This window comes from Gobius niger (assembly GCF_951799975.1).
Source record: "Gobius niger genome assembly, chromosome: 3".
NCBI classification, from domain to species: domain Eukaryota; kingdom Metazoa; phylum Chordata; class Actinopteri; order Gobiiformes; family Gobiidae; genus Gobius; species Gobius niger.
The window spans coordinates 20,593,818-21,170,533 of NC_136854.1; the positions used below are offsets into that span (position 1 = coordinate 20,593,818).

At 41.2% G+C, this 576,716-nt stretch overlaps 7 protein-coding genes across 8 annotated transcripts; 4 read left to right on the plus strand and 3 right to left on the minus strand.

Annotated features, from left to right (window-relative positions):
• The first annotated feature begins 16,918 nt into the window (after positions 1–16,918).
• On the plus strand, positions 16,919–70,417 carry ndst3 (N-deacetylase/N-sulfotransferase (heparan glucosaminyl) 3). Of its 2 annotated transcripts, none has more exons than XM_079553920.1 (15): positions 16,919–17,316; positions 18,764–19,989; positions 31,524–31,611; positions 32,399–32,553; positions 35,146–35,331; positions 41,840–41,968; positions 61,162–61,344; positions 61,464–61,560; positions 62,251–62,374; positions 62,858–63,032; positions 63,409–63,579; positions 64,026–64,135; positions 66,285–66,387; positions 68,938–69,048; positions 69,443–70,417. In XM_079553920.1, the coding sequence occupies exons 2-15, from the start codon at positions 18,985–18,987 to the stop codon at positions 69,449–69,451; spliced, it is 2,646 nt and encodes an 881-aa protein (XP_079410046.1). In that variant the 5' UTR covers positions 16,919–17,316; positions 18,764–18,984; the 3' UTR covers positions 69,452–70,417. The 2 variants fall into 2 exon arrangements, with proteins under 2 accessions (XP_079410046.1, XP_079410045.1); XM_079553919.1 differs by having other exon boundaries at positions 69,448–70,417.
• A 1,274-nt stretch (positions 70,418–71,691) lies between these two features.
• On the minus strand, positions 71,692–85,280 carry prss12 (serine protease 12). Its single transcript, XM_079553963.1, has 13 exons — positions 84,726–85,280; positions 84,357–84,492; positions 83,590–83,762; positions 83,332–83,482; positions 82,774–82,952; positions 82,490–82,631; positions 82,177–82,388; positions 81,145–81,286; positions 78,618–78,823; positions 77,610–77,688; positions 77,192–77,314; positions 74,269–74,564; positions 71,692–72,896 (listed from the first exon to the last, which is right to left on the minus strand). Exons 1-13 carry the CDS (start codon positions 85,060–85,062, stop codon positions 72,574–72,576), a joined length of 2,499 nt encoding a protein of 832 aa, XP_079410089.1. The 5' UTR covers positions 85,063–85,280; the 3' UTR covers positions 71,692–72,573.
• Positions 85,281–86,483: 1,203 nt separating this feature from the next.
• mettl14 (methyltransferase 14, N6-adenosine-methyltransferase non-catalytic subunit) lies at positions 86,484–91,046 on the plus strand. Its single transcript, XM_079553987.1, has 11 exons — positions 86,484–86,673; positions 86,770–86,858; positions 87,146–87,233; positions 88,012–88,089; positions 88,310–88,397; positions 88,472–88,562; positions 88,635–88,776; positions 88,877–88,969; positions 89,956–90,072; positions 90,190–90,400; positions 90,520–91,046. The coding sequence occupies exons 1-11, from the start codon at positions 86,608–86,610 to the stop codon at positions 90,825–90,827; spliced, it is 1,371 nt and encodes a 456-aa protein (XP_079410113.1). The 5' UTR covers positions 86,484–86,607; the 3' UTR covers positions 90,828–91,046.
• A 23,144-nt stretch (positions 91,047–114,190) lies between these two features.
• On the plus strand, positions 114,191–115,245 carry LOC306961041 (5-hydroxytryptamine receptor 4; the record flags this gene model as incomplete). The annotated part of the gene is made up of 1 exon (XM_079553649.1): positions 114,191–115,245. One exon carries the CDS (start codon positions 114,191–114,193, stop codon positions 115,241–115,243), a length of 1,053 nt encoding a protein of 350 aa, XP_079409775.1. The 3' UTR covers positions 115,244–115,245.
• Positions 115,246–119,092: 3,847 nt separating this feature from the next.
• Positions 119,093–125,367, minus strand: adra1d (adrenoceptor alpha 1D). The gene is made up of 2 exons (XM_079553084.1): positions 124,005–125,367; positions 119,093–119,864 (listed from the first exon to the last, which is right to left on the minus strand). Exons 1-2 carry the CDS (start codon positions 124,951–124,953, stop codon positions 119,317–119,319), a joined length of 1,497 nt encoding a protein of 498 aa, XP_079409210.1. The 5' UTR covers positions 124,954–125,367; the 3' UTR covers positions 119,093–119,316.
• A 46,511-nt stretch (positions 125,368–171,878) lies between these two features.
• Positions 171,879–409,698, plus strand: ctnna2 (catenin (cadherin-associated protein), alpha 2). The gene is made up of 18 exons (XM_079553918.1): positions 171,879–172,190; positions 179,986–180,092; positions 190,979–191,174; positions 194,248–194,414; positions 195,342–195,461; positions 196,602–196,868; positions 214,888–215,091; positions 303,264–303,344; positions 317,638–317,790; positions 357,551–357,643; positions 359,483–359,639; positions 360,143–360,343; positions 373,326–373,477; positions 376,446–376,559; positions 387,310–387,491; positions 388,859–388,964; positions 404,258–404,392; positions 408,742–409,698. The coding sequence occupies exons 2-18, from the start codon at positions 179,991–179,993 to the stop codon at positions 409,027–409,029; spliced, it is 2,718 nt and encodes a 905-aa protein (XP_079410044.1). The 5' UTR covers positions 171,879–172,190; positions 179,986–179,990; the 3' UTR covers positions 409,030–409,698.
• Positions 275,115–279,619, minus strand: lrrtm1 (leucine rich repeat transmembrane neuronal 1). The gene has a single exon (XM_079554205.1). It carries the CDS (start codon positions 278,493–278,495, stop codon positions 276,918–276,920), a length of 1,578 nt encoding a protein of 525 aa, XP_079410331.1. The 5' UTR covers positions 278,496–279,619; the 3' UTR covers positions 275,115–276,917.
• Positions 409,699–576,716: the final 167,018 nt, after the last annotated feature.

Genomic DNA, 576,716 nt, shown 5'->3' on the forward strand with positions numbered 1-576,716 from the left:
TGTTGATCTTGCAACTAGCTTTGAGAGATTAACTTCCTGCCTTTGCACCTCATAGTTTACACCCTCGGTTCAAACCTTCTTGGCCTCAAATTAAAAAAAAATAAATATACATATCTGATCAAATTACCAGATAGCTCTGTAATTGTCAAATATGACCCCAAACACAGAACCTTTTCCCTGCATTGCCAATCAGCCGGTGAGAAATGTGCCCAGACCCCAGATGCGATGAGCTGCGTCTCTCAGCATGGGGACCTTGAGGAGACCTATCCGTGGCATTAGAACAACAAGCCCTGTGACGAATGGGAGAAAATAGAGGCTTCTACGCTCCCGATTTGTGCGAGAGCGTGTGTGTGTGTGTGTGTGTGTGTGTGTGTGTGTGTGTGTGTGAGCAACTACATGTTTGCCATTTTGATTTGTTGAGGGTAAGAGACAGAGAGAGAGATTCACTCGACCGTTCACACTTTATTGCATTGCGGGCTTCGGATAAGGGACCTACACAGGCAAAAACCCTCCAAAATCATCCACCTAATCAACTGCATTCCACAGTATACTGCCCACTCTACTTTGCATAGAGATACATGCGGTGAGATAGCAATTTCTCTGTGACAGATTCGGAAATGGAGCCACGGAGACAGTGGGAATCGTGTGCCATGAGATAATACGAGCTGAGGACCTGCTGCACTTTATATGCTTCACACTGTCATACGCCGCTTCATGTGTCAGTATGGGTTTGTCACATGACTTCTTCCTGTTGTCAATACCTTTTGGCATTCAAATTAAATTTTGCTCTAAGTTATTAACTAGTATGTCATCACTGAGATGGCTCGATCATCATGTTTTAAATAAAAACCTGGTAACTTGACACCTTCTTCTCAAAATTCAAACACAGCAGACCCACGAGTGTAGTATTCACAACAGTCGCCCCCTTGAGAACCCCGCGCTGTGAGGTGTGTTATCCCGAGAGACCCGAAAGCTCCTTCAAACGCTCCTTCCTCCATGCTTTTCCAGTTCAGCCTGCATGTGCCCCTTCTGCCCTGCTGCCCCACCCGAAGGTTTCTCACTCCTGACACATTAGTTAATCACACAATCGCCACAGGTTTCCTCAGTGCGGGTGTCCTTTGATTTTCACCTCATCACAGGATCCATCTTATACTGCCTTTTGTGACATCCTACTTGCTCGCTCATTCTTCATGACCTAAAATTATTATAATATTAAAGCAGAACCCAGTAAATGTTCAGTTCTTTGTTTTCCCTTTGTTTATGTCCATCCACGTTTCCTTAACATCTTTTCTGTACAAGTGGACACATCATGTAAAAGAAGTGTCTTATTTGTTTTTCTACATAGCCCCACCTCTATGAGCGGCTCGTAGTTTCTGTCATAATAAAAATCTAATATTTCCTAGTTTGGTGCTTTCCCACCAGATGCAAAGGCACTGGCATTGGACTTTCTTGTCAGGTGTGTTGCCCAAAAATAGAAATGGAGGTGTGGGACACTTCAGTCACCCTAGTCATCACGCGGTTATCAAAAACTATTATTACTGCAGGAAATTGACAGTGTTGCACTTTCCATCATCAGCTGGCACATGGGTTTATACTCTGTGTTCAAATGGGGCTCTCAAAGGAAGTCATATGTTAGTCTTCCTGTTCTTCTGCCCTTAGATGGACTGGTCCTGGCAGTGGATGTTGATTCTTTCACACACATCTACACTATTGTTGCTAATGGACCAGTGTTTTATCTGATTGGCCTAATTATATTGAGTGGGTGGCTACTGGGAAGGGCACTCCACATTGGAAAGGCAAATAGAAGAGTAGAAGTACAGAAGCAAAGTAGAAATGGCAAAACAAATGAAAAAAAGCTTCATCTGGCAACACATAAACAAGTTTATTTCTGAACTTCTTTCAAACAAGTACTGCCAATAAGTACATGGAATGCACTTATGTAGAAGCCACATGATATTTGAATTTGACTATTACAAGAGGTCAACCAATATAATTTTGAAGCACAGAACCAGGAGAATTCAACCACTAAGTTCGTCTATATCTCCGCAACTTTATCTTTGATCGCCACGCAAAATGCAGCGGCTAGCAACAGTATGCTAAAGCTAACAGCAGTGTTAATTTTGACAACATATTTTATTTTAGTTTTAGTCTTAGTCTTTTGACTAAAATGTAATTTAATTCAAGATTTAGTCAAAAAGAACTTTTCAATTTTAGTCTAGTTTTAATCGACTAAAATTGCATGTCAATTTAGTCGACTAGAATTAACACTAATTTAGTCGACTTATATTTATAATATTCATTATAATCATATTTAATCGTGGTCCTCGACATCATGGAGCTGCTTCCACATGAATAAAGCACAGACCTGTTCATTTGGCAGTGAATTTAAATAATATGAGGCTTTTTCAGACTGTTAATAGAAGTTTGGATGATTTTAGTCTCTCCTTTTCATTTTTATTTAGTCTTATTTTAGTCGACTTAAATATCTGGACATTTTAGTCATAGTTTTAGTCTCATGAGAAAGTTTTAATTTAGTTTTAGTCCTATTTTAGTCGGCAAAAATATCACTTTGACTAAAATTAAGACAAAATATTTTAGTCGACGAAATTAACACTGGCTAACAGCAGCATGCTAACGCTAGTGGCAACTTATCAAGGCTGGGACAGAAACTATGGCTGGATCACTTAAAGAAATGAAATAAATTTGGCCACTGCTGGAGCCAAGTATTTGTATTTTAGTTTATGAAATAACTGATATACTGAACATAATTATAATGATCACATCACTTTATGTGAGATGTTTATATTAATGCAGCCAAAGCCTGTCATGTAGCCAAGGATATTTAGTGTAGAAAAGTCTAGTGATCCTTGTTTAATGTTTTTACATTAGTTTATAAATAAGTATAATTGTTAAATGATCTGTAACATCTCATTTGCAAGAAAAAATTATGTATTATATTGTAACGTTGGCTGCACTGGTGCATGCCGGGAAGTGGTATGTTGTTCAGGTGGTACCATGAGGGAGGTACGTGTTCCGAAAAACAAGCCTGTTCTGTGCACTTGACTGGTTGTTAAAATAAAAGCAGTCGAAACTACGCTTGCCTCCTTGACATTCGTCACACTGGTGTCAGAAGTGGGATTGACGAAATGTCAAGTGAAAACTTTAAAACCATGATTTCTCAGTTGGAAGCGCTGATGAAAGAAGAACCCGAAGAATATTTCAAGAGCGAAGGAGAAAGTGTACCCCTCTACGCCTTACAACAGCGGGAAGACAGGCAGCTGTTTGCTAACCAAGACCGAGGAGAGAGACGTGGCGCCTTCGCGGAGAATGCTGCGCTGAGGCGGGAGCAGTTCACGGAGGAAGCCGCCGGAGCCAGGGCCCGACCTTCACAGCGAGAAATGCAACAAGCTAACCCGTCAAAACCGCCCCAAATGGACCGGACAGAGAGAACCCGACTCCACGTAGAAGACACTCTAGAGCGTCACGCGCAGCGAATGCTACCTGCTAGAGGAGTGGCGGACAACTTACCAGCAGAGCGGCCTCAGCAGCAGCGGCAGTCCATGATTAAACTCCACCGCTACAACGGGGAGGAACCGGCCGACACCTACTTACTGCAGGTCCAACTAGCGGCGCAAATTAATGGGTGGTCCGCTATAGAAACAGCGGGACATGTTGCGCTTTCGTTGGAGGGCCGAGCTTTACAGATCCTGACTGATCTACGGCCTGCGGAGCTCCGTGATTGGCCGAAGCTGAAGGGTGCTATCCAGCGCCGATTTGACCGTCACCTCTTCGTGGATGATGCCAGAGATCGGCTTGCAAAGCGCCGTAGAGAGCTGGGAGAAAGCCTGGGGACCTACGCCGCCGACCTCCGCAGTTATACACGTCGCGGTCATCCCGATTTCAACGAGAGTGTCCAGGAAGAGCTTACGGTCCAGGCATTTCTCCGCGGGCTACAACTAGGACGCCTGCGGGAGCACATGCGTTTGTTCTCTCCCGCCACACTTGAGGCAGCACTGATCGAGGCGGAGCGGGTGGAGCATGTCCTTTGTCCGGAGGTCTATCGTCGCAGTGACCACATTCGTGTTAATCAGGCGAAAGATGAGGATAGCGATGATGCTGATAAGGAGACAAGGCGCACGACAACCACCCCACAACGACGCCGATCAAGGAGAGGTGACGGTGAGTGTTACAGATGCGGAGCTCCTGGCCATATTGCTCGCTATTGTCCGGCACCAACGCCTCGAAGTGAGCAGCCAGATTTAAACTAACACGGGATGGCAACGAGGGGGAGCTACCATCCAATGAAGTCACTATTGCCCCCAGCACATCAATGATGCGTCTCGGTCGCTTGGGGCGCGCGCACGGACTTTATTTGGACTGCGTCATGGAAGGAACCGCATGTCGTGCTCTGGTGGACACTGGTTCTACCATCTCCCTAATCAAACCAGGAACCCTACCAAGCTCCAGTGGTGGCAGGAGTCCCAAAGAGTGGACCCCCACCAAGCAGAACATTACAACTGTCACAGGGGAGCGGGCCAAGATGTTGGGAACTAGAACTCTGCAGGTTTCCGTGGGCCGCCGGCAGGTACAGCACCAGTTTTGGCTAGCTAACATCCAAGATCCCTGTATTGTTGGACTTGACCTGTTGTCCAACTGGGGCGCTGTGGTGGATGTGTCCAAAGCAAGGCTACACCTGGGTACAGAAAGTATAATTCTCCATCAGTCTTGTGATGCCGGGGCATGCAGAGTTTTGAAGCCCAGGAGAGCGCTTCCGTCGGGGGTGCAGCCGCTGCCAGCGCCGCAGAGAGAGCCGCCGTCGGGGGTTCAGCCGCTGCCAGCGCCGCAGAGAGAGCCGCCGTCGGGGGTGCAGCCGTCGCCAGCGCCGCAGAGAGAACCGCCGTCGGGGGTGCAGCCGTCGCCAGCGCCGCAGAGAGAGCCGCCGTCGGGGGTGCAGCCGTCGCCAGCGCCGCAGAGAGAGCCGCCGTCGGGGGTGCAGCCGTCGCCAGCGCCGCAGAGAGAACCGCCGTCGGGGGTGCAGCCGTCGCCAGCGCCGCAGAGAGAGCCGCCGTCGGGGGTGCAGCCGTCGCCAGCGCCGCAGAGAGAGCCGCCGTTGGGGGTGCAGCCGTCGCCAGCGCCGCAGAGAGAACCGCCGTCGGGGGTGCAGCCGTCGCCAGCGCCGCAGAGAGAACCGCCGTCGGGGGTGCAGCCGTCGCCAGCGCCGCAGAGAGAACCGCCGTCGGGGGTGCAGCCGTCGCCAGCGCCGCAGAGAGAACCGCCGTCGGGGGTGCAGCCGTCGCCAGCGCCGCAGAGAGAACCGCCGTCGGGGGTGCAGCCGTCGCCAGCGCCGCATAGAGAACCGCCGTCGGGGGTGCAGCCGTCGCCAGCGCCGCAGAGAGAGCCGGCGTCGGGGGTGCAACCAGCGCCACAGAGGAAGCCACCGTCGCCAGAGACCAGCGAAGCCATTGCTGACCTCTTTACACGGAGCTGCCAAGGCCTGGATTCTGAACAGCAGCATCAACTAAAATCGCTGTTAGACTTGTTTGCTGATGTTTTTGCTGCCAAAGATGAGGACTGCACCCACACCAACCTTGTCCTTCATGACATAGACACCGGCGAGGCCCGTCCCATACGCCTTCGCCCACGCCGCCTACCCCTCGCCAAACGGTTGGAAGCACAGGAAAAGATCGAAGAGATGGTGCGGGCGGGCATCATTGAGCCCTCCAACAGCCCTTGGGCAGCTCCTGTGGTGCTCGTTCGGAAGAAAGATGGCACATGGCGTTTCTGTGTGGACTTCCGCCGACTTAATGACATTACCCGCAAAGATTCGTACCCCCTGCCCCGCATCGATGATGCCCTGGACTACATCTCAGGCTCATCTTGGTTCAGCTCCCTGGACCTTCGCAGCGGCTATTGGCAGGTTGAGCTGACCCCAGAGGCCCGTCCTAAAACTGCGTTCTCCATCGGCCAAGGGTTGTGGCAGTTCAAGGTCATGCCCTTTGGCCTCTGCAATGCTCCGGCAACCTTTGAGCGCTTAATGGAGAGAGTCCTTGCTGACATCCCCCGAAACCGGTGTGTGGTCTATCTTGACGACCTACTTGCCCATGCTGCAGACTTTGAGAGCGCCCTAAAGAACTTGCAGGATGTTCTCCTAGCTATACGCCAAGCTGGGCTCCGCCTCAACCCCAAGAAGTGCCATCTGTTAAAGAAACAGACGTCCTTCCTTGGCCACGTTGTCAGCGGGGAAGGAGTGTCAACCGATCCGGCTAAGGTGACAGCTGTTCGGGAGTGGCCGACCCCCAAGGACATTGCAGAGCTGCGCAGTTTCCTTGGCTTGGCCTCTTACTACCGAAGGTTCATCAAGGGCTTTGCCACCATTGCAAGCCCGCTCCACAAATTGACCCAGAAAGGCCATGTTTTCCAGTGGACGGATGCCTGTAATACAGCCTTCAACCATCTGCGCGGTGCCCTGGTGGAAGCCCCAGTTCTGGCCTACCCAGACCCAAAGAAGACCTTTATTGTGGACACTGATGCCAGCAATGTGGGCCTGGGTGCGGTGCTTTGCCAGGAAGGGGAGCATGGAGAACAGGTCATCTCCTACTACAGTCGCTCCCTCAGCAAACCGGAGAGGAATTATTGTGTTACCCGCCGTGAGCTGCTAGCAGTTGTCCTGGGCCTCCGTCACTTCCGCCCTTACCTGTATGGCCAGCGGTTTGTTCTGCGGACTGACCATGCCTCTCTCACCTGGCTGCTGAACTTCAAGGAACCTGAAGGGCAGTTAGCCAGGTGGATTGAGATTCTTCAGGACTATGACTTTGACATCCAACATCGAGCTGGTCGTCTACATGGGAATGCTGATGCGTTGTCTCGGAGGCCATGTGAAAGCAGATGCCGTTTTTGCCGACAAGTGGATGACAGCCATCTTGGTGCTAAGGTGGCGGCGCTGCAGTGTGCGGTAGTGCCTGACAGCCAAGAGATCATCGACCCTCAGCAGCTCCAACAGGACCAGCGACAGGACCCTGTTCTCTCCCTAGTCCACTCCTGGATGGAGGCAGGCCAACGCCCAGAGTGGTCAACCGTGTCAGCGCTGGCCCCTGAGACCAAGGCTCTACATTCTCAGTGGATCAACATCCGTCTCCAGAATGGGCTACTCTACCGCCGGTGGAGTTTCCCTGACGGACAGCGAGAAATCTTACTGCTTCTCGTTCCACACTCCCTGCGACCCACAGTCCTATATTGGGTCCATGGTTCGGTGGGAGCGGGGCACTTCGGTGTCACCAAGACTCTGTCACGGCTGCGGCAAAGATTCTACTGGCCGGGATGCAGACGTGATGTGGAGATGTTTGTACACCGGTGCGATGCCTGCACTGCTCGGAAAGGCCCCAATCGTCGCTCCCACGCCCCGCTACAACAATACCAGGTAGGAGCACCCATGGAGAGAGTGGGTGTTGACATCCTCGGCCCATTCCCCACCTCCGACCAGGGGAACCGATACGTACTCGTGGCAATGGATTACTTCACTAAGTGGCCTGAGGCGTATGCAGTTCCGGACCAAAGCGCTGCCACAACTGCCCAGAAGCTGGTGGATGAGTTTTTCTGCCGCTTTGGAGTTCCAGAGGAACTCCATAGTGATCAGGGGCGGAACTTTGAAGCCAGAGTGTTCCAGGAGGTGTGCCAGCGGATGGGGGTGAAGAAGACGAGAACCACCCCATTGCATCCCCAAAGTGACGGGTTAGTGGAACGCTTCAACCGTACCCTGGCCATACAGCTCGCCATTCTCACCAGCCACCGGCAGCGGGACTGGGACAGTCACCTCCCCCTGGTCCTGTGGGCTTACAGGACCGCTGTGCAGGAGTCTACACGGTGTACGCCTGCTGCTCTGATGTTCGGCCATGAACTGCGCACCCCAGTTGACTTAGTCTTTGGGTCCCCCCCGGAGCCGGAAGTACGAGGGGAACCGGGCCTGGACTATTTCTTCAACCTGGTAGAGCGCCTGCAGGCAGTACACGAGCTATGTCGGGAACACCTCAGCAAGGCGGGCGCTGTACAGAAAAGGGCGTACGACCTCCGAAGTAAGGGGCAGGATTTTGAACCTGGCTCCAAAGTATGGGTCTATAGCCCCATCAGGAAGAAGGGACAGTCTCCCAAACTCTCCAGTCACTGGATGGGACCTTGTACTGTACTGGAAAGATTGTCAGATGTGGTGTACCGTGTACAGCTGCTCCGGAGGGTGGTAGTTCTCCACAGAGATCGATTGGCCCCTTACCAACCCATGGCTCCTTCTGGAGAGCCTTCAGGGGATGTGAGTCAGCCCTCAACAAGTTCCCCAACTGGGACCACCTGTGGTGGCCCGCAGCGTGGGTCTCAAAGACAGCGGAGACTCCCTCAGCACTTGAGAGACTTTGTGGTGGACAATTGGATTGCTGGGGACAGCTAATCATGCTAGGTGGGGGCAGTGTAACGTTGGCTGCACTGGTGACTGCCGGGAAGTGGTATGTTGTTCAGGTGGTACCATGAGGGAGGTACGTGTTCCGAAAAACAAGCCTGTTCTGTGCACTTGACTGGTTGTTAAAATAAAAGCAGTCGAAACTACGCTTGCCTCCTTGACATTCGTCACAATATATTGGTGTCACACGAGGACCATTCACTTTTTCACTCAAAAGCCAGGGTAGGAATGTTCTTAATAAATCATCCTGCCTTTAATAAAACGGCCCCTGCTGTCACAGTTCAACACATTTTACAGTTTAGAAGCTTCATATACAGGATTATAGACAAGAAATTGGAATAATCGGCCAAAAATATCGGCCGTGCATATCGGCCTTAGAGAAACCCATATCGGTCAACCTCTAATTGCTACATTTAGAATATATCAGAAAAAACATCAGCTAGAGCTGTCACTGCTTGATTTAGAAATGTAAAGTACAAATATGGTGTGAAATCTGCATTTTCTGCTCGACTGGCTAAGATTTAAGCTCATTTTATTAGCACAGTCAGCTGAGATAGGTTAGTCAGATTGAGGAACAATCTGACTAACCATGAGCAACTAATCAGCTCACCAATACTGGACCTGTAGTCTTAAACCACCACCAACAGCAGTAGTTTTTTGGAGTGGCACAGTGGTTAGCACTCAGGCCTCACAGCTGGTTTGATATCAAGACATTGTATCTTTTCTTTAAGAGGTAAAAGAGCAAATAATGACTGTATTCTGCCAGAAGTACATAATGACCTGGTCATCCTCCTCTATGCAGGGTTGAGGGCCTGCACTGCCCCTCACAGTTTGCCCCGCTGTTACCAATCAGCAGCTTTTGAGGTGTGGAAAAAAATGCTCTGACCCCCCAGGATTCTTAATTTCCTATTATAGTTCATTACGCTTGCACAATCACTGTGAACTACACGCATACCTGGAGTAGCCTCTTCAATCAGTCTTTAGCTCTCTGCCAAATACGTCTCTCAGACTCCCATTTCATTAGCCAGGGTGCGCTCGCCAGTCAGCGTGCTATTCTGGGCTAAAATGCTAACTCTTTGTTGTGTCTCCAATGGCATCGGGGACCTATGGCCTCCCCCTGAGTGCAGGGTCCATTTCGCTTCTCTAATTGTGTTTTGCATGTGTGTCCGTTGTACGCCAAGATCCTGGTTCGATCCATCACTTGGCCGGATCTATAACTGGAACGCTGGATGGACACGTTAGGTTAGACGGGGACTGATGCGACGGGTATTGATCCCCTTGCCTGGTAATTACAGCTCCATTTATTACCATAGCGAGGAGGGATCGTATTTAGTTTGGGCTTGTAAGTCAGGTTTGGGGCGCGAAGGAACAAGGTCACAGCGAGACAGGGATAGATCATCTTACACTGTGGGGAGATCTGATCATTGCTGCTGCTTCTCTGACATCCTCCCCCATCCTCTCTCTCTTTCTCTCCTCTTTACTCATTCCAAATTTCTATTTTTTATTCCCTCATAAGACAATGCCGAAGATAGAACTGCACAGCTATGAAGGTGCGTGTTCTTCTTAGCAGAGGAGGAGAGAGTTGCCTTCCAAAAATTCTAATCCATATCCAAAAAGTAAAATAAAGAATACTTCGCAAAAGGTTTCTGTATAAAGGAAGCAATATAAACCAACTGACCTAAATTGATCCTACATGTATTATATAATGTTTATTCATTGTAAGCAAAAATGTGAAAACATGTACTTACTCTTTTAACAATAAGTCAAAATTGTATTTATGACGGGCTTAACTCTGCCAAAGTCATTCACATAACATCCGCCGTGCCCGTGTACTGTGGCTTGTTTCTAAGTAGGAGTATGGGCTGTTTACGGGTGTGTGGGTGTCTGCACGATCTGGTGGGAGCACGCTTCTCTACTGTATACTGTTTTAGCGCAGCCAATATTGTGTCTGAATATGTCAGGAGAATAAAAACAACTCTGTTCTTATTGGTGTACCACATCCTGTCGTTCAATGAGTCACAATCAAAACACACACCCACAAAGAGAGAAATACAACCGTGCTAACCATCTAAAATGTTTGAGAGGAAAACATTTTCTCACGAGCCGTAGAATTTTTCAACAGGAAACCTCTAATTACAGAATACACCAGAAATGGGCCACTTATTGTTTACCTCAGTTCTGTACCAGAGCAATAGTGTTGTTAATGCGATTCAACATAATTGGTGACTTCTATATGTGCAAACATCAGCCCCTTCAAATATTGGGCAATGTGACGTGTCTTGCCCAAGGATACAACAACAAAAACAACAACAACAACACTATGAACTGGTCAGAGCTGGAATAACCACCACCTTGGCAAGTTTCTCAAAGCGCTATACTGGAAAGAGCCGGGATTAGAACCGCCAACTTCTCAGTTATAGGATGACCTGCTGAGCCAATAGATAAGAACTATTGACAGCATCACTGCGGCATAGATTACATTAAAATAACAACTGGAGCTCTTGGTGACTGTCGTAAAACAATTTTATTGCATTCAAATTGCAGATTGAAGTTTACTCGTGCATGTTGCTATGGTAATCCACTGGCAGCCTTCCAATAATAGATTGATTTTGGTCGAGTTATTCTATACAGCCAAAGAATGGAAAAAATCTTTCACTACCCCTTTGTGTACATGTGTGTTGATCTTCCGCGTGCATGGCCATCTCTGTCTTATCAATCTGTATTGATTGGACAGAAGATATTTCCTCTAATGTGCTTGGTGGATAAGGGAGTAGGAGGGTAGCTTTCACTTATAGCCTGCAAGCTCTTAAGCTTATCTATCAACATTTCCAGGCATGGGAAGGAGAAGGAGCACGCTGGATTGGGTGTAGGAGCTTCGATCATGCAGGAAGAAAATAGCATCACACAGCCAACATTCCCCAAGAGAGAGGCTCCAGCGTGTGGATGTTTACTCTGTAGGAGGCACATAGATCCTGAGAGGTGTACAGAGGAGCGTGAGCTGCGTGTCAGGGCTCACAACATGTTTGCTAGTAATCAACTGCAACTGCCACAATCTGAATAGCGGATTTACAATTTGAATAAAATCAGTAAAAGTGCTCAGAAAATGCATGTTTTAAGGGGAGATTAAAAAGAAACTAATGCATTTTCAGCACTTTTTTTCTGGAAGAGGGTCATTCCATAGCTTTTGAGCCTGGACTGAAATAGCTCTGTCTCCTTTTGTTTTAAGTCAAACCACTTAGATTCATGTACTGGAAAGTGCACTCTGGGATGTATGGACTCAGGAATTCTAAAACTAGTAGTAAGTTACCCCACCTTCTCTTGGTGCACTATAGAAATCATTCCTTCGAACCTTGCATGAGTTTGTGGTTTGGTGACACACTGTCCTGGGGTGGTGACTTGTGCAGAACACAGGCATGAAAGTATCGACCTCATACTTGCCTTAGAGCAAATCGCGCCTTGGTAAGAGAAGCTTCACGTTCTCTCTCGTTAAACTTTTTCCATAATATGACAAAGGATGGGGTCACATTTCTTGAACCATTGTAGGCGTAGCCCTTGGCTCATTCCATAGAGCCGCAGTATTTCTTTTTTTTTTTTTTTTGCAGGTGCTGCTGCTATGAGATCTCCAGTAAATGCTCAATTGGATTACCCCCCTTGTTCTGGTCCTGCCCACAAACTTAAACATCTGCGTGCTGCATCACCAAAGCAGCCCCAGGTAAATTCAGATTTCTAGTTCAAAACAAACAGCAGATTAATCGTGCCGTCCCATATTGGATTATTATGAACTACTATTTAATACAAGGTGTGTTTGATAGAGCGGAATGGCTTGCACTTCTCACAGCAAGAAAATCCCCCTTTGGATTCCATGACCGCGTGGGGCCGACATGTGTGGAGTTTTCATTTCATTCTTTTCTTTTGCATCTTGGTGGGATTCCGTTCAGAATAATCTGACCAAACTAGCTCCTGGACACAGCACTGTGCTGCAAGACGCACAGTAACTGCATCAGTCCCAATCAGTGAAAGGCAAAAGTTTCTACTGGAAGGACATCCATTGTAAAACATATGAACCAACCGATGTCAGTCCCAATAAAGTTCTCAGCCAAAAGTAGTAGCAGTTTTACGTGAGTACAAACTAAGGCATTCCTCCATGTACGCCTATGCCCCAGAATGATGTGATACTTTGTGATGATAATGTCCCTTTTGCTTTTTTACACTCCAGCTCCATTCGCGTGTCTCTCCGGGCCCAGTGCAGAACTTGGCGAGTCACAGCGGGCCCAGCCTTTAGCTCTCAGCGGGGACGGAGAAAGAGCGAGAGATGGGGAGAGAGAGAGCGCGAGGGGGAGTGACTTCTCCTCTGCTAACTCACGTAACAAAAGCCTCTGATGAAGACAACACGATTTTTGCTTCTCTAACCCCTTGCATTTTGTGGCTCATTTGCCTGCTGGCCTGCTCCTGTTAGCGCTTCTAAGTGTGCGAGCGTGAGTAACATGGCAGCTCTAACACAAACACGCGGATTTCTGGGCCCTGTTGCTGTGTGTGCCGTCAACATGCCTTATGCTGCGAGACTGCTGGCCTTATTGTGCACTTAGCCATGTTTCTTTGCGCTCTGTCCTGGTGTCATGCATATGCTTACACGTGTCCTTCCTATGTATGTATTGTCTCATTGTCTCCCAATCTAGCTTTATTTCTGATGCGCTAAGGGGCGCTCCACAATTTGGGACCAGCGACAGCAAAAGAGCAGGTGAGTCAGACACTGTGGAGCGAGGTCATGAAGGCATTTAAATAGTAATAATAAAACTAGAAATGCAATGGCTGCGCCATTGCGATTGACTGCGGAATTGCGGGAAGCGAATGCAGAAATTGCATAAATTCTTCAAATTGCTTAATTTGCATAAACTAATTTGCATAAACTGGTAAAATGCATAAAATGTCATGTTGCATAAACTGTATAAACTGCATAAAGTGGTAAAATGCATGAATGGGTTAATTTGCATAAATTATGTAAATTGCATAAACTCTTTAAAATTCATAAATCCTAAATGGCATAAACTCTTAAGTTGCATAAACGCTTTAAAATGCATTAACTGGTTAAATCCCATAAAGTGGTTACTTTGCATAAATTATTAATATTGCATAAACTTTTATATTCCATAAACTGGTCAAACTGTTGAAATGGCCTCAGTGCTTGATTGGCAGAAGCTGCACAAATGGCTGAAAGGCCTGGAGTCTCCCGATTGGCTGGATTCCCCCATACACACCAATGCAAAAATTTCAAACTCTCGTATAAAAAAACTGGAAATCTGCAGGCCAATTTTTTCTCAAAACCCACAAGTTGCAGAAGCTGAACATGCACAAAGTGCAGAAATTGCAGAAAATGCAGAAAAAAGGGCAGAAAAGCATGGATTTGCGGCAGCCCCATTATAAGTCAATGGGAAAAATCTCCGACATTTTGGCCGATTGCGGAAAAACCGTAAATTGCAGAAGTCCCAAAAGTAATAGCACCCTTCTCCTCAACATGCGGAACGTTTTGATGCATAACTTGCATAAATTGCACAAAGCATGAAGGTGCTGAAAGCTCTAGAAAATCGGGAAAAAGATGGAAGAGGAATAATAATAAAGAACATGAAAACCAATAATTGACTGCGGAAGAATTCCGCAGTCAATCAATAATCTTGAATTTGACATGAAGACGAACAGGGAGCCAGTGCAAGGACGCCAGCTGAAAGTCGAGTGGCCCCATTTTGAACAAGCTGAAGCTGAGTAATTAATGTGTGGCTGATCCTGAAACAAGGTGCACTACAATAGTAAAGATGATTTGTTGTAAAAGCGTGGGTTAAGATCTCAAAATTATGTTGGAAAAGAAGAGGTTTGGCTTTGGCTAGTCCCTGTCCAACCTCACACTCAAAGTTGAAACTTGACTTTTAAGAGCAGTGTGTCATAACACCGAGGTCACTCACTGGGTTCAATTACTTTTTTTTATTTTTTATCATTGATGTTTTTGTCATTTATACGTGAGAGATTTTTAGCCATCGATGCCATATTTATGTGTTATCAACGCACTCAAGAAGGTGCTTTGCACAATAGTAATTTTCTCGTTTTATTGTCATTTGGATTTGAATGTTGGCCGCATAAAAATGAAACAACATTCCATGTTTGCGTATTATCTCTCCAAGCGGAAGGAGGTATGAGAATGGATCCCTAGGGCACACCACATGTGAAGGAGACAACAGACGATTCAGTTGACCCAACATGAACACAGAATTGTCTGCCTGCAAGGTGTGATTTAAACCACTCCAAAGCACAGCCCTTAATGCCAACACCGTACTCCTTTTCCAACTCATGTCTGTGTAATTACTTTAGTGATCGCTCAACAGCAACCTATACTCTTCTGAATGTGTGATGTGCTTTGAGGTGGTGATATATGGATAGTGCATACACAAGGATCGGAAACTGTAGTGCAATAGAAAAAGGGTGAACAGCAAATCTAATTAGTCTTCACCCACTGACACTAATTTACATACAAACACAATCACACACTAATATGTCCCACCATTATCTCTGGTTTCATTCTGTAGGGCATGGTTCTTTGGCTGTTACATTTCATTCAAGCCCACAGTGCAGTCATTACATTAAGAGGCACAAATAGGATGCTTTGTTGGAGAATGCATAAGGTTGGAAAACTAACTAAACTACAAACTAAAGACGGGGTGACATCATAATGTTGCATAAGGCACTGAGCAAAGCAAAGACAGCTGGAGGTTGCAGAGCTGAACATTATTCGATGATTAGAGTGGAACAATTTTTGAAATATACTTTATATCTTATTGCAATTTTTATGACTGTGGGCAATTATATTTTTGTGCTGAAAAATCAAGATTCTGTTCTCAGCGTACATTTTAAACATGTCTAGTTTTTTAAGACTAATGACAATGTGAAATAATAGATGACAACTACAGAGTAGGTCCTAAACAGGACTGGTCTCACCACTCTTGGTTAACACTCAAATTACATACGTTTCCTGACCCTGCATTTGCATGTTCCCGCTTATCTGGGTGTCCTTAGGTGCGCTGGTTTGAACCCAAAACATGTACAATAGGCAATATCACCCAATCATAGTTTTGAACAAGCCTATTATGTAAATCAAGATCAGGTTCTCTTTTTTATTTGACCTTTATTTAACAAGGAAAGTCCCACTGAGATTAAGAATATCTTTAACAGGGGACTCCTGGACCCGGAGGGGAAGCTATTGTACATGTTTTTAGTGGAAGGGGAAACTGGAGTACCCAGAGGAAACCTGCGCAGACACAGAGAGAACATACAAACTACACACAGAAAGGTCCTGTCCAGGTGGGAATCGAACTCGGGACCTTCTAGCTGACCATCACGGCATGAGAGATGGGTTCTTTTGGACAGTAAAGAAACTTTTTTCGTTTATGCAGAGTACATTACAATATACGTTATTTGTAATTTAATAATTGCAATAATTCAAACTGTAATCTCCATTTTACAATGACCTTTTCAGGAAAAGAATAAACAAGATTTGGAATAAATAGGCCTTTGTGAGAGAGACATTTAATTTTGCATATGGTAAGATCAGATTGAGATGGTTTGATGAATTATATTTTGCGGTTTGTGACTGTGCTTAACCATGAAAATAAAATAGCAAATGAATGACTGGTTATGAATCATCTTCATTAGATTGGCAGCAGATATAGTGGTTCTGTTTTGACCTATACTCCGAAAGAGCAGATAGCCTATAGAATCAAAGACATGTAATAAGCCCTATAGTAAGGCCCACTTTGTTTTAATGTGACCAAGGGGCTCAGCACCACTGAGACCGACTGAGTGTATGTCAGTGCAAATAGGTTAGAGGAGATTGATGAACTAGTGAGAAGAGGAAGAGGGGGCACTAATGGAGTTAAAAACAGCTATGATTGACATGCTGTATCTGGTGATTGACAGAAGACACAAGTGGGACTAATGGGTGCATGTGTGAGCTGAATTCTCAAGCCTTTAAGCCAGGAAATGTTTGATCATAGTGTTGTTTGCATCAGTTTTAGACATAATCTCTGGAAAATGGGAATTGTTATTCATATGCGATATTGTGATATGGTAACTGGTGAAAACGATAGGCTACCGATCTTTTAAAAAAAATGAGTCCTTACTGGTGTTGTTTTCATCCTCTATTTTGCGTAACCTACTTGTTTTATTTAGGCCCACAGACCTATAATGGGATGTTCCTCAGACCTGCAGCCAGGTGTAATGTTTATTACACCTGGCTGCAGGACAGGTCTGAGGAACATCATCAGTGTATATGACTTATGAACATATTATTTCCCCACGCTGAATGTACAGAGTGTGGTCGTAGAATCCCTAAAATGACGGTACCGGGACCATGTGCCCGAGCGCGGTGTCAATCAGCCTCGGCCCCCTCCCCTTCCCACGCGCCTATCTCTCTCCTCTTAAAGCCGTGCGTTTCCACGCGGCAGGCAGTCGTTAACAGGCGGCCAGATATCTCTCCAGTCGTGTCCTAATCTCCACCTTAAAGAGTCCAGATAAAGCACAAGTGTCCGTGGCAGCAGAGAGGAGAAGACAGCGGGAGAGACGAGAGTGAGTGAAGGAGAAGAATGATGAAAAGGGGGAGGAGAGCGGCTCATTCCGGCTGGCCGCCCCTGCTGCTCTAAATCCAAGAGAGAGAGAGAGAGAGTGAGTGAGCGGAGAGATGGCAGAAAGCTGTAGCATCCAAAACACACGGGAGCGGTGCGCCACCGAGAGCGGAGCCCCAGACCCACCCGAAGCAGCGGCGGCAGCATCACAAGCGGCGGTCCTCTGTCACATCTTCTTACCGCACGGCAGCGCCTTCACAGCGGATAGAGGTAAGCGCTCTGTCCCTTGTTCCGTGTTTTACTTTATCCCACTTTAACACAATGCACGGGGAACTCCTACATATGAATCGATCCTTTGGGCACTTCGCGGTGGTTAATCAAGACGTCTTCAGCGTAAAGGCTGTTCATCTGACGTAAACTCGGCAGTCCGGGTAGCTGTGGATACGGACAGTTTATTCATTCGTCTGCTTTTAATTTGTGAAGTGTTTTAAGGCTTTTTGTGGTATAGGTCCATGCAACAATGAGCTATTCACAATTACAATTCTCTTTTAAAATGAACGTTTTTTTTTTTTTTTTATCACACTCCATAACCCATATGTTGCCATGTCTTTCGCAAATAAAAAAAATAATTAGCGAAGTAAAAATAGAAATCAATAAGTCTAACCCACAAAGTTAACTTTCATGAGCTGTTAGTTGCAGCGCCCCATTGTGGTGCATAAATACCGCGATATTAGAGCACATTTACGCTTCATACCTAATATAATATGAACTGCCCATAATTGAGAAAAGTGTGTGTAAAGTCTCTTATCACAGGCATAGAGTGAACAGACAGTGAGAGCTATTTTTAGACAGATTCGCTAAATGTCAACTTTTTAAAACTTTTCCCTTTAGGCATATCTGTGATCTCATTTTGAGAATGATTGAATGAAAAGTAAAAGGACCGTAGACTCACCTCCTCGACCTTTCCTTTGCCTGTGCATGCTAAAGACGCGAGAGAAGAAGAATATAAGGGAGGACTATTGATATTCAAACAGACAGTTCAGAGGGAGAAGAGCTACGCAGAGAGACAGAGAGGACACTGGGAGAAAAGGATGCAGTGGGATCTCTCGGCTCGGCTCTGGCTCCGGGCACATACATTAACATGCTAATCCTGTCTTTTTTGTCTCTCTCTATAATTCATTGCATTTTGTACTTCTCTCCATTCTGGCTTTTTGGTGCACTTTGTCTTCCTCTCAGCTGGATCAGGATTGTCATGAGCTCCCTCCAGATTAGTCTTCTTGGCTAAGGGATTCCAGCTCTAATTTTGAGGTACTTCAAATGATTAGGTTCCGGAATGGGACAGACGTGCACAGAGTTTGGCGCAATTAGATAAATTCTCAGTAGAGCTTTCCGGACTGATTAGATGACCACCTTCACCACACTGCCACACAAACAGCCAGCTGTGGTTTATTTGAAAGGATGTACTAATGTTATTTTTGTTCTTTTAACACTGTGTAAATGTATGTGTAAGCGTGCGTACGTGGGTGTGTGTTTGCCAGAGGTTGGATAAGCCCTAAGGAAGTGAGTTGTTTTCAATCAGCTCTGTAGTTACCAGCTGTGCCCTCACATTCCCCCGGGTGGCACAGCCTAGGTGCGCACAGAGCTAATGCATACTATTCAACCTTGGCCAACAAAATCACTCTTTCTTCTTTTCTCCTTGTCCCCCTTTTCTCTGCAGACATTAATCATCACCTGCTCCATCTCTGCATGTGATTCCTCAGTGTGGACTGGAAGCAGAAGTGCTCCGTTTCTCTCCATGTTTGTCCCCAAATACCCTGTACCACTCCCCTTCGTACCTGCCATGGTGACATGAGACACTCCTGAGCTGCTTTAAACAGTCTCCTGAGGGTAAACCTAACAGCCCACTGTAGAGACCTCTGCAGTGCCGTTGGTGCGACCATGACAGTGGCTGTTCGATTCCGCCGACACCTGCGCAGGCTGCTTCTCCTGCTGGCGTCCTGCTGTCTGCTCTCTCTGCTCCTCTCTGCATACTTCCTGTTTACTAACTCCACCCCCTCCATGCAGCTGGGACAGTCTGCAGAGCCTGCCTGCTCCCAGCCACTGTCCATGTCCTCCCCGTACCGCCAGCTGCCCTACCCCTATCCCCCTAACCCTCCACAAACCCACGTGCATACAGAACCAGTGGTACTGGTCCTGGTGGAGTCGCAATACTCTCAGCTGGGGCAGGACATTGTTGCCATACTGGAGTCAGCACATTTCCAGTTCCGCATGGAGATTGCTTCAGGAAAAGGTGACCTTCCACCACTGACGGAGAAAGGCCGTGGACGATATTCACTCATTATTTATGAGAATCTCCTGAAGTACGCTCACGCAGACACGTGGAACAGACAGTTGTTGCACCAGTACTGCACAGAGTACAGAGTGGGCATTATAGGTTTTTACCGCTCCACGGAAAACTCGCCTCCTTTACTCAAACTGCGAGGCCTCCCACTGGTGCTAAAGACCAACCAGGCTCTAATGGACTGCTGTGTTGTGTCTAGTTCCCCTCTGCTTCACCTCACCAAGCCTGGCTCAGACAGAGGGCCCTTACCCGGGGAGGACTGGACCTCCTTCTACTCCAATCACTCCACTTACCAGGCTGTGCTGCATGCGCGGGCCAGAGAAGGGGCTCCTGGGGCAGGCAGTGGAGACAATCCAGGACCTGGCTTCAGCGCTGGACTGCAGGCTACAGTTGTGCAGGACATGGGCCTTTATGATGGGGTCAGGAGGGTGTTATTTGGCCAGGGGCTTGGATACTGGCTGCACAAACTCATCCTGGTGGATGCCATCTCCTACCTCACGGACAGGAAGCTGTCTCTCGGCCTGGACAGACACATACTGGTGGATATAGATGACATTTTTGTGGGGAAAGAAGGAACGCGCATGAATGCCAAGGATGTCAAGGTAACGTGCAGTAATATTATGACACACAGTATTTTTACATTATATAGTATATTATTTGTTTTTGTGATTACGCAACAGGGAAAACCCAAAACTTTTTTCTAAAGCTTCTCGAGCCCTAACAACATTGATATATTTGATTTTTCTGTGTCTGACTGAGTAGGAGCATGAGTGAAAATCTATGCAAAGTTTAATGTGCCAGCAATTCCACTTTAACCCTGCCTGCAATCTGAATTCTCACAGTATCTGTGTGAGTTCACGAACACACACAAGAATCTATCCTTTGCAGTTTGCGCTGATTTGTTTGTACACTCCCGGTGTTTCAAGTGGCAGTAGTTGAGTAGTGAGAAGGCATCTTCTGCAGGGCTACTGTTATTTGCACTGTACTATTAATCTGGCTCTTGCCAGGTTTATGAGACTTAGCTTTAAAGATCTCTTCGTAGTTTCAAAGTGATTTCATCCCTCCATTGTGAAAATGTCCGAAGAAAACTTTTCAGCAGAAAGTGTTTAAGTGGATTTGATCCTGAGCACGAGTGTGAGTGTTCAGCTTGTGTTGAATTGTGTGTTGTGCTCCAAGTTAATATAGGTTGGACTACAGCATGAGGGTATTTATCTCAACTGGAGGATTTAAGCAGAAGTAAAGAGGCCATTTATGGGAACAAAGAGGTGGAGTGAAAGAGACAAAGCGGAGGTCTGAGGCAGTGAGAGACGGAGTGAATGAAGCAGTGAAAAGATGAATGGCACTTACTCCTCTTTTCCCACGTTCCTCCTCTTAAAGGAACTAAAGGAGAGTCAGCCATGCAGGCTGCCTCTCAACATGGCTATTGTCTCAACAACACACACACTTGCCTGAGTGTGCCCACACCTCCTTCCCTGCGTGTTTGCAGACTCCATACTCACACTACATTGTGAGTATGGAGAGTATGTGGGCCACATGGCAGGAACAGTCCTCTAAAGAGTGGTCACGCTTGATTGGGGTTCTGTAATTTGACATTTTTGTGGTCTGATGAGTAGTTTTAGGTGTAATGCACACAATAATTAGAAGGCCTGCCTTTTTTCTCGGTAGGATATTGTTTTGTCATCAATCCTATCTGTCTCCTGCCTCATGTCTTTGCATACACACGTACATTATTAGATACAGAGAAACTGAAAAGTTGAAGCTGAAGCGTATGTTTATTGGCCTCTTATCCTTGGAGCTACCATGTAGGTCCCTCCATCCTCCTAGCTGTCCTTCAAAAGGCCACTATAAATAGACAAACTGAGCTTATAGTGGACAAATGCTGCATGTTTTACCATTGTGCAACTCAGTCCTAAGGCCCATAGTTCATAATGTGCATATTTTTCCATTCCCATTAAGAGTGAATGTTTGTCCCCACCGTCTGTGTATATCAACACATGACAACATTGAGTTTGTGTCATTGCAAGTAGCCATGGAAGACAAGTGCTCAGGGATTAAAACTGTAACATGTAACACACCAATCACTTCAAATAAACGCGATAAAATGTGAAGAAATAATTGACGGTCTGTCACTGGCCCGTCATCTGTGTGGACAGGAATAGCACTCGCCTGTATATGTGTGAGATGAGTGCAGCAATACTGTGACGTGGATGTCAGGAGTGCCGACTAAAGATATCTGCCTGTTTCATCCCGGGGTAGGCCTACTGTATCTGTGCGTAGGTGTTTTCTCAATCACTCCTTTAAATTAGAATGTCACTTTTCCGTCTGTGCTGACAGCTCTGCTATCATGGGTTGAAGAAAAAGCCAGTCACCTGTCTGCGCCTCAAACCCTCTGCAGAGATGAGAGAGACTGGAAAAAGGGTCTGAGAAACAGGAATCCAGCGGGTGGCTGAGTGAAGAGGAATCCCACCATCCTAGAATATAAAAAGGATGCTTGTATCCAAAAAGGATAAAAGAGTGCAGATTCACGCGCTGTCACACACCGTGGAGGGACACACATTGACGTTCACGCACACACACACGCACGACAAACCAGCTTTCTCTATTTGGACTTTTCATTTTTAAGTCCGCCTGAGTCTCAGCTTTGTCGCATAAATATACATGAGGATGAAGCGGTGCCATAACAGAGGGACAGCAGAGATGGAGAAAGGGATAAGAGAAAGGCCAGAGAGAAAGAGACAGGCTAATGCCATTTGTAACACTCCCTTTGCATGTTCATCTCCGCTTCGGGACGCTTGGCAGTCATGGAAAGGAGTTGCAGGAGAGGGGGACGCCCAGGGAACAGCCAGTAGCAAAAGTTTATGATTTTGAAGAGCAACAAAACGCTGGAGGGAGACGAGGGGGCGCCATGCACAGGAGTAAATGTTGTGACTAGTTGCCATGTTTGTCGCCTTCCCGAGACGGAGCTCCGGGTGTCGTTGTCAGATTAGAACTTGATAGAACGTGAGCACGGCCTGTATGCAAATATGTACGCAAATAGTCACCATAACCCCCCTGCTTCAAATGTTTCGCACTTTCATCTCAGTTGCCCCCTGACTGTGCAGCTGCAGTTTGTGTAGGTTCCATGCTTTTTTCTTTATCCGACACATCCAAAAAGACTGAAATTATGTTGCAAAAGTTCAGATACTTAAGTGGCCGATCTATGTTGTTCATGCTGTCATAAACATTTTAATCGTAACTATGGTGCTAATGGAGAAATGATTGATCTGCTCCGATTTAGGTTGTATGTACCGTCGTAGTGGCATAGTAGCAGACTGTTGGTATGTGTTGGAGTGGAAATGCTAGTTACTGTGTTCATTATATTTGCCAAACTAGTAAAACTCTGTAGTGCTGTGTTTTTTTTTACCTGTTATGTTCCTGACCTGCTTTAGTGCTTGCGTATGCCCTTGCCACGTCCTTGGTTGCTTTTCCTTACAGCAGTATTAGTTATAATGTCTTAGAATGATAATAATGTTTCTTGCCACGAACATGCGACTGTATCTGTAAAACACCAAATCCTTCTGCACATTTTTACTTATAAAGATAAGTAGAGACAATTCATATTTCCGGTACAGACATTCATTTCAACACATAACAATACAATCTTTCCTGGTGGCAGCACTTTGCAGCTCTCATCTTTCCCCTCTCGGCGCCTTGATTGTATGCGCTGCCTCTTTGATTGGTATAAATTGTTATGCTCAATAGGCCTGACCATGGTGAGTCATAATGGAGGACAGCAGGTCAAGTCTGGCATCAGTAAAGAGGGCAGCTTCTTGAATCTGCAGTTAAAAATTCCATTTGCACTCTTAAAACCGACTTACGGTGTTCCCCAATGAAGGCCAGGGGAGCAAAAATGTAATGCTACTCTTTGCCACGTCTGGGCGTTGCTTGGCAGGATATATTGTTTGACAAGTCATTTGAGGTGAAACATTTACCTCTCGTGTAGCCAGTGTTCAATCTTGGCGTTTTGCTGGAGACAAGAGCGAGACGGGAAGAAAGAGAGGGCCCAATTAAAATGCCACCCTCCCTCTCTCTGCACTCTTCATTAGTCTCACCCCACGAGTTCATCTGGTGACAAACAATACCTACACCCCCCTCCACTGCTGTATCTGCTCTATTAAAATGACTCACAGGGAGACACCCCACCGATGACATTTCTCAAAATGAGGGATGATGCCAGTCAAAAACGTCTCATCAATGAGCAGCGCGTGGCGAGAGCTCTGCTTTTTAATTTGTGCATGCAGGTTTTTCTGTCCTCTGATCCGAAGTGGTCATTAGGGAGGTGTCCAGATATCATCAGCACATCCTTCTCCTGCCTCTTTTTCTCTCCGCCCAGTCATTCTATATCTGCTGCTGCATATTTGTATTTCTTTGGCTGCTTCTATTTACCCTTCAACGCCTTGATGTAGTATCCAATTGCTTTTAATCTGGACAAACAGCATTTCATATACAATTGTGAAGGTCTATTGTACATATATTTAGTATGAATGAATATAGAAGCATTGAAATGAGCTCAGCCCATATGTTTGATTGACTCTTTACATTATCCATACAGATATGTGGATATTCATTCAAGCTATGGCATTATCATCAAAACACTTGCATTAGAACTAACTCATTAGCAATAGTCCGCTTCATGCCCCAAAACTCATTTGTACAATTGTGAAAAGCCATAAAACACTCTTGTTCTTATGATTCATTTTCATGTAATTTCAAGGCAGCACAAGGTGCAGACTTGACTAAACCTACCAAGGAAACAACAAACCTGTTCATTTTCTTCCCTGCAAGCAAAGATTGAACTTTTTCCAAATCCAGTAATTGCAAAAACATCTAATAGAGCTGCCAATTGCTGTGGTTTTAAAGACATTTCCAGGTCATTCTACTGAAAGGCATGAGCTGTTGCAAAAGACTGATCAGATGCAGCAGCATCTTTAGTGTTTTTGTTAAAGAAATGGCGAAAGCACTACAACTGTAGGACAAATGTTGTGCGTACAGCGTTTATTCTTGTACCGTGTCCTGCTTTACTTTTTTACTGTTCCAATTTTCAGTACCTTCTCCTTTGTTTTGGTACTCTGACAAAAAGTCTCTCCATAACACTGTGTATAAGTAGTCCTTTACGTAGTGCCTCCATTTTGCCCTCATCAACTAATTTCATTAATGATTCAATATTTGCTTAAGTAAAATGAAAACCTGAACAAAGGGATTCTCTTAGTTATTTCCCCCTCTTTCATTTGCCAAGTCAAATAATTGCTGCTTTGATGTAGTCTAATGAGACGTAATGTGCCGTTTTTAGCCTGTAGGACCGAACAAAAACGTTATCATTAAGAAGTTACCGTATAAATCTCTCCAGAGAACCAGTAGAAAAGAAATGAACGGATAAAAGTACAGTTGAAGGACCAGCACAAGAGAATGCGCAATTCACTCTAGTCTTACTCATTCTTTGATCTCTTTGTTATTTCTGTATCTTGCATTGACTCAACACGGGTTAGATCAGTGGTTCTCAAACTTTTCACAAACATAAACTGGGTCAAAAAAGGCTGTTAAAATACACCTAAGTGGTACTCAATTTAATCTAAACTGGGTGTAAACCATGTCTAAATCAGAAGAAACACCCAATTTAATAACACAACAGAAGTGATGTAATGTGATTAAAAGGCAGCAAAGGGGGCAGAAATTACAATATTTAATCTGGCGGTTTTGTTGTGATTGTTTTGGATGTCACTTTTAAATGAAAATAATAAATAAAAAGTCTGAAATTGTAGATGACCCTGAGTAACACCTGAAGAAGCCCAGTGTACCACCAGTGCTACACGTACAGTTAGAGAATAACTCATTTAGTGGATAGTAAGAAATTAACAAACAAGACACACACATACTTACATACTATTTCAATGGGTGGTATAATGCTTTTACTGATGCCTTTCCTGCACCTCCATTCATGCACACTGACTGTTTTCAGAGTTGCCATTGTAAGTGAAATACTGTATGTTGCCGATGGACAAGACAGTATTTGCCTGTGACCTGTTGGCGCACGTTGATGGACAAACACGGCCCCTTGTTCATCTATGTTTGCACCACAAACACTGTGATAAAGTGAGGCCAAAAATAGCTTTCTCCAAATGTTTTAGGACTCTTTTTTTTAAATTAGCTTGTTTGTAGAAATATTGACGCTTGCATCTTGTATTCCGTCTGTGCATCGGGCTATTTATTTGCAAAAGATCCTTTCTCCTCTTTGCGTTTTGTATTAATAATAACTCTGAAGTGTTTCCTGGATATAATTAATCCCCTTCCCTTGTATCATCACTGAACTGTTAAAAATAATCCTGAATTAATCTTTTGTAATCAGGGATCCCCATAATTCCACCCAACTCCTCATTTGGTTCTATATTAGCAGATTGAAGTTACATTGTGTATTATAAACGTACTAAAAGAGAAGCTTCCCTGCGATCACTGAACGCTTGAAGGAATGGCAAGAAGTTTTCTTTTTTTTTGTGTGTGTGAACAGACTTAGCACCAGGGCCATCACAACCTGTGCAGATCCGTAAACGAATAGCCAGACATTCTTTGGAGTTAAACGCTACACCAGCTCAGATCTGACAGGCAAGGCGGCTGCGGAAGTGAGACAGAAGCTGGGAGTAAGCAAAACGCAGACTGGCATTAACTGGTGAAGTGCTTTCCCGCTCATCAAATAGAGATGTGTGACCCAGTTAAATGTGCTGGTCTAGTATACACGTTACATGCATAGATACACACACACAAGCATAAGTCAAGGAGATGAATCAAAATCTTTGACCTGGTTTTACACAAAATTTAACCGCATTTAGTGTGACTAATTTCCCACTTGAAATGGAAAACAGAATTTGAGAAAATGACTCATTATTATGATAAAAAGAAAAAAAAAAATGCACCATGAAGTTTGAACCAGGACCAAACCATGTCAGATTTGAAGATGAATAAGAAACTATTTACTGAATCTAAATCTGGCTGTAGCTGTTTCATTGACCAAATGAAACAGCTACACTTTTGAATTGTGTCCGTCTGCTATCGATATATTGTTTAATACAATTACTGCACCTGGTTTGACAAAATAAAAAGTCTTATGTATTGTTGGAGGTGACTCACCTGTTAACTTAAATCAGCTAACTTCACATGCTTTGATGCTAATCTTGGAGGGTTTGTGTTCGTGAGAGATGTCTGAATGCAACAATATACATACTATATATGCACATATCCGTATTTTCCGGACTATAAGTTGCACTTTGTAGTTTGGCTGGGGGTGCGACTTATATATCAAATATATAATTTCACGTTTGTTATTTTCACAGCCGCTAGAGTTCGTTCAAGGCTTGTGCAGTATCTGTTACTCCTACAATAACAAATAAAGCACTTTCTTACTGTAAATTTTAAAAGCGGTAAAATTTGGAGTGAGAAAGTTAAAGTGCTTTGAGTGCCTAATGTAGATGGAAAGCGCTATATAAGTTGAAACCATTACCAGTACCATTACTTGTGAGGGACTGGCGAAAAGTGGAGGTTACTCTTACTGCGGTGAAGAAAACAAAAAAAGCTAATCGCGAGCTAGAAGCAAGATGGCCACAGCTAGAGGAACGAGTTCACAAAGGGGTGCTTGAATAACGTGATGCCGGGAGAGGCTTGTCATGCCTCAGTAGTTGCCAAGGCTGGTGCAACTTATACTCCGGAGCAACTTAGATATCTTTTTTTCTTCTTCATTACGCATTAGTTGGCTGGTGCGACTTATACTCTGGAGCGACTTATAGTCCGGAAAATACGGTATATATTTTTTACTAACCAATTATTGACCAAAATTAAGTCACTTACAAAAAGTTTCCATGGCTACAAGGCAAAAGTGACTTCATTTTGTTCTGCAGCTCAGGGCGCAAGAACAAGAGGTTCTTGCGTCTTGTGAAGTATGAATGAGCCTTTAGTCTATGCAGGTTGGAGTGAACAAAATGGGAACCTTGCACTGGGCATTATGACAGGATGGGGATATAGTTGAGCTTAAAGGATTGTGAATGCTAGCTGTCCAGATGTCTCCCATCTGCTTGAACCCTAACATGTGACTGGCACCTTAAATACTACTTACCCAGCACATGCTCCCCCTCAACCTGGGCCCCCACACACATGTGTTCACCTATTGGCACTGCTTCTGACACCCACAGCATTAAGCAGCTGTAGGACTGAGCATAAGAACCAGGCCTACTGTTTATCCCCCCCTCAGCCCAACACTCATACATTAAAACATAGAAATAATTGCCAAATAGCATTTGTTTTGAACAAATACTATATTTTTTATAGCCAGCAAGGAATGGATTGCATTACCATGGCTATAATTTTAAAAATGTATTATGCAACTTTTTATGTGAAAGAAAAAGTTGATATTAGTGTGTATTTGACCTTGTAGTGACCCAGCAGCCGTATGAGTGGTCAGCATGAGGCCTTTACTTTCTGTCACAGTGGCATATGTACATGGTTACATTATTTGGGAAATTCTGATGAGCGACAGGAGCTTTACGGTAATTCTCAGGGACGGGGCTTCAGACATTGACAAGTACTTTTGGCTCACATCTGACATACTGTTTGAAGAACTGTCTGAGAAAAAAGGTAGGAGGAATACATACAGTCGCCTAATGGCTCCACCTGTCTCCTCCTCTTCATGTGCTCCCCCTTATGTATGTGTGCGGGTGGTAGCAATGTCGTCGGCTTGCGTTAAACCACGGCAGTGTGAGCTCTGACGCGGCATTGTGCGGCACAGCTCCATGTGACTGAAGCTGAAGGTAAACAGCTGAAATCATCTGCATGTAGCTCGCGGTTCCATAGCTTGTGCGTATTCCCATGTCAAACCTGAATCTATTTGACTTGTCGTTCCGTACATGAAATGTGGGAAAGACGATAAACTTTATTTAGAGAGATAGGACTTACATGGACGATAAACGGATAGCTTGCAGGTTAGAAAACACTGGCTAGTCCAAAGCATTCTATGTACATAAACATGTTTGTTATAGCCCATTTGAAAACCATCTTTGGCTCTGGTGTGGTGTTATTGGCTTCATTTTGCTTCAAGCTTCCTATTCCCCAATCTGGCGCCATTACCCTTGGAAAAACAGTAGCAGCAGCGGGAGGGGGCTTGACTGTCTCTTAGAGTAAGTGCTAAGCTTTTGTCACTGGAGCCGTGTGTTTCTGCCCAAGAATGTTACTGTTGGTTGTAGTTTGTATCACAGTTAGGCGCCCGTTTGATATTCCACTGCCTCTCCCCAAGGTGCAGCTCTGAAATGAAAGAGCAAAAACATTTACAACTACACTCTGGCCACAGCAAAAAACCTGTTATTTCCCCAAGCGACTGTAACGATGGATAAAATATTGTATCCTCTTAAACTGACCTGCCTTTTAATAATGTATGATTGAAGTAATTGATTATTGAGATCGCGACCCGGCCCCGGATAAAGCGGAAGAAAATGGATGGATGGATGGATGGATGGATGGATGGATGGATTATTGAGATCAGAGGCAACCAGATGAGAATACACTCGTTTCTAGTCGCCTATGGTGAAGAGTAGCCCCTGACCCCTTTTTTAAATTCAAAATTCTCATACATTTTTAGCTCTGTCACATTTCCAGTTGATCATTTAATTATGTAAAAGTCACATTTGAACTTACGGTTAATACTAAAAAGCACATAGCCCACAAATGTTGCATCAAAGTGTTCAGCTGTTCCACTTGATTTATATTGTTATAACACACCTTTGTGCAATTCACTGCATTTGTCGACTTGTTTTTGTTTTGTTTGTTTGTTATTTTACATTTTGAAAGCCCCTAATTCTTCCTTTCTTGACTTACCTGTATCATACATCCTGAAAGTTATTATATAAGCAGTGGATCCTAACCTTTTTTATCCTACAACCACCGGTCTTAAGTGTACCACACATAATCAAAACCAAAATGAGCATTGTCCGTGTTTGTATGATACCTTTCTTGTCTTGCTTGTTAATTTCATGTCCATTTTTTGTTTTGTTTCCAAGCCATTGCTTTTAAATGCATTAAAACCTGCCACTTCTTTCACGACCCTCTCTGCGACATCTTGCTAATGCTTGTGTAAACTACTTGAAGCGAGACCTCTGTGCGAGTGAAATAAAGGTGCACGATGTCAGAGCGACAGCTGGAGGTCTAAGGCAAGACCGCATAGCACGACAAACACCGGCACTGACATCCCATTCTCAGACCCCTGCATGGCTGCCCACTTTTCTACTATGCACACCAGGCCGCGGAATACAAATGAGCTGTTTAAACCAATCCGGCACCCACTTGGACACAAACCTGCAGCGGCTCTCGCAGATAGCGCATGCACGTTAATAATGCATTTCGACCAAGTGCATCGGGGAACGTATATTGAGTTACCATGCAAACCACTCAGCTACAAACTTAATTTTATCCTTAAGTCTTTTGAATCCTCACATTCGTGCCCTGCGTGTGTGCGTGAGTGCGCGCGTGAAGATGTAGAGGAAGTCGTAAGAGGGGAGACAGGGGATCAGATTAGGGAGCTGTGCACATCTGTCAGTATGCAGCCGTCTTCCGCGTCATTAGATTAGGCCTAATAAAGACAATGCAGCGTGTTTGTGTGCTCTTTTTGTGTGGCTGGAGTGCGCACAGAAGGTGAGAGGGTTAGCGCAGGGAGACCGCTGGAACCACAAGAGTCCGCTCTCCGCGATCTGCTAAATGCGGCGTGCCTGAAGTGGCCCACTCAAAAAACGCACGCATTCACTTAATATTCCCAAGTTTTCAAAATAAACAAATGTGGGCGCCGCAAACAGTGCAAAGTGCAGCGACGGCAAGAAGATGGTTTGTGTGAGAGAAAGATGCAAGAGTTAGAGACGGGTGAGGGAGAGAGAGAGGGGGAGAGAGAGAGATCTTTCCACTGTGCTGCTTCAGCCTTCCTTTCAAATTAGAACAGAGCCGTCTCCAGAGAATGTGACATTTTCACGGAACGAGCCAGCCAGAGATGGAGGTGGAGAGGGGGGGGGGGGGGGGGGCAGGGTGGGCAGGGGGGAAAAAGGGACGAGGGGCTTCGGTTAGTGTTAAGGCCGGATGGAGAGAGTGATGAGGGGAGGAAGTGTGCGTGTATGGGGAGGGTGGGGTTATTAGTCCACCCTCCAGAGGCTACTAATGCACTGACCTTCATTAACTTGCATTACTGTTGGCGTGTGCGTGTGTGTGTGAGAGTGTGTGTGCGTGCGGCCCCTCTTAGTTAACACTCATTACAGAGTCTTTGTTTAAAGGCCAGTAAACTAATGAAGTCATTAAATAAAGTGAAGAAATCCAGATTTGACTATGGGAGCCACAGACTTAAGTGTCATCAACAGTCAATGGGATACGGCGCTTGGACACAAGTCAAAATGGACTCTTTTATAGCCACTTCAAAGCTGCCTGCAATTAAAAGTATGGCGTGCCCAAGAAGCTGTCGAGAGAATAAAGAAGTACAAGTAAGGCTGAACGCTATGCAAAAAAAACCTCAATCATTTGATGTGTGTGTATCGCAACAACAAAATCACTGACATATTATTAACTGTATGCGTCATTTAAATTACACATTTACAACAAAATATTATTATTTTTGTATCAAACTGTGCCAAAACAGGCATGCAGACTAAAAAAAGACATTCTCCAAAATACTGTCATCGCATGCATCACAGGTAGTGGTGGTGTCCTCAGAGCTGATCTCGGCTGATGTGTTTTTGCGGGTGGATTGACGGGCTAAAAGTGGGCTGCTTGTGCTCACCTCTGCTCTAAACTGCCCTCAGTCTGTCTGTGTGAGGCGGTGGTGTTTTTCTGACATTATTTCCTCTCGCCATTACTAGTTATACTAAAGCAGCCCATACAGTGTTCCCTGGGTACAAAAACTGTCATTAGTCAAGGATATAACATCATGTAGACTAAAAGAAATGGTTAGTGTAAAAGTGTATTTTGCCACTGATTTGAAATGGTCCGCGACACTCCCACACATCTGACATATGGGTTTATTTATACAGAAATAGTGTTTACTGTAAATAGCGGATATTCCGAGCACTGATATTTGTTTATCTGTCCGCAGGCTCTCCTTGAAACTCAGAAACAGCTGCGCTCTCAGATCTCCAACTTTACCTTCAACTTGGGCTTCTCGGGGAAATTTTACCACACAGGTGCGGAATAATCATCTTATCTACCTACTTTCCCATTCCGAAGATAGCGTTTTCTCAATCTGATGGTCCTTAAAAGGTCTTATTTCAGACTTTTTTTGCCCCCCTTACCTGTACAAATTTGCAATACAACAGCATTAAAACTTAGAACTACTGTGTTATAGTTTATCCTAGCAGTACTGTTAAACATTTATAGTGTCACTGTATAAATATAGTTTTCATTTTACTTCAAGTTCCCTGTACTTAAAAAACGCTTGTGACCTCTCTTTTTAGTAACATGTACTTTTAGATTATTAATTAGTGGGGCATGGCTTTATGAAAATAAAATGGATGGAATATTATGAGGCCAAGATGAGAAAAAGGTTACTCATGGCATAGTTCATTGTACTAAATAGATTTTTACACTGTTTTTGCAAGCAAATTTATGTCTCCTGACGTGTTATTCAGATTTTTTACGCTTTGTGGTTAGCGAGGGCAGACATCGATTTTCTTCCTAACAAAGATGAATTGGAAATCATAACAAAGGCGTAATCTCTTTGGAAACCATATTGTAAGTGAGATGAAAGGTGATACGGCGCGAAATGTATTACCTTGGTAACACTCCGCAGTCCTATTTAGCAACATGACCTTAACAGAAACTCAGCACTGATGAAGTTTCGTGACATTATGTACACCTGGCTGTTTGTCTTTTTCGGGTACGACACATCATGCTGATTGTGCACCTTGGTTTTTATATTTGATTCAACCCTTTTTTTGTCCTTGATTTTTTTTTTTTTGGCCGCGTGAACAGGCACAGCGCAGGAGGATGATGGCGACGATTTGCTGCTGCGGTACGTGGATGAGTTCTGGTGGTTCCCCCACATGTGGAGCCACATGCAGCCGCACCTTTTCCACAACGAGTCCTCGCTGCTCGACCAGATGGTTCTCAACAAGCAGTTTGCTCTGGTGAGACATTTCCACTGCACACATGTCTCCAACACAGCTGTCTGCTCCATGTCCTTTTTTTTCTTGATTGTGATTGGTTTTACTTCAAGGGCATCCGTGGCTCATGGCAATTGTCGTTTCTTTTCATTCTTTTTCGCATTTATATTAAATTATAAAAAATGCTACATTTATTTCTACAGCAAAGTACACATAGGTAAATTGTTGACAAAACAATAGTTGATACTCTATAGAGGGCAATATCTGATTGTACCTTATTATGAATGCAAATCAAACCACATATAAGAGTTAAAAGTTAAGAGATCTTTATTGTCTGTCACAATAGAGGCAGAAATTCATCTTTGACACAGTTTTAAAGGCATTCAATCATTTAAAAATTAACAAACAGAGCAATTTACACACAATGAAAACACATACAAATATAGGCTGCTGTACTAATGCTGATGCTGCTTGTTCATGATCAATATAGCAGATGCATCTAAAACTGCCCTGACTGTTTGATTATTTTAATATATATGTCTTTAAACCAAATGTTAAGCCTGCACAATTTGGTGATCCTGTAATATCATTTTTTTTTTTTTTTTTTACATATTAATGTCACTTTGCTCTTCAATCAGTAACTTGTATTTGTTGTCCATTGAAAAAATAATCTCTTAAATCCCATCAATCTTTACATCCACCTTTGCCATAAACATTGCATGAGACTGTTTTCACATTGCTATCGAGTGGAGCTTGAAATTAAGTTTTTTTGTCTGTTAACGACCATCAGAATGACTTACACTAAACTTTGTCACCACTCAGCAAATTAGCTTTACAGTCAAATCGTCCCTCTAAAAGGAAATACATTTCTTTTTCTCAAACATGCCAGAACACTATGTCTCATGTGTTAACAACAGCCCCCGCACCTGAGCCCTGTTTATTTGCTGATTAATCCACAGTGCACAATGTCAAGTGCTATTGTTGAACCCATGTGCCTTTGTTAGTGCTTCATATGACTGTAATAGATTGTCACGTCACACTTATAATAAAACGTGACGGGCCCGGTGCACATTTGCCGAAGGTGAGTGTGGTCGTAAACAGTGATCCCTAACCTCTACCACACATCTGCTATCCCATCATGCCCGGCTGCCGCGGCTGTTGTTGTGGATGGTGTGTAGGAGTGTGTCAGCACCAAGGACAGCGCCATCCGTCTGGAAGAAGCAGCCAGGGTCCATCCACCGGCTCAAATGACATATTCACACCAACATACAGTATATATATATTTTAATTCCTGCCTGAAGGTCAGTTAGCGAACCACTTTTTCTCTATACAGTACACAAGGTTAGCTTAGTGTGAAGAGAGTACTTTACAGTCATTTCAAAGTGCAACATTCAGCTCATTGGTGAGATTTGGTACATATTCATGAGGAGCCGATGACGGAATGACAGAGCATTCTATGTCACTCCTTCTTTGAGTCCAGGAGCATCTAGATCTCTGCTCATATCAAATCATTTGGATTCTGCACATTAACATATGCAGAAGACATTTTCTCTTATATACCCGATATCGCTGTAGAATTGGTGTTTAACCCTCACCTGAACCGAGCACATTTTGTCCAGTTTGGCTTTACCCAAATCTAAAAGCCTCTTGAAAAAAACGTCAAAATAGCAACAATAAACGGACAAAAATGTGATGAAAACCCAACAAAAAGTGATGGAGAAAAAATTTCAAAAAAGTGACAACAATGCAAGGAAAAAGATCCATTTAGATGACCTTTGTATGGCTTTCAAATGAGGCTTTACACTGGCCTGTAGACTGTAAGCTCCAGTCAACAAGCCTTTAGATTTGGGTAACGCTGAGTAAATGCACTCGGTTAAGTCAGGTGTTAGGAGGTTAACCTGGTCGAAGATGTCGCTGTTTTTCCGTTTTCGGGGTTTATTTTATTTGTTCCTTCTTTGTTTTGTTTAAGTCGCCATGCTAGTTTTGACATGTATGAACCAGGCATTTCTTTCTGGTTAATCTAGCCACGAGTCAACACGCTTCTGAATTTGTGAAGATAAGACACAATGACTATGTTTTGGATTGAATGCTTAAAGATTGTAGTCTGGCTGGTTCGTCAACATAAACATGGCAACTTCAGAAAACCTTTCACATCTACAGAATCTAGCCTATCTGAAAATGATAAGCTCCTCATTCAGAGGGACATGTGTCGGCCAGACACTATCAATTGCCTCTCTCATCACCGTTACGCTAAGTTGCCACACACAGTGGGAATAATGTGCAGCTGTGTCTTGCCCAAGGACACAATCGAAGTACACTGTGGAAGAACGGGAATCAAATTGCGCACACTCCATCTCCTTAGCTATTGCAGAAAAAAAGCTTAAGCTTTTAATCTTTTGTTTTTCAGATTGCCTTGAGTAAAACCCACATTCATAATTACTGTTGAATTAAGGAAAACATATGGAAGCATCCACACTCGCACTCAAATGTGTTCACATCAAATTCTTTTAATCACTGCCGAAGGCGACGAGCTACATGCTCTACAAGGTCATATGTGTGGCAGAGTGTATTGCATGTTTACAAATGCAGCCCTCATGTGGCGTTCCCTCTGTCCAGGAGCACAACATCCCGGTGGACATGGGCTATGCCGTGGCCCCCCATCACTCTGGTGTCTACCCAGTGCACATGCAGCTGTACGAGGCCTGGAGGAGGGTCTGGAACATCCGGGTCACCAGCACTGAGGAGTACCCCCATCTCAAGCCTGCACGCTATCGCAAGGGCTTCATCCACAACAACATCATGGTGAGCAGAACAGCACACACCGAACTAACGGCGTACAGCAGTAACTGCGTACGGCTTATCTGTTCACTCCGTGGCTATAATGATGCAGACACAGGACTTTTACTTGAGTTGTAGTGTTGTGTAATGGCAGTAGAATAACGTATTGCCCTCATCAGGAAGTTGATTTGCAGTGAGTGAACGAATGACCTACAAACAACGGTCTCAGAATGTTGTTTGTTTAAAACGTACAAGTTTATATTAAGTTGTCTAATGATGCAATGACATCAGGTCTTATCAAGGATTAATTAATAAAAAATATAAAATACATTATCATACAATGTACCTAGCAGGACTTTATAATTTACTGGTAAGACATTTCACTGATCAGTTAAAATGTGCATTATGCAACTTTATATGAAAAAAAAAAAAGGTTAATACAAGATTGTATTTGACCTTGTAGTGGCCCAGCAGCTTTCCATCCTGATTTTATTTATCTTTATTTATATTTCTGGTAGGTTTTCACTGCTGATGGCTCTGTGTCCATGGTTGCGCATACATTCTATCCAGAAAACCTTTGGTATTTATTATAATATAATGTAACCATATAATGTACAATGTATAATGTAACGTCAGTGTCCATTTCCCAACGGACTATATCAATTATAGAAAGACATTGGATATTAGTTTGTGTTAGTGTTACAGATATCCATGAGCAGAAAGTGCGGTGTGTCTACTCTACTATTTAATAAGTTGGTCATTTAAATGGCTAACTGCTGCATGCTCCAAATTTGGACAGGATCTATATATAGTTCAAATTATGCCACCAAACATTTGAATTTTTATTTCAAACTGTAATTTTATGTTTTCTATTACCATGGTTTTACTTGCCTTGTTAGTTTGTTCGCCGTTGGCTATGTACACAGTTGGAACATGTGTGGGAGGACATCCTTGACCTTGTCTGGTCCAGAACTCTCCATTCTTGCACTGATTCAATATTTAATCACCCCCTAATGCTGTTCACTGTGCATGTGCATGTTTGTGCCCTGGCTCCCATATGTGTCATACCTAAAGCGCTTGCAACCAGAGCAAGCTTCAAATTGGATTAATAATTCATCAGTAATTGTTTGCAACAATAAAACCCATTGTCGGCCATTTTGAAGTCTGGCTCCCTCCCTCTCCCCTTACTTTGTCATTCCCCTTCATCGCTTGTCATTCAGTGGCTTTTGTCACTTTTACAATGGTGCCTCTATTGACAAAAAGACCAATCAACGGCTGACACTAAAATTACCAGTGAGTGCTGTTCGCCTGTATTCGTCACATTTCTTATTGGTTCAAAAATGTGCTTTTGTTTCTGCCAACATCTTGTTGAGGAGTTTTTGATAGACATGGACATTCTTTCACCCTAATTGCAATCTGACAGTTTGACAAGCCTTAATGTGTTATTATAGATTATCAATAATAATAAGAGACATTATCCAACACATTGTTCAATGTATTAAGCAGCAGGGCACACAATAAAAAAAAGCATGTTTCATTATTGGGACTGAAATGGAAGGCAACAAAGGGGGCGAAGAACAAAGCATGCAACATGAATCATTTGACAATAAGGTTTTGTGAGGTTGGAGACAAGAAAATATTACACTCAAAATTCCAAACAAAAAAGCTAAGAGCTGAAAACTTGATGAACTTTAATGTATGGTACGGTTAAGCTTTGTCTTGTAAAGACAGTAAAGTATAGACAAATAACTAGAAAATATTAAGACAAATAAATATTACATAATATATACCATATCTAACCATAGGTTAGCTTTATCTTGCTAATGATAATACAGAATTCAGAATGTAAATTCATTGTGATAGCAAACAAAAAACAACAAAATCAGGATTCCTTCATTCATTTTAGCCTGTAACTGCAAAATAGAACAATCATTTGAGATGTAAATAATTATTAGCCACAGCAATTTGATTTGCCTTGACAGACATTGACTCAGATTCTATAGTTATTAATTCTCAAATAAAACTAAGAATAACACACCTTAAATCAAATAAAAATAAAAATATTTAAAAGAAGAAAATAGGACAAAAGATAATTTAAAGAGAATTATTAACATTTGCTTCTCAGAACCATGTGATAGATGCAGATACTTGTTTTTCTGTTACCTTTTTCACTTTAACAAATGTTGTCCATGCAGCGAATTCCCAGTGGAAACAGAACAAGGACATATGCAAATCAGACTGGATCCCACGTCTAAAGTAAAGCCCTTTGTTGATAGTGTTGTACGGTCCTCAGTGCCGGAGTGAAGACAGACCTAACACTGGATGTTTCCTACATATGTGCGCTGTGTGTCTCTGGAGGCTTACTTACCAAATCCCATTTGTTAATCAGTGTGTACTCTGTAGCGCACTTGTGTTTGTCCCTGTGGAGAGGTTATGATTGCAAACCCCCTGGGAACCAGCTATGTAAATCTTAATTATCTATCGTCTTTCTGTCATTGTCCATCAGTAAGAACTGTATATTCGAGGTTTGGTCATGTTAGTCATAATAATATCAGGATTATTCAGTGTTGAGTTAACTTTATGGACCGACGACAGTGGCAACGTGGTGATCTGTTCAGCCTTCCTACAAGAAGGACAAAAGATTGATTCTTGTAACTGCAATGACCTACGTGGTCTCCTTGTGTACTATTGGTTAATTCCAAGTTCGGCATTTATACTGAAGTCTTTGGTGACACATGTTAAAATACATACCTAATATATATATTTTTCATCTTGGTGCTATAATTATTTCAATACTACAACCATCCTTCAGTGCTGCTTGTTTATTTATTTGGTTGGCACAGTGCATGTTGATGAACAAACATGGGACTCATGCATGTAAACACACCGGATTGTAGACATTTCCATCCGTCCATCCATTTCCATCCGTTGTCCACAGTCTCAAACACACTCTCACTCAACATGGCCTATTGTTCAGGTTTTCAATGGGACCTTCTAGCTGCGAAGCTCGAGCTCTCACCACTGTGCTGCCCAGCATGTCATGTAGTAGTGGCCGACTGTAGGGAAGTGCTGAATGTCCTCTAGATTTTAACTCCTGATCTTGGTCAAGTGCTCCCAGAGTTTCCCACAGATTTCTGCTGAGACTATGGTGGCACAGGCTCTCCTTACTTGACAAATTCCATTCATACCATTTTTTGAGGTGTGAGCGCACCTTTTTTCTTTGTTTAACCTTAAGGGCCAGATCTTGTGGCGGCGCACGGGGCGGCGCAGGCTCTTGGCGAATTATTTTCGAGTGACGGTGCTATATGTGCCATTCGCCTCCGCCACCTGTGAGGGGGCGTCACAAGAGGAGGTGACTGCACTGATGGAAACACGGCTGACATTCACTTCCTCGTTTACATTGCGCTGTCTTGCGTTCTTTCTTAAGCCTTAGGCTCTCACAGGTCAAGCTAAAAACTTTATTTACCCCATCGTGAGCAAAACGATGTTCACGTCTCGAGAGAAAAAGAGCTACAGCGTCTGCTGTGGCGCGGATCGGCCCCCGCTTGGCGTGAACACGAAGCAAAACAAAAGCACATGTTCACCCCACACAACCACTCTCCTGGACGCGGAGTTGATCTGGTTGGAGGAAAATGTGTGTGTCTCCACCCACTTAAATGCGCTAAGTCTGGAGTGGCAAGATCACAAAGTGCGCTCCTACTGAGCGCAAAATGTCACGCTATCGTCTCTGTTTTGATGCACAAGATCGGGCCCTAAAAGTTTAACCTTTGATTCATATACCTAAGGTATATGAATCAAAGGTTAAACATATACCTAAGGTATATGAATCAGTTAAGTTAAGTTAAGTTAAGTTAGATGAAGGATATAGGGGTGTAACTTTGCACAGCGCCACAATGCACCGTGGTGCTAAAATCTGATAATATGCATCGCACTAAAGTGACGGTGTAAGTTGAAGCCTACATTTTTTATTTAACATGTGAATCAAACCGAACTGTGAGATAGCTGAACTGTTACACCCTTATGACGGCTGGAGGCCCGCCATGGTCTGGAGTTGAAGGATTTGTGCACTGTTCTACATGTCCTCAACCTGATCAAGGCAAAATGAATTAAGAATTAAAATTCCCTTAGTTAAAACTGGTTCTATGCTTTTAGTTTCTTGACCATCCACGTGGCCTTTTGAAAGCTACATGGACAACTCACACTCTATTTTTTAAAACTCTTCTTCACCTCTTTCCTTTCTCTGTTCAATCCATTAATGTCCTTCCTCTCCCCTTGTGTGTCCGCGGTGGGCCTCTGTCCATCTCAGTTTGCTCGGAGGTGGACAGGAGATTGTCTTAAGGCTGTAAAATTGGTGTTGTGCGTCTTCGTCAGGCGATTGAGAGCCACCCACCGGACCCTGGCACTATCAGAACAAATCAGAGTGAGCTATAGCCCGCGCATATGTGTGTGTATGTGTGTGTTTCCTTTAAAAACGTGCTATATCACTTTGAGCTATGGCCGTGTGGATAATTGGTTTGGTGAAATAGTGCTGAGTGTCTGTGGCTGTGCTTGGTGGCCTTCTCCCTCTCTCTCAGCTGTATGTGCGTATTTTATGGATAAACCAATATTGCAGCCAACTCTGTATTTCACGCCGACAGTGCTCCACCAGGAGGTATCAAAGGAAGCCTCTCTCGCTTGGCGTCTTTAATTAAGTTAATGAAGAGTAAAGCCGTATTTCAGTTGTATTAGTGTTTTCGTCTGTTAAGTTGTTTTAAATGACATCCCGCCACAAGGGAGAGCATAGTGCACTCTGACAGGAGAGCTGTGCATCAGGCTCACTATGTGAGGCCAATGATGCACTGGAAGCAGATTGCGGCGCCCTTAGAATGAACCAAAAAAAGTTTCAGTAATTTACACAAGGGTCCATTGCAGAACATCTAAGCATACAACCTCTTGCCATAAATCAACCAGCAATTCAATATGATGAATGTCTATTATGAGATACAAAAAAAAATATGAGATATGAGGTGGGAAAAGCCCAAAACATTTCCCCCCAAACTTGAGGATTGCAAGTTTGGGTCTTTCTTTGTGCTAGACAAATTTTTTATGGGTGACTGCCTTCAAATCCTTGCTATATTTTGCAGGATAAGGCCAATGTTAAGGGCCTGTGTTCACCCAAATTCAATGTTAAAATAGAATAGATAATGCCGTCTGGTTGTCTATGCATCCCCGTTCATCCTGGCAGATACATCCAACATATTTTATTTAAAAGCCCATTTTATTTTTCACTGTGTAAGCTACGATTGTATTCCCAGTTACACAAAAACAAAGAAACGGTGCAGGTCAACCAAAATTCACACTGCCTTTATATAAAGAAATAGGGCAAAAACAAGAGCAAAAGCTCTCCAGAGAGAAAAAAAAATACACAGTAAATGATTGGCATCGAAGTGCTCAAGTATTTATGCTGTATGGAAATATGCCTGTGTCCCTGCTCACATCCCGCCAAATGGCATTCTTTCATATGCAGCGACTTTGCTCAAATTTGTCACCCGCTACTTAAAAGGAGCCTCTTTGGGAAAATGCTAATTCCTGAGAATAATTTTCCGTCCAGTAATAATTTTAGCCCTTTTCCTTCCAAGCCCTTTGTGTTTGCATGGATGCAGAAAAGTTTTTTATTGAGGGGCAAATCGAGGTGAAATAAGTTCTCAAAGTATTGGCCCAAGTAAAAGTGTTTCTTCTTCTACTAATACCACTACATTGACTATACTGTTACTTATATGCAAATATCACTGGTAAGAGCTCTCGTAACATGGCCCCACCCATGGGAAACATTTCTGAGCTGAGTTTGCATGTGCTCCCTGTGTCTGGATGGGTTTGATACAGCCTCTCGCATTAACCTAAAACATGCAATAGGTTTGGTATGGGTCAAATGCAGAAGAGAAAATTCTCTGTAGGGTGCCTTCATCTTAACCTGAATTTCTCCCTGAAATTCATCTACTTAGCATCGATCTTATGACTCAAATTGAATTCCATGCAAACCCACAGTGTTGAAGTATTGACTGTCAGTATTGGCTGTGCTGGAATTTGAACTGTCAATAAAATGCCTTGAGCTTCAGTTTCAGTCTGAGTAAAAGTTAAACATTATTGGTTTCTGACAGATTGGGTGCTCATATTCCTTAATCAATACCACCTTACAAGAAAATGCAACTCCCACAGTATAAGTCATATAACATTTTATAGCATTCTGATGACAATGAGCATCTGTTTGTGTCAGATGAAAATCAATTTCAAGGTGGCCAATAACCGCTTAAAGCTTTAGGTTTATATTTACTCTTGCAATGCTGCCAACACAGGGCAGGCTTGGGCAGGATTCCTGAATGCATACGTACGTGGTCCATGGTATGACTCGAACATAACTGTGCTCTTTTTCAGCCGACTCCTATATTGCTTTAAAAAGCTCAGATGAAGCGCTAACCTCTCTGCTACCTCTGTACTGAATGACTGCATACTGTACGCTCCAGCAGTGCACCTTAACCCTCGTCTGTTTGTATAGGTGCTGCCTCGTCAGACGTGCGGCTTGTTTACTCACACCATCTACTACAAGGAGTATCCCGGAGGACCTAAGGAACTGGACAAGAGCATCCGAGGAGGAGAGCTCTTTCTTACTCTGCTGCTCAATCCGGTAAGTTCAAAAAGGCAACAACAACAACAACACTACAAACAGAACAATATGTATTAAGTGCATGTGAGCCTGACTGATGACTATTTGAAAGAGAGCAAAATGTCAAATTAACATGAGGTTTGTTGTTGTAGGAAGTGGCTTTTTTCTTTTTGCACAGTTGTTGTGCCTGGTTGTAGAGTTGACTTTTTGAATAACAGTATTATGCTGCAAAGGGTTTGAACAGAAGTGCTGATGGTAGTATTTGATTTTTGCACATTGCTCTGTATTGAATTCAAATATTTACTTACATGTTTACTAACAGTCCTGCTAGATTCAATTCACAATTTTGATATTATCTTATGAGCCCATTTCAGTGGCCTTATAATTAAAATCTAGGCCTCCAAAAAGTCTTTAAGTTTACTCCATTAACATGCCCTCATGCGGCGGCACTTTTGATTTGTGTGATATTAAAAAGAAATTTAAAAATACAATAAATGTATACACCATTTACAGCCAACCGATTAATCGATTAAACGTAAAAATAATCGGTAGATTAATCGAATACCAAAATAATCGTTAGTTGCAGCCCTAATTTCCACTGTTGTGGAAAAACTATATATTTTTGGAAACCTTGTGATATAAGCAATGAGAAAAACAATAAAGAAGAATAATTTTCTGCCAAATTTCATAAATTTCCTCCACACTACATTTTTTACTCCCCATATAAATGTTTTTTACATATCGGAGCAAATGGAAACATTGTTTTTCTGATTGCTTATTTAAGTTTTCCAAAAGTTTTCCACAAAAATCCGTCAAAATTACATCATGAACCGGATTATAGGATATGAAATCCCATTGAAACCCCCTATCACCATCCCAGTTAGCCGTTGTGTTGCAATTATTACTACGATGATTAAATTAAAAAGACAGGTTTAATCCGAGCGCTTGCGTGGGGCACTGAGGATGCTGACATTTGTTTCCGCCTTGTACATATAGCTCAAAGTGAGAATTCCCGCTGTGATGTCTAAACCGAGCTATGAGCGTAGTCCGAGCTCTCGCTACATGTTCTCCTACTTCCTGTGCAAGCTACACACGGAGGTCTGTGCCTTTTTGTTGTTGTGATTTTTGCACCTCAAAGACTCTTGAGTTCACACGCTTGTTGCGGCGGTAACTCGTCTCCGTCTGCTTCGTTCTGTTTTTGCCTCCCCCCCCGTCAGCGGCTGCAGCTAGTCAGTGCCGTGCGTTCATCTCTCCCCACTTTAAATTAGGTCTCACCACAGGGGGGCCGCTGTCACATACACCGACAAACACCCCCTTTCTCACACCCCCGCTGCGTCGATGTCAGCGCGCCTCCCGTACGCCTTTGAATTAAAGAACAGAATTAGGTTTTGGTGGCAGTTAGGATGCGCATGAGTGTGCGCAGTTAAGCATGGAAACACATACGCGGCTCTTTGTCTCTCTAACTAGAAAACCACACGGAGAAGAGAGTTGAGAAAGTACAGACCTTAAGTGTCAGGTGAGGCAGTGCGGGCTAGGGGAGCTGTCAGACGTCAGCTAACATCACAGAGTCAAGTGCGGGCTCTCCCAAAAAAGATTTAAAAAAAGCAGTTTCACACAATTCATCTTTGTCTCCATCTGTCTGATTGTTGTTTAAGTTGGAGAGTTCAGTTTGTTTCTGTGGCTTTTCCTGAGCATTTTGTTTGCTTGTGTTTAATATCGGAGTAAGCTCAATTAAAATACAAAATGTGTTTAAGGAGTAGGCCACCGTTTTTGAATACCGAGATTTGTTCATACCTGAGCTTAGACGAGTTGATGTGTACCTGTCTGGTCTTTACACGTGCGCTCAGTCACGAAAAAAGACTGAAGATGTTGTTAGCATTTGACCTCTCCTCCTGTCCTCTATGGACCTAAACGGGGAGGAGAAGAAGAAGAAGAAGAAGAAGAAGAAGAAGAAGAAGAAGAAGAAGAAGAAGAAGAAGAAGAAGAAGAAGAAGAAGAAGAAGAAGAAGAAGAAGAAGAAGAAGAAGAAGAAGAAGAAGAAGAAGAAGAAGAAGAAGAACTTTTTTTTTAATATAGCACCTTTCACAGACATAGTCACAACGCGCTTTATACATGAGACAATTGTACATTTGTTGAGCTGGACCATAACTTTGAAAACTGGACCACTAAAGTAGGGCGTGAAGTCAAGATACTCCCATGTACTTTTCTTTCAACTTTGTTTGTCATAAGAGACCAAAAACATCCCACAAACAAGTTAACACTTCAGCCAGAGGCATAGTAGCATCCACTGTGTCTGCACCGGTCCAACAGTGTGTGGGTATAGCTCCAAGCTCTGTCCGCCTTCATTCTTCTCACATTTCTTTACTTTTCACTTGCACTTTGCCAGTTGTTATAGTGCAACTAACACGCCGTATCCACAAAGAGTAATCTACACTGTACAGACATTCAGCCTATGATGTTTTTTGACTTTTCAAATTGGTATTTCCGGTACATTTACAGCAACATGTTTTACCATTTCCCGTAGCATAGTCATTGGTCTTCCAAAAAATATAGAAAAAGAGCAGGAGTTTAATTTACTTCTTCCTGTCTAAGGGATTGCTGAATTGGTTGTAACTGTGTGTATTGCTAAGTGAGACAAATTGCATGAACAGCAGGAGCCGCTGGGAAAGTACAGCACACACACACAAAAAAAAAACTCCATTCCTCTTAGGCATTCTGCGCTTGCACCCAGGGACTGTACTATAAAACTGTAAATGAAAAGTGGCGGCGACTGAGGTTTTTGAAGAAGATTAGCTGTAATTATAATTTGGTTTTGAAGATAAGAGCAGTGGACTTTTCCAGGGGACCTTGACATTGATTATTGAAAATGAAATGCCAAGGTTTTTGGACTTGTGATAAGGCACTCTAATGGCAGATTTGGCACATTCAAGAGATTACCGGAATGGACGCTTCGAAACAAAATTATACACCCTTAAAATTTTAAATCACACAAGCCCCAATTTAATTTGACATTTTTTGTAAGTCCTCCACCCAATCATTTTCACTTGCCTCTATTCTATTGTGAGGAGACCTCTCCGGGCTTTGAGTTGCCTGGCCTGCCAGACACTCCTCCTTTCAAAAGAAGAACTGTCTGGACCAGTGTTAATTTTGACAACATATTTTGATTTAGTTTTAGTCTTAGTCTTTTGACAATCGAGATTTAGTCAAAAAAATCTTTTCAATTTTAGTCTAGTTTTAAACTAAAATTGCATGTCAATTTAGTCGACTAAATTTAAGACTAATTTAGTCGGCTTTGCCTTTATAATCATATTTAATAAAGCTCTTCTGCTTTATGGAGCTGCTCCCACATGAACAAAGCACAGAGCTGCTCCTTTGGCAGAGAATTTACATGATATGAGGCTCTTTCAGACTATGAATAGAAGTTTGGATGATTTTAGTCTCTCCTTTTCATTTTTATTTAGCCTTATTTTAGTCGACTAAAATATCTGGACATTTTAGTCATAGTTTTAGTCTCATGAAAAACATTTAATTTAGTTTTAGTCCAATTTTAGTCATCAAAAATATAACTTTGACTAAAATTAAGACGACGAAATTAGCACTGGTCTGGACAGCTCCTCGCAGCCTATCATTTCACGATTTTACCCACATCGGTCCAATCACGCACCGAGAGGCGGGACTTCATTTCCCCAAGAGGCAGAAGCCGTCGCCACACTCTACCAAAACAATAGAGATGGCGTGTGCGCCGAGTGATACGATGTTTTCTTCTGCTCTTTTGTCTGTTTTAAATCATGTCAAAAAAAATGTAATCCCTAAAACCGGAGCAAGAAACAGCATTCCTCGTAAATAAGGAAGTTTTTGGAAAGGCTTCCTGCCACTTGTTGCTGCGACGTATCTAGCGTTGCTCTGATTGGTTGATGCCGTCTGTCACCCACCGGGAAATTGTTGAGATCATGCTTGCTCCCAGACTATATGTCTTTGAAAGATCTATGAAAAAGCATGAAGTTTGGCAGGCCAGGCAAGGCTTTGAGCGAGGATCTTGGTCTGGAGTACAGCATAACCCAAGTCATATAGAGTACATGCTACAAAGGGTGAACGTATGCGTTTGTATAATAATTGTATAATTTTCTTTCTCTCTGGACACGGACAGTGTCTAACTTGCTGTGGGATAAATTAAGTTTGTAGTTTGCTTGTTCGATATAACCAAATAAATGCAGAACGAAGTACATGAGGCAAAAGATGATGCGGCTGCAAAGGGAAAGCAGCAACACCTCAGCCTCAGTCGACCTCTTTTTTGTAAACTACGCCCCTTAGCCACTGGTGCAGTTTTGTGGCGCAACTGTTTGGCACATGCAAGATGACAGTTTCGTTTGGAACAGCGCTGTTCTTGCGCCAGGCGTAATTTTGGGCCCAAAATGTCATTCCACATCAGAAATAATCCATGACCTGGATTGCCACCTCATGATTTTTTTGTTCCTATTTCTGCAGACTTCCATCATGCTCCATGTGTCAAGACAACAGTTCGAGTGTGTATTATTTAGAAGTCTTATCAATTTTGCACATCTTTTTACAGCGGGAACATGATTGTGTGTCTGATGGTGAACAGTGGGGGTAAAGCCCTAGTAATGACAAAACCAGAATGTGGAGTTGCTTTATTGCAGGTGATCATTATAATGGTTTATGTTTTATTAATTATGCTCATTATAATAATGAGGCAATGTTAACGATGTCTTGCCAGGTAACACAGTACGAGTTATGCCTGCAGCACTTTTACTGAACGAATTTGATTCAACAAAAAAGTGTATAATGTAAACTAGATAGTAATTAAATGTTAGGTTTGTGCATTTTTTTTTTTTGTCATTTATGTTGAATTTGTTGAGTTAAACTTCCCAAATGAACTGGTGGTTGACGCGGCTGTTGATGCAGATTTGTGCTTTGTTTCTTTTAGACAGTCGTAGGACAATGAATGAAAAACACAAGAAACTATTCGTACACATCCAGGTATTCACCCACATTTGAGCCATGTGTCATGATGCTTGAGTCAGATCGAGTACGCTATGCCTCGTACAGTCTAAAGCATTTGCGCAAGGCCAGCTCTTTATAGCTCTTTAAATGGCTTGTGTCTTTATTCAGTCGAGCACTGGCGTCATCTCATCGTGAGCGAACAAACCATGAGGGAGCCCTCCCTGTGCACTCTCATATATATATTACAGAAAAAATGTTCTTAAAGCTCGGGACAGGCTGTGGCTAATTACATTTTTATTCGCTATTTCCACTATCTTTTGTCCTTCTTTTTCAGCCGCCCGCTTTCTTAATCTGTGTAATGAGAGCTGAAACTCGTCCTGTTGTATCTTCTAATGAAGAGGCCTTTTAAACATAAAAGCAATTTAAACACTAAATGGGGAGCTATCTTGCGCTATACTTAAGCACACACATACATGCACTGAAAACGCAGTTCAATGATTCATTTCACTTCTTTTTTACATGTTTCCATGTGTACAAGCTTACATTAGCGCGTGCACTCTAAGACGCTAATCAATAGTGCTTTGCCCTGGGGTACTGCTATTGTTTGATGATCGGTGTGTTCGTAATATTGCCGCTTTCCATTCTACGACTTTTACGGCCACAATAGCCATTATAGCATCGCCGCCTCTGAAATATTGAGCTCGTTGACGTGCTTGCGTTGTTTGGCCCTTCTGTTCTTTAGCTTTTGAGATATAGACCAAATGAATTACAAAAATAACAAATAGTTTATATTATGTGTATTCTGTAGGGACGGGCACAGATTTAAAACAATTCTGATACCGGTACTAGAGCGATACTTGGTTTGCGATATCGATACCTAAACGATACTTTTTCAATACCAATACTATTTTTCAAACCATAATACAGAACAATGATGTTCTTCCTTAAGAGACTATTTCTTTTAAATATGTATAATTTAATTTGAAACAACCAAGTAACTTTCTTTCATGCTGTCTGGACCAAACAGGCATCAAAACTTGGTTTCTAAAGATGTTTTTTTGGTAGAGTCAGTAAGTGTTTAAGAGTTGGCTGTAGTCAGAGTTTGTTTGTGCAAATGGGAGAAGTTATTAGAGTCTGAGAAATCAGTAAACTCTTGATTAGCTTTGGGTATCAAAAATATTTGGATATACTTTTTTGGATATACTTTGAAGCCACAACATCTCTGCACATGATGTGCACCAAAGCAGAACTCATTCAGTGAAACGCTCTAGGATGAGTTCGTTAAAATACGTCTGAGAAAATGCAGAACAAGCATATTTTATCCAGGATAGTGGACTTCCTGTTCCTGACTACAGATTTTCAAAGGTCGACTCGTTGTGTGATGACGTCATCATATTAACAGCAGAGGAATAACGTCTCATTTACATCAAGTCAAGTCTGCGTCCAATTTCGTCATTTAATACTATAGACTCTCATGTAAGCCAGCTTATTTTCTGAGTTAAAATACAATATAGAGGCTTATTTCCATTTCCTAAATTTTAACTTAATTTTAGGCAATGCTCAGTGTTTATGCATTTACCTGCACCTTCAGAAACATCGCATAGAGTCACGCGACTCTCCCGTCTCTCCTCCTCCATTTGTCTCGTAACTCCTCTCCTCCTGCTCTCATCTGTACTCCTCTTCATCATAGGATCATCCTCCTTGTACATCCCTGGTCTGAAGCAAACAAGCTTTCAGTCCTGGAGTGTTAGATCATAGTTGATTTCATGTGAATGGGCCCCTGTGAGTAAAAAATGCATTATATTGGGTGAAGATGTCCGGAAGAGATAGGGCAAAACTATATGTGGAGCACTAAAAGTTAACACGAGTTGTTTTGCCGGTTTAACACTGTTTATTGTCCCATCGAAACACGGGAAAGGGGTTCTGCCTTGACTTTAATGTTCAAATTTGGCAGAGAGAGAGGGAGGGAGGGAGAGATTAATACCAACTAGTCGACTCGTCTAAAATGATGTCGACGAGTGCCACAGCAGTCGACTAGTCTGTTAAATGTTTAAGGTGGAGGAAAGATGGACATAAAAAAATGAAAGATTTTTTTTTTTTTGCAAAAACAATGTAGTCCACCACATATACATTTTTGGAGAGTTTTGACCAAGGTCCATGTGATCGTCGGGGCCATTGTTGGATGTCGAATGCGTGTGATTCTCCGCCATGGCACTTGTGCCTAAGTATCCATGCTTCTGTGCACTTTGTTATGTGTGACCCTGGGAGGATAAGAGGCACTTTGATCAAGTAACTAAGCAAAAATAGCTGCCATTATGTTCATATCAGTAATAGTTTCACTTCCAATGCCTCAGTATTGCATCTCTAACTGACACATTGCCCCACTGTTTATTTGTGTTGTATCTTTTTAGTCACATGTGGATACTTCCCCATGTTTCTGCATCAGACAACACTAAGCTCCCCCATCTCGCCTAAGCCTGACAATCGATTGGATGACCTCGACTCTGCAAACAGCCAATAGGCCACCAGTCATTCCCCAATAAATGTCCACATAGGGACGCGGTCCGGGGGAGACGTAGATAGAGAGATGAGGAGGCGGGAGGAAGCAGCGATGGGGCAAGGGCAGGGTGAGAAGGTGGCAGACAGATTGAGATTTAATTTTCAGGTCACGGCATCCTGTGTCGCTTGAGAATCCCGACACATACAGGTGGGGGGAGGCGTTGTGGCGGTGCACATAGGGACCTGCAGATGTGTGTGCGCGTGTGTGGAGAGCTGACATAAGCAGAGCTGGAGACATATATCACGCCTGACATTTAGCGCTTAGCTCTGCCACTAAGCTTATTAGCCAAACACCAAATATCAGCCCGATCTCCCTGTCTCCAGAGGAGGAAAGAGCACTGTGTAAACTACCATTTTACTTGCAAAAGTACCTTAAGTGAAAATCTTAACAAAAAAGAGTTGATAAATTTCCTCTCGTTTTTGTATTTATTGGCTTATTCATAATGACATAAAATAATCACATCTTCAACAACCAATTAAATGCTCAGTGACATCAGCTTTAATACTAAGATTTTTACAATCTTGTACAATTATGTTTTATTCTCTATTTCATACTGGTTTAACCAACAGTTTTAAGGTTTTATGAGGGGTTACAGCAAAGACCTAATCGGAAATGAGTTGTGGATTCACAAAGCTACAGTGGTAGGATTTTCTTTTTCCAAGACAGATAGAAGGTAACGGATGCAAATTATTAGTGTGTACGGTAATGTATTAAAGGCAAATGCAAACAAAAGGCTGCTTATATATTTATTTTAGGATTTGGGGGGATTTTTGACAGCTCGTATTGCGCAAGACAGCACAGCGTGAAAGGGAATGAAGGGTGGGGAGAAACATTTAGCAAGTTATTGGAGCTGGTACTTGAATCCATGACACGGGGCTGGAGTAGCGTTTCACTTTCAAGAGCAGCAGCCTTACCCACGAGGCTATTGGGGCTCAAGCTGCTTCTTTATATTTGGCTCCAGAATCTAGTAATTAGTTGCTTCCACCTCTACAGATCTGACCCTGACACCAATATATGTGTCTGTTTCTGTACTGCCATTGTTGCCAGTGTTGACATTACCCCACATGTGATTGTAACACACCTTGTTCTATCTCATTAGACCTTGGCAGATTATCCACACGTTCTTCCTTTGCCGCAGTCGGTCTTGCATAGTGAGACTAAAAGGGTGAAAACAGTCAGAATGTGAAAGCCCAATAAGTGTTGATCGGACCGGGCCAAATAAATTGAATTGAAATCATTCTCTGTATTGACATTCAGCTTTCAATTATGTGGTGATGAGACGGAGGCAACGAGATGGACTGGAAAGAAAATATAATGGGGAGAGAGGAGGGGAGGGCTTTGTAGTTCCTTTTAGGAGCAATAACAATTCAATCATGGAGAATTGTATGTGGAACTAAGTGGACTGTAATGAGTAGCAGGCGTACAATCTTATTTCAAAGATAGCCTGCACTTTGAAGAGAGAAATGATCTTGTTAGCGAGTTACAATGTTGCGGAGTTAACCTACATCAATAGTATGCTGGGTGGAGGGCTACACAGTGAGCATAGTAATTATCGTGGAACGACAGACCAGGGATTTAGAAGTTGCAAAGGATAAAAGTTGATGGAGCCAGAAGTGATCTTCACATTTATTCTGGAACCAGAAAAAGAAGACATGAAACTCTTTCAATTCAAATCATAGTTTTTACCTGTTTGCTGTTTTGGATTGTTCACTAATGTAAATCAAAGGCCCATGATGTGAACACAATTGTTGCCATTAAAAATGTTTGGTTTGGATTTTTCACAATCTAGCCACAAGGTGTCACCAGTTCCCCCTGACATATTGCAAAAAAAACAGGATTGTATTGTGAGACTCTTGACCTGGCCAAACAATGTTTAACCCTATTTTTAAAGTACAGCGTTATGGAATGTTTCTGTGTGATACAGAATCTCTTCAGGGGAGTTTGGGCCCCCACAGTGACCTTATGATGTGGGTAAAATGTTGAATGCAATCTCCATACACAGAGAAAACCTAATTTCTTATGAGTCAAAAGCATTAACTCCTAATCCTCGTCATCCAACTTTCAATCGTTGACTGAAACAAGTACTTTCTCCAAAGACGCAGTGATGTTCAGAGGGATTGGAACATGTCGCAAACTCAAATACATGTCCGATGTTGACTTAATCTTGGACAACATTGATTTTGTGTATGGTGTGGTGAGAGTGTGCTTTTGGACAACATGCCGGACTGACATGCTTCATTAGAGCATCTAGGTCAGCGTGAGATTGAAAAGGACAGAGGGGGTGGGGGGAAAAAATAGAAATCACATGAAGTGACTTTTGAAGCACATGACAAAAGTAAAAGAGAGACCAGAAGAGAAACAAGAGTCAAAGTGATTAAAAGCAATTTAATTAGTAGTTATTTTCTGGCGGTAGTAATAATTGTGAAACCAACATTCATAAGCGTAAGTCGCTTTGTGTTTGATTGGTTTTCTCTCGTTCAAACTGCGATCGTTAGCCCCACCTCGAGTCTCGATTTGGAAATTGTGTCCTATTACCACAATCCCTGACTGTATTTTATATGTATTTATATATACATAAATGAAGTCAGTCTGGCTTTATGCCAGGCTAGGACATGGCCATTCTGCAGGGAGTATGCATGTTCTCCCTGTGTCTGCAAAGGTTTCCGCCAGGTACTCCGGTTTCCCCTACCACTAAAAACTTGCCCAGTAGGTTAATCCTCCAGCCAGGTGATTCTGACCATTTTCATTATTTCACATTTCAGGTGTTAATCCATCAAAATAAAATCTGACCCATGGTAAATGGTCTCAACTTATATAGAGCTTTTCTACTTTCATAAGGCCCAAGCGCTTTTTCACCAAGGAAACAGTCACCCATTCACACTCTCATTCATACATTAATGTACGCAGACACTGGAGGCAAGGTGGGTGAAGCCCAAGGACACAACGACAGTGGGCACCTGCAGGAGCCGGGGTTCAGACTCCCGACTTCCAATCATGAGAATACCTGCTCTACCACCGGCTCAGTGAGACTACCCGAGCCCTGCAGCAGCAATGCAGACAGGCTTCAGGTATCTCTGCAGAGTCTTAGAGAGAGCCTCACCAACTATGAAAAGCAGTTCGAGAAGCCAAAAGTCAATATTTATCAAATATTATCTCAGCCAGCTCTAACAACCTCAGCGAGTTATTCAATATTAGATCTGTCTGAGTTCTGAACATTGTGACAAGTTGTACATGTGACTGTTCACATGTTTCATCATTTTATGGACAGTGGCTTCAATCAGATTGGTAATAGTGCCAACAGCGCCATGGTGTGCTCTCCTCCAGTGCCCCTCGCTGTTCTGAACCTATTTGAACCTGCTGTGCCACTGGCGCTCTTCACTGAGGTGGTTCAGGGGATGCGTCCCACATTGTTCCACTGGGTCCCGTTTACTCTCGCTGTTCAACTGCTGCTTCAGGGCTGGAACTGTGTTCCAAAAAAAAAAGAAGTCTAACCTGTTTTATCCAATGTCAGGCTGGTCTCCCATGTACCCTATCTGTGAAGGTTTTCTATTTTTTCTATTTTATTCAACTGCAATTATACAACAAAAAAACCCACAACATTTTCAAAAAGTTTCAGTGATGATTTAAATTATGGCACAACACAGAATCAGCTTTGCTCAAAGTTAATTATGACATTTTAATATACATGGACAATAAAAAAAAACAGTCCTGAAGCTGATATTGGACCTTATTGAAGCTTTTGATACTGGACCTTTCCATCATGGTCTCTTGGCACAGTCTTACCAAAGCGCCGTCCTACAGTGGTCCCCGTCTCCTGACGGGCAGGACCTCGTGGTCATGATAGACACCCACTCCCCCTCTGTAACTCCGTTTTCCTCTGGGGTGCCACAAGGCTCCATCCTTGGCCCAGTCCTATTCAGTCTGTACATGCTGCTGCTTGGGTCCATTCTTGCGAAGCACAACTTATCCTTCCACCTGTATGCAGACGATCTACAGCTCTACCTCCCCGTGCTCCCTAACACAGACTCTGCCTCTAATTCTCTCCACAACTGCCTGTCAGACTTATAACAATGGTTGTCCCTCAACTTCCTACATTTAAATGAAAGTAAAAGTGAGTGCATTATTTGGCTATTTATTTGCACAATGTCCTGCCCACTAATACTTTAAGCTGCAGCTGATCAGTCAGTCTGTCAAAAATCTAGATGCCATGTTTGACATTGAGCTGAAATTTGACAAATAAGTCAATGCTGTGGTCAAATCTACCTTCTTTCAGCTACGTCTTTTAGCTAAGGTCAAATCCTTTTAATCTCGCAGTGACCCCGAAAAGGCCAAAGGCTTTTATCAGTTCATGCACCGACTCCCGTAACACACTCTATTTTGGTGTCAAGCAGTCACTACATCACCTTCAGTTGGTGCAGACGCTCCCACATCAACCCGGTCCTCTCCTCCCATTGGCCCCCGGTCCGTTTTCGAGTTGAATTTAAAATGTTGTCATTTGTTTTCAAAGCTGTTCATGGACATGCTCCCCCATACAGCATCTGTCTGAGCTTTTGTCCATCTACCGCCCCTGCAAAGCCTTGCGCTCCTCTTCTCAGATGGTTTCGAAATTGCCCAGACAGTGAGGCGATCGTTCTTTTGCTGTGGCAGAGCCTAAACTGTGGACCTGTGAGTCATTACTGAACTGCCACGGTTCAAGATCAGACACCCTTGTTTAGACAGGCCTTTCATACACATACAGTGCCTCTCGAAAGTATTCATACACCTTGAACTTTTGCAAATTTTGTCATGTTTACAACCCTAAACATAAAGATTTTATTTTGATTTTTTTATTGAACATTCACACACAAGTAACAGACAACTGTGAAGTGAAAGCGAAATGATAAATGATTCTGTTATTTTTCAAAAAATAGAAAACCGAAAAGTGGGGCGTGCATAATTATTCATACAGCATGAATGAATACTTTGTGGAACCCCCTTTTGCTTCAATAACAGCAGCAAGTCTTTTGGGGTTTGACTCTACAAGATTTGCACATGTAGAGACTGACATTTTAACCCATTCCTCTTTACAAAACAACCCAAGCTCTGTCAAATAAGAAGGAGAATGTTTGTGAACAGCAGTTTTCAGATTATTCCACAGATTTTCAATAGGATTTAGGTCAGGACTTTGACTGGGCCATTCTAACACATTAATATGTTTTTATTGAACCATTCCATTGTAGATTTATCTTTCTGTTTAGGGTCATTGTCCTGCTGGAAGGTGAATCTCCGCCCCAGCCTCAGTTCTCTTGCTGACTCCAGCAGGTTTTCCTCCAAAATGTCCCTGTATTTGGCTCCATCCATCTTCCCAACTATTCTTACAATCTCCCCTGTCCCCGCTGAGGAAAAGCAGCCCCACAGCATGATGCTCCCCCCTGTATATCTGACACTGGGGATGGTGCACTCAGGACGATGAGCAGTGTTAGGTTTGCTCCATACAAAACGTTTTGCATTTGGGCCAAAAAGTTACATTTTTGTCTCATCTGACCAATGGCTTTCTTCTTCCACTCGTTCATGAAGGCCAGATTTGTGTAGAGTACGACTTATAGTTGTCCCATGTACAGATTCCCCCAGTTCAGCCGCAGGACTTCAGCTCCTCCAGAGTTATCTTGATCTAATATTCTAGATGGGCGACCGTGTCTTGGTAAGTTGGCAGTGGTGCTACACTCTTTCCATTTCTGAATGATGGATTGAACAGTGCCGGGGGATGTTTAAATCTTGGGAAATCTTTGTATAACTTAATGCTCCTTTAAACTTCTCCACAGCTTTATCCCTGACCTCTCTGGTGAGCTCCTTGACCTTCATGATGTTGTTCAGTGACCAATACACTCCGACCACAGCTCTGAGGGCCTAAAAGAACAGCTGAAATTATACTGAGAGTAGATTACACACATGTGGCCTCTATTTAACCGTTAGGCCAAGGTGTGAACATTCTGGAGTCATTATGAATGTTATAAAGGCAATTTAATACACTTAGAAAATACTGTATGAATACTTATGCACGCCCCACTTTTCACTTTTCTATTTTTTGAAAAATAACGGAATCATGTATCATTTTGCTTTCACTTCACAGTTGTCTGTTGCTTGTGTGTGAACGTTCAGTTAAAAAATCTAAATAAAATCTTTATGTTTAGGCTTGTAAACATGACAAAATGTGCAAAAGTTCAAGGTGTATGAATACTTTCGAGAGGCACTGTATTGCTGTCTATTTAATTTTGCCTGTGTTTTTATATTTTATATCATTTAATTTTGATGTTTTTCTGTTATATTTTAATGGAAAGCACTTTGATCGAGTGTTGTTATAAAGTGCTCTAGAAAGTAAATTTTATTGATCGATAGCCTGGATCCACATCTGGAGATGGTTCTCCGTCTACTGCGGCTGAACCCTGCTCCTACAGGTTACCACAGTGGCATAGGATGGGTCAAATGCAGAGGACAAATTACCCTACGGAGACAATAGAGTACACCTTCACCATCCAATTTTAGAATGGTTATATTTTGGACATGAATTATGTGGATTGTTAAACATTAATAATAATAGTAATAATAATAATAATAGTAATAATAATAATACATCAAACTTGTATAGCTATACATTTGTTAGACACTCAAAGAAAAAAATACAGAAGTTCAATATGTACCATGTTTCTCTGATTATTCACTGAACCTGGGCAGATAAGACCAGTCTTTGTATGGACTACTGGCTTGAGTGCCTGAATATTTTAAAAGTGAGTTACAGTACTAGATTTCAGAGCATGATAAAGATGCCAATTCTGTTCCTAAATTATATGAACAATCTTCTTTCTTATAACCACACAAGGGAGTTAAAGCAATCCGATATTCAACCAACAAGACGTAGTCAGGCATGCCTAAAAACGGTGCCCCACTTAATTGAATTTTACACAGTGAGTCCTTCTACCAAAAAGGTTTGAGGCTAGCTCTATGTCACAGGATTAACATCACCTCAAGTGTTTTCTCTGTTTTTGTTCTCTAATTCCCATTAACCTGCCAAGGTTACTCTCCTGCTCATTGCCATTGTTACTTTCCCTCTCTCCACTTTTCCTCACAGTGCTTTAATTACGAGCACAAATCATCATCCCTCTGCTGCTTTGTTGTGTTTGGCAGTCAGTCTGTGAGGCCGGGCCACATAATGAATGTTTCCATGTTTAATAGCAATCTTGCCCTTGCACATAACATAAGAGGTGGAAAGTCACTTACTGAAGTTTTTTTATTTATCAAAATGTGTTAAACAGTTCAGTTAAAAGTGGCTTGTGTACTTTTCAAAACTTTAAACAACACTGCTACTGGTAGTTGTAAAAGTTGCATTCAGAAGGAGATATAGCCTACTTTGGAGTACTAGTTGAAATAGAAACAGTTCATTAAACTGTTGTGGATTGTGGTAATAGTACTGTAGAGAAGGATGTTGCATTGTGGTAGTTATCATGGTATTTATGAATGTAAAAGTAAAAAGGTCAGTATTAAGTCATCAACAAGCATTAATATCAGGGTGAAAGCCGCTGCGCTGTAGTGTCATTGCTGGGGCAAAAGAAAAAAATAATAGTACTTTTAAGTGAGTACATATATGAAGCACTTCACCACCTCCGCACACACATTGTTCACGGTGTCCCCACTGGCTCTGTCAGTGCTCCAGAATCAGGCATCAGTAGAAATTAAGACCTTTGAAGGGAACATAAATCATGTTTTGATCATCTTTCCTCCTCACAGATTTGGGACATTTCTCATTGGCTTATACTACACACTATTTACTCTTTTTCCCAATCAGTTCAGTTCACTTTTGTTTTTAAATGTGACCTTATATTGTGTATTCACCATGTACACAGTTTTCTTCTTTCTGGTAATTGCGTTGCGAGGTTTTGACTGACGCCTGATTCCCTCAACGAGAAGCAGCAAAGCCTTTTCTTTTCCTGCCGCTTTTGCTGTTGCGATGTTGTGTTTCTGCTTGAGTGCGCTGCGATGCCTTAACAGTATTTCCACACAGTTGCTCAGACATCAACCCGATTGATATGAAGTAGACAAGGCTTGGTGGAGCGGCGCTAGTTTGCCTAAAGAGAGCGTGGAAATAAGACAGCTGTAAACGCGCACAATTGCTCACACAAACACGTAAGCGTGAAGGATGACGGTGGCATGCTCACGGATACATGAAGACCCACTCTGACATGTCCACATGTGCAGCCGTGTGTGAGCATGATTACCAAGAATCAGAAGAGAGCCCCGTTTTGGCATTTCAGCGGGAGTAATACTGGGGGTACACCTAAAGGGGTGGGTGATAAATTGATATGAAATCAAAGCGTTTAATTAATAGATATAGTGATTCACATTGATTCTCCTCTGTTCATTTGCATATTACATTTTAGTCTTATTTCTTCTGTTGTATATACTGTACATTTTTATTTTATATTTAAATGTGTACACATTGGCAGATTTTCACAAGTACCTATTATACTAATAATTTTATGTCATCATTTTTATGTGGCTTCGCTTTTAAATATTTTTATGATTACTATTATTGAACTACTGCGACGCAATTTCCATTGTGGATAAATAAAATCTGTCTAAGTCTGAAGCTATACTCAAATCTCTGTTGTTGATTTGTTTTTGTTATCATTATTTTTTATATGTGGTGGCCTACTAGTAGAAGTACAATATGATAATAATATACATTTTTAAGGCTTTTTTCTGTATCATTATATCATTTGAATTGATCCAGGTTCAGAGCAGTTTTAGTTAATTTAAGAAGAGACATGTTCACCAGTTAATACTTTATGTTTGATTGTGGATTACTAACACCGGAAAAAATATATATGTATAATAATCATTTGTTAATGATGGAACACACAACTGTCTCTGAGAAAGTACTACATCTGAAGACAATGAACTTTTCAAGTATATCAATTGAAGAGACTTGTGCAGAGACTTGTGCAGTTTGCTGTGTTATGTTTGTGTGTCTTTCGGCTGCCTTGCCCCTGCTGCTTCCAGGTGATTCCCAGCCAAGAGCTAAACACGTGTCACAGGTCTCCTCTTTTTCTTCATCTTTGTTGAGCATATTATAGACATTTGGTGCATAAGAAGCAGAAGCACATATATATAGCATATATAGAGAAGCACAAATACAGCAATAATTAATAACAATATAGTTTTTGTTGATTCTGTAACATGCAGGATCTTTGTTATATTAGAGCCGGGTGAAAAATGGTCCATGTTTGATATGAAGTAAACAGAACTTTGTACATTCAAACTAGTTTTCCCTAAGAGAGGCTTGAAACAAGACATCTTTGCACACTTAAAGCTACCCACAAACTCACCGACGTGAAGGATGGCGCTGCCATGCCTCCGAATACATAAATAAAGTGGCTTTGTGACATGTATATACTTGTTCCATCTCCCTGTCACTCCCTGCCTTTCACTCACTCATGCTCTGCACATCTCTCCCTCACACATGTCACTTTTTCGGGAAGCCATCAGTATTCCCAACAGCGTTCCAGGTCGGCCGGACGCTGATCCATCAAACTCACCCACACTGTGTCTCTTTGTATCTACACCAACCTTCGGCGGTCTCCCTGTCACCAGCTAATTCACAGTGCATGCGTGTGTGCGTGGGGGCTTTGTATGCAAGCGTTGTTACTCACACCGGGAGGCCTGTTCCACAAATACACAATTCACACATGCTCAGTGCTGCCGAATAATTCATATCTTAATGGCTGGTGATGTCTTATCCCAACACTTCCCCGTTCCTCGATCACAAAAGAAGGGTGTGTGCTCCGGCCTGTATAGCTGCTATCTTAGCTTGTCTCTTTGATCAGCCTATAAAAGCACTGAGGCGTGTGGACAGATAGCCCGGACCAACACATTATCGCTGGTGTGCTTCTCCGTCCCCGCACACATTAACGGTCATGAACGCTCTGTGGTGTCTAACCGGTGTCTCTGCCTTCACCCTGTGACTCTGCCGAGCATTGTGCAGCCACTCTCAACTTCTCTTGGCAGGTGTCATTTTTGGGGGGCTTTTAACATTGTGAAACATTGTGATCACAAAAGAATTGACACATTTTATTCTGTCAGAAGTCACCAGCACAATTATTTCTGATGTTATAATAGTTGTTCCTTTGTACAGCTTGTTTGTGTAAGCTGTCAGTCGTACAGGGGCTTTCCATTATAAACAAAGAACCCGCCATCAACTGTACTGAAACTTTGTCTATTTATTTTTATTGTTATTATTTATTTACCAAACTATTTTACAACAGGGGGTTGTGGTATAAGATTTAATAGTGTATTTGCTATTAGTGCTGTGTGTAGTTATTGTTTTCGAAGTCTCTCTAATGACCTTAAAAAAGCTCTCTGTCAAATTGGGTTTTTGTTCTCAACCCTATGAGTGTTGCGGCACTTTCCTCAACTTCACTGGCACGTATCAAATTTTATTCCTCCTCTGTCTAATACTCCAGACTGAATTGCATTAAAAAGTTGTGTAATCTTTCTTAACATAAAGTTTTCTCTGCCATTTTGATGCCACAGACTGGACACATTCTCCGTTTGGGTTCTTTATAAACCATCACAGAGAAATAATCTGTGTTTTCTTTGCTGCAGTCACAACAAAGTAAATTAGATTTGCTCAGTCCTTCAGTAACACAGGGTCTAGGGAAATGAGATTCTGTCTTCAACAATATAAGAGAGATGTTTTTATACATCTTGGTGCGTGAGTATGTTTTATTTAATGACTTTGCTCGTGGATTGACGGATGTAAATGAAGTCAGAATGAAGATGTTGTGTAATTTTCATCTTTAGTTCTATGACGTTTAGTAATAACACAAACTCCAAAAATGAAAAGCAACACACAATATTAGCTTAAACAGGGTGTATTTTTCCACAATTGGATACAGTATCACACTTAATCAATGTTTTATTTTAATTTCAAAGAATTTATTCATTGATTTGAATGCACACAGCAAATGGTGCTAAAAATGCCAGATTTAGCTCTAAGCCAATCTGAAAATGACTTTAGTTTACTGCTTCTGTTGTAAAATATATCTAAAATCTTGAGATGGGTATAGTATTAAATTTTCCTCTTTTGCACAATATTTAAATACCCATACCTTAAGAGGTAGCTAGATACCTTAAAAATAGTGCTGCAGTAAATGATGGCCTTTGTAATTAATTTAATCACACTTTTATCAAGTAGTTATATTTATTTATTTGAGGTGTATTTTAGCTTATCAGTATTACATAGTAGTATTATACATTTTAAACTTCAACATTGGAGAGCACTCTTTTAAGATAATCCTTGTACAAAAATAAATAACATAGACCTAACTGTGTTGAAGAGGTTTGACTGTAGAAATAGCTGGACTTTTCATTAATTTGTCTTAAATTTACTAGGAGACTGTATACTCTTAAGTCCCTATTTATGCTGCCTTTGACGATGAAGCTTGGAATAGTTTGGACCAAGGCAGCTGTGATCTCACTTTAGACTTAACTTTACTGAAAAACCAAGGTCAAAAGTGGTGATATTTCGAGGTTGTGCATCTACCTGCACCGCTGCATGACCACTTGGTCCTCTTTCCACTCTCTCTTCCTTCGTTTGTCCGTCTGAAGTCGCCATTGAACATCCTTAAATAATCAAATCCATTATCTGCTTATTTTATAGATCAGTATATTCATGACACACTTGTCGAACTATGGCAACGACCGCCTGGGCCTCTACACCTTCGTCCACCTGGCCTCCTTCCTGCGCTCATGGACCAACCTCCAACTGCACACCCTGCCCCCCTTACAGCTCTCACACAAGTACTTCCAGCTCTTCCCCGAACAAAGAAACCCGCTATGGCAGGTGTGTTTGCCTGTATTGTACTCTCACTATAGGCTGTGACTTTGTAATGGTATACCCTCATTATATCGTTGGTTTTGCTGTTGGAGCGAGTTTAAACGTCTTCGTCTGTGCTCCGGCAGAACCCATGTGATGACAAACGGCATAAAGACATCTGGTCCAAAGAGAAAACCTGTGACAGATTGCCCAAATTCATGGTGGTGGGACCGCAGAAAACAGGTATAACCAAACACGCACGCACACACGCACGCACGCACGCACGCACGCACGCACGCACGCACACACACACACAGTGCATGGACGGGACATTTGTGTGTGCAGGTGGGGATAAGCAGCATAAGAGCCCATTCATTTAATAGCCTATGTTCTTTGGTCCTGTCAGACAGAGACAAAGGAGTGGGGCTGCTCCACCCCCCCCCTCCACCCCCTCCACCCACATGTTTTCTGCTTTAGAAGACTAGAAATACTCCTCTTCTAAAAATCACGTACAAATAACCGTTTTTTTTTTTAATCACGAGTGCAACCATCTTGTGTTTCGAGAATCGTACCTGCTATAGTGACATCTAAATGTATTGATTATGTTGCTTAGTGCAATAGATTCGTTTGGAAATTGGATAGTGGGCAAGGGCTGGATGTGTGAATCAGTGTAAGGGGAAGTGAGCTGCTGAGGGTGAGACAGAGGGCATGACCAGAACCCCAGTGCGGATTGGTGTCAAATAGTTTTGAATCATTTTATGGCACACACACAGTGTATTCTCAGCAAGATATAAATCTTGTGCAGAGGGGAAAAAAAAGCGGTGTGGTATGGATCAGTGGCTGACAGCTCTCACACACAGACACACACACGCCGCCCTGCTCTCTGCTGAGCTGTATTAACGAGCCACTTATGAATTATGCCCTTTCTTCCAGGAACGACAGCACTTTATCTCTTCCTCCTCATGCATCCCTCCATCTCCAGTAACTTCCCCAGTCCAAAGACATACGAGGAGGTCCAGTTCTTCAACACCAACAGCTACCACAAGGGGATTGACTGGTGAGACCTCTGGCTCTGTTTACCTGCTGTAGTGAGAAGATGACAGGGCCACTGTGAGGACACTCCACACTTTTAAATGGATCTCGCAGACTTAATGACACATTAAGCAGTTTTGAATTGTCTCCCATCTTCTTGAAAATGATCCTTTGCTTTCTGCATCCTGAAGCCAACAGACATATGGCTGCTTAAATTGACCCATAAAAGGGTTACTTACAGACTGAGACAGCTGTTGCTTCTCAAAGTCATCCAGAAAGGAGGATTCTTTATTAACCACTGCGTAAATGACATTGAATCGTGGAGATGGCAGTACGAAACCAGAATGCTGCTCTAATAGGCACTTGAAGTGTTTGACTTTTGAAATTGTACCTGACTTTGAGAGTGTGTAATTGCAGCATGTGTGCTGAGCCGATAATATGTTTATCATTGATGTGTGTCAGTGCTGCTGGCTTATATTTTCTCCTTTACTTCTTTTTTGTGCTTCAGGTACATGGAGTTTTTCCCTGTGCCCTCTAATGTTAGCACAGACTTTCTCTTTGAGAAGAGCGCTAACTACTTCCCTTCGGAGGACACCCCACGGCGAGCCGCTGCACTGCTGCCCAAGGCCAAGATCATTACTCTACTCATCAACCCGTCTGACAGGGCCTACAGCTGGTACCAGGTACAGTCTCTGCATCAGACACTGCTACCTAGATTGAACACACACCTCTATTATGCATCACTGCTCCAGTTCTGTATTGATTAAAATTGAGTGTGATTTCATGCTATGATGTGTATTTAATGAGGCAGATTTATCATTTCAGTAAATGTGGAAAAAATAATCTATAAAGTTTATAAACCTTCATAAAATGACTGTAATTATTCTCAGTAATTTTAGCACACAAACATCAAAACTACAATGTAATTCTTTTTTAACATCCTGATATTATTTGTGAAGTACTTTGTGTAATGTTATGCATGAACTGTGCCCTACAATTAAATGTGCCTTGCCTTCAAAACCCAGTATAGTGATTATATTTTGTTGTATGTGTGTGAAGCATCAGAGAGCCCATGAGGACCATGCCGCCCTAAAGTTCACCTTCTATGATGTCATCAGTGCTAAAGCTGGAGCTCCATCTGAGCTGCGGTCTCTACAGAACCGCTGTCTGCTCCCTGGTCTGTACTCCACTCACCTCGAGAGGTGGCTCACTAACTACCCCCCCAACCAGGTGAGCTCTGAGTGCACAGGCTCAGATGTAGTACTCCTGTTGTTTTGCATTGTCAGTGCCGTTTGATTGACTAAAAGTGGGGAGCAACATCCAGCAAACTATCGGATTCAGGACAGGAGACGATGCTGGGATCAGAGCAGCGTTCTGTGTACTGCAGCCTTATCTGCTCAACCTGGGGTCTTGATAATGATGATAATATTGAGGGGTCACATATGGGAGGCACTTTTTCTAAAATATGTGTATAATGCAGATATTAAAGAACATGCTTAGCACAAACAGATGTCCCTACACAGATGTGCATTCAGATCAGAAATCTTGGCTGTATATTTGTATATATTATACAAATCACTTGGTTGTAAAACTATGCGTCTAAATATGTGTCTAAATATGGATTGTAGTAATGGGTATAGTGTAACCTTCTGCACTCACTACTGCTGTGTGTCCAGGTGATGATCATTGACGGTCACCAGCTCAGATCGGACCCTGCCTCTGTCATGGATGAGGTGCAGAAGTTTCTGGGAGTGACTCCTCACTATAACTACTCCCAGGCCCTCACGTGAGTTTACTTATCATGCTTTTGTTTAATCACCCTCCTCCACATTGGGCTGCTTTCTGAGATACACTTATGCTAACACTGACATCTAGTGGCGGGATGCTGACTCAAGTGGTTACTGACTTCAACTTCTGGAGGAACAAAATACTTGAACTAACTACTTTATTTTAAGTAAACAATAAGTATATGTTTTAGAAATAAATATATTAGTTTCATGAATTATGGGACAGATTTTGAATATTTTTTAATGGATTTATTGTGGGTTCTTGTTAAGATGGTCCTGTGTTCAATGTAGTTTGTTGGAGAATGGAGTATGTTGCGCATGCTGTGTGTTTCAGTCAGTTGCTTTACTTTTTGTGTTGAGCACCTCAGGTAAAAAGCCTTGCACCTAATATTTCCTATTTGCCAACAAAAATGTTAGTGGTGGACCAACACATTATAGTCCCTTTCATGCAAGACATGCTTTATTTTGAGAGTTATATAGATTAATTCATGCTTTGCAGTTTTCCCTTTGTGACAACGATGACCAATTCAAGATCAAATTTTTTAAGAGGTCACAACTTAACCCAGCATAACGTTAACGGGAATGGTGTTTGAAATAAGAGCCACGTGTCTTATCTTGAAGCCGTTTGTGCATCTTTACATAGAATAGGTTCTCTCCCCAGTTGCTCTGTGTGTCTGCTGCGTGTGACCTTTCAGTTGAGTTGAGACGAATGGTAAACTGTTTACTTCTCGAGCCCCTCTCATCACACTGCAATCTGCCCCTGAGCCTTCACAACCTCCAGACAGGGACATCCAGACTTGCTGCGCACACACACACACACACACACACGCACACACACACACACACACACACACACACACACACACACACACACACACACACACAGGCACACGCATACCAATACGTTTAGCAAACAGATTCATTTTGACACGATAATGAGTGTGTGTTTTGGCCGAGCTTCTCAAAGGCCTAATCTTTTCTTTCTCTCCTAATTCTGGCGACATGACAGCGGGCTGACAGTTTCTCAAAATCCCAGCCCATTTATTTAATCTGCTTTTCCTTTTCTCTTCTCCGTCCTGATGGAGATCCACTTATCATCTCATTATTAAAGCGCTCATGCATACAAATAAAGAACAATATTTGCACCTCCTTTCTTTTATACTCGAATGAGTGGCAATTAGCGGCAGTAATAGCCAAAAGCAAAAAAAAAAAGAAAAAGATAACAGAACGTCTTCAGCACATTTTCTTGATATGGAAATGTAAAATACACGCAATTTGAAACTTTGAAACTGTCAAACCACTTAACCTTCCACCATGCTTAGGACGTTTTTACTCTATCAGTGTGACTCAGAACGTTTCTACACTTAAGAGCAATTTGATTTACAAGCATGAAAAAGGACTTTAGAAAAACTGTGTACGGCTATCGCAGTGAATGAATAAACCACCCACCAGCAATCACAACTTAAAACTTAGAAAGAGATTCATCTGGGTCATGGTCCTGTTTTGTTGTTCCTTGTTTAGTTTTCTAGTTCTGGTCTTGTGTCCCTCCATGCTCTTTGTGTTTTATTCCGACATGCCTGTTCAGTCCTTGTGGTTTTGGTTTACTTCCCCTGTGTTGATTGCCTGCCCCGCCCTAATGTGTTTCACTTGTTCCCTAATGTATTTAGAAGACCCATGTGTTTCCCCCTCCTCTTTGTTGGTTCGTTGTCTTCCCTGTCCTCAGTCTGTGCCCTTTCTGCATGTTGATTTTGTTATGTTAACTGCCCATTTTTGGCCAGTCTGGTTCCCTTGTAATCCTGTTCTTGTAATCCTGCATCTGGGTCATCTTTTTTTTCTTTGCAAAATCGTGACAATTAGTATTTTTTGGCTTATTCCTATTCACAATCTGTCACTAGAAAATGAAAGAAATTAATTCATTTCACTTCAATGTAAGATTGATTTTTCTGGAAAATTAATATGCCTAATAGCATGGAGAAGGAACTTTACGTATCTGTTTCTTTTGCAACAACTTTACAGTACAAATAGATAATAATAAATGCATGAAAATGATCAAAATAATAAAATCATCTCAGTGTGCTGTTACTGACTTTATAGCTGTAATAGTATGTGCTCTATGGGTTTTACTGATATAATCTATTGTGCTTTTAGGTTTGACCCTCAGAAAGGATTCTGGTGCCAGCTCCTTGAAGGCGGAAAGACCAAATGTCTGGGGAAGAGTAAAGGCCGGAAGTATCCTCCAATGGAACCAGAGGTACAGTACTGGACCCATCTAACCGTCGTCTTTTTTAACAGGCCACCTACTGGGAAATGTAAACCTGCACTGCTAATACTGACTTTAACACTTTTTGTTACACTCTGTTTACTTTATTATTTACTGTTTATACTTTTGTAGCCCTAAGTCCCTTGGTAGTCATTGTACATAAAATACCACTATTTTACGACATAATTGTTTATTTTTCTCACATTTTCTGCCTATTTGCACACCCTGAGTGTTTCTAAGAGCTGAATATAAATTTCTCCATTGTGAGATCAATAAAGGCTATCTTATCTTATCTTATCTTAAATGGTCACAATAAAATCCCCCTTAGTCAGTACCTTATGTCGCCTTCTTTAGCCAATACAACAACTTTGAGTCTACTTCTGTGATTGCCGATGAGGCTGAAGAAAACATGACCATGAATTTCGGACCATTTTTCCGCACAGACTGTTGAGTCCATTTAGATGAATTGGTAACCCCGTATATTCAATAGGATTCAGATCAGACAGGCGACAGTGACCAAGACCATGATTGTGAGATTCCGAGTCCTCATTAAAGACAAAAAAAAAAAAAAAAACACCTCAAACCATTTCAATCCCACAACCATTGTTGACTCTGGGTATGGAGTAGGGTGTGACCATCTCTGTGTTTCTGGCAAACTCACTTCAGGTGTTTGTTTCCAGGAAGTTCTATGTTTTCTCATCGAACAATTGTTGGGCAAACCCTTAACACTTCAGTGTTTGTTTGAGAGCAGGGGCTTTGTTGCCGACTCTTTCAAATGAATGTAGGTGATGACGTTTGTGGGGGAAGTATATATATACTCACTCACCTACATTAGTGAATATATATATTTAAATATACTCATTAACGTAGGTGATGACGTTTGTGAGTATGATAAATATATACTCACAATATTTCAATCAATCAATCAAACTTTATTTATAAAGCACTTTTCATACCGAAAGGTATCACAAAGTGCTTTACAGATTACAACATTTAAAACAATACGCCTGGCACAACCTCCCATATATATATTTTATATATTAGGATTAAATAAATAGATTAGTCAGTTAAAAGCTAAGCTAAAAAAGTGGGTCTTGAGCCTGCTCTTAAAAACATGAACGTTCTCTGCAGCCCTGAGCTCCTCCTCAGGTCGTTCCAGAGGCGAGGGCCGTAATATTGGAAAGACGCCTCACCATGAGTCTTTTTGTGGACTTTAGGAATAACTAGGAGACCCCTGCCGGAGGAGCGAAGGGGCCGTGAAGGTTCATAAGGTAAAAGCATTTCTGAAAGATAAGAAAGACCAAGACCATTAAGACATTTAAAAAACATTAAAAGAACTTTAAAATTGATCCTGAAACACACGGGGAGTCAATGCAGCGATTTTAAATCCGGTGTAATGTGGTCCCGCCTAAATATTAATTAATTAAATATTAAATATTAAATATTGTGAGTTTAAGATTAAAGGTGTAAAGAATAAAGACTTTTTTCCAACCACACTTTTCTTTTATCTACCAGGAGCTGTGTGCGCATGTTTAAGAGTAATAAAGGACAATGATGAAAGAGACAGCCCACAGTGACCCTATTTCTTTTTTATATTTCCCATAAGACAAAGGCACTTGTCAGCCAATCAAAAAGTTCATAACAAGAACTCAATAGTGATATCAAGCGGCCGGCCACAAGAGGGAGATGTGAGATCAGAGCAAATGCAGACCATAAATCTCTGTCCTTGGTAGAGATAGCTGCAGCCGGAATCACAGATTGAATCAAAGTACTATGGTATATGCAAGGACCGTTCATCTTCCCCTTCTGACAGCACATTTAATTGTTTTCTTTGAAGGTCTATATAACAATGCAAATATGTTTATAATCCTATTTTTTTATGTCGCAGTTCAAATTTGAATCCATATTACACACTTTATTTCCTGTTTTTATTATTATTATTATTATTATTATTATTATTATTATTATTATTATTATTATTATTATTATTATTATTATTATTATTATTATTATTATTCAGATGATAACAAGTTAACAAACACCCAACTTTATTAGTTCATGCAATAGTATAAATGTATTATTTTTAATTTTCACACATGCCACACAATATACTTCCATCCATACATCCATACATCTTCTTCCACTTGTCCGTAGCCGGGCCACGGGGGCAGCCGCCCAGCGCACAAATCACATTGCACCAATCCCTTATGGATCCTCCTGCAGGTGGTGTGTCAACAGAAGGACGGCCTCACGCTTCTGACCGGGCCTGGTCTTTCATAAGGGTCTTCTGAACCACTCCCTGTTTGACCCGGTGGCGACATAACATACTTCTTAATTAAAACTATCACTTGAACAAAATGACTATTTGGTTTTGCCTTTCAAAAGCAGTTGCAGTAGATAAATTGAGCTCCCTGCCCTCCATCTGAAATTAGAACTTAACTTATTCATCTCCTTTCATCTTGGCGTTGTCCTGTGCGCCGGTCCTTTGGTCCTGCTGCACTGTTTTCACTCCGCCCCCCTTTGTCGTTTGTGTTTGGTCAGGCTCGGGTGTATCTGTCTCGGTACTACAGGGAGCACAATGTGGAACTGTCCAAGCTGCTGCACCGCCTCGGACAGCCGCTCCCCTCCTGGCTCAGGGAGGAACTGCAGAAGGTCAGCACTCCTTCACAAATACACACTCATTTGAATATTGACCCGAACCTTTATGAACCAAAAAATGTTATAAAAGAATCTTGACATATTTTTAAGTAAAGACTGGAGGCTAATAGAAGCAGTTAAATAAAATAATGAGAAGTATTTTGTTGACTCCTGATCTTCTCGTCTAACCTGAAACAGTCGGGAATTTCTGAAGTATGTGTCCTCATAACAAGCCACATGCAACTCCTCATTCACGTGCATATCACAAATATCAAACACACACAGTTTTTCTAAGGCCGGTATTGATTCAAGTGAACAGAAAGGTATTTAATTACTTTCCCCCCCTTGTATTTTCTCTCTCCTCTTCTCCCTCATTCCGATCTGTCTTGCTTTACCTCTTTTCTTCAAGGTTAGATAACATTTGCGTCCATGAGGCAGGGTTAAAAGATCGAATCCAGGACGCTATACCTTCAGATGCGTTGCCTCCAGCCCATAGAGTGAAGTGGACACCGAGGTGGAGACAGGGGCGTATTGTGTGCCTTGGGCCCGTGGAAGCTGAGCCACTGCTGCGTAGACGTCCCGATCGCATGAGAGGCACTGAACTCCCAAACATGTCGGGAAGATGGCAGCCTGCGGTGCTTACAGCGTGTGGCTCTTAAGATGGACTCTAAAACGAAGAGAAATATAAGGAGGTGCTCGGAGCATGGTTCAAAAGCTCCAAAATCTGCAGCAATGTTTTTTGTTTTGTTTTTTCCTTTTTTTCCCATCTTTAAGTTATGAAGCCAGGACAGCGCTGGTCTGCTGTGCGTGGTTCCCCTTACTAGAGATGACTTTGCACTTGCACAAGTTCTGTTGGACGTACGAAACAACACACCTGTCTGTTCTCCTTTTTATGTTTCCTCCACATAGGGACTAAAGGGTACAAGTGCACAGGCTCAGGGCGAGTTCATGTTGTTATTTTGTGATACTCCTCTTTTCTAAGATCCACTTCTGTAGTTTGCTAGTTGTGTTTATCCGCACAGGTGTCGCCTGGGGCTATTCCTGATGAAGAGATAAGTCACTGCACCACGATTGGTGAACGGCGAAGTATATTCGTATGACAAAAGGCGTGCTAAGACCATGCGGCTGGGCATGAGTGCTTTTAAGCGCTTGGTAATGACTGAAAGTGTGTTGGCAGTGAAATAACCAAAACCAAACCCATGCAAAATACCCACAATTCCAGGACTCAAAAGTAGCTTATTAAGTTCTTTGTTTTAATTTTAGTCCATTTTCTGTTCAAAATCTTTCTCTTTTTCAACTAGTGGCCTACATTGTTTTGCATCACTTTGAATGCAAACGCCTAAGTGTGAAACACGGAAACCAAAATGAAATAAAGACTATATCTGACAGCATCTCTGTGTTCTTTATCTATGATTATTGTTGCAGTTCACTCTTTTAATACAACAGTGTTCCCCAACCTTTTCACTTTGAACTTGGAATGAAAGTGCCCTTTTCTTTTGGATTTGGTTTATGTACATTTCATGCTTGAAGAGACTAGACGCAAGTAAGTCATTTTATGCTCACTACTGACACCTCAGGTCTTATGTGTAACTGCAGGTTCTATATTAAGCTCGTGCATGACCGAAGTAACAACTTAAATAATAAAAACAACTTTTTGAGTGACAGTGCAGGATTTTAGAGGCAGTTGTGGCTCATTCTACACATTAGGACATGGCTGGAACATGTAGGGGGATGAAAATACTTAGTTTTAACATTTTTAAACTCTGTATAGTCCCTTTAACTTGATGCCTCAATTTGATAAGGAAATTAAAACCCTTTAAGTAAATAAGTCTGACCCCATGAACATTTAAAGATAAAACTATAACAACAATAATACTTACATTAACAGAAGTATTTGGCAAGTGTTCCGGTAAGAAGAGGCAGCTCTTTGTCACTTCTGTTTATTGAATCATTTACATTTTTTACAAAACTAAAAGCAAACGACACAGCTTTAAAAACAGGTGCAAGTGTTAAAGCTGGTCCTGTGGAACATATAGCAAATCATAACAGAAAATGAGCCTTGTAAATGTACAAATCAATCCCAGCAACAACTGGTTCACAGCCCTGACCTTTTCAATTCAAAACAGACTCATGCTTGAAGCCGTTTAAATAAATGCAATGAAGAGATATTCTATTTGATTCATGCAGAATACACTGACAATTTTACACTCCCATAAAATCTATTCCCTCCAGCTGATGTACATTTAGGGCACTTTGAAAAGTTTCCTGGTGTGCTTTATAGGGAGATATGTATACAATGTGTAGAATAATATATTGCATTTTCCTTTATAATGAACATGTAGTACATACTGACATTTTCTGTATCTTAAATTACAGCTGAATTTCAGGTACAAACTCAGTGCGGATGAACTGTTTGTGTGGGTCTTTATAGACACTGTTTCAAAACTAAAATCTATATAAGGTGAGGTGTATACAGTCACAGAGAAGTCATTTTGTTGTGCTTAAAATATCTACAGTGTGCTGCTTCTATACTGTTGCAGTGCACTGCATGTACAGTATGTAAGTATACAAGCAATTCTTATTGGAGACTGTAGGAAACTTCCCTTATCACGTCAAAAAGTACATTTCTCTTGTTTACGCATAGGCACATTATACAGAGGAGTTTTTCCTCCACGCCTTAGATTTCGAGATAAGCATGTTTGCCTGCCTTAACCCAATGCTTGATAAACAAGTACAACAAAGAAAGCAACTATTCATGATTATTGCATACCTGACATTCTGTGGATGGGTGTGTGCAAGATGGATAGAGGCTTTCAAAGATAAGTAATGAGAGACTCAAAATGTGGATCAGCCCGTTCTGTCAGTGAGGTGAGAATGTGTTTACTTTTATTGCCTCTATTTATATAAATAATACAATATATAGTCAAACAGATAGCAGCAAAGAGCTTGTTTAATTCAAGTGTATCAGATTGTCTAATGCTTTTGTTCTTTAAATATGGACCTTAAATTTTAGTAAAACATAGTTAAACAAGTACATGAGTAATTATTGTAAATATAGCCGTGTGCTTCATGTTAATACACTTTTGTCTTCTTTTGTTATCTGCAAACAAAGAAATACAAAGACACCTGAGTTGTAGTTTAAGTTCTGTAAACTACCCTTGTTGAGTATACAAAGCATGTGTTTTAGTACACACTTTACTGAGAATGGTTGCAAGTATTGTGTTAGCAGTATGCTGTGGTCCCTTCTACATTTAATGCTCACAGGTCAAACAGATAAAATCATCCTCGAACTTGAAAAATATGTACAGTACATTGAGGAAAAAGGCATATGTCATACTTGTTGCAATAAGTTCAACATAATTCATAACATGAATGATTCCAAATGTGACTGAACTAAATGAAACAAGTGAACATTTAAAAAACTAAATAGGGGAGTAAAAGTCCAACGCTCAGCTTATGTGACAACAATCAGGTTGTGACATCACCCCTGCACAGACCTCTGTGTAAACGGTTTGGGTTGTGAGATTCTCTGTCCGTGCTTTACCTCCTCCGATTAGTTTGTCCAATAATCTTGCGTATCCAGGAGCTGAAGGCGGACACTTTGGTGTAGACGCCTGGGGACTGTTGAGTCCTACAGGCCAGACCCCACGACGTGACCCCATAAACCACCCACCCCCCTCCTGGCCTCTCGCACACCAACGGGCCCCCGCTGTCTCCACGGCAACTGTCCACCCGCTTGTCCGTCTGAAGGCTCCCGGCACAGAGCATGCGGCTGGTGAAGGCGCTGTGGAAGTGCAGCTGGCAGTGGCGGCGAGGGAGCAGCTCCAGTGGCGCCTGCTGCAGGGTCTTAGAGTACGAACGACCTGGAGCGGGACATTGGGCCAATTCATTATAACCTCTCATAGACTCTAATACTGCAAAAGGTATATTTATGATCAACAACTATCTAACATACCTTATCTTTACCATCAGACGTGATTTTACTGATCACAACTATAATGGTGTTTACACAGACAACTACTCTGTCTCTACTATAGTTATTCAGATCCCAAGACTAAAAGTACTGCCCTTTTTAAAACAGCATGTTTGCAAATGTATTTTTTCTATTTTTTTCTATTATGTCATATAAAACATCTTTTCTTTTCTTCTATTCTTCTATTCTATTCTATTCTTATGAACTGTCACTCAAAGATAATGTAGAAAGAAAGTTAAGACACTGTACTTTTATCAAGACTACTACTACTCCTACCACGGCTACTGTCATTGTTGTCACCAACGTGTCTTTTGCAACAGTTCTGCAAGGTAATTATGAAGTTTCAACTTTTTTGTGTGGACGCCTGCCCACATGTCACTGTCCCCCGAGCAGTTGAGAAACAGTTGTGCAAGCCTTTGTGTCTGAGAGGGGAACATTTTCGCTACGTCATTTGCAGCACAACCTGATTTTTCACATTCTTATCTCAGAAATCGTTCAGTGTTTCAGCACTTCTAAAGGAAAAATAATTCACTTCCTTCACTTAAAGCACAAAGAAGCTGCTGAGAATTTTTTTTAGAAAAAAAAGGGTTTAGGCATAGGCGGTGCAACATTCATGATCATTTCCCTGAACTTACCGTAAATGCAACAACATCTTTCACAAGGCGGAAGAGAACAGAAACGTTTTTGTCAAAAAGCACGTATTAATTGCAGGAAACATTTATTGATTGAAGCGTTTGACACTTTGAAAGTGTTATTCTATCCACTTTCGGTTGAATATGGATTTGAACGGGAAAAATTGGATTTAAATAATAAAATCTTATGTCTAGGTTCTGTTGCAGATAACACAACACGTGTTAGGGAGTGCCTGAGGCACATACTTGGAGATAAAATCTAGGTCTAAATGTTTTCGGTCACAGCAGCTCATCCCTCGAATGCTGCACATTTTCTTCCAAATAGAGTGCGTAACATTCTGAGCTAATTTCTCTCGCCTTTGATTAATCTTGTGTGTGATTCCACGCTGCTTCAAACCGAGCCATTGAAACACTTTGGCACAAATACTTCCTGCTAAACAAAACAATAAATAAAGAAATAACAAGTCAAGCATAGAAACTGTCTTCCTCATACCTTCACACTTTTCTGATTCCCAAAAGATCAAAATGCAAAATCTGTACTTTGGTAAATTCCCTCAGATACCTGGTTTTCGAGTAAAAAGTTCCCTAAAGTGTAGTGTACCACAATCCCAGTTACACCCTTGATAATACCTGTGTCTCCCCAGCCGGTGATGTGACAGTTGGTGGCCTGTTTGAGCACCCTCTCCTTCCTGTGAGGCAGGCAGGCTGGGAGGACATGGCGGTTGAAAGAAACGCACTCCCCTGGTGCGTGGCCCATCGCTCCCGGTGACAGACGAACCAGTGCGATGTCATAGTCGTTGCTGTTACCGTGGTAGCTGGGATGGAGAACGATTTGGTCCACACCATACTCTTCCTCGTATTCTTCAGGGACAAGAGAGTGATAATCCCCAACTCGCACTTTATACTCCTTTGTGCTGTTTCCATACCTGCACATCAACATCTTAGTTAGTAAAGGGACAAATCCAGTCTTCATGATCCTGATAAGTAAAATATAACAATATATTTCTGGTTATTCTGCCCTAATTGCCACAAGCTCAATAACAAACATTATTCTGCGAGTCTTAGCATAGAAATTTAGTTAACTGACCAAAGGGAGCCGTCAAATGTGGCTTTATATAATGATTAGATGAATTACACCACAGTCATTTAGTGTCCCTCCTACGAAGAACTTTTTTGGTCAGTAGCCCTCAGTGAAAAGACTTTTAACACCCCTGCTGTATTGAGTGAAAGACTTCTCCCAATTATAGAACAATTATGTTTGGCCTTTCAACTCTGTAACTCTCTGGCACTGCTATTTTTAAAGGGCTAATAGTGGCTGAACACACCCTCTTTTGGCTTCAGTAAGCTGGAATAACAAAGGGTTTGACAATATAAAGTAATATCCAAGTGTATTGTTTAGTTTAGTTTATTGACAAAATCCCATTACTGCAGTCTAGGTGTTCTTGCTATTTTTCCCCGAACGAATCACTGGAATAAAAAAAAAAAGTATAATAACATTTTAATACAAAAGTAAATGTATTCCAGATACACCAACAAAAAAAACACTCCAACAAGTGTTGCTTTTATTCTGACTTTTGTTCTCACTAATGGTGTAATTTGAATAAACCCAATCAAAACACTGCGTGTCAATGACGTCAAGAAAGAAAGAAAATCCTCCCACCTGACAACCCCAACACACAAAGAGGCGTAGAGGTGGACATCTTATCACTCATGACGTGAAAGAGACGCAACACAAATAATATGAAAGGCATCTTGTAATGATTGGTTGATCTAGGACTTGAATGGCATAAGTACATGCTCCCATGCACTCTGAAAATGATGAAAGAGATCTGCTCTGTAGTTATGTTGTTGACGCAAAACTGCAAAGCCGACAGGTAAAAATAGATTTAAGATTGCAGCATGTGACCACTGACCTGAAGTAACGTGCGTGAGGACTAGCAGTGGTTAATGCAGCAGGAGTCATATGATAGTGTGAGAAGAGGAAGATATTACCGCTGAGGTGTTGGCGACTGTATGCTATTTTTGTCCTTGTTTTGAATTTGGTCGCTGAATCAGAAAGCAAGATGACAGACGGGAAAAGGTAATTCTGCCTTGGTTTCTGTGGCATGTGTAATCTATAAAGGGAGGTTCTAGTAGCTTACACTAAAAATGCTAGGGACTAATTGGTGTCTTTTTGAGGTGTATCCTGGCTCTGTGACGGAAAGCCCCATGACCTCAACTGGATGAGTCAGAAGGGTTTAGGCACTGAAATACTTTTGGGAGTAGTCGTTGCCAAAGAAAATAACTCATACAAAGGCAGTAAATTTGATTGACAGGGAAACAATCACATAATGTATTTTCTTGTCAAGTGTTGTCTTTATGTTTTTTAACACTGTAATATAGATGATGATTGTATTTTCTGTTGATTTAATTGTTTGACATTGTGATTGATTTATCTCAACTTTTTTTTTCTCCTGCCACGTCAATCTTTAAAGGAGCTATACCTGATTTTGTTTTCTTTTTGTAGAATTTTTTTTTTTTTAAATTGCCTGATGCGTGAAGTTTGCACCATATTATGATTTGTAGATGTTGTGTATGGTCAACCCATATAATCAATATGTGACAAAAAGAGGTTCACCTTTTTCTGAAGGATGGTCATGACGGTAATAATACCCATTTCGTCACATTTTGACTAAAAAAGGTTCAAAATTAGGTATAGTACGTTTAATAAATGTAAATACATCTTTCATGGCTGTGTTTATTTTGTTTTATATATGTTTTTTTTTAAAGGAGGACTAAGTAACTTGTTTACCTTAATAAATCCTTTTCGTAGTCCCTCTGGGAATAATACAAGAGTTAATGGGATGATTGGGGGGTCTTTCATCTCCCTCTGGTGTCTCTGGTCAGAAAACCACACTTGCAACTTTCCTGCCTCCGGGTCGGAGGCGCAATACACACTAATAGAATCACGAAGAAGAAGCTAACAGAGCTAACTGTGGGCTAGCGCCACTTAAACAGTATTTACAGCCAAGTTTGAGTAAAGTAATCGCTCCATTGTGTAATTGGATGTACAAAATCCCTCTCTCCCTTTGTCTTTTCTATCAGCGTAGTATTTACTCTCACAGACAATAAATGAGTAAAAAAAGGCAACATGCTACGACACTTGCAGTGGCGCTTATGGCCTCTAGGGCATGAGTTACTTAGTTCTGCTTTAAAGATGGAATTTCTTGTTTTTATCACTTGTTTGGCAACTGTCCTAATTTTTCCAACTCTTGAGACCCAAGACTAGAACACCTATGCGTGAGGTGTTTTCAGAGTTACATTGTTATCTGGGTCTAGCACATATAAGTACGTTTTCTTCCATGGCCAAGTTAAATAGCCCCATGATGCTGTCTGCTGAATGCAGGTGACTAAATGCTGCTGATGTGTGGACCCCTAACATAAAAGAAAACTTCCTGCCAGCTGTGCCATATCTACAGCCAAATCACAGACTGACCGGTTCATAATCAATTCAAGCACATTCCAACATGCTGGTGTTAAGGCTTCAGTCATAGATTGCCGTTGTGTGTCTGACCTTTTGAAACAGTGCGCAGATGTGAGCACCCAGCAGGTATCAATTAGAGTTGCTCCACACACCAACCGCCCGTCTCCTCGAGATCCTCGCAAACGGATTGCAGCCTGCCATGGCCAGCCCCCCCTCGGGTGTAAACAAGCACAAGCCAGCATTAAGGTATTTGTTAACTATAAGAGAGAGAGTCAGTCGTAGTAACAGCAACAACCATGAGCCATTCACTTTCTTTATAAGCCTGGGATAAACAGTATGGCACCGAAGATACAAAACCATGCAGGCCCCTTTTTCTGTTTGACTCATAACTGTGGATTCGAACAAAGTACTGTCCCATTTCGCTTTGTTGAAATGAACCCACAGACATTTCTCATTCACGAATGGCAAAGACTGGTCAATTTCATGTGTTATTAATCCCAAGGCTTACCTCAAAGAGTTTTCTCCTCCAATAATTCGCCGTTGGCGTGTATGTATGAGCTTCAGACCACAAATTGAGCTGACAGGATCTGACCGAGACAAAGAGAGAGTGGGAGAGATGATTGTTCTACCATTCTGGTTCAGGCAGGTACCTTTTAACCCTTACTCACTACATATTTGATTTAATTACTCTATCTCTGTACAGAAATCTAAAGCCAACATTAATTTATAAAAATAGGCTTTTACTACTACTTTACTTTTTCTATAAGCATTTCAAAATTAACCCTTGAAAAAGCCTAGCCACTGTGTCCAGGGAGCCCTTTTTATGACATGTCGCCTAGTGCAAAATGCCCTATTGTGAATAAAGACAAATAGGTTAATGCTAAAATACAGGTTAAATGAAGGCTCCTAAAACATGCCACGGGTTAATAGCTTTTCCAGGGGTTGCAATCCATCATTCTTAAGAGACCTAACACTCATCTGCTTTGGTTTGACTTTCTGTCGTGTGTGGAAATGTGAAATGGTGACTGAGTCCATTTAACGCAAAAGCACATGTGCAAGTAACAGATATGAGCCTGCCCTGGTGTGTGTGACAGACAGGGTGAAGTAATAACATAGGAGCTTTGTTCATTCTACCATCTGGACACACAGCGTACACAGTAAGGCCGCTCCAGATCTGCTCTCACCAAATGTCACGAGCAGTTTGGTTTCTCATTCATTTCCCCACAATGTTTGGACGTGTTTTACACACATAGAAAACATTGATACACTGCAGAAAGTAAATCATCCTTGGTTGAGTAAATCTGTAACTTCATTTTTCCTTTTCTTTCGAAACTTTCTAAAAAAAAATTGATAGATCGGTAGAGCACCAATCGAAGAAAAAAAATCCCAGATTAATTTGATACCACTACTACCACCACTACTTCTACTAGTGCTACTATTTGTGTGTGCGAGTGCGTGTGTGTGCGTAGATAGATAGATAGATAGATAGATAGATACTTTATTAATCCCCGCTGACCTTGGACCTCTTTATAGGTGTTCTGCGGCTCCCCATAGTTGCAAATGACCCCTGCATCCTCGCTGTGGCGACAGTTGTGTGTGCCAGGGGTCTGTTTGATGCAGTCAGCTAACAAATGCTCCTCTCCGCTGCACTTCACGTTGTCCATGTGGATGGGGCCGCTTCCTTCACCAAAGTACGCCATGACGCGAGCCTTTGCCACTCCACTGGTGAACAAACAGAATCATAAATCAAAATCGGCTGGACACAGGAATACAATTTAATAGAGGTTATGGTTATTTTTTGTTCATTTAACATTTGACTGGTTGACTGTCAAGGGGGGAATAAGACAGTTATTCTGACAGTATGAGCCTGAGACTCTACTGAGACTCTTGTGCTTTAAATTGAGACATAGTGTGTAACTTTGATGCAATATCTCCCTGAGTGGCGCTTTGTGTAATGAGAAAACCAGCACAGAGAACAAGACCTATAGTCTGACATCAAACCCACAGCACCAGCGCTACAACATCGCTCAAAAATGCACTATACGTCTCTATATGTCTCTGCCGACAGAAGAGTGTAGTGTTTTCACAGGTATCATTTGTCAGGTAATAGAGAACACTCATATCGCAAAAACAGAAGTGAGAAGGCACAAGTGTGTACGCTTTGGTGAGGCTGGAATTGTCTTTCAGATGGGTATTTATGTGTGAGCTCATTTTTTTCCAGGGTTTTCCCCAAAGTTGAGTCAGGTCAACGTCACTGTTTACAATAAAACTGGAAGTGTATAATATTGATTTCTGTAGCACACCCTTTCGATCTTGGTGTCTATGTTACGACTTCTTACCACACCCACAGGCAAGATAGAGCGATAATCCTAACATGACTTTTGCACACCTCACACACACTCCTCTCTACCCACGACTTTCATTCACTCCAGATGTGGCTTTCATCCTCTCACAGATGTGTTTGAATAAAGTGGTCGACTATAGAAGTATCCTAGAGGAAGAGTGACAAAAGACCAAATGAGGACTGTTGTTTTGGTTTCGCTGAGAGGTTGTCTTTTGTCGCCTCCATGTTGTTTGGAGTCGCTGGGGTCTCAGAGGGAGGTGATAATGCAAAACAGAATGGATGGGATGAGGTAGTATATTTTGCCCCAGCATATCAGTCACTCTGAATGTGTCATTTGCACTTGGGAAGGGGCTTTTAATTAAATGTTTTTGAATTGACGTTTAAAAATCTATTGTCAAAATAGATGACGGCACACGAGTTCAGTTAAAGCCTGCACAAAAGACATTACACAATTTTCAAATACTAGTCTAGGACAAATAATCCTTTCTATTGTTAGCTTGAAAGAATTTCGCCATGAGTCATGTCATGATAACAGAGTGTAAAAAGCTATGTACAAACAAAGAAAATTGCAAAAAAATGAGTGCTGTTCATTGACAAGAGCAGAACATCACAAGAGGCAACCATTTTTGGAATAACAAAAGAAAGAATGAGATTATGTAGTTTAGATTGAATTTAGAAGTGGTTCATCTACAGTAAATGTCACATATGTAATGGTTGTATTCAGATACTCCCACTTTAGCTTCTCACTTTAAAAACTTTGTTATGCCTAATATTTATTTTTCTCCTGCATTCAATCCTGTTTGATTACTTTTGCACAGTACTTTCACATTTCTATACTAAATAAATAAAGATCAGACTGTGCTTTACTACACAGCATTAGCATAGTAGAAGGACAGAAATAGCATGGTAATGGGGATAATGTGCATTTTGTCTTTTGTTTCTATATTATGACCAAGAAAGTACAAACTGTGTTTCATGATCATTTGCATTATTCATTCCGGAGTAGGTGTACCTGGGGTTTTGATCAATCAAATGATCATAACATAAAGAAGAATGACAGCTGTGTCCTTTTTCCATGAGTAAATGCCATGATTACACCTAGAGTGGGGCAAAAAAGTATTTGGTCAGTTCCCCAGACTTCCCATTGGATTTCGGTCAAATACTTCTTTGCCCCACTGTATGTATTTCCATCCTATTACCATGTTATTACAGCCAGACACGGGCCATGCCCATTCAACAATGTTTGTCTGAAACTGTTGACCTCACCCTCCCTTTATGTCAGTTTTTTATTTCAATGCGGATTCTTCTTCTCCAGAGGGGGGTCCTGAAGAGCTGGACCCCCCTACACGCCTGCGGTGGAGCCCCCACACATAGTCTCACCCAGCGATCATCATTATCTCACCTGTTGTATTGATGTGTTTCATTATTATATATTGTGTAGAAAGACCCAACCAGGGACATGAGCTGAGAATTAGCACTAGCTAAAAGCTCTTCATGCATCGCATCAGTTGCAAACATTAATTGTAACTATGTTGATTGATCCGTAATTTTAAAGATTTTTTTTTAAATTATATCCTATGTCTGCTCAAAAGCCTTAGTGTGATGATGCTAAGTGAATTTAGAGTCCTTGACATCTGCATAGCCTGCTAGAAACATATCTGCGTGGACGTTTGCTCTGATTCATGTTGATGTTTCATACCTGTAGCCCAACTGACGGCACACAACTTCGGCATCATGGTCACTCCATCCGTCGTCACAGACAGTTCCCCATAGGCCAGACAGGTAAACCTCCACCCGGCCTTCCCCTGGGCCCTCTCCTCCCACCAGCCTTACTGGCATTCCTGGAAACATTCATACACACACATACTTTGACAAACACGAGTTGAGCTCAGAAAGACAGACACTCTACACCCACTGACACTGTCATAAAATTTAATGCTCAGTTAGTACATCCTCTCCAGTTCCCTACAGCGAAAGCAGTTCAAACACCTGACTCTACATGACAGAACTTGAAACTCTTCATTTCAGTGCTACCATCTTTCATGCACTCCTTCTTTACCACACAGCTAGTAGAACCATCATGTGCAGGAAGTCGTCATTTTTCTTTTCTAACCTGCCCGTTCTTAAAGTACATTTTCTACATGTCAATAAGTTCAATGTTGTTCATAATCAGTTATTTTCTTCCATTAATAGCAGACAAAAGGTATCCTTCTACAAAGTGCACAATATTTGTATGGCTTTGATTTTGTCCCGTAATAAAAAGCTACATACTATGCGAGGAATGGCATATTACCAGAGAGATTTGCCTGTGCAAGTAAATTGTGGGACTGTTTACTCCAAAGTTAGAGGGGTGTAATGCAGGAAATGCCCTGTCTCTTATATGCTATAAACATAAACAACTTGACTTGGTTTCTTCCCAAAGTACGCAATCTGTTCAAGACACACACACAAACTTCCTACACAGTAGGCCTGATTTCATTTTCATTTCAACAAAAGGCAGAATTTAGGCGAGAGCCTAAAATATAGATAAAATCAGTGCGTCCTTTTTGTTCACTGACTCTCTTGAAATGCATATGTTCACGACTTTACTGGATTGGTCAAAAAATGGCTGGAGAAATGTGTACATGTCCAATGTCACTAATATTAATCCAATTTGAAATTAGAATTGTAATAATAAAAGGCAGCCAAACTATAAGATTAAAGTATAACATATTAGATTCATGTTTCTTACTTGATGGAAAGCCATCCCCGCTGCGCTCTGGGTTGCACGCAATGTTGACATCTTCATGGTGAGTGCAGTCATGACGGAGCCACTTCTGCTTGTTACACAGAAACAGACTGGGCTCTTTTCCAGTACAGCTCACACCATCTAAGAGAATAGGACCTGATCCTGTCCCAAAACGTGGAGCAGTACTTGTGCCTGGAACAAAAGCCACTCCAAATCTGAAAACATGAGATGTTTTCAGACAGAGGTTTGACAGAAGTTTTCAGAAAAAAACAACAACAAAACAAACAACTAAACACCTCTGAAGTTATTCATTTACCTGTAACCAAGCTGTCGGCACACCACTCGTGTGTTAGAGTCAGTCCATCCGTCATCACACACTGTTCCCCACTGGCCACGATAGAACACTTCTAATCGCCCCTCATAACTCCCAGCACCACCAGCCAGGCGAACAGCACCATCTGCAATTAAGGAAAAGCACACTGTGAATAAAAGATTTCAAGTGTAATAAAAAACAAAATTTATTACAATTTATTTGTTTTGCAAAGGACTTTACAGTACCTATCTCTTAAGTACAAATTCTGTTTAGAGCAGATGTCCAACCTGTGGGGCGGGTGCAGGAGACACCAGCATCTTCTAGGTGCAGACAGTTATGCTCTCCCCATGAGCTTTTTGGACATTGTTCCAGAGTCAGCTCATTTCCAGTGCATTTGACCTCATCCAGCCACACGGGGCCTGAGCCTTTACCAAAACGTGCTTGACCCCATGCTCTGGCCACCCCGCTGGGACAGAAAAAAGATAAATAAAAATGTTTACTTTACACAATATATCAAGACCTTAATATTTGACTTTATGTTTATTTATTTACTTTTTTTTCATCTTAATGTATATTTTACTTGCATACCACCACACACACAAAGTTAAATATGGCTAAATATGCATGTTTCTGTGGCTCTAGAATTCAAGCATAAACAAAGGGACTGATTCATTATCTGAAATCCAGACGTTATTTATGGCTTGTCGCGATCGGAGGGAATACTTGTCATACTTGTAGAGGCTGAGACAGAAAGCTGGACACCCACATGAAGTCTGTTTGTCCATTTCTTTGGAACACACATTTTTCATTAGATTTTCCAGATCTTCAAATCATCTCTTGCCTACCTCAGCCCAAGCTGTCGGCACACCACCTCTGCATCACTGTCATCCCATTGGTCGTCGCAGATAGACCCCCACTGGCCTGCATGAAAAACCTGCACTGTGCCTTCTGACGCAGAATGACCCCCAACCAGCCGTACAGGAAGTGTGACTTGTTCTGAATTTTTTTTTTAAAGACAACACATAGGAAACACTAGCAACCAACTATACACATGCAGTACTAAACAAATGAACAAATAGTTAGAACAAAAGCCTGTTCTTTACCTCTGTGTGGTGTGCATGTAACTGCTGCAGCCGACGGGCACTCTCCTCCATTCCAGGGAGTCTTCGGACACTGTAGGAGGTCTGGCTCCTCTCCTTGGCAATGGACAGACCTGTAATGCACTTTGGCCAAGCTGGAACCGGACAAGTGAACTTCACGTGCAATGCCTGAAAGTCTGCAAAAGAAGTTGGGGTTTAATCCATATTAAAGGCTCTCATTGAAAGCATAAACATGCATAACTCCGCCTGGCCACTGTTTAGGTTTAGAACCTCACCAGTGTAAAATGTTAGTTATTGAGGTTAGAATTGTCTATGGTTTTAAAAGCTTTGGTTCGGGCATCAATTTAAGCATTAAAGTCTGAAGTATTTTGTCAATCTCATACATTGTGTTTCTGGTACATGTACCATTTACCAGAATGTGTTCTAAATTAACTTAATATTTAACTTCATGCATGCCCTGTCTGTCTTCCACATAACAATTTAACCTCCAGTAATATACCAGCAGGCATGGGGCTGACATTTGACCTCTTAACCTTAGGCTGACTTTCATAGACCCCCGCAACCCGCACCAACCAAAAAGTCTATATTTGAGTGAACTGAAGTTATTCAAATAGTTTACATTACATATGCAATGCATCAGCAACAATGTGACAGGATACAGACAGTTGTTTGATCCTTAAGAGGTAGATTATGAGGCTCAAAAGAAAATAAGAAAACTTGCAAAGTAGTATTTAACATTAACTTTTGAACATGCATGCATGCTTTATTACCCTATTCCCAGCTGTCTGCAAACGACAGAAGCATCTTCTTGTCCCCAGTAATTACTGCATATGGAACCCCAAACACCAGAAATATAGACTTCCACTCGGCCGTCCAATTTAGAGCCTCCCTGCAGACGTACAGAGCCTAGGATGGAGTCAGACAAAGTCAATGGAGACAAAGAGAGATAGATGAAAATAAGCTCAAATTCTCTGTACTCAGTAAATATACTGCTGGGGAAAAATGTGCATAGACGTGCATTTTCATGGCATGTCACACCTGACTACAGGATGCATCGGACTGTGAAACCAGTATTATTATTACTACAGCCAATTGCTGTAATTGGCTACAGACCTATAAAGGAAGTTGACCATGCGTACCTTGTTTACAATCGCAGTATCCCCAGTCCACTCTGCCTTTATTGTTGTTGAAAAAGCACCACGGTCGGATCCTGCCATCTGGGTTGCGACAGTGGTTGTGTTCTCCTAAGCCCTTCTCTGGGTACCGCTCCGTAAATCCGACCACCTCGGTCCAGTTAATGCACCGCGCTCCGGACTCAGTCACGTCTATGGCTCCTCGATAAAGAGCGCCTTTCCCGCGGCTCTGCGCGCACCCCGTAAACGGCTGAGGGATGAGTGAGGGCGCGCCACTGCACAAACAAGGACCGCTATTTGCAAGCAAAAGCGTTACGACAGGAGCCAAAAAGATCAGATTCATGTTAGCGCTCTGTTGATGCTAACGAATAGCCGACGATCAGCTGCAGTGCCAGCGCGTCTACAGCATTCAGCCGGAATCCTGCATGGTGTGGGAATAAGCTCCAGCACTGTGACGGGGATCAATGAAACTCCTATGCCATGGTCTCTGCTGCGGACACAAACAGCAGGCACACCAGGCAGACATAGACGAGATAGATTGCCAATAACGGGGTTACAGGTAGTCTAGGGGGCGTGCAAGAATCATTGGGGTAGCCTTGGTCTAAATGGAAATTCTGCCTGTAATTAGATTCTGTTAGTCCAACAAAAACAAAAAAACTTACTACTTTGGCTTGCTTATCATTATGAAGTTTTCTAGTTTCAGCTCCGTCCGAAAAACAAACGGGCCATGTCTTCTTTTGTGCCTGCATCTATCAGACTCTGAAATGTATAGAGAACAGCGTGGCAAGTCTTTTAACTTGACTAACAAATGTAATATTTTATCTTTTTACTTGTATAGTTGGTATGGATGTGTGAGTGTAGGCTACCAGACCACAAATGAAGTCCTTTGAATTGAATTGAATTGAATGGAATTGAATGGAATTGAATTGAATGGAATTGAATGGAATGGAATTGAATTGAATTGAATTGAATTGAATTGAATTGAATTGAATTGAATTGAATGGAATGGAATGGAATGGAATTGAATTGAATTGAATTGAATTGAATTGAATTGATTTTGCGATAGACCTGGAGCGGGCAATTGTGCATCCATTGATTAAATAAAACAAATAAAACTCCATAAAGCCACATCAAATAGCGAGTTCAGTTAGGCTATGGGACCAGGGTCCAAATTGGCTTGCAAACTGCATATTGTTTGTTTATCGTGAATAAAGTGAGTCAGTGCTCCAGGTTGGCTCGGTCATGTGAACTGTTGTTGGCCCATGCAATTGGCCCCTCTCCACCAATAACTTTTAGCGTAGGGGAGAGTGAGCCACTCATGTTTCAGTATAAGCATTATCTATTTGCAGTGCACCAGGAAAAAAGGGTAAATCTAGAAATGTATCCCACCTTTTATTAGGCTTAATGTAATCATCATCATCATCATCACCAAATTTATTATTGTTATTATTATTATTATTATTATTATTATTATTATTATTATTATTATTATTATTATTATTATTATTATTATTATTTGTTGTTGTTGTTGTTGTTTCTAGGTTATTTTTCATTCTACTTGATGTTTGTTTTTCTACATAAAATGGCACAAATGGCTCTACCACCTACGTCACTAATAAACGACTCAGTTCAAGTTCTATGATGTCATTTAAAGGCGACACGGGGTGCGCTTCATACATCACACCGGGCAGCTGCTTCCTATTGTATGCTGCTTTCGGAAAGTCTGCCGCCTGTCGCAGATGTCCTCGTTGTGCTTATCAAACGTACCCATGCTTTTCCTTAGCGGGATCTTCCATTGAAGTCGCATCTTTAATTGTTGTATTTTACGAAAAACTTTACTGCAATTAAGAAACCAGTGACTTATGTTGAGTTTGTGTCGAGCAGAACCATGAACAGTCGGCTACAGGAAATCCGCGAAAAACAGAAACGTAGGCGATCGCTCTTGGCTCAACAGGCAAGCGTACACACAATGCTTTTGTCATCTCTCCCTCTCTTAACTATAGACGAATTATATTCATATCATGTAATTACTGTCTTATCGTGTTCACAGCTTGGAGCAAAAAGTGCAGACGCTATTGGAGCAGTTCTCAACAGCAAAGATGAACAGAAGGAGATAGAGGAGACCAGAGAAACATGCAGGTTAGCGTGTTTTAGTGTGAATGTTGGACTTGGACTTAAGTTATCGCAATACTTAGAATTGGTATTATTCTGTCTATTTTGAATATTAAAGCCTCAGAATTTAGAAGCCTTGGCAGTGAAGCTACGAAATGTTTTATGTGAGCCAACCCACCCCGCTCTCCCCTATGGTGGGAATGTTTGAGTCTTAATAACACAGGGATATCCATCTGTCCTTTGGTCTCGTTGTTATATCAATATACTGTGCATGTGTAATGAATCTAAAATCCTAATACATTTCCCATTCACAGGGCCTCGTTTGACAGTTCAGTCGTGTCTTCAAAGAAAAAACCACAGACTGAGGGTGATGATGCTGAAGAAGTTGTGGAAGAACAGCAAGTAGGCAAAAATGATTTGACTTGATTTTAGGAATCGTACACAAACACAAAAGTGTCATATTTTCCCTCAGACTGTGGATTTAACTAAATCAATCAATAGGTAGCGTTCACGTGACATCACAACATTCTAAAGAGCCTATAGTTTAACATTGAGGTGGAGGTCAACTGACGGTAACTATGGTAACGGTGGTAACTGACAAAATGCATATTTTTATGTCTTTGTTTTTTGGCTCATATCTCAGTCATTACTGGAGGAATCCACATAAAACAAAAACTGTCACAAAGTTCATCGTCTCCTCTGTCAGCATATATGAACTAATGTCCAATTATTTAATCTAAAAAATGTCAAAAAGTGGTGACAATATGCGAAAACATGATCATGATGTTGTCCAATAGAAAGGACTTTCAGACAAAAAAATAATATCACAGGTTTGTGAATCCAATCACGATCAAATACTGAAGAGGAAAAACATTTGTCAATTTTCGTTTTGGAGATTTCTTCCAAAAACTGCATTTCTCCCATAGAGTTGCATTGGCCCTGCCCTCCATCTGACATTATGACATCATCACATTCTAAATCGTGAACGCTACCTATTCATCAAAAAAAATAACCTTCACATTTATGCTCAAAATCATTTGACAAATTGTTCTGAAACAAGAATAAAAGACCAGATTCAGTATCTGAACTGGATTATTACATTTTATTTAATGTAATTTCAATTGAAAAATGTTCAAGATCCATGTTAATGGTTTAAAATGTCGTATTTATTATGTACCAGGATGAAATGGAGATGCAACAACCCGATGAAGGCAACCCATATGAGGAGGTGTACAAGGACTCAAGTACTTTTCTTAAGGTTCGGAACCTTTTTTTAAATATGATTTCTGTTTCTTTATTTATGGATAATGTTTGCATAGAAACACAACTGTATTTTACACACACTTTTTGTGTCAATCCACTTTATTTTTCTAGCACATTTAAAAAACACTGCAGTTCCAAAGTGCTACACGATGTGTGTGTTTCTGAAGTAGGATTTATTCACAATGCTCCTTTGTGTCTTGTTTTATACATTTTAGGGAACTCAAAGTTTAAACCCCCACAATGACTACTGCCAGCACTTTGTTGACACAGGCCACAGGCCACAAAACTTTATTAGGGATGTTGGTGAGTGCATTTAAAATAATCTTCTCATTAATTCTGTGTGTGAATTTGTGAAACTGAGGTTTTCGTGTTTGCAGGCCTGGCAGATCGATTTGAAGAGTATCCTAAACTCCGAGAGCTGATCAGACTTAAAGATGAGCTCATTTCAACCACCAACACTCCACCAATGTATGGCATCACTGTGTGTAAAATGTGTTCGTTCTTCAACTTGCTGTAAACTGTATGCATGTCTTCATACAGGTACCTCCAGGCAGATCCAGAGACCTTTGATTTGCAAGATTTGAAATGTAAATTTGATGTCATTCTGCTCGAACCCCCTTTAGAGGAATACTACAGAGAATCTGGCATCAGCCACACTGAACGTTTTTGGACATGGGATGATGTAGGTTTTTTTTTGCATGCAATGAGTCTATGATCATCATAGTTGATGCATTTTTAGTGCTGGACATATTAACACTAAAACATTTTTGGTTTTGATTTAGATCATGAAATTGGAAATAGAGGAGATATCAGCTCTTCGCTCATTTGTCTTTCTGTGGTGTGGCTCTGGGGAAGGATTAGATCTGGGCAGAATGGTAAGTTGCCTTTTGGCCTGGGCAGGCCTAATGATTTTGAGTCCCCGAAATGCAGTTTTGAAACAAGAAAATTCCAAGATATCACAATTTTCAGTACATATTTCTTTATTTAAAGAATGACATGAATCAAACGTCAGAACTGTTCATGTTTGCTCCTGTGCAGAGTGGAAAAGCAGTGGAAAGCCATTAAAACGGCTGTGATTATTTGCTGTGCACTTGCACTTTCCAGCTGCGTTAAGACCAAATATAATTTGAGTGTCAGGGCTATTTGCTTAACACATAAAGTCTATGGTGGACGCTCGCACTGGCAGGTCTAGTGGTAATAATTAAAATAATTTTTGGTTATTTTACAAGAAGGAGGTCCTTCTAAGATTCATCTAAACCTCTGAACACAACCAGAGCGTTTTTGGCGCTGATATCGCGTTAAGATCAAATTGCATAGAAACAAACTCTTTCATCAGTTACACTTTCCCTTCTCTTATTTTTATTGGTTGCTGAAAGTTCCCAATATCAATGATTTCTTCCAATGAGGAACAAGCCTAGAGCAGCATTAAGTCTCTGCTGCAGCATTTTTTATTCTGCTGCCATTCATGCCTACAAAATAATTTTATAAAATCTATGTGTGAAACATTTTGTCTTCATGTTAAATTACGTGCTTGCTCTGGAATGTGCTCAGGAGTTGGTTTACGTCTGATAAGATTGAGACATCTGTCATTGTCAGGGGAATAGCATAGCAGACAATATATGTATTCACACTTAAGCCTTTGCTATATAGACAGTCATTCTTACACCCTGCAAAGGACAAGCAGCATTATGTTCTTTGTTGCTCTTGTCATAAATGGAGAATTCACCTCACCTCAAGGCAGGTTATTTTTACCACATCATGAGAGACATGTTCAGTTTGTTCACACAACCTATTGTATTATTGACATCACCGATGATGAGGATAATGTAGTAATAATAATGATGAGTATTTATATTTTCAGTGTTTGAGGAAATGGGGCTTTCGACGATGTGAAGATATTTGTTGGATAAAGACGAACAAGAATAACCCAGGCAAGACAAAGGCCTTGGACCCAAAAGCAGTGTTCCAGAGGACTAAAGTACAGTATACACACACATACAGCTATATAAATGTCACATGTAGAAAAATAGTTAATAAATATAACATATTAATAACTAGAGTGGAACTATACCCTTAATTAAACACCCTCTTTTAGGAACACTGTCTGATGGGAATCAAAGGTACGGTTCGTAGGAGCACTGATGGGGATTTCATCCATGCCAACGTGGACATTGACTTAATCATCACAGAGGAGCCTGAGATGGGAAACGTCGAGAAGCCAGTTGAGATCTTTCACATCATTGAGCATTTCTGTTTGGGGCGTCGGAGGTTACACTTGTTTGGAAGAGACTCCACTATAAGGCCAGGTCAGATAAAACTTTCACATCTTATATCGTCTTTTACTAGTTAATAGCTATACTTAAGGTAGATTTTTTAGTTTTTTTTAGGTTTTCTCTGTTTTATTTCATTTTTATTTGTGTTTCAGGCTGGTTAACTGTGGGCCCCACTCTCACAAACAGTAACTTCAATCCAGAAGCTTATGCCTCTTACTTTGCATTGCCCAGCTCCAACCTGTCTGGTTGCACTGAAGAAATTGAACGACTGCGACCCAAGTCTCCTCCAGCTAAAATGAAGTCCGACCGAGGAGGCGGGGCTGCCAGAGGAGGTCGTGGTGGGCCCAACACGGGCAGAGGTGGAGACCGAGGACGGGATAGAAACCGACCAAATTTCCGTGGTGACAGGGGAGGGTTCAGAGGCAGAGGAGGACCACACAGGGGATTTCCACCACGTTAGACAGCCAAAAGAACAGCCCGTGTTTATAAATGATAAACATCACATGACAAGCTATAACTTTAGATCTTTCAAGATGATTATCCTCTATAATCTTGTTGTTTTTTGCTGACAACACTGAAATGTTTTTTTGTCTAAATGTTGTATCAATAAATGTCTTTCCCATGTTTTTAATATAGACTATCTGTGTGATGTTGTATTACGGGTAGTACTGTATCAAAGACAGAAATGCATATATATTTTTATAATTTGAAATACATTATTTGGAGTCCTATATTATGGATCTACTGACGAAAAAAATATAAGACATACCAGGCAGTATGGATGTAAATTAGCTATTCAGCTATAATCTGGTGGTGTGCATCTGTCTCTTATCTCAGAGACCCTTCAAATAAAGATTAAAATAAAGTTAAGGTAAAATTGTCCGGGTGCAGGGCCCACTGATCGAATGAGCTTTTTTCATTTATGTCTTGCTTTATCAACATAAACATTTTTATTTTCATTGTAACAAGCGTATCTCTTGTGTCTACCTGGTGGTCAATGAGTTCTGTCTTCCCTGACAGGCACCACATGCAAAAACAAGTTCACCAACACCTCCTCCTCGAAAGTTGAAGTAGTTGAATCAGTGTCTTGTTTTTACTGTCTTGAAATCTCCGAAAGCTCATTGGCTGGCCTTATCTGTTCATGCCTGTCCTGCGTGCTGTATGAATGTAAAGCATGACTTGAGGTTGCATATGCAAAGAATGGCTCACACCTTTTGATAAAATGTGCACAGTACACACCTCTGGACTCATTTTAGAACATTCATGCCCCTTGTGCCAGGGGTGGGATGTTTTAAATTATTGATAGATAAGACCACACATGGTTGTCGGCACTTGTCTTATGACTTCACAGGCATGAGGCCAACCTTGAAATCAATTGTTGTTGTATTACTATTTTTTTTTTTTAATCCAATGAACTGAAACCACATGTAAAATCCAAGCTGTTTCAATGAAGGACCATTAAGACCACAATGGTGCATCAACACAGCAAAACAACTGTGTGGCCCAGACCCAAATAAATCTGCAATCCACCTAAACTATTTTCCAAATGCTAATTGGCCTAATACATTTATTAAGTCTTTACAATACATTATGAGCAACAAATGTGCCACTGTGTGCCATTATTTATGTCTTTATTTTTACCTCAGGCCATTATATACTTTTATGTCTTTCTTAAACAATATGAACAGTATGTACAAACACTTTGGAATCCCTCCTAATTTTAATTTGTAACCAGGGCAATGCATAGTGTACCAATATCATTTTGTGGAGAAGCGGGAAAAAAAACATTCCTTACATCTTGTGAGCTAAAATAGAATGTTGTCAGTGCGGTTCTTTTACCAGCAACAACGTCATGAAACACATTTTTGTTTCCTGCCATTGAAAGGAAGGTTTCAACTATTTCTTTCTTTTGACGACCATGCAATAGACTTAAAAATAATCATGTTCTTGTAAAGTCAATGCGCTAAACACCACTTGCTTTGAATTAGGCTATTATTTTTATTATTGTATACAGTATTAATAATGAACAAGGATATCCAATACTCTCAATAAAAAATCCTTTAGTTTGTGCTGTTTGTGGGTCGGATACAGTAGCCACATTTTATGATTTTATTAAATGGCCATTACATGGGAGGATAATCCGGATAGAAAGTTAAGTTTGCATTTAACGGCCTGAGAAGCCAAGTATGCATTTGCAGCAACAGACCAAGTGGTAGCTTAGATTTGATCAGGGAAGGCGAATGCTCACAGTCACCCCCTGCTTGCCTTGAGACCGGCCAGATTGGATCATTTATGAATATGAATTTTTTCAGGCAGTTCAAAAAGAAAAAGTCGTGACTCTCTTGATCACTCAGCACAGCACTGACACCCAGGGTTTATGTCCACAAACAGTACAAAAAAGCATCAAACCATGATGTTTTATTATTTCATATGCTCTATTTGTAATAGTCCATTGTTAAATTATGTTACGATGTTTCTGTTTGATTTGATTAATGGTTCTGTGAGGCAACTGTTGTGTTATGGAGCTATACTGCTGATGAAACATTAAAGTACAATCAAATGTCAAAAGGAAAGCAGACCTATATGGTTGAATCACAGTGTTGTCATTAAGCACGTTATTGTAAGGTTAAAATTGTGAATTTGCCTGTTTGCAAGTCAAACGGGGTAAAAACAACTAAACAAATAAAACTCTACAACTGATACTAATACTTAAACATAAACTAAACTTCTGATGGATGTGTGGGTGTTTGCAGCAGTATATGTTTGTCTACATTCCACTTCACTTGACTAGACCAATGGTGGAATCGCAAATTTTAATAGTAACAAGTTCTGCCAGTTATGTTAAGCAGCCTGTTGTGAAACCTACTCCACATTAAAAGCCATAATAATAAGCTGACATCCATTAATCTGCAGGTGATGCTTTGCTCTTGTTAGTCTCGCAAAAGGACTTACAACCGGAGTTAGTTCAACCACATTATACCATGGAACAAGTACTTGGTAAGAGAATTATCAGTGTTTATTAATTGTTGTAATATTGCAATGTTTTATTTTTTTTGTTAAAACACTAAGCAAGAAAAAAAGTCAGGGAATATCTGCATTTTGGATATAATTTGAAAACATTTTACAAAGTTTGTTGGTTTTAATGATCTTAATGTGACATAGTTGGTAGTGTTTGCCCTTTGCTGAAGTGGCAAATTACACCTAGTAGGGTCATTTAAACAGTTAAGGGCACAGGGCACACAGTTTTGCCTGTTACCTCAACACAAAGCGAGATTAAGAAGAAAGAGTTATCAGAGAACATGTTTATTATTGACAACATGACAACACTGGCAATATATTTAAAAGTTTTTATTGGAGATGTTGAATTGGTTTCCTCTTGACGAGAGGCAGCAGGCAAACATTGTGACTCATGTAAGAATGCACGTGATATAAGGTGCATCAAAATCACAATAAAAGTTAACAGACATTCAAGAATTAAGGGGAGACGCGACGGGCAAAACTCCTTTTTCAACTTTAAACAAAACAAAACCTAATATTCACAATAACATATTTAATTAGTGCACTGATTTAATGTTTCTCCATAGATTTTTATGGAAAATTGTAATTTCAAGAGCCATTTTCTCAAAATGCATTTTTATGAGATTGGTGCGACAATAAATCCACGTCAGCAGCACTTCCAGACTTCAAATATTGTTAAGTCTTGGACTTAATATTCTGAAGGTATTTTAAGAGGGAATTTTTAATATCTAATTTCGCCTCAATAACTTGATCTATTGAGGCGAAATTTAAATTTTAACAGATTTTTCCACTAAAAAAAATCTACTTATATTAAAACTAGGGCTGTCAAAGTTAAAGCTTAACCCTCAATCACACCTTTAAAAAAGTTACATATTCCCTGACTTTTTTTCTTGCTTAGTGTTGCAAACATTGTAGCTTACACACATTTTCTATGGCAAATGATATATTTATATTTTGATACACAGTGTTTTTTTGTTTTTGTTTTTTTTAACAAAATAAATAAAACATTGCAATATTACAACAATTAATAAACACTGATAATTCTCTTACCAAGTACTTGTTCCATGGTATAATGTGGTTCAACTAACTCCGGTTGTAAGTCCTTTTGCGAGACTAACAAGAGCAAAGCATCACCTGTAGATTAATGGATGTCAGCTTATTATTATGACTTTTAATGTGGAGTAGGTTTCACAACAGGCAGAACTTGTTACTATTAAAATTTGCAATTCCACCATTGGTCTAGTCAAGTGAAGTGGAATGTAGACAAACATATACTGCTGCAAACACCCACACATCCATCAGAAGTTTAGTTTATGTTTAAATATTAGTATCAGTTGAAGAGTTTTATTTGTTTAGTTGCTTTTACCCCGTTTGACTTGCAAACAGGCAAATTCACAGTTTTAACCTAACGTGCTTAATGACAACACTGTGATTCAACCCTATAGGTCTGCTTTCCTTTTGATATTTGATTGTACTTTAATTACGTTACATTGCTGCACGAATTCTGACCAAAAACACTCATAAATGTGTCGAATTGATCTTTTTTTTTATTTTTTCATTTTCATACATATAAATTAATAATTAACTTTTTTTTTGAAAAAGAAAAGAATGTAACCCTTTAATTGCCAACTCTCTGTCAGAAAGTTACCTCAGTCCATGGTCCAAAAACATACAAAAAAATTATATTTTTAACATTTCAAATGCAAAATGGGAAATTTCTGTTCTGGCTGGTGTGGCCAGATGTCTGTGAAATATGACCGGCAGGATTGGTCTTTTTATGAAAATGTGTTGATGTAGTGGCAATTTTAGTAAAGAACTAGCATTGTGGCTGCTTGAGACTTTAGAGAGATATAAGGTTAGGGTTTTTTGTCATTATACATCAACAGTACAATTAAACTTGGCCTCTGCGTTTACACTAGATGGCCCGTAAGGAGCAGTGGGCAGGCAGCAGTGCTGCGCCCGGGGACCCATCTCCAGATGTGGAGCCAGGCTGGTGGTCAGAAACCTTAGTATCCAGAGGAAACCTACGCACACACAGGGAGAACATGCAAACTCCACACAGAAAGGCCTCGTCCAGGTGGGAATCGAATCCAGACCTTCTAGCTGTGAAGCACGAGTGCTAACCACTGCGCCACCATGCCGCCCTATAACTCAATGAAGGAATGAAATTATTTTTTTATTTTTTATTTTATTTTGGAGGTTGATCTTGATCTCTCATACCTAAATCTAATTCCGTACAGAAAGCAAATCAACGCACCACATTTCCACTTAGAAACAAATCCTTCATGTCACATTTCATATTTCAGTATTTGTGCTGCCAGATGTCACAAATACTGGTGCTGTATTTGTGCCGGACCAGTACAACAAATACAGCACCATTTTGCATTTGAAATTTAAAAAAATATTACATTTTTTTTGGTTTTGGAACATGCACTTCAGAACGTCGGCAATGAAAGTGTTAAAGTATTTCAATCAATCAATCAATCAATCAATCAATCAATCAATCAATCAATCAATCAATCAATCAATCAATCAATCAATCAATCAATCAATCAATCAATCAATCAATCAATCAATCAATCAATCAATCAATGTTTTTTTTATAGCCCAATATCACAACAGAAGTTGCCTCACAAGGCTGCACCAAACATTCAGGCAATAAAACAGAGCAATAAATATGACAATGTAAAGTTCAGGTGAATGAAGTATCCAGGCAAACATGTCCAAATAAACGTCGGCAGCAGGAGGCAACAAGCGGCGCGGGTGTCCCCCGTCCTTAGACTCTCCAACACGGCGAGGAAAAACTCAAAAACCCAGCGGGAGAAAAGAGAAACCTTGAGGAGAAGCACAGAAGGAGAGATCCACTCCCAGAAACCCAGGGCCGAAGGATCCCTCCCTCAGCAGACGGGCCAAGATTGCAGCCCGTCCAGTCCTCAGATTCCAGTATGCAGGGTTCCTCCATTCAGCCGAGGTAATCCGTTCGATCTCGACAGGCACTCCCGAGGGGGAGTGGGACAGGAGACACCATGTGAATAGTAATGAACGGACTACAGATAAATTAAACATTGTATCATAATAAGACAAAGCCTGCAGAAGAAGAGGATAGCACTCAGTGGACCGTACTTCCCACAGCAGTGTTCCTCCTAAGGCAGCTTTCTTCAGGCTGTGGGTTAGAGCTTTACCTAACTGACCTGGCTATAAAATATTTAAAACAAATATTTAAAAAGTAATATTCTTTGTATAATGTATGACAGGAGAGGTCGACTTAAAAAAATAAAACCAAAAAAACAAATACGTTTTTTGCAGCAAATATATACTGTATATATTAGTAAATTAATATTATTGATTTGTTGGTTTCAATCTTGCCGAGGCAACCAAATTGGCTCAGGCCGGCCCTGTCAGGTCTCCAGCCTCCCCCAACTAATGCATCATAGGCTTGTCTAATTTTGCTATTTTAATAAGAATGACTTTAAATTGTTCTTAAACTCTTAAACTTAAATGTGTGTTTTTCAGCTGCAAACTTCTCTTTCTTTACACATTATAGTTATGACCTTTCCTCTCAGGTCAGAGATTTCTAACCTTTGCTTGTCTTACGTACACCTTGTGGTACAATTTCAGCCAGGACACCAACTACACAAGTTTACCCCTAGAGTGACTTTTGTTTTTGTCTTTTCCACCTGCAATAGCTGTATTTTGTCATATTATTCAATAAACTTAATTTTTTATACATTTGTGCATTTTCTTCATACCTTACAGTAATTTTGTTACAAATAAAGCTAATATGAGCTGGAATAATATCTCCATCTAATGTTTAGACATTATCTACCCATACTAATGTGTTATGATTACTTAACAGGCCTTAAGAGATGTCCTCTACATGGAGGGGTTGCCAACAATCTATCTTAATACATGGCAGGCAACCTAAATAAACCCTATACTAGACTAGCCCTTGTCAAAAATGTCCAGGTCCATGACCAGGTCAAACAGAAGAGACTGAATATGCCCCTGGTGTTTTCTGACAAGATTACTCCCATGTTTTTGATCTGACGTACAGGAGTAAAGGCCGACAAGATGTAAAAGCATATTGCAGTATTTTCATTGTTGTAAAATATCAACGCTATGGTCAGAAGTTAGCACATAGATGAGTAACCCGCGGCATGCATTTAAACTTTGAATCTGTAGAGCCTCAAGAATCATTCACCTTACCGCATTGTCCTTTTATACCTAATGTGCACAGACATTGACACGTGATACCAGTGAATAAATGCTTACAATAAATTGAATTTAATGTGTGTTTTTGACAGTTTGCTTCATTTCTCAAGCTTGAACCAGAGTTTTATTTACGCAAAAAAATACACATTCATCAAGTAACAGTTTATAATATTTAGTATACTATTTTACTCTTTTGAGCCTATGAGACAAATTTTGAGCCATATTTTACACCTTCATTGGCACAAAGTGCTTTACAGCAAGGAACCAGTCACCCATTCATACACCAGTGTACGCAGACACTGAAGGCAAGGTGGGTGAAGTGCTTTGCTCAAGAACACAGCGACAGTGTGCACCTGCGGGAGCTGGGATAGGAACCCCCGACCCTCTGATCATGAGAACCCAATCTACCAACTGCACCACTGTCGACGTGGCTTGAGCAAAAATGTCACCTGAAAATGAATGTATATTATTGTGCAAAAGTAAGTCTTTGAAGAATTGTGGACATAGACTGCAGAGGAGTAAAGTGTAAAGGTATTATTCCAAAGTCACGTCTGGAGGAGCTGAGTCTGCTCCTCAGTCTCACACAGCAGCTTGATTAAGTATGAGGCAGGACGATGACTCTTGCACACCATCTTCAAGGTCTGCCAGCACACTCAGACCAGGAGAAACTTCCACTTTCAGGGCCGACTACTGTCCAGTTGGTTGGCGACATACACTGTCCATATTGCAACATCTGTCACCAACAGGTGCCTGTTGTATCAACAATTTGCCAAAATAAATTCATTTTATCAATTTATGGATTGAGTGTTCTTTGTATGTTGTTGTGTTGTTTTCATGTATGTTTTTACCCCATAGGACTGCAGATGGATATTGGCTCTGAGCTAAATCTGGCATATTTACAGCACTAGTTGTCTGTTTATTAATGTGCACTGTCCCATTCAAACAAATGAATAAATGAAAATGAAAAATGAAGCGACAAACAGGGGCTATATATACCTGGTTGCTTTGTGTGAGATGTACCGATTGAGGCGTCCTCATGCCAGACGCATGGATGAAAAGCCGTCATTGCACGGTACTAAGGAAGCTAAAAACAAGGCTGAGTTATATTAGCTTTACATGTTCTTGGCATGAATTCTGACCAAAAACACTCCTAAATCATGAAGTTGAAATGCTGTAGTTGCCGTTTCTAGTACAGAAGATGACTCAAGAACCTTCATCTAACATAGACAACTCCTGTACGACTGAGAGCTTACACAGATGCGTTAGGTATGATTGTATCCCTGCCCTAAGTTTGACCGATGGTTACCAATCTGCCGAACGACCACGAATCACTCATCTGCACACAGAGTCTGACACATAAGCAAGGTGGGTGAAGTGTCTCCCCCGAGGACACACCTTCAGTCCGAATGAGGGCTTTGTGTCTGTAGATAAATGCTATAACACATAAGCCACAAACTGACCGTTGTTTGAAATATGAAGTGGAAACACCTGACTTGTCCGTGAACATGACAGGAGAGCTTTCTACACTGAAAGAGAAGAATGCATATTTGAAATGTCACAAATATTTTCTGTAGATCACCCAGAACACGAGCATTGTTATTCTCATTCACCAAGGGAAACAAGATTTTCAAGTTTGTCAGTGCATTTTTTTCACAGGGCAGATTTTCTGGTCTTCTCTACAAAAACCTTTCTCAAGCAGACCATCTCATTTTACTCTCACACTGGATGCTTACGTTGTGATCTCTGGCATACTCAGAGCCATACCTATGCAGTAGATACAACCATAGTTTGGACACTAAACTCTACCAGGGTAAGTTCAAGTCATCCTTTTAATGGCAAAAAATTATTTGATTGATGTAATTATAAAAATGGTATGAAATAGTGATTCTGACAGAGATCTTAATATCTGTGAATAATATAATGCTACTAATATTATACCTTTTTTTCCCCACACCTTTCAATAATAAAACAGAAATGTAATGAAAGATTATATTTACACTAAATATGTTTTCGTGGGAAATTTGTTGCTTAAAATTTTTGGCCACAGATTCCCACAAACAAACTCCTATAACTTGTAACCGTGAACCACACAATTTAGTTAAAATTTTATAATGATTTAAACCAAACTGTAACAAGTATTTTTGCTGTATATCCAAATCTCTATTTTCTTTCATTCAACTTAATGACAAAATGGTCATTGGTGACCTAGCCTCCATTGTGTCTGAACTCATAAGGTTTTTAATTTTTTCAAATATTAAAAAGATATAGGAGATTTTAATACGAATTTTCCCTCTGAATCAGAGGAGACTGTTGCCCTTCAAGTGATCTTGTCACGGCCAACTGCCTCCTCATTAAAAATCATTGCCCACGATCCATTGAAAAAGAGGCTGAAAATTGCCATAAGTAACAAACAAAAATGCTTTTCTCAATAACCAAAGGAACATGCATCGTGTTTTACTTGATCATTTATTTTCAGTGATCACAAATGGATGACCTACAAAGCCTTGGAATAAATGAGTGACTGAGACTGAATACATCAATTTCTTTTCCTTTTCCGTTATTCTTCTACAACAAACCCAAAAAAACAAAACTGTTACCTGTTAATCTCATTTATGCTCCCTAATGTCACATATGGACAGTTAATTATGTCTCATATGAAAAAGAAGCCTTTTAGCCAGAGCCGGTGCTGGCCCTTCTGGGACCTTAAGCAAAAATCCACACAGGGGCCCTACAGTTGCGTCCTATGGCTATTCGATGAAGAGCAAATCCATTTATGGTCAAAAACAGTTCCACTGTACAGTAGAGCAGGGCAGAAGCGGAACATACAGACCTCAATTCAGGCCCTGTCCCTCTGTGTGAGAACCACTAACCACGAAGCCACTGTGAGACTGGGATTTAGGACTACTACTAGTCTATTTCCCCCACTTTTTAAAATGGCAAATAGCAAATGGTCCCACTCTCTCACCTCTGGTCCCTGACCCGCAGTTTGGGAACCACTGATTTGAAACTAACTAAAACCTGCACCTGACGGTTATTTCTGTCTGACCACTGGGAATTTGCCTGTGAGTTTTAGACTGTGCACATTCAGAGAACCAGAGTTACTGTAAGTTATTGTGCTCATGAGAACCATGTGGATTCAACTCCACTTTTAAACAAAAAGGCCACGGAGAACGGCTTTTTACTCGTCTATTTACCAAACTACTGTCCTGATACTCTAGATTCACCAGACACAAGAGAGTTTAAATGAGAGTGTGGCCGTTGCGGCCCAGAGTCCGGGACACGGTGACATGCAGCCGCGGAGGAGCCGCGCATGAGGGGAGCATCAGGTGAAGCGAGCACCGGGAGGCAGACTCGCGCTTTGGACTCTCCTACTCTTTCACTTCAGCAGACTGCTCCGTTTTGGTGTTACATGTGGCAAAGTAGGCGGAGAGTGAGTGCGCGCTGTCAGAGAGCCTGTCCCCGTAACAACGCGTTGATTAATCAGTGAAACAACACCGTAGTGTGACTGAGATGATGCGGGGCCTTTGTGGCTGCGGGGGCTCTACCCACCTTGCGTAGTTTGCGCATAGGAAAAACCGGCTCTGCTTTTACCTGCATTTTTTAAGCTTCTTAGGTGTAAGCTTTTGGAACAGTGTAGAAATGCATATGATTAAAAAGTTTAATTTTTTAGACATTGGGAATAATTTGTACTAACTTTTTTCAGATATATGGAGCCATTAACACTTTTTGTCCTGTTAGCAGGTAATTCACTCAAAATTCACTTTAAGTCAGTTGTATTATTTACAATGTAATAAATATTTCATAATACTGTATATAAATTGTTTTTCCCATGCAGGTCTAATAGGGACATCAGCAACCAATGCAACAACAGGTAAAATGACCTCATGAAATGGTCCTCATTTTGCTACACCTTTTGTTAGACACACATTACTTGGCATTTACAAACACACTCTATGGAACTAAACATCAGAATGATCTTCTCATAATGAATAACATATTTCATTTAGTAAAAATAAAAATAAAAAATGTATTTAATAATATAGTTGGTGAATCCTGGTTATGTTGTCATGTATTTTGTTTTTAATTCTATTTAATAACACAAAAAGTTGCAGTCTGCTGCTGGTTGAAGTGCCTAATATGCTTCTTCTAAGTGCAAATTAGGTGCTTTAAAAAACAACATTTCAATGATGTAAATCAATGATGTAAATGTCATGGTAAGGAGTGTAGAGATATTTGTAGTTACATGTTTGTGGATTAGATGCATCTCTTCTTTGAAAAGGAGTGTTGCATTTTAAGAATGCTGTGTGAATTAGACGCAGAATTCTCTCAGTAACTTATATAATACAAAATCGACCTTTTAGAGCTTTTACCATATTACATTTTTCTTACCTTTTGAGAAAACACAGTAAGAATCATGTTTTGAGCAACTCACACATGTTTGAGTAGTCTTTAACCTCCCCAAATGCCCATTTTAAGTGCTACCATGCCAGCTCATCTGGAGCACCTCCCATTTACCCCGAGCTTCACCTGCAGCACTATGTAACCACTAAATACTTTCCTTAGCTTCCTAACTTCTCCTTCCATCGCAGGTGCAAAAATATCTCCAAAGCTACAGCAACAGACCGTATTATTTTTCTAAACTATATCCTTATTGACAGCACCTATGGGGAAGGGGTGCGAGGGGAGGGGGAGGGAGGGGCTTGTGAAGGGAGTGCTTAGTAGACCAGGAAGTAAGGCTCAGGGAATATTTTAATAAGCCTAGCATTTAAGTGTCGGATAAATTCAAATAATAAATAAAACATATTCTCATTTCCTTTGCTTTTTGTAGCTCAAGCACAATCTAATGCTACCTTGACTCAACCAACCAATGTGACATCACCGCCACCATCAAACATTACGTCACCTCCACCAACAAACATGACATCACCGCCACCATCAAACATGACGTCACCTCCACCAACCAACATGACATCACCTCCACCAACCAACATGACGTCACCTCCACCAACGAACATGACGTCACCTCCACCAACCAACATGACATCACCTCCATCAACAAACATGACATCACCGCCACCATCAAACATGACGTCACCTCCACCAACCAACATGACATCACCTCCACCAACCAACATGACGTCACCTCCACCAACCAACATGACGTCACCTCCACCAACCAACATGACATCACCTCCATCAACAAACATGACATCACCTCCACCAACCAACATGACGTCACCTCCACCAACCAACATGACGTCACCTCCACCAACCAACATGACATCACCTCCACCAACCAACATGACCTCACCTCCACCAACCAACATGACGTCACCTCCGCCAACAAACATGACGTCACCTCCACCAACCAACATGACGTCACCTCCACCAACAAACATGACGTCACCTCCACCAACCAACATGACTTCACCTCCACCAACCAACATGACGTCACCTCCACCAACCACCATGACATCACCTTCCCCTACCAAAGTCTCAACCCCAAACATTCCAACTACACCTGCACCCACAGCACCAGCACCTGAAGAGCCAAAAATAAAACTGGAATTCAAGATGCAGGAAACGTTCACCCCCAGCCTTGAAAACACATCTTCACCTGAGTTCAAGGCATTGGAAGAAAAAGTCTCAGAAGCGGTGAGATCTTGTTTTCTATAGATTATTGTAGAGTCAGTCTATAAAATGATGCAAGCCTAAAATCTTGAACTTTTCATCCACAGCTTAATAATGTTTATTCAGCCAAATTTGGGTCATCATTTAATCGGACAGTGATTAAAGGCTTCAGGTATTATTCCAGAACTTTTATAGAATAATTGTACATTATACTATTGATGTTTTCCTTTTTATTTACAGTCCAGGGTCTGTCAAAGCAGACGTTGAATTGGTATTTAATGAAGCAAACACATTGCCCAATACATCATCTGTCTCTGACACTTTGGTAGAAGCTACATCCAGTTCAAACTTTTCACTGAGTGTCAATACATCAAGTATTTCGGCTGAGGGTAAGCATTTTCTTGGCGGTCATTTCTTGACAATGTCACAGGGATACTCTATATAATAATATATTCTATTTATATTTCTTAGTTGTGGAAACACCAACTGCTGCACCTACTACTGCTCTTTCAACTGTCATCACCGCCAATACACCAAGTAAGAACTCATCGAACATGTACATTATTCATTTCATACAAAAGGTACTCATGTTTATTTATTTTTCAGTGGCCAATGTCACATCTTCACCAACCAACATGACCTCACCTCCATCAACCAACATGACGTCACCTCCACCAACCAACATGACGTCACCTCCACCAACCAACATGACGTCACATCCACCAACCAACATGACGTCACCTCCACCAACCAACATGACATCACCTCCACCAACCAACATGACGTCACCTCCACCAACCAACATGACGTCACCTCCATCAACCAACATGACATCACCTCCACCAACCAACATGACGTCACCTCCATCAACCAACATGACCTCACCTCCACCAACCAACATGACATCACCTCCACCAACCAACATGACGTCACCTCCATCAACCAACATGACGTCACCTCCACCAACCAACATGACGTCACCTCCATCAACCAACATGACCTCACCTCCATCAACCAACATGACATCACCTCCACCAACCAACATGACATCACCTCCACCAACCAACATGACGTCACCTCCATCAACCAACATGACGTCACCTCCACCAACCACCATGACATCACCTTCCCCTACCAAAGTCTCAACCCCAAACACTCCAACTACACCTGCACCCACAGCACCAGCACCTGAAGAGCCAAAAATAAAACTGGAATTCAAGATGCAGGAAACGTTCACCCCCAGCCTTGAAAACACATCTTCACCTGAGTTCAAGGCATTGGAAGAAAAAGTCTCAGAAGCGGTGAGATCTTGTTTTCTATAGATTATTGTAGAGTCAGTCTATAAAATGATGCAAGCCTAAAATCTTGAACTTTTCATCCACAGCTTAATAATGTTTATTCAGCCAAATTTGGGTCATCATTTAATCGGACAGTGATTAAAGGCTTCAGGTATTATTCCAGAACTTTTATAGAATAATTGTACATTATACTATTGATGTTTTCCTTTTTATTTACAGTCCAGGGTCTGTCAAAGCAGACGTTGAATTGGTATTTAATGAAGCAAACACATTGCCTGATACATCATCTGTCTCTGACACTTTGGTAGAAGCTACATCCAGTTCAAACTTTTCACTGAGTGTCAATACATCAAGTATTTCGGCAGAGGGTAAGCATTTTCTTGGCGGTCATTTCTTGACAATGTCACAGGAATATATAATAATATATTCTATTTATATTTCTTAGTTGTGGAAACACCAACTGCTGCACCTACTACTGCTCTTTCAACTGTCATCACCGCCAATACACCAAGTAAGAACTCAACGAACATGCACATTATTCATTTCATACAAAAGGAACTCATGTTTATTTATTTTTCAGTGGCCAATGTCACATCTTCACCAACCAACATGATGTCTCCTCCACCAACCAACATGACATCACCTCCACCAACCAACATGACGTCACCTCCACCAACGAACATGACGTCACCTCCACCAACCAACATGACGTCACCTCCACCAACCAACATGACGTCACCTCCACCAACCAACATGACGTCACCTCCACCAACCAACATGACATCAGCTCCACCAACCAACATGACATCACCTCCACCAACAAACATGACGTCACCTCCACCAACCAACATGACGTCACCTCCACCAACCAACATGACGTCACCTCCACCAACCAACATGACGTCACCTCCACCAACCAACATGACGTCACCTCCACCAACCACCATGACATCACCTTCCCCTACCAAAGTCTCAACCCCAAACACTCCGACTACACCTGCACCCACAGCACCAGCACCTGAAGAGCCAAAAATAAAACTGGAATTCAAGATGCAGGAAACGTTCACCCCCAGCCTTGAAAACACATCTTCACCTGAGTTCAAGGCATTGGAAGAAAAAGTCTCAGAAGCGGTGAGATCTTGTTTTCTATAGATTATTGTAGAGTCAGTCTATAAAATGATGCAAGCCTAAAATCTTGAACTTTTCATCCACAGCTTAATAATGTTTATTCAGCCAAATTTGGGTCATCATTTAATCGGACAGTGATTAAAGGCTTCAGGTATTATTCCAGAACTTTTATAGAATAATTGTACATTATACTATTGATGTTTTCCTTTTTATTTACAGTCCAGGGTCTGTCAAAGCAGATGTTGAATTGGTATTTAATGAGGCAAACACATTGCCCAATACTTCATCTGTCACTGACACTTTGGTAGAAGCTACATCCAGTTCAAACTTTTCACTGAGTGTCAATACATCAAGTATTTCGGCAGAGGGTAAGCATTTTCTTGGCGGTCATTTCTTGACAATGTCACAGGGATACTCTATATAATAATATATTCTATTTATATTTCTTAGTTGTGGAAACACCAACTGCTGCCCCTACTACTGCTCTTTCAACTGTCATCACCGCCAGTACACCAAGTAAGAACTCAACGGACATGCACATTATTAATTTCATACAAAAGGAACTCATGTTTATTTATTTTTCAGTGGCCAATGTCACATCTTCACCAACCAACATGACGTCACCTCCATCAACCAACATGACGTCACCTCCACCAACCAACATGACGTCACCTCCACCAACCAACATGACGTCACCTTCACCAACCAACATGACATCACCTCCATCAACCAACATGACGTCACCTCCACCAACCAACATGACGTCACCTCCACCAACCAACATGACATCACCTCCATCAACCAACATGACATCACCTCCACCAACCAACATGACGTCACCTCCACCAACCAACATGACGTCACCTCCACCAACCAACATGACGTCACCTCCACCAACCAACATGACGTCACCTCCACCAACACAGAAAACTACACCTGTTATAACAGCAGCACCTGAGACAGATTTAAAAATAACACTTGAATTTAAGATGCAGGAAACCTTTACACCCAGCCTTGAAAACACATCCTCTCCTGAATTCAAGGCACTGGAAGAAAAAGTCACAAACGCGGTGAGAGCGTTATTGTTTTCATAATACATTTTCAAATACATTACATTTTGCTTTAATTCAGTACTTAATTGTCTTTTTACTATTTCCACAGCTTAATGCCGTTTATTCTGCTCAATATGGATCAAAATTTAACCGTACCATAATTAAAGCGTTCAGGTTTGTAGACAGAGTTTATATTTTATTTTATTAATATTTTTTTCTTGATTGTCATACATTTATTCCTCTACAGCAAAGGATCTGTTAAAACAGAGGCAGAATTGGTTTTTAATGAAGGAAATACATTGCCAAATACAACTTCTGTCGCTAGTACTTTGGTGGAGGCTTCATCCAGTTCAAACTTTTCCCTGAGTGTTAATACTTCAACAATTTCTGCAAGTGGTGAGTATTTGTTTGATATTTTATTGCCCTCGTCTTTAAAAGAACAAAGGTACTCATGAAGACTTTTGTAATCATATTTTTCTCAATTCAAGCCAACAGCCAACAGACAACCGTAGCTCCAACTGCAGCTCCTACAACAGTCGTCATAACCACTGCAACCAGTAAGCAATATACATATTATAATTTACTTGAATGGCCCATCCGCCCATAAATCTGTCTAAAACTCGTTCAATCAATTTTCAAAATAAAATTAACATGAAATTACCTTAAATACCTTTATGTTAAAATAAAAGCTTATCTTTCCCAGACAATGAAAGTGGAGTGGCGTTGTTGGAAAGTCAACAAATGTTTAAAGTCATCATTCTAAACTATGACCAGCTGCTAACAGTTCAGTAACAGAAACAGTTCATTATTTTGATGTTAAGAAACATACAAATGGCAGTTGCAGCCTACCCACCCCTCGTACATAACTATCCATGTCCATTTGCATAGTGCCTAATATTCTATACACACAAGGCCAGTTGTGTGCAGGAGTTCACTGCTCACAAGTAAATAATATTGACATTTCATTACATGAGACAAAAAATACTTATTGCAGACATTTCATAGTTATTTTCTATTTGTTCTGAAAATTGATTAAACATATGATATAGGCCTATGGATTGGAATATTGTGTTTGTATACCATTCATTCCCTTAAATTAGTCCATCAGGCATAACTGAATGTTCTGTTTGTTTTCACCAGGTAATGCTACATCAGCGGGCATAACTTCTCCTCCGCAAACAAACGCAACAACACCTCCGCAAACAAACGCAACAACACCTCCGCAAACAAACGCAACGACACCTCCGCAAACAAACGCAACATCTCCTGCTCCTACAAACATGACATCTCCTCCACCGACAAATGCAAATGCAACCACTGCAGCTGCTACCATAGCAACGACTGCCTCTACATCCAGTGAAGGAACAATGGGCCTAACTTTTAAACTTAATCAAACATTTTCATCCGATCTTCTTAACTCATCTTCTGCTGCTTATCAGGCCTTAGCGTCATCTGTAACTAGTGAGGTAAGGTTGTTAAAGACAAGCACATAATGTACAACACACACATAGTTACTGTAGATTACCATGAGCTGAACATAGATCAGAGCGTGTATTGCTTTAACGGTTCCCTTTGAACTTGCAGGTGAATGCAGCATGTACTAAACTTTATGGATCAACTTTCAGTCGATCAGTTATTAATTCCTTCAAGTAAGACACTTTTTTTGCACATTCGTCTGTTCTTTTGCTGTGTTTACGACCTTTTCCTTTCTATTACAGAAGTGGATCTGTTGCCGTTGACATGACTATCGTGTACACCAATCAAAGCTCTGTTCCAACATCAAGCTCAGCAACTTCAGCTCTAAGCACAGAACTCAGCAGCTCGACCACATTAAGCGTAGTGTCTGGAAGCGTCTCAGCAGGTATGTGGAAATATTTATTCATATATATATTTTTAGTTGCTTTTGCTACTTTTTGTAGAAAATAGAAAAAATGGTGAGATGTATTTTTTTTATTTATCTTGTGCTCCTCACACTTAGTCTCAATTACTTAGTCTGACCAGAAGCATAAAGAGGCAGCGCATTGAAACTTTTTGATTATTCATCATCCCAGATGATGAGCGAGAATTCTGATGAAATTGAATCAGAGAGTGACATGGTTGCATTAGTGTCTGTGCCATATTCAACACCTGTGCAAGAAAATGTGATGATTTTTGATCTAAGATGTCCAGCTGTATACATTGATTGGGCTCTATTTATTGATTTGGTAATGAATATTATGTGTTTTGCTACATGGATTGTTCAGCAATACAACTAAATAACTTCTTTTAAAAATATTTTGAAATTTTAATCAATTTCAGAGTCAACAAGTGCTGCAACTACAGTTGCTGCCAACACAACCGCTGCTGTGGCTGTTACTACAGCTGCTGCTGCTACCAACACCACCGCTGCTGCTGCAAACACAACCGCTGCTGTGGCTGTTACTACAGCTGCTACTGCTGCCAACACCACCGCTGCTGCTGCCAACACCACCGCTGCTGTGGCTGTTACTACAGCTGCTGCTGCTGCCAACACCACCGCTGGTGTGGCTGTTACTACAGCTGCTGCTGCTGCAAACACCACCGCTGGTGTGGCTGTTACAACAGCTGCAGCTGCAGCAAATACGACTGCTGCTGTGGCTGTTACTACAGCTGCTGCTGCTGCAAACACAACCGCTGCTGTGGCTGTTACAACTGCTGCAGCTGCAGCAAATACGACTGCTGCTGTGGCTGTTACTACAGCTGCTGCTGCAGCAAACACAACCGCTGCTGTGGCTGTTACAACCGCAGCTGCAACCACTACAACTGCAAATACAAATGCACCATCATCCAGTGAAGGAACACAGACCTTAACTTTTAAACTAGACCAAACCTTTACATCTGATCTCCAGAACTCATCTTCTACGGCATTCAAGACCTTAGCAAACACCGTGCTAAGTGAGGTAAGATAATCAAATAGCAACATAATGTATGTATGTACTGCAACAATGCACACTATTTAACTGCATGAAACAAAATAGTCATAAAATAACAAACTACATTAACTATACAGTGTAAATATCTTGTCTGTGCTTCTTTTTCTTTAACAGGTCAATGCAATTTGTACGAATCTTTATGGTTCAAGTTTTCTACGCTCTATAATTAATTCATTTACGTAAGTGTTGCTTTTTTTTTTTATAAAAGAAAGAACAAGAGAGATTCTTAAGTGCAAAAAATCACTAAAAATCCCATGTATAATTACAGGAGTGGATCTATAGCTGTTGACATGACTCTTGTGTACAAAAATAAAACTTCAGTTCCAGCATCCAGCACTGCAACATCACAATTAAGTACCGCCTTGTCCAATTCCACCACCTTGAATGTCATAGCAGGCAGCGTCTCAGCACGTAAGTTAAAGCTTCATTATTTTGTATTCAAATTTTCTAAAATGTTCTGTTTGAAATAACATCTACTCTAACAACTATTTCAGAGTCATCAGCAAGCAGCTCCCAACCCAAACTGATCTCCATGTCCCTCCTGACATTAATACTTCTGACTATCACACGCTTTCTGACAGATGTGTAACTTTAACCCAATACCTTACAGTTTACAGATGAGAGCAATTCAATGAATCTGCTCAATAAAAGCTATTACAAAGTAACCTAAATGTCCGATGAAATAGGAAGACGTCCGGCATGGGAGGAAACACAAAACTAAGTATGAGCACAATGAAATTACCCAACAATAACATGGTAAAAGAAGTGCTTTTTATATGTTAAAATTGTGAACTTTATTTTATGAAATATTTGATCATTTTGAATGTAAATGCTTTATGAAATGTAATTAAAAAATGAACTACTTAATATGTATTATTTACCTAACTAAGAAAATTAAATGTCTTAGACTTACATTGTTTATTTAGCGCTTTGATATTTTGTGTTTCAATCATTAATGTTATATAAAGCCTATTCAACACACACACACATGTATGCACGCACACACTCAACAAACACACTTAATTATTATTTTATTGTTACTGTATTTGTTATCTGGATAACAAAGAGTGCCTAAATGCTGTTGATCTGTTGACCAGTTAACGTTTTGTTCAGCTCTGCATGACACTATAACAGCAAACCTTGTCACATGTCTGACAATACAATTATTCATAATATAATAAAGCTTTGTAGAAATAAATGGTCTGTAATATGCTTCATTCAAGCTTTTTGAAATACTTTTTGTGACACCTTTGCAATAAAATTTCACATTTTTAACTCAAACCACTGGTTCTACAACGAATAAATGGCCAACACAGAGGAGTGGTTTCTGTACCAGACCTGTTTTAGTCCTGATTAGGTTTTGTTCTTTTGCTGGTGAAGGAACCACGAGGAAAACCACTCACTTGAAACCGGAACAATTTGGCTTTGCTTCCTAATCTTACCAAACACCTCAATTCTGCTGGCAAAGAAAGGATTGAAGGAATGCGACGTCTAGAATGAGACAGATTGCTCAAACATACAAAAATACACAGCAACCAAAAAACTAATCCAGGAAGATTTTTCATGAGGAAACCATTTTCTAATGTGATGTAATACGCAAGAAACAAGAAACTCAATGTATCTGATATAGGACCTAGAATTAACAGTCAAGAAAATAATAAACAATGCATTTAACCTTAAGCAAAACAATTGTGTAACTTTTTCCCTCCATGTTTAGAAAGAGACCAAATAGCTTAAATCACAACATCACATTCCTGTTTTAACCATGATGGCATAGTGGTTAGCGCTTGTGCATCACAATAAGAAGGTCCCGGGTTTGATCCCCAGACAGAGCCTTTCTGTGTGAAGTTTGCAAGTTTGCAAGTTCCCTCCTTGTCCCCTACCATTAAAAACATGTATAATAAGTGAATCCTCCAGCCTAGTGATTCTGGTAGGCAAGGCAAATTATTTGTAGACAGTGATTCATACAGGAAGCAATTGCATGTGCTTTGCCAAACAAGTTCAATTATTTAAAATAAAGACAATCATATAAGCATTATGAAATCAAATCAAAAGCAAAGAATGCAGGTAACAGTAAACTGTCCATCATCATATGCACAGCTAAACGGAACTGTTTTCAAAGTGGATGTGAATATGGTCAAATAGAACAGTTCCTGTTATACATAAAACTGAAGTGCATTCTTACCACCACTAGATGGCAGCAACTTCATACCATCGCAACAGTCGTTATTAACCATACTGGTAACGCTTTATAATAAGAGTACATGAATTCATGCATGAATTCACTATAATTTATGCATGAATTTATCATAATTCATGCATGAACTAGTTATAATTCATGCATGAATTCATCATGACATGAACTAATTCATTATGAATTCATGATGATTTTTTTATTCTTGTTCGTAAAGCGTCTTTGAGTGTCTTGAAAAGCGTCATACAAATAAAATGTATCATTATTATTATTCATTATTATTATTATGCTTCATGATGAAATACTCATGAATTAACACGGTTAATTCAGGCAATGAACTCATTAATGATGATTAATTTATCATGCTCATGATAAATTCTTGTGCAGCAGAAACAAGCTGTGGCATGAATGTGCCCCTTAAAATGATGCATTGCAGCTTTGAAAGCCTGTATAAACATACTAACAAATAGGTTGGGGGTTCAAATCAAGGCTCCTACATACGCACACTGTCGTTGTGACCCTGGACAAGACACTTTACCCGCCTGTGAGAATGTAGTGTTAGAGTTTCCACCTATATTAGGCACTCAAAGCGCTTTACAGCAAGGATCCACTCACCCATTCATACTCTCATTCATACTCTAATTCATACTCCCATTCATACTCTCATTCATACACAGACACTGGGGCAATGTGGGTGAATTGCCCAAGGACACAATGACAGTGTATACTTTCAGGAGGTGGGATTCGAACCCCCGACCTGCCAATCATGAGACTACCCGCTCTACCATCTGCACCACTGTCACCCCACTGTGGTGGTGGTTGCACCGATGGTGCAAATTGGCAGTTTCACTTGTGTCAGTCTACCCCAGGGCAGCTGTCGCTACAACAGTCGTTTACTACACTGAGTATGGAGTGAATGAAGAATGCAATGTGAAACATCTTTGAGTGTCCAGAAAAGCGCTATAAATCCAATGCATTATTATTATTAATTATTCTTTTTATGTTGGTTGAGCACACAGCTATAAGCCTATACATGTTTAAAAGTGTCTAAAATGTTGTTTTTCTTTTTAAAAAATGAAGAAAAAAACTCTTGAAATATTCAAGACTTTTTTCTTCATTTATTCTGCGATTTAAGCTCTCTTCTGTGTGTAACTGCTCATCCTAAAACAGGGTCGATATCTATAGTTATCAAAGCTGCAGCAATTAATTTTAAGGGGCACATTCGTAATGAAGTCATGACAACAAATAATTTATCATGATCATGATAAATGAATCATCATCATTAATGAGTTAATTGCCTGAATTAACAGTGTGAATTCATGAGTATTTCATCATGAAACATCATGACCTCACATAAATTCATAATGAATTAATTCATAAAGTCATGATGAATTTATGTACCCTTATTATAAAGCATTACTGAAAGAACAACAGGGGATGGAAGGGGTAAGTAAAGTAAAAATTAGAAATAAAATTGAGAGTTTCAACCGTATTTTCAAACACAACTTGAGTGGCAAGAGAGTCAGTCCCTCACCCTCAGTGCAGTTTTCTTTTTCCTCTGGAAATCCCACATGCTTAATTAGAAGAGATCCGCCCACACTCCAGATGCGGCTGTCAGTGGCAAAGAATCAAGAACCTCTACAGGGAATCTTCAAACAAGTAAAAATAAAAATGAGATTTGAAAAAAATAAAATCAAATGAAATCAACAACAATTGCATACATATAAGTACTGTTCATGTAATTATGTTTGGTTAAACTAAAATGGTCATGAATAATATATACATATTCAGAGGAGGTGATGTAGTGTTAATTGTGTTCAATGGAGCAGACCATTGACTGGGAAGTTGCTCTTGCGTGCTTTCACTGGAGTCTACATAAAGCCTCTCTTCCCTCCTTAACAAACCCTGGTCTGTACACAAGCAACAGGAGGTGCAAGCACATCAGCCCAAATCAGGTGAGTGTCTTTTTAATATGACTTTTAAAACTGTGAAGCTTTCTTCTTTACTTCAGGTAGAACTAACAGACACCGATTTAGGTTTTTAGATCAATATACGTTATCACCTTACTATGGTCAATTTTACTATATTTTGAGGTGAAATTCGGATTACTTATTGAGCAGCAGTTTAAATTTGTATTTCCCCTGAAAATTTAGAGGAAGGTTTCGAATTATTTCATGATGTTTTTGGCCCTACTATTACTGTATATTGCGTAGGTTTTATTAAGAGGGAAGCTGGAGCATTAAGATACCATCACAGACACGGAAGAAGCGCTCCACACTCCACAAAACAAGATATCTACATAATTGACTTTTATATTTTCTTGCAGTTGTTGTGTAACCATGGCCAATCACACTTTAAAGATGCCTGGATGCATCAACTCCTCTCAATTGGTTGAACTTTACCCCTGCTCCATGCTAAGAAACTGGGCATCCCGAGTTTCCCTGTACACCTGTCTATCCCTGGCCATCGTCTGCACTGTGGTGGGCAACTTCCTGGTCGTTTTATCCATTGCTTACTTCAAGAGACTCCAGTCACCCACAAACTCATTCGTCTGCTCACTGGCAGTGGCCGATTGTCTGGTTGGACTGGTTGTCATGCCTTACAGTATGATACGGACTGTTGAGGGGTGCTGGAGTTTTGGCCCCCTTTTTTGCCAAATTCACTCGAGCTTGGATGTGATGCTCTGCACTGCATCCATTTTCCACTTGAGCTGCATCGCTTTTGATCGCTATTACGCTGTGTGCAACCCTTTGGTGTACTCCCTGAAGATAACCAATAATAAAGCTGTTTTCCTCATCATCATATGCTGGGTCGTTCCAATGCTTATTTCCTTTGGGCCCGTGATGCTCGAACTTCACATTGCAAGTGTAGATGTCCAAATGCCAGGAAATGTTTGCGTGTTTGTGGTCAATCAAGTCTATGCGGTCCTCGCGTCAGTGGTCGCCTTTTACCTGCCTATGCTGACAATGCTGCTCGCTTACTGGAAGATCTACAAGGCGGCCAAGCGGCAAGCCAGGCAAATCAGTGCAATGGAGAGCCAGATGGCGGAAGGCGTGGGGAGAGATTCGAGCAAGAAACAAAGACATCGAAAATCAATGAGAAGGGAAGGCAAAGCGGCCAAAATACTTGGGATTATAATGGGAGTTTTCCTGCTTTTTTGGATGCCGTTTTTTACAGTCAATATCGTGGACCCTTTCATAGGATACAGAACAGAGGCGGTGCTGTGGGATGTGTTTTTGTGGCTGGGATACATCAACTCATCGCTCAACCCCTTCCTGTATGCCTGTTTCAACCGGTCATTTCGAAGAGCTTTTCTCATGCTCCTGGGATGTAGAGTCTGTGTCCATCAGGCTCTGTCTGGGATGGAACTGTCACAGACAAGAAAAGATTAGCGAAATGAAAAACTTAAAGGAATAGGCCACCGTTTTTACATACTGAGATATGTTCTTACCTAACCTTAGACGTGTTAATATATTCCCGTCTGGTCTTTGTCCGTGCGCTCTGTCACGCAAACGAAGCACATACGCAGCCTCTCCCACATGTCATATAGCTCCAAAATATAGCTACCAAGCTCTTCCACGTGTTCCCTATTTAAATAAAGTTACGTGAAGTGTTTTCATGCGAAGTATATTTACACAGAAATGTAGCATGTCGATTTTATAAGCAGATAAAAAGGGGCACTATATTGTGAGGCGTAATGATACAGGAGCAAAACGTCCGCGCAGTAACTCCTAAAGACTTCCCCGCTCACTTCCGTCAATAGAAGCTGCGTGACTTGTAGAGAGCTAGCAGAGAACAGTTGAAGAAGCGTCGATAACTTGTGAACAATGCCTTTTACGTGCATCGTGCCGGGCTGTGATAACAAGCAGAAAGTATATAGTGTAGTAATGTTTCACAGATTTCCAACTCACCCCGGACGACGACACAGGACTCAGGACCTCTACCATGAGGTAGGAATGCGCCAGCACTTTCCCAAAATATATGTTCTGCTTGTTGTAAAAGGCTCTCTACAGGTCACGCAGCTTCTATTGACGGAAGTGAGCGGGGGAAGTCTTTAAGAGTTACTAAGCGGACGCTGTGCTCCTGTATCATTACGCCTCACAATATAGTACCCCTTTTTATCTGCTTATAAAATCGACATGTTACATTTCTGTGTAAATATACTTCGCATGAAAACACTTCACGTAACTTTATTTAAATAGGGAACACGTGGAAGAGCTTGGTAGCTTGTATCGTGAGCTTTTTTGGAGCTATATGACATGTGGGAGAGGCTGCGTATGTGCTTCGTTTGCGTGACAGAGCGCATAGACAAAGACCAGACGGGGATATATTAACTCGTCTAAGGTTAGGTAAGAACATATCTCAGTTTATAAAAACGGTGGCCTATTCCTTTAAGAAATTAAAACTTTATGAATTCATTGTCAAATAATCTTTATGGGATCCTGAATTATAGTATTTAATTATTGAAGAACGTTTACTTCGCACATCTCTTTGTTTAAAACAGGTGCGTAAGAGAAGGCATAGAGGTCAAACATAGAACAGGAAAAATCTCTCGCACACTGTATACTTGCAATACCAGTGTTCCTTTATCAATGCAACGTTTCGGCCAGTGGCCTTCGTCAGGCAAAATCTTTTGCACACACTGGTGTTGCAAGTATACAATATTTAATTATTGGAACTTTAAGGTCACTTTAAGAATGGTGTTTATTGGATGCGTGTTGGCCTGGTGATTTAAGGGATTGTGACTCAAAGCAATTGGGCACTTGTGAGTTGCTTGATCTAAACTATATCTAAAGCCAATGGTATTTATGAAGCCAATGCTTAAAGCAGAACAAAGTAACTCATGCCCCTAGAGGCCATAAGCGCCACTGCAGGTGTTGTAGCATGTTGCAGATTTTTATTCATTAATTGTCCGTGAGAGTAAATACTACGCTGACAGAAAAGACAAAGGGAGAGAGGGATATTGTACATCCAATTACACAATGGAGATATTTTTTTTCACTCAAGCTTGGCTGTAAATACTGCTGTAGTGGCACAAGCCTGCAGTTAGCTTTGCCTGTTAGCTTCCTCTTCGTGATTCCATTAGTGTGTATTGCGTCTCCGATCCGGATGCCTCAAAGTTGCAAGGGTGGTTTTACCATTAGGTAAACAAGTTACTTAGTTCTTCTTTAATGCGTTTATTTTATTTATTTATTTATTTTACTAATTTGTTGTTTAATAATGTAAATAAATTCAAGCCTAATTAGTTGTGTTTATTTAGAGATTTCCATCTTCAAGGAAACACATTAGTGAAACTATTTCATTTTTATAAATAAATGATTTTGTAAATGTATTAAATGACACTTTTGCAGATGAATTTATTTTGTCTTGATGAATTGGCTTGAACATTGTATAAAATGTTAGAAAAACAATTAAAAAAAGTGTTACATTCCAATAAAAATCTAAAAAATGTTTTAGAAAATATCTGATATTAATTTCCGACTCTATTGTCTATATTGTCAAGTTACTGAAACCGTGTGACTCTTGTGGCTTTCCTTTTATAATGATGTAGTTGCAGTGGCATCTGCTGGATGTACAGTAGATGTACAGTAGATGTACATGTACAGTATTCATTAACTTCAGAAAGGAGAGATGCATTGTACCAGGTTGTAGCACTTAATTTCCACCTGCAATCCTTGGGCAGGCTGATGTCAACAAAGTCTTAGAAATAAAACATATTAATAAGACATTTCCTCCAACAGCATAAAACCATTAGACGCTTCATTTATTCTTAATGATTCATTTACAAAACACACTCACACCCCAATCATATACATTGTGGGAACAGGTAAGAAGCCAATTTTTGGCCTGGTGTGAAAAAGTGTTACCGTTTGTACATGTGATCAGCTCTGTTGGCAACATATTCCACTGTCCGATGGCCAGACTTGAGAACGCTGAGCAGACAAGTCCTGTGACACTCGCCCCGAACAGTGTTAATTTTGACAACATATTTTATTTTAGTTTTAGTTTTAGTCTTTTGACTAAAATGTAATTTAATTTTAGTCAAGATTTAGTCAAAAAAAACTTTTCAATTTTAGTCTAGTTTTAGTCGACTAAAATTGCATGTCAATTTAGTCGACTAAAATTAAGACTAATTTAGTCGACTTATATTCATAATATTAATTATAATCATATTTAATCGTGGTCCTCGACTTCATGGAGCTGCTCCACATGAACAAAGCACAAACCTGTTCATTTGGCAGTGAATTTACATGATATGAGGCTTTTTCAGACGGTCAATAGAAGTTTGGATGATTTTAGTCTCTCCTTTTCATTTTTATTTAGTCTCATTTTAGTCGACTAAAATATCTGGACATTTTAGTCATAGTTTTAGTCTATGAGAAACTTTTAATTTAGTTTTAGTCCAATTTTAGTCGTCAAAAATAACACTTTGACTAAAATTAAGACTAAATATTTTAGTCGACGAAATTAACACTGGCCCCGAACAGTCAACAGAGTGGTTTGAGATGTCATTTCTGAGCTCAGTAAAATAATCTTTTTTAACCGAGAACCTGCAGTTATTATTACCATTATTTATCTTGAAAAGCATCCTAAATATATAATTTGGGAACATTTTCAATTTTGATTTCAGGTTTCAGGTGGTTGACTTCATACTCCATATACCTTTTTGTGTGTGTATTTTCAACAACTAACTTATTTATAAGCAATCCAAGCAGACCATTCAAAAACAATGTGCTTTGTTCATGTGTTCAAGTGCAAGATGATTCACAATTTCAGCAAGACAATAACTAATATTGCTGGACATTTGTTTAAACAAACATTTTGTCAAGCAATGGACGAGAGTATTTTAGTCAAAAGACTGAGCCAAAAAAAGAAACACTGTGAATTGACAAAGGATTTACAAATACATATCCATTTTATAGGAACACTTCGACAGTCGTACATTCAACAGTTTTATTAAGACACATATGGGTTGCAAGTATATTGTCCATGTTTCTAAAACCAAATGTCCTTACAGGTGATTCATACTCTATCAATAGATAAATCCCTGGTGCTATTCTCTCAGTCACAATCAGTCACAATTTTTTGGATGATTATTTGAAATAATGAACTAAATCCAATTCCTCTGTGCGTTGTTGCCATCTCAACCACCTTCTGAAATGTTCTTTTAACAGCTGGGGAGCAGCTGTAAACTAGCATATGTACTTCAATTTACATACGTTGAATGGGGGAAAAAAAGAAGAAGTCTTTGTCATGATCAGTTGTTGAGCGATGCTTCCAACCCATAAATCAACAGGAAATAAAAGGAAAATTTGCCACATTGTCGATGAATACAAAACTCTCCTGACACACAATCTTGGCCGAAAGTATTTTATTTGTTGTTCAAGATTCAGTTCTGTAATATTCCGTGATTTACACAATCTTTACAAGTTGTCCATGTTGTCCAGTGCTAAATAAATAAAAGTCAAATGTCTGTTTCTTTGAGGCTGAAGCATTCGGCCATGTCGTAGAATGGAAAACTGCCCTGCTCACAGCCCGCATAGATGCCCTTAGAGACTGTGTCCACGCTATCGATTCGTTCAACCGCAGTAGATGCGCCTTTACTGGTTCCTCCTTTTATTTTATTTGACAGATTGTTTACTTTTTCCTTTAGCTGAAACGACGACCTTTGCAACGGTGGAAAGAAGCTCCAAGATTTGAATCTAAAAGGCCTGATGCTTTTACGTTTCTGTAACAAAGAACTGCCATAAGATTCATGGACAGTGTAGGCAGGTGTAAAGTCTGCTCTTTGCTCGCCGCTCATGCTCGCGGATTTCCAGCGCTGACCGTAGAAACGCCGCAGAGTCCGCCGTCTTCGGTGGCACTGACAGCGGAGGAGTCGGGTGAAGGCGCGCTGGAACTCTTTGCTGGAGCAAGGGTAGATCATGGGGTTGATGCAGCTGTTGAAGTAGCCCAGCCAAAAGATCACCTTGAAGATCGTTTCAGAAGGCTTCAGTGCCGGGAAGAGAGAACCTGTGGTGATATGACGCAAGATGTCAGTATTATTCTCATATAATTCCATCAGGTCTTGACTTTCATTGTTCTGCAAACTAACCGCTGGTTATAGGCCCTTTTGAATGCTCTTTGCCACTTAATATTTTCATATCCACATTTTACATACCAGTAGTCATGTTTGGTTGTTTTTATCTTATGATTCTTATATGCAGTTCATAATACTACCAAAATACAATACAATAATTAGGCCTTGAATAGGTGTGCCATGTTTAATTTTGTTATTTTATACAAAACCACTTCGATATTACTTAACTCAACTGGCCAATGTGACTAGTTTAGGATGAGAGTAAAATGATTGATGGTCAATGCAGAAATCCAACATTGTTTACTTGGTTAATGTTGCTTAAATTGCTTTGAGAAGCAGACTAGATCTGGTGACATAAATGCCAAAACATTCTAATTATAGTATATGTTTTGATAGACTTTGTCATTGTTTGCAATTGGTTCCCAACGTTTGATCCAAACATCAGTACCAGAGTGGCAACTGGTCAGAGGCGGCAGTGAATCACAGAGAGAACCCTCCTGCAGATCATGAGCCAGGATCAATGGATTTGGATGCCAAACTGGGTGATTAGACCTACTGCAGCTGGAAGTTTGGATATTTACTTCAGTTGGCTTTGTAAATTACAGGCTGAGAGTCCAGGTAAAAATCATAGTTGGAGTGACTGAAACATTTTGGAAGTGGTGAGACGAGGTTACACTTATTGGAGCATCATAGACAAACATACAAAGTGTTATGTGAGGACATGACATGAGAGGTACTGTATTTACATGGACTTCAACTTGAGTCAAAAATCAGTCACACATTTGAACCCGGTGACAGTTTTCTGAGTTATTTCCATCCTTTTCTTCATGTTCTCCACGGCATTATATTACGTGCACACACTCATGTTCAACCTAGTGATGGATGAATATTTGCAGTTTCATTTGGTTGTGATTCATGGCCCTGACGTGGTATGGGTTTTAAAGGAAATGTTTGTTCATAACTCCAGCTTTTGTAAAGTTTTATTACAAAGGTTATGCGTATGACGTCATAACATAGCAACAGCAGTTAGCTTTCCCATCACGGTAACAGCAGCAAATTGAGTTGGACAGTCTGCAATGTTATTCTGTGCATACCAATTAATTCTTGATAAACTGCACTCACTTTCAGAACATGCTCCCAGAGAATAATAATCGTTCTACAACAATTACATTCACAGCATTTGTTTGACTAAGAAAGTTAGTCAAACAAAGTAACATTATGCATTGTGCATTGTTTGCGGATGAAACCAAAAACTATATGCATTTTAAAACATGTTGTACCAAATGGTCATACCACTACCTCCTGGAAACTAGATGCCTTTCCTCATATAAGAAATGAGACAAATTTAAATTGGTTTGATGTTTCTTATACTTTAAATGAATGATAAATATGATCCGGGTCAATTTTCACAGTTATGCTGATGATACACAGTTATATATCTTCATGTCTCCTGATGACACCAGGCCAATAGATGCACTTTTTAACTGCATTTTAGATATCAAATTCTGGATGGCAGAAAACTTTCTCCAGCTAAACCAGGACAAAACTGAAATGTTAATCATCAGCCCTGATGCCCTGCTTTCTGATCTTCCCAAAAAGAGTATCTCAGGTTTACAACTTTTACAAAATTGAGCAGCTCGTATCCTGACGAAGACCAGGAGGCGGGACCACATTACACCGGTTTTAGAATCGCTGCATTGGCTCCCCGTGTGTTTCAGGGTTGATTTTAAAGTTCTTTTAATGGTTTTTAAATGTCTTAATGGTCTTGGTCCTTCTTATCTTTCAGAACTGCTTTTACCTTATGAACCTTCACGGCCCCTTCGCTCCTCCGGCAGGGGTCTCCTAGTTATTCCTAAAGTCAACAAAAAAACTCATGCTGAGGCGTCTTTCCAATATTACGGCCCTCGCCTCTGGAACGACCTGAGGAGGAGCTCAGGGCAGAGAACGTTCATGTTTTTAAGAGCAGGATCAAGACCCACCTTTTTAGCTTAGCTTTTAACTGAATAATCTATTTATCTAATCCAAATATATAAAATATATATATGGGAGGTTGTGCCAGGCGTATTGTTTTAAATGTGGTAATCTGTAAAGCACTTTGTGATGCCTTTCGGTATGAAAAGTGCTTTATAAATAAAGTTTGATTGATTCATTGATTGAAAACAAACTGTATAGTTAACAAAAGATATATTGATTAAACTGTATTATCATTATTTATTTTTCTCTAAATCTAAAACTAAATTCTGGTCATACATTAGATGAGTCTGCTTAGGAAAAACAGTGCACCCAAACAATCCTAATCAGTTTGTCTAATTCTTTAATTCCTTATTAATCTGACACTGGACATAGAAACTACATTAACTGGACACTGCGCTAAAATGAATCCTGGCTTTGGGGGGAACCTGTGAATATCCTACAGGGAGGTTTGTACAGACATTTTGCTCAGCAGTTGTCTGTCTAGCAGCACAAGCAGACATTTCTTTATGTGCTTTAAGGGCGTTCAAATTGGGCGCTCTTATGGTGTTTTATGCAAATTTTATACCATTTCATCCATTTGCTACTCTGCAGATAATTGCTTTTTCTTTCGCTACATATTTCAGTGAAGGCTGAGTATAGACAAAAAACAAACTGTGCAAATGTCATCCTCACAGTCAAATTCAAATCAACAACAACAAAAGCCTAATTATTCCATTAGTCCAATCAAAATGAATGTTCTTGTATCAGTGGACTTAAATGGCACAAGATTACTGTAGTCAGGAGTGAAGCAATTGACAGTCCGAGACGCTCTGTTTGAGGCCATGAAAAATGTAAAAGCCCTTTATTCTTTCATTTTACCTCCCCATCACCATTTTCCACTGAGATTGCCTTGCAAATATACACGCACACTCGCATAAGCCTGTAGTGGCGTGTATCCTATTTTAATCATGAAGCCTGGGCATGAACGAATGCTCCCTGAAGCCAAAACAGTAAGTCAGTAAGTAATTATTCTGACAAACTTTAACACAACCTTTAGAGAGTTTAGACAGCAAACGTTGGGTCAACTGTGGCTGTCACACTACAAACACAATTGGCCGTTTGAAAATAGGCTCCTGGTGTCTCTCAAGAAAATCCAAGTTCTGCTGAAATGTGTAATGAAACCTGCACTTCTCCATTTGCAAATGATAATGACCAATTAGTTTTTTTCATTTTTTCATAATGCTCTGTGTTTTGCCTCTACAGATATTCCCCTCATCTATCTGTCTCTGCTGCCTCTACCACTTGACTTTAACAACTGCCTGACGGTTATTTCACACACATCCACAGCAGCTCTTGAGCCATACCGGACCACATAAAAGTAAAATGGGCCATGAGCTTAAACTTTTTCAGGGCCCCGTCTTTGTCTGTTACATATCCTCTCTCTCTGTCTCTTTCTGCTAAGTGAGATAGCCTATAATCCACATGTGCATGATTGAGAGAGGGCTGTAAGGAACTTGCCGTTGATTCCCCCCCCAAAAAAAAATCCTCACTGGACCCCGCAGGGTAAGGCTTCATCCCCTGATTTGGCTCACGTACAAAAATCTGCGCTTGCAACTTAAAATGGATTCTCTAAATCGTCTCTGTGCACTCTGTACATTCTTTGAGTGCTGTCACTGTCATTTATAAAAATGATTGCAGCTCTCACAGCACTTAGCTTATGTGTAGGATAGTCATTCATTAAAGCGTTCTTTTGCTTCTCTTGCCACTCCCTTCCGATGTCCACTTGTGAATTCTGTTTGAATTCTGAATTCTGTCCCTACCAAATGAAGAAATACATAAATACATATGCCTGGTTTTACCTGCAAAACATCAATGGACATGTTGATAAACTAGCATCTTTGAGGATGTTATTAGCCTTATGATTTTTCTTATATGTTTATTGTACTAAGCATTAAAGCTGTATGGAGCTGATGTATAGAGTTCTTAATAATATAATATAAGTCTGATTCAGGTTTTTAATTGTTTTAAAGTGTCACTTGCCTGAATGAATTCCTTTTCTATACAATTGTGCTGCCAATGCTGAATAGGCTGTAATATAATTCAATAATAAAAATGCATACCCATCGGTAAAACGAAGAAGAACGGCAGCCAGCACAGGATGAACATTCCCACGACGATGGCCAGCGTTTTGGCTGCTTTCTTCTCCCGGGAGAACTTCATGAGGCGCACTGACAGCGACCCTCCAAACGGGTTGTTCTTGCTGCTTTTGGAGCCGCTGTCCTCCAGCATGCTGCGACAGTGAATGCGCAGCACCACTTCCCTGGTCTTGTTCCTCTCGCGCTTCACGCCCGCTTCCAAACTTCTGGTCGTGCTGCGGGCCACCACGTACACCCTGAAATACATGAAGAGGATCACGGACAGCGGGAGGTAGAAGGAGAAGACAGAGGAGAAGAGCGCGTAACCGGGTTCCTCGGTGATTTTGCAAACGCTCTCGTCCACTGGAGGCGGCTCTTTCCATCCCAAGAGTGGACATACTGAGATGACGATGGAAAGAACCCACACCAAAACTAAGATGAGGACCGCTTTCCTTTCCGTCATGATGCTTGGGTACTTCAGACAGTGCTTGACTCCTATGTAGCGGTCTATGGAAATGATGCAGAGGCTGAGGATGGATGCGGTGCAGCACAAGACGTCCACGGCCGCCCAGATGTTGCAGAACACGCGTCCGAACACCCAACACCCGAGCACCTCCAGGGACGCAGAGAAGGGCAGGACAATGATGCTCAACAGCAGGTCCGCCATGGCTAAGTTCACAATGAAGAAGTTCGTGACAGTTTGCAAGTGTCTGTTGCACACCACGGACAGGATAACCAAGATGTTGCCCGCGATGGCGAACAGGATGAAGACGCCCAGAACAACCCCGACGCCAACCGCTTGGGAGTCCAAATTGAAATTCGCGCACGTTGGGACGATGCCAGTAGAATTTGGTGCGCATACACCTGACCCATTATCAGCGTCGGTGAAGTACATCCCATGCTGACAGTCGCTCTGCAATGTGGCGTTTGTCATTGTTGACGCGCCATAAAGAGGTGTTTTATGAAGTTTGTCAGGAAAGCATCGTTGACACCGACACCAATCTCATTCATGTGGTCAGTTAGAAATCCCAGAACAGCTTCAAAGTCAACCCCGCATCAACTCGGTGCACTTCTCGTAACATCTTGTGTGGATCTGGTAGCCTACCTCTAGTCTGTGCTCTTCGTGCGCACCCCCCTTCACGCACACGTCATAGCTACCTCTCCACCAAAGAGAGTCCTCCTCGCCATTCACTTATCTGCACGTGCTCCAGCCCGTTCATTCAGACGCGACTTGAGCCTATATGAGTGTCTCATTTGCAGGTTATGAATCCCCCGGTGACGGTGGGTGCTCAGTGAGTGAGCTAGGTGTAGTTTCCATTATTATTTGATAGAAAGGCACTCATTGAAGCCCCAGGAAAAAGGATCGAGGAAAAGTGGGTTGGGGATTTTTTTTTTTTTTTTTAATTAACACGTAAAGACGAGAAGAAGTGTGTGTGTAGGCTATTTGTGAAATTTTAAAACGTTTTTTTTTTTTACAAACGATCAGAGGAACTGACTTTGGGTTTTGTTGCTCCATACTGTAATTTATGTCTGTTTCGTTTTACTAAATAATAATGTACCAGGGAAAAAACAGTGCCAGGGTAAAACTCTTGTCATTGCTTTTGGTACCTTGTACTTGAAGCATATGATCATTTGAAACTTCAACACTGTAAGATCATACATAAAATTCGTAGGCTATATTGAAAAAAGAAAAGTTAAGAACCCTCTTATAGCCAAAAATGAGAACGGGAATTTAAGTTATTATTTACATATTTATTTATTTATTAAGTGCTTACTATCTTTTGCAATCACCAATAACACTGACACAAGCCTATCAATAAAGCATAATCTTCATTTATGATGCACCTAAAAGAGCTCTCACAAGAAATTGTGCAATTTGAGTAATTCTGAGTATTAACGGATGTAAGTTAGCCTTGTGGCTATAATCCAGCATGTTTACACGTCTGTTTGTATTTGTATTTGCACTGTCCCTATCAAATAAATAAATACAATAGAGCCTCTAGGTTGAAGTTAAAGGATCTATTACTACCAAATTTAGTTAGCCATTGTTTGCAACAAAGTTAAATGTGCAAAACTATCCGTTACTAACGGATACCATGTAGATGACATAAATAGATTGCAAGCAGCAGTGCACTTTTAGACAGAAAAATGACATTTTCTTGGCTGTCTTGTCAACATGCTTATTACACTTGTAAGACATATTCTTCATGACACAGACAGACAAAAGCACACTATTGCTCTGCCCTTTGCCCTGAGCATGCTAATGCCCTGCTCTCTGTGTTCTTATCTGTACAGTGCAGAGCTCTGGGATGCAGTCAGACACCACTCAACTTGAGCTTTCATTCTTCATACAGCTTTCTCCAAAGGTCAGAGTGACACTGTGTTCTCATAATGCTGACTGCTGTGTGACATCCTTCACAGCGAAGAATATAGAGCTTTGCATGGAAGACTCGCAAGACGTTCAGACATTGTCCATTCTTGCATCATGAAAAGTGTATTTTTGAGTGCATAAAGGAGTACTACCTTGCTGCAATGTCAAACATGTATCAGCGCTCCTACATAGAACTGTCAGGATTAAGGTCTGCTTGTGCAGTTGTTTCAAAAAGACTCTGTATCGTTGTGAAAGTGGGCACTTTAGTCTTTATGTATGATTTTCCACTGCTTGATTGGAGCTCATATACAAAGAAGCTTTTATTATGGAGAGAGTTAAGAATGACTTTGCGTTTTACATTCATTTCATGAAAACAAAAGCAATATCCAAGCGACATGGTATTGTTAGAATAGCTTTTATGTGTAATAATCCAAATCATTTATTCATTCATTTATTTCAGAAATGTAGCCTGTACTTCACATACAGCCTACATATTTACATATACCTATTGTTTAAATTATATTATAATTTACAATAAGTCCTTTAAACTGGCCTATTCTTGTATCCTGTCCTCATTTTTTCCACAGGCTTTGAGTCGGCCTGGGACAATATTTTGTAACCTTTACAAATGAACATCTGTGGAGTCAACCCAAGAACTGCAATTCTGAGGATGCTTTCCCACCATTGGTCTGGCTGATATGCTTTCTGGGCGAGTATCACTTTATAATAACTACAAAATATTTGCATATACAACTTCGTGACAAACCAACAACCTCATCATTTGTATAATAGTTTTATATATTGTTTTTGTTTCAAATTAAATAACCTCAGCAAAGGCATAAAATAGAAATCAGAAAAGTGTTGCCATCCCGGCTCAACCCAGAATAAACTCCCAAGTTTTAAAAATAATTCATGCAGGCCGAATTTGTGTTTTCTCATGAAGAGGCCTTTTAATAAGCTTTTAAAGCACACCAAATTGAGTGGGGCTCTCGAAGACAATTTGGTTTTGCGAAGGCAGCGACACAAGTGCTGTTTGGAGATGGGATTTAAATGTCCCCAGGATAAAGCCATTATGGCCATAATCAAATGTGCTCTCAACGTGGAAGTAAAGATCTTTGGAAGAAAGGAGGCACATGACAAGCCTGCTTAAAACAATGAAGAGACAGACAGTAATTACTGATAGTCATTACGCAAGCCTATTTGTAAAAGCGTATTTCTGAGTTAACCTTGAGTTGAATGTTGAAAAAGATAATTGATGCTCTGTGTGGTAATTATACTGAAACATTGTACAGAATATTACCATGACAAAGTAATTGTCTTGTCTGAGTATTATACTGGACTTAAGATTGTGGAGGTAGCAGTAGCAGCCACAAAAACAGTAATTAGGTTTGTTCTAAAAGGCGTAATAAGACAATGTAAATCTGACTAAATTATGAGTCTGAGGCTTCAGTTCTGAGCCGGTCCCCTGAGGCCTGGTCTGTGTGACCTACTCAGCACAAAGCCTGACCGGACTGCAGTGTGTTCTCACGCCACATGTCCCCTCTGTGTGTGCGCCAAAAGAAACACAGCCCTATATCAACACAAAATCATCCAACGCGATGGACATGTACACAAATCCTCCCTGCTTGTAAATCTGCTGGGGGGAAATTTGCCCACAGAAGAGTGCTTCCAACACCGGCATGACCTTGCCCATTGCCAATCTGATTTAATGGCTTCAGTGTGAATGAGAATCTATCATCTGGATAAAAAAAAAAGTATATATTTTGTCAATGGCTGAATAAACTGCTCTTTGTTTTTCAATTTCTTCGAGTGTTTTATGCCCTTGGACAAGACACTTCACCCACCGCCTGCGTTAATGTAGTGTGTGAGTGAGTGAGTGTGTGAGGGAGTGAGTGGTGATCAGAGGGGCAGAGGGATTGGCAGCCTCGCTTCTCTTTGTGTACCACTTCGAGAAACTTGTCAATACAGGATTTTAAAGCGCAATACGAGTGGACATTACTATGGTCACACTACTCTCACTGTAGTGCCAATTCTCAATTATGACAAGTCTGAATCAAGGCAACTGTCCCCCTTTTTGCATCAACCAAAACGCCAAGGAGAATTGCAGTAGTGAGTGGCTAAGACAAAACACAATCGAAGGTCTCAATACGTCAGAAGCTATGTTGCAAAATGCCCTCCCCAAAAAAGAACAGATTTGCTTTCATAGCACTGGTGACCTATTTAACAAGATCAGTCAACATGACACACATAAGAAGAGTAATCTGTTACTGTTACTGTTACACTGGTGAAGTAGTTTGACCAATAATCTGAAATCTGCAGGTAAAATGTACATTAGATATGGGTAAATAATAAATTCATGATTATCTGTTTACGGAATGCCGTAACACTGGCGGTCTGACGTAGACATTGAGTAGTGCACTGTGTGGGACCAGCCTAAAAATAGCACACCCTGTTGATGTCACCCATTTTGATGTGCAACAGCAGATTTCCCTTAAACATCAAACTGCTGGAGGACTAAAAACAGGTGCCTCATGTTCAACAGCGAGTCGTGATCAAGCGAGAGTTTCTTTTCTCTGATCGTCTTGAAGTCATGAAGTCACGGCTGCCTTCTGTGTTTGCAATTCACTAAAAGAACTCGTCTTTGCTCGACGCAAAGAATGTTGATGGGGTGACACTTAAAAAGCCAATTATCAGCTCAGTTGTGCAGATTTGAGTAATTTTGCATTATTTGTTCAGTTGCGGTCAGGTAACTTATTGTCAATTCAGTCACAGAAAGCACATACAATCTACAGAGAATCAAAATTGTGTCAGTTATTTATATACAGTGGAATATCAAATACTTTTGCAATGGGGGGTGCAGTAGAGAAAGAGAGAGGAGAGTTCAGCTTCCAAAACAGTCTTGTGGTTAAACCTGTTCTTCATTCAGTTGGATCTGGCATCAATGGAGACTGCCATCTTCTTCTTGATACCACACAAATGTTGTTCTTTTCGTTGGACAGCAACAATTTCAATCATAATGAATATCTTTTATTTCATTTTCTTGTTTTCAGTCCTCTTTTTGCCTCTGGCAGCAGGAATAATAAAATAGTGACTTGTGAAATCAAGATCTAATGCATTCTCTTTTTCTATATCTGGCCTCAAGTTAAATTAAAATACCTGTATCTATGCTTGACCTTTGGTGTTGAATATGATGTTTGCTACTAATGGTTATGAGGAATGAACACACAATAAAAAACAACAACAACATGATAAACAACATAGAAACTTTCAGAAGTCCAAAGGTGGCTCTGACAGAATAGTATTAGATTTAAAATTCAAGTGTGAAAAGCAAATGTCCATGGGCAAAGACCATGAGAAATTCCACTGTGGCAGACTCTATATAACCATAGCACGGACCAAATATGAAAATACTCTCTAGACTGGAGGAGGGTTAGTGGTTGGAAGGAAAATGAGGCAATCGATGAGATAGATAAGCCCCGATGTTGCATCAACTGCTGTACATTATCGGTTAATTTAGGCTTTCTGAAAAGAAGGACTTCTTTAATGCATCAGGCAAGGCAAGGCAATGCAAGTTAATATAGCACATTCCATGTACAAGACAACCCAATGTGCCTGACAACAACACCAAACACACAAACATAGCAATAATACATATATAATAATACATTTATATATATTATAGACACTATGTTTTTTGTTTTAGCAATGTTTTTTGTTTTTTCTAGATGGTAATAGGCCGCTGATGTAATGGACTACAATGACTGACGAGTGACGACAAATGGCCTCAAAAAGTAACTTTTTATTTAATTCCTCAGATTCAGGATGTGTGGGAAAAGAGGTGGACAGAAAGATGCACAACAAACACGTCAAAGTTGAATAAACTTTGCCTCTATCTGCAGACATTTATTTTCCCTCTAAAAGACTCTTTCTTTCTGAGTCTCCATCTGACTGATGGCTGTATTTATTGTTTGTATTCTTAAGGATTTATTATAGTATAGTACCATAGCGTAGAATATTACATCTGCTCTTGGTGTTTTGGGGAGATTCAATCAGGGTCTTAAGTGTCCACATTTGAAAAAGTGTCTTGTTATTCTAAGGGCTGGAAATGAAAGCCTTATTGTTCAGAGCGTGCTTTTATGTTGTCACAATGGCCATGTCTGACGAGAGAACATCATATTATACAAAGTGCTGTTTCAGTATAGCGCCTAATGCAGAAATGAAATGGATTCTTTGGGAACAATCCTTTACTCCTATACATCTATTAAAAGGAACGTTGGAACGTTTCCAAGTAGAATTTCAATGAATGACTGGGCTATTTTTAGCTTTTCTTAGCGTAGCACAAGACATCTCCAAGGCAGGCATGCTCTAAATGTTTGTCTATGCACTTATAGACAGAGTGCTGCATTTAAGAGGATTTGTCAATTATCTGTCATTTCACATGAGGCAGCTTTGAGACATACAAAGGAATCCACTGGGATTTTCTTGCACTGTATTTTTTCATCCCTGGAATCAAGGTTTTGGTACGTTCACTGTTGTTTCCCCTCGTGACGGCTGCAAGAAATTGATATTTTAGCTTCATGGTTTAGAGAAAGACATGATGCCACGCCACCATATCCCTTGTCTCCCATTGGCCTGAACTGATACTTGCTGCCTGTGGTTTCACTTTATGTACCAGTTGTTACCATTGAGTGTGTTTATATCAATGTATTGTTTTACCTGTTGCCTCAAATACGTAAATACAGCAAATGAATTAATGAAGCTTTGTCCAGTGCAAAATTATATATGTACACTACTTTGGACCACAGAAGATTTAAATACATAACCTGTAAAGGTTCAAAGTGAAAACTCCTGCAAGTATAACATGGCTCTTGTCTGAAATCTCTAGAGATTTAAACGCTAATTATTGTAAATTCCGGATCATCTACAGAAGACTTTGTAGACATGAAGCTGCTTCAATCGGCACCTCAAACCATATCGCCTTGATAAGAGCCTTTCCATCTTTATAGCTCTTTTGTTTTATGATTTAGGTTGACGCAGTATCTGAATTCGATTTGCACAGTAATAATTGTGTTATACTTTGCAGTTTTTATGACTTGCAGATTTACACTACAACTACAGAATGAAACATTGAAAAGTTAAGTGCAGAAGCTTTTTGGTTCCAAACATGGACCAATTGATAGGTTTTAGGGTATATTAAATGCAATTGAAAAGGTTAATATTTCAATCCTCCTGAATGTGAATATTACACTTTTGGAGCATTTTTGTGCAGTGAAAGGGCCTCACTTAAGTGTTTTGGAGAAAACAACTGCACAAGGTTATGTGAACAGACCTGTGTGATCATTGAAATGCCAGAAAACACAGACCACAGACGGCCACAGCGGGGTTCATCCATATCTGCTAATTATCGTGTTTATTATTGTTAGGTTTAGATACAAGTGCTTGGCTGGAAGGGGCTGGAAGGCATCCACATTGTGCTTCCCCGGTCTGTTATGAATGTTTATCTAAAGAGTCACAGCCACACGGCGACATCATGATCATCTGATGAGAATTGCAAAGGAATGAATTGCTCATTTGAGAAGCCATTTGATGGAATTACCATAAACGATTGGGTCTCTAATCCATAAGACTGGTGTGATTATCTTCAAAGGATCATTACTCATGGCATAAATAGCTACCAGCCAGCAGTCTGTAATGTTGCTAATATTCACTCTTGCCTATGTAGAAATGGGAACAACTGATTCTTCATTTGAAAGTGAAGGGACGGTATTTTATTGAACAGCCACTTAAATCGAATCATAGAATCATTTTGGATGGCTGAGACTCTTCAGAATTTCTAATTTTGTGCTCTAGCAATCATGACTGCTGAAGTCAAGAGTAAAGATGTCACTTGAGATCCACTTTTGGGGTTAACGTGGCTCAGTTTACAGAATAATCATCTGACAAATGTTGGCAGTTCAATCCCGACTTGCCTGTGTATGAATGTGATGTGTTGACAAGCAATTTGTGGTTGTTAGCTTTAGGTACAACATCAGAGTATAGCTATAGAGCATGTCCACTGCACTGTTTTAACCATCTCTATTATTGTCAGTCAGGGACAGTAATGGTGCAGCAGTAAGAGGGAAATGCTTTACCGAAAGCAGGTATACTTTCCTGTCTAATAGCCTTGAATGCACATGTCCCCTTTCGTTGCACGTGTGCAGGAGAGGGTGGAGGAAAGGGTCGCTGCATTAGGTACATTTAGCTATAAACGGTTGATTTGGTATTTAGTGGTAATAATTAGATATATGTGCTTTTACAAGTATATGTATTTCAAATGTGCCCTTCCAGCATATCCTTTGATTCAATTGAAATAATAAGCTGAAATAATATTTAGGCTGTATGTGCTTGAGTAAATCGGGGAGATTTCCCCCCCAGGATGTGGTGGCCATGCAGGAGCTGTGTATTTGCTCCCGGCTCAGGTGACTCAAGCGGCCAATTTCAGCCGTATAAAAGCGAACAAATAGAAGCGAGTAAAGACAGATTTATAGTTGAGCGGCCAATCCCACCCACCGTAACACCGCTGTCTGGACAAAATCGTTTGAACTTTTGCGTTTCTGCATTCACGTTGTGATGTGTTTTCTTCTCTTTAAAATGAATAACACAAAGGTCCCGATATTCCACCTGGCACAAGGACAGTCTTGGTTGAGGCGAGGCTTCAATTTTGCATGAACATTTTGTCAGCAGCGGTAGCCTGAGGGTGTTGATTAAGAAAAAAAGTGGGTTGGATAGGACAAACTACAACCCCACACACCCCAAAATCAGACTGAAATCAGACATTATATCCTCGAACTCAGATGTGTTTTTAAGAGTCAAATTACATCATGCACAGCTGGGTAATGGCAAAAAATATCACAACAGAAATGCAGTCCCATTATTTAGTCCGGATCCAAAGGCCAGACAGCACGCACAGAAAAAGGGGGAGACTCCCGCCAGCAGACGCCTGGGCAACTGTGATACATTCATTTCACATACCCCACACATTTTTATAACATGTAAACAAATAACCAGGGCGAACGGATTCATGACAGCTGCGCCAGCGGGTGATGTTAAGGAGGGTAGGTCAGGTGAGGGAAGGAGCGGATGAAGGTTGTGGCCTTTTATATAGATGGGGAGGGGAAGTGCACCCTGGACACACTGGATTATAAACATGTTGTTAACAGGATTTTATTATAACATGATTGCTGAACAGGTGCTGTAGACTCCAAACCACACATTTATGAAATAGGCCTAAAGAATATGAAATGATGTTTAGGCTGTATGAGTTGGGTTTGTGGGCAAACAAACCCAGGAGATTTCCTCACAGAGACTGTGTATTTGCTACTGCTCAGGCCCGGGAGGAGGCCTGTAGCACAGTTTGAAGGCCACTGCACAGGGCCGGGGAGGGAGAGACAGTGTTGGAGAGGGCATCTCTGAGTCTCCTGGTGAGGTAGGAGGGTTGAAAGCTGGTTGGAGGCACAAGCAAAGAATAAGGAAACATATTTCAATCACAACTTTGTGCTCATGAACAGCACATGGGAAATACCCAGACGTTTGCTCTGAATCGTGCAGCAGCTCCTTCTGAACGAACATATGCCACTGATTGCAACCGTTTCAAGTGACCAAACAGAAGCGAGTCACACAATTTGAAGCATAGTTGTGCAAGCAGCTTAACAATACACCCATGGTCTATGCCAGGGTCTCCCCAGTATTTAAACCAAAAAATCCAGCCCATAAGCTTGAATAGACTGTGATTATTCGAGTTTGCCACTGTCGGCCAGTGACCAAAGGGTTGATGAGAAGTGTGCAATAAACAGTTAAAAACAGTCTACCTTTTTCTTTTCTTTTTTTGTAGAAAAAAATGTCTCACATAGGACAGCAGATGGTGGGATGCAGGTATTTTTGATATAGGATATGATTGAATAATAAAAGCATATACAGTACAGTTGATGATGAGACAATACCAAGTTTGGTGGAAATGGATAAAAACAATCCAAACCATTGATCGCTGTTTCCCTCTTGTACATGCCATCAAAGCCGTCAAAAGTCACCAAAATCGCCGACACTTGATCTTCTCGCTACCCAACAATTTTAAGAAATATTGATGCATCATATATTGTAGCAAATTTGCTACAAAGCTGTCAAACCAAGGAAACACTTGGAAACCTAAAACGCTCTAAACCAATGTGAATACGGGAAACACTTCTAAACACTGAACCAATTGACAAAGCGAAGCAGAATCTGACACTTCAGAGAGAGAGATAAACTCCGGAGCGCCAGTATTCTTTGCCAATAACTAAGACAGTGGTTCTCAGTTATTGTCAGTCATCTATGTTTTTTGTTCTTTCATATGTCAATTTAATTGGTAAAACTTTACAAATTTAAATTCGAATTGATTATTATTGCGGGGCCCCCGTGGGATCATCACATCAATAAGAGGGCCTCGACTTTCCGGACTTTGGGAATGGTTGGACTAAGATATAGCCAATACTCCAGCATATATAAATGTTCTTTTTTTTTTTGTTAAGCGTGGGATTGGGTTGGGTGTCGTGGTGTCGGTGCAAACATGTATTTAATTGATTTTGATCCTGATCTCTCTTACATCAGAGTAAGACTGATCAGCCTCTGGACTTTCTCTCTCACAAACACACAAAGCAACAGCATTCACCAGTTCATAGCAACAGCATGTAATGACTTGGTGTGAGTCACCGTAGCGGACACACACACACACACCACACAAGTCCCAGTTCATTTCAATGCAAGCAGGGTCTCACTGCCACTGACACATTTCAAACTAATGGATGCTCCTGTTTCCTCCAGGAGCTTCATAGATCAAGTAAAATGAGGTTGTAAAAAAAGGAAACTTTCACATATTGGGGTGGTCTCCAAAACAAGCGTTTATTATATTTGTATTTGAATACAATCAATATGATAGACTCCCCAGTAGTAACAGTTTTCTCAACCACACCTTCTCTCACGTTATGTTTGTCTTTAGGTGAGACAGAGCCACCTCACTGAGTCTCGCCAAACAGAAACAGAAAGCCTTTTACTCTTTAAAAAATAACTAGCATACTTAATGCGAATTCCTTCCGGTGTACACTATCAGGCCTGGAATCACTAACTGTAAGCCATGACTCATTACAGTTCTATTATGATACTCATCCATGTCACATTGAGTGTAGGGAGATTTTGAAACACACTACCTTTATGATTATTGTGTTAATTGGTTGTCAACTGTCTAATAACCACATTTGCACTTATTAAATGTTCTCAGCATTTAGGCTTATTAATGATTCTCTGGTTCTTAAAACGAACATTAACGTTGGCAAGTAGATTAGCTGCTGAATGAACCATGAATATTTTGCTCTCAAAAGCTACAAAACTACCTTATACATTTTGCATATTCATTAATTTCAATTATTCATTTAATTAATAACAATATATATAAAAAGGACAAAATAAAAGCTGAAGCTGTAATGGCATCATGAACACACAAGCGAAAAAGTTTCCAAAGCAAGTGTTAATAGTATGTATTGATCACAGTGGGGTTCAGCTGCTCAGTTTAAAAGCCGTTAATGTCTCTATGAAGTATCTGATCACTTCCATGGCCTGTTTTTCACATTGATCAAATAACAATTAAAACATTTTTTTCATGTATGAATTAAAAGCTCTCCATCAATCTCTGCCCATTCATTTCAATGGACGAGAGCTTCTGTTAGAGACCTGCACGGGAAGGGATTGAAAATCCCGCCGACACCCTCCTGCCCACTCACGGGATTCCCACATGTCCAAACAAGTTTTTTAATTCTTATGCAATTATTTGTTCTTAACACCTTCTTAGGAAGGTTTTTGGCATTCACAAAACGTGTTCAAAACCTAAGAAAACTAAGGAGGACTCTTACGAACAAAAAAGTCTCCCGTTCTGCACACAAACATGCTCCTGTCTTTGTACATATTCAATTTGAATTAATTCCAGAAAACATGTAAATTTTTTTCAAAATAAGCTGTCAATATTATTTGTAGTTTTATTAATGGCAAGTAAATGAATTACTGTAAAAACCTTTTTGCTTATAAATAGCACTAAATGCACTCTGTGATAAACAAACCTTATGTTTACAAAGTGCGTGACACTGCCTCCGATGACCCGCAGGAAGAGAAGGAAATCCTTCTGTCATGTACAGGTTATATCTATTTAATACTTTTGTAATGAGAGCAGATTCATGTGCCCAAAGTTCAGGTGGGTGCTTGAGCGCGGGGCGCCGATGCTTGAGTTACTTTTTTTATTCCGTGTTTTGCCATTCGTATGCTCCTCTGGGTTACAAAACATTTCATGGCCATTCTGTTTTTCCTTCAGTAATGTGTGTGAAACCGTCCTGTGTTATGTAGTGCGGCCAAATAGTGTTGGGTAAGAAGTGTACTATGTGGAAACACGGCTCATGGCTGTAAAATGGAGATGGACTGAGTATTTTCTGCAGCTGTAGTTTTGTTTCTCCAATATAATCTTTGCATTCTTCTTTGCACTGAAAAGAATGAACAACGGAGTTATATGGTTATTATTTTTCTATTTTTATTCTCAGTACATGAATACGGCTGTTTACAAATATTTGTTTCTAATTTAAAATGAAGTATTATGATCTGCTATAATATGCTATTAGTATTGGTATTTTGCATTTTATGAAATGTCACTGTAGTCCCTATGAGGAATGAAGCAATTTTTAAAAGGATGAACACAATGGGTACTACCAAGCTTCAACGGTTATTAGTCGATGCTTTCTTATGAAGCTCAAATGAACAGAGGGTACTGTTGATGTGTATACCGTACCGTAAGTTACTGTATGATTTTTTCTTGTAATGCTGCTGTGGTAAACAGACTCAGTATTTGGTGTAAAAAATGAATAAATAAAACAGCTCCAAAGACCAAAATCTCTCTCATCTCACATTTGAAGGGCTAGAGAGGTCCATTTAGACTCCGCCATCAAAAGCACAAAACTAACTGTGATAAGACGCTATTAGTATCAACATCCAGTGTGGCACTGTTGTAAAAAGGCCACTAATCAACTGTAACCATGGCAATGGGGCTGCGATTCCATGTGCAGCATTGTGGTGTTTGGTCTCTGCTGGCGTCACGCTCTTGATATTCTGTCTGGATTGTACACAGGCAGGACACCGCGCGACCTGTGTTGAGCACTGATGAGCCATTATGAGACTCTCATCCATTACTTAGACAACTTACACATTAATAAGCCTTTTTCACTGATAGCATTGTTATTACTGCACATTCGCCACCATCACATGTGCCTCTGAGATACAGATATATCATGTGTGTTTATATAGTATATACCGGTATGTATAAAACCCCATGTATAATAACAGTAAAATAATACCTTGTAATGTTACGTTTTGGAATCATAGGAGCTGAAAGTTGTATTATGAAGTTAATCAATTTGTTAGTAATTTTGTGAGTATTTCTTTACTTTGCCACAGTGTTTGTCTTGAAATGGACTCAAGAACCCACTCTCCCAAAAAGCAGCGTTTGCTCATACTTCAGCAATTTCTCATGTGTATTCTGGCATGGCTCTAGCGCATGTTGCTGGTTTTCCCAACCTGAAAGCTCTTGTTATTGCCCAAATCAAGTGGCCTGTTTTTGCTATTCATTATTACCCAGACTCCTATAGCACACCACAAAAGGCATGTACTGTAGTTGGGGGTGTGCTGAAATCAGCTTGGCCCATGCACTTACTCATCTTATGTATGGCGCGAACAACTCATTGTTAGCCAGTTACCTGGATCTAAGCATGTTTTATTTAACTTCGCCAGTACCTAGACATTTACTTAGGATAGACTTGTATACATAGAAAGTTAAACATACGTCTTTATAGTCAGCATTAAACACATATAAAATTGCTGCCTCATTTGGAAACTTGCTTGTTTTTATGCTATGAAAAGCAGTACCATTTACTCTTGATCTCCTGTATCCTCCGTATTATCAGTTAGAAATGAGGGGGCAGAGTTGCACAAGTTATTCTCAATAATTGAAGGATTTTTTTTCAACCTGTAATGCAGAAGTCTTTGCTTGCATTGACTATATCAGTATTCTAAGCTTCCAGCACGACTGAGGATATGCTCTACTTGTTAAACCACAACCAGCCTCTAGGTCCTGTTAAATGTCCACACTAATCCTGATTTCAAAGTAAATGTCAACCTAATTAATGTGGCAGTCAGGCATGCCTGAGATCTGCAAATGTTCAAACTAATGATTAGTGATGGGAAAATGCGACTGTCTTTTTTTCTCTCTTGATTCGAGTGTTTTTTTTTGTGTTATATTTTTTAAGTCATAGACATCAGGATATAAAAAGTTAACTACGTTTAGAGAAAGCTGCTGAGATACCGAGCCAGACTGGTGGTCAATCAACACAATCTGTTACACTTTGCTACGTAACGTAATGATACCACTGATTAGCATGTTGCGGTGCGTTATGCTACAGTGTAGCAGCTACACAATACTAAAAGAACAAGCAGAGAAAGTATTTGGTATCGGGGCGGCTCCTCATTGACTACAAGGAAAGCTGACCTTCCCCTATAATGTCATTAAAAAAAAGTTACTGTATTTATAATTAAAAGTCTCCAATAGTGTGCTTTATTTCAATATGATCTCCCTGTCAGTTAAAGAAATAGGCCACCGTTTTTACATACTGAGATATGTTCTTACCTTAGACGAGTTCATTTGTACCTGTCTGGTCTTCACGCTTGCCCTCAGTCACGTAAACACAGCACAGACGGCGATAGCATTTAGCGTCTCCTCCTCAGCTCCAAACGAGGTGAAGATAGAAGCTACCAAGCGTTTTCCCTATTTAAATATGATTACGTGACGTGTTACACGATAAAGTATAGTTGTAAGTAACAATGTGGATTTCCTAAGTGGATAAAAAGGGGAACTATATTGTAAGGCACACTTTACTGTGCCTCTCTCCCTTTTTGTCAGTGTAGTATTTACTCTCACGGACAGTGAGTAAGTAAAAAAATGCAACATGCTACGACACCTGCAGTGGCGCTTATGGCCTCTAGGAGCATGAGTTACTTGGTACTTCTTTAAGAGCTTGGACTTCCGAAAGGGAAAACCATGGAAGCTTTGAGAAGCTCATTATGGAAAATGCTGGCTCTGATTGGCTTGGTCAGATGTTAGAAGCCAGAGCAGCAAACGAGGGGGCGTGTTGTGATTCCCTCTAGTTGAACAGTGATTGGCTGCCCCTAGAGTCTATCAGACTTTTTCTCCATTTTTTCCCCACACTCTGGGATACAAGGTAGATAGAGGGCAGGGGGAGAGATATCTGCTGTGTGCTGCGGGCTACCAGTTCCGTGGTATTCCTGCAGAACTGTGTGGTTTCTCTTTTTTGGGGGGTTTCTGTGGGTGAGAAAAAAACTGCCCACAGGTTTTTGTCAAGCTATTTCAGATTCAGACACAGCGATAGAAAGGGGGAGCGAAGCCTGTACAATCGAGGGAGCATAGAGGCTAAATAATACAGCAAAACACATTAGATATTACGTTTGTGCCGCATGTCCACGGGTTTTAGATGTTTTATGAGAAACCTTTGTGTGGGTTTCTGCTGTTGCAGTTATTTTTCCATTGGTTCAACTGAGTTTACAGAGTATGATTAATCTTTCATTTAGGACATTTTGCAGACGCTCTGTTGGATGTTCTCTATAGTGTATCAGAGGCATATACGCTTGATATTTCTCCCTCCTTATAATGCAAAGAAACTCTGCATTGTTGCTGGCTTTAGGTCGAGGACTTAAACATAATGATCATGTTGTTGACATGCAAAATGTGACCAGAAGGGGAAATATACAGTACATACAAACTATGAACATGATTAAAGGAACTTACGTGTGATTGTGCCAGTTGGGTTGTGTTTGTGGTTTGATTTGTCTGTTTTTAAATGCATGGTTTCATCTCTCCCCGACTGTTTTCCACCTCACCCCATCACATGACTTTGTTGCCCAATCCCTGAGAAGGGTCTGGATGTGACAAGTGGAGGGGCACGTGATCAGTGGAGCTCCAGGAAATGACGTGTCATCTGCAGGACAACTTAAAGTAATTGAAATTAACCCTAACCATAATCCTAACCTTAAGGATAGTGCTGTGTACGAAAGACGTTTTATTGAAATTAACTTAAATAAATGTTGCGGGGAAAAAAGTGGAGCTAACGTAATTTCCTGTGGAGAATTGGAGCTCCACTGATCACATGCCCCTCCACTTGCTGCATCCAGATGCTCTTGCAACCCCTGGCCAAGTGCAATCAGTGCACCTGTGCTGTGGCGTGCAGGACAAAATTGAAAAGGGGAAATCGTGTTGGCAAAGGAGACGAGACTAAGGAGTGCCGGAGCCTTGAGGCACGAGCCGCTCTCGGCCGCCTTCACAACAGACCTGCGCGGCCTCAGAGGATAGTAAAGCCGCCAGCCGGCCTTGGAGCAGCTGTTTAGACCAGCTTAAAGTGCTGTGGTTGGGTTCACACGAGAGCCCCTTTAGGTCGACCTAACTAGAGACTGCGTGAAAACGGCTAATACAACATATGAAAAAATGTGTGTTTTGAAATGTATGATAACGCTATTATTGCAATATTTCCACATAGTACTTTCCAATATTTTAATGCACAAACTGTAAGCAATTTGGTTTATCATTGAGTTTAAGTCAAGACAAGACACTAAATCAGGACCCACACAAGGCTGTCTAACTAAAACAGAGCCTTTGCACATCTTACCATGTGACTTTGTGATGGGCTGTGTACAAATGTACAAATCTCAGAAGGAAAACCTCAATGATTTTGCTATGGGGCTTCTTGCAAAACATATACAGTATTGTCTTGGTTTGCATGTTCTCCTCGTGTCTGCATAGGTTTCTGGGTTTTTAGTGGTCCGGTTTGCCCTAATGGAGATAAGTATTTATATTTATCAAGGTTCGAGAGCCGGACCACACCTCCTATACGCCTCTTCCGCCCGCCGGCCTATTTAAGCCCCCCGATTACTAACCTCGTCCTCTCGTTCGGAGCCTCCTCTCCTCCTCCGCCACGCCCAGCCCGGTTATGTCCGCCTCGGTCCCTCTCCCTCAGGGGGCAGACAAGAAAGGCCGCCCTATCATGTTTCAAGGGGGCAAGCCCATATGCAATAATTTCAACGGGGCAGGGTGCCAGGCGTCCAAGTGCAGGTTTCTGCACACCTGTTCATTTTGCGGCGGCGGCCACGCCCGGGCTGCTTGTCCCCATAACCCCACCCCCTTGTGACTAGGCTCGGCGTCCACCCCGATCATCGTTTCCGCCCTATCCGACGCCCTCAAGGACCATCCGGACCCACTTTTCGTCCAGTTTCTGGTCACCGGCTTCTCTGAGGGATTTCGTCCCGGGTTCGCTGCACTCCCGTCAACATCTTTCACTTGCGGCAACCTCCAATCTGCGCTCCAGGACCCCCTCGTCGTGGATTCCCTGATCGCCAAGGAGGTAAAGGACGGTTTTATGATCGGCCCATTCGCTCGCCCGCCTTTTTCCCTTTACAGGGTCAACCCGATTGGGGTGGCTACGCGGAAATACTCCGGGAAGAAGAGACTCGTCGTGGACCATTCGGCCCCCCACGGCAGCAGGGTTCCTAGTGTCAATGGCCTCATCCCCAGTGAGGACTTTTCGCTGAAGTATGCATCAGTCGATCACGCCATCGCTCTCGTTAAATTAGCTGGTCGCGGTGCGTCGCTCTCAAAGGCGGACATCACCAGCGCTTTTAAAGTGCTGCCAATCCACCCCGACTATTGGCGTTTTTTCGGCGTTTGCTGGCGAGGTGCTTACTACTTCGCGGTCAGGTTGACCTTTGGCTGCAAAAGCAGCCCTAAGCTGTTTGACTGCCTGTCTGAGGCACTTTGCTGGATCCTTCTTAACAAGCACAGAGTTCCCTTCTTGGTTCACCTCTTGGACGATTTCCTGCTCGTCTCGCCCAGCTCTTCCCCCCCGGCCCGAGACCTGGCCGTTCTCAAGCGCGTGTTTGCCTCGCTCGGCGTCCCTCTTTCGGAGGAAAAGACGCTGGGTCCCTCCACCTCCTTGGAGTTCCTGGGCATTACCCTCGATACCGTTGCGTTCCAGGCTTCGCTTCCGATCGAGAAGCGGGATCGCATCGCGCTCCTGCTGCGCAATTTCCTCGTCGCCCCCTCGTGTTCTAAAAGGCAGCTTTTGTCCCTTTTGGGTCACTTGAATTTCGCCATGCGAATTATTCCCCAGGGTCGCGCTTTCGTTTCGCATCTCCTGGTCCTTGCCACGTCGTCTCCCTCGCTCCACAGTAAGGTTTTTCTCTCGCAGTCTGTCAGGGCTGAATTGCGTTTTTGGCAGTTCCTTCTCAGCCGCTGGAACGGCATTTCCCTCTTTTACAGGGACATGGTATCCGACCCCGCCGACGTCCGGTTGTTTACCGACGCTGCCCCTTCAGCCGGTTTTGGGGGTTTCTACCGGGGCAGATGGTTCGCAGCTCCATGGCCTAGCGAGTTCCTCAAATTCATCCGGCAGTCCGGGCAGTCTTCTTCCGCTCTGTTCGAGATTTTTCCAATCGTAGTCGCGGCATTGCTATGGGGCCAAGAGTGGACTTCCAGATGCATCTTCGTTCATTCGGACAACATCGCGGCAGTGGACATCATCAACAAGGGCAGGAGCAACGCTCTGTCTATCATGCCGTTCTTGCGTCGCTTAGTTTGGCACTCCATATCTAATCAGTTTATCCTCAGAGCCAAGCACGTTCCGGGTCACCACAACAGCATAGCCGACTCCCTCTCTCGTTTTAAATTTCAGACCTTCAGGATGCTGGCCCCCAATGCAGAGCCTCTTCCGACTCCAGTGCCACCATTCTCTGCTACGATCCTCGTCTTGTGAGACCAGCCCTAGCCTACCTTCTGAGGATCTCCCAGTCCGCCATCCTCGATAGTCTGGCACCCCGGACTCAGGCAGCTTATCGAACCGCCTGGGGTAAATTTCGCTCCTTCCACGAGCACTATGGGTTGCCTTTCCCCTCCTTAGACGTCCTCACTCTTACAAGTTTCGTCTCCCACGCTTTTTCATATCAATCACTCTCCATTGGCACTATTAAGGCATACCTTAGTGGAATCGGCTTTTTCGCTAAAGCACTAACCGGTATGCCTCTTTCTGCACCTATCCTCTACCAGGTGAGTCAGGTCCTTAAAGGTTTACAGCGGCAAGCTCCACAAGCTACCCGCCGCCAACTCCCTCTCACGTCGGACCTGCTTGGGCGATGCTTGGCTTCTATCCGCTCTAACGTGCTGCCCCCGCACATATCACGCACGCTCGAGTCCATGTTCTTGCTGGCTTTCTTCGGCTTTCTTCGTTGCTCCGAGTTTGCCCCGCCTTCCCTCGCGCACAGCTCGGCTAGGCTTCCTCACGTGGGTGATCTCCAGGTTGTTTCCGACAATTGCTTGGTTTTCCACCTCAAACAAAGCAAGACCAACAGGAGCGGCATTTCCGTCCCTATTTTCCTTTTCAAGCTTAATTCTTACCTAAGCCCGTTCGAGCCCCTCGTGAACTACGTCCAATATCGAGTGCTGAGCGGCGCTTCTCCACAGGATCCACTTTTCATAACCGAATTAGGCCTTCCTGCGACTAGATCGTGGTTCATCCCCTTATTTAGGTTCATACTGCAAAAATCTAACATATGTCCTGAATTTTTCTCGGGGCACTCATTTCGAGTCGGAGCTGCAACGTCCGCTGCCAGCCGAGGCGTGCCCGACCGCCTAATCAAGATCTTAGGCCGTTGGTCATCCACAGCATACGAGGTCTACACACGCCACAACCTTCGCGATCTACAGGAAGCTCATTCCACGCTTCTCTCATAGACTTCTTTGGGGACGAGAGCCCGTGAGCTTCCCCATCTGAAGCCCCAAAACGACGACGCTACGTTCTTAAATAAACATATTTTCATCATATCATACCTGAGGTTGTGGTTCTTGTGAGCGAAATGGAGATAAGTATTTATATTTATCAAGGTTCGAGAGCCGGACCACACCTCCTATACGCCTCTTCCGCCCGCCGGCCTATTTAAGCCCCCCGATTACTAACCTCGTCCTCTCGTTCGGAGTTTCCGGCCCCACCCTCCCTCCCTTCTAATATTTTTCTGCTATTTCTACAGGTAGGGGACGAGAGCCCGTGAGCTTCCCCATCTGAAGCCCCAAAACGACGACGCTACGTTCTTAAATAAACATATTTTCATCATATCATACCTGAGGTTGTGGTTCTTGTGAGCGAACCACTAAAAACATGTACAATAGGACAGGATGAAGCCGTGACAGCGCTTCTGTCAGTCTCCCCCAGGGGAAACTGAAGCTACATACGGAGTTTACCACCACCATGTATGGAGTGAATGTCAAATTGTCATGTAAAGCGCTTTGTGACTACGTAAAAGGCATTATACCAATAAACTCCTTTCCTTGTGTCATCTAAATAAAAGAAGTTGGCGATGTACTGCATTGTGTAGACATTCTTACCAATGTCAGTTTTAATATAAAGTTAGATGGAGCATTGTATACATATTGTATATTCATGAACCTAGTGAGCCTCCAAGAGGGACCTGTATGCCCTCCACAAACTGACTTCCCCCGAGTCTGTGGAAGGGAATCGCTTTTGTTCTCTGTGTCTGCCTACCCCTCCTCTGTCCTCCCCTGTCCTCTGTCCTCCCCTGTCTTCTCTCCTCCCCTGTCTTCTCTCCTCCCCTGTCCTGTCCATTGACTGTTGTTACGTTGCTTGTGATCTCTTGGGTTCCTTGTTAGTGTATTTTGTGGTCCCATTGTTCCTTGGGGTGTCCCTATGTCATTCGGTATCCTGTATTGTTTTGTGACCTCGATGTGTCTTACTGGTGAGGCGCCAGGGCTCTCTCTGACCTTCCACCTTCCACAGAGCCAGTTAGCAGGGAATTTGTGCTCCCAAAGTTCAGAAAATCTTTCTGACCGTCCAGCTTCTCCTTCACGGGGGCTACACTGTGGAACTCTCTCCCCATTGAATTAAGACTAATATGAACATCTTTACCAGAGAGCACAAACAACGGCTAAAATCAGGTCAGAGTTGTTCTTATGTGCAGAATGTGCCTTGTTATGTGTTCATTAATATGGACTGTCCCTATTTAAGTCAATCATATAAACATTGTGCAGAACACATTTGTCTTCCAGGCTATAAAACCGCTCAGTTTGGAACATCTGCTGGAGAGTCCCTTGATGTGCTGTACATAAATACTACAATCCAAATGGACTTCAAGATGTGATTCTTCATATGTATATTTTTGATGAGTTGAGATGGTGATGCATGCACATAACTAAATTACTAGGCAAGGCAACTTTATTTATAGGGCACATTTCATGCTAAACAGCAACCCGATGTGCCTTACAGCAACACACACAAGCATAATGAAACACATAATAGACCAATAAAACATTAAAAAACATAATCAATAGATAAATGAAAAAAAATAAAATACACATATATATATATATATATATATATATATATATATATATATATATATATATATATATATATATATATATATATATTTTTTTTTTAGTTTGTTTTTTTCATTTATCAATTTATTATTATTTATGTTTTTAAATTTTGTATTGGTCTATATATGACCTGACGGGGGCGCAGGGGGGTGCATTATCTTACCATGATGTTACCATTTAAAACCAACGCCAGCCCAGCGTTATACTGGGCAAATGAAAGTATCCCCACGCTTAAGGCACCACAGGTTCGTATTAACTTGGGACAGAGACAGTAATACAGTAGGTTAATTTATTAACGTTTTCGTTGCTTTGCTTTTAATACATAGTTCGTCCATAGACAGGTTCACAGTTCCTTGATTTACTGACAGGTATCATTTCATGTAGTTGTCAGTCAGTCCAATGCACAATGTCCATGTTACTAGTCCGATACGAGTCTCGACCACCACGAGACGCCGTGTGATGGAGGAAGGACCAGGTGACAGACACGAGACAGAGAAAGGGAGGCTCTCCCGCCGACCAGCAGCCGGGCGGCTGTGACACATCCAGACACACACACACGCGAGGACTACAGCCGCGACGCCGACCTCGCACAGCCGAGAAGCGAGAGCACATGCTACACCGCATGCTCCGAACACTGGGCTTGACGCCTTGAAACAGTGACATTTCCTCGTTCTTAGCGACAATCTTCATACACGTTACACTACGAAGCTCTGACAGCCATGCTAGCTTCTGGTCGGCGGGTGACGTCACGGAGGGGAGAGGTCAGGTGGGACGAACAAATGGGAATGCTGCCCTATTTATACCCCGCAGGCAACCACGCCTCATTCATACTGCCACATATATATATACTAGCTGCTAGTCTCCACATTTGATATTCTGAGATTATGAGTGATTACAAAGAAATGTCCAACCCGTCACACAGTTCAGCTGTAGACCAGTGGTTCCCAACCCATTCCAAAAACTATGGCCACTACAAATGTGTAAAATAATGAATGCTAAAAATAATTTCAAACAAACAGCAATTGGAGTGTTTGATGCACCCGGACTCCTTTCTTATAAACTACAACGACAATATGTTCGCTAAAGTGAGGGAATAGAAATCAAGAGACAGTGGAATAATTATGGATAAATATTAGGGGTTTAGCTCTAACGGTTTGGTTCACGGTGCAGGACCCGTGGTTTGGTGCATCACGGTAGTGTACAATGAAAAAAATAAGAAGTTGGTTTTGAAATGAAATAGCCTAATGATCGTTGTTAGACAGTATTTATAACCTTACAATAAAATTGGCAATGCTTTCCAAGCTGCTTTAGAATCAAATGTACCTCTGGGCTCACAATACGTGAAAGCAAAATAGAAAACAAATGGTCCAGCAGCAACGTAAAAAAAAAGGAAAAAAACTACGCAGTGCAGGCCATGCGCTCGTGAAGTGGTAGTTTCATTTTCGCTTGTACTTACATGGAGGATAAATCACTCGGAGCAGCGCGTTTGATTAGAGGCTCGTGTTTGAGCAGGTTTTGGGCAATGTTTTGCATGTAATTTTTGTCGGAGACAAAGCTTTGGAGACGGAATAGCCTACGGTCAGCACCAACCACGCACAAACTCAGTACTGTCGCCAGGCTTCCTGGTGTTCCCAAACGGTCTCCCATCCCAGTCCTAACCAGGCCCTTCCCTGCTTAGCTTCCGAGGAACGGTCTCCCATCCCAGTCCTAACCAGGCCCGTCCCTGCTTAGCTTCAAAGTTGGTATGGGAAATAAACATGGCGGCGCCCAGGCGGCGGCCATTGAGATTGCGTTTTCTATTATATATATATATATATATATATATACACTGCGTTCCAAATTATTATGCAAATTGGATTTTTGTGTCAAAAAGGTAAAAAAAAAAACAATAATAATGAAACTCATGGATGGTATCGTGTCTTGGGGCTTTATGAATCACTGACATTAATCTCAGAGACCTGGGATGATTAGTGTTCAGGTTAAGCCCAGTTAAGGGAAAAACTGCTGAAAAGGGTGTTCCACTTTATTATGCAGATCATCATTTTCAAGCAATATGGCAAAGAAAAAGGATCTCTCTGCTGATGAAAAGCGTGAAATAGTTGAATGTCTTGGTCTAGGTATGAAAACCTTCGATATTTCATGAAAGATTAAGTGTAATCATCATACAGATAAGAGATTTGTGGATGATTCAGAGCACACTCCGTTTTGTGCAGATAATGGCACAATATGGACGGTTTCTGCCAGACAAACACATCAGATTAAGAGAACAGATGCCACAAAGCAGCAGACAGGTATTTGACGCTGCTGGTGCCTCTGGAGTCTCCCGAACATCAAGGTGTAGGACCCTCCAGAGGCTGCAGTTGTGCATAAACCTTCTATCCGGGCCTCCCCTAAACTGTTAATTGAATGCTGATGAACAGAAACGGCTGCAGTGGCTCAGAAATACATGAAGACTCATTTTCAAACAGTCTTGTTCACTGATGAGTGCCGTGTAGCCCTGGATGGTCAAATCAATGGAGTAGTGGATAGTTGGTGAATGGCCACAATGTCCCAACAAGGCTGTGATATCAGTAAGGAGGTGGCGGAGTCATGTTTTGGGCCAGAGTCATGGGGAGAGAGCTGGTCGGCCCCATTAGGCCCTTTTAGGCTCCCTGAAGGTGTGAAAATGACCTTTGAAAAATATGTGGAGTTTCTGACTGACCACTGTCTTCTATGCTACAAAAAGAAGAGCCGTGCTTTCCCTAACAAAATCCTCTTCATGCATGACAACGCACCATGTCCTGCTGTAAAGAAAACCTCTGCATCACTGGCTGCTATGGGCATAAAAGGAGAGAAACTCATGATGTGGACCCCCTCCTCCCCTGACCTCAACCCTATTGAGAACCTTTGGAGCCTCAACAAAAAAATCTTCTATGAGGGTGGGAGGCAGTTTTCATCCAAACGGCAGCTCTGGGAGGTTATTCTAACATCCTGTAAAGGAATCCAAGCAGAAACTGTCCAAAAACTCACAATTTTAATGGATTTAAGAATTTTTAAGCTGCTATCACACAAGGGCTCCTTTGGTAAAATATAACTTGACCTGTTAATATTTTTTTGATTGAAATAGCTTTTGATTTCAGTTAATATGACCTCCTAATGCTGCAAATACAACAAATGACCATTTTCAGTTAATTACAAGCTTTAAAATGTATTGAAACGATGAGTTGCATAATAATTTGGAACAGTGGATTTTGAGGTTTTTACTATATTTATTTTTGAAAAAAATACTGTTATCACTAGGAATTTTTTTTCCACCACATTTAAATGATCCTCGACCAGTTAAAGACTTGAAAATTATGCTGACTCTCATTTGAGTTGACAATTTAGAAAATCAGAGAAAAATGTCATTTGCATAATAATTTGGAACGCAGTGTATATATATATATATATATATATATATATATATATATATATATATATATATATATATATATATATATATATATATATATATATATATTGTGAAAGGGGGGCTTTCACCCCTCCTTTCACTGTATGTGGGAGTGGTCTGTTATTTTGCTTTTTGTATTGTTTGGTCTAATTTAGTTGATCGTTCTGATTGGTTTGGTGCTGTCAGCTCAGCTGGGGATTAGTGGTGACACCTGGGGTAGCTGGGCTGCAGCACTGGGATTGATTTAAAGGGGGGATGTTATGTTTCATTTGTTGTGTATGGTTTTTTTAGGTTCCGGTAATCAAGTATATTGCTTTAATATGATTTGATTATTGTTTGTATAATTTGTGATTGTTTATTGCTTATCTTTGTTTTGTTTTGGTTATGTTTTAAAGACCACTTGGCCCACCTCCCTTCCCTGTGAAGTGGTTGCTTCCAGGTGGGTGAGGTGGGGCACTCCTACTAAACTTGGTAGGTGTGGATTGTCCAGGAGAGAGCAGTTTGCCGTGCACCAGTTTTTTTGTGTTTGTCTCCTTTGTTCTTTAAGTTAAGTCCTAGGCTTTTTGTTTCACTTTATTTTTCATGTTTTTTTGGTAAATAAATCATTTTTTGAGCACTATTTTGATGCCTCCTCGCCTGCCTTCACGGGACATCCAGTAAAATATATATATATATATATATATATATATATATATACACACACACACACACACACACATCCTTTGTGTCATGTGGGCACATCCCTGCCATAAATAAAACATTGATACTATGGACATTAATGCATATTTTTTTCAAGTTATGAGCTTCACTTTTTGCACATTGTTGGAGCTCAGCATCTCCTGGGTTATTTGTTAAGCAAGCTGACACAGTAGACTGTAGAATGTGAGGAGACGTGCCTTGATGGCATCCCAAGAATGGTCCCACAGCGACAGGCTTCTTCTGCAACATGTTTACAACTGAGCGAGCTGATGCGCTGGGTACATTCGCCTCACAGCCCTGACAGCAATTTGGCTTGCTATGGGAATTAACCTCAGCAAGTTAAGAAACCTCAAATATTGCTTTATTACTGGGAAAGATGCTACCGAGATGAAAGAAGGAATAAATGCTATAGATAAATAAAGATAAACTTATCGCTACACATCTAGGTCACAGTTTGATCTCAGTGGAAATTGAGGAGTTTAAGGCGAGACGTTGCAGGTAAAAATAATCACATACATAAACATAAACATAGGAGAATAATGTATTTCAAGTTGTATTGTTTTTTTCTAAAATATGGAATTATTGAACTTTTATCAAATGATTACTTAAGAAGGAACAAGAGTCTACTCTTTGTTCCATATTTAACAAACAATATATTTGTTTCTTGGATAAATTATTTGGAGAATATTCAAGGAATAAATGAACTAAACCCAGATGAACAATGCCTCTTTGTATAACCAAATTTAGGATTTTTCCTCCGATGGAATGAATGAGGCCATCTATGGTCTCCAGTAAATGCAACCTGGCCAACAAAATATGGACAATGAATTGTGCTGCAGGTTGTGTTTAAGGAGCCACGGAGTTTTTATTTTTGATGCTTGTCTCTGTGTATATATAATTCTTAAATGGTATTATTATTTACTATTTCTATATGCAGGATGTGTGTACATGCATTGGTGCAGTTGTGTGTATGAGATATGTGTATAAGTAACAATGTGTATATTCATGAGGACTATGTTCATATGAGTGTACTATGTGGGTGTATGTGATGTATATTTGTATTATGTACGGTATATGTATTTGGTACGAGGGAATGTGCTATGTAACAATGTGTAATAACTTGTACCTATGGGCTACATACACGATGGAATAATATGTATTTGTAGTTTGGAGGTACATAATGTAATTAGAAATAAGACCCTAACTTTTATCATGTTCCCCTCAAGTAATCCCAGGGCCATAAAATAGTATTTCTGAGTGTGTGCGGATCAATTCAACTCCATAATCCCACAGCCGCTCATACACAAACTGGTCCACCTGGGGCACGACATGTCACTGTGTAACTGGCTGCTAAACTTCTTCCGGGGACCACAGGCAGCAACACCTGCAGAACCATCACACTGAACCCCCCTGGAGAACCCAAATCCTGAATGAACCAGCACCAAGTACATGGGTGTACACATCACAAAATATCTATTGTGTTCTACAATCTGTAGTCTGCAAATTGAGAAGAGCCAGAGTCCTAACCCCATCATATCCACCTCCAACAGAAGGACAATAGAGAGCATCCTGACCAAGAGTGCTCGATTTCTACTGTATCTTTATCTTCTATTTTGTATGATCTCCATACCTTAACATCAAAAATATGGTAACACTTTATTTTACACTACCCTTGATACATTGTACCTAACTTAATTTAGTACAATGTACTGTGCTCTGTAACAGTGTGTAATAACTTGTACCTATGGGTTAGATACACAATGGAATAATAAATATTTGTAGTTTGTAGGTATATAATGTAATAAGACATCATTCTAACTCTAACCCAAACCTTAAGCCTTAACCCTAAGGGTTTCGTGTCCTATTGCATTATGTACTTATAAAGTACTAATACAAATTATTCCATTGTGTACGTACTACATAGGCACAAGTTATTACAGATTGTTACAGAGCACATTACATTGTATTTAGTTAGGTACAATGTATCAAGGTAGTGTTTAATACCATTGCCCCAAAAAAGATTTTAATGTTTTTGAGCGAATGGACGCATGATAGAGCAGGATAATTAGGATATTAAACTTGATGTGCAATAACAATATCAAGTCACATCGCCCCCTAGTGTGGCTAAAACAAAAAGCAACCCCGTGACGACCAACCCATGTCACAAACAGGTCTTTCTATCTTAAGCCCAACATTAGTGACAGACTTTAGTACACTTTAGTACTCATTTCAGTTGACGTATCTCACAGACTTAATTTGACCGTTTGTTTACCATTGTCTAAAAATAAAATTCAGCAGATTGTTTATATACACTAGACTAAAATACAGCGCTATGAAATTATATAAACTGTGTTTTGTTATGTCAAATGAATCTGTGCATTTATTAGATATATAATGCATAGAAACCTTATTATTGAATAAAGTATTTTAAGAATTTCCCATATAATTTGTTTGAATTATATGGGAAGGCAATCGTCATGTTGAGAAATGACACCGAGCATTGCTAACCTATGCTCACTCAATTCTAAAATGGAAACTATTGTTTGTATCTACGTAATAGATACTGTGTTTTGCGTGTGCTTTATCAGTGTAGTCTTCACCTTTTATCCATGGAGGCGTGATGGATTCTGGGCTAATTCTTGCTGAGAAGGGCTTCGGGGTTAACCCTTTGTCTTCATTTCCACAGTTGACCCCCTCCTTACATAATGCCTGTTGATGGATAGCTTGATAACCGGGAATGGACTGAACCAAAAAGCCAACGTGCACAATTTGAGAGTATGCTGCTTGCGTGCAGGTGAAACTAATAGCCGTAATGACATTTGTGTTTAAATTGGCAGAGTTTGTGAGTCGTGCGAGTTGCTCATTTGCAGGAATACAATTGAAAAATTAAGTGATATTAATCATTTGCTTGCGCTACATTTAACTTTTGGCCACATGATGTACCTATGAATCATGGTGCTCAGAGCATACACTGTGTCAGAGTAGCCTTTTAAAAGGTTAATGTATAGTTTATACAGGCAAACCTAATCGATGGAACACTTAGTATGATTTGTGAAATGCACGATTAGCCACAAGAGAAGTGGAGAGGGTCATTCTTATCACCGGCGTTTAAATCCACACCTTTTAATCCAGTATGGCCTCTTTGGCCGTCCACATTTGGTTAATATAACAATAAACATGCAGGACGTGTTGCTCATGCTGAAATAGCCCTCATTCTTCCTGACAGATACAGTAGTAACAATGTTCACCCACTGGGCCTGCTGAATTGATCTATGAGGAAATCTATATCTTGACTTTTGTGGATTTACAGTATATGTTATCTTTAATAGTATGGGCTTCTGCTTTAAAGGTCACCACAAAGAAACATCATCCTCTTCCTCACGCACTTCACTTTTACCAAGTATCCTCTGTGATCGCTCATAGGCCTCTTTCATCCCAGACAGCTCTGACCTCCACCTCCAAATTATTTCAATTACCGGTAGGTCTGTCTGTCTTCATCCACAAAACATCTGAAATGAGAAGCATTTCTAAAAATCAAATGGAACTACAAGATCTACTTGAGTTAACATTATTTTTTTATTCTCCAAAAAGGGAAACCGCCCATCACGACCTCCAGCTATTGTATATGGAAGTTAGTCATCCATGTCATTCATTTTGTCCATTTGACCGTGGATCAAGGAGACTGAAGAGCAACTTTGTCATTTGTAATATCTTTATTCATCATTTTTCTTTCATGAAATAATAATCTACACTAATGGAAATAATGAGATATTGGATTATACTCTGGCATATTTCCAGGGGGCACAGGCAGTTGGCCTTCTTGGCTGCAGCATGAAGCCAAAGTGCTAATTTGTGCCCATTTTTAAGGCGCTCTTCAGAAAAGCATGTCAGGTGTTGATTGATTGTTTATTGTATTTTGTACTGCTGATACGCAAATGAGATACAGTTTAGCATCGCATGGAACATGATGGGAAGCAACGGGTGTTAATGAAAGTCTTGGTAAGTCATCCGTACACCGGCTCATCGGCATGTGAATAGTTTATTTACACAATAGCCAGAAATGATACCGATCTGAATAGTTTACGGATAATGCAAAATACAATGTAAAAGGAGAACAACACCAAAAACAGCGGTCATTTCTCATATACATTTTTATCAGTCCAGTTGCTAATGTAAGTTTGTAAAGCATCACTCAAAAGCAGAAGAGGCTTTTAAATCCAGCACCATTGTTTTGTGTGTGGATTTTGCTAAAAAAGATAGTCTGTTTCTCAGTCTTCTGTGTGAAATAAAAGATTGATTAATCTGCCAGTCAGTCACGGCCATTGGAACTCTCAAAGATGATGCTGGGTCTCAGAATACACGTCTTTGCAAAGAACAAGAAAACCGCGTTGTGTGGATGGCCTGGTGATCCAAAATACGTGTTCATTTGGCACTTCGTTAAAATGAACAAACTAGAATATTTTCGGTTGTCGAGAGCAGACATGAGGTTTGCCTTTACAGAACTCCTGCTTATTTGTCCCACTGTGCATTTATTTCTGTTTTGTGTTGTTTTTATTTGTGAGTTTGATTGTCAAGTGTGTACCGCAGACTTGTCTGAGCCCTTGGGACTCAGACAAGTCAAGGGTGAAGTCAAAGTTTGTGGGAACTAGCCTTTACCAATACATTCTCTTCCTCTTGGATCACTATTCAGTTCAAATTCAGGTCAAGTGCAAGTGGTCTGCAATGTGGCTCTAAGCGTCACTCGACACTATGAAATATCTCAAGATGTGTTTATGACCATTTATATTCATACATTTACATTATTGTTTATTTATAGATAGTTAGTTAGTCACAAATGTTCACAAGAAGCTAGCGTTTTGTTTTTCTGAAAAAATACATAACAAGAGGCCTTAGGTATACTTTATTGTCTCTGCAGGGAAAGTTGTGCTCTGTTTTGACCTATCCTTCAGTGCTGCAGAGGCAACCTGTCAGGAGCAGTGGATGGCCCCAGTGCAACACTTCGAAAGAAGTGTTCAGATCATAATAGTGAAGAGAAAAGAGCTTAAAAAGCCTGAGGAATATGACTGTACTCATCACCTTTCATTTCAGAAATGTCTGCAAATGCCAAAACAAATGTATTCATCAATAAATAATAATTACGTCCCTTGAAGCCTGCTGGCTAGCTGCTGAGCAAATGTTCCAATCTTACAGAAATACCAAATGGCAAATGTTGAAGTAGTTTATAACCAAAATCCTTCAGAGGCTGTTATTCTGTGTGTTAGAAAGATTAGAGTACACAATGAATTCATCTTTATTGTAAAAGTGCACCTAATTTGTCTCTGTAATAGTTTTGGGAGCTTTTCTCCTCTGAACTGCTACCATCACCTTGGCATCGACAGAGCCTTTTATTTTCCAAATCAGCTTGGAGTGCCAGTAACACAAGAAATCAAGGCTCTTCTTTCAAGCTGACAAAACATCTAAAAAAACAAATGTTTTACAGTTTCATTAGGGTCGACTGCCTATCGGGATCTAAATGCATTTATTGTCATTGTAGAATGAAATTTACAAAGAAGTTCTGAGAATAAATAATAGATAAAAGGTTCACAGCTGAATTCTTTATTTGCACAGAGGTAAAGGCAGTTTTATTTGCCAACCCCACTATCAAAACGAAAGGTAGATCAGTTGTTAGTTTGCAATTGTCAGTTTAGTGGGCAGTGGGAGTTCAGTCCAGTTCAGTTCAGCCCAAGCTCGAACTGCTGACCTTCTGCATTCTATGTAGTGGCCGAAATGAATTAATACTTAGTAAAAATATTTAATCACTTACGGTTTATCTCACATCAGCAATACCGTATTACTATTAAATTTAATTACAACCCAATATTCTCTCTATAATTTTCCCATATCATCCACATGAACCCAATAAAGATTTAATCACAGCAATAAAATGTAATCTTATTTATAAATCGTTTGTGATCTGCAGCAAATAGCCTCCAGTTTGTTTTCAGACACAGATGTTCCAATTCAAGGAGTTTTTATCATGCAACATCAACTTTTTTAAATATGCTGAATCATGGTATAACATTGTTCCCTCCTCAAAAGTAATGAGGAATACTGGTTGTTTGTCTTTCCTCTGCTGAAGTGCTCCAATCTGTATTTAACGGATCATGTGTCGATGGCACAAAGCTCTCATTCACATTTATAAATCCATCATCTGACACGTTCTGAGCGGTTCTGTGCTCAACGTGTGTCTATCACAGTGTCATTAAATTGCTTGGCATGCCGTTAGCTGAAAACGAAGGCCTGGTGCGCCAAATTCAAAATCCTGATCCGCGCAGGCTCTCACTCATTGCGTTCTTTACCATACACAGAAATGATTATGTCCAAAAGAAAGGTTGCTGAAATTTTTACATTTTGTGTTTTCATACATTTGCTTGTTTCTTTCTTTTCATCATCCAGAATAATGTGTCTGAAATGAACTAGGATCACAAAAGAAATCCCTTCACGTGTGGAGTGAAAATTAAATGTTTTTCTTCAGCTGTGACAGATGAAGCCTGACAAAGTGCCTTCATGTGCAAAAGATCAACTAAATTTAATTGAAAATTCTTGCTCTTCTACTACCACCACTACCAACAACCAACCAACAACACCATCACCAACAACACCACCAACCACCACCAACAACAACACTACCACCAACAACACCACCACTAACACCACCAACAACAGCAAAACCACCAACACCACTAACAACACCACCACCCACCACCAACAACATCAACACTACCACCACCAACAACACCACCATCAACAACACCAACAACACCACCAACAACACTAGCGCTATATAAAACCATCATTATTATTAATTATTGTGTTTTTCATTTAAACAGCAAATTACAAACTGAGAGACTTTCTCGCATCCCCCCTTCTGTTTGCTCCTTTTTTCAGGCTGTAACATAAAAACTTTGTCTAATGTTAAGCGTGTGTGGTTGTAAAAAAACACCACCACAACAACACCAACCACCACCAAAAACAACACCACCAACAACAACACCACCACCACCAACAACACTACCAACAACATCACCGACAACAACAACACCACCAACAACAACACTACCACCACCAACAACACTACCACCACCAACACCACCACCAACAACACTACCACCACCAACAACACTACCACCACCAACACCACCACCAACAACACTACCACCACCAACAACACCACCAACAACAACACTACCACCACCGACAAAACCACTAACAACACCACCAACAACAGCAACACCACCACCACCAAAACAACACCACCAAAACAACTACACCAACAACTACACCACCATCAGGGACTTTGCGTCAATCACAGAATGTTGGCAAATTACGAAAAATAAATGTCATTATTGTGTACTTCATTTAAACAGCAAAGTACAAACTGAGAGAGAGACTGTCTCGTATCCCCCCGTCTGTTTGCTCCTTTTTTCAGGCTGTAACATAAAAACTTTGTATAATGATGTTAAGCGTGTGGTTATTAAAAAAAAAAGATTAATGAACCTCTTCAGCCATGCTCGAACACTACACTTCACTGACACTTCAGATCGATTGAAAACTATAATTCATCCAAATACGAGATGAGACACGGTAAATGGACTTAATAACTCTAATGGGTGATGACAGAGTTTTAGGAGATGGCAGCAGTGAATGGATTGGTGACATGACCTGCATTCAGGCTCCTGTGTAACCGTCGTTGTCTGGCCATCACAAATCACTAGAAAACACTGATCTCACATGTATGGAGGTCAACAGTCCGACACAGTGTTAGCCCCCAACTTCTCCTTTAGCTCAATGTAGGAACCGGGAAGTGATTTTCTTGCGGCAGTTATCCCTCCATCTCAGAGACAGTGCGTTTGTTGAATGAACCAAGAAGAATAGCTAAAAAAAAAAGAATGAACTGTTGCAGATCAAGCTATCAAGATAGTTATCAAAATGTGTTTATTATTGTAAAAAACATAACACCCCTCACTTTGAAAATTACATTTAAGTCTATGAGATAACAAAGGGATTTTTATTTTCACAATAGTACTGGAAAGTGACCACATTTGTACTTCTTATGTCTCCTCATTTAGTGTGGCAGTTTGATGCAATTTATTTTTACCCATGGTATGAATAATCAATTTGGACACAGCCACAAGTTGGCGTATTACGCATTCAAGAACCACATGAGGACAGATCAAAATATAATTTATGCAAATGCCTCTTTAATATGATTTACTACATCCAAGTCATGAAACACACATTTTGCCAGTAATATTCCACGAGAAGTACTCCTTTGTGGGCAGCAGACAGTCGGACACGCATCAACAATGTGGTTTATAAGATATCAATAAGAGGTTATTTAGATATGGGAGATTTTCTAATTGGCTAAAATTACAAGTGTTGCTAATTTGCGAGACATGAGTGGACTTGAATTCCTGTCATCTCGTCGCAGTGATTAACCCCACAGACGGAGTGCTCAGCTGCTCACTCATATTCATTTGAGTCTGATTATGCCAAGCAGGTGTAAAATGTAGTGCTGCATCCGCCGTGTGTCAAATGTTTTCCTTTTTCTTTTAGAGGCCTGTCAAACAGCGGTGTATTTGAATGTATTTAAAGAAGTGAATTTTGGGTCAAGGAGCCCATTAGTTTTCTCTACATTCAAATCGGAATATTTGGCACATGCCATTTGCACATCAGCCCTCTTCTTCACTTTACCAGATTGGGTTCAGGCAAGAGGCTGCAGTTAAAAAGGTATTAGGATTGGCTTTTGTTTCCTATATACAATGGCGAGACAAAGTAAGTACATCGTCTGGAATTTCTCACATTTCTGCCTAAATTGGTCACTAAATGTGGTCTCATCTTCATCAAAATCACAGGAATGATAAAACAGTGTCTGCTTAAACTAATACCACCCAAACATTTACATTTTATCATATTTTTATTGTCCATAACATGTAAACATTCAAGCGCGTGGAACAAGTGAGTACACCGCCTGAATCTCACTGAACTGCAGCAGTTTTGTAAAGAGGAATGGTCTAAGTTTATCAAGATATTTTTCAGAAAAAGTGAGTACACCCTTGTATAAGTTAGCTGGCTGACCCTTCTTTTATAGCAATAACTGCTTTTCTGTAGTTGCAGATTAGACGCTCACAATGATCAGGATGAATCTTGGACCATTCCTCTTTACAAAAATGTTGCTGTTCAGTGAGATTCAGGCGGTGTACTGACTTATTCCACGCTCTCCTGTGAATGTTTTCATGTTATGGCCAATGAAAATATCAGCAAACATAAATGTGTGCGTGGTATTAGTTTAAGCAGACACTGTTTAATCATTCCTGTGATTTTGATGAAGATCAGACCATATTTAGGCAGAAATGTGAGAAATTCCAAACGGTATACTTACTTATTCTCACCAGTGCAGGCCTATTGGTAATGTTGATTATGCATGGGGCAAATCTTCCCCATGTAATACTTTCTAAGCTCCCCTCTTGACATAATGACATAATGACTATGACTTCTAACCAAGGACAACATGGCTTCTTTCATCCAGATCTATATTCCAATTAGAATCCCTCTTCATCTTCCCAGTGCAATTTTTATGTTTCTTGTTGTTAGGACTAACTCAAGAGGGGGAACAGAGAAGGATATAAATATCATTCAGCCAGCGCATTTGAGATTTATACCTGCGTCCAAGGTCTGCTTTATATCGTCTGCTATACTTAGTGGAAGGAGCGAACGGTATTGGATATTGCAGGAGGTGTAGAAAAAATAAAAGCCAAGTAGTTAAGCGCGAGCCTTCTTGAACAAACACAGCAATCATACACTTGACTGACAATTAGAATAAATATCTTTTTCTCAATTGAAAGCACAAACAGGTCATTGTTTGCCTGTTGTAAATCACTGAGAACATCTGGTAGTTTTTTATGGTAAAATGCTTTTGGTTAATCCACACTGATGTGAGGTCGCCAAAATCCACTTTATATCATATGGGCGGTGCGATGGAGCAGTGGCTGAAAACAATTACGCAGCTAATGATGTTCCCACAACGGATGCCGAGATTGTTGCCTCATTGCTGGTTATTTGTTTTGAGATCTAGATGCCCCAGCGCTGACATTGGGCTCGCTCCAAATACGTCTGGTTGAAGGACCATTAACTTTAATTGATGTTAATAACTCAGCTGTTGAAGAAACCTCCTCTTGTTGTGTTTTCTACTTGCATCGGTTTGCCACTCTCAGTTTTTGTCTTTGGCTGAGTCAGGGTGTTGACCCGAACTTTACTGATTCCTCAAATTCAGTGAAGATCCCTCATGCCCCATCTTCTCAATACTCTCCTTTGAAACGTTTGTTGGATGAGCTTTTACTTCCTCCATCATTTTAAATTCCCAACTTTCACCAGGCATGCATCTCTATTACTATTATTTTTTTCTTTACTGATCCACGTTTAGACACATTTCATTTTATTTGCGTGGTTCTTTTGTTGACTTGAGAGTGCTTAACCTGTAGTAAGTTTGCATCTCCTATGTAAGATCCATAGATGACCTGCACACTGAGGGATTTGGCTCCTCATGTGGCTGCATGGCTTATCAACAGGAATATTCTATCTAATCTATTAAGTCTATTAATGAGGCAACACTGGTGCAGTTCCTTATTTTATATGTTCTTTAAAAACCTTCAAATACATGCTTGAATTGCCATGGTCAGTAGTTGTTTTTACCTGAAATGTCTGCTAAACGAAAGCATCACAACACGCAAGAGAATTCACATGTCATTTTCTGTTCCAAGTTGTAATTATCTTGCAACGCTTCTATGGTTTCTTGTTGCTATTAGAGTTTTGGGACTCACTTGTGAGTCAGAATGAATTTTCTGCTCCACAGTTTGCACAGGTATTTGCCTCATTAGTGCTTCTCTAAAGACTGAACTGGCCCTGACTGACATTTACCTCTAGCTAAAACTTGAGCCTTGAGAGAGAACAGAACTTGCACTACAGTTGTGCATGGTGTGTCCAAAATGGAGATGGTTAAGTATCTACATTTCTGATTCATATCCCTACAAATCTTCTGGTCAGACTAAACAAAGAGAAAAAGTTTTCAGAATTCTCATTACATTTTGTCGCCTCATTTCAAAAACAGTGGAAGTCAGGTTTAGCTCAGTGTCTCCATACCTGCTGTGTAATTATTGAGTGCGGTAGACTCTTCATTGTCACTTGACATGCTTTTGCTTCCCTTGCCATCCAATTTAGAAGTCTGCATTTAATTTGCATGTCTAAATTTAAATTTAAGGCTGGCGTTTGTCAAGGATGTAGAACTGACGGTTAGTTTAGATTCATGTACCAAATTCCCTTAGATTTAGGGTTCAACTTGGGTTATTTAGGGTCTGTCTGTATGTTCTTCACTTTGACTGAGACTGAGCCCTCTTGAGGTGAGAGTGTTTATTTTGTTACCTTTCAGCAATTTTAAAAAAGTGAAAATGTTATTGATTGTCAGAAAATGCGATGCAAATGAACTCTCCCTTGAGCCAGGCTGCTGTGGTATTTTTAGCCACATCTGTCGCGTGGGAGGGAGCTTCAGGTGAAGAGCAACTGAAACTGTAAGGAGCCCATATACCCTGAGTTTACAGAACACACTACGGTCACCACTGAATTAAACATTGCACTCAGTAGGCAGCTCACGCATTATGCCTTAGCCAAATGTCTCTCTGTGCAATTCTCTCATTATTGTCTGTCACTCGCTGCTGTAATGTATCAGGCCAAATAAGAATACATTGAATTGTTCCTTGTCTTTTCTCTCTGGTTCTCAGAGTCAAGTTCGGGGACAATACTACCTTTCCATACTGACTGTTGAAGATGAGTGTAATGGTAAGGCAGTGAGCATAGCATGACTATGTTTGTTATAGTAGTAGTCTACCACCTAGTGGCAAAATAGTGTACCTGCAGGGAATATATATATATATATATATATATATATATATATATATATATATATATATATATATATATATATATATATATATATATATATATATATATATATATATATATATATATGATATACATTAAAATAATATGATATGCATTTTTTCAGTATTTTTTTTTAGATAAGGGGACTTCATTATAATTGTGCAGTTACTTACAAGTTACTTACAAGGCTATGCACTAACAGCTCTGTTTTTTGTTCTCTGATATTGTTCTCCTAGTCCCATTTGACACTGTCATTGTGTCTTTGGGCAAGACACTTGACCCACCTTGCCTCCAGTGTTCGCATACTGTAGGTGTATATGAGAGTGTGAATGAATGGGTTCTTGATATAAAGCGCTTCAGGTAAAAAAGTTGAGACAATTTGCAATCTCTTACTGAGATACCCAATTCCAGCATTGTAAATTCACATACTGTGCTATCATATGAATTATGGTGCACAATAATGAGGCAGATGACAAAGTTATTGCTCATGCATATTTTGCAGCTAACAAAACATGCTGCAGGCATTGGATTCAGGGTTAATTTGTCTCCAAAAGATATTTTCCCTAATATCAGTGCCATTTTGAAGAGAGTAATGAGCTAAAGGATTATCATTGCTTTGTGTTAATAAGGAAGGCATTTCACTCAGAGACTTCGGAAACCTCCAGGTAGAATTATGATATATTCACAGGCACTTTTCAAATCGGCTTAGAGTCATGCATCAGGCTAGTGATACACATACTGAAATAGTTTACACAGAAAAATCCAACTACGCAAAGTGGCAGCTTCACTCTGACCAAGGGCCTTTTCCAAAGCTGAAGCTCACAGAAAGCCTACTTTAAGATTGCTAAATTGAGAATGAGCTTGCAAGACATTACAAGAGATTGATTTGTTTGGGTAAAGTGCTGATGCATTAAATTGGCCGACTTTAATGTATAATATGAATTTGTAAAAGAAAAGCCCTAGAGCTTTGTGCTTCTCCAGATCCACATGTAGCTGTACATGTGGACATGTGTACAGTATCTGCCTACATACAGTCATTTGTTCCGACGTTGTTGTTGTTGTTGTGAACTATTAGCTCAAGTATAAAAGTAAACGTAAAAATAATAGTATACATCAAACCCATCAATAAAGTAAAGTATGGAGATAGAGAAAGATAGTTACGTCTCTCCATACAGTTGCCATTGTGCTGAAAGGCCCTTTAGTTCCAATGTGTGCAATAACTGTGTAGGCAATAACAGATTTGAGGGAACTAACTCTAAAAACCATCAATGACAGCATCTACAATAATTCTACAATCATCTATTTTGTATGTAACCAGACCTATTGCAAACAACAAAAGCTCCCAGCAGGGCCCCCTTGAAAATGACTCCTTGGGGAGTCATATTCAAGTTTAAAATGAGGGTCAATTTCACACAAACCCAAAACAGCAATCTAGCTCTGCCCTCTGGCAAACAGGCAGTTAGTCATGTAGGGCCAAACCTGGGGACAACATAACAGATCTATATTTGATATAAATAACCAAAAAAATGATACAATATTCAACCATTCAGATTGTTTCCAGTTTGGGATGAGAATGTTCTTGGGAGACTGACTGTACTACATATCCGAATGTGTTTCACATATCATTGGACTGTGCAATGCAAGCCTTACAGAATACATTTACAATCAGAATAGTTTGAATGTAAAGAAAACAAGCGTGGTTCAGTAATTATGCAATCCCAAGCTTTAACCTGCTGTCAGCAACCAAGCTCAAATCTCAAAAACAGTACAAAGCAACCTGAATATATATGTCATACTGCATGATGGCATGGGCCCAATCCGCTACCATCTCTGCAAGATTCTCCAAATGTATAAATTGCTAAGCTTTCGAAAAGTTACTTTCAAATGTCTCAATAATCTAGCACCTGGACCACTCAGTTCATTTATACCGAGACAAAACAGCAACAGAGTCACCAGAGGCTCCATCAATAACAACTGTACAGTTCATCACAGCAAGACTTCATTTGGTCAGTCTGCCTTCACATAAAAAGTGCAAAGTTGTAGAACTAACTGCCCACTGAACTTTTTAAACCCCGACTGAGTTTAAAATGTTCACTTCTCAAGTTATGCTTGGGAAATCAAAACAGTACCCATCTGTAAATAGCACAGAGTGTGTGCATATGAATGACTTAGACCTACAGTATTTATAGATATGTTTTTTGGATGAAATTGAACATTGCAATGTAGTGTATAAGGCCAACCAGGGACTGGAGTTGAAAATTACCACTAGCTAAAAACCTCTTGCATAGCATCAGCTAAAAGCTGTTTTGTACTATGTTGAATTGCAATGTCCCTATCAAATAAACAAATAAATAAGATAATTTGTTGAAAATTAACAAAGGCCTATTTTTTAAGAAGTTACAGTTGACTTGTGACTTCAACAGCTTTCTTACAGAAGCCGTGGAAGAATTAACAGTGTCTCCTACAAACAGATAAGGATGACAAGATTACAAAGAAAGACAGGGGGGTTTAATAGTGTGGGATCTAGCACCCCATGTGGCGGGTGGAAGTAGCAACCCACAGCAGTCGCTCCATTACACAAAGTTAAAAGAAAAACAGGCTCATTCAGAGCTTGGGGGTGTCTTGATTGTTATATTTTTAAGTACTGTCGTGTAATGTTGTTTTAATAATTTTGTGTACTTTCACAGAAGTAGCCTACTCCTTTTATGGTTTGTCTTTCAGCTGCTTTGCCTTTCAACTTCTGTTTAACCTCATAAACTCTTTTAAAGCACTCTTTGTTCACAGTGTTGTCCCCCCGGTATGCAGACTCACTCCCCTGGCTTTACTTTTAGGGTACTTCTCTGCTTACTTTCACAGGCTGTTGTTTTGCGTTGCTTTGGGTCAAATGGTCAAAATATCCAACAACAGTTCAGTTTCAACAAGTTTTGGTTTCTCATGTCTTCAGCCTTACAAAAGAAAACATCCCAGTGCATATCACCTCATACAACATTACCATGACAACTAACGCTAATATAGGTACTAGTTCTTACACATTGTTACATAGCACATCACATTGTTCTAATGTATCAGGGGTTGTGTAAAATACCAAGAATGTATTTGTCGAGACACTATTAGCTGATGATGATTAGTCTTAAACATGGACTTGGATCACAGTGGAGAAACATAAACACACATGCCAGTGCTTTCTAAATTGATGATTTTACTTAATATCCCTTGATCTTCCCTTAACACTTGCTTGTCAATTTATTAATTTTTTTAAAGGAAGTCTGGTCCTAGAACGTGATTCTGAACAATCGTTGTGCACTATAACCGCTAGCTCTGACAGCCTTTTAGTCTTCAGCTTAGTCCAACAATTGCAACAGCACATCTTTGCAAATACATGCCTGCCAATTGATTTGAGTTGGCAAATCAATTTAAGAAGGAGAGTTTTGCTTTTGAACTGCTCTTTAATATCATCAAGCTTTCAGGGGGAGACAAAGCCAAGCTTCTTGCAACAGACTGACTCATTGCATTCATTACTCAGAGGAGAAGAATTTACAGCGTTGGATAAGCTGCCAATGCTAATATATAACTGTCTTCTATGGGGAATAATAGAGGCAGTTGGAGCTGTATACTGACCACTCAGCTCTCACCAGACTGAGAAACTGTGAGCCTTTCTGCCTTATCTGTCCTGTGTTGCGCTGCAAGTGTTTGTTCCAGTGAAAAGTTTACCTTCTCCCGAGAGGAAAGGAGATCCATCTGTCACGCAGGAGAGATGTTTTCAAGCATATATTTCAAACTGCCTATCCCTGAAAATAAAAGTTGTTCTTATTAAGAATTTTAAAAGCATACAAAGAGCATTAAAAGAGTCATAGATGTTGACATTAGTAATCTTTGGGCACTATTCATTTCCTCCCATTTTCAAGGTGTAAAGGTTGGTGGTTGGTTGAGGCCGACCACCGAAATACATTGCATCGAGTCTTCTTTGCCATATATGCATCTTTTACAAACTTTATGAATGATTGACATGGCAAATGTTCTATGACAGATATGGCACATTTTTGTATTCACCCACATACTGCGCTATATACACCACACAGCACAGTGCAATACGCACACCCTATTGTTCACATGAGAACAGGAAACACGTCTTTCGAGAAGGTGGGTTGTTAAAGCTCATATTTTACACTACATCTCTTGCTGTTTCTGGAGACAGTGATCATGAGTTGTGCTTCTTTAACGCCGTCGCCACTGCAATCCCTCTGCATTTGTGAAGACTGTGTTGACTTGGGAAAAGAAAAAGATGTTACCAGGCGTTATTCATCTTTCTTACTGAATAATCCGTCTCTTTCTTTATAATGATGAACGCACACAGCCTTACGTGGTGCCGCCAGTGTTACAAAAGGCTGAGACGGTTTGTCATCTCCCTGCCTGCTTCGTAAGTGCATCAAGAATCCATTTTTTATTGAGTTTGCCAGTTGAAACTTTTCACTCCTTGCTCATTAACAAACTTATTTACCATATTGCTGACCAGAAAGTATCTTCTTTAAAAGGCATTCATACTGAATCGGAGAAGCAGTTTTCTTTATACAAATGGGTCCCAAGGGTTTAAAAGTGCAGTCGCTTCCATATAAACCCGCTGAGACCTCCAGTTGGAACAGTTTATAATTCAATGTCAGTCATTACTGTAGAATTTCATAAAACTTCTAAGCCATGTCACTGCATTTTCCTATTTAATTTTGAGATGTAGATAATTCCATATTCATAATGTCCCTCTGCAATGAGGCTGCTGTCAGGGCACTGTGTAAAGCCACAACTCTAATCTTTCTCACAGCGGGGCGTCAGTTTGAACAGAGCAGCTCAAATTATTGGACCTTTAAAGCATTGTGCAGAGTGATGAACACAATACATACACCCAGAAGTGGTCAAAGTACTTATTTTCATACTTGAGTCAAAGTGCATACTACTACAAATCTCTGATAAAAGTAAAACACACTGCGTAACAGTTTGGACAATATATTGTTGCTATCGATACAATCTCATATTTGGCAATGAAGACGAGCTGGAGACGTCTCCGCTACCATTAAAGTTACAGTCAGGCCCGAGGAGAGCTGACCTGCTCACATCAAACACACATAACATGTCTGTCAGTCTTTATGGATTTTTCACTGATAGAAATATCTGCAGTAGAATAATGCTTGTATTTTATTAGGTTTATTGGGTGAAATTATATGTGATGTGGCTTTAAGCATTCAAAGTAGAAAATAGGCTACTGATCTGTTCTGTGTGGAGTTTGCATGTTTTCCAAGTGCGTGTGTAGGTTTTCTCCGAGTACTCCGGTTTCCCCCACCACTAAAAACATATACAATAGGATGAATGATTTGTGTGCATGAATGAATGGTGGTGGTCAGAGGGATGTTGGCGCAGATGTGTGCAGTCGCACATCTGTCAGGCTACTCCAGGGGGAGCTGAACCTACATATGTAGCTACATATGTGGAGAGAGGGCTGATGTTTTTCACAGTTTGATGCAGCTGGTCAGGATCTCTTGACCCTCTGTGGAAAGTATAGGGCTGGGACTCAATTTGCTGAGAATTAGGATTATTGCGAAAACATCATATCAAGCAAACCAAACCACCAGACTATGTATAAAAGATTCAGATATCAGTTGTAAGTACCACCACTCTCGTAAAGACACCGATATTAGTAGTGCATCTCTTTGGCTTCTCAGACAGAGTTTAGCCAGTGTACTGCTGTGTCTGATAGAATTCTTGAGCCAGTTTCAGCTTTTTTAATCTTTTAGGGCTTCCAGGAGAAAATTAACCGTGTTTCCTGGATAAGTGCCAGGAAAGTAATTACGACAACAGCCCCAGGGCCTTGTTACTACGTATACTTGCAGCAGCATGGAATAATTTCTTTCTCTGAAAATTTTAATTGGATTAAAATTAAAATGATTGTAATAGTTTGGATATAGAATTCAATGGAAATAATTATAATAATATTGTTTTCATTGTCGATTAACTTCAGCCCATAGTCTTTCCAATTTACAATAAGTCACCATGATGGCACTTTGGTCGGTATAGAGAAAATATGAAGTGTGACTCATGTCTGTATGTGTTTTATTTTCAGTGACAGAATATAAATCACCACCTTGTTATAGCCAAGCATGTTTGTTGTCTAAATTTTATGGGCCAATAGATTTGCTTCGTTAATATGTGAAGCAACGGTGTGACCTGTCTCTTTTGCGACTGGGTCATCTATGTACGTATGTATGTGGTCCTTGCATAATCTTTGATAGAGTCTCAGCATTAATTAAGTTGTGGTATCTCTATTAGAAGTGCACTGGAGCCTGAACTCCGCAATGAAGTCATTAAACATTGATACTAACACAAGTCGCTGGATATGACCAGTGTGAATGCCAGAGCTCCCATGAGAATGACTAATGGGTTTTTTTGTAACACATTTAATTAACATACACATTCTTATGTGCAGTCACGTCACACAAGTGCGGAGGGCTCCTCTCGTTGGCTGCAGGGGCAGTTAAATGGCGTGCAGGTGCGCGCTGCTGCCGCACAGTCTCCTTCTCAACTACGCTTGCACATTTGAGTTTAGTTATCTTTTGTTAGCTTTAATCTTGGTTTGTTATGTTGTTTTCCTTTTCTGTAAATACATTCTTCCTTTGTGCACCTTTTAGGCCTCCATCTCCGTCGTTTGGTTGTGGCTTTGAGCCGGTCGTAACAACATTTCACCTTTATCACATAATGAATCTGTCCCATATCAAATAATGAGGGGAAAACATCATCATCATCATCATCAATTTAAGATGCTAAGCTTCCATTTACAATATTCTGAGAAAGTAGTGTGTAAAAACGGCTTATGTTTTCTGTATGTTTGTATCTATACTGGTACTTCCAAGCTACCCATTTGTTATTGTGCTTTAATTTGCGTGTTGATTTAGTTTGGATGTCCTTCTTGAGTACCAAATTTAGAATGATTTGTAGCAGTAAAGATTGGTGTCACGCATGAACCAACATGGTAGCGTAATCACCAATGAATCCATTATTTCTATTGAATAATTTCAAACAATACATCATGTGTCACAGTGTCTACTTTATTTGTTACATGACAACTAGTTTGTTATACAAAATGCACATTGCTATGGCCCAGCGTGGTCAGCGAGGGGTACTCATCATGAAGCATTTTCCAAAGAGAAAACACACACCTTAATGTCTGTAACTCTGTAGCTAAGTTAGTACTGACTTTCAGAGCTCACAGTACATCCAGGGCCTTTTGAACGCGTTCTCCTCTGGCCGCACTCTTTGGTCCCCTGGCCAGAAACTGCTTGCAGTCCCCAAGACTCATTATAAGACCTGAGGGGACCTGTCTTTTCAGACTGTGGAATGCCCTGTCTCTGTTGACTCTTTTAAAAAGGATCTGAAGACATGTTTATTTAAGAAAGCTTTTGGTTGATGGATTTTCACTAGTGTCACTTTAATTTTACATATGAATATACATTTTTATATTGTTTGTTTTATACCAATCCTTCTGTACAAAAGGATTGGTAAAAACAAACAATACAACACAATACAAACACTTTAGAAATAAACTTTACATACTTACTTACTTACTTAGACCGAAAATTGGGTATCTCCCAAAGATTTGTGGATTCTTTGTAAAGTGTGTTTTACGTAACAAGACCATTTCCCATTGCAGTCCTGTTGCAATGATATTATAAACAAATGGTTCATTCTGGCTGCCATTAGTACATACATGAACTTGTTAAGGTCAATGCGCCGTAAGACACACTTGGACTGCATTGGATGTGGAGCAGATCAGCACGGCGTTGTAAACGAAAAAATTATCAGGACGGATGGCAGGCAGTCAGAGATATAATATTGATAAAGTATCCCTTGGAGCAGTTTACAGAGCAGACTATCTGAAAGGATGGCAAAAGTGCAGTTTTAACTTCTAACTCCTGTACTGAAAGTACAAGCATATGGAAGACAATAAGGCAGCTGTTCTGACACTCCCTCCCCCTATTAGGACACACTGGGGAATTAAGACAATGCAAACATCCGGATAGAGCAGTTTCTGACTATCCTAAATGCTAACACCTGCAGAATTTTCCCAGAACTAGAGCTATATTGCATCATGCAATACAGGGAGAGATAACTTCCTGTATTAATTTAGGTTTTAGCTTAGTTTATTTGAGCAGCTTATATTTTCCTAATTTACAAAAATACACATTAAACAGTCACAGATGGAGTATAGTAGGCTGAAGCAGGAATCTGAGCGTCTACCCCACATTCAACGTTATAAACATTTGCATTTCACAGTAATACAATTTGAGGACTGTATCCACAAATAAGAATTAAGCACACAAAAAGTCTATTCCTTGAGTAGACAGGTGTCCTCAAAAAGGCATTTACATCAGAAGAAAATAAGATTACATGACTGGAACGCATGTTGCTTACATTTCCCGTAGGGAGGAATTATTTACATTAATAACAGCAGCTGAACACGGTTTGACTAAGTAACGGCATAAAAGTCAAAGCAAGGCGCATGCAGCTGTTGTAGCAAGAGAATAAGAAGTTCATGTGTTTGATTTTCCATACACAGGCACATACACTATGTGCATGCACCTTTTCATGAATCACACTTATGTGATGATATTAAACAATGCATTTTAAACAATGCATCTTGCCAAATCATTGTTGTCATTACTATCACCACTATGATATGATTTATGTTTAAGCGTTTTCTTTGTTGTTGTTTATGCTCTATATAGTGTAGTATATTTTAAAAAGCCAGGGTGTGGAGTGGGCCAGTTGAGAGTGGGCAGTAACCTCAATCGACAAGCCCGCACCCAGCTGCCCTAACTAGTTGACTTTGTTGGTGAAGGCGACGGGGGAGCAAACTGAAGATAAGGGCTTTTATATTTCAGGGTGGGTCACCTCCTGCTGACCAAAGACATAAAAAATCCATAATGCTATAAATAAAGCTTTGGTCAACCTAATATTGAAGTACATTTTTCACACAGTTTTTACTAACATGTTACTAAAAATACAGGCATATTTGGTTTTACCTACAAGGCTATGATAACAATTTGACTACTGCTTGTCCTGAAGGGTCTGCTGGTATCAGAAAAGAAAGATTAAAGGGTACATGATCTCGTGTGAACTTCCCTGTGAATGTTGAAGAAAACCCCAGAGAAAAAAAAAATCTGAAAATGTTTTTAAGATAAGAAAAAACACAATACAGTTTGTCTGCTCTTTGTACCAGTATTTGTACCAGTTTTTCTTTGTGGTTTATTCATGTATTTACTTATTCATCTGTGCATGTATCTTCCTTTGGCTTTGCTTTTTGTGCTGAACTCTGCTATGTAAAACTTGTAGAACTCAGATGCTCAAATAAAACAAGATGATGATGATAAGTATTTCAGTGATGCTTCATTAAGGAGTGGGACATCATAATTCAGCTAGATTTCATGCACACAACAATCAAATATCCTGTACAATTTTGAATAGGGTCATTTACCAAGCGTTTGCCCTATTCAACACCCGTCTTGATAAATGACCCCCTAAGTTTGCCTGTTCCTGGTAGACTTTTGCAACTTAATGGCATAAATGTGTATTCCACAAAAAAACGAAAATAAGAAAAAAAAAAAACACACTAATTGACCTCTCAATCATTTGTCATATTGAGAGATTTTCCTCTGAAAAAGACATAATAACCATAGGGAAAAGTCGTAACAGGACTGTCCTATCCACTCTCCATGGGCAGAGGGGCGCATCCTCACACTGCAAACACGCATGCGTCAACGAAGGAGCGTCCCCTGATTTGACAAGCCCCTGAACCAACGCGAGCGCACTATATTGCAGGCTGAGCAGTGCCTGGCGCACCCTCACTTGCACCTGCTCTCTCCATACAGCAGTCGGAGCGCTGGGAGGGGCAATATTTAGCAGTGAGCGTTTAAGAGGAGGAGGCTTTTCCGTAACACCGAGACAAGCGTGTAGCCTCATTCAGCTTCAGCACCACATTATTGAGGAAAGCGTCCAGATTGAGGCATTTTCACAGTTCAGCGTGGGATAATTCAAGAAGAGGACAATAACTGTGGGAATACCGGCGTTTCGCTTAGTTTACAACCGCACAAGAGGAGTCATCTCCATCAGAGTACGGTACGTAGAGAGAAGGATGCTTTGGATGCTGTGGTCTGACGCCTGAAGCTAGCAGTCTGATAGCATACTCTCGCTGCACCCATGATGTCTATGGTTGCACCGACAGCACTGCTCCACTGTTAGCGTTAGCTTAGGCGAGGTCCGGCTTTTCATGAACAAAGTGCCTACGCGAGGTAACGGGGAAATGCAAGACAATATTCAACAAAATCAGCGCTTGACATGTTCCATTTGTACGGCCACAGTTTGCCCAACTGCGCTTATTATGTTTGGCTAAATCTCAGCACCTGCTAATGTTCTTTGCATGCTACAGCAGTGCTATCCAGAGAGCCAGTGCTGAAAAGGTCCCCGGCTCTCAGGATGAGCTCACGGGCAGAGCAATGCTAGCTGCTATGTTAGCCCATTAGCTCAGTTAGCCCAACACTCGTGCGCGTCCAATCACTGTCCCACACCGGTTTTGTTCTTTGTTGATGAGCAATCTGCGGACGGTGTCAACAGTCCTCTTTGTTGGCGATGGTCGGAGATCTCTGTCCATCACTTGCCTGCTAGTTCCGTTCATAAGTTCACCCACGCGCCCACTGTAAACATAAGTCCGTTTTAGTTTACTTGTTAAGATGTCATTGTGCTCTGTTGTTCAACAAAAAGAAAGACAAGTTTATGCATTAAAGGAAACCGTCATAGTCTGGTCTACATGAAGCAAGGTGATCATTATATTTTTTTTTATTCGGCAAAAGTAAAAATTTGCTTCAGCATTTGCTCTTGGACATAGTGGTGTTGGTCTGCTCATAAATGAAAGAATGCCCTGTGCACAACATGATGTTGCTGTCTTTTGGCTTTTGCTCCTGTCTCGGCTTGTTTCTTTGGACTTCAGTCAGTTTCGCAGATACAGCAGTGCACTGTGGCCTTAGTCCCAAGCTGCATTGACCCACTGTAGCTGGCAACACCCCCTGAAACTGGATCTGACCTCCCAGCAGCCTCTAGAGGGGTCACTCAGAGGCTGTATTTAGAATAAGAAGTTTTGATGGCAAGGAGGTATGCCAAGTGTCAGCCATAAGCCAAGTGTCAGGCATGGCTATGGACACTTTCAGTTCATGCTTACACTGTCAGAAAGTGGCTGTGAGGATCATCAATTCTTTTTGACATATCAGATGAGATGAGTGAATAATACATTCATAGGAAAAATAATGACTCACTTTCTCAAGCCACTTGACAGTATTAATTCTTCATTCACTCTCCGCCACACGGTAGTAAGCTGTATGTAGCCCCAGCTGACCCTCTGACCCCTAGCACACTTCACTCACACCATATTCACCATATTTACAGGGTGATGTGTCTTGCCCAAGAACACTTGGAAAGTATGAATTGGCAGAACAGAATTTATTCACCAACCTTCCGGTCATTATCTTCCTTATCACATGAGTCGCTGAAGCCCCTCTTAAATTTAATATGGCATCAATGATTTGTTGCAATGATACAGTAAATGAATGCTCTAAGCGCTGTAAAATGGTAACATTTGTCTTTTACTTGACCCATGCATATATGCAGAATCTAATGTCAGCATCTCAACAGTGTGGCGTTGTTTTAGTTCTTTGTTGTTATCCCTTCCAATCAACCCAAATGCCAACATCCTTTTTACTACATTTTCTATTTGGCTTTGGAATGTCTTTTTTTTGTCTTTTCTTTGCAAATACAAATAAATAATAGAAAAAGCTGTGACACTGGTTACAACATTCTCCTGAAAGATTATTAGCAACAATAATAGTCAGAAAGGTTTTAAACACAAAGCATTGTCTAACAACGTTTATTTGACATTTTCTGGTCACTGTTGACTTTTTTTTGTTTAATTTGACAAGTGTATTCAAGAACCTAAGTGGTATATGTAAGTGAACTTATAATTTCAGTTATTGGAGTTATTGCAATATGTGACTTGGAATTTATGTTTTGCCCATTGCTCCATTATTACGTAGCAATTCTGTGTGAAAGTATGTGGTCATTAGCAGCAGCAGCGCATTATGTCGTCCGTCTCCCAGGAGAGGCAGTGATATTGGCTAAACACTGAGAAACCCCCTGTTGTTGACGCCGTAGCCATGGCACCCCCACTCGCCGGAAGGCCATTCCCTCTGTCCGCTACTGCAGTTCAGTGGAGCTTTTTCATTCAGTTTAACCACGATTAGAGTTGAGGTTTTAGAAACAGTGCAAATGAATCAGCAAGAACTTTACCGCCTGAGACCTGGGAGAAATGCTTTTATCCTGATGATGGTGGTAAAAAAAAGGAAGTGCATTTAAGTGACCATCAAACCACTGGGTATTGTTGTTCTTGCATATTTTTCTTGACATGGCTCGCTGAATATATCCGCCCACACCCAAAACGATTGCATTTTAGATACCGCCCTTTGTCTCTTAGGATGCTATATCCACCAGATGCTGGATGCGCAAATCCCAGTATGTTCCACTTTCTCCTATCTGTCTTGTGTGCCATTATCACTCAGTGGAGCAGAATGGAAAAGGCCCTTTATTGTTGCAGGAGGGACAATAAAGTGTTGAAAGTATGGTGTCAGCAGCTGTTGGGTGCAGTGAGCGAGAAAGGGGTGATTGTCTTAATCATTTTTTTTAGTCCACTCATAACCCCATTAACTCTAACCAGGAGGAAGTGTAAGCGTTCCAACTGTCAACCCTTTTCGTAGCTCCACTAAATCAATCTAGTTGGGCCATCCATCCTGCATGCTCGTCAGTTAGAGTGGGTGTGGTTGAAAAACGTTTATGTAAGGGCTGGAAAAGGCTTTGAACACTGCCATTTTGACAGTTTGAGTGAGAGAGATTTTATTGGAACATTATCTATTGTTGTTTGAATAAACAAAAACAGAATACGACAACATTTTCTTAACAGGTGGCGTTATCTGGTACTTAAACTTTTCTGTGGAAACTAGATCGCTGTCTGATGATAATGTGAGTTGCTATTGCTACCCAAAGTCTTACAATTGTGCATTGTTCACTCACTTCTCGGTATCACTGTGGAAGTAAATTGTGTCTGGGTATGGGTGCAAACAAATGTATATAAATCAATTTGAAATTGCACTTTGCATGGGCCTTTGCAAATGCACTGACAGACTGAACAAACAGCACAATATCCTGTGGCTCGTGTAAAAAAAACCTCCTAACTCCAAAGTTTAGCTCTCCACAAATATTTTTTTTTTTTAGATTATTTAGTTGTTGACGCTCTTGGACTTCTTTTTAACACAGAATCTTGATGATTTTTTTTCTCTCCAAAAATATATTGCAAATGCAATGCTGTCTAAAAAATCAAGCTAAGAAATTGGATATATATTTTAACTAAACTTTTGTAGCTCTACTTCTCAGGCATCATGATGGAACTGTGGTTGCCAAGCTGTGCCTGCAAAGCCCAGACCACAAAAATACAAAGATATATCTTGATCAAAATTAAATGAATATTTTATAGTTTGATGCTGAGCTAAAAGGTCTATATCAAAGTCAGCAAGACAACTACAGTGTCGTCAAGCACAAGGTCAATAATAGTCTTTTGATGAAGCTGCACATGTATTTATTACAGAATATCAGTGTAGATTATACTAACATAGTGATTAAAGATATCAACCTCTGTTTTAGTTCAACGCTGAAGACTGAAGAATGCTCCAATTATAAAGATTGTTCTGTCTGGCTGCCTTATCTAATTGAAACATTGCAGCAGAAAACGTTTTGAAGATGCTCCTCCAAGATGTCACACTTGGTATAATAAGTTCTGTCTGCGTTCGACTGCTGTCGCTGTCTCTTTGGAGAAAATATGGATTCCGACTACAAAGGCTTGGTAATACAGTTGTCACTACCAGCTGGTCACACATGTCATTGTCCAATTATACCAAGAGCAGCACACTTTTAATGGACACCAACCATCTCTGTCTTTTTGTGCATTAGAACAGTTTCAGAGTTTAGAGGCAGTTCAAATAAACCTCTCTTCTTTCATCACTTTGAAGAAAAACTTGCAGACAGTAGAAACTTGTATTTTCCCCACATTTCTTGACGTCTCAGAAGAGCTGGCAGATGCACAGGGTTTGGTTTAATAATTGTTTTTGGTTGGCTCATCTCATCGGGCTCCATTCACTACCCATTACTCACAAGTATAGTCTGTGCATATTGCCACCTCATGCTTTGATTTGATCAGGAGCTTTGTTTCTGTCCCCCCCACCACTGCCCACTCAGTGCCACTGTCCCACCCCAGCCACAGGCTCCTCCTCCTCACTGTGTGCTCTGTCATGGTGCATTAACTTCTTTATTGTTAGATGAGGCTTTTCTTCACTACCTCAAAATACATATTCTGACCAGAGGCAATTCTAGCAGCTGACAATTGTGGCTCAGCACAGTGGACTTGTCATGTTGGTTTGCTGATTTTTGCAGATAGAGTCATTTTCTATTAGTCTCCTTCTATATATCTTTAGATGTACAAATACCCTGGAATTCTTATCTGATAGCACACAGAAGTTGTGTCGTTATGCTAATCGGGGATTTGTTTTTGTTTTAAGTGTCTATTGCGGGGTCCAATGCAAACACAGACTTGCAATATGATTTTGGTGTGAAGAGACATGATGTTTGACTTTTGCAGAAATTTATTCTGGGAGGAGACTGTTGATGAGACTGCTGTTCTTTTCATCTTCCATTACTGCAGAGAATTTTCCCCACAATCCCCAAGTCTGTTGTCGGATTATAATCCTGCGTTCAACTTTGGGATTGACCCACTTCCACTGGACGAATGTCAGGGCCAGTCCCACTGAAAGAGTTGGGTTAATCCCACCACATGTTGTCAGCATGACGAATGCCAGCTACCAACACTTGTTTGGTCTTTTATCAACATGTCACATAATCAAATGGCAGCGCCTTATTTTATGTAGCCTGTTTACCATTTTGTCAACAGTCTTTGTGCTCCCTTGTCAGAAAACTCTTCTCTCTTGTCATGTTTGGTATTTGCAGAAAAGAGCGTGGTTTGTTTATAGCCAGCCTGTGATCACTCACAAATGTTGAAAGTGTGGTGGATGCCTGTCAAATGAATGCTTGCATTGTGCACAGAAAGGCTAGTCTGGAAAGGACCAGTGCCACGTCACATGACACATGCTGTGCCATTCACCGCTTTCACCGACTCAGAAGAGCAGTATAAACTCATCACTCCATCACTGTGCAGCATCATTGCCTCTGAACACTGTTGTCCTTACAGACCGTGGCTGAAGTATTTAGATCTGCACCGTTTGCATTATATCTTTAAATAGGAACTCCCAAAAAAAGATGACTAGCGTGAGAAATTCTAAGGTTACGCTCCACTTTGATCACTCTCTTTGAGCCGATGTGTAAGCTGGACTCTGGAGAGCAGTGATATGACTGAGCCCTGACTGGAGCTTTCAAAAACCCTCAGTGATTTCTCTGATTCAGCTGCATAGAAACTCAGTGGCACCAACTCATGTCTAACAGTAAATGCTTGCACTGCCTATTTTACCACCAAAGGTTCAAGAGAATCTCCAGTGATGTTGAACGTCTGGATGACGCCAACTTTAACGTATAAGGACTCTTTGATAGCAATTAAGATATAAAGTATGTATGTTCTACCCTTTGAATGGTGAAAAGTTCTTAAAGTTCCATTACAGTTCCATTACAGGAAAACCTCACATGACTGAGACCCATCCATAGTAATAGATGACAAATCTTTTCCTATAAGCGCTAGTCTCTGAAGTTGGAGATCCCTATTGTTTGCTTGGCCAATATCATTTAAACAACACAAAGCTAGTCACACCTGGCCCAGAGGTAATTGCATTTGTTAGCAGTTGTCTCTGCGCTCCATCATCTGCGTTATTTCCACAAGAGCTGACTCAGGCAGAAGCAGAGGTAATAATATTGTTTAATGGCCAATAAAAAACAAAGCGTATCAAGAAGAGCTCACACAAGGTGACAAATGAACGGACTTATTGGCAGTGGCAGCTTGTGGAAGGCATACTCCAGATTTCAGCTGCCTAGAATGATACTTATCTTTCAGGAAGGAGGACGGTGCTGGGGATCACAGAAATGACTAAATAAATACTCGATTGTGGTAGTAAACTTCACACTTCTTACTTAGCGTCAACTTTATCTCAATTTAAAAAAAGGCGGCCTAAAATTGTTGTTTGCTGGTTCCTTAAGGTAACTTAAGGAACTTGACGTAACTAACAAAATTGTGTGTGCAAAAACACAGAAACTTGGCACACCTGCATGATTTTGTGATAATTTTGTTGTTCTGTTTTCCAGAGTTCCGCCTCTCTATTGTTAAACTTGCTTTTTTAAGAGGTATTTAGAAAAACAAGCATTAGAAAACATAACTTTTGAACTCACTCAGGCGCATTACATACGTCAAGACCGAACGTGAGCGAAAATCAGATCCAATCGTTTCAAAGGAGTTCACCCCTCCCACCTGAAAATGGAGCCCAATGTACGAGGGTTTGGTAAAACCACTAAAGAATTCTCCAGTTTGTTGCTATTTTCTCTCCTCAGTGGAGAGCTGCGTCCTGTAAGAGCGCCGTCCACACGTCAAGTGGTATTGGTTTCTGGTATCGAGACCTCATGAATGAGTACGAATATGAGTACAATGTGGTATCGGCCTGATACCCGATACTGGTATCGGTGCATCCCTATTTACCTGTGTTGAACTGAGCAAGACACTTCACCCACTGCCTTTGGGCAAATGTGGTGTGTGAGGTTGGTGGTGGTTGAACAGGCCGATGGCCGCAGATTGGCCGCTTGGGCTGAAAGATATATCTTTATCGTACCAATATCGAGATATGAACATTCAAGATATCAATATCGCAGAAGAAAAATATATTGTTAGCCTATTTATATCGAGATATGAACATTCAAAATATTACAATTGAAAAATCAAGATGTAAACGATATAGATTTTCATCAATAAAACTGTACTTTTTGTATTATGATTTTATTTATTTTTCAAAAATGCTTAGTTTTCACCAAACCTATAGTAATCGTATACATATCGATATCGAGATATCTGGCATGAATATCGAGATATGTAATTGTGTCCATATCAGCCCTATTGGCCGCCTCACTTAAGTCAGTTAACCCCAGGGCACCTGTAGCTTACCACCACCAAGTACTGACTACAGTGTAGCGCTTTGAGAAGCTTGTCAACTCGCGTGTATGGCATGGATCTATCATAATAAACGGTGTATGGCAACCTTCTTATTTGAATCATTCAATCTTAGGGGCCAATTTTTTTATTCCTTATTATGGGCTTCTTAAACAGTTGCCTCATTAAATAGACTACATCAGTATGGTAATCTATGAGCCTGATGTGACTCTACTGAAGCCTCCCGGCATGTAGCGTTAGCCGTAGTTCTATCAGCGTGTTGTACACAGGTTAAGGTGAAGCAGACTGCTGTGTTAGCACATCGATGACAAACATTTCACATCTCTGAGCCGCTGCCGCATGGTCCGTGGTGCCAGCTGCTTGTATTGTACTGTGTGCATGTAGAAGGACCTCTGGCCCAGATCTGTCATTCTGTTTGCATTCTTTATCCCCCTCTGCCCCTTTGACAGTGGCAGCGGAGTGTGCCATTCCCAGCTGGTCCATTCTCAAACTGCTTACTATACGCAAGCACATCCTCTCTGTAACAACAGACTGCTCTCCAAATGCCAACTGCCTCCCCCCATATAACCCTGATGGGCTAAACAGCTATGTAAACGGTTAATCTGCTGACTTTGGGGTTTTCTTTGATGTGTCTTCCTCTAATTTCCTGTTTTATTCTACCTGCAGATATCATGACGGCTGCCACGTCCCCCATTCTGTTAAAATGGGATCCAAAGAGTTTAGAAATCCGCACGCTAACAGTGGAGCGTCTGCTGGAGCCCCTGGTCACACAGGTAAGATCTTCACACTGGGACTAGTGAAAGTGTGTGTTTGTCTCCATCATCGATGTCACTCCTCTGTAAACAAACACACTATTTGAGCTATGCATGTTTTATTTAAGCTGCTTGTATTTTTAACGCCTCAGCATTGCAGTCTAAAAAGCAAAAGCTCTATTTCATCAAATACTGCCATTTGAACGTTTGTATTGGTGTTTGTGCCCTCCACTGACACAGATAATTGTAGCACACAGTAGAAAAGTATTTTTAGTGAATGCTAACAAGTTCACTAACTGGACCTTATAAAGTGTAGCATCACCAAAGGACATTTCTTAAATATGCCTGAATGAAACAAATACAGGTATGTTTTGATTATATAATGACAATAAAAAAAATCTGTTTTGCATTTGTCGCTTTTATGCATTTTAGTATTTTACAAACATTGTGATGCAACTGATGGTAATCATAAGAACATGTTGTGCCACATTTACCCAAAATGCAATCCGTCTGAAACCCCCAAACTCTTGACTCCAACCCTCCAATTCAAACTACATAGTCTTATTTATTTATTATTCTGAAGAGTGTGCCTTGTTGCTCTTTTTTGTCCTCGTAAAGGTCCTGTAAGAGTAAGATCAAAATGAACTTGGTGCGACCTTGTCCATTGTGAGTGACTGTGAATAACTATTGGGTGTTTTATGAAAGTCCACATTCAAAAATGCTTTCCTCTCTGATGTACATTGTTGTACAGACTTGAGTGCTGTTAAAATGTATATTTCTTGTAGAAGTACATAGACTGCTTTACGATAGATCGAACACACTGTGCCTCCTCAGTGACAGCTGTGACAATGACTTAACGTTAAGCGAATGAAGGGATAGTGAGCTATTAATTTTTACATGTACATTATAATTAGTTTTATCTAAAGCTGGGCCTACACCATGAAACTAATTATGTTACTGACAGGTCAAAACTGCTCCAAAAATGTCATCCTCTCCTGTCACAGCTCTGTACATTTTCTCCGCTTGTTGCAGAGAGCGATGTTGTGCTGATGCAGTCTGTGCTTTACACTTAACAAAGCTCCAGTGGTTTTGAAGCTGATTAGAAGTGAGTGAGCGAACCACTGTTGATGTATTTTCCCACAAGATCCATACCTCTATATTGCAAGGCTGCTTTCTACAACAATGCAATTGTTATTTAGCTGTTGATGGATATTCAGTATAAATACAATCTATTGCCTAACGTGAAATCCTCCTCAGTGAAGGGGATGTCAGCAAAAATGTGCTCACCACACACATTTGGGAATAAACACTACTAAGGTACTTCATCTCCTGCAAAATTACCTTCAGAGTGTGAAAGATTTTAAGATATGAACATGTAGACCTCAGCTTCTATGATCCTGTCAGTTTGGATGATTTAGTGAAGTCGGGTGACTAAAAGTTTGTGCTGGGGGAAGGCAAAAGTGCCCAGATCATCAGTGCTGAAGATACAAGGCTCATTCATCAGGACCTCTGCCTCTGTGCTCTCTCCAGGGAAGGTCTATCTCGAATGGCTCTTTGCTTCACAGTCTTAATAAAGATGCTGTTTTTCAACAGGAAATTGGAGCAATTACAGGGCATGGTTTTGTGCAGCTTTGACTGAACTGCTACATTATAGACACATGGTCAAATGTGATTTTTTTTTTAAATTTTATTAAGAAATATATAAATATAAGATTTTTTAACATTCACAATATCATCAAGAAATGGCAATTTCCCAATTCCCAGATATGAGATCAACTTTCTTTCCTCTGCTCCTTGACCTAATATATATTATTATGTACGTTTATTTTTGTTTTACTCTGAGACATTAGTTATTTGACATAGATTGTCATGGTGCTTGTAGTGTTGAGTTCGGGAATTGTACAAGCACTTAATAATTTCTTGTCTCGCATCACTTTTTTTAGCTGCAGCTCCAGAGACGAGGTCTGTAAAGTAAACCCACTGAAAGAAGTGTAATTAGTGAATATATATTACATCGTACTGCCTTGTGTTTTTGCTTAAGCATGACAGGCTCTCACAGGCCAAACTAAACTGTATTTACCCCATCGTGAGGTTCATGTCTTGAGAGAGAAAGAGTTACAGCCGTCCACTGTGGCGCGGATCGTCCCGCTTAGCGTGAATGCGAAACAAAGCAAATGCACATGTTCACCCTCACTCCCCCACAACCCCTCTCCCGATCTGGTTGAAGGATAAAGCGTGTCTCCACCCCAGTACTTCTCCCTTAAATGCGCTAAGTCTGAGTGGCAAGATCACAAAGCGCGGGAAAATGTCATCAGACAGTAATCATTGTTAAATTCATAATAATGAGAGTGAATCTATTCATTGCAACCTGCCCCCTGGGAGCCCCGTAATGCATTGTCCAATTTCAATATGGAAGTATCCACGACACAGTTTATATGCTGGGCTGCGACGACTCTATGGGGTGCCTCATTGCATTCTCCCTCAACCCAAACTCCCTACATTATTCATTTCAGGTAAAACGCTAACGTTAACTTACCTGGCATTGGCTCTAGAGTTGTAGGTGATGGTCACGCAGATGAGTCATGAGGTTCGATGTATTGCTGCCTTTCGCACACACCTTTTTCTGCAAACGGATAACTGTCTTCTATCAACTGTCCCTCTGCATTGTTATAATACCCAAAATATGTCTATTCATCTGACTTGGTCCTCTTTGAACGCTGATAGACGTTCTGAGGGCCGTCGTCTCCTGCTTCTTGGATGATTCCAGCTTCTAGAAAGTTTTGTTATAGTTGTAAACCAGGAAGTGCGCTGCAACTTCAGCAGATGAGACGGTGGCTGGTAAGGCTTACTGTGCCTACACAGCGGTAATCCACCCAGATCATATATTTTTTTGAAAATTTAAACGGTTATTGTTATAGTCAACATTATTATCGGGGTTTACCGCTACACTGGTAACCGTGACATCCCTAATCAGTGATAAAAGTTCAAATCTTGAGCTCTGGCTTAAATTTGCTTAATGTGGATACACTGAGGGTTGACATACTCCAAAGCCACGTCTCCTGGTTTCTTTTTTAATGTGATCCCCACCATGCTGCATTTGACAGGTGTAACTCGGAAAATTTGAATATCATAAAAAAGTTAATTTATTTCTGTAATATGACTTAAAATGTGAAACTAATATATGATATAGACTCATGACATGCGAAGTGAGATTTGTCCAGCCTTTGATTTTGGCCTACAGCTTTTAAAAAACACATTCAAAATCTCAGAAGATTAGCATATTGTGAAAAGGGACTGTATTGTGGCTCAAAGTGTCACCTTTTCATCAGCTAATTCATCCAAATTACCTGCAAAAGGTCCCTGAGCCTTTAAATGGTGTCTCAGTCTAGTTCAGTAGAATTCACCATCATGGGGACGACTGCTGACCTGACAGTAGTGCAGAAACCAGGCAAACACACTCTCATTCATTCTGGCCTACATGCAAACGCCACACAGCAAGGCTCCATATGGCCTGGGATTCGAACCCGGGACCTCCTAGCTATGAAGCATGAGTGCCGATCACTGTGCCACCGTGCCACCAATGATTGGAGTTTGAGATTTTTTGAGTCCAAGTTCAAATCCGAGTCATTTCGGACTAATTTGAGTCAAAGTGTAAAGTGTTTCCAAGTGTTTTTAACTTTGACACTTCCTACTCTCATGTGCTAAATCCCTGACCTGGAGGTGCTGGGAGGGAGTAGGACTGTACTTTACACAGCGTTGTGGTGATTAGTATGACAGGCGTGTCATTATGTAGAGTGGCCTCTCTTATCTGGTGCCGTCTCATTACAGCTGCAGTGCTGGAGGGTCAGCCCTGGATGTGGTGAAGCACACTTTCATCTGTCTTCGGGCATTTTCCTCTGACACCTTGCAGCGTCAGCACATGGCCCCCCCCGGAGCACTGAGCAGCAGCCATGTACAGCTGCCGCTTATCTGCAGCCTCTCTGCTCCTGCACACTTAATACACTCACTGCATCACTTCACAAGCACACATCAAGGAAACACACAGCCCACAGCTTTTTTTGGGAGGGCCGTTTGTTGCACAAAATCCAATGAGTCATGTATAAACTTTTCAAGCTTTTGGATGGATGGATGGCTTGTCACTTTAAATTTGGGCTAAAGCCATTTGCCTGGAAAAAGTGCATGTTCCCCTGGTGCTTACACAGCAGACCAAAGTGGGCAGCGGGCGAGGTTTGCTATTTTGAAAGATTGCCCCCAGCAGTTTTAACTCAAGGCGTGAAATATAGCAGAAGACTTACCGCAACATTTAGGTACTCTGAGAAATACTGACCAGTACCTGCTGAAGTAGAAGAATTAATGGAAAAACTGTGCGTGAAATGAAGTTATTGTTGCTGCTTGTTTCACCAGTTTTGAACTTGGACTTTAGGAAATAGAACAAGTGTAATTAATAATGTCGCTTGGTTGTAACATCAAGTCACCAAAGCTTTAACATAGAAACATTTATGTATCTTTACAATTGCAGAACGTATTTATGTGAAATTGTGTTAATGCTTGTTTGGCATCTTCAAAGGGCTTTCTAAATGGGCCGACAGGGGTCCTGCCTCCCTGTTGTGCTCGGTGTGTGAAGGAAAGCACCACGAGGAACAGGATGAAAGGGAGAGATGGAGCCAGATAATCATGAGATTTAGTTGCACATTTAGCTGTGGACTAACTACACTGCAGGCAATCATATCTTTACTGATTTCTTAAACATCACATTCTTTATATCTAAATATTAGTCAAAATATTCTGCACAGTAAGTTGATTTACAGCTATTTTTTACAAGAGGAAACAAGTAGAGTATACAGTTTGGCTCTTTATTTCAAAGATTTTGTAGGAGTATTTCAGCTGGTTTCACCAATTTCTTTGCAGATTTTGAAAATGTTTGCTGATCAAGGAGGTTCCAATATCTGTCATTTGTGATGGTTTGTGATGGAAGTGCATTCGTCTTGATGTAAGCCTTTTTTTTTTAGAAATGACTTGTTTCTCCTTTCTGAAGTTATGTCAGAAACAAATTTGTACGACCTTCCTCTAGACTTCAGGCTGGGATTTGAAAAGGCTTTGAAGTCGGCATCCATTTAGATATTATAAACTCCAGTGTTTTTTAGTGGGTACAAGAAAACCTCATGTTGCATTTTTGCATGTTCTGCAAAAATATGCCAGAGTCAAATGAGGACCTAATTTGGACATTTGTTATTGTGGCTTTAAACTTATCTTTGCAAATGCAGGTGTGCAAATGGTTTCAATCTCCAGTTTGTCACCGCAGCTCTCACCCAGCACTGTTTTGTTTTTCATATAATTCTTATTATAAACTCCAAGGACTAATAATGCCCGTCCTTTTTCTCATAAACATGATGAATGGTACTGTTAAGTCATTCCTGGCATCTTAACTAATTGGATTTATATTTTTGCACCTTTTGTCTTTAGCATCCTCATTCTTCACAATGCAATATGCTGTGGTAGATAGTTTGGCTCCAACTGTTTGTTGGATGCGTATTGTTAATGGGCTCAGAATAGTAATTAAACACTGCATGCCATTTGGGTTGAAGAGCTATTGTTCAGATTTGAACGTGCCAAAACAATTGTTACTATATAGTACCAGCTTATCAGCTCGGAGAGAAATTGTACAAAAAGTATGTAATTCTGTATGGCTGAAGAGTGAATCAGTACATCTTATTAGAGCATTATTCTACACATCATCACATAAATCTCATGGACTCAATTATAGCTTTGTGTTGTTTATGAGTGACGATGTATCTCAAGTTGCTACTGTTGTCCACAAAGAATAAGTTTAGTTTGTTTAGCTCTATGTGATGCATTGGACAAGGGTTCCCTATAGAAATCTAAACCTTTCTTTATTATAGCTGTATTTTATGGAATGAGTCCTATTTGAACATAGACAGGGTAGATATTACATGCTATGCTGTACCTAACCCCATTTGTTCCCTTAGTTTGTTTCTAATCCTACTTGACTACTTGTTACCGAATGTCTTTATCAGCTTCTTGTCTCTTCCTTCCCTCTCTTATCATAGCCTACCATATTCCTAAATTAAAGTAAAAGGCTATTTGTCATTTGCCACGTCCCATGAAAAAGACAGTGATTAAAGTAGGTCAAATGCCATGCTGTTACGGGACCTTAGTCAGGCTTTCTGTAGAAAAAGTCTCCCTAATAAAAGGTTGGACTGTCACATCAAATACCAGCATGATTTTGACTTCTTGTCTTTTTCTTCTATATATAATTATACATAAGTATAAGTAGTATAAGCAGTGGTATATATAATTATATAAGTATATAATTTTGTTTCACTTGCACTATCTTATTTGAAACTGGTCCACTGGGGGCTCAACATGCCTCTGTGCAACTGGCTGCTGGACTTTTTTACCGGGAGCCTGCAGCAGCAACACCTCCAGATCCATCACAAGGAACATGGGTGGGTCCCCAAGGTTGTGTGCTAAGCCCCCTTCTGTTCACTCTAGTTGTTTTGTTAGGGATAAATCGACTGTCATTTTGATGGTTTAATTACTCTCTCATTACATGCATCTTTAGACATCTTAACATATTATTTTATTTTAGTCTAAATGGATACTAAATATGACTTCTGAATAGAATCCTGGGACATGAATTTTGCAAACAGAAATGTGTTAAAACGTATGCGTGAAAGTCTGAAGGGCTGGCGACGCTGCAGGGCCACATCTGCATACATTGTCTCTATTAATGCTCTTATATGCAATAGAAGCTAGTAGGTAGCTTAAGATCTGCCCACTGTGACAGCCTCGGACTGGGTTGCCAGGTCTCGGCAGCCAAATCCGCCCAAAAATATCTGAAAACAGCCCAAAATCGTACCAGTTTACAGAGCCACGTGCTCCTTCGATGATGAGAAACTGTGCCCCTTTCTCCCTCCCTCTCTAAAATAGCTGCTCTTCGAGCCGTGACTTTGAGGTTTTGTCATTAGAAATACAGATTTTTAGGAAGGAATAAGCCACAAATAAGCTATTCATGGAAAACAGCACGGCAAAAAAAAAAAAAACGTGGAAAGTTTATTCACTCATTGAACTTCGGCCCCCCGTCCTAAACGGTTGTGTAAAAAAGAATGGATGTGCACGTGCAATGTGTACCGAGGCGTGCCTGTGCGTTGTTGGTGCCAATTTACATAGAGCGAGCGAGCTCTTTAAAAGGCTCTTAAGTAGAGGAGTGTTTTAAGTGTCATTCAGGTACCAATATTTTAACACAGGGATTAGTGCGTAATTCAACATGGGAGGCAGTGCAGCTGTTTTATAAGAGAGAAAGACACGTGGTGATTGGAGGTTCTTAGCCTACCTTCAGAAATGACCCGTGCTGCTGCGTCTGTAGCCTTTGCAGACTGGGGTGCGGCGTAGAGCGTCACCGTGCACCCGTGTGTGCTCAAGCGCTGTCTCAGCCAAGGTCTTTAATTAGGCAGTTACTGCTGCTGATCCAGGACTAAGATCATTTTTGGGACAGTTTTCTTGGGCTAGAATTCGGGACTGTCCTGAATTTTTCAGGACGTATGGTCACCCTACGGAGTGCCTGCTTCAGTCTGAGTGACTTGTCCTGGCACATTTGCTGGACACCACTTCCTATGCGCAAATAACAAGTAAAACTGATATCACTGACCAGTCAGTTTGGATCCTCATTATTTGAATATTTGCGGGAATTCCACACTGATTTCAGAGTTTGCTTGATTTTGTGTTAATAGTTAAGATCACAACATTGTGAAATCTGGAGGGACTGATTACAGCAAGGAACTTCCATAGCCTCCCCCCATTCCCTATAAGGCTTCCCGCAGCTAATAGTGATGCTATTTCCATATTTTTCATGGGCTTTGAGAGCACATCATTATGATAAAATAAAAACTCCAAAAAGTCAGTTTATGTGATACGGATTCTTCAATATGACTATGTTGGAAGCCCTAAAACAGGGGTAGGCAAGTTTTCTCGGTGGAGGGCCAGGATTTTTCATCGTCAAAAGACCAAGGGCCGGACCCCCCAATTGAAGCAATTGAAGTAAAGCATTACTTTCTGCATATGCCAGTGTTGTACATCATATACACAGGAAAAATGTCCGTCGTAAATTAGATAAATCACTTAAAATCGCTTGAATAAAGGTTTTTTTTATGTTAAATTTGAGTCGGTTAAGCTAATCTAAGATCAGATAAAAACACAGGGAAACACAGAGAAATCCCACTGGAAATCAAACAAATTAACTTTTACTGTAAACATTTTTAATTTTTCACTTGAAATTATACAAAATCATCTGAAATAAGAAAGAATAGGTTTTTCATCTGCTTTAAGGCCAGACCAAATCCACTCAATCTTTAGATTTTATCTCTTAATTCAAGTAGATTTAAGTAAGTATTCTTAGAGTATTCTTTTAGGATTATAGCCTAAAAGGGTGCTCTGCTAAGACATTTTAATGAATTGACAGTATTTTTCACATTTCTAGAGTTCTTTAACAGGCATTTGATCTCTGATTTGGATCATAATATCACTCAAAATCATCTCCAATGCCAGAGTTGCATGATGGAGGGCCGGTTTTGGCCCCCGGGCCTGACGTTGCCTACCCCTGCCCTAAAAGTTTGAAATGCTTTACCCGTGCTAAAATCCTGCCGACATATTTATAATGTAGCTGTTGATTCTCAGCGGCAGTTGCCAGCTGTTGGCTGTGACTCTGCAGTGATATAAGCAGCCAACTTATGACAGTCATTAGCCCTGATTATGTACAGTAATGGCACTGAAACACACAATAATCATTCATGGAAACCGCTACAGCAGCAGTAACTGCAGCTTATGTGCAGTTTATGTGCAGCTTATGTGCAGCTTTTCTATGGCTCTTCCAACTTATTTCCTGATGTCATAACTCACTTTATCTCATCATCATCCTTGACACCTACATGTTTTGGTGAAGAACCCAACTCTGAGGAGTGATTGAAGAAGTGGTGGATGGTCTGTTATTGTGAAAACTTTTTTTTAGAACTTATTCATCTACACTAGAGACTGCTGTTCTCATGCTTGAGTTCCCCTTTATCTGTAGTTATTATGTTTCCTGTAGATCTTGGTGGTTTTCGAGTTCAGAAATTCAAGTTCAGTAAACAACACTGTGGTTTATTGTTTTTTTTTGTTTAATTTTTTGTTTTTTGTTTAATAAAAGAAGAATATTCTAACTCCTAGATAAATGTTGATGTCTACCCTTCAGAATAGCGACCTCATGGCGACGTGAAAACAGGAAGTGACCTCCCTCTCTCCTGGTGCAGCTGAATTGTTTGCCTTTTTCAGTGATTTGTTTGCCTTTTTCAGCTAACCACGTTGTTTTTCTGGATACTTTTGTACGTCTTTACCGTGTTTTTGTGGAGGTTTGGTGGATTTGTTTACTTTGAGAGTCCAAAATGGTCCTGAAGAAAGCAGCTTTTTGAAGGTAAACAAACTGCTAGCTTATCAGCTAAACCCATTTGAGATCTACAAACATCTTCTTCTGAGACACTGAACAGTGAAGAGGCACCAAGAGCCCCCACACCTGCAGCACAGAGGAGGAGTCACAAGAGGAGCTACAGGAAACAACAAAAGGGACCAACGAGGAGATGGTGATAGACTGTGGAGGGAGCTGTGCAGGAGGAAGAGGAAGGACAAGGTGGAGCTGACCAGTGTAGAACACCACGCTCTGAGACGGGGACAAGCCCAGGAGGCGGTGCACCGTTTCACATGATCAGAGGAGACAGAGGGCAGCTACAGTTTCTCCATCCTCCAAGGTCATGCGGGTGGAGTGGCTGAAGGACAACGAGATCATCGACCCGGCCGAGGACAGGAACTTCTACATCACTGTGGACCACAACCTGATCATCAAGCAGGCGTGTCTGTCCGACACGGCCAACTACACCTGTGTGGCCAAGAACATCGTGGCCAAGCGCAAGAGCTCCACCGCCGTGGTCATCGTCTACGGATTTCCATCAACCAGTGCTCCTCCTGTGACCAAAACAGTGAAGATGGCGGCCGCGACACAACGATCTTTCACCAAAGAAAAAAAAGAGTGGAAAAAGAGTGGTGCGCACTGAATGGGTGCTGCTGCCGGATGCTCTCTCATCGAATGCAATTTCTCCATCTGTGAGATCAATAAAGTGTCATCTTATCTTATCTCTTAACTGTCCCTGTGGATTAACCCTATTGAATACGAAAGCCTCATGATTTAGAGGTATCTGCTCATTGCTCTTTGCATATTCAGTGTCTTGGCAAAATGTTGAAAGCCTTGGCAGTAATGCGAAGAAATGTCTTATGTGACCCAAAGCACCCCGCTCTCCCCAAAATAGGTTGGAAACCACTGTTGTATCTTACACTTGCTTTTAACTTTTGTGGCACTTTACTGTTCATCAGCTGCTTGGTGTAATTGCTGGACTTAAAAAAGCTTAACATAACAACAAAAAAGCTCAACATGACATGAATCTTTCATGTGCTGTACACAAGATACTGAAAAACTCTTTGTACCAAAGAGAAGACACAGGTCTGATGTCAGCTCTTCTTTTCGTGTAGCTGCCGCAGCCACAACATACATCATTAAAGTATTCCTCCACCAAGGAGGAGCTACCTAGCAGAACACCACTTTGCTTTTAACAGCTTTCATGTGGACGCCTGATCTCCCCTCCCATGAGTTGCTGTTGCGCTGCTATCAAATAAGCCCAATAAGCATCACTGCCCATGCTTTTGATGCTTAAAAAAAACATGTTTTACTAAAACTTCATGTTCATACATGTTCTGCTTCATCACTTTATTTCAATATTTTCAATTGTAATTTTTCAGAACAGAAAAAGGTAAAGTACACAAGCCCTTTACAGTGAATGAATGCCATGGTTTATTTCATGTTTCAGGTGACTACATTGGTGAATACCAGCAACAAAGGGCCCTCAAGTAAGAAAAAGGGTCGCTCCAAGAAAGCCCACGTCCTGGCCGTGTCTGTGGAGCAGGCCACTCAGAACTTCCTGGAGAAGGGGGAGCAGATCGCCAAAGACAGCCAGGACCTAAAAGAGGAGCTCATCGCTGCCGTGGAGGATGTTCGAAAACAAGGTCATAATGCACAGTATAATGGCGTTTGATGTTGGTTATTTGATAGATGGATGGATAGATTAGATAAATGGTATGCAGCTTTTTTTGTTGTTGTTGCGTGATTCGGAGTTTAGTTTAAATGTCCTATATGCTCATGTTGGCTTTTCAAACTTCTTAGGACATCGTGACTTTGGTATATCCAATATTATAAATTAAGAATGAGGTGTGACTACAAAAAATCTGTAAGATAGCAGTTGACACCAGATGTTTACATGCATTGATTACACGCACACAAATACCAAATATGCACACCACATAATTCTAGGACCCTTATATAGTGAGAAAAATAGATGGTATATTTATGTTGCAGGTTATGTGTATGAAAACAAAACCAACAACAGAATAGGGTGTTTGTCTCTGTCTGAAAGCACATAGGAATGCAAAATGATGGTAACAACCATGGTTGCAGTGTTTATTATCATTAGCTAAGTTGTAGCACCAGTAATGTGAGCACTATAATGATCAGAACAAATCTTTAGTGAAAGGATGGATATGGATAAAATAAATAACTAAATAAACCGAGGACCTTCAAGGACTACAACATGCTGACATCAGCCGGTAAGTAGGAGATGGGGTAATTACTCCAATGTGTGCACAATCCAAAAATCTTCAAAAAGTCTGTTTAAGCATAACATAGGGACCCATCAAAATTATGTAAGTTTTCCAGATACATGAAGTGTCACAGTAGGTTTTACAGTCCTTCCCAGCTGCCTGTAGGGAATAAAAAGGAGAAAGTCAGTGAGCTTTATGTAAATCCAATGTTTATCCCTAAATGGAATTGGCCTGTTCAGTGACTACATCAGCAGAAAATCAAATGGAGCTCAGCATATGTTGTGCTTTCCTCCTGCTCCGCTCCGTCAGCGGCACTTGGTCATTGCTGCTGTTTAACATCGGCTTGACTGTTCTGCCACATTGCTCATTTTAGCCGTGAAATGGACTGTTGCCTTACAGGTCGTCCCCATAGCTAAATGGTTGAAGAAATTCACTTGTTAAACAAAAGGGCAGCAGTTACTTATATATTCTATGGCTATTTTTGTAAAACTCTTCCCACTGAAATAATACTATAACATCAGCTTTAAATGATCTGCTATTTGTTGACAAATACGTTTATATATATATATATATATATATATATATATATATATATATATATATATATATATATATATATATATATATATATATATATATATATATATATATATATATATATATATATATATATATAAAGTGTAGTGTATGTGCCTCAGAGGGGCACACCACTCTTATCTGGTTATTTTATTTCATTTAATCAGCTTTCAGGAACATTTGTACAGGAAGGTGATTACACTGAGTTTGTCATAGAACGTCTTTGCAGCATAGTACTTGAATTTTGTCCTGCAGACTCCGGATGGTGGAGGCTGCACAAACTATTCACTTTCACCAGCCCAATGAGTACTCATCACATGTAGAAGTATTGAACAGATCCATTATAGGGATGCAAGTGAAGGTGCAGGACAATGGCCCTCATTTATCAAACTTGCGTACGGTGAAATCAGAGCGTATGTGGGCGGTACGAAAAATTACCGCCTGTTTTGGCATTTATCAATCTGAGCGCACCGTACACTCGGCGTACGGTGCGCTCAGATCCTACACCAAGTCAGGAGGTGGTGTACATGATACACCAATTTAAACTAAACACTAAACAGCGCTGGAAAACTGTTTTTAGCAGCATGAATTGCATTGCCACACCACATCCACATTGATGATTTAAACATGAAACAAGGCTACAGTGTTAATGTTTATGGGCAGACTTGATTCAATGTTGCGCTGCATTGACACGCTTCTCCAGCCACGGGTCGAGCTCAGAGGCTCAGTCCGACCAGAGACACTAGAACCTGGACTGCGGGCCATAGAGACACTCATGGTGTTTTTTAACATATTTTTTAACAAAAAAGACCGCTGTTGCTGCGCAAACTTTGTGGATGGCTGCCCCGCCTCACATGGCGCTGCCGTCGGGACACCGGGACTCACCTGGGTCTTCACGAGGCCCTGCTCCGCGTTCTGGCTGCTTTGAGCGTCAAGTCTGTGGACCGTATTCCGTGGCGCGAGCAACCCGGGTGTCAAATAAATCCATCGACAGCACCACAGCTTTCTTCGGTCCGGACGGGTTCGTAAGGTCCGGGAGTGGCGCGCGCAGGGTCTGCTGACCGCGTGCTCTCCTCTCCTCAGGGGGAGGATCGCCGCTCGTCCCGTCGTAGGGCTGTCTTCGGTCCGGACGGGTTCGTTAGGTTCCGGTTGGCTGTGAGCTCTCCGCGCACCTGTTCCCTCCCGGAGGAAAGCTCTGATCAGGCCAAAAGACGTGCAGTTCTGCCCCGGCTCCAGCGCTGAGTCCGCGGAGCTGACAGCTGCTTTTCAGTTCATGGTCCAGAGTCTGCTCGGACTGCAGCGTTACATCCACGCTTTCTTCTTTTTACTACACTTTTTTTCATTTTATACCCTTTTTATATAGGCTATTTAGGCCTACAGCGTATTTAATAAACGTTTTTTTTTAATTATTATTATTAACCTATTTGTTTTCAGTAAATGTGATCTTGGATTGGCTATAAGGTTATTGTGGGTTTCTAATAGATTATTTAATTTTTCTCATGCGCAAATATATCATATTTGTTGTGTTAAAAACTTTTTTTTTAATCATTTCCTGGTTGGAGGTTCGTGCGTGCGTGCCGCAAAACCCGTGGGTGAGGCCTCCTCATTATGAATATTTTTGGGCGTTTCTTTCAAATGAGGCTGGGATTTCTCCGTGGCATTTACCATCAGATGCTTTTGCGTACGGAGAGATCTGAGCGTAAAACACGGGTTCATAAATGCCACGCGCACTCTGGCGTATATCGCAATTACACCTACACGTACACCGTTTTTGTACGCAATGTTGATAAATGAGGGCCAATGTGTGGTTTGGTGTTCCCAAACAATGGTCTATTTTGTGTATTAAGAAATGAATGTATTTCATTTGTCATTGTCACAAAAGTTGATGAGGATGTTTGTGTTGCAGGTGAAACGATGCGGATGGCCTCCTCAGAGTTTGCCGATGATCCGTGCTCCTCCGTGAAGCGAGGGACTATGGTGCGAGCTGCCCGGGCCCTGCTGTCTGCTGTCACCCGCCTCCTCATCCTCGCTGACATGGCTGACGTCATGAGACTCCTGTCCCATCTTAAAATTGTTAGTTGTCAGACAAATAATTGTTCCTCTCATGGTACATTTTCATTTTCATACAAGTGTGGATACTGTCAATACTTTGTCGACATCATTTATAAGGCCGGTGTGTTCCACTGCTTTCTCAGTTATAAGACAGTCAGTAGTGGTCAAGAACCCTACCAGGACAGCAGAGGGCGGTACAGACTTTATTCCCACTTTGCACTTGGCCAATATGCTTTAAATGAATACATAATGCCAGGTCAGCGGTCAAAACATTTTTTTTTTACCATCACTACACATCCACTGGAAATAGTGTTAAACAGTAGAAATCAGTCATGTTACAATATTTTTAAGCAGGTTAACTTCATGTTGTATTTTATGTTTTGTGACAAAAACTAATACTAATACTAATTAAGCCTAAGTGATTGGTGTGTAAAGAATAATGATTTTCAATTTTCTGCAAACACATTTTTGATTCATTCAGACGTCAACAATAGTGTAGCTACGGGACCCACCTTCAACCCTTTTTGTTTTACCCTATTTTCTTATTTGTATCAACATATGATCAGTGTTTTATTCCACAGAACTCTCAGAGGAGATCCTCCATAGAGTCATGTGCAATAAAGCATTGAGGTTGGCTATAAAAATGTCAAAACAATTTATCAACTGTGACTATTGGCAAATGCCCATGGCTTACTGAAAATAGTCCTTTTTTGGGTCCTGGTCCACCAGATGAGAACCACTGCTTCAAAGCACATGTCTTTTTGTGTCTGACACATAGTTTACTCTTTGTTAATTTTGGACTTTAAATTGATCAGGACCACTGCAGTCAAAGGGCACATGATGTCATTCCTGTCATCGTCTTTACATAGTAGTCGAGAGCATGAGTTAGATGAAGCTGTAATGTTTTTCACAGAAAACGCTGTTGATGAAAACCTTGTTTTCTGACAGGTGGAAGAGGCTCTGGAGGGAGTAAAGAATGCCACCAATGAGCAGGATCTGGCTAACCGCTTCAAGGAGTTTGGAAAAGAGATGGTGAAGCTTAATTATGTTGCAGCCAGGAGACAGCAGGTAAGACTGACGGCTGATGAGAGCTGCTCTCAGCTGGAAAATTAATCTTTGGCTTTTTCTTTCTTTTCAGTTCATTATAGTGTACCAAAGCAGTGCAATGCAAACATTATGAAAGCATTTAAATAAATAAATAGTGTAAAATTGGCACCATTTCAAAATTAGCAGAGTGTCTGCATCAGCGCGTATTAGACTCCCAAAGATGGTATATTATGCCTACGGCTGTTTCACACCGCAGAAGTTTTCTGAATAGAACTGAAGAGCGAAGCACTCTGCACAAGGGCCGCTTCAATTCGCGTCCTGTTAAGCGGATGAGAACGTGCTTTTGTTTTCACACTGGACGCCGATGCAGCCTTTTTCCGCTCAAAAATGGAATACAAGCAAACAGTTTTTTGCCTGTCGCTCACACAGTTTTTTTTATTTGATTTGATTTATTTGAGCAATTATTTACATTATTTACATTATTATATTTACATTCATGTCACATGAAACCAAAGAAAAATAATAGCTCAAAGGGAGTAGGCCGAAGCAAGAGAGCTTATAAGTGCCTACCCCATATTCAAGATACTTTCATGCGTTTCAGGATTGTAAGATATACATTATTGAAGCGCATGTGTCTAGCAGCAGGCAAAATTTCACATTACATTATAATACTATTTTGAAACTATTCATTTATTGAAGCATAAGGAAGTTTGCATCCCCACTACATGCACCATGTGTATGTTTTCAACATTGAATGGCACACTGGCAGGTCTTGAGGATGATTAGAGACTTTTATTGCAAATGACTCGCGTTTGAACAAATCAGCAAAACCAGAAGGAAAGACAAACCTACTCTGCCATGAAACTGATCTTTAGAGGCAAAAAGTTGACAGTGTAAATAAACACTGCTCGCCGCAAGGCAGCACGGCCGCTCGGTTCTGGGATATGTGTGTGGTGTTTAGTAGCCCTTACTCTGAAGTTATATGGCATCAAGAATGACAGAGATAGCACCATATAACCCTGCAGTCCCTGTCCAGTTTAAGGACTTTGAGCTATAGAACTCATTTCAGAAAACAGTCTTTTATATGACCCTGTGATTGGTAATATCCTATATCACATGTCACTAAAATCCTAACACCTGAATCTCATGTGGATGTTCCAGGAGCTCAAAGACCCCCAGTGCAGAGATGAGATGGCTGCTGCTCGTGGAGCCTTGAAGAAGAATGCCACCATGCTGTACACAGCCTCACAGGCCTTCCTACGCCATCCAGATGTGGCTGCCACACGGGCCAACCGTGACTATGTGTTCAAGCAGGTGCAGGAGGCCATAGGTGGAATCTCCAGCGCGTCTCAAGCCACCTCTCCCACTGAGGAGAAGCACGGCCATGCTGGCATCGGGGAACTTGCTGCTGCACTCAATGAATTTGATGTAAGTGCTTTCCTCTAATGGACAACTTATGCTCAATAATAACAGCAGAAGGCATTGTACCTTATATATTCACAACTGAAAGATGGCCATAGTTTATATACAGCGGGAACTGTATGTTTACATACACTTACACTTACATACAGACAGACACATTTGCATTTTTCACTGTCTGACATGAAACCACAATTAACTTTTTTTTTTTTTTAGGTTAATTAGAAACTAAAAAAAATATTTCTATTTGTCAAATTCCAGAAGAATGATGGTCATTGTCCATTTGGAAGACCCATCTGCGCTGTTGCTCCAATATTTCCACATGGTGTTCTTTCTTCATGATGTCATCTATTTTGTGAAGTGCACCAGTCCCTCCCGCAGCAAAACAACCCAAAACAAAAAAAAATGCAAATGTGTCTTTTTATGAAGTGTATGTAAACATATGCTTCCCGCTTTATATACACTACTGTTCAAAAGTTTGGGGTCACTTAAAATGTCCCCTTTAAAAAAAATTCTATTCCAATTTTTGAAAGAAAAGCCCTGCTTTTTCCATTGAGGATAACGCTAAATGAATCCGAGAGTCTAGACATTGCCAATGTTGTGAAAACTGATTAGAGAAGCTGGCCTGGGTGACCCCAAACTTTGCAAAAGCTATATATACAGGTGAAACTCGGAAAAATTTTAATATTGTTAAAAAGTGCATACATTTGTTATTCAACTTAAACTGTGAAACTAATATACTGTATGATAGACTCATTACATGCAAAGTGAGATATGCATGGCCTTTATTTGTTATCATTTTTATTATTATGGCTCAGCTTGTAAAATCCCCAAAATAAGAAAGAATATTTTGAAAATGGACTGAAAGCCATAATCATTGAAATTATAACAAAGGCTTGACATGTGTCACTTTGCATGTAATGAGTCGATATCATATATTAGGTAGGGCTGGAGATAACATTTTAAGTTACAATAATAAAATAACTTTTGAATGATATCTAATTTTCCGAGTTTCACTTCAAGTCAGTTACTGCACAATCCCAGTCTTACAGGACCCTTTCAAACGTGCCGTTTTGATGTTTTCCTGCTGCACTCTAGTGGTCAAATGATGATAATGCAGTCTTTTTGATGAAGCGCGCTACCGTTTTGTCAGGAGGAAGAAATTAAACATGACTGCTTAGATTTAGCATATCATTCATTTATGTCCAGAATTATGACTGGTTTTATTTCTTGTGGCTTTTTTAGTTAAAGCTGAGTAAAATAATTTAGGATGCTCTGGGCTTTCAAATGAAGGCTGTTCACAGGTGGAGTGTTTAAAACCACTAAGAGCATATTCTTATTAAGCATACCGCAGACCAAAATCTAGCCATGTAAAATAGAACGCCTCAGAATTAATTAATTATTAAACATGAACAAAATTAAATAAAAGAAAACCCATTGTAATAACATACAGTACGGCCTGTAGATTATGTACTGTATGTAACTGTGGATTATGGGGTATTTGCAATAAAACAGTGGCCTCTTGTGGTGATGTTGGGGAACATGCAGTCTCTTTGCAACTGTGCTTTTGTCAGGCGTAGCCCATGTTCCATAAGGGTCCACATAGACAATGACATTTGAAATGACCAAATAAGAACATTGGCCCATCTAAACCACATTGATCGTGTTTTATGTAAAGCAGAACAGCCTTTTAGAAAAGCAAAAGTGCAGCATAATTTCATTTCATTTGGCAGACAGGCAGCAGTTAAATGAGACAAATTGCCCTTTGCTTAGCCTTCTGTGCTCGCTCGCAGCTGAAGCATGTTTAATTCCTAACTGACTCAGAGCGTAGTCCGATCCTCTCAGAATAGTAATAGCCTCATATCCCAGACGACCTGTGGGATTTCAATTGGATTGTCTATGCAATTGATGATTGGCTGGAGTGCAGATTTACCACCATATGTTGTTCTCGAGGCTCTTGCTATGATTTTGCTTTCACCCATGACTCATATGACACGCTTGCTCTGTCTCCAGTAATGGACTTCCCCTGGCTGCTGCTGCAGTGAGGATGATTGTGTTTTCCTTGGTTTTGGGGCACTGCTCCCTGTTGTCATTCGTTTCTCATGTTGTTTTTTTGCTGGTTGCAGTATTGCACAACCTCACTACTTTATTCTTTTATTTAATCTTCATTTACTGTTTGATTTATAAAACAATCTTATTTTTTACAAGTAATTTGAGTAATCCTGTAAATGCAAATGACTGTGTCTGTAGCGTTTTGTTTTACATACTGATTGAGTTTCGACTGAAATAAGGAGACATAACATTTTCTTGTAAATGTCTAGAGGCTGTGCATAGCTTCTCGTGTCACTGTGCTGAAAATGGTAAAGATGTTGAGCCTGGTACCTCAGCTGCTCCTGAACATGTGCAGGTCGTGACACAAAGGTTAGACATGAATTTAAATGTGGGTCACAGATGCTGCTCTCTACCAACATTAAAGGGCAACTTTTGAATATGACCTCACCTGCACCAATGTTTCACTTTTGAGGCCCACTACCAGTTTGAATTCGTTTGCTCAGGCTTTTCAACCAAATTTGTATTTTTATTGCATGTTAAAATGTTCATTATGTTTATTATAAATTCAGGAAAATATCATAAAAGCCCTACGCTTGTACCAAAATGCTTCTACTTTGTTAAATGCCCACAATCATCTTTTAAAATGCTGATACCATGATTAGACGGCCAAAGGGAAAGAAGACACAGTATGCTAGTCTAATAACTGTCCTACTGGACTGAATGCCTGTTTGTGAGTACAGATGGAGTCCAGGCCCCGTGGGCATGTGGGTAAGGACATGCTGTAGCATGGAGATGAGATTTTAGGTCACTGCATGCACAACAATCTCACAAGTGTTAAACCCAGCCTTAAAAGGATCTTTCCCGTTAAACTAGGGAGTGAAATCTGCTAATGACCATCCATTTTTGTTACGCAGCGGATGCTCGCACTCTGAAAACAAAATAGTCTGTCTCTCCCTGTCGCCTGGTAACTGCTGTGCTTATGTGACTTTGGAAACAATATTTATCACATCGATGTACATGCAGCAAATTTCGTCCCTGGACAGATGTTAAACAGTCACCCTAAAAGGAGTAATTATATTCAGAACTATAAACAAAGCCTATGTATATGCGCAGACATTCAATCACAGACAGATACATTTAGAGACATTTGCACAAAATTATGTTAGTAAAATACATAAAACACAAACTGAATGCAAGTCAAATGTTTTCCCCTTTAAAATGGGACCCTGTTGTTTTTTGTTCCCTGATTGATTTCATCCTTCTCCTAATTTCCTCTAATGTTTGCTGAAGTACTAAATGCTTCTTGTGTTATTCAGTCAAGCACATATTAATACTAAGACCTAAATTCTGCAGTTAAACAGTTGCAGACAAAGCATGCTTGCAGTTCTTATTCTGGGCAGCAGATGGCAGTATTTAATTGTGTTCGTCTCTGGTCAAGTCTTCTCTTTAAACATTTCCCCGCCCTGTCTCTGTATTTTCCATTTTTATCCCTTTTTCCTTAGAAACAGAATTTCACTGGGGCTCACTGTTAAAGGGCATGCATTACAATGTGTAGTTATTAGATGAATAGAATGTATTCCATGATATTTTTGAAAGATTTTTTTGTATGCACTAGTGCCTAGTGTCTAGTTATTTAGTGACACTGCAGGACTGTCTGCATGTACTGTTCTCTGCACTTAAGGGAATGGGTGACTGTGGCACTGCTTCCTCTCTCTGTTGTGTGCATAGTGTCATCACTGCTCTGTATGAGTACACTGACCACGGATAAAGCACAGTGAATGATGCTCACTGCTGCACACACAACTGCTCTGTCCCACTCATTTTCACACACACGCACAGAGCAGCCTGCGGCACACATCCAGTCACACAGGATCAGCCTGACATGCTTTTTATTTCCATCTGCTTGTGCTCCTCTGCTTTGTTCTTTTTTTGGGGGTTATTTACACGGCGTCTTTCTCACACCCCCTCACCTCGTGATCCTCTTTTGCCTCTTTCTCTCTCATTGTTCTAACGTCTGAAGTGTTGGAATGTGACTGTTTTCTTACTCTGAGCCTATTTAGTTGCGGTGTTGGGTTTTCAACCAGAGCTATCCACTTTATTGCTCAGCATGCTGGTGTTCAATCTGCATACATCATGGCCTAACTGTAACTGGATTTGCGCAGCTGAGAGAAGGCGCCCTAAACAGGCTTTGTGTGAGCCCCAGTGTGGCCAACATTGCCTTCTCAGTGTAAGTCATTTTTGAAAGCTGCGTGCATCCATCTGTTCTGTATCAGGTTATCAGTTTCATTTATGGTTATTGGTTGACACTCATGAGTGCCAACATACAAATACCAATAAGCTTCTTCAGCAGAGAAATGAACAGAGACTTGTCTCATTTCTCCTTTTAATCTGTTACGCCCAGTTGTTTTTGAGATTGCCTTCCCTCCTCTTGTGAGCAGACAACAGCCCACTTGATGGATAGGAATTTCATTGAACAATGGCTGTCCAGCAGTGACCTTTTGGCATGGTTCATTTGTGGCTGAGGATGAGTCATGGCTACAGCAACCTCAGAGAAACAGTGACTGGGGAGCAACAGCTCTAATGTATGTAGATGTATTCCAAACTGAGAGATAGCTTTTCTGGTAATTGCTGTATCAATCTGTGCACTTCTATCCTTGCTGTTTCTCTTACTTCTTGGACGCTTCTCGTTGTCTCTCGGATGATGCACACATGCAAGTATGCCCCTGCCTCTCTCATCATTGTCTCCTCTCACACTTTGATGGAGCTGGTTAAACATGCAGGTGGCAGACTGACAGATGTGGCGTTGATCACAGTACATGTACTGTAAATAAGTCAGGCCAGAGTATGCAGCAGCTTTGGATTCTACACATACACATGAATTTATAAGGTCTTCAGTGACAGCACAGGGCTCCGTTATTGACAAAAAGCGACCCACTGCCAGTGCAACATGTTAGAGCTACTGTGTGTGTGGGGGTTGCTTTATTTTACAGCAGTGCAACTTCTCACAAAGCAAACAAAACCAACCAACCAAACAAATGACTTACAGGTCGGCATGAATAGTCTTGAAAACCTCATCAACATAATAAATTATGGAGGGCAAAAAGATTCATCTCCAGCTTTAAAACAAGGGCCCCTTGTCTGCATAAAAGTCTTGGGTGTTTTTTTCTGAGTGGGTGCAGCAAATGACTTTGATAAAAAGATACATTGCCTCAAGTCAAGGTCCTCTCTACAGGAGACTCTTATGCCGTCTTGCCCACACGATACTAGTTTCTCTGATTGCAGTGGCTCATAAAGTAAATATTGTGTTGCACATACAAACAGAGGTGCAGATCAATAGTTCACTTTCCAGCAAGGAGAAGGGGCATGATGGAGGAGTGGCTAGCAGTCTGGCCTCACAGTAAGAAGGTCCTGGTTTTGATTCCAGGACCATGTGAGGTCTTTCTGTGTGGAGTTTGCATGTTCTGTCCGCGTGTTTAGGCTCACCTTAAGCAGATGGGTTTTCCGCCTTCTGCTTCTGACAGGTTGCCCCAGTAGCATTGAAGGATGGGTGAAATGCAGAGGACGGATTATAGTTGGGCACTTTCCTTTTTTAATGCATCTTTCCTTTTGGTCAATGTTAAATTGTGCACTGTCCCTGTCTAAATAAAAACCATACCATACCATACCATACTAAAATCAAAGTCAGATTTTTGTAATTATCTGTGCTTTAGGCCTGTACTCAGTTTTTTTGCTGGCCACATGAAGCAGCAGAGCTTTGATAAGGATGTGAGGCCTTTCTAAATACACTTTTCCTCCCACACATATCTTGTACTTCTTAGAATAATATAGGCATGTGCAAACAATAACAGTTCTTTTAGGGAATCTAGTGGGATAAGTCTGGCAGGAAACTCTGGGTGGATTTGAGACAAAGCTTAACCAAAAGATTATAAATGCTGCTTGTCTGATTTCTCCTACCTCAAAGGATCTCGCTGAAGAAATGCAAAGTAGTTTCTTTTTCCTGAACAGAATATTTTGGTTAGCATTGTAGAAAACTTATTGGAAACGTTGTTTCATGCACAGCTTTAAGGTGCGTGGACGTGTCTGTTTACAGTATAGCCTTTAAAAGCACTCCACTAAAGGACCCAAATAAAAGCGAACAGGACATTTTATTGCCCGATAAAGATGGGTGTTAACCGAACATCTCCCCTAAAGCCTGGAGTGCAGATAGTGGCAGACTTTGCAGATTTACCACAATGTGAACTGTAATTCTGTGTTTCAGACTCTACCACCTTCCCCACGATTACAAAAAAGAACTTTGAAATTAGTGCTGTTTAATACTTTTGTGTTTTAGATAAGCCGTTGTAGAAGAGAGACTATAGAAAAACTATAACAGGTAAAGTAAAAAAAAAAAAAAAATGCTTATTCAAAAATGATTCTCTTCTCTGATGACAAGTCTGCTCCAAAATTACAAAGCAGCGCAGTTTACACTTGGATAGCCCACGCCGCACATTTGAATAGCGTAGCACCCAGAAAGCCTTTAATTTCCCCCCGTGGCTTCGAGAATGGGAGAGATGCTCTATATCCCAGATCTGCTTGGAACAAGCTCTAATGCACCACTGAAGTGGCGCAGATGAGAGTGGCTTTGTTGACTGGCCAATTTAGCTGTCATTTGGAGATAATGCAGTGGTTGGTGGCACCAAGTACAAACGCGGCGAGTGCATTTTAGCTGCTGTGTATTATGTTAACTGATCCTATGTAATGTACGGATATTACTGTTAGCACTCAGAGGGCTTCTGATTGGCACATGTGATATAATGTGGTGTTGAGCAGAAATACTCATTTGGGTCTTAAGCCTGCAGAGAATATAAGGCATGAAATGTACCAGGGCACTCATGTAAAAGAGATTTTTGAACTCAATGAGATTTGTTTCTGGTTAAATAAAGGTTTGAATGAACAAATAAAAAAAACAAGACAGAAATTATAGGTCTTTTGCTCTAATGTCTCAGGGAAAGACCCACAGATATCTGAAGTGTTGCAAAAATGTAATATACTGTAGTTGTTGAGTGACGTATGAATAAAGGTTATCTTACAAGAAATACATAATCAAAAACTGCACTGTGTTGCAGTTAAATGATCTTGAATAATATTTAATACACTCTTTATATAAATGATCAGAATAACCAAAAATAAATAGGCTATTCTGATTTTTCTTAAGGAAGAATGTAGAATGTTAAAAAAACAAAACAATGTTTGCATATTTTACATTCAGATGTGATGTGTCCACATGAGGCATTTGTACACTGTCTGCCAATCAATATAAATGCATACAGTTTCTAATCAATGCAACAAAGGACGAGAGCGCTGTGGGCACACCATTTGAATAGGTAAAATAGCCAAGCCTTGGGTTCTTGCTGTTCTGTCTAGGCCCACAGAAGAAGCAGTCCCCTGGGAGGAAACTGCTCTTCAGATTGCTGCTCTGCCATAGGGCAAGCTATTTCTGCGGCTGCACCCTCTATTTAAATGACACTCCATCTGCCTCCCTTTCCTGCCCACCCTTCTCCGTTTTCACACATGCAGAATGAATTTTCACTTGAATTTGCAATTGCTACATATTCACACTAGAATTGCTTCCTGTAGAATAGGGATGAGGATGTTTACGTGCAGACAAAGACTGCCTGAGTTTGATCATTACCAGAACAAGGGGCCAATGCAGTCTTTCAGACATGTGAATTTCAGTTAATTGCAGAAAAAGAAAAGTGCTGTAGTGTGGTTCATTGTAAACTTTTAAGTATGATGTGGGCGTGACCCAAGCAGGGAAGCCATCGAGGCAGATAAAGCGTATAGTTTAACAGACCTGTTAGTCTGGATTCCCTGTCAAAAGCAAAAGAAATATAAAATATCCCCCCCCCTGCTTTTTTTGGCCAGCAGGGGGTTGATGACTATGCACACCATTTCTGGTTCACCTTTGCTTGCCTGTTTGTGTTTGTATTTAGCAAATAGTTAGCCCCGATAGCTAGCTGCGATGTCCTATGAATCTATGACTTGTTCCAGTCAGACGAGGCAAGAGATCAATCAATCAATCAAACTTTTTTTTATAAAGTGCTTTTCATGCCGAAAGGTATCACAAAGATCCGACTTTCCCTTCATACGTAACCACGGTGGGTGACCAATCCCAGCAGGTGGTGGTCCGTTGCATTCCTGTGTGTTGTCTGAGGGCTCTTCATGGGAGTCCGGGTGTCATGGCAACACCTCTGCTTATGGGCCAGTGCGTCTTTTTCCACATATGATCCACTTACCTTTGGTTCCAGCTAAGTTCACATCGCTCTCAGTGTCGTGAGTGGTCTTAATCTTCATTAAGACATGGGGCAGTGCTGTGACTCAGCTCTGCACAGTGCGAGAGGGTCAATCCTGCTGAGTAATTAATAAAGTCCTCCGCCCATCTCTCAGTCCCTCAGTCCCCACGGGCCCAAATGGAGGACAAAAGACACATGCATTTAAATGTCAATTGCATCTTTATGTGCCTATAGTTGAAATCAACCTTTGCTTTGTCATTGCAATAAACAGTGGTTAATGGGAGAGGATTAGCAGGTGATCTGCGGGGGATTACCCCCAAATGACTTTTAATTTTGCACAATTCTTTCTTTTTTAAATCTTCTTTACAGTAATATTTTCAAACTCAATTTAATGGTATTCACTCTTGACCTCAATTTTAATTCTCATTCGTCTTGTATTGCAAAAATCTTCATGATTTCTTTCATGGCTCATGTATTCTATCTAAGATGACTACTACTCCCAAGTATGTTTTATTAGTCATGCTCTATACTAAAGACTCTATACGTTGGAGGTTCTCTTATCCTTCAGAAGAACTCACTGAACCTCATGATGTTCTGTTGGATTTTTCTAACACGTGCATTCTTCCTTAACTGAGATGGTTCAACAACTTCATATTTGTATGTAATATCTGCTTTCCTCAATGCTCTTTATGACTCCCAAGATGCTGTTATCTCGACATTTACAGGACTGCTGGGAAAAGATAGTCTCCCAGACACCATGATTACCCGTATCTCTCGACCACATCAAATGTGATTAGCCAGGAAAACTGCAGGTGTACCCTGCTCTGTCTCCATCATGTGCTTCTTTGGAACAAATCACTGTCCAGGGCCCATTGGTCAGTGATCTAATGTGTGCTTTTGTTTACAATTTGTCTTGAAAGAGGTCTCCCAACCTTAATGGCAGATAGCAGTAATCTCTTTCTGTCATTACTAGCATTATTGTTTATTTTATTCTAAACACACACACACTTATGACGATTCATCACCAGAAAAGATATTTGACAATAACTTGGAACTTTGCATATGTCATGTTTCAAAGTTTCCGTATGCTATAATAATTAACTATTACCATATTAGTTGTCAATTCTTTTAATAATCAAATTATTTGTGTTGTTTACTCATTACTGCATCTCTTTATTTATTTTTAGCAATGTGGGTATTTTGTACTCAATTTTTTTTTTTTTTTACCCAAGGTTTATCTCAAGCCTGGGTTAGAAAAAACAAGGTTTTAAAATATTGTTTCACTTTCTGTTGTTGTCCTGGTATTGTCAAGTGCCACACAAGCGTTTCTCCATAGAAAGCGAATAAATATTCACAACACATCACTGGAAGATACATAATTTGTCCAGTGGCAACAATCATGGTCTAAGAGCTTTTTGTTCATTGGCCTTTTGGCTGTAAAAGAATGGCTTTAATGAGAGACCAAATAAGGAAAATGCTATATTCTCTAAGTGCTTTGTCACATTGAATGGTGAACAAAAACCCACATGTTGCCCAATGAAATGAAACAATCACAATCTGTGGTATTTAAAAATATGGGACCTGAAAGCAGGCAACATCTTGATCAAATAATTCAGTTTATTTCTCAAGAATGAAACTAAATGTTTATTTTAAGTTTAATGTGCCCGAGGGGGTGGAGTCAAAGGAGAAGCTGAGTGTTCCCCTGCCATCCTCTGACACCGTGAAATATTCGCTGCTACGAGCCAAAGTCCTGTCTCCGACCCTGCCGCCCCTCTCCTAATGCTCTCCCGCTACTTGCTGTGGGTCTACATTTTCAGTCGTCTGCCAGAAAGCCTGGGCATGGCTCCAACTACCATTACCTGTGCCGGCAAGGAGCCTTGTTGGCCTTATTATGCTACTGTACTCCATGATTTATGGCTCTGTCTATGTGCATCTGCTGCATTAATAAACATACGGGGACACACTCATAATGTAACCTGTAGAGTTTTGAATACAAACTCTATCAGAGCTCCTGTTTCACTATCTCCATCTCCATAACTTTGGGTTAGATTTCTTTTCCGTAAAGGGGTGGGATTTAAAAGCGGCTATACCCATTATTATATATAACCCGTAATAGAGTGAAATGCACTGTAGCCTCCTGCAGTGTATTGTAGGCTATTTACAGACATACTGGAATAAAGATACAGGCTGGTTTGTGGAGTGATACGAGGTGGGTCGAGTAGCCAAAAATATTTACTCAGCACTCAAGTAGAAGTAAAAAGTAGTGGCCATAACAATTACTAAAGTAAGTAAAAAGTACTGGAGTACTGTGAGTACTGAGTAACTGTTTGAGTGAAAAAGTCTGATTTATTTCCAGTGACACCCTAAATTGTGTGAAAAAAAAATATTTCCAATGAAAATTCCAGGAACATGGCAACAAAATACAGGAAAACAAAATCATTTGAATAAGACTAACTACATCTATTTTTATACGTTAAAATTAAGCATTTGCCTTTTAAATAATTACTCATAGTTGAAAAAGAGTACAAATACTTAATTATAAGTATGATAAACCTACTCTAAGAAGTACAGTGTAACTGAGTACTACCTGCCTCTGTATGTGCTTATGAACTCATTCCTGTGAAACATCAGAATATTTTGGTAAAGTTACACTTTGATTGCAATTAACAATTTAAACTTAACTAGCAAATTGGCCGTTAGATGACCGGTACACAAATTGTCCAATCATACCCTAGTGCACAGCAGGGAAGGTCAAGTGTTTTGCCCAAGGACACAAAGACAGTATGTGCTTCTGCGAGTGGGGATTTTCTGATGCAGGAAAGATCAACTGTGTCGACAACACGCCTCGGCTCATTTGCTGCAGTTTCCTGTCGAGGTGTTTTGAGGTAGTCATGGCAACAAGGGCTGAATGTAATCTGAGAATGAAACAACTTTGTGCGTCTACATCTGTCGTACTGAATGTACTGAATATCTGAGCTGAGAACTCAAACCTAATAACCCACTGCGTTGGCTTCAATCCGGATATTAACCTGGTATACTGTGACTTTTGGACAGACCTCTTAAATTTAAGACATGGAGATCGGGATTGAAGAAATACTTCATCAAAATCCACGTAACTGTTATTTAAACATGTCTTTGTATACGGTTGTATAAATTAATAATAAGTTAATATTGTCGACCAGACTGGATTGATGAAGTTGAGGGCTTTTTTGTGTCTATCTTCAGATCAGAAGCATATGAACATTTCTTTACAACAATACACTGTGCTCAATAAGAAAAGTGAGAAACCCGAGATAACAACGGGTCTTCCAAAAATTGTAGAATGAAAAATAGATTATATAAAGATACTTTTTTGTTGAAAATACAAAACAGGGCAAACACGTCTATTGCACTCGCTTTACAGGGCAAAAAAACCCAAATAGTTTATAGATTTGAAAAGAGCTTTTCGATGCAGTAAATCATAACATGGATAAGTTGGAGAAATATGTTAGATGGAGGATTGCATTGCATTGGATGAGAAGTTATTTAAAAAATAGAAAGCAGTTTGTAGAGATTGACACTTTCAGTTTGTCAATATGGATATGGTTTGTGGCATTACCCCAGCGAGCAGTAGTGGGCCCAAAGTTATTTGATTTATACAATAATGACTTGTGCAATGTTACTCATGTCTTTAAATGAGTGTTATCTGCTCTTGATACGTATGTGTTCTGTGCAGGTTAAGGGCATTAGTAAAGCCAAATAGAAATAGAAATGAGCAAATAAAGACGGTGGTTTGCTCAAAATAAATCATTTGATTTGACTAAAACAAAAATCAAATGCTGTTGCTGAAGGAAGTCCTGGAGTTGTAAAGAGATACAGGAGACTCTGGCTGTTTTTATGCAAGAGGTTTATTTACCATCTGGACACAGACTTGAACTCTCAACACATTGTGGTAGTATTGGGCATTCTAGTTTAGCAATGTTCTCATAGGTTCTCTCGCGTTTCTTAACCAGGGGTATGGCGGATTAGAATATTATTGTGAAAAGTTATTTTAAACACATTTTATGCAGTGAAATGTATGGATTTCAGAGTGATTTAGCTTTATGGTGAGCATTTTTTTTTGATTGGCATACCCTCAAGGCAGGTGGCATGAGGACTGCAATAGACTTGCCCAAGGGGTCCTCAAAACAAACACAGTTGGAACCACTGGAATAGAGAGATGTGGCAGAAAGAAGAGAGAGCCAAAGAATGCCAGTACGGGTCGTATGAGACAACTTGGCCATGAATGCATATTGAGAAAATGTAGCATCAGGCTTCTAAGATGCTGCATATGTTCTGCTAGTTGAAACAGAAGTGTGAGGGCAAATACAGCACTAAGATGGCTCTGGGCATACACCGAGTTATCCATAAGGATTGTCAATAATGGGGGCTGCAGGTGTTTTGGGCAGGTTGTGCAGGGACTAAACAACTAAACTCCGTATGACTGAGCTCAAGACCACAAAGAAATCACGTTAATCAAAAAATACTCTGAATACTTATAATCAAATGCATTCTTCAATGAATGTACTAATATAAAAGTAATCAACTGGTGAGATCAGAAATAGCAATGAGATGCCAAGCAGTGCACACCCAGTAGCAGGGCTTGTATAAAGCGCCGTGCCAACCAAAAGGATATCTAGTGGCAATGCATAAACATTTGAATCAAAATTTTAATGTGAAAAGATGCCACGGTTGCAGATTGCCCAGAGACAGGCAATTTGTTAACATTATTGTAAAAGTGTTGATTATGCTGAAAGTTGCCGGTTGGTTCTCCTAATCAAGTTGATTATGTAGAGAACAGTGATATCTCCCCTTAGGTATTGCCTACATGGGGCGAGTCAGATCGGAAGCTGACATAATTAAACCAGCGGCGTACACGTGCAGAAGCTTAATCAACAGGCCCTGGCAATCCAAGCACTTTGAGTTCAACATTTATAATCTTGTTCCCGCCGTTTGTCACCGGCCTCCCCAGTGCGGTTTTCAGGCTGTTCAGAAATACCTCGGTGCACTGCAAATACTGATGACGCCGCTGACTTACAGTTAGATGAATGTGAACCTGATGGCATCGTAGTAAACTTTTGCATACTAATAGGCGTTGGGCATGTGCAGTACATAAACTCCGAAGTAGCATGTAGTGTGTGATTGCCAGGGCTTGACGATTTTGAACACAACTATTTTCCCCATATTGATCAATCTCGTTTTTTTTATTACATTTTCTAGATGGTTCAGTCAGACTCGAAACTGCGCGCTAACTCTGTCCTGCTGCAGAAGCAAAGACAAGCTGGACACCTCTAAACCTCACAGTACACAATATTCCCGTCTCACCCCTTTACCTGCCTCCACACAGCTTACACAACATCTGCAATGGAGCCGCAAAAAAGTGAAAGGGTTTGAAGAATGTCAAAAACAAGAAGCGAGAGTTAGCACACTGTACAGTTTCCAACTTCACGCTGTTTCACGCAATAACAGCTACAGCTATGTACTGTACATAAAAGAATATGCATTTATATGTTAAGAAAAAAAGACAAACTTACAATTCACTTTCAGACATCAAGCTAACCACTTCATGTCTTCTCCTACTCAGAAATAACAAATATCCTCCGTGATCCTCTAAAGTTTCTCCACGTGTGTCTGTTTTGCCGTATTGTTGCCATTGGTGACGTTAGCGCAGGTTTAAATATAACGGATCCTCTTCCCTGGTGCCTGACTTCTTGTTTGGTTCATGTAATTCCCAAGGCTTTATCAGAGAGTGCCGCGGCTTTGGCTGCGGCCATCTGCGGAGTCCGGCAAAAATACTGCTTGTGGCGTCTTTTCCATCTATCCGCAGATGTCGAGTGTTTTTGCAGGGTTTGTTTGTGTTCAGAAGGACGACGGTTCTTAAGGTGATTAAATTAGTTTGTTATACTATCCAGTTGTGGTAAAACAATCCATTAGCAGTTGTTACAGACGCTTTCCCTTTGTAAACAAGTGGGCACTTCCTCCTGCCTAGTTTTACATGATTTGTTGATGAAAACACACCACGTGATGATTTAGATCGATCTTTATTGAAATCGCAATCAGATTAAAATTCAATAGCGATTGCATTGTGTATGTTAGGCCATGCCACGACAATGTCTTTTACTTGGACAGGATGTGCCACTAGGTGTATTATTAGTCAACTTAAAGGGAAGGGGGGGTAGAGGCAATTCGCACCAGAAGCCAAGCCAAGTCAAAGGGAAACTTTAAATAATCCGTTTTAGATTTATTTAGCATTATCCAACCAAAAAAAAAGCAAGATAGGGATTAAGATGGATTTGAAATTATTACTTGATACTTGTAAAAGGCATTATACGCCCACTTTAATAACTGGCCTTTTTGTACAAAGAGAAACATAATACAACCGTACATAACATGATAGCATGTAATTGCTTCAACAGTTACAGTTCACCCACGTTTTTGACCGCAATATTAAAATAATCGCTTCATGGTGATATGTTTAAGCATGCAGCATTGTGTTTTATGTTATTTTGGATGCAAATAACAATCAATCTCATTGCATGATTTTGTTTCCGGCTTTCACTAGCTTCTGACTCACTTGACTTCTGTGGTTTACACACTTAGCTCATGCTCTTACATCCACCCAAAAATGTCTGTACCCCAATTAAACCTATGAAAGATTCATCAGAGATAAGTGCTGAGTGTCAAGATCACTTTAGTCACAGTTCCTGCTGTTTCCATGTATTAAATATGCAGCCTTGCCTAACTTGCATGACATATGTGTAAAGAAATGGGCTGCCCTTAAAATATTAACCACACTACTAAAGGTAGATTTCTTGTGACACTCTTACAATAGCTTCTTCACAGAAATACAAGGTAAGCATATTGAGGTCTAGGCCTCCTGGATACCCACCCTGAACTCATCCAAAACTTCTGTAAAACTTTGGCTTTTATTTTTTAATATTTTATGTGATATTGCAGACAAGAATGTCTGGATGTAATTCAACCAATAATAACAAAGGCTATGCTTTGAATTTGCGACAGGTTGCTGAATGTCTCTCCCTGCTCTCTCCACCACTTTGTTTTCAAACAAAATCTGACCATAAATAAACAGATGGTCTTCATTTTAACTAGCTTAAGCTCATACTATGTTTGATGCTCAAATAAACATCAAAATGTCATTTCCCAGCTAATATGGTGAATGTAGCTGCATTTTGATTAAAAATAAAATAAAATACGATGATGCATTCAGTGTGTGTGCTGCATATACACCGTGCAGATCCATCGCTGTTTTGACTGAATGAGGCATTCTACTCTGTTTTGTGTAACTTGGATACACAGTACTTAACAATTTTGACTAAATCTTGCTGATTGTCTACACCTTGCTTACAGTGGTCATTGCACTGCTTTAAGTTGGCCCTGCTCTTGGACAAGAGCTGGAGCTATAGCCTGAGTCAGGAACATTAGATTAATCAATGAGAGTGGAGGCTATGACTAATGCTGCTTTGGGGCCAGTGTGGCTACAGCTTTGTCAAACACATTAACAGTCACAAGCAAACTACTCCTGAACTCTGGGATAGGGACACCAGAGGCAAGACAGTGCCATGCTTAAGACTATGTTGAACTTCCTTCTCACAGTACAAGTCAAATACCGCTTGTTCCCTTGAGGCACACTTGACATTGGCTGATGCGACACACGTCCAGTCCCTGTGGGTAGAGCCCCAAAGTGGGGTCAAACTAATAACCTCACCCTTTGTGGAGCAAACACAACCCTGCCTGTAGTCATTGTACTAAATTAAGTCGTTCAGCTTCAAGCAATATGCACATGAAACAAATCCTTCCCCCTTTGAGAAGTAAAAAAAATAAAATATATATTTAAAAAATGTGTTTGGTTCATCACAGAACCTTTTTTCTAAATATATTTTTGTGTAGTGTTGCTTTGTTCATAGCTCTGATTATGGGATTTTGTATTTACTAACATTATGGGCTCAAATGATGCATTTCCAACTGGCACCTGCCAATTACGTTGAAATCCTTGCAGCTCTTTCCAAGCAGCTCTTTCTCCTCTGCCTATCCCCAATCCCACTGATAATTGAAACCTGACATCCTGTGTGGAATAACAATGGAGCAGGGTCTTCAGGGGATGTCTTCCGACTTCCTTCATGTTCTCTTCCTTGTATCTGTCCACAGTGATCTCCCTCATGCAACGAGCTTTATTGTGTTCCCGTGTTTCTTTTTCTGATGTTGACATACAGAGCATGTACAATGCGAGACCACGGAACATACGGATTACTGTACAGAGCAATGAAGTTCGTTTACATGTGCCATCTAGGTTTGTGGAGCTGCCTGATTTATTGTAGGCTATAAGGCTATATGGCTATATATAGGCTATATGCTTCAAAATCAACTCTTTTTTTTTTAACCAAATGTACCTGTCAATCGATTTCTTGACCCATACCATGTGATTCCTGGCTAAAATGAATGCTAGCGTTGATGCCTCTATTGCAAACAAATGTGGACTCTCACATTTTTGTTGCCAGCTGCAGAGAAAACCTTGAAGGTAATGGTGAGTGCGTTCCACGTACCTTTCTGCTTTTGGTCTTATTCCGCATCATTTAACAGTGTGCCCTACTGCCCCAGGACCAGGCCAGCTTTAGAGTTTAAACACCCAATCTGCTCTCAAGCACACTTGACTTGTTTCATCCAGTGAGATAGTTGAGGTCTGCATTTTTGATCTGCACTAGATTAGAAGACCGATTATTGTTGAGACAAAGCTGCAAAGCTTGTTTATGCCTCTTATAATATTCTACCTCAAACGGCTGTAAATGACCTATTTAATTTTAGTAACACCAAAAGCTGTTGATGCTAGTTGCTAGAATCACCAAACACTTTTGTGAGGAAGGTTTCTAAAGGTCAAGACTGAAGGCCTCCAAGAAAAGAGCTACACAATTGAGATGCTTTCAAGTTAGTACCAAGGACAGCCTTTATGTCTGAGAATGGTTACAGCCTCCCACATGCAGCCTCTGGTCGTCAGTGTCAAACACAGCGAGCGGCTGAGGCTCTTCTCAGTGGCTTTCACAGTGAGAGGTTGTGGTGGCGTGGCCCTGTCTGCATGTGGAGGATGAGATGCTGGATATCAACAGTGAATAAATGAGCAGCCAATTACCATTTGTTGGCAATTAACATATACATGGTACACTCTAATTGGTTCTGCATGCGTTTGTTTATATATGATCAATCTCTATTAAGGAGGAAATACTGGAATAGCCAGAGCTATAAATCCTTTGTCCACTGATAGAGAATTCTCTTTGTTTTGTGAACAACTTAGCAGTAGATAATTTCGGATTCAACGTCAAGGCAGTAAAATTGATAAATTACAGTATGTTCAAAGTATGACACATGCTCAAATGGACATCACTGATTTACATTTTTACCATTTGTGTTTTTGTATGACAGACAGAACGAATGGGAATTAAACTAAATGGCTACGAATCCAAATCAATTTACCAATATCATTGACCACATAAAGACAAACTCAAGACCTGGAATACAAATTCTCTACAGGGGTAAAAGATGCAAAGGACAACATGTTCCACTTTTGTTCTATCAGCCTCTCCTGTGTCCTCTTTTCCAAATCCTCCACTGGTCACTGCTGAGTCCAATTGATCCTATAGTATAGCTCTGACCTTTTACCTGTCTGTGCCATCCAGAACAAGATCATCCTGGACCCCCTGACATTCAGCGAGGCACGTTTCCGCCCGTCTCTGGAGGAGCGCCTGGAGAGCATCATCAGCGGTGCAGCACTAATGGCCGACTCCTCCTGCACACGCGACGATCGCAGAGAACGCATCGTGGCAGAGTGCAACGCAGTCCGGCAGGCCCTGCAAGACCTGCTGAGTGAATACATGAACAATGTAAGTGCTTTGTTAATATTCATCAGGTGCTGTCTTTGATACACTTAAAGGCCCTGCACACATCATACTACATTCTTAAACAATGACGAATGTACATTTTTATATGTGGCCCACACTTGTTACATAAACCCTTGCACATTTAACTGCTTACTGTCATGTTGACATCTTGCATATCACAGAGTGTCCTTCAAAGTCACGATCTGGTGAAAAAGCTATCTCATTCTGTCATGGACTGGTGAGCATGGGGTTAACCAATAGACAACACCAAGAAATTCCAGTCCATACTCTTGGGCTGGGTCATAATATGAGGCAGATTGCTCACAGTGGTGTAGTTTTCTTGCCAATTGCTGAATTTGCAATATAGTCTAGGCAAGGCAAGTTTTATTTGTAGAGCAGAATTTATACACAAGACGATTCAAAGTGCTTCCCCATCAATGAGAGGAGTCCCAGGATCGACCCCTGGGGAACCCCACAGGTCATTTCAATTTTTTGTGAAACACAGTTTCCAGCACACGTGCATAATTAGACAAATATGGGTCACGTTTTTAAAGCGTAGCGCACAGCCCTTTGATCGCAGCGTGCTGCAGCGGAACCTTGGTACATTCTCTCTTCTCTCAGGATGGTTCCATTCACAGTGGGATAAATACAGCTCTCTGTCCTGTGTGAGAGCGTGAAAGGATGTAAATGCAAATAAAAGTTGTGAGGCTGCAGCATGATGGAGTTTTGGAGAAATTAGCACAAGCTGAGGGAGAATGCGAAAGGGAGAGGGCAGGCGCTCTTGGTGGTGCTGGTGAAAGCCAGACGTAGGAGCTGCATGTACCACATTAAGTACCAATGCGTTACGGCCCGGTACCGGTCCCTGGACCGGTGGTTTGGGCCCACTACTATTAGAGCTGCTCAATTATTGAAAAAAATATTTTGGCCATAATATAAATCACGATTATTCAAACGATTATTTGTTGCTATGCTGAATATTTTATGTTTTTTGAACAGTCATAAAACTACAAATGATTTCAAGAATGCCTCGATTAAGGAGAGGTCTCTGTTTCACACCCGCCCCCTGCTGGCCAGCCCTCACACCTGTGCAAGTAAACTGAGCAGCGCGACATCATCACACAGTGCAGTTTGTTTTGGAGCCATGGCACATGAAATGCGAAGGGAAAATAATCCCAGTGGCAGGAAATAATGTAATTATTTGCTTTAATGCTTTGTAAAAAAAGATTATGCTAATGTAATAATCGTTTAGCGTAATAATCGAAATCATAATCGAAATTCGATTAATTGCACAGCCCTAACTATAGTAATATTTTTCACTAAATCTTCCAGTATAAAATCATCAGTCCTATCTAGCTAAATTTGACACACAAGAAAACTGCATTGTTGTTGCTGTACAGAGCATGACAGGACTGGTCCCTGTGACTTTTCCCCGTTGTGACCGTGTTCATAGTCTAGAGATGGGCCATCCTGCTGATCAATACTCCCTGAGCTCCATTTTACATTCAGTACCTTCTGTTCAACTTGGACACACCGTAATCGACGTGATGCATGTCTACCACAAAACTAGATAATGTACAGTATATTTCAGGTTTATATGGAAGATCAGGCTCGGAACTACAGCGCACCTGTTGTAAATAGTAAATATGATAAATATACAGATTTCCTTTTTCAAATGAATTCATTTTTAATCATGAAACAACAGAGAATGGCTTCTGTATGAAAGCATTGCAGCACAGACGCCTGTTCCTTAAGTAATTCAGCACTGGCTCATTGGATCCTTGAGTTGTGTTTTGGAGGCTACAGCTGGGAGATTGTTGACAGCCCCAAGCTATCCTAGAAAGAACAGGGAGTAAATCATTCAGATGCAAAGAACAAAATGCTCCCACTTCACAGCTCAGATCCTCCCTGGCTGAATCCACAAGTAGAGCTGAATGTAGCAGGGAGTTTAGCTGCTCAACTGAAAAAATATGTCTATATATATTGTTTTCTTTTTCTCAGAAGGTCAGTATATACCTCTAGTGGAGAGCATATTCTTATTTCGATTTTTCTGACAATTATGTGATAAGACAAAACAAAAAAAATCCATAATCTTGGGAGAAGTCTAGAATAAAAAAACTAAAACAAGTTTGTGAAGGTCTAAGACACTGGATTTGTGACAATTTTAATCGCGAGCTTGTTGTCCTGTTTAAGTGACGAGAAAAAGTTGTGAATGTAACCAAATAATGTTTAGTGTCAATCGTTGATATAATATTTTTCTAATGTCTTTTTGAACATAAAAAGTCCATATTGCAGAAGTGAAGGAGACGTAGAACATAGAAAAAGGGAAGGAGAATTGTGGTTGGTAACATGTGGATGAAAATGCTGAATTGTTTTCCCTTTAAAACAACTTTGATAATAAATATGTAACGCAACGTGTAATGACGTAACAGAAAATAGTTATACCACTGTAGAATAAATAATCAAAGATGATGTTATGAATGAAAATATAACTACATATATAGCGACTTTTCCATTGCCTTATTTTCCATGTAGCCCAGAGTTTACAGAAGTAACGTAAACAATTTCCTTTAGGTTTCCTGCCCCCTGGTCCCAGTCGAAAACGGCTCTCCACTCCCAACACACAAATTTTATCGGAAGCTTAAACCACAGCACAAGGTTAATCAATGAGGTAGCTGGCTATAAATTAGGTTCAAGTGACAGGGGAATGTCCATACCTGTCTGAGTGGCTACTGATCTGTGATTGGTGACAGCAGGCGCGGCTCCCCGGTTGGTGCTGAATCATCAGGAGCAGCTGATTTAGTTACGGCAGCTGCGACAGGGCCAATCTATCAATTGATCCAGGGCGTATAACGCATTACCAGCTCGGGTCAAGGGAGCTGGGCGGAATATAGCCGTGTAGCCAGTAGCTCTGGCCATAGCCTGGAGGGCACAGACTGGGAGAAGTGGAGAGGATGGTTTAGGGTGTGGGATGCAGAAACACTAATCTCCCTGTTAGCTAAATGTGGCACATAAAACCAAACAGGCGCGTGGTCATTAGGCGCTGACTGGTGGCTGTCCTGCACACACAGTTCCTCAGGGAGGTGCCATCGAGGAGGCTCAATCAACAACAAACTGATTGATCACATACATGTTTCTGCTTTTTATTCCTATGTAAATATGTGGAGATATGGCACAGCAAATGTTCAAATGACTGTCTACACAAACAAAGATTAGGTACATTTGTTGCACATGATACAACCTATGATACCACAAGCCATAGTCTCTATCATTGTTAAAAGCAATGGAATAGATCTACAGTTGTTGTATGTTATAACACTCCCTAAAAAGTTAAGGCATTTATATGGTTTTGTATGAAATTGCAATGAAATAGAATTAATTATCTGAAAACTTTCTGAACCCACGATAATCTTTCATCACCTCCTACTTCACACATTACACAGATCTAACTTGTAACTGGCAGAACAAAGTGCAAAGAGAGACGTCATGTTAACTCGGATGGAATTGCACGGCAGTATGATGAAGAGGCCCCTGTCTTGGCTTTGGAAAAACGTGGAAAAGAAGGAGAGAAATAATAGAATGTGTAACGTAATACATGTACCGCCATTATGTATTCAAAATACGCATTTTGAGTATGGTATATTTAGAATATACCATATTTTCTGGACTATAAGTAGCTCCAGAGTATAAGACGCACCAGCCACAAAATACCTAGTGTAGAAAAAACAACGGGCTGAATAGGCGTACGGTATGCTAACGTAGCACATTGATGGTTAGCTACATGAAGCATAAACAACAAACTAAATAGGTGTCTGGATAATAACGTCACATAAACAGTACAGATAACTAATAGCATAAAGAACATACCAAGCTCGCGATCTCACTCCAAATCACTAAATCCATTGAAATCTTCATCCTCGATGTCACTTCTGAACAATCGCCTTGGCAACGACCTGTGCACGGAGGCGTAACTGCACCATTGACAAACCTCTCCTAACAGCATGTTTTTCAAGCTCTCATTTGCAAATGTATTTGCAAGTATTCAGTATTGAATACACTGTTAACGGTATACAGTACATGTAAAATGCACTGTATATTGAAAATGTATTTTTTACTCTGTGTTGATTTATTCATGCAGTAAACAGTGGACCAGCATATATTTAAGTGCACCTCGGCTGCTGTTGCCATTATGGTTACTGTAGTTAAAAACCCTTGAGGCTTTAAGTTATATTTTCAAATCTTCATTAAAAACATACCTAAAGTGGCGTTTTGTTTCAAGTCTTTTTTTTTTTATAGCTACATATAACTCAGTTTGTATAGGTATATGCATTGTTTTTAAAAGCCCAAATAAAGCATATTATAGAAACTTTAAAATGTCCTCATATATGTAAAAAGGACATGTTTTCAAATTATTATTTTTTTGTGGTCGATTTGACTGGCAGAAGTGCACCTGTAAATAAATGTGGAATTCTGATAATTTTGGAAATGTCCGTTTGTTTTTTTGAAGAATATGAAGTCTTGCAAGGTGATATTGGCATATTGACTTGTTTTCAAATCCATATTGGTAAAGTCGGAACATTGACTGGCAGGGTGAGGGTAGGAGGATGGAGTGATCAATTGTAAACCTCAGGGCTGTTGCCTGTCATAGCTGAAAACCTTATAAAACATAAAGGGTGTCATGGAACATGAGAATTTGAATACACTTTTCTTTGATACAATATTAGCGATTAGCGAGGCCACCATGGGAGAAATGTGGAAAGAGGAAAACAAAGACAAAACGCCAAAACCAATCGATACTCGTCGTGTCCCTCGCTGCTCTGTTGTGGTCCTCTGTCTGACACCCAAAGCTGTCCGAAGGGCACAGTCTGAACAATTGCATTGGTGACTTTACCTTAACATGGCTTCTAAAGGCTAATTGGGAGCATTGGAAGCCTTCAAGGAGAAACCCCCAACAGAAAATAACACTGACGTTTTACTGACAAAAAAAAATGCAGCGGATTTGTGAGCAGAAATTCAGAATATAAATGTTTTCAGGGGTAACACTGTTGGGAACAAGGTAGTTTTCTTTGCAATGTTGCCTGTCTACAGCACGACCACCATGTTCATTACATGAAGGCTGTCCTACTTTTCTTATCTCTCGGAATCCCAGATTGTAGGAACCCAGTTTTTTATAGATGAATCTCATGAATGAATGTTGTACGTGCTTTGTGTGTCTTTCAACATCTGTTTTTAGCATACGGTCTTTCAACACAAAAAAAAACAGTTGTGATTTAATACAAAAATGCTTTTTTAACAGCAAGCCACTATTAAGTATTTTCTTTTGGGAATTTAAGCCAGTTCAAAGTAAGAATAAAAATAAAACAATAAAAAAATTACAATATGTAATCAATATCCACTTGATTACATATATATTATTGACTTTGATTGCTTTGTTCTGATATTTTAACAATTGTTATCCCTTCATAGTCACTGAAGACTTGGCACACCGTTAAATATCCCAGGCCAGCAATAAATCATTGGGTCCCCACAGCGTCCCATGCCCTCCATCCCATCTGTCAGCACCTAATGTGCCACACGACAAGCTGCAATCCACTGTGCTCACTAAACAATGTGTCTTATCAAACCTCTGATACTGCTTCAATGGCATTGGTCTTCAACTCTAGGTGACTAGAAACTATTCCAAGGCCATTATTTTTTGCCACAAGCCAAGTCTTTTAAGCAAATAACTTATATGTCCACAACATATCTCTGTGTCGACTGTATCTGGCATTATAGTTTTTTGTTTGGCAATTCATATATACATAAGATGAAACATTTGTATATAGAAAATCTGTTTTATAGATATTTTAGATGCACCAGCCGTTATATTAGAACAGTTGGGATGTTTCCATTCATTCCGTCATCTCCTGACACTTTATTGTCAAATTTGGCTATGGAAGTTGTAACAATGTTCAGCTGTTACACTAATGAAGCTTATTCAAATGAAAAATTGAAATATTCCAATAAGAATTAATGTTCTTAGTTGTTGTCATAATTCACTTTATTAACTCTTGTCATGTTGGTTCCAAACAGAAACGATGTCAGACAGTTCTCTTTTTCTTTAGATGTTTTTGTTTACTTCTATCACAGGTTGCCCAATATTAGACTCAATCCAAGTCATTTTACCACTGTTAATCCCATTCTTTTCTTTTTGTCCTCATGCGTTCACCATTGGGACTTAATAAATCTCTAGTCTCTGTCGTGTAGCAGCGAGGCAATGCAATGCACCATAGTCCTCATTTACATTATCAATGCTCGGCTGCTAAGGAACAATCTCGTGGAGGTGGGAGTGAGCAGCCAGAACATGGCAATCTGGACGCCTCTGTGTCACCATTTTTGATTGAGGTGATCAGATAGATTAGACTGTAATTGGGTTTTTAGACCAAGGCATATTAGGAGATGAGATAGAATTATCCAGGAACGTATTAATGTAATAAAAAGCTCTCAGATCTGGAAGCCCTATTGCATTAGATCTCCACTCTCTCTCCTCCCGTCATCTGCCGCAAGGACTCGGGGCTTTGAGCTGCGTTAACATGATTGACATTGATAGCTGGATCAATGTATAGAACCAACCCTAATATTATTATGGGAGTAGACATGGAAGCAAAGACCTAGCTCTAACTGCATTAGCCGCTACATATGTTGAGGCTATAGATGCAGGGCTCCCTGTATTGGAAAATCAAGCATGCAGGCTACAGTCGGTGTGTGCCTGTGCATCTAAATGTCTCCGGGCTGTGGATGGATGCGTGCATGCGTCGCCATGACTAAGTGCATGCCATTGTGAGTGGCATATCCAGTTTGCTTTTGCCTTAAGTTGACATAATTGCTCTCTTCATCCATTTATAGCGGAGATGAGCACATGTTTTTATATGCTCATCGAGTGACTAAGTACGGACATCAATAACAAAGTACTAATTGGAATAAAAAGATCTTTATTGAGAGCTTCTTGGAGTTGTGAAGTGATACATCTCATTGACGTCTTTTTAGTGGGGGGAAAGTATGAACATGTCCAATGGAAGACAATCTGAGGACAGTTACCTTGCGATAAGAAAAAGTGAATATATTTCAGTTCAGTCCTAGTTGAACGGATGCTTTAACTATGTAGATGTATTTCAACAGTCTTCCTATTACAAGTTGCCATATCAGTAACCTGAAATAACCTGCTTAGCTTGAGACGGTAGCACCCAATCAATTTAAAGTTGTTTGAATTCATATACAGAAAAACAAGCGACACATTAATCACATTGATTTTTAGTCCGTGTCTCCTTTTTATGATATCGTTACTCTGCAACACAGGCTGATTTCATTACACCCCATGGATCCATATAACAAACGCAAACTCATCTTGGTCCCACTAATAAAGCTATTACTTAGATGTAGAAAGGATCTAAATGTTTTTTTATGGCTTCGAGATGATAATAATTACCTCCAACATTGGAGGAATATGAGTCTCCACTGTCACTGAAGATTGAGAAGCGACTAAGGGTTTCTTTGAACGGCTTCATAGCTCAGTGACCTTTAAAAGAAACTGGTTGTTGTTCTGTTAGATCATGTAGTCTATGGACGCACGATTCTGCCCTGTTCTTTTATAATACATTATTGATTTTACAAGCTTTATTACTCTATTTAAAGGGCAAAAAGCTATCTCTGCCACTGGAATGGATTGACATGAAAAATAACTTTTTTTTCCTTTTTTTCTCTGTTGCACTGAGCTTTTATGATTTTATGCAGAGCTTTGTTGTTTTTACGACTATCTAAATAAATGTATGCTAAATTGAAACGTCAGTGCCACTGGGTTAAATAAAGTAAACACACTTACCTGACTTTACCTTATTGCTACCTCTTAGGTTTTGCTCAGTGAAGATAAAGACCGTAAAGGAGAGCTCTTCAAGCAGTGGTGTGCTAGAACCTAATTTCAGCCCAAAGAGTTTTAGATTATGGACTGGCCCACATTAGTCAACACAACAAATTGATAGCGTCACCGTCAGTGGTTTAGCTCACACGCACATCCAAAGTAGGTAAAGCTGCGTGCTTGAGGATGCAATATTCCCACCAACACCACTAAAATGATCGCAGGTCGAGGTCTTCATTTAGTCCTTTTGGAGCTATTGTTTGCAAAGTGTACATCCAGAAGGCTCCCTTTTAAGCAAGCACAAGCTCCTACACATAATCTTGGCTGGCTGACACATACATCTGTCAGCATATCATGTTTTACAAATTTTGTCCAGTTTTACACATGGGTCGCTAATACCTTTCTTTTTCTTAACCTCAGCAAGGCAAGGCAACTTTATTTATACTGCGCATTTCGTACACAAGGCAACTCAATGCCCCTTTTTCTACTACTTTTTCCACTTGTGTGCCATTGTTTGTATTAGAGTGCTGAACGATTTTGCCAAAATATATTTTTTTCCCCAGAAAATATATATGTCGCTCCATTGCATCTGCGATTTGGAATCACGTTGTGTAATATTGCGGTAAAATGAGAGCAGAGAGAAGCTGCTAGATTTGACTCAACTTGGACCAGTGTGTTGAATGTCAAGTTCCCTGTTGTGTGATGCTTAAGTAGAACCTGTATGTTTTGTTTATGATTTCAGTACCTTGGTCATTATGTGATCAATTTACTGGAAAAATGTTTATGTAATTTTATTAATGTCCGTCAACTTTTGTGAACAGTTGCAGCTTATTGCTGAAGCCTGTATAGGCGTATAACAGTCCAAGTGTGAGAGTTACTGATTAATATTTTTTTCTGGTAGCTCTCAACTCTCAACTCTCCAGATTACGGCTGAGCAGGATCTCACAGTTGAGTTGACAAACATAATAAGCAGATACATTTTCCTTAAAGGGGCTGGAAGCAAGTTCGCCATTTTATACTCACTACTGCCACCTCAGGCCATATGTGTAACTGCACCTTCTATATTAAGCTCGTGCATGACGGCAATTCGGGCCGAAGTGACACATTTTTGAGTGACGGTACAGGATTTTAGAGGCAGTTGTGGTGAACAGGTCTGAGCTCATTCTACACATTAGGACATGGCTGGAACATGTAGGGGGAGGAAAATACTTAATTTTAACATTTTTAAACTCCTTATAGTCCCTTTAAAGGTACTAGACGGAGTTTAAAAATGTTAAACTTTTGTATTTTCCACCCCCTACTTGCTCCAGTAATGTATTAATGTGTAGAATGAGCCCAAACCTGTTCACCACAAAATCCTGCACTGTCAATCAAAAAGTTGTTAATTCGGATCCGAAGTGCTGTCATGCACGAGCTTAATATAGAAACTGCAGTTATGCGTAAGACCTGAGGTGGCAGCAGTGAGTATAACAATGTCAACTTCCATCTAGTCCCTTTTAACAAAGTTATCCATCTTTTTCTACTGAAATTATACAAATGTATAAATGCATTAAAATGGAAACGTTTCAGTATTGGCCTTTTGAAAATAAATGGAGGAGTTGGTATTTTGGTAAAAATTGGGTCTTTGACGTTAGGCTAAGAATAGATGTCCATGGGAGAAGAGCCTCATTTGTCAAAAGACACGAACTCTAAATTTGTGTTTAAGACCTGCTCCTTTGCCCGGGGAGGTTGCATTAATCAAATGCAGATATACACCTGTAATATAGGGGCAATGATAAATCCTACTGCTGCTTCTGCTACCATCTGCTAGTTCAGGGGACAGCGAATTTACATAAAGAATACAAATGTCATGCACAGAAACTACCACGGCTCTTTAAAAAGAACAATGCAGTTGCATCTATTGAAGGAGAAAAAGTGCTTCTCCAAATGTTTAGAGTTGCTGACTCCCATTTTTCAGTAACATGAGTCAAATCCATAAAGCATAAAGAAGTATAAAACTGACCGCGCTGTGAACTGCGCCGGCTCCTGACCACGACAGTTGCAGCAGCCTCTCACGCACAGTCGGGGCTGTTTGGCTGTGTGTGCTTGCTCCTTAAAAGTGCTCCTATCAGTCTGACTGGCTCTGACAAACACCGTTATGTTCTACCATAACCGCCTCTGCTTGGTTTTAGACATTAAATTCAATAATACACCTGTGAGCTAATAACTGAATTCCTTGTGCTGCCTCTAAGCACATCTCTGGTTTATACTCCCCCACAGGTTCCTGATCTGTACTTTCACCCGCTAACAAGTGCTCCGTTTCCCTCCTCTCCCGTTTTTGAAGTTGAGCATCTCAGGGGGACTCTAAAATGATGATGACCTAATTTGCATTAGAGGATTTGTATAGTGGACTAAAACGACGTTCCACCTTCGCCTGCCTATTTGATTGTAAGAGCCCTTTTTGTTCACAACTGACAGAAAAAAGTAGATCTATCACTCCTGGTAATCTATTATAGAAAACACAATCTCAATGGGCGCCGCCTGGGCGCCGCCATGTTTATTTCCCATACCGACTTTGAAGCTAAGCAGGGAAGTGCCTGGTTAGGACTGGGATGGGAGACCGTTCCTCGGAAGCTAAGCAGGGAAGGGCCTGGTTAGGACTGGGATGGGAGACCGTTTGGGAACACCAGGAAGCCTGGCGACAGTACTGAGTGCGTGGTTGGTGTTGGGGCCTGATGTGCGCAGACTGGTTGCCTGTCCATGAATAATGCACCAAATTGTTAGGCGACTTTGAGCGTCTGGAAAAGCGCTATATAAGACTAATGCAATATTACTCTTATTATTATTATTACATCCGCGGCCGGCCCCCACATGACGGTCCCACCGGCCGTGGGCATTGGCCACGGGTCCATATGGACCGCGGTGCTGCTGTCCGAGGACAACCCGGCGTCACAACAACGCGAGTGCACGAGATCTGACTGCCGTGCGTGTGCGCGCATCCAAACAGGGCGATGTGTGTGTGCGCGCGTGTGTGTGTGTTCGTGTGTGTGTATGTATGTGTGCCCGTGCATCCAAACAGGGCGATGTGTACGTGTGTGTGCGTGTGTGTATGTGTGTGCGTGCGTGCCCAAAACCTGCTCAAACACGAGCCTCTAATCAAACGCGCTGCTCCGACTGATTTATCCTCCGTGTGAGTAAAAGCGAAAATGAAACTACCACTTAACGAGCGCATGGCCTGCACTGCGTAGTTTTTTTTCTTTTCTTTTTTTCCTTGCTGCTGTACCATTTGTTTTCTATTTTGCTTTCACGTATTGTGAGCCCTGAGGTACATTTTATTCTAAAGCAGCTTTGAAAGCATTGCCAATTTTATTGTAAGGTTATAAATACTGTCTAACAACGATCATTAGGCTATTTCACTTCAAAACCAACTTATTACTTTTTTTATGGTACACTACCGTGATGCACCAAACCACAGGTCCTGCACCGTGAACCAAACCGTTAGAGCTGAACCCCTAATATTTATCCATAATTATTCCACTGTCTCTTGAATCCTGTTCCCCGAATTTAGCGAAAATATTGTCGTTGTAGTTTATAAGAAAGGAGCACGGGTGCATCAAACACTCCAATTGCAGTTTGTTTGAAATTTTTTCTGGCCTTCATTCTTTTACACATTTGTAGTGGCCATAGTTTTTGGAATGTGTTGGGAACCGCTGGTCTACAGCTGAACTGTGTGACGGGTTGGACATTTCTTTGTGATCACTCATAATCTCAGAATATCAAATGTGGAGACTAGCGACGGCCGGGTCTCAGCTAGTAAATGAATAAAGCAATACAATCAATAGTTGTCTAGTATCAAAAGGAAAACAATTGGTTCCTTTGATAATCTATTGGCAGTTTATTTCTCGCAAGAAATAAACTCTGCATCTGCTTGGTAATATTTCCATTATTTAGCGTTCTCCTTTGGCATGTCTATACATAGATGCAGTTAGATCCTGGCTGTGTCCATTATGGCGAGCTCGATTAGACCTTTAGTTCAATGCCCACTGTGCTTTTCTCCTTTCATCTCTGCAATGCATTTAGCAAGAGGATCCCACATAACGCAGAGTAATCATGTGTGATGAGCACAAATGGAGCATGTGGAAATCACACCACTAAAGTATGTGCGAATCAGCCGCCGGAAGCGCAAGGGTTTGCGTCGCTGTCACAGTTTAACCTTACAACAGCACAACCTTACACCACTGCACTGGGCCTCGCCACAAGCACAGCAAAGCTCTGCAGGCTGCTCAAAAACTGTGGCCACAAAGCAGAGAATCATTTTGTCTGTCTTGTCTTACAGTATTTTCCAGAAAGCATAAACCCTTGAAATTTTTTAATAACTAATGTCTTTTAAAATAGATACAAGTACAGTTATACACTGCCGTTTAAGTACAACACAATAAACATGAAAGGTGCTCATTTTCTGACAAATCTGACAAGAAATGTGGAGCAGCAAACAAAACCTCTATACGTGTAAAAATGTTCTCCCTATATGATAGTCTCATCAGACACATTTTTGCTGAAAACAAGAGAACACAAGATTTGAGATGTCCTGTCAAGTTTGATCAACCTTTGACAACAAACGTGTTATTGAACAATCCGCGTGAGCGCTGCAAATGGCTGGGAACACATTCACCATGATAAACGTCCTTCAGATTTACATGGCGTGGAAATCGGGTTTCCTCACTTGATTCCTTTTTCATGGCTGTCGCCTCTTTGTCCTCATGAACCATTGCAACAAGCTGTCCCAGTGATGTGTACATGCCACCGCTCATGCACGTACAGTGGCACATAAACTATTCTGCCCTGAAGCCATGCAGACCCTCAGCTCCACTGCGTATGGAGGAGATGGGATTAAGTCAAGCGTATAAGAGGACTCGTTTGCTCTGTGCATTTACATTTTATAGGATGGCATTGTATAGTTTTTATATCACGGGTCAAAGCACACAATGTATTGGAGATAAAACGCTCTAAAAGCAATACAAATAAAATTCAGAACAGACTTTATTGCATGCGTACTTATGCTTCTGTATTTGATGTTATAATTAGAAAGCAAACTCTTGTGCTATACCTGATCCGCCTTCAGCCAGAACATCCAGCGCAGAGAGCGAATTATAAAGAGTACACAAATCTCACCATAGCATTTTCAAAAACACACTTTTTCTGTACATGCCGCAAGGAAAAATTATCATAATACAAAATTGATGTCTTCTTCTTGTTCTTCGTGATCCGAACAGGCCATGCTTAACGTTGAGATGGACATTTGTGGATTAGTTGGAAATGGCTGTGAGAAATGTTACATTAGCCCCCAGTCCAACAGTCACCCAAACGGGGCTCGTCAAAAGCTTCGTTTGCTTATCTAATTAATTACTGTGCGTCATTAGCACAATGACGCATCACAGGAAAGCAGTTGTAAACTCAGGCATTTTTGGGTCTCTTTTTTAATCAAATGCATTTCCGTTTGCTCAGTGTGAGAATGAATAAGCCTTGCACAATTATAAGGGCTTAATTGTGCAAAGCGCGCATGGTTGAACAATATTTTATCACTTAAGTGTTAGTCATTATAGCGAGAGGCCAAGGCTTCTCTTGGGCATTCAAATTCTTTCTATTGACAAACTTGGAGAGGAACAGGGACTGACAGGAGTTTGTTCAATTAACGGTACATAATAGTGAAGATGAAGCACGAGAAAAAGGGAGGTTTTGGTGTGCATTCAAGAACGATGAAATAAAATTAAACAAACAACAACAAAAAGTTCTTGTTGCTGCCCTGTGATTGATTGAGATGCTGAAACAAAAAAAGTAGCCTTGAGTCTCATAGACATTAGATTATTTTGTGTTTGTGTTTTTTTTTTTTAAACCATGAATGCAGTGAAAGGCTGTACACACTGGATTCTTGATTTGTATGTGGATGATTGAGTAAATGATAAAACTTCTTCCCTGTTAGCTTTAGAAATCACTTGACAGCGCAACTGATTGTCCACGTTTTATCTTCAGAATGGGCTGCCCCGGACTCCACCAGCAGAATGGACCCCCGCGGTCTGTCAGTGTTGATTTGAGGTCATGGCTAGTTATTAACCCTTGCACTTGAAAGACTCTGTCACGAGTAAACAGCCTGGAGTAAATAATCATACCATGCTTGGCCTTATCACCTCCCTCCCAACCGCATAGGCTAACACCAGTGACCCGCAGGTTCCCCCACTTCTAACCAGACGTATAGTTATTGTTTTAAGATCAAACTTGCGGGGCTGGCCCTGCAGACGCCTCAAAGGTTATTTGTTAAAGTGTACACACATCCATAAATCATAAACCGTCCATTACAGCCCCTGTCCATGCCTCCGCTGACATTGGAAGCGCTGGTGACACTTTGAAACAGTCGTGTGTCCCACATGCCAGTCCAGCTAAGTGGATGAATCAGCGTTATGATGTGCAATCCTTAATAGATTTTCAGATGGCACAGGAAACCGATGTCCCACTTAGGGTCACTAAACTGTTAAACATTCACTGCTGGCAAATGTCATCAAGTAAAAGCACGTCAGAAGAGAATCCAAATATGATTACTTGGGACATGTTAATAATGTGAACAATGAGGTAAACATGCTTTGAATGGGAGCATCTTCAGGTCTATGTTACTTAACTTTGGAAGTCAATGCTGTTCCCTTTGGAAAAAATGCCTTGAATTACTATTTAATCTAGTTTGATAACAATGAGAAATATGTATATTTTTTATTGTTTCACTGTGTTGTTTTGGCCTCTTTAGATTGATTTGATTCTGGCTTTAAGGTTTTGGAAACGTACCTTATTATCATTTTGTGTTAAAATAAATTATGAAACAAGCATGTAATCTGTGGCAGCAAAAACACATTATTTATAGTGACCTTCATGAACACTTGGTTGCTGGGTATTTCCTCATTCTGATCATATATTCTGGCGCTGAGACATCCTCACCTGCTGTGTCCATAAGTTTATCATGTCGTGTGTGTGTTTACTAAATGCACCAGAGCACACAGGAGCAGGGAAGGCGCAGAGCCTGCTGAAGAGGAGGTGTGATGGTGCAAAGCAAATGTAGTGCAGCAGCAGCTCGAACTGATAAACAGGCCCATCTCAATTGTGCCCAGTCAGGCAGAGCAATGATAACTGGATCATAACCAGATAATCTGGCTCTGTTACAAATGACCCAGCTTTGTTTAGAGCCGCACAGGCCAAAATGGCTTTTTAGCTTTGGAGCAGCGTCTCTTAGTGCTTCCTCACCCAGGCCACGTATTATGTTAATTGGAGCACGGGCAACTTAATATTCCACAATAGCTGTCAAAACACTGATGAGCCACACTCTTAGATAAGGAGAACAATTTAGGCGGAATCAGTCGAGACAATCTGTGCTCTCTGCTCACGGATCTGTATCTTCTCTTTGAGCTCTTTGGCAGTTTGGCGGCAGCTGCCCACACGATAAAAGCATTTTGATGTTTCTGGTTGTGTACATATAATGGTAAATGTAGGCATTTTACAGGTTAGCAGATTGTTTGGGAATTCTTTCATGGCTTTGCTGAATTTGGACAATGACATTTACAATTACACTGGAAACGTTCAGACGGAGGAATGTAAAAGAATTAAAGGTAGCTAAGACTGAGAATATATGATATAAGAATGTGGACATACATACTAGGGCTGAACGATTTATCACATTTTCTATTTTATCGTGATATTACATAACGAGATTTCCAAATGAGGCACGAGATTTTGGTCCATGCCAGCTGATGGCCGAATGTGTGGATGAGTGAATGTGAATGGAGTGGCGAGAGACACCGACGTGCGCTTCGCCATGTGCCTCTGTACGCTTCCCCTGCTCTGCTCACAGAAGCGCTCCTTGTGTCATCAAAATACTAACCACTAACCTCCAACTGGACGTTTGTCTAAGTCCTACACAGAGATGAAGATTGTGTGCCGCTTGTATTGAGCATAGACTTGTTTAAAATGAGATAGGGAAGTTAGAACGGTTTCCTCATGGGTCCTAAATGGAGGCTTATGTTTGGGAATATTTATTTTAGTTTTATGCGACAAAAAGTTATTGGTTAATGAAAAGAAAAATGTAATTAAAATCTAAATTGCAATATTGATTTTTGACAAAATCGTTCAGCAATTAAAGACATTTCAAAGTCCTGTTTTGACGGAAATCTTGCAACGAACAACATTATGTTCTAATTCTGGCCATATCATAAAGAACAGATGTTCTTAATCAGCTCCTTATTGTTAAGAGGACACTTTTGGAGATACTCTTGGAGACTGAAGTCTAATTTGAAAGCCCAGCAGTGGATGTTCTTCCTGCAGCAGATGAGGAAACTTAAGCTGCCGACTAAGATGCTGGTGCAGTGCTACACGCCATCATCGAGTCCACCTCCTCCATCACCGTGTGGTACCCCGGCGTTACAGCTGCTGAGAGGTTGATTGGCTGTGAGCTCCCATCTCTGGAGGACCTGTCCAACTCCAGGACCCGGAGGCGCGTGGATCAGATCACAGCTGACCCTTCTCACCCTGGACAAGGACTATTCACCACTCTTCCCTCAGGCAGGAGGCTACGGTCCATACAGACCCATTACCTGCTGCCACATGAGCAGTTATTTTTCCTCCATCATCAGACTCAAGAACAAAAACAAGACCCAATAACTCAGTTGCAAACTCGTGGATGTAATCTGCTCTATGTCAACTCCACACTCATATCTGCTGCTAGCACTCAATGCACCTGTACATCTGTAAATGCATTCACGCTGTTGTTCTGTGTCAAATTGTTGTTGTCTTTATCATAGTTAAAATGTAATGTTCTTACGCATGCCTTTTTCGTCTTATAGTGTTGTAATTTAAAGTTTCAAGTTTTAAGTTTAAGTTTAAAGTTTTTATAGTTTATTATTTAACTAAGTTTTGTGTTATATGTTTTATGTTTCTTGTTGCACGATCGATGTGATGAAACTGGTGATTACCATGGCAGTAAAAACAATTCTGATTCGGATCAACTGTTGAATAGCTGATTATGCACTTATTTCTTTATGTAAATGTTCAAAATGAAGTGAATAAGTTATATTAAATTTTGTAAATAAATCTGTGAGGAAAGGGAAAGCAGATTCACTTCAGAGAGTAAGGTTTTTTATATAAAGGTGTGAATAACAGCCATTAGGAGTCCATAATAGTCCATTAGGGAGAAATTGTCCCCACATGAGAGAACAAAGGTACATGGTCTACTTTGGTGGAAATACGTCAGTGTTACTCATTTTTCAGAACAATTTTCTTTCTATTATTAAAGATTGTTACAGTAAATGGAATCTGTTATATCTTTCTGTATTCATGTATGAAATAATTTCATTCTGATAGATCAGTGCATATGAACTTAAGCCTGACGGGTGCCTTGTGTTAATCCGTTATATCGGTACAAAGAGATGATATTAATTACTACACAGGACTTGTTTGTTGAAAAAAAAAAAGACAATAAGCCCAAGAGCTGCTGCTTTTACTCCGCTACGTTTAGACTTCCGGACAAAATTACCCCAATCTGTTTTTTGTGTGTGCCTGTACCACAGTCTAAACAACACAGTTATTTTCCCCCCCAATTGTGATAAAGACCACCTCAGTTTGGGATCTTAAATCTGATGAGTAGCTGATCTTTTGTAATGCGACGGTCAAATCACATTCATCCGACTTTATACACTACAAATGTCCCTCACTCTGCTTTGAAGGAGACTGTAGCGGGAAGGAAACGGCACGTTCTCCTTGTTATGAAAGAAGTCTGTGTCAGTGTGCAGCGTATAGCCTGGTGGGTAACGCTGCTGCACAAACAGTGGAATGCTATTCTGTCCTCGGCGTCGTCGGTTGGAGTCCCGGCTCGGACAATTTAATAAATGTCTCTCCCTACTATCTGTATGGCTGAAGCTGCTCACTACACTTTCCGCTGGACTCCACGACGACCCTTCTCTGAACAGACGTCAATGCCACTGGACCACGAAAGACCACAGTTCTAGCTCTTCTGCTTTATGTGACATACTGAAGAAATTATGATGAACGACCTTGCACAAAATCACCCCCCCCCCCCACTAGCCATGGCAATGTCAATGATGACTTGGCATCATCTCCGTACTCTGTTTAGGTTCTCTATTATAGTGGTTCACGTCTGGTTAAAAACATCAAATATGGCGCCAATTTCAGTTTATCTGTTTGAAATATGTACTTATTAGCAAAGAAACACATTTTGGGAATACCTATACCAGGAAAACCCCACACCCACCACCAAAAAAAAACCCAACAAAAAAATCACAAAAAGCTGCAAACTTTCTAAGCTCTTGACTGCGGGAACAAAAAAAACCCCTCTCCACCTAATCCCAAAAGTCCTTTCTCCTCCAAATCCCTGTGCATAAGGACACAGGGTTGTCTTGCTGCTTAAACTAATCTGTACTCTATATATTTATATGTTTGCGAACACATGGAGGAAAACTGCTGTTAGCTGCAAACTATAATGTCATGCTGGCTGTTGTATGTAGGTCAGGTCATTGGAAAGTGTCTTGGATCCCCTGTTTGGAGACAAATGTGCGAGAAGTATTTGTGGGGAGTCGGGTGTTTTACAGTAGATTTTTTTTTTTTCTTCTTCAGAGATGCGTCGTGACGGCCCGTTGCCACTTTAAACCCTGCTGCTCGACTGTTTGATGAATTCGAAGGGGTCAAGGTTGTGAGACTGTCATCAATCCCATTTGGCTACTTATTGTTTAGACACTTCATCACCGTCAGGGATTTTGAATTGCTCGTCCAGCCTCTATTATATTCCGTAGACATCAATCTCCCCCCAATACAAGAGCCAAGCCAAGACTAAAGAAATGCAACGTCTGCCAGAGCCCATCACAGTATAGATTGAATCAGGGGAGGGGGGCAGTCTGGAGTTTCTTTTCCTTTTGAGTGGGGGGGGGATAGTGTATATTGAGTTTGTTTTGAACGTGATGTTTCCATTAGACAGGAGCCAGTCATCTGCTTCAGCGCTAATGCTGGCAGAATGCCTGCTTCAGCTTCAGTCGGCGGGCAAGTGTGATGGAACGCTGCACCAGTCAAAAAGCACTTGAACATAAAATCATCCCCGTGATGCAAATGAGCGCCTCTGAAAGCATGTAGCCAATCTGCCAGGACCGCAAACACCATCGCTCTTACATGCAGACATGACCAGAGCCCGACGCCCAAGAGGAAGTTTGCTCCATCATTGCATTTTTTTTCTTTCTTTTAAAAAAAATGTAGATCGCTTTTATGCAGATTTTCTCCCCAGCCGGACACCGATGAACTGATGGAAAGTAAATGTCCAGCAGAAGATGATTATTTAAATTACAAGTTTGAGAAAGAACTATATTTAAAAGTCTATTGTGTACTAAGCCTCTTTGTGGTGAGCTTTTTGGGGCTATTATAGATAAGACCTGTCTGTCTGTTTTGAAAGAGCAGAAGGTCAGACATGGATGAAAACACTTCAAAATTACTTAAGGATTTTTTTATGTGTTACTCAAGTCGTGCTCTTTTTGCAACATTAAGGTCACTGGTTTGTATTTGGGTAAATGGTAGACCATTGCCAGTTTATATACTCAAAGCTTTTATCCACTTCTGCAGAGAAAACATCTCCCCGCGTCACCTGTCTGAGCTGTCAAGGCTAAACACATTCACAAACATTAAAGTTTATTAACATTCACTCAATGTGCTGTGCGATAGGCTTTAATTAGATCGGTCTTGGTCAGTGTTTTGCATTTATTATTAGAAATATCTTACCTTTTTATCTACTGAAATTCATTCGCTCCTGATGAGCTCCCTCCATCAAAGTAAATGAAGCCGCAGTCTGTGTCTGGTTGATTTGCATATTAACGGCATTAGTCTTCTGTCATTTCAGTCCCTCGTGACTGACCTGGCCATTTTGTAAAGAGATTTACGCCGAGAAGTCCATTCAACCTGACCCGTTGAACCTCAGTGGATGGCAGGGCTGAACAGTTTTTTGGGGGGGGGGAAAAAATCGATGCTGCTTTTGGGTTTAGTTCACAGTAGTGTTTGCTTTTGATAGAAGACTGAAATATGAACCGCTAAACCAAAAAATGCTGTGGAGCACTGGTCTAAAATTATAGGGTGAGCAATTTTTTACACAGGATAGACCCCAGTGGAGGTGTCGCTGAAACACGCGAGTGAATGAATGACTAAGATAATAAATAGCACAATGAATACATGAACGAATGCCATTGAGGTGCAAACCCAGTGCCATTAGTCAAACTCAAGGTCTGAGCCATTATTCAACACAGCCTCGACGCCCCGTTCCTTTAATTCCTCGCCTTAAAAGCCCCCACAGTAAATTTGGCAGGTTCTGAGTCAGCATGGGAGCAAGTAGTGAAACAAAAGTGGATTGGCTTTTTAAGGCTATAATCTTTTGTGTAAGCTGTAAGATTTGTCTCCTATTCGGCTTCTGTAAAAGGTGCTACAGTGAGGCATAAAAAAAGATGAACAATATCAATTTCATTTATGGGTCAGTCAGTCGTTTACAGCCTCCACACAACATGTAGTAGTTCACTGCACAGTGTGTTTAAAGCAATGGTTTCAGCTGTAGCACTTTCAGAAGCGTTGTCCACAATGCTGTCAGAACAGTACACTTTCCTAATGACTGAGCTGTTTGCTTTGAGACCTTTTCCTTAATGCCACACTCTCTAGAACCTACAAAACAGTGAGTGTTCTCTGTTTCCATTATATGTAATTATTTCTCTTCCAAGCTATTATGCAAATGAGAAGATGCGGGTTGTTGAATTGTAACATTTGTTTTTCAATAAAAAAAATAATATAGAAAATGTAGTATTTGCTGTTCTGCCCACTTTTTCCCCAATCTATAATTAAACCAAACTCAAAAGCCAAGTGCTTCACAAAGGACCGGAGGGCGATGGTGACTCTCCGCTGCACTTTAAGTGAGCATTAATATATGTTGAGGATTTCACTCTCTATCGAGTACGTTCTCTTAAGTGTCCTTAAGGCACACTTGTCCCTAAAAGCACTTACAAACTATTGTGCTTAGTGCCTTTAGGGCCACTTCTTTGTTTAATTAGAGAGTGTTCTTATTTACCAGTCAGTGGAGAGAATATTTCAGAAGTGCATGTGTCCCCTTTATGGTGAGATTTGTAATTAAAAGTTGTGCATCATGTAAAATTGCTTAGAGGAATTAAGTCAAAACAAAGTGGCTGAATTTCTTTATTCGTCAAGTTTTGTAATCAAAATTATCTTGACTGTTGGTAAGTTATAAACATCACTTTGTACAAAGTTAAGACATAAAAAAAAAGCTCTGAATTACCTTGGCAGTTATAGTCATCATCAGCAGCAGCTTTCAGCTTTTCACTGCTTCCTACCTTTCCCAGCAAATCCCAGCTCAGTCCCTCCCGTCATGTGCCAGTAGCATACATTTCCCAAAAGTTTGTTTTTGGCCTAATTGAGCATGACTCAATAACCGATTCCAAGCCTTTCATGACCGGCCTGGCGTACACTGGCCCCCATGGTCACATTGACTTCTTCTTTTTTCCAAGCAGTGCTTATCTATGAAGGTGGAAATGATGGAAGCCTTCACCATGATCCAACCACTGGCCAGTTACCATGCAGAGGTCCTGCCCATGCAGTCTCTGAGCTAAATGCCTTCCAATGACATTTTCTTCTTAGACCAGGCATTGCACAGATTTGCTGGCCACCAATAGATAGTCAAATATCCTCATGTACACAAGTTGGCAGCATGAGGCCATCATCAGAATTGGTTTGTAAAATGTCAATAATATAATACTGCACTCTTGTGAAAATCAGTGTTTATTATCAAATGGTTCAACATAAAATATCTCTTTGAGCCCTGGCCACAGTCAGGTCAGGAACTAAAAATGCTTTTGAAAACTATGTGTAAAAATAAAAGCTGTAGATCAGAGACCATTATCAAGATAACATAGCCTAATAAAGACCTCTGTAAAATGTGGGATGGTGTGATTTACTCAAAGTGAGGTGCTCAGCGAGCAAAATAAGACACAACCCTGTGCCAGGCGAACCCATTCACTTTTGTTTATTTCTACGACCATTTACTGCCTCAAGGCGACTCCAGACTTTATGGTTTAGGTGGTTTTATGCTCCAGGTCATCAAAGCACTTAACTTCTATTAGTTGAGTGGAAAAGAACAGCAAAGGCATTTTTTGGTAAACTGGATGTAAGCAATCCCAAGTAGAAATGAAAATAAGTTACATCCCTTGTAGCTCTCCCAGTATTTTGTGGGTGATGCCACATTTATTTGGCCATAACCTTATACAATGCTTGTCAGATATAAAATGTGCGTTGCTCAAATTGGATTGAAAGAGCTGGTCTGCCTGCACATGATTTGTTAGTGTATTTACAAACTTGGAATATGAAAGAGCCTGACAATGTAAGAAACTACACTACTTTTTGACACTACCACTGATCATGATGCTTCCACAACATTAAAATAGATTTCATCCTGATTTTCTGCTGACGGGAAATACATTTTATGTGCACATTCGACTCAAACATTTGCAGTTTGAAATGTCCAACAGATTGTACGTCAGGTTTCTGACTGGTCAACTCGCTGTCGAGAATGTCATGATTGTTACCAATCCACATTTCAGTCTATCAGACAATGTGTTACAGGAGCCAAAACTAAAAGAAAAAGCCGCTGTCAAAATGTAGCTATCAAAGCTAAAGTTAGCTTTATTGTCAGTTCTACTAAATAGAGAAAGAGTACATACAGAGGAATTGAAACTACAAGTTAAGACGTGATCATTCTTTAACAGGGACAGAGCCTTTCTGTGTGGAGTTTCCCTTTTGTCCCCGTATCGGGCGGCACGGTGGCACAGCGGTTAGTGCTTGTGCTTCACAGCTAGAAGGTCCGGGTTCGATTCCCACCAAGGACGGGGCCTTTCTGTGTGGAGTTTGCATGTTCTCCCCGTGTCTGCGTAGGTTTCCTCCGGGTACTCCGGTTTCCCCTACCACTAAAAACATGTACAATAGGCCAGGATATATGAGAGTGTGTTTGAGAGTGCGCATGGGGGACGACGGATGAAAATTAGCCTAAGGCTACAATCCGGTGTGGCTTGTTCATTAACTTGCACTGTCCCTACCAAATAAACCATAAATAAATAAAATAAATCTGCGTAGGTGTCCTCTGGGTTAGGGTAAGACCACTTAAAACATGTACAATAGGCCAGGATGAATATGAGAGTGTTTAAGAGTGTGACTGTGGGTCAATGGCTACAATCTGGTGTGGTCATTAACATGCATTGTCCCTACCAAATAAACCAATAAAAGTACAGGTGCTTTTAAAATTGTAGCATTGAACTAAATAATACTTACAAATGTGCATACCAAATGAATAGAAATGTGTATATTTGCAAACCAATAATTTAACATAATTTATGTAAACAAAAGAGAAAAAGTACACACTTTCCTATTAAAAAACAACAACACTTTTTAGCCTTTTGGTGGGATTAAAAAAAGGTCCATGTTTCATCCCTAATGAAATAGTGGATGCAGGTACTCAGCACCTCGGTCATACATCATGTTAACTGGGGAATGAAGGAAGAATAATGGTTTTGCCTGTTGCTGCCACAAATCTGGAGATTCATCACTGAAAGTCAAGATGAATGTGTTGCCTAAGCAGACTTCAAATTTCAGTGTGATGGAGATGCTATTATCCAGCAGCCTTCCACACAACAGGAAATGCGCTTATATTTTTAACCGTATGCCGCCTAATGATGGCATGGTTGTCATAATGGATGTGTTGCTAAAATGGCTTACTGTAAACACTTCACAAAGTTCTGAAAGTGTGTCAAGAAGTAATTCTAAAACGTGTTATCCACTCCTGAGCTGAGCAGGTGCTTAACACAGATCTCACTGTTCCAGTGTGACACTGTCCCAGGATGAGGGTTATTTTTTGATCTGCTTTCATAAAGAAGGATGGCCGACATTATAGTACGATTAGTATGTTTGTATTTTTATTTACAATTTTTACTACAATTTTTGCAGTCTAAACTGTTAATGTTACCATACTATATATTTGCCTCTAAGGGGTGTTGGTAAAAATGAAATTTTACAGCATCATGATTGCTTCCTTTAGCAGCCCAGGGGTAACAAACTGTCACTGATTGCAAAGAGCCTTATCTGGTTTGGACGGATATAGTTATACATTTCTAGAAATAAAACCGGGGTGATTACTGTGTTGAAGAGCACTATAATCTGTCAATTTCAAGGACATAACGCTCCCAGTGTAAGTTTTGACAACATTCAGCTTGTATGGTGAAAGCTTTTCTGATGCCTATTTTTTCCACCAACCAAAGTCTTGTTTTTCTTCTTGTTGTCTTGCAATTAAAACTAAATCACTGAGGTGTTAAATTGACAGTTGACTTATTTAATAACACTGTGTGTGCACAGGCACAGATATGCTAATGACTTTAGTCATTAAATACATTTAATATGAAAAGACAGATGCCTGTCAGCAAAAACAAGGAAACAAAGGCCATATATTCCACTATGGAAGTTCATATTCAGCGAGGATTGTTCCAAGTATTGCAACTAATTGTTGGTTGTAACATTGCCTTTACTAAATGAATGTAAATTCAATGCTTCTATGTGCCTACTGTAAACTGTGTGCCCTAGCCTTAGATAATCACATAAAGAAAACTCACAAACTCTGTCCCAAATAACATGATGCAATCCGCTTAAATGCAGTTACAATGTAAACTTGCTGCAATGTGAACACCAATCAATGTGGCATGTTCCTGCTCTGAAACCCCTGTGGTAAACACAATAAGACAGGCGGTGAGCTCTGATGGGATTACGCTGCTGTCGTCATGGTGAACATAGCCTTGTTAGTTGTGACCTTCTCTCTGGCCCGTACAAAGGACTTCAGATAGATGGATTAGAAGATGCGCCTGTTTGTCCCTCCATTTTAATTTGTTTCTACTAATCTGTCGACATAATTAGGGGTGGTGATAGCGCAGTGGTTAGCTCGAAGGCCTTGGTTTCAATTCCCGGGCTGGGTGGAACCTTTCTGTGCAAAGTTTGCTTAAAAAAAATAATTCTGAATCTCAGTTGGGCTTCTCTGGTTAAATTTAGGTAAATTAAAACCAAGTAAAACTAAAATAATACAGTCAAGTTTATTTCTATTGTACATTTTATAAACAAAGCATTGCCAAAGTGCTGCTCTTAGTGAAATACAGCAATGATCGTACTAAACTATTTCCTGCCTCCTGTCCCATGTCTAAAATCATGGTCATGTCTAAATAGCAAAGTATGTTAGAACACAACCCAAACTTCAAATGTTAAGTTAAGTTAACTGAACCACATAAGAGCAGATAAGATCCAAACGTTTCATGGTCCCTGTGATCGATGAGATATAGATGGTGCAGCTGCCGGCACACTTGGCTGATTCGCTGAGCAGTCACTCCTGCTTAGAAGGTACAGCATCAGGAGATTGACGCTCACTGTCTTGCCTTTCCGCTCCGCTCGGCTTCACCAATTGCCCTCTTGCATGTATGTTATTTTGTACCAGCTTGACTGTTTTCCACTTGCCAGTTCATGCATTTATTGCCTTTGGTCAGGCTGACATCCAATTAGGCTTCCTTGTGCTAAGTCGGAGAGCAGATAACAATGCCATGCTAATTATGTATGGTTAAGTGGAGCTTTTTAATGGTTTGACATTTATGCCCTGCTTGAATGGTCAACTGCTGTGTGTCTGAGTGATGACACCTGCTAGGCTTGGACGGTTGGTCTCATTTCAGCATAATGTAGCTTTACTCCTCTAATGCTTTTTATTCCTTGCTTTTAAAATCCTATGAGATACTCAACCCAACTGCTCATCAGTGTTAACTTAACAGCAAGTCGTAAAACAGAACACATTTGTTTTTGTATATTCTTTCTTTGTGACTTTCTTTAACACTGTTTTCCATCGGCTAACTTTTGACTGAGGTCAAACAGAAAATTGTATCAGCACACTGCGTAACACTGAGGATTTGGACCGCTAGGATCAATTTCAAACTGGCCTGCTCACTGCTTGGCTAGCTTTGTGGCTGTCAGTGCAGGGCTCTGACCTGGATTACAATGCTCAATCAATTGGCTTCAGGAATTTTACACACAGCAAGCACAAGACCTAACCTTGTTCCTTGCACAGCATAGTGCTCTCCTTTTATCGTGCACTTAAAGGAGCAGTCATGTATTCTTATACACACTTATTGTACATAACACAACATAGCATAACACACCCACTCTTTATTCTCAGAAATCAAAATTAATCTCTGTGCGACATTGAAGTTCTGTGATAGATACCAGTTTAATAAACGTTAAAATGTCACAACTCTAACTGTGTTGTTTTTTTCTCTCTCTTTTACATGCTCTTTTTTCTAATATCCCAACTGGATTCATCCATATAGGTAAGCCAAGTTTATTTCTCTTTTTTGGGGTTGTCAGGGTTTGGCTTTGGTTTGAATTAGTGGGATCACTTACAGTGCCGAGAAAAAGTAAGTACACAGTCTGGAATTTCTCACATTTCTGCCTAAATTGGTCACAAAATGTGGTCTGATCTTCATCAAAATCACAGGAATGATTAAACGGTGTCTGCCTGAACTAATACCACCCAAACATTTACATTTGATCATATTTTTATTGGCCATGACATGTAAACATTCACAGGAGAGCGTGGAATCAGTAAGAAGACTGAATCTGACTGAACTGCAGCAGTTTTGTAAAGAGGAATGATATAAGATTCATCCTGATCGTTGTGAGCATCTAATCTGCATCTACAGAAAAGCAGTTACTGTTGCAAAAGAAGGGTCAACCTCACATGACGTTGTGTGTTCCTCCCAAACTATTCAACTTGCGAAAGAGCTCTTGGATACTCCACGGCACTACTCGAAAAATACTGACGACTGTTGAACCCAAAGTTGAACAACGATCAGGATTAATCTTGGACCATTACTCTCTACAAAACTCCTGCAATTCAATGAGATTCAGGCGGTGTACTTGCTTATTCCACGCTCTCCTGTGAATATTTACATGTTATGGCCAATAAAAATATGATCAAATGCAAATGTTTAGGTGGTATTAATTCAGGCAGACACTGTTTATCATTCCTGTGATTTTGATGTAGATCAGACCACATTTAGTGACCAATTTAGACAGACATTTGAGAAATTCCAGATTGTGTACTTTCTCAGCACTATATTTCTATTGACACTATTTGTTTTGTATTGGCTTGGTATTAAAGTAAAAACTAAATAGAACTTGTGTACCGCCACTGGGCGGACACTCAAGTGCTTCAGATCATGGAACCATTGACCCATTCAAACTCTCATCACATGCACAGTGTATATTATGCAGACACTAGGTCAACTCGGGTTCAGTGTTTTCTCAAAGGACACACTGACAGTCAGTTCTGGCGGGAGCCGGGATTCAAACTGCCATCCATTCGGTTAAAAGGCAACTTGCCCCACCACTGTCGCCTCCCTCTGGGGGCAAGTTGTACACATTTCTATATACACTGGAGTTACTTCAACCATGATCAATGTCTTGTTGTACAACACCGCAAATTCAGCCCTTACACAAAAACATTTCTACTAAGCCAAAAGCTATTCAAACCATCTCAATGCCATGGAAGGTTAGGAAAACACATCTCTAATATGAACGATGGGTCTGTGCTGGACCAGCACCGATACATCTGCTGTTGCTACGTCAGACCCTGTGTCATGGTTCATGTTACCACTATTCCTTCCACCAGCAGCAGCAGCAGCAGCAGCAGCAGCAGCAGCAACAGCACGCTCTTGTCTCCTCCATCTAGTTTGTTGTAGTATCAGCAATTATCAGTGCTTTGCTGTCACAGACACGTCGGCATTATTAGCCTAGCATCTTACTAGTGTGGCCTGCATCATACAGTATAGTATATGTTATATCAAAACACTCACAGAAAAGAGAAGCAATGACTAAATGCTGGCCTTACTAGACACAGGTTTGCATGATGCTCCTTTAACATCATGCCTGTAGCTATTACTGTACTGTAGATTTTTGTAGAGAGGAGTTTGGGCTTTAGTAGCTCCTCTGTGTCCTCCTCTTCTCTCGCTGTAGCGCTTATACTTGCCAGTATTTAAGCTCTGGCTTAAGTGGATGTTTATGGTGGTAGGTTTTTAAGTTTGATGATTTTCTAGTCCAAGTTGAATCACAACTCTCGAATAACAGTGACTCAGTTCCAAGTCTCTAAAAACGTATGTATAGGGCCTTAATATGTTTCCTAAGTGTGAGTTCCTGGTTAGTTCCTAGGCCATTAGTTGGCCCTTGAATCGTTTATTCAAGGGCCAAATATATTCTGTGATGTATGTTATAAAGTTTAGAACGTTTGTTTTTAGCTTTGTGGCATATTTGTCTTTTGGTGCCACCCTATCATGACTATTTTAGGCGATGCCACTCACAGTGCTTCCTGAAACATGTCGGAGGGTGCAGGTAGTGTGGAGTGCCCATGGATGGATGGGCGCTCAGAGGGAGACAGGCCTGCTTTATGGCTCCTTGGGCTTGGAGTGGCAGTTCCAGAGTGAAGTATGTTGCGACAACCATGATCTCTTCAGACAGCAGATGCTTCACATCTCCTGTCCTGCCCAAGCCCACGTGCACTCTTAACCAGCAACCACTAATACTCACCACAGTAAGTCAGATCAAATGAATCCTGCAATGGTCCCAGGGAAAAACAGGAGATCAATTGGCATATGGGACAGAAAGCTTCCAAGACAGAAAGAGATACAGTGAATGATGAACACACCTCCACAATAGTTCTGTAGAAGCTATGACAGACATTATGATGCGCTAAACACCAGACTCAATAAGCAAACGTATCCAGGCCACAACTATGGAATGTGCCTGGATACACACACACCAACAAAATGTCAAAATGTGCAAATAGAAAGTGGAGTTTGAATATAAGTCTTCATCTCCACTCAAGTTCAAGCTGTGTTAAAATGTATAATCACTTGAAAGTCCAGAGTTAGCGGTGCTTCTGGCCGTGTTAAACTTCCCTATCACACACACAGGCCCTGTCTTTAAATAGGACAGAGGAGAGAGAGAAGGCAGTGAAGGAGGCAGTGAGGTTCAAGGACAGAAAGGGGAAATGTGATTGATCTAAAGGGAGATGTGTCTGGCCAGGCTCTCAACCCGACCCCCCCCTCCACAAGCCCTGTTACAGCCCATAGATCCAGCCGTCCTACCTAAGTCAGGGTGATCGAGCACCACGTCTGCCTCTGCGTGTTGAGGAAGGAGAGGAAGAGAGTGCACTCCGCAGCCTGCACTTCAGCAGCAAAGCACTTTGAGGCCAAGCCTAATTACAGCATGTCAGATAACTCGGCATGTTAGCTATCAATTTGGTAACTTCAAAAACAGCACATGCCAATACAATGAGTTCTTAGACCATAGATTATTGTTATCAGATGAAATTGAACTGCTGTTCTCTGATGGCTCTTAAAGCTGGGATACCTGATTTTTTGGTATTGTACAATACATTTATTTTTGCCACCTCAGAGTATGATGTAAACACAGCAAAACACAGGCCTTGTTGATTTATGTATGTATAAAGTTTTATTGAGCAATGGAATCGTAGAAGTGTAATTTAAATTAGAGCTGTATATGGGTGTGAAATGTGCATATAATTACATTCTTTGAACAATTTGAATACACAGGAGGGACTATGAGAGCTAGAAACAAGTTTGGGCCCAAAAAAAATGTCACTGTTTGAACAGAAAAAATCAGAACATAAAATGTATTATCATAAAGAACTTTTATCATCCAAAATGAACTTATCATCCAAAATTAACCATGTTGTATTTTAGACTCATGTACAACATGCCTGGTGTGGTGTTTCCTTTTATTCATGCATTTTTCTGAGCTGCATATTTAGTCTCCCTCTTCCGCCCTCAGTCAAGGGTTTTAGTATAATTAAGAGCCTGATGATTTAGATAGATTGCTTCTTAAAATAAAAAAAATCATGTAAATATATTTGTTATATTTTGGCAGAAACATTTCACCATATACAGTAATTTAGGCCAAAAATAAAAACTTTCAGAAATCTACAAATACTACAATTTTCCTAACTCCAGAGCAAAATAACCAATCACCATTTTTGGCCGCTGAAATGCAGCCTGAATGGTCTTTCCTCCCACCAGCAGCTATTCATCTTGGGACTCAAGCAGGATCATTCAGAGCCTGGGCCAGGGCGGATGTTGTACTGAGTAGGAGTTGGAGCAGGCATCGGAGAATATGCTGAAAAGAATTTGATAGAACTAATTTAGCTGCTCTTTTAAGGAGTTTGCGGTCACTTTGCTCTTCCTCTGGGTCGAGTGCCATTGTGACGTTGCACTTTTTGACTGAACTGCTTTACCTTGTGACTGAAGGGAAGCCAAGATTGAATAGCTGCTGATAAAAACAAAGAACATGTCTGAGATTACATTGATCGCGAGCTACCAGTAGATTGCCCACGCAAACCAAGCTAGTTGGCCCGATGTTGGTCCGACTGTATATAAATTGTATTAAAGGTTGTTTTCAAAACTTTTTTATGTTCAATTCATGAAAACATTCCTGAGCCACCCATTGTGCACTTCATAGAAATACATCCAGGTACATCTCCAGGCCCTGCTAACTTTGAGAGTGTTGGCACTACTGGCATACAGAGAACGAGTGACATTGCCAGCGTGGGTAAGGTCACAGACACAAAGGTGGGTTGAGGTGCTGCTGAAAGAAAAAAAGCTCCTGCTTGTCTGCTTGGCGAGAGTCTGGTCTTGGCCCCTGATCGCCCTCATTTTGCCTCGTGGCTCTCCCCGAGGGAAGAGGATACACTGAAAGCTCCTGACCAACCTGTGCACAACCCTGGCATCACTAATGAGCCCGAAAGTTCTCCAGCAGACTGTAACCCCGGCAACCGACTCGCCATCGCATCTGCCCACAGATTCTTTACAAAATGAAGAGGTGAGACCAACCACACTTAGCCAAGAAGAAGAGATCAGGAACCGAAGATTCTCGTCCACCCACTCCATTTGCGCTAATTCATCCTTACCATGTTTTACACCCGATTGTGGAGTAACTAGGCGTTTGTGCTCCTTCTTGTTCTTCTTGATGTTCTGCAGACTCGTGTCATGCTGCTACAATGTAAAACCTAATTTTGGTATAACACTGTTTCTTCTGTAAAAGTGACCGACCTTTTTGACATGTACACCTCTAATTACCTTGTGACATAGCGCCGTGCTCAAAGCCACATTCACATTGCCCCAAGTAGTACATGACAGCTTATGAGCAACCAGAATGACGAGATGTTTTTTACCGTCTCATCCTCCATTGTTGGCTGTCTACTTTCTACAAAACAGCTTCCAAAAGTGGCACGTATATGGAATACGTTTATTGCAATGGCAACTGGTTAACCTGCAATGTGGGAATATTTTACCAGCAGGCTAGTTTTTCTATTACCCTGCGTCAAACTGGCCATAATGTGGACGAGACGCAACATTTCTCATTAGCACTTTCCATTTAGGCATAAAAAACAAACAAACAAATAATCCACAGTGCTCCATATTTGTAAGCATTCTAGTAATGTGCACAGTGTTCGGAAACACATTTGAAGATGAATAAAAGGAAACAAATTCATGAAGACAGCAGGTTTTTAAAGTCTATTTGGCAGCAATTGACTGACATGTGAGCCAAAGCTGCAAGACGGCTGTTCCAAATGCTGAACACTGCACATCATAACTCTGTTTACGACAGCGGGCAGTCATGAGTACCGCATCGCATTGGGAATAAAAGCAGATGGAATTTAGCAAAAATAATTTCATGAAGAAGGCATTTGTTTTCATCATTCACTTTTTCTCAGCCTAATGATTGACAATGGCCAGGCAATTATTCAGTGCGGTCCAAGTTGCCGAAAGAACTGGAAAAGTGGAAGTACTGCTTCGTATGAACAATGTTAGTGCAATGTAAAACATTGTAAGCAAAATGCGCCACTGCATCGACTCATGCTTCTGTCTATGAAGTAATTTCCGGTACCTAATGCTGGAGCGAGGAGCAGTTTGGAGGCAGGCTGTTGGTGCTTTGGGTGGTTCACAGTTTGACAGCCCCCTTTCCAAAGCACCAGACACATCTCTCCCCCTCTTTCCCAGTGGATCGCTCATAGCTGATTTCAAACCCACATTTAGATGTATCTGAATGTGAATATAATCATCTGCTGACATCAGGACTCAAGGCGGATTAGGGCACCATTATGTGGCTTGTTATTGTTTGAGGCGAGAGGTTTAACTGATTTAAAAACTGGGGAGCTGAAATAATTTACATCCAGCTGTGTTGTTTGTTTACATGTCTGGGGGTGTCATGGGCCTAGTCAGAGTGCGTGTACATGGTGGTTTCTGAATTGGCGGTAAATGCTATCCAGCTCCTTTGTGTGCAAATGTTGTATTGGAGCAGCGACAAAGGTGTGTGAAGCAGCTTTTTATGTTAATTAATATTTTTCTATCTTCTGTCATTTAATTGTACACACATCATAACCCAGGACAGGCTGAAATCAACTGAGTAAATTGAAAATGTAAGGTAATGTCAGGATTTTTCATTAACACACCACATTATTTACAGTTGAATTATTGTGTCAGATGCCAAGGTCTGGAACTCATGATACGTTGCTGAGCGTTTCACAAGTGGAATGGCACTGTTTCTTAGAACACTGACCGTGCAAGGCCATCATACACAACATTTTGAGTAGTGGCTGTTGGCATACTTTTTTTCCATTGACCTCATCTCAACTTTTAAGGCCCATACACTTGCCCCAAGGCTGTTTACCTGTCATGCATGTGCATAGTGCCCCTCTTTGCAGTGTTCTCATGCGCACTATGGAGCCAGTCATTGAAGGCAGGTGAGAAAGGTAATCTCAGAGCAGTGACAGGGTGTCAGTAGCACAGGCAGAGCTTTTTAAACATGGCCCGTCCAACTTAATAGCACCCTCTGAAGGGAGAAAATGGATGGGCTGAGAGATAGAAGAATGTGTTGACAGCCTAAAGCGCTGGGACACACATGAGTCATCATGTGATGGGAAGTGAGGTGTTCTGATGGCAGCCACAGCAGGTAGCTTCCAAACTGCACCTCTGCCAGTGACAAAGACAGGGTTCTTATGCAGATTTGAAACCAGGGCCCATGGAATTATTGTTATTGTTAATTGGACAGTTGTGGCAATTGAAGCTTTAATTGGCCTGCAGCGCTTTGTGATATGAACCGTGACCCTTGTTTGTATGGTGAATAAGGCCCTGTTTGCACATCTATAGTCGCCAGGAAAACGCAAAATCATGTTGTCTCTGATCTGCATTCCCATGTTAATGATAAGGTGTCAGGAGAATGCACTTTCTAAATGACAAACTGTAGTACATGCATTTTTCTAGCAAATGATGCTGTCAAAAAGAGGAAGAATGTCTATTCTAAATTAAAAGTAAGTCTTTACACAAAGGGTTTACCAAGCGTTTGCTCATGTGCAAAAAGAGTAGCACATGCAAAAGTGGATCAGCTGTATTATTTACTCACACAGCATTGTCTTTGGAGGCCTGATACTGTAATCAAGGCAACATCAAATGGTAAATTCAGTGCAACATGCCCACAGCAGATTTTATTGTTCAGCTTGCACCTGCTATTTAGCACCTTTGACCCCTAAAATGTATAGACCATAAGATTTGTGAGAACATCATCTTAACGGACTTTTAATTTTGTATAGAAAACATTTGTCAAAAAATAAATCCAGAACACAGTTTCTCCAGTAATGGAGGTACTTTTCACCTCAGGCTGCGACACCATTGCTGTTGTGTGACAATGTTCCTTTGGGCTTTCATTTGTTTATTGTCATGTATTTCTCCTGTCCTTACTCTGGGCTGGTGAAGGTAATTACCGATGTGGAACGGACAGAGAAGAAGGCAATTTAAGTTTGGTCCGCAGTGAGGTGTGAGGCCAGCCCCGAGGGGCACTGGCTCCTCACCTGTTCCATTTAGGCCACAACACAAGAGGTGCCAGCGTGGGATTAGACACACTCTTTGGACACACCGAGTCTGTATCTGTGAGCGCCACTTTCTGCAGATCAATACATAATAACAAAGGGACCAAAATGTTTCATCTACCAGTCTTTCTCAGAGAATGTATGTGATATTGGACTTTAAAGAGAACTGCACGCTCAAGAAAAATCTGAAATGAAAATGAATTGCACCGTTTTGTTAGTCAGTTCTAAAAGCCACCAAATACATACAAAATTACAGTATGTGCCATAATTTTTCATACTTGTACATAATGCACAAAAAGGACTGTTCAGGAGAAATAAAATGCAGAAATAGTTGAAGACAGAAAGTAGGGGAAAAAAAGCTTAAACAGCCCCTGTAAGAAGTCCTGTAGTGACAAGGTTATGTGAGTTTATGTGGGTCCCACTGGAGAGACAGGTGCAAGCGAATACAGAGACAGCCCCATTCCACTCTCCGCAGAGTATAACACATGACTCTGCACATATTTAAACCATAACTCTCTCCTAATGCTGCACATAACAGACCATCCAATAGTTCACTGGGAATTCACTGGATGCCTTTCATCAAACATGCACATACGGTGAACCTATAGTAGTTCTATGTCATATGGTGGTGTCAATTACTAATGAAAATGCACAGACCCTCCTTACCACTGCCTACAGTATTGTAGTGAGGACAGTTTGTGAATGTTGAGAACGAGCACTTAGTGTTGCACGTGATAGTATGAAATATAGCCAGTTTTAAAATACATCTATTGCTGTACAGTTTCATAGCTGATTGTTTTGCATTGTTGCACACTTAGTTTAATTCCAAATATCACATTTGCTAAACGCCCCACTCGTGTTTACTATGCTTATCTGGACAACTGTAACCACGTATCTCTTGTACACACTAAGAAAGGGAATTCTGTAATGAAGATATCTTACTTTATAGGTAAGTATTTACTTTATGCCACTTGTGGTCTGCCCCTAAAACCTCTACATAGTGAGAAAGAACCATCATACAATACAGCGAACAGGAGCTTGTGGCCTTTGGCAGATCTGCTTGTAACCCCCATGCACAGACATGCAAACAGCCATATGGCGGCCAGGCCTTCTGCTATATGCAGTGAGCTCTGTGCTATATGGCCTTGTCCATGCTCCAAAGGGTATGATTGGGCCATTTTTCTTTGTTTTTGCTCTGCATGCTTTCGCCTCTGACTGGATGGTACTTAGCTCTAGACCAGCTCTGCCCAAGGTCTGCCGAGTGCTGACAAAGCTTGCCACTGCTGTTGTTTATACCTACCGTCTATATAGCACTTTTATCTTTTGTATTTAAGAGTCACTAAGGCCAAGTACGCTATTACAGCCAGTAGAAGCTTTAACTGTTCCTAGGTCATTCTGCAATGTAAAATCAATTGCACATTGTAACACTAACATCCACTCAAACCTATTAAACAACATCACGTATTAACACTCTGAGATGAATGGTTTGCAAATCTTGTCTCTATAAAGTGTCACTCAATTTATCAAAGTTACACTTGCTAGATGAGACGCTGTGTGTTAGTGCCCGATCTTGATTGAAATTGACTCTTATCTTTGGACTGACTATACCAATACTTCTTTCTAATTGCTGTAATATATTGGCATGTCATGGCTATCACATTACATTTGACTACCAAATGGCCTCGGAGGCTGTCATCCATTTTCAGCAATCCCAAAAGTGACAACAATCAATCAGCTGAATCCATGTGTGCCCATGAATGGGGAAATTTGGACAACCCCACTTCTTTAAAAGACTTGCTTTGTGTTGTGGAAGTTGTTTGGTTTATTGTTTTCAATCAATCAACTTTTCGTTGATTGACTGATTGATTAATTAATTAATACATTACATACAACATGCTGCTAAAAGTTTGTTAGTTGCTGACAAAACCACATGAGGTAAGGTGTTTCATGTTGTTAATTATCCTCGGTTTTCTTTCAAAAGTTGGTGTTTGCTTCTATATGCCTGTCTACTTCAATGTGAGATGTGTCATTCAAATGCAGTACACTTGAACCGCACATCCCTGGTTAAACCGCTATCTGATCACATGTTTTAATGAGACACCTTTCATCCGCAGTGCCAGTGAAATTACAGGTTGAATTTTTCACTCTACAGTTTAATAGACGCGAGGTGATAATGTGTGAAAGAAAATGGGTTCAGCACGAACAGCTTTGTGTAGAAGTTGTCTGTAGATGTGGATTTGAAGTAGAACGTTGATATCTCAGAGAAAAGGGACTGCTGCCGATGTGATGGTGGATTTCTTCGTTACACTGCCCCCCCCTTAACCATGTACTCCTAGCCTTGAGCCTTGTGTGATGCAGCTCACCTTTTGTCAGACAGGTCATAGAGACTGTGATGAAAGGCTGGACACATTGGCATTCACAGTGCATAGACGCACAAAGATGGAAAGAAGAAGAAAACAATTTATTGTGGCCTTGTCGTCTTGCCATTATTGAAGACATGCTAATGATGTCGTGCTCTGTCAGTGCGCTGTCATCGCCGATGTTTTTAAAGTCATCCCAAAGTGCCTTTCGTGGCGTTGCTGAATTTATTTGGCGCGAATAGCATCTTGAGAGTGTTTGATTCCCCTTCTATGCTCCATTTCACACTTACAAACACGTGTTTGAAGCTGCCACAATGATTTTTAGGTAGCGTCACCCTTTTTTCCCCCTCCTTGACATTTCGCTTGACACGCACAGTCTTTCTGTTTCATATCTTTTTTTTTTTTTACTTTTCTTTTTTGGAGGAGTAAGAAAGAATTGAACAGCGATACTGTCAGCCAAGATTCAACAGATTTAGAAACAAGCAGAGAAAGTGTAAAACTGTATGTAAGAGCATGTTAACAAAACCGATAGCTTGGTAATTCTAAAGCTTGCATAGATGACAAATTACGAGCACAGCCAAACACTACAGTGAGTCAGCATTCCATCATCTCACAGGGGGACATGCACTTGATGTGTCCCAGAGAAAATATTCCTGTTTAGAGCAAAGCCATAAAAGAAGAAACAAGTGGATGTCATTCTCAGGGGATATCGAGCAGCTGTTACCATGGACTTCCGTAAACATCTTCAGAGGTTGCTGCTGGATGATTTACGTGATCCTGAGCATCTTTTAGAAGCCATTTGTCCTCTATGGGGAGTATTTCTGAGAGCTATTTCAAACATTTGGCATGTTCTTAAATTAAAGACTGCATTTGCTCTAGTTTAGCAGCTAATTTATTTAGGAGCTTAAATCATATATGCCTAAGTACTAAAGTTAAACTGCTGAAGAAGGGCTGTACTGCTGTAGGACATGCAGATTCAGCAGATGAATCACTGGTTTTGTGATGCCTTACCCTTATTTTAATGAATAAATAGTGTTGACAAATGAGCTCAGTGCTGGTGGGTGACAATCATCTTCTAAGGCCGTTTTCCACTGGATCTATTCTAGACAGAATTGTTTGTGAAAAGTGCATGTTAAGCTCTTCGTATAGCAGCATGTTTATAGGACTGCTCCAGTTAATGATTGCATAGTTACCCTATGTGATTCAGAGATAAATGGTGTCTAATCATTCTTCGCATTATGCTAATACCATGCAGCGCATTATGGGAGAGTGATAAAATTCCTAGTAAGCCTTGCTAATCCGCCCTAGTGCTAAAATAATGATTGCTTTTTGTCTGCTGTGGAAAAAGCCGTCCACATCATGTGGGTCATGTGCATCTGCATTCTTCATTTGAATACCTTTGTCTGGGTTTTTTTGTGCGCAGCTACAAAGCCTCTCCTCTATAAGTGAGCCCTGGGCATTTAGTCAACAAACAGATGTGTGTGAGCACATATACAAACACTGCACACAGATGCATGCGCTCTGAGCCCACAGCGCTGCTATTGTTAACAGGAGAAATCCTCCCAATGAAAGCAAGACTGTACCTCCATACAGGGCAGCACACTTAACCATTCTCTTTTGCTTATTTGTTTGTCTGCACACAACAGGCACGTAATAACACTCGACAGAAACCCAGAGGCGTGTGTCCTGCCGCAGCCCACCACCGCCATGGCCGCCGCTCTGCTGACTTAATTATGTGCCCCAAAACACTGCATGATAAATGTAATGCAGGGGGGAAAACAATCTGAATATTTATTTCCTTTTGCGTTTGCAGCGGTAAATTAGATAGCAGTATTCCAGAGACTGACTGTGAGTACTTTTAAATGTGGGAAGAGTACGGTGAGAGGTTCTAGTGTGATAAGACCTAGGTTTAGAGGGGGCTGTGTGAGAAAGCTTATGCTCATAATACACAGTTAAAAATGCTTGTGCTTGAATGCATCATTAACAGATTATCCAGCTTGTGCAACCCCAGCTAACCCCATCTAACGCAAGCTAACGTTACATACATCTAACACTATACAGCCCTTTAGACCTCCTTAGTGCTTTGTGACATGCCTCACTTGTTATGGAATAATAAGAAGAGTCCCTTGAGATGTAAGGACTGATTAAACTGATATTATTTGTTACGCAGCATCAAAGAGTTGTTTTGAAGAAAGAAAAAAAAAACATGCTAATTCAGAATTGTCGTCCTACTAGATCAAAGCACGTTAAGAGTGGAGGCGATGCAGTTTAATCATGACTTAGCCCCTGCGTACAAACATATGGGGGCTGACTTGTGATTATTCCTTGCCTCATGAAAGCAGCCCACATTACACCTCTCAAGAAAAAAAGAAAATCTCTCTGAAATCCCTCTCCAGAGAAAAAAAAAATACTGCCACTTGAGTGTGTTTACAGCTGGTTTAGGCTGTGACTTTGATAAACATTTGAGTGCAGGGTATTGATTGCTGTTTAAACGGATGTTTGTAATGGCACAGTGGTGTCCAACTGCGTAAAGCAAGGCCACCATCAACAGCAGGAACAGAAACCCCACAGAGAAACAGGACGGGTTATTGAGGACACAAGCCAACAGGAGAGGCTAAGTGCCACACTGCTTAACGCAAGACTGAATGTGCTGCTGCTGCTGTGAGGAGTGCTGGAGTACATCGACCAAGAGAGAAGAATTAACAGTGAAAATGCATCTGAGGGTCACTGCTGCTTTTATTAGCTTTCGTAAGCAAACAGTAGTGTGTGTTATGTGCAGGATGTGACTGTAGGCGCAGGGAGATGCAGACTTGAAGGAGTGAATCCTGAAGAGCAGCTCTGGCTCAGCGGCTGGTCGTCTGCCATCCATCAGCTCCCTGCAGCTGCGGGGCTGGCAGGCCCCAGAGGCAGCAGGCAGAGATATGTGTTTGTCACTGGTCACCGCTGCGTATCTAACCACACACATCAATACTGATTCGGAAGGACTAGGCTGTAAATTAAATTCTGCAAGTGGGGAGCCGATGGCTTAAAAGTGTCTGTGGGATCTTTGTAATTCTTTTGTGATAGTTTTCACTCTGCCCAGACACAACATTACTTTACCTTTAATCACAGCGTCTCCAGCAGGACTCCTCAGCAGGCTCTGGAGATAGAGATGAGTGAGACGGAGGGACAGAATTAGAGGTTTCCCTGGGCATGAGAATTCAACACTCCCTTAACTGTCCCATGAGGCCAGTCTGAGCTCAACTAGGCCTTAATTATATCCTCACTCTGCTCTGCCAGACATGACCAGTGACAACATTACTGTTGTTTTCCCTCATTGTCCTTTTTTTTGCCTGAGATCTGAATGAACAGTTTTTGCTCAACGCAGCACAAACACATCTTATATATTGTTGCATGAGAGAATACAGCAAAAACACGTAAAGATAAAATGCAGCACATTCCTCACACTAAAACAATCTCCTGGACATGGGCCAGTATCTTGGTAGAGATCCACTCCTGCGTCCTATAAAAGCACATTTAACTCCCCATATGTGTTTAGCATTCACAATACCACAAAAGAGAAACGGATGCAGCGATAACCAACTGTTCACGCTGATGCCTGTTATTGCAGCCAATTAAAAAGTGCCTCTTCCCTCTGACTGTCTGTGTTCACTGGTGGTGTGCTGTAGGGGGGACTCTAATCAGATTAATGAACTCTCACCAGGGACGGGCATGGCAGCCATCACTGCAAATATGCCTTCAGCCATGGCGCAGCAAACTATACTTGATGCAAGCTTACTGTGAGGGAACGTTGTCTATATATCATTGTGTCGTTGACTTTGTCATTGCCTCCATCACCACAGCACAAAAACAACGAGTGCGTGTAGGTGAGAGGTCCCTGTCGAGGTTGTTTATAACAGCCACTTGTCGTCTTTTGCTCCCCATCAGATCAGATGCAGAGGTACAGTTCTCGCTCTCGGCAGTTGTGATTGAGTTGTGTCTTTATAGGGCAGTAATGGTCGCTGGAGGGAGAAGGGTGTCCACTCTTGTTTCACCAATGTAGGAACCGGTGGTCACAGTAAGTAAACTCCTCAAACTACAGGGGATACTCAATGCCAAACACACAATTATGAAAACAATTTGCCTCACTGTTTTGGCCCCCGCGTCCCGCCTCATCTCTCGCCATGGCTTGCTGTGTTTCTTCGCCCGTTTCTCCTCTCATCATTTAATAACTGTGAAATCAAATTGCATTACTCTCCACTTTACTGGTCATTTAGTCGCTGCAGGGCTGTCTTTCTTCTGGCCAAAGGAGAACAAGCCTAATGACCCATGATGTATTAATTGAATCACTCCTCGCTGGCCAACTCATTCTGACAACGTGACCACTAAATTCCTGTAATTGCTCAGAATGGCATCCTTAATTCTATGGAGTGTTACTGGTAGCTGTAGTTGGTCTAGTGCTGTTGCTTCTATACTGTAGCTGACTCTTGGCAAATTTATGTTCACTCTTTATATACAAGCCATGTTCACGGTGAAGACGAATCTATTCTGTGAAATAATTAATTAGAGTTTCCGGGTGTAAACTGACAAAAGTACAATTCAGCCGTGTGTGTTTTTGCATCGCGGTTCGATTACAGCTCTTAGGTTGTGGGTGGAGTGAATTCTACTCTTTCATCTTATGTTGTTTTACTAGTGCCTATATCCATGTAAGACTTTAAATTGTGTGGGTAGAAACCTTCTCCCCTGAAAAAGAGATTCTTCAGCTAAGACTTTCTTGGCTAAATAAAGGTCAAACTAGAAATATGTGACTGTACTGACTGAATATAACTGTAGACTTTTAGCTACTACAACTGTTGTTTTGAGATATGCTTCGAGTCAACTGACCGTAGATAATAATCTCAAACTTCAAGGGCTTTTTGTTATTGTATCTCCAGATGCATTGATGACACAAGCTGGACATTCATGAAGAACTGGGAAACCTTTTGCAGATCCAGTAGAATTTGAAGTCATCTGGGAAGTTTTAGATCACACCATCTATTTATTTATTTATTGGTTTATTTAGGGACACGGCATCTTAATGAACACACCACACCGGATTGTAGCCATGGGCTAATCTGCATCCATTTACAGCATAACTAAAATAGTTGAATTTCTTTCAGAACTGAATAAGCAAAGTAGATCTGCATTAAAGTCCGATTTCCCTTATTTGACTGCACGAGTTGTGTTTGAACCTAAGACCGCTTTGGATTTGTAGACTGATGCTCTTCCCACTGCACCATTGAGAACATAAAAGTAGGGCCTCAAAGAGCCCTCTGTTTTCACATCCCATGGCCAATCCACTGCACCCTCGTCTGCAGCCACAACACTGATATGTCCTCAGCATCGTGGGTAGTAGCCCTGGCTCTGACAATTTGCTGAATGTCTCTCCCCGTTCTTCACCCTCGTTCACCCTCTCCTGTCCAAAAAAGCCTATGGCCAAAAAAACAACAACACACTGCCTGTTAACGTCTATAGCAGCGACTTAGCTGACACATACTGTTCCATGTCACTCACAGTTGACAGTGTTGGACACTTGAACTGCCGTACGTCATTTCAGCATTAATATAGTTAACTTTGTTTATGACAGCTTGTCGTAGTGCACATATCTGTGTCACCAGTTCATCAGCTAGACAATATGTGAAGCCTTACTCGTGGCCTGGCAGGCACAAGTTAAATCAAAAGTTTGGAGGCTACAACGTGGCCTTTTATCGACATTTGCACTGGGGGCATGTTGGGACCATTCCAGCGAGCTGTCTATCTTTTGTCAGCTTGTGAAGACTGTTGGGCATAAATCATTATCAGATACATAAGTGAATGATGTATTCTCTGCACACACAAATCGTTCTTTTGCTCCGGGGGTTAAAAAGTAAACAGTTATGATTTTTATATTCTAGCAGTGAACGAACGCAAATGACAGGCTGTAGGAGAAGGACAAAGATAGGGTTCAAGGAGATGGTTCCCACTGTGACTCTGACTCTAATAAAACAGAGAGAAATCAATGCAACAAACACCAAAGTTGGGCACACGAAAGAAACACTCACATTAATAAGGTTAATATTTAACAGCCTGCTGTAGTAAATAGTGACACAACACTGTTTTCTACACCAGTAGTCCCTCCCTTTTGGTCTTGTGCATATAACGCCCCCAGCCTTTTGTTTTGCTCATTTGACCCATCCACTGGGGCAACCTGTCAAGAGCAGTGGGTGACTTGATCCTGAGCTGGGTTTAGTCAAGACTTCCTAGCAGCAAGGTTGCTCTATTGTGTATGCAGACAACAACAAAAAAATCAATTTGGACTTTTTGTAAATTACACTAACTAATAATTATACTGCAATGCCTACATTAATAATAGCAGTGCCTTATCTTACTAAATTATTTATTGTATGCGCAAAAATCACCCAAATTGTATTGATAATTCTGAGGCAACTGATAACAAAAATAAAGATTATTTTAGTAAGTTTCTTTTCAAACTGAAAGCTAAATAGTATTCAGCTACAACTCCCAAGTGCTTGCATATCCCTCATTGGGAAACAGTGCTGTGCGCAACATATTTCATTGAAACATTGGACTTGTATTTCTGAGATAGATTTTTAGTGTATTGTGTATATTTCTTTATAGAGAAACTTAAGGAACAAAACAAAAGCTCTCATTAAACTACAGCGTCATGTGTTTTAAATCTGGATTTAGATTCAACATGAAATGATGAAATATTATCCAATATTGTGTTGTGATTGGCAGCTCTGGTGTTTGTGTATCGGTCTACAATGTAAATGAGCCTCTTTTAAAGATCTAAATAATCAAGTGCCCTTGCAACACAGGGCATTGATTCGACAGACGTCAAGAAAAGGGCCAGAGACCCTATGGATTTCAATTGATTTGTTTTCGGTGCAGCGTCATTGTGAAATCTATGCTTCGCATTTCATTTCCAGAAAATAAGTGGAACGCCTGCTTATTTACATTATAAGCGTTGCATGCGGTGTTTTACATGGCCTTGAGTGAGTGCCAGTGGAAGAGAATTAGGTGCCTCTATTACACTATATTCAAAACTGCACCAGCTTATATCTCTCATTTAACATGCTGCAAATCAAACACACTTTAAATTTGTGGTCTATTTATTTTCGAACAAGGTTAGATTGCACTAAGTAATGGAAGGCAGCACCCCTCCTGACAATTAAGGGGCCGAGGGATGCAATGGGTGGGAACCAATAAAAATTTATGGACTTGTACATGTAACTGCCTTGGTAACACTTCTTGTTGGAAACATGGGCTCGTATAGTTTAACAAGGCCATTATGAAACAGGCGTCACACAATAGCCCATGCCATGTCTTTTGTTCGGAGAAAGGACTGATGCTTAACTGCCTGGCTTACATTCAGAATCGTAGACATTTAATTCTCACATACAATGGCAAAAAGTTTTTACTTTTGTGTGTCAGGACAGGTTATGCTATCTGAAATGGCACTGGATCTATGGGAATTAAGTTAGTGACTCCCGTGGTCCCTCCATCAATCATTCATAAGTAAGCTTTCGGATATTACCTCTCCCCAGTACCAGCATGTTAAGTACTGTGGGTCATTTACTTGAAGGTCAAACCTCATAATTCTGTATTTCAATGATGTACCATTAGAGAAGCAATATATGCAAATGTAATTTTACGATAATATTAAACAAAAGCCTTTTTCATGTGCTTTATGATCTGCTCTTCCTTTGTTCAGGACTGTCATATTGTAAAAGTTGCTTGCAATTGAAAATGTGATTCATCATGTCTTTCTTAGCCAATTGTGTTAATGTTATCTTAATTTCACTCAGTTCAATCTGAGTAGATTCTGCATGTCCTCCCCAGCTTCATCCGACCATCCAAGGACATGACTGTCACTTTAATCTGTAGATAGAGAACATGTTTGGGAATCTACATGAAAGCAAAGTAATCATTTTTCATTATGTCAAGTAGGATTTTTATTTCATTATTAATTCCCTGTTGATGTTGCCCAGGTCAGGATCGGCATTTCCACTTTGAGTGCCTTTAATTCTAATCTTATGTCAGTTTTTACATAGTCCTTAAATAGAGAAAAGGAAGCCAGAGGGATTTGATGTTGTGCTAATCAAAAGTATTTCATTGCTTTGTGAAACCCACTGGCACAGCATTAAAGTCGGTAATACACCTTTAAGTCAAAGAAAGAAAAGATGGGATGCTGCCGTACATAACAGAAACAGCTTTGAATTGAAATCTAGAGAGAAAAGTAATGCCTGCATCATGTTCCATCTCCGGTTTTGAAACAATAATGAATGATGCATGTGCGCACCTACTGAATAAACTCTATCAGTAAAGTGGATTAGTTTTACTGCACTACACTCTGTTTAGCTGCTGCTTTGAGAGTGAGGGATGAGCAGACACAACAAGATTGTATAATTTGTCTTCTTGGTGTTCCTTTAGAGCCACTCAGCTGCTGCAGGTAACTGTGTAAACCTGCACAGAGGAAGGATCTCTTATGGCTCTTCTCTTGACCTTTTTTTTTTTTTTTTTTTTTACTGCTCCTTAAGGGCCCAGTGTGTGGGTGGTACTGTCAAGAGTTGTTACTTTTGCAGAAATTATCCTCATGAAAGTTTGATGGGGGTTCACGTAACACAAATAGTTTGGGTCAGTGCCTCCCTGCTGCCACCTACGCTCAGCTGGAGAGATGGTGGTCAGCCTGTTCACACAGACATTCATTGTACTTGTTTACATTCAGCGTCATGCACATCACTATTCACAAACAAGTCTACAGAAACATGTCAAGTGCATTCTGTAGATGTGTTGGATGATTCCAGAAAACATCAGAATAAGTAAATGTGTTTATATCGTACCGTGGCCCATCTACACTACCTGTACCACTATGCACGCCACTGACAAATGTGCATGAAAAATGAGCACACAGTCAGTGAGCAGCTACACACAACATGCTCAAATAGCGAAAGATGCAATTTCATGGTTTGTACTTTTCCGAAGGAATGGTGAGGGGAGATAAAGCCGGTGCTAAATGAACTCTCGCCCTATCAATTGTAATGAGAAAACATGAGAAGTAAGGCAATGGCGTCTAGCCTTGTGTGATTGTCTGCATTTGAGAAGGGCACTCACAGACCCTTGGTGCTGCAGAGGAGCTGTCAAGAGCGTCCATAGCCTCAATGATGGATGGTTCTTTTAATGGTGACTGCTGCCGTTTGCTTCAAACAATGGTCTTGTGTTGCACAGAGACCGAGACACTGTGCATAAAGCCCAGTGATGTATTATAGATCGCAAAGCAGTCGAGAACACACTGTTTTCAGCCATCTCCGATGACAGAGGTCAAGAGCAAGAGAACTTGGTCTCCACTTGGTAGCTTTTGGAAAAGGCCTGAGGCGACAGAATGCGGTTGACCCTGAGGTCAATGCTTCCCTCATTTCGTGAATAGTGCACTGTTAACTTCTCTCAGTCCAACTGTTGCTGTTCTTTTCCATTCAGACTTTCTTAAGTTATACATTTCCCAGCAATGAGCTAATTAATCTGAGATTAGTATTATCCTATAATATGAGATCCTAATTTTCTTAATTATAACTATAATATGTCTTGTTTTCTTTTTAAATCCTTTTTTTTAGGCGTATGTATACTGCTAGAAGGGTGCATCTGTCAGGGCCTCCAACATGACTCCCACGCTGCAATGTAACAGCCTCAAAGAAATATTGGCTAGTTGTTGTTGTTGTGCATAGCTTATTACTGTGAGTTACATTATATAGTTTACACAACTGTAAATGTCGTGCCTCTTACAGCATGTTAAGCTATGTGTGTTTAGTGAGCATTCCCATAGCAAACACATTGGTTGAATAGTTCTCAAAATCAAACCAAGTCTCCAATGGAACTTTAAGGATTTATCAAAATAATTCACCAGATGTCAGATTAACTGGCAAGGCAAGGCATATTTATTTATACCGCACATTTCGTATACAAGTCAACTCAATAGGCACAGACAATTTGCTCAATATACTGGCTCTGCAAACCCAGACAGTCCCCGGGGATAAAGTTTCTGTTCCAGTAATACAAATTATTTCAAGATATGAAACATAAAGGATCAATGCTGAACTGTCCAAAAGCAGTTTATAAGCCACAATTATGCATGATGTCCACTTTAATAACACATGAAAACAGTTGGAGTCATTTGCAATTATTGCAAGTTAACAGTGATTAATTGAGTAATTAGTTTTATAATAGCCCTAATGTACGTACATGTACAAGTAATTTGGCTTTTTGATAGAATTACAGGTTTGATATGTTTACTTATTTGACTGCACTCATTGCAAATATGTGAACACTTAATGATGAACAAACAGGAGCAGTGGTGTATTTTTCATGTAGTGAGTTGATCTGGTTCTGAATTGCTTGTGGGGGTGGTGCCTGACAACCCAAAAACCAAAAGCAGCCGGAGTGACCTAAATCAGGAGAGGTGAGAATGCAGACAGATAGTGGGTGATTACCCAGGGATCAAGAGGCTCAGTGGTTTCTCAAACAACAATGAGTGCAGAGCCTAACCCTATATGCTGCCCCCCCGCTGCGCTCCGTATGGCCGCTGCATAACAACATGCATACGCCAATATCCTTTTCCTTGTGCAGAAGCTGTCAGTGTAGTAGACACACATGCTCTAAAAACAAAATCACAAAAAAAGAGCTTCTCTCTGTGGTGTTTTCAGATTAGTTCACATAAAAGAGTGCAGATAATGATAGCTAGCATTAAGTTGGTTCCATAAATGAAGTTAAGCTCCTATAGCTAAGCTAAGCTACTATATACAACAACATAAGAAAAAGCGTTGAAATGCATTTACTGATTTCCAGCCGTGACCCAAACTTTAAGTTGCTTTTTTACAGGATATCATAATATACCTTTTTTATGTTCATAAATCACAATAGTTATTTGCTCATGGAAATTGTGCACACCTAATCAAAAACCAAAATAAAAACAAACAAAAAAATGTTTAGTAGTGTATGCCATATGACGTCTAGCCACATCATATGGCATACACTACTAGACAGCACAACACTGCCCTGGTAAACCGTTACCTAAAGGGTGTTGTTTACCATGTGGAAAGTCTTTAAAGGCAAAATCTCTCTGTTTGTTATTTTTCAGCTATCATTTAGTGAATGATTACAGCTATTGGATTACACTGGCGTTTAATGAAATGGCTGTCCTGATTAGATTTGGAGTCATATGTGTCTGCCTGGCTGGTGCACAGCCTGCATGTGCTTCAATAAGAAGGTCTTAGCCATTAATTCCTGATTGATTGATGAGGCTCCTACACCGCGGCCAATAACAAGCGTATCTTCTCTGACTGGTTTGTGTGTGTGCGCGTGTGGGATGTGTTGCTGCGTGGGCTTGTGAGTGCGTGGCAGGAGAGGTTGGTCACTCATTACTTGGAGGAGTGCTTCATCTCTGTGAAATCAAATGTTTTCTGTTCAGTGTTTACAAAAAAGACGTCTTGGCTTATACTTAACATACAGAACATCTTGGTATGGTTACATGTAACAGTGTGGGGCCTTAAACTGGTGAAGAGTGGGGGTAGCTTGAGGCGAGCCATGTTCCGGGGACCATCTGCTTCGATTGGATTTTGGCCTTGTTCACTCTGTGTCCTCCAAACCTTAAACTCACTGTCACTCTTTATTCTCCTTCCTTAATTTCAGCTTTTCTACAGTGATATATCTTCTATGGAGGCATTTTTACACCTACAGTTTTTACCTCACATGGGGCTTTTTGATGGCTTAGTATTTGAAAGTATCTATAACATTATTTTATTGATACTTCTGATGGTGGTGTGTAGAGGAGTTTTCCCAACCCGCAAGTCCTGGTTTATTACATGATCCCACCCAGTTCAACACGCCCTGCAACCATTTTAGAATTAGAATATTAAACATTATTATATGCTGTAAATGAATGGACTACAACTTAAAGTTGCGGCTGTAAGAAAAGGTGCTTGTAAATAGAAAACTGGCAACAAGATGTGAGTTCTCCAGGAGGCAACAGTACTGCATTTTAATTGTGATTGAAGTACAATTCTTGTTACATCAGCTCTCAAGAACACTCAATTCAGGGGGTGCAATCAAAGAGGAACTGATCATGTGCAAACAAGTATTTTTATATTCATTTACAATGAATATAAAAACTGAAGAAAAAAGAAGGGGAATATAAATAGTAAAAAAGAAAAAAAAATAGGTCAGAACACAAGATATTAAATGTATCAAAAGTATCAAAAGTCAATGCAGTGTAAAGTTTAGTGAAGGTGGTTGATAAGTAGTAGTAGTAGAAAATGTATTGTCCCTGTGGCGAAATTTATTTGCAGTGAGTAAAAATAGTGTGGTTTTGCATAGTGGTTATTGCACATTACTTTACAGTAGCGTTGTACAATCTGACAGTGGGGAAGAAGAACCTGTGGTAGCACTGAGGGTGTCTCAGTCTACCACTGAAGGAGCTGCTCAGCAACTCTACAGTCGGGTGCAGTGGGTGGGAGGTGTTGTCCATGATGCCCGTCACCTCTTTCACAGAGTCCAGGGGACTAGCTTGTTCAGTCTGTTCTTGTCCCGCTCTGTGCTGCCCAGGGCCCAGGACACGGCTGCGTAGTGGATAGCAGAGGCTACCACAGAGTCATGAAAAGTCCTGAGCAGAGGCCTGCTCACTCCGAAGGACCTCAGTCTCCTCAGAAGGTGGAGGCCCTTCTTGTACAGGGCGTTGTGGGACCAGTCCAGTTAATTTACCTCCTGAAGTCGATCACCATCTCCTGCGTCTTATTGGTGTTCAAGCACCAGTGGTAACCAACCGGTACTCCAGTTCGTTCCCCTAAGACACACAGCCCACGATGGCGGAGTGATCGGAGAACGTCTGGAGATGACAGCTGTCTGTGTTGTATGTGAAGTCAGACGTGTAGATGGTGAAGAGAAACGGCCCTGAGGGGCCCCATTGCTGCTGCCTACCACCTCAGACTGACATCTGCGCAGACGCACATACTGCGGCCAGTCTGTATGTGTCATTCTTGCCTGTGGAGCAGCTTAGGGATATTGACAGTTCTGCCCTGCAGTCAAGTGCATGTTAAAGTACTACATGTTTCCAAAGCCACAGTATTTTCACAACTGGTTGTTATTTTTTACAAACTTTTCGTCGCTTGTACTTCGATTATCAATAAATAGAAAACACAAATTTTTTACCAGCTAAGATGTTATTTAGATATTTTCTTGTGTGTATGTACACTCCAGTGTGACAGAGAATTGTCAGAGAGGCAAGATGCCGTGGCTCTCACCATCTGATCTCCACACGGATCCCGTCTGCAGCAGGTTCTTTGGCATTGTGCAGTAAGCAGTATGTGATTTCTTGAATGTTCTTTAGTGCCTGTTAAGTGAACATTGAGTTGATATATATGGTACATTGAGATTATCGTGGTGTAGATGGGAACTATTGAGAATAATTACCAACTAGTCCACAGATAAATCTTCCTATTATATGGCAACTATGGGCAACATCAAAGAGCCATTCTGGTTTTGTCTTTTTGAGTATTACAGTTTACATGTGGCAGGTCAAAGCTTTTCACGGCAGGTAAATCTAGAGCAAATTTCTATATTATGAAACATGTTATATAACGTAAATCCCTCTTGGCAAAGCAGCTGTCTGGTGTTTTCAGCGACATAGATGAGGTGCTAGTATTTTTTCTTTTTTTTTAATGATCAATAAACAATAAGATAATGAAAGATCTGTTGAAGATAAGATGTCTTTGTGCTGATAATAAATGTTAACTCTTGGGAGTCCTTATATTTTTATTAAATGTGTTGCTTGAAGTGATGTCATCTGATCATTTATGGGTTTTTACCCCCTTTTCCTCTTCCAGTGTACCCCACACTTGATTTTGCATGCGCAAGGCCAGGATGTACCTTGCTTTCTTGTCAAACAGTCTCCTATTGTCATCGTCAGCCCATGGGCTTCATTAGTGCCAGTGTTAAGACAACATTTCTCTTTCCACTCCTACACTGTGGTCCCAGAGCTTTCATTGGACAAGACACAACACTCGCCCGAGGGAAGCACCCCTACTAAAATAGTATAATTTAACAGTAGTGTGTAATGTAACAGACTTGTAGATGCGCAAGGTTTAAGATATTCTTCTTTTTACATGGAGGTCATGTTTAGTAATATTTATGAGAAGGTTTGTCTCTTGAGCTTGGCAACTGTTAGTGCATGGGTTAAACAGCAGAAAGTGAGCATTATGTCCTCACAGATGGTGCGTTAACAGCCTGTTGTTTTGTAGGGGTCATAATCACTCTAATGTTCATAAAGACTAGCAAACCAGTGACCGGTGATACACAGAAAGCAAAGACAGGATTGAAATGCATCAAAATTGCAAATGGGACAATAACACACCACACTATGATTGGTGGGCACTAGGGTATGCTTGGTCAGTGTCTTTAGTCATCCAAAGAAGACTGCCATTATATCTTACTATAGCAACTTATGAAGGATGTCATAAACATATAACAAATACGGCAAAGCTTACTGGACATCAGCTTTGTTGTTGCCTGGCAACTGTATAAGGATTGATTGTGCTTCTGCAGGCTGCTCAAAATATAGAACAGGGTGCAAATAATTCACTCCAGTACTCAAGCCATTAGCAAGCCTACATTGTGGCCTATATAAGGGCATGTTTTTATTTAAAGAAAGCCATATCTAAATAATAAACAGCCACTGGAAGAATAGTGTCAGATGTTACTTTTATTATGAAATTCCCTCAAATTCACTGTTGTAGAATTGTTTCCTGAATTATAATAGAAAAAATAAACCTGACCTACTATAAATACTTTTTTGTGATTCAAAAGAACATGCATATTATGTGTTTAATTCTCTGGACTGAGACACAGGTTTATTCAAGCTTGTTAAAGAACTCTTAAATATGCAATAAGCGTTGGTGTATTTAATCTTACATTACTTAAAATAATTAATTTTAATACAAGTAGGTCAACCTTAATAACTGGACACAAAGCACGGCGTCTGCTTGTCTGCTGGCACAAGGGGCAAGGAAATAAAACCTAAAACAATAGCCATGTAAAATAAAAAGCTTTGTAGTGGAGCTAATTAGGGCTTTGAAAGGATCACTGTGAGTCCATTGAAGCTGTCTGGAGTTTTAAAAACACAGAAGAGCAGCACCTCATTGCATCAGCAAGTGTTATGAGACAGCCTGAATTGCAGGATTGTTCAAACATGCAGATAAAACAAACCCTTCAGGTATGCTTTTGATAAGGACACATATCATGGTTAAAACTGTGTCCCTTTAGCATAATGTGGGTGCCTTAATAATATATCTCAGTCCTGTCCTCCTGGTCTGGAGGGACAAGGTATCTAGTGTGATGAGCCCCGCTGCAGCCAGACAGGAGCACGGTGAGTCAGACTCAGGAGCCCCAGCCCTCGAGGCCTCTGTACTTATTCAGTATTCTAACAATGTGTGATTGTGACCTTACTGTTGCATGTCCTTGGTGCATGCGGAGCGCAGCAAATGTCTTTTTGGGGGATTGTACGCCCCAGCCCATTTTAATGTGTCTTCTTATTCCACACCGCAGCATCGCTAAGCCTCGCAGTGGGGGCTCACAGCCTCCATTTTGATTGTGAGAGTGATTGAATTAATGCTGCCGAAGTTGACATTTAAGGGATTACGGCTGCCTGAATAGTGAAAACACATGAGGTAGATCTGTGTAAAGACATTCTAAACCCTTTCATTATGCCTCACTCCCAGTGAGGTCGGTGGTGTAATAGGTTTTATAGTCTAACCTCGTTAGACCCGTGTCAGGTCCCAACTATTCAAGACCCACACACACAAATCAGTGAATTATGTCAACATTTCTTTTTAACATTATAATCACAATTATTTCTTGGTCTACAACAGAATATCTCATATACCTATTGAATAAAAATTAGTTGCAGAAAATTGGTTAAAAAATTAATTGTGTGTGGTCTTATTTACCATGGCTAGAAATCTGCCCTGAAATTTAGCAGAGAGGTGAAAACCTTCTGTGGAGGATAGACTACTGCAGTTAGAGCACAAATGCCTCATTGAAATTACAATATCAGGCTTTATTCATAAAGAACACGCCCTTTAAGAAGTCCTCACAGTGATGTCTGATGGGTTTAAATGCAAAACGGAGGCGGACAGCACTGCTTCATGTTTATAATCTGAGGTCCCGCACCTGATTCAAGCTCGCTGGTTGGCCTGATGTAAAAAAATTCCGGGCGTTCTTCCAGTACGTGCGTGTCTAAATTCTGAAAGGCGCTAAACGGCGTCAGCCTTAAGGAGTAGCTGCAGAGTCATTAGAACATCTTTTAATAATAATCATAGCTTACTATTGCTCTTTTCAAGTTTGTGTTACCAAGTTTCTCAAAGCGCCACACTATCGTCATTATTCATTCACATTTTGTGGTGGTAAGCTGCTATTGGAGCCACAGCCGTCCATTGGGGCCTGTTGGAAGCGAGGCTGCCAACAGCCATGGACCACCACCGACCACTCACTCACACTCTCATTCATCCTGGCCTGTTGTGCATGTTTTCAGTGGTAGGGGAAACCGGAGCACCCGGAGAAAACCGGAGCAGGCATGAAGAGAACACTGTGTCGCCGTCTTACTCACTGAGCATTCTCTCATCACAGATCATATCTGAGTCCCTAAAACACACACGCACGTTTCAGATGGTCAATCAGGTACAACACGACCACAAATACCACATGCCGTTCCAGCTCGCACTCACTATTTACCATCTGTCTATGTAGAGAAACGACCCTCTTATGGACAATAACACATGAAAATAATATAATAGTATGATTAATAAAGAGTTCCTCATTTTGCTTTTATCAAGTTATGGCGAGACTCAGCAGGTGAACACAACGATTTTTCATTAGTTTTAATGTCAGAGTTAAAAATAGACCAAACTCACCCTTCGCAATGCTTTTTTTACGACATTTTGTCCGCGAGCGGAGCTGGAGATTTCCCGGAGATTAACTACAGCGCAGTGCACTCTCGTTTTTCACAAGCGCATTAATTCACAAATATTGACATGTTGGTATCTATGTGTAGCACAACAAGGTTTTCTTTACACTCTTGCAGCAATGTGTCCACTTTAATAACTAAGACTCCAAACCTTCCAGTCTTATATTATTAACAATATTTAAACAAAGAGAAATTTTACTTTGAACTGATCTTATAAATTGCTTATTCACACATAATTTCATATTCATTTCATAATTCATTTCATTATGCAAGCATTTTTTGCTCCCCTACACTGTGCACACCTTCCATGGGTTTTAGTTGTTGTTTCTTTAAGCCGAATGAGCACACAGTCCTATCATCAGGCCTTAATCATGATAAATCCCAGGTTTCATAGCACACGGTGATGGTGTGCTCTGCTGATGCATTCTCTGGTGCTGGTTCGTGGTCACAGCCTACTGTCAGGCTTCCAGCTGCCTCCTTATCTTTTTCATTTCCTTTGGTGTGTTTCCCACAATATTCCACTCTTCAAACATCGACCAAGTATATAGATTTTGACCACATTGCCACCGGTGTTACCTGATGCATCGGCCAGATACAGTGCTGTCTCCCTGTTCAAGCCACGTACTCTTTAATAACACAAAATGAATAAAGTTTAAGACAAAAAAATGTTGCTTAACCTCAATCGATCTGTTTCATGATCCTATTTCATTCACATTACATTTTATCAAACTGACCTGAAAGCACAATTCAACTCTTACTTGGAAACCAGATCTTTCAAAGCAATTAATCATCATGGCCATCTTTTCATTTTAAAAGAACCCACTGAAAAAAAATGCCACCTTTTTACAGCCTTTAAATACATGGTTCAAAGCCTATCAGTCATCTTCATTTGTAAGTCCTGATAACAGTTATAGAGCATTGGTTTGTTGTAAATAGTATATCCATGTTTGTATATTTTATTGCTATTGTCTTAAATGTTGTCACGGTTACACAAAGTAACTGTACTGCCTGTTCGTGACTGACGCACATGCCCTCTGTGTAATTCAGACTGCCTTTTCTGTGCCATACTTGCTTTATTCGACATCATTTTGAGTTATTGATATGCGTTGGTGGGAAATGTGTCTTTGGAAATGAATGCACACTCAGCTGCCAGTTTTTTTATTATTATTATTTGGTATATTTCTGGTAGGCCCACATGGATATTTCTCTCCATTGCTTTATATATCTCAGAATCAATCTGCTATGCATGCAAAACTTCATCACACTTTTCTTTTCATTTTCATTTATAATTTTCCCTGTATGAACAGTACTCACAGTTTGGATTTGAGTGTCAAAATGACCTTTTTGCTACTAAGGAAATCTGATTTGAAATGTTTCATTATTAAAACTCTACCAGTTTCTGACCTTACAAACCGGCTTTGATGAATATAATGTTTGGGTATTAGAATAGTGTATTTTTGGCTGTCAAACAAAAAAAAGCTCCCAATTTAAAACATTATTTTGGAACATCAAATTTGTGCACTCTTATTGACATGTTTGCCTTCTTTCTCTTTCTCTCTCCACTTGTGCATTCGATGGGGATCCCCTGATCATCTCCGGTATTTATTATGGCAGGTAAGTACATCTTTTACCATATTTCTGTCATCCACACTCGATTATCAGGTTGCACGCGGTGGCTGTCACTGGTGGAAGGTTTACAAGAAATTTCCTTGAAGTATCCGCTGCGGCACGGACACGTTTGAGCACAATGGTTTTGTAAACAGCACAACACATTGCTTTTGCTCAGCTGACACTTGGAGAATGGGGCAATTCCATTTATGCAGCCAATCTCATTGGCTACTGGAGAGATGCCAATCTGCCCTCACAGACAAGCAAGAGAGAGGGAGCAAGCTAAGCGGCTGGAATGCCATTTATTCATCCTGACACTGATCAGATAAATAGGAAATGATAAATGCTGTCTATTTTTACTTGCTTTCACCCATGGTAACTTTTTAGACAGAAAGCTGTGCCTGTCCTTGGACTGGGAAACATCCAGGACTTTAAAGAAATCTAGTTGGTGTAAATCTACACACTTCATTCTTTCACAATTGGTTATCTAATCTAATCTGTGAAGGCTATGCTCTTTGTTAGTACTGGTACCACTACAACAAAAATCACTTCAAAATGATCACAGTCACACAATGTTGCAAACATTTTATGAGTTTCATTAAATGTGCGAACACACGCGCACGCACGCACACGCGCACACACACACACAGAAACACAACATTTAGAAAGAAACGGGGAAAGCAAAATAATATGGGTTAGGCTTCATTATGCCGCCACATGTGCAGTATTTTATTGTGTAGTAAAGAATACAACTGCTGTGGTATTTTCCTGACATGTTCATAAACTTATAAAGGTCACTGTTTTTTTTTTTATTATCACTATGCCTGTTATTGTTTATATAAAACAGGTTATTGGTCTATTGGTCAATGATCTTTTCTATTTTCTTTTTCCAGCACAGTTTATGTGCCGGCAATGCTTTTTTTCCTGAAATCATTTTTATTACCTTCCTTTTCACGCACAAATTTAGCTATAACCTTTTCATAAGCCGCTCTAATAATTACTCTGCGTAGTGCACTTTTCGCATCTGTGTGAGTTTATGGGCTGCTTTAAATTCCTGTGACTGCTGCGAGCATATGACAGAAAAGCATAATGATTCTGCATCCATACAAACATCTACAAATAAGTGCCAAATGACTCCAGTCTCAAGAGCGTGCTGAAATAAGCTGTATTATTTGAGACTTGTACATCTCATCTATCAGAACGCAGCCTTTCAGGTATGAATCAGAATGAAGGAATAATCCCGAATCCCCCGGCGGATAAAGCTTTGTGGTTCCAATGCAATCGGTAATGCGCGTCGGAATTGGGCGCTGACCCACATCAGCCGTCAGACGGGTTACATGGAGACCCAGATGCAGGCGCAGCTGTTAAAACGTATTATCTCACCGACTGACCCTGGTGTCATTAAGCAGTGGCTAAAGCACAATACAAAGTCAACTATGGAAAACAGCGGCATCGCTCACCTGTGCTTGGCCCTTCACGCCACCCCCGAATGGCATGATAAATATTCAGCAGTTTCACCTTCTCAGCACGGCTCTACCTATTCAGAAGCAAATGTACAGTAGGTAAGAGTAATGACTCCTGGCTGATTATTATTAATTCAGTGTTGCTTGAGTATGGCGCATGTAAATGAGGCAGTGGGCGATGAGAGCTATAGGTTGCCTGGAGAGTTGGTTTGAGTAATGAATATAATTACAGTGCCCTATCGGACCCGTGTCTGCGTTAGTGAAGTTATTATTCTGCTCCACTCTTCAGGCGAGGGATGGGCCTCGGAGAAAACCGAGGAGGTATCAAAGCTGTTATTTGGAGTGAAATTTAATTGCTTTACTTTTTGAGGTTAATCAGATTGGCATTAGTGACATTAGTTGCTGCAATCAACGTGAAAGCCTGGAGAAAATTCTCCCAGCTTCTTTCCACAGGCGTCTTTAAGGAACTCAAGACTTTCCCCATTATCTTTACGTGTAGTACACAATTGTTATCGGCCAACAGACATGCAGAGATCTCAGGTGCTTCATATCTGAATATTTATTGCACACTTTAAAGTAAAATTACTGTTCATATACTCTATCTTCATGTGGAACTTTTGATGCGTTATGCTCATTGGAATAATACACAACGCATCAGTAAAATATTTTGTCATACATTTTTTCGGACTAAAATGAGACAAAAACTAAGCTAAACGTTTTTTATGAGACTCAAACTATGACTAAAATGCGCAAATATTTTCGTTGACTAGTAAAATGAGACTAAAAAAATCTAAACTTACAGTGGAGGTTTATATCATATCACTTCACTGCTTTGTTCATGTGGGAGAACAAGCAAGAGGACCTTGATGAAATATGATGATTATTAATGTAAAGTTGACAAAATTCAATTTGGACTTAGTCGACTGAATGTATGTGCAATTTTAGTCCTCCTAAAATTGGAGAGAATTATTTGACTAAATCTTGGCTAAAATGAAATGACATTGACAAAAAACTAAAACTAACCGCAACACATAAATAATTTTTGTCTTAACTGTTTCCCCTCGGGCTTGTTTTAAGACTTTGGACAATGAAAGAGAATGAAAATGGACTGCTGAAGGCCACTGTCATCTCCAAAAAAGGGCTGCACAATATGTTGCCTCATTTTGATACAGTATCCATATCACAGACAGACACAATTTTTCTTTGAGGTCGCCATCAGACTAAGATTTATTTTGCACAAAGCTTCATATCGGATTTTCCTTATCAATTCAATTTTTTTCTTGTTTCGGTCCACATTTAGCATTTTAGTATGTTTTAAGTTTGCTTAAAAAAAAAACACATTACAGTTTTGTTTAAATTTGATGCAGCGTACTGTGTCGATATAGTTTAGTAAAAGACAATATCTTACCAAAATATCTCACAATACACTTCAGATGCGGGTTAATTCTCTCATGCAGCCCTGCTTTTTAACCAAATCGAAACAATCATCATGAAAAAGTCTGTGTCGTGTTTCGAAGCTAAGATAATGTTGACGATGATTAGAATATCGATCGCTCAACCCACCTGCTTATAAAAGGAGCTGTAGAAAGCCACCCACACATTGTCGTTAGTCATCAGCCTGCTCCTCACAGATCACTGCGGAGCGCGCGCTGCCACCCATGATTTAGCTCTGCGTCCGGTTCTGAGGGGGTGGCATAAGCCTTTATTAATGCAGCCGCGTCCCAGAGCCAATGAGACGGCAGAAATGTAGCCAGATCAATAGCGCTCATAGGAAGCTCGGTTAGTGAATTCATTTCTCAAGGATTTGTTTGCATCTCCAAGGGCCTCTTCCTGCTTCAGACTGTAATGAGAGCGGCGTCCCAAAGATGTGCTGAGTGATTTAGTCAGTGACGTACACTTTGGCTGCACATGCCGAGGCGCACGCAGCCGGACTTGTGAGGGGATGCTGGGATAAACATGTCCATGCCTTCTTTACCATATGGTACCGTTTTGTTGATGTCAATTTCAACAGCACTCTCCTCTTTCCTATGCATGGGATATTTCTATAAGCATTTGTCTGTAAATTGAAGAAAGATTTCATTTATTTGAGCTTGTAACATTCTGTCCTTGTTCATTGTCCCATAGTTCTCGTTGTTATTATTCCATCTCTATCCTCGACCCTTGGCTTTTGGAGCTAGAATTGCTCCATTTGTGTGCCCGATTGTCAATTGTGTTTTATCGCACTCCTTTGAGAGCATGTTAGGCCAATGCCTTCGGCCAATGCTGCTCATCTTACAGTCCACATGCTACCTCACACTAAACCAAACATGCAAAGACACTACCGCTGTGCTCACCCCACTGTTCAGCCTTATTAACAATAGCATTTTACTGCACATATAACTCCTGTTTGTCCTCTGGTTGGAAAACAGCTGTGCCCGGCAAAGTGTAAGCAAATGTCACGCTCCCCTGCCCATTTCCCCTTAAAACCAACACAAGCCCTCACTTCTCCTGACTGATTTGTTGACCATGCCAGCCACACATCATCCAAATCAATTATAGATTTTGAGTATAAATAAAACATATCTCAAATCTTTTGCACCAATGCCGGGAAGGATGAATACATTTGTTATGGCTGTGATCATTTTGGTTAGCACTCATCTGTATTGATTTTCACATAGTGTCATCAGTCAAGGCATTGGTAATAGAAGCTGTCTGAGCGCAGATATCTGCCCAGGGGGGAATTATCACCCCAGGCTCAGGTCAAGCACAGATTTGATCTATTGTCAGTGAGATGAATTGATGTTTTTCTCCACCTTTTTATTAGGTTTTTTTTTTACCAACATTTGAAACATACAGTGAGCGGGTGAAAGAGTTTAAGAGAAAGAATGGGCGACGGTGGAAAGGGATAAGTCAAATGTAGTTTAGTGTCAGCCCCCAGGACTCTCTGAGCTTTTAAAATATTCACAGCCATTCTCCATCACCTTTTGCCCTGGCAGCTGCTTTAAGAAAGGAGTGAAATGAAATCAATAGCAGTGCCAGTCCTAGCCCCAGTGCTAGCCATCATCCAATATTTATACAAATGAGGCTTCATAACTTTAGATTTACCCTGCAGATATATGTCCAAGTGACTGCAAAGAAAAAAAAACTGGTCAGAAATCTACTGGGCGTTCAGAATCTCACATTGCCATCATGACGCCCTCATACACATTTGCATTAATATGCTCTGCTTATGATTAACAAATGTGTGGTATCTTAAAGTGCTACATTATCCTCTTTCTTAATTCTGTGCTTAAAAGGAGCATTATTTTGGTTGTTTACACAACTTTATAAAATGGAGAAGTGTAGATCAATGTTAATGTCACAATGGAGGACATTTAGAAATTTGGAATAAATCAATTAGGAAACACATTTCAGTTGTGGGAGGTGAAATCAAGTTGATCTGATTTTCCTGTGAGCCTATAGCAAATCGTGAAAGCCTAATAGGGCAATCTAATATGTATGTTTGCCAGTGTAAGAGCCTCCAGATAAGGCCTAATGTTCTTGAAGTAAATTGATTTAGATAGTACAGCTCACAGATTTGTCTTCAAGCATTTCCATGTTTTTTTTTTAAAATAAATATGTAGCCATTATTTCCATCAAGACATTGTCTATATAAAATAATTTTATTTGTGCAAATTGAAAAACAAAAACCCCAAAACAAACAAAAAGCAAAGTAACTGCAGTAAACTTATTTTAAGAAGACACACAGCATCAAGGAGAGTAGATGTTCTTTTTCATTGTTACCTTTTGTATGTGTGTGTTACATGTAACAGCCTTGGAAAAACACCAGCAAATGCATATTGAAAACAATATTATCATTAAATAAGCAAAACACATCAACAATCATGGGTCCCAATTGTCTAATGTAATCTTTGTCAGTACGTGCTTTAAATGGTTCTGTTCCTGCTGACTTACATGTTGTAGACAGAAGTAAGTGAATTTTGAAATAACACAAATAATTTGTGATGATTGCCTTAAATTTGCTCCAAATTCTGTATGTTCACATTTTTTAGCAGAAAAAGGTAAATGCAGAGTTTGGTGCACAGTCAAGGGACTGCAGCAACAGTATGAGATGTGCACACTAGAGAGCAGTCTGTTCCCTCTTTCTCCCTGCTCCACTCGCCTCAGCATACTGTTCATGCCAGAGTACCCAGGAAACACTTCAGCTGTCAGTGCACTCATTTAAACACAGAAAGACATATTTACACCTCCATTTGGTGCTGTTTTTAACAAACATTTTACATTTTACATGAAACACAGTGAATAGTATTGGATGTGCTAATTGTCTTAAAACTGGTAGATCATATATTGACCCATTCTGAGAAGTAAAGTAAAGTTGAAATTTAATTTACAGATGCAGGGGCAGAAGAACTGTTGTCATTTGTGTGCTTAATTCAATGAAAATATGCATAACTCTTAGAAAGCCAATGAATTAAAAGCAATGAGAGTCATAGCTTTAGATTTTAGTCACTGCTTTCTTTACTTACACAAATAGTGTTATAAGAATATATTATGCCGGCAAATAAAACTGGAAATTTGATCATTTGAATCTGTTCACAGAAAAGCAATGGGGATGGGGAAAAGAACTACATAGATAGCAAACCAACACAGTGAATGAACAAATATAATGTCTAAACAGATCTTAAATTCCCATCGAGTTGACAGAGATATGAGAGGCCTCTTCTCTTCAGTGTTCTGTATTTAACATTTGTCATTTTTTTGGTCGAGTTATACTGCAGAGACCTGACTCTCCAGTCCTCCCGCGCAAATACTGCGTCTATTGTCATCTGTCCACTTTTACAGGCTTCTGACATACAAATGAATTTACTGTAAATGGCAATTCATTTATTTAAAGATCTTTTTGTACAAAAGAAATAGAATATCTTGTTTTTTTTTATCCACACTTGCACTTCTTTAAACATATTTTACACAGATTATCTTTACATTTCCATCCAACCAAACATATTTTTAAATATTTTAAATGCTTGTCAAATATTGTCTTGACCATAGTACAAATGGTTCATCTATTGTTCTTACTGTCCACAGTTAATTTTGTAATGGGAATGAAAAGTCCTGAAGTAGAAAGACACATTAAAGCTCATATATCCATCCATGAGTGAAAAGCCTTAGTGCCATGATGTATTCCACCCTGTTGGACTGTCAAACATCAACAGGTCGGAGAGTCAGGTGGCCATTATGCCTGATGGCCTTACGTAAGCAGGAGCCAGCAGTGTCGCTGTCAGCTGCATAAAGCACTCTCCTTTAATATCACAGTGAGAAGCTGTGGAAAGATGTCTATAAGGTATAATATAATCCATAAATCCTGCAATAATTCCCTCCCCACTGTATCCAAAACAGGGTTTACTGTATATCCACATAATCACAGGTCAAGATGTAGTCCGTGAGTTTACACCTCACATTCCCGAGATGGTTGCTGTTGACAAGTGCAAGAGCCATATTCATTTATGATTACCAAAGCTCCCTCAATGTGGTTTGGTTTGTAGTCGACATAGTACTCCGGTGTTGAAATGGCAGCCATCTGCTGCATGCTTTGCTTTTGCTTCTGCTTACGGCGCTGACTGCTGAAGCACTGCCTCAGTTGTCGTATTCCAGCTGGAAAGCACTTCCATGCCACATAGAGCATGAGCACAATGATGAGGAAAGAAAAGATGAGAGCCATGGTTCCAGTCACCACTTTGTGGATCTGCATGGTACTCTCCAGATCATCATGACCCACTGTGACAGTGAACGAGCTGGTAACCACTTCGCCGCCTTCACCTTCATAGGGGTTGGGGGTGAAAGGGCCCAGCAGAACCGAACCGCCCTGGGCAAGATCCCTCGTAGAGGCATACAGGCCTGCTGTAGTCACCTCCAGAGGTGTGTCCTCACAGAGCTGAAAAGCATAGACTGCGTCCAGCACGTCCTCTCCCTGTGCCGTGTCGGGGCTGGAACACTGTAGAGAACTGTCACGTTGGCCTCTGAAGGCACTCAGCCAGGAGGCCAAGGCACACACATTACGGCTGCACTCCCATTCATTACCCGCTAGGGTGATGCTGTCCAGAGATGACCATGAATCCAGGATGCGCTGGTCCAAAGCAGCCAGGCGATTAGAGTCTAGCATCAACACCTTGAGGCTCGGGGTGCTCTCAAAAACGTGGGGTTCGATATACTCAATTTCATTGGATGACAGGTCAATCTTCTCTAAAAAATGCCATGTCCATTCAAGAGTATTCACAACAATAGTGGCACGGTTATTGTGCATGTACAAAGTACGTAAAGAGATGAGGCGTGGAAAGTGGGCCAGATTGACTTTGACAAGTTCATTGTGCTCAAGATGCAACTCTGACAACTTGAAGAGGCCTGCAAAGGAATTTCGTGCCAGGCTCTGCAGTTGGTTGTATCCCAAGTCCAGAAACTGCATGCTCCGGCAGTCTTGAAATATTCTTACTGGCACAAATTTAAGAGCATTGTAGCGCAAATGCAAATTGGTGAGCTTTCTAAGGCCATGGAACAGATCTGGCTCAAGTGCCTGAAGCCTGTTGTATGAGAGGTCCAAGATGCGTAGGTTTGGGAGCGGCTTAAAGGTACCATTTGGCAGACTCTCAATCCTGTTGCTGCTTAGGTCCAACTCCTTGACCCGTCTCAGCCTGTCAAAAGCCCCCTCCTCCACAATGTCAATGTTGTTGTGGTCTAGGTAAAGCCAGGTGAGCTGCGATAGACCCGACAGTTGGCCTTCACGCAGCTCGGTCAAGTTGTTTTCTCTCATGGACAGGCCCATGGCACTGCTCAGATTCTGTGGAATGTCTGTGAGATTGAGCCCCTCGCAGTACAGCAGCTTGCTGTCGCAACGGCACAGCCTGGGACAAACCCCCTCCACCAGGGGAACTGTTCTTAAAAAAATGCCCAGTGAACACAGTATCAACCCAGGGGGCTTCTTCAGCGGCCACTTTAAGTACAGTCCAATTAGAAGGAAATCCATTAGCATAAATATCCAGGGATGTCTCCGAGAAAATGTCCATTGAACCAGTGTGGAAATTGTATTACTGGCTAACACGCCACATTCATAGCATAATTTTAACCTTTTTGCTGTGTTTTTCCAGTTTTTTTTCTGCCTTGCACAATTTTATGAATGTGCCTGTTCTTAAAGAACGAATCCAAAAGATAATGGCTAGACTCTTCTAATCATACATCAAGCAGTGGGCGGTAATAAAGGAACAGATGGAGAGAAAAAAGGAATCAAATTGTTCTCATTGATTTGCTCTTATTCGAAAAGATTCCTACTTACCCCTATCCAAAAGCTGACAATTTCCATTCAGTGTCTTGCTTTGTGCCCCAACACTAATTATGTGCGAATCTAAAAAAGACCCCACTGTGGTACAAATCCCCCCCTCCCTTCACTCTTTTCAGTGGACACCAGATCCTTGGCAAGCTTACAATGTCTTAGTTCTCTTCAAGTGAAAGAGCCAGAAAGAGAAGGAATCCAAGTAGCTTTCAGCGAGATGGTAGGAAGTGCAAGTTCCTCTGCGTGCATGCATGAGCTCTGTCTCTTCTGCTCCTCCGCAGTCCTCTGCTGCAATGATCAGAGGGGAGAAGACACAACTAGAGAAGGGAAAACCGCGCCAAAGGAAAAGTGTTTGTATATGTGTCTGAGCTCGTCGGTTCTTTTCTCCTGCTTAAGTTTCAGTAGCTCGGTCAGCACAAATTATTGTCCAATGCTGGAAGCCGTCACCGACAGGCGTTTAAATCCATTTAAGCATGTAATCATGCTTTCAGTAATGGATGCGAGGCAAAAAAAAAAAATGATTGAGGTAAAGCCTCCTTTCTTAAATAACCGTAGTCCTTGTCACGTCAGCTGCTCGTGTTGGCTGAAAGGCGTCTTGCCTCCCCTGTGGCTCAGCGGTATGTGCTGCTCTCTTGCCGTCCGGGTGTTACCTCCTCCAGCTGTAGAGCGGTGGCTGAATGATGCTGCTGGTAGGCAGGCAGGCAGGGGCGGGAAATGTGGGAAGCAAAGAGCGCACAATCCCTTGCAGCAGACCAGTCCACTGACACTGCATGCAGAAGCACCTTCTGTTCACTGAGTGTCGTAAGCCACTCACAATTCAGAGAGCTCGCTCTCTCCCCCTTGATCGCTCACTCGCCGATTCGCCCCCTCCCTCCTCTTCTTCCCCTGTGTTTTTCTCTGTGCCTCAGACATTTACATATTCCGAATGGGCTGGGCTCAAACCAGGAGCTGCTCTATTCCTCCCCCGCCTTCAATGACTCTAATGAATTGGGCTATATATTGTCTGCCTCTCTTGACGTAGTCATGAGAAAGCAATTTCTTTTTTTTCCTTTTTTAATTTTACAGAAATGCGACATGCAAGAACTTGTCCTCAGAAGTCCACCCTATTCAATAAAGCATGAAACACTAGTGATTTTCAGTCTACTGTCCAGCAGCTCTATTTGAATATTCTTTGAAAACGTGCTATTCCATCTAGAAATTAAAAAAATCCATAGTGTAGCCTTTCTTCATATCTCTTCCTCTTTACTCTAATCTGAATTACAATACAATACATTGTCGGCTAAGATATATCATCCTGAGGTTGTGCATAAGAAATGCCAGTTATCCAGTACTTTTCTGACATTTTACCCGGTAAGTTTAACCTTTGTATACTGTAATAAACCACTGTTGATTCATTATGTACGGCCCTACTCACTTGTCCTTTATCATCTAACAACTGACCCTGACTAATAAATCATTTTTAATACGTGCCAGTTGTTTAGGCTTGCCAACAATAAAGATTTAAATTTAATGAGTCTAGACGAGAGGATGACATATCTCATTTGATCAATGTGTCCTGTAACCAAGCATTCTCTGTCATTGTCAATTACAGTAAGGCACCCATTCAAAACACAGAGGTAATTGGGTGCCACATGACATTAGCATAAAACTTTACCATAAACATTCTCCTCTGAATCGCTGCCTTTACATTTCTTATATCTGCACATTTTTTGTGTGTGACCTTTTTTCTTTCAGAACTTTCACATGTTCACTGCGGTCATTCTCCTTGGCCTTGTCTGTAGTGAGTTCAGAAAGTATTCATATTTCATGTTTAGTCATTCCTTTTAGTTTTCATTTTTCATTTATAGGGCAATAAATGGAATTTAACCACAAACCTAAAATTTTAAGAATGTTCAAAAACAGCACAACTTTGAATGCGAGCAAGGCAATCAAATGTAACCATTCCAAATCAATATGTCTTTAACAGAAGGTAGCCATGTTTGTGTTGGGATCTTCTTTTTTGTGCTATAATCCCTCTCGACTGCAATGGTTGGCCACACTATCACCTAGTGCACTGTAGTGACTTGACAAAGCGAACAAGAGATGATAGCATCAGTTTTTTGAGACTGTAAGAGCTTCTGCCTCTCTGGAAATGTGATTCTATTTATAGGTCATGGGTTGATTAACTAAAGCAATATCTAAAGAAAATTTATGTCTGAGGCAAAATGACAATAGGACTGTTCACAGGTTTCTGAATTATGGTGAATTGGTGTGTAATATTAGCTTTGTGACTCCCTTTTAAAATCACTGTTTAACCCAATAATGAAGAGGCATATTGTAATAATTTGTGACTTTATTCTGCGTAAATAAAGTGAAACGTGCATTAACATGCAAAGTCCTGCAAACACTGTGGCTTTGTTGGCATCACAAAAGATGTGCCTGTGCTCTTTAACAACTTGGAGTAAGTACTGTTTCTGATCTTTATTCTTTTATAGACTACAGTTCTAGCTTCACCTTCCTTTCAGCAACAACATTGACAACTTTCCTGCAATGCACAATTTTAGCAGCCTTCTGAAAGCCCACATCATCAGCCCAGTCTGCTGCATGTTTTCCCTCAGACTAACCATTTTGAAAATTGTACAGCAGCGTATTACAGGCCTCTCCAACCTGTAGCTATGGAGCTATAGAGCCTCCTCAGCCCAGTAGCTCCACATGACCATGTATCTACTGTATTTAAGCTTAATCTTGTGAACACACTGGCCCTCATTTAACAAACTTTCGTAGGGCAAAATCAGACCGTATAAGTAAGTATAAGCATAAGACTAGGCTACGGTGGCCATATTCACAGACTTTGGTTAATTTTTTTAGTTTTTTTTATGTTCCTCCCTGACACCGGTCCAAGACACTAGAACCTGGGCAGTGCAGCACCTGCAGTGGCACGGAGATCCTCATGGAGCGTTGGCACTTCTTGTTGTTTTGAACACAAAATAAAACCGTTGGACCAACTTTGTGTGGATGGCTTACGCCAGGCTCACATTGACTACTGAACAGCTTCTGCACGTATTCTGTATGGGTTTCTTGTAAACTGTGACTCACATTGAGTACAGTTTTGTGTATGATTTGTGAAAGGTGCGACGCCGTCACGAGGCCACAACTTTACAAGATTTCACCTGATAGCAACTTTGCACATAAAGAAATACTAATAAACTACTGTAACTTTGACAGATCAAACTTGTGAATGGAGGTCGCGCCTCAGGGAGCGTCAAAATATCCTGCAGCGAGTCACGCGCCTCCTGTGCGGCGCGTTTTGAAGCTTTTCGCGTGTGGTAAGCTTTTGACGTGCTTCCAGGGCGTCCAGCACGGCCCAAGCTAGAGTTGGGAAATGTTGAACTTTTTGGAAAAATTTGTGAGCGTCGACCAATCAGGAGCTTTCCCCAACAGTGACGTACGTTGTAGCCACCGGGGGAAAAGCTATGTCGGCCCGCAGATGTAAACAAATCACGGAGGATTAGCTTCATTGTGAACCGGAGCTACATCGGCTCTGGGACTTTTACAAAGACACACATCAGTGTTTCTTTTACCTAAACACCCAAGATTAAAAGCGGCGACAAGAAAACTTATTTCAGTGGCTGAATCTGCGCTGGGAATGTGTTTGGGCCTCGAGGATGCAGCTGTTGTAGCTATGAACACCAGAGCGTCTGTGACATTTGTGACAAGCGTCTGACTTCAGGTAAGCACAAGCGTCTAACTACAGGCTTTAGGCGCATTTGGTCTGTACGCACCTTTACACATCTCCATAGTTAGCTTGAGTTATGCAAATAAAGAAATCACTGCCTCTCATTCATTCTTATTTCTGCCTCACCTGCCTTTTTCAGTCCACTTATTTACTCGACGCAAATACTTCTGTGTTATCTCCGTTGGACTGCACCAACTTAGACTAACTCTAAGGGGTGTTCAACTCAACACCCCTGCTCTGAGTCAGTTTAGCGTCCAATGTCGTCTTCTGCTACAGCGCACCGAATGCAAAGCACAATGTGAAAGCTATTATTGATTTCAACACTTCAGTCGTTATTTGATCGATTTACAAAACAAAACAAAACCGCTTATTTATGTCTAAAACAGCAGGCAAGGCTCCTGCCCAATTAAAGCCTTTGGGCTTGTAATAGTACAGCTGAGAGTCCATTATTAATTTTTTTTGTTTGTTTTGTTTTTGCCCAAAAGTACCGTGGCCCACCGGGAAACGTCTAGACTCTCCCGATAAGCCAACACGCCTTTGCTTATCACCTTACAACTACTTGCTGATACTCTCCTGTCCTCTGACACTGACAGAGACTTGGACTATTTCTCTATTTTTGTGGGGGTTTTTTTGTTCAATTGCATTCAGACATAAAAAACACTCAACTCATCCATTCTCTTACACATGCAAAGATATAAACCTCTCTTTGTCACACATACACGCATAGAAAGAAAGGTCTGAAAACACGGGTTCATATGTTTGTTCTGTACTAGCCTAAATGTCTGCGACTGACATTCAGTGCTCTGGAGTTTGGCACAAGTCCAACGCATCTTTACCAAAGGCTCAACAAGTAGCCACCACAGGCCAGTCTCCCCTGCTAATCACTCACCTTGATAGCAATAATTAATTGCAGGATGTCCAGAAAAGTAGGATGACACATGCATTTATTAGAGACTCTGCGGGGGGTATCCTCATTAAGGGTTTGACTTTGAAGTGAACTACCCATTTGTTGTGACTTTAAAAGAAAACCTGAAACCTCTGATTTTGCCAGCATCAGGGATTGTAATTTGCCAGAAGCATGATTTGTGCATTGTAAATGTTCTTCTTTTGTATTTTAATCAAGCAAGCAGTGGAAGAGTGTGACAAAGCACAAGTTTTGATGTTTTACTCTCACTGTGTGTTGGATGCATATTAACATGAAAATCAAGTCAAACTTTGTTTTCACAGACACAGAGTATCTGGCTTCTTTTTTGCCGTTATCTTACATTTCTCAACTGTGACTGGGCAACATTATTGATTTTTCCAAGTAACAGACAAGACAGAAAATGAATAAAATGAGACATCAGCATAACTGTTGCTATCATCAGTATTTGGAGGAAATTCAAACCTGAATGTGTACTGTTAAAGAACTATTATGTCTTAAAGACATAATGGCTAATAGCTTTGACTTCACTGTTACTTGTGCTCCCATATAGGTAAGAATTCATGTCTTATTTCAAGTATTTGTCTTCAGAACAAAGTAGAATAATGTTGAAAGGTTTGTAAACCTGCTGTGATACATGGTGTTCCTGGGTTCATGGGGGTAGTGTGCCCTGTAATCGTCTCATAGACATCAGTCCTGCAACACTCAGGTTGAGTGCAGCAACAAAACTGTACATGCTATGCTTAGACTCTTGAATCATTTATATCCTAGTTATTTTAGGTTCTACAACCGCAGAACACCTGTACATTTTTTCTTGGTACAGCTTTTTTTGTCATGTGCGAGCAAAATGGTACAACAACACCATTTCTAACGGTGATATTTCTCTGTTGACTGCGGGGATTCTCACAAGGTTTTTTTATAAAGTGTCCAAGACTTTACATGGTTGTTGAAGCTGCATTTTATTGGTGCCCATGGACCCCTAGGCTGCATTTCTATAGGCCTAGATATGGCTATATACCTCACATTTTTACAGAGTGTAGAATTAATAGAGGTTGATGGCACAGACTTGTAGTCTTGCTTCTGTCAGTCTACCCCAAGGGGCACCGAGTATAGTGAGAATGAATAATAACTACAGTGTAGCGCTTTGAGAAACAGACATTATTATTATTATTATTATTATTTTGGTGGCACTCTTCCTGCTCTCAGTGGCTTTACTGTGGGCCGATGCTGTACTGTCACCTCGGTGCGGCCGGAGCGACACCTCCCTCTCCCTGTGCTATTAAGAGAAGCACAGGGAGAGGAGCCAGTGCTCACTCACTTCACGGACCCACGCAAAAGGGGACAAATAAACAAGATGTATTTTAATAAACCTCATATAACGAGGGCTGGTGACTAAAGTAAAACCTGTGGCTCTCAGGACACAAACCAAAGCCAGTGTTCAGTGTGGAAGTCCAAAGATTTACAGAGTGAGCTATTTGGTCAGAGGATGATGCGTTACAGTTTTCCCAGGGGATACCAGGGCCTCACTCTGCCATTGGTCTCATCGACATCTGTAACAATCACCAAACTCCACAGGATTTTGTACAACTAGCTGGTATCCCTGTTGAGTCTTACACTTCACATTAATGTGTTTGAATGGGGCCCCTGTTTGGTGACCTTTCACAAACATGCCTACAATTACAAACTATATTGGAATTCTCCAAGTGTCTCAATACCCCCGTTTATACAGCTGGTCCTCAGCTGGAAAGTCTTTATTTGCAACTGCAAATGTTCCTTTTTTTGTACAAACAGCGGTTTAAAAAGCTCTTACACTGTCTTGCTCCTTTCCTTAACACTTCTGCAGACTCACTCTGATGTCTAAACTCACAAAATAAAGGGCAAGAAAATGTCCTCTTTCCAAACTAGGTAAAAATGACCTCATGGCGAAAAGAATGTGTCAGGGTGTTAGTTTCCTGAATGTTCATAAAATATGCAGATGTTTGAAATTACATTTTTAATCTGTTTTTATAGAAGCGGTTTGAATAATAGCGATTAGAATGTAGGTCTATGGAGTCAAAGGACCCACAACGGCAATACATTTTACTGTTTCATATGAAAAGAGGAGAGGTCAGCCTCCAAAATGAAATGTAAAGGTTTTGAAAAATATGAGCACATTTTTGTGTGGAAGCTCCCACAACGCTAGTGTTATACTAAAATTGCCACCACGCAGACACACTTTAACTTACAAAACAAATCCTTGAAATTTTAACTTTTAAAATTATTATTATTATTAAATTGGAACATGCAGTATAGTAACTTTGGGTCAGAAAGCTGGCAATTAAAGGGTTACAAATGTAAAAATGATATAATGCTTTATATGTTTGAAAAGAGGAGAGTTACACCTTCAAAATAAAAATAGAAGGTTTATCAAAAATGTCAATCCTTTATTGAGTTATAGTTTTCTTAAGTAGCCGACGCTTCCACAGCGCAGCTTTTTTAAAGGTGTGATTGAGGGTTTAACTGTATGCTGTATGTTTTACCTTTACATAGTGATGAAATCCCAGTGGTGGTACATCAGGAAAACCCTTTAACAGGATCTTTAAATCAATTCAAACTTTTTAAGGAAAGGAATGGGCGGCAGCTGGTAGAGGACAGCCACTGGACATGTGCCAATGGTGAGGCTGTCCCCTTATATTGCCTGCTCAAATATATAATTAATTTACACAGCTGGGTTCCTTCCAACGTGCTGTGCAGATGGTGTTTCAAACCTGTCTCGTCACGATGTGAATGACACAGAGACGGTGTCAGACACAGGTCACAATAGATAAGGAAAGTATCTGATATCTAGATGACTGAACGTTTAGGCTTTTATGGAAAACACTCCAGAGGTCTCATAGTAAATGACAAGTCTCAGACTTCCCTCCATGTGTAGTAGTACATCTCGTACAATAACAAGGTTTGGGCATAGTTAATCATGTAATCATTCACCTGTCAGCTGCTGTTTGATACAGCTGCCCACCTGTACCAGTGCCTTGTCCAGCAGATGGCCGGTGCATAATTAAGCTGATAACCTAAGCACAGGTCTGACCTTGTCACAGTGCACAGAAAGAGGCTGCTGTGACTATGCAACACAGGGGTCCAGGGAGTCTGCACCCTCCACCCCTCAACCTCACTGCTTTTGGATAGGTTGTTGTCAGAATTTGGGCATGTTGAAATGTTTCGTTTTTTTTTAGCTTTTATTCTGTCTGTGTTCCTAGATGAGATGAAAGATACAAACTCCATATTTGTTTACTACTGCACTATAGGTGGCTTATTGTCTGAGCAGTTCTTCTTTCCCCACAAAATACCCAGCTTGAGATTTTCACATGTCATAGATAAACGCTGGGGGCCTTGATCGGGCTTTGGGGAAAACGGCCCATTTAATCCCACTGAAATAGCAATTTACTGCCTTTTTCTGGTGGAATAAGGCCCCCGTCTAATAAAAATCAAGCCAAAATGCAGTCCTTACTAATGTTGTTGACACAGTATTTAAATTTTTTACAGAATGTTCCCACTCAAACCCATCCGCCATTTAACAGTTATAGCTAACAGTTTAGCCAAGTGATTAGTGGATAAGTACATCTGTACAACAGAATTGTATTCAGGTGTTAGTCCTGAGCCGCTGCAACTGAGCCGCGCTATGGGGGCCAACCTGAGCAGCAAATGGCAAATACTAAGTATGTTAACAATGGAGCTTAAAGAAGAAGTCTGGAGAGACTACAATTGCGCAGATATGTAAACTCATTGAGGATTTGGAGGCATATTTTTGTAAAGGCTCTGTATTGATTGTCTATATTTAGAAAATGCTAGTAGCCAGGGTAGAGAGATTGTCCAGGCTTTGGTGATATTTTTGCACAAACCTTATTAATGGGAACGTCGCTGCCAAACGCACAGACTCTGGTGTGTCATGTTTTTAAATCAGCTCTTTTACAGCAGGTCCTAGTTCTTTTGCAGCTGAATCAATTTATTAGCGCGTGATCAAATCAGCGCTCATTTAGATGTTGCACCACAGTTTAATAAATCCCATCTCGAGACTCCATATGCCGATCTACTGCATGAATCTGTGCACTTTCTGTGGCAGTTTGATGAATGACATCAGGCAGCATTCCCAAGAGAGCTGTCTCCATGTCATTTTCTCGCAAATACTGTTTATACACTATTCTAAACTGAACTGAGTGAAAAGGGATGCGATTTTCCACCGCGGCTTATGGGACATAGTAGCTGCTCTTTGAATGGACATCAGTTCCCAAACACCCACCATGACAGTAAGTAAGATTGTCTTCATGCAGCTGCTCTTACATCATGTCTCGATATTGTGCGGCTTTACTGTCCCTTCTTTCACACAACTAATGGCAGCAACAACTCTTTTAGTTGCTCTCTACTGCTGCGTGGCTGGACTGCTAAAGCCTACATAAAAGGATGGTGGGAGACATAATCATTTCAGCAGTTCAGGCGGCCCCAGAGTCTTTGAAGTTTTCGCACCCTACATCATTACGACAACAGAGCACGCTGTTGTCTCGCCGCACACACTCTGATTCTGTTGTGTGTCTGCGCAGCTCGGCTCTGCGGGATCAGCCACAGTGAGCCATGCGACAGTTATCATACTATCATTAGCGTTTTTCTTTCTTTTTTTTTTTACTTATCTGCTGCTCACCACATTTACTGTCTCACTTCTTCAGGCCATTTCTCCGCATCTCCCAGACCACCATAATCCACGATTAGGCCTACCTACTCGCAGCAGCCCACCGAGAGAATGGTCTTGAGTCATCATTATCATGGTTTACACTATCACAGTCAATTCTCTAAAGCCCGTGTCCCTGACGTCCCTGATACAGAGCCTTCTGCTGCACAGTGAAGCGCTTTTGTATCATTTGCATCAGTTTTTTGTGCACGCACCTGCAGTGGGCTATTTAAACATGCTCCGTCTCTGTCTTGATAATGGATTACCTACCAACCAACGTTACCGTTTGTGTATAAAAGCCGGTATGAGACCAATGTGTGCAGACTTATTATATTACTATACCTTATATCTAGTTGGTTGAGTGTGATGAGAGACATGTCCACCTCTAGTCACTCTTATCTCTCTATTTCCCTTTACGAATCCCATTTATTTTTATTATTTATTTAAAATCCTGTATTGACCTTGACTGATATTTGGACAGAAAAAGTGCACCTGCTAGTAATTTTACCACCACATTCTTTTTTGATTTGACATTTGAATCAGAAGAGGTCAACTCAACAATAAAAGCCAGCACCTTCAAATGAAAAAAGAAGTGATGTTACCATTTTACTTTATTTGATTTCTGCTTTTGTTTTCAGCCTCTTGTTGTCAAATGGCCGCATTGTAGCTTAATGCTGCAGCCTCACACGAGCTACTTTATGAGGCTTTTATAGGTGACATCATTGGTAAGGGTTAGACTTGAGTGTGCTTTAAATGCTGGATAATGGACGTGTCCGACCCCTCGCACAAAAGTATATAAGTGTGGTTCATTGCCTGTGGAACTCTGCTCTCTCAGGTCACGGCACTTATTGTTTTGTGCACCTCAAAAAGGTGCCGACTAGAATGACGCAGTGCCGGGGAGGGAAGATGACAACGGAATAGGATTATGTCTCTATGTATTAAAAGCAGGTCCACAGATTGGATTGACCCAGGTATGCTGTGGAGGCTGTCAGTCGTACTCAGACATGTTTTTATTTATTTATTTTCTAAGAGTTGAGCCCGCACATTATCCTGTTCTTTTATCACACACATTCATGTCTCTTTTGCACCCTCCGTTTCTTGAGAGCTGACAAGTGTAACAAGTGAATTTCTCCATTGTGAGATTGATAATGGCTTAACTATGGCTCTTGCGCAGTATGGGCCTTGACAAATATGGTGACATAACCTGCTATTATTGCTGTAACATTCATAATCAAATCAAAGTTTGAAGAAAATCCTATTTGTGACAATGATCACATTTTTCCCATCATTTTGTGTGCTGTAATTTGACACATTAAACATACTATTGAATTAGCAACAACATAACAGAGAAGGCAACACCAGTGCATCATTTTAGTTCTCTCAAGTAAGTGAACTGAAACCATCACTACCTCACATGATGATATTAAGAGCAGCATTTCATTAACATTTACTGATGTACCTTAAAGTCCCTGCAATGTGAACATGAAGGTGGATTAATCCTAGACAGTGGCAATTGGTCACACAGTTAGATGTTCTGAATGTTTACTCACACAATCGTTCAATTGCTATTCATATTCATATTATTATTTTGTCTTTAGATGATGGAAGCAACTTCCAAATAATGTAGCTCATGCTTTTATTTATTTATTTATTTATTGGAGTCTTGTATATTCCCTTTACAAGCTTGGGCAAGTGCATCTCTCACAGATGTATGTGAGTATGTACTTTCTAAACTCAACTGCAAAACAAAAATGCGTCAATGGTACGCTCGGCGTCTTCTCAATCCATTGACTTGCATTTTCCTTTTGCACATTTCAGCTCTCACTGATATGACACCATTCTGCTTTTTCCTCACCTCTACAGCCTATTCTCTGCTCTCCACCCCTCTCCTCACCATCCTCTGCCTCCTCTCTCTCCTCTCCCGCCGCCCTTCCTTCAGTCCCTCCCTCATAAACTACTTGCTATTCAGTTCAGGGAGGCTGCAGGCAGCATTGCTTGAGCTCCATGTACCGGCAGTGCCGCAAAGGACTAGACTTTTTATCCCTGTGCGCCTGATAACCAGACGCTACCTCTACGTTCTCCTGGTCAGACTCTTCTTTCAAACTGCGCATCCGAAAGCATTCTTTTAAAACACAAAACGCACTCAGCAGTTTAACCCCCTCCTCCCCTATGTCTGCAAAGCTCTGCATAGCGTTATGCCATACAAATAATGACAGACAAGGCTTAAGACGTCTTGTTACTGCTTGAAAGGTTCCAGAGTCTGTGTACTCACATTGTTGCAAACTAGGAGAATTTCTGTATGGTGCTAATACAATGTGTAGCTTGACGATGCCTAATGAAATCTTTGTCTGTAGCCTCCCTGTAATATTGGAACATCAGCCCTTACAAAAAAACCTCAGCTTGAATCATGTTTGTTAATTGTATGAAAATAAAATGATTTCCACATTCCCAAAGCTTTTGCGAAATATATTGCTCCAATTCTTTCCACAACTGCAGATTTCTGTCTTCACTGCAGCTTCTGTTACAGGCTGTATCAATCTTTTAGGGCACTTCTCTGTGTCGGTAGTTGTAAAATTGCAGAGTTAGCTGATGTAATGTTCCGTTGGTATGTATAGAGGGAGCTTTTCCTGCGTCTATGCATTATCAAAATGTTCGAGGCTCAACGCTAACGATTCCCCGGGGCAAGTACCATGTCACATTGGAAAGAAGATCGAAATACCAGCTTGCCTGTACAAGCCGGAGAAACAGTCAGGGACTCTTATTTTATTTATTTATTTAGTGCTGCAATTTTAAAACCATAGGTGCAACGTGGTGTTAGCTCTAGTCGTGACATTGGTGCTGATGCTAGAAGTGTGCTAACCTATCAATCCAAGTTCATTCATAAGCATTCCACTGAAGCGCTGTTAACAGTTTGTTTGATTTACTTTCCATGTTGCATCAGTCGACCGGCGAACCATGGCCCTGTGCACTTTGGGTGTTAATCCTTCATTTGCCGTTTACTTTTCTCCCAAACTGTTCATTTCGTACTTAGGATGTGCTTGATGATGGGCCAGATGCTTCCTCTCATCCGCAGCCTGCTTGACCACCGACACTAATAGCCGCTGACAGTCTAAACATGCGCCAGTGTAATGAGAGGAGTAAGCGAACGGCATCAACCATTAAACATAAGGGAGCTAATGCCAGCAGGCTGCGGGGCTTCTCCTCGGGCTGCGCTCTTGTCCAACGCATTAAATGTATCTGACAGCACACTTTTCCAGAGCAGAGCGCGCACCGTTATAGACACGACGAGCAGACATGAGCATGAGGGACAGTCATGGAGCAGCACTGTATAGCGCATTATGGAGGTCACTCGCACATTAGCTCACAAGGATTTGTATCAGTTTGAAATGTCAGCGTGACTCATCCGGCAGTTTGTGCAATATATACATGATAGTAGGCATTATGGTTTGTGGAATGTACATGGTAATATGGGTGATTTACAGACAGTCGGGCCTCGGGTCACAAGCTGAGTGCCCCAAACCTGGATAAACTAAGGGGTGTTTTAAGCAGATGGATGGATGGATGGATGGATGGATGGATGGATGGATGGATGGATGGATGGATGGATGGATGGATAGATAGATAGATAGATAGATAGATAGATAGATAGATAGATAGATAGATAGATAGATAGATAGATAGATAGATAGATGGATGGATGGATGGATGGATGGATGGATGGATGGATGGATGGATGGATGGATGGATGGATGGATGGATGGATGGATGGATGGATGGATGGATAGATGGATAGATGGATAGATGGATAGATGGATAGATGGATAGATGGATAGATGGATAGAATATGGTCTGAGAGCGTGGAATAAGTAAGTACACCGCCTAAATCTCGCTGAACTGCAGCAGTTTTGTAAAGAGGAATGGTCCAAGATTCATCCTGATCGTTGGGAGCGTCTAATCTGCAACTACAGAAAAGCAGCTATTTAATACAAGGGATCACTGACTTATTCCATGTATGTTGTGAATGTCTCAGGTTTTTGTGCAAAATATCTTCATAAACTTGGGAATACATTTTTTCTATTGATGATACCAAGTTGTCCAGGCCCTGAGGCAACAAAACATACCATGATTTTCCCTGCACCATACTTCACAGTGAGCACATTGTTGGACAACTTGATATCATCAATAGAAAAAATAATTCACAAGTTTATCAAGATATTTTGCAGAAAAAGCTGAGACATTCAAAACATGCATGTATAGCACTTATGGTGCTGTCTGTACCCTTATGTAGTGGAGGATGGACTGAAGGGATAACTGGGCCAGGTCAGATAGATCTCAAGATTCGGAGGAGCCTAGGGTGTACAACATCAAAGGACACACACACAAGTAGCTGCAGAAAACAATCTGTAATTGTTCTGCAAATTAGTTTTTTAGAATTATGTACAGTGAACAGTGCTTTCACACATAAAATAAAATAAAAATACCATAAAAAACGGCAAAGTCCTTTCAATGTTTGTTTAAGTCTTTCGGTGTTCGTCTAAGTCCTTCAAAGTTTGTTTAGTCTTTCAATGTTCGTTCGAAAGTGTAACCAGTCGGGTTACCAATACCAGTTAGTGTGGTTCGGGCTATGGCTCGCCATCCAGATCTGGAGAATCTTCGGGAATCCAACTCCGATAAAAAACCTGAGCTGGAAACAGGTCAGATGATAGCTTAAACTATTCTATAATAACTACAGGCTACTAGAAAGCTATTACATTTGCTCAAAATATCTTCAGTAGTTGTACAACATTAGGCTTCAAAAATTACTAAATTAAAATAAACCAATTTTCATTAGTTTACATTCAGTAACAAAATAGTTTTTTCTCAAAAATGTATAGCAAGTACACTTTCAGTTAAAAAATAGCACTTCTTGGCTTTAAATGCAAGCAATTTTGCACAGAAACGGAAATTTTACAACTCTACAAAAGTGAGGTTTGCATAAACCTTCAAGTAGTGTTTCGCATCAAATGAATTGGGACCTTGGCTTATCGTTTCTAACTCTAAAAAGTGTGTTTTTGTAATGAAAAAGCTAGCAGAGATACCACTCGGAGATTAGCATCTGGAGATTAGCATGCTGACTAGCCCCCATACACAATGAATGGCACTCACCATGCTACTTCTCACGTGGGACACGAGGTTACCCAGCTTGCGTGAGTTCGCAGCTTGTGTTTGTGTTTGAGAGTTTGGGACTCTCAGAATCTTTAATTAATAAAACGAATTGTCATTCATTTGCATATAGCAATATTTTACTTAATTAGGGTTGGATTTTTCTTGGGTTTTCTTGGGTTACACATGGAATAAGTAAGTACACCCCTGTATTAAATAGCTGGCTGATCCTTCTTTTGCAGCAATAACTGCTTTTCTGTAGTTGCAGATTAGACGCTCTCAATGATCAGGATGAATCTTGGACCATTCCTTAACAAAACTGCTGTAGTTCAGTGAGATTCAGGGGGTGTACTTACTTATTCCATTCTCTCCTGTGAATGTTTACATGTTATGGCCAATAAAAATATGATCAAATGTAATTTTTGGGTGGTATTAGATCAGACCACATTTAGGCAGAAATATGAGAAATTCCACACCGCGTACTCACTTTTGCTCACTGTAGATAGATGATCTGATTTCATTTGAAAGTACAGTCCAGTGCAACTAATGCACCACACTTAAATAACCACGAAAGTCATAGTTACAGTTGGATCGCTGCATGAAGGAAAAATAACATGGCTGTTATGTGAGTAAATTGTGCTTCTGATTAGGGGCTCCTGTAAGCTCTGGCCTACAATGATGTCACTAAGAACTTGTCTATGAAATGCACAAAACCAATATTTGATAAATTAGCATCTAGATCAGTTACTGTAGAAACACACTGCATGAAGACACCTTATTTGGTGGAATCACCAGCATCAGTTTCTAATACGAATTATCTTCTCTATGCTGGCATATGTCTGACTAGACCAGAGCGAGACCAAAAACCTCCTCAGCCTAGTAAAGCCTAGTAACAAAGGAAAAGTGGCTTCAAGAATTTAAGTCAACAAACTTATTCACTTGACCTTCTTATTGAGAGATATGTACAGTATGTCCGGGTACATTCTACTTTTTTTCTTAATTTGAAAATACATTCCCGCCTTTGTTGCCCTTGGGTTTATAATGGTTCTAACAAGATTAAGATCTATTTCTGTAGCACGTCTCATGGTGTCTCATTTTTAAAAGGACAAAGTAAACCTTGCTGATCTAAACCTTTCATCTGGAACCGCTCCTCGCGGATCTTCATATGTACTTATTTTTGTCACGTAGCTGCAGGCTTTCTCCCAGTGTTCCTTTTTTCCCCCGTTTTAGTATCCTGTAATCAAACCCCGCTGATAGCCACTGCTGCACCTCTTTAAGTTCCTCTTAATGAGAAGTCAAATTGGCCCGTCCATTGCACCACAGCTGAGGGAGCACAACTTATCTTAATGAGCATCTAGCAAGCTATTATCTGCCGCTAACCCAACCAACATGTTAGCACTATTATCGCCCCACCCTTTGGCTTGCAAACGCACATACACACAACAACGTCTTGTTATCTGCAGGCCTTCCCCTTTTAAGCCGCGCTGCAGACAGTATAACCACATTGGACAGTAATTGTACCTCTCGCTCCTGCCTAATTGAATTGACAAGGAGCCGGAATTGATATCATTTAACACATTGATCTGGGAAGACAATGAAACTGAATGCCTGGTGTGATGCCCCGCCACCCCCACACTCTACACACTACACACTACCTGCCATCCATTTAACTCTCTCCTGCTCTCTCTCTCTCTCTCTCTCTCTGATTCATAGTTCCATTGCTTTGATTTGCATTGTTATTACCCATGAATTTCTACATTCATTCATCACAATTCTCGCTTCTGTTGGTCTGAACTATTATCTTTTTATTTCATGTAAATAGAAGGATAAAAGTTAATCTATTTCACGTAGCGAGTACTGAAATTAAGTGTCATTAAGTGTAAAAATGTATATAGATTAAATTATGTGATTTAAGTCGAAGTACGTGGCAGAGAGTAAAAAATTGTCAGTTTGTCACAACTATATAAAAACTGCGTAGATGCTGCAATGCAATGTAAATACAGCAGGGCAAGGCAAGTTTATTTGTTGAGCACAATTTGTGCAGAGTAATTCAAAGTGCTTCACAGAGCAAGAACGTATTAACAGAATAATTCATAACATTAATTTATACTTACAGAGCAAAAGCATAGTGGAGTAGTGGCCTGTCCCACATCTTTAGGAAGACTTTAAAGGCATGCCGTGCTATATTTACCAATATATCCTCATACTTTACTTACACAAGGCAAAAACATTTATATACCATTTCTTATGATTGCGCCCACAGTCACTATAGAGACTAGTAGATAGGTGTATCATGGTAGTTTTCCGTACAGAGCACCAGTAAATGATCGTCATTTCATCTCCAGACACCGTGAACTGGCCTTGTCCTCAGTGACCACAAGATGAGTTTACAGTTACCGCTGCCATTATTGTGTTCACGAGATGCTTATTTCTGCTCCGCTTTGTCCGTCTCCCTGACTCCTACTGTGAATGAATGAGTGCACACCGGGAGGTAGGGAATAATGGTGGGGGACAGTTAAAAACATTGTCTACAGACCACATGGGGCTTGTGTACACCACCACAACTGATTTTGCACATTCTATTATTTGACAACAGAAAAATTGACAATTAATGTTGCTGTATGGCTGAAAATTGAGTCAACAACCAATGGTGTTGTCAAACCATTAATGGCTGTGAATCACAAGTGCTTTGACAGGCGAGGCACACCTGGGTGGGAATAGAAGAAGTCAAATAGCTCCTCTTCTCTAAACAGTGAAAGCTACTGCCACTTGAGTCTCTCAGCAAACCAGACTTACACACGCAAGAAGACACATGGTTGGCTGAATTTTAGGGCTGACGCACTGACTAACCTATGATTCATCAGTGTGGACACTTTTGATCGCTGACTGATGGGCAGTGTTTTATTTGGCTTTCATTTTGCAGAAAACACTGAGTGAGTAATAGCTTTTCACTATGTTAGTAAGGTTTGACATATAACACCAGTGTGGCCATTTCACAGTAAAGGAAACATTGCCCCAACGCTGCAGGGCAGAATTACAATTACCCTTCTTTGCTCCGTGTCCTTCTCTTCATGGACGAATGCTATGAATTATCAATAATGAATTGCAGTAGCCTCCATTTATTTGTTGGAATATGTTTATTGATCCAGAGTGGTTATAGCCCCTTGGTTACTAAATATGTGGCATGTTTACATTTCATTCCACAAGTGCATCAATTTCCTGGTGTTAAGATAGTGGACTGTATAACACCCTTTAACAGATTTTGTTGTTGTTTGGTTGTGGGTATAGTTATAGTGGAAAAATACCAGGTGTTGGGTCTATTCCCTTTAGACAACCATCACTGTGCTGCTGTTTTAATCTCCTTATCTCAGATTAAAGGTTTGGGGATTTGAGGAGAGAGAGAAAAAAAACAAAAAAACATCTGGGATTTTCCAGAAAATCAGGATAAAACTTTGTTGTTGTGTTAATCAGTTTGTCTTTTAATTAGAACAACATTGAGAAGGGATGTTTGCTTTGTTTGACTGACTGCTATGTTCCTATTTTACATTAATGGGATGCGTTGAATTGTACTGTGGAACATTCACACTTAAGCCTCTTTTAAATTTGGCAGTAAACATATTTAATCCAGTGCATCCCTCTTGTCCCTTAATGACACTTTAGGGTCCTGGGGCAGCACAATGACTAATGTGTTCATGTCCCTTGCCTGCACATCAGTGTGTGAAAGCTTCTGTGAACTTGTCACCATAAGGTTATAATAATACAATATTATTTTTTCTTTTCTTGTTCAACCGTTCAATAAACTTGGAGTGACATCATTTTTTCCCCTTGTAATTAGCATCAGCTAACACTAGCTTTAATCAGATAACCGTTTTTTCCCCCCGCAAAGAAATGGTTGAGAATCAAGATTTCCACAAGGACAAGCTAGTAATACATCCCACAGAACACGGATCCTATCTGTTTTATGGCTTTTCTCATTGAGCACAGCCTTTACATCAGTGACCTTGGAAACATGAATTTATGACAGGTCGTACCACCTTTAACAAGCTCACTAAGCTTTTAGTGTGACGGATGAAGGGAATTTTGTAATATTGGGTTAGCTTAATGGTTGCGGATCAGGCTTCGAATTATCCTCTATATCAGTCCTGAAAGTCGGCATTTGCAATTATTTGCAGCTCTCTGACAGTCTCGACTTAGATAGGGAGTGTTGTGTGTTGTGGTAAATGATGACAACCGGCGGCATAACTTGTAGTTTTAATTTATAGCGGGCAACAGGATACACAGCAGGTACATGCCTGGCTGGTAGGTATCGGCGCTAGTAACACACAGTGCGCATGTCCGAACTACGGAAGCTTAGTGGGGCAAACATAAATATTACTGTAAACACAGTCAATATTCTACATCCCCTTTCCTTAGTTGGTTCCCATAACCATAAACATTTGTAACTACTCAAATAACAATAATAGTACAGTAGTGAACTCATACCATACTCACAGAATGCAATAGGTAGAAAATGACATTACCATAAATCACATAGTCAGTACAACAACCACAATACCATACTAGAGACTAATAATTGCTCGTAACAGATTAATCTCTGTACTTAGGATTGGGCTTACTGATGCGACCTGAACGGGTTCTGTAAAGATTGTCATTGTCGACTGAAACTCGAGCCATAGGGCGCTCTGAGTCCATGTTCTGTTCTGTATGTCCATGTCCGGTGAGTGTAATACGCCTTGTTGGATCAGGCCTAATGTCCTGATAAGAGTCTTGTGGATCAGACTGAGTTGGAGCTGGTTCAGCAACAGGTAGGATGTGTTTTCTGTTCCTCCTGTATGTTTGTCCTTCCGACTGGACTAGGTAGGATCTGGGCTCTTTGCATGTTTCTGTCACAATTCCTGTGCGGTCATATCCTTTCGGTGTTTGAAGCCTGACTACCTGTCCTTCTGATAGAGGTTGGAGAGGGCGGCTTGTCTTGTCATAGTAGGTCTTTTGTGTGAGTCTTTTATTGAAAAGTTGAGCATGCACTACCTCAGGCTTGCGCATGTTGGGCTCAAGCAGTCTTTTGGAGACAGGAAGAGTAGTGCGTGTCTGTCTGGACATCAATCTTTGTGCTGGAGATCCAAGTGTAGTGTCACGAGGTATATTCCTTAAGTTGAGCAGGTTGAGAAAGACGTCGGTTTTATCCCTGTGAGACTTCTCCATGAGACCTTTAGCACTACGAACAGCTCTCTCTGCTAGTCCGTTAGATTGGGGATACTCCGGGCTGCTTGTTACATGAGTAAAATCCCATTGTTGTGCAAAGTCTTTAAAGCGTTGACTTGTAAACTGTCGTCCGTTGTCCGTTATGAGAGTGTGAGGCGCTCCGTGGACTGAGAAGTGACGCTGCAGTTTACCAATGACAGTCTGGGATGTGAGATTGCGTAGCAGGTCAATCTCAAACCAGCCTGAGAAGGAATCCACGAGTACCAAGTACTGCTGGTTGTGCCAATCAAAGATGTCTGCTGCTAAAGTTGACCAAGGCAGTTCTGGAACAGGGTGCAAGTGAAGTGGCTCTTTCTGTTGGTGTGGTTTTGTACTGTTGCAGACTGAGCATGACTGCACTTCCTCATCAATGTCTTTTGTCATTGTCGGCCAAAACACAATGCCTCTAGCTCTCCGTTTCGTGGCCTCTGCACCTGGATGTCCCCTGTGTAGTATGCTCGTGTACATCTGTTGTAAGGATGGAGGGATCACGGTTTTCTGTCCTTTCATGACAATACCATCCTCAATAGTCAGTTCATCCCTGAAAGGAAAGTAGGGACGTACAGCATATGGGACACTGTGCAGCTTGTTGGGCCAGCCACGTCTGATAGTGCTGATGAGCATTTGAAGAGTCGGATCAGTCGCAGTGTGCTCTCTCAGTTCCTGTAAACGAGCAGATGACACGTAGCAGACTGACATTACATCAAAATCATCGACTTCGTCCGCTAGCTGAGTTTTGGTGGTTCTTGGAGCTCTGGACAAAGTATCAGCCAGATGCATTTGTTTTCCACATTTGTATACGAGAGTAATGCTGTACTTTTGAAGCCTTAGCATCATGCGCTGCAGTCTTGCTGGTGCTGCATGAATGGGCTTTTTGATAATCGTCACAAGAGGTTGGTGGTCAGTCTCAATAGTGATGGGTTTGCCATAGATGTAATCGTGAAATTTAGAGCATGCAAACACCACCGCCAACAGCTCTTTTTCGATTTGGGCGTATCGAGTCTCCGTGTCGGTGAGGGTACGCGAGGCATAGGCTACTGGATTGCCTTCCTGCAGGCACGCTGCACCGAGTCCATATTGCGAAGCATCACAAGTAAGTGTGACAGGCTTGTGAACATCATAGTATGACAACACTGGGGGGTTTGACATGTGCTCCTTTAAAGCGTCAAACGCACGTTGCTGTTGTTCATGCCATGACCACTCATTGTCTTTGTGGGTGAGTTGTCGGAGTGGAGCTGTGATTTCACTGTAGTTGGGGATAAATTTCCCAAGGTAGTTGACCATACCCAGAAATCTTTGCAGGGCTGGAACATCGGTTGGCACTGGCATGTCACTGATTGCTTTGGTTTTAGATGGGTCTGCTTTCAAACCCTGAGCAGTGAAAATGTGACCAACGTAACTGACCTGGTTGAGCCTAAACTTGCATTTGAGGGGGTTGAGCCTCAACTTGACCTCTCTGGCTCTGTTGAGAACTTTTCTCAGGTTTGCGTCATGTTCCTCAATGTCCTTGCCTCCGATGAGTATGTCGTCCACGATGATTGCGCAGGGGTAACCAGCGAAGATCTGCTCCATAGAGCGCTGGAATACCTCACTGGCAGAGCTGATTCCAAACGGCATCCGCAGGAACCTGTAGCGACCAAAACAGGTACTGAAAGTGGTTAGCATTGAGGATTTATTGTCCAGGGAGATCTGCCAGAACGAGTTCTTTGCATCTAGGACTGAGAAGACTGTAGCGTTGGACATTTGTGATGCAACCTCGTCCACTGTGCGCATTGGGTGATGTGGTCTTTTCAGAGCTATGTTTAAGTCCTTAGGATTGATGCAGATCCTTATTTCTCGTTTATCCTTCTTGTTGGTAGCGACCATAGAGGATACCCAATCAGTGGGGTCTGAGACGGGTGTGATGACGCCTAACTCCTGCATTCTGTCCAGTTCAGCTTTGACTTGGTCTTTCATTGCGACAGGAATGCGGTGTGCAGGGCGGACTACAGGTCTCACCTCCGGGTCAAGAGTCATTGAATATGTGACCGGAAGCTTTCCTAGCTCATCTGTGAAAAGGTCACTATATTCACTTTTGATATGCTGCGTGAAATCTGGGACTGAAGAGACACACACTTGGTGCACTTCTTTGCTGAGAGCTACGAGTCCCATTTGTAGTGAAGCACTGAGTCCAAGTAATGGCAGTACATTGTCATTGATGACGAAGAAGGGTAGGGTATAGCATTTGGCCCCTAGATGGCAGCATAAGTCAACAAAACCTAGAGTCTGTATCTTGCTACCACCATAAGCAACGAGGTTAGTAGGTTTGCTGCATGTCTTTATTTGTTCATCTCTTTTCACTTTTTCAAAAGTCTTTGCTGAGAGGACGTTGCACTTTGCACCGGTGTCTACTTTCATTTCAACTGCATTGTTGTTAATCTGTAAGGTAGTGAAAGCCTCTTCCTTTTCCTGTGTTTGCGCACAAGCTGTATCGACTGTGATGTCCAGCGTTATTCCGTTTACATAGTAGGTTTCACTGTCACTGTCCTCTTTTTGATCCATGTCCACCTGGTGGACCGACCTTCTTTGTCTTTGCCTGTCAAACTGAGGTTTGGATTTGCAACACCTCCTGAAATGGTTCATTTTCTTGCATGCAATACACTGTTGGCCAAAAGCTGGGCATTTGTTTCTCTTAGCCTCGTGACTGCCACCACAATTGTTGCAGTCAGTAATGAGCTGTGATGTATTCGGTTTGCTGTTAAACTTGGCCTTGTCATAGTCTCGCCTCCTCACAAGTTTAGTTTGAACCGCGTCAACGTTTGTAGCTGAGCTATGTGGGGACATAAGCGTCTTATTGTGCTCCTCTGTCATCTCGTGAATCTGACACACTGAAATAGCCTTAACTAGAGTCAGATCACTGTCACGTAGCAGAACTTTTCTGAGGTGGTCGTTATTTATGCCACAGACCAGCCTGTCTCTGATAAGTTCTCCATAAAGCTCACCAAAGTTGCAGCTCTTAGCTTTAATTCTCAAATCGCTTACATAGGATTCAATGGTCTCACCAGCCTTTTGGTTACGTGTGTTAAACTTGTGTCTTTCCATCGTTATGTTTGTTTGAGGGTTGCACATGTCCCTGAACTTTCTCTTGAGACATTCTGGGTCCTCCTTGGACTCCGCGGGAACGAGGACACGTCCATCGTCGCCGGGTTGGCGCACCTCCGCCGCGTAAACAAAAGATCTCTCCCGCTCGATGGCTTCGGGTCCGGCCAGGTTCAGTAGAATGTAGGCACGAGTCCGCGCTGGCTTGTCTGAGTGCGCAGCAGCGATAAAAATGTCGTACTCCTGTTCAAATATGCGCCAGTTCTCCGCTATGTTGCCATCAAACACCAGCGGGTCGGGTCTTCTGAAGCCGTCCGCCATGTTAGCGTGGTAGCACAATGGTCCCGCTCGAAAAAATAATACTCACAACACTCTGCAGTCTATGAAAAATGTAAGTCCGAGACTTCTGACACCATGTTGTGTGTTGTGGTAAATGATGACAACCGGCGGCATAACTTGTAGTTTTAATTTATAGCGGGCAACAGGATACACAGCAGGTACATGCCTGGCTGGTAGGTATCGGCGCTAGTAACACACAGTGCGCATGTCCGAACTACGGAAGCTTAGTGGGGCAAACATAAATATTACTGTAAACACAGTCAATATTCTACAGGGAGATTTTACTTTCTGTACATAAAGTTGTGCCCATACTGCCCCGTTTAATATTAAACACTGTTTGTTTCTGCCAAGTCCAATGAATTTGGAGGTACTTTATACTCATGCTATACTGAGACTGGTGACAGCGTAACAAATTTTATCTACAGATTACACTAAGGATAAATATCTTACAGCCACCTAAACTGATGATATGAACGAGGTATAAAGACTTGTTTGTGCCACATAAAAAATATAATATTATAATACGAAGAATATCTGACCTTTATGGCATTGTAAGCACATTGAAAACAACTCGACACTGACGATAATCTCCTGACCTTCACTAGTTCTATGGGCTCCTTGTAGAGTGGCATTATGGCTTCAATATTTAAATGTACATTGCACCCATTGAAATGTGTCCTGCTCAGAGATGAGGCTTGTTCCCCAGTCTGAGGGATAGGGAGGAAAATATGTAGCAAAGTTATCACTGAGGTTGTGTGGTAAACAAACACTTGGTGGAACCGCAGGTAGAGTGTGCATACAAATGTCTGGGCTGCGCCTGTATGAAAGCTGCCTTCTGGTTGCTTATGTATGCACACTCAGTGGAGAGTTCACTCTGGTGCAGTGAGCTCCCAGAGCAGCTCCCCTCTGCTGCGGAGGCACAGCTGGTGGCTGCTTCAGGTGAAGAATGTGAGTCTCTAGCCTCATAAAGTCATCACCACAGAGAGTTGGCACTACCAGGAAATGGAACACACTGGGGAATTGGCAACAGCTAAATTGATTTTTGGTAGAACGGCTCGTGGGGTAACTTTGCAAACTATTTCAGAGATTTTCTCCCCCCCCCCCCCCCCCATACAATCTAAGAAAATAAATGTGTCGTAAGACTAAATATATTTTCTATCTACAGAAAACATTTTAGTTCTAGTAATGGAAAAAGAAAATTGCGTACATCTGCACAGAGCACACAATCTCAGAGGATTCTGCTTGTGAATAAACCTTTTGTGCCTACCACCTACTCTTGATTAGAGCTCTTCTTTGGTTTTTGGTTCTTTAATAAGTATCTTTTCTCTTCCACAGACCGGTCGGAAAGAAAAGGGTGACCCTCTGAATTCAGCCATTGACAAGATGACTAAAAAGACCAGAGACCTTCGCAGACAGGTGAGTACATGTTTGTTTTTTCTCTCCTAAAACGGTTTACACTTTTGTGCCTGGAAATATAAGCCGTAAGTATAGCACATTGTGAAATCAAGTTCTCTGGTTGAAATATCTTGTGAAAAAGCATTGTCAACAAAACAATTTTGCGTCATACAAAATTACCCCAAAAATAAAATCCTAATACAAAACTGTCCTGCACATAACCCATGATCCGACATTGAATCAGTTCTGAGCAGTTTTGTACTTGCACGGCATCGAGAAGTTTCTAACTGTTCCCTCTGCTGCCTATAGAGGGAGCTCCAGTCAGACTTCTCACCAGCCCTGGCAGCTGCGCTTCATTGTCTTATCTCTTGTCCACTTTAAAACAAACTTGTCATTCAAAAAAGTAATTGAAAATGTAAGTAAGTGTGTCCAAATATCTGGAAGTCAGAGGTAAAATTAGCACAGCATTAGCATTGGTGGTCCACTCGCAATTCGGTCTCACTGAACTCTGCTGAGACGTGCTACAAATTAACATCCTGGTACATGGCAACTTACTGTGTATCAGGATGTGAGATTTAGAAACACTTTTTGGCAACCGCTTATTTTGGCATACCTTCAACTTTCATGGTTTTATTCAGGTCGTACAGCTTTAAGGTGAACTCTTAATTAGTTTAGTTGAAACATGTTGAGTGTAACGAAAGTTTGAAGTTGTTTTAAAGTTATGGGTGAGATACAGTGCATGATGCCCCAAAACATTGCTAATAACTGAGTGTCTCTTATACAACATCTGCCGCTACAAAACGCACAATTAGGTTTGCCTTTAAAAGTAAGCCTGTCCATATGCCATCAGGATATCGGCTGTCGTTCCAGATTTCATTTTTTACTCCATTTTTATACCCTTTCTTATCATGCTGCCCATATTATAGGCGGCAGTTCTGCTGAAATTGACAAAAGTAACATTAAAAGGTATACACTTTTTTGCATATTAAAAAGAAAATTGAAAGATTATTACTGGCAACAACATAACTCAAACAATAAACAAAATGGCTTGAATCCACAACACACGAAGACAAAATAAAAAACAAAATAAAGAAGTGTAGTGAGAAGTAATATTAATGATAGTACTTTGGTATCCCGCTTTGAATGCTGGATTCTATTGCTTAAAAATGTATTAACAAAATTTGTGGATTGAGTAATTTTTTCATGTCCCGTTGTGTGTAGTAGGCCTACTCGGCTTGTACCTTCTCTGTGTTAGCTGTGTTGCTGTCCTCTCTGACCTCCACAGCACCACGAGGGGATCTTAGGCAGACAGGAGGCTATAAGTCTCCCTCCCATTGGGCCCGTTTTGGAGAGGCAGCCTGACAGGCCTTGCTCACACACTGACAGGACGCTCTATTGACTCAGGGCTTGGCTCCACAGAACGGGGCGGTGTGTTTGAGCTTTGATTCTTACACGGGAGGGCATGAATTCACAGCTCTCGGAATCCGCGATACTGTAATTATGTCAACATGTTTGGAGTTTAGCGCTGTCGTGTTGAGACACCAAACTTTCTAGTGGGGAGGAGCACGTTTATTTATATGATCCGTGTCTGCGTCTCCAAAGGGCGGGATCAAATATTAGAAGAGACAAGCACAAGTGACAGACGCCCTTTGAGATGGAAGCAGGTAAAGCACCAGAGACATGCAGCATTGTTTTCTCTTTTCTTTTTTCATCCACACTGTTGTGTTTGCACGCCAGACAATCCTTAAGCTGCCTGATATTCAGGGCAATTTCAAAAGATGTCATCCATGTTGTTGCCATTCATGTTTTGTTTTTGGCTTTTTTATAACGTTAGTGAGATTTAAATTTCCTGACACATTTCTGATGAAGGTGAGACAGAACTGTATAACCACATATTTGTGTCATGAAATAGCCAGTAGAAGGCTTGCTCCTCACCCAACCTTGAATAAAAGCATGTTGTAACATAACGTCAAGATGGGAAGTCAAATGAGTTGCAATTTTCCTGAATCAAAATTACAGGCTGTTGGGCGGCCTTTCTTCATGTCCATAATAGTGGTCCTTTTCAGAAAATACATTTCTACACACGGCAGGTCTTCAGTTAAGCTAACTGAAGATTCTATATTCTATATTCATGAGCCCTATCAAAGTTTATGCCAGTTGGTTTATTTTTAATACTAATTTAGCATTTGAATGTGCATAGAAAGATATAGTTTTTGTTTTAGCAGAGATCAAATGTTTTTTATTTTTTTATTTTTTCATTTATTTATTCATTTGAGCAGAAAAAAGTATGTCAACATTTTACAGAAAGAAAAAAATACAAAACAAGACTTTGTGCTCAAAAGGAGTAGGAAGAAGTTCAAGAACTTATAGTAAACCCACCCCTTATCTCTCATTCAAGTAATCATCACATAAACCCCTCCGCTATACTCATGCAGGAAACCGATGCATGAGTCTGTGCTTACATATTGATATAAATCGTTTATGATTGTAAAGGATTTATCATTTACAGTCGTAAATAAATAAATACACCATATGGTACATAAGAGTTATACCAAGGCACATCTCTCTTTCGTTCTGATCATACAAAAATATATATAATATCGCTCAGCCCTGCTATACCAACTATACCCAAATGTACAAGCTTCGTATAACCATGTAGAAATAGTAACTATCTGTCCATAGTCATTCACTCAAGATTGGCAGGGAAATGGAAAGAAAAGAAAAAAGACCTGTATACATCACATTGGTATGTAATCCATGAACATGTTGAAAACATGTGTTTTGTCCATTGTCATGTAAACTTGAACTAACAAGCCGACCTCACTTTGAGTTCACACAAAATAATTTCCAAACGCACAAAAACTTACTGTTGTCAATGCAGAATAATGCTTTAGGGTCTTACCTTTCTTTACATCTTGATATTCATATCCAGGCAACCACACACAAAAACGCAAGTGTGTGCCTGTCTAAGAATGTAATAGTAATTATGATACTTCGCTAGCATACTTTTTAAAGATAATGTCTTTACATGTTCTTTTAAAGTGTCCGAGTGTTTTGCTCCGTTTAGCCTCTTTGTCTAACTCATTCCACAGTGTTATTCCTGCTTGGGAGATACACTAACTTTTAAAGGTGGTGTGAACACAATGTTTTCTCATCACAAATTCTCCTCTTAAATTATAATGCCCTTCTCTACTGTTGAACAATTTTTGGATGTTTCTAGGGAGAAGATTTCGGCTTGCTTTATACATTACAACAAGAGTTTTAAATGTAATTAAGTCTTCAATTTTCATTACATGAGACGTTAAAAACAGCACATTTGTATGGTCCCTAAAACCAACGTTATGAACGATTCTTATGGCTTTTTTCTGAAGTTTGTAGAGTGGATCTAAATGAGTTTTATAAGTGTTACCCCAAACCTCCGTACAGTAGCTGATGTATGGGAGAATTAATGAATTATATATGATATGCAAGGCTCTATATTTTAGCAGATGTCTAGCTCGGTGCATTACTGATATAGTCCTTGCCATTTTTTATTGTATGCTTGTTATATGGGGTTTCCAGCTTACATTATGACTTAAAATCACACCCAGAAATTTGCATTCATAAACTCTCTCTACTTCCATATTATTGATTTTAAGTTTTACTTCAGTATCTTTCATTCGTTTACCAAAAATCATCATTTTAGTTTTCATAATATTCATAGACGATTTGTTATTATCGAACCATTTTTTTCTGTTTATTTATTTCTGTTGAGATTTCCGTCATAAGAAGCTGTAAATCCTTTCCTGAACCCAGGATCGTTGTATCATCAGCAAATAGTACGAATTTCAATTTAGAAGAGGTATAACAAAGATCATTTATATATAGTAAGAAAAGCATCGGACCCTAAATTGATCCTTGTGGCACCCCACAAGTAATATGTTGCATCTCAGACGTGCATTCCTCGAGTTGAACATACTGTTTCCGATCTGAGAGGTATGATTTGACCCAGCTCAGTGCAACTCCACGAATGCCATTTTTTTCCATTTTCTGCAGTAGTATTTGATGATTCATTGTGTCAAATGCCTTTTTAAGGTCTATAAATATTCCTACCGAGTATAACTTTTTGTCAATGATATTAGTTATTTCCTCAAATACTTCTGTTAATGCTAGGGCAGTTCCTCTATTTTTTCTGAAACCATACTGACATTCATTGAGTAGATTGTGTTAACTTCTATAAACTTATCAAGACGATTTGAGAAAAGTTTTTCAAGGATCTTGAATTTTCATTTGACTTGGAAATGTCCCAGTCTGGGGAGATACAGATATAGGTTATGGGCACTACAATTTCATGTATGACCCTTTTGATAAGAGTCATATCAACTTCATTGTAGTCCCTAGATTTTTTGCTCTTGCATTGATTAACAATATCTATAATTTCTTTTTTGTCTGTAGGAGTCACAAACAATGAATCTTTGATTTCCAGCACATTTTCTAGAACATTTACATTGTCCAAATTGTTAATTTGATTTGCCATTTCGGGCCCAATGTTGACAAAATAGTCATTAAACATATTTACAATGTTGCTCAAATGTACATCAACTAATCATGCAGACAGCTGCTAGTCATTACAAATGATCAACTTTTCTATTCTCTTTATGTTTGTTTACTTGGTTGGCCTCGTGCAACATACATGAGACTCATGCATGTAAACACACTTCACCAGGTTGTAGCCAAGGTCTTATTTCCATCTGTTCTATTGAGTTTTGACAGCTGGATAATCAGAAAAATGCATGGTCCATTCATATTATCAACACGAACATGGTGGTTTTGCAAGTAAGAAAATATGTAGGAAGAATGTAAAAGAATCAATATAAATAAATAAACAGGTATGTCTGAGAAAGTGGTTACCGGAATCAACAGGTGAAGTGCTCACAAACACACTCTTACCCTAGTATTGTACATGTTTTTAGTGGTAGGGGAAACAATCATCCAAAAGAAACCTACACTGGAACGGGGAGTACATGCAGACTCCATACAGAAAGGCCCTGTCCGGCCCGGGAATCGAACCTGGGACCTTGTGAAACATGAGTGCTAACCGCTGTGTCACCATGCTGCAAACTTCACTCTTTCTGTTGACATCTGTATAAATGTTGATGCTAGTGTAGAAGTTTCTCAACTTTCCAGCCACAATAGTAAGTGATCACAGTTCTGTGATAATTAGCCCATTAACATATTTGAAAATGAAATGGGGATCAGTTTGCATAGTGGCCCATTTAACAGTCACATAATGAGTGCTTGTGTAAGTTTGAGTTCTAATGAATGTGCCCTGTGATATCTCCCATTTTAAATAGAGAGCACTAGTTCTGACTTAATTCTTTTGGAGCAGTGTTGTATTTTCTTAGGGCCGCCTTTTGGCTTGAGTCAAGTCATGTCATTACATTTTCACCACATCATAAATACATAAATATGAAGGTAATGCATGTGGATTAAAAGACATATCACTTAATGCTGAAAGTAGACCAGCACTTCAGTCAGAGTTACACTCCTGTGGTCATGTGCTGCACTTGAGACTCCTGTAGACTCGGTTTTCACAATGTTCGCAGGCCTTAAGGCAGTAGCTTTTGGTATCAGTGCTTGATTTATTAATCTGATGGTGTGTTATATTTTATAATTTTTTACATTCCATTTGGTATATTGATGATTCTCACAGCCTTGCGGTTACGGAAAAATGATGTTATCTCAGTGAGTTCATCTGGACCATAAAACAGTTTCCTCTCAAGTAAAGAAGTCGCAGATCTAGTGCTAGATCAGTGGCTCTCAATCGACTTGGGCTCTGCTTGGCGTTTTAGCGCCACAATTGTAGACTTTATTCATTTTAAACAGATATGCAAAACCTTTGGATTTCTCAAAATGAGGTTTTCATTACACTCTTGCAATCAAATTTCTCCTTTAGGAGAAATTTGAGCTATGACCCCCCAAAACAAGGTGAAGATGTTTTTTTCTTTTTTCTTTGATAACTAACTTGAATGAAACAAGATTTAAAATCTCTTTAGAGCAAATCTTTGTAACTATTATATCAACAAAATAAAGCAATTTAAAAGCCCCCAATTTTGGCGATTGTTTTATGCATAAAATGCCAACTTTTTTTATTCAAAAAATCAATCAATAAAATGACAGAAATAACTTACAACACATTTTTTCCTGTGTTTTTCCTGTCTACAGCAAAACGTTTCAAGTTGATGTCTCTAAATTAAAATACCTCAGTGTATTTGTGTGTGTGTCGGCACCTTCGCTATTGCAGTTATTTTAATACCTCTCAGCTCCTACATTGTCCATAATGATAAACAATGCACTAGAACAAATAATTCAAAGTGTTTTCTCTCCATGTTGTATTGCTAAAAGTGCTATGATAATGACCTGTCGACACAAAGTAACCGGTCTACTCTTAAGTCCCCCCCCCCCCAAAACAGAGCATTTCTCTCTTCGCTCATTACAGGCTGTTAATAAAAGTTTAGTAAGCTCTGGCTATTAGAAGCTGTGTAAGTACTGTTGAAGTAAAGGTATCCTTAGGTTGAATGCTAAAATGTTGAATAGGTTGTGTTCATGTGGCATCACAACATAATAAAGAGCTCATAGGTTAATATTGACATTGTCTGCATGTCAGCATTCATGATAGAATCCATCCATCCATCCATCCATTTTCTTCTGCTTTATCCGGGGCCGGGTCACGGAGGCAGCGGTCTCAGCAGAGATGGCCAGACTTCCCGATCCACGCACACCTCCCCCAGCTGTTCTGGTGGGACCCCGAGGCGACACCAGGCCAGCTCGGAGACATAGTCCCACCAGCCAGTCCTGGGCCTTCCACGAGGCCTTGTCCCAATAGGACATGCCTGAAACACCTCCTGCAGGAGGCATCCGAAACAGATGTCCTCAGCTGGCTCCTTTCGATGTGAAGGCGCAGCGTCTCTACTCCGAGCTCCTTCCGGGTAACTGAGCTCCTCACCCGATCTCAAAGGGTGCAGCCACCCAGTGAAGGAAGCTCATTTCGGCCGCTTGTATCCGTGATCTTGTCCTTTCGGTCATTACCCAAATCTCATGACCATAGGTGAGGGGTGGGAACATAGATCGATCGGTAAATCGAGAGCTTTGCTGGTGACTCAGCTCCCTCTTCACCACAACAGTCCGATACAGCGACCACGTCACTGCTGACGCCGCACCGATCCGTCTATCGATCTCACGCTCCATCCGTCCCTCACTCGTGAACAAGAACCCGAGATACTTGAACTCCTCCACTTGAGGCAAGGACTCCCCAAAGACCAGAATGTTTGGATGTTTTGACCTATAGTTTATGATTTTGGTCTGCAAGTACTTGGCTTATCAATATCATTTTAGTGCCAAATGTTGTGGCATTTTTCAGACATACAAGATTTGAGATTATGACATCAAATTCAATATTGCGCCCCCCAATTTATGCACTCTGGTGGGAATAAGAGCGGAAAACGCCCATGGTAAAATTAGCATGTTGCACAGGGCTATAGCGAGGATCCCGGGTGTCTGTCTTTAATTAGCATTCAGTTGTAAGAAGCCAGTGCCACGGTTGGAAATGAGCCATGTGTTCTACCCCCTGTCGTGCCGTCACTAATGGATGCATCTGTCACATCATCTCTCTGGGCTCTGCTTTGACTGATAGTGGATCTCGGGCTTCTTCGCAGTCCCTTTACAGCCTCCCAACTTCTCTTTCTGTCACATTTCAGCTCTAGGATGTCAAAATCATTTCCACTCCTGCCATTAGTGGGCGTATTGGTGCAGCTGTTTTTAATTGTTGGGGTTATCAAGTTAAGGAGCAGCAGATGTCACGTTTTTCAGCTGTAAATGTTGATTTAGACTTCATAAACATTGAGGTTTCGTCAACATATCTGACTGAGTGCTGCGCTGGGAAAAAAGATTTTTAATAGACTGAATGATGCTCCTATTATATTTTGGATGAATAGACGCTGTGCAGTTTATTAATGTTGCACAAGTAGCCTCCTATTTTAGTCTTCGCTATCACAAGACGGCTCTTGGGGTTTTCTCTTGGCAGTCACGTGATATACAATCGCTTTCACATCATAGGTGACCAAGCTTTTCACCCTGTACTTGAACTGAAAGACTTCGCAAAGTGCTACATACTGCATCGATTTGTCTGAGCTGGCCTGGAGGGTTCATTTGAGGCAAGAATTGTTAAAAAAAAAAGAAAAGAAAGAAAAATACAGAAAGAATTGGAGAAGTATGACCCTGAACTACTTTACATTTGGCCTTGGACGGTAGTCGTAAAAGCAGCAAAATGTCTCGGTCGACAAATGGCAAGAGTGGAAAAAACAAGTAAATGATGTAATAGCTGAAATCTGCTCCTAACTATTATCTGAAACAACAGAAGTTGATTGTAACCCCTCCAAGATCCGTGATGGCATCCATGAGTCAACTAATTCACAAGATGAAAGTATTATTATTATTATTAGTATTAGTATTATTATTATTATTATTATTATTACTATGATAGGATCGGTCTTCATTGTCCCATAAAGAGGAGTTTGTTCCACGCGCTGTCATGTGAAGTTCACACCATAACATAAAAAAGCAGGCAACACAATATACAATCATAAAAAAAAGACAACAAAGCAACAAAAGGTAATGTATAGCAAGTAAATCCGTGAGGTTAGTGTCTGGTATCTGCGTCCAGAGGGATGGAGCTGGATAACAATAAAGATAGAATTGTCTTAAAGTATACAGTGCTATATTTAGTCTACTTATTATTCAAATTATTATTTGCAGTTTGCGTGCAAGGTCAAAACCTATATGCTTTCTTATTGCTGTTAGGAAAAAAAACAGAAGAGAAGGTTTTCATGTAACATACTTGTGCATTGAAATACTGTGACCTACACTTCTTGGATCAGTCTGAATACAGAAGTATGTTTGTAGCCGGGAGCCATTCAGCATCAACATTCCCCTCTTTTATTTTTGAAATGCGTAACAAAGTGTCCTTTTATGATTAATATAACCGGCCAATTACTGGGAGTGAACTGCCCGAGATTCTGCGGTGAGTAATGCTCCTGTGCCTATGTTCCATGCCTTTGAGGATGTAAACACTCCCCTCCTTTATTTTCCACACCGCATTAAATGAAAGCTCTTGGATATGATATCAGATGCATTTGGGGTTTTTTTGTTGTTGTTTTTTTTTTCTTTTTTCATATCGCCTGGAGAACAGCCGTCTCTCATTCCCTCTTTTCATTTCTCTGCATGCCACTCACTAATCTCCCCCTGCCCATTGATAGATATATAGGAGAGCTATTACTTAATTTTTGATTTGCCCAGGCTGTTTCCCCTCAGCCGTGACTCCCGACCGCTTACACTGTGATTGCTCTTGACATTTTAATAAGAAACTTTGCAGAGCTGACCCGAAGGTACCCGCCGCTGTGCGTTTAGAATCACAACACAAGCCACTGTAAATATTCCCAAAATTCAGATGCTTTCATCCGTCCCAGGCCTTTAGCTCACACAGAATTATGCACAAACTTAGAGGGGAGAATTTGTCTCAGTGTACATGTACGAGTCAGGAAAACAAGAATGATCAGCATATGTTTACAGTTGCCTTTGAACATATATTTACTGCTAATTTCCAACTGATTTTTTCCCCCCAATGCATCTGTTTTTGGAGACAGTGCAGGTGCCATATGGTGCACAGCAGGTGCACAAACAACAAAATGGAAATGTAGCCACTAAACAAACATAACAGAGCAATACCTACCTTTGAAGATTCTTGAGACGTCCCATTTATAGTCATGCATTCTGCATAAGTAAAAGAAATTTGAAAAATGAATATTTGCTCACTGCAAATCATTTCTCCCATGTTTGGTGGCAATTGAATACCAGACATGGAATACTGAAATAATCGTCATGTATCATGTATCATTCAGCGCAAACTTTTTAAGTATGTCTCACTCTGATTTACAGTGTCAAGTGCTTCACCTGTTGATTCTGGTATCCACTTTCTCATACCTGTGATTTTTATCTAATTCTTTTACATTCCTCCGAAATATTTTCTTACTTGCAAAACCACCATGTTTGAGTTGATAATATGAATGGATAGTGCATTTTTCTGATTATCCAGCTGTCAAAACTAATAATTTTGTCTTTATGTCTTGTATAGAATAGGAACAGCATGTAGTATAGCTGACCAGGCTCGTCACATGTGAATGATCATATTATTTTTCTCTTTTTATTTTCTGTTATAATTATCTTGTAATCATTTTCTGTTGTTGTTTTTTAAATCTTGTATTTAGATTCATATTCACGGTATAAAACAAGTGATGAAGAAAAAAACAAATGATATGCTGCACATTAATGTTATGGCTTTTGATACAAGTGTACACAATCCTACATCTATATGAATGCGATATAATGATAATTCCCTTCATGTCCTGGCCTGTATCCACAGCAATTAATCAATCAATGGTTTTGTTCAGCCCAATATCACAAACTAAACATTAAGGCAATAAAACAAAACAGTAAATAAGACAATGTAAAGTCCAAGCGAGTGAAGTATCCAGGCAAACATAATGTCCAAAGAAAGGTCAGCAGCAGGTGATGAGGAGCGGCATGGGTGTCCTCTGTCCTTAGACTTCACAGTACGGCGAGGAAAAAGTCAAAAACCCAGGAGGAGAAAAGAGAAACCTCGGGGAGAACCACAGAAGGAGTGATCCACTCCCATGGACGGACAGGCTATAGAGGCCCAGGGGCCGAAGGAGTCCCTCAGCAGATGGGCCAAGATCACAGAACATCCAGTCCATGTTGGAGCATAGTTATCCTTGACCGATCCATGTAGGCAAGGTTCCTCAACATTTCTCAACATTCAGAACAATTTCAACAACCAAAATAGTTTGCAAAGTTAGGTATTTATTCTTTGACCATGTGCCATCTCTGGTTAAGAATTACCTTTTTCATTTAATCATTTTACGTTTAGTAGTTGGTCTAATTGTGCAAGAATTGTGCACACAGCGAAGTGAACCAAACCCAGACTATGGCGGTTAAGGACTACTGCTTGAAGGAGGTGAACACTACTACTATTTATCAACATCAGCCTTTGCTTATCGCGGCTCTGGTAACTGCACGTTAGCCGGTCAGCATAGCACCTGGCTTGAATGTTTGATAGCCCAGATTAATGTGGACTATTAGGCTTATCCATGCGACTGGGGAAGATAAAGTATTAAAGACTACATTGTAGAATCAAAAGCAAGAAAAATCCCTCTGTCGGCCCCATCCTTTTGTTTTTCTCTTCAGGTATCTACAGTACCTGTGTCGATCCATCATGACAGCACTGGCCCACTGCTGTGATTCATTTCATCTCCCCCGACTACATGTTGCAGCAAGCCAGCCACTAGCATTCTCCAAACTCACAAAGCAACAGCACAGATGATTCTCAAGGACTCGGTGGCAGGGTTTGAATATTAAAAGATAATGTAGCCCATCCACTGCTGAGCTCCGTTGTGACGCCACACGACCCCGTGAGATAAATAGCTGCCCCACTAACTCCTAATGAGCAGTGCCCCTGGAATTTCAGGTCTATTTCCTTTAAGTGTTGCTGAAATACAGGCGAGGTGTTAGAGCACAGACAGTGGGGGTGGAAGTGAAAAGAGATGGATTTTTTTTTTCTTCTGTGGGAGTGGTGTGTGGGCATTAGGATGCTGATGGTGCAGGAGAGTGAGGCTGCAGCCTGGGAAATCACTGGTCTGTATCATTTCGCTACTCAAAGCCGCTATCGGAAGTGCTTTTCACCGTCGTACATTCATAAGGATCCCCACGTACACTGCTGTTTTACACTTAGGATATGCATGCGCTGCTCTATATGCCATCTACTCCTAACTACATCCTCTACAACTCAAGACATTGTGCTCTATGGCCCACAAAGCCCTCACTTATATTACCCATGAACAAGCTAAACTTGTGCAATAGTTAAGAAAAATAAAGGGTTGTGAATACAATAGTACTAAGCCCCTGACATGCAAGTTAGTTTCTATACACAAAAAAACATTGTGATATTCTGTTGTCTATCTTTTTTCGATTGAAATGGAGGTAAAGTTCCCATTTTATATGCTGCGTGCAACACCAGGAAGCCAAGAAACACAGACTACGCCAAGACAAATAACCCAAGACGAGCTAGTTGAATAGATCATGATGTACCCGAAGGCTTACGCTCTTGGTGTTCAGATTTTGATGGGCAGCCAATCAGGTTTGCACCTATGCACTGTGTCCATCTACTATGTGAAGCAGGAAAAACAACAGCAGCCCCTCCTCACACACACACACACACACACACACACACACACACACACCTACACACACACACACACACACACACACACACACACACACACACACACACACACACACACACACACACACACACACACACACACACACACACACACACTTTTCCACATGCTCGGGCTGTTGTGTCTACTCATTTCAAACGTGGCGATGCTTATCCCTTTTGGAAGCGCGGCGTGATGTTTCCGTGGCGTTTGCATCGGGCACAAATCAGCGGTGGAACAGCGCTGCTGCCGACCGAGCGCCGGCTCCAGGTTGTTTACAGCATTTGCAGAGCTGTCATGTCCACGAGACTGGCCAAATCTAGTCTCTCTTCCCAAGCAGGAGTGATGGATTATCTGCCCTTAGGAGGCCATAACTCACCATTGTTCGCCTTCACTCCCTGCACTGGCAATTAAAGTTCGTAATTGCTGCGGGTTATTTAAGTGTGTCTGTCAGACTTGCATATGATTTTTTCTTCTTTTTTTTTGTGCCCATTAAACAAATTCTCCCTTGTCACTCAGCGCTAATGGACTTCTCTGCCCCCTCTGTCCTTGCCTAATTTTAATTCAAAAATATGGCTACTGTGTTTACTTTACATCTAATTATACAAGATGGCTTTCAAAGTCAAAGGAATTACCCACATCTGCGCTGTTAATTAAACACTTTACACCGGCGTCAACATTTATAAGCATCAAGACGTGGAACTGTACTGTCACGCCGGTATGTTCTCTGTCAGCACCATTTTATTTTGGCTGCTAATTGGATTGTAAGGTATTATATGGTAAAAAATGATATGCTGTTTTAGACCACTTGCTTTCATTTGGTGAAGCTTCAACAAGTGTAGAACCACATGAAAAATAGGAAATCCATCTACTAAATGTCAGTGTTTGATATTATTATGAATTTTTGTGTTTGAGATTTGCATAACAATCTGTCAACAGTGGTTTTAAGTATTCGAGAAGTCAAACCGGTTTAGCGCTGATTCCTTTGTCACTTTACAGCCCTTAGCATTTGGTTTTTAAAGCTGCACTACCTGAACCGTGAAAGTAGCAGATAGTTGAGTAAAATCTCTCCGCTGTTTCCTAAATGCGTTTCTCGCTCTCACGGACCCTCCCGCACTTCTCGATTCTCCACTTGAGTTAATTAGAAGCTTGTCTCAGCCGGAGTTTATAGTGAGTTGAGATACGAACAAGGTGGATGACCGCTGTGCTCATTTTAGCCTCGGACTTCCTGGTTCGCGCTGGAGAAAAATGCGTTTATATCTTGACACCCAACAGCGCACATAGTTTGTTTTTCCGTTTCAAGTGTCGCGTTTACAGTTTAGATCTATGGCGCCAAATGAAGTTTACCACAAGAAAGTGATTTGATTACTGCAGTATGGTTAAACAAATCGAAATAACCGAAAATATATTTAAAAAAAAAAACAAGCCAAAAAGCACCCAGCTTTAGAACGGCAAGGTGCTCTCCAAAGGAATCAGGCAGTAGCTTGATTTGTGGCACTGTGCCTTTTTTTGTCCCCATAGTGTATTCTGGGCTGCTCTATCACTACTCTCATGTGACCAACTCCCACTTTGTGTAAGATGAAGGACCTGTCTATTGTGCTTTCTATACTGTTCCCCTCTGGCATCTCCTCACATATACTACTGAGTAACATCAGGCTCCATTTACTGTCCTATAAAGCACCCAGTCCCCTGCCAGTTGTGGTTAAAAAAAAACAACAAAAAATGATTCCATAAACAAAGAGACATTGCAGAGTCTGCTCCAGTAAAGCGGCCTTATGGGAGAAATGACACCTTATGAGCAATTTACTCAGTTTCTCCCTGTGAGGGTTTGGTTTGTCTTTGTTCTCCCTCGATATCCGTCACCTCATTATTCCCCTACATCATAGCCGTTATGACGGAGCTGACATGTAATCACTGCCCACTGTAATCGAATGAGACTGTTGTCAGCGCTGTTATTAATTCCATGACCTTTCCATGTGTTCCAGTTGCGGAAGGCAGTCATGGACCACATCTCGGACTCTTTCCTGGAGACCAACGTCCCACTCTTGGTGCTCATCGAGGCGGCTAAGAGTGGAAACGAGAAGGAGGTCAAGGAGTACGCCCAGGTGTTCCGCGAACATGCCAACAAGCTGGTGGAGGTCAGTCATCAATAATGCATGGGGCCAACCAACACACACTCGCACACACACACACACACACACACACACACACACACACACACACCAAGCCTGCTATCGCGGCTCATCCTCCAGGTCTGAATGAAATAATTATGCGCTTGTTCAATTGTATGAGCTCCTCAGGTCAGATCAGCATATAAATCTTAGAATTGCAGACCACCATTAGGATTTTTTTTTCGGCTCGTAGGAAATCTGCAATCTGCTGCATAAGGCTGCATGAAAACAACAAGAATGGAATATTTAAAAATAGCCTCAATCAAAAAGGCAAATCAGTGTATGATGGGATCCAAGCTGTCAGATCTTCACACCTCTCTGCACTGATGTCTCACACACCTTTGCTGCCATTTAGCGCTGCCTTTTAGGGGCATACATTTGCATAGCTTAACTGGTGGCACTTTCCTTTTCCTGTTTTGATTTTGTCATGCACACATTTTTGCTCCGATTCAAACGCTGCTCGTGAGCCTAAGACTCATAAAACAACTGTGGTGGGACTATTTCAGCCTCATTCAAATATGCATTATTGCTCTATCCAAACAATCTCATGCTCATTTTATTGCCCTCTAGTTCTCGACTCCTCTGATGGTGGATTCTGATTGACTTCTTCATTGTGATCATCATTAACACACTTATTTACACACAGTACTAACTACTAATGATCAACTGATTGCTTTTATTTTTTATGTTGGCTAGCTGTGCTCCAAACTATGAAGTTTCAGTGCAAGCTTTAAATTTTCATGGTGCTACGCTATCACAAAATTGCTTACTTGGACATTCTCTAAGATGGCATTTGACATTGCGTTATATATGCGTTATATTATTATTCCTCTTTACGACTTACTTGTGGGACGCATTGCGACTAATTGCACCCCTTGCACCCTTGTTCTGGAGGACATCTTGAGGTCATGTCCTGCTTTTACACTTCATTCGAGTTTGCGGACTGCATTCATTTGAGGTCGTTCCAATCAGCACAGGGTCCGTCTTTACGCATGAGTCAGCTATTTTTCACCTCATAAGTCATTCAAAGCGGCCCGTGGAACCTTTTACACTGGCCCGTCTTCACGACTGTCAGAGAGGGACAGCCTTGTCTGGTGCTGGTGACATGAGCTTCACAGTGACTGATTTGTGTGGCCTTTCGGTTCGGCCCAGCTGTTTGCAGATGAGGGGCTAACTGATGGATGACGTGCTCAAAATCCACTCTTTTGCATAAACGTCGGCAGCATCGTTTTAAAACCATTGCTTGCTTAAAGGCATGCAGGGCAAATGGCTTCTGCTGTCTCATTTTGACAAGGGGTGGCAGATGTTATGTTGTTGGAGCATTGTTGGAGTGTATGAGGCTTTCTGTGTGGAGTGTGCATGTTCTCTCCGAGCCTGTGTAGTCTGGTTTCCCCTGCCACTTAAAACATGTACAATAGGGATGACTGATGTGTGCGTGATCAGAGGGGTGGCGCTTCTGAAGATACAAACTGAAAATACAAATAGGGCTGCTCGATTATACAAAAAATAATAATGATTATTTTAGTAATATTTGAAATCACGATTATTCAAGCGATTATTGAATAATCAAACGATTATTCAACCTTTGAATAATAATATTTTCTTCGGACAGTTAAAAAACGTCCAAATCATATTCAATATTCTACCGTTTCCAAACTAAGCCTCTATTCGAGGACCTGCCCCCTGCTGGCCAGCCCTCACACCTGCCCAAGCAAACCAAGCTTTGCGGAGTGATGACATTACAAAATCGTAATTGAATTTCAATTAATTGCACAGCCCGAGATAAAAATGTAGCCAACAAATCTCCTGCATCGAGTGAAGTGCTTTGGGCGACTTCATGTGAAAAGCGTGATACAAATCCATTCCACTTGATGCTGAACATCTAACAAAGCCATTCATGACAGAGATGATTTTGCATTTTTTAAGAATTGCGTGTGTTAAATGGAAAGGGGCCCTTTATTTTGGTGCTTTGATAAACTGGGTGAATATGTCAGAAAAGGTTGCTTAAGTAAGAGCTGTCAGGTTGGGAGCCTTGAGGAAGCGGAAAAGAGAATTCCTGAATACAGTGGAAGAAGACCGAATTGTTTGGGGGAACGAGGGAATATCCAAAAGGCAAAAAAAAAAAAAAAAAAAAAAAACTAAATCTTGACATATTGATTACAATTTTGGCTGAAGCAGGGCAAAAAAAGTCTTTTGCAAGTGTAATCTTGGTAAGAGTTTGCAGATCAATACAATTCGGGGATTGACAAGTGTCTGTTTGGCTGTCTCAGTGTCTGGAGCATTCAGTTCGGCAAGTTTTGCTTTGTCTTTGAAAACCTCAGTAAAACTTTTAAAACATGTAATGTTAATTTAACGAACCGAAGTATTTGCAGGTATGTGAAACTAAGGGAAGTAATTGACATTTAAATGTGTTTCATTCACTTCTATATTACTTTAGTTAATAAAAAAGAAAGTTTTTTTGTACTAATGGCTTTTGGCTGTAATTGTAATAAACACTAAATTGTGAACTCCAGTTGCATTACTGAAAAACACCACCAATTAGCATAAATGTTGTTTTACTCGGTGCATATTAACTACCAAGAGAAAATGTATTTTCTAACGCATTGAAGTTCACTCTCCTATTTCCGCATAAGCTTGTAAAATCAAAATGCATTTTAGTTTAAAAATCTCCTGATAATTTTTTTTTTTTCCTTTTTAGATAACAAAATCAGTCTTTTGTCTTTCAAATCCAATGTGTTGTGCTGAAGTACACAAAGGTAGGAAATACAGTGACGTCAGGCTGACAAGGGCTCTGTGAGGAACAACCTGTGCATGTCTTTGTTTTCTGCTCCAGCGTTGTTTCCTTCAGTGAATACTCATGTCTGCTATGCCCGTGTGCCTCTGCGTGTCAGATTCTAGCACTGTAAACAGGAGTATGAAACTCCAGTGCAGAGTGTAAAGGTGCTGGGCCGCTACTGTAAGTCTTGCTGTTCCATCAGCAGCTGTGGGCTCATGTTAACTTGACAGGAGATCTCCGCACTCCCCGCACTGCTGTCTCTGAGCAAATGTTGTTCATGAAGCACAGCGCACTAACCTGTTGATCCTGTCACCGTACAGTTACAGTTAGAAGCAAGATTTGGGATGAAACAAATGTATGTGCTCACCCAACATCTGAACATAATTTTGTTGTAATTGTACACTGACAAAGAAAGCACTTACTTCCTACCCACCACCTACTTCCTGCAGGTGGTGGGTCCACGGGAGGCACTTACTTACTTACTTATTTGATAACATAATCTCTTATTCACAATTAGCCCTTCAGTTTTACGTCAGGGAAAAGTTTTATATTTATTAAAAAGTTAGCCAAGCTGCAGTAGTCCCCACTCGCATTCTGAACAAAAATATATATAAAGCAATTTACCTGTCACCTGTCATTGAAATTCATGATTTAAACTTTAGTGATAGTTTTTTACCTTTTAGTGATTCTGTTGTATGAACAAAAAGGCAGAACATAGTTGAGTAGTTTGCCTATTTAGCTGTACAATCATTTGAAATAAAATGGTAATTAACTGTAACAACTGAAAAAAAGAAGAACAATTCTTTGATGTGCTCTGGTTTTGAATCAGTGTCACATTCAAAGTGACTCGCCGCAGCCCTAGGCCTTTAAAAAACGGGAGTTCAACTGGTGTTCACAGGGGACCATTTCCATGGCACAGGCATACAAATTCTTCATACGCTTCTCTGCACTGTACCATCAGATTACAGGCTTCCAACGGCTACAGTAAAAAGAACTGGGTCCTAATATCCAGGGGATGGCAATGACTCATCTGTGTAACTGGACACGCTCGGAGATCTCTAAAGAATTATAAGAAAGTGATTAAATCAGATTATATGGTAATAGCCTGTTGGCTCACGATTAGCTTGGTCGTTGGGATTCACAAGTGAAATGTATTCCATGTTTGATGGTTAAATAGCAGTTTGAGTCGTGCAAATATGTGTGCTGCACAAAGACTAGGGAAATTTTAATCTAAATTGAAGTCTCAGCAGCAGGTGTCACAGTTATTCTGTAGCTTAGCACTTTGTGTTTTTCATCTGGGAAATTGGCTCAGAGCTCCATCTGCAATGAACACCCGCACTGAAAAGATGGCCACAGCTGTCCCTCAAACAGCCAGATTTCAGTCGTCTTCGCCAACCCTAAATGCAAAATGAGCTGCATATTAATTTTTCAGCAGAAAGCCACTGAATTATGCAGCTCATAAACATTAACAGCTTTTATTGCAATTTTCATTAAGAGTGAATAAAATACAGCAGGATGTAAGCACTTTAATTACTGTGTGCTAACTGATCCGCCTTCAAGTAGCAGCAGTACATTTTCTCAGGTACTGTACTTTTTGTTGTAATACAGCGTTTTTACTCAAAAATAAAATGTAAGATATGTTTAATGTGACTCTACAGATTAACTGCAGAGTGGACTTTTAGGGTATATTAAAACATTCCCCCGCGACAGTTGACACAGCAAAATATACATCTCCGTTATGCAGGTGTGTGCATATTGTTTGGATGCCATTCCTGATGCCTTTCTTAAAGTTACTTTTAAATGCAAGTCCAGCTGTTGGACTTTGAATTGAAATGTATTGATATGGGCCTGCATTTTTACCAAGCAATCATTGAATCTGAAAGGTCCCATCTGTACTCTCATTCATTCTAAAAAACATTTTCGTTTAGCTGTTCGATTTGGTGTTTTGCCCAAGAACGGCTTGACAAAGGGGAGAGCAAGGCGTCAGTGCGCTCAGACATCAATGTATCCATTCAAAGACCCAACCGTCCTTTTATGACCCTCCTGCATACTTTTGGATTGCCTCATCCCTTCTCTGAATTGGCGCCGTTTCCCGTGCATACTTTTTTGTAACCGTATCTATTCTTGACGTGTTGCTTCAGTGATGAATACACCTGCACAACATTCAGAATGAGACTGTCAAAAATGGCCTCGCCGAAGCCCATGTAATATCCACTCCTTGTTCTCTCCTCAGTGTTGTGTCGGATATCAGAGTGGAAGCATGGTGATTGCTGTCATTATTGATTTATTTGTTATATACTATATTAATTTTACAAGCGCCATAGTGTTTGTTTGTTTGATTTTGTAATAAATCATCTCCATTTTACTAGTAGTTGGAGATGGAATGCCCAAAAAATTGCCTTCCTTTCTTTCTGGTTTTATTGATTTGATCACAGTTCACGCTCTTATACATACTGCAGCTTTACGTTTTACTGTATTATCAGGTCGCGTGTTATATATACGTTTTGCTTCATCTGTATTGTGATATCACTCGCACCTACTTGCGCTGTCTAAGCTTTCTGAAGGTTTCGCTCAGGCGAGATCAATAGCCTTACTTACTTACGGTATGTGCTACAGTTGGCAAATGTGTACAATAGCCTTCTCCAGCCGACTGCAGCTATTCTGTGCACGTCCATTATTAAGAAGCATTTGGTTTCTCCTCAATAGAAAGATGGCTCATTTGCCAAAAGTAATACCATAAACAATGAAGAAAAACGAGCTCGCAATGACTCTGAAGATTCAATTAGTACTCCAAATTGCCTTTAAGAAAACAATACATCTTCATTTTAAAGGTAACAAAAGCGTACCTTACTGGTGTTTGCAGATAAGACGCGTCAGGATAAACAGGGCCTGCTGAAGTCAAAGGATGGAGCTCGAGCTGCAGGGATTGACGTAAAAATCGTGGATATCAGTGCGTTATAGAGCTCTATTAACGCCGGATTTGAGCTAATTAATTCCCAAGAGGGGTTTAATGAGACCAACGTAATCCTAACCCTTCACTCTCAGCCACAAAAAAACCGGCAGCAGCATCGCTTTGACCGCAGATCATGGCGAGTGTGGAGCAGTTCATGTGGAAAAATATTGACATGGATTTGTCTTTTAGTATGAATCCTTTATTGGACCGCTTGGACATGAACCTGAACTGAGCTTGCACACTTTTTTTTCATCCAATTCTTTTTTCTTTTGGAGTTTCGTCAACAGAATTAGCCAAGGCTGCCAGACCTTTATGTGTTAACATCCTTGTCCTACCTATGAGGACAGGGATACCTAGGGCTGAGCGCAGCATCGGTTCACAGTCAGGCTCATTCCAGAAATGTCTAGCGCACACAACCACACGCACAACACTACACAAACAGACTCACAAAGCATCCGTAATGAGAGGATTTATGTTACAATTTCTCCTGTTGGTTTATGGATTATGCTTTTCCATTTTGTACCAAAGACAAGATAAACAACATGATCTTCAGTCTGTGCCTTATCCATTTCTAGCAGACAATCCGTGAATACAGTGCTATACCCGGGATGTGCTCTTGCTAAATTAAACTCCAGATGAATATCCAAGCTTTTAAAGTTGGCATAGTTAGTTTTTATGGCCACTGCGGTAAGAACATAGACGTGCCAGCACATACATATTATCCAGGGCGTTCCGCACCATCTCTATTCTAATGCCATTGGGAGTGCTTTCAGATGACCTTGACTCCATCTCTGGGCCCTAAGAACTGCTCTGAAGGAATGTGTTTATTTCTGATCTGTAAGCAAGGGATTTATAGGAAAATTGACATATTTAGAAAAAAAGATAATAAAAAAAATGCCCCCATAGACACAGACAGCATCTCTGGAATTGCCCATATGGTCATGTTTGAAAACAGTTAAGGGGGAAAACAACTTGGAGAAAAAACTACATTTTCTCTAATTATTCAAAAACTACTTTAAAGGGGCTAGATGCAAGTTGAGCATTGTATACTCACTACTGCCACCTCAGGTCATACGTGTAACTGCACCTTCTATATCAAGCTCGTGCATGACGGCACTTCGGACCCAAAGTAACAACTTTTTGAGTGACAGTGTAAGATTTTAGAGGCAGTTGTGGTAAATAGGTCTGGGCTCATTCTACACCTTAGGACAATGCTTTGGACATGTAGGGGAAGGAAAATACATATATATATATTTTTTTAACTCTGTATAGTCCCTTTAACAAATGCTGAATTTTGAATATAATAAATAAAGACACACAGATGTGGAGATGAGCAAAGTGGTTCAACAGCCCATAAATACATAAATAATGGAGAATGCTGACATGATGCTTCCTGTTAGCATTGTGCTAATGCTAACAATGCTAGCTAGCGATAGCTACGACTGCCGTTTTTTCCGCTTCTACTGAACAATCTCAAAAATCCATATGGACCTGATTTAGACTTGACTTTATTTGTATGTGAAGTTAATATTTCACCAGAAAACAACAAAAATTGTGTTTCCCAAAAGATTCTGTTTTCCCCCTCGGGGAGGCCACGCCTCCTTCTATGACGCAATGTCATCTGTATCTATGCCTACAACTTAAGCTGGAGTGACTTTTTAATTCATCCGTTCCCTTCTCTATCTTTGCTTGCTCCCATTTTGTACCCAAATGCCATTCATCAGGTATATACAAGAACTATGGAGGCCTCGCAGAGCCCATATTAAGCTATGCTGTTTCATTAGCTTTGGCTTCAAGTAGATTTACAGCAGTGACCTTACACGAGACACTGGGCAAAGTCAAGGGGAGACATATTCTAGTGATTATGCATAATCAATACCCGGTTGAATGTAACCTACACTAAGGCGGCCTTCAGGGTTCAGCGACATGAGACGGACCGCGGCAGTAAATATTATTCCCGGGGCCACAGCATTAGGCACTTTACCGGACAGTTAACCGGGAAGTGGATGGATCACCCCCGGAACAGGTCTGTTTGTGATGACCCGCACCTTTAGGCTCGCATTAATCTTCTCTTTTACACACAAAGTTATTAGCCTCCGAGGAAATCTGCCTTTGGAAAGAGGTAGCCAAGGAAGTGCATAGGGAAGATACATCAAGCAAGCATAATCCACTGAAGGTTATTATTACCCCTTTTGGAGTTATTTTTAGTGCGAGCCAAAAGATGTCAGCGGGGAAAAGCTTCGGGGTTTAAAGGCTCGTGTCACTGTAACATATTTCTGCAATTTGGACCGTGGCGCGGAAGACTACGAGATGAAAATCTGAACCAATGTCTTTGAGTTTTATTTCTGGGGCCACTGTTTACAAATGTTGACATGAACATTGCACATTAGGCTAATCCTTCAGCCAGCTCAGAGATCAAGATTGGTTCATAGCGACTTTTGCCTCGGCAGCATTGAAGGACGGGTCAAATGCAGAGGACATAACTGTATTTCCCCAGCAGGATTCACAGTATACTAGATTCGTATTTCAGATTCAGCTTTAATATCAGTTTCAGCATATGAACAGAGCTTTACATTGAATGAACGTTTTGTCATCTTTTAAATATTTGTTAACGTCAGTAGATCTCGATCCGATCAAAATTTCCGGAACTTATACATAAGCAGACTGGAAGCCCTGACAATGTTACAGTGTAAACCATAATATAGAAGTCGGCTATCAATAAGTGTTTCCTCGCTGCAGATGGTTCCCACAAATTGGATGCATTGATTCCAAAGAGCGTACCGTTTTTGTCTCCGTAAGAACCAGCGTCACCTCTGCTTCTGCCTTGCTTTCATTTTCTTTTCACTTCAGTTTTTAATGGCTTCAGAGCACTTTTAAGGCCAGCCCTGTGCTTGCAACTTCGCCGCTCACCTTTTTCTTTTCATGGCGTCAACCTTTGAGTGGCTGGATTTGAAATGAGAGCAGTGTATATGAGACAGGCTGTGCTCATTAGTCTTACTCTTCATGAACTAGTTGCACCAAGGAGCCAGACATAAGGCCAGTGTTTTTCTTTTTATGAAGCTCACATTTCCACAACAAAAGAGGGAGAACTGTTTGATGGGATCGCATTGTGTGAACCTTGTTGGTGATTTCGGTTTAAGCCGTTGCTTTTATTCTTTTAAAGAGTGTTTGCTTCCATTACATACGTACTGAATAATCTGTCCTCTTACTCATCTCCTCGAGACTACTGTACTGTAAGCTCAAAGGTTTTGGTCTTTGTGCAATACGTTTTCTTTGAGTGTATCAAATGTAGATGTGACTATCTCTGGTTGCTCCCCTCTTTGTTTTTCTTCAGTCATTGCTTTAAACTCGTCTGCGTCTCAGCCGTGTCTGTCGCACAACCAGCCACAGTATGAGACTGAAGTGCGACTGAAGTGTCTGTAATTGTCCTACAAAGGGACACAAAAACAGCTTACACTCTGAGAGAAGTGACTTGAACTGGCTATCCTCCAGTTGGTGATGATGATTGTGGCGCTGTGACTCAAAAAAAACAACCTGCAGGTCCGTTAAAACATCTGTCCTCAGGCGAAGGTTGCTGCCCATTTCCCTTCTAGTGTTATTTCTGATGCAAAAGCTTCTCAAGGCTGTCACATTGCAGCCGTCTACTTTGTGAGATAGTTTGAGGAAAACAAAATAAAAGTAGACGGACAAAGCATACTACAATTATACTTTAAGGAAGTCCTTTGCTGTGTGCGTCAATACTTGAGGCACTATTATGTCTCTTTGTGTTATTCCTGTAACTACTTTAGATTTCCACGTAGCTTGGTTTGAGGAGTGAATGTTCCTCTTTCCTCTGTCTATAAACATCTCCATCTTCTATGATTGGCCAAAGTGAGAACATCATTGCTGTCATCCTTCTTGGAACAAAAGAAATCTACCTGAGAATAAAATGTAACATGGCATGTAGCAAATTTGTGCCGGCATATTTCTTATTCATCTGGGACAGGAGATGACAATAGAAGTAGGACAGATCGGAGTAATCCATCAGGTGTTGTCACATGCTCTCCCATCAGCAGTTGTTAGTGACAGGATTGTATTAACAGTGGTGTTTGCCCGATGAAAGCTTGAGCTATGGTTATCTGATCAATACCGCTATGCCCGTAACGACGCACGGTGACGAGAAAATCCCATTTGCACATATCAGCTGATGGTTTTAATATACACGTGTCTACCTGCCCCTCCTTCATCCAAGTTTTAATTTCCTGAAAGATGTTGCTCCGTAGAGACGAGACCTTGCCTGTTTTCAAAATAATAACGGCTATACCTATGGGTTATCCATGATAAAGTCGTTCTTAGATGGAGTTGGTTTAAAATGGCTGGTGATGCTCTTTAAGGTGGACGGTTCGAACCAGATTTCACTTGTGAAGAGCCGGATATTTTTTTTTCAGCCAATTTTACCCACAACTCCCTTGAACAAACACAAGAATCAGCCCAACAATGGAGCAGGCCACACAAGTGAAAGCTTTTTGCACTAAAGTCAAAGCTTAAATGCACTCAAAATGACTTGTCAGACAGTTGCAGCCTCTTTGTGTTAGTTGTGGTGCAAGATTTGATTCACAAACACGTTTTTCAAAGCTCAAATATCGGTCTCATTGTGATTTCAGATAATTAAAGCAAAAACGTGTGCCTTTTATTGATCACGTCTTGGATAATGTGAAAATATTAAATTAAAAAGAGCTAGTCTTTTGAACTGCTCTTTGAAATGAATGAAAAGTGTTTTTGATACTTACAGTTACAGTTATGTCAGTTTGTGTTCTTCAATAAACAACTTTAAATACCCCAGACATGTTTTTATGTGCAAAATCGAGCATAACTGACCTTCAAGGCTAAGAAGAGTCAACTCGAGGCTCTATTATCACCAACTAAATGCCTGCATTAGCTATGAAATGTATTCCTTAAGCAAATTTCCATGGTGATACGCTTAGCTCAGAAACAAAAACGGTGTCAGCATTCCCGCTGAGTGCTTCAATGGCTGGAGTAAAGGTGCTACATTACAAGGAGCTGGATTTCTGTCATGTTTTTTTCCCTCCGATATGACAGTAAGTGGATTACGCAAGATTAAGTGTGACAAAAGACAAGGCAAAAGAGGAATAAGACTCGACACTGCACCATGGTTGCATTTGAACAACTTGACTTCCTATGGTAATGTGATATATAGCCTAGCATAAATCCTTAATTATGTCACATGCCCATGAGGGGCTTAGTCATATCTCTTTAGATGTCCCATAATGCAGCTTTGCCTGTGATTCATGTATCATCTTCTCTTTTCTCTGCGAGTGCGTGCCACAAAGTGTAAGACAACCGACACGGACTCGGGTCTGTTTGCGACGCGGAGAGCCCCGTGTAGACAAACAGCTGTTATTAGTCATGAGATGATTCATGTTCAGTGTGCATTCTGCAGACAAACTGTGGCCTGAAGACAATGAAGCTATGATTACATGATGACCTGAAGGCATGTGCAGTTTTCTGAGGCTGCGCTGTGCTGTTTCACTGGATTGTACCCCATTAGCAGTGCTCTTTGAATTTTGAAGAAGAAATCGAACTGAGAAGCCAATACAAACAGGAAACATATTGTTGAGTGTGTTGTTGGAATAGAGTGATAGATCTCCAAATTTCTCACCAATGCAATGATCTCCAGATGTGTTGCCCCACATATTCATGAATGGATTGTAAATGGATTGCATTGTATTGGACTGTCATGTTTAGCTTCTTTTGGCTTCCAAGACACAACATGATGCGTTTATGAACTTAGAACCAAATGCTGCCGATGCCCAGGTCCCTCCCTGGGAGTCATCACTGTCTATAGTTGCGGGTTTATGGCCCAGGTAAGGTAGCAGACCAGTCATATGAAATGGATCAGCACACACCCTCTTGTGCCAATAAAAGTCTGAATACATGTACGCACAGAGTACCTCATCATTTTCAATTTTTGCCCCATCTTTTGCACTGATGGAGAGACCCTCTTCAGCCATCTTTTGTCTATTAAAATTTATCATCCATAGAGCCACTGTAATAGGTGGTGAGGGGAGCATGCAGGACTCAGTGGCAGCTTATTTCAAAGTGAAAATTGACTCTTTGTATCCACTGATGGATATTTTTAAGAGGAATCCTAAACTGCACAGAAAAGGAGGCCCAGTTCAGAGATGGAGAATAAAACCCTAGCCTAATAAAATATTCCCCCCGAATCGCCCAAAATTGAATTTATTCTACTTCCTTGACTTGAATTTGTGGCTCACTTTCAATCAGCTAAAATGGTTTGGAAAACAGTCCATGAAATAGTTTGAAAATTTCACTTCAACTTAAGTTATGATATTGTTGCGATATATATTATTGTTATTATTAGCCTGTCTACATAAAATACATGGATTTGCAAGCCAACAACAAGCTAAAATATGTATGTGCTTTACAGTAGTTCTGTGTGTTAAAGCAAAGTATGCAGAATGTTTCCACTGCTTTGCCCATTCACTTAAGAATTATAATTGTCATGTAAAAAGCAAGAATTTTTCTGTGAAAATTTAACCTAGAAAATGGTTCACGGTTTGCAAAGTAGTGGCTTTCATTGACAACCTGTTAAAAAGAAATAAAATCATTTCAGAATGATTTCCTCTCCAAATGAAAGCGTTCCTCCACAAGTTGCCTGCCCTGGATCCATAGTATTAGTTTTATAGATCTGACCAGTGGTGTAGCAGGGCATCCTGAAAGCTTAGATTGATTGGACATATTGACCTCCTCTTCCACTTCCACACTCCAACCTGTTCAGTGGCGGTCCAGCTAATACGCCAAACCACTGGTGTAACTCTTTTCCCCGTGCCTCATCAATTCAACGACCTCTTTATAAAAGGCTAAATTAAACCACGTCCCGCAGCCATTTCAGCTCACCGACAGCAGGTTAATGGCTCATCGAGAGTCTGTTCTCTATCCTGCTCATCCTCCAAACCAACAGCGGTGCTTTGCCTTCAAAAATTCACCTTGTTGTTCTAGATTGAAATAAATCTCTGTTTAGGTTTAGGTGAGAGAAATTGCTGGCAGGGCGAGTAGGTAGCCCAAACAAAAGAAGTAGTGAGTTTTCTCTGTTCATCTCGGTCGAACTGTCCAGTGGTTTGCTGTGGGAGGTGTGGGATTATCAGAAGCCGCACCGGCAGTAATGAAGGCCATCTCCCGCAAGGCACCCAGGCCATATCCCCCTGATTGTTTCGAGCTGAAAGAGAAAGAGCAGAAAAACCAAGATCTCGGACCCCAGAAAGAGGCAAGAGGATAGCACTGGGTTTGCTCAAAACATACAATGTGGCATTTAGCTCAGAGTGACCAGATTTAGAATGAGTTCCTACATTGTTTAATATATTTGTTGAAATGCACCAACATTTTTATCTTTTGTTCATTTATACTTTTGATTAAATGTGTGGATCTTCTGACGTTCTGACTAATAAGTACGTCACATTAGATAAAACAAGTATGAGTAAATGCAAGTTAATACTGAATGTTTACTCTCTGTGGAGCAATGCAGAGTGTTTTCTGTTCGGTGCTGTTTAAATACAAGCAAAGTATAATTCAGTTTTCCCACAAGAATCAAAATTGTAGCTGAAAGCTGTATTTTGAAAAATATGTTGTTCATTGTTTTGTGCATTCTCAATAGGCACACTTTTGTGTCATTTACACAAGTCCATTGCAAATTGGCTCTGTTCTATCAGTATGGAAAAGACAGGAACGTGCAGTACCTTTTGAGCTCGAGGATGAAGCCATTTTGGATCTTCTTCACATGCAGAAGGGAGGAATAGTGAGTTCCCCTGTGCACACATTCCCTCAAGCCTTTTCTAGAACCACAGCAATCACTGAGAATTTGCATTTGTTAATCCTTCAGAACTCAAAGGAAGACATTACTGTATTGGCTAACACTTTCTTTCACCAGTCTTTGCTTTACAGAATATGGTTACTTTAGGACTTGGTATTTCAATATAGAACAATGGTGCGATGTGATAGGAATGTGAATAAATGAACTCCTTCCAAGATGAATTGCAAATGCAAAAGTGAAACAAATCTCTAAGGAGCTGCTCCGCAGCTTCATCTCTCCTTCCCTGAGGTAGAAAGCCCTAGTTTGAGTGTGCACTTACATCATCAAAGGACCCCTCCGTCTCATGTAATATTAACATGTGCTAAATCAGTGGCAAACAGCAGCAGCAATGTTTACACGGCATTAGCACAAGCTTGCAAAGCCACACCGAGCAGGGACTGCCTTTGTGTTCAAAGATTAGGGAGCTCTGACACCCATGGGAGCCTGAGATTATAGAAAATACAGGCGCATTGGTTTACAAGGTGACTAATTTAGCTCTGCCGCATGCGTCCTTAGCTAGACTTGTAATCAACCCTTTCCTGTAAAATGACTGCGCACTTTTTTGTTTCCCTAACCTTGATCACGAGACCCATTAAATGAAACTATGTTTTTAATGAAAACAATAGCAGACATAGATTTGGTTTGAAATTAAATGTAAAGTTTTAAAAACCTATGTTTGTATATGACAGGGAAAGTGCACGTTCATTGCTCTCTGAGTAGAATGTTCTTTTTCATTTCTTTGCTCTTTGTTTGGTTCGAGATAGTATGGCTACAAAGCAACCCTGAAATCTATTACCGCACAATGGCACATTTTTCAATGAACAATATTTCTGCAGTTCTATAACACAATGTTTCTGTAGTTCTATAACACAGTATTTCTATAGTTCTATAACACAGTATTTCTATAGTTCTATAACACAGTGTTTCTGCAGTTCTATAACACAGTGTTTCTGCAGTTCTATAACACAGTGTTTCTGCAGTTCTATAACACAGTGTTTCTGCAGTTCTATAACACAGTGTTTCTGTAGTTCTATAACACAGTGTTTCTGCAGTTCTATAACACAGTGTTTCTGCAGTTCTATAACACAGTGTTTCTGCAGTTCTATAACACAGTGTTTCTGTAGTTCTATAACACAGTATTTCTGTAGTTCTATAACACAGTATTTCTGTAGTTCTATAACACAGTATTTCTGTAGTTCTATAACACAGTGTTTCTGCAGTTCTATAACACAGTATTTCTGTAGTTCTATAACACAGTGTTTCTGTAGTTCTATAACACAGTATTTCTGTAGTTCTATAACAGTATTTCTGTAGTTCTAAAACACAGTATTTCTGTAGTTCTATAACACAGTATTTCTGTAGTTCTAAAACACAGTAACCTGTATAAAATCATACAATGTATTTCTTGAATTGGATACCTTCTCTATAGTTCATTAAGCTCATGGCCAATTGCAGACAGGTACAAAATGTCCATTCAAGAAAAGACAGGGACATTTATCTGTAAGCTGTTTGACTTTTGACACAGGCTTAAATGTAATAATCAGAAGCTTTTGGGGGTGAAGTGGGTTGTCACCATAAAGTCAAATCTGTGAAAATTGAGCCCATTAATCATACAGCGCTTCATTTAGTTCTTTTTCTCTTAACGCTCTGTCTGTGCAAGGGGACGATTACAGAAGGGGGCTTCATATGCCAGAAGAACGAGAGAAAGAGAAAAAAAAAATAGCCATTGGTACGGAAGACAAATCATCAATTCTCATTATGGGAAATAGATCATCTCTCTTAACTAGAGGCGAGGCTTTTTACCACAGCACAAATACTGTAGGACGCAAGCTCGCAATGGCAGGCACCGCCCACCACTGATTAATTAGCCAACAAATAAAATAAAAAAAACTCTGCAAAGGACGTGGTGATTCTGCCCTACATATTGCTTAGGTGGTAATGCCAGCAGGCAAGCCCCCTTGGGAAAAATATGCACCTTATTTTTTTCAATCTTGTCATTTTTCTGAGACATTCCTCCCCCACCACTAACGACATTTCTCTGGTTATTTATCAACTTAGCAAAGCCACTACTGCTAATTAGCAACAGATAAGAATCAATTTCAAACAAACAAGAGAATGAGAAGACACAATACCTGTGTAAATCCTGTGTCTTGAGTAAACAAAAAATTGTCTTGATACAGAATACCGAAAGACCCAAGGTGACATTTGTTCCATGATTATAAAACAATTGTGGATATGTGAGCGATGAGCTATCGGTCCACACAAATCTAGACTGACAGATTGGGAAAGTGGTGGAATTTGGCACCATCGTTAGGAGCACTAAAGTTAATTGGACTCTTCCCTTTTAGATGATGAAAGGGGTTGCAGATTTCGACGGGTCAAGATTCAAACACAGCAAGTTGTTCAAACAAGCCGGTTGTTCAGTGATCAGTGTTCTGAAGATGTTGTGACAGGTGTCAGCATAGATTTTTCTTCTCTGCTTCACGTAAGGTCACATTAATGTCAGTATAGGACACAGAGTATTGCTTTCAAAAGAGGGAGTGTTGTGCTTTTCGCCGGTATTTGGTAATAATCTCGAACTCATCTTTTTCACAGCTGTTTCAATAAATAGAGAAATGAAAGGAAAAAAAAAGGTCTGGCGGCATGTGTGGCTGTAGTGTTTCTATGGCGAGTCTTTGTTCTTAGCTGTGAAAGGATTAGGTGTATAGCAAGAGATTGAGAGGTGAGGAAAGCATTCTCTGGATACACAGGTAAGAATTGCCACTGGTGAAGATCCAAAGATTACATAAAGATTCGCCAGCAGTTTGAAAACTCAACTCTAGGTATGTTTTTGATGAGAGAACTACATTGTAACACCGTAAAAAGTCGATTTTGCATGATGTCCCCCCTTTAATCTATTTATTTAAACCCCATTTGTATTACTATTTAGTTTTTCTGTCTTGCAAAGAGGATGGAATTGTACATATTGGGTCCATCCGCCACATAGACTCACCAGTCAGTGTACTTTGTTTAAACTCTGTTTAATCTAAGGTTGCTTCAGAAAGACATACATTTTGCAAATATCCAAATCACGATAAGAAGCGAGGCTTTGGCACCCCTAAGACTTGAAAGTGTGAGAAGCCCGTTCTGCTCCAGAAACTGTCACCGCATGACCTCCTTCTATCCTTAACAGAAAAATCTGACGAAACACTTGGGCAGCGGGAGATTCTATCACATATTCCTATACCATAGCACGTTACGCATATTCAGTTCTTGCCCTGACACTTCTGCCCCTTCTTACCCATGGCATTGTGTCCGCAATAATGGTCCAGTGACCCCTGTTACCAGATGACCATTCATATATTCCACCTGTCCTGTTTAGAAATTCAAGCCGGCACCTCTCATCACTTCCACAGTGCTCCCCGCTAAAATGAAATAAATAAAGCGGGAACATAAATCCAACCGAGCGCCAGCAGGACATATAGCTAATTTCATTTCCTTTCGTCTCTGACCCAGTGCAGCCTTATCTCTCTCCTCAGCACTTTTTTTTTTTTATTCTCCCAAGCTTTGTTTATTTATTTTCTCCTTTCCATTTTCCTAGTTTCTTTTTAGAATTTAAAGCCGATAAGTTGGGAGGAGTTCTTCTGCCGGGGTCACAGGTGAAGAATGTATCCCGGATAAGGTTCCTGAAGAAATGAGAAAAGGGAGCTATCTAGCTATAGGGCCAAAGCTAGTCGCACACTCCCCTCTGCATATTCATGAGCAAGACGCTTCTCGACGCTCAGTCGTTTGATCTGATTCATAGAGTATGCAAATAAATGGATGCACGCAGGAGCACACAAGGCTTTTCTCCGCTTCCACTTGTGTGCCATCATCAGACAGCCTCCGCGCTGGACGTTCTAATATTAGCATACAGTGGAAATAGTGTGCTTTAATATGCATAATGATTGTGATTCTATGCGTGCTGTATGAGTGCTAATTTGTGTTATTTTAGGTTCATTTGATCCATATACATTCATTGGTCTGATATTATTGCATTACGGGCATCCTCTGAGGGAGTGCGACACATGTTGTTGTTTAGTGAGGCGGACTCTGAATTGAAAATGACAAAAGCAGTGTATTATATAAGGGCATTGGGGTGTCACGCAGCTGTTTACCACACGCCAGGCTGATTCTGGCCCGATCTTATGCCGATGCCACCGGTTTTAAGGTTTTTCTATTATCAGTGAGTACCTAAACCAATTCAACAATGGGATATAATTCCATTCTGTATATTATAATCTTATGGAATATGTCCACAGATCTGAGACACGGCTGTTTACTGTGAGTGAAAATGTGATATGGTAACAACCCTTTGTTGTTTCCAAATCACATTCATTCAGCTGGACATCTCATAAATGTTAGGACAATTGTTAAACATCTCAACAATTCCTCTGGACCATGACAAGTTGGTTCAGTTTTTGAACTCGCTTATATTCTCTAAACTTAACAAATAGCCTACAGTTTGCCATTTCTTGAAAGGGAACACAATTGTTTAAAGATATATGTATAAATATATAAATTACAATGTACTACATATGACTTTTGAGGTGTTGCTCACAGAATCCCATGGCAAGTGGCTTCTAAAGAACATGATAAAGACTTATCAGCTTTAGAACAGTCTTTGTCCTTGACAATGTAAGGTGTCGTAGATACGTGTGAATGTGCATATTTCGACTTGAATGTAAGTGAGCTTCATTTCCAATCCGTATGAATGCACTGTGAATCATATTTCTGTCATCGTTCCCTGAAAGAGCTGAAGTCAGCAGCACCGCCGCAAAAAACTTTCAGATTGTGATTGCGACTCGTAATTAACCGGCGCGGTAACAGATGATTGACGTCGCCACATTAAAAATATTTAATCCTCGCACGTCCGTCTTTCAAAATGGAAAATTATGTTTCATTTTGCTCTTTGTGCTCATCCAGTGGTAAAATACTGTGTCAGCCCCTGCCTTTTACTATCACCATGGCAACAAACATCCTATTTGGTAGCATGGCAAGAGCATACAGTATAATTAAGACGTACATTTGGGGACATATACACAAACATTTAACATAAAAGCAGCTTTAAGAGATCACATCTGCACAATAAAGCATCTTATTACAGGTGGGTTATGTTAGGATTTCTGAAGTCAGATATATTTGTGCTTCCCCATTTATTTATCTATATTTTTCAGGACAACTTTTGGAGAAGGGATTTGTTTTGCCTAAAGTGGGTTGTTGGAATACTGAATAAAACCACATGGCCGTTTGTCGCACATCAGGGTGCAGAGGTCCTGTCTCCTCGTGTAGTGTGGGAGGCATATTTTTCCTCACTGACCCCATGTGCTATTCTGGGCCAGCAGCTCGACTATGCTCTGCTATTTGACAGCCAACTTCTGGTCGCTATTTCCCCAGAGGTTAAGGCTGAAGCACACATCCTCTCATATGCGAGATGGCCCGGCTAACATACACACTGCCTGTGTGCAACTGCGGGCATCAGCGCAACAGAGCACCAACACTTCCAGAGGTGTCAGACCAACTGAATGCTGCCACTAGCTACCCCAGTGGGCACAACTAAATGCACATATTAGTAATCTGATGCCCAAAGACCTCAACATCCACTGGCATATTAATAATGTTTCTATAGGCCCAATTGACGTGATGTCACTTACAGTTTTTTGTGTCCATTTTCCCCCAAAACATAGCAATTATGCAAATTTGGTCTCATGTACTTTGGAGGAGTCATAAGTGTAGCAGCTAAAGGTCAGCACACACGACACGATTTTTATGGCCGATTTTGCTCTAATTCTCAGTCCCGCCGAGTCGTGGCCGGACGAAGGCAGTCACAGAGTGTTCTCGTAGTGTGAGGGGGGTCATGTCTGGACTCGCGTTCGAATTGTCCAGTCGGGGTAAGACGCAACTAAACCCCAGTCGAAATCAAACATGTTTGAGTTTTCAGCTCGATTTTGGACGCACAGGAGAAACGTGGGTGAATTTACAGAGTTTAGCGGCGGCATTTCCTGAGTTTGGAGTCTAACTACTTCTCTGTGTCTCCGCTTTCTCTGCTGTCTCCTCCGTCTCGGGGCCGATGTCCATCTCCTTTTCGTAATAAATCCACTGAAATACGTCCCGCTTCTTCGTGTTGCTGACTTTTATCTCCATTTGACAGAAAGTTGAAGGCTCGTAGTGACCTGCAGCACTTGAACTGTGTTGTTGTGACGGCGATCACATGACACTGTTGACCAATACACCTTTCCCACGCTCTCAAACAGAGGCCTATCTTTGCTGATCTGGGGTCAGTTTTTGAAGGCGAAGGAGAAATAAAGCCATACAGAGGACAGACTGTGTTATAAAACATCAGCTGTTTGACAAACTCGAGTAGTGTGTTCGCTCTTACGAGTCTCGTTATGTGTGAACCCCTAGTCTATAATTGCACTAAATCCAGTCATGTAGTGTGGACCCCCCATTCTTTAGAAAATCGTGCAGGGTGTCTTGATCAAGAGTCAGTTTGCAAAATACTATTTTGCATTATATGATGAGGGAAAGCTTGGACATCTTGCACAAATGAGAAGAATGTGGCGTGTAGATATTTTTCCAACAGAATTCACACAAGGTTTTAAAAAAATGTGTTACTTTCTTGGCTGAAATAATGTTATTGAAATAGGATACAGTATCTTTGTTACAGAAATATAACAAACAATAAATACTAAATGTGGAAAAGAAGGTCATAGAAAGTGATGCAAAGCTATTAGTATTAATACTACTGTGGGATACATCCTGGATGTTTGATAACTCGTTGAATGTACAATTGTCTCATGTAAAGCGATTTGTGACCATGTCTGTAAAAGGCGTGATATAAATAAAGTTCTTCTTCTTCTTCTTCTTCTTCCTCTTCCTCTTCTTCTTCCTCTTCCTCTTCTTGTTCCTCTTCGTCTTCATCTTCGTCTTCGTCTTCTTCTTCTTGCCAGTCTTATGAATGGCACTTTATTAACCATCCCAGCAAGCCATAAATCCCATCACTAGTGGAAAGAGGATGTTACTGTGCATCACATACGGCATAATTTGGCAGTGTGCACCTCCACGCCTGCCCTGGGCCGACCCTCTGCTAACTCTGCTGCGGATTGTGTCGAAGCACTCAAATGTTTAATGTAGACTCGGCGAGGAGCTAAGTGCTTGGGCTTGCATACAAATTAAAATTCACAACATTTGGCTCACTCCAGACATTACAATTTGTCTGAGAGGATGGGCTCAGAAGCTCAAATGGTTAAGTTGTATGCTTTGGAATTACACTGTCCACTTGCACAAAAGTATTTTGATGGAAGCCAATAACAACAAGGGACATGTGAAACAGGCTCTGTGGATATTCCATCTGGGAAAAAAGTACTTTTGTATTACTCAGGAGTTCTAAACAATCCATGGATACATGAGTTTATATATATTATGAGCGACACTTGCTTACTTCATCAGTTCATCAAAATACAGCAATGCACTTTACTTGTCACCACCGGAGTTAGATTATTTGGCCTTGTTTTGTAATGGTCTCATGCATTTCTCTCAATCGTTGTTGGCAGTGAATAAAAAAATAAATAAGTAATGAGTAAATATGATTAATAATTACTATTGACATTATTCCATCAATTAGAAAAACATAGCAGCTGTTACATTTAAACTTTCTTCTGAGAATTCACTCATGTCTTAGGTTAGTATTGTACTAATTATTTCAATTAGCTTCATTAAAATATCCATACTGTAGATAATGAGTGCATTCAGTCTCTCATCTTGTGGAGAGCAATTACATTGTAGTACCAGCTTTCTAATTACTGTGCTTAAAATGAAAAAGTGCTATTCAAACGTTCTAATAGCCATCTCCCAAGCTTTGTCTGCAGAATTCAAATTTAGAAGAACACACTCTCCAGCGTTCAGTTTAAAATTCAGTCTTTGCTTTGTTGAATTAATTCTGGCAAAGGCGGCCCGCAATAAAAAGAGTACCTGAGGAGACCTAAGTTACCCAACAGCAGCGGCGGCAGAGGAGAGACAACTGTTGCCATGGAGAGTAATCCACATTCTCTTCGCTTTATACCATTTCCAGCCAATTACACCGCTCCCCTGTTATGTCTGGGTGGCAAAGGTTCGCTGCACAGAATCCGATGAAGTATTCAGAACAAGAAGCGCAGCCGACAACACTTCCTCGCCGTTGTCCTGTTTGTTTTCAGCTCATCTCCCCGAATGCGCGGCGCTTTGCCGCAGTCACACGTCCAAAACATAGTCGGCCGCTCACCTCCAGCTCAGTAAACATGTTCCCCCCAGTTCTGTGTCTCGGCAAGTGAAATGGGATGATTATCTGCCTCGTTGCGTGGCTCTTTCGAGTGATTTAAAGCCAAGCCGCTGGAACACGTACACATTTTTAAGTGAGTGCATTCTGAAAGTGCTCGACGATGTAGCAATAACTTTATCTAGGCATTGTCAAGGTTTGGTGACACTTGGAAGCGGGTATTCCCCAGTGCACTGCAAAATTACTTTGTTAAGGCTGAAGGATCGGCAGGCGCAGAATTTTGGAAGACTAAAAATTATGATATTTGGGGTCCATTGCCTTACACTGAGCAGGGATACAAAGTAAATTGCTATTTAATCTTTAATCTGTCTGTACATGGCCTGGTAATGGTATGCAATGGCAATATGGATATAATCTCACAATATTCAACATATATACATACCCAAGGCAAAAAAAATGTGCATTCAGTGTCAAGTATTCACACTGTTATGTTGGCAAAAAAAAAAGAAGTTCTCGTTTAGACCGAGGTCGGGTTGAGCTGCATAAGCAGGGCCTCTCACAGCGTGCCATCGCTGCTGAGGTGGGGCACAGTAGGACAGTCATTTAGAATGGCTTTAAAGATCCTAAGGGTTCGGCTCCAGTAACGGCCTTCATTTGGGTCGAGGATTGTTCAGTATCTTGATGGGCAGCCAATCTGATCCTCTGGCTCAGTGCTGGTGACATTTTTTTGGTTCTTCCACTTGACTTTTTTGTTCCATAACCCTCGGGATCCTTTAGGAAATTCTAAATGACTGTCTTACTGCATCCCACCTCAGCAGCGATGGCGCGCTGCGAGAGGTTCTGCTTTTGCAGCTCAACAATCAAACCGCGATCAAAACGGAAAACTTTTTTTGCCTTTGCCAGGACGTCATGATAGTGTGAATACCTGACAGAAAATGGCACTGAATCCACATTTTTGGCCAGGTTTTACCTTTTAAAGGCTTGTCGTCCCAAACGTTTTATCAGCTACGAAACAGCCTATTTCAGTTTAATTGTGGTTTTCATTAAAAGCTTTACTCAAAATTTGTTTTGTCTCATCCCATTTTCTTTTTGTTGCATATTGAAGTTCTGCTTGGAACCATGCAAAATCTTTTGCCATTTTCCAAGGGGTCTTAAACTTTTGATTGGTACTGTATGAAAGCGTTTTTCTAAGGTTGCGCCAAAAGAAACGGAAGAAAAAAGTGGAACACGCTGCACCACTTTCCAGCCTCTGACTTTGACCCCTGCTCGAACAAGAGCGGCGGTTACTCTCAATGTATCTGGCTGCAGTCACAAGGCTTATTTCAATGAATAGTCGTCCATTGTCGCCTGTAGGTACAATTTTGTAGCATTTCCGAGAATGTAATACCGCCTGGGATAAGTGTGCAGAGACCTCCAGTATCGGGAAAGAGCTTTGACTGATGTGGAAATTCCCGTTCCAAGTGCCCAAGCTTGTAATCTCGTCTTCCCATATCTCCATTACTGGGAAATGTAAATGCGTCCATATGCCATAAAAAAAGACTGTTAAGCAGAATCTGCCTTTGTTCTATTTTCAGATTTTCTGGACTATTAAGGACCTCACAGAGATCCGTCTGGCCTTTTAACATCAAACGCATTTTTGTTCTTGTATTAAAACTTTATGGCGCATATAGGAGATGATTGCCTTCTAAGCTGATTTGAATGGCCTTAAGTGTTGCTGTATCTCTCTGTTTGGCTGGAGTATTGAAGATGTTGCTCTACAGGGTTATGGCCTCTGCTAATATGGGAATTTAACCTTTAAGCTGGGATTTTTAGTATCGCCCTTTTTAGAGTGCTATATATCGACCCGCCTGAATCTTGAACCGGGCCATTTTTCGATCTGTAAAAAGGGAAAAAAGAAGGTGCATTTACTTTAGTGCTTCTTAGAGGGGCCCGTACAAACACACGTCAGATTGCTCTTCCACTGTTATCAACCCCAGGTGTCAAGCAGCATATTTACTACTTCCTGACAGTGCAGTTCGAAGTCGTAAATATAATGAGGATAGGTACATAGAAAACCTCGGTCGGTGTCAGACAAGGCGCTTTTCCCGACGCAAAAGCAGGCAATGTGATGTTTAAAGACAAAAATCCAATTACAGAGCTGCAACAGCGCCCATGGGACGGCAGCTGTGGAAAGTGCCTGGCCCAATGGTGACTCCTTTAACCTGCTTACTGAGTTGTAGGTGAAAAAGGAAGGTAAAAAAACACCTTGATATTGTATTGTTCCCGGAGTTTCATTCATGCATATTTGAGTAATTTTGCACATTCAGTTTTGTCCCACCTTCTGCTCTTCTGTCCCTCCATTTGATCACTTGCTAATGGCGGGCAGCTGTTGTCAGTAGCCTTATTTTACCGGCTTCACTCAGTTTTGTGCCAGCGGAAGTTAAGTCCAGATGTTTTGTACACCGCGTTCCAAATTATTATGCAAATTGTATTTCAGTGTCATAAAGGTAAAAAAAAAAAATGTTTTCCAATGAAACTCATGGATGGTATTGTGTCTCAGGGCTCTTTGAATCCCTGACATCAATCTCAGACGCCTGTGACGATTTAGCTGTCAGGTAAGCCCAGTTAAGGCAAAAACTACTGAAAAAGGACATTCCACATTATTAAACAGACCACCATTTTCAAGCAATAAGGGAAAGATAAAGGATCTGTCTGCTGATGAAAAGCGTGAAATAGGTATGACTAGGTATGAAAACCTTTGACATTTCACAAAAGATGAAGCATAATTATTGTACTGTTAAGAGATTTGTGGCTGATTCAGAGCACACACGGGTTTGTGCAGATAAAGGAGGACTCTTTCTGCCAGATAAATACATCAGATTAAGAGAGCAGCTGCTACAAACCATGCAGAAAACAGGTATTTGAAGCTGCTGGTGCCTCTGGAGTCTACCGAACATCAAGGTGTAGGACCCTCCTGAGGATGCAGTTGTGCATAAAATGTCTATCCGGCCTCCCCTAAACAGTTAATTGAAGCTCAAGAACAGAAACGGCTGCAGTAGCCTAGAAATACATGAAGAGAGTTTCTGACTGACCACTTTCTTCTATGGTACAAAAGGAAGCTTTCCCTAACAAAATCATCTTCATGCATGACAATGCACCATACCTCTGCATCATTGGCTGCTATGGGCATAAAAGGTGAGAAGCTCATAATGTGGACCCCCTCCTCCCCTGACCTCAACCCTATTGAGAACCTCTGGAGCCTCAAGCAAAACATCTGTGAGGGTGGGAGGCAGTTTTCATCCAAACAGCAGCTCTCGGAGGCTAATCTGACATCCTGCAAAGAAATCCAGGCAGAAACTGTCCAAAAACACAAGTTTAATGGATGCAAGTATTTTGAAGCTGATATCAAATAAGGGTCCTATGTTAAAATATAACTTGACCTGTTAAGATGTTTTTGATTGAAATAGTTCAACAAGTGACCATTTTCCGTTCTTTAAAACCTATACAATGCATTGAAACTGCATAATAATTTGGAACAGGTTATAAAGTACTGTTATAACTGGGAGTTTTTTTTTTTCAATCACATTCCTATCAGCCTCTAACAGTTAAAGGCTTGAAAATTGTGCTGACTGTTCGAATTGATAGTTTAGAAAATCTTTGAAATATAGCATAATTTTGCATAACAATTTGGAACGCAGTGTAAGGTTTACAAACAGTTAAATTAAGGTTGAGATCCTTTAGAGCAAGGATGTCAAACATGCACATATAATGTAAACAGGAAAATACTATTGAGAATATTTTTCCAATAAATGAATAATAATAATTGACTGTAGCCTAATCAATAACAACGGTTTACACTTGTATTGCACTTTATGAGCCTTCCTCAACGTGCTACATAGCAGTAATTATTAATTGACTCCGCACTTGGTGGTGGTGGTAAGCTGTTATTAAAGCCACATCCGCCCTGGGGTAGACTGACCATTTACCACATGGTTATAATGTGTTGTTTTTATACTGATCTTTTGTCATGTCAGTGCCCTCTGCTGGACACGTGTGAAAATCTCTTTTTTTTTATTTAAGCTGGCTAGTGGCTGGAATGAGCATTCTGGTTATTCTTTAAAAATAATAATAAACTCCGCACAGGAATGGGCTTTTTTTTTTCATCTTGCGGCCCGGATCTTTTCCAAAGGCGTTATTTTGATTTTGAACACATTACAAAGAAATGTTCTGTCATTAGCAGCATGTTCAATATTGTTAGCTCATACCATGGTCTTGGGGAATACTCAATTCTGAGTGGCTGGAGGTTCTTGTTAAGTAAGGGATAATGTATAGAACGCTGGTCATTATCGGGAAAATAAGTACCGACAGGGCGAACCGGACCCCGACGCGAAGCGGAGGGGTCTTGTTTCGCCCTGAACTGTGATGATGTACACCTAGCCCGACAACAGTTAAAAAACAGTTAAATCATGTTCTACATCACTCCATTGCAAACAGGTCCCATTGAACAGTTTCAGTTCGCAGGACCATGGTATCAGCGGGATAATGCACTCCGAGGTGTCCATTATCAGAAATTTCTGATAATGGACACCTCGTTTTGCATTATCCCTTACATGCTTACTGTATCCGTCTTACTTCTAACAGTGGGAACACCAACCTGGACTAACCTGCAATGTTACGCTGTGTGGCTCTAATACATTGTGAAATTCCAGCAAAGGTACCTCAAAGGATTTTCAAATCTTGAATAAAGCATAATATTGTGCGTTTAAAAACACTGCCAAAAACTGTCGATGACAATGTTTTAGTGACTTGCTTATATGAAAGAGCACTTTTCAAGATGCTAAGTGGAGCGCTTGTTTTATGACGAGAGGTGCCCAGACTCCCACTCTCCAAGGAGCAGCGGTCGTCCATCCCCTACCGCTTAATTACACCATCCCTAAATTAATTGGACATACAATTTATAGTTTATCAATGCTACGTAGAAGAAGCACCTAAGAACACATTTCGGTTCCAGGGTCCACATTAATTGGTAACCCTGGCCAAAAGTTATGCCTGCTCTTTTAATGAAGTAATTACCTAAAGCTATTGCGTCAAAGGCACGCACTGATTGCAAATTCGACTTTGTCTGGTCACTGGCTCCTTCCTCTTAGATTTGTTCATTTATTTTAGCAAATGCCCTCTGCCAAATCGTGTGCCAAGACATTACTATCATCATAACAATAAACTCATTAAGTCTTTTTCTTTAAACTGACATCAGAGAAAGGATAGATAGGCAATGCCACCAACAGCCCAAGCCTCGAAATAGGTTTGTCTTCATAAAGTCAGCAAAGTGGAAAATGAAATGTTTACAATGATCTTTTTTTTTTTCTTCCTCTGTTGTCTGGATGTGACTGGAATTGTCCTGCAGGTTGAATTGACAGGAGAGGAAATTATCTGACATCTAAATGGCTCCGAAAACTTTCTCGGACTGCGTTTATTGCTTTTCTTAGTTTTTTTTTTCTTTTCTATCACATAACTCCTTTCCTGTGGTGAGAAGTGTTGCTAAGCACGCCATTCTTTATGGTATGTCCAAACCTCAAATTATCCATATAGAACAGGCAGAGTGCATTAAAAAAGATTTATTAGGGCCGTGATAAATATTATTACTTGGAATTATACCTCATAGACTCGTACCATGTCAGACTATTTAAAATTGTATCAGTAAATCTGCTCACAGCCAGAAACATAACGGCCTTTCACGTCTTCACCTGAGGGAGAAAATTGCACCAGCATTAATTTCAAGCATCCAAATCAATGTGACATTTCTATGGGCGTATACGGACTTAGGTCAGAGGATTCCTTGGATTGATTAGATTGAGAAGTCCATTTGAAGTCTGTTTGATATGGAGGAGAGAAAGGCTCATGTGTTAAAGAAATCATGTAGGTCTATGCGTTTTTGGCAGGAGGAAAGAAAGCTTCACTCATTTCTTTTCATACAAATCAATCCATTAGTCAACAACATTATAGGGGGAGTATTTGACTCTTAATGCCACCAAAAATACAGACTTGAATGTCAATTACAGTAAATACGTATCAATATATTATGTTTGCTGCCTTTCTAATGTGTTGGGAATTGTTCAGCACACAAGGTTATAAAAAAAAAGTAATAGAAATTGCTCACTGGGGCTTTAAATTAACATTTGCAGCACATCTTTTTGACCATTCCCAAATCAAAGGTTCAGAGATTAAAGGATATAAAAAAAATAAAAAAAACAGTGCCCTTTCCCACAATTTGCATCTGTAATCCGGCAGGACTAATCTTGCTTTCCTTGTATCACAGAAGAAAGGAGGTGGCACCGGCCTGTGACGCGCAAATGTCAAGGTCTAGCTGTGCTTTGTCCGAGATTGCGCGACGGGAAGCATATGTGGGTAGATGACTTACAACAAATGAGCACGTAATAGATATTCGTTTTGAGAGATAAAAGAAGAAAAAAATGCCATTGGGCGTGACCTAAGTTTGTTATGTGCCAGAGTGTTGTCTTTATGCATTGTCAGCACTCGTGGTTATGTGATGCAAACGGAAACTGTCAACAGAATAGCCATGATTGTGTTATAAAGCAAAAAAGTAGCACATTTGAGGCTGGATCTAATTGGTGCAAGGAGTAAGCCAATCAGAGGCACGGTAAATGCAACATGTGTGTACCAGTTAATTGTCTTTTCAACGAGCAAAGGCAGCTTTTAGATGTGTTCCAAATGCGCAAGCATGGCAGAAATATCATTCGGAGATGCCAGTTGCAGTGGCTTTAAAGACAAGCCTCTATGGAGCATTACCAGATGGACTTGGCTCAGTATAAATGAATACAATGGCTTCCCAGACCAGGGAATTGGGAGATGGAACCAGCATTACCGTCACATGCCACAATACAAGTTTGTAGTTTATTTTAGTAGATGGTTCTTTATTGTTTTGACGGATAAAGGCTTTGTGGTTTTGGATGGAGCTCCGAATCCGAAGACGCAATAAAGAACATAACTGAGTTTGCCTGAGCTGTAAGCACAGGCAACCACTGGTATTACATTTCCGACTGTATTATTTCCTGTGTCCTTTATATTACAGCACAGTGAAAAGATGGAAATATAAAGGATAACAAGGGATGACTCACTTCATAGCCATTCCCATGATGTTACAAAGAAATGATTAATTCCGTGGCAATTGACCGTCTTTATACTATCAAATAGAGCCAGTCATATGACAAGGAAATAAATGATGTCTGTGTCCTGTTTCCATGTAAGTACCATAACGACTACATTGTTAAAGTTGGCATTGAACGTTGCCCTCTATCACAGTATAAAATAGAAAAGTTTCCCTGCTCAAAAGCACTTCCCTATTTCCCCCAAATGACATGCAATCTCTTTCATTATATTCTTGCTCGATAGCCCACCAGTAAAAACATAGCAGTAATGGTTTTGGCAGAGGAGCTGTTTTGACACTGCAGCAGCTGTATTTCACGTCGCGCCGCAGAGTTTAATGTCTTGAAAATGGGCCTGATTTTGGCCGCGTCTTTTCGGGCTTCGCCGGCCATTGAACTGTAAGTCGGGGAGAGTGCAGCAATCGGCGCATGAGCCCGGGCCACTTTGTCATGGCTGCCACGTCGCGCAAATTGATGCCAGCGTTTGACAGAAAGTATCGAGCCCTCAGATGGTGCACTGCTTTCAGACGCGCGGCGCTGTGCTGACAGGATACATCAAGGCTGGCACTGCGATTCCCTGCTAGTTTGGGGCTAAAAGTGAGCAATGCATCTGCTTCACACCTGCTTTGGACACCGACCGATGTTGTGGCACGTAAACGTTCTATAGACAGGTCTCAGCATTTCAATCCCCCTGGAAACAGTTTTTTAAATAGCTCCTGTTGCAAGAGGACTGGGGAATGTACAGATAGATTAAAAGAAACAACCCAGAGGTCCATTTTCATAATTATGTTTTGGTGCCAAGCCCAACTGCTTGGCTAGCACTCTTCAGCAGGAGGGAGGGAGAGGGAGAGGGAGGCACACAGAAATCAATACGGGCCGAGCTGCCTTTTTTAGGGGAAAGAGGAATGGAGAGGAACTGTGGGAGCAGCAGTCTGGCCCCTGTGGCTATGAGAGCAGCTCCAGCAGAAAGTAAAAAATGTTGTACGATGAATAAAGTCCTGTACTGCCTACCTGGGAGACACAAGTTTCCGAGTGTATAGGTAGTTGCAAACGACCCGCCAGTCGCATTGTGCTCTCAGCCAAACGCGAGGAGATCCGTCTGGCTTCGGTCAGGAGACTGGAGCGCGGGCTAGACGGCGAGGGCTGCACAGCGAAAGGGGAGTGCGAGGTTGCCCTCTGCTCGGGGGAATTGAACTAGTCATTTGTTCACTGCCTCCCTGCCTCCTTTAATGTCCTGGCATTTACAGCCCCGTGAACAAGTTAATCCAATACACTGCGCACGTACTATATGTTTATTTATATCTATGTCCCACGTCAGTTCTGTCCAGCTAGCTTTATGATTTGTTTATATTGCTTTCAATTACCTTTCTGTGTCCCTTGTTGAGCTCAATAAAATTTTATAACGTGGATATTATTCTCTTGCTGCCCATCCCGTCTCCCTTTGCCTTCTTCATTTAGGCATTCAGATCCCACAGTATATAAATCACCCTTTGAAGCCTGTGTGTATGTGGCCGCAGCTGGAGTGACTGTCTGACACCATAAAAGGCAGAACAAGCCTAGAACAGTCTGCCGCAAACCGATTGCTTGTATCGTCTCGTCTGTTACATCAGATGCCTATCCGCTGCCGCGCGTGTTTGAGTGTCTTTGGCCACGTGTGCACGCCTTGTGCACATCTCTGCCTTGTCATCCACCCACAGTTTTATCTCGTGCCGGGGAGTAAGTGCGCTCCCCTTATCCTGGTGTCATTCACGGCGTGGCCAGCCTGCGGCAAATTATCATATTTATGGAGAAGGCGAGTCATGTGTATTAGCAGGAATAGGCGAACCTCATCTGCACCAGCTTGGCACAAACGACCACTGTAAATCACGCCCTCAGCTTTTCATCCAGCCTCTGCTATGGTTGTCAAGGAGACGCCACCATGACTCTAAAAGCTACTCTGCACACTTCTGACATGGCTCTGATTCAAATTACACACAAGAGCATAATAAATGTCTCTGCAGTTTACCTATTCAGTAAATAGCAGCACTGCAAGGATTTAATTTCTCTTTATGAATAAATGTTCAGCAAAAATATAACATTTCCCCATTTTTAGCTGAGAACGGTTAACCATTTTAATGCGAGCGAATGCTTTGCAAATGGCTGCTTTTGAAAAAACAATCCTCAAGGATTCTGCTTCTTTAATCACTATATTTTGGCCTTAATTAGACAGTAAAAGTATAAGATATTTTCCCATTACAGCAGCAGACCTAGTACAGGAAGTATAGGTCTGCATCTAACAATTACTTTGGTAATTATATTAATCAGAAGATTTTTGTTACAATTAATCACTTTGCTGAGAAAGGTGTAAAATTGTATTTTTTCAGTCTTTTTCCTACATAAAGCTAAAGTGAAGCCGCTTGAGGACATGATGATGGAGTAAACTTAAAGTGATTGTTTGTTAGAGGCTCTAGTGCTAATTCTGCTGTCTGATTAGATAATTGTCTTGAGACACTCACAAATATTTATGAAATGTACAATGTACAAATCACTCTACATGCCCTAACTTTAAAAAACAAAGTAGTTTTCATCAAAAATACTCACAATTAAACCATTTCTAAAATAGTTTTCAACCATTACAATAATCGATTAGTTGTTGAATAATGGATAGTTGTTTCAGCCCGTGGAAGTATATAGGATTCTTATTAAACTTATGTTTGAACAGCATAGCTTAATACAAAGGAAGTAGAAAACAGTTGAAAAAGTGGTAGAGAATGAGTGAACATTGCAGCTTATGCTTCCTTTCCTAAAGTACAGAGTCAAAAGCTCTTGCCTTGTGCATATCCACTAACTTTGGCTTTCTAAGAAAGACCAGGACTAGACAAAGCTCAAATCTGGACTAAACCAGTTCTAAAAAAGGGCTAAAATAAACTTAAAATTAGACTAACTCTGCTCTAAACCAAGACAAGATCCAACTGTAACGATATTGTTTATTACTAAATACAAACAACAAACAATGCAACCGACCAAAGATTTTCATGGTCAACCAAAAACATGCCCTGAGCAGCGATTAGTCGACTAAAAGGGGGCGTGGCATGACGCTAGCAAAACTACAACTTTTTTGACCCAAACAGCACTCATTAGACATAAACTTACAGGAGCTCTTGTGGTTACTACTGTTTATACATAGAAGCAACGTAAACACGCATTTATGTGTAAAAAGGTCACATTAATCTCACCTTTTATCTCAGACTCAGCTTTTATCCCAGCTCCCTGCCTCACTCCTGCTGCTGTACATGTGCTGTCCACACATCCATATAATACTTCCATCATCGTCCCTGTTCTCAAATGTCCTCCGGATCAGATCTCCATGTGACACTTGTCTCTGTTTCGCCGTAATGTAAACACGAGCCATGTGCTTTATTGTGAAATGCGCCGCACGTGTGGTTCCATGTAACGTCCTTTCATGTGGCTTCATTTCTTCGACTTTTGCGCTGCACGGTGTAGTAAGGAATCGGTTTGCAGAGCTCCTCGTCTTATTTATCTTGGAAAAAGCCCGAATGAAGCGGACAAAGAGCCTGGCGATATAGCTAGTTTCGGTTTCGTTCTTCCGCGTGTCAGTAGAGCCGCAGACGGAGGACAGGCGTCAGACTCACGTATCGGCTATGTCACTGCAGAACCGGGGTATTTGAGGTTTAAACAACTGTAGAAGTCTGGCCTATTGAAGGCAACATTTCGCCAAGATACAGAGCCCCTGGTCTCAGCTGCTTATGCCCACGCAGGAGCAGCCTCTCCCGACCTCATTTCTCTCCGCAATGTTTTTTTTTGTTTTGTTGCAAAGGCATTTTACACTATCAATTCATACGTCACTCTGTCTGTAAAACTTTGATATATCTGTTTTATAATGAAATATTAGCCCAAATTAAAAGATAGACTTGCCACAGGCCTCTGGTGTTATGTAAATTGAGAGCATCTTAATGACCCAGAGTACCATTTGCCAAAGCGCCACATTTTAATAACCACTGGCCAAGAAATACAGTTTTGTTCTATTTCTGTATGTTGTATTTGTTCTACTATGTCTAAAAGCCAAACTGTTAAAAGGAGTAAAACGTTATTGATAGTCCTTTATGTTTATTTCAGTTCTTGCTGAGTCCCTACAGACGGGCCCAGTGTCTTAGATAGGTTTACAAGAATACGTTGTTATATTCACACTGTGAGTCCTCCAGTGGCTGTGGGATGTACTCTCTTCAATTCACCACTGCTCGAAAGGGCTCCTCATTCCCATCCTCTCACGTGAAAAAAAATTCTGCTTCAAAGGGAGACAGTTTTACAAATCATCTTTGGGCTGGTCCTAAGCCTACGTAATGTCAGCCCAGTGAGTAGCTTCCAGAATGCCCAGCAAACTATCTCAACATGAAAGGATGTTCCTATTGTCATGCATTTCACAGTCTCAAAATCAAATCAAAACGCCAGCCTTCATCAAAGTCGTCATGCCTTTTCCACATCCTCCGTCATCTTTGCCCCAATTAGACTTTTTTTTTTTTTTCAACACGATTTCATCCCCACTTTCACTCACTTCTCAAATGCTTGTGTTTTGGTCTGAGAAAAGGACATGCTTTTATTGATATGATGTCAAAATAACTTCAAATGTTAGATTAAAGGGAATTCTGAATGATTGTTTATCTTTGAAAGCTCTTTGGTCTGTGCTGTCTGGATGCCGTTCACACAGAGCGGTGCAAGGAGCGCGCATGTCAACACGACACAAGCCACATTTGCACCTAAACATGTTCTTTGCGGAAAGTAAAGCTGGCCAGTCGAGGCATTTCCAGTGGTTAACTCTGACCTAGAAGCAGTGTTGTTTGAGGGTTGATGGACTGAATAAAATCGGGTCAGTGGACTTTGATGTTGCTCTCCGGGGGCTTGTGTGCATGTTAAAGCGTGAGGTTGACTGTTTAACACCTTCCAATGAAGACCCACTGCAAATGAGCTTTAATTGAACCTCTAGGGCGCCAACAGATGTGCAGAGTGTGTTTAATCTCAGAAAGTCAACACAACACGACTTGAGCGCCGGATCTTAAGTTTGTGAAATAAATGATCATTTCCCCACTATTTTCAATTTCTTTGCATGCAGGATCCCCTCACATAGACTTGGGGGATGGGGACTCTCAGTATCAAACCGATTTAATGCCGTTTTAATCGCATTTAATGAGTTTTAGCCTGAACATAAATATGTAGCATAGTTTGAATGAGTAAACGTTCTATTAGTATGTGTGCAACTAGAACAGACACTGCCTGACCAAAAAAAAAGTTGCCCGCTCTTAAAGTTCATTGCACCACCTTCAGCTTCTATTATGGCACACATTTGCTCTGGCATTGTTTCAGTAAGCTTATGCAATTCCAAAGGATCCTGTGTTGCATTCATTTTTCACCAAGATCTTGTATTGATGATGGGAGAGTGTGACCACTGTGCAAAGACTTCTCCAGCACATCCCAAGGAATCTCAATAGGGTTAAGGTCTGGACTCTGTGGCCAATCCATGTGTGAAAATTAGAGATGCACTGATCCAGCTTTTTTGCTACCGATAACGATAATGGGGTTTGAGTATCTGCCGATATCCGATATTTACCGATACCAAGAGACTTTCTTTAAAGTTCTTTAAAGACTTTCTCTGAAAAATGTCATTGACTCTTCTCCATTGTAGATCAATATGGTCATATTTTATTGTCATGGTACATATCAATTATATCTACTGATAAACATTTAACAAAAATCACTGGACTTTTCTACACGAACTATTCTTGGGTATATGACAGGCTTCAGGTTATATTAATATAAACAATTCACATGAAGTGATCTGATCATTACAAATATGTTAGATCACGTATTTCTTTCTTGCATTTTGCGCAGCGTTCAAAAATACATTTGCGGAGGTTAAAACTAACTCTTAGATTTAAGTGGTGAATTCTGGCATCGTCTTCTTGGAATGTGCCGGTGCCATCAGGGAAGAACGAATGATGGAATAACCTGGTCATTCAGGGTGTTCAGGTAGTCATTTGTACCGGACATAAAACAATTTAATGGCTATTGTGTCATATACAATGCACCCAGATCATAGATAGAGCTCTAAGTGCTTTAATACAAATGAATAAAAACACTTAGCAATTTCTAATGAAAGAACTTCCACAGGAGAAAGACACAATGACAGCTCCAAATCCAAATATAGTAATGTTGTGTGTGTGGAGACGATGGAGAGCTGCAGGTTTCACGCGGTTCCTTTTGGACGCCCACGCATCTGTATACTAACTCAGTCAGGTGGTAAACTTTATTGCTGTCTTTCTCCAACTCTGTTTTTTTTGTCACATGCGATTATGCAATTCATTTTCTCACGACTGACATATTATGGAGGGACCAAGCGAAGGACAGACCGGGACAGACAGGCCAGGATTTTCTTCCTAAAAATCCTGAATTCAGCCAGACTTTCACCTGCTGGGGGTGCATGTGTAAATGTGGCTTATGTCAGAACAAATGTTGATTACTTTCTAAAGAGACTTATGCCACAGGTTGTAATTGGACTGCTGTGTCTTCTGGCGTGTATATTGGGAGTTAATGTAAGTACATATGAAGCAGAGGGCTCTTTTGGGGCGCAGTGTGGATGAGCTTGGGATTCCGCTCAGCCATGTATTAGTGGGCTTGTCACTTAGCAAACACTGTCTTAACCTCATTTCCATTTCAAGTTAGGAAGTGTAGAGGGAACTCCTAAGTGCATTAGAGTCACTCGCAATTTAGGTCCACTTCATCTGTGAGGCAGGCCCCGATCGCCAGGCAGAAGGAAGGTGGCAGCGTGGGTAATTAAACAGCAATCAGTAATCAGAAAAACTCACGTAGCCCTATCCTCATTTAAGACAAAGTGCCAGGCTAAGTGCAGAGGAGAACAAGAGAGGCTGCTTAGGGCTTTTTCGCTTAGCTCCTCTCAATCCTTGTTTTTACATTTTAAGCTGGTGTCTCATCTGTTGTTGCATTTCTAAATTATGAACAGGACAGGATTGTAAATATCAATACATTTACTTTACTAGTTGAACTGGACATTGTACCAAAATTGGAACTAAACTGTTAAACCAGTAAAATCACTACCTGGTGTTTTTCAATTAAATTTGTTTTGTTCTTCAGTAATATTGTAGAAGCTGACATTTGTGAAAGGAGATCTTTGTGCCCTGTGCATCTAATTATAAAGCATTTTTATCCTCGGGGAATTAGCAGAGGAGTAGTTGTTGTTTATATTGCGCTGACAGGATTGCTCCCACTCATCACTTTGGGATATTAGAAATGTATTTGGAAAGTTAGGAATGAGTTTGGACCAAAAATGTCCACAAATGTCCACATGCTTTTTTTTTTTTCTCCTTTTTTTTTAATCATTGGTGGCATTAATTTACCAAAAGTTGAAGATCACATCGACCACTGTAACAATACACAAAGACCTCCAGCATTCCTTTCGTGTCCTTCACATTTCCTCCACAATCTGCCGCTAGAACACGGCTTTGATGTTGCATCTCGCCCGGTGGCCAATTCCTCAGGCGTTCACTGCGTAATAGGCATTGATTTCCTGAGGCGTGGCTCAAAGGCACTGAGGCAGGCCGACCCATGCGTTGCCTTGTTCCCTGTGGAGCTGAACCTCACATAGTGTAGTGTGACATCTGGCCTGCTGGTCGTCATGCTCCTAACCTGTTCTGTCACCTCTGCTCCGCATGGCGCACATATAGGCATCTCCGATGGGAGCTGACAGCTACTAGCTAAGCCTAACACAAATAGGCGTAGTCCTGAGAGAGCACTTCTGTAATTGTTTCACAGTCTGCATTCTGGATTCCCCTGGTTCATGTTCTGCTCCATCTATGTTGACAAACTGCTTTATTTACTCTGTGCATGTTCCGGTCATTGTGTGGGCTCCTGTGCAACCTCAAAACAGAGCAATCCAATTACCATGGAAAATGATTAGGATTACATTAATGACATAGAAACGGTGCAGCCTTATGTGTGTAGTATTGAAGTCCCTTGGCCTCCCCTTTGTCCTCATTGTGCTAATGACAGTGCACATTATTTTGTTGAGTGAGGAGAGAGAGATAAATAATCTACCGACCAGAACACCATGTTAAGAAGCCAGCCTTCTATTATCACATTACTGCCCTAAAGCTGTGTTTATATGCATCAAAATAAAAAATTATATTTTGGCAACAGTGTTGCTGTGAATAAAATCTGTGTTTACTCCTGGTGAAAATATAGTGTTTTTATCAGGGAATTCATCTGGAGCGAGCGTGTTTGTTGTAAAGATGAAGCCCAACTGTATGTTGCGTTTTATGTGCCTGATTCCCAGCAGCGCCTTGTTCTATGTCAACATTCTGGTGTCTGAACAAAGTACTTGTCTTGCCTCACAGGTGAAATGACACTCATTCTGGTCATACCAATCTGCATTTCTTTTCATTTATCCCTTTGGGCAGAGCTTTTGCTTTCAGCACCATGGTCAGCGCCCCACTGACTAAAACTGTGTGCCCTAATGCTGCTGGACACTATTGACTGAGTGGCTGAGGCGGGCACTAACCACCCACAATGAATGAGCTGGGATGATCTTTTCTTTAGTTGTTAACTTAAACAGATTTGAGGAGAAACTGCTGAGAGGTCATTAATTTATTGCCATGACGGACGCCTCTGTTACAATCCTGGCTCCCAAACAGTACAAATTTACACAATTAGATGCCTTTTCTGTCAAATTACAGTATTTGAATCGGTTTGATATGAGAATGCCCATATCTCCGACTGCAGTGGCAACGTTCATCAAATTAGAATAGAAGTGATTAACCAGGGCAGAACTAAAGGACAAAATCAATAGTTCTTTGTTCAAGGCTAAAATGAAGAATGGTCGCTCAGCAGGGACCTCTCTTGCATGGCGCTCTGAAACTCGTGCACAAAGCAGCACACACTCCCACACCTTTCAGAACAGATCATTCTGCTTCTATATCCTTGACCATATCGGCATTAGGCTTGCATGCTGTAGTCTCAAAATCTGTCTCTTTTTTTTTTATTTTCTTCCCGCTTGAGTCAAAATAGGATACTCAAAGGAGAAGCTCTTCCTTAGATAATTGCAATTAGTAGTTTTGGCCGGGCGTCCAGACTGGCGCTTGCCCAGTCAAAGGAGAGGGGGAGTGGGCCTGCCGGGCATGTGTCCAGCTCTGCAGCCCTCTGCCCCTCAGCTTCTCATGTGCCTGGTGCAGCAGAGACTTTGCCTCTCCTTACATACTGAGATGATCAAATTATAAAATGTTCACATTTTGTCCTGTCACGTACATTGAGATGTCATAAACAACACAAAAGGTTCCACTTTCAAGCATGGCTATACGTGTTAAAGTTTCAACAAAACAGTTAATATCTGCAAAACTTCCAACAAAAGTCATTCATTTTTATTGACATGATACGGGTTCTATATGGCTTGTTAACTCTGAGTGCCGAAAACATATTGAAATTTCCTTCCTTTGTAAAGACATGAATAAAATTGCTAATCTGTCAAAGGGTAATAAAGGCTTGTATAATGCTGTATGGCATATAGACGGATGTGGCAGACGGGAAATGATGTTTGGTATGTTTGTGAACAGCATGCAGCCACTCAGGTTTATGTGCAACACCGACTTTCAATCACACTGTGTCTCTGATACGCTCAGCTTTAAACACTGGCACACAGCTCCACATAAAGGACTGCAATCCATCAATGTGCTCATTGCTGTCATGAGCAGAGAGACAAAGCTCCAAGCAAGAGTCCTCCAACACAAATTTGATTTAGCTCAATTTGCTTCAAACAGTGACATGTGAGCACTAGAAGTGCTAATGTAGAATGGCACCTCTCTCTGCCAACAGGCATGTGTCTGCTTAGTTCACTTTCAGAGGCAGCCGCTGCCTGATTTACTTTAGGATGCTATTGGATTATTGTGTATGAAGTTACACTAATATACACTGGATCACACTGCAGCATGATGAAATCTTCAGTAAAAAGAATCTACCTGCTCTATTCACGTTGAGTGAATAGTGAATTTGCTGAAATGTATTCCTGAATAACCTTCAAAGTATAACTCCAACAAAGTGCTTACAAGAATTGTTTAGAGGCGAGTGCAAATCCAGCAAGGGCTTGTGTACAGAAGAATCTATCTGGAATCTTAATTATACAATAAACCACCTCTGCTTTGCTCCAGCAGGCCTTGTGCCAATTTACGCACGCTAGTCATGCGTGATAGGCATGCTGGAAATATCAGTGTAATGAGTCGGGCATTGTGTGTACATACTGAGTAAAGCCAGGCAGTTTGAAACTAAATGAATCCAATTACCTTCGCCGCTCTCTGCTGTGTCTCTGGCCCTGTAGAATGTAAATGCTTGTACATGCATGCCATCCATCTGTTGTCATGCCACCACAGCACCTTACTGTTGCCCGTACGCTTACTGGTGCCTCATCATCAATCATCTGATGATCCAGTTGAAAAGCCTCCACTGAATAGGTATGACAGGTTAAACAGTGCTAAATTACATTTTAAGACGTGTAGAACCATGATGTATGTATCAACTGAACCGAGTTCATGTGCTCTTCTTTACAGGCAGAACTGCCAGTGTGTGTCTTGTATCTATCTGTGTTGTCCAATATTTAGTAATGAATAATACGAACCAAAAGATGAAATAAAACCCAAATAATTGTATCTTATGTCTCCATCAGGTGGCTAACTTGGCTTGTTCCATCTCCAACAATGAAGAAGGTGTGAAGCTTGTCCGTATGGCTGCCACCCAGATCGACAGCCTATGTCCTCAGGTGAGCTTTGAAGACCACATAGAAAGCTTCCCACTTATTGGAAAATCTTTTTGACTATTACCAACTCTCGCAAACATCTCAGTGGACTCTTTACAAAGTCATGAAGGCAAAAAGAGAGAAATTCTGTGCCTGGCTGAAGAGTATGTGCGAGCTGTGAAAAATGTGTAGGAGGATGTGTTGTAGCGCTGTTTCCCAGGATGCAGGTGATGGAGGAGGTTTGAATCGATCCATTGTTTCCGAGGTTAAGGGTACGCCTCACTCACACTATACTCAGCGGACAGACACTTTAAAAGGAAATAAGCCAAGTATGAGAAGTTCCGCTCCATAGCCATTCTCTGTTCTAATGATTACATACACAACTGGGATATATCTGTGTTCTTTAGCAAAACATACCTGAAGAGTTCTTTGTTTCATTGATGCGTGTTAGAGTAACCCGGCCTATTTAAACGGTCATCTCCTCCAGAAGCTCAAAACACGTCTCTTATCTGCTGATGTCATCCTCTGAGTCTTTAAAGGTCCTAATAGTCAGACTCAATCTTAACATTTCAGTGCACTACAGATTATTTCTTGCCAATGAAGTTTAAAGGCACAGGCTAACCAGCTATGTGAGAACTACTGACCATAAAACACACCTTTTAATTACACGATGTACTCGATAAAGCAAAAAAGTCGTAAAAGTATCTTCCAGCACTTTGAAGTCTTTGGTATGTCATCCAAAAGTATTTTAGAGAGCTGGGATGTATAGGGCTTTTAACACCGCATCTCTGACATTATAAAAACAGTAGATGGACATACAGAGGAGTTATAGCATAATGGCACTGCCAGGACATGGTCACCAGCAAACGGTAAGAGGTCTTGTTGTGGAATGGCAATGGAAGGAGCCAAGGCCACCATTAAGGAGGGCACTGGAGAAGAGCACTCTCTGCCTTATGCGCCCACAGAGAGATGAGAGAAAGTAATAAAGCAAAGTATCAGGATGTGACAAAGAACAGGCGACTGGGTGTTCAGTACATGTGCCGTCTGTCTTGGTGAAAGGAATAACAGCGGCTCTATAGTCCAAAGCAGCGAGGATCTCAGCGGGGCACGCACATTCAACTGGCCACTTGTAACAGAGCTGTCTTTATTGTCATTGTTTCAGACATCCTGTGAAGTGCCTTTCTTATCTTCTTCTCTTTTTTTTGTTTAGAGATAAGTGTTTTTTTTTTTTCCCACAGTTCAGTAACAGACCCTTAGTTTCAGCTGCAAAGAAATACACACAATAATACTGGCTGAAAATAAATAATGACGCCACATTCTCTCATTACAACAGACAAAAACTTGCATTCCAGATTTGCCAATTGAACGCTCAGACATCCAGGTAGAGTTCAACTAACGAGATGACTAATGTTTCAAGATTAACCAAATCTCTTCTCTAGGTCCTAAAAGAAGAAGAGATTTGGTTAATCTTGAAGCGCCGGCCATCCGTATCGAGGCAGCGCCGGTTGTCGTGATCAACTGGACTCTGATTGCTTGCTTTGATTTTTACTTCACTATCCCTACATTTTTTTCTTAATATAAATAAAAACTTGATTTTCTAACAGACCAACCAAACAACAAACAAATGCTAGAGAAGAAAATCCCCTTCTTGGCTGAGGTATTAAAGCACTTTCCAGTGTTGCATGTAATTATACAAGCCTGTACCGTTCATCTTTAGTTGTAGCTGGGTTTGTGGTCAAATGGTTAGTGTTAAAAGGCGAAAGATAAAGTAATAAACTAAAGTGCTTTTGTTTTCTTGTGTCACTGAAAGAAAGGGCTTGATAATCTCTGCACCAACAGACTCCTAATTCGTCTCCCCACTAGGTGATCAACGCCGCGCTGACTCTGGCTGCGCGCCCACAAAGCAAGGTGGCCCAGGACAACATGGACGTGTTCAAAGACCAGTGGGAAAAGCAGGTGCGCATCCTGACCGAGGCTGTGGACGACATCACCTCTGTGGATGACTTCCTTTCTGTGTCAGGTAAAAGTGATTCTCTACAACACACTTACAAGAGACTACACACCGACCTCAGGCAAAAGAAATCCCAGGATGCGCTTTGTTTACAGGAATTGGCTGTTCCCATAGAAAAAAAAGAATATGCAGAATGTACAGTGTTTATATTTGTGTGTTCCCAAAACCAAATTGCTTTCCTTCATATTTCCCCAAGCATTTCCAAATGTTTGCTGCTATTGAATTAAACATCTTAGTGATTTTGTTCATGATCAAATATCGAGATTTGATCAGTTCACATTGTGTTGATTAAGTAAGACTGATTGACAGAAAGCTGTTGCCTCAAACTTACAGTGAAGCCATTACATTAAAAGTAAATGTATTCATAGTTCAGAAATGAATATGGCATCAATGGGCGTATAGAAATGCATGGTATAAAAAGAATCCTTTGATCTCAATGTCATTGAAACCGGAAGAAAATCCATGGTTTGCATAAGCCTCACTCACTGTCCTACTTCTTTTTGTTTCCCCAGAGAACCACATTCTCGAGGACGTCAACAAGTGCGTGATCGCTCTTCAGGAGGGGGACGTGGACACTCTGGACCGCACTGCCGGCGCCATCCGAGGACGGGCCGCGCGAGTGGTCCACATCATCAATGCTGAGATGGAGAACTACGAGCCCGGCGTGTACACGGAGAGAGTGCTGGAGTCCATCAAACTACTGTCTGAGACTGGTCAGTACATTTTACACAAAGCATGGCTATAGAACAGTACCGTCAAACGCAGTATTCATCACAACAAGAATCTAGGACAGACATTTCCTGTTTCTAGGTCTTGATTCAAATGTTGTTATGGACCAATTAAGTCCTTGATCCTTGTGATAAATTGTGTAGCTAGCCAGTACAAGCCAATCTATGAGCTATTTCAGCAACAACGACAATAGACCTGTAAACACACCGGATTGTTGCCAGGGGACAATTTCACACTCCATCCCGTACACCAACAGACATAAACGTGGCAGACAGCACGGGTGAAATGTCTCGCCCCAGGACACACAACATCAAAATTCACAGGTCGCAGCTCAACCACCATTCTTCAGGTTGGTGGGCAAAGGTTTACCATTGAGCCACTGTCTCTAAATTTACACATTTGCAAAACTCTACACTTTGGAGGCAGATGTTTTGCTGTGTTTATTGCCAAAGAGAAAAAGCCAGATGAACTCACACTGAGCTTGCTTTGTCATGGCAATTATAAATCAAAACATGAAATTCCTTTTTGTTATTCTGTTGGTAAGATTTTTTTTTTCTTTTTTTTTTTTTTTAGACATTGGCTAAAACTCCATTGATCAGCCCTGCCATCATCTGAGGTTTTTAGGCCCTCTCTCTCAGTACCTTGTCCCGCGCACACAGTAGCACATTAGCTCTCTGTCTGGTCACTGACTTGCGCGCACACCTTAATTGCCTGGATGCCCAGTATCCCACAGTTTCAATCAGTGTCTTGGCTCCGGCGCAGACCTAGACGCCACCTGTTCTGTCTTCTGCTCAACTTCACCATTTCTTCTTTTTTTTTTTCTCCTACTAGCGTGGGTAATTTCATACACTAATATAGGACTTATACTGTATGTACTGTATGTACTGTATATAACTCATTTTGGGTCGTGGGCCGAAATTCAGCTCCCACTGCGGGTCGCGGGCCACATATAATGTAAACAGGAAAATACAACACAAAACGTTTTTCCAATTAATGAATGATAATAATGAGTTGTGATTTGGTGAAAGCCCTAACTTGACTGTAGCGTAATCAATAACAATGGCTTACACTTGTATTGCACTTAACAAGCCTGTGTCACAAGTTTCTCAAAGTGCTACATAGCAGTAATTATTAATTGACTCCACACTCGGTGTACGTTTATGTTTGGTAGTTATACCGGCCAAAGTCAAAGATGGGGTTTAACCAGAACCAGACTGACCATTTACCACATGGCTATAATGTGTTGTTTATATCCTCATATCTTGTTATATCAGTGCCCTTTGCTGGGCACATGTGAAAATCTTTCCTTTTTTATATTTATGCTGCCCCCTAGTGGCTGGAATGAGCATTCTGGTTATTCTTAAATCATCTTGGGCCAGATCCGGCATGTTTGACACCCCTGATCTAAGGTTTAAGCAAGATTCTGCGCTCCACACTTCATTTTGATAACAGCACCATCTTAATATTCACTTCTAGAATTTTCTTATATAAGCTCGGAATAGCACAGGGGACTTGCAATTTTTCTTTTTTTGAGAGGAAGCTGGGGAATGGGGGGGTCTTTTAAATTTTAGTAAGACAGATACAGACGTCATCTTTGCAAATGCCCATATATGGTTATGTTTGAAGCAGCCATTCTTTTACCAAATGCTAAATTATGAATATATTTTTCTACTAAAAAAAGATACAGAGACATGGAGAGGAGCAAAGTGGTTCAACAGCTCAAAAGTACAAAACAAAAAACCCACAATGCTAACCAGGAAGTATGCTAACGCTAGCGAAGCGATGCTAGCGAGTGCCGTTTTTCGCTGCAACTAGTAAGTAAGTACCTTTCACAGACAAAGGCCACAAAGTGCTTCACAACACAGTTAAACGCAGAAATTACATACAATATAAAAAGGGGTCAACTGAACAATTTGCTGTAAAAACAATTTTGGCTTGACGTCATCGGTATGGGATAATATGTTTATAGTCTGCCAGAAAACGGCTAAAAAGAGTGAAAAATGTCTATACCGTTTTTTTCTTCGTTTGGGGCAGAAATCGCCTAATAACAATCGTGAAAGCAGTGGCATTTGAACCGTTTATTATAGGTAGTTATACCTAGTTTACAATCCACACTCTTACACTTTTGGCGTCAGCTACAAAAACAAAACAAGTTGGTAAGCATAATCTTTCCCTTTACATTTTATTTTACATGAACGACATCCAGATCTGCCACTGTAGCCATTGTTCTTTTAAAGTAGGTAGGCAGCAGACGTGTCATTACCAGCTCTTGTGTTGAAACTTGCTGAGGATGCTGTCAGAATGCAAAGTGCCTTTCATACTAATGCGCCGCTGTTGATAGGTTTTATGTTAATGAGTTTAGACTGATCTTAAGCGCGAAGACACTCTCCTCTGCAGTGCTCCGCTTTTCTCGGGGATAATATTTTCGGTTCTGTTTCAAAATCTCTTCAAACTACACCTGTAACATTTTTTGAAAGCTAGAAAAACATGGCACAGGATGACAGAAATTAAGTCATTTTGCAATTACCTGCCCAACGCAAGAACTCCCAGAATCCCTTTCTCTTTGTTCATTGCCGACATCTCGACCATTAGCGCCCATTTAGCGCGGTAGTATATCTATTGTTTCTCTGGGTGCTTTCATCTTCAGGGATAATTGAGAGACACGCAATCAGCTCTCTACTCCTGCCCTCTGATAACTCACTCACAGCAATATACCCAGCCATCTGTCTCACCCCTTTTAGGCAGCCTACAGTAACGACAATAAGCAATCCCAAATGCAATAGGTGCAGAAAGTATTCAGACATCTAAATTGTTTACATTTCATACTTGTCTGCTTCCAAAATTAAAAAAAAGACTTTTCCATTGGTAGCAATTATACACGACTGGCTCTATAATAATACGTAAAGAAAATATTATTTTGAAGAGAGGGTGTTATGCTTTTTGTAGGTAGAGAAAAAGAGTCAGTGTGGCCTGTGTGGCTGCTGTGAAACTATGCCGCGTCTTTTATGAAAGGACTAAGCTTAGCAAAAGGTCATTTCCTGGATACGCAGGACCTCAGGAGGAACCGTTTAGGGAAAAGGAGGAGCTTTATGGGCGCTGTTTCATAGATTCATAGATTACACCAAGATGCGCGAGTGGGCTGAAACACAGTTCCAGGGATGTTTTGGATGAAAGAACAACATAACAGATAACATATTGCATAATGATAATACCCCCCCTTTTTTATTGGCAACAATGTAAATTGGACAATGTAACAGTAATACATTACAAATACTAGTTCAAAAAATGCAAATAAAACTGGAACAACAGTGGACGTCTTTTAAATTTATTCCACCACTTGGGAAAAATATGCTGTAGATCAGGTAGGGCTGCAAACATGTAGCTCCAGCTTTGCCATTTATTGCCAATAATCTAGAAAGATGTCGCCTCTATCTAACCTTTTTTAAGAATACAAAAAGAAGAATTAACAAAAAATCCACACACAATCCTAACATTGGAAGTAAAACCGTGGCAGATTATGCTTCCTTCCTGAACCCTCTGTGCCGCCACATTATAGCCAAGTTTAGCTGAATCGATTGGACTAATTAATTGATAAAGTGCAGGGGTAAATTTGCGCGCACACACTTATGGGGGGTGGTGGGGGGGGGGTCAATCTCCTGTGGTCGTAACCTTGCCACACGCCATGACTACATAATTGTGCTTGCTGTTGTACTCTGCCTCTACGGAGCGGGGCTTGTTCTAGAGTCAGCAGGACCCAAAAACATGATGTCAGCATTACCCCGAAACAACAAATGGATAACTGTTGATGTTGCAGCATTGCATTGATCGCGCCCCTTATTTTTCTATGTCCTTTAATGAGTTATCTTCGAGCAAACGTTATTACGGCTCAAAATGAGAAACCGCAATCGGTGCTTTGATTTGGCTTTTATTGTTCAAGATTGTACATGTGAAGCTCGGCGGTTTGTCTTGAGAGGCTGTTGCGTAGCTTGTTTTGATTATTGTAGTGGCTTAAATAGAGTGACACATCTACAGGAAATTAGGAAGCACAGAATACCATTATTTTTGTAGTTTAAGCTGCATGACCTTCTTCATTTGGGTCCATTAAACTTAATTATCCGAAATAAAAAAGCGAATTCCTAATTATGCACATATCACCTATTGGCCTTTGACGCCCGCCCACTTAATCCAAATGATTCCTGGTTTCCTGATTCCTGGTTCCTGGTTTGTGTCAATATCTAATTATCTCCAAACTGGCAAAATGTCATTGTGTTGGTTATGATACATTTGCAAAGGTCCTCTGTGATCACAAGCTAGTCCTTTTCATTTTGCACGACTGATTGCTCTACGTTCCATCCTTGTTTCTGCACACTGTGATTCTGCTTTAACCTGTAAAAAGTAAAGTGTTTGTGCTTAGACCAACTTTCTGCTGAGTTTTTTTGAGAAGCCGCGCAAAGTTCACACTTCTGAACTTGCGCAGAGAGCCAGATTGTCCACAGCGAAAGAAAGATGGAAAGTAGGTTGCCGGTGCCAAAGGAAAATTGCACGTGTGGGTTGCCTGAGTTTCATCGCTAAATATATTCAAACAGATTTTACACTGTTCTGGGAATCGTAGCTCCTCGAAGTGGAATGGACAAAACCTACACGCTCAGCCAAGCCAATGACAAATAGAATCTTCAGATAAAATATGAGACAACTTACTATATTGCGGCCATATAGCTAAGGCAGATAGCTATAACAGGCCTGACAGCATCATAACTTAGGTTTTATTTGCACCACATTGGTAATAAAATGACAGCCGATACTGCAGCACAAGAGACTACCCCTTTTGTCTTCAAAGAGCATTCACTGGAGGAAAAAAACCGTTCACATTTAATGTCTATCTTTATTATTTATAAAATGTTTACAGCAGCACGTTGCAAGCAGAGGACGAAAAATCTACAAAATAAACTTTTCCGGGCTTTAAACCATTGAAGAACATTCGCTCATCAATATACTTGAACTAATATTTCACTGCATTCACACAGTTTTGAAGGATCCTGAATAATGTTGTTGAAACTTACTGTTTATGTTCAACCCAAAACTAAAACATCTCAGCTTGGATGAAAACTGTGGTTGCAGAAATAACATTATCTCTCTGCTCAATTTAGACAAGAAATCATTGTTTTTGCCCCACAGAAACAAAGTCACTTTGAATCTTTCTCGAAGCCTAAAAAAAGGGTTGTAAATCTAGGGATGATAATGGTCTTAGACCTGAACTTAAAGCAGCACTACGAAACTTGTTTACCTTAATTAATCCTTTTTGTAGTCCCTCTGGGGGTAATACAAGTGTTAATGGGATGATTGGGGGTCTTTCATCTCACCCTGGTGTATCTGGCCAGAAATCCACAATTGCAGCTTTGCCTGCACTTGTTTGGAGGCCCCAATACACTATGGAATCACGAAGAAGGAGCTAGCAAGCTAACGAACAAAGCTGCAGGCTAGCGCCACTTAAAGGAATAGGCCACCGTTTTTACATACTGAGATATGTTCTTACCGTAGCTTTGACGAGTTCTTTAGGACCTGTCTGGTCACGTAAACACAGCGCAGACGGCGTTAGCATTTAGCCTCTCCCTCTCTCCACCATAGCTCCAAAACAGGTCAAGATAGAAGCTACCAAGCTCTTCCACGTTTTCCCTATTTAAATATGGTTACGTGAAGTGTTATACTACAAAGTATAATTACACAAAATTAAACAATGTGGATTTTCTAAGCGGATAAAAGGGGGAACTATAATGTAAGGCGTAATAATACGCCGATCGAAATCCGCGCAGTAATCTTCACTTTACTGCGCAGATGCGCAACTTGTGTACAAGTTGTGCCCACACTCTTTTAACTGAGTTTTCTCTTTTTTAACAGTGATCTTGTTTTTTCCCACAATCTTTAGTGCACCTCCCTGTTGCTAATTGACATCTTAAGGCATGGACATTGACATATTTCTCTTTGATGAAGAGCTCATGTGTGTGTGTTTCACCCTCTTCCTGTTTGGCCTCTTAGTGGTCGTAGTTGAGATTTTAAGAGCTACCATGCACATCTGATCTGGACCATAAAGCACTTATTGATCCCACTGAACTTTTGCCTCCCCTCCTCCCTCTCCCCCGCTCCCTCTGCACAGCACAGACCTGATGTCTATAGATTTGAACACAGTCAAGGAGAAATCTATAGCCGGGGGAAAAATGATTAAGTGTAGCTGAACAAAGGAAAAAGGATATAGGACCACACACTTTTTTTAGCGGGTACTGAGTCCAATTAACTAAACTCTACCAAGGAATCGATATCTGTCACCAAGAATACCACTAAGCAGTTTGAGCTGGGTTTTTCAGTGCACTTTATCGATGTAGTACTACTTTTTCCGATTCCCCATGTACTGTCATCTTGTTGTCTACTTTGTCTTTTTATTTTTTATTAGATGGCTTCATACCTTCAGCTGTCCTTGCTGACAGCTTGCCACCTCACAACACAAGGTGCTTATCACAACTAGCTACCCTCTGACCTCGCCTCAATTTAGCCATCGCCGTGCCTTCATATCGAGCCCGTCCCCACCGATTTATGGCCCCGGACTGAATGCGGCGCCTAGCCAAGGCACACAACTCTTTCTGTGCAAAGCTGAGCCGTAGATTCCTGACAGGCAGCGTTCTTACTAGCACACGCGGGCTAGGATTGAAGTGTGTCCTTGAGAGGCAAGAAAATCAATAGCCTAATGGGAAAGTGGTTATGGCTCTTCTCTCTCTCTTTCTCCCTTTTTTCTCCTACAGACACTTTTCTGCCAACTAAGTCCCTGTGTTTAAACTAATCTGCCCCTTCCAAAAGGAAAAAAAAAAGGGGGACAAATTTTAAAGTCGATCATTAAGCCCGGAATGGGAAGATTAAAAACTTGATATATGGCCAAAGTCAGCGTGCCATTTAGCAGAAGTGGGTGTGCGGGTGCAGCTTGTTATTACATTGGGGCCGCAGTAAATGGGATTTAGCTCGGGTTTGGCGGTGAGTAATCGCACACGTTCTCGCGCAGCCATCTCTTGTCATCCTGTAAATCAGAGATCACTAAAAAAAAAAAAAGAAAAAAAGATGTGCACAAGGTATTTCGTGTTGGGAAAGAGAAGCCTCTGCGAATTGATGCGGCACCATTACAACGGTCGAACGATGCAGCAAGTGCCAAAAAAAGTCTATGAAGCTGAATATAGCAATCGTTAAATACAGACGCAGTCTCCGTCTATGACCAGGTACAGTTGGTGAGTTTGCTGAGCTGGCTGATGTCCCCTGTGAGTGCGGACTCGTTGTTATGATGATGGGGAGAGAAGTTTCATTCGTAGCACAGATGGCATGCTCATAGTTTGCAGTGAGACGAGGTGAGCTCTCTTAATCAGCGGTAAATAGAGGTGGGAGATGGCGCTGCGGGCTCGTGAGGAAATTGCATTTGGAGTGCGGATGATGACTTAGGAGGTACATTGTGACCAAGGTGAGAGCAGTGATGGCCCTAAAAGGCGGCCGAACACAGTGATGATAGAGAAACTCTGTATTGCATTCCTACGGCACTGCGCGAGACCTGATACAGCGGGTCATCTTAAAAAGGGCAAATGAAGTATTCTTGACTTTTCTTCAGAGTGCTCCGGTTTGGTTCGTATGGAAAGTGCTGTTACTTAACACGGTCAAGATGTTGGCTTGTGCGCACTTCACAAATGGCAATAAGAAGTGTTTTGTATGTGTTGCAGATATTACTCAAGCAGAAAAAGAGTAAATTTACAGTTGGTTGGAAAAGTATCCGTACCCCTTTAACTTTTCCAGTTTGCCACACTATGGTCCGCACACATAAATATACATAATTTAAATTTTATGTGAAAGACACATGCTAAGTGACACACAATTGTGAAGTGAAATGAAATGTACACATGATTTTGAACTTTTTCTTACAGTATAAATAGAAAAACTGAAAAGTGGGGTGTGCAAAAGTATCTATACCCTATTAATACTTTGTGGAACCGCCTTTTGCTGCAAGTACAGCTGCAAGTCTGTTGGGGTATGTCTTTACCAGTCCTGGACATCTTGAGACTGGATTTTTTTACCCATTCTTCTTTGCAAACCAGCTCAAGCTCAGTTAGATTAGGTGGAGAGCGCTTGTGAACCACAGTTTTCAGATCTTTCCACAGATAGGATTTAGACCCAATAGGATTCAGGTTTGGACTTTGACTTGGCCTTTCAAACACATGGATATGTTTTGTTTTCAACCCTTCCATTGTTGCTCTGGCTTTATGTTTAGGGTCGTTGTCTTGCTGAAAGGTGAACCTCCGCCCCAGTTTCAAGTCTTTTGCAGACTCCGACATGTTTTAGATTGCCCTGTGTCTGGCCCCATCCATCTTCCCATCAACTCAAACCATCTTCCCTATCCCTGCTGAAGTAAAGCACCCCCAGAGCATGATGCTACCACCACCATGTTTGACAGTGGGGATGGTGTTTTCAGGGTGATGTGCAGTTTTACTTTTACACCAAACATTTTGCATTGAGGCAAAACGCTACTATTTTTGTCTCATCTGACCAAAACACCTTATTCCACATGTTTGCTGTATCCTCCATATGGCGTCTGGCAAACGGCAAACATGACTCGTTACGGTTTTTTTTTTTTAAATGGCTTCTTCTAGCTACTCTTCCATAAAGGCCAGGTTTATGCAGTGTACGACTAATAGTTGTTCTGTGTACAGTTTCCCCCACCTTCTTGGTAACAGCTCTGGTCAGTGCTGTCCTTGTTCGGTCAGTAAGTTGAGGAGGATGGCTGTGTCTTGGTAGGTTTGCAGTGATGCCATACTCTTTCCATTCCCGGATGGTGTATTTAACTGTACTTTGTTGTTGATGTTGAAAGCTTTAGAAATCTTTTTACAACCTAAACCCGCTTTTTACTTCTATATAACTTCATCTCAGACCTGTCTGGTGTGTTCTTGGACTTCATGATGCTGTCTGTTCCCCAAAAGTCTCTTAACAGAGCTCTGAGACCATCACAGAGCAGCTGTATTTGAACTGACATTAGATTACACACAGGTAGACTCTATTTAGTTATTGGGTCAACATGCGATCATTCAGAAATCATCAGGCAACTTCTGAAGGCGATTGGTTTCACTAAAAGGAAAGCGGTGTAGATACTTTTGCACATTCCACTTTTCAGATTTTATTCGTGGAAAAATGTCGAAAATGTCGAAAGGTTAAAAGGGTGCGGATACTTTTTCAACCCACTGTATTGGCACATCAGTACTGCTGATTTTTCATTTAGATTCCAGTTCATAGCCCATCCTTACCACTACTGCTGCTGCTGCTGCTGCTGCTACTACTACTACTACTACTACTAGTACTACGACTACTACTACTACTACTCTTATTTTGCAAAAATAAGATGTATTCTCTTCAGTTCATGTAGATACATTTTAATGCCAACCACACTAAATTCTCGCTCTCTTGTGTAGTATTTTCCAAAGCCTCTTACAGTTTGTCTTATGCAAAATGGCTCCGTAAAGAAAAGGTTCATTTTAATTTGCTTTATTTATGAGCTTGCAGTTAACCTTGAGTGAAATCCTGCTGCGAACAAAGCACTCTCAGTCCTGCAAAAAATTAAGTGGCTATAGCTGGGGTCTACATATTCAGCCACGATGAATAAAAACACCCATTTATTTACATGAATTTGCATTATGTATCCGCAGCTCGGGCCAATTCCATTTGAACATTTGCGATGCTTCTAGCTTTATTTTTAGCTACTTCTCAGCACCTGAGGCATATTCAGCACTTGTCCTACTGTGCCCGGCCCCTGTTTTGGTAATAGGAAAATGAAGGCAGCAGGACATTGGAGCTTATTCTGAGAAAAGCAGCCTCAAATGTGTGAAATTATACTGATGAGATTGTTTAGAGCGCACAACAGTAGTGGAGCTGCGGGCCAGTGGAGACAATCAAGATCTGACATGGCAGGTTTTAGAATAATAGCGTTCGGTTTAGAGTCTTTTTTTTTCTGCATATAAAGGCTGTGGTTTTTGTATAGCCTTATCTAAATTGAGCTGTCTGTATGTGAAATTCCCGGCATCAGATCGGTGCAGGTTGTGCCGTGTGCCGCTTCTTAAGTGTCTCGCGGTTTCTTTTGCATGCTTTGTATCGCTAAAAACTTCTCACTTTAACTATACGCCTGAGCCTGCCGGGGACAGGGGGGGAAAAATCCATTCCTACATGGTCACATTTAATTCCCTTCATCATTTTTCAACTGGAATGAGTGAAATTGCTCCTTTACCATCAGCAACTTTGCTCATTAAGGCTTGGAGAACATTTAAATATTTCTATTTAAAAAGCCTTCCCAGCAATTCCCAAAAGCCTATTTTACGCTTCTCCAGTAAGTGGATTAAAGTGAATTAAAAAGGAAAAGAAAAGGGGGAAAGACTTTGTGTAGTGCCTTTTATGTGCAGTGAAATATCGCTTAATTTTATATTAGACAAATAAGTCCAAGGCAGATCCACCTTTAACGCGAGCTGGCTAATTGATTCAGTGCTGGGTGCATGTAAGTGAGGGGGAGAGTGTGGAGAGGAATGATAACATCTCGCAGTTGGCTCTCAGTGGGGCCTCATCCGCCAAGCTGCCATACTTTATTGTCCTTTTTGCCAGCGTTTTCCTGACTTCTGCTCCATTTTTAGCCGTCGTCTGCCATTAGTCAAACGCGCAACCCTTTCAAAGCTAACCTTGCCTTAAGACAGCGTTGCCTTAATGCGGTACATTCACGCAGTAATGTACTGCAAGTATTGTATGGTAGGTGGAAACTCTGAACGGACAGTCTGAACCACATCTTTAAAACTTGAAAGATGAAATAATGTTACAGTGGGTTGAAAAAGTATCGGCCCCCCCTTTAACTTTTTGATATTTTGCCATGCTGTGTGCCACTTTACGTGAAAGACACACACTAAGTGACATACAATCGTGAAATAAAATGAAATTTATACACAATTTTGAACTTTTTTGTATAAATAAAAACTGAAATGTGGGATGTGCAAAAGTATAGGCCCCCTTTCCTTTTAGTGCAACCAATTGCCTTCAGAAGTTGCCTGATGATTTCTGAATGATCACATGTTGACCAAGTGACTAAATAGAGTCTACCTGTGTGTAATCTAATGTCAGTTCAAATACAGCTGCTCTGTGATGGTCTCAGAGGTCTGTTTGAGACTATTGTGGAGCAGACAGCATCATGAAGTCCAAGAACACACCAGACAGGTCCGGGATAAAGTTATTGAGAAGTATAAAGCTGTGTTATATTATACAAAGATTTCCAAAGCTTTGAACATCTCTCAAAGTACAGTTAAATACACCATCCAGGAATGGAAAGAGTATGGTGTCACTGCAAACCTACCAAGACCCGGCCGTCCTCACAAACTTACTGACCGAAGGACAGCACTGACTCACAGCTGTTACCAAGAAGCCTATGATGACCCTGGATGAACTGCAGAGAGCTGTAGCTCAGGTGGGGGAAACTGTACACATGACAACTATTAGTCGTACACTGCATAAATCTGGCCTTTATGGAAGAGTGGCTAGAAGAAGGCATTTTTAAAAGAAAACGATAAGAAGTCGCATTTGCTGTTTGCTATAAGTCACATGGGGAATACAGCAAACATGTGGAAGAAGGTGCTTTTGTCAGATGAGACCAAATGGCTTCTTATAAAACAAAGTTCTAAATCATGTATAAATTTAATTTCACTTCACGATTGTTTGCCACTTACTGTCCGTCTTTCATGTAAAGTTTCAACTCAATATACTTATGTTTGTGGTCCATAGCATGGCAAAATGTTGAAAAGTTAAGGTGGGCGGATACTTTTTCAATCCACTGTATGTTGTGTGTTCAAACCCAGCCTTTAATCTGAACGTCTTCCAGCTAAGTGCCTATGCTACAACACTATTCAAAATGTCAAATATCAAATTGCAAATCATCACTATTATAAAATCTGAAGTGTGATAACGCTCGCTTCAAATTTGTCTTGTGCAGAATCTCTTAAAAACCTTCCGGGTATGAACAGTGGTTTGCGTCCACGCATAAATCAATAATTTTGTCCTTGTCTTAATTCTGACCTCTCCTGAATTTGTCAGTGTAAAACAAAATTTGGAAATGACTCAAACTTTTTTTTTTTCACTTTCTCTTAAGGTTGTATCTTTTTTTTTTTTTTTCGTTCACCTGGCACCGTTTGCTGCATCTGAGTGAAAACATATTGACTCAAGAAGAATGTGTGTCGACTTGACTTTCCCCGCAGCTGCCAGTCCCGTTAAACCTTCGCTTTTGTTATGCTAATTCTCAGCCACATCTGTACATATTAATAGAATCACATTATTGGCCATTGCATTCAATTATTGTGACTCAACAAGAGATTGCGTGGCGAGGTGGGCCCTGCTACATTTTCGCACATTCAGCTCCGTCTTCTTGAATATTTATTAATTCCCATTCAGCACAATTCAGTCTGTCATACAAAGAGCATAAAGCTATTCCTGGTCCGCCCCAACTGATACCGACAACAACAAAAAAACCTACCTTTTCCAGCGGTCAATAGAGACTTTCTTTTGTGGCTTGTGCCTTTGTCTGTTTGAAAAGAGTTTGATGAATTTGTTTCCCTTTCCCCGGCATTGTCATTTCACTTCTTCTCCGGCTTGCCACTTAACGCCCCCTGTACTCCCATCGTTCAAGAACCTCTCACGAGTCGCGAATCTTCCGACATGTCTGTCTCGAGCCCCGCACATGCAACGGATCTGGCAGACAAGCTAGTCAAAGTGCAAGGGTTGCCAAAGTGACGCAAAGGCTTATTATTGCGCAGAACTGACATCTCATTGCCCCAATTTGCCATGGGAAGATGTATGCTTTTCCGAATACGGCTGCTGAGGCCAGTCAAAACGCGTATGTCTCACGAATGCCTTGTTTTGTTTGTCTGCCTACAGTGATGCCGCGTTTCGCTGAGCAGGTGGAGGTGGCGATCGAGGCGCTGAGCACGAACCCGCCGCAGGCCTTTGAGGAGAACGAGTTCATCGACGCGTCGCGATTGGTCTACGATGGAGTTCGCGACATCAGGAAAGCTGTGCTCATGATCAGGGTATGTCCACAAAAGGTTGAGGCTCCAAAAGGCATTTCAAGTGACGTTCTGTGTGATGATTAGATGAACACATCTCTTGCCATGAAAAGTCAAATGTCAGTAGGTTTTTCATTTTAGAATTATTGATTGATTGACATATGATTGCTGAAGCCAAAGGGACTGCCAAATAGGTGCAGTACAGTTTTGAGCCTAGAGCTTCAACATTTTTGATATTAGAAATAAAAATGGGAACATCTTATGCATGTGGATGTGCTTTTTGACTCATATCTTTGGATATTCTCTCCTAAAAGGTAAGTTAGCAGAAACATACTGAGAACCTTCACATTCTTGATTAAATAGTCTTCTGTCAAGTGTAACCCTGGCGTTCCTCACATATAATTTATTGCGTATTTGTCTCTAAAACATAAATTATCAGCCTCATTGCATCAAGACCTAAGTCCTATTAACTCATACTGAAGGTTATTCGAAAAGCTAAAGAATAAAGAAGGAAACACTCTAAACCCTCATAAATATTCGACATGCTTTTGTTGTTTTGTTGTTGTAACAAGCCTTCTTACTGGCTGAGGACATAGCCAGTGATGCCTGCAGCAGTGTTTGGAGACTAAAATTAAACAAAATTAATGCATATCTCAATGAAGGAGGCTAATCAGCTTTCACTACATGAGACGTAAGTGACAGGCTACCCACCTGCTGCTGTGACACGTTTGACAGAACAGAATCAGCACATTGGAAAAGGAGTATCCTCCTTTCCACTGAGACTCCCAAACTCTACGTTTTAAAACATGTTTGGCCCTTAGGCTTTATTTGACGAGACGCACAGCAGGAGATTGGGGACAAGCTGATGGAGACGGGACTCAAATTCATGTTGCTGAAGCGGGCGCGTTGCCCTGCAGCTCAAACCACTGCTCTGATGTCTATATTGATCACACACAGAACAGTAGGTTTTCATTATCGTCCCTCTTTCTATCAAACACTTTTCAAAAATGAAATGTATTACCACAGTCTAAGTTCATTTATGAGTTTCACCCAACTTTAAATTCTAAAACATTGAGGCAATGCAAATGACCCAAGTGATTTGTGAAAACAAGGCCCAGTGTCTCTTTTTTAATTTAACATTAACTGTACATGACAAACATTATTCATATATCAACTTTGTTGCTTGTTACCAAACGAAAGATGTTATTACATCAAAATTTGATAAATATATTTGCCCTAAGGAGGAAAAAAACTGATATACAAACATATTTCAAATTCAATTGAATTCCCATTTGAGATGTCACACTCATCAGATGAACTGCTTAATGAAGCTGCCAGAACATTGCATAAGTGTTTGATGTAAAAGTCCCGCACCAGTGTTCCTCTATCTGCATTTTTCACCCAAACTGGCCCTTCTCTCTTCACCATGTAATTCATTTATTCAACTTTATGCAGGCTGGAAGCTTTCCCAGCACAGCTCTGGAAAAAAAATCTAATTATGGAAAATAATTTGATGTTGGTAAATAATGTAAAACAGGCAGCTTTGAACTGCCCGAGACCAGCTGGCTTCATAATCCCATCCAACTTCTATTATTTTCTGAGGAAACAACTTGGAGATCTTTGCCTTCTCTGTTGTCTAACTCCATCATAGAGATAGCAAATGTGGGTGCAGCATTGCTTTGCTGTAATTTTGTTACTGCTTAAGCTGAATAACAGCACAGCGCACTTCAGAGCAGGCAGTGGATTAAGGAGCGCCAATTCTCCACAGTGCGCTTTCAATTCAGTCAATTCTAGGTCGCTTTATAAGAAGGGTTTATATAGTTTGCACTGACCTTAATGAACTTGCATAAACAGTTTTTAAAGAGGAGGTAATGTAACACATAAAGTGGCGTAATTATCGTTGTGGGAAGGGAGTTAACAACTGTTCGGCTTTGGCCTTTGATAACATTTTGAAATCATACAATGACAGGATCAAAGATTAAATATATAGTATGCTCATTCTGTGATGCTGCTGTGAACGTCTAAACACTGTGTTGTTTTTTTTGTTGAAAATTGTGTTCAGCTCATTAAAGTGGTTTGCTGCTCTGGATTTTATTGAACAGATTCTGGCATCTGGAGGGACACAGAACAGAAACATATGAAATTCACCGCACTAGTGAAAAGATCGAACAGTTTGCCCTCAGGCCTCTGACACTCACAAAACTAACGATCAACTCATGTACAATGCATGCGGACACTGGAGGCAAGGGGGCTGGAGTGTCTTGCCCAAGGACACAAAGACGATGTGTGCCTGCGGTCACATGAAGTCGTAGCAGTGAAATGACTCGGCGGAGCATATTGGGCGCAGCATATAGCATGTTGTCAGGGGGTGTATATGTCAGCGAGGAGGCTGCCCCCGTGTCAGTGCGACGAACGCCGCCGCCCTGTAAATGTCAGCATCATGTTCCACTGATGACTTTACACATGTTCATGTTTTGATGTCATTCACTCACCCTCCCCTGTTCACTGCAGGTCACGTCACGCGCCCATCATCTGTTGCCATGGTAACCGAGATGAGCTCAGAGGCAGCTAGCTCCACAAGAACACGTCAAAAATGCTAAGCTCGGATAATTAGATTGTTCCCCATGTGGGCAGCTGAAAGTAACATGCAGCTTGTAATCATTTTTTTAGTTACTGACTGTGAAAACAATAAACCGTGATTTTAGGATGATTTTTTAAAGTAAGAGTGAATAATTGTTTGGTTATGACTCTTTTCTGTGACAAACTACACTAATAACACTAATACACCAATAACCCCGTGTCTTAGAGTGCTTTTAAGTTATTGTAAACACGTGCTCATTTCCCCCGTACCCTGCCATTTGGAAGTAAAGTAGAAACTGGGCCGTTGGCATGAGAACGATGGCAGTGGGAGGCAGGCTCCACGCTGCCTGTAAGTGCCATTTCTTTGTCACTGTCAGATTGTTTACCGAGGCCTGTCCTTGTGCCGTTCCAGACGCCGGAGGAGCTGGAGGACGACTCGGACTTCGAACAGGAGGACTATGATACTCGCAGCAGGACCAGCATCCAGACCGAAGACGACCAGCTTATTGCCGGACAGAGCGCTCGGGTCAGTACTGTCCTCCCTCCCACTGGGCTGCAATGTCTTGAACGACGGACAACAAAACCTGTGAACACACACACAAACAATAATTGTCAGGGGACTTTGTTTTGTGTTCCAGTTTTAATGGGTTAGGTACAGTTTATCGTAATTAAACACAATCATCTTTTCTAATTGGAATACGCGTGTTCTGAATAATCTTATTAATTACAGTGAATGACATTTCGTTTCGCAAAGGTGTTATTTGTTTCATTAAACATATTTCTATTGACGCTATTGACAAATAAAAAAAATAGTAATAATCCAACTAATGCACACATGTAAAGAAATCAAACCACAGATGCCCATAAACGTTTAATATGCAATGAAATGGAATTACCTAGCACACAAGTATTGTAGCATGAAGGAAAGGAGATTTAGAAAGGCATAAAAATCCACAATGCCAGCTGTCTGCTTTGCTTACAAAAAGATTTGTAAACATCAGAATGTGCTAGTGAGCTCTAGCTGTCAGGGCCAAAAAGGCAGTTGAAGCTTCAGAAAGACCTGCATGTGGTTATACAGTTAGAGAGTACAGTTTTTTTCTTTTCATAACTAAATATATATTGCATTTATGATGAGCACTGAGCATAAATACAAATAAATAATGCAAAAGTGCTATACACTTAAAACACATCTTGTCCAATGTCATTGTTTAGTCCATATAAAAAATATCTTCAATAAGAATGATCCACACACTTGACTGTTCATATTCCGGCGCTCCTCTCACAGAAGCACCTCTCCTCTCTTGCCTCTCCTCCTCACCCTTCTACCTCCTCAGCTCACACTGCTCTGGCCCTTTATACATCCAGCCCTGACTTAGAGCTAATTTTAAGACCATTGTAGCGCGGCAAACAGAATCGCTAAAGTTACTGACTTCTTGCCGCTGAGATTGTGCGGACGGTCTCGAAACGTGGCTCTGACATCTTCACCCGATCTGACTTTTCGCTTTCCATTACCCATAATAGTCCAGTCTTGTTGCGCTAGTTTGTGCATAAATGTTATCGAATTTACTCAGTTTACTCCCGGAAGTAGCCACCATTTACTCAAACAGGGGAAACACAGGGACAGTGCAGTTGCTCTTCTGTGAGTATACACTACATCAGCGCCACCGCAGCTCGAGAGGCAGAGAAGGAAGAAGGAAGTGTGATTTGGATTTAAGCATTGAAACTGTTTTTTCAGCACGTATTGCCTTAGTAGCAAATATTAAAAATAAAATTAAAGATATAGCACCACCTGGGCTCTATCTGTGCACATCCTTAATAAGCTGTATGTCTACCAAGCATACAAGCATTTATTACATATACACTGCGTTCCAAATTATTATGCAAATGACATTTTTCTAAGATTTTCTAAATTGTCAACTCAAATGAGAGTCAGCATAATTTTCAAGTCTTTAACTGATAGAGGATCATTTAAATGTGGTCAAAAAAATCTCCCAGTGATAACAGTATTTTTTCGAAAAATAAATATAGTAAAAACCTCAAAATCCACTGTTCCAAATTATGCAACTCATCGTTTCAATACATTTTAAAGCTTGTAATTAACTGAAAATGGTCATTTGTTGAATTTGTAGCATTAGGAGGTCATACTTACTGAAATCAAAAGCTATTTCAATCAAAAAAATATTAACAGGTCAAGTTATATTTTACCATAGGAGCCCTTGTGTGATAGCAGCTTCAAAATTCTTAAAGCCATTAAACTTGTGACTTTTTGGACAGTTTCTGCTTGGATTTCTTTGCGGGATGTCAGAATAACCTCCCAGAGCTGCTGTTTGGATGAAAACTGCCTCCCACCCTCATAGAAGTGTTTTTTGTTGAGGCTCCAAAGGTTCTCAACAGGGTTGAGGTCAGGGGAGGAGGGGGTCCACATCATGAGTTTCTCTCCTTTTATGCCCATAGCAGCCAGTGATGCAGAGGTATTCTTTACAGCAGGACATGGTGCGTTGTCATGCATGAAGAGGATCTTGTTAGGGAAAGCACGGCTCTTCTTTTTGTAGCATAGAAGACAGTGGTCAGTCAGAAACTCCACATATTTTTCAAAGGTAATTTTCACACCTTCAGGGAGCCTAAAAGGGCCTAAAGGGGCCGACCAGCTCTCTCGCCATGACTCTGGCCCAAAACATAACTCCTCTACCTCTTTACTGACGTCACAGCCTTGTTCGGACATTGTGGCCATTCACCAACTATCCACTACTCCACTACTACATTGATTTGACCATCCAGGGTTACACAGCGCTCATCAGTGAACAAGACTGTTTGAAAATTAGTCTTCATGTATTTCTGAGCCCGTTGCAGCCCTTTCTGTTCATCAGCTTCAATTAACCGTTTAGGGGAAGCCCGGATAGAAGGTTTATGCACAACTGCAGCCTCTGGAGGGTCCTACACCTTGATGTTCGGGAGACTCCAGAGGCACCAGCAGCTTCAAATACCTGTATGCTAGCAGCTGTTCTCTTAATCTGATGTGTTTGTCTGGCAGAAACCGTCCATATTGTGCCGTTATCTGCACAAACCCGAGTGTGCTCTGAATAATCCACAAATCTCTTATCAGTACGATAATTAAGCTTAATCTTTCATGAAATATCGAAGGTTTTCATACCTAGACCAAGACATTCAACTATTTCACGCTTTTCATCAACAGAGAGATCCTTTTTCTTTCCCATATTGCTTGAAAATGATGATCTGCATAATAAAGTGGAACACCCTTTTTCAGCAGTTTTTCCCTTAACTGGGCTTAACCTGACAACTAATTATGCCAGGTCTCTGAGATTAATGTCAGTGATTCATAGAGCCCCAAGACACGATACCATTCATGAGTTTCATAAATTTTGTAATTTTTTTTTACCTTTTTGACACAAAAATACAATTTGCATAATAATTTGGAACGCAGTGTAGTACAAGTATGATATGCAACCTGTTCCTAAAACTTTATAGCTCAGACCTCTCCTTTTAGAAATATATAACTATAATGAATGTAGAGGGCTTTCAATTTTTGCCATTAACTTTTTCTCTAATCTGTTAACAAAGGGTCAAAAAGGTCAAAATTCTTCAATAGCTTCTTTGTAAATGCAGTCACTAAAAAAATTCTCACACTGCCAACACTTTTTTCACACGCCCTACACTTACTTTCTGAGCTGCTCGACTAAAATCATTGTATTTCACAAGCATCTTCTATGATTGTAACAGCACTGTACTGTAATTTGGGGGCCGTAGCAGAAAAACAAGGCCCCGCTATCTCTGAGACTGCAGTGATAATGCAGCGTTCGCTTTGGCTCAAACCACATCCCACTGTTTACACCCACCATCGTTCCCCGGGTATACTACATCAATTCATCCTCTAGTTCCACTTAAAGAGCATGAAAGTCCATTCACGCCACCCTTACAAGCGCCATTATTCAAAACTAACCGCCGCTCGGGGATGGCAGGTGTAAAATTGCAATCACAAAGAAAGAACTAATTACCAAATCCCCTTTAGATGGCAGACCAAAATAACAAATATATTCTTGTTAGTTGCCAAGGCTTGGCTGTGATCACCGGGGCGTCACGATTTTCACTTGGGCCCTGGCTTAAAGAACATTAGCGGGGTATCAGAGCGCTCTTGCCCCCAGCTACAGCGGCGGCGTCGGCTCTCGCGGTGTGGTGCGTGGTGAATGGATTGTGGATGGCAGCAGTTGTGACTTGGCCCCTTGCCTCCCCATGTGGCACAGGCCTCCATTATAACTGGCTGGGTCTTCACATTCGAACACCCACGTGGGAATAACAGGGAAATGTATTAAAGGCTGGAAATGTCGCTGAATCTAACGGGCTGCACTCCTCCTCCACTTCAGCACTTTTGGATCGCAATGGAAAAAAGGGGAGAAAAGGCGCCTGAGTCAACTTTTCTCAAAAGAATGGGCTGCGTGTCTCGATTATTTTCAAAGGCGGGGGAAGAACTGCTAAAACCCATGACAGAAGGATTGAAATTAAGTTATTTGTATTCTAAAGTGGTCATGTTTATAAGTTTGCCATAAGTTAATTTCAAAATAAATAGTTGTGGAATTCGCATTGGCTTTATATTTTGGGGGATTATGACAAAACTGAACAAATTATAGATTGAGACGGGAGATTAGCAAATTGCAACCAATTAGTAGATGCTTATTATAAAAGATATGCCATTGTGTTTCAAAGAGAGACATCTAATGTACCCGCTATGAGCAACCATAATTGGTAGCTAATAAATATTGGCAAGGCATGTTTATTTATACCGCGCATTTCATACACAAGGCATATCAATGCGCCTAAGCCTAAGATTAAGGTTTTACTGAATTGCTATCAGTGAATCTACAGTTTGTGCAGTCTGGTTGCCTATTTGCCTTCAAAACTTTATCCCATGTGCCAGTGTTAAATAACAAGAGACTGTTTTTGGAAGGACGGTTCAGGAGACTGTGGGGGTCCCGCAGTCTGAATCATTTCTGCATTAGATCCATGTAAACACACCCACAGAGGCTCCCGTGGCGTCACTGTGCAGGGCCATCTGAGCTTGAGACACACACAATGTCTTCTTCACTCCTCTCTGAGCTGCTTCTTCTCCTGGCATCATCTCCGAGTGGGCAGCTCAACTTGAAGGAAAAAATAAATAAATAAAAAAACAGAAGTTGGTGTGTACTCCTCTGCCATTGTGTGCTACAGTAATGCAGTCACATGAGGTGGACTGGAAAGTGACAGGGTGATTGAATGCACTTAATTATCTCATTTATTTTAATGCCGCGTCGTGTGGTGCATTCGTCACGTCAATGCGTGTCACACACTTAATGGCTTGTTTTCTCCTCACAGACGCTTTGCATGCCCTCTGAGACAAAACATTTCCACATGAATCCATGAAAGATATATTTGCTGTGATTCTCTGCCGATCTGCCCAGCCATCCCTGTAGCTGGTAGTGACAGGATAAAGCTGCCTGTCGCCGCACGGTCATGCCACGTGCACACGCAAGACGATCTGTGTTTCTATTCAAACAGACACGAGCCTAATCCGTCCTCCCTATGTGCGCTGACATGAGCACGCTAGGGTTTACAGGCCCCATCCTCGCAGATCCTCGAGGAGCTTGTAAGGACCAAGGCGAAGATACAGTATCTTCATGCACTTTCAACGTGAAATCAGGATATCAACTATTTTGAGGGCAGACGATTGCAATGGAGCATTTTGTAAGCAACATGTTTAAGACCTGGCATCTCTCAACTAGCTCCCCAAAGATGTTTACGTTTGAAACCATCAATCAGAAAATAAATCCCAAAACACACTTACTGTATGTAAATTCTATTGGTCAATCACGTCTGCCCCTCCGTGTCCCCGTGCACGCAGCCACGCACCGCTCAACTTGTCACTTCAGCCCAAAGCAAAGTTAATAGAGCAAACATGCATAATGAGCAGACTGCCAAAGTCGCGGGGGAAGCAGGCCTGTGCATAGTGTCTCTTTCCATTAGGACACGCACAAGCCAACTCCATTCTATAATGCACGAGAAAGCCAGCACTAAACACCCTTTCCCCTCCAACACAACATCTCTCCACTGTGATTGGATAACACTGTTGATAGGTCATCCATAAAATTGAACTCTTGAGTGTCGGGGCAGTTTATTTCAAATGAAACAAATTAAAGTCATTTCAAGACGGCGCGCCCCGGTGAGGAGACCCGGAAAGCGCTCTAATCCCCGCAGACGTAACCGCAGTGTATTGGCAAAGCGCAACTCCCTAGGCCGGATTTGCCACTATGTTAAGCTCCCAAGGCCCGCTCCTTGTTGTTATCAGTAAAGTAGGGGAAGGGATTTGGGGATAAGTGAATTCTAGAGCAGGAGAAAGGAAGGCAGAGATGGGAGGAGCGGTGGCTGTGGGGTGCTTCTCTGCTCCCCTGACGTACCAATTGGCTCATGTGTTTACCCCGGCTCTGCTTTGTGTTCACAAGCGCTTTCTCTCACTTTCTCCGCTTATGTCAAACCCATTTTTGGCTCGGATTGGAAATACCGACCAAATCCCATCACGCTTGCTTCCCAACCTCTCTTGATCCTTCATTTAAAATAGGGAATTTAACTCCTGTTTTTCTCCATTTTTCTCCATTTTTTTTTTCCTCACCGGCAATCCTCCTTTGAACAGCTCCCGTGTGAATGTCTGAAAAGGAGCATTTTGCTTCATTAGATACCCATCTAATTGGTGTTGTTTCCGTGCCATTGTGAAACATCCTTGTAGAAAGTGTAAGTCTTTGTGGCTCGATGTGTCAAACATTTACCCCTGAATTTTGTTATAATATCTGTAATTTAAAGGTTTTGTGTGTAGACTAAAGTTTCACCCATTTGTGGACTATGCATGTGGGCTACAAGTAACTCTCACGATAGCTGAATGAATGATGTTTTAACAGATGGATAGTCAGAGAGTTACACTACCAATTAGCCAGCAATTAACTCATAGCTATATATGCCTTTCAGTCACATGACTTTTCTTGTTATGGCCGCCATCTTGGAGACCCCTGGCTAGAGTTTATTATATCAAACTATGCATCTCCACTGACTAAAGTCAAGATGCTACATCCAAAAGTAGCACACCTCATCCACTGAGCAGAGAAGACTGCCTGGGGAGTTACTGACGCCACTTAAAAGCAGCAAAGCCTGCCATGGATAACATTTGTGGACATTAGCTACAGCTGCAGAGCTACAGGTCATACAAACTTCTCCAACAGAAAGCCCTAAACCACACTCAAAACCTCCAGCCTTGGATACAACATGTGACAAAGGCAAGGGCTGAGCTGTTGCTGTAGTAGTTTTTACTACAGCAAGGGATCATAGATGTGAGCCGCACATGTTTATTGTGTTGAGGCTAAATGCTTACAGTAGAATGCTAACGTTTTGAGCAGCTTGAACTGAGGCAGACTGAGGCTCTGTTGACATGAGAAACTGTCAAATTCAGAGAAAGGTTGTGTGTCTTCGATGTGTTCATTTAGTCTTGAAGTGGAAACAGATCCATGGCAGTATCCTGCTGCATGGCTGTACTGACAGCGCTGCTACATTTTTGCCTTATAAACTGAACACATGATGTTTGTTTACATAAACATGTGCTCTCTGGGGGCTCTTTTTACTGTGATCTTCTTGAGCAATTATTACGATTACATACAAAATGCTACTGTCAATCTGTTCATTTTCATCCTGAGTGGAGATTGTTACATGTGGTAGTGCAGGATAATTCCACTTCAAAATGTGTTCAAAATGTGTTCAAAATGTGTTCAAAATGGCGTGACATCATTGGAAACACTTGTGTCAGAGCAGAATGCACATAATGAAACCAAACAGTCAACATACCAGATTGAGTGTCAAAGCAAATACTAACAATTCATTTTTGACACTCATGCTTTTGTTAAATGCTGTTGCCATGCTGGAATGTCATTTGCATAACCTATTCAATTTTATTTTATCAGCTTAGTTCCATTTATTACCTGAACAAACAATCAGAAGCTCTAAGAAGCAGTGGTCAAATACACCACAGCTGGAAATTAGAATAGATTTTATTGTCTACCGAGGTAGAAATTCATCTTTGATTCACCGACACTTAAAAACACAAGACAAGGGATGATGCAAACATGCCCAGGAGAAAAATACATAAGAAAAAGAAACATGGAAAAACAAAACAGAAATTATATTTTATTTTTGATATTTTTCCATTAATTGTGCAGTCTTGCAGATCAATTTTTCTTACCTCTTCTCATGGCCTTTGTCACATATACAGGAACAGGTATTAATAGCTATGTTCAGGGATAAAATACTGAGTGGTTTCATGCTGGGATCTACAGGTTTTTTTTTTTTCAATCAAGAAGAAAAGTACAAGAAAGGATAATAATTTGTTGAAAAAATGCGCAGGGGTCCCGGTGAGCTAATTTTACAGAACAAAACCATCAGAGAGCAGAGAGCTGTGGCCTGGTCCACAAAGCTTTAAAGCCTGACCAATACCACAATTGAAAAATATAAAGTACTCAGTCATTTAGTTTGCCCATACCTGGTTTATATGAACCGTTTTCTGGAGTCTGTGACCGTGTTTAGAGTATTCCCAAGTCAAAGTCCAGCAGTATATTGTCACAGACCGACTGTGACAAAAAAAAAAAAAACATTATATGTCCCCTCTCACGCCCATAGTTGTTATAACAGGGTACCAGCTTTCCAGCCCAAAATAGAAACCCTTGAAATCTCACAAATTTGCCTTTTTTCAGTTAGCGTCGTCTATGCTTTAAGGGTGGGTTTATTTTTAGTGTGAACATTTGGCACTATTAGCACAAATAGCAAGTAAGAGACCTTAAATAACACTGCGCAATTAAATATTCTCTCCCCGCGCTCTGCTTCTCTAATAAATTTTGATAATCCGTTTTTAATGCCAGAAAGCAGGGTTTGCCATGTTGCAACTGTTAAGCGCTTCTGTCAACAAACCGTAACTTTAAAGCTCTCATTTATCACCCCTGACAACAGCGCGGTTCTGCAAATATCTTTAAGTACAAGAAGAAGTTGCTTTTTTATAAAGCTTTGCAGTTGGCACGGGGATTACTAGTTAGAGTTGACTTCTTAAAGCCCATTAGTGCTTAATAACCAAGCCACGGAGGCAACATTTAATTAAGGGATCTGTCTAATTTATAAACGTCCTATAGAGGTGCGTTTAATTTGTGGACTAGTGCCGGGATAAACACTCCGTAAAAGGAAGCAAAGAGCAAGAAGGTCCCTCGGGCAAAAAATGTCCCATAATTCCCTCGAATCAGTAGTCTGTGTTTTATTGTCGATTCCTCATTGTGCAATCTAAATACATATTAACGCGGTATTTGCTTTAAAAGTGTGGGCTGTTTTCATCCCACACACTGTTTAATGGGATCTGCTGCTGCGCTCTCGCTCGTGTGTGTCTTGGCACCGGCGGCTGAGGAGATCAACCCTGGGCTTAAGGGGGCTCGTTTTTTGCTTGTTTGTTTACGCTGTTTTTACACAGGCAAACTCCCATCAAAGCCTCGCACCACAGTGATCAGCGGGGCCAGGGCTCGGGTCACATCTGCTGGCCCCACAATCTTCACTCTAATTTGTTGTGTTGCCTTTTTCCCTTCATGGCCACTTCTCAGCACTGGTAATGTTTTTCAGAAAAGTGGAAGTGTATTTTTTATGTTTTCATCCAGGAACACTGGAATCCTTTTGTATTCATTTCTGCATTTGCTGGTTCTTCCACTACATCGTGTACCACTATTAATATCACAACAACTGGTGCTGTGCCATCATTAAAGCTTAGAACTTTGGTGCAGGGGTGCAGCTCAACAGATTTACTACCACTTCTGCAAAAGTTTCTGAGGTGGAGCAGGTCAGCAGCTTCAAGTTCCCTCCACCAATGACCAGTCCACACTGAGACTGTTGTGAAGCAATCCCGACATTTCTACAGGTGCACCATCGAGAGGCTGTTGTCAGGCAGCATCACAGTGTGGTATGGCGGAGTAGGTGGTGGGGTCTTTGGAACAGATCACTGGGTAGAGCGGCGGTGTCAGAGAAAGGCCCACAGCGTCATCACCAGAGACTACACCCACCCAGCTCACACACTCTTCCAACTGCTGCTGTCGGGCAAGCGGTTCAGGAGTTTGCTGGCACTCACAAAGAGCCTGGAAGACAGCTATTAAATCAGGCAGGCAAGGTCCTTAACTAAAAGTAGTGTTACAGAACCCGTGCACTCCTATTTCTTGCACTTTTTAACATGTTTGTGTGACGGTGCATACTCCTGTGTTGATATACTGCTTATTTTATAATTTTTTATACAAGCGAGTTGACAGGTTCTTCTTATCCAGTAACATTGTTGACTGTGAATTAACCCGAAATCTCTTAATATTCTAGGATGTTAAGTTTAGTCTTTCAGCTAATTCTCCCCTCTGTGTTGCATGTGTGTTATACCACATGACGCTCACCCCATTCAACAGCTTTACTGCAAGAGAAAGAGACGTCCAGGCAAAGGACAAAGAGACAAGGCCGATTATTTTATTAAGAGAATCACAATTCTTAGAGCACAGTCAATAATATATGAGGTTAAAAACAATGGTGGCTTTGGCTCTTTTTTTTTTACACTGCAGTCATTTTCTCCCTGAGCCTGTGGAGTCAATAGAATCGACCTAATGGAAACCAGGTTACTCTTCCTCCATCTCACCTCCCTGACATAATGTTGGACAAATACATTATTCATTCTCTGCTCTAAAACGGTAATTATACATTTATCTCCCAAATAATTCCGGGTCCTAAGTGCACCCGTGACCTTGCCACAAGATTTATGCTATTTTGGTCCTGCTCCCCAAAAGGCTGCGAGCTTAACACTGCCAAAGCACTCTTCTCGTGGGGTGAACAATGAAGACGACAGATTTGCTCTTCATAGCGGTAGGATGTAGACGGCTTTGAAAAGGGGCCAGTCATTAAATGTAAAGTTTAGGAGTTTGTTTTGGGGTGTCTCAGAAACTACAGAAAGTTTTTGTAAGGGCGGATTAAAGAATACACCAGGCAGAAAAATTGAGCTATAGCGCTCGAGCACTGGCCTTTATACGGCTCCCTTTATGCCACCATTCTGCGGCTAATCCTTTTCTTACTCTGGCTTTTCTCATTTAACTCCTCTCAAAACTTATCTTCACCTAAACTCTTTCCTGTGAGCAGTTTTCCTAATTTATCCACATGGATGTGGTTATTAACAAGCTGTTTCTCTGTGGATCCTATAGGCCATCATGGCGCAGCTGCCCCAGGAGGAGAAGGCTAAGATCGCCGAGCAGGTGGAGAGCTTTCGACAGGAGAAATGCAAGCTGGATGCTGAGGTGGCCAAGTGGGACGACAACGGCAACGACATCATTGTGCTGGCCAAACAGATGTGCATGATCATGATGGAGATGACTGACTTCACCAGGTAATATTTAAACTGTTAAATACGCTGTACCCATTTCTTTTATGTCGTGGAATATTTTGTTTGTTTTTTCTTCAGTATAGAGGGTATAGAGGGAATTAACTTACATCTTTGTCATAAAACGAACCCTCATCTTTTCTGACCGAGTGACAAAATCAAATGACAAATTTCATAACTTACAACAGATCTTTTGTAAAGATCATTGTACGCTATGCATCGAAATACAAAGCTATCAAATCCTGACCTTGCAAGTTTCAAGTTTTAAGTTTTACAGTTATAAGCTTTACTCTTTCTCTTACATTGTTTGTAAATGAACAATGGTATAGGGCATTTAATAGCACAACACGTTTCTCATTCGCCACTGATAATAATGTTGTGAGAAACATATTTGTTTATGTGGTAGGGATGATGAATGTTAATGAGCATATGTTACACATCTGTGTACACATCCCAGGTTGTAGCATTGGCTACTTTCTATTGTTCTGCAAACATATTCTCAAACACCCACTACTCCATGCAAGAGTGTATAAGGGTATAAGAGATTGCCATTGTTAAAAAAGCAAAGAAGATAACAGTTTGCACTTAAGCTGCCACCCTTCAGATAAGAGGGACCCCAGAATCACTCCCTTTTTTGCAGAGCATTACAAAAAAAAAAACAAGAATAATAATTATATATATAATTATTATATCCCAGGCCTAAAAGTGCCCAGACAGGCTTTGTTTATCTGAGGCAAGACTGCTGCATTCTGATCTGTTGATATACTGTAACACATATCTGTTTGTATCTATAGTTGAGTGTTTACTGAAGCCACCAGCTTTTCTCTTAATCTCTCCATCTGGGCGCTGCATATCCAAGTCCCCGATGCCTGGCTGATAGTTTTCAGCTTCTAAAAGGGAGCAACAATGATTATAAGGCATGGAAGAACCCAAATTAAACAAAGAGCAGCAACACCACTGATTAGTCATGAGTGATTGTAGCTGTTTCCACTGCAGCACCATCATTACGTAGTTTTTACCTAAATGACTCAACAAACAGGAAATTAAATGAAATGAGAGAAATATTAGCCAAAATGCCCTTTCTCAACAAGATAATAAAAATAACAATTTCTCACTGAGTTTCTTTAACACATCATTAGTGATAAAGGCATGGGGTATTTTGTCACAGTCGTTATCTGGGGAATCTTGCCTTCTCTGTTGATAGCAGATTCTCATATGCCCCCTGCCAGCCATAGCAAATTAGCGAGCTGGCGGCGGCCTTTGTGACACCAGGGCGAGAGCGGTCTTTAAAGTGTAGCCCTGCGTGTCCCTGTCTCCACAACTCCACCCACCATGTCTTTTCTGTCTCCTCTTTCCACACTCCACTCCCCCAGAGGGAAAGGCCCCCTGAAGAACTCCTCAGATGTCATCAATGCTGCTAAGAAGATTGCCGAGGCCGGTTCCAGGATGGACAAATTGGCTCGAGCTGTTGCAGATCAGGTAACTGCGTAACCCAGTGTGACTGTTTCTTTCATTTCTATACTTGGAAAAAGTTTGACTGTGAATGTGAAGAGTGCAAGTAAGTGGTCATTGAAAATCTTTAGTCAGCTTGGAGGAGTGTGTGAACGCAGTGAAGGCCAGTGTCCTTAGTTCCCTGGTGGGGCGAGCTCTGAGTGAGTGAGATCGCACCACAAAGTTGTGTCTGCAGTATAATTAGCTCTCAGCCAAGGTGTTGCATTCATTATCAGATGAGTACCTCTCCAAAACGCGCTGACAGACTATTTTCAATATCTAATCAATCAGAGCAGCCAAGATGGGAGCGAAAAGCAATAGGTGATTGCATTGTGTGTGTGTCTGTGTCTGTGTGTGTTCAGCAAATAAAGTGGGAGGCGTTTTGGGACGCTCGCAGCACCCCAGGTAATACATAATACCCTTCGTCATTTCATCTGTCTCTAATAAGAGCTGCAATAAACTGAGGCACAAGACTGGATGATTTATTGAAGCAGCCTGTTGTCATTGTCAGTGAAACCGCTGTTCGCCAGCAAACTGAGTAATTAGACCTTTGTCACCAGGCTTAGTCACAGTTTGGATTAAGATCCAACAGGAGCTGTGCATTTAATGTGGGTATATCTTTCTTTTTGTCAGGGTTCACGATAGGAAGGACACATTTAATAATTGGTTGTTAAATATCGTACGAATATATTTCTATTTTAAATCAGATGACAAAATGCAATTCTATTAAAACTGTTAATGTGTTCAATGAATACCCAGAATGTAAATATTCATCATAGTACAGAACTCAATTAAAGGTATTCAAATGTTGTCTCAGTCCATTCAATATTGGAAAAATCATTACCATGATGGAAAATACCTGTGTACCTGTGTTTGCTCGCATTCAAATGAAAAGCTAAAGCCGCAGAGTCATTTGCAAATGTGCTTCACGCAGAGCATTCTCTTGTCTACATGTCAAATTTGGGTCACTAATACTGTATTACAGGCAATTTCAGATGACCACAAATGGCTATATACGTTATTTTCCAGTGTGCACCCGCTGTTTAGCAAATGACCCCTTTAGTCTTCATTTTGCTCATGTCCCATTAGTTAACTCTTTGTTCTCTGATTAGTGCATTTTTCTTTAATGTAACATATGAGCACAACAGCAATACTCAAATTTCAAAAACAGCCACTGAACACCACAAAATGAGTGTCCAGTGAGCAGCTTTCCTTGTAACCTGCACACTCTAAATATAAATGACCATTTAAAAGTCTAAAAGTTTAAAATAAAGGCATTTATTTATTTTAAAATGAAGGGGGACTAAAGCATTTTATGAACATAAACAAATATGAATATGCCAGATTATAGCCTTGGGTAAATTTCCATCTGCAGACCCCCTGGCTTGATGTTTACATAAAAGATAAAAACACAGACTATATAAAGACACTATATAAGAAGTAAGAACTTTATTTGTCATTGAACAACCATACAACAAAATTGTGTTCCATTGTTAGTCCTGAGACGCTGCGACTGAGCCGCGCCATTGTTGGAGGTTCGGGGAAACCGTAGCCCCCCATCGAAACCTGGCCTCCTTCAGTCTCCTCTGATCCTCTGAAATGGTGCAGAACCTCCTGGGTTTGTTCCTGTTTCAGAGCGTGGTGTCCTGCACTGGTCAGCTCATCCCACCTCCTCCTTCTTCCTGCGCAGCTCCCTCCGCCCCACAACAGTCTTTCCCCGTCTTCTGGGAAGAGCGGAGCAGTTAATCTGTTTCTCCAGTGAACGTCCATTAGCCAGAACAATAGTAGGGGTAGAAGGCATGTGTGGCTTAGCTGCGTGTCTTGCCCTGATACTTCCTTGTTGGTCCGTTTTTTGTTTCCTGTAGCGCCTCTTGAGATGCCTTCACTGTGCTGCAGGTGTGGGGGGCTCTTGGTGCCTCTTGAGTGTTTCAGAAGAAGACATTTGTAGGTCTCAATTGTCTTTAGCTCATAAGCAGGTCTGCACCTGTATTCATAGTTAAGGGTCACACTCTGTGCATTAAGTGTAAATGTTTTTAAGAAATATTTGTGTTCCTCATGGGTTTGTCTTGTACACAAGTTTTGACAATATAAAAACAGTGGCTTTAAAATGTTCCCAAATCAGAAACCGGAAGAACATCCTATGGCATGTCTCCAAACATGGCGTGGGTTGTCAGACTGCTGTCTTTGTCACAGTGTGTGGCTGTGAGTGGACGCCTAGACAGTAAATATGAAGCGTGTTGGTGTGGTTTGTGGGCTGCGGTGATGACCAGGGTTTAACAGGGCTTGCGTAGGAGTGGATCTGTCATTCTGAATCACCCCTGCCGGATCTACAGCAGCCGACATTCTGAACTCCACACCAATGCTAACTGTGTGTAGCGTTTACTGTGCATACTATATCGTCTGTGTACACTGAGCTTTGAGTGATATCAACTGAAGGGAAGAGAAGGTGACGCTCTCTGCACACAGGTTCAAATTACAGACAGCAAATGCAGCGTGGTAATTTATTGTGTGTATAATGGTTGTAAACAGTGCTTCGGACAGTGCAGTACCCCTAGTGTGCTACCCTCTGATGCAAACTATGAATATTCAAAGCCTTCTTTTCTACTCAAAATGAATGACACTTGCATTAACTTTCTTCCCCCACATTGTGTATAAAAGTATTTTCATGTCAATTTTCTGATTGCTGTTCTTTTCAGAGCAGTGCATTAAAAGGTAAAAGAGACGCTTTTATAGAGGATGTTTTTTTAGGCAATAACATAACACGGCCTTGATTATTTGCCTCTGCTCTCTTTGCTTTGGTGCATTATGCGACTTACAGTAACTTATGTTGGAGTGCTCCTGTTTGTGTGTTGTTGTTTTTTTCTCTTTTCAACGGTCCCTTAAGTAGCAAAGCTTGTCGCCGTGCCATCAGCGCTATCGATGAGCACGTGTATAGCAGTCAAGTAGCGCGTGTACCAGGCAACAGGACGTAAAGCTCTTTCATACTCGTTTAAACAGAGCATCTCATGTTGAAATCCCCCGGAAGCAATGCAGAAATGGCTCCATCACCCTATGCAGCAGCCCTACTCTGTGAGCATGCTTCCTACAGATACAAGCTGAACAAGCACAGGGCAGCTGTAGAGAACTTTATTGCTATTGTTTTGTAAGTATGCTCTACGACAGCGCTCTAATCCTGCCTCAGCATTTGGAGACACTCAGTATGTTCATAAGTGTGACTTCAACTTAAGAATAAATGCAACAGTCTAAGTGTTTATCCAGAGGGCTGTGATGTTCAAGTCTATATAAAGAAAAATAACATTCAAATTGCAATACACTCACAATGAGTTTCCAATTGCCTATGCAGCATACCTGAGTTGTTTTGTCAATATATAAAATAAAATAAAATGTGAAACTTTATTCAAATTATTATTATTATCACAACAATGAAGATGCATTGTTTAATGAAATAAAGTAAAGGAAAATAAGGTTAATTTGGAAATGTGTTTGTATCTTATTCAATTGGATTTCTGTGGACTTAATAAAAAAAACATGTATTTCAGTCAGTAGTTACAAAATAAAACACTTAAGTAAACAAATGCAGTGCCCTGATGTTGAACAGATGCATAAAAGTAACAGTGTCGCAGATGATTACAGGAAATTGTCATGCTGCACGGTAATGCAGCTAACTTGCTAGCCTGATGCTGCTCTCATTTCCTGCTCCTCCGCTGGTGTGTGTGCGTGCGAGGTCAGGACATGGGTATCATTAATTCTTTTATTAGATCACCGTGGGGTTATGATGTCGGTTGCTACTTTAAAAGAAATTCTCACCGCAGAAAATGCTTAGCATTAAGTTCCTCTCTCCACAAGCTGGTGAAAATACAATTGTTGCAAAATTGTAACCAGTAATTGTGGTAATCTCACACCCATCGAATCACTTATTATAATGAACTTTTTACGTACTGTGTGATAAATATTCCCCATCGCACTGACGGGTGCATTAAAACGACATACATTTGAACAGATGTATTGTAGAGTGGCTGCAATCTTGTCCACCACTTTATCTTCATCAATATTTGAGGGGACAGTGTGCAGCATCAGTGGGTGTGATTCGCTGACACTCGCAGCTAAAAGGTTGCTGCTCCGTTTGGGTCTGTGATTACAGCGCCTTCCCCCCACACAACGTGTTGATCCAAGTGCGTCACACCACTGATGAACTCATGACCTGTCCACACACTACAGCATGGCTGTCTCACGGTCAAGGCATAACCTCTCATGTGAAGAGGAGGAGGATGTGCAAAATGCCTTTACACGAGCAGCACCTGAGGCAGTTTACCTCTATATGGTACCGACTCACTCACATCAATGGTAGAGTTATGTCAGCCTTTTATTAGGGGTATAAAAAACTGTTGAATAATTTGAGATACAGCTCTTATTTATTCATTGATTTATACTAATGGACAATACCTATTAGACATTTCCTTAACTATCAACGCACAGTACAGATGTCACCTTAACAGGTCACCGTTTTTCCATACTGAGATATGTTCTTACCTGAGCTTAGATGAGTTGATGCGTACCTATTTGGCCTTTGTGCGTGCGCTCAGGCACACAAATAGATCAAAGACGTTGTTAGCATTTAGCCTCTACCAGCATATTTCTATAGCTCCCAACTGGGGTGAAGTTAGAAGCTTACTAGAAGTATAGTTATACAAAATTACACAAAGGGGTACTATATTGTAAGGTGTAGAAATACCTTAGGAGCACTTTGACTTTACTGTGCGGAGGTAGAAGTGCTCCAGTCAACATGTCTAATTTTATGTAACTAGACTTGGATCGTGTAACTTTTCACATAACTGTATTTAAACAGGAAAAACGTGGAAGAGCTTGGTCGCTTCACCCCAGTTTGGAGTTATAGGAATATGCTGGGCGAAGCTAAATGCTAACAACGTCTTTGATCTATTTGCGTGACTGAGCGCATGTATAAAATTCCAGACAGCTCGCCTCAGCTCAGGTAAGAACATATCTGAGTATGGAAAAACGGTGGCCTGTCCCTTTAAAGTTAATGAAGCAGACCGGTACACGACATGTTGACTGGGATTAGTGATGCATTAACATGCCATATTTAACAGTGTTTGCGTTGGCTCTCAGTCATGCAAGAATGTTTCATCATTGTAAATATTTCATCGCTGACTGAATTGATGGAGTTGAGGAGGTGAAGTGTCCTCAACTCCATCAACCCCGTCCAGTCGACAATATTTGAAAATCTCTCCAATATTTCACTATACTTTATTTGAAAATACCGTTCCGCCAAACATTGTACTTGATTTTTAATCCAATTGTTTAACCACCCCCGCCGTAACCGAGCACATTTTCTCCAGTTCGGCTTTACCCCAAATCTAAAAGCTTCTTGACTGAAGAGCAACAGTGTAATGTCTCATTTGAAAACTAAGGACTACAAAGCTGATCCTAACTTTCTTGCCACATTGTCGCCGGGTTTTCGTTGCAAATTTTGATCGTTTTTGGCATGTTTACGTTTTTTTCACGTGTTTTTGTTACTTTTTGTCGCTCTTTTGTGGCTTTTTCATCATGTTTTTATCATTTTTTTGATGCTTCTTTTGTCCATTTTTTTGTAGTGATTTTGTCGCTTTTTTATTTTTGATTAAAACAAAAAAAACTTTTCGGACACGTTTTTGTCACTCTTTCATCACTTTTCGTCACTTTTTTGTCACTTTTTTGTTGCAGCATCCTTGTTTTCCGTCATCCTTTTCCAGAGGCTTTTAGGTTTGCATAAAGCTGAACTGAAGAAAATGTCCTTGGTTCAGGTGGGGGTTAAGAGGCTCTTTCCTTAAACATAGCAGGTGTGTGCTTCTTTGACTGTCATTTTCATACACTCTCACTCCCTGCTGAGCAATAATAAAGCAGTGCATGTGTTATATTGACCCAACATAAAGTGCAGCGTTGCTGTAGTGAGTAATGAAGTGACGTGTCGCACCAGTGCACCCCTGCAGCACATTGTGTGATCTGTAAAGTCCACGGCGCAGGGCAATAAGCTGCTCCGGCTTTAGCCACACAGACAATGTCTACATTGTGTTATCTCCTTTTCCTGGGTTACATTTATCGTAAGCAATTTTGCCCTGTCAATAGGTGCGTGTGAGGGTGATCTGGTGTTAATAAAAGCCGCTGAAACATTTGTGCGCTTTGAAGCTCATTATTCCGCCCTCCAGGTTTTCACTTTAGTTGTCACAGCGGAGTCCTCTCCCGCACTAAATTCACGACAACAAGCGCAGGGCTCCTGCCGCCCGCACTGACAGCCCAGGAACAAAGTGTGACTGATGCGCAATTAAAAAGGTCCCACGCCAAAAAACTAGAAAGTGCGGTTGGATACAAGTCGGCCTAAACTGTCTTTAAAGTCGTGCCCTGCTGCTCAGCCACCGTCCTGCCTCATTATATTAAGCTCGCCGTGAAGGTTTATCATTTCTTTGTTCTTTTGTTTGTTTGCTAAAAAGTAAGGCCATAAGAAATAACAATACTTGTCTTATTAATCTTTTTTTCAATAATGGCAAGGCAAGTGTATTTGCAGAGCACAATTCATACACAAGGCAATTCAAAGTGCTTTACAGTTGTATAAAACCACAAGAAAGCAGATCAAATTACACCATAAAAAACATCAATATAAACCTGTATTAATTACACTAAAAAGCAAGCATTGTCAAAAATGGGACACATGATTTTCTGTTTGTTTAAGTCGCCACTTAATCCAAATGGTACGCTCCTAATGACTGTCCAAATAGTAGCCCAATGAAGTCCAGTTTTGTTCTGAATGAAAAGATCTCCAAAACCTTTCCAACAAAATATAGCTCATGAACAACTTCCCAAAATGCTAAAACCACCCGAGATAATGTCCTCAGTTTGTTCGGTCGGCCCGAGGACTGCGAGCTGACTGGCACATAAAACAGCCCTGTTTCACACCGGCTTTCATACAGTGTGCTTGAAATATGCATCTAAATAGGCAGATTCGGTTTGTACCGCAACTCTGCCTTGTTCTTTGTTTTTGTTGAAGATGACAGCCAGTGAATGAGCAAATAGAAAGATTAGCGGCTCGGCAGAAGTGACAGGTGACAGCTTACCTTCAGAGGCGCAGGAGGCAGTCGGCTTAAAGGCACGTCGCAGAAGCAGCTTGAGACAGACTCACTTTGAATGTTTAATGGGGCCCTGGTCTCGCGTCAGTAATATCCTCGCTCTTGTCTTGCTTTTGAATTCTCTATCTGATGAGTTTGACTGACACATGTAGCCAGTCTGGTAAATAAATGTGCACTGAACACTGGGCGAGAGCAACAGCCTTGAAGGTGCAGATTTTTCAGATCTCTTTTGTTCTTATTTTTTGTTTTGTATTTGTTACTGTCTGGTACTGAAATTAAATCCATTTACTTTGTATTGGCAAAAAGTAGACACTGATTGTTTTCAGACTTCTCACAGCAAGTACTACCTCATAAAATATTCGAAGAATCACCACTAGAAAAAGACTGAATCGAGACTAAACCAGGTCTAAATAAAGACACAAACTTGGACTAAGTCATAACAGTGTGAATCAGGTCTCAACCAAAACGAGACCAACCAAAAAAAGGCAAAAATTAGAATTGTATGTAATCAAAAATTTATGAAATCTTTCTCTCCCCGCTCTGCACCTCTTTCAGCCGGTGCTGTTCTAACCAGTGAAGCCTACGGGCTACAAAATCATTAAGAGAAAACGAAGAAATGAAAAAAGGTAATAATATGGAGGGAACAATATACAGCTGTAAAGTCATTCTATTGTTCTGAGTCACAGTAGTGGGTTTGTGCAATTTCTGCTCATTGCCCCAATACAAAAAGGTACAACCTCTGTATGCATGAACGTAGCTTTGTTTTAAGGCTAAAAGAACTGTAATTTTTCCAATGTCTGACATGATGGCGCGTGAGTGTGAGTACCTCCTGATCCCACTGTGAGGTGCGCTGGAGGAAAGTGGAACTAACGGGGCAACTAAAGGTCAGCACACGCGACACGATTTTTATGCCCGATTTAGCTCTAATTCTCAGTAGCGCCGAGTCGTGGCTAGTCGAAGGTAGTTGAAGAGTGTACTCGTAGTTGAGGGGAAGGGGGGTCACGACTGGACTTGCGTTCGAATCGCGGCGCAGGAAATCAAACATGTTTGAGTTTTAAGCCTGATTTTGGACGCACAGGAGAAACGTGGTACAAAGAGGGGTACAAAGAGCTAACTTCATGGCCACAAAACCCAGGTGAAACAGCAGAACTTTATATCACCAAAAGTTCCCGAGAACCACCTTTTCCAGCTACATTTTAACTGCAAACAGAGTTTAACAGCAGCACTTACTGAATTTGGAGTCGAACTATTTAGCGACTTCTCTCTCCACTTGCCTGTTTCCACTTTCTCTGCCTCGCGGCTGATGTCCATCTCCTTTCTTTATTAAATCCACTGAAATACTTCCTGCTTCTTCGTGTCGCTGACTGCACTGATGGAAACACGGCTGACATTCACTTCCTCGTTTACATTGCGCTGTCTTGCGTTCTTCCTTAAACCTTAGGCTCTCACAGGTCAAAAAAAAAAAAAACTTTATTTACCCCATCGTGAGCTAAACTATGTTCACGTCTCGAGAGAAAAAGAGCTACAGCGTCCGCTGTGGCGCGGATCGCAACCACTCTCCTGGACGCGGAGTCGATCTGGTTGGAGGAAAATGTGTGTGTCTCCACCCACTTAAATGCGCTAAGTCTGGAGTGGCAAGATCACAAAGTGTGCTCCTACTGAGCGCAAAATATCATGCTATCGTCTCCGTTTTGATGCACAAGATCGGGCCCATTATGTGTGAACCCCCAGTCGTTCTATAATTGCGCTAAATCCAGTCGTGCAGTATGGACCCCCCATTTTATAGTGTGTGCTGACCTTATAAGCACTTTTCAAGCACTGATGGTCCGATTGTAACTGTCATTACTTCCCCCCAGCATAATGAATTAATTATAATGCCTGGTAAGTTGACAAATATGCAGTACATAGAATTTGTTCGCTCTCCTTCCCTGCCAACACGGTCTCATCTAAAGGGGTCTCGGGGGGTTTATTTTAATTGTTAACTGGAACGAATGTGTGGCCCGAATCCAAGTCCACCAAAGTAAATGAGAGTAGCCGTAGGCAGTGGAGGTGTTGTGTAAAGTTGCAATCTCACAGAATCATTCATGGACATATTGTATACTCCTAAAACAAAGACACCACTATAGTGCAGTGTGAAGCTGCTAAAGCCTTTAATATGGTGCCACTGTCCTCTGCTGTTGCTATTGTGGTTTTACTTACCAGATTTCTTTTAGCACCTTAGTCATTTTACACCATGCTTTTGATCTTGTATTTTGTTTATTGGTGCATTTTTTTTCTTTAAAAAAATGTGGATCTGTAAAGTAGGTAAATTCTGCCTCATTAGAGAAAGTAAAGATAGTAATGTATTATTCAAATCACTCTCTGACTGCACACTTTACTTTATCAGATTTAAGGGCTTTTAGGCAAAACTGCTGCATTTGCCCTTGACCTATCCTAATCTGTTGTTTTTAAACCAAATTTCCTTCAGGATTAATAAAGTATATCGTATCAGATCGTACAAGATATATAGTCAGTTCAACCTCATGAAAACACAGAGAGAAACCTGGCTCAGAGCATACTGCCTCTGCGCCTGTAGGGAAAAACAGTTCTTCGTTATTAATGTCGTGTGAGAGTAATTAGTGATAGTTCAAGAGGGCTTTAGCTCAGATTGGCAGCTATGTATAGGGTTATGTAGTTTGCTAAATGTAGCTGTGTTGTGGAGAGTACATGAGTAATGCTGTGCAAAGTCACTGAGAATCGAGAAAAGTGGCTTTCTGTTTATCAACAACGTTTTTTAATTGTAGCCTTTATGCTCCCCTTGCAGAGACAAGCCTTTGCCGTTTGCTTTAATAGTAGAAATCACTGCGGTTTCCCGGTTGAATGTAAAGCAACCTTTGTGGTTTGGTAACGAAGCCACTTATCCATGCAGCAGCGGTCGTGAGCGAGGTGTGACTTGTGTTCCGACAGACCGCTGTGCTGTGATCCATGCGCTGTCCTTATCTAACACCCCTTCCTCACGTCACATTGTCTCTCAAATATCCTCTGCAAAAAAAAAAACGAAGAAAAAAAAAAATCCCTTGCTTGCGCTCTGAAATGTAAAATGGCAACAGCACAAGCCGGTTTGATTTCCTGTGTGCCTGACCCCTCTTCACCTTACTGTCGCCGCCATTGACTTCACAGCGATCAGACTGGGAAACAACAGTGTCAAAGAATAAATATTAAGAAATTGAAATGCTCCAAGATGCAACAAGGTTAAGACAAGTTAAAGGAAAAGGCCAGGCAAAGTCAGTCAAAGCCCCTCCTCACAGCGTTTCACAGATAAAAAGGACTGTTTGCTGAAGATAGAATAGAGATGTGTTCATTGTTCCTGAAAAAGTAATGGAGCATCCTGTTTATTTACACTGAGTTTGTGCAGGGAATGGACGATTAGTCATCTGTACTTCTGTATCCGCATCGGGAGTATGTGTGTCATGTCTGCATCATACAGGCCTGGGGCTATAGTAAGTGAATGATGTGCAGTTAGCCGTGATGGTCGAGGACAATAGCTGAGTAAGCATAGTATCTTAGAGAAATAAAAGACATCCAATTGTTCCATGAATTGTTTCTATTTGCAATATAATGCACTGATTTGTAATTGAAAATATAAATGGGAACAATAAAGCAACTAAATGTCTTCACAAATCAAAAAGGCACGTTGGAACAGAATGGAACATTCTGCACGACACTAAACTGCTGGTTTCAGAAGTAGCATCCCTATTTTCTTCTTTCTCTTCAGTTAATTAAGAGTTTAAAGTGGAGTTAAGTTAATTATATACAATATATAGTGTTATTTAACTACTTAAGAGGCTTGTGACTAATTGGATGGAAAAATGTGTTGCTGCACAGCTTATTTGTTCAGCTCAAGCTTTAAAGTCATTTATATCAAAAGTGAATGACTTCTGCTTCTCCATAGCAGAAGATACTGTTATTCTACTGCCATATATTTATCTATACCAGAAGTCAATATCAAGCAGACTTGAGCCCAGGATGATCTTAACGCTGACCTGTCAGAACCCAAACTCGGGATCTGAACTTTCTGCCCAAGTAAAGCAGAGTGGCTCCCACTCACAGCAGTTCTATAAACATGAAAGGCACCGAAGTCTCTTTCTCAGTGAAGCAGAGCAGTGGCCTCGAGCTGTGTTAGCAGACATCATGATAGAGCTGATCCTAACCTTTTTATAACCACTTTTTATTTTGCTCAAAATGGCCCAGAAATGTTGATTTACGGCTTGTTAATGTCTTCAAACGAAACATGCGTACGGGTATTTAGCACTTGTTCCGTAGCAATACCGCTGTTCTGAACATTTTCTAGAAAAGCATATGAAGCTGAGAGATGGCTAAGCTTTCCAGAACTTAAGTTACAGAGGACTAGAGCTTGGACGGCTGCCCCCACAACCCGACAACGGACAAGTGAAATAAGAAGGATGAATGGATGGCATTTCGCGTTTTTAGGAGCCAAAATGCATTTTCCAAGGCGATAGTATTACTATTTGATATTCCATTATAAATAAATGGGCTATTATTCCCATATAAGCCTAAAACTCTGTGGGCCCGATCTTGTGCATCAAAACGGAGACGATAGCGTGACATTTTGCGCTCAGTAGGAGCGCACTTTGTGATCTTGCCACTCCAGACTTAGCGCATTTAAGTGGGTGGAGACACACACATTTTCCTCCAACCAGATCGACTCCGCGTCCAGGAGAGGGGTTGTGTGGGAGTGGGGGGTGAACATGTGCTTTTGTTTTGCTTCGCGTTCACGCCAAGCGCGGGCCGATCCGCGCCACAGCGGACGCTGTAGCTCTTTTTCTCTCGAAACGTGAACATCGTTTTCTCACGATGGGGTAAATCAAGTTTTTAGTTTGACCTGTGAGAGCCTAAGGCTTAAGAAAGAACGCAAGACAGCGCAATGTAAACGAGGAAGTGAATGTCAGCCGTGTTTCCATCAGTGCAGTCACCTCCTCTTGTGACGCCCCCTCACAGGTGGCGGAGGCGAATGGCACATATAGCGCCGCCACTCGGAAAATAATTCGGCAAGAGCCTGCGCCGCCACGTGCGCCGCCACAAGATCTGGCCCTGTATGTTCCGAGCCTATGCTTGGCAAATTTCCCTCAATCTAGACCTCTGTAATTGGTTTTCATTATCTTCATGACCCCTGATCTAAACTATTCCTTTGTGACTCGTATTTACCTTCACTTAGCCTGCTCTGACAACACTTCTATCCTGGAAATGCCTCACCCCTCTGATCGCTCCCTGCCAATAACACTATTGCATAGACAAAGACAGTTCAGGCATTGTTTGGCTTGCAGTTTGAGGCCGTCGTTTGTGGAGGGCCCTTGTAGCCAATCAATATAGTTTCTCTTATCATAACAGGCTCTTCCTGGAGAAGAGCAGCAGAGATGGGCAGCCACGATGGCGCTGAGCCCTGGAGGAGCCCTATTCATTGCACGATCCGATGTTTAACTTGCTGTCCCCCTCGATCGGAGCCTGCAGGACAAGGAAATGAGCGGTGGCTTCCCCTGTGTGGCGCCGCTGAGTGTCCTAGTTAAAGCCGTTTAATATTAATGGCTGGTAGAAAGGTGTTGTGACAAAACGATGCTCGGCGTGTTTAAGCAGCTGATGCAGTGTTCTTAACCCTCCGGGGGCCTCCTGGGTCATGGCTGACTACTGAAGGAGACTCAGACGCAATAATAAGAGTCTACCAGAGAGCGCAGCCGACCTGAAGAGGCTGTCCTTATCCCCACCCCGACCCCAACTCCATTTACAGGCAAAGTGGGACGCAAACCGCTCAGCAGATAGCCAGGCTGTTTGTGTGTGAATGTTGTTTGCCCATTCAGGGCTGATTGATCCGTTCTTTTATATGTTCACGTCACGCAGTGCAATAACTCGCCGCACATGAAATGAATGTGTTGACCCCCTGTAGCGTAGCTCAACATGCGTTCAAAAGTCTTACCTGCTGCAACCCGGCGCTAATAAAGAAAATGGAAAACAAGACGGCCCACTCTATAGCGCACAAGCATATAATTAGTGACCACGATTTGGACCCCTACTGGGTTTGTTAGTCTGTTTGTCGTCGCTGCAAGCAAACACTGCCCTGCAAAGACGGCCGTCTCAAGCTGTTTTAGGTTCAGATTCACATGTTAAATTTAAGCCCAGCAATTTGTATTCCCCAGGGCATTTCAAATTAGGCCTGCAACATGTATTGGAAAAATGCAATTGCAATTCCCCACATCCAGGCAGAGTAACATTTGAAGAGATCATTGTTGTGGTGTTAAAGGAACAGTTTTTAAATACTGAGATATGTTCTTACCTGAGCTTAGACGAGCCAATCTCTTCCACCTTTTTTTCTATTTAATTACGGTTACGTGAGCAGTTACACAATCCAAGTATAGTCACACAAAATAACATTTTCTAAGTGGATAAAAATGGGCACTATATTGCCAGGCTTAATAACACCTTGGTAGCGCTTTCGACGTCCACGCAGTAATATCTTTTGAATTTTTTAGGAGTGAATAAAATTAAGCTGCGGACGTCGAAGTGCTCCTAAGGTAGCCTGGCACTTCTATACTATTCCACTATATCCATTCCACACAGGGAAGTTAGTCTGGTAACAGAGCAGTATGAATGGGCGGGCCTAACGCGCACAGATTGTCAGTGAAATAAACCAATCAGCAATTAGCAGACTTGATGACAGCTGTTGTCCAATTCCGAAAACATGAACTGAATTTACACTGACGAGGCAAAAACCTCGACTCCATCATCCATGGTTAGTTTTGGCTAATAACTGCTGCACGCGTCACTGTTGACAGAACTACAACATAGCGGGGCAACGAGTGACGTAACCCTGTCAATTCCCTGTGATGGTTGTGATTGGTTCGGCGAGGCCTCAGCCGCCAATCAGTCAATTGTTTGACCCACTTTCTTTCGCGCAGAAAAGAAGTTTACCAGGCTAATCCTAAGGTGTTATTACGCCTTACAATATAGTACCCCTTTTTATCTGCTTAGAAAATCGACATGTTCAATTTTGTGTAACTTGGATCATATAACTACTCATGTAACCGTATGTAAATAGGGAATATGCTGGGACAGGCTAAATGCTAATAACAGTCCAGACAGTTACGCGTCAACTCGTCTAAGCTCAGGTAAGAACATATCTCAGTTTCAAAGACGGTGACCTATTCCTTTAACAAGTTGCCATGAAAGTTCTTGCTGTCGGCAAATGTAAAACCCACCCTGTCACGGGAACTTCAGAGTTTCCAAGTTTCAAACATGATGAGGCCCTATGAGGACAAGATACTGTGTTGGTTGTAAAGGATATTCTGATTGCAGCCTTTGTGATTTGCTTATTGCAGTCATTCAAAATGGTTTTAGTACATGTAGCAGCAACAGTTTACCTTGGGTCTGATTTCTATTTTCTTTATTGAAGAAAAGAAATGGCTCACTCAGTCTGACAGTTGCTCAGTGCTCAGTGGTTCAGGCTGGTTTAATGTAATCTCCGTGACAGCTGCTCCGTGTAAAGATAAAGTGAGGCATAGGTGCAGAAAGGTCAAGGTGTCTGTCAGAGCAGGCCAACTTTCTACTGCACATTTTTAATATATTACTGTGAAGAAAAAGAAGCTTTCATTGGCTGGAGGAAGCTAGCAGGCATGAATCTTACTATACATTCAAAAGCCTTTAACTTAATTAATCGCTTTGTTACAGAGCCAGATTACCCCTCGTCCATTCTATCTTGGATACATTGAGAGCATTGTTAAGGCATAGGCATCTGACGTAAAACTGAGCAAATTCACCACACCAAAGGAAAAGTCGTACAACACTGTTAATTTTTTATGTACTATGTGTTTCTACAGTATTCTTTGAAGCAGTGATGTTGGGTTGGTGCCAAGTATTGTATTGCACAATGGCAAATGAATGTTGCACTGAGATGAGTGCCAGCATTAAAGTAGCTTTCACATTACAGTATGTTTGGGTTTAGTCTTTTACATGCCATTATCAAACACCAGATCGAAAGCAGAATCTTTAAATGGTTAAGCATTTATATTAAATCCATGATCCCGTTATATTAAGTCAGCGAGTAGACACGCTCTCCCCCGTCTCAGCAGTTTGCTTTGTGAAGAAGTGTAATGTGAATGTTGTGTTTCTCCACAGTGTCCGGACTCGGCCTGTAAGCAGGACCTGCTGGCCTACCTACAGAGGATCGCCCTGTACTGCCACCAACTCAACATCTGCAGCAAAGTGAAGGCGGAGGTTCAGAATCTGGGAGGAGAGCTCATTGTGTCCGGGGTGAGTTTGCTCTCGCATATGTGGATTCAGAGACTGTTTGTAGATCAGTCGAGACCACTATAACATAAGAATAAAGAAGGGAGTGAATACTAATTGAATGAGTGTATTGCATGGAGTGTGCTCTGCTCGATGGAGACTAGACCTATGGCTGGCCTGAGGTTATAATGAGCCGCATACAGCACACTAAAGGGCAGAGAAGATTACGGGCTCTAAGCTTGTCCCAGACTGAGTAGCATCTAATAATACCAGAAATATGTTCTGTGCTTTTTTACCAAGTGTATTATTCATGACTGGTGAAAAAGAGCAGCGTGATACGGCAGTTATGTCTTTACATTTGACATTTGACAAACTTCCTTTACTCCAAGCCTTTATATGTCGACGGTGATTTAGATTCCATTAGACCTCTGAGCAAACTCTGTTTTTCAGCTTGTACTTTTGTGTCTTATTTCATGCTGTTTCTCATCTTGTATTCATTAATCTATATACAATAACTGGTGCAGGTGGTATTTTGGATTTTACCCAAGAATGACTTAGACCCTTTGACATTTTTACTTTTATATCAATTTGTGGCTTTGACAAAATAACTTTGTTTAAATTCTCATTATTATTTAACATATTAATTCAAAGTTTAAAAAAAAGAATGATATTTAAGCAAATGTACTGATTTATCCTCTTATATCTAGCTCATTCCAAAAAATAAAGCATGATATCTAAAATCTCTGAATCTAAAATATTTGTAGCTACTGTGTCAACAAAATGAAACCATAGATTTAAACCTGGCTTCATCCATTATTCACAAACAAAATGGAATCGAATGGATCAAAAATGTAGGATATTTTAAAAAAATTTACACATAAAATGCCATATTTTTCATGACAACAATAAATGAAAGAAAAACTAAAAATGTTCCTCATATTTATGTCAGAAAAGTTGTAAAATCGAAATTATATTTTTATTTTTGTTCACCTGCAGTGTCTTATCTCAGGGATGGTTAAGGGCAGGGCTATTCAAGTAAAATTTTTACTTGGCCAGAATTTTCGGAGGTCCTTTGTCACCGGGCCCGTCTTCAGGGAGCCCCCACCAGCACCAAACATCATTCTTTTGTTTTCTTTTTTCTAGGTGAATAGATGAGAAATTCAGTACCATCATTGCTCATATACCGTTAGGCTTTAAAATGACGGTGGAGGGTCACAGTCACAGACTGTAGATTAGGCTCCTTTCTTCTCTCAGTGACGCTGTGGCCAAAGCACTGGTGCACCCTTGTTTGTATGATTCCAACTTCATCCGTGAAAGGTTCAAATGTATGTAAGGAGCTATGACCGAAGTCAGCCAATCCTTCTGTATGCATCATGAGCTGTAAAGGTTAAAATAGTAAGCACGCTCAATTATAATGCTGTGTACTGCTGAAAGCTAATTACATCCCTTCATATGTAAGACGTAGCGTAAAGCGTCTGCTGGCACGGAAAGAATGAAAGCAGAATTGTTAGCAGGCGGTGTGCTGCGGCGGTCTCTCTTGTCTTCTACATGGGCTGGGTTTAAATGAGGTGCCATTATGTTGTCATGGAATCGTTGCCCGGCGAGGCCACGAAAGGCTGCCAGCAAAATCTTTAAACCAAGCCCAACTTCAAATTAGGACTCATTTTGAAACCAGGCACAACATTTCACATGGAAATGTATGAACAGGATTGTGACATTGTGAGGCTGCACAGGCTTCGATTTTGAAATGGAGTTGTCTGCTATTATTCCTTTTGCATACACAGAGTCATACTCATCTTTGTATGCCAGGTTTCGTATGCACATTTTCTCTCTTTCTTTTCTATGCAGAGAAGCGAAAACCTTGGGGTTTTTTTCTCGCTCAAGTTCAAATGGGATGAAGGTTCAGATGAAAACACTGGCACTTACAAGAGTACAAAGCACTGAAAGCAACAAAAAGCTTCCTGTTGAATCACAACATTCATTCATTCTGCGGACAGCTATGTATATTTCAGGACAGAGGTGCACTAATTGTAAACACGTGTTTTTCCAGGCACACTGAATATCCAAATCATAGCAGATATGTTTATCATCAGAGGCACACATGGCTCTATCCGCCCGTGATTTGTCAGCCTTCCACTCTGATGAGGGTCTGCCTCGCATGAGATATGGACGACCTGCTGAGATTTTAACCTTTCCGTTCTGACCAGCTGGAGTCGGGCTCATTAAGCCTAAGCAGTTGACTCTTCCCGGTTTGCGGTAGTCGGAAGCCCACTGGCCGCTGACCCGTAAATGTCAGCCAAACAAACCCGACAGAGACAGAGGAACACCTGAACCCTGCCTCTGCTAATTCAGCTCCGTACAGTAAGATGTCACAGAGATTAAAAAGTGTTTTCTCTGTGTCATAACAAATGTTTTTTCACATGAGCTGTAAGGATTTGTTAAGTATATTATTTGATCAGAGATGAGGTTGTGATTAGTATTATTGCTGTACCTTGCGTATCTTTATTTTTGCAATGTGCTTTTAGCATGATGATAAATTCTTTACTTATTTTTAATTTATGTTATCAAGAACCCCTGAACCCCCACCTTGCCTTAAAAACAAAAGACTGAAAATCTAGAACCGAGAACAGATGTGGTTAAGCTCTTTTGAATGTATGCTTTGTCAACACTTCAAAGCCTTTTTTGTATTCATAACTTGCATCACTGGCTTTTGCTAATTTGTCTTTTCCAAATATATCACAGCATCGCCTGTGGCCTCATCATTTTTGTTTTGTCGGGTTTGTTTTGTATTTTTTATCTGGGGGCTTTATTTGAGCCACAGTGGTGGAACAAGTACTCAACTTTTTTCTTAAGTACTGAGGTGAAAAAGTACTAACATATCAATTTATAAATGAACTACTGAAGGTGTTAAATGTGTTCTTTGTAAAGACTTGTGCTGGTGTAAATTGTGATCGAAGCAAGTCAGACTGAAGAGACTGAAGGAGTCACTGGTCTCAGAATTAAATTTACTACCATAGTAATACAACAGATTTTATTCACATACTGTGCATTGACAAGGAGGTCATTGCAAAAAAAAGGTGCTCAAACCAAAATAACACATTCTTCTACTTTTGATCCAGTCTTAAGTAAAGATACCTGCTTTAACCTCTTCATTCATTTTCTCCAGTTTGGCTTTACCCAAATCTAAAACCTTCTTTTAAAAAAAGTGTCAAAATATCAATGAAAACGAGGATAAAAATACAACAATATAGAGCGACAAAAAACAGAGCTGACTAAAAAGTGACAAAAAACGTGACAAATACACAACAAAAATATGACACAAAAGCTAAAATCAGTAGGTCTTAACGTTCTAATGAGGCATAACACTGGCCTATAGGCTGTAACCTTTTTAGATTTGGGTAAAGCCGTACTGGAGAAAATGCTATATCGGGTATCAGCTACTAATATCCGATACTATGCCGATACCAGTTTTGGCTCTCAACCTAGAACTTACCTTAAGAACATAACTTTTACCACCTAAATCTAAGTGAATATGGGCATGTGTCCTTGTAAAGCTAAGAACCTGGACCTCAACCGCAAATGTATTTTTGATCACCGTGCAAAATACCGCGCTAGCAATAGCATGCTAAAACTAGCGGGTGCATGCTAATGCCAATGAAAACTAATCAAGGCCGGGTCAGAAACTATGAGAGAAATACTTAAAGTAGCCTAATAAAAAAAAAAACTACTGCTGAAGCCAACTGTTTGTATTTTAGTTTAAGAAATAACTGATCTAACATATTTGTTATGATCAGAGCACATCATGTGAGTTGTTTATATTAATGTAAGTAGCCTGTCTTATATCCAAGGATAATTAGTGATCCTTGTTTATCAATAGGTATAATTGACAATTGATCTGTAAAATCATGACAGTAAAATATGACTTAATTGATCTTAAATGGAGAAAATAGTCAATTACATTTTTCACTCAGGGAAAGCCACGCTTAAGAAAGTCTCTTGGTTTCGGTAAATATCGGATATCGGCAGATACTCAAAACCCAGCATCGGTATCAGTAGCAGAAAAAAGCTGGATCGGTGCATCTCTAGTAAAAAAGTATGCATTTTATTGTGTGGCATGTATAATAACGTGGAAGTACACCAATTTTTTTCATGGCAGAATGACTAATCCCAACCCTAACCTAAGACTGTCAATTACCAGGAACAGATGTTGATGTTTTCTTTTCAATAATATGCAAATGGCGCAGTAAAATACATTATTCTTTGTTATAGCGTTACCAAGCAAAGAGACTAAACACCTGAGCCTCCTGTCAGCCGCATTGTCCTTTTGTCTTTAAGGAGAAACATCACTCATTTCTGTGCCTTTGTCCTTGCAGCTGGACAGCGCCACATCCCTGATCCAAGCGGCCAAGAACCTCATGAACGCGGTGGTGCTGACCGTCAAGGCCTCCTACGTGGCTTCCACCAAATACCAGAAGGTTTACGGCACCGCGGCGGTCAACTCGCCCGTGGTGTCGTGGCGCATGAAGGCCCCGGAGAAGAAACCGCTGGTGAAGAGAGAGAAGCCCGAAGAGTGCCAAACCCGCGTGCGGAGGGGATCGCAAAAGAAGCACATCTCCCCGGTCCAAGCGCTCAGCGAATTCAAGGCCATGGACTCCTTCTAAAAAAATAAATAAAAAAAAAGTCTCAAAGCAAAACAAAAACAAAAAAAAGTTGAAAATTCCCAACATGGCGACGTGTTGGAGTCTTTTTACATTGTGTTAACCCACCTCTGTTTGCTCTGTGCTCGGCCAGCGGCGCCTCTGAAGGACTTCTACTGCCACTGAGCAGAGGCGGCCAGCACGTACATACACAAAACACTATTTATCTTATCGTAGCTTAATATGTGCGAGCCGAAATGTGACACGGTACGTCTGAAAAACAAATAAACAAAACAAACGAAAAAAAAGAACGAAAAAATAAAAACATATCAACAGGAGGCGCAGAGAGTGGCATCCTCGAAACGTCTGTGGCAGTTGATACTTTTAGCTCTGATTACTGTGCTACCGACTGGCTGCTTGTATACACATATAAAGTGAATGGATACTTGACTGGTGCAGTAGTTGCTTTAACGGGAGCGTGTGGTGGTATACGCTCCCGTTTTGATTTGTTCATTTGAATTTGAATGTTAACATGTAGTGCTAGGAATAACTTATATTATCCAGAAGTGTTGAAAGTAGGTACCCTCTTTCCCCCATGATTATAATGAATAATATTCCATATGGTGTTTTATTTATCTGAAGCACACTTATGGTCAAATGTATTTTCTTTTTTTTCTTTTCTTTTTTTTTCTTTTTTTAAATAAATCCAGTTCTGAAAAAGTTGGCATGATGTGAAAAAGGTTACAAAAGCAGAATGCAGTAATATTACATTGACGGTTTTTAATCATAGCATCACATCCTGAAATGTCAACAACAAAAAAAGAGCGTACATTTCAATATGTGAATAAGACGACTTGTTACAGCTTTAACTTTATATCATTTTACTGGCAGATTGTCAACACACATCTCCCAATATCTTAAATATTTTACTCGCCAAAACGGTAAATACAGTCTTATCAGTTGCACATCTTAAGATTATTCAAAGCGCTCAAATATACCGTACCTTTTGTAATCCCGAAAACAAGTTTAATAATAATCTGAATGCACTTTGTCTCGCTGTTTATTTGTTGTGATCTATTGTCTAGGTTTATTTTATTTATTATTATTATTATTTATTTTTTATTTTTTCACAAATGTTCTGCAGGTATCTTAACCGCCAAAATTTCAAGACCATGCTTAGACCAGTATATTTCATAGACCGACCGCACATTCAGTGTCTGTTTTTCATTGATAAATAAATGTAGTTTGTCGATGCATGTGCTCCCACAGTAACTCTGCACACCTTGTGTCTGGGTAAGGTTTAACAAAAAGCAGGAAGGGTATGGTTTGGGTGTAGATGTGCTTTACTTTATTGGCTATTTAAAATCTACAATTACATTTATATTACATTTCTTTTTTTTTTAATTGAGAAATCATGGTGACAATGTTCTGGACAAGAGAGGTCTGTAGCCAGAACCATCTCAATTCGACCTATTTTGTTTCTATAAAGAAGTCTGTCCTATACCATCTTTTATTTTATTTTTTCATGGAATTGTAAAATATTTCATGTGATCTACTGCGAACTGCTAACATAGTTTTATATACAAAAATCACATTGTCTCAGCTTTTTTGGACTCGGATTGTAAATGAAATTATTAAATAGTTCCATCACTAACTTTGATGACTGGAAGTTGTGTAGCATATAGATGATATGGAGAGATATTTGACTAGTTGTGGTTTTGCGCCGAGTATTGACCTCTTGCATACAATCCCTTTGATTCACCCTACTCTAATAAAACCTCGACTTGACCCTGAAATGTACGCGCCTCCTCTGCTTCTTACCTTGACTCTGTGAACCATTATGAATTTACGCAAGCCATACTTCATTATGCTATAGTACTGCTTCATTGATCCAGCGGATCTGACATAATCATTTGAGATCGTAATGAAAACCTGCAGATGAAAACATTCCTGAGAAGAACAGAGAAAGTCTATTACGTCTAAGAGCTTACAAGTATCAGAATATTGATTGGGGTTGTGGGTTTAGCAGCATTACTTTGCCATGACCCGCGATAATTGGTGCGAGATCCGCGCCGCTATCTCAACTTAATCTCATCCTTCCCCATACACTTTGCAAAGAAAAACACTCTAAATTCTCCTGTCGTTGGACTGTAACCACACACTTTAAGTTAGATACACTTCTTTAAAAGTTTTCTTCCGAGTTCACCCATGTCTAAGCCCCGTATTGACCAGCGAAGGCCTTGTCAATCTTTCTTAAGCCTTTGCGAGTTGTTAAGGCCAAGGAAAAGAGAGGAGCATGGCTACACAGCAACGGCGCAGTGGGACAAGAGTGAGACCTCAAACATCGATAGTAAGGTAAGAAAAGAAAGCCCCGAATGGTGCAAGTGCAGAGGCCCAAATGTTTCTGAAGAGGGGAGTGCACAGTGTCGCCCTCTTTACAGCTCAAGATCCCATTGATACGTACAGTACTAGACGACGGAGTGTGTTTTGAGCCAACAGCATTTAGGAGTAGGATCCTTATTTCTTAACTGCTATCAGTAATGCTGCTATCAAGGCGAGCTTAAAATGTCTCCGTTCTGCTTAACAACCTGTTTCTACACTTCTATTGAATCTATTGAAGTCTTTTATGACATTGTTATTAAGTAAACCAAACATCGCTCATGCCTCTTTGTATAGGCAACAGACACAAATATATACTCCTGTAGCATCTGCTGTGGCAGTACAGTTAAGTGTGGAGAATAAGCTCCACTGATTCTTTGCAGTCCAGTGGAGTGGATCAGGATTGCCTGAAATGGTGGTTAGTTTGTCCAGTGTCCCCTATCCCTCCCTATCACAACAATGCTTAAAGAGTGGATATTATGCTTTTTGCAGGTATTTGGTTCTAAGGCATCTTCATCACTATTTTGCGCTTTGTTGGCTCGCCAGATGTGGCTGTGGTGAAAAGTGTTATAGGACAGGTGTGTCCTGAATAGTTTAGAAAGAGCTCCATCTTCACAACCTTCAGTGCAAACATGACATCTGTTCAGACGCTCAGGGGGTGCGTTTGTTTTGCGTTTGTTTTCAGCACTGACCTGGAAGCTGTTTTATAAATTAAAATCAGGCTGTAAGGCACTACATTACAGCAGTTGTGCTCTTCCTGTTTGACACTATGACGTAAAAAACGTCAGAGTGTCACAACTCAGGCGTGTTCCAGCAGAGGGTGGAGCTGTGCTCAGAGAGCAGGATTCAGGATTGCTGAGAACTGCGTGAATGAAGCCACAAACCACTCTGGGGGTGTTTTTGATAAGGAAACAACCTAACAACATGGCTAAAAGCTCCAAAAAGTCGATTTTGCATGATATAGGACCTTTAACAGTCAGAAAGTTGAACCATGATGTGATACTAAAGGTGATTATGGATTCTATGAGTGATTTATAAACCAGTGTAAAAATGTCTTTTTTTTTCACATAAAATGACCTGAGTTTTCTTAGCAGATGGAGGCGCTGCTGTGCTTTTTTGAACAAAGAGTCTGCGTGAAAAATTGACTCTGCTAGACGCTAAGGCCAACCTTAAAGGTGGAAGGCTGTCAAGAGCAGTCCACCAGGTGTATAACTTGCTCCAGTGCAAAGTAAAGCCTGAATAAGATGCACAGAAAGTGGACTGCAACACGTGAGACTCCAAGATCAATTGGGGCAATAGCCTGGTCAGAAAAGACTTTGCAAAAGGGTCTTCGTAACACACTGGCTGCAAATCACTCTCTTCAGCTGTATACCAGATCGAGTGGCAAGCAACGCAAGCAATACACCGGAGGTACATGAGCACGCCCTAACAACACTTGAACTCTGGAAAAAGGGAACAGACGTGAGCAAGGAGAAAAAGAAAGCTACAGCTATTAATGGAGGCTGCCAGATGACGCCAAACTAGATGTTAAGGTAGGTGGACTTTGCTGGAAAAATCTTTCCAATTCAAAGAACCAGGTATCTTTTAACACTGCACACGACATAGAAATCAAACAATCACCTTCTAACACATGCCCTTTATAGATGAAGTCAAGGTGTGTGTCTTAAAAAAGTTTACTCACGACTGACTGTCATCCCCCCCTCACTATGGAGAGATAGTCTCGAGCACAACAGAGAACGAGAGGTGAGGAAAGAATCTCCTGGATACTTACAGGGACATTTCAGGATTTTTGACATAGGGCCTCATTTCCTAGTTATCCAGAGTGTTGCTGATTTCTGGAGATATTTTTTTTGTAATTCATGCTGTTCTTATATTTGAAGAGTTGCCTTGAGGCCACTTCAACTCTAGCCGTGTAGATAGAATATTTTTTGGAATACAACTGACCTTGCATCACATGAATGATTGCATTTTGAGGGACTCTTTTCTGGCAGATCCTTCCGCCGCTGCGTAGCTTATACAACCACGAAGTTGATGCTGCACAAATATAAGGTATTTTAAATGCAAAATGGTTAAAATTACTCACATCGACACAGACATTTATATCGTTCGTCTGGCGTTTTAAGTGATTTGCCTCAGGTGCACTGTGGAGTGCGTAAGACTGTTTTTAATGCAGTGTAGCTGATATCGTAGAAATGTACTAGCCTAGCGCCACGAAACTCTTCAAATATAAGAACTGCTTGAATTACAAAAAAAATATCTCCAGAAATCAGCAACACTCTGGATAACTACGAAATAAGGCCCTGTATCAAAAATCCTGAAATATCCCTTGAAGACCTCAGGAGGAGCTGTTGCCACAATGCTAAGAATAGCCGATGTAGAGGATTGTAAAATTACTTAAAGATCCTCTTGCGGCTAAAAACATCATTCCAGGTGTTTTACATTTTAACATGACAAAAAGTTCTAAAAACTCTATTATTCATCATACTCACCCTTTGCATATACTACATTGACTCCAGTAGTTGGCATGGGATGTCGACTATATGGGATTTAGTGTTAGTTTAGTTTGGTGTCCTGCGGAAACTAAACTAAACTAAACATTAAATCAACTGAAAATAAATCAAACTGCCTTTAGCACACAGCTTTGCAATTTAACGTAATCGGTTCTACTAAAAATTAACAGCCGCTATCTCTCCAAGTCCCTCCGTTTGTTTAGTGCAGGCCGTTAATGGCTTAATGGCAACCTCTTTTATTTGACTAATGCCCTATTTACTCTTTACCCCTCCACATTTTCCACAGGCGTCTGTCAATAGATGGGCAGTAATGTGGAAAAATGTCTAAACAAGCACAATCTATTGTATCTAGGCCTCCTTCACCACTAGGTAATCACAGTAAACTAGTTCACTGTGGACAGCTCACTGCATTGCTTTTCGGCAGGACCCTAGGGTGCCCATACTTTTCATTAACAACACACAGCCAATCAATTGATGGCTTTCCCCGCCCTTGATCTGCCGTGCATCAAATCGGAAGCATTGACAGCCATAATTGTCCCAATACTCTCTCTCACGGGACACTAGTTTGGATAATGTGCCGGGTTTAGTGTGTGGTAATGAATAAAGCTTGTTATTTAGCCGCATTGTTCTGCTAATGGCCATTATACACAACATGCATCAGGCGTTCGAGCGTCACCAAAGTAGCCTCGTGTTTAGGAAAGGGGGGCCCGCGGGAGACGCTCTGTAATGTCGTCCGGTTTAATGGGGGGATTAATTCCTGGCCCCAGCACTGTCTTAAAGTGAAATAATCCCCGTGTGTATCCAACAGGCACTATCCAAATAAAGCGTGACATGATGCCCGACAGCCTGATCCCCCTTTGAAAAGGAACAAAAATCATTAAAAAAGACATAACAGCAGTAGAGGCTGCTCTGTGGAGCGCCTATGCTTTGATTTAAAAGATCAGATATGGTGTGTTAAGAGTGGCTTTAATCTTGTTACACAAAGCTTCCCTGGAATGGATGGAGAAATGAAAAGAGTTAAAAGTTTGGGCCTTTGGAACACAAACAAGATATCAGGTGTTGAAATGCATACAGTGGGTATTTTCATGGCAATTATAGCTCAATTTGAATTTTACTGCGGTTACGCATCTCAAGGTGAAACAAGGGAGAAGCAACTTTATTCATAATTTACATTACAGAGGAATGTTTATGTGTAAATGGTGTCCTGTTGCAATACAAACAGAATGAATGTTCATTATAGGCCTAAAGAAAGGCCTAAATGAAAATGTATTGAAGTGTCTCATCCAAGTAGGCTACACAGCAACAGCCTTTCAAAGTTCAAGATACATTTCAACACAAAGATAAAAATGTACCGCCGTTTTCCATAGTGAGATATGTTCTTACCTGAGCTTAGATGAGTGGCCTGTTCCTTTAAGCTTTGTTTACTGCGGGCTAGCTGATATCACAGAAATGCGCTAGCCTTGCACTAGCCTAGCGCCACGGAACTCTTCAAACCAGCCAATCAGAGGCGCAGGCTCACCTGCCCAAACGCCCTCGAGCTGATTCATGTGAATGATGAATGATTCATTCATTGGGCGGAGCGAGTTTCCGTCAAATCTAGTTCAAAAACGAGCTAAACACAGCTGTAATGTTTTATATTTTTATCCTTAAATGACGAAACTGCAGAGAAATTAACGACATCCGTTTCATCACGGACATTTGGCTGCACGTTCTCAAGAGGAACTCAGAAAGAGACGCAGGACTTTGTGGAGAACAGCAGCGGAGCCGAGGCCCGACTTTGCCGGGATGAGGAGAGGACTTTACCCGCATCACATGAACTAGAACCCAGCGCGGATCCGAGGCTCGCAGCGGTCACCGAACAACCGGACGTACGGGTGTCACGGAGTCTGAGACACGAGGACGTTTGAGGACAGAGATGGAAGTGGACAGGAAGCTCTCCTGTCCACTTCCATCTCTGTCCTCAAACGTCCTCGTGGAGTTAGCAGTGACGCATATGGAGGAGAAGAAGGACTCACGAAGACATCAATGGTAAGTAATGCTTTGGTATCGCTGTTGTTGTGAGTAAAATGGCGATAACCTATAGCCTACTAATATAATATAATAGAATAGAATAGAATAGAATAGAATATGAGAGCGGTAAACTGTGACGCTGCTGCGGTTGGGGAGGTGTGATACGTAATGGCGCAGTGCGCGCTTGGAGAGCCTTTGGCACCGCTGGACGTTCAGTTCCTCCACAGGTGTGGCAGGGCTGAAGACCTAGGACTGCTAGTTGCCCGAACATATTGCAAATGGGTCTTATTTTGCAAGTTTGTGATTCATTTCTTTACGTTTGACTTTTGGAATTGTTGTCAAAGTTGGTCAAATACACTATAAAGTCGTTTCTGAATTGGGTTAAATGTAATGTACATACCCTCAATGGGAGCTTGGGGGCGCTGTTTTAGTAGACGTCTTTTATGGTCGTAATTCAGGGATAAGACAAACGACCACTGTGTCGTTTTCTATTGAAGGACAGTCTCTTTCAAATATAAGAACTGCTTGAATTATAAAAAAGATATATCTCCAGAAATCAGCAACACTCTGGATAACTAGGAAATGAGGCCCTATGTCAATAATCCTGAAATATCCCATTAAGACCTCAGGAGGAGCTGTTGCCACAATGCTAAGAATAGCCGATGGAGAGGATTGTTTTTGCTATCTGCTGAGTATCTGCTGTTGTACTGTGTTTTGATGCCCTGCCTGCTCTCCCAACATGGTGTTCGGAGTGCAGGTGGGACACCATTTTATGCCCACCAGTCAAAATGGAAGTTGACAAAATGGAGGGGAAAAATCTAAAGTTATTGACTGAGATAGAACACACTATAACGTTTATTTTATGAAGTGCATTGTACAAATCAACAAAGGCACAGATTTTAGATTAACTTGAGTAAACTGTGCTTCAGAAAGTGCAGGAACGGTTAGCCTTCAAGTAAGCATTTACTAGTGTTTGACTTCGAAGAATGTCTATGAGAGATCTATAAAATGAGAACCAATCCTGGGATACAAAAGAAAGTCTACCGTTTCCGTGCTTAAGCCCAAATGAAGACACATTTCCTCAGAAGATGGCAGCTCCTCTCCCGGAGTTATTCCCGGGGCCGGCCGAGCTGCCTCTGTTAAACTCATTTTGTGGGTGAGCTGACAGCTGGGAGAGAGGAGGCATCGCATGGACCTTCTGTATGTGGGCACCAACTCTCACATACGGCTCATTTTAGCTCGGGCTGCCAGTAATTCCTTTAGCACGCCTTCCTCAGCTCCAACCGCACTCCTTAAACGTGTCTGTGGGGGTCAAGTGGGCATGACATTTCTATCAGGCTGCCCAGAATCACACTCCTCTGCAACACTCCAACCAAGGCTCAAAAGTGAGGATCCGGGCCTGGAGAATGAGAATGGATTTTGGCCATACAGACGGTGATTAAAGAGAAAATGTGATTCCGGCAGGGAGTCGATAATCCGACATTTCTAGTGACACGGCGTCTCAATCTCTGCGACGTGACTGACAGCTGTTGGGGGGCTCACTGAGGTAAGGTCAGACACCGGCAGGTCTAAATCAATCGGCCACCACTGTTTTAACTCTGCAAACATGAAACAATATCTCATTATACGGGACAGCTGACGCAATTTGCACTTGGGTGATGGTTTATAAAATGTAGCTTAAAGAAATAGTGATTTGAAGCCATCTGGCAGTGCTTCCAAACATGCTTACTATTATTTGAGAGTAGCAGTCCAGGGCAAACTCTGGATCATTAAAAGTGAGGGCCGCAGAGGCAGTTTGGTGGAGAGTGAGCATCCTCCCACTCAAGCTGCCTCTGCCCGGAACACTGTGGCTCTGTGGAGGCGCGCACGCTGAATGGACACATGCAGAAGTGCACCTTTCGACAGCTGCAATGACAAACACAAATATAAGGCCTGGATATTGAACCAAATGCAAGAAATTGAACTGTGGGTCAAATGCTGATATGTCATAGGAGAAAAAAAAAGTATGTTTTGTAATGCAGTTTTGAATACATGCAGGCTCATTAACTCTTTATAGGGCACTCAATTAAATGACTTTGAAATAGTGATCAGCTTTGAAGAGGTCCGGACACATCGATACTTTGGAGTTAGCAGGTCATTAGAGACACTCTACTTCAAAAGGTGTTTACGCACAGGGAGGGTTACCGGTAGTTTCTGGGGAGGGACCGGGCCTACCCCAACTCCTCCCCTTTTGGTCTTTATCTAGGCTGCGAGCTGAACAGAACTTTAGTTTTCGCTGATGAAGCCTTTTGTCATGGTTGGAGGTGGTGTGAAGAAAGTAAAAACCCAAAATGCAGGACTGCAACAAAACTGGCGATGTTTAATGAACGATGAAAACCAAAATAACAAAATCCAGAGATAACCAAAAACCGGGGCTGACGAAGACAATGACGCGACCAAGGACAAGGGAAACACAGGGGTGTAAATACAATAGGAAACGGGGCACAGGTGAAACACATCAGGGCGGGGCAGGCAGGCAACGAGGGAAGTAAAGTAAAATCACAAGGACAGAACACATGTCAAAATAAAACACAGGACTAGACCAAACACAAGAAAAACATACAAAAACAGATGAACAAGAGACGAATCATGACAGTCCAGGACAGGAGGAGCCCACCCTGGACGGAGAATGGTGTCCAGCAGTGGCTCCCGGACAGAAGGGGCCCACCTCAAACGGAGGCCAGTGTCCGGCAGGGTGACGTAGAGGGATAGGAGCAGGAAGGGCCCACCCAGGATGAAGAACAATGTCCCGCAGTGGACCTAGGACACGAACAGGAGGCCACCCCAGACCGAGGTTCCAGTTCGATGGTGGCCCCAGGACAAGAAGAGCCCACCCTGGACGAAGAACAGTGTCCAGCGGTGGCTCAGGAACAGAAGGGGCCCACCTCGAACGGAGGTAGGGGTCTGGCAGTGGCTCAGGGCAGGAACGAGGGGAGCCGGGTCCTCAGCTGCCAAAGGGCAGTCCGCTGGGTCTTGATGTGTGTCGCGTCATTCTGTCATGGTTGGAGGTGGTGTGAAGAAAGTAAAAACCCATGACACCTTCTGGATGAGAGGCGAAACGTTCGAGACGTCAACCACCAGTACAGAAGACGATTTGACTACCTTCATTGAAGATGCTTTGAAATAAATTATTCCAACTGAAGAGTGTTATTGGGGGACATAACACAAGCTCTGTTATAACATTTTTCCAAATGTTTCAATATCATGCAGAAAATCAATGTGAGCGAAGTTACCATGTTTGGTTCTTTGCACTAAAATGGCAAAAAAAAAAGAAAAATACTGTAAACAAAGTTACCATATTTAGTTCATTGTCCTTAAGTAGTAAAAAAAAAAAAAGTGTATATATAAAATACACAAAAAGTACTTTCAGGTCTCAGGGGTGCTGGTATTCAGGAGGTGTTTTGTAATATTGATGTTTGAGTTTTGGTATTGTGATTGTGCTGTACGTGCAGTGGGCGGGGTCAGTCACCTCTGGTATTATTTGACTAGAATTTTGACTAAAAATAACCTTTGGCTAAATAAAAACATAGTCCTAAGGTTTATTGGTTCCTTTGTCAAGAATATACTGTAAGTATGAATAATAGGTGCAACGGGCCTGTCCAAATATGGAATAACTAATTTTAGGTTTTTGGTGTAGTGATGTGAGTGTATGATCAAATTTGGTGCCTGCCTTTTTCATGCAAGAATTTCACTCATTTCACTACGTCCTCCAAAACCAACACATATATCATCACTTTGCACAATTACTCACCAATAAAATGTGTGAGCTTCATCAACTTACCATGGTCAGTTTTGAAGTTATGTAAAGAAATGTACCATGAATTTAGCCAGACTTGGGTGTTTTTCAGACTTCAGAAAAAACTGCTGATTGGTCAAATGTAGGGTGATCTCTTCTGATTGGCTGGGTGAGGACTTAATGCTTCTTTACCTTACTGATGTGCAGCAGTGAGGCCATATGTTAAGTGTGCGGAAATTACCATAAGTAGTCAATTGCCCTATAAAGGTCTATGAGGCAACACCAGCCTTCAGGTTAGCGGGTCTGCTGATTCTTTAATTTGTCCCTGAATGTATCATGGGTTAGGGTTAGGGTTAGGTTTGGGGTTAGGGATTCCATTCACAGCTAACCCCTCACAATTGTTGGAGTAAATAATCCTCAACTTGAGAGAGGAGTGGACGACTGCAAACACCACAATACACACAAGATTTCAATGTTCAGAATGTGTTGGAGTCGCTGTCCTGTTAGCATCTGCTGTCGCTGGTGTTAATAAGACACTAGTTCATCTCGCTTTGCAGTGAAACCTCATTTTGGTCCTGGTTGTTCTGGGTCACTTGTTCGTGTATGGGTTTGTAATGACAAGCTGTTGAATCAGTGGCTCTGAGCCTGAAGGCAGTTTTTACATCCCAACACCTGTATTCCAGCTGCTAACAAAAGAGGAGGGTGCAGCCAGCGCTTTTATTTTCTACCATTTAGTTCAATAGGGCTACACAATGTGGGAATAAATTCAGCAATACTTGATTTTAATGCAATTTCCATATTTTACAAATTTATCGAATTGCATCGAAGCAAAATATATTTAAACTCTGAGCATTGCAACTAAAGAAAAGCCCCGCTGCTCCGGTCCGATTGCCCCATGTTCAACAGCAGTTACCTACTCTTTCCTGTCTTTTTGTTGTTGTTGTTGCACTCTGGACACTTCCAGCTTCTTTTAAACCGATGTCCATGGACACCTGGCCTGCTCGGGCAGAACCCTCCCCAATTACCTCTTCACCCGCGTGGCATTGATAGACAGCGCAGAGGGGAGAGGGCACTTGGCTCTCCGCCGCCTCCTGCTGTAATGGATGGTGTGCCTTTTTTTTTTTTTTTTTTGGGACAAAGAGCGGGGTCCAAACTAGGTCCAAGTAATGTTATGGTGACCTTTTGGGAGTGATGGACGTTTTGGAGATGGAGGTGTTATTTTGTCACTTTGATTCACGTCAGGGGAGAGGGGAAAAGGCCCTGCTGGTGTGAAGGAGGGCGAGGAGCTGGTAAATGGCATTCCAAACCAAGTGCGTGCGGTGATACCTGGTCTGTGGTCTTCGCCGGCTTCCTGTACAATCAGAACATTAACACAGAAGAGTTCGCTCGGGAAAGAAACACGGCACAAGAGTAAAAAGGCCAGTTTAAAGCTACACCACAGATAAATATAAGGTGTCATTTTCCCACCTGAACTGAGCACATTTCTCCTGCTGTTGAAATTTTTTTTGTCATGTTAGTGATAAAAGCGAAGATGAAAACTCAACAGAAGGAGTGACAAAAATGTGCCGGAAAAGCAACAATAACACAATTAAAAAAATCAACAAAAATGTGACAAGAACGTGATGAAAACATGACAAAAATGAGTCAAAAGCGACAAAAAAGAGAAAAAAACCCACAAATGTGACATAAACGCTGTGACAATGCAACAAAAAAAACATCAGTTTTTTGGGTCGTAGCTTTCACATAAGGCGCTACTCTAGGCTGTGAAATCTTGTAAAGAAAATTTTTAAATTTGGGTAAAGCTGAACTGGAGAAAATGTGCTGAGTCAAGTTTGTGTCCTGACTCCAGACATGGAGTTCACTTGTTGGTGTTCTATCTTAGTCATGGCCAAACATGCCATAAGTCCTTTAAAAATATGTAACAAAAGCAAACATATTTCTTCACTCTGTGTTAGGCTGGATGGCCTGATTTACAAGCATGAATAAAATATGTTAATTTTCTTGACTGTGTGACACTGCATACATTAATAGTCCACAGCCCACCGTTCTTCTCTGTTCTGTTGGTTTTCGTTAAGTACAGATCATGCAGCGTCTCGCTCAGGAGCACGGATCTCGTGTTTGTTTGTGTAAAAGTTTGTGAACACATTTCACAGTCATATGCGTCATCCTCAGTGCAAAGAAAAGACTGCTCCAACTCCAGTTTACTGTTTAGGATTAAGATGGATAATAAACAACTTATTAAAATGTTTTTGTTGGACAACATCCTCGATGCTTTGTATCAAATGTAAAACATTTCTTCAAAAGTAGATCTCTGTGCTGTAAAGAGAGGAGCAGGAGGCTGAGTGGGTGACAGAGTGACACGTTTCTAATCAAAATATAATTCAGACCCAATCATCTGTCGGCGCAGATGTTGACCGCACTTTATTTTCATCCTTTTGGCCTTTGTAGTTCAGGCAGGTGGTGAAAATCAACCTTGCCCACCTCACTCTCCTGAGAGCCCCGGCACCATCACACACAGCAAGTTTGTGGCATCTTGGACACAGAGAGAAGAGGAGCTGATCTTGGTTTGCAATTCATATCTCTATGTAAACTTTCAGACCCAGCCATACCTTGAACCTGCAGAGAGGGGACTTGTCTTTTACCTTTATTTAACCAGAAAAGTGAGATTAAGGAGCTCTTTTTCAGAGGAGTCCTGGCTCCAGAGGGCTGTTATCCCTTGTGGGAACATTGTTGGTGAGCATTGAATGCTTTATATAAACGTGTGAACCTAGAATACAATGCTAACTGTGCTAACTGTGCTAACTGTGCTTGTAGGCCTCAAATCGAAGCCCAATCTGTTTATACGGATTGTCATGCTATGCTACCCTCTAGCTTTAGCCTTAGCCTTAGCTTTTGCTACTGGTTATATTGAATTCAATAGAATGATTTGTACAAATATTTAACTTTGATTAATTGTATTTTGTATTTTCATGTGAACTGTTTGTACTGGAATTGACTATATTAGTCTCAATCTAACATGTTCAATATCAATTCTGACTGACTCCTGTTTATTCTATACAGAGAAGGTGCATTTTATGGGTTAGCGAACACACAGACCCTTTCCGAAACCGCTTCCTCCTTCCTTTTCCTTCGCACTAACACTCGAAATGTTAGTGCGAAGAAAGATCTGTCTGAAACATCGAGGAGAAGGGGCTCCTTCACAACGGGCCTTTCTGAAACCGTTCCCTCCTCCCTTCCCCTTCACCCTTCCACTCAGGCTCCAGTGAGGGCACCTCCAGAGGTTCACTCATCAGAGAAATTCGAGCTGTGACTTTCAGACACACTCTCCCTCGCCCCCACGAACTGCACAACCCATCATGTTGCAAAAATCACAAGTTCGACTCATACTTTTAAATGAAGAAAAAGGTTCCCTCATGAGTTCGCAGAGTAATTCAGATTCAAATATGTCGTATTTACATTATATTATTACTTTGCTTCTTCAAACTCACAAGTGAGAACTTTCCCTTTCCCAATAAAATCATATTAGGTCTCATTGTCGCTTTTTTTTCATTAATAAATGTCTATATGACGATAAAGTTATTCAAATTAACACTTAGGTGCTCCAAAATAAACACGGAACTGATGTTGTTTGGTGTGTTGCGAAATTTGTGACATTTTCACCCACTTTTCCTCACTGAGTGATCCGTTTCGAGCTCCACTCCGCAAATTGAGCGGTTTCAGAAAGGCCCAACAAGTCAGCATCGATGCAGGCTTGCAAGTGTGTTACACCGTTGATCAGCCCCACGAGCAACACGCACCAAAACATTTCAGTTCCATGTTTATTTAGAAGAGTCAAAGTGTACAGTCATATAGATATATGCTAATGAAAAACAAAGCAGCAATGAGACCGAATATGGTGAAAAAGCAACAATAATACAACAAAAGACAAACAAAAATGTGGCGAAACACGACAAAAAAGCAACGGGAAGAAACATGACAAGAAACAAAGTATGAAAAGGCAACAAAAAGGGTCAAAAACGAAGCAAATAAGTGACAAAAAAAAGTAACAAAGAAGGACTAAAAGAGCGACAAAAACATGCCAGAAAAACAACCATAAGACAACCAAAAAGTGCCCAAAGAAAAAAAAAGTTACACTGCTCTGCCGAACAAAGGAAAAACACAGCACACACAGCTGCATATTGTGTCAAAACTGAGTGAAGTGCAGCACGATGAGAACAATCATACGCTCATCATTCCCTCTCCATCACAACAACTGGACATTTTTACGGCGCTTGATCAGAATTTGAACACAATGTGGACTCATTCATAAAGATGCCCCTTGACATTGGATTTATTTATTTCTATATTTATTTGTTCTTCTTGCATTCAACAATCAAACCCAAACCAGACCTGAATTCCACTGTTCATTGCTACATTTGGTTAGGACGCTCTATGGTCCCTCTGTGGAAGGTGCACATGGTTTTATGTGTGTGAGATCGACTGAGGCATTAATGTGGCTCATATACAAAGGGGCTCCTAACAGCCATGATTCAGAAATACGTTCAGTACGTTTGAGTCGTCCCCTACCTCTACCTAACATCTCACAGTCAAACTTCCACTTTCTTTGTCTGACTCCAGTCAAAGTTACTGCACTTTTTAGGGTGGTGAATATTGCATTTGCCGCTGTATTCTCCTCAACTGCAGTTTCAGCATCCTTTATATTCTAGGGACATCTCTCGGCGCGCACATAAAAGTCCCTTACACTGTGTTCCGATTGGTAAAATAATAATTCAAGGCAGTCTATATCCTTTTACCCCTGAACACAGTTGAAAGGCAACACTTTTATGATCCTGCTCAGGAACTATAAAGCCTGGGAACGGGATGTATTGACGTTAGGAGCGAGTTTCAGTGACAACGTTAGTCTTTTTTGCTGCTAAAACAATGCGAAGATCTGGTCCATTGTGTGCGGGTGTGGGACATTATTTCACTCCGCTGGAGGCCGCTTCTCCATCAAGCGCTGATTCTTTAGCTTAGCCGTTCACCAGATGGTCCCTTAATAATGTGAAGCTGTGAGTGTTTAAACTTGACACACACACACGCAGACCGGGAGAATTCCCCTCAGTACATTTGAACAAGGTCATGACAAAGTGGTGGGATTATCTCTCCATCACCCAGAGGAAGCCATGTTCCATATATCAAATGTGCGATATTTTGAAAAAAACATCATGCATGACCATATTTGCTTCCAACTTGGCGTGATAGTTGTTTACATATATCCAGTTATGAGTGTTTGAAGTTTCAAGTTGGCATCTGTTTGAAGTGATTAGGGTTGGCATAAGTGCGAGTGTCAGGCCGACATCATGGCTTTTGAAAAGCTCTCGATTTTTAATTGATTGCTCAAAATGATTATAAGTGTTAGGGCTTGTTCTTCACATTATGATGTATTGTATGCATGCATATGAATCGGTAATGTTTACAGTTGTGGTCTCTCATTTTAACACACCCCACCTGAACCGAGCACATTCTCTCCAGTTTGGCTTTATCCAAATCTAAAAGCTTCTTGCTTGGAAAAAAAAAGGCTCAATAAAACACCGAAAACAAGCATGAAAAAGCAAATAAGAGCAATAAAAGAGCGACAAAAACATGCCAGAAAACAATAATAATACAATTAAAAAGTGACTGATGAGCGACCAAAAAAAAAAAAAAAAACACTTCCAAAATGAGACAAAAATGCGGCAACAACAACAAAAAAGTTAGGATCAGTTTTTTTTGGAATGTGACGTCACACCACTAAGCGTCGCGGGATCTGCAGCAGTTACAAAGCAGGGCTGAACGATATGGACAAAATTTCATATCTCGATATTGATGCCAGATATCTCTATAGGTTAGGTGAAAATTTTAATCAGAATACAAAAGAGTGAAGTTTTATTGATGAAAATCTATATCGTTTGTATCCTGCTTTTTAAATTAGAACATTTTGAATGTTCATATCTCAATATAAAAACGATCACCATATATTTCTCTTTTGCGATATTGATATCTTGAATGTTCATATCTCGATATCGATACGATATATCTTTCAGCCCTAGTGGAGACTCAGTTGTACAATACTGGAGCCATTGTTCACATTAAAACACTTGAACTCCACAGTGAGCCAGATGTACTGTATATACCAGCAGTAAAAAACAAGTCGTTCCATGGCTTTACTCTCCACTCCCTACACCGCATTTAGTCAGTGTTAGTCTATGAAAAATGTATGCTGCCAACATGGCGGATCTCCATGGTAACAGTAGATTTCCCCAAACTCTATAACAAAAGCAAACAACAAAGGAGCACCAAATTAAACAGAAAAAGACAAATGACATCATTAAATAACAGATCAATTCTTCATAGATGTTGGTTAGGTTCATTGATGTTTTGTTTGTTATGTGTTCGGTAATGTCCATGTGGTTTTTAACCTCGATTAGAAGTACTTTGTATATGGGTTTAGATTGTGAAAATGTGGCCTTGTATATATGGTATTTCCCTAATAGGGTAGCAGAAGCTTTGACATTTGGGTAAAGCTGAACTGGAGAAAATGGTTAAGGCGGGGGGAAAGAGGTTAATTCTTTATTATTTACATAAGCTACACAAAACACCATCCAAGTCACACACTCATTACAAGGTTTGAAGTAAATCACACGGTCATGAAGTTCGCTTTCATATTGATTTTTGACATAGAACGAGCCGCAGTTGTTTTTGTTTCTCGAGGATGTCGCTATACTTTGCTTGCAATCATAACAGTGCTATTGTCCCATTAGCTATTGTTTACCTTGCTACCACTTGCTCTGTCTGTGATAATGTAACAGATTATCCCACTCTGCTTGAGGCCGCCTCTCCATCAAGAACACTCACTTGATTTCGCCTCCCCCCCTCTCCAGATGGAGCCCTAATTATCGGAAAGCTGTGTACATGTTTACCATGCACATAGGCAATAGGCGCACACGGCTGGAGATGAAGACGCATGTGTCAAAAATCCCCTTGGTAAATTTCGAGCAAGGTCATGTCAAAATCATGGCTTTAAATGGTTACTGTGATCTAGACTTTTTTTAATTGAATGGGGAGTGACCTGTACTAAAGAAATGGATGTGTGGAGCCATTTTCTCCTTGATATGATGAGCCTATACTTTCTGCATTAGCGCTGGAACAGGGGAGGGACATCATTGGAGAGAGTACATATTTACCCTCTCGCCGGGGTTAAGGCGCAGTTTGACTGAAATGTTAAACATTCCAGCAGCCTGGTCAGCAGCTTTTTTTATGGGCTGCTCATCCGTAACAGTAAAACACAGAAAACTACAGATAGGCCAATAAATCAGGCGCTAATATAAAAGCTCTTCTTCAAATGACTCATCAAAGAAGGAGAATATCCCAGCTCGGGCGTAATAGGATTTGGAGAATGGTGTGAGGCCTTTGCATACCAAAAGTCTGACATTCTACAGGACCGGACTTTCAACCTTGTCATAATGTTATTTCCTCCTCACTTGGCAGAAAACTTATTTCAATCCTAGGAACTTTAATTGTAACCTAATTTAAACTGCTGTACTGTTCTACCTCACCATCTACTTGCCACATAGTTGCATGGTTTTGTTTTCATTAAGAAGTAAGGCTTGCCTATTTAATTGTTTTGAAATCTCAGCATTGACATCTTACACTTTATTACAATTTATGGAGAAGAGAAGGTTTTACTTTTGCCGAAGGGCATAATAGCCAAACAATGGCGCTGTCTACAATGGGCCCTACAATGGCCTCTTCAAGATCTCCAAGGTCTCCAGAATAAAATGCAGACAGTCCACAACAGCATGTGCTGCTAAATAAGATATTGCCTCAGTCCACTGGATGTCTCAAACTTATTCGTCAAACCCTCGAAACACTGGAAACAAGGAGAATGGTGAAAGTACTGAGCCTGGAACAATCCAGACTCACCACTGTACCAGTGTGTGAGTCTGGTAAGACTCTGCATCAACTTGATTTCTACAGCGGAACATATGCAAGCAAACGAGAAATGGAGTCAACCAATCAGTGAAGGGCAGTAAGTAGGGTTATTAGTGATTTTGTGTTAATATTCAAACAGAATTAATTATGAATCACAAAACTCACCAACTGTCGATGTGTTTTGGTCATTTACCGCTCATTACAAAAACAAAACTCGGCTCTCTAGATTATTATTATGGAGGGGACTTCCGCATCCCAACTGTGACGCTGCTCGCAAACAACACGTGATCGCAAAGAAATGATTGTGATTGCACGGATCCGTTTGAGTTTGGCATAAGCGGCAACAGCCAGCTCCCTGCCCAGACTGATACTGAAACCCCTGTGTATAAAATATACAGAGGGGAATCATCCTGGATACCAGGCTTGAAAGTACTGGCTTCCTGTGTGAGTGCCTGAGCGCTTGTTTGCACTGTGGCCTGCTATGTCGCTGTCCGTGGTGCTGAAATCCTGTTGAGCAGCAGTACAACTTTTCCATGTTTAAACAGCTGGCTGCCATGATGAAAAAACTAAACCTCCAGTTTCGTTTTGGGACAAATGTTAACTCATTCTGAAAGGAAGGGTACATTTTAGTGAATCATTCTTCAGATGTCCAAATCAAATATTGTTTTGCCAATAACAATTGTAACACCGATTTATTTACAATTACAATTTTTTTCTTTTTTTTTTTTGCAGTAAATGGTTATATGTTTATCCAATCTGAAAGAAGAATGATCCCCAAACTGAGGTTGCCAAATTCAATACCTAAATCCAACTTAAAACAATGTCTCTCTCTCTGTAACCAGCACCTGTCCCCTGTCAAGTTCCTCCAGAAGTTAAAGCTCAGCGACTGAACTCTAATGGTATGTTCCAGGCAATTGGCAACTGGCAAATTTCTGACTTACCATTTGTAAAAATGCCTTGGAACGCCGCTCAAAGTGGTAATTACAACTTTTAAACTCAGAGATGCCCAGACTTGACCGGGTAAAGATACAGGATCGAGACAGCAATGGAGATCAAGACAGCAGCGGAGAAGTTTAGCTGATGTTATTATACGGCGTTTCACAATTAAGTAGAATGCTTCATTGATTTGAATGGGATTTTCCAACGTTCTACCGGTCATTATTTTCTGATGCAGGACCTCTGAAAAAAATAATGACCGCTGCCAATGGCAACGGAGTTTGCGCTTGTAATACAGGTCTTTATCATATCACTCCGGACGTACGTAGTAGCGGACACTATCTCTGTCCCTGTCACTGCGAGAGAAGTTGGGGGAATCGCTTGTGAAGTTAGCGTGAGTCCGACTCAACCTACCCAGAGATTCACCACCATTCCTCCAACTGCACCTTTAACTAAGTAGACCCATTTTTATTCTCTGGCTTTTAACACCGCGTGAGTTGTATGGTCCCTGTGTCTTTTATTCATTTTATCTCGTTTGTTTTATTGTTTTATTCATTGTTTTTAATTTATGTCTTTTACAAACTATTTATTGTTTTATGAAGGTTTTAGTATATTCTTTTTTGTTTTATTTGTTTTGTTTTTTGTGGTAGAGCTAATAAGTATTGTATCTGTTTTTAGGATCTCATGTGCAGCACTTTGGAAACATTTAAAACAAATAAAGTGGATTGGATTGGATTAAGTAGCTCGGCTAGCTAGCCTTGCTGCTACTTGCCTAGCCAAACGTTGCCAAGCAACGCGCAAACTTTGGGGAATTATTTGCCGTGGAAGTCATTAAATAAACCTTTCGACCTTCATAAAAGTGTATGAAGTTTATGTTGTGTGTGTACAGTTGGCAAATGGCCTTGTAATAAGCATGATACTGTAGGTCATTATCGGGAAAATGAGTACCTCAAGACCGGTTCGCCTTGTCGGTACTTATTTTCCCGATAATGACCAGCGTTCTATACAGTATCCCTTACATAAAACCAATCTTCATTGTAAATAATTTGAGATCATTTTAAATAATAACATACTCCCCCTACCTGGCGCTGTCTGCCATTCATGCTGCCTAAAGTTGACCAGAGCGATAGTGTTATTAGCATCTGACAGTGGCAAAGCGGTGAGCCCTGTGCTGCACTCTGGGGGAAAAACACTCCACACACGGGGCGTCTGGACTCCACTATATGCCGAACGGGGGAAGAGACGACATACAGGAAGAGCCAAAACATACAGGGCCCAGCAGCTATAGCCCCAGAGCAGCCCCAAAACAAAGACTCCACGAGACAGGATCAGAAGCAGATGAAATTAGAGATTTAGATCTTTGTTGCAGTACATAGCATGTGGTCAAAGTTGTACATTTTCTGTGAGACAGTAAAAGATAGTTGAAAATGAGCAGAAGAAGGAGGTTGATTTTGAAAAAGGGCTGGCATGCAAAGAATTGAGTATTTATAACAGAAATGGCCTTCGCTGCAGTCTATTCTCTCATCAGCTTCAAGCGCTGAACAACATTTGTTTGCTCTCTTTTCCTCTCACCAGTGAAACCTCATACCCTTCCAGTGTAAATCTCCCGTAGCAAAATATGATGCAGAGTTGGTTCTCCCAGCATGCCACTGTCACATTAGCCTGTAGCTAACTCCGTCTAATTGAGTAATGGTAACAGCACCGCGATGTGACACCTCCATCACAAGGTCAGTTCAGAGCAGCGGCTTCACACAGAGACACGAGAACCACAGAGCTCACAGCAGGGGCCAGCCCCAAACCCAATAAATCTAACGGCAGGCACCTACACATGCTCTCTCAGCGGTGCAAGGACCGGGGCTGTGTGTCTGTATCTGATTAAGGCATTCACTGTATGAGTAAATATTTTCAATATCTTATAACATAACAAAGCATAAATTCTACATTTTGGGGTCATTTACCAAGCATTTGCCCATATGTAGAACTAGGAGCACATGTAACATGGATCAGCAGGAGAGTAGAATTCTCTCATTTGCATATCACACACGACATTGTATAAGGAAAATTAGGTGCAACATGCTTACAAATAGCTTTATTTTATTTTCCAGCTTGCACTTGCTATTTAGCACCTGTCTTGATGAATGACCCCCTATGTATGTTTTAAACGTATCGCACAGAAAAAGTTCTTGCAGTACCCTATTTATATTTCCGTGATTGTTATTGTTCCCATGGCCACACTATATGACTCAACTCTTTATGAAAGTGTGACAGAGTGGAAGGCTTTAGCTCAACACAATAACACATTAAAAAAGGACCACAGGTTTGTTCATTGAAGAGGCCAGTCGTTCCACTAATTTTATCCAATTTATTTTCAGGTTTATAAAATAAGTTAAGTCTTCAGTTCATGTCAGTTTGTGTCCCAACAAAAAATAAAAAAGGAAAAAAAACAGGTTGGCAAGAGTCCATTCATTGGCAACAACGCTCATCACGTTTCTCCGTTGTTTCACAGTTCACACACATTTTTCAGACACTCTTCGCTTTCATTTCCGTCCGCATGAACAAAGCAGCAATGGTTGTTTCTGTAGGTTCGAGATGGTTCAATTCGTGTTCTAAACAAAATCCAAAAGTTAGTTGCTAAACCTACACTGGTTTACTTCGTACATGTGCAGAGCACACAACGCTTTTGGAGTCATCATACTCGTGGGGACGTCATGCTTCGCGTACTGGCCCGTGGGGAACCACACCTCCCACCTACAGCACCGCCATCTCGCACTGCGCCTGAAGCGCACCCCAGACCCAAAGCTGCACCAAACACAGGGCTCGGATTAGAGCTAACAAATATAGATTTGTCAAGTTGTACTACGGGAATTTGCTTTTACCTGCTCACGAGAGCCTTAGGCTACACCACCTCCACACCAGGCAGACACGGAAGAACAAGGGGTCAAGAGGTCGAACGCAGGTAGAATGTGCCCTTTTATACAGCGCCCCCAGCTGACGGGCGGAGTAATACCGTTGACGGCTCCTACTATTACAAAAGTACTTATATAAAACCAGAACAGCACAATGGAATATAGTGGAAAAAGATGCAGACAGCAGAGTGTGTTTTTTATTTTTATTTTTTAAATTGCTGCATTTAAAATGTACTCTACAGAGATAAGGAAGTAGTCTGCACATTGTTATAATAACAGACAATTACATGTGTCATGTAATATCTGTAAGAGCACCATTTACTGCTCAGCCTTTCAGTGAATGTACTGTTCGCATTTGTGCAGTACGTACAAAGTGCAGCTGATTTATACTTTTGAAGTGAATTCTAAAAGGGCTCAATAAACGATTAATTTGTGTTTTGTTTTTCTCTTCCCTTCAAGCCCATCGCCAACACAGTCATTTGTGCTTGGCTATAGGTGAAATGATCAGAGCAAGTCATGACCATGTTTAAATGGTAAATGGTCTCCACTTTTATAGCGCTTTTATTTTTAATCATTCTGAGGAATCACTCACTCATTCATGCACTATATTTGACAATGCTTACAAAGTGCCGGGATCTCGCCAGGATCTGAACCCCCGACCTTCCAATCAGGACACTACCTGCTCTACCATCTGTGCCACTGTTGCAGGCTTTAAAATCCCACCAGAGCGCTGAAGAACCTGCGTGTTTTCAGCACTCTGAGGGCCAGCCGTAACACATACTTTGCACAACAGTGTGAATTAAACAAAACACTCGTCTTGGCGTTGCGTAATACAGACATGATGAACTACGGGCAAAGAGTCACTTTCTGTTTCATGAGGGACATGATTTACATAATGGTGTTGGTGTTTTTATCGATCACGCGTGAGGAGCCGGAGCCACTGCAGTCGACTGTGTGTTGTAGTGTGCTCTTGTGGATTTCTCCTCTCATTGATCAGACTGGTTAGGGCCACAGGATTTGTCTCTCAGGATTAAACCCTGTGGGACGTGCTGTGATCAAAGGCCCGTGCACGTGTGAAGTCCTGCGTACGAGAGCGCGGCTCACAAATCAATGGAACCTGATCTGGATGGAACCACACTTTAGATCTGCGCTTTCTTTACACAAGTGCGCGGCATTATTTTGTTTGCTCATTGCACTCTCTTTTTTATTCCGTTTAAATTGCAATAGTGGAATGAAACAACAACATCATATTTGGATCTGTTCTCTAGAAACGTTTCCTTTGCCTTTATTGGCACTTCATTTTCTTATCCATTCCTGGATTATTATCTAGCTGTTTTTCAATAAAGGACATATTTTCTAAACAGATAACAAGTGATTTGTTTCTGCCACATTTTTATTTGATTTTCTCCCGCAATTGCAGTCCAAAACAGCCTGTCACACAGAGATAAGTGAAACCTGTTTAGCACTGAGAGGGTCCTGTCTGTACCTTCTCACTGTTGTTCCCAGTCCCAGGTGTGAGAGAAATAGCTCTTCATCTCCATGACAAGCACTTGTATGCATGACGCTTTCCGTTTAAAAATCAGTTAATGGCTATGTCTGGCTAGATTTAATAACACCAAAGTGTTAGGTTTTATCCCTCTCTTTATTGTTTTCATCATCCTCCCCAGGTGTAACCTTACTGATGCCATGCATTTAAATTTTCTACAAGAGAGAGACACGTTGGAGTGTTTCAGGACAGGAAAATGCAGCTAAATAGTCATGGTCTACACCCAATTTGGTCCAGATTCAGTGTTTGCATTAACATTGGTTGATTGTGGCTCTTTACAGAAAACAGTTTAGTATTTTGGGAAGAATCAGCTCTTGGTAACCCAAAGATATTAGACTCCTGTTGTAACATGGGACCAGTGTTGGGGAGAATACTTTGAAATTGTATTTAGTTGCTGAATACTGAATACTTACCTTAAAATATATTAAGTGGCGTATTCCGTTACTTTGTCTAAACAGAGTACTGTATTCTGAATACTCTTTGAAAACTTTCACATTGATTGTCATTATACGGCGTATAATTACAAAAATGAAGACTGCGATTGTTGGAACACTGTTATAAACTCACTTACTATAAATTTAGAACTAAAAAACTCTCTTGGCAAATGCACAGGAGCAGCAGATACAGCATCATGTTACACATGTGCAGTGTTTGTATGAACTGTGGCATAAGGCTAGCCTGGCTAGCGCCTGCCCAAATATCACAAGTGATATGATTCGAGCGCGCAAGCAGCATGGGTATTCCCAGGCGCTCAGGCCTCACAGCAAGAAGGTCCCGGGTTCGATTCCCATCTGGACAGGGCCTTTCTGTGTGGAGTTTGCATGTTCTCCCCGTGTTTCCGTAGGTTTCCTCCGGGTACTCCGGTTTCCCCTACCACTAAAAACATGTACAATAGATTCCCTGAAAAACTCTTCTGAAAAAGAGATTATTAATCTCAGCGGGACTCTCCTAGTTAAATAAAGGTCAATAAATAAAAATGATTGATACTGGGATGTATTAATATTAATATTAATATTTGGAAAGTAACTGTATTCTAAAAACTCTCAAATGAAAGTGAATTTAGTTACTCCCCAACACTGCATGGGACCCTTAACATGAATGGTTAATGAACCAGTGCTCTGGTCTCTGCACTGGCTTCCTGTCACTCAGAAAATAGAATTCAAAACAGCTCTGCTTGTGTGCCTTTTCATGGCACCAAAGTACATCACTGACATGTTACAGCCGTATGAACCATCTTGGGCCCTGAGAACTTCAGGGAGGGGTCTCCTGGTGGTCCCCAGAGTCAATAATAAACACGGTGAGGCTGTGTTTCTTCAGTCTTCACGAGGATGTGAGACAGTGACAATGTTCAAATCCAGGCTGAAAACTGTTCTTTTTACCCATGTATATGACAACTGAAAGTAATTGATTCATTTTTATGTTGATGTTTTATTGATTTGATCAGTTTTCTTGTAATTTTATGCAACTGTGAAGCACTTTGAATTTCCTTGTGTATGAATGGTGCTCTACAAATAAACTTGCCTTGCCTTAATGGGTTGCTTTAACGAATGTTAAGACTGTTCTAGAATGTCATGTCATCATTTCAGTTGGTGAGCTGGGGCCTATACCGTTTTGGAAATAAATCTCCAAACGGAAGATCTCCAAATGATCATTATCATTTGGAATCACAAACCTGCCATATTCAAAGTCCTTTCATCCGAATGCACTGGTTTATGTAGGATCCCCTTTGAGGTTAGGATTCCAGTAGACTGTGTGAATAAAGGTCAAATAAAAACAAATCTTACACAGTTTAAAAAATGTTGGAAATGAATACAAACCTAACGTTATTGCTGAATTTAAACTTACAACTCCAAAAATGCACATTCACACTCCAGAGGCCACCTTAAACATGACATACCCAACCCTGCTACCCTAGAAAAAACATTTCAGAAAATCCTGGAACAACTGCTTGACAGATGCAACATTTCAAACAAGATTTCCACCTCGGCTAATGCTTTGTTTTGGCTGTTTACACTAAGTCTGTCTGATCCACAAAGAAACCAGAGCACAATGCGGCAGACAATGCTTCGCCCGGCGATGTCCGCGGGTTGGGAGAGCCGTCTTTTCATGTGTTAACAGGCACCGGCTGGCAGTGCGCTCTTCACACTATCTGCCCAAGTGTTTCTGACAGCGACAGGAATATAAGGCAAACCAGCACTAACCGCATCAAAATGGAGGCTTTCATCTGACCCTCGTCGCACAGACGTATCATTCAAGGGCTCAGAGGCACAATGACACTCTACCAGAGCCGCTGAGGGATATAACACCACTCAAATCCGCACCAAGACCTCACTCCCGCTCAAAAGCTAATGGTGTCGTAGAAACTGCCTTCAAACATGTTTGGTATTAAATGCAATTTGCACACAAAATAGGAAAACAAACTCCTTCATGTAACGCCATACCTTGGTCTAGGGAATTGGATAATGCAGCAATATGTTCCTCTCAAACATTGTTGACAGTCTTTGCGTACACCGTGAATACATTAGTGTGTCTTTCATTTCGGACAAATAAAGAACTTTATCCCCGTTGGACTGGAACGGCAGGCAAAATGTTTTGACTAGAAGCGCTTGTATTTCCACTTAGGAGTGAAACCTGGGGCGCCGCCGTGGCTGATTGTAGCGATTCCAGTGTGATTGTGCCATTCTGAAATTACGGACAAAGCAATAGACTCTAATCAAGAAGAATGAGCAGATCCTTTCAGTCCAGAGAACATTCTGAAAAGGGTTTTACAATATTTGATGGGAAATTGCAACTCACAATCATAGCACGTGCTTAGATTTGAGTTAAAGGGATATTTCAGGATTTTTGACATAGGGCCTCATTTCCTAGTTATCCAGTGTTGCTGATTTCTGGAGATATTTTTTTTGTAATTCAAGCAGTCCTTATATTTGAAGAGTTTTGTGGCGCTAGGCTTATGCAAAGCTAGCGCATTTCTACGATGTCAGCTAGACTGCATTAAAAACAGTCTGGTAATTTTGACTATTTTGCATTTAAAATACCTTATATTTGAGCAGCATCAGCTTTGTGGTTATATAAGCTACGCAGCGGCGGAGTGATCTGCTAGAAAAAATAGTCCCTCAAAATGCGATCATTCATGTGATGCAAGGTCAGCTATATTCCAAAATGTTTTCTATCGACACAAACATTTATATCGTCTCGCGTTATAAGTGATTTTCCTGAGGTGCACTGTGGAGTGTGTCAGACTGTTTTTAATGCAGTGTAGCTGATACCATAGAAATGTCCTAGCACAAGCCTAGCCTACCTCTTCAAATATAAAAACTGCATGAATTACAAAAAAAAAAACATCTCCAGAAATCAGCAACACTCTGGATAACTAGGAAATGAGGCCCTATGTCAAAAATCCTGAAATATCCCTTTAAATGACCTGTCAAACTTGGGTGCTGGCTCAGTTGGTTTGATTTATCTACTAACCCAAAAGGTCGGTGGATCTACAAACCAGTGAATACTGTCCTTTGGCAAGACAATTAACTCTCCTTGTGGCCATTGTCTGTGGGCACTGGTGCAGCGCTCGATGCGTGAATAGGTGAGTTCCATTTGTGTGGAGGGCCCGGTGAAGAAAGAAAAGTGCTGGATGAATGTGTCTAGGCCTCGACATTAACACTATCCAACTAGGTTCAGGTCAGCGTCATCTCTACCACATGTAAAGCACATACAGGGAATCCAAATGTTGTCACTCTCAACCCCATTACATGATAGGCTGCAGCAAAGAGAGGGCAGAGGAGAGTTCAGCTTATTGACAGCCTGGTGGATGCACTTCTGACTCTCTTCAGTCTCGGGCTGTGAGGTGTCTTACACAAACTAGTAACTTTATTGCTCTTTATTCACACCCTGTGTACGGCAAGAAACACTATTTACAGTTCATTTAGCCACAGTAAAAGGTGTTAAAACACTGACTGCTTTAAGGCGTCTGGATGTTTTATTGATGACAAGAGTCTCATATGATTAAAGATGAAATCACATCCAGTAACCACAGAGAGGGCATCAGGCATACAGTGGCACAGGGCGACCCGGTGAGGATTAGAGTGATGCAGTGAACTGATAGTGACCTCAGCATTGGCTTTGAGCAGGTCGGAGCGCTCACTGATCTGTGCTCATGGCAGCAAAGAGGCTTTGCCCACTCCTATCACATCGGTTTATTATCTTTACGCTCACACTTCACCTGCACCTGGCTCTGCAGTTATTAGCTGCTGACACAGTCATAGTGTGTGTTTCTGTGAAGCCATGTTTTCGCGATATATGCATCATGTAATAACAATTCAAAATGTAATGAAATAAAATGAAAACATTTTGCAATTATGAGACAAAAAAAAAAACACTAGCCGTAACTAGCTGGGTCATACCACATTCCTCATGTCGAACATTTACACAGTTTTCCAAATCAAGTTCGTCAGTAAAACAGTTTACAAGCACCTAAATAGATTTCATAGTGATAATGTGTGCTATTCCTGTGTCTGCACAACACTACAAGTCCGAAAAGGGTTAAGGTCAGATACAGGACTGAACCAGAACTTCTGTGTCCACTGTACAAATGGAACCTATAGATACTCAGTTTCACCCAACACAATGACTTATTATGATTAGTGGAACTGATTTAGGTGGGGCAGTCCTGACCCCTCTTCTCAGGAGAGGCCTGTGTTTAAATAGTTGATGTGATGTGAAACACCTTCAACTCAAGCAATCTACTGTAGTTCAGTTGACAATATTTGAAAACCCCTATTATGATGGGAAATTCCTGGAAGATTGAAAGCCTGCACACACATTGGTAAAGCTTTGTAGACGTTTTTAGAATGGCTGAAATAAGTATTTACTGTACAAATGCTTAAAAAAGTTATTATAAAGCGTTTAAAAATGTGGAAAGTGGAAATAGAACGTTTAGAAATGTGGCACAATGTAGTGTTATTATTACATGCAGCTCAAAAAGGGTGAGGAGTTTTGGGGATGTTGTTCGGTGAATTTATTAAGGAAATAAGACATTTTAGGTTCACATTAGTGGTTCAGTGGATAAAACACTATGTTTTGAACATTAGTGCTTCACTGTCCAGGGCTTGCTCTTTATTGACAGAAAGACACATTGTATAAAAGCCTTTAATGCATCTCCTTAGATCAGTAATAAATCTATTTATTCAATGCTGCCAGTGCATACAGCAGCCTCTTTTATGTAGGCTAACTCACATTACAATTAATGTAATACTCAAGTGTGTCTTGTGGTTTGGCTGGCCTATTTGCATCATTTGCAAATAAATGAATGCACCTCTGATGTACTAATAGACTTCATAATGTTTGCTTTGAATAAAAGAAGATTTTCTTTCTGAACAAATGGATATGTATGTGTAGTAGAAGCCTGTTTAGCTCTTCAAAGAGGAATTTGTATTGCACAAATTTGCACAAATCTTGGTTATGCTATTGGAAAATTTTAATGCTCCATTGTGGGCATTAGAACCTGCTATCGATTATAAAACCAGTGAAAATATGGCATATTGTTGGTAGCTACAAATGGCAGAGGACAAAGACTGGATTATACCGTAACATTTGGATAGCTGCCTAATCTCACAGTACAGCTTTTGGATTCAATATTTTTGCATTTTCTGCAGTTCATGTGAGAGTCAGACTTAAAAATAAAATTCAGACGCCACATAAGATTTTTCGAGAACACGAGGAATGATTAAAGCTTGAATATGCATCTCAAAAATATATGTTCAAAGCACTTCTCAAGGTTAAGAGCAGTGCAGCATTAAAGCCCTATAATGAACCCTTTGAAATGTGTCTTGTTTAATGTGTCTTCTAGCATTGTTCGCTTTCCTCGCTGCCTGCCTGCTTCAGCGCTTCCCCTCCAATCCTTTTGCCTGGGGAGTGCGCCTGTCTCCGGGGGGCAACCACTTCAGAATCAAAACGGCATTAATTAACTCTTTAGCCTGCACAAATGCTTTCTGGAAACCAGAAAATACAACCATAGCTCTTGATTTTCGAAGACAATCAGAGGCTAGTCACTAATTTTTTGGCATTGTCTGAGGCATCTTGGCTGCTCCCTCCCTGCGGAGGTTGGATGAATTGGGGAGGAGCACACTGACGGTAAGATGACTGCTCTTTGAGAGAATGGTGCGACTTAAATATGCTTGGGGGGCCAGCACTGCGGATTCTCTCTATAGTGCTGCCATGCCAGAGCAAAAAGGAATTCAGAATGTAGCTGGTGCATATTTAATGAGCAACTTGTTTCACAGATGTTTCTCCAGACATTTTCTGCCTCATAAAGCAGGTTGTATGATTTTTTAATAAGCCAACATCTCCTGTTGTTATGAGGGGTAGACTATGTAGAATTGCTTTGATGTAAACGTTGACAGATAGATGCATGAGTGGGGATGACAGGACAGAGAGATGCAAACATGCAAGCAAAGAGAAAAGTTGTGTAGCTGCAGAGGGTACAATCCGACCTGATTTAGAGCAAATGGAGGAATAATAACTTTCAAAAAGGTAAGTCTTGATCATATCATATATATATATATATATATATATATATATATATATATATATATATATATATATATATATATATATATATACTTTGAGGAATTTCTGTTTTAGGTGCACTTTCAATTTATTTGGGATAAAGGATTTAACTACACTGGTGTTCTTTTTTTGCCCACCCACCCTCTTTCAGTATTTCATTTCAGTTGTGAATGTTACATGTGATAAGTGTAATGATAAATAAAGGCAGACATTAGTCAAAACTTTAGTGAATCACCAAAATGAAACCAGTCACACTGTGCTATCAGTGCTTCAATTGAACCACACAGAGATAAGTACAGGAAGAACACAGCTAGACCTTCAGCAAAATGTAGCGTTTTTGCTCAAATGTTGCTCTCAACCTGTTGTTAAATCTTACTTTTGCAATGTTAACAGTGTGAGGAGATGTACATTTGTTTAAATCACCATATTCAACCATATTCTCTTAAACCACCCAAACGTCAGAACACATGGTGTTTCCATGGACATGAAACTTCATTAAAATTGAAAATTACACTAGATAGTAGGGGTGTAACGGTTCACGGGGATGTATTGAACCGTTCGGTTCGGCCTGTTCGGTTCGGTCCACTTGCGTACCGTTTCGGTGTATTATTTTCATTAAATAATGTAAATTTATTATTAGCGTCATATTAAGTGCCGCGGAACAAAGTTCCTACGCGAGTTTCCGCACGGACGCTATTGAGTGACGTACATTGAAGCTGCATGAGTAGCCGGGAGAAACTACAGGCGCTGGCTTTAAGTATTTGATTAAAAGTCTTGAGCCTCGCTACAATATCCCATCACGTCCGCACTTCAGCCAAAAAGTTACACCAGCGCTCAGAGCCGGTTCTTCCTATACGCAAACTACGCAAACTACGTAGTGTTGTTTCACTGATTAATCAACGCGTTGTTGTTACGGGGACAGGCTCTTCCAGCGGGCACTCACTCTCCGCCTACTTCGCCACATATAACACCAAAACGGAGTAGTCTGCTGAAGTGAATGAGCAGGAGAGACCGACCGCCTTCCCCCTGTCTCTTCCAAAGCGCGAGTGCTTCTCCGCTCGTGTCCCGCTCGGCGTCTGTCTCCCAGTGCTCGCTTCGCCTCATGCGCGGCTCCTCCGCGGCTCCTCCGCGGCTGCATCATGTCACCTGTGTCCCGGGCGCAGCTCTCATGTTTTCTCTGCGCAGACTCTGGGCCTCACTCACATTTAAACCCTCTTCTTACTGTGTCTGGTGAGTCTAGAGTATCAGGACAGTAGTTTGGCGAGTAGACGAGAGTAAAAAGCCGTTCACTGTGGCCTTTTTGTTGAGTTGAATCCACATGGTTCTCATGAGTTACAGTAACTCTCATAAGAGTGCAATTTATTTAAAATATCACCCAAATGGGTCACTTTTATTTATTTTATGCAAGAATTCTATTGTGTATTGGCAGCTTTTCAAAAGAAAAATTTTGTTAGTTCTTATTTATTTGTACCGAAAATTAACCGAACCGAGCCCTCCAAAACCGTGAACCGAACCGAATACAATTTTAGCGTACCGTTACACCCCTACTAGATAGTCTCTATGAATTTTCTCTGTTGAACTAATCTATTTTTTGAGGTGCGACAGCAAACGGCAGTTACGAGTAGTGCCCAGGGACATGTGCAGGTGGAGAGTCATGGCTGAGCTCATGGCCACTGAACATTTGTGCTTATTTCAGCAGGAGCAGGTCGAGAACGACTTAAAGCAGAACTAAGTAACTCTTGCCCATAGAAGCCCTAAGCACCACTGCAGGTGTTGTAGCATGTTGCATTTTTTTGCTCATTAATTGTTCATGAGAGTAAACACTACACTGACCGAAAAGACAAAGGGACAGAGGGATATTGTACATCCAATTGCACAATTGAGATACATTTTTTTCTCTCAAACTTGGCTGTAAATACTGTTAAGTGGCTTTAGCCCACAGCTAGCTTTGTCCGTTAGCCTGTTAGCTTCTTCTTCTTCGTGATTCCATTAGTGTTCCATTGTGGTTTTCTGGTCAGAGACACCACTGGGACTATGAAAAGGATTTATTAAGGTAAGCAAGTAAGGTAAGGTAGTACTGTTTTAAAGCCAGTCACACAAAGTCATGAAGCAGCATTTGCTTACCTTACAATTGTACTAATCAGAGTCTTAAGTTCAGACAGTTTGCTGCAACCCACCAGTTTCTGTATGTGAAAGCATAGCAAAACATGTACATTCAAATAATCGTTTCCAACTTGGATGTAGCTAATCTGGAAGTGGATTTTACCCTACATGAATATCCCTAAGTGCACTTTATCATGTGGAAATTGTTTGTTTTTTCTTTTGTAATTTTCCATGTGTACCATTTTATACTGATACTAAAACTGTTCTATCTTTCACTGGCATACAGTATAACAGCAGCACATAAAAGCACAGATGGACTGGTCTCTAGAAGAAAATAACTTGTCAAAGGGCCAGCATGGGCAGAGAACCGCTCTCTCCTCTTCTTCTTGAATCCGGTTAGAATGCTTCAGAAGCTCTGCGCGCTGAATGGGCCGACAATGTACTTTTCTGCTCCGACACAGGGGGGAATTTTCTTAGGTGGCCCTTCTCTTTACCGAGCTCAGTGATGCCTTAGAGGAGCACCTTTGAACGTATGCGCAGTTTATTATAAGCCTTTTAGTGGGGCGGCTTCACGCTGAGCTGTGGAAGTGCTGCGGGAGGACTGAAACTTCAGAGCATCCGATCACCGGGGACTGGAACGTACGGCTCCATTACCGGGAGAGTCCCGCGCCAGTCCCAAACACGGATGAATATGATGAAGGGCACCCAGGGATTCAAACAGAGGTCAGTGTGTTGCATCATTGAGGTGTGGTCAATATCAGTTCACATGTACAGCCAACTGCATTTTGTATAAGTGTTCCGTCAATCAATGCTTAAGCTCTTAACCCCCAACCTGAACCGACCACATTTTCTCCAGTTTGGCTTAAGAAAGAACGCAAGGCAGCGCAATGTAGAAGAGGAAATGAATGTCAGCGGTGTTCCCATCAGTGCAGTCACCTCCTCTTGTGACGCCCCTTCACAAGTGGCGGAGGCGAATGGCGTATATAGCTCCGCCACTCGGAAAATAATTTGCCAAGAGCCTGTGCGCCTCCTTGCGCCACCACAAGATCTGGCCCAGAGTGCATTAGGAAAGTTTTATTGAACGTGAATCGTGATTGGGGCTCAGACCTCGGCGGAAGATTGCAGTAATAATATGGAATACGTGAAGGAGGGGTGGAGAAGGGTCGCAGCACAGCAGGGAAATGGCCGAGTGATTGACCAGGGAGCTGAAGAAAAAGAGCGACAAAAACGAGACAAAAAATAGGCAAAAAAAGCAATGATAAAGAAAAGTTTTTAAAAAGTGATGGTAACAATGCAAGGAAAAAGATCAGTTTAGATCAGGTTTGTAGCTTTCTACCATCTCCTGTCGAGGAGCTTTTAGATTTGGGTAATGTCAAACTGGAGATAATGCCCTTGGTTAAGAGGTTAACACACATAAAAGAATACTCCCAATTTAATGATTATTAGTCTTTTTACATTCACCACGCCTCCCCCTTTCCGACAGCCGAGATGTTTCTAAAAGTATTGAAGTTCAGATAAGCTAATCCTCGCCAGTTAATCACCGAGCGAAGACGGATACTGTGAGCAATCATTCTCTCTCATAAAAGTTTAGCGAGTTGATAGCTTTTACATTTGCCAACAACGCTTTATTGATCTGGAATAATGTCGCAGCATCGACCGAAAAACATGAGGCATGCTGCTCCTACATACTTACAAATATGAATAACATTTTTAAATGAACTAAAACGAAACAATTGGTATTGCTTTGTTTGTGGTTTAGTTACTCTTTGAGGCACGGTTTGTGATTGGCTAATTATCCCCCGAAAAGTCTGTCCTCTTTCCAAACAATTTAAACAAGCCTAAATTGGATTTTGCCACGTTGATGGTCGTTCTGTTCCAGAGAAAATCCAAAATGTTTTTGTTTTTTTTCTGTCGTTGCAAACCATTCGGTTTTTTGTTGTGTTTTATGAGCATTTCACACATGTCTCACCTCTCTCAGAAGAGACTTAGTACAAAGTAAAAAGAGACAAATACAGTTGCCAACAATTCACTAAAATGTCTGTTTGAAATGGAAGGCCTGCCGCTCCACATTGCAGCACATGGTTGTCAGTACATATTTGAGTCTCTTCCAAATAAACTGGTGTTTCTGCCTATAGCTAAACTGAATCCAAAGAAAATTTCATAAAGGCTCTTTGTCAAATAACAACAGAAAGTAGCCAAGGTTTATGATGAATTCTTTAACAAAGTGTGAAATGAGGTTTTCTATAGCTGCATTGCTTATTGTTGTATTTCCTGTTTTGTTGTAGTTTGTTTTGTGTTGCAAACATGTGTTTAACTGTAGTCAAGGTTGTATTGTTTGGCTGAACAGCAAACTTTAAAACTAGATTCAAAACCCTATTGTATCATGTTTATGCTGCAGTGGGGCATTATGTCAGGAAAAACAAGTCAAAGAACCAGAAGCAAACCAGAAACACAAATAAATCAATAAAATGAAGTGAAACGTATTACAAAGTTATGGAATAAACAGTAGACAAAGACATTACGGTAAGAGCACTACAAAAGGCCATGCATTTTTTTTAATCATTACTGTACATCAGCTTCACACACTCACTTCCCACACATACACAAGAAGAAAAGAAGAAGAAAAGCAAATCGTCGCTATACATGAACATTCGTGATTTCTTGTTCTGTACCTTTTGTCTGTTCCACACAGTGAGAAAACTAACAAATCACAAAAGGCACTTAAATAAATAAGAGAAGACACATCAAATAAAAGCCATTGATTAAATAGCTATGGGTTCAAACCAAAATATTAGCCCCGATCTTTGACCTTTAGCCAGCCGGGCAGAGAGAGCTGTCAGTGCGCGGTTATGCCACTGCTTCACTTGAAATATGCAGTAATTAGTATTCAAAGAGAGGAGCCTCATCCTGAAAGCAGCAACCTCAGGGTCGGCAGGGCATGTGCACTCTAGTCTATATGGCCTTAGTGTAAATGTGCAATAATAAACAGTCAGTATGAAGACATCTGAGAAGATCGAGGAACTCAGAGTGCACTATATACAGTATATTGCAGGAAATTTCAATGCTGAGTTTCTTATACAGTAAAACCTGTGACGCACTGCAGCAGGGGAGGCATGTTTATTCTGTGGTGGGATGATTTTTTACATGCCATAAGATACAGTAGCCCACGCTCAAAACACCAATGGGAATGCTTGAGGGGCCCCTCGAGCACCCCACATAATCATAAGTGTCCAACGCGATTGATACAACTGAAGTTATGGAGGCTGTGACCCGAAAAATAGTGGTCCCATCGCAAATAGCCACATCTTCTCAAACTCAGGGAGAGGCAAATCTATATTTATTCAAAGCTATCCATCTATTATACATTTATTAGTTGGAACACTGCATGTTTATGGACACACATGATAAAACACATACATGTAAACATGCCCAAATGGAGCCAAAGGCTAATTTCATGCTCAATACATCGCAGAATAACAATAGAATTGACATTAAATATAGATGCAAAAGGGACAAGGTTAGTTTCCAGTAGTCCTCCATTGTCAGATTGCTGAAAGCTTGCAGCAGAAGCGTGTGGTCTTTCGTGGAGCAGTCACAGCAGAGGCGCATGATAAGAAGCCATCCTGTGGAGAGAGGTCTGTTCAGGTTAGCAGACATGATGTTAGATGAAGGTCATACTCATGTTTAATACATTCATTAAATGCTGACAAGACAAGTGGTTACATGAAAACATACTTCATGCTGTATTTATAGCATGTAAGGATTTGTGGGAAACCCTTGGACTCACAGGACAAAAGAACAATTTTGTTCTAAATGCAGAGGTTTTATTTCCCGCAAACCTTTGAACACCTCATACACTTCACGACGATGCATGCTTTATATGTATATAAAAAAAACTGACAGGATATTGGATTATTAAACAAATGGACATTTCATGAGGATTTTAGATGCATCAGAACAGGTCGCTCATGTTCTAATAAATATGTGAAAGAAAACCATACACCCGCACACAGAATAGTTTAATTTACTGCTCATCGGAGTGCCTCAGACTGTTTGCCACTGAACTTTCCCTGGAAGGGCCCTTAGTTTAAGCATGTATCCTGTCCTTGAAGAGCATGTGATGTTTTTTTTTACTATTTTCATTCTCTGCACTGATCACGACCCAGTGCTTTTCATCCAGTTTAATTTACGTCAGAAGTCAGACAAGGACATACAGTAGCTGTGTTATACAACTGAGAACAATATGTCATGTCCACTGTGGACAGTGCATTCAGTTGAGGCAGGGAGTGCAGACCTGTCTCATGGGAGCACCTGTGGCTGAGGAGCTTGTTATTGATCTAAGGAGAGGGAATGAGAGCTGGGGGCAACGAGGGAAACACCTCCGCCCTGTCCTGCCCAGGCCTCATCCCACGGGAGCAGCCTGTGTCTTTATCCACTGCACTGTGTGTTGGTGACTGCACCGGAGCACAGTTGGGACAGCCTTTGGAGTCCTGGGATAAGCAATAGAGGCTAATCCCACACTGCAAGTATGTGTTTGTATAATACAGGCCAAAGAGAGCACGTTAAAATGTTTATGTAAGGAGGGGTTTGTGTCTATGGCTTAAATGGGGTGATAATGGTCGAGTGGTAGAGAATATTGGTGGCGAGAGCGGTTGGTGTGACCAAAAAGAGGCAAACAGTTAAAAAGGTATACAATTTATTAATAAATTTAAATAAAAATGGACAATAAAAATCTGCAGTACAAAGGTTAAAATGTCAAGTTTAAAAATAAGGCACGAGCACTATTAAAAACTAAGTTAAACGAAAGGGAGAGTCCGGGATCGTCCCGTCCAGGCCAGATCCGCCTGCGAAGCCTGTGCACACAAGAACACAACAGCCAGTACGGAGAGTCTCGGAAGGTGGTTACTTCACTCGGCCGTAGCGGCACTTACACGCCAGGCAGGGCTTCTCCACCCTGCCGCTGAGTCTTCAGATCGTGCGTTATAGCCGCGCGCCTCTTCTCGACAGGCGCCACACCACTCCGAGACGGACACCTCCCTGGACCACAACACAAAAAAAGGGGCCAGCACACAGCAGACAGGCTCGACGCCAACGCCAGAGGCGATCTTGAATTAAAAGGCCGCTGCAGGGTAGGATACTCACACGCCGGGCAGAGTTTCCTCTGCCGCTGCGTGTAGGAGATAGCACGACACTCCCCGGTCCGCCAGCCTGATCCCCCAGATCCAGCCGTTTCCCGTGCGCCTGCACCTGTCGGGACACGCAGAGGACAGCGCGAAGCCCACGCACAAACACCCCCCAAACCCGGGACCGAAGGCCCACAACGAGCACCACTACGGAATATGTATTCTACTCACGGGCAAGGCAGGGTTCCCCCTGCCGTTGCGTGTGATCAGCGTCGTGGTGCTCAACCCGGCTTGGTCACGGGATGTTGCCGTGCTCGCGCTGCTGCTCGTGCTGGTGCTGGTGTTGGTGCTCTCTCCCTCCGATGCTCGCCCCGTCTTTTGACTCTCGTTGTGTGGCCCCAAACACTCCTTTTATCCTCCCTGGAGCGCCGTGGCACAGGTGCGTTAATTGCGGGCGCAGCGGATTGGACAACTATTCCACCCGGGACAAGGTTGCCGTGGCGACAGGCCAGGTGCGCAAAACTAAAAACATGCATTTAAAGGTGCAGCAACAAAAACACAGCAAACGTAAAAACAAGGCCATGTCCCAGGCACCAGGTTACATCCCCCCACACCTTATAGTTGCCAGTCCCTGCAACACACAACTAGTCTCTATAACGTGTCGGCGGTTGTCCAAGGTTCGCACGTACAGAACGGCGGGGCACATTGTCCATCAACGGTGGCTCAGGCGCTACTGGTGGAAATCCATAAAACATGGGCAGCTCAGGCCCTTGAGCTTGAGGGGATAGTTCTGATTGAGGTGGCTCAGGTTCAAGCGGAGGTGCCGTGCATACTTTAAGAGCATTCCGGTGTACAGTCTGTTCACGGCCACCTTTCTCAGGACGCACTCTATACACAACTCCAGTATCCCCCACAGAGTCCAAGATTACAAAAGGTTTGGGGTCCCACCAAGTACCAAGCTTACCCCTCCCCTCCCTGCGTCTATTTCGCAGCCACACACGTTCCCCAGGTGCCAGAGGCAAGGCTTTAGCTCTTTTGTCAAACTGCTGTTTGTGTTGGGAGGCCGAATCAGCTGCTTTTTGACGCGCAATGTTGTAAGCAAAGGTGAGTTTGTTATGGTGGTCTTTCACCCATCCGGCTGGATCGAACTGAAGCTGCTGGGAGCCCATACCTAAGCCTACGTCTACAGGCAGTCGAAGGTGCCTACCGAACATCAAAAATGAGGGTGCATAACCGGTGGCACTGTGCACCGTGTTATTGTAGGCGTGGATCAACTCAGGCAAGTAGTTTTGCCAACAGCGTTGCTTCTCCTCTTCCAAAGAACGGAGCATGTTTAACAAAGTTTGGTTGAACCGTTCGACGCTACCATTACCGGCGGGATGGTAAGATGTTGTTCTGCTTTTAGCTATGTCGTACAAGTCGCAGAGTTGTTTCATTAAGGCAGACTCGAAATTTGGACCACGATCGGAATGAAAGCGCGCAGGACAGCCAAACTGCTGTATTATATGCTTCCAAAGCATTTTTACTGTCGTTTGTGCGGACTGGTCAGTGGTGGGTATAGCCCACGCAAAACGGGTGAACAGGTCGGTAGCAACAAGAATGTTCTGGTAGGTATCAGTGGGTCGGCCTAAAGTTAAAAAGTCCAACCCAATAATCTCAAGCGGGTAGGTAGCGGCAATTGGGTGGAGTGGGGCTCTAGGCTCAACGCGGCTTTTCTGCAGGCTACACATGACGCATTTTTCGTGCAACGCGCGTACCTCCCCCTCCATGCCCGGCCAATAGAACTGTTGTCGGATCCGGGCCAAGGTCTTGTCGGCGCCAGAATGAGCCCCAGCCTCATGAGTCCTTCTCCAGACCTCTTCACACCTGGAACTCGGACATACAACCTGATGGTGTTCCTCATGGGTCAGTTTATCAACGAAGCTCCGGTACAGTACATCATCCCTCACCAACAACCTTTTCCATTGTTGAAGCAGCTTTTGGGCCTTTACGGGGAGGGCCAGGCGGTCCGGGCGCTTTGGGAAGCTCCTCCTCAAAACGTACTCCTTGACAGGCCGGATGTCCGGGTCAGCGTGTTGGGCCTCCTTCCACCCATCCTCGGGCACCACCTCGACGGCAGCCATTGTAGGTAGCCCCGTGACCTGTCTTACAGGGACAGGGAATCTGGACAGTGAGTCAGCATTGGCGTTACTTTTACCTGAGCGGTATTTCACAGTGTAGTTGAACGAGGCAAGCTGTGCCACCCAGCGTTGCTCTACTGCTCCAAGGTGCGCCGTTTGCAGATGGGCCAGAGGATTATTGTCAGTGTAGATTGTGAACTCTGCTCCTGTAAGAAAATCTTTAAATTTTTCAGTCACAGCCCATTTAAGGGCCAACAATTCGAGTTTGAAGGAGCTATAGTTCGCATCATTTTGTTCGGTCGGATGTAGGCTTCTACTGGCATACGCTATCACACGTTCATGACCATCCTGAACCTGTGATAGTACAGCGCCGAGCCCTTGATTACTAGCGTCCGTATACACAACAAAGGGCTTGTCATAGTGGGCGTATGCAAGGACAGGTGCTTGGGTAAGAGCCGTTTTCAGAGCATCAAACGAGGATTGGCACTCCGGGGTCCATAAGACTTTCTTAGATTGTGACCGCTTATCAGCAGGGATGCCAGTCAACAGTCTATTCAGAGGACGCGCCACCTTCGCAAACCCTGCTACAAAACGTCTGTAGTACCCAGCTAGACCGAGGAACGCTCTAACCTGCTTAATGGTTGTTGGGACAGGCCAATCCAGGACCGCTTGAACCTTCCCTGGGTCAGGCTTCACACCGTGTTGATCCACCACATGCCCCAGGAACGTTACCTCCCGTTGGAGAAGCCTACACTTGTCTGGACGCAGCTTCAGGCCGTGGCGCCACAACCGCTCAAACACCTGGTCGAGATGCTGAAGATGGGAAGCAAAGTTAGCAGAGTAGATAATGATGTCATCTAAATACACTAATAGTGACTCTGCTATCTGTCCATTCAAACACTGCTGCATTAGCCGCTGAAACGTCGCCGGCGCATTACAAAGTCCGAACGGCATGCGTTCAAATTCGTACAGGCCAAGTGGGGTGGTAAATGCAGTTTTTTCTTGGTCGTCTGGATGCATTTCGACCTGCCAGTAGCCACTGGCTAGGTCCAGGGTCGAAAACCACTCGGACTGGCTTAAGCTGGTTAGTGTCTCTTCAATGCGAGGTAAAGGAAAGGCGTCTTTATGGGTTACAGCATTTAGTTTCCTATAGTCCACGCAAAAGCGCCAACTACCGTCCTTTTTGCGCACCAGGACTATAGGGGCAGCCCAGGGACTACAACTCTCCTTAATCACTCCTTTGTCAAGCATGCTAGATATGAGGGTCTTAATCTCTTTGTACAACATGGGTGGTATTGGACGGTACCTCTCTCGTGTGGGGGCAGCGTCTCCTGTAGGGATCCTGTGCTGCACCAGGTTAGTCCGGCCAAAATCTTCCTCATGCTGGGCAAACACCTTCTCCCATTTCTGCAGAAGGGCGCATAGCTCTCCCCGCTGTTGTTCAGACAAATCCGGTCTATCCCCAAACATGCTCACCTCCGTCGGTGGTTCCGAACTCGTGGCAGAAACTGCAGCATCTACCAGGGCCACTTGCACAACACCATCCTCTTCCAGAGACAGGGTTAGATCATTAGAGCCATGCACGTCAGAGTCATCAATGCAGTAGAGGCGACCTAATTTTTGAAAGCGGCCTATGGAAACACTATACGGATGGGGATTACAAACACGCACAGGGACCCTACCTTTCCTCACTTCAACCAGGGCCTTCGCAACACCCACGTCACTACTGCACGCATCTGGCATAGCTTCTAAAAGGGCACAGTAGTCTGACCCACGCGGACCCCTTTTTGTACGACCCCACAACAACAACTCACTCTGTGGAGGGACTGTGAGATTACGTTTGGACGCTAGTCTGACATATCCTACTAGACCATCCTCAGCAGGGGCAACCTGGACATAGCGGCAGGTGGCGAACGCATCCCTCCAGGCCTTCTGTTCTTTAAAGGCTCGTGGAAGCGCAGACCCTCTAGAACATTTAAACAGGTTATCCCAACAAGCCATGATGACATTCATACCAATAATGAAAGGGTGTGTGCACTTCTCATCCTCAACAATTACCACTCCTCGTCCCGGAACTTCAATACCCTCAACCTCTAGGTCTAGTACGGTATAACCGATGTAAGGTATTTCTAATCCATTAGCAGCCCTTAGTCGGAACAAGGTAGGGGCCTTCCCAAGCTTAGCTTGTGTGAAATGCTTATTAAACACACTCTCTGCCATCAATGTAACCTGAGACCCAGTGTCTAACAGTCCACTTAATTCAACTCCCTCAATGACTAGTTGTACAGTAGGGCATTGGCCGACGAATGTTTCAGAGGCCCTTGTTGGTGATGGTGGGTTAACGAGCCCTGCTACTCGGACCTCAGCAGCAGGGGTGGCTAGTTTAAAGCCGGTTCAGGTGTAGCAGTACCTCTACAATACCGGGCTATGTGGCCGGCTTTCATACAGCGATGGCAGATGGGTCTACCTTGCTCGTCCCGATCGTTGTTTGGTCTGGGTGTGTACTGCCGGTTCCATGTCGGATTCGGAGAACTGGGTCGGGGTGATCCTTGCTGCAGCAGTGGTTTGAGCTCTGCAACGATGTCTTGTGTAATACCTTTCATCTGCGCTTTCACATCGTCCATGATCTCACGTTTTAATTGGTCCTTCCAGTCAGCATCGGGTGGGGGTCTAGGAGAGCCATATTGTTTATTGATAACTGAGCATGTTACCTCTGGTTGTGTATGGCCATATTCCGAGTCCAGCTGCAAAGCTTCAAGGCGCAAGTCAGCGAATTCCATGTCAGGGTTGCGGCGAGCGTAGACTTTCAAGGCTTGGGCTAGAGGGCCATCACGGAGTCCGAGCAGCAGTTGGTCCCGCAAAGCACTTCCGGAGGGGGCATTATCAGCGTCTTGACGTTGCAATCTACAATACAATTCGCGCAGCCGTAAAATGAAGGATTGCACAGGCTCTTCTAATCCTTGTGTACAGCTAAAGAATTTCGACCTCAAGATTGGTACTGGTGTCTGGTCACCATAAAGAGAATCTAAATAAACAAAAATTTTAGCTGTCTGATCTTTTTCGTCAGCATCTAAAACTGTAATTTGCCGTTTTGCCTCTCCAGTTAGCGCTCCCAACACAATGCTTACTTTCCTTGCCTCTGTTAGATCCTGAGTACCCAAAAGCCCTTTAATTCGTTCTTTCCAATCACAGTACTTTAAATCGCCATCTGGCCCTTTAAATTTTGGAAGCCAAGGCGCCCCGGGGTACACGGGCATCATCATGTTTGCTCTTATTGGAAACACCAGCTCTCAGGAAAATGAATCCTGCCGACAACGCCAAATTATGTAAGGAGGGGTTTGTGTCTATGGCTTAAATGGGGTGATAATGGTCGAGTGGTAGAGAATATTGGTGGCGAGAGCGGTTGGTGTGACCAAAAAGAGGCAAACAGTTAAAAAGGTATACAATTTATTAATAAATTTAAATAAAAATGGACAATAAAAATCTGCAGTACAAAGGTTAAAATGTCAAGTTTAAAAATAAGGCACGAGCACTATTAAAAACTAAGTTAAACGAAAGGGAGAGTCCGGGATCGTCCCGTCCAGGCCAGATCCGCCTGCGAAGCCTGTGCACACAAGAACACAACAGCCAGTACGGAGAGTCTCGGAAGGTGGTTACTTCACTCGGCCGTAGCGGCACTTACACGCCAGGCAGGGCTTCTCCACCCTGCCGCTGAGTCTTCAGATCGTGCGTTATAGCCGCGCGCCTCTTCTCGACAGGCGCCACACCACTCCGAGACGGACACCTCCCTGGACCACAACACAAAAAAAGGGGCCAGCACACAGCAGACAGGCTCGACGCCAACGCCAGAGGCGATCTTGAATTAAAAGGCCGCTGCAGGGTAGGATACTCACACGCCGGGCAGAGTTTCCTCTGCCGCTGCGTGTAGGAGATAGCACGACACTCCCCGGTCCGCCAGCCTGATCCCCCAGATCCAGCCGTTTCCCGTGCGCCTGCACCTGTCGGGACACGCAGAGGACAGCGCGAAGCCCACGCACAAACACCCCCCAAACCCGGGACCGAAGGCCCACAACGAGCACCACTACGGAATATGTATTCTACTCACGGGCAAGGCAGGGTTCCCCCTGCCGTTGCGTGTGATCAGCGTCGTGGTGCTCAACCCGGCTTGGTCACGGGATGTTGCCGTGCTCGCGCTGCTGCTCGTGCTGGTGCTGGTGTTGGTGCTCTCTCCCTCCGATGCTCGCCCCGTCTTTTGACTCTCGTTGTGTGGCCCCAAACACTCCTTTTATCCTCCCTGGAGCGCCGTGGCACAGGTGCGTTAATTGCGGGCGCAGCGGATTGGACAACTATTCCACCCGGGACAAGGTTGCCGTGGCGACAGGCCAGGTGCGCAAAACTAAAAACATGCATTTAAAGGTGCAGCAACAAAAACACAGCAAACGTAAAAACAAGGCCATGTCCCAGGCACCAGGTTACATTTACAATGAATTTGCTTCCTCCTATCAACAGCCACAGTTTGTTTTTGGCAAAAAATTAAATAAAATGTGTTTGATCCTTCAGTTTATTGTAAAGGCAGACATTTGTGCTACACATCTAAATGTAAAACCATTGAATCAGTCATCATTGTGACAGCATGGCTATCTGAAATGCTGCATTCCTGTGTGCAATGTTTTAGAAATGCATTTGACCTTGGTGAACAATTTAAAATTCAAGTGTGTATTCAGATGGGTGAGACCTATATGACCACAGCAACACGGATGTTTTGCATCTTTGTAACTTCACAGCGCTACACATGTTTCAGTTAGCTAGCATCATAATACCAAAGCATTTGATAAAAGCATCTGCTGTGAACATATCCATCTATTAAGCATTTTAAATCCGAAGATGCTGCCAGAAAAAGTTCCCCATTAATGCCTTTGAGCTCAGAATAAAATGAGCCTTTTTCACCATGAGCGAAATGGGAATAGTTTGTGGTGCATTGTTTGTGGAAAGCTGAAATAAATGAATTTTGGTGCTGGAAATAGATTACTTTTCTAGTTGGATAGCTTTAATGAGGTAGATCTGAGTGTGAAGTATTTTCTTTTGTTCGTACTGGGGGAGGGTGCTAGACTATTATTGAACGGGAATACTGAGAGGGATTTTGCAATAAATGGCATCAAACTATTGCAATCTACCACAAATTACACCAAAATAGATGACCAGAAGTGAAAATAATGTAATTACCTTCCCAGAGTGTTAAAGACTTTAACCTTCAGTGCTCCTCTGATCCTCTAAAACAGTGTTTCAGAGCGTGGTGTCCTGCACTGCTCCGCTTTTGTATATCCTGTTATAAGATTTAAGAGTGGTGAACCAGGCTCCTGCATCTATTGTACTAAGACTGGGGCCTGTATGCGATTGCTTTTTTTTTTTTAAAGTGAAGGAAACTCATTTCGACCGCCTGTATCCGCGATCTTGTCCTTTTGGTCATTGCAGATCTCCTGACCATAGGTGAGGTTAGGAATGTAGATTGACCGGTAAATCAAGAGCTTTGCCTCCAAAGCTGTCCATCTCACACTCCATCCGTCCCATGACCCCGAGATACTGTTTTCACGATACACTATAAGTTATACAAAACATCAAGACTAAGCTCTCTAAAGTAGTTGGAAAAGCCTGAATAGAGCATTATATATGCATTTAAAAAAGCTGCTCCAATGATCAACCCATTTTGAAGAAATCCAGGAGCTGGTTTTGCTGTAATAATAATATTAATAATAATAATAATAATAATAATAATAATGATAATGATAATGATAATGATAATGATAATGATAATGATAATGATAATGATAATAATAATAATTAATAATGCATCGGTTTTATATAGCGTTCTTCTGGACACTCAAAGACGCTTTACATTGCACTATTCATTCACTCCATTCTCAGTGGTGGTAAGCTAATATTGGAAGCGAGGCAACCAGTCTGCACCTGCTTAGCTTCCAAGGTCTGACGGGATGGGCAGAGCATAGGCGGTATGGCTGTACCCTGTCTGGACAAATGCTCTGGAGGCAATGCAACCCTCTATAAAGAAGAACCAGGCTCTACTCTTCATTAGGTGGCCATACCGCCTTTGCTCTGCCCAATCCCGTCAGACCTCAGGACACTATGCAGGGAAGGGCCTGCCTGGTACTTGGATGGTCGACCCTTTGGGAACACCAAGAAGACTTAAAGCGTCTGGAAAAGCACTATAAATGACTAATGCATTTTTTTTTTATATGAGTAACCAGTCAGCTAATTCTACCTCACAAAATAAAACTGAAAATAAACTCCTGACTAATATCCTTTCTTTTCCCTTACAAAAAGTAAAAGCCAGAGCAAATCTCCTCAAAGTGTTTTGGATCCATTCCAGGAACCAATCTTTTGCATCTTGATCCTTGGAGACGTTTTTCTTCACAAAATCATTAGGTTTTAAGTTGCCTTCCACATACTAGAAATGAACCAAAACAGACCCTCAAACAAAGATAACACTTTGATCAAGCCAATACTTCTTAGATAAGATGTTCAGCACTTGTAACAAGATGTTCCCCTTTCATCCATTTATTGAGGTCAGCCCAGAAATTAATTGCGATATTGACTTGCGCTGATATTGGCCTGTGCTTATATTAACCGCAGCTGCCTGGGCGTTGTACTGTTGTCCTGATTTATTTGAAGCTATCCATTTGAAGGTAATATCTATTTTAAGCCCTGACAGCCTAATTCCTCTGATGAAAAGCCCGCTGGCTCCGGAGCAAAAGCCGGATCAGATTGGGTGTAGAACAGTCAGCAAAGTTTATACCATAAGGCTTACAGATTTTCTCTGTAGACCAGGGATTGAGCAGATTAGTATATCCAGCACAATTATCCAGCGGTTAATCAAGCTTTGAGTCGGAGGACTTCGGCACCTGTAAAGTTTATTTCCAAACGACTGTAAAATGCCAGGCAGTTCATATTCTTACACTAATTCTACACAAGAGTTCATGCAGGGGAATTCATTAGAATAAATGGATTCAAGTGATTTGTGCAGTGCACCAAAACGTTAAAGAAGGCTATTCTTTAGCAAGAGCTTAAATGTCTGTTTTCAAACTATGGCAATATATTTTAGAACATGATGCAAATGTCTTGCATTTAGCACATTCATTATATCTTGTTTAAATTACATTTTTACCATCAAAACATGTAAAGTAATAAGCTAACAGCTTTTCATATAATGTTTTTCTAAAGCTTTAAATTTGTGCCAACCAGCCACAATGGTTGCCACAATGTGGGCATACATTGTGGATGGATCGTCCATAAGTCCAGTTCTGGTTCAGAAAGATTAATTGGCCAACTCAAAATACATTTCACGTCTACTGGAGGGGAGCGAGTGCTTGTTATTGTAGCTTTGCCTGCTGACTTTTGCAGGTGTCTGGAGGCTCAGAATTTCACTTGGTATGTTATTCCATTCAGAGATGGTACGAGGAAAGAAAGAGTTCTTGTACCTGATTGTATTGGGTCTTTGCACTTTGCAATATTAATGGATAGTTCTGCGGTTGTGGGGGAGATGCGGGTGGGTGGCGCTGCTACCATGCTGGCAGGTGATTTTACACATCAAGGCCAGCTGCAGATATTTTCTCTGCTCTTGGAGAGTTTTCCTCTCCAGATAACAGATGTTACACAGCTTTTTTGGGCTGTAGTCGGACGTTACAAAGTGTGCTGAGTTTGCTCTCGTACTTCACCAGGTACGGGTGCCAGGTAGTGGCACAATACTCTACAGTGCTGTGAAGTGAGTGAGTTATAGGGGATGGTCTTGGCCGTAAGGCAGTGTTTGTCGTTCATACTGATGAGTGCAAAATGGTGACATTTTAACTCCTGCCATTCAGTACAAGGATGTGGGTTAAATTCTCTGCAGAGGTATTTGCATGCCCTTCTATGGGTCCAAGGATATTCATTTTGTTTATCAATTTTGCAGTAGCTTCATCCCAGTAGTACATGTCATGTACTGCTTAAAGACATGCACTATTCAGGTCTTGTGAATGTGATAATGTGATAACATGTGAGTTGTGAAACTGGCACCGGGCTGTGAATAGAAAGTAAGCTCTCTTATTGTAGGATGTTGTTTCTTAACCTTGGTTCCTGGTAATGTTTTCGCTCTTCCCCAGAAAAATATTACTTCAACCTCGACTGTTCCTTGACAAAGCCGTGCTAAGAGCACCGGTGGGAGTGTGTTTACTGTTTCCAGTTGATGTTGTGTTTAGTTAACATTACACTTAACAAGTAAAGAACATGACCTGGCTGTTGTACCGAGTCTGGAAATACACAACAGAATGTTATCCACTCTTTTTGCACATAATGATTAGTGACAATCTGACAGATCATGCTTGAAACTGAGTATTGACATTTTCAAGTTGCTACTTGAACAACACTACCAACAACAACACTGTATTAAATGCTCCATCAGTCGATTAACTTCACCTCACTTATAAAAGCTGCAGACCTCAATAATGGAATTGTCTTGAAGATGCTGTTTTTGTACTTGATCATGCTCGCTAATAGCGAGCTATTAAAACCATACTCTCGGTGGCCCACTATTTGATTTAACTTAAACAATGAATAAGGGACATTAGCCTGGTCTTTACATGTCAATTTGACTCACTTCAAGCCTGAAACGCTTAAATGCACAGCATTACCTCATTCTGTTTAAAAAGCCTGGCTTATAACTACAGAAGAATAAAGGTCAGTCAGTACATCAGTCCAAACACCCACTAGAGGTTAAAGTGGACTTTGGGAGTGGAGGAACACTGGTTTAGAAGACAAAGCAGGTTGTTTTTCAAAACAGGTGCTAAATAGCGAGTGCAAGCTGAAATATAAAATAACTTATTATATGGGAACATGTTGCACCAAATTTAACATTTGAAAGAGTCTGCATTACAGAATTGGGAGCGCCAAATCAGGTATAACAATACGAAAATGCTAGACTATAGAAATACTTGGGTGGCCACACTGGCACCATAGACTGCACCGCTACAGCTGCATTGGCTCTGTTTTTCTCACTGGCAAAGCCCTTCAAACTTCAACGTGAGCGTTTAGCCACTTACTGTTTTTCTGCGATGAAAATAACTAACCAGACAGGCTTGTAGCCTATTCACCGTCTGTGTGTCTGATCACAGCAAACGCTAAGTACTGAAAGTAGCCTATAGTCAGCCACAGCCAGAAATCTTTCAAACTGTGAAAAACTGCACCAGGTGTTAAACAAGTAAGTGCATGCATCTGTAAATGCATATTTTCTAAAACATTTTATGGAACAGTTTGGTCACTTCCAGCGGATAGTACTGCGTAACAGTGAAGTAATTGTAAAGTAAGTGTACTTACCCCCTCCTTGAACCCCCACCTTAATGTGGTGGAGGGGTTTGATCGTGGAGCTCTGGGCTTTGTGGCCCTGGCCCTGGTTGACAGATTAGACAAAGAGCGGTTCAGAAGCCCCTAATGAGACTTATGAGACAGGCCCAGTTAGAATAGTGGGGCCGTCCTTCTGTGGACCCACCACCTGCAGGAGGAGCCATAAGGGCTGGTGCAAAAAAACTGACGAAGTGGAAGAACATGGATGGATGGAGAGGAGTTTTACCATATAGTACTTTTTACTTCTACTTGAGTAATATTATAATAAAGTATCTGTACTTTTACTTGTCTAAAAAGTGAGTTAATCTTTAAAAAAAACTTGGTGTGACACATGAAATAAATCTCGTTCCATATCTTTAGGGCTATGTAAGAGAAAGCGGACTGTGCAAATGCGGATTTGCATCTGGGAATACTACACTGCCCCTGGAGGTTGTTCTACTTACCCTTTATTGCCGTTTCCGCTGCCTGATGAGCAAATTTTTTGATTGGAGGTGGGGCCAGGTTATGGACAATCTGGAAGACCAGTTGGACATGAGAAAGAGAAATAAAGTAATTCAAGTTAAGCAAATCGTTTTACTACGAATACTACGATTTGTCCGCCATTTCATATTTTGTTTCTCATAACTTATGTCACAAATCAGACTTCTACGTTCGTCACTGCTTAATACTTCTGTTTGAGTCCAAATATCTCAAAGTAAAACTACTCCTACTCTTACTTACAATTTTTTTTGTAGGAACTCTAACCACCTCTGCTTCCAATCCACATGAAGGCTAAGCAAAAACAGGCTGTGTTACACAATGCAAAATCTAATGCTTACAAAAACACGGTCTTAGGCCAAAGAGCTCAGACACACTGCACACGTTTGCCTCTGCAGCTAAGCAGTCTCCTGCATGCGAGCAGCGAGAAATGGCTGCCTCCCTGCCTCTAAGTCTTCACACCAAAAGGAAACAGAAACAAATGTAAAATTGACACGATCAGGAAAAAGAAAGCAAAACAAGAGAATCTCGAGCCAGCTGAAACATACAGTGTAAAGGCACAGCTAACAACTATGCCTATCATCTAAAGAACAAAATAATACTTTCAAACAATGAATGTGAGCCAGCACTGCACAAATGCTATTAAACAAAACATGAGCGCTGATGAAAAAAATAAATGAATAAATTGAAGTTTGACTTGGAACTGGAAGATGAATGATCTGGATGAGTCGCATAGCCCAGCACACGTGTCAGGTCACACGAGGAAACGCTCTGATACACAGAAACACAGGGACAAAAATAGAGCTAACTTATCCTCCACACAAGAAGTTGCCCTTTTGAGTGTTCTACTTCAAGCTAACATAGGTTGGCTTTGTGACAGGGTTAAACGCGCAGGGCAAAACCAAGCCGGGTTCTATTTCAACATGATAGGAAAAATTCCACGACAAATATAAGGAAAGACAGAAAAAGGCATTTCATTCCACCACATTGCGTTATTTGGGATACAAGATGACATTTATGTGTGCTCGATTACACAGCCCGGGCTAATCTAAGTTGATCTAATTGGAAGGAGGGGGATATTAAGCTGCTCTTTTTATGATTGTTTATCAGTGGCTCACAAAAAGTCACTCTCATTAACGTAACTAGCACTACAGCTGGCCCCTGAGCGCCACACGAGTTGCACTCAATGATCAAATGTAGAGTCCCAAACTGAGGACTGAAACTTTCCTATAAAATCACAAATAAACATGTGTTATTAAGTCAATGTCTCCCTTCATCTACATTTATAGGGATGTTCTAGATATGATTTGTTTAAGAATATAATAAAATATAAACAAATAACAAATACTGTATATGTTGACAATATTGTAAGGAGCAAATAAGGGAAAGGCAAGAGTTTAACGTCCTGACATCGTTTTCTCCTAGACGGAAGAGGCTGTGAAATAGGTAAATAATTAGTCTCTGCTATTAGGTCATTGCAAAATTCAAATTATAATTTTCATTTGATCACCATTACCTGTGAGTCTCCCCAAAACAGCGGGAAAAAAGCTTGCAAACAACACGCTCTTGAAATGCAAAGGAATTAAGTAAAATATATAAAAAATATATAAAATTAAAAGTAACAGTAATGCATATATACAAATATCATCAAGCAATTAACCATTAGGCAACCCTCAAGACAATTATTGGGGAATGTAAAATATTCAGATTTTTTTTAAATCAGCCTGGCATTTACATTTATTGCATTAATTTCCATACAAAATCCACCCACCATTGTTTGTTTATAAAGAACACTTTTAGATACATATAGGGCCATCTTGTGCTTGGCGGGAGCAGCGCGCAAACTTTAACTGACAAAATTTCCCCTCCATTGCTGTAATACCTCCATCTAGCAGCGGCTAAACAAGCTAGTTGCTCATTAGAAAGCATTGCACTTTAGACACGCTTTAAGCAACTGTAAAGCCTGGTGCCAAATATTTTTAAACTTTCTACAGCTAGATGTTCCTCCTGTTATAACGCTGGATTAGGTACAATTAAAGGGACCAGGCGGGATTTCGTAAGGTACATTTAATCTCGTATATCAATAATGAGGGCCGGACTTTGACTGACAGGCCGCTAGCATTAGTGGTGCGAGGGCTAACTCGCACCCCTTGCGAGAGGGCGTCGCTTATGGGTCGACTGAGGCGTGGTTTACAAGCAGCACTCTGTTGTCGGCCTCACATTCATCTCCTCGTTTACATCGCACTGCCTTGTGTTCTTCCTTAAGCATGATCGGCTCTCGCTGGTCAAACCCATTGTGAGCCAAACAATGTTCACCCCCCCACTCCCCCACAACCCCTCACCCCTTCCCGGCCGCGGAGTCGATCATGTTGGAGGAAAAAGCGTTTCTCCACCCCACGTACTTCCCACTTAAATGCGCTAAGTCTGGAGATGCAGGATCGCAAAATGTTGCCCTGTTGTCTGCGTTTTGATATACAAGATCAGGCCCATAGTGCTCCAATACCTTTGCAACTTAACTCTAATATTTATAACCTTTGCACAATCGAAAGAATGTAAAAAATTGCATTTTATTGCTACGTTCAGTTGTTCAATTCATCCCCGTTTCAAAACAAAAGCTGGTATGTCAGGCTGAACATCTGTCAGCATTTGTGCGTTAACCGTGTGGGGGATGACGGCAGGTGGGGGCCCGCATGCCACACTCAATGCAGCATTCTCTGTGCACTTGTGTTTCGTAGCAGCGATGACTACAAACGTTACAGCCTGCGCCGACCAGACAGATAAGACACAAAATCAAGACAAACGACAGGCAGACACCAAAACAGAAAAGTGTAGCTGAAACCAAGATGCGGCGACAGACAGCGCGCACAAGCCCAAAGAGGCAGAGCCTAATGGCACTGAGACAGGCGCCGCAGAGAGAGAGCACAGCAAAGAAAGAGAGTGGCATTAAAGCCTCGCCACATGCTCAAATTCGGCCCCCGGACAAGCCGACATGAGAGGCACCCACCATCAATAAACACGGCTCCCATCCCAAAGCGTGTGCCGTTGTGCGCAAATAGAAATCAAGTCCATTTTTACAAAAGACATTTATGCGTTTGGTGGCTGAAACATTTTCCCTGGGCCTCTAGTGTAAAAAGCGCAAAGATCTACAATAAAATAACGAGTGCAGTGTTAGTCTATACGCATAAGGGCAGCCGTACTGGAGGATCAATAGATCAAGCTGATTAATGGGGAAGGCAAACTTTTGTTCTGCAATCTCTCCATTCAGTGCTGTTGTTTAAATGACCAGAGCAAAGAGGCGAGCTTGCGTCAAATATACAAAAGCTCTGGGCAGAAATGGCTGGCAGCTCGAGTTTTTGGCTGTCATCAACAAAACAAGGCGATTTGTTTTATACTCAGCGGGCAAAGACACATGCGAAATGACACAAGATAGCCTCAAATAAGCATCAAGTAGCGCACAGCTCAGGCTCATTTGGCTCAATGAGTTAAATCGAGTTAAAATCGAGGCACAAATTGACCAAGGCCTACAACAGAAACAACAACAAGAATGCTAAATGCAAGCTGTATATTAAGCATGTTTTGTGATGTGAATGGATTTTTATGTGCTTTGGGGAGTACCCAGAAGTCTAATGGAGGCACTCTGCCATAGAGTAATATGTGTCTGGCGAGTCAGTCAGATTATACTTGCTTGTCTTCCTCTTCTATAAAAAGACGTGGAGTCAAGCAGGAATTGTTGTCTCATCATTTGCTCGTGGGCATGATTGACTGACGGATCTACCAATTAGAAAAACAAATCATCCATCCGTACCGAACCAAAACGTTAAAAAGAACTAATGAAAAGTGTGTGCACTCTTCTCAGATCAACAGGCGAACCACTAAACTGTGCTGATCACAGTTGAGAAGTTTTGCAGTTTTGCTCTGAGTGACACGTCGCACATTTTGTGATTGACTTGACATCAAACTAAATGAATGGTGCGGCGTCCTCACAAATCCTCCTAAATGGGACAAAATCGTGGTTATATCAGGAGCGATAGCTTGACATTTCAAGTAATGGAGACAATTGGATTTTACAGTGGCATCGAAGAGAATTGCCATATATCAAATCATTGCGTGAATCACTATAATATAAGCCTGATGAAAAAGTCAAAGTTGCAAATGTCTACACGTATATATATATAGCAGGAGAATTGCACAATGCGGTTATGGCCATTATACAGCAGAACTGCATTGCTACAGTCTGTGTCATGCTCCAAAAGGGAAGTGTTGAAAATGGAGAGTTGTTGAACAGCATGAGGAATGATGACTCACACTGTGCTGTATCCTGGGGGTCACTGTGAGGTCTCCATGCAAACGCAAATGAATCTGTGTGAAATAAATCATCCCATTGTCTGCGGCTGGGTCACTGGGAGCTGACAACAAAGCGTTTTAGCCCCCTATAAAGCAGCCCCCCATTGCTCCATGTTCAACTGTGCCTGTACTATAGTGGTTTATAAAGCACTTACAGGGACATATTAAAAAAAGAAGTTAACTGTCTTGGTTGTTAATAATCTGGGGATGTTGTAAATTGCTTAGGGTTAACTCCCACCTTGCAGCCTCTGCTGCATGACTCGCACAACAGTCACATTGGAGGAGGAACCTCAACTTCTGAAGTAAATTTACAAATTGTCACCGCAATGTTACACGGCTACCCAGAGGGGTAGAAGGACCAGGGAGAGGGCTGAAAGCTTGAAAATTATTGTTTCCAACACAAAAGACCGCAAGTCTCTATCACTTTCTGTTCCAAAGTTATGTCCAACACTCAGCGATGATGGCAAGAGAGTGGGATTCAGAAATTAAAGCAAAATTCGGCACCCCTGACAGCCGCCTGGGTTGCCTATGCCCACTGCAGTTTAGAATAGACAGAGAATAGTATTTTGTAAGTGCTTTGTAATTTGTAAGTGCTTTATTTGTAATACTACAAGCGTACAACAAAATTGTGATCAGGTGTTAGTCCTGAGCCGCTGCGACTGAGCCGCGCCACTTCTGAGGGTCAACCTGACCCGCATGTTTTTGGAGGTGGAGGAAACCGTAGCACCCGGAGGGAACCTGGATACCTTCAGTCTCCACTGATCCTCTGAAACGGTGCAGCGCCTCCTCTGTTTGTCATTGTTTCAGAGCGTGGTGTCCTGCACTGGTCAGCTCCACCTCCTCCTTCCTCTTCTTCCTGCACAGCTCCCTCCGCCCCACAACAATCTTTCACTGTCTTCTGGGAAAAGCTTAGCAGTTAATCGGTTTTATTCTCCTGTGAACGTCCATTAGCCAGAACAATTGTAGGGATATAAGGCGTGTGTTGCTGTGAGTCTTGTGATGCCTCTGCTTGGTGCCTCTTCAGTGTCTCAGAAGAAGAAATTTCTAGGTCTCAAATGGGTTTAGCTGAAAGCTACCTGTTTACTTTTGAAAAAAAAAAAATTAAATACTGTAAAGGTGGAAGACTCTCGAATAGTAAATGGAAGACCATTCCAGCTTGTGCATCTTTAATGGTGTTTTGTCCAGTGGTGGTTCGTCTGAATGGAACCTCTCGGTGCCCTCTCGTGGCTGATCTGGTTCTCAGAATACTGTCTTTTCAGTTAATAAATCCCTCGAAAAGGGGGAGGCGCCAAACCATGGAGGGATTTGTAGACGAGACAAGCGTGTTTAAAAATTCAGAAGTTTTGAAGTTTTGCGGTGCATATCTCAAGATTTCTAGGATAGATCTGTCTGTCGGACTCACCCACGGTTCGACAGCCTTCAGCAGAAATAATGGTGCTCCAGATAGTGTCGTCAGAATGGTTTCAAATGACATTATGTGCAAGGGCCATTACGCGCTATTTGGAGTCAGTGCAGGAATTCAAAAGTCTAGGTCATGCCCAGCACTTGAACTTCTGGCAAAAGGCATCATGCAAATATTTGTATGTGTTGGTAATTTAAGCAGTGTGTAGCTTTATTTGTCTGAACTATTTTAAGACCATTAACGGTGCAGATTTATGCATCGTTATTATGTGGTTACGCAGTTCATGCATCTGCAATCTGCACTGGCATTTCTTCTTAACAGCTCATGACATTTTCTCTCTCCAATTTTGAGTCAGAAATCACACATTGTTCATTTGTTCACACGTCTTGAAGTACAATCACAAACTGCACAGCTGCCAGCCACATGAACAACATCCTTTTATGTAAGAGGAAGTGAACTCCAAAGGAAGGGAACAGAACCATTGGATGTCAAGCTGCTCAGTGTGATATAGATACATGTTTGGGTCACCCTTTCTTGTTACTACCCTTAGATTTAGCGTGAGCCTTCAGCAAGGTCCCATATTATTGTCCGTTAATCTACAATATTATGTTTATGGCTATTGTAAGTAGATAATGCTGGCAGGTAGTGTTAAATGTGGTCTAATCTAATCTAAGATTTATCATATATCTTTGGAAAGAAGCCATCTTTATCAAGAAATAACGTCAACTTATTCTCTCCAAATAACGATTAGTTTGTGACTGCCAATTCAGACTTCAAGATGTTTAAAATGGGTGGACATTGCCAAAATATTCAAAAGAGAAGTCCTTTCTTAATAGTGGCGACACTGGCTTATTTTGGAATCGAAAGAATCTTGGCTTTTGATTATTGTACTTGTTTCCTCCAGCAAGACACTTTACCCCCCTGTTACCTGTGTGGATGTAGTGGGTATGTGAAAGGTGATGGCTGGAGGTGCAGACGGGCACTGTCACTTCTGTCGGTCCACCCCAGGGCTGATTACCACAATTGGCAAGGACAATAAAGTACTAAAAGCAAAAAGTATAGAGCAGGGGTGTCAAACAAGCGAGATGATTTAATCTGACCCCTGCCTTGTAGAGCAGAAATTCCATTTCTGTGCAAAGTTATGCTTAGAATGGGAATGAGAGTGCTTATTCCAGCCACTAGGGGGCAGCTTAAATTTTAAAAAAGAACATATTTTCACCAGTGTCCAGCAGAGGGCACTGACATAATAAGTGATCAGGGTATAAACACATTATAGCCACGTGGTTAATGGTCAGTCTGCCCCAGGGCGGCTGTGGCTTCAATAACAGCTTACCACCACCACCAAGTGTGGAGTCGATGAATAATTACTACTATGTAGCACTTTGAGAAACTTGTGACACAGGCTTGTAAAGTGCAATACAAGTGCAAGCCGTTGTTTTTGATTAGGCTACAGTCAAGTTGGGGCTTTGACCAAATCACAGCTCATTATTATTATTCATTTATTGGAAAAATTATCTTAATAGTATTTTCCTGTTTACATTATATGTGGCCCGTGACCCGCTGTGGGAGCTGAATTTCGGCCCACGACCTAAAATGAGTTTGACACCCCTGGTAGAGAGCATATTTGTGACGCTAGCTGTCAAACAAAAGAGCGAATTGCATTGTGCCAAAAGGTTAATGAACAGGACAAAGCCTTCGGGGCCTTAACCTTCAGCACACCACATGTAAATAATAGGCACATTTGTCCTGCAGGCCTCAGATTACTAATGAAACACCTGATTATGGCGTAACAAGGCCACGGCTGCACCGGTACGAGTGCAATTACCGGAATAATGCGGCAGCTCTGGAGAACAGAGCGCTTGCTACACCTGTGGGATAAAACATGCTGCTCTACGCTCAACATTTCACCTCTATGCAAGCGCAGTCATTCTGACCAAATTGATTTTTTTCCCCTCTCCTATATGAGCTTAGGTGTGAGCTGCTAAGGTTCAACAGGATAGAATATGCATGGGCAATTTAATTGGTTTAATTCAAATAGGTCACCCCTGGTGCATGAACTTAATGAGGGAAATGAAAAATGGCAGGAGCAGTATCTATGCAGCCCCGCTTGATGCATGAAGATTTCTTACAGACAATGTTTTATGCAAGATGCAAAGATTTTTATATACTGCAATGACTGAGTAAGCACATCTACAAAGTGCAACTTTAATGCGACTTTGTAGGCTGGGTCTGCGAGGAATACACTAAAAAGTTTTTATACATCACATTTTGGTCGTAATGGCAAATAGAGGCTCAACAAGTTTAAATTCACTGCATATGCTGGGTGTTAAATTTGCAATAAAAGCACTAACATCCTGGATTTATTAAAAATACGGCATACACTCGACATCAAGAGCCTCTTCCCTCTCCTCTGTCTTTGAGCCGCCATACAAGACTGAACACTAATTAATATGGTTTGCATGTTTCATTTTACCATCTTGCAAATATTATGTGCAGCCTTTTGCTCCCCCAACTCTGCTGTGCATAAAAAAGTCCGTTGGAAAAGACCATAACTCCACCAGAAAAGCTTGTTTGGATATATTTCTACAGGGCTCCTAACTGTCACTCTGGTAGCACACCCATGGCTCCTATTGCAAAGCGGTTAACAGTATTTTAACCTAAACCATAAAGCAGTGCGACAGTGAGCTTGACATTTATGGCTTCAGACAAAAATGTAATCTGACAAAACAGAAAGACCGTAAGCCAGGTTTTTACACGGCAATCGTGTTACCACAGATTCTTTCTTCTGAAGTTAAACTCATGATCCTAAGCAGTATATATATTTTTTGTTTGTTTACACGTTTTGTACAAGTGGCCAATACTATCAAAAGTAAAGGCGCCATACTAACCATCCATACAGCCATTGGGTCACAAAAAGGTAAATTATGCACAAATATTAAGTATTTCCGCCTTAACTGAGTGCATTTCCTCCAGTTCATCTTTGCCAAATCAAAAAGCCTCTTGACTGGAGCTTACATTTATAGGCGAGTGTAAAACATCATTTGAAAGACCTACAAAAGTCAACTAAACAGATGTTTTTCCTTGCGTTGTTGCCGTGTTGTCATCGCTTTTTTGACATTTCTTTTCATTCTTATGTGGCGTTTTTGTCACTTTTTCGTCCACTTTTCCATTGCTTCTTTGTCAATTTTCTTTTGCTCTTTTGTTGCCCTTTTGTGGCGTTTTTGCTGCTTTTTCGTCACTTTTCTAACATTTTTTGGATTGCTTTTTTCGTCACTCTTTTGTGCATTTTTCCTCTCCGTTTTCGTCTCATTTCTGATGCTATTTTGACACTTTTTTCAAGTGGCTTTTAGATTTGGGTAAAGCCAAACTGGAGAAAATGTGCCCGGTTAAAGGAACAGGCCACCGTTTTTACATACTGAGATCTTACCTGAGCTTAGACGAGTTGATGCGTAACAGTCTGGTCTTTGTGCGTGTGCTCAGTCACCAAATGTTGCTAGCATTTAGCCTCTCCCAGCATATTCCTATAGCTCCAAACTGAGGTGAAGTTAGAAGCTACTAAGCTCTTCCAAGTTTTCCCTATTTAAATACAGTTATGTGAGCCTTTACACGGTCCAAGTCTAGTTACACATAATCAAACATGTTGATTTTATAAGCGGATAAAAAGGGGTACTAATGTAAGGCCTACAACACCTTAGGAGCACTTCGACGACCGCACAGTAAAGTGAGACATTACGTTGAAGTGCTCCTATAGCATTATGCCTTACATATATAGTCCACCTTTTTATCCACTTCAACATGTATGATTTAAAGGCTCACGTAACTGTATTTAAAGAGGGAAAACGTGGAACAGCTTGGTAGCTTCTACCTTAGCTACTAACTGAGCTATACCTGTGCTTTTTATTGCTTTTCAGCGCGTTGTTGGTATTCGTTGCCATCATTTGAAGCTACAGAAGTTACAAACATCCACCACTCACATGCCACACTTACATTGAAGGGTAAAAGACACCAACCCTAAAACCTAACCGGCGATGTTGCCTGATCCCACTTGTTTTTGTTCCTTCCATTTTGAACCACCTTTTTTTTTTTTTTTTTTTTTTTGCTCTTGATACTCACTAAATGCGTCCTTTTTTCTTTCTTGTGAATTAGCCCTGCTAGTGAAAGGCGAAGGAGGTGCCAGGAAGAGCATTTGAATTTCATAAAGGCCTGTCAGTTGTGTGCATAAAGTAATTGGTTCAGTAATAAAAGAACATGGCTGTGCCCGTCGTCAGGTATCGCGCCAACTGTTGTTTCAGGCTGAGCAATCGCTAATAAAAGCATTTGATGTTACTGCATCACTGTCAGGCCCAGAGTTCTCCCCCAGGCACGCGGTGATGAGACCTCCCCACTTTCATTTATCTTTTAATATTTCTTCTAGGTCCTTGGCTGACTGACGCTTATATATGGGGTTCTCTGCAGGTTTGTTTGACAAATTCACAGCAGCTCAACAGGGGGAGGGCGTTACCATCTCACCTCTTCACAATAATGAGTGGAGGAGAGGATTCTTCACCGCCTCTGTCACTTGTGATGGCTCTTATCTTTGAGTGAAATGCCTCTGAATCTCACCGAAAGTATATTTTAATGAACAGAGAGCAGTTTTATTACATCGCTTTCTTTAGTTTCCGTCGCTGGCTTCATGTAATATCACTCATTTGTCATTGTCAGCCTGCCAAACCATGCGCGTCAGTCTTCTTTTATGATTTGTCTACAGGCTCAAAGGCCAAAAAGCCAAATAAATGAATGAGTGTGGCATCAGCCAGGCACAATAAAGCGTGACTGGGGGACACAGACCTCAAATGTTTTGCATTCACACACGACAGGGTGAAAGTTCTGTTCTGCAGCCTTTTATACATTGGACAGCACAGTAAATGGAAGGAGTATTGGCATTTTTATGAGACTGATGACTTATGATTCCAACTCATGCAATTTTAATATCCTGGTCTAGCTTTTGCGCCTTACAGGAAGACGTTTTTTTTTTCCCCCTCAGAAAAAGGTTTTGCTGATGTAATTTCCCCCTGAATATACATACATAGGTACACGCAATTTGCCAAGTATCAGAAATGTAGGATAGGGATAAGGCCAGTGGTATAGAGCTGCTGTTCCTTCACATTTTTATTAACACAGCCCTGAATCTGAAGAGCCCATTATACATTGGAGATGAATTGTTTTATCTGTGCTATTTTGATAGTAAATAAATAAAAAATCCTCCAATACCTTCCTCTCATACCATCTTTTTTTTCAGCTACAATTTTGACCTCGCTGTTGTGTGTTAAGCTTCTGAATATAGAAGTGAAACATCGGCAACTCGCTCAACGATGTTTGACCCAGTGTTGTCAATTGCAATTTTAAGAAAAAGAAAAACTCTTTGGAGCCACGCTTTTGAGCTGTTTAAACGAGGCCCAAAGCTACATTAGAACCTTGTTTACCAAGTGAATGAAAGAAAACCTTATCCTTTTTTTTCCACATTATGTATTAAAAATGTACTCTTTGCTATTCCATCTTGTTTCTCAAAATAAATTTTTTCTTCAACTTTTTCTTCAATCATTATCAAAACATGGTTTCTGATTGTAAGAGATACTGTATGATTCTTCTTAGGCCACTGCATGTAGGCTTTCCTAATCATGACCCTTTCTTTATTGGCCAAGACAACATTTCTGTTTGATCCGTTTTCCCCATTGTCAACTCTAAAGTTTACGGGTGTCGAGGTCACAACACATACAGGATACACACCTCTGGAGACGACCTCTTCATATTTGGGCACTGACCTATGCTGAGGACCCTGGCTCAGACCTCATCTTCACTGACCTGAATGACATGTGAAGCCTGCCGCTCTCTCACCCCTCCCTCTATGTGCCTATCATGATGTAGAGCAGAACACATTAGCCCAGCGCTATCTTTAACCTGCTCACTCATTAATAAGGCAAGGGAATAGGTGCAGGCGCATTAAATGGGACCAGACTGGGCCTTTCTTTTCATCAGCCAAAGGCACAGGTCAGAGACCAACCAGCGCTGTACACCCATTCGAAGTAGGTGGAGGTGGTTTTGTCCAAATCAGTTTCAGTGAAAGAAATACCTGTAGCAATCAGTAAAAGGGTTGAAATTGGGTTAAAGGATTTCTTACGTACGGAGGGAGACATGTGGTATTTCAGTCACACTATTTCAAAGCATTTCTAACATTCAATTCATCATTTTTCAAAGAATTTGAAGCTTCCATAATCATTTGTTAATCATTTACAAGTACCAAATAGCCGTGGTCATAGTAACACCACTCAGCCCCATTCATAGCAATGATCCTGAGTGGTCTGTAAAATTAATGGCTGCTCATGGGTCATGCTTCATGGCTGCTCTATCTCCTCCGACGAAGCATGTTCCTTTAAAGGGCAAACGGCGGGAAGAGTCTCTACAGTGCTCCAGAGCCAGTCAATTATAGATTTAGGCTTCCACTTTTTATTGCTGATGTACAAAAACCAGCATGGTTAAAAATATGATACCTACCTCAGTGTTGTCACATGGGACATAGTAATTTTTAGAAGAAAAAAAAAAATCAACTGCAGGTGTCGTAGAAAGTTGCAATTTTTTAACGTATTAATTGTCCGTGAGAGTAAATACTACACTGCAGCTCCCGCCGCTCTTCACCATCTTCTCTTCGTTTGTCCCTTTTTGTTTCCTGTTGTGGCAAGGCAAGGCTCAAGCTAGCTGTCTGTTTACTTTTTAACAACTGCTTTCTTTAGGATCATTATGGACTCTCTGAAGTAAAAAAGGAAAAAAAAATTCACTGAACTTCACAAAAACACAGCAAAGACGAACAGCATGCAGCAAAACAGTGTGGAACACAGAAACCACAAAAAAGACAAAAAAACGCAGCTGTACCAAGAGAAAGGAAGTTGCTGCCTGTTTTTGGGTCGCCATGACGCCAATAATAAAGTCCTATCTTATCTTGTCTTTCAGGGTCTAAACAAATTCATGACCTGTGTGCAGAATCTCTATGTTTGAAAAAAAAAAATGGTTAGCTAATAAAAAATGCTCTGTAACTGTTAAATGATGAAGCAACTCATTGACTAATGCTCCTTCAGGGTGTGTGCATTACTAAGCATTTAACCTGCTAGCATGAATGGGTGGTAAATTGGATCTAGATTGGATTATTATGATTACTTTTTATCTTTTTTTAGATCTTTCAAAGATGTTCAAAATGCTTAATCGGGCTAAGGTTTGCATTTTTGGGCCGAGCTTGCCATTACATCAAACACCATCGGTAATGGTTATAGGAATTCTTTGTAGAATAGCAGTGGCTATGATTCCAAATCCAAATCTCTAAAGTTTTGTGTGCGTCAATTAATTTGTATATTGTTGAATCAGCTGTTCTCCTTGGATCTCACCCAATTGGAGCAAAAACAAACAAAAAAACTGTATATCAATATCAAATATTTATGTACACAATGGTGGGCAGCATGAAGGGCAGAAATAGCTTCAAAAACAAGAAAGTGCATAATAATAGAGAGCATTTAGACAAATTTGTTTTTGCCCCTGGCCAGTAAATGGTTGAGACAGTTTGACAGTGTTGTCGTCACAGGTGCATCATAATAAATTCAGCAGTCGCAGATCGACACATTAACCTCTAATTGACCAAACCCTGTGTGTCTCGAACATAAACAACACTCATCCTCGGTGTGAGTGTACGGGAAAGGTCACTCCCAAAGTGTGACATGATTGGCGAGCGCTTATTTGCAGTCAGTCATCGCGGTGACGTAAAAATCCATACAGAAGAAGAGTTGCTTCTCTCCCACTGGCTGGAAATGACCACCAATCGATGCGCCGGGAAATTGGTCCGCGGCACAGAGCTATGGCCCGGGAACTTGATGGGGAGGGCTGAAGTGTTTGGTAAAGCATTAGCTAAAGATTATTTACGGTCATACATATATTTCCTCTGACACCATGGTGGATCTACTCGGGGATTAAGCGTCATTGTCCGCCCGGAATGTGTCTGTTTTCGCCCTCTGAATGACAGGGAGAGATTGTCATTCAGCGCAAATGGTGACTCTGTGATTACAAGTCGCGGTCCAAATGAGGATCATTTACTCATCTCCATTGTACCCACTGGCTGAGCGCTGAATGGGTTGCACTTCTCTCTCTTTCTCCCGTCGCTCATTTCCTTCCCATGTCTGCACTCTCTCTCTCTTTCTCTTTTTTTTATTTTACTTTTCTTTTTTTCCCCCTCATTTTCTCCTTTTCCCCAGCACCACAGAGACTTGGAGATGAGCTTATCACTTTCTGCATCACAGGCCCAAGCTGTCACACAGGCAAAGAATAAGCCTGGGCTGGAGTGTGTGTGCGTGTGTGTGTGTGTAAGAATAAAAATAAAATAAAAAGAGCAAGGGCGTGCAAGGACCGCCTTGGCGCCATCCGCCAATCGCTCAAGAAGAAGTCGAGAAGTTTTAAATATATGTTTGTTGCTTCAGCTACATGATTACGCTTTCGCAGATTGTGAGATTATTGTTGGGTCTTTAACAAAGTCTGTGCCTCCTTTTTCAAACAAAAGTGGCACATTGTTGAAAATGATATGATATTGTGCGAAAGGCTTCTGTATAATTATAAAACCTCCACTGTTATTTTTTTTACAACCAGGGTAATGCTTAAAGCCGAATTCACAAAACATTCACTTTGCTGAGTCAAATGTGTGTCACCCTATTACCAACTATTATAATTGTCTGCTAAATGTGCATTGTTTGCTGACGTTACGACTCACCACTGTGAACAAAGAAGTAAACAAAGATCCAAAACAAAGCTAATCACGGGCTAAAAGCTAGAGGAACGAGTTTGCAAATGAGAGCTTGAAAAACGTGCTGCTGGGAGAGGCTTGTCAACGGTGCAGTTAAGCCTCCATGTCCAGGTCGTTGCCATGGCGGTTGTTCAGAAGTGACACCGATGATGAAGATTTCAGTGGATTTAGTGATTTGGGAGTGAGATCGAGAGTTTGGTATGTTCTTCATGCTATAGTTATCTGAACTGTTTATGTGACGTTATTATCCAGACGCCTATTTAGTTTGTTGTTTATGCTTCATGTATCTAACCATCAATGTGTTTCGTTAGCATGGTGCATCTTATGTCCCATGAAAAGGCCAAATTTTGCAAAGGTGTTTTGATACATGGCCAAAGCACAGTAATACTGTATTAGACACATGTGTAATGTCCTGGGCCTCTCCTGCCGATCCAGACCAGAGCCATCGGAATATATTTTGGATGGGGGGGTGCCAAAAAATATGATTTCCCTCAATAACGTCTTTTTAGTGCTTATTTCCTCTTCATTCTTTATTCCTTGCAATGTACAAACTATCCACCGGGCGTGCTGCAGCACCCTCAGCACCCTGGGTTCCCACGGCCTTGATCCAGACCGCCTTCTCCTAAAGGCTTTTGAAATGCAAATTCGCGGGGGATTTCTCACCCTAAATTAACCAGTCTCAAGTGGTCTGTCCCCGTCTGCTCCTATCCAAAGGGCTTACGGCAGCAAGAGGCTTTTTTTTTGTTGGAGTATACTTATTAGGTCAGATAATTAAACATTACCCCTAACATTGCCATCTTATGAGTCATGGATTTCAATTTGAAAGTACATTTCCATTATTATTTTTTACACTCTAGACTAGACAATAACAGCTACTGTAGTCATAGTCATGAGATGTTGCTGTTTTCTCCCAATTGAAACTTTTTTCAGGACATATTTCTCAAACTTAAGTGATTGCCTATGACCATAATTGAAACCCGTAAATAGCTGTACAATAATGAGGTGCAAAATTAGCAAACCAGTTTTAATAAGTATTGTGTGAGTCCAGGCCTTGGTGACCCCAATATGAATCCCCACAATAAACAAGATAATTGCAGCGAACGGGAAGAATATATTACTCTGCGGCAGGCTTTAGCGGCCAAACGAGCTATGGAGGCTAAATTAAAATGCGTCAGCGATGCCAGATCTGTACACAAAGAGGTAGAGATAACGCGAAATTATGAAACACTCCGATCAGTATTTCATTTAAGAGGCAATTTGTTTGGCTTCACTTGATGAATTCATTTTTGTCATATTATTTTAATAATGTTGAATGAGATTATGGCAGAATTCTGTTCAGCCTGTCTCATTTGCACAACCACCAATAAGAGCGACAGAATTCAATAAAACAATTTCTCCATTTTGCATTCATAGGTTTAAATTACGTTTTGAATAAAATAACATTAATCTTACAGACGTCTCTGTTTAGTCTGCTGGGTGTAGTAAGGAAACACTTCTCTCCCCTGGTGTGTCTCTGACAGTTTTGCTCCATCACACCTGACAGCAGTGTCAATATCTGTAAAATAAAAAGCAAAACCAACATCAACAACATGTGTCTGGAGATGCTTGTGTCTGACAAGAGCTTGAGTACAAAACATTTCCATTTTCTCAAGGTAAGTGCAGAATAAACAGCCTTGCCAATACGAAATCACAGACCATTTACAAATTTGTATTCTGACTCTTTATAAAATTGTTAGTTTTATAAAGAGTGCATAAAGGGGTAGTGGATATCTGTATTTGGGTAAGTGTTATTGTATGAAATTCCAATACTGATTGAATACAGGGAGTCTTCAGTGATCAAATATAGTCAGATATTGTATGTGACAGAATTAGAATAAGTACTCTTTGGTCAAGGATTTTCATATGGGGTTTTGTCTTGTTACCAGTACACTTGGGCTCTTAGATTTCCCTATGGGGTGTTCCCTCCTGAGAGCTGTTCATATGTGATGGTATGTGGGTCACTTGAGTATGATAGATGAGGAGGGGCCTCACAGGGGACACGAGGATCTTGGGAGGCAGTGAGCACCTTGGGTTTAGCCCGCGCTCTGTCCCCAAGGAGCTGCGACTCTGGTGAAGGATCTGAGCTGTGAAATAATAATCAGCTTAAGGTGGGCTTCGTACACACTGCTGTTTTCTAGAAACACGAGAAATAGTGAGCAGACGATTCACCCACATTGCACAAGAACAATACTGGGAATGCATATGCTTTAATGCAATGACACAGTATTCTTATAGCATCACAAAAATATTGACTTTATTTGGGAAACTTTGCTTATGAGACTGTATTGCTTTCCACAATTCTGTCTCAAAAGCTTCTGTTTTTGGCTTCCAAGAAAAAAAAGTCAGGCCTAGTAGACAAATTTCAAAAATATGAATGCTTCCAGGGCTGTTTGGCCTATTGCAATATTAAATTAGTATCAACACAAACAAAGATGCAGCATAGAACCCCATCTGATCAGGGTCCCCTTCTCAGTGCTCTTTCATAAAAAGTGATTTGTTTTGTTATCTCAGCCCATTGCAGTTTCCTGTGACAGCCCAGTTTCATATGACTCAATGTCGTAACAGTCAAAATTGCTCGAAGGACAGAATACAGAGTGAGGTCATTGGCAAAATAAGTTGAAAGGTTAAACTGACTTCATGCTGTGTTAACAATTAACTCAAGTGCTTCAATAAAACAATGGAATTAAACATTTGTAGTACAAGGAGACGTTTGCCATAACATCTATGTAATCATGAATCTTTTTGACCAACATGTTTTATTCTATGTCGAATTGAATGTACATTTTATTATCTGTCAAAATAAATATACAGGCTCATAACTGTGATGTGGCACTTAGCTTCTAAACCACTTATCGATCTTCTTTGCTGCTGATGCAAATTGATTACCTTGATAAGCCGACTGTGTTCTTAAGATCCGTGTATATCACGTTCAGAAGAAGAGATCTCATCGCCCACAGCACAAACAGGCCCAGGCTTCACACAGAACTGATGTCAAGGGTATAATGACTACTCTGTTTTGTACGCAAATTTAAGGAAAACAATGGAGTTTTGTGTTGTGTGAAGTAGCATGAAGGAGTAGAATATTTTGCTCTTAGTTTCTTGAGTCTCACTGTCTATGTGTTCACATGGCCCTGTTTCACAGTCTACATCAATTCTTTATTTAGCAACGTGTTATTTGATTCCTCCAGGAAGAATCGTAGTGACACTTAAATCATCGACAAACTCAGTCCAGTCCGGTCGATGGTTTAAGTGCTCTCTAGGACATTTTGGGATGACTTCTATGAAATCTATGCTGCTTTAGGGCCTATCTCACTGGTGTGGAGACGTTGCGGAGACTGGCAACGTCTCCGCAACTCGGACTGATTGCGCGCACAGAAAGAGCCTATCTCACCGGCCCGGAGACTAGTTGGAGACTAGTGTCGCCGCTGGTCACGGAGATGTCTCTGAGACGTCCCCGGCCGAGTTTCCAGGTGTTTCAGCGGAGTCTCCATATGGTCTCGGAGAGGTCTTCAAGGGGTCTATGTGATCTGAGACGTCACAGAAATGTCTCACAGGTTGAGGACAACAAATAGTATTCACGACACAACTGCCTCAGACCATGTGGAGACCTCTCGCAGGAGTCTCCGCTGAAGTCAAACCCATTTGTTTCACCAAGACTACCTGGAGACTTGCCTTATCTCCAGGGGATGTCTCGGAGACATCAAGTGGCAACTCGAGTCTCCAACAAGTTTCCAACTAGTCACCAGGCCATTAAGGTTAAATTTTAGTTTGCAACTAATTGTTACTTTACACTGACTCTGTGGTTCTAATGCACAGATATATTCTACAGTGAACCGAGAGCCTGGGCAACATATCTCATGATTTTGCGAGACATAGCAAGGACTTTAATTTTCTGTGCCTTCAGGAGATAAAAATGCCTGTCTTTTGTACAGCGAAGCATCCAAGGGTATTATAGCCTCCATCTGCATCCCCGCTTTTCTTCACCATCTTAATATATTAAACATTAATAGCATTTTAGTATCAAAGTATACGCAGTGGCGGGGTGGTGCATGCACATGAATTCTAATAGACTGTCCAGGTGCGAGTAAAAAGGAGAACTGCAATTTGCTGATGGGAGATTGAGAGTATTTCACACATGAACTATATAGTCTAATATAAGACAATCCACAATCTATGTGCATAATAAAATATAGATGAAAAGTGTAGAACATTGATGGGGAATTTGGTAATTCAACCATCTATATTGTTCATTTTTGAGGTAGTGAATGTAAGGAGAAGCAGCAGCAGTACTTTATGTTATGATATGGTAATGATTAAGTACTGGTTATCACACACTTTTTAACCAATGGTTATAACAGGTTTTTGATGCTATAATGAGTTATGATGATATTATAGTAACTTTTTCACATTTGTTGTGTCCAGGGGTGAGAGGTCGCCGCAAACAAACCATGAAACTTTTGGTGCTTAAATTGAAAAAAAAAAAAAGCTCCCACATACTGTCTCGCTCTTTTTTCTTTTCTTTTACTTTTATACTTTTATTTCTGTAACGTTTAAGTCACTCTGACCTTCATCAGCCTGATGAAGGTCAGAGTGAAACGATGCAGCGATATGAGCTGGGTTGAGGAGTCAAATCTCTTCACCCAGATTCCGGGGGAGGCGGGGGACATGGAGTCAGAGTGGACTCTGTTCTCCTCCTCCATTGTCGATGCGGCTGCTCGTAGTTGTGGCCGTAAGGTCTCTGGTGCCTGTCGCGGCGGCAATCCCCGAACCCGGTGGTGGCGCCCGGAAGTAAGGGATGCCGTCAAGCTGAAGAAGGAGTCCTACCTGGCCTTGTTGGCTTGTGGGACTCCTGAGGCAGCAGAGAGGTACCGGCAGGCCAAGCGTGCTGCGGCTCGTGCGGTCGCGGAGGCTAAAACTCGGGTCTGGGAGGAGTTCGGGGAGACCATGGAGGAAGACTATCGGTCGGCCTCGAAGAGATTCTGGCAAACCATCCGGCGCCTCAGGAGGGGGAAGCAGTGCTTCACCAACACTGTTTACAGTGCGGGTGGGGGGCTGCTGACCTCGACTGGGGATGTCGTCGGGCGGTGGAAGGAGTACTTCGAGGACCTCCTCAATCCCACCGTCACGTCTTCCAATGAGGAAGCAGAGGCTGGGGACTCGGAGGTGGGCTCGCCCATCACCGGGGCTGAAGTCACCAAGGTGGTGAGAAAGCTCCTTGGTGGCAAGGCTCCGGGGGTGGATGAGATTCGTCCTGAGTACCTTAAGTCTCTGGATGTTGTAGGACTGTCTTGGCTGACACGTCTCTGCAACATCGCGTGGCGGTCGGGGACAGTGCCCCTGGATTGGCAGACCGGGGTGGTGGTCCCTCTCTTTAAAAAGGGGGATCGGAGGGTGTGTTCCAATTACAGAGGAATCACCCTCCTTAGCCTCCCCGGTAAGGTCTATTCCGGGGTGCTGGAGAGGAGGATCCGGCCGATAGTTGAACCTCGGATCCAGGAGGAACAATGCGGTTTTCGTCCTGGTCGTGGCACACTGGACCAACTCTATACCCTTCATCGGGTACTCGAGGGTTCGTGGGAGTTCGCCCAACCAGTCCACATGTGTTTTGTGGATCTGGAGAAAGCGTTCGACCGCGTCCCTCGTGGTGCCCTGTGGGGGGTGCTCCGGGAGTATGGGGTCCGGGGCCCTCTGCTAAGGGCTGTCCGTTCCCTGTATGACCGCAGCAGGAGCTTGGTTCGCATTGCCGGCAGTAAGTCAGACCTGTTCCCGGTGCGTGTTGGTCTCCGCCAGGGCTGCCCTTTGTCACCGGTTCTGTTCATTACTTTTATGGACAGAATTTCTAGGCGCAGCCAGGGCCCGGAGGGTGTCCGGTTTGGGAGCCTCAGAGTCTCATCTCTGCTGTTTGCGGACGATGTTGTTCTGATGGCTTCAACGAACCAGGACCTTCAGCACGCACTGGGGCGGTTTGCAGCCGAGTGTGTAGCGGCCGGGATGAGGATCAGCACCTCCAAATCCGAGGCCATGGTTCTCCACCGGAAAAAGGTGGCTTCCCCTCTTCAGGTCGGTGGGGAGTCCTTGCCTCAAGTGGAGGAGTTCAAGTATCTCGGGGTCTTGTTCACGAGTGAGGGACGGATGGAGCGTGAGATCGATAGACGGATCGGTGCGGCGTCAGCAGTGATGCGGTCGCTGTATCGGTCTGTCGTGGTGAAGAGGGAGCTGAGTCGGGGGGCAAAGCTCTCGATTTACCGATCGATCTACGTTCCCACCCTCACCTATGGTCATGAGATTTGGGTCATGACCGAAAGGACAAGATCGCGAATACAAGCGGCCGAAATGAGTTTCCTTCGCAGAGTGGCTGGGCGCACCCTCCGAGATCGGGTGAGGAGCTCAGTTACCCGGGAGGAGCTCGGAGTAGAGTCGCTGCTCCTTCACGTCGAAAGGAGCCAGCTGAGGTGGCTAGGGCATCTGTTTCGGATGCCTCCTGGTCGCCTCCCGCGGGAGGTGTTCCAGGCATGTCCTAGTGGGACAAGGCCTCGTGGAAGGCCCAGGACACGGTGGTGGGACTATGTCTCCGAGCTGGCCTGGTGTCGCCTCGGGGTCCCCCCAGAACAGCTGGAGGAGGTGTGTGTGGATCGGGAAGTTTGGGCATCTCTGCTGAGACTGCTGCCCCCGCGACCCGGCCCCGGATAAAGCGGAAGAAAATGGATGGATGGGATGGCCCTCGCCTCAATTACTGCCCTCTGTAACCCCACACGGGCACTGGTGCGCTCACTACTTGTGTCTTTCTTATTTCTTATTGCCCTGGTGGGTCTTTAACCTGTCTCAGCAAACATCAAAACAACATTTTAGCCTCCCCACGTAAATACTTGTTCCAATATGCAGAGGGCGCTAGTGCCTCCATAATGAGCCGTACTTCCATGAGCACTGTCCACACAGAGGGCGTTAACGCTCTCTCATTTTGTATAATGGGAGATTTTTGTGTCTGTCCCATCAGAGTGACACGTGTTGCTTCGGTCGTTACCATGGCAACACCACAGTATTGGTCCCATTGATTTCTTTGATTTCTTTGAACTATTTTTTTGCCAAATTGAATCCGTTTCTGAGAAACACATTTTGTGACGGAATTTTTTTTTCTCATTTAATATAGGTGTTGGTGCTGCCATGCTTATTTGAAGGAGTAAACGCAAACAGTAAAACAAAAACAAATGTGGTTAATGTTTGATTTTCTAGATGAGGAAAAAGTGATCGGGAGTTCACTGGATCGTTAAAATGCGACATCAGTGAAAACGCTGAGCAGTGCACTCCACTTCGCACACTGCTGTCGCACACTGCTGTGTGCAAAGTGGAGTTAATTTTTTCCAACACGTGCAAGAGCCCGAAGGGTGCACGGGAGGCTAACATTAAAAAACAGCTGTTCAGCCTTTAGGGAAAATTAAGATAGTAGCACTAAGATAAAAACCAGTTCAGGTGTGAAATTTAATGTAGTAGACAGTGATGTGTTCGTTGAGAACACCTCAGCACAATCCTGCAAACGCTGTTGTATAAAACATCTAAAGAGTAGAGTATAGAAATGACATCATGTCTGAGTGAATGGAAAAAAACCCGGAGCTCTGGAGCTGGTATCGCTCATCCTGAAGCAGATTGCTTCGAAGCACGGCGTCAGAGCCTGTTTCGCTAACTCCTAACGTGACTAAAGTGTCAAATGTTTCATAAAGTGCTTCACTCTGCGAGCTGTGTATCAGTGAGTCAAAGCGGCTCAATGGCTCAGAGGGTATCAGTGTGCTCTCTTGACGCTCAAAACAAATGTTTTCTGCTCCATACGACATAATCCATAAGTGATAAGTAAATATGGTGCATTTCTTGACTTTACCATTTAACCGCATTCATATGGTGCAAGGAGCGTGATCTACAGCAAATAGTTGGCTAAATAGCTCAGACTGAATGAAATAAAAAAGATTGTGCATTGATGTCCTGCTTGGGAGCCGGTGACTAGTCGGCCCTGCCCATTGGAGCTTCATGACCCACAAAAAAATAACTCTTCTTTTTGGCCAATGATTGGTCTGATCATTCCAACATCAAATTGTTTGTGCAAATAATCAAAACACCATATGCTTAAAACTTCTATTGCACACAATAATAAAGTTTGTCCACAAGATGTCAGTGTTCAAACAGAATGAAGCAGCTCTGAGGCCCCAATTCTTTACTTTTTTTCCAGGAAAGCCTTGAAGTGTCACAAGGCTTCACTCACCCATTACTGTAATTCAGAGCATGAACAATGGGAGACAAAACAGTGTATAAAACCTATTCTTGACCATGTTATAAACTCACCAAAACAACTGAAACTATGTCAACTAAATTCTTGTTCTAAATCTCAAGTTGCATTTCCGGCAATATTTTTACACATTCACATTTCCAAAATTAAAAATACAAAGGTTTCAGAATGTCATGATGAATCCTTAAGTTGTAATCCTTGTTCCAGAATGCTGCAGCATTAGCCTGTGCATTTCCTTTCATAATAATCAGATTCATATCCCACTGAGAACATCCTTAATTCTCTCTCAATTATTCCTTTGATGTTGGATGACAAGAAGAAAATGTATTTGATGGGAAATCTTTCTGCTGTGGTCTCTGATTGATATTATGCACATCCATTTTGTGTTTGTCCTTGATGACTCCAGTCTCAGTAACAGTGCATTTGTGTGAGGAGTGTGGCTAATGAATGCTCTTTAATGAGAAACTCTATGCTTGGGTAATGCAATGGGGAGTCATCAAATAAGAACTACTTTGTCGTTCAAAATATATTACTCTGGGACAATTACATTAGCAGTGCTATTTTTCACTTTTGGCAGCCATTTGTCGAGACATTTAAAAGTACTTTTCTTGTTTGTTTTCAACATTGAATACAAAGTTGTGCAAACACAGTAATCACACAAACTCACATATCACTAATGTCAGCAGCATATTCAGATACAGCTCAGTTTGAAACATGATAGCTCAAAGGATCATCGTTTGAACTTTGTTGTACAATATGGATCTCAGATGATGCATTTTTTGTTTTTGTGTAAAGTCAGTTTGTTAAGTTGTGCCCATAGAATTGCATTGTAAACGCATGATCATAATGATATATATCGACTTATAGACTCCTAACTCAATAATGTTCAAAGATAAATCTCTCTGACTGATATCATTGTGGCTGGCTCACCTATATGAGTGATCAGTGGGAAGATTGATTTTGGGAATTTTTTGTTTTGGTGTAATACCAGTTTGAACAACATGGTTACTCCCATAGAAGTCCCATACTTACATTGTAAAAAGCAAAAGAAAACAAATATATTTTTTCTTTTACTGCACATTTTCTATCAGCAATATTCTTCTGCTTCAGCTGAACACACTATACACTTTTTTGCTATATTTCTTGTCAAGTCGTGACTATAGTTGAAGGCAGTCGCAGTGGAGGGTCAACGACTAGACTCGTGTTTGAATCATGTAATGTGGGCGGCCAAAACTGATAATTATATATTTTCTACATTAAAGTAAGTGGTTTGTAGCATTTGTAGGGGAAAGGATTCTGACCTTTATTTAGAGAGGGCAGGGTCGAAATATAGAGGTCAGGCGGGAGGGGCTAAAAGAGGGCAAAATGTATAATGACATATTTTTTAAACATAAAAATGGGAAGTTGCTGTTAACATGAATTTGTTTTAGATGGGAGGTCAAAAAATAGTTAATACTGGTAGTCTATGAGTACACATTTCCGAAGCAGTCCAAGAGGGTGCAGCACAGTTCTGTCAGTCAAAATTGAACAGAAATAGATGAATTTCAGATAGAAACATGTAAAAATTCATCTCTCTACCAATTTTCACGGGAAATGAAGGACCACAGCAAAAGTTATCTCAATAAGTATACCCTCAGATACACACATTTCCCACAACAAGGCATGAGGGTGAAGGTGTTATTTAGATGCAATGAAAAAACTGCGTGATTAGCTCCCAAATGTAAGGTTCACTCACACCCAAAATGTGACGTTTCGGGCTAGGCGCACATGGGACATTTAGGCACACCTGCTTGATTTTACAAGGCAGTCACATGATACATGCCGGAGTTAATACATGGACATTTGTTTACATGTATTTACAATTCCTATACAATATTTCTATGTACAATAATTACAAATCTGACATCCATAAGACAAAATTCATATTCATGACCATACAAGCATCAAGGTGCCCGTCATATAGTATGGAAATGTCATGCTTTGTTATGTAGGTGTGTCCTATAGTCAGATCTTAATGTGGTGTAGTGACACATGTGGAGACCACAATTAGCAAAAAGTTAAAAAAAAGAAAAAAAAAAAAGAAACACTGCAGTGATGGTCCACCAGAAAAAAAGACAACACCGGAGTACAGATGCTTACTATTCCCTTTTCTTTCATAGTATTGCAGTTACATTGATGGCAATGGTAACAGTTATTTCCCACTGGTTTATGTCGCAATGTGCCACACATGCACACACATACTGTATACGTTTACAAGCAACAGTATGACCAATGTTGAAAGATACTCATTCAGACTACTTGGATCAGAGAAAGGACGAAGTGCACTGCTGGGACCTCATTCATAGTCTGTCTGGGAAAAATTGTTGCTGGCGATTGCATTACCCTCACCAAGCTGCTGAGCAAAGATTTGAATTAGATTTATGCATAAAAGGTCTCGAAACCGGCTTTTTCTTGAATAGATAAAAAGTCTGCATTGATGTAACAATAGCTCATACTCGGCTATGGTCTAAATAACAAGAACAAAAAAGCTTAGAAGAGATATCAACGGAAAGTGCTTTTATTTTATGCTCTTGTGTTTGGAACTAAAGATGGCTATATACGTATCACTTTACTTGCATAACAGATGAATCTCAGATTACATTAAACATAAATCCTCACATCACAAGGACACAAAATAAAGACAATTTGATTTTTACGGCACTATGGAACAAAAACTGCCTTGATGGCTGATGTGGTGAACAAAAAAGGATATAATATAGATCCATGGTTCTCAGACTTTGCTTCTGGTGACCCATTTTTTAAATTAGTTATCTCATTAGCGACCCTCCTTCCTTCCCTTTAAGAGGTGGAATATAATTGAATAGCCCCATTCTTATTTTAAGTGGCTACGTCTACCTTCTTTTCACCCTTAAATTAAAGCTCTGTTTATGCTTATTTGTGTTTTATTTTGCTGAGATCGCTAAGAAAATAATAAACAGTTAACTGAGAGCCAGCTCCAGCTCATTGTCCCCAAAACTAGGCTTAAAAGTCTGAGTGACCGGGACTTTATCAGTTGTTGGCTCCAAACTTTGAAATGCTCCTCCTCACAATAGAACAGCGCCCTCTGTTGAGGCTTTTACGTCTGGTTAAAACACACACTTGCTCACTAGCGTTTAACCAGGCATGGGGATTGTGTGTTCCTTCTCACTGTCTTTGATTTCATTTCATGGATTGGAACTGAGTTTGAACCTTGGAGCTTTGAGTTTGAGTTACTAAAACTGTGCTGCATCTACTAGTCTGCCAAGTGCAAGAAGCTGATACTAAACTTTGACTCCAAGTCCATGTGAGGAGGTGGTTCTGCAGGTGCAGCTTAAGTATCTCCCTGCAGGGGAGATATAACATAAAATAGATGGACATTTTGCATGGCATAGGCCTTATCAGAAAAACAGTAATAATGCATTGGTTTTATATAGCGCCTTTTCTGGACAGTCAAGACGTTTTACATGGCATTTTTCTACCCCTTTCCCTTTGCTCTCGCCCGTACCCTACACCTTGAAACAGAGGGCTAAGGGCGAGGGCTGAAAAGACCGCCGGAAGAAATTGGACAGCCATCCATTTGACTACAACTAACACAGATATGGAGGAGATGATCTAGGTTTTGTCATTTTCAAATGGAAAGGAAGCTTCTTTGTAAATTTTGATTTAGATTTGATTTAGATGAAAGAAAGAAAAATCTAAAATCAATCCTCTACTTGATGAGCCAACTCAACGCGCTCATAGCACAGTCATAGCACACTCATAGCAGGGGACAGATAGCGACTGACTCCGGTCAGAACGGGGGCTCCGACCATTCGTAAAGATCAAAAGTTTGGACAGAATCTCCAAAGTTGGCAGCAAAAAGCCAAGGCAAAGGGCTAAGGAGGAGAATTGAGATCGGATCTTCTCTTCTAGTGAGAGACTTTTTTTTTGCCGTTGTGCATTATCCCTCCAGTAATACCAATATTGAGAAACTTATGTGAAAACATGAAACTTAAGGCTACCCTTAATCTAAAACTGTAACAAAATGCTGTCAGTCAGATAGCAGCAGTATGTATTATGCAGATTGAACGTATCCTTTCAAGCAGCACTAAAACGGCACGCTGCGACCACGGTGATATCTATACATGTTGACATTTTCATTTAGAACTGAGAAAATGGTTGGTTTGGCACTTTGCTCAGCCATTCTAGTGGTGACAGGATGATTTCCTTTGGGGCATTTTTGTCTCAATTTCAATAATGTTTCAAATCGCTCAGGAGCCGAAACCGTGCGTCGCCAGATTTTATTTTAAGAAGAGTTTTGGGGGAGCCACTCGTTGATTTCGAGGATTTGTCTTCATAAATTCAGAGGTCATTGCATATAGAGCTTAATAGAATTTTTGAATTGCGACGTGCTATTAAAATTAATGCTTTTATTCACATTATAAGGAGAGACGATAGATTGAGGTTTTCTATGGCCTATGAGCGACAGAGCTTTTGGTAGCTCTTTACCTTGCAACACTGCAATACCATGGCAAGGAAAGGCAAATGTATTAATAGGGCACATTTAACGCAAAATTCAATTCAAAACATTATATTATTTGTCCGTCAACACATTGTACAACACATTAAACTAAACTAATACATGTATTTTATTACCCACCATCTCTCGTTACCTATAAATGACAAACAATGTTTCCTGATTGAAAGCCTTAGTCATATTATTCGTAGCTTGAGGTACAATGCTCTTTCTCTTGCTCGTTTGAAAGTTGCAGAGAAATGGGCGTATATACCTGTGCAGGTGAGTGTCTCTGTGGTGACGGGGCAAATTGCAGCACATGTTTAATTTGAACACAGTCTAATGACTTCAGCTTGTGATTAGATATCCCTGCTCTGACTGATTGCTGTGGGAGCGTACTAATAACACTCTGACGCAAAGGATATTCCACCACACTTTACTCACCAGAGAATAGCACGCCAGATGAGGTTTAAAAAAAGAGATGGGATTTGTGCTAAGATCCTGTTTGATTTGCATGTTACAAGTTAAACTATTCTGATGGACGCTGTTGCTGCAGAAAATTAAGATTGTGGAATAGATTAATATTGACTCTTATCTTCAACTGAGGGCATCAGGGCATCATATTATATCTGCAAATTAAGCCAAGCAAATGGAGCAAATAAATAAAAATGGAGCAGCAGACGGTGTAAGCAGAAAACATTAAAAAAATAATAATAACGGTGTGGCTGACTTTAACACACTGCATTTACTGTCTCATTGTCTGTTTTCATTGTCTGAGCTGAGGGGGGATTTCTGGATAGAAAAACAAATAGCTCTAATTCCTGCTTATTTATTAATTTAGATGTTTAAAAAATCTAAGCTACACACTTCACACTCAGATGTTAAAAGCTAGTACGCTTCAGTCGGAGCGGGGATTCGATCTTCTGAGCTTTGGATCCGTGACAAAGGTTCTGACTACTGAGATACTACTGAGTCACTATCGATGCGCTGTCAGCTCTCTTGGAAAAGAACTTCATGCACGATGGTAGGATTCTCTATGCTAAATACAGTTATATAATAATGTTACTGTGCAACAGAAAGTGAAGACAGGTGCAACAGTCTCCATAGCTTTGTGCATATGGAATAAAATCTCAATTTTTGTCAGTAACTATTAAGTCATGGATACAATGTTTTCTTGTTTTATATTCTGTTGCTCTCATCGAAATAAGTGCTCACTAAAAAGTGTTTTCTTGGATTTAACAGGGCAATTGTTTCTGTGTAAAATGTTTGGACACATTAGTGGAGTTGAACCAGCCTCAGTGGAAGCGACCTACACCAAAGAGCCCTTTGTTTTAACCCTTAATCTTAAATAGGTTAATGCAGTCCATGAATGAGAACAGAACATTAGCTCCAAATCATAAACTGAACTGAGATAAATTGATAATGAGATTTTTAACATACATGAATTAATTTATAGTAACAGGCTATTATGTGCTTGACTCATACATTCTTTTTCATTTTTTTCTGTTTCAATGGAAGGTGCTTTTATTTAGTTTCCAGCCATAGGCCTGAGAAGTAACAAGCACAACTCTAAAAGTACAGCTGTGCAGAGGTTTTAATTATGTGAACAGCTAATTTAGTTTGTATAGGTGAGGGCTGTCAAGGAAATTCACAAAAACATATCGTTGAGTTCTAAAAAAAAAAAAAAAAGAAAAAAGAAATCTTGGAGAACTACCCCCCTAGTTTTTTGTAAAAGGGGTCTTTGACTTCTGACCCAAAAAGATATATATAATTTTGTTTTAATCCAACCATATCTAAATGACAAGCAACCACTCAAAAATGTTTGCCATTGATTTTATTATTTTGTGTGTTGTTTAAGTGGACTCTGATGACTTTGGCACTGTCAGTGTTTAGCATCAAAGCAACTTTATTCTCCTCTAATCTTCTCCTGTTTTCCCCCAGGACATTATTTTATTCAGGCTCCTTTTCATCATTATTCTTATGCAATGAATACTATAGCTGTTCCTTGAGTCCCATACGTGAAGTCCTTTGGGTGTTGCAGCGCTCCCACAGGAATTAGGGGCGTGTAGATCTTGATTTACCCAGCAATCTCACTAATGCTTAAAGCAGACAAAGTGACATTACAGGTGTAGCATGTGACGTTTTGGCCTGTGGTTACGAAATACCAAAGGACAGATAAGAAAAACTCCACTCCATTTGGATGTAAATTCCTCACTTTATAGTAAGGTAGCGAACACACAGACAATGAAGACTGTATGGACTCTACAGGAAGTTGTCAGAGCCACCACAAACTTTGATGACCCTAAATTCTAAATCATGGACTAAATCATATTTGAATGTAAAAGCCAATTCTTTCAATCGCAGATTTTTGATTGCTGCACTTTCAGCACAAATCCTTTTGAGTCAAACTTGAGCTGCACCTCCAATTACCAGCGGAGGTGCAGCTAACTTGACTTATCAGCCTCCCCCTGTTTGAGCTGCTGAAGGCCCGGCTCTTATCTGCATCAGCTCGAGATCACAAGCTGAGCGACCACGACCAAGCAGGCGTCGGACACACCAGCCCTTTGGGACGCCGAACCACATCTTGGCGTGGAAAACCTTTATTATTTCAGACAAAGGGTCAATGTTAATGGTTCAAGAATTCACATCCTTCAGATAAATCTGTAGTTTAGCTTCTTATTCTTACTTTTATAAAGTTCACTTTTCGAACTGGTGCCCCAAATCAATCTTAAGGCTAATCTATCAACCTATTAATTCATTAATTAATAAACAAATTGATTAATAAAACCTCATATAGGCTAGTACACAGGGATGAAAAAATACATATTTTTGATGTATCCACACTAAGCATTCAGATTAAGTGGCACTTAAGAGCTAAATTTCGTACTACAATAGTAGTTTACCATCATCGAGTGTGGAGTGAATGAATAATAACTACAGTGTAGCACTTTAAGAAACGTGTGACACAGGCTAATAAAGTGCAATAAGTGTACAAGTGTAAACTGTTGCTATTTATAAGGCCACAGTCCTTTACAATATATAACCGCCGTGGGGGCTGAATTTCGGCCCACGATCCAAACGAGTTTGATGCCCCTGATGTAGAAGGTATAGTGCAGGTACTGACTTCTTTGTCTTGGGACTTTTACTTTTAAATAAAGCCATTCTATTCATAATTGATTCACTTACATACAATTTTAATTATGAAAACAACTGATACACCGAAACGTTTTCTGAGGTTACTCAGTCAATTCAATTATATCATGGGCAGTGTCATATTTATTCTCTTTATTCTCTTCCTCCTCCACTGGACCCAATAAACATTTAACATAGAATACAACACACCGGGGGTGGGGAAATATAATCCGCAATTTGGTTGTGATGAATACCGCAAATTCTTATATACAGTATGATATACCCACAACTTGCAACAGCAAACTCCATCAGCAAAGAAGACGCCCCGAATCTCTCTTCTCAGACACTGATGAGTTTTCTGACATTTCTAATTACATTTTGATGCAATTTTATGACCTACATTATCCTTGACATGTCACTCGCTCAAAGTTATCAAAAGTTACTGATGTCCTGGTCATGGTGCCCCACAGCTATTTACGCTCCCCAGGGGCCAGTGAATGAGCCTGTGAGCTTGGAGAGCCGCCAAGCCAGGGCAGGCACATTAGACTGCTGTAAGCACAAAGTAAGGTCATTCTCAAACTTAAGTGGCCCCGAGTCTGAACCCTGTGCTGCGCTCGCTCAAGGGGTTAATTGGGATTAACTACAAGGGTCCTCTCTGGACAAGTCGCTGTACTGTCTATTTTTAAAGCCACCTATCACTTGACATACACCAAGGCCAGCCAGTGAACAGAGAAAGAGCGTGGGTTTTTCTCTCTCTCAATGGGGCATGGGAGCAAATATGGATGAGAGACTTGCCATGGGATTGATAAAAGTCGCGTGACTCGAACCCGTGGCTGTTTGAGCTGGGTCAGTACATCCAAGGCTAGCAATAGGTCATTGCTTTTCCCATTGTCATTTTTCAAACAAGGTGTAGATAGAACATTATTGCATACTGGGACTGAACGCGCCGCTTCTATGGTTTCAGAGGGAACACAGTGATTGGAAGCATAGATCGAAGAAACAAGCTTCTAAAACATTGTCCAACCTACAATTTCATTTGGGCCCGGGACTCTGTATTGTATCAAAAGTAGAAGTCCTACAATGAACAGAGAGGACTTCTTAACATTTTTACATTTGTTTGATATAAAACGGTGCCACAGTATTCCTAAATAGACTACCAATTTCATTGTTTTCTCTGTGCTCTCCTCTGGCTTCTCATCAGTAGCTCCTAAGTTCATCGTTCCATCTTGGTGCTGGTGCTGCTGCAATGCTGTGACTAATCTGCAGCAGGGCCTCCGAGGCCCCTTGTGGAGGTGCTCTTCACCGCAATGCTCCTGATTGATTGAATCTGGGGAAAACTTTGTCAGGCCGGCCATCACTGCTGGATCTCTTGCCTGATAATAAATTCTCTCCTCCCCATAGTGCTGCGGGGAGACACCAGTGTCACGAGGTTCATCCATAACACATGGCACTATGGACTATTGCAGCTGATCTACAGTTTGTTTTATTTTAGATATACAGTGACAGTCAGTACATCCATAGAGATATTTGACTCATTCCCTTAAAGCACAAGTAACTACTGTATATAGATTGCCTGGCACTGTTGTATTCCCATGTTACCTTACTTGATGCAGTGGCTTCAAAAAAACTGCAGGCTAACTTTGGCTACACTCCAACCATACCCCTCACCTTCCCAAGCAACAAAAACTCGTGGAGGAGACGCAAAATAACAGGGATAATGCTTGAGCAATGCAGAAGCATGAATCAGAAGTTTAGAAAATATGGTGACCTGCAAACCCCTCTGACTCCTATTGAAATGACCATTTCAAATGGAGTTGAAATACTCATGAATGTCCATGTTCTCCATGAACTCCGTCCCTTTTCTTCTGCTTCTGAAGTTGGGCAGCTGTTTGAGCAGAAATGCAAAGACTTTCCAATGCTCCCTCCTCCAGCTTTCCCTTGGGGGATCGTGAGGAGTTCCCATGCTAGCTAAGAGACATAGTCCGTCCAGCATGTCTAGGTATTCCCCGGAGCTTCTAACAAATAGGATGTGGAACACCTCCCCATGGAATCGACTAGGATCTGGAACAGATGCCCGAGCCACATCAGCTGACTCTTCTTGATGTGAGCGAGCAGTGGCTCTACTTCGAGCTCCAACTGGGAATACCACACACAACCTTTAAAGCTAAGAATATCTAAAAAACATGTGGACATACAGTACATGTATGTATGTATTTTACTAGTGTGGCATAATCAGTTTTATGCCTTTTAATCCAATAAAACTTAATGTATTTTAAAATAACTAATGAACAGCAGATGGCGCCAGCGCGTAAAAAGTATAAAAGCCCACCCTGGTTCACACGCACTTCCTCTGTCTTCCTCCCTGGCGTCCTCCGGCCTGGTTGGGCTGGCCCAGAGGCTGTGCGCAATGTTCTACGGGTGCAGGTAGCTATGGTTCGTTCGTCCTCGTTTCAGTATTGGTTTAGCCGCTAACGCAAGTTGTATTTTAGCGTCGCGGGTGGCTGTTTGTTTAAGGCGCACCACTCCATGGCGTCCGCATGGCTCTCCCGACGTGTTTGGTCCGGGGTCTGCTGGGGCCCTCGCGTAACCGGGAGGCTATCGAAGCACCGCACCGGCCGGGTGGAGTTCGATGTGGGCGTGCGACGGTGGACCCAATGCTGCTGTCTTGCTTTGCCTTGTTCTTGTTGTCATGTTTTCGTTTTGTTTGTACTACTGAAAGCTACTGTGACCAAACGAAAATACTGTGAACCGACACACTTAAAGTGAAACTGTTCAACTGAATGTAACATTGTGAAATGTCTAGTGTGAACGAAAAGTATGAAGCGAACAGAATGATAAAGTACAACATAGAAAAATAAACTAAACTGTGAAAAAGGAACATGCTGCCTCTGTCCTTATGGGTCGAACCTGTGTGCCTTAAAGCACATTTTTTCCAGTTTTACTGGATGGCGTTGTCTGGCATTTAATTGAAACATACCTATATCCCTCGTCATGTCACATTTGGCGATCGTTGGCAGGACCATTCGGTTTCAGAGGCTACAATGTTCCTTTCAGTAAGATCTATTGGTAACAAAATCAACAGCTACAGGACCGCTTTGTAGAGATTTGTTTGTGTTTGCTGCTAAAAACATGTTTTCACCAGCCCCATTTGCTCATTATATTGTGTACTTTTGCATGTTTGTTTTTGCAATATTTTCTTGTGTTTATTTGCTGTGCATTTATTTTGAATGGCAATATAGGACTACTGGTACTGAAGCATTGTTCTGTGTAGTTGCACTGAAAATTTCGCTAAAAGCTACTATAGTGCTGTGTATTTTGTTTTGTTTGGCAATGCGGTTCATTTTGTGAGAACCCTGTTAATTTGAGAAAGTAATTCTGTGGCAGTAACGTGTACTTTTATTTGTGCAGAAGCAAGACAGCAGCTATAGCAACATGGGACGCTAGTGGGGACAGACACAGCATTTTGGCCTCGTGTTACGTTGTACCTGGCATCTCTGGGGCTCATACCCCTTGTAGCGGTGGGTAGGCGTGAGATGAGTGTGCCTCTACTACCGATAGCCCCAAGGGCAGCCGTTACTGATACGTGGGAAGCCGTGTACAGCCCGTGTGGAGGCCAAGTTTTTAAAAAGTTCCCTTTCCCTCAGCTCGTGGCCGTCAAGGCCCCTCACAACGTCGACCGGTGGGTCAGGTGGGGTAGAGTGGGTGGTGTTTTATTGTTGCGACGTCCGGTGACCTGTTGCCGTGGCCCGCGTTATGTTCGGACACTGGTCCCATGGTGTCCTTGGTTTTAAATTCGGGAAGCGTAAGCCTCATAGCCCTTTCCGTGGCCTGAATGTTTGTGTAGTGCTACAGTAAGAATGTTCATCGTCGGGACGCCGATGCAGTTTGGGGGGGTAGATGTGGCATAATCAGTTTTATGCCTTTTAATCCAATAAAACTTAATGTATTTTAAAATAACTAATGAACAGCAGATGGCGCCAGCGCGTAAAAAGTATAAAAGCCCACCCTGGTTCACACGCACTTCCTCTGTCTTCCTCCCTGGCGTCCTCCGGCCTGGTTGGGCTGGCCCAGAGGCTGTGCGCAATGTTCTACGGGTGCAGGTAGCTATGGTTCGTTCGTCCTCGTTTCAGTATTGGTTTAGCCGCTAACGCAAGTTGTATTTTAGCGTCGCGGGTGGCTGTTTGTTTAAGGCGCACCACTCCATGGCGTCCGCATGGCTCTCCCGACGTGTTTGGTCCGGGGTCTGCTGGGGCCCTCGCGTAACCGGGAGGCTATCGAAGCACCGCACCGGCCGGGTGGAGTTCGATGTGGGCGTGCGACGGTGGACCCAATGCTGCTGTCTTGCTTTGCCTTGTTCTTGTTGTCATGTTTTCGTTTTGTTTGTACTACTGAAAGCTACTGTGACCAAACGAAAATACTGTGAACCGACACACTTAAAGTGAAACTGTTCAACTGAATGTAACATTGTGAAATGTCTAGTGTGAACGAAAAGTATGAAGCGAACAGAATGATAAAGTACAACATAGAAAAATAAACTAAACTGTGAAAAAGGAACATGCTGCCTCTGTCCTTATGGGTCGAACCTGTGTGCCTTAAAGCACATTTTTTCCAGTTTTACTGGATGGCGTTGTCTGGCATTTAATTGAAACATACCTATATCCCTCGTCATGTCACACTAGTTTACTTTTAGAGTCACTGCACTGTGAACAAGGGACAGGGTAAAAGCAGCTGTGATGGCCTTGGATTTTAAGTTTTGTAAATCAAAATACAGGTTTTACAATCGAGTTAAGCAATAAATTGTGCATTTTAGATGGAAAGCATCTCAGAGTGAGACAAGAGAAGCAACGCACACCAAAGGTTATATCAGAGGTGCAGATGTTGAGGGGGAAATCGCACACACAAGCATCTCAAAACCTGTAGACGTTCTTCACCTGTGAAAGCATTAAAAAAAAGCTCACCAATTCCAGAGGAATACTGCGGACCTGGCAACCCAAATGCCGAGATCTTGCCCATTCGGTCATGACCCAAATGGTGGATCACCAGGACAAAAGATGAGAGCCATCATTGACGGCTAAATCAAGAGGTTTGTTCCAGCATGCAGATCCTGATTTGAAAAAGCCAACAGGACAACATCATCTACAAACAGCAGAGATGAGATCCTGTGGCCCCCAAACCCAAACCCTTTGGCCCCATGGCTGCAATTTGAAACTCTCTTCATAGTAATTAACAGGTGACAAAGGGCAGCCCTGGCAGAGACCAAGATGCACTTGGAGCAGGTTTCACTACTGCCACCATGTAAACAGGAAAACATAGAGATGATTCCTGGGTCTTTAAAATTCTCCTAGGTGAAAGGCAAATAAACACATAATAAATAAAAACAAGCTCTGTGAATATGTATGCATGCGAGTACTTGTTTGAAGTAGTTTTTAAAACGAGCGCCTAAGAGGGAGGAAAGTATGAATGACCATTTTACGATTTTAAGTTACAAGGTCAAGTTAAACCCCTATAGTAGAAAGCTTACCCTACAAGGTTCACCTCATCATTGTTCCTCTCTAGTCTCAGAGTAAACACGGCAGCTCTGTGTTTTGCCTCTGAAATGTATTGCGCTTGATTGCTCGAGCAGCTAGCCGGTTTCTTTTGGAAGGCATAATTACCAAGCTAGGGATTAAATCTCTAACTTTATCGTTATTATTCATAAGCCATTTCACTTGACGAGTTAGTAGCTTTTGTGCATGGCAATTGACCACCTGAGTTATTTGAGTTTAGTTTAGTTTCATACAAACATATTTTCCATTCTCCTATCGTCCCTGACCCTAAAGTTGCAAACACATTATTCATTCACTGCAGGTGTTTAAACTAATGTGGTGAGCCTTGGCGTGAGAAAGGATGTGTCCAAAACAAAAACAAATGGCGTATTAGCCTGAACTGTGTGGGAGATAATTCCAGAAACGACCCTCTCCACCGTGCGGAGCCTTCTCTGCATATCAGATTATTGCCGAGAAGAATAAAAGAGGGAATTACTTTTATCGGAAAAGTGTCGTGACAAATTGATTTTCTCACTTAGATCCCAGACCATGGACAGAACATTGCAGGTTGGCTGTTCCCTTTCCCTGCTAAACGGCCCATTTTCTTTTTCCTTCACACATCAACAGCGCCGACTCATTAGGCGTTGCTAGGTGGACCCTTGCGCCAAAACGCTTCCGTGCCAGACCCTCCTCCCTCTCCTCACCCAGCCGCGGTTTTTGTGCGCCACATGTGTTCATTTATCACGCCGCGGTAATGACGGCTGCAGCGCGCCAGTCCATGTAAAAGCACTCGGAGGTAGCTCTGTCATCTGCCCCATTGATCCTTAATGAGGTGTATCGCAGCCCGCGCACAACTGCAGCTAATCTATAAGATGCAACGATAATGTGATGATATTATTGTCACTGTTTAGCTTCAAATCTATAAGTTCCTTGACAACACCAAGTATGTTGTAGAAAATGACTTGAACCACCAAGATGATTAGATTGCAATGGACATTTTTGTGTTAAACTTTCTCCCATTGCAAAATGCACTAAATTATATCTGTAACTCGCTTTATGGTAATTGTAAATACTGTAAAAAGTAACTGCACTGATTTGTAAAGGGGCAGATATTATAGGATCTCTTTTCTCTCTGCTCCCTTTCATTCATTCTGAATTGGCGTCAGTTTTGTTGTATGTATTTCAATTTCACTTTTGAATGAAATAGACCAATAAAATGAAAAAATAATAATAATAGTAATAAATGAGAAATATAGAGCCATTTGAGCCATGGCAGGGGATGGTGCCTCTGATACACCGCTACGCATTTCAGCGTGGTGAATGCCCCAAAATTATCTGAATGATGGAAAGAGAGTTGGCCCGTGAACAATACTTTTTTACTGCTTCTGGAGTTGTATGAGTTCAAAGATCAATACTTGGAGTATAACTGAAAATGAACACTGATGAACAGTTTTGTCTCATGAATCAGTGACGACATAAAACTTTTCTCTGGGCCGTTGTTTTTTGTGGGAGATCCAGTGGTACTTTTGCTCCAAAGCTATATGGTTGATGCTCTTGTTGTCTTGTGTTGTCTCTTCATGCAACAAGCGAGCGCTCCCTGCATCTGTGAGTCGCAAAGGATCACCATAAAAACAAAAAAATGTTCACCAGAAAACCACTGATCTAAAGCTGATAGGTAGGATGAGAATGATATCTTGACCCTAACCCATCCTTGTTCCCCACAGCGCTCTTATGCGGGGGTGTATAGACTAGTGTGTTTGACATAATCTCTCAATTTCAGTATAATTATTCAAAACACCATCCCCATAAAATATTGAGAAAGAAAGTTCAATCCCTTGACTAGAATTGTTAACATTTTAATCCCTCTGACTCGACAAATCTCTTAAAATCTTAAAAAAAAACAATTCTATAATTAGGCTTCTCCAATTTGAAGGTCACTTTTGGAAATAACTGTATCAGACAAGCACAGAGAAAATGACTGAAGTTAAAGTTAAATTCATCCTGAAATCATTGAAAGAAGCTGCGCCTAGTTTTACAGACAGATGAAAGACATGAAGACAGATATTTCTTGTTACTTACAGGTATTTTTCGGTGGCACTACAAAAAGTGGGCTATAATACACGTGGGAATGTTCTGGTCTATTGAATGCACAGGTGCCCTTGGGGGAAGCTCCTGCCTGTGACCACTCCACCCCGGCCTGAGCTGACTGATTTCCCCAGTGAAGCACAGTAGACTCCATTACATGTACCGTGACAAGTGACTAAAACAACTCATTTAAAATGCTAATTAAATATACTAACTTAACTGATAGTAGGGTAAGCACTGAATGCAAATGTACAGGGTTTAGTCAGGTTAGGGCAGCAGGTACCGGAGACTTAGAACTCGATTCCCGACCTTGACATTGCAACTTTTTTGAGTCATTTCAGTCATTTCCGGTGACTTGACTCGGACATATGTCTGAGGATGTGGTTTGGACTCCAAATTTAAGACCTGTGACTTGGCGTGAGGAGGGGGGAGGGGAATGATGACTTGACTTTACAGTTTGCCTAGGAAGGAAGTCCTCGTTAGTTGGTTAGTTTAGTTTTCCTGAAAATGACCATTGTGTTATAAAGAAATGTAGTTTGCAGAATGCATGGTCAGAAACATGCTAAGTCAAGTCTCCAGTAAGAACCAGGGCTGCTTCTGATGATTGTCTTTAATGTTTTATGAGTGCATGTTTGACAGTGCACTTAAGCTACTTGCACCTTTTTTCCAATGTGGTTTTACACTGCAAATGGCAAATAAACTGAAATTGAGCGCTATTTTTTTTTTCCAGCTCAGCCCCTGCAATGCTCAGGTTCAGGCTGTGAGTCACTGCACTGTGCCGAGAGAAAACACAGACCGACATGATCGGCTCTGCACCTCGCGCAGGGCAAAGAGCGAGAGGGAGGGGAGAGAACTACAATTTTATTCATTAGCGCAGTAAAGACTGTCTAGGTTTATGCAAATTAGCCATGTGGACTTCAGTTTCATTCATACGTGTAAACAAAACTATGCAAAGCTGCCTTCATTAGTTGGTTCATTAAAATTTCAAACAGTGAGACATTGTGCACTGGTACATGATCTTTGCTCCTGCTCTGCCCTGTATCTGGAAATTTGTCTTCGAGCTGCTACAGATACATCCACAAACAATAACACAATAAAAAACAAAAAATACATTCTTATTCTTATTCACGAACTAAATGGAGGATGGATGACATTCATTTTTAAATCTGTTGTGTTTGAACATTGGCAACCCCAACCTATGGCTAGAAGGAAGCATCTCTGCGTTGAGCACATGGGTTATGTACTAGTCCTAAACACAAACACTTGGCCATGCGCTGAATCATCGCTTTAGTTATTCTGTTATGTTATTTTTGGACTTTTGTTTCGAATGTAATCCTCTCTTCAGGCCAGGCCGAGCTCTACAGTCTGTCAGCACATTGACTGTCACCCCCGGGCATGTGAGAGTGTAACAATTTTGTAAAGCACAGCTAAAGCACCCATATAAAGCTCTTGCGTTCAACAGCGGGACAGTGCACTCCGTGTTTCCTTGTCCTCCGAGGTGACCACACAGGGACATGTGCTCTGAAAAACTGGAAAAAAAATTTGGGCCATAAGAAAAGCAAAAATATCTGTATACAGTTCCGGTCAAAAGCCGGCGAACACTTTTCATGTTTCTTAATTTTCAATATTGAAGGCATTAAACAATGTATGGACACTTTGAATTATGTAGCAAACAAAAAAGGGTGAAATAACTCAAAAGGGAATTGAGATGATTTTTGATTTTTTGATATGGGATCCGTTTCTGAAGTTCTTCGACAAATTCAAGCAAGTAAATGTGTGAATATGGACTAGATAAATGGCCAAACAATCAAGTAAGTATGTAAGTGCTTTATTTATCATGGTACAAGCGAACACGAAATACTGTTCAGGTGTTAGTCCTGAGCCACTGCGAGCTGCGCTGCCACTGTGGGTCAGCCTGACCAGCATGTTTTTGGAGGTAGAGGAAACCGTAGCACCCGGAGGAAGCTGGCTATCTTCAGTGCTCCTCTGATCCTCTGAAAGGGTGCAACGCCTCATGGGTTTGTCCCTGTGTCAGAGCATGGTGTCCTGCACTGGTCAGCTCCTCTACCTCCTTCCTCTACCTCCTGCACAGCTCCCTCCGCTCCCTCTACTCCACAACAGTCTTTTCACCATCTTCTCCAGTGAACGTCCTTTAGCCAAAACAATAGAAGGCATGTGTGGCTTAGCTGTGCATGCTCAGTTGTGCGGATTTTTCCTATTTTCCTTGCATTTGTTTTTTGATCCAGCACACTGGGTTGTAGTTTGTAGATGTGTGTGTCTGTTCCTTCACACGGGGACATGTGTCAGTGAGGCCTGCTCGTCCCGGGAGTTAGAGGAGAGCCGGGACAGGGTTAATCCGCCCTGTATCAGGAGTCAATGATTCACTGAGGTGAAAAGGACATGCTGCTTGGGATACTTCCTTTAGGCTCTCCTTGCCCTCCCCAGCTCACTCTGTCGTTTAAAGTGACAGATGAGGCTTAAATTAAAGAAGGTCGATAGGATATGAACATATCAGATGTATTCCCTGTCTTATTACCACCTATTGGTCACAGAAGCAATGGCTTTGTGACAAAGTTCTAAATCAACAATTGTCATTCAGTCTCTATAACATTCAGGATTGGTGTCCTTAGCATTTCTCTATTGAGTATATAATGGACATATCAGTCCTGAACTCTATAGTCGTTGCCTTCCATACAACTTAATGCAACTTAAAAATATATGTGTGTGTGTGTATATGTACGTGTAGATTCATATCAACTACTCTTCAAAGATGTCTAGTGTTGACTGTGCTGTATGAGTTCATAAGCAACAGTGTACTTAATCTTACGGAAAGATGTGAATCGTGGTGTTTCTGTGATAGACGTGTCGCTATGTGCACATGGGAGGCAATCCGAAATTGTGCCAGTTTCAGGATGGAGATAAGGCATGTTGTTTATTACGAATGACATCTGCAGTCTGCCGTTTAGATAGAGCATTCTCTGCTGTTAGGTAACTTCTAATGCCAGTCATGTGCCATTTTGCAGTGACCAAAACAATAATTCCTTTTCTTGACAAACGCTGTAAAAGTGTTTATCCAGCAAAATTCTGCCAGTTGTGTAGACATCAAAAATGCATTTACAACACAAGCCCGTTCGCCATTCTCTTGAAAACATGACACGGTCTGTATTTAAACTGACATTTACCCTTGGACATCTTGGACATGCCGGTCACTTTGCGGCGTGGAAGCGTGGGCGTGCAACAATAAGTGGCAAGTATGTGTTTGCCTGCATTAAAGCAGCCGCCGCTCTGTCTCCCCGAGGGCTTCAAGTGTCATAATCACCCCACGCTCATTCAGGCGTCGGCCTTGAGCATGTTAAAAATGAGTGCTCGTGGTGACGGAGGTGACATGAAACTTCTTTAAAAATGATGGAGAAACTTTGATAAGTCCTCAGCAGGGACATGGACTGTCAAGAAGATGGATATGGTGAGTGGAATGGGGAGCTTTCATTAATGTTACACAATCCCACTGCCATCTGTTTGAGCTGACATCAAGAGGCTCTTCTCAACACCTCCACCAGTACTATGTGTTTACCAACTAGTATCCGTCAAATTTGATGTACAAGTATTTTTCACCACTCATTTCTGTAAACCTGATTTCTATACCTGTTTTCTATCCCCGATTTATTTACATCAGACTTTTCATTTAGTTTTTCAACAGGACACAAATCAGTCTTATTCTATAAAGGTAGGAGCTGAGGAACTCTGTATGCAGAGGTATTTATTGTAGAACGCGTTTTGGAAAAAATGCGTTGGTTTACAATAAAATACTTTGCATACACAGAGTGCCTTAGCTCCTTCTTGCCTTTTGACAATTTGTTGCTCTCCAAGTTTGAAGTCACCTGTATTTGTAAGATCTGCCGCCTGGTGCAAGGACATCTTGCATGTGGCGCCACTAATGAGAGGGTGTAACTTATCAAACTGAGGCGTGGTTCATGACAAGCAGCACTCGCCAGCCTGCAATTGCGTGGCCCAAACAAAAGCATGTGTTCACCCCCACCACCCCTGCAGGGGAGAAGGTTGCTCTGGATGACAAAGTGCAAAAAGCTGTGCTATAGTCTGCGATTAGAAATACAAGATGGGGCCCTATGTCTATTACTGTAATTATGCAGTGCACCGCTCTCTTGTCATTTATTTTTTTCAGTCTTTATGTCTACTTCTTTTGGTTCCAGAAGCAGCCCACACTATATAATTGTTCCTATTAAAGAGAGTAAATTGCGAGAATGTTTTACCTAATAATATTATTCATAAAATATTATTTTCCCAAGCCCGTCTTCAGCCAGTACAGTTTTAGCTTCTCATGCCTCACCCTCTGTGCCTACAGTGCATGTATACGCTTCAGAATGCACATGTGACTGTGATTGCAGGACAAATGGTGAACATTAGCAATAACGAGCCACATTTACATGCATGTGTCTCATAGTCATTTACCATCTTGACTGTTACGACCCGGCTCTGCTAGGTTAAAGGAAGTAACAAAAACCAAGATGTAGAATGGATAAATAAAGTTGTAATTTTATAAAAGGAGTGTAGAAGGTAATCTTAACAAAAGGTGTGAAAAAAAAATAACCGAACAAAGACTATTTACAATATGTACAACTTTACAGAAGGTTAACCAACAAAAGCTACTAAAACTAAAACATGAACAAACTAATGAGAGTCTCAAACCATGAGTGTCACACAAAGGCCTGCACAAAACAAGTGACACAGAAAAAAACACAACTAAACAAACTGAAAACTAGAGTCTCTGAACACACAACGGGTAGCACTAACAACGAAGAGACACAGAACACATGTTATACTAGCCACAAAGACCAGCAACCCCGAATATTACAAAGTGTGGCCTTTTATAGGTGTGGCTGCAGCAGGTGGTTGACTGGGGCCAGGCGTTCCGATACCGCATCAATCAGGACCAAGAACAAGCAGCCAACCAGAACCGAGCATGAAACGAGCCCTCCAATCGCAGGCCAGAGCTCTCACAGCCAGATTTCCATGGAGGGAAAGGACAGGTTTAGGCCACACAAACAAATATACAAAAAGGAAGGAGCCTGGAGGCCTGGGGCCGTAACATTGACCAAATAAATAAAGTAACACATCACAAAAACAGATATAGCCTACGTGACATTTACACTGAAGGTTCTCCCAGCCCTGAGCTGTGCTACATGTTCAACCCTGAGAGTGTTGAACCGGTAGAAGTCTCAGAACATGGGTACAATATTGTGTTATCAATTACTTTTGCAGGGGGGCAAAGACACTGTGGGAGCCAGCAGCAACATAGCTAATGTAATTTAAATGGCATTTTACCACAATGGAGAAATATTTTGTAAATCAAATTCTTTGTCTTTGACTTCATTTTAATAAACATAGCACAATAAGGATGGGAGCATGTCCATCCTCATTTATGACCAAAGGCAGGGAACAAAGTAAAGATGGAACAAAAGACATCTAAAGGCACTTGGGGGGCCTAATCGGGACCCCGGCCGATCACTGGCCATGTGTCGTAATCATGCAGTAAGAAGATAAAACCCGAAGGAGGAATGAAAAACTATAGTGTGCTGCTTTAATAATGCACAGAACACAAAAGCCCAGGTGCATATGAAATACAGCCCACATCTATTGGTATTCCAGCTACCACTATCCACACTATCGCCAGCTCTTCAATTTATAAGCCTCGACCCGTGCAATTCTTTTTGTCCCACTACAAATAAAAATCTGTGGTTAGCCTGCTACTTGATCAAGATGGTGCGGTGGCTCTCTCTCTATCAGTATTCATAACACGGCCGGCAGACGCATCTTCACAACAAAGGGAGCGCGAGACTAAAGCCCCTCTGCTGTCAGCTTTAGAGCTCGCTGAAGGAGTCTTGAGGGGGAGCTAATTTTTCATAATCAATGACGGTTGCATTGATGTCAGGGTTTAAGTAATCATTAAGCGCAAGCTCCACTATCTTTTGAAGGTGTCTGACTGAGTGACAAGGGTCCAAGGGGAAGAAGGATGAAGTGGTAAGAGAGAGCACTAATGTGTGAGACAAGGAGCACAGAAGAGACTAGCAAGATGGCAAAAATGCCGGCAATATAATGAGCGCAGCAGTAGACACTAATTAAAGCTGAGAGGTGGTGTGAAACTTTGTTCTAGAAGCTTGTCTCTCTCCCTCTTTTATTCCACTGTGGCAGGAACACTGTTTATTCATTCCTGAGCCCCTTGTTCTTAGCGTCACCTGTCTTTGGCCCCGTGTCCCCTGCACAGTTCCAGACTCATTCCCTTTTGGTCAGAGGGCGTCTCTGTATTTAGCTGCTCGGATGCTACCCCGAACTTACTCAACATTGCCTCAGCCTCTACGTGTTCACACTGCAAACTCCTCTGTCATGCAACTGAATAAGCACATCTTCTGAAGTGAGTGTTAGACTGATGCTCTTCCAGAAAGAGCTTCTCCTTTTTTTTTTTTTCACTTGGTTTTCGCTTTTGTAGGTTATTTTATTCCTCCACTGTGTAAGCTAAAAAAAATTTAAAAAAAAGAGAAGTGATTTTAGCACATTTTAGACTTGCAAAGACTAAGGGAGGCTTCGCAAAAAAACCAAGGCCTCGTCACAGTTCAGCAAAAACAAAGTGGTTCAAGAGAAAGTCGACGAAAAACAAAGTCAAATCGCGCCGAACTTGAAATTGTAAATTCCTCTCAAGGTTAGCAGACGTCGCTCCCTGCAGATGTCCCTTGTGTGGATCTAGAGCAGTTGGATTGTATTTCACCATGATAATTCATCAGTGAACGCCACTTGAGCTTGTCGTGCTTGCCTCTCAGATGATTTGTGATTTGACGCCGCGACATGTCCTCTGCACTTGTGACTGCTGCGAAACAGCTGCTTTTGCACTGATACAATCAAACACAATTAGTGCCTCCACCATAAACACTGTGCTTTTTACTCTTCATTTTTCTCACTCTCACACCAAACTCCCCTCTCCATATTAACATCACAGGCCTACAGGGAATGGGGAAGTTAAGTGAGTGCTCCATCTGTTAAATGAGACTGTGTCAAAACTCTGAGCTGCTTGGTGATCTGGAGACACAATCCCAGTCTCCCTGGGTAATGAATAACACTCATATGCTAATTAGCACACATGGACAGGAGCAGTGGTAAAGAGCCCTCATTAAATAAAAGTCTGTTTTTGTCATGTCTGGAGCCTAATGGTCTCAGAGTTGGTTGGATGATTTTTAGCCACAGAGGTGTAGAGTGTAAACTGTTTGTAGTCAAATAATTATCACAATATCAAGATTAACCACCAACAATGTTTTGACTGGGCAGCCTTCTGGTTATTGGAGAAATAATTCAAACCTAAGAGCATTAGCGCATAAAAAACTCAATATTTAGAAAAAAATCCACACGATCCTCCGCGGGCGGTCTCATCCCACAAACTCGAGGCCTGGGAGCGCCAGGGTGTTGTGCGGTTCCTATAGCAGTGCTTTTCTGGACTGAGATGACTGAGTTTTTACAGGGATCTGACAACTAGACCTGTCGCGATAAAAAACGTTGATATATTGAGGCAGGAAAGTATCGCGATAAACGATATTATTGACTCTAATGATACTAGATACTGCCAACTCTCAGGCATAAAAATGACAGTTCTAAAAGTGAATCATAATATCCTAAAATACCACACAAGCTGCAATAAACATGAAATGTAACTACATTTTCTTCTGTTAGAAATCAAAGTTTTACACAAAAGAAATAGGGCTGAAATGCTAATAAATGTACAGATGATAAACAACCCATAAATATATCATTTTTCTGCTATTTATTGAACTACAAGTCAATATAGTAGTTATCGTGACAGCCCTACTCACAACCACACTGGCTTTCCTCTTTGTCCACCGTTGCAATTTCCAGTTGGTTGGTTGTTGCCATTCTGTCAGTCTGTATCTGGACGTCCCACAGTCAACACCACCTTTGATGGTGTTTCCTTCTTTGACCTATTTCCTTTTTTTTTTTTAAAGGGACGGTGCATATTAATGAACATTTATAGTTACAGTGTAAATATGCCAGATTATAAAACATGCTAATTTCCATCTGCAGTCCCTAGGCAGGTGACCTTGAGGTTTCCACCCTGCCCGGATGTTTCTGTACTCTATTCTCGCCACTTGGTTGTGCTCCATGTGAGCTTTCCACACCCTGCAGTTATGTGCTGGCTTGTCTCGGGGGCCTCTACACCTGGGGTCTTGTCTGGTGTGGGGCCTCTAATGCCCTAGTGCTAAAGGCCTGCTCCCATACAGCCATAACCAGTGCCTTTGTGCTGGCCTTCAGTCCAGCTCCTTCATGGCATTGATTTATTTATATCAGCCACTTCACTTATGTTTTGGTGATACATCTCATGTAGGGACTTGTCCTCCCGCGATGGTCCACCTTAAATCCACCTCTCTTAACCTGTGACAAACCTCCATGAAGGCATGAAGGGCATGTCTTCTTGGAGACCAAGGATAGCCCCAACACTAATTGTGTTTGCTTGGACGGCAGCAGACATGACAAATCCCTCCCTCATGGCCTACAAACCCAGTCACTGTGCAGTCGTTTCGTGGACCATATTTGACACAGGGACACACACGATGGGACACTTTAAAAGCAGCAGTCAGTGCAGGGCATGAGAAATATTTTGCTACATCAGCCATAGACAATGACAAGCTGTTTTTATTAGAAGCTCAGGGCTTAATTGTATCTGGCATTTGGCGGAACGCGTTCAGGTGCCTCTCAAATTTCAGCTACGATTGATCCGGCAGAGATTCTAAGACGCACAAACCACCTTACAACAAGCAATGTGTCCACTATCATGTGTGTAATACTTCCTCGTTCATCTGGCCAGCATTCTGCACTGCAGAGCTTTTTTTTTTAGTGCTCTAGTTCTGTGTACAGTCTCACAAAAACAACAAAAACAATTAAATACTAAATTATAGGATCTCAACCCAAAGACTTTAAAAACTTTAAAGACTTTAAATTTAATAATGACCTAAAACGGGGCATGGCCAAAGCCAACAATTCCAAAGCTTTGAAATCGGTGTGAATTGTGAACGAGGGCAGGTGATTGTGAGAAAGAGGAGAACCGCGGGTATTGCTAAACACTATTGTGATAAAAGCGTCTGTGGATTAGATGCAGACTTTAGCGGCTTGCACCATCCAGCAGAATTTTCCATCAGGGCTTTATTTGGCTTTTATCCCCCTTTATCGAGCATGGCGGAGGCAGTCCGTTCAGCGTTAACAATGTCGGGCCCAAGTCATTTCACACAACACTACTTGGTCATGTAAGCTGACAACTTTTATATTCCCTTACGTCCCTGGCCTCGTTCCCCGTGTATATGGGCTTATCAGCAACGACGAGAGGAGCAACCAGTGGGGTTTTCAGCCACCACACTGTGAGGTAAATCGTGCTAATTTCAAGGCTGAAGAAACCATTACGGGGGGGCTGGGATGACACATTGTGGCAGACAGCAAGGCCTTGTAGGTGCAGATTGGTTGGTTGGTGCAATGGGTGTCAGTGTGATACAGGGTGTTGGTGGACGTCTAAGATTCCACATGCAATTTAAAGCCGTACTAAGTAACTTGTCTACCTTAATAAATCCTTTTCGTAGTCCCTCTGGGGGTGATACAAGTGTTAATGGGATGATTGGTGTCTCTGGCCAGAAAACCACAATTGCAACTTCGCTGCCACCGGGTAGGAGGCCCCAATACACACTAATGAAATCACGACGAAGAAGTTAACAGGCTAAGCTAACTGCGGGCTAGTGCCACTTAAACAGTATTGACAGCCAGGTTTGACAAAAGGTTTGAAAAAAATGATCTCCCTTGTATAATTGGGTGTACAATATCCCTCTCTCCTTTTGTCTTTTCTGTCAGTGTAGTATTTACTCTCACGGACAATTAATAAGTAACAAATCGCAACATGCTACAACACCTGCAGTGGCGCTTATGGCCTCTAGGGGCATGAGCTACTTAGTACTGCTTTAATTTAATTGTCACCTTGTAAAGTTTGAATGCAACACAATATGCAACAGTACAATATGGCACAAGCACGATTTCTGTTGTACCCTGTTAGGGGCCAAGGGATTGCCTCAATAGTGATTAATTCCCCATTAAAAAAAAAAAATTGTGTTCAACATTTATATTTGTTCAATACAAGAACCTAAAACATATTTTTCACTCAACTGAAAACTTCTAAACCTTTCGTAGTCACGCTGAAAAGGAGTGGGTTTTGAAGTAGTGAGATATTCACCATATAGTCTGGCCAAGTATGTGTCCACTCTCCAGTACATTGTTGAACCGATATTGCACTTTGCACCCTAAGCTATTCCCAACTGTAAAGCCCCACAATGTTTTTGCGGGTGCGATGATGGCTGTTGATTTGGGCGCAGAGATTTGAAGCGGTTCATCTGCACTTTCTTTTAATTAACCCTGTGACCCATTACTAACTTCGGCGCCAGGACTCGGCTGACCTTACACCGATTTATGCCGTAGTAAAAGAGCCAAGGTTATGGAAATCCAGGCTGAATCAGGAAGTGACAGAGGGCTGGCTGCACTGGGCTCTGGCTGACACAGGCCATTATCCTTGATGTCAGCTCGAGAAGGGTGAGATTGTGTCATGCCACAGCGCCTGCTTAACGCCAAGATTGGGATGTGAAAGATGAACTGATACCAGTTGCAAGGATTTAATGTCTTTTGGGGGAAAAGAAGAAAAAACATGGTTTTATTGTTTTATTATTATTTTCACACTACAATTAGCACTAGTTTGGTCAAAACATGGACAAATGTGTAACTGTGGCTTATAATTAGACCAAACCACATAAAGAAGGAGGAGAAATGCACGGTCACATGAGGTGATCTTCAGAACAGACTAACCGTTACATTTACTGTATGGCATAGCAAATCATACAGCTAGACAGCACAAATATGTGACCATGGTTCAACAATATTAACCCAAAGGCTGACATTTATGCCGCGTGAGGGTATAGATTTTAAAAACGAGGGTTAAATTTGGACAGCAGTGATGTGACAACGCCACCTGGAAAGATGGCTCCAGGACCAAACCAACCTTAACCAATCAGAAGATGGTGTTGACATAAAGCAAGTGATTTATAAAAGTTAACTTTATTTTTATTATCACAATTATTTTAAAACACTATACCTGTAGGTCGATCAAATTAATAAATAACATACATTTGCCAACATTAAAACATGACGCCTGTATTTCAATATTAGGACACAAAATAAGACACAGCACAGCAAATAATACAAAAATCACCAAGTGAGGAATGTCAAGCTACAAAAGAACAAGTAACGCCTTTCAATTCAGCTAAAGAACACCTTTCTAATTGCAGATAATTGCATGATTGATTGAAAGCCTGTTAACAAAATGATTGTTTCTGCGATATCAGCATTCCTCAAGATGCGTCTCATGTAAATATATTCCTGTATAAACCTAATATGAAAACAATTTAGAGACAAACACAGTTCAGTAAACTCTCTTTTTTTCCATTATTTACAGTTATATTGTGTTGAGTAAAATGCTTTTCAAAGATTTTTCGGTCACAGAAATGGTGCGTGGTGATTGTTAACAACCGATGAAATCCCCATTCCTTTACACAAAAGCCAGTCCAGAAATATAATAGCCTTAAGTGCTAGTATCCCTATCCTTGCTTTCCCTCTTGACATTTTCATGTATCCTGAAATGCCATTGACACTCCATGGAGCATGACTAAATGGGGCGTTTGTAAAAAGCCTTCAAAGTGCTCTGTGTCATTAGAAAGGTAAATACCAGGAACCTGGGAATAAGACAAATCTATTTCTGCATCTGACTGAGCAGATTTAGCACTGGTGATATTTCACTTTTTTTTTTTCTTTAACTAAATTATTGATGCAAAGCGATGTGGATTTTGAATAGCACATAATTATCTTGTCATTTCAGTTAATTAGCATCCTATAATGACTTGCAGCCCACAAGGTAAGTGCCCATCAAACAGCAGGGCAGACGATTGCATAATAAGATGAGTTGAGGGAGGTGCTCTGAGGTCAGCAGAGAGGTGTGCCTCCCACTGAAGCCTGGGACAAGCTGCTCCGGGTCAACTGAGAACATAAATTAACTGAAATGCATTTCTGACTCAGCGTTAGAAGAGCACAATGCTTTGGACTCCAAAAAACACAAAAACAAACAACCCACGATAAATTAAAAGCTGCTCCCTATGATATTTCATGTGTTAATATTCAATATGCAATCGGCTCAAGTAACAGACTCCTCTTGTCCATGCCAGCCACCACAGAAAAACGGATCCATTTTAATCTCGCCATGGCTGAGTGTGTTCAAATATGGACAGTTTTCATGGACAGGAAGTCGTTGGCAAGGTAAAACAGGATAGAAATTACAGCATGCACTTGGATTATTGTAGAATTACAATCATTATTGCAGTTTAGAGAAAGAAGAGAGATAATCTATGTCCATTGCTGTCTTTTTGTTTTCTTACCGGTCTGTTGAAGCGCAAAACAAATATTAAGATCCCCAAGCCCATTGCTCCTAGCAGGTTGGCCTGAGGTGCTGGTTGAAGGATGGGCGAAATGAGGACAGATTTCCCTACAAGTATAATAAATCAACAAATATAAACACAGATCTGAATAGCCAACCTGGGCTCCATTTCTCTGTCTACAAATGTTCACTTACCAATAACGCATAGTATGTCAACAGTATTTTTCACAGATAAAACTTTTTCATACTACTGTATCCCATCCAGTCAATGTTTTGCTTAATCATACGTCTGGAGACATAAATTTGAGTGAAATTGGGTTGGCTCAGTATCCCACAATCTTGCAGATTTGCATCTCTGCGGCAGTCCCTTCCTTCCCTGCAATTTGTTTGGTGTGTGTGGGGGAAGTTTGTCCTGCTTTGAGACTGGCTTGTAGCAGTGTTCATTGATCTGCGGCGCGCTGTCTCTGGATGTTGTTTTGGAGATTGGGTAGGATAAAAGCGCTTATGTAAGCAACAGTTGCAAAAATCAGGGGGAGCGCAATATCTGTGGTGAGAAGAAATAAGATATTACCCACATCCACATACTCCCGCTGAGAACGAGAACATGTCACGCCGTCGAGAGCCCACTGGCACTTAGACACTAACACATGCAGTCAGAGTAAATCGCGGTCAGTGCTGTTCGGCGCTCATGTATGTTCAGTACATTCATGTGCATAATTGAAGTGGCTGGGAGGGGCTTGCTTAAAAGCTTGAAATCTCTTGTCTTGAGCAGAATGTTTTCCACTTTTAGATACCATCAAAGTCGCCAAGAGTCACCAAAATTGCCAACACGATACAACGCTCTCTCTCCTCACTACCCAACATTGTTAAGAAGTAGCGCCTATCCACTCAATCCACTTTTTAACTCTTAGCTGATAGCTGATATTAGGATTTTATTTCACACATCAAATATATTGCGAACACATATCAGCGTGCGCCCCATTCTCTCTCGGGCCAACAGGTGTCTGCCGCGGTTTGCAGTGAAGTGCGGGGTAGCTCATTGTCTTACAGTGATGCATGGAAATTGGGGGATTATTTACAGCGGGAGGAAAGTGTATGTGAACGCTTTGGAATTTCTCATATTTCTGCGGAAATTGGTTATAGAGTATGGTCTGATCTTTAAAATCATCAGAATGAATAAACAATGTCTGCTTAAACTAATACCACCCAAACAGTTTCATGTAATAATATTGTTAATGGCCATAACATGTAAACATTTACAAGACAGAGAGGAAAAAGTAAGTGAACCCAGGAATCTCGCTGGTTCACTTACTTATTCCACGCTGTTGTGAATGTCAGGTTTTCCTGCAAAATACCTTGATAAACTTAATGAATTATTTTTTCCATTGATGATAGCCTCCGGGCCTGGACAACCTGCTATCATCAATAGAAAAAAATAATTCCCAAGTTTATCACAATATTTTGCAGAAAACCTTCACATGATGCATGGAATAAGTAAGTGAACCATTACATAAGTCAGCTACTACATGTGTTTATAAAGGGCCAAAGTGGCTCCTTTGATGTTGAAGGTTGCAGACCTCTGGACTAGGCTGTTATGCTGCTCTAATCGGCGCAGGCAGGTCACTGATCGGCTCAGGGGAAAGTCGGATTGTGTCACCTCAATCCAATCTCTTGGGTTTACAGGTATTTGGGCAATTCTGTTCTAGTCAGAATAGGGCTGGGCAATTAATCAAATTTTAATCTAATCGAGATTTTAATAAAGGTCGATCACGATAATCCCGTGGTGTGTTTTAATCGAGGAGAATTTGCCAGTCCTGTCTGGAAAAAAATATAGACGGTGCAATGCTGCAGCGCCTGTCAGGTCAATCCCTGGGGAAACATGCGGCCCACACAAACAGGGAGAACTCTCGAAAACACGCGAGGAGTTGACAGAGGACCAGGTCACACACGGGGGATGAGTTTATACCTTCGAAGATGGAAACTATCGATCACTATTTGGACCATGTGGATTTGTTTTGTGGCTGCAGCGGTGGATTAGCTGGAATTATAACAATGAATTGTAAGTTTGATCGTCTTTTTTACTAATAAATGCGCGGTTTATTCGTTTCTTTACGTACACATTAAGTCGTTGGCCATGGCCTTTGAGGCTCCGCACACAAACATGCGCTTGTAGTCTGACATTCTGACATTCTTCAAAAATTCCACTTTTTTGCGTCTCCTTTGCAGATGTTTGTGTGTTGCTTGTGCAGGTCAAGGGGTGACATGTTCTGTGACCCTAGAAGTGTGGAGTTTATTTGTGCTGATGAGTTAGCTTTACATGCTCGTCCAGGAAAGACCACATTTATATATATTTTTTTCTTTTAAACAAAAAAATCAAATCGAAAATCGAAAATCGAGAACGAACAATATGGGGAAAATAATCGTGATTATTTTTTTTCCATAATCACCCAGCCCTAAATCAGAATAGGTGAACAAGCCAAAAGTTGGATCTACTACCAGTGTATGGATATACAGTAAGTGTGGCAGTACGCACTTCCGCTGGCCAACCAATCACCGCTAGATCCGAATACATTTTATTTAAATACATTTTTATGTAAACTTAAAATAAATTCAACTTTATATAATACCTTTTGCTTTGTCTGTCCACTTTCATGCTCCTATTGAACCTGTGACCTTTTTAAGCAAATATTTGTGGTTCCTTGGGCCCAGAATCCAAGGTGGCATTGTTGGTTATTATTAAAGTAACTAAAGTTTTATTTAAGCAAAGCCTCGGCTGCGACATAAGTGCTAGTAGATTCAAAGCAGTTAACATTGAAAGTTTAAGCACAATGTAAGTATTGGATTTGTCCATAGTTGAGAGCTGAGTCATCCATGTGACTGCAGAGCATAACCCTGTTATAACAAAGGTCATTGTGCAACAGCTGAGTGTTGAACAGCACATCTGCTCAGAGCTGATTAGCATCGCCGTCTGAAACTGTTCCATTCACAAGGTACACTTGTGTTTGTCACTTTACTCTCCACGTTACCGATGAATTTGTTCAAAGATCATGCTATGTTGCTGCGTGTCATTATTATGAGGAATGAATACATTTGAAGTCACAAGGAACATTTTCAACAGTGAAGCTTTGGCCTTTTTTTTTCTCTACATATGTAATGGAAATGCTAAAGGTATCTTGGGAGCCCTAAATTACAGGTTTATTTCAACAGGAAAGACAAAAAGGTGGTCTGGCATTATTATTAAATTACTGCATGTAAAATGGTGTCTATGAAGAAATAAAGAATAGAATAGAATAGAAATGCCCTGGGAAATTTCAATGTGTCAACTCTGGAAAATGTACTAAAAACTTGTATTGGACATATAGGAGTTTGTAATTTGGCATCGAATGAGTTAAGTTTGAAAAAAAAAACTACAAGAAGGAACTCTTTGTGTTTTATTTGTACTTCTGTAGCTTGATAGATTTTCTGAAGGTCAATGATTAAAGTTTATAGCACCATCCAGCCAGAGCTAACATAGAGCACAAATGCAGCACTTAGTTGCAAGTGCATATTCTGAATCTTACCTCTTTGATATTGTACATTGTCTTTTTAGATGCACACTGTAAACTTTCTATTATCCCAGTGGCTGAGAAGATTTGCATTCAAAGGGATGCTCTCACCCAATGGGGCGCACACTGTTATAAACAATGACAAAGTCTTTCATGAATAATGCATTTGATGGGGCTGCTCAGAGAATGCCAAACTTCTGTTTGTTTAATAAAATGCTTTAGGACACAATTCCATGAAGAAATATGCTGAAAAACAAGATATTACTTTAATGTATTTTAAATGATGCTCACATTTTTCTGGCGCAACAAACTACTGCTAACAATTGGGATCTTGTTGTTAGTCATCCACCGACGTAATGGCCTCGTCAGTGAATTAGTAACAATTGCTTTCATTGAATTGTTGAATGCAGTGGGAGGGAGCGGGGCACCCTAGGGGGGGCTCTTGGGATTGCAGACGGTCTAAATTCAAACAACGCCAAGTCTAAATTTTGTTTCATCAAGCATTTTTTTTCAAATGTACATCCACTTTTAATCAGAATGCAAATTGAAGCCATAGGAACAAAGAGAAAGAAAGGGGGGGAAAAATCAATCGAGAGACTTGCTCATCATTCCAATGTGTGCAATTTCTCCTCATAACCACACAATAAATAAATGCAGAAAGCAATCACACAGCATGGCTTCAGGGAAATATTTCAGCTTGTCAATTTTCATATCTGTGACTAATTGAAACTGCTTACCTGACTCAGGAAATGATCACGTTGCGACACATTTCCTCGACTCAAAATGCAAAGTATTCCATCAGCGTAGAATGGTTCAATATATATACATATATTTGTGGTGAGTCCCGGACAGTTCAGCGGACCATGATATTTCCTTAAACTAAATGTCATGGAGGCATTCAGGCATGAAATGTCAGACTAATTCGGGGCAAAGGCACAAATGTAAGCTCACACAAGACCGGCTGATACCTCAACGCTGCAATTCATCAAAGCCAAAAGGTGCAGGCCAAGAACACACATTCTTGCACACTTTTTCCAAGATAAATGCAGATGTGGACAAGAGTATTTTAAGCACCTACCAAATGCATACTAGCGGTTTATCTTTTTTTGCATCATGAAACAAGTTGTAACTTCAGTGTTACAAAAATAAGACTATGCTACTTCTTTGGAGGGTTCTCAGTCTTGATGGACAGAGAACTGGTATCAGAAAAATAACAGTATCAAAAGGTATAAATAAATAGTTTTCTTGGGAATAAATTGACATTATTGTCCTGTGTTATGGTTCTATATAACAAATATTTTAGCATATATGTGAAAAAAAGTATGGTTCAGGCATCTGTATTGAAAACCCAGTATAACTAAAGAACTGGTATTGGAAAAAAATATTTGTACCCATCCCTACAGAAAACCTGAGATCTTTGTTCAGTAAATAGGTGAGTGATGGAAAGTTCAGTGTTTTTGTCATTTAGGTTACAAGTATCAGCTTAAAGGAACAGGCCACCGTTTTTCCATACTGAGATATGTTCTTACCTGAGCTTAGGCGAGTTGATACGCACCTGTCTGGTCTTTGTGCCCGTGGAAGAGCGTGGTAGCTTCCAACTTCACCACGTTTGGAGCTATAGGAATATACCGGGAGAAGCCCGTAGCAATAAAGACCAAAAAAACGATGTTTAACCTGGTTACACATACTTTGATATATTGTAATTCCTCACTTCCGAAATACGTGCAAGGTCAATGTTGACATAACATTGTTGGCAGAGAGACCAGAAGGTGGGACAAAAACTGTGACGCACATGCTAGTTGAATCCTATTGCCTTCTAAAAGCCGTCTCAGTTCTAATGTTTTACTTTGAAGGCCTGACTCCAAGCACATGCCTTCCTCTGCGTAAACAAAAGGGTGTTCTTTAGCACCCGATTACAGCTGTTATGCTCGATTGTATCAGAGTTCTGACTCTACCCTATAAAGGCTACATGGAAGCACAGCAAAGGTAACTATTTTCTTGCAATAAGTATGGTTTTAGCTGCTGCAGAGCCTCCGCAGTGACTGTATAAGCTATTATTATTATTCTTTATTTATACAGTTGGTCTCTTGAGTCTCAATGTCTCTTTTGCAAGAGAGACCTGTTAAAACATACAGTGTAGATAACGGTAAGATGACAGTAAAACAATTACAGTAACATTAACATAAAACTTTAAAAAACAAGAGCACTCACTTAACAACACATGGAGGAAACACCTTTACAAGGGATTTAAACTGATAAAGATTATCCACACACAAAGCCTTCTGGCCTCATTCCAGACATTAGGTGCAAAGTAGCAAAAGGCCTTCTTCCTCCATTCTGTCTTTACATGGTGTGACTCAAGAGTGAAAATGTCCCAAGACCTCAACTGGTAAGCATTTGACCTGACATTTATTACATTTAACAAATAATCAGGCAGGACACCGAGAACAGCTTTGTAAATAAACTGCAGACAGTGCTGCTCCCTCCTTGCTTCTAGAGATTGCCATCCCACTTTAGCATAAAGGTCACAGTGGTGGGTCCTATAACCATCTCCTGTGATGAATCCAATAGCTGAATGCAAAACTGCATTTAGAGGCTTTAACACAGAAGCAGTGGAATACATTCGATAGAAAAAATACCATCATGCATGATGTTATTTTTTTCCATCAGTGGTTTGATTTCACTTTTGCAGTAGAATTAACAATAAAGCTAATTGAATTGAAAACTTCTCACTCAAATTAATCCTGGACACAGTGTGCCAGGTCCAGGAAATAAATCAAACATATGTTCCATGTATATTTGGAGCACACATTTACAATGTTTAATCAAAGGTTTACAAATCATAAGTTTTTTTTCTTTTTTTTTACTAACTACAGTCTCAGTGGTGGTGGTGTTTACTCCTTCTGCTTCAGCTCAAAGCACTGCAGTTCTGATCAACCTGCTGAGCTCAGCTACATGTGCCCCCAGTGCAGCGCTCACCTCACCTCACTTTAATGTGCAGTCAAAGTCACTGAATCGCTGTCTGCAAGGCCTCCTAAGGACAGCTTAAGAAGAGGAAACATTAGTGATAATATTGCCATTATTACAGAAATGTCCTCCCAAAGATATTAGATTGTTTTTTTAATGTTAGCTGGAGGATCCTAATTTGCATGAACCATCTTGTTCTCTGCCTATTGGTGGGTCACACAATAGACAGAAAGAACTGGAAAGTACATAGCTCTGCAAGACTCATGCTAAAATAGTTTCTAGCAGTCTTATTTTTGTCTGCGTAATGGTTTGGGATAGTGAATGATGGTGCTGATATCCACTTTTTTGCAGCTCCTTTGCAGAGATCTTTGTGTTTGCAGGTGAGGGGGTGAGATGGCGATGTTAGAGGTGTGGAGCTTGTCTTTGCCTCGGCAGGAGGACACAGTTTTCCAAACCAAATGTGACATGGTGCCTATTGTATCTCCTCCTGCCAGCTGGTGGCGCCGCAGGTACATAAGCGTAATTCATTCACTCCTTCGTCCTCTGACATCACTCACTTCCTGGTCCAGCCGGTGTGTCAGCGCGTTCCTCGCTCTTTGAAAGGACCAGTTTGCTTTAACTGGAGGTTTTGTAATTTAGCTCCGTGTTGTAGTAACGGTTCCATGTTTAAGCTCCAAATGCTCTTTGTGCAGGGATGGTGTGCGTCACGCTGGACCTGGGATATGCCCAACACAGACACCGCCACTTTTTAAATCATTTAAATTTGTCTTGAAATTGCAGGGAAAAGTTTCAAAACGGTGTTGATGTTAAATATAGTGGGTACATTTCTGTCTGTCAAATTAGCAATCGATTAGCTATGTTGTCATCAGATCACTCGTAAAAAAAATACAAATAAAGTCAATTTAGATGGTCTAGCCTATATGTGTACATGGATCTCTCTGGTCACAATAATAATAAAAAAAGATTTTGTTTACTGTCCACTCTCTACGTGTTTCTCACTCCAATTTAAATGTTCTGAATATCGGCGACATGAGGCCACAGTTTCAGACCTTGCACTTTGTCCAACAGTCGCTTTCGAGGGTCAGTAATGTTTTTCTCACATAGTTATTCCAACTATGTGAACAAAGACTGGTCGTCACTTTGACAGCATCTCTACATATGAACGGCCGTTCAGTTCTTTCAGTTTCTGTCTGTCTCCATGCGCAGCCGAGGTTGTAAAAATAAACTTCATGCCAACATCGTAACAAGCTCCACGGTGACGACAAAAGCACTTTATATCATCAACTTTACAGCGGTTAAAACGGTCCAAATCTGAGCTTTCTTCGTTGCTTTACGCTAACTATCAATACTGTTTGGTAGCCGAAATAAATTCCATTACCCATAATGCAACGGGCGACCCGAGATGGGCATTCGGCTTATTGTAAATGTGTTGACCAGATAAGAATTCAATTTGTTTATGGCAAATAATAATTTTTGTAATTTCTTTTTTTTTTTTGTGTGTGTGTTTAGGCTACTCTATTGTTGCTACTGTGGGGGCAGCTGAAGAATCATTGTTGTCTTGAGAGACTGAACAACAGTGGTGCGGTGATAATAAGTGAGAAATCACCCCAAACACATTCAGAGGTGCAGGCCATGGACAGTTGTGCTGGTTTTTCCATGTGTGTGCATGCATGTCCTGGCCTGCACTGAAACCCTGTGAAACATTTTTACCAAACAACCGCTGCATCACCTTAGTGTTTGTGACAGAATGAATGTGTTGGCAGTGATGTTCTCTGCCCATCCGCTGGACTATTTTTTTTGCGTGTGAGAACATGGCGTGTGAGATCCTGATGGTCCAGTCCTGTGCTGTACATTTGCCCTGTAAACGGACATAGACAAGGGTTCTGCCTTGTTCAAGATTCAAATACAAGCTTTTTATGTGCAAATGGTTTCCCTGTGTCGACAAATAATTTAACTTTTGTTCTGATAAAAGCAAAGGCTTACAAACACTGACCACTTCATGTCACAGTGTCAATATATATATATAGTTTTTTTCAATATAGCAGACAGAACAGTGACAGACAGTAATTATCCTGTTTTTCAAGAGTGGACTCAAACGAGGGATTTTTTTGCCTGCAGGTCAACATCCGTTTCCTATTCTTCAACAAGTGTAGAGTGGAATCCAGCATTATCGCTGCGCATTCCAATGAGCATGAGTGAGAGGCAGAATAACGTTTATACACTGCGTTCCAAATTATTATGCAAATTACATTTTTCTCTGATTTTCTAAATTGTCAACTCAAATGAGAGTCAGCATAATTTTCAAGTCTTTAACTGGTAGAGGATCATTTAAATGTGGTGGAAAAAATGTCCTAGTGATAACAGTATTTTTTTCAAAAATAAATATAGTAAAAACCTCAAAATCTACTGTTCCAAATTATTATGCAACTCATCGTTTCAATACATTTTAAGGCTTGTAATTAACTGAAAATGGTCATTTGTTGAATTTGTAGCATTAGGAGGTCATACTTACTGAAATCAAAAGCTATTTCAATCAAAAAAAATATTAACAGGTCAAGTTATATTTTACCATAGGAGCCCTTGTGTGATAGCAGCTTCAAAATTCTTAAATCCATTAAAATTGTGAGTTTTTGGACAGTTTCTGCTTGGATTTCTTTGCAGGATGTTAGAATAGCCTCCCAGAGCTGCCGTTTGGATGAAAACTGCCTCCCACCATCATAGAAGTGTTTTTTGTTGAGGCTCCAAAGGTTCTCAATAGGGTTGAGGTCAGGGGAGGTGGGGGTCCACATCATGAGTTTCTCTCCTTTTATGCCCATAGCAGCCAGTGATGCAGAGGTATTCTTTACAGCAGGACATGGTGTGTTGTCATGCATGAAGAGGATTGTGTTAGGGAAAGCACGGCTCTTCTTTTTGTAGCATAAAAGACAGTGGTCAGTCAGAAACTCCACATATCTTTTTCACACCTTCAGGGAGCCTAAAAGGGCCTAATGGGGCCGACCAGCTCTCTCCCCATGACTCTGGCCCAAAACATGACTCCGCCACCTCTTTACTGACGTCACAGCCTTGTTGGGACATTGTGGCCATTCACCAACCACCCACTACTCCATTGATTTGACCATCCAGGGCTACACGGCCTCATCAGTGAACAAGACTGTTTGAAAATGAGTCTTCATGTATTTCTGAGCCACTGCAGCCGTTTCTGTTCATCAGCATTCAATTAACCGTTTAGGGGAGGCCCGGATAGAAGGTTTAGGCACAACTGCAGCCTCTGGAGGGTCCTACACCTTGATGTTTGGGGGACTGCAGAGGTACCAGCAGCTTCAAATACCTGTCTGCTGCTTTGTGGCATCTGTTCTCCTAATCTGATGTGTTTGTCTGGCAGAAACCGTCCATATTGTGCCTTTATCTGCACAAAACGCGAGTGCTCTGAATCATCCACAAATCTCTTATCAGTTCGATGATTACACTTAATCTTTCATGAAATATCGAAGGTTTTCATACCTAGACCAAGGCATTCAACTATTTCACGCTTTTCATCAGCAGAGAGATCCTTTTTCTTTGCCATATTGCATGAAAATGATGATCTGCATAATAAAGTGGAACACCCTTTTCAGCAGTTTTTCCCTTAACTGGGCTTAACCTGAACACTAATTATCCCAGGTCTCTGAGATTAATGTCAGTGATTCATAGAGCCCCAAGACACGATACCATCCATGAGTTTCATTATTATTATTTTTTTTTTTACCTTTTTGACACAAAAATCCAATTTGCATAATAAATTGGAACGCAGTGTAGTATAATCAGAGAAAATCATTCATCTTCACCAAAACATGGGAGCTTATCATCTCTGAACACATGAAAAAGAACGAATAGAAACCACACAGACGATTGAAAAAAACGAACCACCAAACTATGTTGGATGGTCTTCTACCATTGAGTGACACGCTACAGACAAAGTCAGATGGAATTATTGGAATATGATTCCATCTGAATGATTCCATCACCCTTACTTTCCAAGAAAGTAAAAGTGGCTAATCCTAGTGATGTCGTGCAAGACCGCGAGAGGAGGGGCCGCGGTGTCCGGCGATGGCATTTGGAAGTCACGTGTCATTTGCGTGCATACTGATAGGTGTTTGAACAATGGTTAATAGATGTGTTGAATGTGGCAGGCCTGTTGTATGTTTATATTTTATTTGCGTTTACTGTCTGAATGAGTGAGTAGCCCAAAACAAATTTCCCACCTGTGGCACAAAAAAGTTTATCTTATCTTACTAGTTTACATAGGACTGCAGATGTCAAGAGAAAATCAGTTACTACGCAGACGCAAAGCCGTTTTCAGGCAGCGCAGAGAAACCGTGTAGTGGTGACAAATGAACATTAGACATTTTGCTCAAATCCATCTACTGTTCATCATATCTTAGCGGTAAACCTTTTCCCTCCTTCTCCACTTTGTGAATTGACTTCGAGCTCTACTGGAAATGTCATGACAAAGGAAGTGCCGATCTGTGGCAAAAGTGGGCAGAGCGGAGTAAGGTGAATAGGGCCATGTATTTTATCAAATTATTTCTATTCCAGGCTTGTCAGCCTTAATTCTGCTTATCCAACCTTTAGTCCCATCAGGATGGACACAATCAACCAATTACTTTTAAAAAACGTGCTTTTTCACGAGGAATGCTTCCAACGCTGTTTCTTGCTCCGGTTTTAGGTGTTAGGTTTATATTTTCAAATAATTAACAGACAAAAGAGCAGAAGAAAACAGTGTATCAGTCGCTGCACACGTCATCATGTTTTGGAAGAGTGCGGCGACAACTCCCGCCTCTCGGCCCGTAAATGGTCCAATACGGGTAAAATGGGGAAATGATTGGCTGAGAGCAGCTGCCCAGACGGTTCTTTTTTTTGAACAGAAAGGAGCCAGGCCCGCCTACCGGACAAATGCCCAGAGCCTCACTGAAGGCGCTCACTGAACAAGCACCACTACAACTTTAGGCTACTCGCAGAGAAGGCAGGGTTTCCCCTGCAGCTGCATGCACTCTGCGTCGGGGTGCTCCACCCGGGCAGTCGTTGGATCATGCTTGTGTCCGTCCTCAGAACGCTCCATCTGAAGCTTCTGCACCTAGTCTGTCTGCCTCCTTCTCCCATTTTCCAACCTGCTTGCACCTTTTGCCCCGCCGTGGTACAGGTTAATTGCTGGGCAAGGGATTGAGCAATCAGGGTCATGTGTACTGGGGTCACTATGGTGACCAACAAGGAAGGCAACAATTAGTGAACACAGCAAAGCAAACCAAGACCTGCATAACACAAAAACAACTTAACTATAAAACCAAACAGGAAAATTAATATGTGCCATCCCATTCTACTGGATTACCAGCACATTTAACAAAACGTGTGTACAAAATGTAAAAAAAGGGTTGACACATCAACAATACATTTCATACAGTGTTGCCTGTGCAGCTCTGATCTGACTTCCACCAGTTTCAGACCTCTGTTAAAGCTGTTTATGTCAGTCTGAAGTTTTAAGTCAGTGGGCCGAGACATCCACAGTGTGGACCCATTAAAGGAAAAGCATCCTGAGAATGATTTGGAATCCTCACAGATCAGTTGTGCGTGATTTGGGAATGCTTCTCAGCTTAACATTTCACACAAACTAATAAAGCTCTTTAACGGTGGTGTGTAATTAGGTGCTGAATATTTATCAGGCCAAAGCAGCGTGCCGGAGGATTTGTAGAATGGCATCAAATATTCATACCTTTGTAATGAGCTGCAGTTTAGAGAAGAGATGATGACGAGCAGTTATTATATGCTCTGATAAATGACTGACTCCAATACAACTGTGTGCAACAACAAACTCGCCAAAATTAGAAAACTGAAAATCAGGGTTTGAAATGGCTGACCGGGATACTGCTTTTGTTTTTAAATGTCTGCCTTGAACTCCACTTATTAGTGACTATTACAAAGCACAATATGAGCAGACACTATAATAATAGTGTTAGTCTAACAAATGAGAAAATATTCCACCCAGAAGTTTGTTTTTTAAGAAGAAAGGATACAATATGTTCTATGGACTAGCGTATATATATAGTTCCAGTGACTGTTAATTGTGTCTTGTCACTTTGAACAGGTGATAATGTTAGTTGAGGGTTAGGCCTGGGGCCAAATTCGGCCCACCTAGCCCTCCAATCTGGCCCACAAAGTAAAAGTAAAAGGTAAAACTGGGGAAAGACATCTATGTTTTTTTTAAATGAGGCAATGACAGGATTTGTCAAAGGCCTCCATCTTTGGCATGGCGAGGGTTAATTTAAGATTTTGTACTTTTGTTTACTTTAGCTTGATGTCAACAAACGCCACAATAGGGATTTCACCTAAACACTTAACATTGAACTCAATCGAGTAACTCCACATCCCAAGGCGCACAGGTAAGTACATGATGAAAGTGCCATTTACCATCACCATGAAACTAGCAGCCCAAATACAGATAGGATGTTAATTGTTTTTTATTAATAAGTGGACTACCCAAATAAACAGGAATCATATTACTTTCTAAGGAAGCTGGGAGGATATGTTTTTTCAAACAATGGCACACACCAACACAAAGGGAAAGGCACTGTGACAAAACATTGGAGTATGAGAAAGCAATTTGTTTAGGGAGCACAGCTGATAGCGGCAGCATCAAAGGCACGGAGGACAACATTCAGCGCACCGGGAGGCGCAGGCAAGTGCACGAGAATGCTACGTTGATATTTTACTTAAAGGGGGGGTATTATGCAAAATCGACTTTTTCAAGCTTTACATCATGTTATGATGTCATTCCCTCATTAAAAACATGCCTGAAGTGTTGCCTTAGCACATTCACGTATTTTCGAGTAGTCTGTAAAAACTCTGATGGCAGCCATTTTAGGGCTAAAACGCCTGATTCCTTCAGGAAACGCCTCCGACCTCCAGGATACGCCTCCGACCTTTCGTCACCAGCCGAGTAACCAACCACTGCTCCTCAGCAGAACCCCCTCCCCGCAGTGTCTAGCCCAGGGGTCTCAAACTCATTTGGACTGGGGGCCAAAAATGCGAACCCAGTGTTGGTCGGGGGCCGCAACTGAAGAAGCCTTTTATATTAAGTCAATTATGATTTAGCAACTTTTTATTATTTGCTATAATATAACTTAAAATAGACTGTACATTACCGATCTGCACATGTTTAAGCTTCTAGAAGTTTCCAATCAGCCAAACATTTGCTGAGCTTCTAAATTTGAAATTACAGACTTAGACAATTAGTTTTTTATAATTAATCCCATTTTGGTTCTGGGCATCAGTGAATGATCTTTCAGGAGTCAGGTCCAGTTTCTGTCTGTGAGCCTATTAAAGAAATGCAAAATGTACAAATGTCATTTTAATTTAATGTAGAAAAGCCCAACCAGGGACTGGAGCTGATCATGAGCACCAGCAAAAAGCATCAGCTTCAAACTTGTTTTGCTCTGTGTTAATTTTCACCCTGTCATTTCCAGACTCTGGTGTGTCTGAGATCAGCTCAGATTCGCCTCATGTGAATAATGTGGATTCACTGACCTCAGGCCTTTTTCTGACCCACAGTTAGAACTGATAGGGCTTATATTTTTTACTGTCAATGTTGCTGTCATTATTTGCAGTATTTTAATACATTTCCATATTCTCTATTTTTAATGTAACTATGGATCATGTGTTCCCACATGTGTCCTTAATAAAGATTAAATTCATTGACCTGATAATGTAGCTCTGAGAGAGAGATGGAGAGAAAAGACTTTACTGTTGTGACGCTTTTAAACACTATGCAATGCAATGTGTTCGCTTTGCAATGTCCTAGGCTGGGTTTACACATGGGCACGATGCGTTACGAATGCCACGAATCCACATTCGTGTGGATTCAGGATCACGAATGTGAGTGGAATTGGTAGAGGTTGCTGCGTGCGGTGGCACGCTGCTACGGGCTGCTGCGAGTTATTGGGAATTGTCGCGTTCTGTCAAAAAATCTGCCAAGAATTGGGCGAATGTGGACAAGATCGCCTGCCGCGCACACCGGGTTGGAGGCGGAGCAGAGACGTCTCGCTCCACCGTGCTCTCCCTGACCCGTTGGGCTCTCGCCAAATCGGGATAAACAAAAAGTAAATAGACCATCAGCGTCGGGCTTGTCCATAAACTGAAGAATAGCAATAGTTTTTTCAGTCTATGGGACAGTCACACCAGTTCAACCCAAACTCCTGTCAACGTGTAACACGGGCAAACGCAGACTGAATAAGACATCAACAAACGCACGCGCTTCATGTCAGATTAAGTCCGTGCAACAGCTGCACAATTTGGGCTGACTTTACTCCACAGAATAAACATAAAACACTACACTCACTGTGCACTCGATTTTCTGAGGATCCGTCGTCGAACTTGCTGCTCTTAAACCTCTTTATCCATGATTCTCACTCGTCTGGTCAGTCCTCAGCTCCATTTGGAAAAACTTTATAATCCACAAAAATAGACGCCTGTCTTCACCTGCCCCGCGCCCACCGCCGCTTGTTTTACGTGTCTAAGCCTTAACTTATCCATGGTGTAGCTGCTGGAACCACACGCTGTTGTTTTGGTCAGTGGAGGCAGCGTGGGAGATGCATTCCCTGTCTGATGTTTACATTCTCGCGTCCGCAGCAGCGTTGGCGCTACCGCGCGGTGCCTCATGGGAAATGTAGTTCTAACGTGTTTAATGTGATTTACCGGCGGGCCGCATATAATATAAATAAGTAATTATCTCGCGGGCCGCAAAAAATTACCTCGCGGGCCGCATTTGGCTCGCGGGCCGCATGTCTGAGACGCCTGGTCTAGCCCTAAGATGTAAACAGAGTCATCATGGAGGATTAGCTTCATGTGTTGTGAACCGGAGTTACAGCAGTTCTGAAACTTTTACAAAGACACACATCAGTGTTTCTGTTACCGAAACACCCAGGATTCAAACCGGTGACAAGAACACTTATTTCAGTGTCTGGTTCTGCGCTGGGCCTTGATGATGCACAGAGCCTCCGGAGAAAGCTAATGCTAAGCTAAACCTCGAGTCATCACGTGGAAACGAGAAATATGCACAAATAAAGTCAATAAAACCACCACACACCTAAAGAACCGTTTAACAATGATCACACACGGAGCCTGGCTTGTTGATTTGGAAGTTTATTGCTCACATTTCATCTACAATGGGTCATAGACGAGTGGCTTTCTCCCGGAGCTAACAAGCTAGCCGCGACAAGCTAACGGGAAAATTCACTGAATACAAGCAGCATATTATGCACTAAAAACGCCACTAAAACAGGCAACTGCTTGAAGCAGCCTTTATGATGATCCCACACTGAGCCGGGCTTGTTGATTTTGTAGTTTATTGCTCACATTTCATCTACAGTGAGTCGTAGCCGAGTGGTTTCTCCCGGAGCTAAGGCACTATTAGCCACGGCAAGCTAACAACCTTCACCTTCACAACATTCATTGAAAACAGGCAGCATATTATGCACAAATAACGTCAATAACGCAGGCAACTACTCGAAGCAGCCTTTACGATGATCACACAATGAGCCTGGCTTTACACATTTGTGGTTTATTGCAGACTTTTCATCAACAATGAGCTGTAGTCGATTATAACAAGCTAACGGGTAACCTCGAAAAACCATTGTCCACCTGCACAGATAATGTCCGTCTTTTGAATCGTATGGGCTCCTGCAGATCCTGGTGTCGTCCATAGGGGTTTAGTTAGAGATCCATAGGGCATGGCAGATGCAAAGAGATAGCCTCCAAACAGCAGTTATTTTTCAGGCAAGAGCCCCTTCCAAGCGTCCGGTGTGGAAGATTCGTCTTCAAATAATATCCTGTGTGGCCATTGTTCCCAAAGTGATAAACAGTAGCTCCTTTCCAACAATAAAAAATAAAATGCACCGATCGTAGTTTCAATACTGTGGAGAAAGTGTTGTGATGCCACCATAGAAATATGCCACAGACAGCGTGTGGAGGGGGCGTGTCTGAAAGGGTCAGAGGTTCTTAAAGAGACAGAGGCCTATTTCAAGTCATTTGCTACCGCCATTTTGAAAGAGCAATTTTATACAAGGCAGTTATTCTAATTTACTGCATTGACAGACCAACAGAAGGTTTCGTCATCATTGTAGTGTGCTATAGACTGGAGCTATGTGGCTGAAAAAAGCATAATACCCCCTCTTTAAAAGGCTAAAAAGGCCAATGATTCACATGCTAATGCTTACATGCACAGCCATGATGGACATTCACAGTGGTTTGCTCAGACACAGGACAAATAGGAGGGAACATAGCATCTGTCCATCTTTGCCACTTTATTTGTGCTCAAGTCATAGAGACAGCAGTAGTCGTAATGCCACAGACTTACCTATACACTTCCTCCACGGCCAGGGAAGAGCAGCGACGCTATTCTGAGCTCCTCACCCTATCTCTAAGTGTGCAGCCGACACAAGACAATAATTATGACCACTTCATTACGCAATCTACATCGAGAGCTTTGCCGATCGATTCAGCACCTCACTCCAGAAACTGCACCAATCAGAGTGCCAATCTCACGCTCCTTCCATCCCTAACTTTTGATCAAAACCCTAATATATTTAAACTCCAGGGACTCCTGGATCTGGATCTCGAGAGGGAAAGCCACATTTTTCCAAGGCCAACTATGGCCTTTATTTAGATCTGCTGATTTCATCCCAGTCACTTCACACTGGGCTCTGAAGCGCCCAAGTACACGCTGAAGATCAGGATATAATCATCTGCAAAAAGCAGGTATGAGATCAAACAATCCTTCGATCCCCAAAGACGACTCCTATACCTCGACTGGACTGCTGCCTCTACAACCCTGCAAAGGAAAAGCTGAAGGATATATGATTTCTTTGTACATAATGATAATAATAATAATTAAAAAAATCATTACAACCAAATCCGGACATAACTGGCCATAATGTGATTTGTGAAATGCTATGCCCCATTTCAGTCCTCTAAAACAGTAAGTGGTGAGGAGCTGGAATGACCACAAGCAGTATTCCAGTTGAGGTCGCATCTACAGTGCCTCTCGTAAGTATTCATACACCTTGAACTTTTGCACATTTTGTCATGTTTACAACCCTAAACATAAAGATTTTATTTTGATTTTTTTACTGAACGTTCACACACAAGTAACAGACAACTGTGAAGTGAAAGCGAAATGATACATGATTCTGTTAATTTTCAAAAAATAGAAAAGTGAAAAGTGGGGCGTGCATAAGTATTCATACAGCATTTTCTGAGTGCATTAAATTGCCTTTAAAACATTCCTAATGACTCCAGAATGTTCACTCTTTGGCCTAACGGTTAAATAGAGGCCACCTGTGTGTAATCTACTCTCAGTTTAATTACAGCTGTTCTTTTAGGCCCTCAGAGCTGTGGTCGGAGTGTACTGGTCACTAAACAACATCATGAAGGCTAAGGAGCTCACCAGAGAGGTCAGGGATAAAGCTGTGGAGAAGTTTAAAGCAGCATTAAGTTATACAAAGATTTCCCAAGATTTAAACATCTCCCGGAGCACTGTTCAATCCATCATTCAGAAATGGAAAGAGTGTAGCACCACTGCAAACTTACCAAGACACGGCTGTTCACGCAAACTAACAAACTGAACAAGGAGAGCACTGGTGAGAAATGCAACCAAGTGCCCCAAGATAACTCTGGAGGAACTGTGAAGTCCTGCCGCTGAGCTGGGGGAATCTGTACATGGGACAACTATCAGTCGTATCTACACAAATCTGGCCTTCATGGACGAGTGGAAGAAGAAAGCCATTATTGAAAGGAGGCCATAAGAAATCCCGTTTGAAGTTTGGTAGAAGTCATATGGAGGACACAGCTGCCATGTGGAAGAAGGTGCTTTGGTCAGAGGAGACAAAAATCGAACTTTTTGGCCCAGATGCAAAATGTTATGTATGGAGCAAACCTAACACTGCTCATCGTCCTGAGTGCACCATCCCCAGTGTCAAATATACGGGGGTGGGGGGGCATCATGCTGTGGGGCTGCTTTTCCTCAGCGGGGACTGGGGAGACTGTAAGAATAGTTGTGATGATGGATGGAGCCAAATACAGACACATTTTGGAGGAAAACCTGCTGGAGTCACAAGAGAACTGAGGCTGGGGCGGAGATTCACCTTCCAGCAGGACAATGACCCTAAACACAAAGATAAATCTACAATGGAATGGTTCAATAAAAACATATTAATGTGTTAGACTGGCCCAGTCAAAGTCCTGACCTAAATCCTATTGAAAATCTGTGGGAAGGTCTGAAAACTGCTGTTCACAAACGCTCTCCTTCTAATGTGACAGAGCTGGAGTTGTTTTGTAAAGAGAAATGGGCTAAAATGTCAGTCTCTACATGTGCAAATCTTGTAGAGTCAAACCTCAAAAGACTTGTGCTGTTATTACAGCAAAAGGGGGTTCCACAAAGTATTCATGCATGCTGTATGAATACTTATGCAAGCCCCACTTTTCACTTTTTTATTTTTTGAAAAATAACAGAATCATGTATCATTTTACTTTCACTTCACAGTTGTCTGTTACTTGTGTGTGAACGTTCAGTAAAAAAAAATCTTTATGTTTAGAGTTGTAAACATGACAAAATGTGCAAAAGTTGAAGGTGTATGAATACTTTCGAGAGGCACTGTATATCCTGTAAGAGGTGCAAAAAATTGTACAGTCACACTAGGAAAAACCTGGACTTTAATGACCTATTTCACAATATATTAATGAGTAAATGCACAAATTGAAAAAGGAATATACAAAGGGCCTTCTGTCCTTATTGCTCATGTTCCGGAATTTGTTTCTGTATTTAATGTTAGTTTGTGAGCTTTCAAATCTGATTTTGGCATTGGAAATGCTTTTGCGTTTAAGGGTTCACACACTTCAGTACTTGTTTGTGTTTTTAAATATGTGCATGTTTCAGAAGCTATTGGGACTTTGCCTCCCTGCTCGCAACAATGATGTGTAAATTAAATGAATTGCTACACTAAACATTGAAAGGAAATAATTTATAAATAATGTTTCTTACATTTCTCTGAATTGACTTAAGATGAAATGTCTCTGGCTTTATAGGTGTTTCCTAAATAAAGTATTGTGGTATAGACTCCCCCTCCACTTTCCACACTCTTTTTTCCTGCTCTGTAAACAAAGTCCTGGCAACACTGATATAAACCGATAGAAAAGCAGTAACTTGAATAGCATGCAATATTTGTCCCCGCCGTTTCCCGGTGCTAAGTGAGTTTGATTTATGCCCCTGAGAATAGTTTATTGTGGCCAGATTTGGCGACAGATCTCTCACTGCTCATGTGGAGAATTAATCACCCGATGTTATCAGCCACTCCCTAATCAAAACATGCTACATCTTCTGCTGATCATTTCACTCATTTCAGCGCCGCCTCGTCTCTCGAGCACTATTGATATTTTCACTGTCAATTGTAGCTATAAAATAAGTTCCCCAGGACTGATTCAGCAATTTTAAGCCATAAATATAGCAATCAATGATGCCATCAAAGCGAAGAGGAGAAGGCCCGAGACATTAACAACATGGAGTGATGACAGTGTTCCTGCACTAAACACAGCCGAGGATCTGACTGGTTGCATCTGTGCAACCGACGGAAATCTTTAGTCTAAATACATTTTTAGATTCATGTGCACCAAAATTGATGTCTTTCTGGAGCCCTGTATTTGTAGCTAAGGTTAGATGGTAACGTTGAGATAGATGAGAGGCAAATGTCCTCAATTCAGAATTCATTCAGTTCAAACCAGTAAGTCGATAACAAAGTACCAAAGAAAAAAACTATAGCAAGACTAAATTGCCAATAATAAGGCATAATCAGAACACAAAAACAGAGTTAATATTTTATTGACTCAAGAGCAGAACCACGCCCTTCCTTAACAGCCACCCACTTCACCTAACCATGCCTTATTTACAGCAGCCTAGCTCATTCAACACTGTTTGGCCCTTTCCTAAAGCAATTCCTCCTTCCTTCTCCTACCCATTTCCACTAATTCCTAAGTGAATGTGTTCCTTCAGTCGAGCACTTGGGCGGACAGATGGACTTTCCTTGATCCCACAGAACAGACACGCCTCTTTCCCCGGAAAGCACACCCCACTTATGTTACAAGGCTCACAAGTTTACTAATAATTAATACTTAAGAGTAACACTTTTACCTGAAATCATTTTCTCTTAGAGTTTACTAAGTAATCCAACAAAATCATATTAATTCTCATTGCTGCCTTCTTTTTCATTACCAAATGTTTATATGATTGTAATTGTTCAAATTAAATTTCAACCCTTATAAATAAGAGTGGAACTGAAGATGTTTGGTGTGTGTTGCACGTGGGGCTGCTCCCCAAGCAGTGTAACACACACCTGTTTTGTCTGCAGAGAAGGAGCTGTGAAGAATCAGCCACTTCTCCTTATTGCCCAATCTGTTTCGGACAGACCTTCGCGGGAACACATATTTCGATAGAAGGAGCAAGCGGTTTTGGAATGGGCCTCTGTCTGAACTCTCAACCCCACTCCCCTCCCTTCATGTCTATTTTATCCAATATGTGAGGAAAGCACTTCTCTTTGGTCCTCATGGCGAGTAGCTGACATTGCTGCAATACCACCCCCTGGTGGCCAGGGGCAAATCCAAAAGAAACAGGATTCCAATGAACACTTTGCACCTCCCTATCACTGCTTGAAAGCCCGGCTCCAAAGAGTCACTTTTTTTTCTAAAAAATGCTGTGATCCATGTGACAAGGCTGGGCCAGGAATCATATATTTAACCACACTGGTCTCTGTGCTGCAGAATTGTTCAACTTTAAGTCTTTGATTGACAGACTCTGGAGCACTGTGGAGGCTTGTAGCCGGTCTGCCCGCAGCATGAGTATGGGGCTTCCCACTTTTTTGCCCTTTTAAGGTACATGCTTTGTAGAAGGAGCAAGGTGTGCCATGTTAGTTTCACAGGGCACGTGGACTCATTACTATGAATGGGGCTGAATGGCTGTATATTATATCTATGGTTTTATCTTACTTCTTCTCTGACAGGGGGTCCTGAATAGCTAGGCACATGCCCGACACGGAGCCCCCACCCACAGTCTGAACCCAGCGATCGTCGATTGCTCGCTGTTAAAGCTGTACGACTTGAATCAAACCCTGAAAGACAGAGGTAGTAAATCTCTCAGCTGTTGCCTAAATGCGTTTCCAGCTCTTACAGACCCTCCCACACTTTCCGATCATTCACTGGAGTTAATTAGAAGCATCTCAGCCGGAGTTCATAGTGAGACAGACTTGATACGTGAACAAGACGGACCAACAATACCAATTCTGTGCTAATTTTACCTCTGACTTCCTGGTTCGCAATGGAGGAAAATTAGCCAAAATTAGACACAGGTTTTGTTTTTTCTTTCACAAATGTTTAAAATGCAGATGTATGGTGCCAAATGAAGAATTACTCTACTTCTACTACAACAAAATAACTTCATTACCAGAGCTTTAATCGCGCCTTCTGTTATGGTGTGGTCCTTGCTAGAGAATAACCACCAATGATGCCTTTTTTCACTGATCTTCTTGAGTGGTTTATATTATGCATTGTAGCCGTCAGAAAAATACAAATTGTTAATACACCAAAACAATCCTTTCTCAGACACTTTGAAATGTTTTCTTCAAACTCGTACATTTATGTCAGAACTTTTTGTTGTTGTTACTGGTGAGACAGGTGGCAAAAAACTTTGAAGTCTACGCTTAGCTCCTTGAAACAAAAAGCCTCCAAAATCCTGAGTTATACATAATGTATGTGCTCCTCTCACCCGCGGTTTTCCCCACTTTAGTTCTGCGAGATAGACATGAAAAAGTTCTCGTTTTTTTCCCCCTGTTTGTAGTGGACACGGTGCTCTGACAATGGCCAATACAACGGCTTTGATTTCCCCCGAGAGACAAGGCTATCATATCAACCACACTACACTTCCTTTCAACTCCCTCGCTCTTCAATTCATATGGAACAAACATCCTTTCGGTCAGCGAGGGCTTCTTCTTTGTACCCTCTCTCGACAGTAGCTGTACAGCTTTGGTAAACATGTCAAAGACCTACACTCTGCCCTAAACAAGTTTGCAGTTTAATATATATCAACACTTCAAATATGTTTCTCCACTTATTATTATTATGGATTCATTAAGTCTTACCTTCTCTTGATTCATCTTAATTATTTGAGTGTCAGTAAAGCACAACATGGAACAAACCACTAACTCTGGGTCCAATTTCTAACTCTAAAAGTGTTTGGCCTAGTTGAGAGAAAAGTAACCAGAAAGGCAGTTAAACAATGCAACAAAATATATCTCCTACACATCTGCTGACCTTATTGAAGACCAAAAATGTATTTTGGAAGGCCAAGTAATTCATATTGTTGTCAGAGAAAGGGTGTCTACAGTCAGGAGGACGCTTATTAAAACCGCTGCATATAAATCCATGGTCCAGTCTTTTTTCTATTACATGGTCCGTTAATAAAGCTGTCGCCTCTACACATTACACTGTGACCTCTTTTTTGTAACATCGTATTTTCTTCCTCTGTGATCAGTTTGGTTTATGTTGGTACTGCCACATTGCTCATACGGTATAGAAACAACATGATTTGACCATATTTGGAGTACAGCTTAGATCGGGCCCCAAAAAACCCAGCCTGATCCAACCTGGGCCTGAGGGCATAAACGGACCCAAGCCAGAACTTCAATGGTAGGCCCAAGCCCGAAACAAAGTCTTTGTAAATAATTATGGTATGAAGGCCCATACCATAATTATTTGGTATGGGCCTTCATGCTGCCAGGCTGCAGCATGGCGCACACACTGTTGCACCATGGGCAGGCCGAGAGGTGTGCGAGACAAATTACGTGCACGAGCAGGCAGCGGCACAGGCTGTGAAGTGTCCATCCTCTTTGCAGACTCATCTTCTCCCAGGTCACAAACATCTTGCTGCATTACCTTTACGCACTAACAGGACACTAAACAGTTATATTTAGCCCACTGTGAGTTAAAAAGTGTCATGAGAGAAAGAGAATATAGCGATGGTGGAGGTGTAGTGCTGGTATCAAAGCACTGGCCTCTCTACGATTATTTTTTTTATGTAAGATGGTATACTGATTGACTGGCTATCTACAGCCCTAGCCCTAACCCTAACCTTAAGGATATAATCTAACCCTAGCCCTACCCTTAAGGATATAAACTAGCCCTAACCCTACCCTTAAGGATACAAACTAGCCCTAACCCTACCCTTAAGGATATAAACTAGCCCTAACCCTACCCTTAAGGATATAAACTAGCCCTAACCCTAACCTTAAGGATATAAACTAGCCCTCACCCTAACCTTAAGGATATAAACTAGCCCTAACTCTACCCTTAAGGATATAAACTAGCCCTAACCCTACCCTTAAGGATATAAACTAGCCCTAACCCTAACCTTAAGGATATAAACTAGCCCTAACCCTACCCTTAAGGATATAAACTAACCCTAAGCCTAATTTGCATGCCAAACAATGAAGGCTGCTAAAAGAAAGCACGTCAGAGACATACAACTACAGTATCTTATTACACTCACTGATCTCTTGCTCTCCTTCCTCCTCTTTATCCTCTATTTCTTTCATTTTTGCTGCCAGAAGCAGAACTTATCCCACATTCTGCCGGAGCTGTGTCTGTTTATTTCCAACACATTGCACTCTTTCTTTCTATCTCCTTCTCCTGAGAAGCACTTGAGGGAGGGGCTGGGCCCTTTTAGGGAGTATGCGACGGCCAATTGTCGTTGCACCTTGTCAGTGCTGCTGCAGTGACTGTATTCTCTTGGTCATTTCAGCCAATGTTTTGGCCTTCTGGGGGCCCCTACTGGCTTGGGGACCCCAGGCAGCTGCATTACCAATAAGCTCCTCTAGATGCGCCACCAAGTGTGCCACACTAGCAGACTGTAGAAGACCAGAGCAGCACCTCGCACCTCCCTGTTTATTATAATAGATCCATGCCGTCACCTCACAGCACACCCCCCAACACACCCCTCGTTATATCATTTTGCTTCTTCAAATTCACAAGCGAGAACTTTTCCTCTCCCAATAAAACATCAAGTCTCACAGTCGCTTTCTTTGTCATTAAAAAAAATGTCTATATGACAATAAAGTTGTTAAAATGAACACTTAGGTGCTCCTAAGTAAACGCAGAACTGATGTTGTTTGGTGCGTGTTGCTCGTGGGACTGCTCTCCATTGTAACTCGCTGTGAAGGAGCTTTTCACCCACTTCTCCTCACTGAGTGCTCTGTTTCGGACAGAACTCCACTCCGCGTGCACGGCTGTTGGCTATGGATCCGGCTACTTTTTAAGTATCGATATTGGGCAAAAAGTATCGATACTAATTTGCATATGTAAAAGGCAGGCGGGGCAGCAATTATCAACACAAAAGGATGATTTATTTCTTTGTTCTGAGCCAAAACAGTTCACAACAGCAAAGGATTGAACTGAGCCAGTCCTATCATTCTGGCTTAGGTTCTGTTTGTCATTTAAGTATTAATTTTAAATGTTGTTTATATATTTAATTTCACATTTACATTGTTTAATACACCAGCTAAAGTAATATAATTTTCATGTATCTTAATGGATTAATTATATAGAATAACCAGTTTTAGAAATGTATATTGATTGAAATACATTCACCCCTATGAAATGACCAGTATTGGTATCGGTATCGACAAGAAAGACCCCAAAAGTATCGGTATCGTATCGATTCCAAAAAATGTGGTATCGCCCATCCCTACCTGCTATCCTTCTCTTTCCATCTCCTTTTTTTTTCATCTAGTTTTTATTTAATTGTATTTAATTTCAATTAATGTTGTTTTAATTATTGTTATTCCGCATATCCAAAGCCATGTCTAAATTAATATATTACCATATTAATCTAATAATACTAGGAAACATTTGAACGGAATCCTAGAAAGTGTTGTCAGATACATAAAAGACTTTCAAGAAAGAATTCCTGCAGTGTTTTTCATGTTCAGCCCTGTCTGGAGTTTTCTGAAGTAGCTATAGAGCTTAAGGGAAAATGAACAACATAAGGAAAGACATGATATATGAAGCATACTCATGAAGATGCTTTGCAGCAATATTTTGCCGTTTTCTCTGGTCACATTGGCCATAAAGCGATTTGCAAATGAGATATCCCAGAATGACAAAGCACACATGATGGCCACACTCTGCATTCTAACTACGAAACTACCGGCTGCACAATACTCTCCCCTCATTCCTATTTGGAGATGCATTTAACTGTGTTTTTTTTCCTTCTTTTTTCGATTAATATTTTATAGAATGAAAATTGCTTTTCGTCAAATCATTACTGAATGACAGTTTTTCACAATGACTTTTATTGTGATGTATCAGAGAGTTGAAATGGTACTTTTAATATCAGCTACATTTTGAAGTTGTTATTGTTGGAACCGGTTATGTGAGTTTAAGATTATAAGTCTAGTCAAAGTTAGTGACAAATTAATTCTGCCCGGGCTAATGCATTTAAAAAATATATAAATGGCTATCTCTACAATATTTTTTATTGTATTTAACAGTTTCACCCAGAAACTGTTCTATAGGTTAGCATACTTTTATTTGGGTCGCGGTTTGTCATTCTTTGGTGACGGACGCACCAGCAAAGGCGGGCCCAATCAAATCAATCCGTTCCCAAGTATACATGGTGCTGCTCTCACGGAAAGAAGGCTTATGAGTGTTCCAAAAAAATAGCTAATGGCAAACCGAATGAATAAAACCTTATTTCTGTTGCAAAATAGTTTGTATGAGTCCATTGTCCTAACATTGGCACTTACTTTAATTACTTGTTTTGGCCCAAAGTAGGGCTACCATCCCAGTGGAGATGAAAAAGTGGTGGTAGAGCACGGCTGTACCGACCGGCGTGTGCAGGTGTGCCATGTACGATATACTCACTATTTGTGCAAAAACCCTCTACTTTGGGCAAACCACAACCAAATCCCATGGCTGAAAAAGTCCACAGTTAGTCCAACCTCAACTACAGCACAGCCTGAAAATATGAGATAGTTAAACCGCATTGGTGTGATGTGAGAGGCAAGTAATTTGTGCTTTGTGCAGACTGACAATTCAACTTCCGAACAAAGACATAACAACCGCTGTACAACGTGTCAGATTCAAGCCTCCTCATGTCTTGACATGCTGTCTGGAAGCCATTGGGAGCTGTAGCAAGTAACACAGCTGTAAAATAGTACTATGCAATTGGAGAGCAGACAGGAGTAATTGGAGATATGAAAAATGACCCTCTCCTCGGCTTGTGGAATCTAATATATCGGAGCAATGCTATAGGTAGAATGATACTTTAGTCAAGCGAAACATTATGACAGGACTGACAGACCAGCTGAATGAAACAATATTGCGTCGACAAATTTGATAACCAGTGATAAGAACTTGTGTGAGATCTACATACTACATATAAATGGCCAAACAAATAGGTCAAAGTATCCCCAAAAATTGCAAACCATGGGGATGCTGAAACTGTTCTCAAGCAATAGTAGTAGTTCAGGATAAGAAAACGGAAGCAAATTGAGGTGAAATGTCCGCCAGGTAAAGCTAACTAGATGAAGTCAAAATGAATCGGTAGTTTGCGTGACATTTTAGTGGAAACCAGATTCATTGACGACATGAAAAGTGACCATCTCAGCTGGAGCAATCCTTTCCGTAATTTACCGGACCAAAGATGAAAGGTTGAAAACGTGTCCTTCAGCTCGCGCCACAAGACTTCTCCATCTGTGCATGTGTTATAACACCTCTTTTAGCGCCGTCAGGCAAAATTAAAATGAGAGTTTGAAAGTGAAGACCGGGAAGAGCACACCTTCAGCGCCACACAAACATGCAGGTGTTTCTGACATTAAATTGCCAATTAGTAGTCCTCATGCTTTGAAGAGGCACAGCTAATTTCCAGGGGTGATGTGAGAACAGCCTTGAAAATGGCAAATTATTAAATGAATAAAAACACAGCATGAAAATACGTATTGGAAGAAAATGGCAGCAAGGAACATTCTAGTGCAGGCTAAGTTTGACTAAAAACACTATTCCTATTCATGTAAGCAAAGCAATGCATGAGAAGGAAAAGTGGCATGTGGATAAACGGTTCAAGTTTACTTATCATATGCGTTACTGTGTAGTAAGATATATTAGATAGATGTACTTGAGGGGAGGTAGAAGAAGAGGCAACATGCAGGTTTTTAGGGTGCTGCATAATTTTGGCAAAATGGAAGCATCAGTTTATTTACACTAAAAAGCATAAATATATTTAGAGATTGGAAGGATGAGGGCACTATGCTTTTTTTTTTTTACAAATTAAATCAAATGCTCCACTTGCCATGCAGAAGACATTGTGACTCAGGCAGCTGGCGTTTCTATGGGAGAACGAAGGCCACACTGAGCAGCTGTAATTCGTTGGATAATGGAACTCCCATAAAAGTTAATGGATGACATTTTGTGCAATAACATTTTAAAACCAACACCAAGTTTTACAGTGAAGTATGGCATTACAATGGTTGAACGGCAAAGCAATAATTTTCAGCAGTTTCTGTTGTATAATGTGTATTTATATAGAGCAATTACAGAATCAACCGCTCTAGATACAATCACCATAAGTTGCAGAGCCCTATGCCATCAGTTTGCTTTATTGGCACAAGTTGACCACACTCATTTACATTGGATGATAATGTATGCACTGTATTCTGTCTGTCTGCCTCTGTCCCCTCCCCCTGTGCCCCATCCCGCTCAATCTAGACACCTTTCACACAGTCAGCATTTCCAATGGCAGCACGAGCCAGTGGACTTGTTCTGATGAGCGGATGTTATGCAGCTCTCACACAATAAAGGAATAATACACACATTTAAAACACATATTTCTGGAGCTGTATCAATTGTTAATTGTAAAGTGAATGTCTCTTCAAAGGTAAAATGCATTTTTTTTCTTTATTGAGAGTTTGATCATAATAAAATCATTACTGGAAAAGAACATTAAAGGAACAGGGCACCGTTTTTCCATACTGGGATATGTTCTTACCTTGGATTGTGTAACTACTCACGTAACCGTATTTAGATAGGGAAAATGTGGAAGAGCTTGGTCGCTTCTAACTTCACCCCCGTTTGGCCCCATAGAGGAGAGGCTAAAAAAGGCTAAATGCGAACAACATCTTTGGTCTTTTGGCGTGACGGAGCACACGGACAAAGATCACACAGGTATGCACAACCCGTCCAAAGCCAGTTTTTCTTATACGTAAACTACACAAATTGCGTAGGGCCCCCGCAGCCGCAAGGGCCCCGCATCTCAGCCAAATTACGGTGTTGTTTTGCATGTGAATCAACGGGCTCTCTGAGGGGCCAGCACCGGCTCTGAACTCGTCTAAGCTCAGGTAGGAACATATCTCAGCATGGAAAAACGGTGGCCTGTTCCTTTAAATGGAGTCAATATTTGTTGACTAGGTTTGGGAGCAGAACCACACCTCAACCTATCACACTTTGCATACCAACCACTCTTGCTTTCACCTAACCACGCCTCTAAATTACTCACGAGCCATTATAGACCAAGCCAAGCCTCGTCATCTCAGTTTGTTTGAAACTGTCGACCCCCACCCGCCCTCCCTTCATGTCTGTTCCATTTCAGCAATGATTCTCCTGCTTAGAAGGGGGGTCCCGAAGAGTGGTCCTTGCTAGTGAATGTATAGTGGGAGAGAATGCGAAGAATACTGTCAAATGCAGATTCACAGAAACTCTCGAAAGCTGCTCGAGATAAAGCGAAAACACAGCATTTGGCTGTATTGGTATTGTCCTCACTTTAAATGTTGACTTTATTGAACCAGCACAGCACTGGCACCGTCACCAGTTGTCTCTGCCAGACATATTGCATAGCAGCAGAGATGCAAACTAAGCACCACTTCATAAATGTGGCCATGGCCAAGAGTGTTAATAAAAAATGGTTTGATGAGCTTTTCTGCCACTAAACTATTGACTTTATGTCCCTTTGCACAGTTGTCACCCCAATGAAGTATTTTTGGGGGGCATATTTTAAATGATTGCATATAATTCACTTTATTGGAGTGGGTTTATGTGCATGTCACTCGTAGATTCTTTTATATATGCACTGTCAAACAAGCGAATCATTTTCAAACTTGTTCTGCTTAAAGTGGATATACAGTGGATAATTGAGGCTTAAAAAATATTTTGGGAACTCTTTTGGTACCTCCACACCCAATACACAGTGGCTTCTAGTTCTGGTAGGGGTCAAATCTTTAGTTAATTTTTCAAAGACTTCAACTTCGCTCTACCTGTTAGCCTGTTGCTCCAAACACAGGAGGACACCGGCATGACCACCCGGAAGAACAAAGACCAGGGGCAGAGCGAAGATAGGTGTCAATCCAATTTGGAAAATAGGGATATAGGACTTTAAGAGAGTACAACTTTCCATAGGCTTCCTGAGTGCAGAATGCCTCTGTTCTCAAACGTCTCAGAAAGTTATGCATACATATTGTATGAATAATGTACCACTCTATTATCTCTGATAGAAGAAACATCAATTACAGTCATTTCAAAGTAATATGCACGTAATCCACTTGTGAGCTATGACGGAACATTATGGCCACGGCCCAAATGTGGAAGATAATCAAGAGAGGAAGCGGGAACAATCAGGATGAGAACGCTTGTGTAATCAGAACCCGCCTTTGTGTGTTTCCAATTACTCTCTTGTTGTTAATGAGTAACTGAGGTTCGGTGGGGCTCTTTTTCTCATGACACTGGCTCTGGAATAGTGCTTGATAAGGAATTAAAAAGAATTGAAATCATGTCATTTTATTCTGTGTGGAGAATATCAACACATGTGGCATTAGACTGTTTCCATTTTTGTACCTTAGACTTATTATGAACAGAAGTTAGATTTGGGGATGAGTAACACATTAATCCATGCTCAAATAGTGGTCTGTTGGATTTTATTGTTTGGACAGTGAGCGAGAAGCAAAAGACTTCATCAGAACTAATGGGTGAGAAAAGCATTTCTTGTTGCTCATCGTGACGCAGTGCTCACATTACTGCGGCATCACTCTCTAGTGGCGACTCCAGAAGGCTTCTAATGCGGAATCCTATGGAGACTTCACACGTGCCAAAAACAACTTTAAAGACTAGTGACGACGACTTTTATTGCTTCTGAAAATACAGTTTCCTCCTATGGCACCACTGAGAGGAGTATCATATTTTCAACCACAATGTTTTTGTTCGAAGGGTTTTTACATTTTTACCTTTGCTTTGATTGACATGCCCTGGAGAACTTGTTGCTGCTGTGTCTGCACCACAGAGCATTAGGGACGTGGTGCACTGATCTGTCATTGTGGATTCGCTCTCAGCTGATCTTATTCATGTAAATGGGGAGGAGTGAAGAATATCAGTCTATAAACATGAAAGTACATTTGGTACACAATGTTGACTACTATGCCATTTCTATGCCATTAATAAGATTTTTTTTTTCTCAGTAAAAAGTAAAAGTGGGAAGATTAACACAACTTTTTCAATTATTGTGACACATTGTGTTTGAGAAATTAGCAGTAATTGGCTTCATTTACAAATACCTATTACTATGCACCATTGCCCTTAGCTGTGTCCTGTAATTTCCACAGAACAGGTCCCGCTCTATAATCGCATTATGACTTTAAGTCCCCTTTCAGTAAACAATCATAATCTGGCCTTGTGTAACAGTAAACGGCTTCATTCACCATCAGTCTCTGGAGTCCAGACATACTGCTGTCATTCTGTTTTTTCTTTTTTCTTTTTTTCCTGACCACACAGCAAATATTTCACAGCCTCAGCCATTTGTTTTGTTTAGATGTCCATGCTGATGTAGCTAAAGGTTAGACTTGCTGTTTTTCTTCTCTCTTGTTTGATTGAGAGTGGGGCAAGATCGATGATGCAGTGCTGAGTTATGGTCAACATGATAGCAGAGTGCTTTGTCAAATAATCCCTATAATGGTATACCTATAACGGTATAGTTTGGCTGTCTGTCGGTTAGGCTGCCATTTAAAAAACAATGGTTCTAATTCATGAATGTTTCTGTAAAAAGATGCATGAAGCTTTAAGTGGCCAAATTCCTTCTCAATAGAATGCCTAATTCACAACCTGCACATCCCCCCCTCAGTATGATGATGCTGGAATGTGTGTGGAGCTTCTGAAGAAGAACACTACACTTCATTACATCAGCAGGTACAACCGATTTTTTTTAATTCTTGAGAAGGAGCTTGACTGAAAATGCACGATTATGCGTAGAAGTGCATGGATAAAGCACACACCTACAGATACAGTATGTTAGTGATGTAGCAGGACGGGACAATGCGCTCCTGCTTTTAGTGGCTGATGAGGTGAGCGGGTGCACCTATAAAAGGGAGGATCTTGTGTCTGGTCCAACCTCTCAAGCCCGGTGGCTGAGAGGTCACGTTGAGAGCAGAAGTTCGCTTTTTTGGCTGCGTGTGGCGCCTCTATCTTATGGTCCCCTTCTGCTATTGTGCCAAATGTCATTGCCATCTCCGTCTCATTGTGAGGCCAGTGCGGGCGCTGGATTGCTCCCACTCAAGTTGTGGATCTTATGTGGTGTCCTATAGGTGCTACATTGGTTTTAACCGTTACGGGAGTCCACTTCTTTGTCCACCTGCCTATCAACAGGTGTGTGACTGCTTCCTAGTAATAGTGTTTCAGACTGTGCTCTTGGACCATGTGCATGTGGACAGGGGTTCAGTGCTGTATGATGGGGCCCTGGTTCTGTCTGCTGGGCCAGTATACAGTGGACCACCACCTGCATCAGTCTATGGGCTTACATCTTTGGTATGGTTCCTGTTAAGAAGTGGCTTTATACCCAAGGCATGGGCTACATGTATGGGGAAAGTTAAGGTATGAGCGTGGGAAATAAATTATTTTTTATAACAATGTGTACCTTTATTTTTTATACAAAGACTTATGTGATAAAACCAGCATATTTTCTTAGAGCCGGTCTAAGGTTAGTGTTATTTGGGGGGCTAAATCAGCTGTGATTTGCATCACTTGGTTACAGATATAAGGGTACATTAAAACATTGTTTAAAAGTCAAGTCAAACTCTTTGTTACATGTCTCAGGTAGTGCTGCTGGTCAATCTTTTTCCAAGTGGGTATCATATGCATGTGTAGCAGAGCGAGGTTTTTGTTTTTAACCTTAGCTTTAAGACACACAGATAAGTTCCATTGAAAAAGGGCACAAGTGTTCCATTGGTTAAATATAATTTATTTGTTACAAAATGTTTTTTCTTTCATTGCATTTCATAAGCATGCTTGATTCAAAACCTTTAGCACATGTGTTTAGTCCATGAGATACAGATTTCACATTTAGGATAAGAGTCCTCCAACAAGTCCCCGCCGACCGCTGGACAGACCCAAATCACACACGGACATTTAGTGAAGACAAGACAGCGATGGGCAGTGCTGGTGCTACTGCCTGCGCCTATTAAAAAGGAATGCATATTATTAACAGTTACATATATGTTGGCCTTTGCTACCCGTCGCTAGAGTTGAAAACATACCAGTTAGTGCAACCTTTCGTGCGCTGTACCAGGGAACACGCTCATCAACAGGACCATCGGGGAACCGCACACCCAATCTACTGCGATGCTACAGCGTTGCGCCATGACGCGCTCCCGTGAAGGGACCCACAGCAGCACTAACACGAGGAAACACTAATCAGGGCGAGTGTAAAGGATGAATTTAAATAAATGTTGCAGAGATATCTACCTGTCGGACAGAGCACACCAGTGCCAGCACCGGGTACAAGAGGCAGCAGGAGATACACAAGGTCAGAGGGTAAGCAACACTAACCCGAGGCCTTTTATAGTGCGCCCCTAGTGGCGCGCACAGGAACACCACTACCACAAATTACTCACATCACCACACATGTTTTTATGCTAAAGACGGTAGAGGCATAGCATCACATTGACTATGTTGACCTAAGAAAAGGCATGAGAAATAAGAAACGAGAAGTTCTAAAAAGTTAAGTGTGTTTTGAACCAAATCACAAGAAACGTCAGAATAAGTATGAAAATGTCAAGTGTAGCTGTGTATCGTTTCAAAGGTTCTTTGTTACACCTTGGTTTCCTCCTTACCTTTGATGAGAAATAAATGATCTTAATCTTTAATCTCATTTGCTTTCTATAGAGAGAGAAAAGTGAATGAGTTTTTGTATCATGTGAATAGGCCAAGCAATGGCAGAAGGATTTGAGACATAATGGCGTACCATCTATTTCAGTTTTACAATGCTGCATCTTCTGTATGTTCTACATTGAGGAAAACCTTCAGTGCTTTTTCTTTTCATATCCAAAAGCCCTATTCGTTTCATTTGCTATAGTACATGACTCACTCACTACTCTCATAGTAGATGTGCATGTGAACACCATTATCACATTCCCATTGTTTGAAAAGCTTCATTAGTCAATTAGGATGTTTAGAGGCATCAGTCTGTATCACTCTCCCTCGGCAAATGGCATCTCTATGGGGGTGTGGTGGTGACAGTACACTTTGAAGCATCATTTAATATTTCCATCTGACTGCGAGCCTACAATAGTGTCACTGAAATTGATTTGAATGCTAACTCTTTGGAGAAGTGCGGGTACGAGGCAGTGCGGCTGAACAGAGATCAGATGAAGAGCCAGCGGCACTCTCCCGTCTCCAGTGAAAGCTCTTTCATTGAGTTTTCCGGGGCTTGACTGACCTTTGCTAGTGTTGTTAGTCCGCTTGTTCCAACACAGTGGGCCAAAAGAGACAGAAAAAAAACTTCACAACTAGCCCTCTGCACATAGGCGAGATGTAAATGCAAATGAGGCAGAACTATGAATCATTATGCATCGTGTCATCCATGGAGCGAGCAAACAGTTTACCCAGAGGCCAACCTGATTCCCTGTTAAATACATGCAGTGATATGGAAAAAGTCCTTGAGGTGGGACCAAGCACTTCAGTGGGTAACAGAGCAGTGCCTAACTGCTTCGACCTTTGTTGAGTTTGCATTAATGTCACTGATGTTTTCTCCCGCGACAACTGCAAATTGTAGCATGTACTAATGTCAGGTTTATTTATATTTTGTCAAGGTATACAGTTTTCAAACCATATACATTAAGTACAATGTCCATCTTCTTCCACGTATCCGTGTTAGCCCCCATTAGCACGGATGGTGGTAACACTCTCAGCTGTCCGGATCACTCTGTACTAGCCCCTTATGGCTTCTCCGGATGGTGAGTCCATGGGCAGATGGCCACACGACGCTACTTTAGGCAGAGCCCGGACGTCACTGGCATTGTTCGTCTATCATCACAAGGGGATTCTGAACTGCTCTTGCCAATAATATAGAATACCAAGTCAAAGTCGATGATATAATCCATATTTCCTATAGTGCCTGTAACATGTACAGTATATGGCAAAAGGATGGTCCAATCACAGCTGTTTGTAGCTGCTACCTTGGTTTGTCCCTCACCCAAACTATATACGTAGCATGCCCTCGAAGCCAGGTAAGGGCAGCTGCAACAGGAGCAGAACTACATTCAGGCGCGTGCTCTTGAAAGGTGTCCATTTGTCTATTTGTCAACAAGTCCTCATCCATACGACACAAGTGGTCGTTTGTCTTATCCCTGAATTCCGACCATATAAGACGTCTACTAAAACAGCGCCCCCAAGCTCCCGTTGAGGGTATGTACATTACATTTAACCCAATTCAGGAACGGCTTTATTGCATGTAGTGTATCTGACCAACTTTGATGACGATTCCAAAAGTCAAACGCAAAGAAATGAATCACAAACTTGCAAAACTAGATCTGAGGTCATAATGGTCTGGTCGTAATTCAGGGATAAGACAAACGACCACATGTGTTTCTATTGGAGGACAGTCTCCTATTTGTCTATGTCACCCAGCGACATTGAGGATGGGTCAAATGCAGAGAACAGATCTCTACAGAAATTAATAAAGTATAATTTAACTTAATGACATTTTCAATTGACCTCTGGAGGTGGGCAATTTGCCAAAAAACGTATTGTCTTTTCAGTTAAATTAATTTGCAGGCCAAAATTGTTAAAAGTACAAAATTATTTTCTGGATATCCAGATGACTTTCTTACAAGAGTAAAAAAAAAAAAAAAGTTTAAGACAATTTGTCACACTTGAATAATTATGTTTTTATGACTGAAGACTTTAGACTTTATTGTCCCCAGGGGGAAATTCTTTTACAAGTGCACAGTGCATGTTTGACAAAAAGAAAGACGGATCAACAGAGAACAAACGAACATTATGGGATACACTCAGTGGGGAACTAGAGCGCCAGCAGCGTTTGGACAATTCGACCATCCTCACTCAGTGGAAGAAACAACAGGGGAAGTTACATCGGAAGCTGTTTCATAATGCTAAAGGAACTATGATAGGAAGTATACATGCTCCTTTCCCCCTTCCTCACTGTCAGCACTGTTGTATCCAGACACTTCTTATCATGATGTTCACTGATGCACATATGGTTTTGACTTAGACCTCTTACACATTTGCCTAATTCGGATGCACCTAAGATTCCAGATTAGTCTGCCTGGCCTTGATGGTCAGGCTAATAAAGTGCATGAACTCCTGATTAACCCTTATGTCCCTTAATGGGTTCCAGTATGTCTTAGGCATCTCAATGAAGATAGTTATCTGCTCTCTGTATCTGAGAAAGTGATAAGAATCCACTTGTCAAATAATGATCGAAAGGAGTTCAATTAGAGCAATTAGAAGTAATCATCCAATGCACATTCTTCTGTAGCTTTTTCACTATAGCCTGCAGATAGCACTTGAGTATTGATTCAATGAGGATCAAGTTTTGAGTATAATGACTGTGAAGCATTCATTTTAGTTGACTATACTGGGCCAGAATCCAAGCCTTTTAACTGGGGCCTGGGTTGTGGTGTAGGTGGCCAGCTCTTTGTCAATAAAGAAGCATACAGTGGAACCGAAATGCAAAGTATGGCGTTCAGCTTGCAGAGAGTACCCTTGAGCTGGCATGATGGGAGGATGGGGATGGATGGAGGATGTAGTTAGTGTTGGCAGGAGCAACAGCGTTGAATGCTAATTGTTTTGAAGGGCAAAGAATTCATTGGTTGTTATGGTAACAAGAAACTGCTTTCAATAAAAGAGACAGAATATTTATGTTGATCGAACGATGGAAGAACTCTTTGTGTTAACTTTACATATATAATCTGATTGTGTATACCTTATCAGGAATTTGGACCAATTGCTCAGAATAAAAGTCCTTATATTTAAAGGCCTTACCACCTTTGCTCTGCCCAATCCCGTCAGATTTCGGAAGCTAAGCAGGAGAACACCAGGAAGCCAAAGGTGACTGTAGAATAGAATATGTATAATATTCTTCAATGCTACTGCTTACTTATGGCAGACAGGTTTTCAGGTGACTTGAATATTAATTATGCATTAAGTCCCTTCTTTTATTTTTAATGTTGACATATATAAATGTATATGTCAGACCTGACTATAACTGTAGTGGGACGTCTCCAGCTCGTTTCCATGGAGATGTTGACTAAAGGCAAAATAGGCTACATTCTCATCCAAATCCATTCTTTGATTACACATTTTAAAATGTTGCACAGTGTGACTTTAGTAACAAGTGTGAGTGAGTCATGAGCGTTCTGTTTGTGAACACTTTACAGTCTTCATGGAAGAAAAACATTGGTCCAATATATGAAAAGAAGGGCCTTTCTCCACATAACTTTATTGGCCACCACCAACTGCCACATTGCATGATATAATTGCTTTAAGGAGTACAGCTCTAACTGAAAAGTGCTGTAACTAACAATACATTATGTTACATTTAGCGTGCAAATAAGCTGTTTAGGTGTCACCAAAGGAAACATGGCTCTTTCCTCCTTTTCATAGTAGTCTAATACAGGAGCGAATATTAGCAGGGGTTAACTGAAGTATCCAGCCTGGTTAGACAGGCCAGACTTAGAAAAGTCAAGAGGGTCTGGCCAGGCACATGTGGGAGGGACTTTAGAAAGAAATGAAATATCGTCAAATTACAGGCTCAGGCTTTCAATGATATCTCTATTAAATTTGTAAAACATCTAAAGTTACAGACTATCACTTAATTACCTAAACTGTTATTAACAAGAAATGAGTGGTTTCCAGGTATGGGTCCCCTCATCAACCTAAAACAAGTGGGCTGGTTTTGGTGCTCCTGACTAAGGTCCTGGCTCAAGCTCTTGAAATGGGTCTTGGAAGATGAGGATATGTCAAATACAGAGAACAATATCTTACGGAGGAACAATATAATCAAACAATAACAAGAAAATATTAATTGTCTTTCAACATTGTAGATTTTCAGAATAATGAGATGAATAACCTGTATTGTCCCACATTTCAGTGAACTTAAAAACCATCTATTTCCAGAGTTCTTCTTCAGAACGTAGTATGAAAGATTACACTTTCAAAAGAGGATATTTCAAAACTTGGACTACACCTACATGTCTCTTTAAACTCAAGCGCACTTTGATCCTTCCAACATTTCATACTTTTTCATAAATCATTTCAGAGGGTAAAACAGCAATAAAACGCAACCATTAGTAACAACAGTGAAACCGAATATGCGTCATAACAGGGAGGCTCACCTCCCTCCTGCTCACATTCATCAACATGAGGCCACATTAGTAGTCTATGGTATTACGGCGAGCCTAGAAATGAATATAAAGTCCCCAGCTAATGTAAAAGGTTGCCATTTCTTCAGTTGATTATAGTGATGGTTTTGTGGTAGTATTTGTGCATATCTAAATAAAGAGTGACTCATTCTATACACAATGATTGCATTAGGTTCTACTTTGCATTTTTATTAGAAAGAAACATAAAGGGCCATCATAGAATATAGACATTGTACGGTAATGATATTAATATTAAAATAACAAATTGTCAAAATAAATGTTTGGATCTGGACTTCACGTAGCCCACGTAGCCCACATTTCAGTGCAACCTTTTGAACTTTAGGTCACATTTAGTCATAAGATTATCCGTCATGTGGAATGGTGAACAATAACCCTAAAGAGGCTTTGTGGCACTGAACTTTAGAATTTAAAATGTGTCTATGATCATCACACTTGTTTATAATCGGCTGCAAGAAAGGGGCCAACCTTGAGCCAATATTTTGTCTATAAATCATATCATGATTTTGTTTGTCCACGATTTGATCACGATTCATGCACTTTGAGTATCTGTATATCACCTTTGAGAGCTAACTAAAGCCTTCTGGTTCTTCTGAAAGTTCACACTTTCCCCGTCACACGCTCAGAACTTGTCAATCATTTTATAAGATCACAAATATAAATCCGATCACTTCATAGCAGACTGTAACATAATAAAATGCACATGAAAACAGGAAATGATAATTATGTCAGCGTTCTCTACCTCTAGAATTGTTCTTGTGCTTTATTGTTGCTATTTTAAACATGGTAAGTGAAGATGATGACAGCTGTTGTGTGTAGTCCTTTTCTGCTTAAGGCCCTGAAGGCCAGGACCGTCCCTGACTTCAGTGCAGAGGATGTTTTTGACATGTTCCTCTGCTGCATGTGACTGACTGCCCTCAACTATGCACAATGCGTTGTTTCATTGTACCTTTTGGCAGGGCCGTAACGATGAAGGGGCTAACTGGGCATTTGCTGAGAGGCCCTAATTTGAAGGGGGCCCCAGAAAACACTTTCTTTAACACCAGTAAATAGACCAGCTAAAAGTATCATTTGTCATCAAAAATGCAGGAATATCCTGGAAATCACATCTGAATTATATATATTTTTTCTTGGCAGATGACCACCCAAAGCATTTTGTACAATTATGAGCCACTATAGCCAAAAAAGAAGCAACCCAGCTCTGGGCTGACTAAGGTCTCACTCCAAAGTTTGGTTAAAAGTTGACAGTCCTGTATCACCTTTTTTTCCCCATTCCATTAACTACAAACTTATCATGTAGGCAAACCAAGACTTTGAGTAGGAGCAAGTATCACCCATTTTGATTGAGCGCCGTCATGACCTGAAGGTGTAGGCATCAAAATGGAGAAATTGTATGAGTTATGGAGCGGGAAACGTTTATTTGACAAATCAAACAAAGCATCACTCCAGGTTTTACTTTCTTGATGGGGAATAACATTTTAAGATGAATAAAAGCAAAAAAAGCTGTTTTGCATAAGTCGGGACCTTTAAAGTATTCAAATAGAAAGAATTGACAGGGATAGCAACCCGAAATAATTTGATGAAAACGGCACCCACACAAACAGCAGCTTAACACCTGAGCTGTGAGAAAGGCGGTGGAAAAATAACAAACCAAATGTGCCTTAACACTCCTCAAAATGGCAAACTATAAAGGTCTCAACTGTCATCACATCTTCCTTGTTCTTTCTATTGTTTTAGTTCAAAGCCAGGACTGGATCAAAGCTGCGGCAACAAACGAAAGACATGAAAACAGGAATTATCTTGATCAATTTCCTCTACGTTTCACAACTGACTTGTTCCAATATGCCACAGCAGAGGCACAGACTAGATTGTAAAAACCCATATGTCAGCTGCGCCAGACACCTTTAGAGCGCCAAAAGACAAATTGTGATGCGGATAGATAAAATGTGTGCCCTCAAACCCAAGTTCACACCGTCTTAAGGAAAGATTTCAGAGTTTTGCGGCAATTTTTTGTGATCTTTAGTCATGAATACACGACAGGGAGGGTGCTATTTTTGTATTGATTCTTTGCAACGGTAAGCAGAATAGGAAATGTGTTGCCTCTGGTTAAAGTAGTCACAGCAAGATGCAATATAGGCACAACTCGATGCAATGTGTCACAGTTATCGTGGATTATTGTTATTTCTTTTTAGACCCGTAGAAATCTAACGCTCCCGGTTTCTTACTCTACTTAAGTTGTAAGATAAACACAGAGCTGAAGGGAACAGTGCTGAAGATCGTTGGATTTAGCGGTAAGAAGGATGGATAGGATTATTAAGTAGATGATTATGGATGTAGAGGATGCAGAAGGCAGAATTATATGGTATAAGGATTTTACAAAGACCACTAAAAACAAAAGGTTCCACTGAAGTTGATTGCCTAAAAGACAGTTGTTCTTCCACTGCCTGTTTCCTGTGTGAAAAATAAAAACATAGAAATAAAGCTCTGAAGTATTCACACTGTTTGCTGTGACACTCAACTGAGCTCAGGTGCATCCTTTGTCCACTGGTCGTTCTTGAGGTGTTTCTACAAAGTGACCAGAGTCCACCTGTGGTAAATGAAATGAAGTGCACTTGCTTTGGAAAGACACAGACATGTTTATAAGGTTCCACAGCTGACAGTGCATGTCAGAGCAGAAACAAAGCCCTGAAGTCAGAGGAACAATCTGTAGACCTCAGAGACAGGACTGTATTGAGGAATCTGGGAAAGGTAGAGAAAATGTTGCACGACTGAAGGTCCCGAAGAGCACAGTGGCCATCATTCATCAGTGGGAGAAGTTCAAAAACACCAGGTCTCTTTGTAGAGTGGCCGTCCGTCCAAACTGAGCAATCAGGGGAGAAGGGCCTTGGTCAGGGAAGTGACCAAGAACCCGATGGTCACTCTTAACCTACAGACGGACAGCCATCTCTGCAGCACGCCACCAATCACAATACAGTACCAGTGCAGTATTGTTGCATAGAAACATATCAGGATATTACTTTTTTGTATGTCCTATTCTATGGGAATATGACATACAAATTAACTGAATAAACACCACAAAAATGATCAAACCAGGAAAACCCAGATATGTTTTTTTTGTGTGTGATCAAATATGTATTTGCACTCTACACACAAATGTGATTGTAAAGGTACAAGGCCAGATATAATGTTTAGCACAAATGTTCATATTGTAAATGTGTTGACTATGGCAGATTACCCTGTTACATGTACTCTACACATGCACTCCTGTTTTATTTAATTATTTGTTTGGGACAGTGCATGTTTATGAACAGACATAATCAAACACATTAATGTAAATGTCACTGGTTTTAGCCAAAGGCTAATTTATGTCCATAGTTCCACATTATACACTTACTGTCAGTAAAAATTCAACACAACAGCACCAAAGTCAGAGGGTTTCTTCCGGCCAAAAACAACATCCAACCTTTTACTCTGAATATTTATAGCCTGACCTCCAGACCCAGATAAAATATAATCTCATATTAATTAAAACAGCCAGAGTGCTTTATGACTCAGACTGAGAGCTCATAAATGCAAGACCTACCATTTAGTAAGCACAAACTGTCTGTACCAGCCAAAGTCAATCCTCATAGTGCGGCAGCATTGAGATTTATGCGTGAATAGATAAAGAATGCAGATGTCCAGGCAGTTGGCTTGAAGACACAAATTAAATAAGATGCATTGTATATGATTATAGTGATTTAAAATACATTACAATAATAGAGTATTGTTTTTTATCATACATATTGTTTTATAGACCATCACAATAGCCCCCAAAGGCCTGTTCCAATCACCATGCATTAAGTTTGACTAAATGGAGTAGGCCCCCAGGAGGAAGAATGTGATTAACCTGTGACATTTCCATCATGACTGATTTTTCACAACTAAATTATTTTAAAAAAAAAAGAGTCTTGGCCATGACATTTAAGAACTCATTTTATATCAACATCCAAAGATGAACTGTCTTGGTTGGGGCCGGTCTACTACAACTTAAGTCGCTTTTCCACAGGCAGGCGCGTATCAGCCCAATGTCTGGTCAACCCAGTTTGGCGAGCGTTTCCATAGCGGTGGCCAGGGCCAAACCGGTCTGACCATGTTTAAGTTATGAAACCGATCTCTGGCTGAGGCCAAAGCACGCTGAATCGTACTAACGTGACGTGGACAGACTGCAGGCTGCTGATTGGCAAATGAGAGAACGGACAGCCCTCACTAAAACAGGCAGGTTAATATTTAACAACTTCATACCACTGTTCTATAATGGGATTTTGCTTAAATTAGCATTTAGCCACTGTTAACGCAACTTTAGCTGGTGTTCGCACAACATTTGCATGTTGCTTACCTTCATAGTTCAGTTTAAGCTGTTGCATTTCTGTCTTATTAGCCTTGGCACCTCTGAATAATTCCATAACACCCACCAGAAGGCAGCATTTGTACATTTGTTCTCATTGCGGCTTACAAATCCTTTAATGACAATACAGTGTGCTCCTCTGTGGGTATGTGTGTGGTGGAAACAAAAGCATGTCCTCAGTAGAGTGTGGCATGCGCTATGTGGAATTGCTGGGTTGCAGGTTCTAGAATGTGATGATGTCATCGGGCCCAGTGGGGGGCAAGAGCCAGTTTTTTCTATTAACAGCATTACACTTTCAAAAGTCATAGCTCAAAAGAAAAGGTATGAATTACAAAAAATATCATTAATATCATTCACTAGGTCCATCATCTCTCTGTACAAGACCAAAAATTTCCTCAAAAACAAAATAATTTTTCCTCCATACAATAGTATTGGCCTTTAGAACGCTGTGATGTCACCTGCAACCCAACAATAGAGCCTGTTTACATGTGTATAGCCTATATACAGAACACTAAAGACAGACAGCTAAACCCATGGTGCTTAAGTATGTGGCATATGTGCAACTTGCCACTTTTTGATTTATTTGTAGGAAAGTGGATGCTTGTTCAGTCAAGTGTTATATTTTATTAAGGCTTTTTTAATGACTTTGGTCACTGGCCTTGATATTTTTTACGGAAATTAAATCCTGAGATACAATTTTGAGATAACAAATACATGTAGATGGTGCAAGGACGGCATAAGCAGTGAGAACAGAAACAGATTGAAAAAAAAAAAAAGCTGAGAAGGCTGACATATCAGAACAATCCTGCTGGAGGTGAATACATGGAGAAGCTTCACGGTTTAAAACAGGCTAAGTTTATGAATTGGACTAAATGTGTATGATTACTAGCCTGGCTAACACCAGACTAAAATCACAAGTGATATTTAGTCTGGGGACCACCAATTCATTTTCTCGTAGCAGAGGTGTGGTTTACGATCGTCCATACTCGTTTATTGGGCGATACGAAAAAAAAAAAAAAAGTCTCATGCGTCTGCACGAGGCCACAGCCAATCGTATCATCGTATGAGATGACGTATGACGTACCCGCTGTAAACTTTTGAATATAAACTATTTAGAACAAGGTCTAAAGCTTGATCAAAAAATACCATCGTGTCTGCTGCTGTCACGTTGGATCCGTAAATAAACTTTTTTTTTTATTATCCGTAAATAAACTACAAGCTTCCATATATCGAATAGCGCGTCATCGTCTTGCCGTCCCTCCTCGCTCTGTGATTGGTTCCCAAATCCACCGGAGATTTCGGCCATGGTCCCCAGGCTGTTGTGCAGTTCGAAATAATTCGAGCGCACACAGCAGCCTGGTGTTAGCCAGGTTATATGATTACTTAAATGTGCTCAAATTGAACAAAAGACATCTTTGGATATGTTTATGGTGATTGGAAAACAACATACACCCGATCTCCAAACTTTTAATGTTCCAAAAATTTGACAACTTCATGCACCAGTTGAATTCTCCGCTGTGTATTGGTTGTTTTCTCACATCCGACTGCTCATATTGGGGTCTCTTGAGAGGCTTTTTTCAGACTAATGTCAGGGTGGTTCTTTTTCTCCAATGTGGATAAACCTGTGAAGCCCAAAGGGAGTGTGCTCTCCTGCAGTGGGCCCACCAGCTGTTTCCTCACTACACTTCACACATACATACTCACAGCGCTCTGCTATGGGTTTGGACACGGTAAATTTGCTTTTAGTTCGTTTATATTGTCAAGGCTCAAATGGTTTTACTTGTTAATTTTTACAGCACGCTTGAATAATGTAAAAATGTGGTTAAAGAAGAAGAGTATATTGTAAAAGCAGTAATTTTTGAGGAAAAAATAGTTTGTGTTTTTTCTTTCATATTCTGATTTTTTTTTTTTTTATGTATCTGCTTTTCGCCACAATCCAAAATGGTTTAAAAGTAGGTTAAGTAGCTGGAACAGTTACACAAGTTTTCTGCCAGACACCCGTCCTGCTGGCTGCAGTCACAGTTTGTGCCTTGAGTGAGGATTGAACTGACTTTCTGCGCTGAAGGTAAACACTTACCTTACTGTTTTTTCACATTTATGTAGCAGTGCAGGATTCACACCACAAATTTGCCTCTGAAAGGGACACTGCTGTACATGTTTACCCCCCTACCTAAAGGCCCATCCCGTACGTCAGACACGGCTCAGGTGCTGGCATTGTGTGGCAGAGGTGAGGCTCACAGTGGCAGACGATTAGACACACTCCAGCCGCCATGTAGAGCTCTGGGCTGTGTCATGGATTGTGGCCCTCGACACTACCCAAAGACAACTGTGTGTCCCGTTCATTCCTTCAATCTGGTCATTTGTTGTTGCCGCTTGACCTTTCGCAAAAGCCCTGCCCCCTTAGCCAATGTATGCTAGCAGCGACATGAAGTGGAGTTTATTGTGTATCATAATGGGGGAGAAGTGCGTATGAACATAGGAACCAATCCCGTGGGTGCTGCGGGGCTCAAGCACCCACCCAAATCTTTGAGCACCCAGGCAAATTTGAACTAATTACAAAATTATCGATATAATATGTAAATCATGAGAGCCGCCAATTGTTTTTCCTTCTAACATGCTTGCACAGGTCAGTTCCTTACATTCATACTGTATATGAACAAAGGAATCAATGCTGCTCCGCTCGTTTAGCTCTACAAGTAGAGCACCCAACTCATTAAGACGGGTTTGTCAGATCGATTCTGACCCTTGTCTTTTTTTTTTTTTTGACTGGGCACCCACTGGAAAAAAACATAATTTTTGACTGGGCACCCACTGGGAAAGACATAATTTGAATTAACGCCTGTGCGTGTAAGTGACTGCTATTGGTGCAATATCAGCGCAATATCATCCAGAGGCAAAATGAGTTGCAAAGTGCAGGATTATATTTAAAATATGCCATGTACGGGACACTTCAACAAGTGTGGCTAAAACACCAGTGTGTAGAAAATGGTAAAAAAAAAGAAAAAATCCCCGGAGCAACAACCTGCACCGTCGTGTGGGCTAGTCTTGCTCTTGGTAAATTGATCTCTTCTTATGTTAGTCCGGTATTGATTCAAATATGGCCAGTCTGGGATTTCCACACGCCTGGACAGCGCCTGGCTGCTCCTGAATGTGGAGAAGAGAGAGGCATGGAGTGGCTTTGCCTCCCCCGTGCGGCTGTGGCTCAGCGAGGTAAAATACAAGTCTTCATTCTCTGGCTAAAAGATAATATATTTAAGCTGTGATGTCTCATTTGCTATCAGTGCAATAACAAATCCCGCAGCTGAAATATCAAAGCTCTGCTAAGAGTAACTAAATGTATCCTGCAGCACTTAAAAGAGAAGGTGCCACGTATTCCAGCGGCAGAAAAAGCTTTGTACAGCAACGACAGCTCATGAAACTATTGGCAAATGACAAGAAGACAAGACAGATGGTACACGTGAATATCAACATGCGATATTTACAGTATTTAACTCGTTTATCGGCTTTGAACGGCGAGAAATGTGGTCCCGTGTCATTAGTTTCAATATGATAGAACACAGGGTCAAGGCCCGCGGGCCACATGCGGCCCAGAAGATGATTTAATGTGGCCCTTTGACCCTTTTTAGGAGCATGAATTCCTGAGCATGTACAAAAAAGTCTCTAGCCCATTCCTGTGCGGAGTTTTGCTCACTCTAGCCAATAGGGGGCAGCTTGAATTAAAAAAAAAGAAATAATTCCAAACGTGTCCAGCAGAGGGCACCAATAAGAGATCAGGATATAAACAGCATATTATATCCACGTGGTATACGGTCAGTCTGCCCCAGGGCGGCTGTGGCTATAATAGTAACTTATTGCCATCGAATGTGAAGTGAATGAATATTGACGTTCTAGCACTTTGAGAAATATGTGACACAGGCTGATGAAGCAGAGTAGGTTCAAGCAGTTCTTTATGAGGCCACAGTCCTTTAATATATGCGGCCCGCAACCTGCTGTGGGGGCTGAATTTCAGCCCTCGACCCAAACGACTTCGACCCCTGGGATAGGATACCCGGGGAATATCTGGTAGCTACAGTTTCAATTCCAGGTCAATCATATGCAAACCAATGATTGCTATAAATTTAGCTCTCTAGCTCCGCTCTCTGGTCACATAGAAATTGAGATTGATATAATTCAGATCTGTTTCCCAAAACATAAAAAAAAGAGCATAACCATGATAACTTCTTGACACATTGACCAGTATTGGAGCATTTCAATTCTGCAATTCCGAGTTCAAGCCCTTTACATCCAATATAGGGGTGAAACATACAGTATTCTGAGGTAGATAATAACCACCATTGCTGACTACTGCCGGACATTTCTCACTCCCTCTATTACTCTGCACCACCTCCAACATGTGTCTCCAACATGGGCTGCAAATGGAACCACTAATGAGTAAAGACTTGTCCTTTTAGACGAGGAAATCAAGGGGAAAGAGATGTCTGAGTGAGCCACAAAAGTACTGGAGCAGTAAAGGAGAAGGAGAAGAAAGCATTTGGAACAATTTAAGAAGAGGGAGCGAGATTTCTCTTTAATCCCTGAGAGGCAAAGCGACTTAATGGAAACTTCTCCTTATCGGCTACGATGCAGAGACCTTCCCATTGCCTGCGCCTCACTTTGAAGTCTGCGAGAGACCACTGAAAACTGTTTTAACACATGCACAACACAGAGCGCTTCCAATCCTTTCGTGGCCTTTACTTTCCCCTACAAACGGATCTTTACAGGGCTGGGCTGAATCCCCCTTCACACTTTACATTATGCGCGAAGAAAGAAGTTGATATTTGAGAGAGAATTTGGCTGCTTTTTGTTGCCTAATCCAGTTTGTTAGATCTCGCTAATTACACAGAGATCAAGAAGAAGGATGTATCATAGAACAAAAATGCAGAGTCAAACATGTTGGGCGCACAAATAACACAACGTGTGAAGAACCACTTTGAATTATTGATATCGTAATAACAAGTCTTTGTTCAGAGGGTTAGTGGCAGTGGGTTTCAGCACTACAAGCAGGAATCTAATCACCAAAGGGAAGGCGCTTTAATCGCATTGAGAACATTTCTGTGGTTAAATTTAAAACTATTGGCTGCATGAGGGAGGAAGCAGCAACATGGCTGCTTGATAAAACTGCAGTCTCCAGTGATTACAAGAATAAAGGCAAAAAAGTATAAGCAGTGTGTGAAGTGTGTGAAGTGAGTGAAATACAGAGCTCTCAGAAATACTGGCTCCCCTGACAAATATGAAGAAAAAAAAAAGTTGAAATGAGTTAACAGATTTTATATACATATATATATATTTCATAAAAATAACATTTTCTGGACGAACCAAAGGAACTCTCAAATAATAATATATTGAAACATATGACATACAATGCGTGTGTCACAATAAGTGTCATCATAGGCACCTTTTATGTTTTTCTTTGTAGATGACAAATTCACAAAAACAAGAGCAGATTTGACTGGGTGTCAATTATGTTTCTTTATCGCTTTTTTTTTTGGAAGCCAGAGTAAACTTTACATTGTGCCGATAAGGACCAGACTCAGACACAGAGTACAATTATTCAAGTCTTCAATTATTGCTGCAAAATGTACTGGGTAGTATCTTTCCGGCTTTGACAAATCCCTCTCTATAGCCTGACAGGACAAACGGAAATAAAGATAAGTCCTTCATTTTGCCCATTAGCGACATTCTCTGAAACCATGATTCTAATATGGCATCACTTCAAGTTATCCATTCCCATAACTCTCAAAAATGGTTCTTCAGATTAAGACAGGTAATTCATATAGGCAGGTGTATCCCTCAGGTGTACTTTATGCATTTGATTAACCTCTTAACCCCCGCCTTAACCGAGTGTTCGTTCTCCAGTTCAGCCTAACCCAAATCCATAAGGTTACAACCACAGATTTAATAATTAGAGATAGCCGGTGTTCCATTCAGCGCCTCATTCATTGTAATGATCCTGAGTCGCATGTGAAACTTACATAGCTGCTACGAAGCCTGTTCCTAAAAATCGCAAAAAAAACGTGGGGTGGGCGGAGCCTCCACAGAGCTCCAGAGCTTGAAAGGCTTCCACCTTTTATGGCTGCTGTACAAAAACCAGTGTAGTAAAAAATACTTCACATGGCCCAGCGATGTCACATGGGTCATAGCGATTTTTAGAAAAAATAAAACTCTTTGGGGCCAGGCTTTTAAGCTGTTCTTGGTAGGTCGGAAGTCCCAATAGAATTCTGTTCATCAAGTGTCTTTTGGAGTTGCCCCTGGCCACAAGGGGGTGGTATTACAGTAATGTCAGCTCCCTCCCATCCTTTTTGTTGCTATTTTTACACTTTTTTTAAAGACGTTTTTTGATCTAGGTAAAGCCAAACTAGAGAAAATGTGCCCGTTCAGGTGGGAGTTAAGAGGTTAATGAACATTGTATCTTTTGACCTACAGTATCAGTTACTTTGAAGATGTATCTCACACAAACACACGTGAGTAGTTTTAGTTTATGTATAGGGGAGTATGAGAATTTTGTCACGTCGGGCCACATGCGGGGGGGAAATTGTAGCGACATCTAGTTTGAGTAGGTACAACGTTCCTCCTTTCTGGCGACATAGGCCTCTTTCCAAAGTAGAAAAAAAAGGAGGGTAAAAATAAGCAGTGAGTATTGCGCACAAAGAGGGCAGAGAGATGGTGAAAAGCAGTGAAGAAGGAGTGACTCATTCATCATCAGGACCTTTTGTTGTACCAAATGTGCACTATTCTAGGGAAACGCTAGACAATATCATGTACCATTAAAATGTATTACATGTCCTTTTTTGAGCAGAACCACAAAGTGTGCTTTTTTTCCTACTTCCGGAACACTGCTAAAGCTTCAGCTGGCTTGATAATGAAGGGAAGTTATAAAGTAGTCATTTTTTCTTTTAGGTACATGCATGGTTTCAAAATTCACTGCTTCTTTTTTTGGTCATATGAAGTCAGCATAAAACGGGAAGCACTTACGAGACGTGTCTATTTTTCTTTCTCACCAAGACAAAGTGCTCAAGTCTAAAAACTCCTAATGCATCTTCAGAAAGCGTCACTGTTAAGAAGTGAAGTGAACTAGTTAGAGGTTGTGTTTTTGTGCATGTCTGGGGTCGACTGGATGATCTTCCCGATTGTCTCTGTCCTTTGTCCAATTTCCTGGGACCCAGAGAACAAGAGCAGGAGGTTTCTCTTTTGCCCTCCATTCCTCAGGGAAACAAAAAAAGCTGTTTCTGAGCTCTTTGGCTTACGGCCATGCGGTGCAAACACTAATCACAAAAAACACAATAAAAGCTTCAAACATAGAAGTTGGCATGGTTCAAATGTGGATGAATACATAATTTGACAAGCACAAAGGCAAGCAATTTGCAATGGTTCGCCTAAGAACCAACCAATATATCGGCCATAGCACTGAGAGAAACAGTTTTCGGTTGCCCAAATGGCCTTGTTTGATGCGTTAACTCTCCACAGTCTCCACACTTAAATTGCTTACTGTAATTCACAGACAGAATGAGCATATTGATAGTTACATTTCACTAACTTTTATCTGGATATCACAATGTCTTAATATTAAAAAAAAATCTGTTGATCTGTTCAATTAATTTAATATGAATCAAAATTGAACTATGTTAGAAATGCTGCTTCATAGAATGACACACATTTTTAGAGCAGTGGCAGAATATTCTTGTTCACTAAATACACACAGTTTTGAACGTGGAGTAAATAAAATCTGTTGTATTGACTCAGCGTGTTGTTCAGTTCAGACTGGCATGTGTCTGGAGCTGATGGAACAGACTGGTTAGGAGGAAAACACTGGGAGGCAAAGCTGCTGAAAATAACCGCAGCCATGGTTTAGATTAAGGCTTGGGCACAAACAGGAGGCAGGCTGATCATGGCATCATCAGACAGGTCAGTAAAGAGTCTGGTCTGCAGCCACTCGCCACTTGAATGCCTGATCTGACTGTGAGACTGGAAAGGGAGCGTTTGATCGCAGGCCTGTCATTGACTAGCAGCAGTTACACCTGACTTAATGAATAAGCAATCAGCCTATAGCGCTAAACACAGGAGCGATGCATGCATCATGCATGATGTAGGAACTGAGGAGGAAAGGATGCAAGGCATCATGGTCTCACAGCGGGGCACTGCAGGGCCACATTTACCTCTGAATCACACTGTAATACACTTGCTCTGGGAGCGTACAGACTGAGGAGTGGTGGCCAAATCTAAAGTAAACTGTTATGGCATTTTAGTATTAGTATTTAGTTAGTTAAGTTGGTGACCACACTGGCGTCCTGTCTTGGGTCCCCTGCTGGGCCTTTGACTAAACCAGGTAGAGAGACCGGCCTTTCCTGGACCCCAGACGAGGCCCTCGCACCTTTAGACAAAGGTCCCAAATGGCCCATCTCCCCAACAGCAAAAGATCTCCTTCTGCCTCCAAACGCCACCATGATTTCATTCCCATGCAAAGTGCCTTTTGGTGGCTGCATTAACATCTCCAACTGTATTACCATTTCTCTGTGTTTCTGGGCTTCCCTTTGTTGTGCATGACCCCTGTCCTGCTGCTCTGTCTGTGGCACTCACCTATAAAGGTAGTGCCAGGGCTGAGCAGAGTAGAGCTTACCATGACCCCCGCGTTCTGTGTAACCCTCTCCGCAAATGCATTTGTGTAATAAACTTCACATGTTGACTAGACAAACTTCTCTTAAGCTTTATTAAGCAAGAAAATCCACAACAAAACCTAAGTACACCCTCCCCTTCTTTTAGCCCTTTTCTATGTAAGCTATTCCGCTGAAAAACTATGAGACACAAACTGAACTATTACCTGTCTATTAAATGTGCGGCACTGTGCTGAAGGAGTCCATGCAAGACAGAGGTGGGCAAACTGTGGCCCGTGGGCCGGATACGTCCCCAAAACAATTTAATCCAACCTTCAACTTTCTCTATAATTGATATAAAATATATATACAACAAAACTTCTACAGCAGTTTGAATAAAAACAACAATACAAGAACAATTAAATCAGTTTCAATCAATTTAAATCAAAATTAAATCAGTCAATTTTCTTACCCAGAAACATGTGCTACAAGCATTTTTCATTTCATAAAATAAAACAAAATAAAAAATGGCATGCAATTTAATATTTCAATATGATACAAAAACGTAAAAATGAAAATTGAAATCACAAGCTCAGAAATCCGTGTACCTTTCGATCATTAGTTATTCCGTTTCAAAATAAAATCAGAAAAACAACATTTCCATTTGTTTTTTTGTTTTTTTCCCTTTCTAAACTTGAATTAGAAAAAGAAATCTTGAATACGTCAATGTCAATGTGTTTGTTTTGGTTCTAGTTGTTTTTAATTCCCTCCAAAATTATGACGTTACTATTATTTCGTTTTATTATTGTTTTCGACACCGGAAGTGAGGAGAGACCTCAGCTCAGAGCCGCCCCTACACTTGTTTGGAAAGTTTTATGCATATACTTTTTAAAACTTGGGCAACACATGCAGAGATCAGAGATGCTTTATATTACCACGGAGGGAATGGTTGCTCAGAAATATCCGTGAGGAGATTCTGCTTGGAAAACAACCTTAAAAAGCTGGGCAGACACTGTGCGTCTCTGTCGTGCAGTGGACAGGGGGCTACGAGCCACGAAGAGCTGCTCACGACGAACGTACGAGTGAAAATCGCACGATCGCAAGGTTTTCAAACATGTTGATATTTTTTGCGAGTCGTGCAGTCCTGGCCCTGTGGCAGCGACACTGAAGCCGGTGGAAAGCAGCGCGAACACGGGGAAATGCAGCTGCAGGCGCCGGGAGGAGACACACGCGTTATCAGTCCCGTCGCCAGACGTCAGTCTTAAGGGGGGCATATGAAATCCACGGGGGGCACATTTACTATTAAGTACATATTTTTCACATGGTATTCACGTAGCCCTGGCGCACACTGATCATTACATTAAACATAATCAACAGCAAATATGACCAGACCAACTACAGCTGCAACAGTCCTCCTGGCGGAAACGTCAGTACAGTTGCAGGTGGCGTTTCTCTGAGTTGAACCTCATCATCAACACATCCTTCTACTCAAACTTGAATTCATGAGAGTGAGGTCCTTTTCAAAAGCTGAATGAGCTGGGCCTCGCATCTGTGCAGAATAATGCGCCGATGCAACGAAAACACGTTTCTGAGTGTGGAAAACGACCGGACTCTGCCCCCCCCCCCCCCCCCCCCCCCCCCCCCCCCGCGACATCGTGAACTCTCAGGGCGGAGGATGATCGTTAATACTCCTCTATCATATCAGCTATATTTTATTTTGTGCCCAGACAGTACGGGAGCCGTGCGCAATTGCGCACGAGCGCAGCTTAGAGGGAACCGTGCCAGAGATAGAGAGAGAGGGATGAACTGCCCTCTCTCGGTGTCAGGGGAGGAAATAGTTACTTGTTGTGGAGTTTGGGCTGGTTTCTAATCAGGCAGAAAGCGCAAAAGTAACAGTGATACGTAGCCTATCTTTGCCCAGTTTGTAGTGGCTTCTCGTGGTTATACGGCGTATACCTGCGTATCACGTAGACTGCAACACATCTGTGTCTGGGGGGCACAAGCATCTTGGGGGACGGGCACGGCCCCCTATGGCCCGCCCATAGCGACGGGTATGTGCGTTATTATATATTTTTTTATTCCTCTTCGTCACTTTAGTTGTGCATGATTACTTTGCAAAACAAAAGTCACTGCTGAAGTGGGGGGACGGAGAGAGGAGTGGCAGAGGGACAGTTTGGGAATGCACGACGGGAAAGGGTTTTAGAGCGCGGCTCTGGGGAAACAGAGAGAGAGAGAGAGAGCTCCCGAACGCTCCAGGCACCAGCTCTCCCGGGCCATGGGAGAGAAAAAGGCGCGTGGAGTCCGTGAGTGAGGCGGGTGCTGGAGCCCCGACACTCACATCTGCACCTGTTCGCTCAGCTCCGCTCTTGGCCGCCTCCGAAGCGACATCACCGCGCACTGCCTCCTCCTCCTCCGCCCCGGTCACCTCGGCTGCTGCTGCAGCAGGAGCTCAAAGTGAGCAGCAACGAGTTTGAGAAATAAAAGTCATAATGACATAATAAACAACGGTTACAGAGGAGATGCGTTGAAGCTCGACCTCTTTTGCTTAAGTTTGTTTTTGTTTCCCTCTTGCGCGAGGGAGAGAGAGGCAGAGAAAAAGTTACTCATCATTTCCAGTAGCAAATCAAACCGAAGCAGAAGTGAACAAAATAACGGAAGTTGTTTTAGCAGTGTTTGTTTCCACTGCAGAGCAAAGAAATGGGTCGATATTTTATCTAGAATTTTTTGCCTTTCCAATTTAATTTAGAAAATGGAAATACAATAAAACAACCACATAATTAGTTTTTCTGATTTTATTTTGAAACGGAATAACTAATGATCGAAAGGTACACGGATTCTCAGAGCATCATTATTTGTTTTATCAATTTGCGTATAGCCGGAAGTTCGGCTGTACGCTTCACATTAAGGTCCCACCTGAAACAGTGGGCTTGTCTTTCTAATAGGGAAAAACTAACGCGGAGATTGTATAGTTGTTCTCATTTCAGTTGTTTGTCCTGGGGTACTTTAGAATATGACTTCTTCCGAGATGGGATTGGGATTTACAGCCTGCTAAGGGCGCGTTGGCCACCTAGCATAGCGCTGTATTAGCTCCGTGCATAACCAATCCCATCTCAGAAAAAGTCATATTCTAAAGAGTGATAATACCCCAGGACAAAGAACTGAAAATAGAACAACTATACAATCTCCGTGTTAGTTTTCCCTATTAGAAAGACGCACCCACTGTTTCAGGTGGGACCTTCATGGGAAGTACAGCCAAACTTACGGCTATACGCAAATCGATAAAACAAATAATGACGTGTAACAGTGCGAGCTGTCGATATTACTCCGCCCGTCAGCTGGGGGCGCCATATAAAAGGGCACAGCCTACCTGCGTTCGACCTCTGACCTCTTGTTCTTCCGTCTGTCTGCTTGGTGTGGAGGTGGTGTAGCTTCGGGCTCTCGTGAGCAGGTAAAAGGCAAAACAATACTTTAGCGTAACTAACTCCCTCAGAATTGTTAGCTCTAATCCGAGCCCTGTGTTTGGTGCAGCTATGGGTCTGGGGTGCGCTTCAGGCGCAGTGCGAGATGGCGGTGCTGTAGGTGGGAGGTGTGGTTCCCCACGGGCCAGTACGCGAAGCATGACGTCCCCGCGTGAATGATGGATCCAAAAGCGGTATGTGCGCTGCACATGTGTAACATAGACCAGCGTAAGTTTAGAGGCTAACACTATTCATCTTTAGGAAAAATTCAAGGCGCCTGCATATAACAACAACCACCACTGCTGCTTTGTGAACCCGGACATGATGCCGAAGAGTGAGTGTCTGTGAACTGTGAAACGTGACAAACGGATGTTTGCCATCCCTTTTCGTTTTTGTTAAAGGGACTATAAGGAGTTTAAAAATGTTAAAATTAAGTGTTTTCCTCGCCCTACATGTTCCAGCCATGTCCTAATGTGTAGAATGAGCTCAGACCTGTTCACCACAACTGCCTCTAAAATCTTGTACGGTCACTCAAAAATGTGTGTCACGGCCCGAATTGCCGTCATGCACGAGCTTAATATAGAGGGTGCAGTTACACATATGGCCTGAGGTGGCAGTAGTGAGCATAAAATGGCCAACTTGCTTCCAGCCCCTTTAAAGACATCGACTGAACTGGAACTGAAACTGAAACAAGTGACGACTGAAACTTAACTTAATTTATCGATCTAGAATATAAATTGGATAAAACTTTTGGAACGACTTGCCTCTTCAATGAACGAACCTGTGGTCCTTTTCATAATGTGGTACATGTGTTAATCTAAAGCCTTCCACTCTGTCACAGATACTCTGATTTCAATTTTCATTTCATTTCGTTGTTGTATCATATTGAAATATTAAAATACGTGCCATTTTGAGTGATTTTGTTTTTCTTTATGAAATGAAAAATGCTTATGGCACACGTTTCTGGGTAATTTCATTGTTTTATTGAACGAACGGTACACAGACCGATTTGCTCTCCTCACACCTTTGTGACAGAGCGTTCTGGGGCCAGGCTGCTAATGCATTCAGATTTACTCAAAGCACTGACAACGCCTTCTGATATAATATTTTCAGCAGTTTCATAAAATAAACATTTTTCTAAATACATTCATTAAGCAGCCTACATACCAGTTAATTCTTTATCTCAAACTAATGCCTCTGTTTTATGAACAATATAAAAACAAGACGGAAAAATACATGTATTTCTATCTAATTAAACATTAACATTAAACATTAAAATTAATTAATTAATTAATTTTAATGCTTTTGGGGCATTTCAAACTTGGAGCACCGTATACTCCTATAAACCTGCGTGTAAAACTTCTTTTGGTCTGTATCCCTGAGACTCCGACATGTCACTGATGTATCCCAGTTTAAGCCCACTATGGTCTTCTCGCTGACACTTGTAGAGAAATCAAATACCCAACTCCCAACATATTCAGGATAATTACGGGTACAACCCCTTTTAAAAGGCCTTTCTCTTCCATATGGGTCTTTATTAAGCCAGGCCACTTCACACCATTTGTCCTTCAGACTGGCATAATAAAAAGCACTCCTTTGTGACTCATTTGATGTGAAGGCAGTAGAAATCAATGCAGCGAGGCAGGCGGTGTGACCAGTGGACAGATGTACAGCAGGATAAGGACATGGGACAATGACCAAATAAAAGACTCTCATGATGGGAGCCGCAGAAAGAGAAGTAAATACAATGGGACACACCAAGACGTCAGCGAGGCCAATCACTCATTCAATGGCAGTATAAACTTACTGTTCCGGCTGGTTTGGCAGGTATTGATATATTAGTAATTGGAACAGTATCCTCATTCTACTGGCTTATGCTTTCTTCAATAGGTGGTAACCTATTAAAGAAAGCATAAGCCAGTAGAATTTTGGGACTTATTAATTAGACTAATTGTAACATTTGTTATATTGGAATCCATACAATGTTGCAGGACTTCCGTGACAGTTTGAAAGAGCCTTATATCAATGAAGTTCACGGCCAAAGGAACAGGTACTTTTACTATTGTGTACATTAGGGACTGTAGGATCCGACTCGAATGACCAGTATTGGTGAATGTAGGATCCGGCTCGAAGGACCAATATTGGTGATTGTAGGATTCGGCTCGAAGAACCAATATTCGGGATTGTGGGACTGTATAAACTGATTTCTGGAATTATTCATCTACTCAACACTTTTGGACACGAATGGCAGTTTAGAAGTTTAATGTGGCTTCAATAAGTTACAATGGTCTGGAATCTGAAAAATAACCCACCTCATGCACAGATGCAGAAATTTGCAACTGCCAAACTGACTGCTCAACCGTTTATGTGCTGCTCCATTACCTAGCAACCATAAACTCCTCCCACCTGGTCAACAATACGTTTGTTAAGTGTGACATCACGCACATGAATCTCCTGCTGAAATAACGACAGATAAAACAACAGATAAAAACAGGTAAAACGGTTTTACACCCAATTTGAACAATATATCTCACCACTTCTCCAGGTAAAATTAAGATATTTTCATATTTAAAATAAGGCTTCATTGTGTATGGAAAAAAATAAGTTGATAATTAATGCCAGTAAAAGCATTACTAAAGAAAATCAAGAGTAAATGTAATATTTCTTTGTATGTTTAAAAAGAGCCTCGTAGTCGCCTCGTTAAAATCAGCTAAATCCCATCATAGTGAATAGGGCTAAAGTTCCATTAGTCCTGGAAGTAGAGCGATGACATAATCACTTAACAAACTTATCACTCTGAAAGAAAAGAAGACTTTGAACAAAGTGGTTGGTTCAGCCAGCAGGACCATTGGCCGCTCCTGGAGGCCACAAATAAGGCTAGACTCTTGAATCGAGCTTTACGAATTGTTAAAGACGCCTCAGGCCACCCTGCTCAGGCCGTTTTTGAAATGCTCTCTTCAGGGAAAAGGTATTGCTCTCTCAAATGTTCTACTGATCGCCATTCAAACTGTTTCTTTCCACAAGCTGTGATGACTATAAACAAAGCACTTTCATTTTTTGTAAGGGCATTTTTATTGCACACTATTTTACCTCTGAGTTTCTTTTGTGACATTTGTTCGTTTGTCCTTTTATATGTTGACAGAGCACTTTGAGCTCATTGCGCACTTTCTTCCAATGTTGTTTCTATATTGCAAATAGCTAATAGGCTCTGTATATAATCTAATGGTAAAGCGGCTCATTCTCCATATTTCACAGTAGGAATGGTGCATTTTTCATCAGATAGGTCATCATAGGCCTTTCATCATAGGCCTTGTTGACACATTTTTTTCACAATAAATGACTTCACATCATCCCTGACTTCCATAGGCTCACTGTAACAAAGGCAAGAACTTCCCCTTTTTTCTTGGTTAAGCACTTGCACCTCAAAGTGTCTGTGCATGCCACTGGCCTGGATTGAGAGCGAGTGGACAGATGACAGGTGTATGGCAGGACTTGGCACGGCCTCATCGGCAGCTTTACTCAGACTGACAGCGGCACAAAGACGAGGCAGGAGGCCAACACCTCCGTCACAGGAGCTGACGATGCATGGAGCACTGTGCAAAGATCGCAGCCACGCCCTGCCACAGGTTCAGCAAGTGCCTTTTCGCTCAGTCCATGTCCGCATCTATCTGGAAATGGTTTGAAGCACACCTCAGAAAAGCCACAAAAGCTACTCGGAAAAAAAGACTCTTGCCCCAATCTGACACTTTCATGTATGTCAACATGCTTTTTCTTTTTTTTGTTATTAATTTTTACCATAATCTAGCTGTGATTTGGTCTTAACAGCTGTTGAAAGAAAGATGGAAAGAAAGAAATAATGTTCTTTAATGGAGCAAGAGATGAAACAAAAAAATAATCTGACATTTTTTGGGTTGTTTTATTGTTGAAGTCATTTTGCCTTTTTTCTAAGAAGTTACTCAATTCAATTCCAAGTTTAAAAGTGTTTGTGTTCTTTTGTTTGTTTGTTTTCTATTGTATAGAGATAAAGATAAGGACTGATGGCGTTGTATGGTCAAAGCCGAAATACACTGTAGAATAGGTTGGGAGAACAAAACACAACTATTTGGTTATTTGTCTTAAAAATGTGCCTCGAAAATATTGTGTGCTGATTTTTTAAGCAAAATATCCAGCAACCTGATTTGAACTCATACAGAATAGTAGCTACTTCATCTGTTGCTGGAGTCTGGTTAAGAATAATGTGTGTAAATTAACCTTCCACCTCCAATTGTGTTGGGCAATTGCCCTGGGGCCACTATATCGATTTCCCTTTATGTGAGCGTGCATGTTCATTTGACAGACACCATTAATCACACTTTGAAAATAATTTGTTTGGGATTCCATAAAATAAATCTGTAATTTCCACAAGCTTATAAGCTACAATAAGTATGCCCAGAAACTCCATTTCATCAGCCATCCATGCATTCAATTAGGTACAGGCCTCTGTGAAGCAGGTGGTGCGTTTAATCATACAGGCTTCTCCTAAAGATACGCATAATCTTGTACATGTAACAAGCAACCACATACCATATATGGAACCGACACAATTTATATGTGTGCAAACTGAGCTGTAAAACGTGCATGCACACACACACACACACACACACACACACACACACACACGAAACTACACAAAAATGTTTGCAAAAGTTCTTGTTGTTAAAGTGACGCCAAGTGTCCACGATGATATAATGATGATTTATCTTCTTGCTTTTGCCTCAGCCATTTAGGATAAAAACAAAGGCATTTATTGATAATATGTTTGACTAGGCACATTATCAGCTATATGACACTCGAGCCATCCAATGACATGTGTTCAAAAGTGCTGACGTCATTAAAGGATTAGGCCACTGTTTTTGTGTACAGTGCCTCTCGTAGGTATTCATACACCTTGAACTTTTGCACATTTTGTCATGTTTACAACCCTAAACATAAAGATTTTATTTTTATTTTTTTACTGAACGTTCACACACAAGTACCAGACAACTGTGAAGTGAAAGCGAAATGATACATGATTCTGTTATTTAAAAAAAAAATAGAAAATAGCATGAATTAATACTTTGTGGAACCTCCTTTTGCTGCAATAACAGCAGCAAGTCTCTTGGGGTTTGACTCTACAAGATTTGCACATCTAGAAACTGAAATTTTAGCCCATTCCTCTATACAAAACAACTCCAGCTCTGTCAGATTTGAAGGAGAGCGTTTGTGAACAGCAGTTTTCAATTCTTTCCACAGATTTTCAATAGGATTTAGGTCAGGACTTTGACTGGGCCATTCTAACACATTAATATGTTTGTCTTTAAACCATTCCATTGTAGATTTAGCTTTGTGTTTAGGGTCATTGTCCTGCTGGAAGGTGAATCTCCGCCCCAGCCTCAGTTCTCTTGCTGACTCCAGCAGGTTTTCCTCCAAAATGTCTCTATATTTGGCTCCATCCATGTTCCCAACTATTCTCACAATCTTCCCAGTCCCCGCTGAGGAAAAGCAGCCCCACAACATGATGCTCCCCCCACCATATTTGACACTGGGGATGGTGCACTCAGGACGATGAGCAGTGTCAGGTTTGCTCCATACATAACGTTTTGCATTTGGGCCAAAAAGTTCAATTTTTGTCTCATCTGACCAAAGCACCTTCTTCCACATGGCAGCTGTGTCCTCCATATAACTTCTAGCAAACTTCAAACGGGATTTTTTATGGCTTCCTTTCAATAATGGCTTTCTTCTTCCACTCGTCCATGAAGGCCAGATTTGTGAAGAATACGACTTATAGTTGTCCCATGTACAGATTCCCCCAGCTCAGCGGCAGGACTTCACAGCTCCTCCAGAGTTATCATGGGGCACTTGGTTGCCTTTCTGACCAGTGTTCTCCTTGTTCGCTCTGATATTTTAGGTGGAGGACCACGCCTTGGTAAGTTGGCAGTGGTGCTATACTCTTTCCATTTCCGAACAATGGATTGAACAGTGCTCCGGGAGATGTTCAAATCTTGGGGAATCTTTGTATAACTTAATGCTGCTTTAAACTTCTCCACAACTTTATCCCTGACCTCTCTGGTGCTCCTTGGCCTTCATTATGCTGTTCAGTGACCAATACACTCCGACCACAGCTCTGAGGGCCTAAAAGAACAGCTGTAATTAAACTGAGAGTAGATTACACACAGGTGGCCTCTATTTAACCGTTAGGCCAAGGTGTGAACATTTTGGAGTCATTAGAAATGTTTTAAAGGCAATTTAATGCACTCAGAAAATGCTGTATGAATACTTATGCAAGCCCCACTTTTCACTTTTCAATTTTTTGAAAATTAACAGAATCATGTATCATTTTGCTTTCACTTCACAGTTGTCTGTTACTTGTGTGTGAACGTTCAGTAAAAAAATAAAAATAAAATCTTTATGTTTAGGGTTGTAAACATGACAAAATGTGCAAATATTCAAGGTGTATGAATACCTACGAGAGGCACTGTAAGTGTTTGAGCAAAGAGAGGCCATACCTTCTATGTGGATGTAAGCACATATCTAAGTTTAGATCAGTCATGGGCTCATTAGCATAGATTAGACTTTATTGTCCCCAAACAGGAGAAATGATTTCTGGGCATCTAAAACATATCCCAGCACACAGCAAACATTTCTCACACCCTCACAGTTAAGAACAGCACAAATTACACCACAAAAAAGTCGGAATTTATTTTCCCCAAATTGAATGCAGTTACTATCGCACCTTCCCTCTGCTCCAAAAATAATACAAAAGCTTTTGCATTCCAATTGCAGTCTGTTCTCTCCCTATACAGCCTTAAAGTGCAGATATTGCACTCTTTCCAAATGTGTTATACCAATATGAAGCTCACAGGACAGACAAGCTATTGACAGTGGGTTAGACTGAGCTAATAAGTCGATGACTGTACCACAATTATACGTAGATACTTGATTTGTAAGAGTGCTGCTTGCATATAAAGTCTTTTTTTATAGTTTGTAGTTTATAGTTTCAAAATCATTTCCTTTTGGTGCTCTTCAGTGCAGGGATCATTCTTAACAGATGAAAAAGCAAAAACCTGAAGCACTCAAAAAGGTTAGAAAAGTTGACATGGCTAACTGGATTGAAAATCCAGGCCACACCTGAAACTGTGTACTGTCATAGAAATTCAGGGCTCCTTCATTTTCTTCTGCACAGTAGAGCTCATATACTTCCTTTTGGAGACAGCAGGTTGTAACTTGGTGTATGTGGCATGTTCTTGTGGCATGTTCTTGTGACGCTTGAGGCCGAGTACACCAATCAGAGAAAGCCGGGCCGACAATAACCTTCGCTTTAATATTAGAACATTATAATGAATTACAAAAGTCACCTACTGTCAAAATCACCTACTTCTTGGTAACTTACCGCTGATTAGAAAAAAGCTCTCGGCTCTCCGGTGCACTGTCTGTGAACAACACGTGACAAACAAATATGATAGATCCGTTTGAGTTTGGCAAAAGCGGCAATCAGACTGCCAGACACAAGAGCACCTGTCTACCCACTACCCTGAAGTAGAGTCCCAAGTGATCTGAATGATCGCGGAGACCGCCAATCATTGCAACAAATTTGTCCTCACCATAAAAGGTCGCTGACACATCTTGTCGATTCAGGTGCAGCCATCTAACTGCATACTATAACAAACTTAACTTCCTATTGCTGTATGTGCAGGGACTATAGCATTTGGGACACTAAAGTATACTATAAACTACTACAATAGTTAGTAAACTACGGCTACAGCTACAGCTACACTTCAAGCTAACACTGAACCCCACACCCCACAGTGTGCCTGGTGGTGCATTTATCACGCTTATAAAAATGTGCAAACCATATCAGGGCAATATTGATGATCAGACAGCTTCCGAAAACCGGAGGCCAAATTGGAATGGAGTTGCCACCGTTGAGTACTTCCAGTCAGAATACATTCATTTTGATGTTTGGATCATTTAAGATAAGAAATAAAATCCTTTATTGATCTCACAATGGAGAAATTCACTTGTTACATTCGGCTCTCAACAAAAACTCTAAGGGTGTGCAAAATAGACAGGAAATATGCCAACAGTAAAATAGTAAATAGAGGTAACTTATGTACAATGAGTAATTACAAAAAGCTTAAAAGGGCAGAAATATCAACAATAATATATATATATTTTTTTTGGAACAGACTATAAAAAAAGTAGAATATCAAAGTCAGCATGGCAGTGCGATGTTTACAGTCGTAGAGCAGGTTGTCGATTAAGTGGTGCTGATACAGGGAACATTGCACGTAGTTTTGCATATAGTGGTTATTGCACATGAGATACTTTAGAGGAGTGTTGTACAGTCTGACAGCAGTGGGGATGAAGGCCTTTTGGTAACTCTCCTTCTTGCTCTGTTCTTGTCCCGCTCTGTGCTCCCCGGGGCCCAGCACACGGCAGCGTAGTGGAGAGCCGAGGCTACCACAGAGTCATGAAAAGTCCTGAGCAGAGGACCTCAGTCTCCTCATGAGGTGGAGGCGAGTCGACTTTGGCCCTTCTTGTACAGGGCGTTGGTGTTGTAGGACCAGTCCAGTTTATTGTTGAGGCGAACACTCAGAAATGGTCCACTCCCTGGATGTTCACTGTGTGCGGTAGTGTCTTCTTCCCCAAGTCGATCACCATCTCCTTCGTCTTACTGGTGTTCAAGCACAGGTGGTTGCGCTCACATTTTATTCAAGTTCTACTTCAAAGTGGAGGAGTTCAAGTATCTCGGGGTCTTGTTCACGAGTGAGGGACGGATGGAGCGTGAGATCGACAGACGGATCGGTGCGGTGTCAGCAGTGATGCGGTCGCTGTATCGGTCTGTCGTGGTGAAGAGGGAGCTGAGTCGGAGGGCAAAGCTCTCGATTTACCGATCGATCTACGTTCCCACCCTCACCTATGGTCATGAGATTTGGGTCATGACCGAAAGGACAAGATCGCGAATACAAGCGGCCGAAATGAGTTTCCTTCGCAGGGTGGCTGGGCGCACCCTCCGAGATCGGGTGAGGAGCTCAGTTACCCGGGAGGAGCTCGGAGTAGAGTCGCTGCTCCTCCACGTCGAAAGGAGCCAGCTGAGGTGGCTCGGGCATCTGTTTCGGATGCCTCCTGGTCGCCTCCCGCGGGAGGTGTTCCAGGCATGTCCTAGTGGGACAAGGCCTCGGGGAAGGCCCAGGACACGGTGGTGGGACTATGTCTCCGAGCTGGCCTGGTGTCGCCTCGGGGTCCCCCCAGAACAGCTGGAGGAAGTGTGTGGGGATCGGGAAGTTTGGGCATCTCTGCTGAGACTGCTGCCCCCGCGACCCGGCCCCGGATAAAGCGGAAGAAAATGGATGGATGGATGGATGGACTTCAAATAACTTTTGTTTTTTTTTGTTTTTTTGCATTTGACGAGGCGGGCATCTTAAAAACTGGCGGCCATTTTGGAAGTGGATATTGTATTTTTCTTTTTTCTTGAATAGAACATTCTAGTTGTTATTTGTGCCAAATAAATGAAACGCTTTGGCCAATACATGGGCTTAAGCTGCTCCACACGTGAGTTAACTGCAGCGCTGCTTTTGGAACATTCTGCATTTTTTGTCTCCAAATAGAAATTGCAATCAGTACATGAAATAACCTACATGTTAAAGTTATTTACATAAACACATATTTTTTCCCAGTTCAAATATCAGAAACCCACTTGACAGAAAATGCATCACCAAACCACACTTTAAAATGCATTTTTTAGCTTATTTACATATGAAGATGACAACTTTCCAGCTTCGTGATTATGTTTGTGCAAAGCGCAGAGCACCTGAAATTATTAATGTTCATTTTCAGAGTGTGAACATGGTCCCTCTGTGGGGAAAACGTGTCATGTTTTATTACCAGCGGGAGATGAGTTGGCAAAATACAAATTAAAAACACAGCATTCTGCAAAACAGGAGAAACACTTGCTCCTCTTCAAAATGCATGCTTTTTTTAATTTTAAGTAAACAAACATTATATTTTTGATCATGTGTTTACCCCCTGGAGTGCTGCTGTTTGTCATGGTGAGACGGCTCGGCTTGAGTGCCATTCATTGTACAGGTTTAAACAAGATACCGTCAAAAAGGGGAAGAAAAAGGAAATAAATTAGTTACATAAAAAAAATTCCCATAGACGTTTTCAATGGATCACTCATCTTTAAACCAATTTGCTAAATGATTACACATCAAACAATTCATCTGAAGATTAATTCACAAAGTTTGTAATGGATTTGCATTACTTTTGTTCGACGTTCAAGATTCACTTTTGATCAAATATTAGTAAAAAAAAATATATATATATGATCATTATTTTTCTAAACAACAAATTGACATGGGCAAAAACACAACAATGGAGGTTTTATTGGGAGCTCTAGTCGACAACTGACGGCTAAATTAAATTAATGTCAGATCATTTTCATTTGAATTAAGTTGTCATTTTAGATAAGATGTCAGTATCATCAGTATCAGCGTTTCAAAAGCGTTTCAGAATAGAGATAACCCTGTAATTAAAAACGGTTCAATCAAACAATCAATCTATTGTTGTTAATCAAGCAAGTTCACTTTAAAACCAAAACTACAATTTGTAGTGTGAGCAAATTTACCGTATTGTGTAAACACAAGATGATTTAGAGATATTTAAGTGTTACCAGACAAATGTTGAGTCTGTACCAACCACTGTAAATGTTAATTGTTCTTCAAAACCAATTAAATGGGTGGTGGTTCTCCCTCCTGGAACCTCCACCTTCACGTGGTTGGGGGGGTTTGAGCACCTGAATGATCCTGGGAGCTCTGTTGTCGGGGCTTTGTGCCCCTGGGTCTCCCACAAACAGGTCCAAAGTGACGGTCAGACAAAGAGCGGTTCAGACCACCACCACCTGCAGGAGGAGCCATAGGGGCTAGTGCAATGTGACCTGGCAACGGAAAAGTGGAAGAAAATGGATGGATGGAATAAATTGGTGGGGGCCAGTAGATTTTCAATTACTCTCTCACTGCATAACACAACACCAAAGTCCTCCAACTTCATCCATGAAGGACAGCTTGGCCCATTGACCACGCGCTGCTTCCATTCGCCTGGGAATTAAAACATCTCTACAGTGTGTTCTGATGTCACTTACAGAAGGGCTGGCCATGTGAAGGATACATTTGATTAAACTTTGCTGCCATCATCCTTGTTTCACCGCTGCAGGACATTTTCTGAGGACACGAGCAGACATCTCCCCTCCGCTGATTGATGACAGCTAGTCGGGTGACGGGAATTGCTGTTCTCACCTCAGAGATGAAACAAGCCACCTCAGCACATAGTAATTGCTCTGAGCAGGAAGGTTTATCAAAGAATTAAGTTATTGGTCTCATTAAAGTCACAAAGGGAAATCCAGGCAGTGGGGGATCCCATGGCAAGGTAACAAATTCAACTCTCTCTGAATTCCCACTCCCAAAAGTGGAGCATTTGGAAGTTGTGATGCAGAGAGCTTGGCCGCTTATTATTATAATAGGCTAATGATTATAATCATAATCATAATCATAATTTTAAACTTTTGTACACTAATAATAATAATAATAATAATAATAATAATAATAATAATAATAATAATAATAATAATAATAATAATAATGCATTAGTCTTATATAACGCCTTTCCAGACGCTCAAAGTCGCTTTACAATTTGTGTGCATTATTCATTCATTCCATACTCGGTGATGATAAGCGAGGCACCCAGTCTGCGCACATCAGCCACCACCACCAACCACTCCCAAACTCACTACATTCGCCAGGCTTCCTGGTGTTCCCAAACGGTCTCCCATCCAAGTCCTGCCAGGCCCTTCCCTGCTTAGCTTCCGAGGTCTGACGGGATCGGGCATGGCAAAGGCGGTATGGCCACATTATCAAGTGTAACTCTTTTTTTCGTTTCTACCTTAAGTAGAATTTCCCTATTACTTAAATATGTATTTTTTTCCTCTGTATCTGTAAGTGAAGGAATTGAGTATGTCCAGCACCGATCAGGTTTTTTGCAAAAGTAGATCACGACATGCAGCTGTCTAAAGCTGTCCAGCCTAGTGCATCGAGCAGAGGTGTGAGAGAGTGTCACTAGTGCCATGGCAATACAGACTGATAGAAGAACTTAGACATCCAGAATAATGATTTTTGAGTAGCTTTAAAATGATCATATAATTGCAGGGATAATGGGTTGATGGACACCGCCAACAACCCATTACAGTAATGGCTTCTTAAAAGCACTTGTATGGGTTTGGTTGCCATGGATACTTCTGTTGAATAGACTTTGTTCCCGGGAGGTGCAAGGACACTTTTTATTGTTATTGATGAGAATATTAATTAAAAGTCCAAAGGTTGATTAGGACCAATAAATTCATTGATTTATCATTTGAGTTGTTTTTTGGATGGATGTCTTTGTAAGACACTGCTGTTTTCAAGATAATCTGCACGGTTAAACTGACAGGCGAAGGGAAGATTG

What these genes read in the sequence shown, in the direction of transcription:
- lrrtm1 (XM_079554205.1), bottom strand. Translation starts at nt 278,495, where the DNA reads ATGCTAATGGATTTCCTTCTAATTGGACTGTACTTAAAGTGGCCGCTG.
- adra1d (XM_079553084.1), bottom strand. Translation starts at nt 124,953, where the DNA reads ATGACAAACGCCACATTGCAGAGCGACTGTCAGCATGGGATGTACTTC. An exon ending in CTTCTTCGTTTTACCGATGG is followed by an intron (nt 119,865 to 124,004) that starts GTATGCATTTTT and finishes ATATCACCACAG; the next exon opens with GTTCTCTCTTCCCGGCACTG.
- mettl14 (XM_079553987.1), top strand. Translation starts at nt 86,608, where the DNA reads ATGAACAGTCGGCTACAGGAAATCCGCGAAAAACAGAAACGTAGGCGA. An exon ending in GATCGCTCTTGGCTCAACAG is followed by an intron (nt 86,674 to 86,769) that starts GCAAGCGTACAC and finishes TCGTGTTCACAG; the next exon opens with CTTGGAGCAAAAAGTGCAGA. An exon ending in GATTAGATCTGGGCAGAATG is followed by an intron (nt 88,970 to 89,955) that starts GTAAGTTGCCTT and finishes TTATATTTTCAG; the next exon opens with TGTTTGAGGAAATGGGGCTT.
- ndst3 (XM_079553919.1), top strand. Translation starts at nt 18,985, where the DNA reads ATGACAGTGGCTGTTCGATTCCGCCGACACCTGCGCAGGCTGCTTCTC. An exon ending in GGGGAAATTTTACCACACAG is followed by an intron (nt 31,612 to 32,398) that starts GTGCGGAATAAT and finishes CCGCGTGAACAG; the next exon opens with GCACAGCGCAGGAGGATGAT. An exon ending in TTACTCTGCTGCTCAATCCG is followed by an intron (nt 41,969 to 61,161) that starts GTAAGTTCAAAA and finishes CTTATTTTATAG; the next exon opens with ATCAGTATATTCATGACACA.
- ctnna2 (XM_079553918.1), top strand. Translation starts at nt 179,991, where the DNA reads ATGACGGCTGCCACGTCCCCCATTCTGTTAAAATGGGATCCAAAGAGT. An exon ending in ATGCCAACAAGCTGGTGGAG is followed by an intron (nt 317,791 to 357,550) that starts GTCAGTCATCAA and finishes TGTCTCCATCAG; the next exon opens with GTGGCTAACTTGGCTTGTTC. An exon ending in GAGAGCTCATTGTGTCCGGG is followed by an intron (nt 404,393 to 408,741) that starts GTGAGTTTGCTC and finishes TTGTCCTTGCAG; the next exon opens with CTGGACAGCGCCACATCCCT.
- prss12 (XM_079553963.1), bottom strand. Translation starts at nt 85,062, where the DNA reads ATGAATCTGATCTTTTTGGCTCCTGTCGTAACGCTTTTGCTTGCAAAT. An exon ending in TGCCGACAGCTTGGGCTGAG is followed by an intron (nt 82,953 to 83,331) that starts GTAGGCAAGAGA and finishes TTTCTGTCCCAG; the next exon opens with CGGGGTGGCCAGAGCATGGG. An exon ending in TGCCGACAGCTTGGTTACAG is followed by an intron (nt 82,389 to 82,489) that starts GTAAATGAATAA and finishes TCATGTTTTCAG; the next exon opens with ATTTGGAGTGGCTTTTGTTC.